Here is a 512,915-nt window from a genome sequence, read left to right as displayed (position 1 = left end):
AGGAATCTTTCTCAGCCCTATTTTGGAGATGCTGCCAGGGAGGGAATTGCAAACCTTCTGCTCTTCCCAGAGCAGCTCCATCCCGAGGAGGAATATCTTACAGTGTGCACATGCAGTCTCCCTTTCATATGCAACCAGGGTGGACCCTGCTTAGTTAAGGTAATGCTTGCTACCACAAGACCAGCTCTCTGCTTGAGAACCTCTGCTACAGCTGTAACGAACTATATTCACCAAAATAGATTAATATATCAAGCGGGTAAACATTCAAAACCCACAACATAAAACACAGAGAGGCAAGTGCAGCTTCAGTGCTCTTGCTGCTGACTGTTTGATAGCTGGAATACAAGTAGCTAAAGCCCCTTTCCAAAGCCTGGATCAAGGAACTGATTGATTAAGTGCCCTCAAGTCGGTGTCAACTCTTCGCGACCACATAGATAGATTCTTTCCAGGATGATCTGTCTTCAATGCTTATTATTTATTCATTTATTTATATTTTATTGTCAAATTTATATACCGCCTTTCATTAAAACAATCCCAAGGCGGTTCACAGAAAAATTAGAACAAGACTCTAAAAATACACAATTAAAATATTAAGCTAAAATATAAAAAACATGAATCTGACTAAAGATTTAAAATCCAAGCATAATCCTTCAACATGGCCTTTGAGGTGTCTCAGGGGTGCATTCATGGCTGTCCTAATCGAGTCCACCCACCTTGCTGCTGGTCGTCCTCTTCTTCTCTTTCCTTCCACTTTCCCCAGCATGATGGACTTCTCAAGGGAGCTGGTTCTTCTTGGCATAATGTATAAAGTATGATAGTCTGAGCCTGGTCATTTGTGCCTCGAGTTGAGATTCTGGATGAGATCTGTTCTATGAATGATCCATTTGTTTCTTTTCCTGGCTGTCCATCATGCTGTCCTCAAAAGTCTTCTCCAGCACCCAAGTTCAAAAGCGCCAAATTACCTCTTTCCACCCTACTTCTTCAAAGTCCAGCTTTCGCATCCATAGAGTGTCAAGAGGGGGGAACCATCAAAGAATGGACTAACCCCCAAACACCACAATTAGTAGTTCTCTAGTCTAGCAGACCCTGCCGGGCGAACAGGTGTGGGCGAGCCCTTCGCCTCCACCACCGCCCACACTGCAGGGGGCGCTGTGGCGCAAGGGGAGGAGCGCCTCTTTCCCGGCGCAAGGCCTCTCTCGTCATCATCGCCCGAGGAACCGGAAGCGGCGCTCTCAGCTTCCGGTCGCCCGGGTGCAAAAGGAGGGAGGCGGATCATCAGGTGCCGGCGGCGGCGGCGGCTTCTTTCCTCTCCTCATGGCGGGCGGCTGAGCCTGGTCCCCTCCCCGTCCGGTGGGCGCAGGCCCCGCCATGGCCGGCGAGGAGGCGCAGGAGAAGTTCTTGGCCCCCCACGAGCCCGGCGCCCTCTTCTCGCCGCCCCCCCGCGTGCTGGGCAGCCTCGGCCTGGGCGACGAGGGCCCCGCCTGCCTGGACGTCAGCGACTTCGGCTGCCACCTCTCCTCCTGCCACCGCACGGACCCGCTGCGCCGCCTGCACGCCCACAGGTAGGGCCGCCGGCGGGGGTGGGGGGGAGCGAGCTCGGCTGCTCCCCCCCCTCCCACCCCCAGGCTGTGCAAGCGCCCAGTGTAGCCCCCCCAGCCCTGTGAGCAGCACTTCCCCCCCAGCTGCGCAAGAGCCCAGTGTAGCTTCTCCAGCTTGTGAGCATCACTCCCCCCCAGCTCTGCAAGCGTTTAGTGTAGCCCCCCCTCGCGAGACCCCCAGCCTGTGAGCAGCACCTCCCCCCGCCAGCTGTGCAAGAGCCCAGTGCTGCTCACAGGCCGGGCAGGGGTGGGGGGCTACACTGGGCACTTACACAGCTGGGGGGAGGTGCTGCTCCCCCCCAGCACCTAACAGGCTGGGGATTGAGAGGGGCTATACTGGGTGCTTGTACAGTTGGGGGAGATGCCACTCACAGGCTGGGGGTGGGGTGGGCGGCTGCATCTTCTCTAGCTGTGCAAGTGCCCAGTGTAGCCCCATGACTTGCGTTCTATTTTACCTTAATATTTTAAAAGTAAATAAAATAAATAAAATTCTGTGACACACACACACATACACAGAGGCATTTCCTAATCAAAAAAGAAAAACAGCAGAGGGCAGGAGGAATGGGGGTTAATAGAGAACTTGAGAGAAAGAAGAGCACCTGCCTTGTAGTAGCAAGCAGGAATGGCCCCTTTTGTGAAACTGATTCCACCCTGGCTTGCATTTGAATGGGAGACTCCATGTATGAGCACTGGAAGATATTCCCCCTTCGGGGATGGGGCTCCTCTGGGAAGAACGCCTGCCTGCTTGCATGCAGAAAGTTCCCAAGTTCCCTCCCTGGCCTCTCATAGGGCTGAGACTGAGATTCCTGCCTGCAACCTTGGAGAAGCCGCTGCCAGTCTGGGTAGACAATACTGAGCTAGATGGACCAATGGCCTGACTCGGTACATGGCAGCTTCCTCTGTTCCTAGACAGAAAGGGAGGAGGGATTCAAGGGAAGTTTCTCAGCCTCAACTGCCTTGTTAGGCTTCTTGTGAGGTCAGAGCAGCCCAAACCCCACCCCACCCCGAAGCTTACTAGTAGACCTTGAGTCAGCCTTGGCTCAGGGTTCAGAAGCTAAAAGGGTGAGGGATAGTCATGTAAGCTGCCCTAAACTCTTTGGAAGAGGGGTGGGGTGAGTGAAAACACATGACTCATAAGAGACTGAGCTAGATGCTTAGCAGTTATGTAAGGCTTAAGAGAGTTCAGAACACCTTGCTTAAATCACTGTAACGCTTAACCCAACCCTATAAGGTTACTATTAGTATTAATTGCTATTAGTCCTCTGTTGCCGTGGGAAGATTGAGGCAGAAGACAGCTGGCTTTGTATGGGTTTATTGCTCCTACGACTACAATAGCACTTACATTTATTGTTACATGCACTTACAATAGCACTTTTACATTTACAATCTGCATACTTATCTGGCAGGGGAGACACCATGATCATGATGACCACAATCTGCAATAAAAGTTTTTGAAGTGGTTTACGTAGAAAAATAAATGATGGTCACCTCCCTGTCCCAAAAGGGCTCACAGTCTAAAAAAAACACAAAAGCAACATTAGTAGAGAGAGGCTGTACTGGGATTGGATAGGGCCAGTTGATCTCTCTGTTCTAAATAAGAGAATCTCCCACTTTAAAAGGTGCCCGTCTGCTCAATTAGCAAGAGAAACTTGCATTACTTTTAAAGTTTGTCTTGAAATTATTTATTATTCATTCATCCACACACCCCCTTACGTTTATATCCCGCTCTTCCTCTGAGGAGCTCAGAGTGGTGTACATGCTTATCATTATTCTCACAACCCTGTCAGGTAAGTTAGGCTGAGAGATATATGACTGGCCCAGAGCCACCCAGTGAGTTTCATGGTTGAATGGGGATTTGAACTCGGGTCTTCCTGGTCCTAGTCCAACCCTCCCACTATGCTATGTTGGCTCTATTATTATTCAAATGCAAATATCATCATTATAATATTTCTCTTGGTTTCAGTGCATTGGTGTGGGGGGGAGCGGGGAGGCAGGAGAGAGAGAGAGAAGCTTAGTGGGAGTGGTGGTTAGGGTAGTCACTCTATCTTTAACTCTCCCTGCTTCTAAAAGCTGCTTGGCAAATAGAAATTAAACAGGCGACGCTTTCCCACCCTTCTTCTCCCTTGCCAGAAAGTGCTGCCTTTTACATTTCTGTTTGCTAGGTTTGTGTTCAAGCTACAGAAGCAGGGCCAGGAGGAGAGGTGGCAACCCTAGTTGTGGGCTAGGCTTGGCAGCTGCTTTTCTGGCAGGAGTCCTGCACCTTTAGTCGTTGTACGGCAAGGATAAATTTAGCCGATGAAGCTTGCCCATTGTGTGTCCTTGGAATTTCGGCTGCATTTTTCAGTGGTGTTCGTGGTTGCGTGGCAAGCAGATCTTTTGTGCTGTGAATAATTGCACAGTGAGCAGAAATTCAAGAAGTGCAGGTTTTTTGTATCAAGGTGAAACCTGGACCTATTCTGTGCTTGTCTATCATGTTGGCACTGTAGATACAGTCTGTTAAGGAAGGGTAAAATATGGCAGCCTAAGGGAAATGGGAAAGTCTTGGTTTGTTTTCAATGGAATACCTTTATATCCTGCTTTTTTGTCCATTGGACCCACTGTAGTAGCTATGATACAGTACATACAGTATGTAAAATGATAATGGAAATAATAAGATACTAAAAAAAACCTTATCATTCTGCACTGCTGTTTTAACCAGGTCCCTGTTTACAACTACTGTAGTTGTCCTGCAGTCTTTGCCTATTAGTTCTTAGCTTAGCAGGCAAATATCATTGCTTAGGACTATTAAAGTTGGTTGTATAGCTCAGAAACTGGCTCCAGAATGTTCCTAATGCTCATTTCCAGCAGGAGGCCAGCATTACAACTTAAATTTTTTTTTGACAACTTGAATTTTAATCCAAGCTGGAGGCCTGCCTGTCATCTTTCCTTGAAGTTCTCTCCCACCCGCTTCCCTTTCTTCTTGCTCCAGTGGCACATCTCTCCCCTCTCCTCTGCAGTAGCTGGTGTGCTGTAACAGCTGTATGCCAGATTCAAGAAGCATTGGGAGTTGTAGTTTTCCTAGCACTATTGACCCATATGGACTGTGAAGGAAAAACTACAATTCCCAGGCATCAGGAAGGAGAGCGGGAACTTGCCATTCTCTTACTGCTGCTGCTGAAACAAGAAAGGTAGTGGGGGTGGCTGGGGGACTTTGGGGCAGGCAGCAGGTGGGGTGTTGAACATTGGTGGGGTGTGTTGCAGAAGGGAGCACATTCTGCCCCATTTCCAGTGACATCCTTGGGGGTGTGCAATGTTGGATGCTTCCAAAGGAAAGAGATTAAAGCTGATCATTCTGTTTTGCAGATGGAACTTGACTTCCTGTGGGACAAGCGTAGCCAGCTCAGAATGCAGCGAAGAACTCTTTTCTTCTGTCTCTGTCGGAGACCAGGATGACTGTTATTCTCTCCTGGATGATCAGGAGCTGACCTCTTTTGATTTCTTCCCGGAGGGTAGCGTCTGCAGTGATGTCTCTTCCTCTATTAGCACGTATTGGGACTGGTCAGACAGCGAGTTTGAATGGCAGGTAAAATATTCTAATACTTGGTGCGGGTGGGGAAGCTGGACTGAAAAGATGGTTTCCGAAAACAGAATTGGGCAACATTCCTCTTAATTTCTTATGTATAAAAGATCTGTAGTACTTGAAGTGGTAGATTTCATTGCTATATTCTGAAGCCTTAATCTGACTTTTTTGTGTGTGCATCTCTGTAAGTTGCCTGGCAGCGACATCGCCAGTGGAAGTGATGTGCTCTCCGACATAATACCGAGTATTCCAAGCTCTCCTTGCCTGCTTCCGAAAAAGAAAAACAAGCACAGGAATCTTGACGAACTCCCATGGAGTGCCATGACCAATGATGAACAGGTAAAACCTCTGTTACTTGTGAGACTTGCAGGAGACTGCAGATATGCTCATTGGTTTATGGAAGAGTTCAAGCTCTGATTTGTAGATGTGCTAGTACTTCCTTTAATTATGCAGGGAAAGCTGTTTTCTCAGTTTTGGCCCACGGCGTTGGATATATTGCATTGTGGTTGTCTGTGGACTTCAAAGCGGCCCTGAGGTTCTATATACAGTTTGACTGCTTATTAAGAATTATTTTAAATGTCGATACCCTGCCTTTCTGTCACTGGGTGCAGAAGACATAAAAGTATTTTTAAAAAATCAGTTAATCACAATATAGAAGCAGTATGGCCAAACACATCAAAAACTAAACCTGAGGATTAAAACAATTAATTGACACCACTCGGGGGGAAATGCACTAGGGAGAGGTTTTTACTTGCTGTGTGAGAGAGTGAATGGGATAGTGCTAGCCAAATTTATCCAGGAAAGGTTCTCCAAAAGCAGGGTGCCACAGTGGAGAAGTCCCTGTCTTCTTTCACCCCTTCCTTCGTTCCTTGGAGCAGGCCCTCCATTGATGACCTTGGTGGATATTGTTAGTAGCTTACCTTTATCTCTCTCTTAGGTTGAATACATAGAGTATCTGAGTCGTAAAGTCAGCACGGAGATGGGACTGCGAGAGCAGCTTGATATAATTAAAATCATTGACCCCATGGCGCAGATCTCGCCTACGGACAACGAGTTTATTATCGAGCTAAATTGCCTCACTGATGAAAAGCTGAAGCAGGTTGGTTAAATTTGCCAGAGGTTCTTTCAGCCACAATGTGTGTGGCTGTGGCCTGGGTTACTATGACTCTCACAGTTGTATTTTGAACAAGTTGAGAGTTCCAAATCCTGTTCAAAGGCTTGTAGCCCGTGTTGCAATAATCCAGCCTTCTAAAAACATAGCCACGAGTTTCTCAAGTGCTTGACCCGTCTCTCTCCTTTTGAACACTTAGGTCAGGAACTATATCAAGGAGCACGGCCCTCGGCAGCGGTCTGCGAGGGATAACTGGAAACGAAGCGGCTTCAGTTGTGGGAGCGCCAGTGGAGTGAGCGGCGCCAGCGCCAGCAGTAGCAGCGCCAGCATGGTCAGCTCAGCCAGTAGCAGCAGCGGTTCCAGCGTTGGCAACTCCGGTTCAAACTCCAGTGCCAACATGAGTCGGGCGCACAGCGACAGCAACGTATCAACAAGTGCCGCAGAGCGAATCCGGGATTCAAAAGTAACGTCGTCTTTATTGTGTCTCTTGCTTAATGGATGGATGTTGGGTTTTTTTGAGTGGTCATTCAGTTAAATTCAAGTACACTTAAATGTTGCAATAACTCAATGGATGTGATTCTGTTTAAGGAGACTTAGAATTTTATCCGACTTTATGATTTGCTTATGCAACATAAGAAACAGCCCTACACTGAATTGGACTAACTAGTCCATCTAGCTAAGTCTTGTCTCCTGGGGCTGGTAGTTAATGTAGGAAGCTGCCTTATACTGAGTCAGACCCTTGGTCCATCTAGCTCAGGATTGTCTACCCCAACTGGCAGCGGCTTCTCCCAAGCTTGCAGGCAGGAATCTCTCTCAGCCCTATATTCTACCAAAGACAACCACAGGGCTTTGTGGCCGCCAGGAGTCAACACCGACTCGAAGGCACACTTTACCTTTTACTCTGCCACTGAGCCACTGCTCTTCCAATTCCCACAACTTTTAATTCCCAAGGATCTCTGTTTTTGTTCTCCTAGCCCCTCTTGAAATGCATTGCACTCTCTATCACAGGAACGCAATAAAGCCAAAACTGGCCTCAGAAATAAACAAGTTAATGCAAGCTGCCCAGCCGCAGTTTCAGCAAGCCAGGATTTCTGGCTGTGTGATCAGAGGCGATAAGGTGGAAGAGGAGGAGGGCATCTGAAAACCTCCTGCTCTCCAGAGCTCATTCACGTAGCAGGAAACCATAATTTCCCATTACTAGCCCATAGTCAGTTTCACTAGCCTGTGGTTCTTGGGGCAACAGGAGGACTATAGCTTCCCAAGGAAAATAGTGGCTAGCTTCAGACAAAATGGAAAGAGGTTTACTGCTTAAGGTTTCTTTTTCATCAGGGCTTGTGCGGGGAGGGACGAGTCTCTGTGTCTGTCTGGGTGCTTCTAGAGCGTTCGAATTCTTGTTGCATGTAGCTGAAGATTAACAGCAGAGAGAAGCCAGAGAGCTACTATTTTTTTCAGTGTTGCTGTGAAAATCCTGCATTAAACATACACTGAACGAATACTCTGCAGAGACATGGTCTGACTCTCGGCATTCCTTTATTTTGACAGAAACGGTCGAAACAACGCAAACTTCAGCAGAAGGCTCTGCGCAAGCGGCAGCTGAAAGAGCAGCGGCAGGCTCGAAAAGAGAGACTGAGTGGCTTGTTCCTCAATGAAGAGGTGCTTTCTTTAAAAGTGACCGAGGAGGACCATGAAGGAGATGTGGATGTCTTGATGTGACAGGGGTGAATTTCTCAGTGTTCTTTGTAAGCCTTAAGCAATATTCTATTGTTTACATACACTTTTACCAAAATTTTGATTAGAGCTGGGATTAGCTATCCACTAGCCTATGTCACTCATCTATATATTTTTTTATAAAAATGGGTTGCATCCAGACGAACTCATGACAGTCCCAGTGAAATTAATGAGACTGAATTGGTGATGATTCACTTGTCTCACTTATCTCAACGGTGCTTAGTTATGACTGGCTAGTTCAAATGATGCTCATTTATTGCAAGTGGAGAGAGGTCAAGAAGAGTTCTTTTGTTTTTAAATCTAGGCTATTGCATTTTGTGTTCAGATTCCTAAAAGTTTGCATTTCCTTCAGTTCTTCTAAAATCTATAGGAGGTGTTGAGGCCATTACCTGGCCTCAAGACTGTTCTGTAAAAATAAAGACGAGAGTTAGTCTCTCTGTCTGCCACTGCAGTCATATTAAAGTTTGATGCTGTGTGAAATCTCTTTTTAGATTTCCTTTAAGGATCATTGTAACCTCACTTAGCACGAGGCCTGGGCAACGTGTGACCTACCATGCCAAATGCAGCCCACCTATGAAAGTTTGGTGGCCCACCAGAGCTCAATAAGCCTGTGTTTTTGTTTGGCTTCAGTATACAGAATTGGGAACAGAGGATAGCAGCAAGTGTCAGGCAGGCCATGGTACAGGGCAAGTGGCTACATTTGGTTGGGTGGTCACAAATTATGTGCACACAAACGGATTTCTTGTTATAATGCAATGAGACAATCTGCAGAAGGCAACTCCTAGTAGCAAAGATACTCCGCCCTCTGCCCCTGTATGCCTGTTTCTTTATCTTCCAAATCACTGTCACGTCATGTGCCTTATTTGAGACCTTCTTTAAAGTTATGGGGAGAAAACGGTAAAACTGAAATAAAACCGATCAAGAATCCCTAGTGTTCTCAAGTCCTTCCGTGAGAGTTCAGACATTTTTAGTCCTCTTAAGGCCCATCCAGCTAAATGTTTGCCACTGTCATTCTGTTAAAACTCAACTTTACACTGAAGGATTGGAGAGATTCATTCTGGCCTTGTGTTCAAATGCTTCCTGCAAAATCTGAGTGTAATACTAGTAGTTACATTGATCTTATTTGGTTAATATAGATGAAATGGTTTCTACAAGGCTGATATGGAAGTGTAATCTACAGAACACTTAAGCAGGTACATTTGAAGAACAGTTGCACACTTTAAATAGCATGCCCTCTCCATTGCTTAGATTCCAGAACTCGTGAATGTCTACCTCTTTTGCTTTGGGAGTGGATGATACTCAAAGTATCAATCACTTGAATATGCATAAATGTGTTAAATAATAACTAGATAACTTGGATTTTCTGTGTGATCCATAACTATTAAAGTATTTTCCTGTCCTTATTTGTGTTTAGAATCAGTATTCCATCCTCGTGATAATTCAGAGAGCCCTTCTCTTCAGGAGTAGGAGACTCATTTCAAAGTTCTTAACAGGTCATAGATGAAGTACTTTGGAACAAAAGTGGAAATACGTAGCAGCCTAAAATTCAGCATTATAATAAACTATTGATGTTTGCATCTGTCTCCTTCCTAGATCTAAACTACTGAATTGGATACATAACACCTTCCAATTGCTCTGATGCCCCTCCTCACTCAAGTAACCCTGCCATTGTTTAGAGTGTGTTATGCATTTTTTAGGCACTCCTCTGTCAAACTGAAAGTGCTGGTCCCCCAGTGAATGTCCATTCTGAGTTAAACTAGTGTTATATATCCAAAATGGATGGCTTTTGGTGAACTGCCATCTTTGAGGCAATGTACTTGTTTATTCTGTAGTGGAAACCTTTTGAAGTTAGCAAGTAAAAAAAAAAAAAGCCTCCTGCTAACCCTCCATGTGTTTTTGTCTTGAGTTCTGTAAAAGCTGTGGAAGTATTTAACATACCCAGTATCAGTAAGCAGACAATTTACTTCCTAGGAAATTATTTCTCTTAACAAGGCTTAGAAAGAGCACTGAAAACTTGATCGGAAAAATTCCTGTTCTTGTACTCTGATTTAAACATAAGAGATCTCTTGTCTGACTTCACATTTTGCGTGTGTATATCTGTGTTTCCTCATCTGCTAGAAATGTTTCAGTACCTCTGTTTGATTGAAACAAAGCAGTAACAGTTTTGTAAAGCAGGACAAAGGATGCAACTCTCTGGTTTTGCACTAGATGCTTGCTTAAAAGGTTGTTAATCCCAGCATCTGATTTGATCTCTTGGTTCATGACACACTCTTTTTGTTTACATGCTATTCAAAACTGTGGAGAACTTCTTTTGCAAATGGCATAAAACTGTATATATGCATTTTTAAACCCTTTGAAGAGTGATGTACAATACTTGTAGAAACTCTTATAGTATATTAGCCAAATTCCTTATTAATGCTGACATCAAATGACCAGTCAGTGCTCATATTTCCCTCCCCTCCCCAGGTTTGATTCAGCAATAGTTGGCCGATGAACCTTTCACATACTAGCATGCTCCAACTCTTTTTGGCAGTCAAGTTTTCTAATGGGAAAGTATTTCTCGTGTCTATCATCTTGACACTCTACAAGTTGCCTCTTTTTATTGGATCAGTGGCTCTGTTTGCATTTACAGGTGATTTCAGATGATTATTTGGCCACGTGCATGCAGAATTGATGCTGTTATGGCCATTCATTAGCGTATAATTTTAGTCAGGATTAAGTCATGTATGTATGCTAGATTGGAATGCACGAGGGGAGGAAGGCTGAAGAAATGCCGTGGTTTTAATCATTTTGTAATACGGATTATTCGTGATGGCCAGTGATATTGGCACCCTGAGGAAATCTGCTTCATAACCAAAGCAAAGAGGATGTTTAACTTTGAAGAATATGCTTCAGAAGGTCTTAAATATATTTAAATCTGGACTATTTTTTCAAGGATTTCTGCTAAGGTGTATTGTGTGCTGAAATGCATTTGTATATACAACTGTTCACTGTACATTCTGTATCTACTTGCTACGACGTTTGTAGAAAACCTTTTCTTTGATGTTGTGAAGGATTTAACCAATAGATACAAAACACTGATGGGCAGGGTGAGGTGGGGGTGAGGACTCTCTTTTTCTTAAGTTCTTTAATTGTATTTGAAAATAGTCACATGAATATAATATGAGACAGCATTAAAAAATTATGACAACTAAATTTGTGAATTGTCCTCTTTGAAGGAGGCCTGTAGCTCATTGGATTAGGTCCCACATTTGGTCCCATAAGGAGAGAGTCCTTCTGGGTCAGACTGAAAGTCCATCTAGTGCAGCCTTCTGCTTCCCATACTGGTCAACCATATGTCTCCGGGAAGTTCACAAACAGGGTGTGAAGGCAAAAGTCCTTGTGTACTGTTGACACCCAGCAATTGGTGTTCAGAGGTTTCATTTAGCTGTCATGCTAACAAACAGTCAGTTGCCTCTTTTCTAAACTAAAAAGCTCCAAATGTTGCCGTCTTTCCTTTGTAGGTAATTTGTCCCCTTCTGCATCTTTTCCTGCTTTGCTTTGCCGTGCTTTGAGATGCCACAGTATTCCAACTGTGACCTCAGTCTAAGTTGTTAGTCTTATTTTATTTTGCTGGAAAGTATCATTGGCTGCCACTGGAGGGAGTGCTGTAGTTGTACTATCTGTATCTTTTTTAGAGGGGTGTGTGTATAAGTAAATAGGGTACAGTATTTATCAGAATCAAAGACTAGGTTTTTTCCAAGTTCCTTTATGTTAGAAATTGTGGGGTTGTCTTAAATTCAGAGTCCTCTTCCTTTTGGAATACTTAACCTGTGTGTGTGTTTGGTTGTGGGGAGTCTTAAATTTAGAGCAAATACAGCATGACATAAAATATGTGTGTAAATATGGCTTAATATGGTGCATGTCTGTTTGCATATAGAGATAGAAATGCACACATTCTACAGATAATCTGATTTTAATTTTCAATCTGCTCTGGATTGAGCCAGCCCCATTGAATTCATTGGGGCTTATTCCCAGGTAAGGCATTTCAGCCTCCCGCCGCAACCCTGGAATAAGCCTTGCAGATGCCCATGTTAGGAAGCTGAAATTGTTTAGGAGCACAAGGGTGCTTGCCTATTCACTTTTCTACTGGGGAAAAGAGGTTTGATTCTGATGTATGTCAGTTTACCCTAAGAGGTAGTGATAAACAACATCTGTGATGGCTTATTCATGATGCTGCAGCCATACGCTGGTATGGACCAACCCACAGATATGTGGGTACTAGTGCACAAATAAGAAATGACGGTTTCCCTCAAGTGAACTATATCTCCATTAATGTATCCTTGAATGACAGCTTCACTCAAAGGGCAAAGCGTTAAAACAAAATTTTTTAAGGCCATTCTGGCAAAAGGGTTTAAACTGTACTTGAGAGGGAAAATCTTGACTTCTGACATTGACAAGCATGTCACTTATGAAGCCTGACTGATTAAATGAATGGAATTGGGAGATCATTGACCTTGGGTGTCCTGAATGGACAATGCCTACTACCGTCTGCTATGGAAAATGGAGTAGGTAAGGGCATAGGACAACATAGTCCGGGCTGCCTTGTTCACTTCAGCAGTTCTCCACGCATACTCATGCTAGTGTCTTAGAATGCATGGAAAGAGAGGGTGTTGGAACATATGAAGCTGCCTTATCCTGAGATGGGCCATTGGTCTACCGAGCTCAGTATTGTCTGTACTGGCCACTACCTAGTCCTACTTGGACTCTGAACCTGGGATCTTCTGCATTCCAAGCAGGTGCTCCACAACTGAGCTATAGCTCTTCTGTGTACAAAACTACCTTATTTACAGTTGGTCCATGTAGGGTTTCTAATGGGTCTTTCCTATTAACATGCTGAAGATGTGCTCTGCTGTTGAGTTACAGCCTCTTTTTGAGTGATATGAATGCTCCCCTGTGCTGTGACCTCATGAAAGCCCCCTAGCTGTCCACGCGAGCAAGGGAAATGGGCCGCACGGATTCCATATGGCTTTGGGGCAGTGGCCTTCTGAGTTGTGGGACAGCCCTATACTTGTGTGCATGTGCTCGTCATATTCTTACCGTTGATGTTCGCCAGTCTGTTTTCTCTCTTCACCAGCTGCCACTGCAGAGCAACCAGAGACCATCTTTCTCTGAGGGGAGGAGAAGGGAGAAGCGAGCCTAAAGAACTCACTGTGCAAAGATCTAAGTGCATTACTTGATGTATTGTTTTATGTAAACCACTTTGGGAGGTTTGCCTGAAAAGTGGTATATAAATGCCAAAAATAAATAAGCTGATGCAAAGTGAATTGATTTGCCAAATACAAACTATGAAAAGCTGGACATAATGGCTTCCTTAAACGTTCTTGAAACAGAACACTTTCCCTTCCAAAAGGGCAGAACCTCAAAAACTGCTAGCTAAATGACATGAGGTTCTTTCTAGCCGCAAATGAAGAATGGAACAAATCCATTCACCAGCTGATAAAAACTGTTTGCAGTCTGATAAAAATGAGTAATTTCAGGACCTGAACACCTTGTTGGTGTGTGTATTAAAATTCAGGAATATATCTGTCTGCCTGGAAATTACAGTTAATGCAATTCCATATAATGCTTGAATTCATTTATATATTTGCACAACAAGCTATTGGATAAAAAGTGCCAAAACGTGTACAAGGAGGTCATCACTTGAGCTTAATTGCACACAAATTTCCGGCAGAGACTGGTGTTTGAGACCAACAACAGTCAGAGAGCTAGAATAAATGCATTAGCCCATAAATTTAGAGCTTCTTACTTGCATGGCATAGGGAACATCGTCTCTAAAGGGGCTTAGTAACATTGATTTGTGATTAATCATTTTACTTAATGACTCATCTGTGATCACAGTGAAACGAAAATGCCATGTTTGCTTAGTGGCATTAAGTCCATTTATCTTATGTGCATTTGGAGAATTGCCTTGCCAATGTTGGATTGTGAATGTGCTTCAACTATGTAGCGGTAAGGAGATGGATGTTGGTGGTTTTATTAAATCAAGGCACAGGACAAGCATTTTTAACCCCACCTCTACACAATGTCTTTTGTTTTCCCCACCCACAATACTCTGGTGCAGATGTAATCTTGCTGATCTCTTAACTATGCCTAACAGTAGCAGCAACCTGCAGGGCTATGTACTGCCCTTTCCTTAACCATGGTCTTGTTAACCATGGCTCAGGGTTCCATCAGCACTGGTGCTAACCAGCCTAACCATGGTTTGAGAATCGATTTCAAACCCTGCTGTCAAATTCTGTTAAGGCAAACAAGGGAAGGGATGGGAAAATTTTGTTGCAGAGAGAAGAGGAGGCAGCCTGCAGCCAATTCTTGAGTTCTAAACCATGGTTAAGAAATTAATATCATTAGGGCTGCACTGGGCAAACGTGGTATCGGAATCTCAGAAATGACTGTGTAGAATCAGCTTGAGTTGGGGCAAAGGTGCACATTTCTAATCTAATTCAAGTCACCCCTTGAGTTTGGAATTTCTTTAATTGGGTGATAGCTGTAATCTTAAATTATTAACAATTTTACTTACAAATTAAAGCATTCAACTTTGAGTGAATTATTCCATCTGCTTTTTAAATGTGCAAGTTTCTCATAAGCTTTATTGGATTTAGATTTACATCTCTATTATAGCTGAAATCCTATAAATCCCATGCTTAGCTTTTCAAGCCCCCCCCACCCACCCCGGCCGGGCGCCTTTTTCATACTTTCTTTTTCTTGGTTTAGTATGTGAGAATGGGTGCGGAGCTTGTGAAGTTAGCAAAATCATAGGAACCTAGGAAACTGCCATATACTGAGTCAGACCATTGGTCTATCTAGCTCAGTATTGTCTTCACAGACTGGCAGCGGCTTCTCCAAGATTGCAGGCAGGAGTCTCTCTCAGCTCTATCTTGGAGATGCCAGGGAAGGAACTTGGAACCTCCTGCTCTTCCCAGAGCGGCTTCATCCCCTGAGGGGAATATCTTCCAGTGCTCACACATCAAGTCTCCCATTCAGATGCAGCCAGGGCAGACCCTGCTTAGCTATGGGGACAAGTCATGCTTGCTACCACAAGACCAACTCTCCTCTCCATGGAGAAGAAGGCTGATCTCACAACAGTTTATGAGACTGGAATAATCTCCCAAAAGGGTCTCCTGTGGTAAGATGGCCAAGTAGCACATATTCAAAAATGCTAGAAAAACTATCCCGTGTGGACGATTTCATTCTGGGACCAGAAGATGATTTCATTATGGGACCATTGAATTGAAAACTTCTTGGAGGTATGGTCATTCTTGCAGTCGCAGAAATGGCTGTGTGAATCAGTTTTAATTGTGGCAAAGATACACATTTGCATGCATTTTTAATATACGATTCTAACCCAAGTCACCCCTTGAGTTTGGAATGTCTTTAACTGGGCAACAGCCCTAATCTTATATCATTAATAATTTACAAATTAAAAGTTGGAGCCTTCTTTTCCAATGTGAATTGCTTTTTTTCTAAAATAACAATGAACAATTTAGTCCTCCTTGGAGCTGAAGTTGGAGCTTTTTATCAGGAACAAAATTCTGAGCCCTTTCAGTGTCATAAAGTGGATGCTGATCCAAGGAATTCTATACAATGGTAATCTCTTAACAGTTCAAACCAATAATGTAAGACTTTACAGTTGCTAACAGCAACGTATGTAGCGGACATGATTGCTGCAATTTGGAGGACAATGTAGTAATCTGAAATTCTTCAAGTAGTTAGATATGAATGCCTTTTTGCAGCAGCTTCAGTTCAGCTTCTTGCCAAAAGGTGAAGGGCAAAGAGACGCACAACTTTTATTTGCTTTTTCCCTAAATGGAAGGTTTGCAGAAAAATGACAGTCTGTAATTTTAACTTGGTTTATTTAAGTTAGTAAAACCTCTCTAGTAAACGTCTTCAGAGTTTGCTTTGAAGATTAGACATCTATTACCTTTCAGCTTCCACCAGAGATCACAAACAATATTTTAAAGTGGTGAAGGACTCTCGCGAGGGAAGGGATGTTTATGAAAGAGAACCAACAATGGCAATGGGGTGATTGTTAGGATAAATTAGTATGACCGTTTTAAAGCCATCTTGAGTTCCTTTAGAGGCAGAGTGAGATAAGAACATAGGAAGGTGCTTTATACCAAGTCAGACCATAGGTCTATCTTGCTCAATATTGTCTACGCAGACTGGCAGCGGCTTCTCCAAGGTTGCAGGCAGGAGTCTCTCTCAGCCCTATCTTGGAGATGCTGCCAGGGAGGGAATTTGGAACCTTCTGCAGGCAAGGATATGCAGATGCTCTTCCCAGAGCGGCCCTATCTCTAAGGGGAATATCTTACAGCAGACCATACTTACATGTAGTTACCCATCCAAATGCAAACCAGGGCAGACCCTGTTTAGCAAAGGGGACAATTCATACTCACTACTGAAACAGCCACCAGAGTTCTTTGAGTGTGAGAACAATACAAGAAGTTTTGGGCCAAAAGCTGACTTGGAAGATATACACTTGTGAATCAGGACCAGCCCACGGTGTCACAGTACTTGAGGATGTGAAATGCCAAATATTGGCCTGCCCCCTTGTGAGTTCGGAAGAGAGCTTGTAGCATGCCCTCTGACTCCACTGTTACCTCTGGTTAAAAAAGATTTTGCAGGGTTATGGTTTTAAAAATCTGCCAAGCCTGTTTGACCACAGGCAATCGTGGGACAAAGGAAACATCTGTACACCATAGCCCTATTTGGACAGTATGGCCAAAATTTGTGCAGCAAGTGTACAGTGTACACAGGTACAGTACAGCACTACACTTCCGATCTGTATCAAGCATTTGAAGGCCTGTATCAGGTTCACTTTTAAGGACATCTGTACATTAGCTGCTGCTTTCCGGGCAGAATCTAGAAATCATTTTGCAGGTGGCCAATTTTTGTGCAGTGGCCTGTAAGATTAGGACAGGTATGTTTTAGTTTAGTTTATATCTATAGGAAATTAATTTGTAGGCTATAGATTATCTGACTTGGGTTTTTGATCTGTTATAGTATGTTTGATCTGCTATAGTAATCGCTTTTTTTGCTTCTGTTCATTGACCGTAATAAAGTGATTTTATTTGACATCTGTACACGCGTACAATATAGTGTCTGAATAGGGCTCATGGGAAGCGATGTTTCTCCGAAACCACTTTAAACTCAATTGATTCTTTGTTGGACTCAAGACAAAACGGCATCATCCCAAAAACCCTATATGTACCTGTTGCTCAATATTTGGATAGTTAACTGCTCTGTCTGATCTTTTCTTCAGTGGATAAAGTTCTCTTGTACAGTTTACTTTGGCCCTAAGGACGAACCGAAACACGTCTCTGGACCAGCCTCCCATCAGAACCAGACTGGAATTCTGTGATTTCCAGAACTCACAACAGGTTGAGCCAAAATGACCCCCAGTTTTGCCTCCCCAATTGCAAGAGGTGAAATGAGAAGGACATTGTAGTAGGGTATGATATTTAAACTGGAGGGAATAAAGAAATCTGGGCTTACTGCCAGCAGTACCAGTGCTTTGGATGGCTGGTTGGCAGTTGCCATTTTAATTTTATTTTACATTTTTAATTTTACATTTATTTCCCCTAAGTCTACTGGGGATGCTGCTGAATGAATTGGATCAGTGAATTGGTTACAGCTGTTTTGAACTGTGTATTTCTACTGCCACAGCTGACAATGGACACAATCCCTATATTTATACTTCTTTAAGTGTTTGCATGTATGTTGAATTTTGGGGGCTATATGCATTATTACAGCCTTTACTATATTCTTCTGTACATAATTATTGGTATGCTTCTCTCTCTCTTTCACAGTACAAGTATTTGTATAACCACATTTTCTTGGGTTCCTGTCTGCTGAGTGAACTTTCATAGGGTAGTTTAAAGCTGTAATTAGGCTAAAGACATAGTGGGTATTAGGGTGAAACTGGACCCATGGCTGTAGTGCGCCACATAAAAGCGAAGTTTGAGAAACTATCCTTGAATTACAGCTGTTTTATCCACATTAATTTGCTTTGTCTGAACAAAATGGAGTTGAAGGGACGGCGCGATTGTCTGACAAGAGCTGAAAAGCAGCACTTGCTGTAAGTAATTTAAATTGAACTCTATTACCATTTACGGATTTCTTCTGTTTAGAATCGATAAGCAGAGGGTCGGGGGGGGGGGACCTGCTGGCTTTAAAGCTAATGCCAATCATTTTTGGTTCACTAGCTCTTTATGTTCATGTGTCTTTCCTCCCCCACCACTAAATTTTAGTCATTTGTCTTCTGGGGAGACACATACTTAAGTTCCATCAAATAGGTTCTGATGAAAGTCCCCCATCTTTTCAATTAAAAACAAAGGCTAGAATGGAAAGGACAAGGTCTGGATGGCCAAAGGAACTTTTGGCTTGTTTTTCTTGGAACAGCTGCTACTCATGCCACATGGTAAACCACTTTTGAAACAGGGGCGGCATCCAAAAGCAACTTGAGATATGATCTAACTAAGGTCTGTGACTCAAAGAAGAAAAGTCCGTATCCTACTGGGTATGCCCCTGCTCTTAGGTGTGCTCCAAGAAGGTCCTTGGGTCTTAGCACTTGCAAAAACACGAGATCGGTGATCAAAGCAGCTTGGGACAAAGCGGGTCCTGAACAGGCTGGCTGCAAACGATGCATCAGAAAGAGATGGAAGCATGCCATCAGCACCAACGTGTTATTCATGGGGAAGATGCTTTGAATTATAGAAGAAAAGCAGGGTTGTTATGGCCAATGAACCCAACAGATATATTATGGTCATCATTAAAGGACCTAAGGTGTTTAGGTGCTGACTAGAATTAAACATAACACAGGTCCCTGCCTGCAGGCTGACATTCATAACTCCATGCCTTCCTTTGTGGAGCTCAGGGTGGTCTAGGGCATATCTAAATTGTGAATCTTTCACAACATCCCTGTGAGGTAGGCGGAGAGAGATAATGAGGTAATCTAGTTGGCTTCATGGCAGTGTTGTTGAATCAGTACCCTGTCCACATCACACTAGCTCAAATTACTGTGTAGTGTAGTCATCAGAGTGTTGGAGACCTGAGTTCAAAATCCCCGTCCAGCCATGAAACTCACTGGGTGACCCTGGACCAGTCGTATCACTCTCAGCCTAACCGACTTCACAGGGTTGTTGTGAGGAGAAAAATAATCATGTACACTGCTCTTTGGGCTCCTTGGAGGAATAGTGGGACATCCCTGTAAAAATAAATAGTGGTGGTCCCAAATAATGAGAAGTTGTGGGCAGGATTGCTAACCATCCCGGACTGGAGTATCCAGGAACTGGCATCTCTTCTGTGTTATGCTGTTATGTTATTGTGGTCACAACAGCATCATATTGTTGTAGTCACAACAATAAACGTATGACTCACTATCTGTCTCCAAATTACCATTGGAAGTGACTGGAGATTTTAGTGGCTTGATACTGTGTACGATATTTGGGGGGGGGATATTGGGGAGAAACCCCTCAAATAATAGTTTCAGTCATGCTTAGCAACCAGGGTCTTAGCAACCAGGGGCCTATTTTAAATGAGGGGCCTGGGGTTTTCCACTCTTGTATGATTGTTTGTTTGTTTGTTTAATATCTGGCCTTTTTCTCAAAGCACCCGAGGCACCTCATAATACAAAAACTGACACAACCTTTAAAACAAACTTTTTACAAAAGCAATAATAAATATCCACCAAAACAAGAAAGCTGCCAGGTGCAAAAACACAGAGCAGCAACATTTGGGGGGGGACATTTTAGAGAGCCCGTGTTAACACCCAGCTTAGCTGCATGTTTTGTGAGGGGGGGGGATGTGGTTGAGGGTGAGGCCAGTGGATGTGGGCGCACTTCTGCCTCACGTGTTCACATGCATGAGGAGAACGAGGAGACAAGGATAAGGTTGTTTTAAAAGACAGCAAAAACAGACCAGGCAGCTGGCTCAGCCCTCATTTTGCTGCCCTGACGGAAGAGTATGTTTGCTATTCTCCCTTGCTCCACAGGTTAGGTGGCGGTAATTGTGTCCCTCGCCAAATATGTTCCTAATTGCAAACAATCCCCGGCTCCAGGCAAGTGAATTGCCTGAATGGAAAGGGGTGCAGTTCGAACAATGTTGTGAGGGACACACATTTAAGGGAGGAGAGTGGTTTTGTGGTAGCAAGCATGAATGGTCCCCTTTGCTAAGCAGGGTCCACCCTGGTTGCATGTGAATGGGAGACTAGAAGTGTCAGCACTGCATATTTCCCCTCAGGGGATGGAGCCGCTCTGGGAAGAGCATTTAGGTTCCAAGTTCCCTCCCTGGCAGCATCTCCAGATAGGGCTGAGAGAGACTCCTGCCTGCAGCCTTGGAGAAGCCGCTGCCAGTCTGTGAAGACAATACTGAGCTAGATAGACCAATGCTCTGAGTCGGTATAAAGCAGCCTCCTATGTTCCAGACCTCATTGTCCCAAGCGTCCAGTGAGTTGTTGGGGAAATCTGTCTCCTCCTTAGAAGGTGAATTGGGTTCTATAACCTTACAGCCTCCAGTTGCCCTCCCATTAAAATTTTGAATATTCACTTTTCCAAGCAAGTCCTTTAATTTTTTTTTTAATTAAGAACCTAACAAACCACCCACCCCCCTACAAGCATTAAACTCTCCTTGTATTTAAAATGGCCCCATGAGCAAATCTTTTTGTGCTGTGGACAGCTATAAAAACATCAAAGGTTTGGATAACGGCTAGCTGTATATTTTGTAATGCATGCCTATTGAATTTCCATTTTGTGACTCTATTTAAAGAGCGGTATTATCATGCCCCATTTCCTGTCAGCTTCTTCTATTTGTCCGCACGACGGGGGGGCAGGACACTTTTAGGTCCAAAAGAAATTATCTCTCAGTAAATTACTCCTAACTCCATTATGGAATACTAAATGCGATTCCCCTGTTTGCTGTACCTGAGTAGCTAAAAGAGATAACATTGCAATTTATTTATTTGGTTTGTCATCTCTGCCTAGGTGACACAGGGCCCCATTTGAGCACGGAAGATGATAAACTAACAGCTACATTAGATCTGCCACGGAGAGTAAAGTTTACTTTGATTATGTAGTAAGTGTCAACATGTACAGTAGCCCGTGTCAGTTTGATGGCTTTCCTAAAGTATAATGGCTTGCCTTTTTCATGGTCGATTGGACGCTAATTTTTGTCTAATAAGGGAGCTATCAGTCCAAAGTGACTTCCAGAGGAGCTGGTGTTCTTTATCCTCCCCAAAGGGAAACCATTCGTGAAATTATTTTAAAATTTGTTTAGATTGCTTGTGGTATTTATTCCCCCTCCCCTTAAAGCCTCCTGTTTGCTCAAAATGTGTTTTGATGTTTTCCAGAACTCTGCTGCAAATCCATATTATTGTGTGAGACCTTTCCATATTAAAGTACCATCCTGAGGGAGATGTATTTTTCTCTGTTTCTTAGACAGCCTTAAGAACCCAGTTTGGAAATGACTTTCTTCTGACCCCTACAGTTGTAATAATCTTGTTCTCTAGAAATGCTTGTTCAATATTTACAGTAGTGGTAATACTTGTAAAAATGTAGGCTTCTTTAAATATCTTCCCACAAAACAAATCTGTATTTTGTGACGGGCAGAATTGTATATGGCATTGCAGTGCACCACATGACTTTGTGGGCTATGAAAAATAATGTTGTTTACAATCGCACTGGAGTTTTCAAAACTTTATAATTCTGGAAACTCTTTCCACATTGGGTTCTCATCTTCCATTGAACCCTTGCTGTGCCTTACAGATAGGGTTGTGATATTTTGGCTTTCCAAATCCAGGTGCTTAATTTGCATATTATGTAGATTGGCTTGAAAAAAATTCTTGAGCAGAATAGTGACTGCTTGCTTTGCTCCATAACTCTGCTTTTGCAAGGGCTAGAGCTTACTTTTTTTTTTTTTTTTTATGAAAGCTGAAATCCGGGTGGGCTAAGCAATCTGGGTGAGATGCTTAAAACCTGGGTGAAACCCGGAATTTCAGGGGACATGGCAACTCTACTTACAGAGGATTCTGGGACATGTTTAAGCCACACTCTCAGTTCATGGGAAGAACCAACGCTGGCTCTGTGGGGCTTCCTCCATAAACTAAGAGTATGCCTTAAAACACACCCAACAATGGATTCTTGAGGCTGCACACTGAAGAACGTTGATAGTGGTGAGCAAGCTGCCTTATAGGGAAGCTTGTCGATCATTTCTAATTTCATGATGGCACCCTGAAAACATTCTGAGAAACCTCTGAAGAGGCTTTAGGCAGCTTTTAGGGAAGAGGCCTTAGCTCATGGTGGAAAACATAAGGTCCCTAGATCTGGCCAGGGTGACCTTTGCCTTAGTCACACCATGATTGGATTACTACAATGTGTTCTACGTGGGGCTGCCCTTGAAGAATATTCAGAAACTTCAGTTGGTGCAGAATGCAGCTGCCAGGGTTCTCTCTGGAACTGCTTGCTCGGAAGCATGTTGCACCTAATCCGAAAGAGCTGCACTGGTTGCCAGTTTGTTCCTGGATCCAATTCTAGGTGCTGGTTTAAAGCCCTTCACAGTTTGGGCCTTGGAAGGACTGCCTGCTCCCAAGGGCTTCTGCCTGCCCAGCAAGATCATCAGAGGGGTCTTTGCTCCGTGTGCCAAGGCTAAATTGTCATGCACACAGGACAGGGCCTTCCCAATTATTGTCTCCAGGCTCTGGAATTCTCTCCCAGTGAATGTCCTCTCCTTGACGTCTGTGCCTGTTCTTAAAAAACATCTGCAGACCTTTTTATTTGTTCAGGCTTTTACCCCTTAGAGCCTGCACAAAACCGGTTTGCCTGGTCTGATTCTAATCCAAGCCAGACACGAACCGGACCAGGCATGTTTGGTTTGTGCACCTGAGCTAGAACTCTGGCTTAGCTTGAATTCGAGCCAGTTTGGTTTTTTAAAAACTCCAGGTCTGGCGCCCTCTGGGGGTGTGTGTGTGTGCTGCCAAGGGGTGGGGGGGTCTCCGGAGGTTCCTCTCACCCCACAGGCTGCCTCCTGGTCTTGAATGGGCCAGTTCAGCCCTTTTGGGGGTTGTTTCGACCCTTTCTGAGGTGGCCATGTCCATTTTGGAGGCCACCGCACATATACCCTGGCTGGGTCATTACTTAAGGCACATGCATGTGCTGCTGTCAGAAACATCACTTGCGCCATGTACCAGGAAATTAACTCTTTGTCTTAACACTTGCAGCAATTTATCCGCAAAGAAGTCCATGCTTCAGAGTCAAATCCCAGCTTAAATGGCAAAGCAATTAAATGCAACTTGCAACTTACTACTTTAACTTCAAGTTGAAAGCAGCAAAGGTAGGAAAGATGTTGGACCACTTGTTGATGAGGTGGCTTTGGGCATTTGGGTGTATTCAATACAGAGACTGCCATTTGCTGTGTGCTTTCATTCCCATTCCCCGCGGATTCCCTTTCTTGCAAACAAGGCTCGAATAATGCCACCCTTTCTTGTCGTCTTCTGCAAACATTAATCCTGTGATTTTGATCAGCACAAAATAAGCTTGCTGATAAGGCACTGTCTGGATCAGCTTCAGTGAAACTAGAAAACTGAAATTATTTTGTTTAATTGTGTGTGAAAGTCAACTTTTGTCAAAAATCTCTTGCTGTGACTGGGTGCTTACAAAATGCAATATATTTCTTTTCTTTAGCAGATCACCTAAATACATTTTACCAGCAACCCTCTTTGAACTAGATGAAACTGTAATTCAAGCTGTCGTGGTATCTTCTGCTTTAGTTCACAATCAAGTCATTGGACTGTTCATTCCAAAGACTGTTAAGGCGTTTCCCCCCTCTTTTGTCCCATCTGTATCAGCTATTACAAGTACTTTGTCCCAGTTCTCTGAGGATCGTGACTGTTAAGGCATTTTTTAAAAAATTGATTTTTCTTTCTTACATTTGGTGTATTTGAATGCCAACTTTTGGAGCCTGGGCTGTGTCACTTGCAGGATAGACTTGCTGTTTTGACAAGTCTGTCCTTTTCGTTGTATTGATTACTTGTTCACTAATAATACAAGAGCGATGAAAAACTCCTCCAACCTGTGTCTTTTCGTGAGGCAGAGAGCATGGGCTGATCGGTTGAGTGTTGATGAATAAGGGATCAACGTGGGGTCAGAATGGGACTCCATGTTGAGGTTTGGCTTGATTGTAACATTTAGAACCCCTATGGACCAATGACCCTCATCAGAGACAATGGGTGCTATCCAGCCAAAATTAAGCATGTCCCACTGATTTCTGTGGGGGAAAGAGTTATGTTCATTTCATCTCCCACTGAAATCTATGGGACTTAAAATGGTGCTTAATTTTGGCTGAATTGGGTCCAAGGTAATTTTGCTGTTGGAAGGCAGCTGTACATGAGGGACAGTTCAGGTGGAAAGGGTTTTTTTTTAAAAAAACGCATATCCCCACTTGGAAGAAAACAGATTTTAGGAGGAAAAGCAGCTAGAAGACTTTGGTAAATCTCTCTTCTCGCAAGGATCTCTTGCTCCCATGTTCTGGTTCTGATGTACTTTGTCTCTATTTGTGTGGTGGTGGTGGTAGAATACAGCAAGAACAGAGGGTGAATGCACAAGATGACCTTACCACTCATCTGTACTTGATGCATGCTAAGATCCTCCGGCTCCTACCCATTTGGCAGGACAATACAGACATAGGAACAACATAGGAAGCTGCCCTATACCAAGTCAGACCCTTGGTCCATCTAGCTCAGTATTGTCTTCACAGACTGGCAGCTGCTCCTCCAAGGTTGCAGGCAGGAATCTCTCTCCGCCCTATCTTGGAGATGCTGCCAGGGAGGGAACTTGGAGCCTAGATGCTCTTCCCTTGCCATCCTAGTATTGGCATCCAAATAATCTGTCTCCAGGGGCGACTTCCTCACCTTCTAAAAGGGCCACCCCTGACTGTAAGGTCTTGATAAAGCACCTTAATTTATAAATATAAGCTTGTTATAAAGTAGGGTGCTCAGCGTTAGTGGTTGGGCCACAGTATAACAAAACCCAAAGTAGTGTTGTTACACTGAACAATTGAAACAAACACAGAAGTGTGGACTCTGTGTCGCTCTTACACACCCACCCCATTCTTTCTCTTGCAAGTGGATACTGACCTCCACACTGTGATTAAAGGTTAGTTAGTCCAATCATCAGCCATCTAATGGCGCAGCGGGGAAATGACTTGACTAGCAAGCCAGAGTTTGCTGGTTTGAATCCCTGCTGGTATGTTGCCCAGACTATGGGAAACACCTCTATCGGGCAGCTGTGATATAGGAAGATGCTGAAAGGCATCCTCTCATACTGCGCGGGAGATGGCAATGGCAAACCCCTCCTGTATTCTAACAAAGACGACCACAGGGCTCTATGGTTGCCAGGCGTCGACACCGACTCAACAGCACACTTTACCTTTAGTCCAATCATCAGAATCAAGTGGTAAAGCTCTTCCTGGATTGTACCACTTTGGGCTGTAAGTGGGTGGGTGCTGGGAGAGATTTATGTTTTTTCTCCCATCAAAAACAGCTTTTTGTACAAATAAAAGTCATTTGTCCAGGGGAATATGTGGTGAGCCCTTTGCCCTGAGATATTACTTCTCTGTATTCAAGGGTTTTTCTTTTGCAGCAGAGCACTCTAACATAACATCCAGGACATCCCAAAGTGAAACAGCCCAGGAGAAGATTTATTCCTTGATTCTTCCAACTGTCGAAACTGCCCCACAGACCTCCACAAACCTCGTTGCACCTGTGGGGGATTTGGGAGTGGCCATTGTCTGAGATTCGATGGTTTTGTTTTTCCTGATAGTTGGCACCCTTTAGGGAACTCCCTCTTGAGGGAAAGATGCTAAGACGTCTCCACTGGAATCCTTAGAAAATTATTGAAGGCTCGTCTTTTTCAACAGACTTTTATTTATTTATTTATTTGATTTATATACCGCCCCTCCAAAAATGGCTCAGGACGATTTACAACAAATTTTGATGGTTGAGAACTAATATCCAACTCTTTAATTGGTGTGTTGCATTTTTTAAAATATATTTTGCAGTGTCCTGATTTATTAAGACTCTTTTTGGATTTGCGGATATAAAAATAGACAAACATTGCTTTTCCATTCAAATCCAGCCTGTGGACCACTTAATACTAGCCAGTTCCTCCCACAAATCACATGAGACCACATAGTTAATAATATTGTAAGTATATTTACTAAAAGCCCCTAGGCACTTTTTTTCTTTAACTCAGATAATGCGCTCTGGATAGATCACTTTGCAAGGCGGCTGTTTGCATGTAACAGTGACTTGCACTGAAAGGATTGCTCATGCATTCCTGATCAATACAAGGATGGTTATTTTCCATGAATCCACTTGTATGGTATTGCTGCTTGTGCACTTCTGTTCCTCCATTCAGTGTCATCCTTCAGCGCTTTGGCCCCATGGATGGTAAAGGCAGGTGCGTCTCTGCAGCCCACAAAACGGAGGCAAAGCTTTTGGAGAGGCGAGGGGTGGGTGGGGAGAACTCTTTTATCTCAATCTGTATCCGAATCTTAGAGCCCCTTTTCCAATTACTGCGCTAATTGTTTAAGAGATTGCTAGAATGAAAAAAAGTTTGAATCACTAATCTGTTTTTTAAAAGGACTTAACGGGCTCAGAACCTGAGCTACATACTTCGTAAATTAATTTTCTTCATGAATACTTCTTTCTCAATACAGATTTGTGAGTCAGAACACCCTACTGCGCTCTCTCTTTTGTCTTTTCTTCAAACACCTGGCTGGTTATTCACACACTCGCTTGTTCTCCCTTCTTCACCCCCCCCCGCCCCGGCTTGCCACACCATCCTCCTTTCCTTACATGCTTTACTAACGTATATATTTGAAAATAAAGTAAAATATGAAGATTGGGAACTGACAGGGCTGAAATTGTGGGAAAAGATAAGCAAATAAGACACTCGTACATGTTAAGAATGGCTATAAAAGCAGTTTTGCAAACTGTGATGTTGTGCTAGACAGTTATATTTTGGCAAACAGGGCTGGAGTGCTTGCAGATTAGGGTAAACATCTGTCAGTCCCCTCAAGTGTGTTTGTGAGCACAGATACAATTTTGTGCAGCAGGAAGTTTTAGACATGTCAGTACAAGCCAGTTCACCAGGACGCAATGCATGTATATTGGTTACGCTGCCGACAGAGAACTCTCAGCTGCATGCGTGAACCGACTCAATCGAAGAACATTGAGTTGGGGTTGATATTGTGCAAGCTGACTATTTATATGTCTAATGCTACAATCGGTGACTGATGAATGTTATGTTGGTTTCAAGCATATTGGTTGGCCTGTCTTGCATCCAAAAGCTAAAGTAGGGTGAGATCAATATTAGGATAAATAATATTATTATAATACTACTTTGTTATTATACTTCTGGTATTATGTTTCCCTCCTTAAGTGGCACAGCGGGGAAATGCTTGATGAACAAGCAGAAGGTTGCCGGTTTAAATCGCTGCTGGTACTATATTGGGCAGCAGCGATATAGGAAGATGCTGAAAGGTGTCATCTCATACTGTGCGGGATTTGGCAATGGTCAACCCCTCCTGTATTCTACCAAAGAAAACCCCAGGGCTCTTGTGGGCGCCAGGAGTCAAAATCAACTTGACAGCACACTTTACTTATTATATATTTAGTATGATACTGAAGGATTATAGTCTTTGGCTTTTGTCAAATGGACCAACTTAAGGCATGAGAGGAAAGGGCCTTCTCTCCAGCACAGTGTGGCTTGTTTGTACTCACCTACTTGGGTCTGATTTCCCAACATTTCAAGGGTAGGAGCCTGAGCCAAACCTAGATATTTCAAGGAGTGCTCCTGCACCAGACATAGCTACTGGGGTTTGTGGGTGGAGCTAGCAGTTACATGCAGATTTTTCCATTAAAAAGTAGGCTAGGAGAGCATTCAGCCTTGGTGGACCTCCTAAAAATTTACATGAGACTGCTAGGTCCACAAACTCCTTCTCCCTTGTAAAAGACAGAAGCATGAAGCTCAAATCAACTTCTGTTGAGTTCTTGAAACATAATTTAGCCTGGTACCTCTCCTCATGAGTACAATGGAGAAGGAGGATTCATATTCTTATTGCATGTATGTAAAGGATTTATCTCTGCAAGGGACACAAAATGGCTAGTTTCAGCTCCGCTATATACCTTGTGGCCATGTCCTGTGATTCTGTGTTCTTAATATGCAAGGAAAGGTGCATATATGAGCACTGCAAGTGATTCCCCTCGGGATGGCGCAGCTCTGGGAAGAGCATCAGAAGGTTTCAAGTCCAAGATAGGACAAGATTTAAAAAAAAAAATAGGATAAGATTTTTTTATTGGGTTGAGAGAGATTCCTGCCTGCAACCTTGGAGAAGCCGCTGCCAGTCTGTGAAGACAATACTGAGCTAGATAGACCAATGGTCTGACTTGGCATGTTCCCAGAGCGGCTCCATCCCCCTAAGGAGAATATCTTATGGTGCTCACACTCCTAGTCTCATAAGCGATGCACTCACTCATTGAGCATGTAAACAAGCATTTATTTCTCATCTGAAACAGGATACATTTTGTAAAAAACCAGATCTTTAATTAAAACTTGATATTCAGTATTTCTCACGCATGTGTCCCTGATCTATCTGCCAATTTGGTGGTGCTTTCCTGGATTCCAGCATGAAGAAGGATATTTAGAATCAAGCACAAGCCTTTCATGTTAAAATCAAACAAGCCTTTTATTATTGAGTTCCCATGTTAACTGTAATAACGCTTACTATTTCCATGATGGCTTTAGGTGGTTCAGAGTGCTTCACATGCGTTCTGTAATGATCCTTGCCATAGCTATGCAGGGCTGGGCTAGTTCCATTTTGCAGGTGGACAGTGGCAGCTCAAGACCCCTGTGAGGCGCTGAGATGGGAGGAGAGCTGGTCTGGTGGTAGCAAGCGTGAACTGTCCTTTTTGCTAAGCAGGGTCTGCCCTGGTTTGCATTTGAATGGAAGACTACATGTGTGAACACCTTAGGGGATAGGGCCATTCTGGGAAGAACATCTGGATGCTTATATGCAGAAGGTTCCAAGTACACTCCCTGGCCTCTCCAGGACAGGGCTGAGAGACTCCTGCCTGCAACCCTGGAGAAGCTGCTGCTAGTCTGGGTAGACAATCCTGAGCTAGATGGACCAGTGTTCTGATTCAGTATACGGCAGCTTCCTATGAGGTGGGGTACCCAATGCTGCCTGCCCCTGCAAACACCCCTCTTTCCCTTTTATCAAAGTGGGGACCAGGAAGGCATCTTGCCTTACTGGCTCCCCAATAATCTGCAACCGGAAGCAACTATCCCGCCCTGCCTCATGGAAGGGCCGCCCTGCATTTGGAGGACAAAGACTGAGAGGCCATGTTTGCCTAAGTCTGTCTATTGCATTCATGGCAGAGGTGAAATCTGAACTGGGGACATTGAGGCACAACTCACTCTTCTTATAGCTGAATCCTGTCCATATTTACCCACAAGTAAGCCTTATTGAGTTCAGTGAGTTTTACTCCTTCGTAAGTGTGTTTTTGATTGTAGCCCTAGCCCTGATGCGATCAGGATGCAATTAAAGGATGACTTCAACTCTGAAACTGCCAACAAAAAGCCACCAGTTGAAAACACGTTTATTTTCACAAGTATGTCCAGTCTGCTTTTAGGATTTTGTTTCCAACTTTCCCTGAAGGCCCATTATGCACTGCTTAGCAGAGCTGTCACCTGGTAAAAGAAATCTTACTTGATTAATCAAAGAAATTTTAATTGACTAAATCTGCATCTGACCAAAATAATTCAAGAAAAAGACATTTTTTCTTGTCTTTAGCTGGTGCATGTATATATAACATCACAAGGCATTCCCTCTTGTGTGAAAGTGAAGGCCTCTTCTGAAATAATGCCTGCTATCTGCATTTTTCAAGTACCTAAATTAAAAAAAAATTTTTTTAAGCATGTTACCCAATTAATTTGGGAGGCTTTTTTAGTCAATGAAAAAACATCTTGAGTAGATTAAATCTTGCTGCAAACCCTAGTTTAATTTAAAATAATAATCAAAAATGGCCTGGCTGTGGCAGGATGAAATGTCTCAAATACTTAAAACACTTCGGTTTCTTCTAATATGGTGAGAGAAGCTCATTTTGGCAGCATGTTGAGTGAGTGTTTTGTTAACATCCTCTTCAGCCGGATCCATTTGTGGGAGATGCTATTCCTTGGATGCGAACTCAGTCTCCCACAAAAGAACTGGTTAACAAAGATCCTTGTTAGTGCTTGTAAGAGTGGATATGAGGTTTAATTGAGGGATTTGGGCAGAATGTTCTTTCGCTTTGAGTCTCAGGTCTGCGATACTAGAGGTTTTCCTTTCAGCGGCGACGGGATCAGCAAAGGCAGTCACAACAGAGTCTGCCGGGGGTCCGGGAGCTTTCATTAGGACTGAAGCAGTTGTCATGAGGGGGTTTAAAGCACTGAGAAACCTATATTCATGGGGAGAGAAAGAGAAGGTCAATATCAATTACTTTAGGGAACAATATTTGCTTCCTCAAGAGACAAAAAGGGACAGAAGGCTACCAACCGAAAGGTCGATTGTGTTCCAAGTTTTCATATTTAAATGAAGTTGAACCCACTTCTTCTGTAGCCATTGGCAGCCTCACAGACATTTTTTTAAAAAATAGGATAAAACCTCTGACAATGTATTGAACAAACCCAATGCAAGACAGCAATAATTAAGCCAGTGACACATCAAGGAGTGGATAAAAATGAGTGGTCCTGTAGTCATTCACCAAAAACCACTTTAGGAAGAAGGCTTTACAGAATCCCCATTAATGTCAGTCAAGAGCAAGGTGGCACAACATCGGCCTTCCAGCTGCTGCACCACAACTTTTATAATCCCTGACTACTGGCAACTGTGACTGGGGATGATGGGAGTTGTAGTCCAACAGCAGCTGGAAGGCTGAATTTGTGCAGCCTTGGTGAAGAGGGCTAGCAACATGCCACTCTCTAGCAATTAATTCCAGAAACATGGGGCTACCCCAGAAAAGGCCAAGGAAGTTTTTCACACCTGGTTTTTAGTTTGCATTTCCTCCAGAATGTGTGTGTGTGGGGGGGTATGTTCACATATCGGCCAGATTAAACCCAAAGTCCCTGCGAGCTATCAGGGAGCACTTCAGACACAATTTGGTTTTTTTTTAATCGCATGCTAGAATGTGGCTCGATCTATAATCAGGGTAAAAAAATCCACTTTTTGCATTGGTTTTCTTGGGCAAGTAAAGTCTTTGTGTCTATACCTACAAAGATTAGAATCGTTTGGACAATGGTTTTCCCCATGACACTCTATGGATGTGAAAGCTGGACTTTGAAGAAGCAAGATAGAAAAAGCATTGATGCTTTTGAACTTTGGTGCTGGAGAAGACTCTTGAGGATACCATGGACAGCCAGGAAAACCAACAAATGGATCACAGAACAAATCAACCCAGGATTTTCACTCGAGGCACAAATGACCAGGCTCAAACTATCATACTTCAGACACATTATGCGGAGACCCAGCTCCCTTGAAAAGTCCATCATGCTGGGGAAAGTGGAAGGAAAGAGAAGAAGAGGGCGACCAGCAGCAAGGTGGATGGACTTGATTACGACAGCAATGAATGCACCACTGTGAGACCTGAAAGGCCAAGTTGAAAACTGATCATCCTGGAGAAAATCTGTATATTTGGTTGCTAAGAGTTGACACCAACTTGATGGTACTCAATCAATCAATCAATCAATCAAAAAAGTCTTGCAGAAAACCCACAGTAAAGCCCACTGCCTGGGAAACCTCTAGCTCTTCCTCACTGCCAGTATGAGTGCCCTAGCCAACAGTACTGTGAACATGGCCCTTTCAGCTGAGCTTACTAGGAAGGGGGTTCATCTAGAGAGAGATGTTTTCTGAGACAGGCACGCTGCAGGCTGTTGAGGACTTTAAATAGGCTTTCACTATGCACATCCATTTTTCATAGGTCTTCTCATTAGATTTGTGTACAGTCACTTTGCATAACCATTTGTTTTTATTATATCAATGCATGCCTGTGATAATATATCATTGATAATATATCACCAAATACATGAATTTGGTGTTTTACCAAAAAAGAAAGAAGAAAAAAAGAGGGCCCCCACCCTGAGGAGCCTGCAGTTTAAACTTCAACCCAACGGGAAACAAAGGATGAAAGTGAGCAAATGTAATTGTACCTTTTACAGCCTGATCTTATGCATGTTTACTTGATCTGACATGCAGGGGAGGCCCTCTGATGAGGCAAGTTGAAGCTGTTGCCTCAGACAGCAGATTATTGGGGTGGCTGCAAAATGCCCTCCCACCCCCTGCTTTTAAAATAAAGAGGGAGACGAGTGGCATTTGGCACCTGCCTCAGGAGCACAGAGATCTTGAGCTACCACTGACTCCATGGGACATACTTCTACAGGGCTTACTCCCAAATAAGTGCTCTAGGCTTGCAGCCTCAGAACCACATTATGTGGATATGCTGAGTTTTACCCTTGTATGTGTCTTTTTTTAAACAGGCCCTGAGGCCCCCTAGATCCAGATCAAGACTGGGGAGGAGGATTAAAGGCTCTCTCTGTCCCAGTTGCAGTCCTGAACCAGATCAGGGTTCCAGTATATTTCTGGGAGTGGATTTTGATATATTTGGATAACTCATTTCTCTTTCTCACATACACTCCTGTCTGGACAGAGCTGGCCACACAACAGAAGTTGGTGGGTAGATGGTTGCTTGATAACTTGGTTCTAAACAAACTCTGCTTGTGACTCTTATTAAAATGCACTGTATTTCCCCCACCTCTTCAAGAACACCCCTTTAAATGCGTTGAAACAGACGGAGGTCTTCCAACATATTCTTGCCCCATAACTGATAACATGCTCTTCATGAAATGGAATGCTACCCACCCCCTGCTAGATCGATGGAATGCCTTAGCGTGCATAAACAAAACATACCTGGAAAGGGGAATTGCTCCGTTTTACCTCATTGCCGCTACCTATCACATGGCTGTACTTCCCTGTCCCAACCCAGTCAACTAATTCCTTGCTCATGGTTCACTCCTATAGGTGTTCACTTGGGAATCAGTCCTGCTGCTCAGATCCAGTCCTCAGTGGGATTTTCTCCCATGTAAGAGAGCACAAGATTGCAGCATTAAGGTGTAAATTTACGGCAGCTTACACACTGAGGTAGCTTTATTAAGCTCTCCAGCCCAAATATTCAATGCCAAGCAAGATAACACCTTAAGGTGTAACACAGAGTATGGATGCAACGCAATTCTTGCCCAACAAAACAGCCCATATCTGGGCAACACAAAAACACATAGTCACCATTGTGCTACACCCGCACGACACATCACACTGTTGCTCTTGAAAATGAAATCTATTTCACCTCAATACACTTAATCAGCACCAAGGATAGTGCAGAGACACACCTAAGCTATCCCAAACACAAATACAGCAAAGTCAACATGTACACAACCACCACAAGATGTTAACACTCCAGGGAGAGTTAAGTTGCAAGTGTGCTTAGTGTTTGGTTCCCTTTTGTTTGGCTTTTAATGACCTCATTCTCATGACCACAGGGAGCAAGGCTAAAGAGTTAACCATGATTGCTGGACCCTGAGCACTCCTGCGGAGTGTGATTTGAGGACCTGGAATCTCCAGGGATTCCAGTCCTTGTAATCGATCCCAGTTAAATGCTGTTTGACCACAGCAGTTTGGCTGGGATTGTCTGGAGATTCCAAGTTCTCACATTATGCTCCATACAGGATGTGTCTGTCATGGTTAACTCTTTAACTGCGCGCCTTGTGGTCATGAGAACATGGCCAGTGTTGGGTTGCAAGTTGATTGGATGGGCTGTGTTAACCTGAAGGCATTTTGTTCATTGTGCGACTACATGCTAGTTATGCATAAAGCATCTGCAGTTTATTTCAGGCCAGATCTTGCTTGTCTCATTGTAGTGGCCACCTTTACAGTGCATCTTCTTAATTCTTGAAGAAGGCAACTCTGACAAGCCGCCTCCTTCCACTCCACACAGAAATTGGGCTTTGTTTTGCAAATTCTAGCTTATCTCGGTGTATTTCTGGGTTTTTTAAATGCTGGTTTTAAGCTACTTTTTATGAAAAGATTTGCTGGAGCAAATAGGGAGAGGCACTGACATAGAATCATTAGCATGATAGGAGGGATACTCTCTTTAGAAATTCAGATATAGCTCTTTAGAAGTCTCTCTCTCTCTCCCCCTCCCCTTGGCTAGAAGGAAAAAAAATGGAGGCATGCCATGTGAACTTGCATCAAAAGCAAACTCGAGAGCAGAGGGGAGGGTCTGCTTCCCTCAATGCCGCGAGTGTGATTCGAAGTGGCTTCACTCAACATTTACCCCACAGCATGAAGCCATGTGCAAATAACTCCCTGCAGATGTTAGACTACAACTCCCATCATTCCTCACTCTTGATCACTGTAGTTGGGGATCGTGGGCCAAAGTTGTGCACCCCTGGGCTAGGGCCATGAAGAACTATGAAACTAGTTCTGTGAACCCAATGGAGCTTCAGTCTTAGAGGGGGAAGAAAACCAAATTCTACTTAGCTGATGCAAACCCTTGTCATAAACCTAAGTAGCTCTCTGGATCTCACTGGAGAGCTGCATAAATTAGTTACACTGAATAGCTTCCCATTTATGCTGAGCAGATAAAAATAAACCGGCATTCTAACGTACTTAATTTCCATATTTGTTTTCTACAAACAGCCTGATCCTATGGAGCAATAGGCCTATGGAAGCCCCATTGAAATCAAGTGGCTTTCGCACACCCAGCACGGCACAGGATTGGATTGTCAGATCCGTATCCTTGTGCTATGGTCTCAGGAAGCAAACTGCGTTTGCAGGAAAACTTACCTTCCAAGCTGGGGGCTTAAAATTGGGTTCCGGAAAAGAGACGTCCAGGTGAGGCTTCCGAGGCCAAATGGCGTCAAGCTGGTAGGGTTGAAAGTGGGTGCCACAGATGGCACAGCCATTGTGGCAAGTGGCATTGGTCTCCATGTGGGGTCCAAGAGAGGAGCCTGAGTCAGGGGAATGTCCAAGTATAGACCCAAGGGATGGGTCAAGGAGATCCCAGGCACGTTGCCTAGAATTTCAGTTTTTTCTCGTTTCCTCCACTTTGCCCTTCGGTTTTGAAACCAAACCTTGAGAGAGAGTGAGATTGTGTAAAAGTGGCGTGCCATTTGGATACTCTTCTATTGAACTGGAAGCCCGAGATCGTTAGGCTGTCCAGTTGTAATCAGCAGTAAAGATATTGCAGTTAAACCTATAATCACTGTGTTTTAAACAAACGTTTTGTTGACCTAAGGCTGCAATCCTTTGCACGTTGACTTACGAGTACACAGGAAGCTGCCTTCTACTGAGTCAAACCATTGGTCCATGTAGCTCCGTATTGTGTTTGCAGACTGGCAGTGGCTCTCCAAGGTTTCAGGCAGGAGTCTTTCCCAGCCTTACCTGGAGATGCTGCTGGGCTGGGACTTCTGCATGCAGATGTTCTACTACTGAATTATGGCCCTCTCCACTGAGTTGAATGGGACTTTTTCTGATGAGAGATGCATAGGGTTGCACTACAAATCACCTGAATGTTGTTACAGAGTCTACCATCTTTAACCTCAGCCTAGGATATGAAACCCACTTTAAATTCATCTTATGAATTTTTACCTTTTCTGGGCCGTATATATAACCTAGCCTAGTCACCCTTTGAGAGACTTGATCATCTTAGATTTTGAGCCCTTTGGGGACAGGGATCCATCTTATTTATTTATTATTTCTCTGTGTAAAACGCCCTGAGCCATTTTTGGAAGGGCGGTATAGAAATCAAATACATAATAATAATAATAAGTTTATCAAAGGTTGTCATGATGCCAGTGAAAAGAACCACTTTAGTTCAGCTCACAACCAGCCAGTTAAAGAGTGAGGTACCAAGTAGTTTCTTCCCCACATTAAAACTTGTACTTAATTAAAACTACAATCCTGAACACACTCACTAGGGAATAAGCTTCACTGAATTCAATGGGAGTTACTTGGCCATATGGCCAGAGTTTCTATTATAGAATGTTTGTGTCCACGTGGGTCTGGGGAAGATGAAGATATGATACGTTTACACTATTTACCTGAATAGAAGATGGCCCTGAATAGAAAACGACCCACTTAAAAACAAAGGTTAAATCCAGATTATACAGGTATTTAACCTAAAGGAAGACAGCTCTGCCTTTAAGATTTCTAACTCTGAAAAACATGGGGGAAAGTCTAGTCTTAGATTCAAGCAAACACTGTGAAGTCATTCACACAACCGGGCTGGCGGGTGGGAGGCTAGCCTGGGTTAGGCTGCACGTGAAAACATCCTCAGTATTTGTTACAGAAATTAAAACTCTGAGCCTGTGGTTCCAGAAAGAGGGAATTGTCTGCATGGGAAACATGGAGAGATTTCTACTGGGTTAGAGACCAAATGAAACTAAATGTAATTATTAGGGCTTCATCCATTTAAAAAAAAAAACCCCAACAACTTTTAAAATTCTTTTATAGCTCGCCCCATTCCATGTAAAATAAATTATAAAAACAGAGATGGTGGTTGACATCCTGACTAAATTACTCAGTGGAAGTACTACTGAAATTAAAAAGTTCTTTAGAGTAACTCCCGAGTAATACTATTGAGTTGCTTTATCTGGATGTCAGCCTGTGGCTGACAAGTTCTACAAGGCAACATGCTCAGTTCTGAACCACCCGCGTTGCCACAGGCATCTAGAGCAATAGAGAAGAGAGCTGGTCTGGTGGTAGCAAGCATGACTTGTCCCCATAGCTAAGCAGGGTCTGCCCTGGTTGCATCTGAATGGGAGACTTGATGTGTGAGCACTGCAAGATATTCCCCTCAGGGGATGAAGCCACTCTGAGAAGAGCAGAAGGTTCCAAGTTCCCTCCCTGGCTTCTCCAAGATAGGGCTGAGAGAGACTCCTGCCTGCAACCTTGGAGAAGCCGCTGCCAGTCTGTGAAGACAATACTGAGCTAGATAGACCAATGGTCTGACTCAGTATATGGCAGCTTCCTATATGAAAGGGAGACTGGATGTGTGAGCACTGTCGGATATCCCCTTAGGGGATGGAGCCGCTCTGGGAAAAGCTTCTAGGTTCCGAGTTTCCTCCCTGGCAGCATCTCCAAGACAGGGCTGAGAGAGATTCCTGCCTGCAACCTTGGAGAAGCCGCTGCCAGTCTGTGTAGACAATGCTGAGTGAGATGGACCAATGGTCGGACTCAGGATATGGCAGCTTCCTATGTCCCTATGTAATACTCGCGGTGCTGCAGAATGGAGTTCAGCCACTATTGCTTAAAATCAAACAATCACACCTCCATGGTGCTACAAAGAAGTGTGATTGTGCAATTCTAAGCAGTAGCGGATGAACCTTGTACCACAGCACCACTCTAGACACCTGTGGCAGCAGGGATGCTTCAGAACCGACCATTTTGCCTTGCAGAACATGCCAGCCACGGTGTGTCCAGTCCTGGATGTTTAATCTCGCACTTGCTACTCTCTCAAGTTCAAGAGTGGACATCCAGGGCTCAGTCAGCGTGCAGATTTATAGCAGCAATCACTTACCTGAACTCTGGCTTCCGTGAGGTCCAGCCGCATTGCAAGTTCCTCCCTGGAAACCAAAAACCAAGAATGCTTTTAACAATTGGAAGATTTTAGCACTGGAAAACTTTAGCATTGGAAAGAGGACGACCAGCAGCCAGGTGGATGGACTCGATGACGACAGGCATGAATGCACCACTGAGAGACCTGAAAGGCCAAGTTGAAGACCGATCATCCTGGAGAGAATCTATCTATGCGGTCACCAAGAGTTGGCACCAACTTGATAGCACTTACCAGCTCACATGGAGGATTAGCAAATGACTAGTCTGATGGTCAGAACATAAGAGCAGCCCTGCTGGATCAGGCTCAAGGCCCATCTAGTCCAGCATCCTGTTTCACACAGTGGCCCACCAGATGCCCCCGAGGGGTGAGGGCTTGCCCTCTCTCCTGCCGTTGAGCTATCAAGCTCAGTATTGTCTTCACAGACTGGCAGCGGCTTCTCCAAGGTTGCAGGCAGGGGTCTCTCTCAGCCCCATCTTGGAGATGCTGCCAGGGAGGGAACTTGGAGCCTTCTTCTGCTCTTCCCAGAGCGGCTCCATCCCTTGAGGGGACTCTCTTCCAGTGCTCACACATGTATTCTCCCATTCAAATGCAACCAGGGCAGACCCTGCTTAGCTAGGGGGACAAGTCATGCTTGCTTCCACAAGCCCAGCCTGAGAGGATTCCTTTTTGGGAAACGAATGCCGAGGCATTCCTATTCCAGGGAGGGAGTGCAGCTTAGGAGACCAGCTGTTTCTTGGGGGCTGAGGTGCAATGAGCAAAGAAGGCTGTGTATTTTTAGGGGTGCACACCTCTGGGAGCAGGGTGCAGGATGACATCGGATGTTCTTGCACCCCTGTGCAGTACTTCAGGGAGAGAAAGAATAATGGGCAATGCTATAGTCTGCCACCGCCTCCCCACCCAGAATCGGTGCCAGAGGTGACCGCCTAGGGTCCCCTGACGGTGAGCCCCTTTGAGGCAACAAGCAGGAACAACCATTTCCTCCCCCTCTCCCTCTCTGTGAACTGCCTTGGAAACTGCAGCTGAGAAGCGGCACTTTTAAAGTGTTGGCTGGGAGGAAGCAAGCAAGGCTCTCTATTCAGCCCCACACCCAACAAAACAGGGGGGGGAAACCCCAGATACTGCTGTACAAATGGTGTGATATAACCAGTAAATATAATATCTTAATATGACATCTTTCTATTTATTAAACCATGTTGCAAGGCGTTACAAAGCTTGCAACAAACAATGTGCAGTAAGTCTAAATAGATCTACACCCTGTTTTGGAAGTCTCTTGGGAGATAAATAAATATCCAGAGATGATTCTGTATACAGTTTTCTGAAAACACAACATTGAAGGCCACTTGAAATGACTGCAGAGCTGATAGTTGATGACAATGGCTGAGAGTTCTTATGGCTGCAAGAGCGGAGGAATGTTAGGACAGCTGCGAGGAGTTCTAATGCCTGCAAAACAGGTAGCCTAGTGCCCATGCTCTGCCTGGTGTGGACTTTTTCCATTACAACTTTTCAGAACATTGTATATAGAAGCATCTTGGTAATGCATTGCAACATGGTTTGATCCATTGAAAGATGGCATATTGAGATATTTATATGTACTGGTTATATGGGGTGCCATTTGTACAGCAGTGTCCCCCCCCTTTTGCTTTGTGTTCTGAGTAAGATACTACCCCCTTTTTTGTGGGTTTAGCATTCCCTATTCAGCCCCGCCAAGGGGCCCCCCCAGGGGCTGCTGCCTGCCTGGGTTTCACTGCGTGGAGCCGCCTGTGACCTGCTGCCCACCCCGCTATGGCCAGATGAAAGAGCCCGGGGGCTTCTCCTGTAGAAGAGCGGCCTGCGAGCCCCCTGGCCAGCCCTGTCCTCCTCCTCCTCCCCGTGCAGCCTACCTGGTGAAGACGTCCGGGTAGTGGGAGCGGCGGAAAGCGCGCTCCAGCTCCTCCAGCTGCAAGCTGCTGAAGGTGGTGCGGTAGCGGCGCTGCTTCCTCTTGAGCTGCCCGGCCGCGCAGGGAGCCTCGACGGCGCCGGCCAGCAGCCGCCCCCTCGGGCAGCAGTTGCTGCTGGCGCCCCGCGCGTCCTGCTCCTCGGCCGCCTCCTCCGCGCCGCTCCCCGCCACCTGGGGCTTCTCCACCGCCGTCGTCTCGGGGGGCTTCCGCGGCTCTGCGGGGTCCCCGCCTGGTGGGGGGGGGGGAAGCGGGTAAGGAGAGAGGTGGGGAGGGAAAGGTTAGTTTTTTGAGGGGTGGGATAGATGGCATCGAGAGGCCCGCTCTGCTCGCTCGCCCGCCCCCGGGGCTCCAGGCGGGTCCCTGGGACCACGAGGTGGGAATGGCGGCCTGGGAGGGAACACGCCCCCCCGCGCGCCCGCATGGGCAGCTTACTCGAGAGTAAAGAGCAGGACTCCACGGGGCGCTGCCTGTCTTTGCTAAATTCTGTGCAATGGCCTCAACTATTCGGAAACAGAGGGTTAATCCCGGCAAGTCAGTGTAAATCGTTGTTGACGTCGTAGAATTGTCGGTGCCGGTATTGTAAATAGTATTCCCCCCACCCCACCACCTGTATTGGTTGAAGACCGTGATACAATCAACCTAATCTCATCCTTTAAAGCCCCCCCCCCGCGCCCCCACTGGCTTATCCGCACAACAACCCTGTGAGGTAGACGAGCCTGAGAGGGAACGGCTGCCTGGCCCAGGGTCACACCAGTGAGCTTCAGGGCTGCGCGGGGCTTGACAAACCCAACCACCCGAGGCGGCCGCCCTCCCCCACGCCGGGTCTGCAAGCTCCTCGGGGCAGGAAGCGACCAGCGCGTCCCTCGGGGCGGCTTGCTTTGCGCCGAATGGGCTGGCGGCGCTGCCCGACGGACGAAGCAAGGTGTGGGGGGAGTGCCCGGGCGGGCCGCTGACTCGAAGTCGGCGCTCCTTGGACTCGGGGAGAGAAGAAGTCCGAGACGGGCTGCCGAGCCAGCTCGCCAAGGCCTCGCGCGGAGGATCGTGGCCCTCCGGTCCCTGCCGGGGAACAGCTGGGCGGGCGCAGAGCCCGGGGTGGGAGTCGAGCAGGACGCCCCGCTTCCCTCCGTTCTCCTCGAACCCGGACTCCGGTGTCGTCCCCGCCTCGGGCTCCCCCAAATCCGGATTGACGGGCACAGCTCCGACGCCCCCTCCGCCTCCGCGCCCCTCACCGTGGTGCCCCGCGGCGGGGCTGCGGCTGCCCAGGATGCTGTCGATGAAGTAGGAGGTGAGCAGGTGCAGGGCGGGGGCGGCGGCGGCGGCGGCGGGGCTGGCGCTCTGCATGGCTACTGCTCGCCCTCCGCCGGGCGCCGGGTTTTATTGGCGCGGGCAGCGCCCCCATTAGCATCTCGGGGGCTGTGGGCTGCTCCCGGGGCAGGGACTTCTCCTCTGCAGCTGGGTGGGGAGAGCGGCGGCTCCGTCCTCGTGGAGGGAAGCCGAGCCACTCCTCTGCGCCCCCCCCCCCCCATCCAAAGAAAGTGGGGAGGCGCGCGGGAAGGGGCTCCACCCGGCAGGAGGAGCAGTTTGGAAACCGAGTTGCTGCTGAATTGGAAATGGGGTGGGGCGGGGCGGGGCAGGCAGATGGGACACTTGCTGCTGGGGAAAGAGTTGGCCCCCATCGCCTTCCTTGGAGAAGGACCCTCACTCAGTAAGAAGAGTGTCTGCAGTGCTTGGCATGCAGTCTCGGGTTCAGGGGCTGGCATCTCCCAAGGAAGGGCTAGGCTAGGCTAGACCTTCTGTCTGGAGCCTTGGAGAAGCTGCTGCCAGTCTGTGTAGGCAATGCTGAGCTAGACGGAACCATGGTCTGACTCGGTATACGGCAGCTGCAGGGGTGTAGCTAGAATTGAGCAGATGGGTTCAAAGAACCTGGGCCCCACCGTCCCTGAGGGCCCCCCCCGCTCCACTCCTCCCTATCAGAGGTGCCCCTAGGTCATTTTGGAGCCTGCACCTGAAGGCCTTTGGAGGCCCCCCCACCACTCTGCACAATAAGCACCATCACGCTTGGCCAGGCAACCACACCACATAGGACAGACTAAAGAGGACCCCCACCGCTGGCACCGTGGAGGCCCTGGACCTCGGCCTGGAAGTCCAGGAGTAAGAGTACCTCTCCTCCCTGTTTTCTTCATTATCTCCCTCACGCTACTGCGGAGGAGAGGGGTGAACATGGGGCCCTTCTCCCCTGGCTACACCCCTGGGCAGCTTCCCATGAAACCCTCCGGTTCCCCTTGACGACTAGTCAGATTAGTGTAAGACAGGGGCGTCACTATCATAGGGCAAGGGGAGAGAGTTGTCCGGGGGCCCACTGCCTTGGGAGGCCCCCCCCCGAGGCAAGTCACATGACTGACTCCCCCAGCCGCACACCCACCTGGGCTTCCTTCAGTTGTATTCATCCTCCGAAATTGAGGTGAGCGTGAAGACCTGGAGCTACCAGAACAGCACATCTTTCTCGAGTACTATTAGATGACTTCCGTCGTCCACACTTTTCAAAACCTTTTAAAAAATAATTTAGGATGATGTTCTGTTGTGGCACATAGGAGAGAGAGAGAGAGAGATAAATTTTATTTTTATTTATATATTTATATATTTTTTAAACTATGCTTTTTGTTACCACTATTCAGCCTCATTTGTTACCACTCACTCAGCCTCACTATTCAGCCTCATCCCCTGCTAACTGGGCAAAGAGGCACCTATTACCATGGTGATTCTCTTTATTTAGCAGGGGGAGAGCACCTGGTCCTATCCACCCCCAACACAGTACTTCCAGTGGCTGTTGCTGGGGTCTGTCTTGTGTTTTTTTTAGAATGTGAGCCCTTTGGGGACAGGGAGCCATCTTAATTATTTATTATCTCTCTGTGTAAACTGCCCTGAGTCATTTTTGGAAGGGCGGTATAGAAATCAAATTATTATTATTATTATTATTATTATTATTATTATTATTATTATTATTAAAGATTTCTTTAATTCATGAGCTGAGCTTCAGTGAGGGGGCCCCCATTTTAAAATCTTGTCTCTGGGGCTGGGCCCACACCCCTGGCGTAAGACGAGCACCCTTACATTCTCCAGCTCCTTTCCATGCCACTTTCTCATCCTCTTTCTCCCTGGCCAACAGAAATGAGTTTTTAACATCCAGACATTGCAATAACTGCTCCCCTACACAAAGTGGCTTGTTACAGCTTTTGTGCCACTTTCTGAGAGTTCCCCCACTCACATTGTTCCTTTTGGGATGGATGCTCAAACTAGATGTCCTCAGTGTCCGTTTTATTTTTTATTAGAATTTCTTTGGGCACGGTTCCATTTTTATATTTTACGCATTTATATTATTTTAAAAATAGTGTTGACATTGAAGGCGGCTTCGCAAACTCTCATGAAAGCACGCATGTAATAAAAACATTAAAAACCAATAAAACGGGTAAACGTGCCATTCTGTATAAATAACGGGTTTTAAAAATCTGAGCCGTGCATTTAAGCTGGGATCAGTTCCAATCACACAGAGACCAGGGATGGAGTGGGTCTGGCTTTAAGAGCAAAAAGGGTATATGGAGCCGTAACTCAGTGGCAGAACAGCTGCTTTGCCTGCAAAAGGTCCCAGGTTCAATCCCTGGCAGCAGGAGCACCGCTAGGGGAAAGGGGGTCGGTGTTCACCCCTCTCCCTGGCAGCCCCTCAGAGTGAAGGAAATAATGAAGAAAATAGGGAGGAGTGGACCTGGGGGCCCCTCAGGAGTTTGGGGCCCTGGGTTCTTTGTAGCTACTACAAAAGCCATCTCTGGTGGCCCTGTTCAACAGATGTCGCCCACCCCAAGGCCTGCTTCTTCCATGGTTTTTCCTTGCACTGGGTCCTTGTGGAATGTCCGCATGAATGTTTAGATTAGATCTTGGAAAGATCTTCAGGAGGTGTCTAGTTTGAATCATCAGAGCCATCCATAGGATTTCAGAATACTGATAGATGAGATTTTTTTTTTTTTTGGCCTAGGCATGGAACTGGTGGTCTTGAACCTCTGCCAAACTGCACATCTTCTTGAGCCGATCGAGTTGTAGGCTCAGAGACGAAATCCACACTCTGTTTGTGGGGATCTTTAAAGAAGGGAAACTGCAAGGAAAGTGGATTCCATGCTCCCTCTTGTGGGACATTTGGATATTGTTAACAAGACATTTGTCCTCGTCACTTGGCCCATATGGGATGATGACCGTGGGGGAGAATTAATAATGCTAAATATTTCACAATCTAAGATATTGGTAAGAACCGGTAGTTTAACCTGTCTCTGCAGTTGAGCCTTTAACAGTGCCTTGATCGCAGAGGTGCACCTAAGTAATTTTGGAGCCTGGACCTAAAGGCCTTTGGAGCCACCCCACCCCCACGCTGCAAGTTAAACATCATCCCCCTACACACACACACACACACACACACACACACACACACACACACACACACATTTTTGAGGGCAGAAAAAGCAACTGAACTCACAAGAATGTAAGAATATTAAACAGGTATATTTATGCAAATATGCATGAGTATTAACATTTCAACACACAACATATTCCCATCCCACATATTTCTTTCTCCCCTCTCCCCTCTGTCTCTCAAGCACCCTCTGCAGGTCACAATGACACTTGGCCGCCCAGCACAGCGTAGGCTAGTGGCATGGTGACACCAACTAGGACAGATGAAAGAGGATTTGGGGGCCCCCAGGGGGTGTGGAGAGTCACCTTAAGTGGCTCTCAGTGGGGAAATGCTTGACTAACAAGCAGAAGGTTGCCGATTCAAATCCCCACTGGCACTATATCGGGCAGCAGTGAATAAGGAAGATGCTGAAAGGCATCCTCTCATACTGCGCGGGAGGAGGCAATGGTCAGCCCCTCCTGTATTCTACCAAAGACAACCACAGGGCTCTGTGGGTGCCAGGAGTTGAAATTGACTTGATGGCACACTTTACCTTAGGGGTGTGTGGAGTCCCTTGGTGCACCTCTGGAGCCGGCAGAGTCAAAGGAGTGGAGGAGTTCGCAGAGCCAGGGAGATCTTCCTCTTTTGGCTAGGGCAGCGTATTCGTTGAGCCCAGTATCCCTAATTCATAAATGATGCAAGTTCGAGCACACTGCAGGGGCAGGTCAGTTCACACGATCATACTTGGGATAGGAGAAACCCCTTGCCCTAACTTGGGAGCTGTGCACACTTCCGAATGCCAGTTGTCTGTTAGTCAAGGTCAGAGATCTGTGTTCTGTTTTCGAAAGTGCTGGAATGTGGGACCGTTATGGACAGAGAGCTGGGCAAGGAGGCCCTGGCAGACCCCGGGGTGACCCACAGATATGGCTATGTTGAAAAAATCAACAAAGAAACCCCCCCCCCAATCCCTGAGCTGCCCCAAAGTAACTCAACGGGACAGAATGACCTTGGGTTGGTCCTACAGGAGAGAGGACGCCTCTCTCCCACTCCGCTGAGTGGGTAACCACTGACTCCCATAAGCTGTGCAGCTGCTCTGTGATTGATCTTGCAGAATACACCCCCAAATGGAGAGTATTGAGGGCAATCCTTCTTTGTTATTTGCTTTTTAATGCACCCCCCTGAAGTCGATTAAAGATTAATCCTGAACAATAGAAACTGATCTCCTGAAACATTTTTAGAGGCATTTTTTTTTTACAGCCAGCTGTAAAATGGCTGGCTTCCCAGAACAAGCCTGCAAAAAGAGAATATTGTAGGCCATAATTCTCAATGAAAGAATTTTGGATGTGTATGTTCCAATTTGCATGTAAACACAGGCAATATCTTCTTGTTACCAGGCCTCTTTCTCTGTCCTAGTCCACTGGCTGACTTGCTGGCTTGTTGCTTGATCACACTGATAGAGCTGTTAAATAAGATATGAAGGAATTTAGTCAGTGGTCATTCAAAAACACAGTGCATACACAGTTCCTTGCAACAGGGTTATGTGTCAAATGTCCACGAGCCAACAGATTATTAGCATCCATTATAGTTTCTGTTGCCTCCAGCCATCATAAGCTGTCACTTTAGGCAATTAGGCAGCCCTTAATTTTTTTAGGCAGCTTTGCCCTCCCACAAACAAATGCATGAGATAAGCGTTATGGACTGACAAATTAGGTTAAAACTGTTTGCGGCATTTGTGAAAGGACCCGACTGAAGGACATTTGTGGAGAGAATTGGCCGTCGTTATCCACATCTCCTCTACTGGGAGGAAGAAAGTAGGAACTCATCTGTCTGCTATTTGTGTAAGTGGTAGAATTTGGGATCCCTAAGGGCAGAGAACTGGAGTGGCTGTGGGCAAGCCACAGTCTGCTATACGAGCAGACTCAGGGTGACCCACAGACACGTTGATGTTGAAAAACATCTGAAGAAGAAAAAAGCTCTGGGCTGCCCCAGTGTAACCCAATGGGACGGAATGTTTGTGAGCTCAGACAGTTAACAGTCAAGCAGGCGGGTGAAGGTCATGGAACTCTGTGGTGAGTGTGGGGAAGGAAAGAGAGCAGGAAACTTATCAGCTTGAAGAACACTCCCCCAAGGGAGTCCATAAGCCTTTCTGCATCTCAGAGGGGAAGACATGTACAACTTTTTTGTTTTACCACCAGTGATTTCACAGCTTTGGGTTTCTGAGGTGGGGAGGGCTTTGGGATGAGGTTGGGACTTTCAGTGTTGTGAAACCTCCAATGTTCTTCTCTAAGCGATCCTTGCATCTAAGTCAGGGCTGCTCAACTTCAGCCCTCCTGCAGATGCTGGCCTACAATCCCCATCGTCCTCAGCTATTGGCTACTGTGGCTGGGGATTATGGGAGCTGTAGTCCAAAAACAGCTGGGGGGTGGTCCTAAACTGAGCAGGCCTGATCTAAGTCATCACCTGATCACCATAGGTAACTAGGAATTGTGCCCAGGTGAGCAGAATCTTTTGATTCAGCTGAGTGGTGGTGGTGGTGGAGCGGTCCCCCCATCAGGTCTTTTATGTGGTGCTCTGTGGGCATATGTCAAGCATCTCACCCAGATTGCTTAGTCCACCTGGATTTCAGCTTGCTTTCTTTTTTTAAAAAAAAGCTAAGCTCTTGCCCTTGTAGAAGTGGAGTTATGGAGCAAAACGTGCAGTTACTATTCTGCTCAACCGCTGGACTTGGATTAAGAGAGGAAGAGCACAGGAGGTTCGCTGGGAGGGTTTCACTTTCACAAGTACAGGAATCCCCTGAGGAATGTTGCCTTGTTGGTTATCAGCGGGGGATCTCTATCAGGCAGGTAAGAGGATAGCTTGCTTGCTAATTTGCTAACCCCTGCTAACTGGGCAAAGAGGCACCTTTTACCGTGGTGATTCTCTTTATTGAGCAGGGGGAGAGTTACTGGTTCTACCCACCCCCAGCACAGGACCTCCAGTGACTGTTGCTGGTGTCTGTCTTATGTTTCTTGTTAGACTGTGAGCCCTTTGGGGACAGGGAGCCATCTTATTTAATTTAATTTAATTATATTTCTCTGTGTAACCCCCCCTGAGCCATTTTGGGAAGGGCGGTATAGAAATCCAATGAATGAATGAATTTGCACATGCATATTATCTGCAAGCCCATTTAGATAATATGCAAACTGGGCACCCGGATTTGGAGAGTTGGAATTGCGGCAACCCTGTATGGGGAGTCGTTGAAGCCCTGATCATTTTCCTGGCTTCCTTTTCCTGCTTTGACTTTTTTCCCCCCTGGAATGTGCCAAGGAACAATTCTGTGACATTATGTATGGTTATTTCTGGTGCATTCTGGTTGGGGGGGTGGGTGGGGTGGGTGGGAAGTGACGGGCAGGAGCCAGTCACCAGGAACAGAATAATGTTTCAAGCACTTCTGAAGCCGCTGTTGCGCATAGACAACATGGCTGTTCTGGCTGTTGCTCCTGCAACTTAGAGGTGTGTGAAGGCCTCTTATAATTCGCCTAAGAAGCAGCTGTTCTCGACGCAGTAGAATGTCTTTTAATGGCTTGTAGGCTCTATAAATCCTTGAGTGCAGCTGCCACCAGGGCATTGCCAACCCATTTGTCAGGCTGTAGTGGCAGTTATGTGGCTTTGAATGGAAATAAGTGGGAAGATGTTCAGTCTCCAGTGCAGCCAATTGACCTTCAAATGAGTGTGTGTGTGTGGTGGGTTGGTTGCTTCCTTTAAAGGGTTAACGGGGTTGGTTCCTAAATGATAGGAAAGCATTTTGCATCACAGCAAGGTAAGAGGATGAATGTATAAAGGACTGTCGGTCTAAGGGTCCTGTCGCAACCAGGGTTCCCGCTAACAGGGATTCCCAGATGTTGTTGACTACAACTCCCAGAATCCCCAGTTGCAATGGCTTTTGCTTGGGGATTATGGGAGTTGTAGTCATCAGCATCTGGGAATCCCTGTTAGAGGGAACACTGGTTGCAACTACCCCAAGCAGTGTGAGAGGATCCAAGCAGCAGGAGGCCTCGATCAGCAAGGGAACTATCCAACAGGGGCAGAGCAGGAACTTAGCCATGGTGCTTTCTAGATTGACTCGAGACTGCAGCGGTCAAATGTTTCAGTTTGGCCGAATCGTATTGAAAATGTAAATAAAAGGTGGAAGCCGTTTGATGCGTAGAGCCACCAGCAGGGGGAGCAGTCTTTTCTAGCTTGCACAAACCTCCTAAGCCCTCCTACAATCGGAAAATACAGCTGTTTCCCTGCAACGCACATGCAACATTGTGGCACTGAAATGCAAAGATAAAACCGGAAAGACGGCATCAGAAATATGAATGGCACCTTGCTGACAGCCCAGGGACTGCAATGTCGAAACACAGGCAGTACGGAGGCCCATTTAGTGGACACGTGGTGACGCTGTTGTAGCGTGCAATCTGGAAAGCACCCTGGAGGCTTAGACAGGAAGAAAGGAAGTTGCCTTCTACCAAGTCAGACCATTGGTCCATCTAGCTCAACTTCGACCCTCCTGCAGATGTTGGCCTACAACTCCCATCATCCCTGGCAATTGGCCACTGTGGCTGGGGATTATGGGAGTTGTAGTCCAGAAACAGCTGGGTGGGGGCAAAGTTGAGCAGGCCTGGTCTGTACTGGCTGGCAGCGGTTAACTGCACAGCTCTATCTGATGAGAAGCATGGCTCTCTGCTGGGTAGCGTGGAATAGAAAGGAGCGAATGGAGCTGTGGGAAGGAGAAGCAGCTGTGCCTCCTTTGACATCTCCCCCTGCCCCCCCATTGCTAATTAGGACAAGCTGTTCCATGCCGTGAGGAATTACTCCCCTGGGAGTAAACAAGAGCACAGAGTGAGTCTCTGGCAGGGGTGGAAATCCCAAAGAAGTGATAAGGCAACCCAGCTCTTTGTTTCTTCACAGACGTTTTAGGCCCCTTTCCCAAAAAGCTCACATCAGCTTACAATATATATATAAAGCTTGTGGATGGTTGCAGAATACATGACCGTTATGAAGTGAGATTTAATAACTTCTGTGCAGAGAGAGAGAGAGGGAGGGGGGGGGGCTATTGTCAGACTGAATAAGCATATTCTTGATTAATCGGGTCATTTGCAGGGCTGGCAGAGAACCAAGGGTGCCATAAATCAAAGACAATATTTTCAAACCGCTCTCTGCAATTTGAGGCCTTAATTGTATAACTCTCTTGTCGGAGCTAATCTGGGACTGTTTTCCTCCCCTTAACCAATGTGACGCTCGGAGAAACCTTGAGCTGGTTGGGGGGCGGAGGGAATCAATGTGGGAAAAATCTGCAGGGGCTAGCAAGTATGTGTGTAAAGCCACCCCACCTCCCCCCCCCCCAAAAAAAAGTACAGATAGCTGACATGCACTTCTTTTTTCCTCAGTTAAATTTGGAGTGGCAGCTTTAGGGTCAAACCACACAGGACACACTGAGACCATTCACAATTATCATTCTGAATTATCAATTCAGAGATGCAGCGAGTAGCCTTCTCTAAGGGTCATTTTGCTGTGGCTGCTGCACTTTGGCCCTGCTGCCAATGTTGGCCTACACTTCCCATCATCCCTGGCTATGGGCCACTGTGGTTGGGGATTCTGGGAGTCGTAGTCGAAAAACAGCTGCGGGGTGGGGGGCAAAGTTGAGCAGGCCTGGACAGTGTCAATAGTGACAGAATGGTATAAGAATGTTACAGCCTTCCCTGATACCGAGGCAGGGCGGAATTGTTCCCAGGGGAAGTTGATTGGCGGGAGGCAGACCCAGAACAGCGGCTCATTCAGAGATGCGATGAGCAGCCTCCTCTGGGTACGGGCGATCCTGCTGCATCTCAGCGTTGGGAGTGGCCGAATGATCCCACTGTGGAGGCTGTTTGAAGAGAGGCAGGCTGGAGCAGTGGATCAGGGAAGGGCTGTAGCCTGGTGGTGGAGCACAAGCGTTGCACGCTGCAGATAGCAGGTTCAGCCCCGCTGGCATCCCTGGCAGTGATGAAGTTGCCAATCCAGAAGCACAGAAGGCGCTCTCCGTGACCTCCCCCATGGCCGTGCCCACCAGAACAGCCGAGAAGTACCGGCGCTCCGTCCCTGCGTGTCCCTTCTCCGCTCCACCCCTGATCTCCGGGCAGGCTTGGGAAAGACCCCTCTCTGTAGCCCCAGAGAGTGTTTACTAGTCAGTAGGACGGTTCTCTCAATTGGCGTTTGGGTAGGAGAAGCCTCCTACCCTCGTTCAGAGCCATGCATGCTCCTGATGGGCTGTCATAATAATTCTGCCAGCAAGAGAGGAGGAAGGGGAAATGCTTGTCTCTGAGCTGGACACGGAGGTGGGCAACAGAGAGAGTGCCTGGCTTCCACCCCTAATCTGGAGCTGGGTTTGAGTTCTGGGCTCACCGCTGCCTCCCGCCTCCATACCCAGCTTGCAGACAATCCTTTTCCGCTCCGTCTACCTTGCTTGTAGCATTCTCACGATGGCCAATCGGGAGTACCCATGGCTCCCGAAATAGGGCCGGAGGCCTCCCCGACCCTCATGCCGACTGTGAGAACACCCCTAGCATGGAGCACTGTTTATCAACACACTTTATCCCAAGGCAAGTTTACCTTTAAAAGAAAAATAATCTTATCTGCTCTTATCATATTTCCATTAATATGCTCTTATCATATTTCCATTTTTTGCAATGATGGGTTAAAAATAAAATAAAGTTGTCCCCTTCCTCCTCCAGCATGCTTCTGGGCACAAATATAGCTCCCAGTACTGCTTAGGGTACTTAGAGCTACCTAATGGCACAGTAGGGAAATGACTTGCCTAGCAAGCAAGAAGTTGCTGGTTCAAATCCTCAATGGTATGTTTCCCAGACTACAGGAAACAACTGTATTGGGCAGCAGCAATATAGGAAGATGCTGAAAGGCATCATCTCACACTGTGCCGGAGATGGCAGCGGTAAACCTCTCCTGTATTCAACCACAGGGCTCTGTGGTCGCCAGGAGTCAACACTGACTCTAGGGCACAGCTTTACCTTTACTGCTTAGGGAGCCAATGTTTGGGCATAAACATTGGCTCCTTAAGGGAGCAGTGTCAGCTTGATGCTTTGGGAGACTTTGGTGTGGTGACTTTGAGAAGCAATGCTGCATTTTGCCACAGGGTGTCGCTGGCTTTCTGTGCATGTTCTGTGGTGTGCATGGATTTCAGGACAAAAATGTAGACTTCTGAACATTTCCCCCCAATTGGTCTGAAGGTGGTTTTAAGGGTTGTAAATTTACAGGAGGCAAACCTGTGCCGAGGGGAAATGTTAGCATAATATGCCATGGAGACTTGATGTTGAAACTGGTGCTCAGACTACATCAAAACAAGAAGGGGGAATATTGCACAAACAGTATTTTTTTTTTGCCGCTTATGAAATGCACCCCTTTCTTTTGGGTGGGTGTTTGCCTCTCTTTGCAAAAGGGGTTGCAGAATTTTTTGTGAAAATTGTAGATTTCATTAGCACCATTGGGTGCCAGTTGGATATTCAGCCACAGGGGTCAAATTGTCTTAGGCTGTCTCTGTGGCCAACACCTCACATGGACTATGTGTGCACTTAGAATAGCCCCAGAATCCTTTGCAATGTGGCTAGGCTTCCATGACTGATATGCCCCTATGAACCTGCCAAGGCGTGCCTCCCCCCCTACATCTTGGACCCTCTTTGTGGCCTCACACGATTGACTGAGACCTGATTGGCAGGGACCAGAGACAGGGCCTTTTTGGTTGTGGTCCCTCGACTCTGTAATGCCCTCCCGGATGGCATGCTCCCTCCTTCAGCATTTTAGAGAAAAACTTAAAAGACTGATCTTTTTTAGAGAGACTTTTAAACTTTTTAGACTTGTCTGTTCTGATGGGCTTTTTGAGTAGTAGATTTGGTTTTAACTGGGGCTAGTTTTAACTGAGTTTTACTCCCTTTCTATTGTCTTGTTTGCCCAGTGATTGTGAGCCACCCTGAGCAGTAATACAGTCATGTTCTGTAGTAATAAAGTCATGTTCTCGTCCTTATCGCGCCCCCCCCAAACTATGCTGGCCAGTCTGTCTATTTCAGCTCTATGTGCTCTCCAGGGTGTCAAGTCCTGCTTTTGCTGCCACCCCCTTCCAGCTTCCCAAACCACTGCCTGGCGGTCCGGACTGCCTTGGCATCCCCAGCGAAATGTCCCTCCCCAAAGCCAATTTGATTGCCATTTGCATCGGTCACGTGACAGGGCTTTGGAAGGTCCGCATCCTGCATCTTTGTCAGAGCTGCTCATTCGTAGCACGCTGGGAGGGCTGCGATCTGTCATTTTCTGTCAGCTTCCCTTTTCTCCCTTTGGGAGCGTCAAGGTGAGCAATTCATTTAGCTTGCTTTAGAAAATGTCATTTTGCTGTGCCAATAAATTAGCCTGGCTGCAGTATCTCAGCGAGCCTCGCAGCTGGCTTTTCCTGCAGCCCCTCCTGCATCTTCAGGAGCTGAACTTTTCATTATTACTTGTCTAAACAACATTGTTGTGTTCTGTTTGGCCCTTGTGCCAGGAGCAGCGGCTTGTCCTAATGGGCCGGCGGGGCAGGGAGGGGGGCAAAGTACCTCTCTCTTTCTCTTGCCCTACTCAAGAGCCGTGCTGCCTGCAGACTGGCCATTCATCAGGTAGAGCCACACAGCTCTGCCTGATGAATGGCCATTTTGCAGGCAGCACGGCACTCCATTGGGGCAGGATGAGAGGGAGATGAGCAAGCTGAGCTGCTGGTAAGCAGAAGCAGTCACTGTCAGGAAGGCTGAACTTTGGGAGATAGTAGCAACCATCACATAGGAACATAGGAAGATGCCATATACTGAGTCAGACCCTTGGTCCATCTAGCTCAGTATTGTCTTCGCAGACTGGCAGCGGCTTCTCCAAGGTTGCAGGCAGGAATCTCTCTCAGCCCGATCTTGGAGATGCTGCCAGGGAGGGAACTTGGAACCTTTTGCTCTTCCCAGAGCGGCTCCATCCCCTGAGGGGCATATTTGACAGTGCTCACACTTTTAGTCTCCCATTTCTGGAGACTATTCCCTGCTAACTTGGCAAAGAGGCACCCTTTAATGTGGTGATTCTCTTTATTTATCAGGGGGAGAGTAACTGGCCCTATCCACCCCCAGCACAGCACCTCCCGTGACTGTTGCTGGTGTCTATCTTATGTTTCTTTTAGATTGTGAGCCCTTTGGGGACAGGGCTGCATCTTATTGATTTGTTATTTCTCTGTGTAAACTGCCCTGAGCCATTTTTGGAAGGGTGGTATAGAAATCAAATTAATAATAATAATAATTCATGTGCAACCAGGGTGGACCCTGCTTAGCTAAGGGGATAAGTCATGCTTGCTACCACAAGTCCAGCTCTCCTCCTCACATGGAAGGAGACGCACGGTGTGAGATCCAGGATCCGACCAGCTTTGTTCGTTTGGGCCTTGAAATGCTCAGCAAAAGATTAGTTTTTGTTCGAGAGAAGCTAGCAAAGCTGACTCCAAGCCAAGAGACAACAGGTGGAAGGGACAGACAGGGTGTGCCAAAGCAAAGAACAAGACAATGTGGGCCTATTTGATGCGACAACTGCCTGGCCGTATGTCGAAAAAAGGAAGATGAGCTGAATGCTTTGAAATATTTTGAGCAGCTCCCTGGGAAGGCGATTGAAAGCAGCAACTACGCAATCATGTGACTGGAAGACACCTGTCCAAGCAACCTCCAGAAGGGCTCCCACAGGCCAGCTCCATGTTTGGGTAGACTTCGGTGTTCCCTCTAACAGGGATGCCCAAATGTTGTTCACTACAACTCCCAGCATCCCCAGCTGTAATGGCCTTTGACTGGGGATTATGGGAGTTCTAGTCCACCACATCTGGGAATTCCTGTTAGAGGGAACACTGCCTGGGATACTTTGTAAAGTAAAGGTAAAGTGTGGCGTTGAGTCGGTGTCAATCACAGAGCCCTGTGGTTGTCTTTGGTCGAATACAGGAAGGGTTGACCATTGCCTCCTCCCTACCAGCGGGGATTCGAACCAGCAGCCTTCTGCTTGTTGGTCAAGCATATCCCCGCTGTGCCACTTACCTTGTCTTTAACTGTCAGATGAGCAGAAAACAGGGGCACACTCAGCTCCTGAATTAGGGTAGGGGGCATCTCCTACCTAATTCTGATCGTATGAACTGCCCTATAATTGTATACACTCAACTTTCTTTCCTTGGCATCTTTTACTAAGCAATATTTCTGCAGAGCACGGGGAGGCTGTTCTGCCAGGATCAAAATGATGGTTGCTGTTGCCGGCAACCAACACATGTGTCCGCTTTTCTGAACCCGTTGGTTTCTGATCATAGTTTTAAAGCCTATCCTTTGCAGCAACAAAAGTGGGACCATTTTCTGACCATGTATTAAGCACATCACAAAGCGTTGGCCTGGCTGCTGAATGCACAAGAGCACTTGGCATATGGCAATGTTATGGTTCTCCTGTATAATAGGATTTCCATAATTTTCTTTTTTAATGTAGACTTCAAAAAGTGCAGTGTTTAACTAACACATTGCATTAGCTTGGCTGGTTCCTGAAGATGATAGCTCTCCAGCAGAGCAACGGGCTGGAAAGGAGCCGAATGCGAATGTCTCAAGGGCGATCCAGACCCCCATTATGTTAGTGGCAAAAGGGAGATGAAAGAACTGGACTGACTACGTGCATGTGCAGAGAGCGGGGTGGATCCCCTGCCAGCTGAATTAAGTGGGTGGCTGTTTGTGCCCTCCCACTTTCTTGGGAGCTGGATGTACATCCGTTCTGCATGATTCATGCTAAGTTTGGATTACTGCCCCAGAAACTATAGCCCCATTCACACATTATGCTCAACACTCATGCAAGTGTACAGCGTACACAGTTACAGATCTGTGCACAGGTGCAGTAATTCACATCAGGTAATCCAAACACAGCCTGTACAGAAGCTTCAGAAAACTGTCCCATATCTCTTTTAGGTCATTTACTGGTTAAATGCATGGGTTCTCAGACTTCTGGCTGGGGATGATGGGAGTTGTAGTCCAACGTCATCTGAGGATCCACGTTTGAGAATCCCTGGGTTAATGAGTTGTCCAAACACTCATGTTGCTTTAAAAAGTGCAGCCAAAAAGATGAAGGACCTGGAGCGCCTTCCCAAAGCGGAAAGGCTGGCAAATTTTGGGTTTTCCCCCCATTTAGAAAGAAGCAGACTAAACGGGAGGCATGATAGAAATTTACAGAATTATGCATGGTGTGAGGAGAGTGGACAGAGAGGCTGGAGCTGGAGCTCAGTGGAAGAGCATCTGCTTTGCACTCAGAAGGCCCCCAGTTCAATCTCCAGGAGCTTTCCCAGACAGCAGGCTTTACCCCAGGTTTACTGAGAGGCTTTACTGCGAGTTTGATGGTGCCCAAAAAAACTGACGCAAAAAGTGGATTTTCATTACCTGGATATAAATCGGGTGACAGTCTAATGCAAACTGAAAAACCCGAATTGTGTGTGAAGTGCTCCCAGGTAGCTCCCAGGGACTTTGGGGGTAAATTTGGCCGATATGTTGTGAATGCACACCCTCCATTCCGGAGGCGAGGCGAGGTGTGGAAAACTCCCAGGGAGGGCTGAGAAAGACTCCTTCTCAAAAGCTTGGACAGTTGCTGCCAGTCAGAGTAGATAGAGAGGTCATTCACACCACCGAAAACTGTGTCCTACTCAGGCTTGGAAGCTGTGTGTGCTCCCAGTTTTTGATTGCGTGGGTGTAAACAATTAGATAGGAGGAGGGAATTGTGATTGGGTGGGGTCAAGGCAGGAGAAAAAGCTACCCATTGGAATAACAGCATTGCTGGGCTAATTTATGCAGGAGAAGCCTGGGAATGCTGTGAAATACAATCAATCCTTGGGGGAAAGTTAATATTTTTAAATGATTTCTTTTGCATATGCAAACATTTCAGTGCACCCTTAGGAGTGCAGGCATTTCTCTGCATTCTCATTCTGGGATTCCCGTGACTTCTTTGCATTAATGAGAACATCCTGGATTCACAGCAACAGGGCAAGATGTGTTCTGTTTTGACCCATTCTTTGATGCCTCTAAGCAGTGGATGGACATGGGCCAAATGATTGTAAATGCTCCAGCATTGCAAATGCCTTCTAATATTATCCTATCAATCACTACTAAACAAATGCCAGTGAGGTGTCCGGCCACCTTAATGAGTGGCTGACGTCTGCCAGTTCTTTATTACTTGGGTTATGGGCAACATAGTCATTTGGTAAGCAATTTCAGTTGGAGAGAAGAGTTTTAGGGCAAACATAAAACAGTGGAAAAATGGAGCCAGAGGCTATGGAGGCATGGCACAATTAAGCCAAATGAGAGAGCACAAGTCATTAATTCCATGCTACTTTACATAAAAGCATTGAGAATGAAGTTAATTAATATACAGAAAGTGAGCATTTTGAATTATTTTTGTTGGGGGAAAAAATAATTTTGTTCCGAAGTTCAGCTACAGCATCTGTCAGCCAATTGTTCAAAATGTGGCATGATTCAGTTTATTTTAAATAAATGAAAATAAGGGTCAAATGTGGAGGGTTGTTTTGGGCCCAGCAGAAAAAGAAACAGAACACCACTCGTTGGCACCTACAGGTTTCAGGGAAATAAAGTCAGAGTTGTGGCTAAGTGCCTCCCACCCCCAATTATGCAGTTCCATTTGCAGGTGGTGAAATGGGGCTGTTTGGGCTGGTCTTTTGCCCTCACTCACTGGCACGTCTCCAGATTCATTTCAGCTGGTGGTTTTAATCTGCACCCCCCCACCCGCCATCCCAGAATGTCCCAGAAGATGCTTTATCAAGACAAACAAAGATAAGATTAGGGAACCAGACAGGGAAACAGGGTGAGAGACCTCTCACTGCACTGGACCAGGACCATGGACAGATCACTGGGTGACAGCAGGCTGGTTATGAGGCATCAAGCTGGAGTGTTGTGCCAACTGCGGTCTGGAGCTGGGTTACCCTGCTTTGCAGGATAATGAGAACTCACGCAGATCTCGTCAACCCAGGTTTTTCCAGGTAGGGTAACCCAGCTTTTCTACTCTGCTTTTAGCTGAGGATGAGCTCTTCAACATTGATTATCTGGTTGTGAGAACTCACACAGCTCTTCTAGCCAGTTGAAAGCTAGAAGCCCGCCCTCTCCCACATGGCAACCATAGAGTTCAGTGGCCAGAGCAGCCATTGGGAAGGGATACATGAGCTAGCAAAGTGCACACTATGATCCTGGAGCTGTAGCAGCTTTGGGAGGGCCAGGTCCAACTCCTGCTCTGTTGTGGCCAATGGGAAGGCAGCTGCTGATGCCATGAAGCTTTCCCATTCTGCTGGCAGTGCAAAGCATGCTGGGAAGGCAGAGGGGCCTTTAGAGGACTTTCCATGGAGGGGCTTGCAGCTACAGATTTCAACTGTGGATGCTGTGGTCGCCTTTTTCATCTGTTACCTGGGCTTGTGGACCCTAACGGAGGTTCTGTTTGTGTGTTGCTACTGGAGTAGCAGCTCTCTTGCCTTCCAACCCCTCTCCAAATGGTGAAGTGAACAAGTCTAGTCTGATTTTTTATTCTTGCACCATGACACAGCCCTGCTTTGTTGACTATGCAACAGACATCATCAGGTTGACACCCTGACACTTTCTCAGAGATAGAAGAGCCTGGCTTTTGCAGTTTTAGCTAGCATAGCAAGCCCTGGCACACAGCTCAATCCCATGTTCTGTAGGTCAAGCACAGATCCAGATCGGTGACGGTCCTTTTCTGGGTTTCATCAGCACTGTTTACAGCCCTGTACCAAAATTAGTCAAAGCGAAGGTTTCACCTTTCCCTCTCTTTTTGGAGGGGGTTGTACAATTTAAAGACCTCAAATTATAGTCTAGAGTTAAATTAAAAGCTCAGTGTGAATTGGTTAGCACGCATCTCTGCGTGATGGCTTTCAGGGTTACTTGAATCCCTTTATTTTGGAAACAGGTTGGCATGCATATTAATGAGACCCAGGTGTTAATGCCATGCTGTTTCTTTTCAGCTAAAAAAAATTAAAAATCTTTACATTAAAATCAGTGGCTGCTGCTGCAAGCATTTCTTTGGGTAATTATATAGCAAAGCTTTGGGCACAGTAGCATCAGATCTGTATTTTCCTCTTGTTTCTTCTCTGCCTCCAGAGTCTTTAGCAGACAGTGAAAGACAGGGAAGGCAATGAAATCCTTATTCAAACTGGAGTCCCCTAGGAATCTTACACCTTCCCAGCTGTTTTCCTGTGTTCAGAGTCCCACCCACTGCGTACATGCATAAACTACGGCCCCCATGTCCCACCTCACTCACAAGAGGCTCCTGTAGTCCATGTAGGAGTTCCAAAGGAGGAGCCTGGGCTTGTTTAAGAGGTGGCCTTCTTGATGAGTTGGCTTTCTGACTGTCCCGTGGAAACAGGATGCTGGCCTGGGTGGGCCTTGGGCCTGATCTGGCAGGGCTGTTCTTATGTAGGTCCTGAGAGGCCTCAGCAATGCTTGAGCTGCCACCCAGGGAAGCTGAGGAGTAACATTGCCTGAGAGAATGCCACTCACACAGCAGGAGTATAATATCCAGGGCTGAAATTGGGGGCCAGCCTTTAAGCCCCAAAGGCTGCTTAAAGGGGTAGCTCAGAGATGTGAGTTTTGGGCGGTATAAAAATATGTCAGATAGATAGATAGATAGCCAGGAGGGGTAGCCTGAGCTGAGTTTGCAACTCATCGCTGTGGCATCAGCTTGTCCCATGGAACTGTCCATGGTGCTGCAACTCACTTGTTGGCGTTGCCTTGCCTTCCAACACCTTGTGGGCTTCGGCCCGTGGGATGGGACAGGACAGCAGCAGCTATCTTTCTTTTCTTTTCTTTAAACCAGGGCTTCAGGCATCAGCCATGGGCCCTTTGATGCCCTGGGCCCTCAGGCCGAGTGACTGACCCCCGATTCCAGCCCTGGATATTATACTCCTGCTGTGTGAGTGGCATAGCAATTCCCTCAGGCAGTGTTCCTTCTCAACTTTCCTGGATGGCAGCTCAGAAAAGCAAGGAGAACCCAACTGCTACAGAAGGGAAGATTCACACAGATGCTCTCTGGCTGCTAGCAGGGTCCATTTCAGACTGGATGGCAGAGCATGGGACTGACCACCCATGGGCATTGCTGAGACCTCTCATAAGAACAGCTCTGCCTGATCAGGCCCAAGACCCACCCAGGCCAGCATCCTGTTTCCCACAGTGGCCCACCAGATGCCTCTGGGAAGCCCAAAAGCAAGAGCTGATGGCATGCTCTCTCTCCTGCTCTTGCTAGGAATAATAATTTTTAAAAAGGTTGCCAGAACAATTCTAGAGAATACACACATTTTCTGAAGCTCCCTTTCCATGAGATCACAGAAGGGCTTACCTTAGGGTAACCTTTAGTTTCTCTTAGTTTTTTCCATGTCATGGCTACCTACATCTTACATGCCTGGGAATAAGAGACAAGAAAAACACAGTGAAAATGGAGCATAAACAGTTTTGTTAGCTGCTGAATTCAAACAAAGCAATGGGTTCGGCTGACTGGTTTTACATGTAGGGTGAAGGCTGGGGCAAGTCCCTTTATGTACGACTACTTGATTTTTTTGCTCAAAGATTGCCTTGAGTGCTCCAACCAAAGCGCCCTCAGGGAAAGTCTGGATTGATTGCAAAAATAGCTGAGATTCTCCCCCTGCCCCCCCCCATTTCAAAGACTTCATCTAAAATAGACCCAACCTGCTCCCCCCAACCAAGAAAAAAAAAATTACTTCATCTACAGATTTTAAGGATGAATAAATGAGCCAAATGTCGTGTTAGCGCTTGCTTTGCAGGCACTGCAAGGTCCCTTTGCGAGTGGCAGCAGAGGGTGAGGCAGCTGAGATAATTGCCGATCAGTCTGAAATGATTGCCAGAAACAAATGCTCACATGGTTTGCCAGGGGGTGAGTTAAAGACATCCGTTGGCTACCCTTCATTTTTGCTAGGGTGGCTCTGCATGCCGTTTAGCAAAGAAGAAGGCCCCTTGTTTGCTTGCCACGTGGTGGGGCTTCTCTGGGTGAGGCTGTGTAACATTTTCACATGGCCAGCTGGCGTCTCCACCTCGGGAGTGAGCCCGACTATGCAACTTGCTGCAGGCCTACATCCAGACAAGTCCAAGGCTGGTTCAACTGCCCATGTTGCCCCATATGCTTCAGGTAGCTTTTAAAGAGAGGAGGGTACATATATGCTTATCTTATGGATTTATTCCTACAAGGGTGTAGAAGGGGAGATGTGCAGGGACAGAGCGTGGTACTTCTTGGCTTCTCTGGCTGTTGGGGTGAACCTGGCCAGTGTTCCCTCTAAAAGAGATGCCCAGGCGTTGTTGACTACAACTCCCATAATTTCCAGTTAGATTGTGTGGGGGAAAGCAGGTAGGCTCCTGTCTTTTCCACAGCCCTCTCCAGCTGCAGCCGATTTGGTCTTGAGAATGACCTTCCTGAGAGGCTGCAGAATGGTGTTTTTTTTAGCACTTACCCTGGAAGAGGAAAAAGAAATTGATTGAGGCAAACAGCACTCACGGCTCTACAAATGTTACATCTATCTTCACCCTCTGTTTACTGAGTTCAATATACTAGGTTGGCTTAAATAGCGAGCAATCCTTCACTCTTTTTCTCTGAGTGCAAAGAACCTTGATTCAGCATTGGCGTCATCCCTGCAAACTCTAAGGACACATTGTTGAGTTGGTTCATCACACTTGTGGAATACCCGTCCTCACAGGAGTTCAGAGCGGTGTACATGGGGTTGTCCCATTTCTTTAATCTCGTAACAACTTTGTGCAGCAGGTTAGGCTAAGGGAGTGAGGGGGTGGGGGGAAGAGAGTGATTTGGCCAGAGGAACTTCATTGCATACCCAACCCTCTAGCCATTATGCCATGCTGGTTCATGAGTTCAAGTTTGGCTCTGGTTTAAATTAACCCAGAGTGGAAAAGCATTCTTTGGTTCTGTTCTCATACCCCTTAATACTGTACATGCATTTGAACTGTAGCAGTGTACAAAAATAAAGCTGATTTTTGCAACCTGCTTGAGTTATGCAAATCTGTATATCTGTTTTCTGATTTTGCATGCTTTGTTCTACAAGTCATGGAGGAGGGGCAAAGAGTGATGCAGTACAAAGAAACCCCCCCTCCTGACTCCTAAGTATCTTCGAAGCAACCCTTGCACCGTTTGAGGCTTAACTCGGCATTGTTTGTCCATACGCTTCCAAGCCTAACTTCACGAGGGCTAGAAACTTGATGCTTGCTTAAAAACAAAAGCCAAGATTCTCAGGAAGCAGAATGCATCTAATAATACCACATTCTGTTTATTTTCCAGTGCTTGTACATAATCACACCATACATACCTCATATTGATATATGCTGCTGCAAAGTGTGCCAATGAATGAGAACAGACTCTCCCTCTGTCATAATGGTTTGTTGTGTTGATTTTTGATTGGGAATATTTTGCAAAGACTGTTGCTCCGCAGGCAATGCAGCATGGGGGTAGCAGATGGAGTAGCCACACAGTAACAGGAACACTGTAAAAGTGTTAAGAGGAATGAAAAACAAAGTTTCAAGCAAAAACTTTGAGATAATGCCACCCCCCCCATTTCTGCTGTTACACAAGTGAAGAAATAAAATGATTTTTCAAATCTCAAAGACTAATTAATCTAAAGGCTATGTAGTTAATTGATACTTAAAAATAAGCTGTTATAAAACAGGCATTCTGCATATACAACAGCCAAAGTTCCAGAAGTCACAAGGTCCTTAAAGAGGTTTTGTCATTTTTCCAGAGAGTACCAAGATGTTGGTTGTGTTCTACACTAGCTCTGTGGTCGAGCATTTGGCAGAAGGTCAGGTCATTGCCTGCAGGAGGTCCCAGATCCAGCCTCCGGCACCATCTCTACTCTGGGTTGGGCCGAGACTGACTCCTGCCTGAAACCTTGGAGAACTGTTGCTAGTCAGTGCAGAGAATACTGAGCTAAACGGACCAATGGCCTGACTCGGTAGAAGGCAGCTTCCAATGTGCTTCTGAGGCTCTCTTCAAGGACAGTTTTTGCTTGCCGTCTTCACCCCTCCTCGGTGCCATCAGACCCCCTTCTCCATCCGGGTCCTGGGTCATGGCACCTAACCAACCTCATACAATTGTTACAAGGCTAAAATGGGATAACTCTATCTCGGCTGCTTCTGTGTTCACCCTACACCAGTGTAGGGTTCCTTGCAAGGCCTGGGAGCTGGTGGCTCCCATGGGCCCTAAATGCAGCTCTCTGATTAATTGCTTAATATAATCATGTGAAGCTTTGGCCAAAGCCAAATATGCTGCACAGCTCCTTTGATACTGCAGAGGCAACCATTCCCATTGTGCGATGCTGTGCTTGTGCCAGAATGGGTGGGTGGCAGCTTTAAGAGAAACTGAGCCTTGTTGATCTTGGAAGGTACACACAGAGTGCTGGGAAATGTAGTCCTTCCTGGCGCTTTCTCCATAGAGCTCTATGGGGAAAGTGCTGGGAAAGACTACATTTCCCAGCACTCCATACACACAGTTGGGCTCAACAGGGTTCTTAAAGGGGCCTTCTTGGCACTGGGAAAAGCACAGCACTCTGCGGAGGTCAGTGTGTTGGGCAATGGCTCTCACGTTGAAGGGTTTGGGTGTTTTGGGGTTTTGTTTTGTTTTTAAAGCAACCCCTGCTTGGAAATCAGTGAAGATCACTGCATTAAGAGTATATTTTTTGATAACATAGTATATATTTGTTTACAATGGCACAATTGCTCTGCCTTGGAATCTGTTATATTCCTGTTGCTCATTCTTCCAGTATTGTTTGTGCATAAAGTAGTCAGTTGTTCTCTTATTTCCTTATGCAACCACAAGGGTTACATATGCGAGGGGGAGTTTATATGGAAGCGGAGACTTTCAGGATTGTGTTTACCAGATTTTGAGCTAGATGGTCAGGAAGTGAAAAGAATGGCATCATTCTCGCTTGGCATATTTTTGACACCCCTGCTGTGCCTGGCTTATTGTTGATCCCCACATCTTGTGGAAATGTAGAATTTTGCTGAAGAAAGCCTGGAGATTGATAGGGAGTGCCCAAAGGATCAATGCAATATCCAGACAGAGGAAAATTGAAAATGATCGCTTGTCACAAGTGTCACCTTGGAAACGTATGAAGAACTGGAAAGGAATCAATTATGTGTGTGGGTCATTTCTTCAAAGGACAATAAGAGCACTTTTTGTTCAAATGGACAAAGGCCAACTAGGGCAACCCACCAGATGGAAGACTGGATTGTTATCCCTCAAGAGGAGGATAGGAAGGGAAACAAGAATCAAGCTCCCTCCTCCCCAGCCAGGCAAGGATCTCAAAGGTCTGGAGGGTTGGAAATAGATTGTCAGTGCTGGGCCTGTAAGCACACAAAAGGGTGAAAGTATGTGATGGGAACTGAGATTAGAGTGAAGCACTAGGGCAGATCCTATAGGAGGGACAAAGCAGAACCAAGCTGGAAGCAATGCAGAAGGTCCACAGGTACCTTCAGAGCAAGGTATGAATTCAGTGGTGATGAGCAAAATCCTCTCTCGGGTCCATCTTACAGAGAGAGAATTCAGGCAGAAAGTTCTCATCTGTTTTCTCTCATTATAAAATGGGAATAGTAATCACTTACATTGCCGTAAGGATGGTTGAGATGAGATTGTCAGGCACTTGACTACTCAGATTGCAGAATGATGAGCAGTGGCCAAGGTCCAGACGAATGCCATGTCAGTTCGACACCATTTTCTGTTACACAAGGGACGGACATGATTTTTTATGGTTCGCCCCCTCCCCTATGCAAACTTTTGTGTCTCTTAAAAATATGTCCCTCCTTAAAATATAGGTTGAAGGTCCCAGATTCAATCCCTGGCATATCCAGGTAGGGGTGGGAAAGACTTCTGCCTGAATCTTGGAGAGTCACTGCCAGTTAATATGCTGCTGCTGCTGCTGCTACTACCATGATGAATATTTGTATACTTTGAGCAAATGTTCTTAACATGGTTACAGAGAGAGAGAGAGAGAGAGAGAGAGAGAGAGAGAGAGAGAATAAAGTAGATGGTTCTCTGTCCCCAAAGGGCTCACAACTTAAAAAAAACACACAAGGTAAACACCAACAGCTACCACTGGAGGGATGCTGTGCTGAGGTTGGATAGGGCCAGTTGCTTTCCTCCTGCTAAATCTAGGAGAATTACTACTTTAAAAGGAGCCTCTTTGCTCAGTTCCCCGTGTAGACAATCCTGAGCTAGATGGATCAAGCGTCTGCCTTATGGATGTTGGCCAATGTTTTTCTTTAAATAAAAACTGTTGCTAAAATAAAAATGGGTGCACTTTTGACCTCATTCTGGGGGAAATGACGGGGAATGATGATCTAATGACAAGCTCAAATATTTTCAGCTGGCCCTTTCCTTTTGCAGAGATCAAAGACCACCTAATATTGGCCATAATGAGCTTCCCACTGAGATTTAGATGTTGATTTTAATAAATCACCTGTGGAGAAGGCAATCAGGTTTCTGGTACAAAAGGAGAGATGAGGAGAACCTTCGGACAAGATTCCACATCACTTCTCTACGGACATGATTGGCTTGCAGCACCTGATAATAATCAGATGAATCACTTTCCATTCTGTACCCTTCAGTTCTCCTTTTTTTATAGGAAAGGAAATGAAATAATGGGTGGCAATTTTTAATGCATGTCCCTCTCACATCTAAGGGAAGGGGAGAGAGAGAGAGATTTTAAAGTTCCCATCTGTGCCTTGAGATATTCTCAGTAACAATTTCACTGAGGCCCTAATGCAAGGGAAAATATTCAGTGCAATTGTTAGATGGCTTATCTGTGAATGGACTTTGAGAAGCCTGGGTTATTTCTGGCAATGGGTCTTCATTATCTGTTGAATAGGAGCTGTGACCCTTGTAGCAAGGTGGAACCCCTAGGAGGGATAACTGTGGGGATGAATCCAGTTCTCCGAGCCTCATGTGGGTGGGTGGGCGGGCGGGCTGTAAGACTCAAGAGAGGGCTGGCCAGAAGCTAGTTGAAACCAGTGAACTCCCCAGTGGTCAACACCATGAAGAAGGGAAAGGCAACGTGGGAATTTGCTTTATACCCCATCAGGCCATTGGCCATCTAGCTCAGTACTGTCTACACCAGGGATTCTCAACGTTGGGTCCCCAGATGTTATTGGACTTCATTTCCCATAATCCCCAACCAAAGGCTACTGGGACTGGGGATTATAGCAATAGCAATAGCACTTACATTTATATACCGCTCTATAGCCGGAGCTCTCTAAGCGGTTTACAATGATTTAGCATATTGCCCCCCAACATTCTGGGTACTCATTTTACCGACCTCGGAAGGATGGAAGGCTGAGTCAACCTTGAGCCCCTGGTCAGGATCGAACTTGTAACCTTCTGGTTACAGGGCGGCAGTTTTACCACTGCGCCACCAGGGGCTCATTATGGGAGTTGAAGTCCGGGGACCCAAGGTTGAGAATCTCTGGTCTACACTGACCAGAAGCAGCTCTCCAAGGTCTTAGGCTGAGGGGTTTTTCCCAGCCCCACCTGGAGATGCTGCCAGGGGTCGAACCTGGGTCTTCCTTCATGCAAAGCAGATGCTACAGTCTCATCTGTATATAATCTCAAGTGTATGAAGGCACCTGCCAGCGTGTTCCAGAGGAAGGCCAAGGGCCAGACAGGACCCTCCCTGAATATTGTGAAGGCGGTGGTTGCATGTGGGTGTCTGGACTCAGTAGGGTTCAGGGACAAGCAATGGGATGTGGATCAGGTTCCAGTGCAGGCAGAGTTCAGAGGGCAAGAGCAAGCATGTAGTTACATCAGGAAGATGACCAGATTTCATAAGGTGGCAGATAGTTACCTGTGGGGAGCGGGTGAATAGGCGAAGCTGCCAATTGAGATTTATTTATTTATTTTATTGTTGGGTTAATATGCCGCCTTTCATAAAGTTATCCCAAGCTGGTTTACAGAGGTTCACACAATAAAATCCCATAACATCACATTAAAATCTTAAGATCAATTAAAACCATAAAGATGACCAATAGGAGTGAGTTGCTCAGACTGACGAACCAAACCTGAAGCAATAGTTCTGTAGCAGCTTCAGGCAGGTCCCTATTGGTTCCCCAGATCACCTGACCTGGCGGGGTTGATGAGCAGCAATACCCTCTCTGGACTCCAGGTGGTGCTGCAGCAGCAGGGCAAAGATATGGCCAATTATGGTGCAGGGAGAAAGGGGTCTGGGGGTGGGACTATGAGGGCCCCACTCCTGGAGCCCTCCAGTGGGGGTAGTGACTGCAGTAGGTCGCCCCCATTTCTGAGGCAGTGTAGATAGACCAATGGATCTGGCTGATTCTAAGGCAGCTGTGTCTGTTAATTTCATTGCAACACACTGTGGAAATGGATGGGACGGAAATGGATGGGATGGATGGTGGCGCAGTGGTAAAACTGCTGCCCTGTAACCAGAAGGTTACAAGTTCGATCCTGACCAGGGGCTCAAGGTTGACTCAGCCTTCCATCCTTCCGAGGTCAGTAAAATGAGTACCCAGAATGTTGGGGGGCAATATGCTAAATCATTGTAAACCGCTTAGAGAGCTTCCAGCTATAGAGCAGCATATAAATGTAAGTGCTAAAAAAGGAAACCGCTCCAGCCTTACTTGATTTTATTGGAGGTGGAAATCACTTTAGATTAGAGGGTGAAGTTGTCAGCTTTACAGGGGCCATTGAACAGAACTGGTTTTTGAAAAGGCGCTGCTCTAATCCTTAATATTTAGAAGGCAATGAAATCTTGCCTGGTGGTGGTAAAATGCCTTGTGTGTGTGTGTGTGTGTCAGGAGAAAGAGAGAGAAAACATTTGCCGGCCAGTGTTTGCTTTGAACCTCTACACTTATGAGCCCTCTGAATCAATCTGCAGCATGCCTTCATTACCAGGGAAGAGAGGCTGGACCCCCCCCCACCCCCCCGTCCCCCACCACCTGCTACTCCAGTGTGATTATTTCCCACCCTCTGGCTGTTTGGGAGATGCTGCTTAAGTGCTCTCTTGCCTGGTGATCAAAACGCCAGCCAAGCCCTGTGATGTTTGGACATGCTCGTCATCAGCACCCAATTCATTAATCTTTTGCGTTCCTGACAGGTGCTAAGGAATAGCGACTATACATTCAGATCCTTCTCTCTCTCTCTTTTTAGCAATCTACACATAACCATGGTTAGGGGCCCGGAGGGCTGATGCAGAAGGCATCGCTGTGCATCTGCAATGGGGACCAAAAAAGTAACTCCCCAAATGAAAAGCTAAGGCTGAGATTGCAGGTCTCATTGGCAAGCTTAGGATCCCAATCCCGTGTTTACAGAGTGACATGAATGTGGAGGACATTCTGGAGGGGAAGAGGCGGCAGGTGGGAATGGGTGTGTGCTTAACCTTTACTCTGCCTACCGCTTAAAAAAACCCAACATATTTACAATTGGTTTTTTCAGCCTGTTTTGGAATGTGACAGACAAAAGGAGGAATGTGTCCTTATAATATATACTATAATACAACTATAACCACAATACAGCTCATAATACAACTATAACCATAGGGGGGAAGAAAAAGAAAAGGACAGTATTACACACTCCAAAGAGGATGTGCAGGAAGTATTCTACCCAATTGTTTATTGAGAAGCAAACCTGCTCCCACCTTCCAATGTTCTGGCCAATGTGTGGAAAATGCACTTGTAAAAAAATGGATAAGAACATATTTAAAATGGCAGGTTTATTAAAATTATTTAGTACATTGAATAACATAATGATATTTGATTACTTATACTTAAGACTATTTTGCATCTATTCACGATGCCTCCTTATAGACTCCCCCATGGCAAAATTTCTAACTATGGACTTTGATGTCTCTTTAGTTAATGCATTTGAAGATTGTTTAATAGTTCAATTTCCTTAATGATGCTGAAGGAAAATTAATATTATCTGGCATAAAAGTCCTCACAAATCTAAAATGCCTACTGCTCAGAAGTTCAATAGGTAGTCCCTGAGGGTATGATCTTAAGAAATTTAATATCCAAGGTTGGAATTCAATTGTAACAAAACTCCTTCAGTCAAAAGATTTAATACTCCCATACCAATTGATATTTCTAGAATCGCCCAGAAAACCTGCATGCATTATGAGGCCAGGTCACAAAGGTGTCACTTAAACACTCAGTGAAGCACACTTATTAGGCTTTAATCTCTATTATTATTAAGCACTCCTTGAGAATCATTATTAGGTTTTAAGTCATTATCATTGGTGGTCTTTGTCAAACAATGAATCTTTAGTGTGGAAGGGAGAACACAGGCATAAAAGGAAACAATTCAACGTTATGACACAGAAGATGTGAAACAACCAGTTAAAGCTTCAATTGTCCAACCAGTATTCATAGTGGGGATGGTTCATTGTGCAGCTATTTCTTCTGCAACTGTAAGAGGAGGGGGTTAATTGTCACCCTCTTCCTCCACCAGCTGTCAGGGAGAGGGGTAAGACTGCTCCTCACCGGGAGTCTCTAGGTTCAAATCACTCCAAGCTCTCCAGACCTCCTCATCTTCTCTCCAGACCTCCCCATCCCTGGCCATCCAAGTCTTAGGAACATAGGGAATTTCCATATACTGAGTCAGACCATTGGTCTATCTAGCTCAGTATTGTCTACACAGACTGACAGTGGCTTCTCCAAGTTTGCAGGCGGGAATCTCTCTCAGCCTGATCTTGGAGATGCTACCAGGGAGGGAACTTGAAACCTTCTGCTCTTCCCATAGCGGCCCCATCCCCTGAGGGGAATATCTTCCAGTGCTCACACATCAAGTCTCCCTTTCATATGCAACCAGGTGAACCCTGCTTAGCTAAGGGGACAAGTCATGCTTGCTACCACAAGACCAGCTCTCCAAGACCAGCTCTGCAATCAGGGCAATCCCAACCACCCTCTCTTGACTCCGCCCTCTCCAATGTAGCTGCCGGAATCCTCCCTCCTCCAGCTGTTGCCTGTCTTGCCAGCTGTTGAGGCCCTGCCTTCTCCTCTTCGCCACCAGGGGGTAACCTGTTGGGCCACGTTGGCCCATCCACGGTCTGTGTGTTCCTGGGTATCCTGGCTCTCCTTGGCAACCGTGTAAGGTCCCAGCTAGCTTTGTCGGTACCTAGAAGCTGTATCAGGGTGGCCAGAACCTAAGGGGTATACTCGTGGGTCAGATGGGCCGTAAGCCAGAATTTGGCTTTAAAAAAGCCAAATCTGGCCACCTAGGCTGTATTGCCTCCGTCTTCCTGGCTCCCCAACTGGGTGCGTGCTTGGTTCTCCCTGCAGCCGGGGGAAAGGCCTGACCTCCCCCCAAAATCAATGCAATTTACCCTGGATATAAATCGAGCTACACTCTTAACGCACAGTGAAAAGCCCGAATGGTGTGTGAAGTGCTCCCTGATAGCTTTCAGGGACTTCGGGGTAAATCCGGCTTATATGTGGACACAGCCCCTCCGTTCCGGAGGAGATGCAAGTTAAAGGGCTTTAAAAGCCCCATGTGAAAAACGACCAGGTTGGGCTGGGAAGGACTCGACTCCTGCCCGAAATCATGGTGTGTCGCTGCCAGCCAGTGTGTAGACAGTACTGAGCTAGATGGACCACTGGTCTGCCTCTGCATAAGGCAGCTCCCTATATGCCTAAATATTCTTTTAGATATAACTATATAATATAATTTTATGTATAGCATCTGATGAAGTAGGTTGTCACCCACGAAAGCTTACGTTATATTAAGCCATATATTAAACCATCATCTGCTAAGCCGCAGCTGGGCTGTAGGACGTCCGTCTATCTATCTATCTATCTATCTATCTATCTATCTATCTATCTATCTATCTATCTATCTATCTATCCTTGTTAAAGAGCTGTTGGGTAGGATGGAGTCCTCTGAGCCAGCTGTCACCTGGCAAACAATCTTTCTGCCAGGATTGTCCCCTTCCTACCTTGCTTTTTACTCACAGATGATCGGAAAATGGGGGATCAAAAAATTAAAAATAATAATAATGGGGTTGAACACTTAGATACTTGAAGCACTATGCTGTATTGGCTCCCCGAGCATTAACACATGTTGGGTCTCTTGCACATGTATAATTCTATGCTTCGCGTGACTGCCTTATTACAGAGTTCCAGAGAATCCCCTGGAACCTTCTCATTGTGGTTTATGGTAGGTCAGGCACTCCAGTTCCTTGCTCTGCCGCTTATCAGAATGCTCGGGACCTCTGCTTCTTCCTTAAATGGGTAGTTCCGTGACAAAGGCTCCAGAATATCATGGCATGTGGTCCTGCTGATAGCTGTTTAACTCCTTTCCTTGCCTGCTGGTAGCCTTTTTAACACAAGACTCTTTGCCTATTGATGAAAGGCAAGTATATTATAGATACATAGTATGTTGATATCAAAAGTTAGAATTGCAGGGCTGCTGAAGATAAAACCATTTACTGTACGGATCCCGACCGAGTTGGCACAGCGGCAGGCCAAAGGTATCAAGAGATCAATCCGTCACTGCGGCAAAAACTGAAGTGTCCTATTGCTCAGAAAACCTTTTTCTATTTGCAGCATGCATACGCGATGAAACCCGAAGTTGCTTGGAGAGGATGGAAACTGTTATCCTGTTTCATGCTCTGAGCACAGATCAAAGGGCCATTGGGTCATCTTCAATTGCCGTTAGGAATTATTCCCCTGCTGGCACCGGGTCCCAAATTAACCCGAGATCTTGAACAGCTGCGAAAGCAAACACACAGCGACTGAACATTTATGTTAGTTCCACACAGGATGGCACGATTCTCCATTTCAGAAGCAAACTTGGTTGCTGTTTAAGAGAGATGCTTCTGTTTGAATGTACATTCCAACCCACCACCCCAACAATAGGCTGGAGGAATCTTTTAATATTTGAGTGGTGATAATTGATCTTTTGCCACTGCCACAGTAGCAGCTGGTCCTAATGTGTCAGGCAGGTGTCAAAGGAGTCACTGCTGCCTCTGCTTCCTGGCATGCGGTTTGGCTGGCCTCTCTCTCTCTCTCTCTCCCCTGCCCCACCTGGGAGCTGCACTGCCTGTAGGTTGGCCATGCAGAGAGCTCTACCTGATGGATGGCCAGTCTGCAGGCAGCGTGGCTCTCAGGCCGGGCGGGAGAGAGAGGAGCAACCTGAGTTGCTGGGACACAGAGGCAGCTGCTCCTCCTCCTTAGGGCCAGCCCCTACTGGGCTGCAGGCCCGAACCTTTCGACACCAGTTAGCTCAGGAATCCATTAGCTTTATTAATACGATATACCAAATTATGATCCAATGAACCCTTGTGTGCCTGCGGCCACGTACTTTGCAGAATCCTTAATTCTCAGTCGGAGTGGATTTCTCTCTTTTACCAAGCTAATTCAATGAGGCTGCATCAGCGGTCTCCTTTTTTCATCCCTGAAATGGGGAAAGTGTGGATGACACAGCTGCAAAAGTCACTTGTAACCAATGCAATGGAGAACACAATAGTTAGAGAACACAGCGATGAAATAGATCATTAACTTTAACCATCTGACTAATTAACGTGACAGTTGCTAAAGGGGAGTTGAGTTAAATGAAGTACAGCGGAATGACAGACAGTTCCAAAATGGTGTTGTGTGTGTGTGTGTGTGTATGTGTATGTGTGTGCAGCTAAACACGCAAGCTTGAATATCCGTGATCTCCCAAGCAGCTTTCTGGCTTACATAGTTGATAGACTTTCCAATTTTAATAGGTCCTATTCAATAGTATTTAATTGTGGGATCAATATTATTGATAGAACATCATGATCTGTTGATGCTCATGCACTGAAATGCCACTGATATATATAGGAAATCACTGCGGATAATAAGGAGAACTACCTGAATTTCCTGCCGTCACCATCGACTAAGTATTATAATGGCTATTAGGTGACCATTGTTGATATAGATGGCTTGTTAATCTCCAGTGATAATCAGTTAATGCCTCCCTGTTTCTCATTTCAGCTGATTTTTTTAAAAAGTGACTATGTCATGCTCTACTTGATATTGCTTTTTTAATTGATTTGTTTTGTCTTATTGTTCTATATTTATTGTGGCTTTTTATATTGTAAATCACTAGGATATAGATTGTTATGAATAGCAGTGTAAACTTGATTCTAAATGAATGAATAGGAATGAGAAAGACCTCTGACGGGACATGTTCATGTTGCTTCATCTTTTCTTCTTCTACTGTTAGGTTTTTCCAGTCGGGGGCTGCTTCACATATCCGCCACTCATCACTTGATATTGTATTACTCAGTGACTTGCAGGTGATGTGGTGCTGGGCCCATAGCTCAGTGGCAGAGCATCTGCTTTGCATGCAGAAGGTCCCAGGTTCAATCCCTGACATCTCTTGGTAGGGCTGGGAAAGAATCCTCTCTTAAACCCTAGGGAGCCACTTCCAGTCAGTGTAGACAATCCTGAGCGACGTAGATGGATCATTGGTCTGACTCCGTAGATGGCAGCTTCAGAATCCTACAAGGTGAAAGCTCTAATGCGTTATGATAACACTTCCACACAAACCAGTCATCACTTTATGCTGCATGCATGTAGTGAACAGAGAACATGCATGTTTGAATTCACCCTGAGGTGTAGAGTCTCGGTCTGGATATGGAGCAGCAAATATGGGATTCCCAACCACACATTTGCTGCCTGTCCTAAGGGGCAAAGTTGGAGCAATGCAGGGGAGAAACAGGCGAGGTACTTAACTCTTCCTTCGCCCACCAGTTTTCCTACTGCTGCCCCTCCTACCAGCTGCTTTTCCCTGCCATTCCCTTGCATGCGGCTCCAAAATGGTAGCCATAATGGGACTGGATATTTTGTGTTTGAGGAAACATCTCTAGTTCCAGCTTAAGGATCACGTTATGTTGGTGCTCTGTGATTGGAGCTCCCACTATTGGGGCCATGGCATGGGAGAAGGGAGGACCATCCCTTTCCCTCAATACTGATTCTCTAATTTACATTGCTTCTGATATTGGATCTGATATTAGCTGGAGAGAGGAAAAACTATGGGCACAATCTTGTGTCCTATCCAGCCTCAGCAAACCACAGCAGTTGAGGGAGAAAGCTCCTCCAGTGTATGTGGCTGCTGTCTACCTTATGTTTCTTTTTAGATTGGCCACATTCGCCCACAACATGAAACTGAAGTTAATGGGGCCTCTGGTTGAAATTTGTGTATGTCCGAATGGGTGCAACCACAGTTCAGATGGAAAATGGACCTGCGGTTTCCTCCCCAGACTGCGATTTATACCTTCGGTTTGTAGTGAGTTTTGCTGCTTTGAACTCTACTTCTGCAGTATCAGCTGCATTACATTCAAATGTGGCACTACTGTCTCACTCGTCAGCAACTGGAGTTGAGGGAGGAAGCTCCTCCCTTGCTCCGGTTGCGATTGGCTGCCGAAGCCGTCCTTCAGTCTAGAAAGAAGCCCACACAGCCACTTCCCCCTCCTCTCTGCAGTCTCCATGACTGCAGTTTGTTACATGCAAATGTGGGCCGGAGAGGAGGGGATGGGGGAACTGTAACACTCGCAGTTCTGTGTTACATGCAAATACGGCAAATGTGAGCCCTTTAGGCACAGGGGACGATCTCATTCCTTTTCCTGTGTAAACCGTTCTGAGAACTTTTGTTGAAAAGTGGTATATAAATATTTGTAATAGTAGTAGTCTGTGTGCTTCCCTGCTCCATGGCCTATGGCAGCTTCAGTGGGGAGGGGTTAGACTGGGTCATGGCGTGCAATAGGGAAAAGTCCCCCACCCCATATCACAGCCCTGATCACAACTGGGCCGTCCTCCAGCAGGGATAACAATGGCCGTATTTGCATGTAACATGGAACCGTGGGTCCAATAGACCCACGGTTCCACTTCCCTGCTCTCCTGTCTGAATTCAGATGTCACGGGGAGTGATCTAACTGCAGTCTGCGAGACTGCAGAGAGGAGGGGGAACTGGCTGTACGGGCTTCCTTCCAGCATGAAGGACAGCCTGCACAGCCAATCACAGCTGGACAGAGGGAGGAGCTTCCTCCCTCAACTCCAGCTACAGCAAATGCAGTCTGTGGTTCTGATTTTGAACGACACAGAGACTGCATGGAACCTCAGCTTGGAGAGACGAAAATCACTACAACCCAAGAGTTCAAATTAGAGTTTAAAATGTGAAACTGAGGTTCTGGTCGGTGTGTGGAACCAGAGTTGCAAGCATTCGGACGACACGGTGCCCCCTAAAACTCAGGTTCCATGTTATGTGCAAATGGGGCCAATATGTTCACATTTTAAAAGGAAAAGTGAAACCAAATGTTACCCTCTCTGCCCACAAACTGCCACATGAAGGTTCCTTACTTTTCATATCCCCCTGACCCAAACCTGCTTTTCAGTACATGTAAAAAGCCTTTCTTCCTAATATGAAAGACCTAATTTCTGTGGGAAGATTGGGTGGGAAGGCCTTTCTGGAAGATCTCACCAGCTCAGCAGGCAGTGATCTTTCTTAAAGGCAGGATAAAAAAAGGAAAGAAGACAGAATGGTTCCATGCAGTTCTCTTTTACAGAGATTTCAGCTCCTGAAGTGTCAAAAGTTTCTCACACTGTCTGAATAATTTGCTCCTCTTTTCCGTGGTCTCCTTAAATGTAGCACATTAGTCAGAGGTGTTGCATTGCAGTTAGAGTGAACTTTTGCTATATAAAGCTGAAGAGAATCAACTTGTGTGTTTTCTCCCTGACATTGATGTGCAAATGTCAAGCTGTTCTCTCCCATTTCTGCAGCTTTTATGTTCTGCTAGAGGTAGGGTTTTTGTTTTTTTTAAAAGAAAAGAGACATGTGACAATAGTGGTGGCCTCTGTAATAAACAGGGGCATTGTCCCAAGGTCCTTGGCAGCCCAGTGGAACACTGCCTATGGCTGGCACCAGTGGGCATGGGATGACACTGAACAACTTGACACAACTTTCTCTTTCAGCTGGGCTGAGAAATTGCAGAGAGCTAGACAAGGACTGGAGGAGCCGATTCAGTGCAGTAGGCAACCCGGAAGCAGCAGCTTTCAAACACATCTGAAGTTGCCTTATGCTAAGTCAAAGGCGGCCCAAGGTATTGTGGCACTTGAGGAGGTGAGGTGCAGAATGCTGCCCCAGGACCCTGGCAGGGGCCAGCTCCTTTTCAAAACCGACCTGTGCAAGCTTCGAACGTGCACGGAGCGCAGGGAGGAAGGTTGCGAGAAGCCTCTTCTCTCCTCATGATGCTTGCAAGCATTGCAAAGCGTGTGAGGAGAGGTGCTCCTTGCCAAGTTTGCAAGGGTCGGAGTGGTTCCAAGGAGCAGCTCCAGTGGCCGTGGCAGGTGACAGCTTGACACGCTGCTAGTGCTCCACTAATCTGCCGCCTGAGACAACTGCCTCACCTCGCCTCATGAAAGTCCCCTGAGTCAGATCACTGGTCCACATAGCTTAGTATTGCCACTACTGACTGCTAGTGGCTCTCCAGAGTTTCAGGAAGGGGTCATTCCCCTCCTTACCTGGAAATGCCAGGGACTGAACCTGGGTTTTTTTTGCACAAAAACGGTATAAAAGAGTCCTTTGGTGCTTTTAGAGAGCAGCAGATAGTCTTGCTGGGCCTGTTGCCTGTGCTGGTGTGCAAACACTGGGGACTTCAAGGTTCCTGTGGAAGGGAGCAGTTCTTCAGAGTAGAGAGAAATTTTTTCTCCCTGTCACATAACACTAGAACCAGGGCTCATCCCATCAAATTGATTGCCATGAGATTTAGGACCAACAAAAGGAAGCACTTTTTCATGCAACCTGTAATCAACGCGTGGACTTCTCTACCAGAAGATGTGGTGACAGCCAACAACCTGGATGGCTTGAAGAAGGGTTTGGATAACTTCATGGAGGAGAGGTCTATCAATGGCTACTAGTCGGAGGGCTATAGGCCACCTCCAGCCTCAAAGGCAGGAGTACCAGTTGCAGGGGAGTAAGAGCAGGAGAGAGGGCATTCCCTCCACTCCTGCCTGTAGGCTCCCAGCTGGTGGGCCACTGTGTGAAACAGGATGCTGGACTAGATGGGCTTCCTTGGGCCTGATCCAGCAGGGCTGTTCTTACGTTCTTATGTTTAAGGAGGCTGCCATTCAGGGGATGCTGTTTCTGGGGGCTCCTGCTTCAGGGTCTCTTCTGGTGTCGCCCTTTTAATTTGCTATTTCTTCGTTTATTTTGATAAAAGTTATTCTCTCTCTCTCTCTCTCTCTCTCTCTCTCTCTCTCTCTCTCTCTCACACACACACACACACATTTATATACAGCTTAATATAGGAATCTCTAGGTGGTGTACAGAATTAAAACATAATATAAAATATAAAACATTTAAACTTCATAAAATGATTAAAATCACAATAGATAAAACACATTAAAATTTAAAAATTTGGTCTCAGCCTGGAAAAACAGGCATGTCTTCAGGGTCCTCCTAAAAAAACAAACAGAGAAGGAGATGCTCTTATTTCGGCAGGGAGCGCATCCCAAAGCCCTGGAGCAGCCACAGAGAAGGCCTGGTCCAAAGTTGGCACCAAACGAGTGAGTGACAACCATAACTGGACCTCTCCAGATGACCTTAATAGGCAACAGGGTTCATGACAGAGAAGGCGCTCTCTTAAGTTGAAGCTTAAAGCTGAAGTCTTTGACTTGGGTTCTATCCTTTCTCCCAGTTTAATAGTCAAGTGGGCAGTGGCTTGTATTGGCCACATAAGCTCTTGAAGCGATGGGCTAGTTCTCTGTCCCACCAGCAACTCCCACTTGGCCTACATCGTAGTATGTGGAACTTCATGGCCTCTCAAACTTGGGTCCTCAGATACTGTTTTTCGACAATATTGGCTTTCATAATCCCCAGACACAATGGCTGGAGGAAAAGGATTATGGGAGTTGAAGTCCAACCACATCCGGGGACTCAGGTTTGAGAATCCCTGTCATAGGAATGTCAACGAGGTGTTCGGTGTGATTTAAGGAGTACAAAGGTGTTGAGAGCACTGAACAAGGTTTGAACTGGACTGCCCTTTTCTGATCTGGAGTTGGTGCTCTGTTAGACAAACGTGATATATCTTTGTGTTAACGATAAACAAGACAAGAAGTATAGATAATCCATAAATGGCTGCCAAAACACCAGGGAGAGAGGAAAATGTTGTGCAAGCATTAGGGGATCTGATAACGACACACCAAATTCTGTAATTAAGTGACTTAGCATTTTGTAATGCTGTTATGTTTCATCTAAGTCATCTTAAATAGAATTAATTATGAGCTAATTAAAAAGCCCTCCTGCTTCCCTTTCAAAAAATAACTCTGCTGTTGACAACAGTGGGTTTAGCTATTCGCAGAGAGCCATAAATCTCGGCTCTGTTTAAGGGGAAAATTGATTGCTGTTCTAATACTTATTGAACACCTATAACAGATGTTTAAATCTCTCCAAGCCAAGCATAATTAAAATAATAAATCTATGCTCATTTGACAAGAACGTTAGCAGGAATCAAAGGTGTAAATAATCTAGTCGAGTGAGGAGACATTATTTTGCCAGGCGTGATGATGATCAGGGTTTCTATGCTAATCCTCATTCTTTACGCCCTCTTCAAGTAGACGTTCTGCACTCTTGAGAATGGAGTGGATCGTTTTCCTTATCAGTGTGTAGAATAGGAGCTAGTCTGTTGTCATCATGTGTGGAAGGGTAACTTGGCTCACCCTCTAGATTATTCTTGTCTAGTTGAAAGAATGTGTGAACACCAGAACAGCCCTGCTGGATCCGGCCAAATCTCCTTCCAGCAAAGCATCCTGCATCCCACACTGGCCACAGTGTGGGCTTCCCACACTGGCCCGCACTGCCCAGATGCCTCCGAGAAAGCCATAAGTGGGGCATGAAGCCCTTTCCCTTCAGAAATGGGTATTCTGTGGCATTCTGCCTCTGGATATGGAGGTTCCCTAGGGCCATGAAGACTACAGGATGTCCTTGACTCAAGACACTCTGAGTTAAGATGAACGGCACTCGATACATTTGCAAATTACCACCTTGTTTGGACTTTACAACACTTGCCATGGGAAGGGAGGCTCTACTAGATGGCAGTGGTGCACTGGCAAGAGGAGGGAAAACATTGTGCGTGGTGGAGCTGCAGGAATAGCTTCCATCAGAGTTGGCTATCCTATCACTTAGAGTTACAAATGAATATCAGTACAGGGCCTGTTAACCTTTGGGCATTTAAAACCTGGATGGTGGATTGAAATACAGGAAAGTTTGACTTCATGTGTGTGGGGGGTTAAGTTGATAAGAGAGCCTTCTTTCATCCATTCGTCCTTGGTTCTCATCTCTCTGAGCTTTGCTTTGAAGTGGTTGGCAGCTCTTGTGATTCTAAACCGACTCTATTGATGAGCTCCTTGCCTGTCGGTGTTTTTCCTTCCCTCCATTATTTGTACTTCAGGCACGCTCAATACTTTCTTTTCTTTAACTAACACGCTCCCGTCACTATACTAATGAAGGAAATGTGCAAGCTCTTCATTTCCAAAACTGCCCAGGGTAATTTCTTTTTTAAAAGTATATCTTCCTGTCAAGGGAATTCAGCCAATAATCTCCTTTGTGAATAATTATGTCTTTCCTGTCAAAGAGGGGTTACAGAAATGTTCGTTTTGCGAAAACACCACAGAGAGTTTTCTTCCCTGCTAGGCATGCATTACTATACAGATGTTCTGGGGATAATGCAGCGGAAATTTATCCTTGTAGAATAACTTGACAGAAATGTTCGTTGTATTAATTTGAGAGCAGCAGAATACTCGGGGTATATCTACAGTATTAACATATGTCAGTTTTATAACACTTTGAAATATCACAGTTTCCCTCTAAGAATCTTGGGAATTGTAGTTGGGTGAGGTCTTGAGAACTCTCTAGCTCCCTTATTATTATTAAGATGATACTTCTTCTCATCAAGCAGTTAAGGTAATCTGAGGAAGTCCATCTCCAGTTACCACCGGTACGTCAGGTGGCGACTCAAGGCGGGCCTTCTCTGTAGCCGCTCCTGGGCTGTGGAATGTGCTCCATGCAGAAATCCATTATTTGAACTCTTTATTGACCTTCAGGAGAGCCCTTAAGACTTATCTGCTTGGCCTGGCCTTCCAGGGTTTTTAAATTGTTGTAAAAGGTTTTTAATGTACTGGGTTTTTTAGGATCGAATCGAATCGAATCTTTAATGTTATGGCCACAAGCCAAAACAAAAGAAAAAGATTACAGTTCTATAGCAGTAAATAGAGTATATATGAGGGTTTTTATAGGGTTTTAAAATTGTTTTTTAATTGATTGTTTTATGGTATTTTGAAATTTGGTTTTATTGTTGACTGAGTTTAACTGTTTTTGTTTTGCTTGTAAACCGCCCTGAGCCAAATTAGGAAGGGTGGTCTAAAAATTCAATCAATCTTTAAAACAAATAAACAAAATGCAGCAAAAATAAAGTTTGCATAGCTGGGATGTAGGGGTGTGCACAAACCGTTCGCTGGCGAACCGGTTTGCCTTGAACCGGGCTGGTTTGGTGGCTTGATTGTGAGCGAAATGGGTGCAGTTCGGTCCATGATTGAATTGAACCAATCATTGTTTGGGTGGACTGGTTTGGTGACACGAGGGGTAGTCAAAGGGTCTTCTTACCTGCCCAGTGCAGCTGCTGGTGCTGCTACCCGTCCCCCTTGGCACAGCCCATAGCCCAAATGCACATGATCCTGCCTCCTTTAGCAAGCCGCCCACATGGCAGATGCATGGAGGCCATTTGTGTGGTGTCCGTGGATGCATGGAGGCCATTTGCATTGGCTATGCAAATGGCTTCCGTGCATCCGTTGAGGCTGGAACTACGCTGCATGCTCAATGAGGCAGGACCATGAGCTTGGGCTAAGGGCTGCACTGGGGGCAAACACGGAGCGGGCAGCCATGCCGGGCAGGTAAGAAGAAGACCCTTTGACTACTTCTCTCGCCACCCACTGCATCCATCCCTTATTGCTTCCCAGGAACCAGGAGCTCCACCCCTTTGCTTTTAAAGGGGAATCTGGTGAGGATTCGTCTTTACAAGTATTAGCTGCCCGAACCACCAAACTGGTTCGGTCAAATGGACCAGATCAGGCAGCTGTTTTGATTGAACTGGTTCAGCAGCACACAGTTTGGTTTGAATTTGATTTGAATTTGAGCCAAAGTTTGATTTATGCACACCCCGACTGGGATGCCTAGGGGAGGAGAGCTGGTAGCAAGCATGAATTGTCCCCTTTACTAAGCATAGAGGAGAGCTGGTCTTGTGGTAGCAAGCATGAATTGTCCCCTTTGCATCTGGTTTGCATTTGAATGGGAGAATACTTATGAGCACAGTAAGATATTCCCCTTAGGGGATGGGGCTGCTCTGGGAAGAGCATCTGTATGTTTGCATGCAGAAGGTTCCAAGTTCCTTCCCTGACATCTCCAAGATAGAGCTGAGAGAGATTCCTGCCTGCAACCTTGGAGAAGCTGCTGCCAGTCTGTGAAGACAATACTGAGCTAGATCGACCAAGGGCCTGACTCAGTATATGGCAGCTTCCTATGTTCCTAAGAGGCCAGTGCAGATGCTGGAGTGATGGTTGCTTCTACTTATTCTTCTCCTCTCCCTTACCATGAGACATACAGTTCTGTTCTGCACACCATGAAGCTTCCAAATAGTGCAATTTGAGAATGAAACCCATCTATGATAGAATGTGCCTTCAAGAGAGCGCTTTTAAAAGCTTCATTAGGGCTTATTACTTCAAGGTGACCTTCTTCCATCCTGATTTGGCAAGTAGTTCCAGGAGACATTAATTAGGTTTTTCCATTTTTGAATATGAAAATTTCATGTTCTGTACAAAGGTTTGCAAAATAGCATACTGAAGTCCGGGGGAAAAAACACACGGGGCAATGTAATTTAATGAATCTGAAATATAATGACTCCTGTGATATGAGCATAGGAATAATGATGTTGAAATTAGGGAAGCTTCAATGACTTTAAATGAATAAGCGGTTTCCATTGCAGAAGAGGAAAACTCATTTTAATTTCTGTATAAAACTAACATTTTTGTGTGATCATTACTTTATGGAATCAATCTAATGGGAAATGGATATCTCTTTCTACCCTTATTCTTGGTATAGGCTTTGCTTATCATCTGCTGCTTACTCTCGCAACTATCTTTTCCTTAAGAGCAAACTTAGTTTTGAGTCTTTCAAGATTAGCTTCATTTCCAAAAGATAGAGCCAATTTTTAAAGTTTATGGCCCATTTAATAATGTCTTGTAAATCAGACTTTGCTTCTCTTCTAATTATGCCAACTGGAAACTTATATCCAAAGCCAAGCATTGGATAACTTTATAGTAGGATAATTGTTTTAAAGCCCATTATGGCCTTTCCATTATTAAACATGATGTGGTTATGAACATGGACTTAACTGCCCATTTATGGAATGGCATTAGGACTCTGTTCGGCTATTTAAGATGTATTAATGTGCCTCTTGGACCGCAGGGCAGAGAAAATGAAAGGATACAAAACCACTGCATGAAAGAGAATCAAGAAATAAGTAGATAGTTTCAGAATTACCTTGGCTGGGTGGCAAAATAACATTTTAAAAACAATAATAATTTGGATTTACAGCAGCTGGAAGTTATCCAGACATGGCTTCATGCTGCGGGGTATCCGAAGAGCAAATCTGCTTCGCAGCAGATTTGCAGCTGTTTAATTTGGGGGATTAAATGGACCATTCCTAAATGGCCGGCTCCTCTCCGCATTCCCTGCAGATCTTTTTCCTGTGTGCGTTCCCACAGCTTACTCTGGGTTTCTTCTCCAACCAATCACATCCCAGAGGAGGAGGCGAGACACGACTATGCCTACATCACCTAATAGATTTCCCTGCTCTTTCTCTTTCCTGTTTCCCCTCATTTCCCCCCAACCTCTCTTCTTGGGCTAGCAGGTCAGGGCTGGCTTCTGGGTGAATTGAATGCCTGGAATCTCTGCCCCATCACCCTCCCCTCCCCTCCCCTTTCTCCTGTGTGGAAGAAGCTTCTTTCGGGTTAGCAATAACTGCCCCCATCATAATCATCATCACCATCATAACACAACACAGGAGCAGTCAGACAGTCAGACATCCTGTGCAAGGAGGAGGGAGGAGGAGGAGAGTGGTGGCTCCCTCCTGGCAGCTGGAGGATGGGTGAAAAGGGCTGAGCCGAGTCAAGGGCTGCCACCAGCTCGAGCAAGCCAGCAGGGTGCTGTGATGCCTTTTGATTCTGCTCGCATGGTTGGTTGGGGAGGCAGCAATAATGACTGAGTTGCAATACATGGTCTTCATATCATGGCATGGGTGATGATGCTTGTTGTACTTAGAAGTCCAGTGTCATAGATCTTTACAGAACAAAAATCAATGTGCACCACCAGGAGGCAATGCAGAATAAAAATCAATGTGTGCCAGGATTTTACAGACCTCTCCAAAGTCTTTTGCATGGAGGTTATTAACAGATTTCCAGTACTGGCCGAAATCAAAGAGGGATGGCATGAGGATGAGTTATAGTGAGTTATTAAACAAGCACTTAAGGATGCAGCTGAAATCTCATTCTCAAACAAAAGTAGGCAATGGGGCGGCCTTGGGTGTGTCGGGAAGAACAAAAGACCTCGGAGAAGAAAATAAGGAAGTTAAAGCAAAAGGTCTCCATATCCGAGTGGATAATGGAGTATGACTCACTAAACAAGTGAGCAAGGCTAGAAAGACCTTGGAGCAAGATATAGCAGCATACATTAAGGGACTCTAAAGGACAGAGGTCTGAAAGTAACAACCTTTTAAAGCAGAAGAATCGCTTTTGCTGATGATAAAGGATGACTGCTATGTCTCCCTTCAGTAAATGTGATAGCATTGGGAAGAGATGGCAGACTATGGTGAGAGATTTTAAGATGCAGCAATGAAAAGCATTAATGACCAGATGTCATCATGAGGTTGGTTATGGATTAGGTATTGGTGCCCCTTTACTAAAAAATGGAAATGTACTTCACCCTTTGAATGAAAAATGGAAACCTTTTTGGTGCGGATTATATAACTTTGGAAAGCAACTGGAAAGGACAGCCTCAAAAGTATTGAGGAGGTTGCATAAAGACGGGGTTGGGTTGTTTCAGTTTTGCACATAAGGCAAAAAGATGAGCAGAACCCCGATGTGCAGTACATGAAGTATTTTCCATTAAAAAGGTGATTTGCTAAAGTGTCAGAATTATGACACAAGAGCATAGGAACAAGCTTGTTGGATTAAACCAAAGTTAATCAAGCCCAGCATTTTGTTTCTTACAACGGCCAACCAATGAAGATGACAAATATTTATACACCACTTTTCGATAAAAGTTCTCGAAGCGGTTTACATAGATAAAGATGCTTCCCTGAACCCAAAGGGCTCACAATCTAAAAAGAAACATAAGTTAGAGACCAGCATTGGAGGGATGTTGTGCTGGAGATGGATAGGGCCAGTTGTTCTCCCCTTGATGCCTCTGGGAAGCCCACAAGCTGGACCTGAAGGCAACGACCTCCCCTGCTGTTGTCCCCCCGCCCAGCAGTTGGTATTCAGAGATATACAGCAGCTGAATATGGCAGTTCTATATAGCAGTAATGACTAGTAGCCATTGATAGACCTTTCCTCCATGGATTTGTCGAATCCCCCTTTAAAGCCATCTGAGCTAGCGGCTATCACCATGCCTTGTGGCAGTGAATTTACACCATGAAGGTAATGGCCATTATTTTCCATGTTTGCATATCTGCTACTCAGAGATACACCCTCTCTGAAAATGGAGGCTCCATGTAGCTTTCATAACCAGCTATAGCCCTATCTTCCATCGCTTTGTCTAACCCTCAGGGATATAGCAAGGTTGGAGTAGGCCCTGGTCCACAAAGTGAAGATGGGCCTCCAGGCCCCTTTCTTATTCTCCTTCCCCTTTCTTTTCAATAAGGGCAGGATTTAAAAATGGTCCCTAAACTTCTTTAATTGAAGGTATTTTCCAGCTCTGTCTCAGCTTTGGAAGGGAAGGGCGAGGGGAGAGGAGTAGTGTCAGGCAGCATCCCTCCCTCCCTCCTCTCCCTGTGATGGTTTGGCTATCAGTGACATTTCCCTCACTGATGAGCCTGTCAGTCAAGCTGAGGAAGGGAGGGGACTGATCTTGACCACTGGGCAGCCAGTCAGAAGGAGAGGAGGAATGAGGGGTGCTGCCTGGCACTCTTTCCTCTTACTTCTTGGAAAGGATTTGTCTTGCTTGAAGCTCAGAAGAATCCTCAGATCAGGAGCCAACCATGTGTCAGTGAGCTGGGGAGGTGGGAGATGGAGAAAGAAGAGCAACCTCTCATCCAGGCACTGGGCCACCCTCAGGGGTCCAGGGACATTCAGCCCTCCTCCAATTATAGCCATGCCTCTGCTAGCCCTCTTTTGAAGCCAACTAAGCTTGCAACATCTTGTGGGCAATAAATTCCCTAAGTTAATTATGCATTGTGTGTGAAGAAGTAATTTTTAGAGAGACTCCACTGAATGAATCAGTCTTATCAAACATACAATCATGATTGTACGTCTCCTCCCTAAAAAAAGTAGAGTGGGAGTTGTGATTCATTAACTTGGCTTTAGAAAAGGCAGGGAAAACCAGAATTAAGGCATTTTAAAGATGTAATCGGAAGATAAAGAAATGGAGAAAACTGAATTTGAAATGGCAGAAATGTGAATTTGGATGGAAACAAGTGTTAACCATTGTGCTCAAAGCTCAAGTTTTGCACATGTACTGTGCAATGTGGTTTCATGGAAAGACCCACTGGAGCTTGAAACTCAAGTTTTGCCACTGAAACTCTACACTGGAATTTGATGAATTGGAATGTGATAATGTCACTGAATTCCACATATGTGTGATTTTTTTCATGTGAGTACTAAAAATAGTAGAATTGAGATTTTCTTTGTTCATGAAATATGCAAAAGTTTTCAAGTGCATTGGCTGTGAAGCAAAAAAAAAAAAAAAAAAAAAGGAAAAGAAAAAGGGATTTTCAGGACACATCACAGAACTGATTTGACATGCACTGTAATTATTCAGTGGCCGTAAAAACATTTGACAAGATGCCCCAGAAAAATAGATTTTGATTAGCCCAAGATATTTGAGCAAGAATTATCTTGCTGTCTAGCAACAACATACAGATGAAGGGGGAAATAATATAAAATTTAGAGAAATTATCTACTTGTTATTACATGGCAGACCTACAATGTTTAGAATGGATGATTCTGCATTATTTTATGAGAGAGCAGAAGATGTAAATGTGCAACTGTCTGTATAACATGGACATAGTTTGATTTGTTTATATATATATTTGATTTCCCCCAAAATAAGACAAAAGCTTATAACTAAGGAGAAAACATGCAATTAAATATATATACCGAAATATAGAAAAGTAAAAATAATAACTGCACAATAAGAAAAATTACTTTTAACATTAAAGCATTATCAAATTAGTGAGAACTGCAGGTTGGAGAACCAGGAAGAGAGAGGAGAAAGAGAATGACATAACAGATTGGAAATATGCACATTTGTATTTAGGAAACAGTTGGGGGGAAAGCTTCAATATAAAAGGGAAGGACGTTGCCATAGCATTGGTGTTCAGAGATGGAGTCCTAATCTTATTTATTGAGTTAGCTTCTGCATAATTATAAATGCCTTCAAATGTGCAACTAGAGGAAGAAAAGAGGGGCCTCCATCTGCAGTAGAAAACTCTTGCAAAAGTTAAGAAGCCATGTTTTGGGGGGCATTTTTTGGAGACAAATTCTCTGATGAAAAATTTATGCCTGAAATTTGTTTGGGTTGCTATTCCCTGAACAAATTCTGTTTTGCACGTTTTCCTGGGTCCTATTGACTGAGTGCTACCATTCAATGGTGCTCCATTAAAAAAAATGACAGAAAGTAATTGTGTGGTGTTGAAGGTGAGTGAGATCGATATAAGGAAGTTAAAACGAATGGTAGAGCAGTTAAGACGGCACTCTTATGCAGAGTTATTTGACAGTGAATTCCATTTAACTCTTTGACCTACTTGTAGGCTAAATTCTTGGGCTCAGTTAGATATGAAGCAAGAATCCAGGCACTGCTGTCTGAAAAGAGGACAGAAGCCTTTGGAAAAAGAAATCACACAAGAAATTAAGATATGAGGCATATTTTAAAAATCACTTTTAGTTTCTAAGTTTTGACACAGGAGTATCAAAGAATGGTTTGTTGTTGTTGTTTTAAAGGATGACCCATAAGTCTATGGTGGGGCACATGCTTTGCCTGCAGAAGGACCAACTTTCAGCCCCTGGCATTTCCTGTTAAAAATGATCCTGGATAGCACGGCTGGGAAAATGCCTTCCTGAAGCTGGAGATCCACTGCCTGTGAACGATATTGGACAAGAAGAATTAACAGGAACGTCGGAAGCTGCTTTATACCAAACCTAATGCACTTATTGGTGCACCTAACTCACTTGTGCCAGGGCAGCTCAACTTGGGCCCTCCTGCAGATGTTGGCCTACAATTCCCATAATCCCTGGTTATTGGCCCCTATGGCTGGGGATGATGGGAATTGTAGTTCAAGAACAGCTGGGGGCCCCAAAGTTGAACAGGCCTGGATGCTGACTAGCAGCGGCTCTCCAAGGTTTCAGACAGGAGATGCCAGGGAGTGAATCTGGGGCCCTCTGCATGCAAAGCAGATGTTCTGGATGGGGATGGGGATGTAGATCAGTGGCAGAGCATTTGCTTTGCATGCAGGAGGTCCCGGGTTCAATCCCTGGTAGCATCTCCAGGTAGGGCTGGGAAAGACTCCTGCCTGGAACCTTGGAGAGCTGCTGCCAGTCAGTGTCGACAGTACTGAGCTGCCACCATTACTACTAACTTCTGCTACTGCAAATACCTATATACTGCTTTTCGACAAAAGTTCTCAAAGCGGTTTACATAGAAAACCGGTAATAACTAAAGATGGCTCCCTGTCCCCAAAAGGCTCACAATCTAAAAAGAAACATAAAGTAGACACTGGCAACAACCACTGGAGGTATGCTGTGCTGGGGATGGATAGGAATGATTGCCCCCCCCCGCTAAATATAAGAGGATTATCACTTTAAAAGGCGCCTCTTTGCTCCATTAGCAGGGGTCTGTTAGCTAGACGGACCAATGGTCTGACTCTGTATAAGGCAGCTTCCTATGTTCAGTGGCGTAGCCAGCAGAATGGCGGCCCATGTTCTACCCTGCTGGTGGAACTGCCACCCATGCACATGACATCAGAAGCAAAGGGGACATAGCCTGATCGCCGGAAGACCTACCACAGCCCTCCGGTCACATTTCCAAGTTCCCAGCCAGCCAGTGTTTGTTGGCGGGGGGATTTATTTCCCTTTCTCCCAGTTGCTGGAGGGAGAGAAAGGGAAATAAATGTGCCTGGGCTGTTAACTTGGAAATGCAACCGGAGGGCTAGGGTAAGCCCACTAGTGATTGGGCCATTCCCCTTTTGGGCATGACATCACCACAAGGAGGGCTCCAGCAGCCCTTTTCATTGATGGCCCAGGTTCTTTGAACCCTATCGCTCAACGGTGCCTCTGCCCCTGTTATGTCCGTCTACAACCCAATCCCAATGGTTTGGCTCAATCTAAGGCTGCCCCATATGATTAAAGTGCAACGTTACCAGGATATATTTTGCAGACACGGAGGGAACCCATTATTGGATATTTCAGAAGACTAACTGTTGAGAACTGGAGGATTTTGCAAAATTGGACCTTGGGTTTCCGCAAGAGTTCGTTTTGGTAGATAGCAAGGGCATCAGCAAGGACATCGGCTTCAAGACTCCAAATGAGATCAGTTTCACCTCCTTAGCTCTTAAGGACTCAACTCAGAAGGTTATTGGGAAGGAGTTATAGCTCAGTGGTAGAGCATGTGATTTGCGTGTTGAAAACTCCACATATGACCACCTACATCTCCCATTAAGACGATCTCAGATTAGGAGTTAGGAAAGACCTTTGCTATTGCCTTGTAGAGCTTTGTATCACTGCTGTCAGTCAGAGTAGATAGTATTGAACTAGATGGGCCAATGGTCTGATTCAGAACAAGAGAGATCTGTTCCAACCTGACTTAGTTGCAGCCTGAATCTTAGTCTCCTTTGAGGAAGGACTCCGGTTTTAGATTGTTACCCATCATAGTTCTTTTCCTTTACAACAACAACAAAAAATCTAACGGTTGATATGGGTATTGTCACTGCATAGAATTAGAGCTAGATGATAATATATTGGAGTTTGAGCTCTTTAATAAGTTGATGGAAATATCTCCTTGCTAATGGAAATATCTCCTTGCTATATTTGTTTAAAAAAACACGCCCTCTCTGCTAAAAGACATAGCTGACATTGAAGCAAATAACAGTGAGGACCTTTTAGCATAAACAAGAAGATACTGGGAGTATCTGATGTACAATACTGTTTTATTATCTTTTGGTGTTAGCGGAAGGGGAGGAAAAATGACTGTAGATTTAACTTTGCCTTTTAATATAGATATTTCCAACACTGATTAAATCTTCTCCCATGCTTGACATCATCTTTAGGGATTTCATCCATGCATAAAATTTAGTCAGTAATTCCATAGCATTGTGTCATACTTGACAGCTCAAAAGCCTGAGAGAATTGGATAGTATAAGTGTTTAATATGACAAAATACAGGAAGGCCCAAATGATATATGGCAACATAAAAGCAATTTAACCACCAAAGAAAACTAGATAGAACTTTTCTTTTGTGGCTTCATTTGTCTCTTTATGACTCTGCGGGTTACATTCTTTTTTCAATTACTCTGGTGTAAATCCCTCTTGCTGGATTTACTCTGGAGGCGTATATAAAGAAAATTTCTGAAACCAATGCTCACAGAACTATTTAAATCACGGGACTTCACATCAGTCCATTGTAGGATCCTTGAAGGGATCAGGATCAGGGCTTCTGAAGTTAGGCTGCAGGAAGACTAGGCATGCTGGGCATTTCCCAAGCAAAAGGATGAAACAGATTTCTAATCAGTACCCACAATCCAAGTTTAGCACTGGAAGACCTGTTGAGCTGGTTCACGAGACTCAATTAAGGAAAGTGGTTAAGATCTTCTGAAACTTGCTGTAATGTATTTTCTGTCATTGGATAATAATTGTTCTCTGGGTACCACACAACGGAGGATTAAAACATACACTAAAAGCACATAGTACAAAATACAATACAAAGCAGAAAGGGAGAATGATGGTTCAGATGGGCTAGAAAAGATAGCTAAGATGATTCTGGCAGACCTTACAGGGTCTCGGGGTTCTGGACCGATGCTTTTTTGGGACTGCTAGTGCTTATTTGTGTGCCTGCTTAGAGAGCTATTTGCTCCAGCGTTTTCATAAAAAGTAGCTTAAAACCAGCCTGTGGTCTCCAGGCATCAACACCGACTCAATGGCACACTTTACCTTTAATACTTATCTAACAGGCTTGTTGTAAAGTTCACAACAAGAAAATAAATGCAAATGACTTTGAACTCTTGCAGGTGATACAAAAATGCTTGGTTTCCCACCTATCCAATCTATATATGCAAAGCAACGGATATTCCAGAAACATCATAACTCCTCCACACTCTCTTTTCACATGGAACGTTACTTGGTATGGCTGTCTTGGAACTTCATTTGGGGGAAGTGAGGAACACAAGACAACCTTAATCTTAGCTTTCCGTTCATGATCTTGATTTCAAAGTGAAATCAAGCAACATTAAGATCATAAACAGTAACGTTAATTGCTCTCCAGACAGATGGGTAGCTGCAATATACACAGAAGGAAGTCATATAATTATGTACAGATGCTTCAGGTAAATGTTATTTACAGATGGCTGAAAAATAGTGAGTGGTATTCATTTGCTGAAAATAATGCCTTTTTGGCTCTGGGTGAACTGTTTTTAAAGCTATAAACTTCACTTCACTTATACAACAGTGTTTCAAAATATATTTTCAGACATGGGCCTTCAGACTGGACCCTCTGAAAGAAAAGCGTCTTCTCCTTGTGATCCTCCTCTGCTCCCAATCATGTCCCTGGAAGACTTGACAAATGATTTGGCTGATGCAGGAGGGAAGAACTTAAAAAAAACACAAAACTTTTATTACTGAGATTTGATGTATTTGTTTTGATCCAGCTGGTAATTAACTGGAACATACAAAGGAACATACAGGCCTCCTTCCCAGCACAGACCGAAGGTACTTGAACTGGGGATAGCACACATGCAAACCTGCAAATTCTGAGCACAGCTGCATTGCAGCAGGCATGTACACATCTGGTAGGGATGTGCATGAACCGAGGTTTGTGCACTGGTTCAGTGCTGAACCAGTTTGGACAAGGAATGAACCAGTTTGGTGCCGCAGGAAGCGGAGCGGTGAGTGGAATCTTTAAAAAAGAAGAGAACATCTTCCTGCTGTGGCCTTCCTGCTGTGGCCGCGCTCATCCCAAGAACTTGTGTGGACACATATGGTGTCCAGGCATGTGTGGGCGCCATTTACATAGTCAGCGGGTTCTTGGGACAAGCTCTGCTGCAGCAGGAAGCTGCATGTGGTAGCAAAGAGCAAGTAAGAACTTGTTGTCCTCTTTTTTAAAGATCCACCCGCCACCAATCCCCTTCCTGTGGCATCGAACAGGTTCATATCTTGTCCAAACTGGTTCAGCACCAAACCAATTTGGATTGATTTCATCCCTAAAGCAGAAGGGACATGGTTACAAGACCAAGGCCTGCATGAGATGCTTCCATTTATTCTTCTGAGTGAAACCAGAGTTTTGCTTGCTGAAACCGTTGTGGCAGCAATGTTGATGAGGCAGCATGTACAGGACAGGAAGTGATACTTTCCCATGCAGAACATTGAAAGAAACAGGCATGATTTAGGAACACAGGAAGCTGCCATGTACTGAGTCAGACCATTGGTCTATCTAGCTCAGTATTGTCTTCACAGACTGGCAGCGGCTTCTCCAAGGTTGCAGGCAGGAGTCTCTCTCAGCCCTATTCTTGGGAGATGCTACCAGGGAGGGAACTTAGAACTTCAGATGCTCTTTGTAATGTGGCTCCATCCCCTGAAGGGAATATATCTTCCAGTGCTCACACATCAAGTCTCCCATTCAAATGCAACCAGGGTGGACCCTGCTTAGCTAAGGGGACAAGTCATGCTTGCTACCACAAGACCAGTTCCCCTCCCATAACCCATTTCTGGGTTATGATCTGTTTTTTTTAAAAAAAATCCGTGTTATAAGGGCAGAACTAGACACGGGGGGCGGTTGCTGTAAATTACCTCCCTGTGTCTGTTTATTTTGTAAATACATACCCTGCTCTTCAGTGTTAACACTTCTAAAGCAATAAACAATAATTTGTGCCCTTGTTACAATTTTCCTCTCTAATCGGACAAAGTGGCACCTCTTAAAGCAGTGACTCTTATACTGTATTTAAAAGGGGAAGAGCAGCTGTCCTTATTCAGTCCAGTTTAGCATCTCTCCAGTGGCTGTAGCTGGTGTCTCCCTGGCATTTTCTTTCAGAGTGTGAGCGCTCTGAGCATAGGGAACCAGTTTCTTTTGCTGTACAAACTGCACTGAGAACTTTTGTTGTTGCTGAAAAGTGGCATATAGTGTAAATACTTTTAATACAGTCATCCCTTGCCAAACCATGGTTTTACCAACTGCGGTTTTGGATGCATGCGTATAGGAAATTGTGACAGGTCTTGTCAACTGTGACCCTGAGTATCTGCGGTTGGTGAGGTTTTTTAGTGATTGGTGTGTGTGTGTGTGGTGGTGTGTGTGTAGGTTTTCAGAGGTTCGACTGCTCATTCTTCTTGGTGACTCTTGGTGATATTACAGGATTTGGGGTGATTTTTAAAGCATTTTTTTTGTATTCTCCCCTTTATTTTTAGGTCTTTTTGTGGTCATGGTTCCCCTAGCCCCATTTCCCATAGACTTTAATCCCTCACCAACCATGAATTTGCCAACGGCAAGGGTTTGCCAGAACGGAGCCCTAGCAGTTGGCGAGGGATGACTGAACTACCACCACCACCACCACCACCACCACAAGGTCAGGGCCATTGTCAAGGGCCAGCTGAGTTGGGCATGAACTCAAGGACCCACAAAGGGTCCACCCAAGCCAAGCCCTGAAGGAGTGGGAGGAGTATGCTTGTCCACCACCATTTAACTAAGAGCTTATTCAGAAACAACTCAAAATCTTCGGTTGTATTCTATTTAGTATCTTTCATGTTTGGTTGTTTAGAAGTTTGTCTCAGTGGGGATCCTGTAGAGAGTGTGGAGGGTGGAGTGAGAAAGGAAAAGGGAGGGGAAGGGGAAGGAAGAAATTGAGTTGTTTCTGAATAAACGCTTAGTTCATTCTATATAAAATTACTTTGTGTTTGTGAGGGAAGCAATTATAAAACAGTTTCCAGTTGGGTCCTGGCATCACACAGACAATTTTTTATTTTTATTTTTTTTTAAAAATACTATTTTAACAGAAAGGACAATGAAAACGTGTATGGGCAATATGCAATAATTGTTTTATAACCGCCCAGAGAACTTGTGTTTTGGGTGGTATAAAAATGTTAAATAAATAAATAAATAAATAAATAAACTAACTTCTGTCAATATAGCAGTTGATAAAAAAGAAAAAAGAAAGCAGACCAGTGCATTATTTACAATAAAGTATAAAGCATGTCAGTATCACTGGCTGCCTGTGCTTTGCATTGGAGGATGCCTATGGGAACCAACTAATGAACTTCCTGTGAACGGCTGGCAATTATTATACCTGGCAACGACCACTGGGGTATGCACCAAATTCTGTCTAGTCAGCACTCCACCTCAGGCTCCCTGCATGACAGTAGGAAAAGAAAATGTGCAGAAATCTATGGGGAAAGGGAGAAAAATGCCGTTATAAAAATCTGCTGTGAATTCTCCAGGCCATTGATTCTCCTCAAGGGAATTACCTTCTGAATCTCATTAGCGTATGTAGAAATCTGGCTTTTGAAAGGATCATGCTCGTATGCGGCTTGAAAATACTAGCACGTGGGTGGCATCCCAAAAGAAGTCTGTAGCACAGATTTGAAACCAGTTTGTTGGCCGTGTTCAGTGTTGGACAGTGCTGCTTATTGAACCATTTCAAATCTATGCTGTAGAATGCCTTCGGGATGATGCCACACACACACACACACACACACACACACACACACACACACACACACACACAGAGACACCATTAGGACCATGAGGTGGGGATAGAGGATTTGTAGCCCTCTGCCTTGCCACATTCCTGATATGGACTCATGGTGACAGAGGTGCTCTTACCCCTGGACTTCAGGAGCAAAGACAAGGGTCTCCACAGCCCCTAGGGGCCCCAAATCCTCTTTAGTCTGCCTTGGGTGGCGTGGTCGCCCAGCGGAGAATTATTATGCTAAATTTTCAGGGGAGGGGGGCCTCCAAAGGCCTTTAAGTCCAGACTGTAAAATTACCTAGCTGCACCTCTGCCTGGTAACCGGGCACGGTCGGGTTGCCAACATTTCATTGCCAGAATGAGGGACACAAGTTTGTGGGGGCTGGCTGGGGTGGGGTGGGGCTGGGAGGTGTATGCAGTGGTAATCAAGAGCCTGAGTAATTGAATTATATGCTATTAAATAAATGAGGGACAAATGAGGGATGAATGCCATCCCTATAGGGACCAACATTGCATTCCTGAAATGAGGGACATACTGCGTAATGAGGGACAGTTGGTAACTCTAGGGCAGGGTGGTGGGAGGGGGGGAGAGAGAAAGAAATCTTGGAAGCTTTCTTGTCACAAAGCTTGTCACAAAATCATGTGTGTGTGTGTATGTTTATTTTAAAGACTCCATGTTAATAACTTAAGAAACAGTTGGAGAGAAATAACCAGCCATTGGGGGCGTCGGCAGCAGTAGACTGACATAGTTGAAGAAAACAAAGTTAGTTAGTTAGTTAGTTAGTTAGTTTGTTTTTACATTTTATATCCCGTTCTTCCACCAAGGAGCCCAGAGTGGTGTACTACATACTTAAGTTTCTCTTTCACAACAACCCTGTGAAGTAGGTTAGGCTGAGAGAGAAGTGACTGGCCCAGAGTCACCCAGCAAGTCTCATGGCTGAATGAGGATTTGAACTCGGGTCCAGCACTCTAACCACTACACCACACTGGCTCTCTTGTAAGGCGTCTTCCTCCCCAAGAATATTTTCAAAAGCGACTGAATAAACTTTTGCAATATTTTCATGCAGACGTATGTGTGTGTGTGAGAAAGAGAGAGTGTGGTGGGGGAAGATACCAGTTAATAATGTAGATGATTTCATACAGCATAATGCAGAAAGAAGCACTGCAAAAATAAGCCATTAAAAAGGTGGTTGTTAGCAGTTCTGGTAAGACATAAGCAAAGTTGCTCTTGTGACCAAAAGGAGGCGGAAATATGGAGGCAGTGTTGAGGGAGGAAATTTCACCTCAGGTGAGGACACTTGGTGTTAAGAACAGTCCAAAGCAGAGAGAGGTAAAGATGTGTGAGGAGAAAGCAAATGAAAACTGAAGTGTGTGTGTGTTGGGGCAGGGGGGGAATATTTAAAAAATAGATCAAATGAAAAATGTAAGCTGGGTTGTCCTACAGAAAGTAAATCATTTAGGAAGTGCACACAACTGACTGGGGAAAACTGAGGCAATTAAGGTGCCTTCTGTCCAGCTGTGGGGGGCAAAGGCAAGAAAATGCCGGCGGTGAAGGAGAGAGGAAGGCCAAGGCGTGTTTGTGTGAATAGAAGATGCCGGAAAAAGGCAAGTGTTGCAAAAGAAATCCAAATTATTGGGTGGGGGGAGGATAATAAAGCAATTAAGAAAGCTAAATAGATGCACGCTCATTGCACGGGAACCAGAAACAAACATGCAGAAAGCAGCACTACTTCAGGGTTCATGGAGAGAGTTGCTGGCACCAGAGGTGCACTGAGGTAATTTTGGAGCCTGGACCTAAAGGTCTTTGGAGCCCCCCCCCTGCAAGTTAAGCATCATTTTTTAACATGTATGTTCTTGAGGGCGCAAACCACACCACCCAGGACAGACTAAAGAGGATTTGGGGGCCCCCAAGGGCTGTGGAGGCCCTGGACATCAGCCCCAAAGTCCAGGGATAAGAATGCCTCTAGCTGTTGGAGCCTTTCAGAGCGCCAGATGCAACAAATGTGCCAGTATTGCCCGGCTGTATATTTCAGATGTGAGAGGAAAGTGGGGTCATCATTCCATAGCATGCAGTCACCAGGGAAAGGTCACAGTCCTTTTTTGCAGAGGGTCAAAGTCGATGAAAGTTGCCACAATGGCAACTTCAGGGACAAATTGCTCTTCAGGGGAGATATTCAGTGGGGGGAACTGTGCTGGCAGCAGCAAAGGGCTAAACCTCTCGGTACCCTGCATTTGAAGGGCCTGTATCCAGCTTCACTGCTTGAATGAACACAGGTACAGTCATTCACACAAACACATGCATGGGTGTGCAGACATCTGGGTGCATTCCAGCTTAGCCTCTCAACATCAACAAAATGCTTCTGTTCAGGCAAGCCACATTCAAAAATTCAAAATGTAAACAGCAGGGAGAGCAGTCTCGTGAAAACTAACAACCTGAAAAACAGCAACCTTTTCACACCAGATCTAGATGTCCTAGCTCCATATCACAGCTATTAAATTCACTTGTGGGAATGTACTGTATTTATATCCCACTCTTCCTCCAGGGAGCAGTGTTGCTGCCTGGGCACTTTCCAGATTAAACCCTAAAATAGTGTCACTACGGATCTGCCAAGTGTGCTTCTGTACTCCCTGTGTTGTGACACCGCAGTCCCTGCCCTGACAGCCGGGTGCTGTTTGTTCACATTTCCAATGCCTTCTTCTGGATTTTATCTTTGCGTTATAGTGCTACAGCACTGCAAGTCTGTTGCAGAAAAATAGCTGTACGTTCCCATTGTAGGAGTTTGCAATTCTAGGGATCGTTTTCAATGTGATTCTGACAAGCCAAAGCATTTTACCTCGTTGCAGCATGTAATCTGGAAAGCACTCTGTTGGCCTCCACTTGGGCAGAGGAGTCTGCTGTCTCTCTGCATTGTGGATAATTCAATTAATCACCCCCAGAGTAGAGACGCAACAGAATTACCTGTCCCCAGAGGAAGGACACAGACTCAGACAGAGAAACAGAGGCTGGTTTGATAATTTATATACAACCTGGGGGATCTCTGCCTGTTGCTGTCATTGCTGCCGCCCTATTTTTCTCTTCAGTATATCTCAGACTTCTCTCCCCCCACCCCCTATTTCTTTAACAGCAGCATTGATCATACTGAAGTGGACCAAAAGTTGTTTTGAACAAGAAAAATCCCAAAGGAAACCACATCAAGACATGCCAACTGCCACGATAAGCTACTTCATCTTGTCTTCCGGAGAGGTACAATTTAGAACCATTTTTCCATTGTATATTTTAAGAAAAGGGGGTCACACATTAAAAAGAAAATCTTTGAGAACATACTTCTTATTTGGTGACCTATGTGGCTGTATGAATGACCTGAATCTGACAGCTATTTTTCAGTGGTAGGGAGGGAATCTGGAATCTGGTTGTGGATCAATTATTTTCGGTTTCAACCGTGGGACAGCTCTGCAGTGAGAAGTACAGCGGATGATAGCCAAGGTTTTAACAGTATAGCATGCTGGGATCATGTAACATTACCTTCAAGGCCATATGCATTCAACATGCATACTGTTGAAGCTGCTTTAATGGGAACATAGGAAGCTGCCTTATACCAGGTCAGACCATTGGTCCATCTAGCTCATTATTGTCTACACAGACTGGCAGCGGCTTCTCCAAGGTTGCAGGCAGGAGTATCTCTCTCAGCCCTATCTTGGAGATGCTGCCAGGGAGGGGACTTGGAACCTTCTGCTCTTCCCTGAGAGGCTCCATCCCCAAAGGGGGAATATCTCGCAGTGCTCACACATGTAGTCTCCCATTCAAATGCAAACCAGGGTAGACCCTGCTTAGCCAAGGGGACAATTCACGCTTGCTACCAGTAGACCAGCTCTCCTCCCATACGACAAAGACTAGTTTAATGCAGATGCTGTCGGACTACAACTCCCATTAACCCATGACCATTGTGACTATGGATTATGGGATTTGTAGTCCAACAACATCTGGGGACTCAAGTTTGAGAAGCCCTGCTCACACATCCTCCCTAGCCATTGGGGCCTGACGTTGCCAGCACTCAGGTACTGGTTATCTGGCAATAGTCATCCTGAGCGTTTAGATTGGGTTTTAGACTCGTTTCAGAGCACTTCATACACACTGAGCCGTTTCTCATGAGCAGTGAGAAACAGCAACAGGGTTTGCGGGGAGGAGGCCCTGAAGAGCTCACCTCCCCACAGATGATCTGTCTGCTTCCCCTGGGCAGGTGGATCTCCCACCCGGATGAGCACAGATGAGCACAGGCTGCCCGGATGAACACAGGCTGCTGCTGATAGCTCAGAGGGTCAGAGTGGTGGGACACGCTGCCCTGTGCTGCCCTGCCCTCTGGAGTTCCAATAATCTGTGTGGGGCATTATGGGGACCCCCCCCTCCAAGTCCGCCAGCTGCATCTTCAAGCAGCTGCGGCTGACACACGAGAAGCAAAATGGGGTTAGGAGATCCCAGCGGTTCCCATGTGTGTGCCAAACCGGGCTGGGCTCCCTTAGTCCGGTTTTGCATGCCCATGTGAATAGCCTCATGATCTTGATAATCCTTACAACGATCCTGTAAGGTGCGCCGGGCTTATTATCACCTGCAAATGGCAGACGGAGGACTGTGGCTGAGACACTGGCCGAGTTCACACATAACGTGGCAGCTCAGGTTTGTGCAAGGGGCTTCCGCCTCCTGGGAGCGTGCCCCCGACTTCCCGTGTAGGTTCCCATTTGCTGAGATTGGCCATGTCATGCCAACTCACCAATCTCACTCTATCCTGCCCTACTTGCTGCATGTATCCTGCAAGTATCCTGCATGTATCCTGCTTGTATCCTGCAAGTAGAGCAGGTTGTGCCAAGACAGGTGGGTTTGCACTACACACACACCCAATCTCAGCATATCTGAACCAACACCAGAAGTCGGGGTGGTGCGTGCTCCTAGGCCTGTGACACCTGAGTTGCTGCCTTATTGTGTGTGAACCTGGCCACTGTGAGGTCACACTGCAAGCCCATAGCCATCTTGGAAGAGGCAAGATCCAAACAAAGGATATTCCCATTCAAAGCTCAGTCTCTTAGCTGCTGTGCTGTAGCAGCTTTTGGGAGGTACTCAGGATGTCAAAGAAACCCACGCCAAAATCTGAAAGCCAAGAAAAGTTTATTGATCCCAGTAACCAATGACTCCATGGTTGTTCCGCCCAGGTAATCCAGATTTACTCTGGGGGAGAGGTGCCTCATAACCCATTCATGCATATTTTGTAGCTTCATTTTGATGAAAAGGTGAGGGCTGAAAACAGGAAACCAATATCTTTCCCCCTTTTCCTGCTTAATCCATTTGAGATAGCAAGTCTGTTTTTCTATGAATAATGTAGGTGACTCTTTACTGCAAAGTATAGTCATGGAGGAATTTTTGATTTATTAGAAAAAGTTAAAGCCTGCCTAATGATAGTGCTTTATCTGGTCATTTAAAATTAAAATATAAATCAAAGGTATCATTACATATAATTTCACCTTACTGTATATTTCAAAGTCCAGGGCTGTTCTTTGCCAGTGCCTCTAATCTCTTAATTCAGCTAAAAAGTGACTTTTAATAAGTAACTTGATAAATAATTTAAAGCAAGACACTTTTATATCACAATCGCACCAGGAGAAATGGATGCCCAGCTAAAGTGTCAAAGATTATACATTGTTTCTAAAGCTGCCAGTAGTCTGGTAAAAAAAAGTTGACGATAGGAAGATAGCCGACTCGCAAGGCCTTTCTAATTAGTTGAAAGATTTATACAGATACTAAACATTGGCTGTTTCATTGATTTTTCTTCTGTCTCACAATCTTCTGTCTCTGGTTCTACAATAATTTTTGCTCATTTGCCGTATACAAGAGAATGTTTCTGTGATCACAGATGTGACATTCCTGGAATTGCTAAAGGTTTCTTCAAAAAGAAAAATCTATATTTTTCATGCTCTTCAATTGTCTACATTTAAAAGCCCAAGCTTTCTTTACCATTTTGAACAACAACGCCGCCTTCTGCCAGAAACATCCTGGGAGCTATGACGGAATGTGGCAGTGTGATCATAAGATCTCCTGCATGTAAAGTGTAAAGTGTTCCGTCAAGTCGATTTCAACTCCTGGTGCCCACAGAGCTCTGTGGTTGTCATTGGTAGAATACAGAAGGGGTTTCCCATTGCCTCCTCCCATGCAATATGAGATGATGCCTTTCAGCATCTTCCTATATCACTGCTGCCTGATATAGTAACAGTGGGGATTTGAACCAGCAACCTTCTGCTTGTTAGTCAAGCATTTCCCCGCTGTGCCATTAGGTGGCTGTACAAGAGCCAGTTTTGGAGAGATATGAGTATCTGCAAAGAATCACACAATTTGTGCCCTGGCTTTCTTGCCACTTTGGTTTTCAAAGTGTGCCACTTTGGCATTCTTGCCACCAATGCAAGTTAGACAATCCTAACCTTCCACCTGCCTAGTTTCTGCCCTGTTAGTAGAGTTTCTGACCTCTTCTATCTCCCACATGGTGGGTGTTTTTTTTAATATACCAGTTTATATACATTCTGCAAAAGGAAGGCGTGCAAACTTTACTGGATTATACCACTTCAGGTGGGGAACTGCACATCTGAATGCTCCCTCCTCTGAGGAAAAATTGCATACAAATACCATTTTAGGAAGAAGGGTTCAGCAGCCTAGCCTTTCCAAATATTATTATATATACTGGAAAGTCTTTTTTCTTTCTTTTTTTAAAAAAAGTGTGTATGTGGTGTGACAATGGACTATATCATGTCTCCAGATGTGGTACAGTCTAGGAAGCATGATAAAGCCTGTTTCTGTCTTATTGCTGCTGTGTTTGATAATTTGGCTCATTTGTTTACTCTTTTTTGGAGTGTTGTCTGTATTCTATTTTTTATGTTCTTGAGATTTGGGGGAGTTTGTCTCTTGCTATCATTGTCGTCATTATTCATTTTGATTTTGTTGTGTATTGTTTTTATTGCTATTGTTTCTTTCCACATGGCTCTGTGTTCGCCAGAGCAGTCAACAGCGACTCCACAGCACACCCAAGTTTCTTTGGGCATTTTTTTTTAAAATGAAAGACAGCATAAAAATAAATGAATGAATGAACAGTGACAGTGGTGGATTAATAGAGCGGCAGAGTAGGCACTTGCCTACGGTGGCAAAATTTCAGGAGCAGCACATTTTGCCCTTCCTCACATTTTGCCACCCCTCTCTGTGGGCTGTGGCTGCTGCAGAAAGGGTGGAGTGGGTGGGGAGAAAGTCCTCCTCTTTTACCTTATTTTTTTTTTAAAGGCAAACCTTTTTTTATGTAAGGTAAAACTAAGGTTGGCAAATGTCTTTTTGTCTATGGGTGGCAAAAAGCTTAATCCACCCCTGAACAATGATATATACCAGTCCTTGGACTTACAAACCTCTGTTGCAGAGCTAAAGTACAAGATGCCACCTCAGTGAAGGGGCTGCAGGATCAAGCTTGTTTGTTTTGTGTTTTTCTTCAAGGGCCTTTGTCGTCTCCTCCCCACTTAACTCCCGACACCTGTGCCGAAGCTCCACAATCACTTCTGCTTGCATGAAATCAACATGTCCCCTGGCCCAGCATGACGCAGCAGCGCACCCAATCTGAGGCATGTTTTCTTGGGAGGAAACACCATGGAGCTCAGTAGGGCTTGCTTCTAGGAAGGGAAAAAAACAACAACACATGCATAGCACCATCGGCTGTAAGGCTGCAACCAGGCATAGGCGCGGAGTAAATCCCATGGAACTCAGTGGGCCTTACTCCCGAGTAAACAAGCAAACTGTGCATCATCCTCATCCTCATCACAAGCAAGCATAAATTAAAAATTGCTGGCATGAAAAACCCTGAAGCTGTAACCCTGCGCACATTGCTGGTAGTCACTGTACTGTCTCCTACCCCGAAAAGAAGAAACTGGGGGGGCGCGCCGGCTTTGCACGGACCCCAAACGAAAGCAAGCTGCCTGGCTAGGCCCGTACAACTCGCGAAGTCTTGCAGGGACCCACGGTCGGCTCTGACCGCTAGACGGCACTGCAGCGTCGCCGCTCTGCCTTCCAGAGCCCTGAAAGGTAAGTAAGCGGAATGACATTTCGCCTTGTGTGAATGAGGGGGGTGGGATGGGCAGAGAGTTTTTTCCCCCTTTTCTTTCCCCCTTTAAACAAAAACTCAGACTCCCTGGGCAGGACGCGCTCCCCCTCTGTCTTGATCTGCTCTCTCAGATGAAAAGGGCTTCAGGCTGGCCAGCGCGAGGACGCGGCAGGAACTTGTCCATCTTCCCTGCCCCAGACTGCGTGGAGAGACCCTCAGAGTTTGCATAAGGAGTTGGAATAAGTCGGGACTCTGGAGTACTTCCGAGCAGAGGCACAGGGGTCTTATGTGCGCAGAGCCACCCGGCAGAGAGAGAGAGAGAGAAAAGGAACTCTTTCTCTGGCTTCCTTCAGCCCTTGCGAGAGCTTCCCGATGAGGGTTTTTTTAAAGCCACCTGTGTTTCTCCCAGGCAACTTTTTCCTTCCAGGTGTCCTGCATTTTGCAATCAAGTAACCCGGAGAGCGGAGTGTTTTTGGAGAGGCGACTTTCCTTTTCAACGTTATCCACAGGAAGGAAAGGGGAGAAGGTACCAGGGGAATTGAATCCTGTGGGGTTTTTAGAGATGCCAGGGAAAGACGCAGCAAGTCCCTCTCTCTCCATGGATGTATCTTCAAGCCAGCTCTGATCAGGGCTTGCTCAGGGGAAGGAAAAGGACTCGGCACAGCGTGGCTTCTTCAGGGGCACTCCAAGTAGGATTGCTGAGTCTAGCTAGGGACGTTTACAGTCCTCCTTCCCAGCTGCTGAGGAACGCGGCTTTTCGGCGTCAGGAAGGGACAGGGACTCTCTCTCTCCAGCCACCGAGGGATGTGAAGCCTGGCTTTTCTCAGGGGTGGCAGCCCGAAGTGACTTATTCTCTTGGATTGTTGCAAAGGAAGGGTGCAGTCATGCAGCGCCAGGACTTGTGAATTCCCGGCTGTGTGGTTGTAGGTGAGGTATATATGCCTTTGTTTTGTATGTGTTTTCTGGGCTTGGGTCTGCATGTAGCTGGGTCCTCACTGGAGCTTCCCAGGCTCTTTTGCAAATGCAGGTCTGGGAGCTCTTCAAGATGTGTTTGCCATGGTGTACTCGCATTAAGATGAATGTCTCTGAGGATGTGCAGAGTGCTCCCCACCCTTCTGCTGCGTAAATCTGATCTGCTGTCTCACCTGAGATGTGAAGGTGTGGCTTCAAGGAAGACTGGATCACCGGAGCCTGCTTGGATTGGGGTGGTGGTTTACAATTGTGCTCCTCTCATAAACTTTGCATTGTTGGGAAGTGGGTTGAATCATTGCAGTACCAAAGACTTAAAAAATGTCCTTGAAAATAATAATAATAATAAATAATGCCAATTTTATCATGTAATACTTGGTTGGGATGGGGTTGCCAACATGTCACAGGAGGGTTCCTGTGTTGCTGTTGGCTGCATGACAAGCAGATGTTTAGCAAGGGTAGCTTTTTCTGTCAGTGTGCTGTGGGAAGTGGTGCCTGGTGTGTTGCTGCTTGCGACACAGTTGTGTTAGAAGGTGTAGGAGCCCTGGTGGAAGAAAAGTTGGCAACACAAGTTGGAGCACACATTCACTGATTATCTGGCTAAGCCCCAGACATCACCTTACATGTTTTGTAAGGTAAAGCGTGCCATCAAATTGATTTTGACTCCTGGTGCCAACAGAGCCCTGTGGTTTTCTTTTGGTAGAATACAGGAGGGGTTTACCATTGCCTCCTCACGTGCAGTATAAGATGATGCCTTTCAGCATCTTCCTATATCACTGCTGCCCGATATAGGTGTTTCCCGTAGCCTGGGAAACATACCAGCAGGGATTTGAACTGGCAACCTTCTGCTTGTTAAGCATTTCCCTGTTGTGCCACTCTATGTTTTGTAGGGCATCTTATTCTTGGAACCTGATCCACTCCTCCTTGGTTGATTCTTGCACTCCTTTTCACCCCTGTTCTTTGTCCCTCTGCAGGGGGCTTCTTAAACTATGCCACTTTGGTCCTATACCGCTCCAAGATTATGCTTAACAATATTTATTGCAGGTCTCTAGGACCTGGTGGATGTTTCTTGGGCTCCAGAACACCCTTCATTTTAAAAACATTGGTTTGACTTTTTGAACTGGCTAGGATAGATTGCCTAAACCTTCTTAGGGATGGATTTTGTGAAGCAGTCCGTAGAAGCAAGAGATCTAACATGTTGAGGGTGCTGCTTGAGAGAAGAGACTGACCAGGTGTCTTGTAGTCTCCACTCTCCTCTGATCTCTAGTTTGCCATTCAGCCAGTTCCATCCAGCCTTCTGAGAGAAGTCTATTGCTTCCCCAATAGAGAGACATCTCTTGCACCTAAAAGATTTAGTTCCTGTGCTCGGACTTGCTTGTTTGGGGGACTTAGTGACCTGTGAGGATCACAGATCTGTTGGGCTTCAATAGGATTGCTGGAGACTTATCTTGGGGTGCAAAAGTAGGGGTCTGTTCTGACCCTCTGTGAACGACTCCCTCTTGCAATGGAGTCTGCGCCAACAGAGCTTGGGTAAACTGGTCATTAGTGAGGATGGCAGGCAAGCTATCAATGCGAGAACATTGATTTCTGTCCTATGTGAGAACTCCTTTGATTTTGCCTGCCTGCAGATGCTGGCGTTTGAAGAGAGACAGATTCCAACTTTTGCTGTTAGAGGGAGGAGACGACATCTGGAACAGCTTCTGTAGAGAGCGATTCCTTTGGCCGAATTTGCATGCCCTGTCTTTCTTTCTCTCTGTCTAGGAACAGCTTGCATATTTTTGGTCCATGGAAAAGCAAGACAGTGGAGCAAAGAGGGTGCTATATTTTCCAGCAGGCTGTAGTCTAAGTGTTGGTTTTGGATCCTAGAGGCTAGTTCCAAATCCTTGCTCAGCCATAACCTTGACGGTTGATCTCAAACTCTGGCAGTGCTGTGGAACTTCAGTCTTCTGGCTGGGTTTGGACTACAACTCCCATAATCCTAACCACAGTGGACGAAAGTCAAGGATTATGAGAGTTGTAGTCCAACATCTGCAGGAGGGCCGAAGTTGTGCAGGTAGGGCTGCTAGTGTGTCACTATCTCCAGCCTAACCTGTCTCACCTATCCACCCCCAGCACAGTACTTCCAGTGACTTCCAGAATCTTATGTTTCTTTTTAAGATTGTCAGCTCTTTAGGGACAGGAAGCCATCTTATTTATTTATTTATTTATTTATTTATTTCTCGATGTCAACCACTTTGGAAACTTTTGTTGAAAAGTGGTATATAAATATTTGTTGTTGTGAGAAAAAGCCATGAATGCCACCATTGGCCTACTGAAGGAAATGTCACGATAAAAAATAAAATCGGCATTTTGCATCCCATAACATCTATATCTGATGGCTAGGATAGATGCTCCACAATGTAGACTGAGAGTGGATTTGTGTGAGAAGTGAATTACAAAAGTATTTAACCTAAAAGACATAGTGTTACATTTGGTGCTGCAGCTGTTGTTGAACTACAACTCCCATCATCCCCAGCCACAGTTCATTGATGGGAGTTGTAGTTCAGCAACAGCTGGCATGCCAAAGGTTGCCTACTTTGTGAGATAGCAAGCCCCGATTTACCTCTTCAGCCCTACACTTGCTCAGTGACTTTTGGCAGACTTACTTAATGGGTTTGATGTAAGGACTGTTATGGAGATCAATTAGCTAAACCACTTGAAACACTCACTGTGTGCTATGATCATACCAGGTACCATTATTAAAATCTAGCCATTTGTGATGAGAAACTTAAACCGGCAGGAAAATGGAGTCAACATCCATTGGTCATAATTCTTGCAAATTGTGCTTTGCACAGCCTATAATGTCTGCTCTCTAGCAGTGCTTTAGCTGTCTGATATCCTCATGACCTGGACCTCAAATGGCGGGGAGGAGTGTGTGTGTGTGTGTGTGTGTGTGTATGTATACAATGAATGGGACAGGCTGTCCTTGCTGTTCCTATTCGTGTCACCCACCTCCCAGAATATTATATAGCTCTGGACTCTGTCTCTTCAAATGTCTTCTCAAACCTCATGTTTTCTTTTAAGTTCTTAACCTAACCCCTTAGCTCTGAATCCTAAATAAAACGGAAGCTTCAGTATGTATCATGACCCTTGCTCCCTTTCTTCTTCCCCACCTTTGTCTAAACTTAGAATGTAAGCTCCATGGGGCAGATAACAGTCTTTTGCTCACATTAGTTTGTAAAGTGCCAAGTTCGCGGATGGTGCTGTTATCAATAGCAATTTATTTGTATACTTCCTTAGAGTTCTGTGTCAGTTCATTCGTCTAGGCATCTGTTCCTTTGGAAGCTGAATGCATGCCTGTCCATCTTGGACTGCATAACTGAGGTGGGAGTTCCAGTGAGATGGTCTCTGTGTGTTCGGGGAAAGCTTTTCCTGTGTATAAAAACCCTGCATGTGCACGTAGTCCTGTGCTTGGGAGTCTAATACAAATATGGCATCCATAATGGATAGAGTTTTCCTGCAACAGAATAAATGTGGGCTTTGAGCAATCTCTCTGAAGTCTTGAGTTTTAAAACACCATGGGATGCTAAATCATTAACGTATGTTAAACTATTTTTCAAGAGCGGGAATGGAAAATTAGGTTTGGTCTCCTTCTTGAGCAATATGACTAGGGGAGAAGCAGGAAGGGGAAATTCCCTTGTTTGCTTCTTCTGGTCTGGAGGAGCATAAGCAGGCACACATGTGTGAGTGTGAGAGAGAGACACCTGGGGGCCAATGACCAACCCTAAGTATGGCTCCCCACATAATTGCTTATTGAGCCTGTGTGAAGCTTCAGCCAAAGTGGAATACCATATTTACCCAAATACAAGATGACTCTGAATTTAAGACGACCCCCTTAAAAAGTAGAGGTTGAATACAGGTTATACCCTTATTTATCCAAAAGGAAGAGGACTTTGAATTTAATACAGTGACTGTTGCTGGTATCTATTTTATGTTTCTGTTTAGATTGTGTGAACCCTTTGGGGACAGGGATCCATCTTGTTCTTATTTATTATTTCTCTGTGAAAACTGCCCTGAGCCATTTTTGGAAGGGCGGTATAGAAATGAAACAAATAAAGAAGATCACCCCCTGATTTCTAATATCAAAGAACTGGGGGGGGGGGAACCTAGTCTTGGATTCAGGTAAATAAAAGATTCCGTACAGCCCCGCTGGGAACCATGTGGAGGCAACCATTCTTACTGTGCAGTGCTGCGCTTTGCCCAACGCCGGTGGTGATGGTGGTTTCTTTTAAGGGAAACGGAGCCCTCTATAGCCCTTGCACCATCTTGGAAGGCGGGCATGGAACACTGGGAAATGTAGACTTCCTCAGTGCTTCCCCCATGGCGCCCTTGAGAGAGGCCTCCGTCTCTCTTAAAGGGCCCTCCCAGCACTGAGAGAAGCGCTGAGACTTTTCTGCTACAAAAGGTCAAGGATCGTTTCCTAATTGTACAGAGCTTGAAATTTATGTGGTTATTCCCCCAGAAGAAGAGCCTGGATTGTCAGCCGCAAAGGGTGGAGGATGCTCCTTCTAATAGAAGATAAGAAGACTTGTAATAAAAAGCAATTATTGTCTGATACTCAATTATGTAACACACTGTCAGAATGGCAAGAGCAGCATCTTGTTTCCTTTTAGAGAGCAAAGGGCTTTACATCCCTGCTGAGCCGCTGGAGGAAAGAAAGTCCATAGGAACATAGGAAGCTGCCATGTACTGAGTCAGACCATTGGTCTATCTAGCTCAGCATTGTCTTTACAGACTGGCAGTGGCTTCTCCAAGGTTGCAGGCAGGAATCTCTCTCAGCCCTGTCTTGGAGATGCTGCCAGGGAGGGAACGTGGAACCTTGTGCTCTTCCCAGAGCACCTCATCTCCTGAGGGGAATAATGTCTTGCAGTGCTCACACATCAAGTCTCCCATTCATAGGCAACCAGGGCAGACCCTGCTTAGCTAAGGGGACAAGTCATGCTTGCTATCACAAGACCGGCTCTCCTCTCCCTACCGGGATTGCTTCCCTGCCTGTCCCTGCAGTACTACACCCTGTCCATAACCATATTAAGTTGCAGTCCAGACAGAACATTAGACACAACTCAGGCATAGGCTGTTGCCTTCATGCTTATGGGTTTCCTGGGAATATCAGGCTGGCCACTATTGGAAACAAGGTGCTGGACTAGATGGACCAGTGGTGTAATGATGTTGGCAGCAGCCTGCGTCCAGTTCTCTTTTGGTGGGCTGCATCCCCTGGCCTCTGCAGCCCCCCTAACGACTGCAGTCTCAGGGCTGGCAAAGGCTGGCTGTGGGGCTGCTGTGGTTAGCAGGGCTGCGAAGGGCCAGTGGTTGGTGGGAGGGTGGGTGCACCATGACAGATGGTGAATGGTAGGGCGGGCAGATAGTAGCGAATGACGGGGCCTGTGGTGGCTCCTTCCCTGGTGGCTCGTGTTCATACCCCTTAAAGGTGAAGTGTGCCGTCGAGTTGGTGTCGACTCGTGGTGACCACAGAGCCCTGTGGTTGCCTTTGGTGGAATACAGGAGAGGTTGACCATGGCCTCCTCCCATGCACTTTTGAGACGATGATGCTTTTCAGCACCTTCCTACTGTATATCACTGCTGCCTGACAGAGGTCTGGGAAACATACCAGTGAGGATTTGAGCTTGCTAATCAAGTCATTTCCCCGCTGTGCCATTAGGTGGCTCGTTCATACCACTTAGCCAATCTCAATTGAGACGGACCCTGGGTATGATCTAAAAGAGTTCTTCTTAGTTGTGAAATTATAGGAATGTTGCCCTCCTGCAGGGCTTTCAACGCACGCTGTCCACCATAAGATAGAAATATATATTTATTAATTTGATTTATATACCGCCCTTCCAAAAATGGCTCAGGGCGATTTACATCAAAATCAAAACAAAGTCAAAACTAAATCGATCAAACAATTAAAATCACTTAAACATTAAAATCATTTAAAACCCAACCTTAAAATTAAAAACCATAAATCTAATTAAAAGCCTGGGTGAATAAATGTGTCTTCAGTGCCTTTTAAAAAGTGGACAGTTTAAGCCTACTAGACAAGGGGTCATTAATCCGTCTAGGCTGGTACTGTCTAACTTGATATGACTGGCATAGCATCTCCAAGTATTTGAGATGCCCCCCCCTCCCGAGATACCTGGGACTTCTGCATTCAAAACATGTGCTCTGTTAGTGAACTATGGCCTGTGATATTGCTTGTAGCTCTCTCAATTTCTGCAAGCAGCTTAGGTGTCTGTTCAGTGAGGTGGCTGAGAATACAAGGATGACAGCTTGCTTTTTTGTTAATAGTGGAACAGACTAGCCTCATGTTTTCCTGTAATAAATCTGTGTGTGTGTGTGTGTGTGTGTGTTTTTTTTTTTCCAAGAAGTAGTCAGACAGCTGGTGTGTTGGGATTCACACTAACTCCTCTTGCTTTGGGGGCTGGGTGAGGAAAGGCATGTGGTTCTGGGAAAGATCACAGATCAACACGAAGAGACAGAACAGTGTTTTCCTTGACATGCATGAGCAAATGCTGACCAGGCTGTTTCTCCAACTGTGCATTGTTCCATGAATACACACAGTTCTTTCCCTTGCTGGAAAAGCTGCGTGTGTAATAAGCAAGCAGGTTTTCTGTGCTGTGCTGAGATTAATGGGTTAGACATGCAACAGCTGTGTGGGCCAGGTGAAAAGATGTCCTCTAAACAGGACTATTGTAAAGGATAATCTTGCCACTAAAACAGCGACATGATCATACATCGCTGGAAATTGCAGTCCTTGAGTGATCTTGTAAGTAGAGTCTGTTCCAAATGCATGTGGGGGAAATGCAAAGGAAATGTATGATTAGGGCTGGCTCAAGCTGTTTTGTGACTGGAGGGAAACAAAGGTGTACATTGGAGCTATGGGAAGGGTCAGCACTTGAGAAAATGGTGTAGGGTGATTAGGATTTTCAGCCAGCCTTAAACCGCCCCCACAAAAGGTTGATGAACCAATCAGTTCAATCTGATTATGGATCAAACATTCTAAAGGGGAAATATTGATTTTCTTTGTGTGTGTGTGTTAGATCAGGGTTTCCCAGATGTTGCTCCAGATGTTGCTAAATCATAACTCCCATTGCCCCCAGCTACAATTTATTGGCATGGGAGTTGCAGTTAAGCAACATCTGGAAGACCACAGGTTGGGAACCATTGTATTCGATGACGCCCCTCTATCAGTCATAACATGGTAGAAGAGGCATTCCCTCCTATGTGGGGAAATTGGGGAGAATGCCTCTGCTGATATGACACCTGCTCTCAATGGTGTGTGTGTGTGTTGTTGTTTTTAAACTAAACTTTAGAGATGTGGGGGAGAAAATGTTACACACAAAAAATGTCCAAAATAGAAAAATTACTGGAAAATATCTTCTCAGAAAATTTTGGAAAACGGCCATCTGGACTAGTATTGCGTGCATGTGGCAGTGTGAGTTTCAGACCACCACTGCTGTCACTTGAGTGGGCAAAGGGGCAATTCTTGTTGGTCTCCCCTTCCACTGGAGCCCACTGTGCACCACCAAAATATGTCCCTGAGAGTTGTGTAACCCTTAAGGGCATATTTTGATGATACCTGGTGAGCTTCAGAGGGAACTAATACTGTTGCACGCATGCAATACTAGCCTGGATGTCAGTCATTGTTTCAGTAATCAAATTCATTAGTAATAATGTTAGGCAAATTTGGCAGTCTCAAAAATATAATGTTTTCCAGGTGATTATCCTTAGGAAGTGTGTGAGAGGGTACATTTTATTTTTACTTTTATTTATGTTTACATTTTATATCCCGCTCTTCCTCCAAGAAGCCCAGAGTGGTGTACTACATACGTAAGTTTCTCCTCACAACAACCCTGTGATGCAGGTTAGGCCGAGAGAGAAGTGACTGGCCCAGAGTTACTTATGTATGTTAGTTTATTGAGCATTCTGGGGAAAAAGTGTTTTTCCCCCCATATAAAGCTTTGAATTTATTTCAGTATTACATTGAAACCATATTAAGTATTTTTATTGATCTTTTCCCCACCCCCACCATGCTGCATATCAAATATTTCAGTTCAACACTTGAAAAACTTTTGAGATACAATGCAGGAAATTAATATTATGGAAGATATTTGGTGTGTGGGGTTGTTTTTTTTGTACTACATAGGATCAAATAATATGCCAAATGGGATCAAAATCTATCATCAGGAAAACCTGCACAGTAAATTTCTCTGAGAAGAAAAGCACCATTGCCCTGTGCCAACCATGGATATGTCCAATGTGGTTTTGAATATATGCAACTGGATTTTTGTAGGCGGTTGATACCGAAGTTGCTGATGGTCAACCTCAGAGCCAAAACAAATTCTTATTTGCCAGAGTTTTCTGAAAAGCACTGCAGGTGTTGGAGGAAGCCAAGCTGCTGAACTGCTAGTGAAAGAAGCAGACATTATTTCCTTTCATCTCCTGGATTGCTTTTCATGCTGGCAAGCGTCAGGTGTTTGCTAAGCGGGCCCTGTGATCTGAGTCTGTGATGCAAAGGAAAGTTGTGACACTAAGAACACAGCAACAAGAAAGATGGCTTATTTTAAAAAGGTGTTCCTCTTTGTTGCAGCTGAAATATCTTTGGAGCCAAGGAATAGATGACAGCTGATAAGAGAGACCCTCATTAAATGCCCAGATTAACATCAAAATTGATAGAACATAAATTGCTATCTGGAGTACCAGGAAACGGTTAAAATAGTTGGTTTAAACCTTGGTGGGGAGAACAAGTAGTTTTCTCCCCTTTCCACTCTTGATGAGTGAACAGCAAAATTTGACAACCAGAGCTAAAGAGGTGGGATCTGTCATCTGAAAAGTGCCTTCTATAGCTCAACTAGGAGAGAAGCAAAGATAATAGAGTCGGCAAATGCAGTCTCATGTTTTTCCAGAAGCAAACAGCAATTGAACACCTGATGGTATTTTTCTTTAATGTCAACATTTGGGACAACTACTTGGTTTTGACATTGATATGGAAAATGGCACCAGGTCTTGAAAAGGTTGCATGTGACCGTGTTGTATTGTCTGCAGTATCTGGTTGGTGGGGTATATAGCTTCTGGATATCATTATTGTGTATTGTGACAGATTTAAGTTGCTCTGTTTAAAAAAAAACAAAAAAACAACCCAGCCTCCTGCATAACTTTTAGTTCATGCCTTGATAAACTCTCTTTATTAGGTTTAATAATTCAAAGTTTGAGATGTGAAAAGTGGTCCTGACTAATAAAGTAGATGTTAGTTTAAATGTGTACACCCTTCTCATAACAGACTTGCATGGTGGATAAAATAGTCATCGGCTTAGTCATATTCATCCTCCACGAATTGGTATAGTGATACTGCATGAGTGTGGGACAGAAAACGACCTACAGAAGGGGCAATATTGAAAGGAATATAGCTTAATGATGAAGCTGATCAATTTAGTTAAGGCAAAGGTAGACTAGTAGTTCAGTACTAGATCTATGATATTAGATTGCATGAACTCCAATAGCTGCAAGTGTCATGGTGGTGTAGTGGTTAGAGTGCTGGACTAGGACCGGGGAGACCCGAGTTCAAATCCCCATTCAGCCGTGAGACTTGCTGGGTGACTCTGGGCCAGTCACTTCTCTCTCAGCCTCACCTACTTCACAGGGTTGTTGTGAGGAGAAACCTAAGTATGTAGTACACCGTTCTGGGCTCCTTGGAGGAACAGCGGGATATAAAATGTAAAATAAATAAATGGCAAAAGGTTCTGTGATTCCTCTACTTATCTGTGCAGGTTAACTAGCGGACATTGCTTCTCCACCTTGATGAACAGTTATGGCAGAGGAAACTTCAGGGAATGCAGCTCCCCCCCCCACACACACTGTATCCTCCCCCCCACCTGCTTAAAGATCAGATTTGTAACTTGAGGGTTACTGATGGATGCACAGGTGGCATATGTTGTTCAGAGTGCCTTTTGAATGATTTGTGTGTGAGGCACGGAATATCAAATGGACAACTGATGTGTAAGGGCAGCAGGGCATGGTGTAGATGTTATGGATATGGACAAGGTGGCAGTGATACTTCAAAAAAAAAATGCCTGTAGCCGAGTCTGCCTGTGTACATTCTGAGGTTAGCCAGAGCCTGTTCTCTCTCATAAAAAATCTTAGGGCAGAACATAAAAAGCTACCTTCTACCGAGAAGGCGAAATTGGTCCATCTAGTCTAGACCAGTCTTGTCTATTCTGGTAGGCAGTAGCTTTCCAAGGCCTGAAGCAGAACTTTTTTCCATGACTGGCTGCTTGATCCTCTAGCTGGAGATGACTGGGGTCTTAGGAACATAGGAAGCTGCCATATATTGAGTCAGACCATTGGTCTATCTAGCTCAGTATTGTCTTCACAGACTGGCAGCGGCTTCTTCAAGGTTGCAGGCAGGAGTCTCTCTCAGCCCTATCTTGGAGATTCTGCCAGGGAACGTGAAACCTTCAGCTCTCTCCCCAGAGGGGCTCCATCCCCTAAGGGGGATATCTTGCAGTGCTCACACTTCTAGACTCCCTTTCATATGCAACCAGGGTATTCCCAGCTGCACTGCTACTAACTAGCTCACTGCCTGCCTGCCACAGCTAAGCCCAGCTGCTGGACAGTGTCTCTGCTGGGTGGGGCCCTACTTCAATTAGGCTCTCAATCCTCTCTCCCCACCGCTCTCTCCCTGGCACCAAAAACCCCAGGGCCATCCCTGCTGGGAGTCCCATGATGGAAGAGGTGGAATATACATGCAATAAAAGAACAAATATGTTTTGCATTTTAGAGAGGAGAGCTGGTCTTGTGGTACTAACCATGCCTTGTCCCCTTAGCTAAGCAGTGTCCAACCTGGTTGCATACGAATGGGAGACTTGATGTGTGAGCACTGGAAGCTATTCCCCTCAAGGGATGGAGCCGCTCTGGGAAGGGCAGAAGGTTCCACGTTCCCTCCCTGGCAACATCTCCAAGATAGAGCTGAGAGAGCCTTCTGCCTGCAACCTTGGAGAAGCCGCTACTAGTCTGTGTAGACAATACTGAACTATATGGACCGAGGGTCTGACTCGGTAAAGGGCAACTTCCTATGTTCCACTCACCCTTGGTGTGGGTGGTTATGAAAATGCAAAGAGAGGCCATCCATTTACTGGGCATGTCTCCATTTTGCTTCACATCTTTGTTGTTGGGGATGAGGTGGGGAACTGTACCATGTGACCATATGATAGAGCTATGCTATATGGGGGAAAACAGTTGACATAGGGTTGCTGTTTCTGCAGCACCCCTCTGCTTACTGTTGTACAATCTGTTTTCCCTTCTGCTTTCCTAAAGGGAGCATGTAGCTCCCTACTAAAATCAGTGACAAAGCTTTGCGTGTGTGTGTGTTCGTCTTCAATGGAGCTGGATTGCACCTTACATCTATATGATGAAGCATGGGAAAGCTAGATCCTGTGCTTAGTGAGGGTTTTATTGCTGTTTTGATTTTTTAGATTCCTTAACAGCAGTGAACTGAGAGTGAAATCTGTTACATCCAATAAATTAATCTCCATCACATTATAATGTGTAGCCTTAATTACAGGTACGTGTCAGTGTTGCTAAGCATCAGTCCACAGTATTTGTTAATATTATTGCAACAGATATACTTAAGTGTCAGGTCTGCTGGAGGGGAAAGAAGAATACAGGTTTCAACACACTTTTTTAAAAAATTGTGTGCCTGTTACATCGTGTGTGTGTGTGTGATGTGTGTGTGTGATGTGTGTGTGTGATGTGTTTGTGTGTGTACAGATGAAGATCCTTAGGAGGTACACCAAAATAACAAAATTTATACATTGCATAATGGAAATCAACCATTAAATGACAATGGATGTTGAGCACTGAAAATAGGAAAGGAAAAATAATCAGGTTTCATTATCTTTGGTAAGTACTCTTTTATTATTGTATTAGTCGTCTTATTATCTTCTGAGAGATTTGGAGCTTTTGAGAGGAAAGTAACTGCTGTGTTGGGATGTTTATAAGAATCCAACCTTTCTCCTAAAGTTGTTGCTTGTTTTGAAGTGGGGTGGAAGTGTAGGGGGAGGAATACACTTCCCATTTCTTCTTGAGACTCTCCACTTTGATAGGAAAGCCTGGAGCTTAACTCCTCAAGGGAGAGATGCTGGAGAGCCAGAGTAGTAGGGTGAATGGAATAAGGACCTCATCAGCCGTCTGACTTGGTGGGCAATCTGAGCGGGTTGCTATCTCTGCCTGACACAGAAATGTTATGAGGATAATATGGGGTGAGGGAAGCATGTAAGGCCCCCTGAGCGTCTTGGCCGAAGGCCAGGATATAGTTTCGAACAGGTGAGAGTAATAATCTACTCCCTGAGGACAGTTCCACAATGGAAGTGTCTTGATAGGGAGCCATCTCGCCTAAACTACTGCGACTAGAACAACAAATATTTTATATACCGCTCTTCAACTAATGTTCTCATATGTTCTTACATAGAAAAATAAATACATAAATAAGATGGTCCACTGTCCCCAAAGGGCTTGCAGTCTACTAAAAAGAAGCATAAGGCAGATACCAGCAACAGCCACTGGAGGGACGCTGTGCTGGGGTTGGAGAGGAACAGTTGCTCTCCCCCTGCTAAACAGAAGATAACCGCCATTTGAAAAGGTGTCTCTTTGCTCAGTTAGCAGGCCAGCTTGGAACATGGTTTGCATTTTTAGTGTACTCTTGAACTTTGGTTCCAGAACTTGGCAAGGTACTTTGGGAACTGTGGTTGACCGCATGAGTTATAAAGTGCTGCAAATTTGAAAATTCAGAATTGTGTGTTTTGACCTCTTAAGCAAAAGGGTGAAACATTTTCCATGTAAATGTCAGACAATTTTTTTTCTCCCTGTCCCTTTTTCACAGCTAACATTTTAAAGGGAAGTCACACCAGATAGGAAATCAAATTTTCATTCCTCCCCCCACCCCCAACAAGTGCCTATCTGGATAAAGTTATCGCTGTATTAGGGAGAAATTATATTGAACTTTAATTGGCCTGTCATGGCTAATATTTCTACAAATTAGAAGTCAACTAAGCGAATGTGTATAATGACTTCCAAAATCCATTAAGCAGGGTGGGTGGAATTGTATGCTAATACTCTCTTTCTTCTTCTATGGCTTGGGGCATTTTTGCAACACATAAAAAAAGTGTACCTTCACACTTTAGCACAGGGACAGAAAGTTTCCACGTAGAGACTCTATGCCAGAAAGAAGAGCCTTTGCCTTGACCTTCAGATTTAAGGTTGGCCCTTGAGTTCTTGCAAGACACTTCAGCCCTGTTGCTGCAGAACAATGATGGAGGTGAAGTAAATCCATGCATATAATTCCCAGCAATTCTGCTTCAAGCTTTATAAAAGTTTGCACTTCTTTAAATTCATTAGAAGCCGGAACTAGCCAGAGAGGTGGTTGATTCAACTTAAGATGCAACGCACACTTAAAGATAAGCAAACATATAGAAAAACAAGTCCTTCTCAGGCAGAAGCTGCATGTCTCAATCTGGATCACCCTCTCATTGCACAGATGCTATTTTTCCCTGGAGGAATATTCCCATTGGGTTGGGCTTGAGAAATGGGTTCAAATGCCTCCATGGCTCTGCAATTCACTAGGTGGTCTTGGGATGATGATGATGATCACTTGGTCTAGGAATGTAGGAAGCTGCCCGATACTGAGCTAGACCATTGGTTTTGTTGTTTCCTGTAAGAGGGATTCCCAGGTGTTGTTGACTACAACTCCCGTAATCCCCAGCCAAAGGCCATTGCAGCTGGGGGTGCTGGGAGTTGTAGTCATCAACATTGGGGAATCCCTGTTAGAGGAGGGAACACTGATTGGTTCATTTAGCTCAGTGTTGTCAACATTGGCAATGCCTCTCCCAGGTTTCAGGCAGAGGGGCCTTTCCCAGCCCCACCTGGAGATGCTGCCAGGGATTGAACCTTGGACCTTCTGCATGCCAACCAGGTGTTCTTCCACTGAGCTACAGTCCCATTCCTAACCTTTCTTGCAGGGCTGTTCTGAAAACAAAGTGAGACTCTTCCCCTGTTCTGTATACTGCCCTGAGCTTCTTGCAGAAAGAGCAGAATAGAAATGTAATAAAAATAAAATAAAAGGGATGATAGTGTCATAACAGGATTCAAATGCCACAGGGACCGAGAGGGGTGCTTTGCATGTCTGCTCAAACAGTTATTAAGATTCCTTCCGTTCTTGCAGAGAATGTATTATGCATACAGCTTTGAAAAAGTGGAAATGTGCATAACTCAGGAGCACTCATCAAGACATTGGGATTAGGCCTCAGTTTTCTGTTGTGTCTGTTTGGTACATCAGCAGTGCAATCCTATTAATGTTGGCTCCAAAGTAAGTCCCTAAGGATGCAATCCCATTCATCTCGCCTGGAAAAACTGGCTGGCATCCTAATTACTCAATGGAAGTCTCATTGGAATCATCTCTGTTTCCAGTGGGACTTCCATCGAGTAATTTAGTCAGGATATCAGCTACTGAATTTAGTAGACTGACTTCTGAGTAAGCAACTGTAGGATCGGACTGTAAGGTATTGCTTCTGATTGAAACTGAAGGTCGGGAAATTTAGGACCGACAAGAGGAAGCACTTTTTCATACGGTGCATAATTAATCTATGGCATTCTTTGCCATGGGATGTGGTAATGACTACCAGCTTGTATGGCTTTAAAAGGGGCTTAGACAAATTCATGGAGGACAGGTCTATCAATGGCTGCTAGTCTGGTGGCTGTGGGCCACCTCCAGCCTACTTGCAGGGGAGTAACAGCAGGAGAGAGGGCAGACCCTCCCCTCTTGCCTGAGGGCTCCCCAGAGGCATCTGGTGGGCCACTGTGTGAAACAGGATGCTGGACTAGATAGGACTTGGGCCTGATCCAGCAGGGCTGTTCCTATGTTCTTATTTATAGGAGGGATTGGGCTGCAATTTTTCATTACTTATTGGGCACAGAGAGTTCACATGATGATTTTATTTTATTTATTTATTATTAAAACTTTTATACTGCCCTTCCAAAAGGCTCAGGGCGGTTTACATTAAAACACCATTAAAATCAGTTAATAATTAAAACAAAAATAATAAAGCATAAAAACAATAACTAACAATTAAAAACATTGTAAAACAACAATTAAATAATCAGAAGAATTTAAAAACAAGTTTTAAAAAGCTGAGAAAGCCTGGTTGAAGAGATGTGTTTTCAGGTGTTTTTTGAAAATTGCCAGAGATGGGGAGGATTGTATCTCAGCAGGGAGCGCATTCTACAATCTCGGGGCAGCAGCTGAGAAGGCCTGTCTCTGTGTAGCCACCAGACGGGTTGGTGGCAACTGGAGATGGACCTCCTCAAGTGACCTCAATGGGCGGTGGGGCTCATAGCGAAGAAGACGCTCTCTTAAATACCTGTATCCTCTATAATAAAGAGGTAAAGTGTGCGCCCGTGCTGCCCGTGTCTTTCTTGGCAGTTCTGGGCATGCGTGAAGCGCATGCCCAGAACTGCCGTGAAAGATATGGCCGCCCAGACACGGGCGGCCATGTTGCCCCAAACGGCCCTCCCGCCCTCCCAGCTGCCCAAGTCCGCCTCAACTCCCCTCCTTTTAAGGGCCCAAACAATTGCCGCCGTGGCCACCGCCGCCGACCGTCCACCCGCCCTCCCAGCTGTCCGATTCCTCCTCCTCCGCTCCCCCCCACATGATTAAGGGCCAAAATGGCCCATGCAATTGCCTCCGCGGCTCCGCCCGCCCGCCCGCCGTCCCAGCTGCCCGAGACCTCCTTACCCGATTAGGCCCGCAAGAGAGTCGGCCGATCTAAAAGCATATTTTGAGAAGGAGAGAGGAGCTCGCCCACAGAGCTCCTCTCTGTGCAAAGGCTCTGCCCGAACTGGTGCTATGGACGTAAAGGACGCAATAGGCGTCCTTTGCGCCCAAAGCACCAGTTCGGGAAGAGCCTTTGCAGAGAGAGGAGCTCTGTTGGCAAGCTCCTCTCTCCTTCTCAAAATATGCTTTTAGATCACCCGACTGATGCGGGCGAGGGCAGAGGAGGTCTCGGGCAGCTGGGAGCGCGGGTGGGCGGAGGTGGTGGCCACGGAGGCAATTGTTTGGGCCGGGGGGGAGGAGGCGGCGGCGGGGGAAGCCTACGGCCGAGCGGCCGCAAGACTGGGCCCGCTGGCGGCAGGGAAACTGAGCCCGCTGGCGGCCGGCGGCGGGAAGACTGGCCCCACTGGCAGCGGTGGCCGCTTGCAGGGTGACTGGGGCCAATGGCGGCGGAGGCAGGAGAGGAACTGGGCCTGGCCCGCTGGCCAGAGATGGAGGGAACGGGAGGTGTGGGGGGAAAGAAACGCTAGCGCCCGTTATTGTAACGGGCTAAAAAACACTAGTTATGTATAAAGGGCACAAGTATTTGGCGTAGAAGGTGGGTTTGCTATCACGTAAGGCGGGGTGGGCAACCTTGGCTTTCCAGTGTTGCTCAACTACAACTCCTGTCATCCCCACCCACAATTTATGAAGCCGCCCTGAGAGTGCCATTCTGCAGAAGTTTTTCTTTGCAAAACTAAATCTTTCCAGATAAGAACTACAGTCCCAAGTGGTGGGTGGAAACTACTTTTTGGTTTCTGAAAATGCCTGTTTTCTTCCATTTAGACAGCTCTGTATGAAAAAAGAGACTAATGCACCATCAAATGAGGACCTGAAATACCTGTTTCTCCTGTAATACCTGAAGAGAACAAAGTGGGGAATGTAATTTGCAAAGCTCCACTTGAAAATCATCCTAGCATAACATCATCATTACAATTATCTGTCAAAAGATTTAGTTCAATTACCTTTTAAAAAAAAAATCTCCTGTCAAGATGGCCCTACTTGTGCTAGGGTTTGATACTCTGAGGAAAGGTTAAGGGAAAAACCCCGCATACTAATTCCTTCATTAACCATTGTTGGACAGCACTTGCGTCTTCTAATTCGCTGGGTCCCCTTTTGGTACTCTAACCTCCAGGGAATAGAAACACATAAAGCACTCAAGGGAATAAATCATCCAAGAGCACAGAGCACTGCATATTTATAGCCCATAATATGGCAGGGAAGAGAGAATCTTAAAGTGTACATGGTAATTTTGAAATAAGCAGTGTAATCGCTATCATGTAAAAGATTATAATGTATGCAGTCTCTTACATTATCTCCGCAAAATGGTAAAGGTAAAGTGTGCCGTCGAGTCGGGGTTGACTCCTGGCTCCCACAGAGCCCTGTGGTTGTCTTTGGTAGAAAACAGGATTTCACCATTGCCATCTCCCGCGCAGTATGTGATGAGCCTTTCAGTATCTTCCGATATTGCTGTTGCCTGATATAGGTGTTTCGGGAACAACCTGGGAAGAGAGCTGGTCTTGTAGTAGCAGGCATGACTTGTCCCCTTAAGCTAAGCAGGATCTGCCCTGGTTGCATACAAAAGGGAAACTAGAAGTGTGAGCGCTGTAAGATATTCCCCTTAGGGGATGGAGCAGCTCTGGGAAGGGCATCTAGGCTCCAAGTTCCTTCCCTGGCATCTCCAAGATAGGGCTGAGAGAGATTCCTGCCTGCAACCTTGGAGAAGCCGCTGCCAGTCTGTGTAGACAAGACTAAGCTAGATAGACCAATGGTCTGACTTGGTATATGGCAGCTTCCTATGATCCTATGAACCTCTGGTACCCTGGTACTACAACTGTAAAGGGGTGAAACTATATATTAACTTTCCTATTTTGAAATGTTGTAGGTGCAGGGGACGCTCAATAGACATCCTTCTCTTTTTAAGAGCTTTCCTCTTCCCCTTCCTTTAAAGACCCTTTCAAGCTTTTAAAAAAAGGACTAGATCTGCTCTGGACCCACCCTGAAATTATTGGGACTGAAATTGGAAAATGAGTAAACTCGGGAAAAGTTCATCGGCTGGAATCAATTCGACACTGCCTCCTTTGCCCAGTTCTATTTCTACCCTTTGTTCACAGGTTTATTTTAAAGAGAGATGTTTGTTTATTTAATTTGTATACCACCCTTCCAAAAATGGCTCAGGGCAGTTATGTTCTTGGTGCTGACCGCCCCAACTGTGAAATGGAATGCCTTCTCCATGTTGCAAAGTTTAAACCACCTTGTTTGAGATAGATCTTAATATAGCCAGGATTAAAGAGTTTTGGGGACAGTTTTGATTCTTTATACATGACAAGTGGCCTATTTTTTTGTTGGCTGTGGTGGGCTGGAGTGTTAATGTTGTCATCAGGCTGGGTGTCTGGGAAATCTAAATGAACAAGGTGTGAAAATATTTAATAAGCTATTGAAGATGGATAATTCTGATGTTTGGAGCCAGAGATGCTCTTTTTCAGGTGACATGCTAATTTAAAAAAAAGTTTTTATGGATCACATAGCTAGTATATGATCAATAAAAGCATTATAAGTAATATATTGACTGCACATAAAAATTCAAGGTAGCTGTCTTGGTACATTAGGAGGAAAGGTCCGAAAGGGCAATCCTTATGTTAAGACCAGCCAAAGATTGGGTTCTCATTGTCTCTGCAGAAGTTTAAACTCAGAAGTTACTTCACTGAGTTTTGTAGAAGTGTTCAAACATGATGGCTGTCAGGATAGGTGAAGAAGTGGGCGTTTGGACTGATGTGCTGTGCTTGTATTTCAGCTACCAAAGGGAGCCCAAGATGAAACCACCCATCCTCTTGGTCCTCGTGAGCTGCACTGTATTTAGCACAAACGTGAAGCTGGTGTCAAAGAGAAATTCGGGTAAGTTCCAGAAATACATTTTCAGTCTGCTTCTTCAGCTGTCTGGCCAGAAAACTGTGGAAACCGTGTATTAATAGTTGAGACAGGTGAAGGGTAAGCACTTCCAAGTCCCACTGATTTTTAGGGGAGCATAAGGTGCATGCCTCTTGCAGGGGTCAGCCACCTCTCATAAACGGCATGCCAAGATGGTGTCTCTGGTTGTGCTTCAAGGGTGGTGAGTCTGGTGGCTGGGAGCATGGCCAGTGATGGTGTGGGGCAGCTAATGTGGCACCCAGCCACCAGATTGGATGGATGTCGGGTGTCTGGATACTGTGTCCTTGGATTTTCATAAATTCTTTAATGCAAGAATTCTTTAGCAGCATTTTCATCATTCTGTTACATGCTTTCACATTAAAGAAGATGATGGCCATAAGTCTAAAATGGTGACAACAGTAGAGATGGCTGTTTGTTCAGTATTAACGTTCAATGCACTGTATTAATCACTGCACTGTGTTTCCCTCTGGAAGATTATTCTGTTTTGGTCTCTCCAAATAATCCATGCAAAGTGCTTCCTTCATTTACCAAAAAACAAACAAACCCACAAACCCCTCATCTTCAGTTCTTTAGAAATAGATAGTAGTAGTTTGTCCATATCCAAGAGAACGTGGGCGTTTCCACAAGGGTGGCCCAAGATGTGTTACTTGTGAATGATAAATGATGAGAGGTGATATAAGGTGCTTCTTCTGACAAGGTAACGGGCACAATGAATTCACGTGGAACATAGCAATCCTTATGGTGTTTGTTGGACAAATGAAATAGCAGAATCTGAACCATCTGTAAGTGGAAAGTGCATACTGGCCAGTGTAAAAATAATAATAATAATCGAATTAAAGATGAAGGAAATGCACAACAACAACAACAACACACAATTAAAGCTTAAATATCTGATCTTGCCAACCTTCTTCTTCTAGGGCAACTTGAATAGAGAATGCCCAGTACTAAGAAAATGTGACTTTGTAACGTAGCAGTAAATGGGTGCAGAAGAAGCAAGTCTCGTTAATCATGCCTTAATCGTTCTTATTGAGAACATGTTAATCCTGTTGTATGACTTGTTGGTTGGACTTATTAGTGTGGTGGGGTTTTGCTTGGTAATTGCTAATCAGAGGCATGGACTGTCCAAGAACAGCACAATGGCAAGTTACTTAGAGTAGAGTCAAGGTTCTGTCATTGGCATCTCTCACAACTCCTGTCCCCCCAGTCCTCTTGAGATGGGCTACGTCTTGAAACTTGATCCTTGCTGACATAACCTTAGCCCTGTAAGAGATACACCTTGGCTACAGTTTCTTTAAAAAATCGATCTGTTTATTAGAAGAGTAAATAATGCATCTCCCTCCTACGAGTTTTAAACAACCCAAGTGTAGGGAGAAGGGGGGATGTTATATGTTTCTAATGGGGTATTTACAGGCTAAAGCACACAATTGCTATTTGGTCTAGGCTTCAGCATTGTGTGTAGGGAAATGTTAACTTTTGTATGCTTGGTAGACAAGAACTCGGGTTCATTGATCAAGGCAAACCTAATGCAACCTTATTTTTAAAAGGTTGCTACCTGAAGAAAAGCTATTGACATGGCTTTCAATAATGCCACGTGTTAAATGGATTTTCTGTGTTTCTCGGATTTTAAGGCTGCTACTTGAAGCATAACTAATGATGGTGTCCTTTTCGGAGAAGAATCTTGCACATGGAGGCTTGTCTCCAAATTGCTCAGTGGCACGCATGAGGGGGATCGGTTCCCGTGAGCCATGTTGATGCTTGTATTGAGGAGAAGAGAACACACAGAAAGGTGTGCAGAACCTGTGGGTTGTGCCACAGGCCAAGAGGCTGGAAATAATCAATCATTCCTTCGGCCAGAAATTTGTTTTTACAGGGCTTCATTTTATCTAGCCACTCTGGTTTTCAGTATGACTCTTTATATGTTATGGTGGGGGATGTCTGATATTGGCTGCATGGCCTGGCTTGTTTAAATGGCTTGGATTTTTGAACGATGCCAATACAGGAAAAGGTGGACCGAGCAACTGGTCTTTTGACTGCTGCTGGTGTCACCAGGGCTTTGTTTTAGTGGCAGGAAGCCACATGGGGTTCTGGCAAACCTATAATTACATTACAGGGATACATCTTGCATCAAAAAGTTGTCAGAGGGGCCACAGATGCAATAAAAATGAACTGAGTGAAATGAAAGGGGACCAAAGACTCTTTGCCCTGGGTGCCTGTTGGTCCAGGGCTGGTCCTGTGTGTTACACCCATCCTTAACCTTGCATTAAGAGAGTCTGTTCCTTACTGCAGTTCATAAGGAGATGGGGCATTGTTCCCCAAACATAGGCTGTTACCTGCCCCCTCTCTCTGAGTTTTCTGACAGTAGAAGTACTGTGTGGTGGGAGGAAATCTTATAATTTCCCCAGATCACTGATCAAGTGCTGGAATGGGATAAAATTCTTCCCACTTGGCAGGACAGCACAGATGATGGACCAAGCAGTTACAGGCACATGGTGGTGAGTTACTGCTTGGTAAATGGTGCCCACTGTTTACCCTATCTCCTCTAACTTGCGTGCTGCCAAAAACGTCTGTGGTGGCACAGGGCCATGGTATTACCAGAAGATTAAAAGAGCATTTGAACAGCTACAGCAAGCAAATGGATGACTTCACCGGAACATGACAGGGCACTTTGCCTCCTTTGTCATGAGAGAAATGCACATTTTAAAGGCAGGCTTTGTGGCCCAAGGGTCAACACTGGGCCACAGTGTCGTCTTTATTGGGTGACTACATGATGTAGCCCAGCACAGGTCTCCGTCGTTTGCCCTCGAAATAGTTGAGGAACTAGAGTGTTGTACAGTCTTCTTCTTAAGCCTTGTATGTATTCCAAACGGAGAGCAAGCAGTTAATTTTTCTGAAATAAGGTAATGTGGATACTGCACTTCAATTTAGAGCTTTATATCTTGAGTGGCTTTATATCCAGTTTGGAGAATTTAAGTTGCTGCAAAAGCTAGAATTGGTTGGTTGCATTAACTTTTCTGCTGGATGTTCTCTTGTTGGGTGGTGTTCAACAATTACTTTTTATATGTCTCTTATGGCTTTAAAGTTCTTAAAAGACACCTTGCAGGCACTGAGTGGGCTGAAAAGATGGGCTATATGGGTATTTATGGCTGCTTCTATGGCTTTGAGAGATTGCAAAGAAAATGTATTTCAAAAGTATCTGGGTAAAGGTGCAGAGCAGGCTGGTGATACTTTAAGATGATTCATGGCCAGGTTTTGGTTTCCAGGGGCATGCTAGGTCCCAGCATAACTAGGAGAAGAGCAGCGTGCCAGGCACTGGAGGAGGCAGAGCAGGAGAGGCTTTGGGTGGGAGGCTTGTGCTTTGGGTGGGGGGTGAGCTTTGCACCCTCCTCTTCACATCTGCTGAATTGAAGCCCAAATTGTCTGTCTTTAGCGCTGTGTTGCTTAGTAGAGAGGTGCAAAGCTTTGGAGGTAGGCAGAGGCATAGCCACCATTAGACAAGGGGAAGGGGACAAATGGCTCCCCCCAACCACATCAGCCCAGACACCACGGTGTCCAGGGCACCCAGCCGGTGAATGAAGGGCTCACCAGCTGGGAGTGTGAGGCATGGCCCCTTGCCCACTTCCAACTGGTGCTTCATGCACTGGCTGGGTGCTTGGCTTCTTTCCCTTTTTCCAGCCTGTAGTGCTTTGCTTTGATTATCAGTGTTGCTGTGTATCGCCCCCACCCTTCATGCACCTAACTGTATCAATCTGTAAAACTAAATTGGGATTTAAGCAGCGGAAGACAGAAAACCCATCCTTCAAGGTCATAAGGTGAATTTGATTCAGCTCTGCAACTGGTCAAAATCCTGAAACCTATTCTGGGTGCTTGAGAAAACAATTAAGAATGTTTATAGGAACTTAATACCACCGTCCTGCAGTCCTGTCTAGAAGTCACTGGATTCAATAAAGTGGAAAAACTCAGTTTGAGTCCTTGTGGATTTCTGATTAAATGCAGGTCTGGACCTTTACTTCTCCATAGAAAGCAAACAGCGCTTCTTTATTCTTCTTGGCTCATTGCTAACAGAATTCCTCCTTGGTTGGGTCCAGAGCCTCAAGGTACACCTGTACTACAAATAAAAAGATCTCATTCCATGAAATCGTGGCTAAGGTCAAATGCTTTCAAAAGTTTGACAAATGTCACCTGTCCTATTTTGGTTATGGTTGAGTTGCCAGTTGGAATTGACCTGGTGACCTTTGGGTCTCACAATATGGGCCTTTTACCATTGGAGCCTTAAGTCAACTTGTTATACCTTCATCAACTGGTAGAGTGTGTGTGTGTGTGTGTGTACACAATCTAATAAAATAAACTTAAATCTTCTTTCCTCATAGTGCAGTCAGCAGTACTTCTGTTGACACTCCATACAACTACTGTCAAAACTCTGTGTTTGTGTGTTTTCCCAGAACCACTGGCATTGTGCCAGTTCTGTTAAGTATTAAAACAATATTGGGGCTGTTCTTGTATGATGAAGTGGCACCGTGAATACTGGTATCAAGAGTTTGTCAGCTAATAGCAGCTGAGCGTGTCAACTGTGAATCAGGATGTTCCTGGTTAAGATCTCGTCTTGATCAAGAATTCAACCAGTGAACTTGTAATAGGGGGAGAATACCATCTACCTGCATTCCAGGACTGTTGAAATGACTTCTGAGAGAGTGTGTGAAGTGCTTGCTTTCTTGCTTTTTTTGAATACTCAGGCAAAACACTGTTTCAATGCCTGTTTGTGGTGTTAATGGCCCATGTTGGGGACATTGTAGCTATCAACATCATTGTCAGACCGGAGCCCTAGGAACCTAGGAAGCTGCTTTATACCGAGTCAGACCATTGGTCCGTCTAGCTCAGTATTGTCTACCCAGACTGGCAGCGGCTTCTCCAAGGTCTCAGGCAGGAGTTTCTCACAGCCCTATCTTGGAGATGCCAGGCGGGGGACTTGGGACCTTCTACACGCAAGCATGCAGGTGCTCTTCCCAGACCGGCCCTATCTCTTGAGGGGAGTATCTTACAGTGCTCACACTTAGTCTCCCATTCAAATAGAAGCCAGGGTGGATCCTGCTTAGCAAAGGGAACAGTTCATGCTTGCTACCACAAGACTAGCTCTCTTCCTCTGCATTTGGAGATGAAGGCTAAGCAAAGGTGAAGGATGGAGCGTGGTGAAACTAATCTGTATTCAACCCAGACGTTTTTGGAGAAGAGTGTCCTCTGACCCATTACTGCATCCTTGGCTGGTGAGGTTGTCCTCCCTGCAGTTCCTCCCTCTGGCCACAGGTAGGTGGTAGTGCACAGGGCAGGCTAAGAGTTTTCCCAATGTCCTCTGGTTACCAGTTCAAGAATCCTAAGAAGAGCTTGCTAGCTCAAACCCATAGTCTCTCTCTAGTATAACATCCTATTTCCTACAGCAGCAAACTATATGCCTCTAGCATATAGTCAAACCTCCCTTTCCCACTGTTGTTTCCTAGCAACTGGTATTCAGAGGCATACTGCCTCAATGTGGAGATAGCACTTTGCGATCATGACTAGTAGCCATGGAAAGACCTTCTTTTTCATGAGTTTGTCTAATCCCCTTGTAAAGCCGTCTAGGCTAGCAGCCATTGTTGCATCGTGCTGCAGAAAGTCCCACAAATTAGCTATGTTCTGTGCGTAGTACTTCCTCCTGTCAGTCCTGAATATCCTGCCATCAGTTTCACTGGTGGGTTCTAGTGTTGCGGGAAAGGGAGAAAAACGTTTTCCCACATGATGCATAATGTTGTGAACCTCTAGAGCATCACTCCTTAGCTGAAATAATCCACTCCAGTTCAAGATGGTGGACGCGTGAATGTTTGAGGCACAAGAGGGCTAACTTATGAACTGCCTAAGCTATTTGAACCAGATTTGCTCTAGCTATGGGTACACATAGGGAGACCTCAATGGCATAGTTTGGGATGTCATCCACCCCAATTCAAAATGGTGGATGTGTGCACATTTTAAGGCCAAAGTGGGCTAACTTGTGAGGATGGTAATTATCAATTAAGATTAGAGTGAAAGGAAAGTAGGCAGATTAGTTCTTACCAGAATAACTTCTGGGTAAATGAAAAAGCTACAAGCCCACCATAGGCTTATGTCCTGACAACTACCAGAAGTAAAAAATAATCTAACTTAAAGGTAGTTAGAACCCCCAAATGCACAACCCTCAACTTGCGACCTCGCAACATTATATGAAAGGCCTTGATGGGCCCATAACACCTGATGGAGGGAAAAAGTAAGTCAGCTACTTCTGAAAATTTCACCCCATCCCCATCTAATTCTTACAGAAGGCCTTGCTGTGGACCTATTACATACTTCGGTTGTTCCATTCACACTTGGTATGTCTTGGCAAAAAAGTGACCTAGGTGATTTGACTTGGCGAGCTGCTCTGGGTTGCATTATCTCAGTGGAAAAAATGGAGGGGCGAGGAAGCACAGAAAGGGTAAGACACACTTATGAGTAGGCAACCCCACATGTTACCTTTCTGAAACATCAATGAGGGGAAGGTGTGGGGGGCAAACTACTTGGTTTGAGGGGGTGCTTGCCGCGCCAGCACTATCGCCCGAAACACACCTGGCAGTGGCTGTCTTTGAGGTCGGTAGGCAGATCTCTAAACATTTTGCGGAATTCTTACTCAGTTTGCTTCAACTCTTTCCTAAAGCATAGTTTTCTCACATTCAAAAATGTATCTTCGCTCCCCACTCTCCAAAACTTGCAAGTTTCTCCTCAAGCTTTCCTTCTGTCTGCTCTGCACCCCTAGTCTGAGGAACCTGTTCTTAGCATCGCCAGTAGAAAGTTCCTGCCTGCCACACAGTTAGCTGTGTCACTAAACGTCTTTCCCTGCAGATCCTCAAACTTTGGTCCAGTTTCACAGGCCAAAGAAGACCAAATCAATGTGTGTATGTTTCAAGGAAACTTTCAAAAAGCACACACAGAAACTGGAATGAATGTGGAAGAGGAACCACTTTACTTGGGTGCAGCATCTCCATTCAAAATGACATCTATAATGGTAGAGAAATCTGAGGGTTTAACTTGAAAATCTCCTCCCAGAGTAGAACTTCTCAGCTTTATTGGAGCAAGCAGAAGCTTTTATGTAGGTCAACACAACTCTTATTAACAATGACTCTGCAACCCATTACTTATTGTATGCTCTCCCTCTAGGGGTTGAGTGATTAAATCTGCTTATTCCTGCTCTGTTCTTTTTGTTTGCAGGTTTGTTTGAGTCCAGTCATTAAATATTCCTCCGGACTTGGCAAATCTTACGGTCACTAAAGCCGGTGGATGGACGTGGGAGCTAAGGATTCTCTGCGCAGCTGTGAAGCAATACTTACTCACAGCTGCAGTGTACAATATGTAGTTGTAGCCCTGAGTTCTGACCCTTTTGAAATGTGCACATATTATTTGGCTAGGAAAGAAATCGGTAATCAAACCTTAACTTCTTGAGCCTGATTGTTCAAATGTTGATCAGGGTGGTCTGTTTGGTAGAACCTTTTCTCAAGTAGGAATTACTGTGCCAGTATAGTTAAGTTGAGGAATTGTTTCAACATTCTGCCATTATAAACCCTGAGCATTCTATTGCATATAAAATCAAAGGTATCCATCCAGTCCCTCTAAAATTATACAAATATCCACTAGGTGACAAGAGACACCACTCCTCCAAATTTGGTGCAAATCTGTTTAACATCAGTTGAGATACAGCAGTTTAAGTTGTTAACTCTTAAAAAAGGCCGGGGGGAAAGTGTATGGAAACCTTTTTCTGGCACAGATATAGCAGAACATCTTCCGGTGCAGAGCATGCCCGGTTCTCTGATCTTCCTTTCTCTTGGTAGGAAGATGACATGCCTTCCTCAGCAACGCTTAATGAAAGTCAGCAGAATTCCAGCCCTCCTAAAGATCTTCGTCTACATACCCCCAGACATTGTGGCACATAGTCGAGGATGATGGGAGTTGTAGTCCAAGAGGCTGAAGTTGTGATGCCCACTTGGCACTCTGGGAACAGTAAAATATTTACCTCTTCAACTCCCTGCCCCCTTCCGCTATCCTACCAAACACACGTTTTGCTTCCTCTTTTTGTGAAGAAACTGACCACATTCAGTTCATTTTGTGCAAAGCAATCTTGTTCTTGATCTGGGCATCCTATACTGGGCAATGAAACTTTTGCTTAAGATTCTGATCACGAAGCCTAATACCCTCTCCATTAGTCACCATTAAATAGAATCATGGCTTAGTTTGCTTTCTTGTTACATTATCCCATCCCAGATTGATGATGGTTTTTAAGAGCACATCCTTAAGGGGCTATTAGTTTATGCAAAAATAAAATTCCCTCTTCTAGGTCTAAAAATATTTCCTAACAACCTAAACAAAATTTAAGGAGTTGAAAATTACCTTTTAGAGCTCGCTGTTGGAAGGCACAGCACGAGTACTAAATTATCCCCATAATTACACCAGTAATAATGCACAACCTTCACGCACACAATAAGACCCTTAAAGGAGAGCTGACTTTTACAAGTATATTATACCTTAGTGTTCTTAATGCAAAGCTGGCCCGGCAACTGAAATGAGATGCTTTTTCCTTCCCCAAACCCTAAAATATCTTTAAGCAAATATCTTTCTGAAAATAAAAAAATATTAAAAGCCTGGATTCTCTGCACCACTAGCAGACAAACTTTGACAGCTGCTGTGACTTGAAACTGCTTTAATGTGGTGTTTTGTGAACAATTGCATCAAGACCTGTGTTCTAGGAGAGTAGGGATGGTTTTTGTGGCACCCTCTCCCTAGGGAATCATTGCACATCTGGAAATTCTATTGTGCTGATCAGTTGGCTAGTGTGATCAAAGCAGGAACTAGCTTTGCATTTTGCAGGGCTCTGTTCTGGTCAGTCGGTGGGATACCAAGCAATGTTTGTAAGAGACTGGCCTTCAGCACAGCAGTGTGAGAGCAAGTGTATTTACTTTATTCATTATTACTTTACTTTATTACTATTATTATTATTTATTACTTTACTTTAAAGTATTTACTTTATTCATTATTATTACTTTATTCATGGTGGCTTTTCTGGTTCTCCTTCCCTTCTTATTCTGCCAACAATCCTGTGAGGAATAAAGGAAGCTGCCATATACCGAGTCAGACCATTCAGGGGCATAACTAGGGGAGAGGAGGCCCATGTTCACCCCTCTCCCTGGCAGCCCCTCGGAATGAGGGAGATAATGAAGAAAATAGGGAGTGGCAGAGCTGGGGGTCCTGGGTTCTTTGAACACATCTGCCCAACTATAACTATGCTCCTGAGACCATTGGTCCATCTAGCTCAGTATTGCCTACCCAGACTGGCAGCGGCTTCTCCAAGGTTTCAGGCAGGAGTCTCTCCCAGCCCTATCTTGGAGATGCTGCCAGGGAGGGAACTTGGAACCTTCTGCATGCAAGTATGCAGATGCTCTTCCCAGAGCAGCCCCATCCCCTGAGGGGAATATCTTGCAGTGCTCACACTTCTAGTCTCCCATTCATATGCAAACCAGAGCAGCTCCTGCTTAGCAAAGAGGGCAAGTCATGTCTGCTACCACAAGACCAGGCAGGTTGGGCTGGGAGATTGTGATTGGCCCAAGAACTCTAGGCTTCATGGCCGAGTTGGGATAGGAACTCTGGTCTCCCCAGTCCTAGTCTGACACTCTAACATAAGGTTGTACGACATTCGCTTTCCTTCTGTTGCTGGTCTACAAGTCACATTATATCTTACTGTCCACTGTGGCTGGAAATGATGGGAGTTGCAGTCCAGCCACAGGGTCGAGATTGTGCATCCCTGCTCCAGCCACTACATTTCCATGGTAAGAATTTCAAAGCCAAGAGCTGTGGCTTGCAGCCATGCATTGTGATGCCATTCAGTAGCCTTGGGTGATGCTCTCTGGTCTCCTGGGTTCCTACATGAGGAGGGCAAACAGCCTTGGGTGGTGCCTGGAGAGACAGAGCCTGACCTGCCGGGAAGTTCTTTGGAGCCCCTCCCAGCATGGAGTCTTGACATTCATCCATAAATAAGTAAGTGTTGAGGTGGGGAGTTCCCCCTCAAACCTAGATACTATGAAATATGTTGGGTAGATAATCTGGGCTCCTTATTGAAGAAGTTGCTTTTTGGAGAGGTCTGGGTCCGCCATCAGTTTGATCAACCAATAAGATGATCAAGGGTTGGGTCACAGTGCAAGATATCTGGAATGCGTATCTGATATTGGAAAACCCTCACATTCTAGAGCTGGAGGAACGCTACAAGTTGCTGGTGCATACTTAGGTCTTGCTGTGCAATTCTGGCACATGACTGGCTGAGTGTAGACTGCATAGCAACTGGGGGTAGCACAAAATGTCCAGAGGTGGTAATATGACATGCCAGCTCATCACGACTCTGCACTGGAACACATGAACAACATCTATCAGTTCACTCTCGGACTGATAGAGGTGTATAAAATTATGCATGGAGTGGAGAGGGTGGACAGAGAAATTTTCCTCCCTCTCTCTCAACACTAGAACCAGGGGTCACTCCTTGAAATGGAAGGTCAGGAAATTTAGAACCGACAAGAGGAGGTACTTTTGCACACAGAGCACAATTAATCTATGGAATTCTTTACCATGGGATGGGGTGATGGCCACCAGCTTGGATGGCTTTAAAAGGGGCTTAGACAAATTCATGGAGGACAGGTCTATCAATGGCTACTAGTCTGGTGGCTGTGGGCCAGCTCCAGTCTCAGAAGCACAATGCCTCTCAATACCAGCTGCAGGGGAGCAACAGCAGAAGAGAGGGCATGCCCTCAGCTCTTGCCTGTGGGCTCCCCAGAGGCATCTGGTGGGCCACGGTGGGAAACAGGATGCTGGACTAGAAGAGCCTTGGGCCTGATCCAGCAGGGCTGTTCTTATGTTCTTAGTATGGCACAGGAATCATCCTTGGCTACACATTTGGCAGGACTTTCAGCTAAGAAGGTATGTCTTCCAGCCAGTCTTTACGAGAATGAATAGCTACTGGCTCCTGCCTCCAAAAAAGCAGGGGGGCTGAAACATAGGAACATTTTTGGGTCTCAACCAATAGCAACTTGCTGGAATATGCCACTTTAATTGCCACTTAAGCACTTCATTATGGTTCTTTAATACAAGTTGCAGGCAAAGGCTGTACAGACCAAATCAGTCCTTTGGATTGCCTGAGATTAATGTCATTAAGAGCCCTGCCCAATTTGATATTGGAGAACTTCTTGGTAATTGTGTTTGCCTGTATTTTACTAAACCTGGCTACCACCGAGTAAGTCTAAGCCTCCAAAACTACCACTGATCCCAACTATTCAGAAGTTAATTGCTGTGTAACCCACTCTGTCCTATGGCAAAGCTCAATTCCCTTCTTAACAATACTTATTTGGAACAGGTAGTACTCCTTACTAATTGTGGGCTTCTCGGCTGGTTTCTTTGATTCACTGTAGGATTTTTTGCATTTGAATTGATGCTAGAATTAAATCCCTTTTTTATATAGGCACCTTTGCTTGGTGGTAGCTATGCCAGAAAAACAGGTCTGTGGACTTAATAAAGCTTTAAAGGGTATCTGCAGCCTGTGAATGAAGGAACTGCTGAAATGTGCCTGGGTAGAAAGTCAATTTAATGTGTGGAATGGGAAACCAGGGCTGCAAATTTATAACAACTGAGCTTGCTTCAAAACAATTAACTGCTTGAGCTTAACTGCTTAACTTTTTCTTTACTCTGCTCAGGTTAATCTCAAGATCAGAAGGGATCTCCCCCCCCCTCCGCCCCGCCCTCCCTTTATGGAATCTGATTTAATCAGTTTTTCTGTTCAGAAATTTGTTTCTGTATGGAATCTTGAGCATTTTGCTCTTTGAAAATGCAATGCAGTGGGCAGAATCTTCTCCCCACCCACCATCTCTAGAGTAAATAAATATTTTTCATTCTTTATTTAATTTATATACCACCTGACTCCAAAGGCTTTTGTGTCAGTTCACAAAGTGACATTAACATAAAGGTCTTGGTGCAGATGTAATCTTACACCATGGGGTGGAGGAGAGGGAAGGGGGGAAATCCCTGAGAGAGGGACATAATCTCCACTACTTCATTAATGGAAATTGGAACAGGTCTGTGAATATGTGGAGACTATTACCTTGGACAATTATTTGACCTTGGACAATGGTTTTCCCCATGACACTCTATGGATGTGAAAGTTGGACTTTGAAGAAGCAAGATAGAAAAAGTATTGACACTTTTGAACTTGGTGCTGGAGAAGACTTTTGAGGATACCATGGACAGCCAGGAAAACAAACAAATGGATCCTCGAACAAATCAATCCAGAATTTTCACTTGAGGCACAAAGGACCAGGCTCAAACTATCATACTTCAGACACATTATGTGAAAGCCTAGCTCCCTTGAGAAGTTCATAATGCTGGTGAAAGTTGAAGGAAAGAAAAGAAGACAACGACCAGCAGCAAGGTGGATGGACTCAATGATGACAGCAATGAATGCACCACTGAGAGACCTTAAAGGCCAAGTTGAAGACGGATCATCCTGGAGAGAATCTGTCTATGTGGTCACTAAGAGTTAACACCGACTTGATGGCGCTTAATCAATCAATCAATGCCTTGGGGAATATGATATTTACAGTTCTTACTATGAGTGTGCCACAAATAGGAGATGATTGCTGGTCTGGTGGTAGCAAGCATGACTTGTCCCCATAGCTAAGCAGGGTCTGCCCTGGTTGCATATGAATGGGAGACTTGATGTGTGAGCACTGTAAGATCTTCCCCTTCCGGCATGGTGCCACATGCAGGAACAGCAGTTGCATGCTTGTAGATGGTTCCAAGTTCCTTCCCTGGCATCGCCAGATAGGGCTAAGACAGACCCCTGCCTGCAACCTTGGAGAAGTCACTGCCAGTCTGGGTGGACAGTACTGAACCAAGTGGACCAATGGTCTGACTCACTATAAGGCAGCTTCCTCCTGTGTATTCCTAACTCACGTGAACTGAACCAAAGAGCCAAAAATGTGATCAAGATAGGGACAGTGATTTACCAAGGATATATATTGCAGAAAATAGGGGAGTACCCTCGGTAAACAGGGCAGTTTGGAGCCTGTGGAGATAGCGTGTGTGTGGGGGGGGGCCTCACTCCCTCATAAGTGTGGTTTGGAAATGCTGCATCTGCACTGGACATTTGTCACTACTTCTAAAAGAACTCACTTTCCCACAGCTTTGCCTTGCGTGTCCAGCCTTTTCCTTCAGGAAGGTTAACTAGTTGAGTCAATTCACACCCACTTTTAAAAAAGGAGAGTTTTGTCTTGTGCTGTGAAATGTCATTACCATTTTTCTCTACCTTCCACCAAAACTGGGCTGAGTTGACCTCTAATTTCACAGTGGCCTCCTAGCATTATTAAGCTATTTGCGGTTTTGTAGCTTTTGAAAGTGAATAAAGCAAATATCTGCATGGTTTCACATGTGGAGTTAAATAAGACACTTGGAGCAGTTTTCATAGGGCAAAGGTAAAGCCCAAGAACTCTTCCTCTTACTGCAATGATTCTGCAGTTGGCGTGATAGTTGGTAATCTGTACAGTTAAATATTCATTCATGAGCTGTTACAGTAATTAAATCCCACTGCAAAGGGAAGTGCTAAAGAGTCTCTGGAGGGGATGTATCGTATACCAAATGTAATCTTGCAAATTAACAAAGCTTTTCAGTTATTTAGCTGTGTTGCTGTGCTAATCTCTTCCCTATGTTAATCTTACCATGAATCTCTTTCTCCTTAAAGTACATTGTCATAGGCTCTTCAGGGACCAGATGGGGGGGAAAGAGAGAGAGATATATATAACACTTACTGGTTGTATTATGGCCATGCTTATTGCCATCTGGCAAGAAGACTGCAAAGAGCAGGGAAGAAGAGACAGGTCTTCCCAATTCCCCATTGGCCCAGGTATAGCCATGGTTAAGAGATTGAGAGATTGCTGTAGGCTTCCTAATCCTTCTCTTTCCAGCATTAACCATGGTGCAGCATTATAGTTCTACCAATGCTAAACATGGCTAGTCTTTAAACCATGATTTGTGCTGTGCTGCAAACTCTGATTTAAAGCTAACCATGGTTAGCATTATCCATCATTAGTGCCTGCACAGATGTAATGCTTAACAACGGTTAAGGCTGAAAAGGTAAAAGGGAGTATTTGATCAGAAGAGGTGAAAAGGGTGTACCAAGCCTATGACCTCCTCCTGACCTCTTAGTCATGGTTAAGAGACTGGGAATGTTACATCTGCACTAGTCTCTGGCTCTTTGACTTGTTAGATGTCAGGATGCAAAAGGAATCGTAATTTAGAATGCATTCAACTAAATTTATCTCTGTGTATCGTGGAAGCAGATCTTCTATTGTGCCTTTTTAAAAATAAATTTGCTCTCCACTGTTCCCCTGCTACACACAGAGGTGCACCTAGATAATTTTGTAGCCTAGACCTAAAGGCCTCTCCCACACCACTGCAAGTTAAGCATCATCCCCCTACACACATACGTGTGTGTGTGCGTGCGCACTGTCTCCTTTACTTACAACATGATGGAGGCTGAAAAATAAAATATGAATTATAGAAGGAAAGACTATTTCATATCTTCTTCAACCTCTCAAAAAAGGCACCCATATTGCGATTTTAGTTATGTACAAATGTATGTAAATTTAATGGATTAATTGGCTAGAATGCAGATTGTTAATCAGCTGGGAATTCTGTCAGCCTTTTGACAGTTAGGAACCAGTTTAAGCTGTTGCTTTGAAGGTGGTTTTGTTCTAAAAAGCGAATCTGTATTTTATAGGACTGGTTCACACAATCGTTCAAATTTGGGTTACCGACACAAACGTGATTGTGTGAACCCATGCCAAGGTGAGAATCTCCGATTTGTCTTGGACCATAAACCACATTGGGATAGCATATTTTTGCTAAATGGAAACTCCATAGTCTTGTGGGGCTCAGGCTCATTTAACATTCATACCAGACACACACACACATATGAATATGAGTGTCAGCTGTTTGGCACAAATAAAAGGGGGAAATTGCCATCATGCCTGTACTTCTTGCTTCCAGAGGCTTCTGCAAAAAAAACTGGCTACTGCAAAAAACAGAATGCTGGATTAGAAAGACCTTTTGGTCTCAATCCTTGAGGCAATTCTGAGATGAAAGTCATCTAGAAGAACCTATCGGGAGAAATCCTTCTTTGCCAGAACTCAGGGCAGACATTTAAGCAGAATACAAACTGCCCCATCTGCTATTGCTTAAGAAATATGTCTTGAATATGTTACATTTTCCCAGGGAGTGACATGCTGGTCGGTCTTCTATCATTTTAACTGGCTCTGAAAGGGAGCTGGCAGATATCATAGAACCTGCCAGTCTTAGCTGCTTGTAAATTTAATTAGTGTGCAAAACCAGCAGCTTTGGAGGATATACCTTAATTTAATTATTTAGTATCCTGGGTTTGTTAGCACACCTATTCAGATAAATACATCAAAGAAGATACATGAAGTCACCTATTCAGATAAATACATCAAAGAAGATACATGAAGTCAGCAGCTGATAAATATGTGGCCTTGTTGATGCGAGTTCTTAAAATTTTACTCTGAATTAAATGGCTTATTGCAGAACCCACTGGAATGGTTTTGGCGCTATATAGCGAAACCAACTTTTAAAAATGGAGTTTTCCTTGTAACTTATGTAGACAAATTTCAGGAACTGTGTCCTGTTCCACAGTTGAGAACTGCAAAACAGCTCGGGTTGCAGGACCCTGGAGAGCTCAGAATGAGCCACTTGCTCCAACAAGGGTCAGAGGTAGAATGAGGTCTTGAATATCTCTAGGTTCATACTAGACTATCCCACCCCCCAGGCTTTGCCTCCCTGCCTGGAAAGCAGAGAGGTTTAAAGGAGCAGTCCTCAGGCTTAGTCTAGCACTTGTCTGCCCCCATCGTCCCTCCTAGCCCATTGCCAGCATTGGTATTCAGTCTTGTGGGGCTCAGGCTCATTTAACATTCATACCAGTTCATAGGGACGCTCGGGGACATTTAATATCGCCTAAGTTTGCATTTTCTAGTAGCTACAAGATCCTGCGTGCTCTTGTTCAACTTGTTTGTCTGCTAAGACACCTAGGTCCCTTTCACATGCATGGCTGCCAAGCCGGATCTTCCCCATCCTATACTTGTGCATTTGGTTTTTCTTGCCTCAGATGAAGGACTTTACATCTTGACTCTGTTGAACCTCCTTCTATTGGTTTTGGCTCAATATTCGAGCCTTGCCAGATCAGACTGAACCTTGGTTCTTTTTATAGCTGCTTCCTTCATACACACAAAGAAAACTAGATAGATTTAACTAAAGGTTTATTCAGCCACAACTCCATTTTTTCCCTTCTCCTTTCCCTCCCTTTTCTTTCTGACTCCACCCCGCCCCCAAGGATCTTCACTGGGACAAATATCCAAACAACAAAGCACAAAGAATAACTAGATAGAATACAACAGTTCCATCTTCTAAGGTGTTAGCATTGTGTCATCTGCAAATGTGATAAACATCCTTCTGACTCCCTCTCCAGGTCACTTATGAAAATGTGGAACAGCTCAGGGCCTAAGGCACAGCCCTATGGCACTTCTACTCTACCTGTACTTTCCTCCAGGATGATGTGGAGAACCATTAATGAGTACTTGCTGGGTATGGTTGTTCCGCCAGCTATGAATCCATCTAGCGGTAGCATCCTATAGCCCACAGTTTCCCATCTGATCAACAAGGATATTGTGGGAGACTTTTGTCAAATGCCTTGCTGAAACAGAGACGCAGTATATCCATAGTATTGCCACGGTCCACTAAATGAGTAACTCTGTCAAAAAAGATGGGATTAGTCTGGCATGTCCTCAGGGGTGGCCCAACACATTGCGACACCTGAGGCAAGGTGCCAAATGTTGCCTTGCCCCATGAAGCTGGTGAGGGCCAGGCCCCTTTCAAAGCCACCCCTTGCAAGCTTTGAAAGTGGTAGGGGGGCGGGGGCAGGGTGGAGAGCTGGTCTTGTGGTAGCCAGCATGACTTGTCCCCTTAGCTAAGCAAGGTCTGCCCTGGTTGCATATGAAAGGGAGACTAGGAGTGTGAGAACTGGAAGATATTTCCCTCAGGGGATGGAGCTGCTCCGGCATCTCCAGATAGGTCTGAGAGAGATTCCTGCCTGCATCCTTGGAGAAGCTGCAGCCAGTCTGTGAAGACAATACTGAGCTAGATAGACCCATGGTCTGACCCAGTATATGGCAGCTTCCTATGTTCCTATGAGGAGGAAAGGTTGCCAACTTGCCAGCGGCCTCGTCTCTCCTCATGCTTCTTGCAAGCTCTGTAAGGAGTGGCACTCCTTTCAAGGGTCAGATTGGCCCTGAAGATCAGGTGTTATTGGTGCCCCAATAATCAGCTGCTAGAGGTGACTGCCTCACCTTGCCTCATGAAAGGGCCACCCTTGCTTGTTCTTGACAAATCCATGCTGGCTCCTACTAATCACTGGATTCTTTTCTACGTGCTCGCAGACAGACTGCTCAATCATTTGTTTTAGGATCTTGCCAGGTGTCAACGTCAAGCTGACAGGCCTGTAATTTCCTGGCTCCTCCCCTCCCCTTTTGAATATGGGGAGAATCTTTGCTCATCTCCAGACTTCTGGCTCCTCATCCATTCTCCAGGAGTTCTCAAAGGTTATAGGCAGCAGTTCTGAGATCCCATGTACAAGTTTCTTCAGTACCATGGGATGCAATTCATCTGGAATATCTTGCTAGTTCTTGGCCTGCCCCACAAAGCTGTCTCTAGAACATATGTGAAGTTTTAATCCCAGCCAAAATGAGAACTTCCCCATCCCTCACACACTCAACAATAGGACTGCGAACATTCTGACAGTGTTGTCTCCTGATAACTTACATTGTTTGTGAATATTCTGTGCTATTATAGTAGTGCAGCCAGTTGGTGTCAGAGGCTTTGTCACCACAAGCACAATTACAATATAGATTACATGCTTGGTGTTCTCTTCAAACGGATATTGCTGTTGCCCACTATATTAATAGAGGGCATAAACCTAATTAGAATCCAAGTGTTGCCCTTAGCTGATTGCTCATGGAATGAATAGCTTGGCACATTGCTGCTGTTCACTGATTGCTTGAAAAAAGTGAAGGCACAATGAGAATCAATGCAACTGTGATAGAGATATCTATGCTCAAATCGTGGTGGTGATTGGCAGCGATTACAGTGATTTCAGGAATCACTAAATTATCTTTCCAAGTTCATGCTTTTGCTTCAGTTAAAATAGGCTAGACATAAGCTATTTTGAATAGCGGGACAATAAATATGAGCCAGCCATAAATCAGAGCCTGGCCCTGCATTATGCTCCTGACATTTGCCTTGTTTCCCATTGCGTCCTGAGTTTATTTACTTTTTATTGTACGCCCAAGCAATAGACTATTGTGTCATCTCTTGGTGGATTTGTCTTAATGGCTGACAGTCGCCAACCACTAATGCAAGCAGACTGATTTTTTTCACAAGTTTTGTGCATGGTAGTAACACCTCATATTATCCACATATATTGACGAAGCCCCTGGTTTTACAACAAAACTGAAACAGAAAAAAGGAGAGCCTTTTTTGGACTCTCTTTTCCAAGAGTGAAGTAGAATATCAGCTGCTACATGTTCTAATTTTCTGTAATACTTGCTACCTGCTGCAGAGAGAGAATGAGCAGTCTTCCTTTAAATCCTGCAAGTGCTACAAGACAGCCCTTGTCATTTCTCTTGTCGGGGAAAGTTAATCAAACGCCATGACCTCATATGATATAAGCTGACTTGTGCCACTTTTAGTTATTGGCATTACCGAAAGATTTGGAGGGGCAGGCAGTTGGAAGTGCTGTGTGACTTGAGCTCCACCCTCCCTACTAGAAGCAGATGTGAACGTTCTGCTACAGGCACCCATCAAAATCTTGTCCTCTGCTAGTCTCTTCCTGGCTACTCTTTATCGCTTAACAGCTGCCGATTTTTCTTTGCTTCCAAAATGGAAGCTGCTGTCATCTTGGCTGGAGATGCTTTGCAAGCCTGGAGGTGCCTATATCTGGTTGCAAGTACTCCAGTCATTTTATTTGACTTTTTAAAAGTTTTGTTGCAGATACTCTCAACTGCTTCAGAGGTTCTGATTGAAACCCTACTGTTGCAGCTTCTTGCAAGGTATTTGATTTTTTTACAAACCAGAGGACTGGTGCATACAAGCATTTGTATCCCGTCTTTCTAGCCCTCTTCAGACACTGTATAAAAATGGGGGCATTGTACCTGGTGGGCATAGTGTCCTCTCTGGACCACTCTGGCAAGCATTATCCTGGCACTGACATACTGAGAAGCCTCATTCCACCCTTACAGCCTTTGTCTGAAGAGGTAAATGCTTATCCTATAAGTGTGAAGGAGGTTGTTTCCGTGATCAGCTGGCTGGGGCTGTACACAGGTACAGCATCTCTTTGTCTTATAATTTTTGAAGGAGGGTTTCTTTCACCATGGAACTTAAGCCAATGTATTTGCAACTAACAGGTCATTCCTAGATGGGTGAGCATCTAGACCTGCTTAACTTCAGCCAGGTGGCTGTAGCATGTACCTTTAGACCATGCTTTGGAAACTTTGATGTGCATCCCTTTAATTTTTCTACACAATTATGGCTATCACTTTCCCCCCATTGACTATTTCCTTGAACATGTTCAACACTCAAAATGTGTCTCTAGAATGTATTTTGGCTCTCCAAGGTTTCAGGTAGGAGTCCAGCCCTACCTGGAGATGCCAGGCGTTAAACCTGGGACCTTCTGAATGGAAGTATTTATTCATTAACATATTCTTACACTGCCCAAAACTTGCGTCTCCGGGCGGTTTGCAACAAAGCAAAATAAATGGCCATCTCTTCCACTGAGCTACGGCCCCATCCCCTAAGGAGAATATCTTAACAGCAGATAATCCTTACATCATGTCACCCATCCAAATGCAAACCAATGTGAACTCTGCTTAGCAAAGGGAACAATTGCTCACTACTGCAAAACTGTCATTCCACTCCAAACTGTTAGCATTGCCTTCCTGGTGAATGGCTTGGGCTTGGATTAAATTGAGGCTGAGTCAATAAGATCAGTGCAATTACATAACACTTTTCTTGTGGATTTGGTGGTTTTTGCATATTTGCCTACACCCCGAAACTCCTTGTAAATGGAAAACCGATCTCTCAGGGAGAAGGGTCTGCAGCCTAGCCTTTCTTTTTATGTGCTGCTTTTCCATATGTAGAAGATTGCCTCCCCACAGGGAAACATTGACTCGTCACCCCTCAATTTCAGCCTGAAGTGGGGGAGAAGCTATACCACATTATAATGAATTGTTGCTCATGATATCTGAAACTGTATGTAGTTACACTTTCATTAAGTGGTGACTTACATTTTTTTTTGTATTCAGGGCACCTATTTTAATTTGTGATGAATACCTAGAAATGTCACTCATCTCATTCAGGTGTACTTCCAAAGCTGTAAGTTTTAAATTGTAATGGGATTTGTGTCTACTCACTTATGAATGCTTGCTCATTTGTGTCTCTCGTCTGGTTTCTCTTTCAAATAGCCCTGGCATTATTTCCTATGAGTGCATTCCATTATTTATCATAAAGCTTGCTTGTACTTTTTAATTAGTTTTTGGTTTTCTTCAGTCTCGCTGTAATAATTTGATTTTTGCCTCCAATATTCAATCAGGCTAGCCATATGTTGAACATCGTTTACACATAAAAAGCTACTTGCTGCTTTTACCTTTCTGGAAATTGTTGGCACTTTCTCAGTAAGGGCTTCCTAACCATCTGCTGCCCTCTGAAATCTTGTGCTAATGTAGACATCTGCAGTTGCGACCCTGGGGTTATGAAGCAGCCCTGTCCAGTTGAATGCCCTTGTGCGTCGCTCTCCAGCATTCAGCACCATGGACAAGGAATTGCTTTAGCTGTAGCTAATGCTATTCAGTTGCACATGGCAGGTGAGTGTGCATATGGAATGGGTCAGAGACAGTGATCTGGGAATGAGTGGTCTGGCAATATAATCCTCCCAATTAGCTGTAAATTCAAATGGATGCCTTCTAATCTTCTAATGTTAGATTGACTGTATCATTAGCACCCGTTGTAATCTCGTTTGTGGGCTGCGCCTGCTGCACTGACGAGATGGTTGTTTAGAGAAACAATAGTTTGCAGTGGACCATGCAGTCCTTTAAAATTACAAGGTCACCCAGCATCTTGTAGGGCTGGTCTGATGGGGATTATGCCCAACACAATACTTCTGGTTTTCTCATTTTGTTGCAACTGCATATAAGTTGCATGCAGGAAGAAATGGCTCGCTGAACTTGGAAATCTTCCAGAGAGTAGAAGAAGACAAATCAGTCTCTAGAGTGTGATTCCATGATGCTAACATCTGGAATGGATAAGTATCCTTGTAAAAACGGCTTTTTACTATTGAACAAACCTTAGAGTATATTATGTTACTGGGTAAGGGAGACATTTTGCAGCAATACTGTGAATTTGGGAAGGCAGTTTTTGATACCATTTCAGTCTGTTGTTTCACATGGAGAAAATCAGGGTGTCTGTACAAATCCCTGATTCGTTTGCAGTGAAACGTTCTGACAATATCTTGGCATTCTTATCCTAATAACTAATTCTCTCTTTAAAACAATAACAAAAGGACACTTGCATGTTTTAAGTGATACACTTTGGCTCCCCCCCCCTCAATATTCTCCTGAAAGTCTTACCATTTTCCTGTGGAGGGAGGCCATCTGCATATGGAAAATAAGTAAGAGGGAACATGAAGCTGGAGATGCTTCTCCTTGACATGCTAGTCTTCCATTTAGAGGGAAGAGTCTCACAGAATTGGAAAGGTCTAGTCCAGAATCTTGCTACCCACAGTGGCCAGCCAGTTGCCTCTGGGAAGCCTGCAAGAAGGGCATGAGTACAATAGTGCATGCCTCCTCCCCATCAGCTGTGGGTTCCATTTAGCCATTATGATTAATAGCTGGTGGTAGACCTGTCACCCTGTCATGTATTTGTCTAATCCCCCTTTACAGCCATCTAATCTGGTGGTATATCTCATGCCTGTGAATTCTGTATTCTTCTCCCAGTCAGAGTTTGGGTGGCTCATGAAAACATGCTACCTCCCTTTATTTATGCTCCCCCACCAGGTTTTGTCGGACACCCTTTATGGGGGCCATGAGGGAATTTTGACTCCTCCTCTGACCATTGAGTGGGTAGTTTTTTGCCCTCATTGGGGGATTTTGTTGCAATTTGGCAGGGCTGGCGGATGGTAAGGAAATGGTAGGCGATGTGGTGGGACTCGGGAGTTTTCTCTGGGGGCAGTTGTGATGGTATTATCTGGAAGTTAGGGCTGCCTCTTGCTGAGCATCTATCCTAGGGAGAGGCTGGGGCAAACTGCCGCTAGGCAGCTGGTGTTTGCCTGGGCCTTTTTATTAGATGGCTCTTCAGGGGAGTTTCTGGACTGTGATCCTGCAGCCTAGATCCAGACAGGGAACGAGAACAAACATCTCCAGGAAGCCATTCCTAACTGTTCTCCATAGGATAAAGCTAGGCACACTTGTGCCATCCAGAGACCTGTAGGAAACCTCTGTAATCATTGTTAGGTTGTTGCTTAGCAAAGTTTTGGCAGGCCTTGCACCCACATATTTTTTTTTGTGTGTGTGTGTACGTATATACACACACATGCGCGCGCGCTATAATTGAGCAGATGGGTTCAAAGAACATGGGGCCCCCAGCTCCACCCCTTCCTATGTTCTTGATTATCTCCCTCACTCCGAGGGGCCCATTGGAGAGAAGGATGAACACGGGGCCCCTCTCCCTTAGCTATCCCGTGTGTGTGCGTGCGCATGTGCACACACACATATACCCCACTCTTCCTCTGAGCAGCCCAGAGTGGTGTTCATGGTTGGGTTTCTCCTCCACAACATCCCTGTGAAGCAGGTTAGACTGAGAGATACGAGAGATACATGGCCCAGGGTCATCCCATGGCTGAATGAGGATTTGAGCTCGGGTCTCGCTGTCGCTGATCCTAGTCCAACCCTCTAACCATTATACCACACTTGCTCTCTGTGTCTTCTGGATACTGTGTCTGTGCCTTCGCTGATCTCAATGCAAAAAGAGACTAATGAAGGAACGTTAGAACATTTGAACAACTAGAACCACAAAAGAAGGTTGAGAGTTGCAGTTATATTGGGGCCAAAATTCTACATTTATAATCTACTCATGAGTCAGAGAATGTTATCTCTGATAGTGATGACAAAATTACTTATGCAGTCACTAAGTCTTGTTTTGTTGCCATTAGAATTTGAAGTAAGAATGTATCTGTATAGTTAGATTTCATAAGGTTTACAAATACCTGGATTAATTTATTGTTACTGTTTGAGCTGTATGTATATATTTTTCTGGTCAGTGACCATAAATAAACAGAACTGAACTGAACTACCTTGTGATCCTCCAGAGAGAGAGACTTCGCTGATCCATGTTTTCCCCTCATCTATGGTTTCTGTATAGGTAATAAGTGGAAACCAAGTCTCAGAAAAGGAGTTCTGATTGTCCAGGACCCTAACTTCCCTGTTGTATCAGTTTTGATAGTGTGGAGAGCTGGTCTTGTGGTAGCAAGCATGATTTGTCCCCTTAGCTAAGCAGGGTCCACCCTGGTTGCATTTGAATGGGAGACTTGAAGTGTGAGCCCTGGAAGAGATTCCCCTCAGGGGATGGAGCTGCTTTGAGAAGAGCAGAGGGTTCCAAGTTCCTTCCCTGGCTTCTCCAAGATAGGGCTGAGAGAGATTCCTGCCTGCAACCTTGGAGAAGCCGCTGCCAGTCTGTGAAGACAATACTGAGCTAGATGAACCCATGGTCTGAACTCAGTATAAGGCAGCTTCCTATGTTTCCTATGATACACTGGGAATTTGGGAGCTCTCCATTACTCTCCTCTGCAGCAGACATTGGCCCCTGCTTTTCAGCTGTGGTGCTTGGTGCAGATAGCAGATGTAGGGAGGAAAATGCCTCCTTCCGCTCCAAACTCTAGAAGTTTCTACTGTCTGGTCTTCATGTGTAGACCCCTGTTTTGTGACCACACAAAACATAGTTTGAAGAACAGTGATTAGAAGTGCAAAGCGGTACTGGATATAGTTGTCTATTGCTCATCTTTCTAGGATTAAGAGGACAAAAATTTGCTTTTCCCAGTGTGGATCTTGGAGATGGAAATCCAAGGCTGAGGAAGCTTTGTTCATTGGCCCATAGAGACAGAACTCAATTCCCTTGAGTCCACCATGGTGCATCTTAGGAACTCAGTTGCTCTTTTTTCCTTGAGCAGTTCCTTGATTAGATAAAAATAAAAGTTGCTTGAGCATTCATTTCTGCTGTGATGCATAACAAATTTATGCAGATTCAGTTAAGTAATCTGCATGTGAAATAGAACAGTGTGATTACTAACCCATGAGCACCTGTACTGAAGTTTCATCAGGCGCAGATTATTAATGGGCAGAATAAAGTTTAACCAAGTGCAGAGCTCTGCAAAGTTTGACTGAATTAATGTGGAGAAATACCTTCATCAAATGCTTTTTGTGTGTGAAAGAGAGATGCAAATCATCCAGATGTTCTGACACACTGGAAATGGAATAGGTCCCTCTCCTCACTATGTCTAAACATCTCCTGTTTCTGGTTCTTCCTCTTAGGTGCAGGAATGTCCTTCCTGGCTGTGTGGGAGCCCATGGGAAAAGAGTGCATGCTTGAGAATGGGCTAGTCTCATCCCTGTCAGTCAGAGCTGGTGGCCTTAATGTGGACACCAGCTACTGCTTTGCTCTTAAATAAATCTGTGTGGTAGAAAGCTCTGCTAATTTTAGTGTAACCTTCAAGTCTGTATAATTTTCATGTTTCTTCTCTCACATGTAGAGTGTGCCCATCTTACACCCGAGCCAAGAGATGTTGGTTATTGGCTTGGCTGGTAGTAACGCCTGTGGTCTTGAAGCCACGTACCTTGGATTACAAGATCCCAATGCTTGCTGTTTCCTCCTAGCTTGCATGGCAGATTCACGCACATGACCATATTCTTGGCCTGGAGCTTTCAAGTGAGCCAAAAATATAAAGTTTGCAACAGCCTTTGGGTTGCAGCCTATGATTTATATCTCAGTTGCACCAAGGGATTTATTGGTGGTAGAAATGATAGCCGAGGAAAGCAGCAAATAGGCCAGCTGGTGCAGAGTTATTGAAGAAAGTCCTAGACATTGCTGCAATGGATACAAGCAGATGGACCTTTATACGTGAGGGTGGGGGAGGGTTAGATGCTCCAGATGAATCTGAGAATAAATGGATTCTTTATTAATTAATAGCATGTGAATGGCAGAGAAATAGCACTGGAAATCCACATGACACTTTAGAGTTTCATAAGTAAAACCGATGAGTCTCTGCTTCTAGGGAGCTGACAATTGAAATGTCTGTGTGGGGAAGACCATGAGAGAAAGGGATGGAGAGTAAGGCTAGCAAGGGATGTAGTTACATGGCATTAACTTGGTTACAGCTTGGAGTGATTAGTAATAAGGATGTGCCTGAACTGTGCTTCGAAGCACGGTTCCAGCATTTTGGGGGAAATTCGAAAGGAAACTTTAAGAGAAAGGAGAGCAGGTCCTTACCTGCTCTCTGCTGCCCCATCCCCCTTCCTGCTGGTGCACATCCTAATAACGCCCCTTTGTGGCACTGATGCAGGTGCAGATGACATGTGCATGCTGGCATCACACGGGGGTGTTGTTGGTGGTTATTCTGATGTGCCTGCTCCCCTTTTTCTTAAATTTTCCTTTCAAATTTCCCTAAAAGTGCTTGAATCATAGTTCTGGCACATCCCTAAGTAGTAAGACATTGAGCCTTGGAAAAGGTGACTTGGGAAGCTGCCATATATGGAGTCAGACCCTTGGTCCATCTAGCTCAGTATTGTCTACACTGACTGGCAGTGGCTCTCCAAGGTTTCAGGCAGGAGTCTTTCCCAGGATTGAACCTGGGACCTTCTGCAGTCAAAGCAAATGTTCTGCCACTGAGCAATGCCCCATCCCCTAAGGGGAATGTCTTCCAGCAGACAGTGTTCACATGCAGCTGCCCCTCCAAATACCAACCAGGGCAGACCGTGATGACCAAAGGGGGCAATTCATGCTTGCTACTGCAAGACTGGCTCTGCACCCCAAAGGGAAGAGGGACCCGAAGGGAGCATTGCACATGTTTGTGCTGGGGGTGGGTGGTTCCAGCCAAGAGGGGCAGCAGTAGAGAGTACATGATGGTGAGACAGCAAGATTTTGTAATGGTCTAGTGGGGAAAATATTAAGCAATTAATTCATTTATTTATTTAATTTACATACTGCCCTTCCAAAAATGGCTCAGGGCAGTTTACATCGAAATAAAAACAATTGAAAAATTTAAATCGTACATCTAATCAAAAACCTGGGTGGATAAATATGTCTTCAGCCCCTTTTTAAAAAGTTGCCAGAGATGGGGAGCTCTTATTTCAACAGGGAGCCCATTCCAAAGGGACAGGGGCAGCAACGGAGAAGGCCCTTTCCTGGGTAGCTGCCAAACGAGTTGGTGGCAACTGCAAGTGAATCTCTCCAGAAGATCTTAACAGGCAATGGGGCTCATGGTGAAGATGATGTTCTCTTAAATAAGGAAACTCATAAGGAAACATTTAATTTTTTTGATTAGTTCTAGATGCATATCTTTCCTCTCCCACCCCAGATAATACCCTCTCTGCCACCTCCGATGAAACGTTTAATGATGACTCTTGTTTTTGCCTCTGAACAATTTCAGCCGGCTGTGGTTAACAACTCTCTTTCACAGACAGCAGTCCTTGGGAAATGATATTGACATCCAATCTCATACCATCTTGTCCACTGCTTCATGACTAATGCATACAGCAGGAGGTCAGTGCCAAAAATGAACCCTCTTTCCCAAGATCCCTATTAATAGGCATTGTTTGGAGCCTGGCTGTGCATGTTTCAATGACAAAATGTAAATGCCAGAGTCACTTGTTACCTAAAAACAAGTTGACATCGGATAATCAAAACTACTTAACACCATGGCACCAAGTGACAGCATCTAGGAATGTCACAATGAGAGTTGACATTCTGTCCTGCTCATTAGCATTTGCAAAATGGATGCTGCAATAATGGGAAATCACACTAGAACACTAGGCTTATCTCTTAGATTGTGTCAACCTCAGTCTTTTCCCTAATGCTGTAAAACTAAATAGATGGGTATAACATGTAGGAATGCATTTGTCTGCAGTGTGTTTGAATAAAGTAACTTTTTGTAGTTTTCAAACCAGCTGCTTGATGAAATTTGAATGCAGCAAATATTTATATACCACTTTTCAACCAAAGTTTCCAAAGCGGTTTACAGATAGATAGATAGATAGACTGACTCCTTGTCCTCAAAGGGCTCACACAGTCTAAAAAAGAAACCTGAGATAAGACACCAGCAACAGCCACTGGAGGGATGCTGTGCTGGGGATGGATAGGGCCAGGGATTCTCAGAGCTTTCGTCCATCTGGCCCTTGCTTGTTCTCTGTCTTACTGCTACTCCTCCAGTTTTGTCCTCCAGATCTTCCATAAGTCAAAGATAGGGCAGTTCAATCTCCCCAAGGTTCTTGAAGACACAGTGAAGATGGGCTGCTAAACTGGTGGCTCTTTATTTCCTTGTGAGGAAGACTAATGGCCTTGTGTGTGAAGTACAGCAGCTGAAGCAGTGTCTTATAAGATCCAGCATAAAGGCAAAGTCATAGAGAAAAGAGGGAAACTTGTCCCATTGCATGGGCACGAAGATGCACCAAAACGCTAGCTCAAGAAAAACTAATATATACCTAGCTTATAATATATAACTCCAAAAAATAAGAATATAAAAAGGTATTTTAATAATAAAAAATTAAAACTTCTGCATAAAATGGCTTACAACTAGATTAAGATCATTTTAAAGGAAGTAATAAAACATAAAATTAAAAATCCATGCCAATTAAGTATTGTAAAAGTCCTCAAGCGTATGTAGTAATATTGTACTTCCAAGTGAGCTGAAGTCCTCTTAAAATCTTGTCAAGCTGGACATGTTTCGACTAAACGCCTTTCTCAGTGACTTTTCATACGTTATTTTCACGAGGGCATAACGTCTCCAAGCTCAAAGTCCCCTTCTCACTCACATTGTTGTGCCCTTATAATAAAAGTTTTTGAAAATCCAAATGCATTGACTTAAGATACAAACAACTAATGCAAAGTGTTTGAGGCTATCTAAGATGAACCAGCCATAACTGAACTCTCCTTCAAAGTAGTTAGAATTAGACATAAGGAGTCAATGAGGTCGGTGGGGAGCCCAGCTGATGCTTCAAAAAGTCATTTTATGGATAAAGCTGCATGCTGTAAGTAAGGTGTCGCCCTGCTTCCTTCCTTACAGGTGAAACTAAGTGCACTTAGGTAATTTTGGAGCCTGGACCTAAAGGCCTTTGGAGCCCCCACCCTTGCTGGAATGCCCCCCCCCCCACTGCAAGTTAAGCATCATCCCCTTACACACACAGTATTTTTAACACGTGTTTCTTGAGGGCACAAACAGCTACTGAACTCACAAGAAAGTAAGAATATAAACAGGTATATTGATGCAAATATGCAGTAGCAGAGACATTTCAACATGATGCAACTTAATATATTCCCAACCCACATATTTCTTTCCCCACTCCCCACTCTGTCTCCAAAGCACCCGGCACAGGTCATAATCACACTCGGCCGCCCATAGTGTGGGCCAGCAGTGACTACACCACTAGGACAGACTGAAGAGGATTGGGGGGGCCCCTGAAGGTGTGGAGGCCCTGGACTTCAGTCCACAACTCCCTTGGGATCTTAGTCACATCCTTTTGGCTCTCCATGGCTCAAGACATCTCTCTGAGCTTCTAGCCCTCTGCTCTGGGTTCACAGGTATATTTCAGGAGTAATGGCTGAAAATACCTTGTCATTGTCTGTTTAGGCTATTCCGGGTACAGAGTGAGCATGTACCATATCACATCATAGCATAAGAAGATAAGAGAACTCTTCCTGGATCAGGCCCAAGACCTATCTAGTCCAGCATCCTGTTTTATACAATGGCCCACCAGATGCCTCTGGGAAGCACACAGGCATGCCCTCTCCCTTGCTGTTGCTCCACGGCAACTGGTATTGAGAGGCATCATGCCTCTGAGACCGGAGGTGGCCTACAGCCACCAGACTAGTAGCCATTGACAGACCTGACCTCCCATGAATGTGTCTAAGCCCCTCTTAAAGCCATCCAAGCTAGTGACCATCACCACATCCTGTGGCAGACAATTCCATAGATTGATTATGCATTGTGTGATTATTGAAGAATTAGGCAAAAGCTTAATATCAGAACCCCCAGGCAAACATCAGAGTAAGAATCCATAGCTCTGTTTGATGGGTCTTGGATCAGGGTACTTTAAAAAAGAGAGAGAAATCGCACATATGTTCCAGTGACTGGAGAGGAGGCTCTGCTCAGAGTGCCTCCTCTGGAATTCAGGTGGGTGCTTGCCACCCTCTCTTGTGACTCCCACCACCTCTAGGAATGGCTGCAGTGCATGGGAGTGACCAACGTCCTGCAGGAACAACGTCCAATAGTTGTTCCTGCAGTGAAGGAGATGTATATCTTGGTATCTCTTTTCTTCTTTTTTAAAAGATCTAACTTGTAAAAATTTTACCAAAATGCAAAATTTGGATTGATGACATTCAACAAAACCACCTGAACAAAAAAAATGAGTGTGTGTGTGTGTGTCTTTGGCAGATAGGGTAGCTTCACTAATAAGGCCATTTTCCATGGGGTTGTATATTAAAATTTTGATTTCAGAGGTCAGATACCAATTTCAGGGATCAAATATCAAGCCCACAAAATTGATATTTGCATTTCAGCTGGGAAATCTGGCCCCAAATATTTCTTTTCAGATGCCTGCTTTCATAATTCGCTGTGACATATTCCTTAGCAATCTTCCAAGACCAAATTCATTGCAGTACTGTGCTTGAATCTAAATGCAAGAAATGAAGTCCTGTCAGTTGCTGTGGCAGACGAATCCACATTGACTGCAATGCTGCTGAATCTTGATTGATATTTATTTATTTTTAGTTGGTGGTTCTGCTGAGCACTCCTCCATGTTGCAAAGGAGTAAATTTGGGGAAGTTGCCAAAGATCTCAGAAAGAACTTGGGTAGATGAATGAAAACAGATGGTTTCTAACACTCTTCTCTCTGTCATGCATGGAAGTTAAACCTCAGATGCACAAGGACATAGATAGCAATGGTCCTTACAAAGACAAAGAGCTACAGATGGAGGTGGGGGTTACTGCCTCCAGAGGTCCCAAGTTCAGTCTCCAACATCACCACCAGCTAAAAGAGATCTTGGACTTTGGAAAGACCCCAAGCTGCCTGAGATCCTTTATAGGCTTACTCTAACAGTTTTTGTGTTAATTTTCTTATTTAACCTATTTGCAATTTTGCATACCTCCCAAAAAGCAGGCCTGCACAACGTAAGGCCCGGGGACCGGATCTGGCACGCGGGGACTTTTTTTGGCTGGCCTGGCCCCAGGGCTGGTCCAAAGTATTGTGGTGCTTGAGATGAGGTGCAAAATGCCGCCTTGCCCCATGGACCTGGTGGGGGTGGGGTCAGCCCCTTTTCAAAACTGAACTTTGAAGGCGTTGAAAGTGCATGGGGGACAAAGAAGAAGAAAGGATGATAGGCGCCTCCTCTTCCCTCCTCATGCTATGGGTAACTAAGACTTGCTTTCATTAATATTTTTAATAATTAATTTTAATATATTCATTAATGTGCTGAAAATTTACCTCGGCCCCTACCTACCAAGACATGGTTGGTTCCGGCCCACCAGGGTATTTGACTTGTGCACCCCTGCCTGGGCGCTTCACAACATGACTGACTGACTGAACATTTAATCTTGAATTACTAGACTGTAAGGCATGTATATAAGTGGTACACCTTCTTTGGTTGCCTTGGAACTTGTGTACACAAGTTCAGGTTTTCCTGGAAGTTCATCTCAAAGTGAGGCACAGCAAGGTGGTAGACATTTGCTTTCACAAAGGCAGTGCAGGTAGTAATTTAGCAGAGTAATTTAAAGCTAATTGCCAAGTGGCCTCTTGGCTGGATAATTGAAGGAGCAAAGAAATTTATACACAACCAGTACTTTTGCCTCATTATATATGCTAATTGTGACACCAGCATTGTGGCCCAAGTGTTAGTAATAAGTGTATACAACGCTTTTCACCCCAAGGTCTCAAACCTTTTTGAAGATGAAGCTGTCGACTCTCTTTATTCCTCCGAGTTGTGTTTTGAGAATTTGAGTGTCTTCCGTCTTGACCAGCAGAAGCCCTTTAAAAGATGAGGGGAGAGTATAGAATACTATTTATTATAAGCATTATAATTTGATGGTTACATTTTTTAAAACGCCATTCAGGGCAGTTCACAATATAAAACAAAACCACAATAAAAATATAAGAGAGACAGCAGATAAAATAATTGTAAATAACATGTCAGGGGAGACAAGGTGGGACTCTTACCCTGCTAAAGCACAAAAGTGTAGTGGAAACAGGAACATAGGAAGCTGCCATATACCAAGTCAGACCCTTGATTCATCTCACTCAGTATTGTCTGCACAGGATGGCAGAGGCTTCTCCAAGGTTGCAGGTAGGAGTTTCTCTCAGCCCTATCTTGGAGAAGCCAGAGAGGGAACTTGAAAGCTTCTGCTCTTCCCAGAGCATCTCCATCCCCTGAAGGAAATATCTTACAGTGCTCGCATATGGTCTCCCATTCAAATGCAACCAGGGTGGACCCTGCTTAGCTAGGGGGACAAGTCATGCTTGCTGCCAAGACCAGCTCTCCTCAAAAACAGGGCAAGTACAGCCTGCTAGCAAAATAATGCATAAGGTCATCCAATGCAGGTTAGAACCCTATGTGGAAAGGCAGATGCCGGAAGTTCAAGCTGGTTTCAGAAAAGGCCGAGGAACAAGAGACATCACTACTGATGCATGCTGGATAATTGAGAAAGCCAAAGAATATCAGAAAGAAGTCAATATGTGCTTTATTGACTACAGAAAAGCCTTTGATTGCGTCGACCATGTCAAGTTGTGGAATATCCTTAGGAAAATGGGTGTCCCAGAACATCTCATTGTTCTCATGAGAAACCTATACACAGGGCAGGAAGCCACAGTCCAGACAGAACATGGTGAAACAGACTGGTTCCAGATTGGCAAAGGAGTAAGACAAGGCTGTATACTTTCTCCTTCTTTATTCAATTTATATGCTGAAGATATACTGAGAGAAGCTGGATTGGAAGAAGATGAGCGTGGTTTTAAAGTTGGAGGAAGAAACATAAATAACCTGAGCTGCGCTGATGACACCACTCTGATAGCTGAGAATGTGGATGACCTGCAAGCTCTAGTAATGAAAGTCAAGGAGCACAGTGAAAAAATGGGACTACAACTAAATGTAAAGAAGACTAAACTAATGACAATGGGTACAGCAACCAGCCTCAGAATTGACACTGAAGACACTGAAGTGGTGGATAGCTTCTGCCTTTTTGAATCAACCATCAAAAGTCAAGGATCCAGCAGTCAAGAAATATACAGTAGACTAGCACTTGGTAGGGTAGCACTGAAGGCCTTGGAAAGGATATTTAGATGCTGTGATGTGTCTATACCAACAAAGATTAGAATTGTTCAGAGAATGGTTTTTCCCATGATACACTATGGATGCGAAAGCTGGACTTTGAAGAAGCAAGATAGAAAAAATATTGCTGCTTTTGAACTTGGGTGCTGGAGAAGACTTTTGGGGATACCATGGACAACCAGGAAAACAAACAAATGGATCATTGAACAAATCAATACAGAATGTTCACTCGAGGCACAAATGACCAGGTTCAAACTATCATACTTCAGACACATTATGCAAAGACCCAGCTCCCTTGAGAAGTCCATAATGCTGGGAAAAGCTGAAGGAAGGAGAAGAAGACGACGACCAGCAGCACGGCGGATGGACTCAATTACGGCAGCAATGAATGCACCACTGAGAAACCTTAAAGGCCAAGCTGATGACAGATCATCCTGGAGAGAATCTACCTACATGGTTGCTAAGAGTTGACACTGACTTGATGGCACTTAATGAATCAACCAATCAATCACAGCCTTGTGGTTCTCCAGTCAGGAACCCTCCACAGCCAAGTTGTAGCCTTTTATTCTCTGCATTGCAAATTATGGGGTGTTGAACTCGCATGAAGGCACTGGTTCATATCATTGGTGTTTTCACATCACCCTTTCCTGTTGCTTGTTCTGTCTATTCATGCTGTTGAGTGTCACTGGACTCAGTCTCTGGCTTTGCTGGAATGGCATGGATGGAGCCTCAGGGAGAAGAGCTCATATAACATACAAGCAGGTTTGTGCAGCAGCTGAGTTTTGGAAGCTCTGTGTCTGGACTCAAAATAGTATTGCATCCTCCTGAAACATGGGATAGCTTTCATTACTTGGAACCTGGGTGCCTTGACAATGTAAGACCCCTGGTGGCACATCATCAACAACAACAACAACAAATATTTATATACTGCTTTTCAACAAAATGTTCCCAAAGCAGTTTAGATAGATAGATAAGCTCCCTGTCCCCAAAGGGCTCACAATCTAAAAAACATAAGATGGACACCAGCAACAGCTACTGTAAAAATGCTGTGCTGGGTGTGGATAGGGCCAGTTACTCTCCCCCTTCTAAATAAAGAGAACTACTATGTTAAAAAGGTGCCTCTTTGCCCAGTTATCATAGTATGGTAAAGTGTGCCATCAAGTTGATGTTGACTCCTGGCGACCACAGAATAATGGAGGGGTTTACCATTGCCATCTCCCACACAATATGAGATTATGCCTTTCAGCACCTTCCTATATTTCTGCTGCCCGATATAGGTGTTTCCCATAGTCTGGGCAACATACCAGCGGGGATTTGAACCAGCAACCTCTGGCTTGCTAGTCAAGTCACTTCCCCGCTGCGCCATTAGGTGGCTATGTATTTCTGAAGGAGTCTTACTTTCAGCATTGTGTTGAATAATGTGGTGGCATCATAACATTTTTATAAAAGCAGAGGCAATCAAAAAACTATCTTAGCATCTGTGGTGGTTTTGACAAGAAGTTCATAGTGCAATGAAATTAGCATTGATTAAAAATGATGAGTTGAACGGAGAGAGGCCATTTATGAAGTGAGAGAACAGGACATTTTTTTCCCTGTGCCAGAGCAGAAATGCTTAACAGTATGCTAATGAATTGAGACGGCCGGAGGATATGAAAAGGGCAAAATTGGAGATGATTGCTTCCATTACAGGCAGCAGGTAGGTCAATGGGCATTTGAAGTTACGACCAGGATTTCTAGTCAAATAACCGAATAAGTGAGGCACTTGTGGAGAGGAAATTGTTTTTCCAGGTCTAATGACCTTGCTAATCACAATCCGAGGAGTGGGGGGCTTTCAGAAAGGTTTGCTCAGGAAGAACAGGATGATTCCAGTAAAGACAAAAGGGTGAACAAAATCTGCGACAATACAAGCATCACACAGCTTGTTAGTTCATGGGCAGAGTGTTACGAGGATGACATACAAATCATTCCTGGGAGACCACGCACTCATGCACACAGCTGCTTCCGTCCAAAGAGAGGTTGCCAAGTTCAAAGTGATTAAAAATAATGACTTGGGGTCTTTGAAAAAATTAGAGTGGGGTGTGATTGACTTTACAGATGTGTCCTTTTTAAAAAGAGGGAGCTATGTACGTGTTTCAGAATTCCTGGATATTTCGAATGATCTATAATGTTGGGTACAGTGGAGTTAGTGCACAGAATAAATGCATAAGAAGTTGCCGTATTCCAAGTCAGTCAATTGGCCCATCTAGCTCAGTATTATCTTCTCTGTCTAATGGATCTCCAAGTTTGTGTTAAACAGAAGAAAACTTCAAATAATTTAAGTAAGCCATGCAGGACTTTTAAAAGTTAGAAATCCAATAGACATGCAGAAACAAAGAGATCTCTTTGTTCAGTTCTATAAATATATTGTCACCTTTTCTTACAGTTATGATGATTCCTCCTCTGCCCCTCACATGAGTGTCTGCTGTTTTTTTATAGACCTTGCATATGAGGAATAGGTGTTCAAACTGTTACTACGCTCTTCACATGTGTGGCTGTAGGCCTTTCTTCTCCCCATTGTCTTGATATAGTGGAGAATTCTCTGTACTGCACAATTAATGCATTATTGGGCTATGGCCAACTCTTACCGAGGTTTTCAATAGGAAGAGGCACATTGGCATTGAAAATGGACAACCGGCTTGGGTCCTCCCCACCCCTGCTGCCCATCAAAGGAGAATTGTGCTTAAGAGTTAACACCTGAACACCTTGGGCAGTTCATTCAATTACTGTGAGTTTCAATTACTGTGAAACTACTAAAAGTAGTATGCATTATGGTATGAGCAAGCAAGGACCTGCCAGATAAACACTTAATTTAGCTTGCTTCCATAGGTCCTTTTTCAAACCCTTGGAGTCTACGCTTTCTGTCACTGAACTTGTCCCTGAGGGCAACTTTTATTGCTGGCCCTACAATAAAATCCAAAGCTTTAACTAGCTAGAGAAGGGCTGTTTTGCAATTGATTGATTTCAAGGGGCCAGTAATTGCAATATATAAAGTATAGCTAATATTTTCTCACTTAGGTTGCTAAGGTGGCTTTGATAGACTTCTCAATGGAAAAAAGAAAGCTGCTTGTTAGCAATATTTTTAATGGAAGCTAACTCACTTGTGGTGAATTACAACTTCTAGACCGAGCAGGGGAAGAGGTTTTTCTTTTCTTTTCAGTTTTTGTTTTTAACTGGAAGCAAGTTTGTGATTGTGTTCTTTCCCTCCCTCCCTCCCCTTTTCTTTTCTTTTCAGGGCATCAGTACACATAGCTAATGCAGAGTCAAACCTACATAATATTTTTATAGACTGGTTTTTATTCTCATTTCAATATATTTTTCAAGGGGAAAGTGGGCTAAAACAAAACTCATTAATTCTTTTCCACCATAACTCCGGCTAACTTGGCAAAGAGGCACCTTTTAAAGTGGTGATTCTCTTTATTTAGCAGGAGAAGAGTAATTGGCCCTATCCACCCCCAGCACAGGACCTCCAGTGACTGTTGCTGGTGTCTATCTTATGTTTCTTTTAGACTGTGAGCCCTTTGGGGACAGGGAGCCATCTTATTTATTTATTATTTCTCTATGTAAACCGCTCTGAGCCATTTTTGGAAGGGCGGTATAGAAATAAATAAAATAAAATAAAATAAAATAAAATCTCCATAGATGTGGTTGGAAGCTATGCTTCAAGGTCCATTGGTGGCCCTCTGTCTCAATGGGTCACACTGCACAGACGTTTCTAGTGTAGCTTGCCTATATAGGTTCTTGTAAGGAGGGAGGGAAGTATTCCTGCTAGCTGAGCAAAGAGCTGGTTCTCTTACATTTAGCAGGGCAAGAGCAACTGCCCCATCCAACCCCAGCACAGCATCCTTCCAGTGGTGCCTGTTGGTATCTCCCTTGATGTGTCTCTTTAGGCCATGAACACGTCTGGTACAGGGAACCATCTTTATCTATGTAGAAAACCGCTTTGAGAACCTTTGTTGAAAAGAGGTATATAAATAATTGTAGTAGTAATCAAGTCACACTGGGAGAGTGTGTGTGTATGTGTACACATGTGCCAAAAACATACTTCCTCCTCCTTTCTCAAGTTATTCCTTATCTGACAAAGGCTAATGTCTGCCTGTGTATTTGAAAGATGCTTTGTCGACTTGCATAAGCTGCTGGCAGATTAAAAAAAATATGAAAAAAGACTCTGCGTTCACGCAGATTTTGCCTGAACCTTAGAGTTCTAAGAAGAGACAGTGGTTCTCATATATTTTTATTAAGTCAATAGAACCCTACAAATAGACGTCTGTCTCTAATTTGTCTGGGATCTGCGTGCCTTTATCATCTGACACTGGTAGTGAATCCCATTTTACTTCGGGAGTGTCTTTTCCAGTGATCTATTGGTCTAATATTTGGGAACTGCTGGTCTGAGTCTTATTTAGTTTGACAAAAGTGCTGATCTCATCTGTCATTTCCCACAAAGTGTTGATTCACACATGCATGTGTCTCTCTACACCTGATCACCAGCATCTGTGTCATTGGAGGCGTTTGATTTGACAGAATCTGTGGCAGTAGATCTGCGATGGCCCATCTATACACACGACTAATCACAGAATGTTGCAATCAGGTGATTAAATTACAGTAATTAACCAGCTTTCAGCCATTGGCAGGAGTGATGTGGTGTTGCTTGGGTACCCTTATCCTTGTTCTAGTACTCTTATATTGTATGAAATATTATCAAATGCTTTATATTGCTAATAATGAGAGACCCTACCAGTGCTAATTAACTAGGCCAGTTGTGTATATTACACAAATTAGCTGGTCTACAAATTAGTTAGCGTATTGTGGTGCAAATTGCATTCTTTCCATTTGAATGTAATAGTCACAATTTGCAATTCGAAAGATTTGCAGCACAAGAGATCTATGCTGACAATGTTTGCATAATTTGAGTAATGAATAAATTAGAGAACAGTATGATCTGTGTGTAAACATTAAGTGAACAGAAAAATTAATCAGCTCTATTTGTTAGGAGTTGCTCACTGAAAATTGCAAGGAAATATAATCTGTGGACTGTTATGCATTCCCAGGCCAATTTTAAAGAGCTGGCAGGGTGAAGATGTGGTAAGGCTCAACCTTGAGTTTCAAAGAAGCTGAGGACCTTGAATATTGCTGAAACCTGGGCCTTTAGTGGAAGTGTACTAGGTGGAGGGGAGAAAGTGATGGGTAGATTAATGCGTAGATCATTCTAGAACTTGAACTGGGCCTCCCCACTCCTGGCCTGACACTCTGACCTGGGTACCAGGCTGGCTCTCCTGATGAGGGAAAGGAGACAAAGTCAGAGCAGTGCATCATACAGAGAAGCAGTGTCTACCTCCACTGTTGCTGGGTATTTTAAGCTCACAGGAGCCGTTTAATCAGGGGCATAGTGACCATTAAGCAAGGGGGCACAATTGTCGCCAGGCCCCAAGGGTCTGCCCCCCCCCCCCGGAACATAGGAAGCTGCCATATACTGAATCAGACCATTGGTCTATCTAGTTCAGTATTATCTTCACAGATTGGCAGCAGCTTCTCCAAGGTTGAAGGCAGGAGTCTCTCTCAGCCCGGCCAGGGAGGGAACGTGGAACCTTCTGCTCTTCCCAGAGCGGGTCCATCCCCTGAAGGGAAGATCTTCCAGGGCTCACACTTCTAGTCTCCCATTCAAATGCAACCAGGGCAGACCCTGCTTATCTAAAGGGACAAGTCCTGCTTGCTACCACAAGACCAGCTCTCCTCTCACAGAGGCTCACAAGGCTCCCCCTTGGCCAGGGCATTTGCTGGCTGGGGAGGGATGGACTCTCCTCTCTCCCCTGGACATTGGCCCCTCCCCTGCATCTGACATTGGATATAAAGGGGCGGGGCCAATACAGAGAACAGGTCGGTCATCGCCCTGGCATAGTTTCCTTTCCCTTGTCAGTGGTTGGTTGGAATTGCTGACTGAGAGCTCCTTTCCCACGACAGCCCCATTCTCTGCACTGGCCTTCCCCCTTGCGTCTGACTTCAGACGCATGGGGTGTGGCTTTGGGGGGCCCGTGCACAAAGTAACACCCAGCGGGCAAGGGAGCCACCACCAGTCAGACTTTGTCCCTTGGCCCCCCACGAAGCTCTCTCTGCCCCTGCTTTTTAATTATTTAATGGACGTATTTCTTGCATCACACCATTTGGGAGTTCTGCTTTGCAGAAACAAGGCCTAGCTGCCAGTGCTACAAAGTATTTTTCTCCCCTCCTTTGATGCCTCTTGATAAAAGTGTCTTTCTTATCCCCTTTGAATACTTTGAAACTCCATAAAACATTTACTTTTTCTTAAAACACTCCTGCTTCTCCCCGCCCTATCGACTCCCCTGTGGTGTTGGTGGACATCAGCTACTGACTGTGTGAAGCGAACAGCTAAGCTGGATGCACCACTGGAAACCGCCTTCCCCTGCAACTGCGTATCTGATTGTTGCTGTTTATAAAATATATGCGATAATTGGCTTCCTCTGCAGTCTTTTGAGGACAGCAAACTCAATTAACATGTTTACATGTTTTCAGATTTGAAACCTCAAATTGGCAATTATTTTGAAGATGACTTAATACCAATCGGGAGATTTAACAAAACAATGGGCATGCTGTTGGCAAAGTATTCGTGCCTCGTTATGATTGGAACAAGTCTTTGGATACTGCTGCATTACTAAAGTTAGCTTTTGGTTTTGGCCAAATGCACAGGGAATGTTATGATCACATCGTACTATTGAAAGCTGGAGTTGGCACTGGGGGAAAAGTATTTGAGGAGGAGGAGTGCTGGTCTTGTGGTAGTGAGCTTGAATTGTCTCCTTTGTTAAACAAAGTCTGCCCTGGTTTTCATTTGGATGGGAGATGACATGTGATCACTGCAAGATATATGGGGCCACAGCTCAGAAGAAGAGCATCTGCCAACCAAGAACCAATTAGCAACCTTTCCCAGCTCAAAAACATCAAATATTGTCCTTGATTGAAACAAGAAAATACTAGACTAATCCTGACCAGCCCATCCAGCTCAAATAAGGCATGGCGGCACTTTGGGGGAAATGCTCAGACACTGGTGATACTCCAGAGGATGAGCATTTAGCAACTGGGGAGAAGCTGCACATGTAGAAGATGGTACAACTGATGTCACAATTTGACACATGGATAGAATCGTCGCCAGGCTGTGCTCAATGGATCTGCAGGCATAGCTGCACCTAGACTTACATCTGTTGAATGGTCATTCCCTCTTTCCAAGGTATCCGGGGGAAGTGCAGTTCTGTAAGTGGAGCTCAATATCCACAATGGAGTATTCACAGTCCTGTCCCCGCCCCCCAAAACGACAATTCTCAGGATTCCTTGGGGGATGCCATGAGAAATAGACTGGTATATACAATAGACAGAACGTGTAGTGCAGATATACCCAAAGAGATTGTAATGGGACCAAGGGGACAGAGTTATCTTGGAGGCATGTGGGGCTTTGTCTTCCAAGTACTTCAAAGAGAATGGAATTGAGCTTCTTTTGAAAGAAAGGCGGGGTATGTATGTACGTATAAATAAATAAAGAGCCATTGCAGATGCTGGTGCATTGGTGTAATGTGTACCTAGAGACCCAACACTCTGTCAATACTGAATTTATCTTTACTGTGTAGCAAAAACAGCCAAACAGATCCATGGGGTGGAAACATAAATAATCTATGTAAAATGATCAAATCAGTATATTCACCTCTGCAGTCTATCGACTCAGTGCTCTGGTTTTGTGAATGGATCTTGGATGCTCCCACCGCAAACAAAGCTAATATTGGATCCAGCATTTGCTCTCTAGATTGTCTGTGAAGTGAAATATGAGTGGGGTCAGTCAAACCCTTCCTCCTTCCCTCTTGTCAGTTTCATGTGATGATAAATTTGTGTAGTGGGTAGAAGGGGTGGGGGGTGGGGTGGGAATTCTGCTTAGAGTGAAAAGTGCCGTTTACCGAATAATTGCCCATTTACAGAGCCTCCCCATTTTACTAATAATTGACATTCCCAACCCACACTGCAATCTAGCTGTCTGAAAGCAGATTCTATCTGAGAGCTATGAAGACACTGGAAAGAATGCTGGGAACACGTTTCCTGAAGTCTATTAGAAATATCTATTTGGTTGAAGAATCTCCTGCATGTATTTGATGGGTGAGCAGTTTTTAAGAATATATTTTATCTAAAACAAGGTACTGAAGCAGGGCAGCCATATATTTTGGAATATAAATATTTTGCAAACCACATTCGGGAGGACACATAATAAATTCATGTGCTGGCCCAGATGATGCAGCTCTGGGAATAGGTGGCACCAGTATGCGAACAAACCAGTGCATGCCTTCAGACTGGAGAGGTGCGCAAAGCATTTCATGCACGTCCAGGGTAGGGGTGGGGTGGGGGCAGAGAGTCTCCATGTTAACTAGAGACCTGCCCCTCCATTGCTCCTCTGCTGCCCCCATCAGGCCCAGCACGGCACTGTTTGTATTAAATAGCCAGGCTGTCTGTTTGAAAAAGCCACGCTGCATCAGTTCCTTGTTCCGGGTCCAATTCAGAGCGCTGGTTCTCACCTTTAAAACTTTTCAGGGCTTAGTGGATGCTTACCTACAGGACTGCCTCTCCCGGGCAGTCCTGTCATGTCCTGTGAGATCTTCTCCGGTTGCCCTTCTTTTGGTCCCTGGTCTCGGAGAGGTCCATAGTACTAGGGCCCGTGGAAGGGCTTTCTCTGTTGCTGTCCCTTCACTCTGGAACTCTCTCCCCACCTCAGATTTGGTCTAACTCCTCCCTTTCAGCCTTTAAAAACTCATTGAAGACATTTATTTTCCTCCAGGTATTTGCTATATATGTGTATATATATATGTGTGTATACACACACACACACACACACACATATATATATATATATATATATTTGGAGCCCCTTTGGAGGCCCGCTGCCACCCCCTCTGCGAGGCATACCTTAATTAATATATATCTATATCTATCTCCCTGCTGTGTGGCCTGCCGCTGCTCCTTTCTCCAGGGAGGGGGGCTCCAATTGTTCGGGGAGGGGCTCCTCAGAGCTCCGCCACTGCCCCACACCCACCCCACAGCTGCACCACTGCCTCGCACCAGTATTCTTCATCTTCACCGCCGGGTTGGGGGGTGAGCAGAGCCGGCTTTTCCTCTGCGGCGGCAGCCTGTCCAGTGGGTGCAGCTGTGTAGTGTGACTGCTCACCGGCATGCAATGTTCCATATTCACACAGCACAGGTGTGCCCGCTAGACAGGTCGCCACCAGCTCTGCTTGCTGCTCACCCCCCCCATCCCCTGGCAGTGTAGATGGTAAATATCGGTGAGTGGTAGCGGGGGGGGGGGGAGCTGGGCTCTGGAAGGCCCCTGAACATTTGGAGGCTCCCCCGGAGGCCACGAACCTGTCCCCAAGGTCTGTGGCTAAATTTGCTTCTGATTGCCTACACAGACTGGCAGCAGCTTCTCCAAGGTTAGAGGCAGGAGTCTTTCTCCCAGTCCTATCTGGAGATGCCACAAAGGGAACTTGGAACCTTCTGCATGCATGTATGCAGGTGTTCTTCCCAGAGCACCCCCATCCCCTAAGGGGAATATCTTACAATGCTCACATGCAGTCTCCCATTCAAATGCAAACCAGGAGAGATTCTGCTTTACAAAGCGGGCAATTCATGCTTGCTACCACAAGTCCAGCTCTCCTTCCATCATAGTCCCAAGCATGGGATGACTTTCAAGCTAGGCATGTGGCATGACTAATTCATTTCCTTTCTTCATGTGTTCAGCTTGGCATGGACCTGCATTCTTCATGCATCCCTTGGGGTTTGTGAACTCACCCAAGCTTAGGGGGAGAGTCTTTATAACACTGATTATATAACTCTAGTCCTAGGGCCTGATGTTGTGTTGCTCTTAAAACATTTCCATAAACTTAAGATTTTAGATTCATCTGCCACATTGCTATGGATGTAGTGTTCCTAAAAGCTTTCCCTGTTATGAAACTTCATGTTTTTATTATAAACAACTATACACAAACACATTGAAAACAAACCATTGTATGGCTCTTCTTAAATCTTGTATCCTGAAAGAGTTATTGCTTGCAAAGGATAGTGAGGAAGAGCACCTTTTAAGAGACGTTCCCCTCCTCCTGCTCTCCCCTTTTATCTCTGCAGCTGCACGTCTGGTGTGTAGCCATTAATTTACCAATTTTGAAAGGATTTTTATCTAATAAAAAGAGCAGCACCTAAGAGCCCACACTTCATTTCAGACACAAAGATGTAGTTATGACAACATAATCTCAAGCGTCTGTAATACAGCTTAGAGATTCACTCAAGAGGAACTGAAATGAAGCCTTTCTCTAGAAGCAGGAAACTTGGAAACTCTTCATCTCTTGTGTGCTGCAATGCATTGCCCACCCTCTAGCCTCTTTAAAAATAGAGACGCATTTGAAAAGTCTGCGATTTGGGTGTGTCCCCCACCACCGGCCAGTGTCTGAAGGATTTGCTTGCAGAACTTTGTCAGGGAGAAAGCCGACTGCTCCAGTCTCTTGCTTCAGTACACAGAATAGATGACTTTATAAACAGAGGACTGGAATGCATGCAACATGCAACAAGATGTCACCAAAATGGCTACCTTGTGGCATGTGATCCCGGTCCTGAAGATTGGGAGTTGTGTTGTGAGTCTCCATGCCCCTGCCAGAGAACATTAGGGACACAGAATGGAAGCAGCATCTCGCCTCAACCAAGTTCAGGGACAAGCAACAGAATCCAGGTCAGGTCCAGAACAGGTAGTCAAGAGTTCTGGGTGGGGTAGCAGAGGCAGGTGTGTAGTTGGGTCAGGCAGATGGTTGGATTCCCGAGGCTGGTAATCTGGGCAAGGCATGGGAGTTTGCTTGGCCATGTATAGAGGTGAATTGTGTAGACCAGTGTTGCACCACTTTGACCCTCTTGTAGATGTTGGACTACAACTCCCAAGATAGATTATGCCCAAGGCTGCAGAAATCCACTAGTCTGAGATGAGTAAAAAATGATACCTGACAAGTGAAAAAAGTCCTGGTGAGCAATGTACCAACATAGCTTGATGAGTAAAATATTTTGTCTGTCTGATAAGCTGAGCCAACATTTCTTCACCGTTGATTTTTCTAATAAAGGTGAAGGTTAGGGACTTAGCTCGAAATCCTTTGCCCTGACCCTGAGACGTGCAATGGATGTTGTGAGTTATTGGCTAGGCACACCAAACACCATCTATCTGTATATTTCTCTAAGGTGTACACATTGCTAACCCCATGTGTGGCAGCTCTCGTGAAAGTTCACGAGTGAGCTGCCAGCAGGGGGAGAGGAAAGTGGCAGGCCTGGGCAGGCAGGGGAAGAAAATGGCAGTGGTGAGAGCGGTGGGCGGGCAGGAAGACGGTGGGTGGATAGGTGGTGGTGGGGAAGGCGGTGGTGGCAGCAGGAAAACTAGAGGCAAAGATTCTCTGTGCCCGGCCTAGCTAGTTCCAGTTATTTTCCTCTGCAAACACAAGAGGATTATATACTTTTTATAAATAAAAAATGAAACATGCACTTTGCAGGATACTGAATGTGATGACCAAGATCAATTTCTTCTGTAGTGGTGACTCTGCAGATGCTGTTTGAAGGTTGATATTTGTTTGTATGTATGAGTTGCTTGGGTTGAGTTGCAGGAGTTCTGGGAGGCTTGTGCCCACAACCTAAAAAGTGAGTGTCCATTACAGAGAAATACGTGAACTTACCATTGAGTCATGTTTGCCATTGGGTATTCTGAACTTTGCACAACAAGGAAGCTGGCTGTGAGAAACATTTCTATTCCTGAAAGTGGTAATCTTGTTAATAGTTTTATTTATTATTTTATTTATTTATTACATTTATATACCGCCCTATCCAAATGGCTCTGGGCAGTGCACAACAATCATATCGAGCTTCCATTGAAAATGTCTGTGTCTGTGGTCAAGTGTAGGCTCTCCAGCTCTTGTTGGACAACAACTCCTATCCTCTATAGCCAAAATAAATGGTGACTGGGGATTTTGGGAGTTGTAGGCAAACATGGTTGGAGAGCCAAACATTGCCTATGCTGATGTAGAGGGTGGGAGGGTCATCTCCTTAAAATCTGACTGTTGTAATGCTTTGCACACTGGAATGATGGTAGAAAGCTCCTGATTTAGGAGGACAGGAGCAATGAGCTTCCACAAAAGATTATGCATGTTTGGTTTTGAACTGATTTTGCTGTGCATGCATGTGTGTGTTCTCACTAACCATTTGTGGGGGCTGGGATCTTTCTAAAGTGCAGTCAACTGACAGGCAATATAATCACTGAAGCAGTAATTGTTCAAGGATAGCAGCCGCAGCAGTAGTAACAAAACAAGACAAATTTGCCAGAAATAGTGAGTGAGTGTGTGTGTGTGTGTGTGTGTGTGTGTGTGTGTGTGTGTGTGTAAGCACATCTCATGAAATGTGACAGGGCAGTAGCAGCTGAATTTGTTTATCAGTTTATGCTCAGCTCATCTTTGAAATTAGCTGAGTGTTCATTTTCTAGCTTGATCTCTCTGCCCATTCATCGGGCCTGGCAGACGCCAATTAGCACCTCCACTAATTCCGACATGTTGACACCAGCGCCAGAAGTGCGGCAGGCTTGCCAGTGCCTCGGCAATCATCCTTCTCTAGTTGTTGCAGGAGTTTGTCACTCTGATGTCTCTGCGTTCCAGAGATAATACCCTGCAGGCGGAGTTTGGGCAAGCCATTTGCAAATATTACAAGCATACGAATCCAGCTTCTGGTTCTTCCACAGTATTATTTTGATCTTGAGCCTAGCATATTCTAATACTCCTGCATAGGTCTACTTTGCTTTAGCAGGATGTCAGGATGCCATGTTACCTGGTTGCCTGTGTGGCCCTATGGAGTCGGGAGAAGGGTGGGGCTCCTGTGGGGCTTTCGTTCCCTTCAGAGGGCGGCAGGGATGAGAAGGGTCCAGGCTGGTTGGGTCCCAGTGGGGTTGAGAGGGCAAGGCAGGGAGAGCTGCAGGAAACAGCTCCAGGGAGACAGCTAGGTTGGGTTGGCAGGAAACAGGAAGCAAGGCCAGGAAGGGGGCGGGGCTGGAAGTAGGTTTTAAGTCCTGTCAACTCTGCACTGGGGCATTTAAGGCAAGGCAGCCAATTATGAGGAGCTGCATCTGAGTAGGGGAGCCAGGAGTTCTCCAGGAGAGGGAACTGGCTGAATGCAGCAAGCCAGGCGGAGGACTCAGGTGACCAACTAAACTCCTCCCCTGGCTGTTCCTGTTCTTGTGCTTACCCAGTCATTCTGGAGTTCAAGAAGGGCCAGGAGCCCACCTTGGGAGTCTGACACAGAAGACTCATGATTCCTTTCTGTAGAGAGTGCTAGTATGGTTCAATGGCTAGAATGTTGGGCTTAGTCTGGGAAGATTTCAGTGCAGTCAAATTAAGCTCCCTTGGGGTCCTTTGTGATATGAAATTGTTTAATCCAGGCCTACAGATAAGTGTATAAGAGTTTGATTCAAAGGCTATTAAATAACACAAAGAGTCACTAGGCTTGAAACAAGAAAATTGATTAAGTCAGGAAAAGTGTTCAAACCAGGAATGTGGGGCCCCTCTCAAGAATGTGAGATAGGAGGCCAGAAATGCCAGAATCTGTTGAGAGATAGATAACATAGGTATGCAACTAGTCCAATAGCCAAATCCCTCACTCAAGCAAAAATAGACATCCCTGGCACCAGATACTGATCGGGAGTAAGGTTATCAGAAAGGCCAAGTAGTAACTCATCTTCCCATGCTCTAAATAGCACCTCTGGAATGTGGATGCTTAATTACCAATGGCATGTATTAATTGCTTTACTGATATGCTTGTTTGCTGAAACCTATATAAACTGGTCAACTGTGCAGCTTCAATGCGCAGTACCAGCCAGATTCTCTCTGACTGTACTCGTGCCTTTCTTGATCAAGAAATAAACAGCTTATTTTGAACACGCGTCCTTGCTGCATTTGACTTCATTCAGTCAGGCAACAAGTATAATCGCGGGAACTCTGTCTAATCCTCTTTGGTTCTGGCAAGACACCCCATTCTCTACCCATGAAACAGAAGGATGAATGCAAGTGGCTGAATCAAACAGGAGGGCAAAGTTCCAGAGGACTTTTTCCCACAACACTTGGACAAACCATTGAGATGTCTACCCCAAGCAGTGCTTATCGTGACACTATCTGGCATACCATAGTTTGCGAGCAGCTGCCAAACCATGATGTGATCAGACTTTTAGGAATGCAGGAGGTGAGACAAGGCAGTTGAGGCAGCAACAACTGGTAGAGCTCTGAGTGAGCAAGTTGCTCGGAATGGGACCAGAGCTGGAATGGGGCCTTAAATACCTCCAGGCTCAACTAGTCCTCCCAGGCTCCACCTTCCTGCCTGGAAGATTTAAAGGGTCAGTCCTTAAACTCCAGGCCAAAGTACTTCCTGGCTCATTTCCAGGGTGGTTGTGCAGGCTTCAGGAGCATTAGGTACATAGTGTTGTGGAGACTGTTTTCACTGTGGGGCTCAGGCACAGTGCATGATGGTTCCAGGGTCTCCAACTGGTAGCTTCAGTCTTGGCCTGGTGTCGGGGCTGGGGCTGGCTCCTTCAGCCTGGTTCCTCCCTTCGTTTGGGTCGGTCTCCATGTTGCTGCTCGGGGCTGGGGTCATGACAACAGGGGAGATGGGGGGAGGGGAAGGGAAACTGCACAAATCATGGTTGCCTGTAGACCTGAAACACAAATTGGGGTTTGGAGTCTAAGCTACAGTTAGTGTAGATCATGGTTTGTTGTTGCATGTGAACCAGTTCTCCCCACTAGCCTAAACCATCTCACTGGGACATTTTAAGGGGGAAATCCGATAACCCCTCCTAGAGAAATAAGAGGATATACTTACTTCCCCATCTCCACGTAGATACTGCTTAAAGATTTACTGTTGGGGGCGGGGAAGCAATTAAAGTGATGCTTTCCCCTCTATTCTAAACTGAACAACTCCACAATCTCTATAAATGCTGCCCTCTGACAAGAGCGTGGCCTTCCTAAACACAGATCTCTTTTTGCTTGCGCTCAGATGCAGAGGGCATCTTTTTGTATGCAGAAGGTCCCACTTAAATCCCTGGCATATCCACATAAAAGGGTCTATGTTAACAGGGCTGGAAAGATCTCTGAATCTGAGATTGGATGTTCAGTCTATTTAAATCTACATTTGGAGTGGAGGAATTTGACTTCAGCCTGGGGTTGATTTCTTGGAGTACCTTGTACCAGTCTGCCCAGAATGTTCACTGATTTCCTGAAGTCTTCAGAAGCATTCAGTCGTCTTGTCTTGAGTCTTGGCCTATATTAATGGTGTGGGCACATGGCACCTGAAGGGCCCAAACAGCAATAAAAGAAAGGCTCACACAGAGCATATTGCACTTCTAGCCTAGAGGTTTATGAAGGTCTTGGTGGTTAATTTTCTCTCTCCTGGATTTTTTCTTTGTATACTGAACCTGGCTGAGGGGAATGATAGTGCTTTATATTGGAGCTCTTTGCGTCTTAAATAATGTATGGTGTTCTATTATTTCTGGGTTTATCTGTTCAGAAATTTTGTGTGTGTGTGTAAAGTGTGAAGGGGAGGACTGGGATGAGACAAATGAAAAGGAGTTCAAAAACATAGTAGCAAAATGGGAAACAATGCTGTTCCATTGTTCTGCAGTCAAAACCTGCATTGCCTTTGGGAATGTTTGTATGTGTTTACCTTCCAGAGTGATTCCATGCTTAATGTGGCAATCAGTACTGGTATTTCCTGTGATTAACCTGCAATGACAGATGCATGTCCTAAAATACCCGTACTGATGAGGCTGTTGCATAACTGGGACTCCCAAGATGCATTTATATAGGCATTTCAGAATACTGGTACATTTTCAGAATAGGCATTTCAGAACACTGGTGTAAGATTGGTGTGGTCTTGTGGTAGCAAGCATGACTTGTCCCCTTAGCTAAGCAGGGTCTGCCCTGGTTGCATATGAATGGGAGACTAGAAGTGTGAGCACTGGAAGGGATTCCCCTCAGGAGAAAATGGAGCCGCTCTGGGAAGAGCACAAGGTTCCAAGTCCCCTCCCTGGCAGCATCTCCAAGATAGGGCTGAGAAAGATTCCTGCCTGCAACCTTGGAGAAGCCGCTGCCAGTCTGTGAAGACAATACTGAGCTAGAAAGACCAATGGTCTGACTCTGTATATGGCAGCTTCCTGTGGACCAGACACTATTTCCATAGGAAGCAGTTGGGGATGGAGCCATAGCTCAGTGGCCAAGCACCTCCTTTGCATGCAGGTCCCAAGTTTAATCCCTGGCAGCATCTCCAGCTACGACCTGGAAAGACTCCCGGAGAAGCTGCTGCCAGTCAGTGCAGACAGTATTGAGGTAGATGAACCACTGGGCAGGCTTGGTATAAAGGCAGCTTCCTATGTGCCTATGAAGCATGGAGGCTTGCAAAATCAAGGCTGAGGAGTGCTTTTAAGAACAGGGCGATTTGTGATAAAGTAAGCTATGGGGTGGGGAACGAAGTGCATTAGGCCAGCAGTTCCTGAAGGGAGGATAGGAACATTTCTCTCCAGGTTTCTCCATGTACAACGTCTTACAGGCTAACCCTTTTCTTTTTCCCTCTTGCCTTTTAATGGCTCTTGATCCCGACTCGGTATGAAACTTCAGGTTGCTTTTGTGTTAAAACCAATCTTACTTTCATTTTGGTCTTTTTCCCTTCTTTTTATTATCACATTACCATTGCCAGATGATATATTATCTGCACTGTGATGGCAACTGCTCATTGTACAGGGTATCTCCAATATGACAGCTCTGCATCTTCAATGTCAGCTCCTCTGCTCCTGAGTTGTAGTAGATTTACAGATTCTATTATACCTCTATTGAACAGCTCTTAATCTGGTCGGAGGAAGCGGGGGCGATGTGGGGGGACATGCTACAAGCAGCAAATTTTATCCCTTGCCTTTAGTACTAGGTCACTTTAAAAAAAATTAATGGCAAGCCTGTAGAATTGCATTATAAATACTTGAATGCCACAGGTTTCTCTTTAATTATTTTAATTTTAAAAGAACATTTATATCCCGCTTTTCCTCCAAGGAGCCCAGAGTAATGGTTCATGGTTATGTTTATCCTCACAACAACTCTGTAAGGTAGGTTAGGCTGAGAGACATGTGACTGGCCCGGAGTCACCCTGTGAGTTTCATGGCTGAATGGGGATTTGAACTCGGGTCTCCCCAGTCCTAGTCCAACACTCTAACCACGACACCATGTTAACACTGCAAATCATAGACATGGTGCTTCCTTCTGTCACCTTCTAAACATGTGTGTCTTGAGTTCAAATTATGGAACCTGTTGGGAGTGGGAAGGACTTGACTCTCTGAGATGAGATGTTGGGGGTTGCAGTAGTTGCCCAGGCAAGGATAGGGCAGAATAGATAGTCTGAAGACACTTTGCAGGATTGAGCTAATTGTTGTTTTAGCAGGGGTATGACTGGAGAATGGAAGTTAAGTTCTGGGTCCAGTCTATTGCTCTCCCCTTTAGCAGTAGAGTTGTTAACTCTGAAGCTATTCCTGGAGGCTTTTCCCCCAGTTCTCCCCACTTCTTTTAAAGATAAGGTAAAGTGTGCCGCTGAGTCGGCATCGATTCCTGGGCGTTTTCCAGATTAGACCCAACAACGGGGTTATGCCGTATCTCAGATGTGTGCTTCCACACTTCCTGCGTCTTGAAACCGCAGTCTCTACACAGACAGCAGGGTGCTGTTCACTTTTCCAATGCCTTGTTTCGAATTTAATCGCTGTGATACAGAGCTAGGACCTCGTATATCCGGTGTAAAGAAGTTGCTGTTAATTTCTGGGTTGTTAGTCTCTGTGGAAATGCTCCCCCTGCTTTTTATATTTTGAATGCGACTTGCCTGAACGGAGGCATTTTGCTGCTGTTGAGCAGCTAGGCTGGAAAGTGCCCTGGTGACCACAGATCCCTGTGGTTGTCTTTGGTAGAATACAGGAGGGGTTTACCATGGCCATCTCCTGTGCAGTATGAGATAATGCCTTTTCAGAAACTTCCTATATCGCTGTTGCCTGATATAGGTATTCTCCATAGTCTGGGGAAAACACCAGCGTGGATTCGAACCAGCAACCTCTGGCTTGCTAGTCAAGTCATTTCCCCGCTGCACCATTAGGTGACTCTGTTAAAGATATCAAGCCATTAAATATCCAGAATTCTTTCAATAGAGATCTGGAAATTGATGCTGGTGTTTGGAGAGGCCTGGGCATTTCTGGAGGACTGGTGACTCTATTTAGCAATGATGCTTAAATTGTGAGATGAACCCCTAGAAAAGGGGTGTGACATTTCAGGGAAGGGATAGGATCCCCAAGGTAAGGATCTCCCTCACTTTGCTAGCCAGCACTTGGGTGAGTTGAATGCATCTCCAGTTTAAAGGATCTTGGGTAGGAAGGACTGAGGAAAACCTTAGCCAGTGTGTTCATTGGCTGAGAGGAGACCTGAGCTGCAGATCTTCTGGCTCACAGCTCATTCTCATAACCATTATGCTAGTTCTCCCTAAATTCCCAGTATGGATTTTGCAAAACTGCCTAATTATCCTTGAAACCTGAGGAACTTTTCATTAGCTCTAGATGTGTGATGCTCCTTTTAATTTTCTTTTGCCTCCTTCTTGCTTTCCTTCCTCCCTGACACTTCCCACCTCATTGCCTTGTCTAAATTTAATTTGTGAGCCTTTCGGGGACATGGTCTATCTTATTTTTGAATAATTGCAGTAACCCACTCTGAGCCCTTGGGATAGTGTGGGCTATAAATCAGCAGACATTAATTTTCTGGCAATCTTCCACCGTTCTCTAGTAGTCCTTATCGCTGTGTCCTTTTTGGTCCACTCCTTTCCCTGGTTTAATTTCCCTCCTTATATTTCCCCCTTGTAAATGACGAATTGCATTATAAACCAACTAGGACAATTAGTTTACATTATGCAAAGGAGGAAAATAGGATATAGATTTGCATACTTTTATTGGCACAGAATTTGGGCATTCTTGTTATATAATGTCGTTTCCACTCTAGGAGCGTGGTTGCATGTTGCGTGGGGTGTAATTAGCATCGTTCAGGGAGGAGAGATTTCTTGGCCGCAAGTAAGCTGGGTGTAGGGTAGCAAGAGGGTACTGGGAGCATAACAGACTCTGCTGCATGGAGGATGTGCTATGAATGTGAATGGGTTGGTTTTTTGTTCTGCTACTCTGATTCCCCCCACCTGCCGTTCTGACCTTGTATCTCCCTCCAGATTCACACTTCTGACTACCTTTCTCTCTCTCTCTCTCTCTCTCTCTCTCTCTCTCTCTCTCTCTCTCTCCCCCTCCCCAATTGATCCCTGCTGTTCATGCTTTGAATGCCATTGACTATACACTGTGGCACTGCCGACAACTCAGCAGATCTGCTGTGCTCCGGCTTCTTATCTCCTACCCGACCCCCCCCCTTGTGGTGTGTTTATTATTTATTTCATGTAATGTATTTGTACCCTGCCTTATCAGGCAAGTTTCACGATGGCTAACAAAATACATCCCCAAACCATACAAATAAAAATACAGCAGTAATTTAAAACAAAAGGCAAACAGGGCAGCTCAAGCAGCTTTAAGACCATATCAAAACAGGAGGCCGGCTAAAACAAAATGAAAATAGAACTCTAGCATCGCAGCATTCCTGACCTAGAAGGCCTGAGCAAATAAAATAGCCTGGCAATGAAAACTCATAAGGGTTGGTGCCAGGCAGACAGCTGTGGGGAAGCTATTCCCCATAACAATCTGCCTCCTGCCCCTTGCTTGATGCCGCTCACCTCTGCGTTCATCGGGTGAGGTCCTCTTGCATGAGTACATGGCATTCGTGGAGGTGAGGTTGGCAGTGTTTCAGCTTTGGTGGTGCTCCATCCCCATGTGTGTGGGTTTTTTTAAAAAATTGCAACAAGGATTTTAAGTTGTGGTTTTAGGTTATGTTTATTTTATTTATTGATTCAATTTCTATATAGCCCTACGAAAAATGCCTCAGGGCAGTTTACATAGAGGAATGACAAGTAAATAAGATAAGATGGACCCCTGTCCCCAAAGGGCTCATAGTCTAAAAAGAAACACAAGATAGACACCAGCAACAGTCACTGGAGGTACTGTGCTGGGGGGTGGACAGGGCCAGTTACTCTCCCACTGATAAATAAAGAGAATCACCACATTGAAAAGTGCCTCTTCGCCAGGTTAGTAGGGGTTCTCCCCTGGATTATAAGGATGAGCTGTTCTTTGCTACTTGAGTAGTTTTTTGTAGAAATTGTTTCGTTGCTACTTATCCTCTTTCTTAGCTGCTTTGGACAGTTCTGGATTGGAGAAGGTTCACCTGTACATGGTGAAAGTTTTTTTAAAAAAAGGCAATTTTCCTAGTCAGAAGTAGAAGGAATGGTGACTCTCTTGAGAGACTATTCTTCAAGCTGAGAATTCCCCACTGGGAAAAGTTGAAGGGAAGAGGAGGATGACCAGCAGCAAAGTGGATGGACTTGATTACAGCAGCCATGAATGCACCACTGAGAGACCTTAAAGGCCAAGTTGCAGATAGATCATCCTGGAGAGAATCTATCTATGTGGTTGCTAAGAGTAGACACCGACTTGAGGGCACTTAATCAAGCAATCAATCAATCAAACAAACAAACAAACAAACAAACTTTTTCAAGCATTCCTCCCCCTGTCACCACTGAGCTCCGTTAGTTCCATCCACCCAGTTGTCTGTTAAGTGCTCTCTGAATGTGCAAACATTCTGCTCCATTGAGTTACAATGGGGCAGTGTGGGGTGTTCCTGCCCCTTGGGTTTTTTCTTCAGATTTTTGTGAAATTGTGGAGTACCCCAAGTCTGCTGATACCATCTCCTTGGCTGCAGGTGCTGAGGTTGTGTCACAACTTTTCCAGCTCTTCCAGAAATAGATAATAGATAAATTTCAGAGCAGAGAAAGCTTGATCCTTGATCACCGTGTAAAGAGATATCCCTGAAAGGCGAAAAAAGCATGGTGTTTTGCAAGGGCAAGGCTTCTTGAAGGCATCTGGTGGGCCACTGTGTGAAACCGGATGCTGCACTCGATAGGCTGTGGGCTTGATCCAGCAGGGCTGTTCTTATGTACCAAAAAATACTCTCTCACTGGAAAACAGGGACAATTGGAGCATGCTCTTTCCTGAAGAATAAGGAATGAAAGAGAACTGGAAGAGCACAACTGCAGAATTTGCCACCAGAAAGTATACAAATTGATTTTATAATCTTTGGTGGGAAAGGGGGTGGGAAGTGCCGAGCCTCTTCTTCGTGTACAGATGTAGGTCATGAAATTCCTAATCAGCTTACATTTTGTATCCACACATTGCCGGAAAGTAATCCTGCTTAGCTGCAGCCCTTTATGGGGTTTGGAGGCCTTTCAGAAAACTACAATCCCTCCTGACCTTTAAATACAACACGAGGATTCCGATTTGTTTAATGCATGTAGGAAGGCCCCATATGGAATATGCATTTATGTATATGTTTGACAGGCAAAATAGCTTCCCTTAGCATGCAAAAGGGCCGAAGTAAATTCTCACTTCAAAGCTTCTGCAACAGCTTTCTAGTCATGCACTCAGCAAGGCTATTTTCACACAGTTTTAAGATGTTTTTTTGCAGTCAGACGACCAAAATATCTTCGTAACCTAGAATTTCACAACTTTAATACAGCCAATGACTCTATTTTGAGCTGGTGTCTGCATGGGTAGGGGATCAAAGTTGGTGAGAAATGGGTAGTCCCAGCTTTTTCAAATTGCATTTCATCTTGAATAAACAAAATAATGTGCTATTTATTTACCAGATCTCACACGCTACTCTTCAGTTGCAAAAGAACCCACAAAACAATTTTGGAAGATGCTAAGAATAATTTTTATAATTAATAAAATTATAAATAATAATATATTCTATAAATAATAAATAATAATACAAAACAGACCATTAAAAAAATCCACATTTAGCAGCAAGAGAAAATTTAAACCTTGCCCTGAACGCCTTTACAAACAAGTCTTCGCTGGCCGCTGAAAGGCAAGTAGTGTTTGGACATAGGAAGCTGCCGTATACGGAGTCAGACCATAGGCCCATCTCGCTCAGCATTGTCTGCACAGATTGGTAGCGGCTTCTCCAAGGTTGCAGGCAGGAATCTCTCTCAGCCCCATCTCGGAGATGCTGCCAGGGAGGGAACTTGGATCCTTCTGCTCTTCCCAGAGTGGCTCCATCCCTTGAGGGGAATCTCTTACAGTGCTCACATGTGGTCTCCCATTCAGTGATGCCGGGCTTGATTCTGTGTCTCACACAGTGCCACCCGTAATTTTAAATACTGAGAATATATGCAGGGTATAGACTAACAACATATTGGGTTAGCTTTAAAATGTCTTGTGTGCTGAGAACTATTCTTCTAAGACTACAAGGATTGCTCATCCGTCCTCCGTGATGTACAGCCATACACCCACCCCCTACCCCTTTTATCTGCATCTCCCCCCATCCATCCATCTAGCGATGTGCTCCCAAGTGCAGGCATCCAACTATCTATTCATTTTGCTACTCCTCTCCATCCACCCATTATCCCCACGAGCACAAATGTCTATACCTTCCTCATTCATCTCTGTGCAGCCCTCTGTCCATCTTCTCTCTCCACTCCCTTTGTGCATTAATCCTTCTTCCCTCTCACACAAAGTGAAATATGATTGTTGCTTTTGCCCTGGCACATTTCTCTTGTTAAATTATGAGCTGCTGGACTCTCTTGTAACAGGCTCCAGCCTGCTTGTCCCTTAGAAATAAAGTTTGGGTCTTGGGGAAGTAAAAGTCTCCTCATTCTCAGTAGTTCTTGCCAGCCTGATTAGGAGGGTGTCTGGGGGCCACTGTGTGAATAAACAGGGTGCTGGACTAGATAGGTCTCCTTGGGCTTGGTCCAGCAGGGCTGTTCTTACGTTCTTATTAAAAGCGAGGTCTTGGGCACAGTCCAGTAGAAACAAGTCACTCCCTACCTCAGGGATTCTCAACGCTGGGTCTCCAGATGTTATTGGACTTCAACTCCCATAATCCTCAACTAAAGGCTACTGGGACTAGGGATTATGGGAGCTGAAGTCCAATGACATCTGGGGACCCAACGTTGAGAATTTCTGTTCTAGATTGTCTGACAAAGTGAAGCCCTCCTAGAGGGGAAGACCTTCGAGTGGTTCACTGAATGACTACTAGGATAGGAGATGCTTCCTACCCTATTTCGGGAGCTAGGATTTGCAATTGTGTGTTAGACTAAGACTGTTAGACTCTCAGAACTAAGTAGGACTCCTCACTTACCCAGTTTATGATCCTGGGAACTGCCCTCTTCTGACTCTTTCCTCAGAGAGTGGTGTGTATTGGGGTTATCTCCATTTCAATCCTCACAACCACAGCCAGCCCTTGAGGGCAGTGTTCCTTCCAATGTTTTTCTGTCTGTGCGCAGAATATCTGCATGCAAGCAGATGCTCTATCACTGAGCTATGACCCCATCCCCACACAGGGGAATATCTTACAACCAACAGTGCTCACATTTAGTCACCCATCCAAACACAAACCAGGGCAGATGCTGTGTAGCAAAGGAGACTGGGTTTTTGTCATCTAAAACCATGAATTGTTTGGGATTCAAGATAGCTCCTTGGCTATGAAAGGTCAAAGTAGGTATGAAGTTAGATCCATATATCTTCTATTAATCCATATATTAAGCAGCAGGGGCCAATCCAAAATTAACATCAAAAGTAGCTGAGGGGAGCTAAGCCCTCCCCTAACTTAACTTTTTTCACATTTCACCACCCCAGTTCCTTTTCTCCCAGCCTGGCCCTACAAGTGAACAGTTCAGAGATGAGCATTGGGCATAACGGAGATTCAGAAGGGAAGGGGAGGAAGGTTCAAACCCCCTCAGCCCACTCTCTTTTTGGGTATTAAAATTAAGACACACACCCCACTTTACATGTGAACAGAGAAAACGCATGAGGAAACAAATATGGTTGCTGCAGTTGTATCTATGTTGACTTTAAGGTTCTGGTATAATGATATCGGTCACCTTAAGTGGCACAGCAGGGAAATGCTTGACTAACTAGCAGAACATTGCCGGTTCGAATCCTCGCTGGTATGTTTCTCAGACCATGGGAAATACCTATACCGGGCAGCAGCGATATAGGAAGATGCTGAAAGGCATCATCTCATACCATGCAGGGGGAAGCAATGATAAACCCCTCCTGTATTCCAACAAAAGAAAACCACAAGGTTCTTTACGTGCCAGGAGTCAAAATCGACTTGATGGCACACTTTACTTTTACTTTTTAATGATATTTATACCAGTCTATATACCATTACTGGGGTGGCAACTAGGGAATGTGTTTGCAGAAACCTCTTTGAAATAGTTGGCATTGTGTGCCACAAGCAGAGGCTTATCTTCATTTAAGAGCCCCAATTTCAGATGCAGAGTGTTCAAGATTAGAATAATATCCAGGAAGTGGTACTCGTATGAATACATATTTAAAAGTCATTTTCACCGACTTGAGAAATTAATATTACAATCACACTGGTTCTTTTGTTAATAACTGGGCAAAGATGATTGAATGAGGAAAATGCCGACTGATATTTAAACCACCTCTTATTATTAAATCGTGGTTCCCTGAGATAAAAATCACTTAATTAAGTAACGTTCTGTTTGCTAAGCCTCCGGATCAGTATTCAATGGAAGGGGGTAAATAATAATACTCTTGTGATTTCAAATAACAACCATTGTATTCATCTCATGAAATATTATTACCGTTACGATCACATTAAATATATTGCTGCTTAGCAGCTGTAAATTGATCTGTTTCACAACTGCAGGGGGTGGAAAATATTTGCTTAATCAAAACCTGCAAGTAAAGAAGGGAAGGGCAAAGTTCTTCAACTTGTTCATGAGCCATTCTTTCACTTCCATGTTGTCTCATAGGGATATTTTATTTTTTATTTATTTTTCAAATTTGTGTAAAAATTTTCGAATCACAGCATGGAAATTAATTGTTCTGGCAATGTTTGATTCAATCCTTAGCCTGGCCAAATCCACAAGACGTTCCTGAGACATTGTAGACCTTAAATAATTCTTAATCAGCTTGAGTTTGCTAAATGACCTCTCTGCAGAAGCTACTGTTGCTGGAATTGTTAACAGTATTCTTAAGCTAACGCAAACATTTGGAAACAGGCCACCAAGTCTGTACTCTGTTAACAAGTGCAACAGATCTAATGGCTTTAAATGTGCATTTTCAAAATTTGCTTTATGTACTGGGGGTAAATGTTGCATTTCTTTCCCCAAATCATCACCGTTAAGGTCAGCAGGATATTACTCTGATAAAGATAAAGCTTTTCTCTCCACATCACTTTCAGACATGGTGAGATATTTCCACAAGAAATTTTCAGTATGTGATGCCTGGTCTTCTGAATAGGCTTAGCCAAGCTGGTGATCATAGTTACCAACATGAAAAGTTCTATAGATAAGCTATGAACTGTTGCAATAACATGTAATATAGGTTACAGTTAATACTTTGGCTCCTGGGCCCCTTTTGGACCCCCTTTTGGCCCAGGTATGATGTACTCCCTGCGCTCTCCTATCATAGGCCCTGCACAGCTCCACCTGACGAATGCCCAGCCTGCAGGCAGCGTGGCTCTTGCACAGGGCAGGAGAAAGAGGAAAAAACCCTCCAGCTGCCTCCTTTTATGTCCCCCGGCCTGTTAGGACAATCCAGTACTGCATGAGTGTCATAGTCCAAACTCTGTGAGTTGCCCAAGCCTGGGTTATGCCTTTGTTCCTTAAAATACAGCCAGGGCTGGTCTCAGCGCCAGCGTCACTGGGCAGTTGCCAAGGAGGACCCAGGGCTTTTGGAAAGGCTTGCCACTAATCCTTGTGATTAGTTCTCTGCCGGTAGGCTTTGTGCAGTGGTGGTGGAGAGGAGAACCACTCCAGTGCTGCCTCCTCTCTCTCTCCTCCCCCCCCCATTGCATCCCATCTGCCAAGGTAAGTACCACCATGAACCTTGGGCACAGGGGCTTACCTGTCAGGAGAGGGCCCCTGGATAGCCAAAGGCCCCTGAAACCCGGAACCAGCCCTGGATATAGCAACGAGTCTTTGTTTCTCCCCCTTTCCCTCCTTGGAAGGTGGGGAAGAGTCGTACAGATCTCCTACCCAGAGATTCTTGTGTCGTTTATGAACTAAAATCTCCTAAGAGGGGATAACTTGACAGAAATAATGCAGTCCTCCCACCTATTCTGTGCAGCTGCTTCATGTACCAAATAATAGCAATTAAGCCGCGGAGAGGTATACATTCCCTTACAAGTGAACCGTCTTTGTTGTTCTCGCTCCCCCCCTCAACTCTACTTTTTCACGGTCAAGACAACAAAGAAACTACCGAAACTGGCAGAGCTGAACAAATACATCAAGAGATGCCTGTGCCAAGGGCACCACGGTGAGCGTTTTTATTCCCCTCTCTACTGTGCCTTCCCTGTAATGGAGAGCAGGACAGAAACTTCCTCAAACGCCATGCTGAATGAGAAATAAAGTAGTCACAGGATCAGAAGGAAGCAGGCCTCTTTTGCCTTGGCGGATTCCAGGGCGCTGGCGGCGGCGGCTGCTTTTCGGCCTTTCTCCTGCTCTTGTCCAGGCTGTAATCGGCGCAAGACACAGTGGGCCAGTGTTTCAGCTCAGTAGAATAGTGTCTCAATGCTTTTCCTGGACTGTGCCGTTTCAGGCTGTAGGTTGGAGGCCTATCCACTGTCAGGGCTGAGAGACAAGGGTAGTGATCAGGGTGGATCCAGCAAACAGCTGTTGTCCAGGCACAGTCCTAGCCCCCAAATGAAGCCTTTTATAGACTCTCCTGTCAGGGACATAGGAAGCTGCCTTATACCAAGTCAGGCCATTGATCCACTTCGCTCAGTATTGTCTACGCAGACTGGTAGCGGCTTCTCAAAGACTGCAGTCTCTCTCGGCCCAATCTTGGAGATGCCAGGGATGAAACTTGGAACCTTCGGTATACAAAGCAGATGCTCTGCTCTAGGGAATGCTCACTGAAAAGCCCTGGTTTCTTCCAAATGGCCATGGAATGCATGGAGTTTCTGAATGACCAATGGCATTTCTATGGTCTTTTGGAAGGAGGAACACAGGAAGCTGCCTTATTCGGAGTCAGAGCATTGGTCCATCTAGCTCAGTATTGTCTACAAAGACTGGCAATGGTTTCTCCAAGATGGCAGGCAGGAATCTCTCTCAGCCTATCTTGAAGATGCCAGGGAGGGAACTTGGAACCTTCTGCATGTTAAGCCTACAGATGCTCTACAGAGAGCCCCATCCCCTAAGTAATCTTGCAGGGGATTCCAAGAGGTGCACCTAGGTAATTTTGGAGCCTGGACCTAAAGACCTTTGGAGGCTCCCACTCCCCTGCAAATTAAGCATTATCATGCTCCTCCAGGTGACCACACCACCCAGGACAGACTAAAGAGGATTTGGGGGCCCCCAGGGGCTATGGAGGCCCTGGTCTTCAGCCCTGAATTCCAGAGGTAAGAGCGCCTCAGGGGAATATCTTCCAGTGCTCACACGTCCAGTCTCCCATTCATATGTAACCAGGATTGACCCTGCTTAGCAAAGGGGACAATTCATGCTTGCTACCTCAAGACCAGCTCTCCTCCTCTGTTCAGGAGACCTTGGGTGGGCAGAGCAACCTTTAGTGCCTGTGGTGTTTACTACTCTGCATAATTTTGTTTTGTTCCTACTGGCTATGGAGTGGTTCCATGCTGCATTAACCTTCTGTTCCAACGACATAAAGCAAATAAATTAGATCCCTGGGGGTGTAACGGAACTGCTTCAAATGGATGGGATAGGGGAGTCTTGTAACTCCTTCTCTTTTCTGAATACTCTTTTTTCAATTTCTGTTTGCCTGTAAGTAACACTTGCCATTAGGAGTGAAGTAAATGGAGGCGCTGATTAGCTCTGCAGGCTCCCCCAGCACCAGCTGGCTTTATGCATGGTTGTGCACATGACTTAAGACATAAAATACATATTTGGTACTCATATGATTGCACTTGCCCTTCACATCTGTGGGAATGTAGATGCATATCAGCGACGAAGACTCCTGAATTGTGCCTGAAGGTACATGTTGTTGGCAACAATTTGTTCCTTATTAGGCTAGCAGTGTCATTACTTGTATCCCAATCTACCACTCAGGTCAAAGTTCATGGATCTGACCCTGCTTCAGCCAGTGGGATCTCACTGCGTTAAATCTCAAACTTTGGTTAAAGCCCATTATGGATCAGATTACCTGAACGTGAGCAAGACAGGAAATCATGCAATACATCAATTAAGCTTACTGTGACTACACAGTCCAACAGTGAAGTCATATATACCCAGTATCTGAAATGAAGCCCCGTGCTCCAGCTGATTTTGGAAAAGCATTAAATCCTTCCTTTTGCAGACAACAAGCCTTCAGGTGAACTGTCTTGTGTGGTGCTAATGTAGTGCACTGTTTTGAGAAGATCATTCAGCTTTTAATGCAAGTTGACCCAATGCCGTTTTGAAGACTGTCCTATTTTGGGTGGTTTCTTGTAAACTGCTTTGCTTGCTATACACACATACATTAATGCACTTATAAGCAGTTTGCAAGAAGTGGTTTAGAGGAAGAATGAGAATTTTGTGTGCCTGGGATGTGCACGCAGCCCACAAGTGCCAATGGCTTCGTTTTGTGCCTGCCATCCTGCTTATCCACCCAACCTGCATCGTAGGTGAAGGTGGTGCTGATCGTGTGACCAGGGGAGAGACCTTGTGGCTGTGCTCTGAGAAAAAGACACCTGTTCCCTTCCACTACCCTGCATTTTTGCATTAGCATGGAAATGCAGAAAATAGAGTAGTGGAAACTGCCATCTGTTCACACCCATATCAGGTTACAATAGGAGTGATCATAGCTCCCAACAGCTGTCGTTTCTAGTCTGGCTGCTTGGTTACTCTACAGATCTGTGTGTCTTATCTCCTGCACTCACTGGAGGGTAATTCCTGGAGACTGCCAAAACATTTTCTTCTCTACCAGGCATCTTCACTTGTATGTGGTTTTATTGCACTTTTGCTCTTTCCACCCCGACCCACCAAATGCCCCATTTTCAGGGGGTTTTATTCGAAGTAAATGTTGCCCTTTTAATTACAGCACCATCCCTGCTCCTGTTTCTGAGAAAACGGATGAGAGACAGATGAGTGTGAATGCAACAGTTTAGTGCTTGGTTTAGTTAGGAATCTGTGAGCTGTCTTGTGGCCATGGGGCACTTCCTACAACATGAATGGGGGTGGGTACGCTGCCGCTCAGTGGTAAAACACTTTGCATGCAGAAGGTCTCCGTCTCATTCTCCAGGTAAGACTGAGAAAAGTCGCTGTCAAACTCTGGAGAGCTGCTGCCAGTCAGTGTGGACCATAATGAACAAGATGGACCAATGGTCTGACTCGGTAGAAGGCAGCTTCCTATGTTCATCATGTGATTTGACCCTTTGATGAGCCACTACAAGAGTGGGGAGGTGAGAGATGGATATTGGCAGGTGGGGGGAAAGAACACTCCTGAACTGTAGCTGAAGCCCAACCATAGATCACTGTCAAGTCCATTGCAGTTCTTGAATAACGCATGAATAACGCTTCAGATCGATCAACAGCTTCTTACTGGGGGGTCATGCTACGGCCTGTTTCTGATTATCGAAAGGCCTGTCAACCACTGATAAGCTTTTTTTTTTGCCAACTTGGAAGCAGTGTCCTTCCACCCTGCTCTCAGTCCCTTATTTATTTATCATATTTTCATGCTGCCCCTATATGAAATTTCAGGGCAGTTTACAATTTAAACCAAACCACCAAACCTAGAAATCACGTAAAAGCAAACATCAGTACAACTAAAACATCACAAACTAAAAAGCCTGATATAACAGGCTTGTTTTCAAGTCATTTAAAATTAACCAGAGATGGGGAGGCTCTGATTTCATGTGGGAGTATAATCCAGAGACCTGGGGCAACCCTAGAGAAGGCCCGGTTTGGGCTTGCCAGCCACCAAATGAGCCGGTGGTAACCACAGCCAGACTTCCACAGCAAGATTATCTTAATAGATGGCGGGGTTCCTGAAGAAAGTGCTCTCTTCAATATATTTTTATAATATCAGATATCCTATATCTTCATAACAAAGATATCCTATATCTTTGTAATTTTGAGCTTGAGTAATTTTAACAGATCACCCAAACCTGCCCATATCGTGACCTAATCCATGAGGCACTTTTCTAGATGCCTCCGTCTTCGGTGGTGAAGCATGTAGTGACTGGGGAATAGGTCCTCATCTGGGGAATACCCTGCCTAGATAAACTTGCCTGCCTGTTTGTTTGTTTTATTTAATATATTTTTATACCGCCCAAAACTTACATCTCAGCAACAACAACAAAATGACAACAGAAAAGTTAAAACATTAGTTAAAACAAATAAATAACAGAGAAATTAAAACATTGGTTAAAATAAACAACAGCAAAAAGTTAAAACATTACAACAATTTAAAACAATATTTTAAAACAATGTCAAAACTACTAAAACAGTATTTAATTAAAAGCCTGGGTGAACAGATGTGTGTTTAAAGATTTTTTTTTAAATTGTCAGAAATGGGAAGGCTCTTTTTTTTTTTTTTTTTTTGGTTTAGTTTTAGGAACCAGGTCAAAACAATTACTTTATTTGGTCTTTGATCTGAAGCGTGACAAGGATTGTTTTTTTTAAACCAGTTGCTGCAGAAGCTCTTGTGCAATAGCATTGTATTGTTTTACTTTGGCTTTCTGCTATTTTTATCACTGTGCTTTTGTTGTTTTGCATTGTGTGTGTGTGTGTGTGTTCATGTTTGGAAGTTGCCTGGTGAATTTTGCATCTAAATGGATATAAATATCTTAAATAATACCACTCACCCTTCCCGTCTTGCATTAGACCAAGCAGCCAACTGGAGTCACATTGTGGGGGGTCTGTTCTTCGTGTTAAAGTCCATAGATGTTTTTCTGTTCATATTATGCTGATGCAATGAGTAGATTCGAAAGGACAGTGAACTTGTCTGGGGAAAAAATGGAATCTTTAATTAAGAAATGGGCTGTGCCAGCTCACTGAATGCTTGCCAGTTTCTCAGCATTGAGAGATGAAGAATAGCCAGCTATGGCAGCTAAGCTGGTTTGCAACAGGATGTAATTGAATTTTCTCAAGTTAAAGTGTGACTTGAGATTTCACATTGGAACATATCCCCCTCCCTGCGCTCATATGTTGTTTGTTCGTATATTACTTATGACTGACATCCCTTCAGCAGCATGGGGCTCAGATGCAGCGTGTCTATCAGCTTTGCATTCTGGCTTCATTTTCCTTGTAGAGGTTCCAAACAGTGGAGCCCTCCCTGGAGGCAGAATATATCTTCCCTGACAAGCTGGAGATCTGCTCCTCACAGCTCGCCCAATGGAGAGGAGATGGGTGCATTCACATTAGGCTCCCTGCTTGCTTTTTGTCTGTCATCAGGAAGAGGCCCTCTACTGCCATGGGCAAAGCCTGTTGAATGCACAGGTGAGCCAGTGTTTTCCTGAGTGATTGGAGCAGGAATAGAGGTCAATGTGAACTTGCTGACCAAAGTGAGAAGATTGAGAGAGAAGCTATTTGTGTGTCTTTGGTGTGAGGCAAAAGGAATATAATTCCTTAAACTCGCTGGAGATGAGAACATGACCTACTGGAACATAAGAAGAGCCCTGCTGGATCAGGCCCAAGGAAGCCCATCTAGTCCAGCATCCTGTTTCACACAGTGGCCCACCAGATGCCACTGGAAGGCTACAGGCAGGAGTTGGAAGGGGCATGCCCTCTCTCCTGCTGTTACTCCCCTGCAACTGATATTCAGAGGCATCCTGCGTCTGAGGCTGGAGATGGCCTATAGCCCTCCTAGTAGCCGTTGGTAGACCTCTCCTCCATGAAGTTATCCAAACCCCTCTTAAAGCTATCCAGGTTGTTGGCTGCCACCACATCTTGTGGCAAAGAATCCCACAAGTTGATTATGCATTGTGTGAAAAAGTACTTCCGTTTGTTGGAGATTGAGATGACAATTTCCCCCCACCTTTTTATGATCAGGCTTTTACTCTTGACAGTGACCCAAGATTTCATTTCAGCCTGGCTAGATGTTATCAAGTCCACTGCCTTGTTGCCCTTTATCAGTCTGACACTGTGTTTTGTTTTTAAAGCCATGTTGCTGCTGCTCCCTCCTTCCTCTGGGTTCTGTTGCAGATGCTCTAGGAATGTTCCAGTCAGTGGGCCTTGTGCAGACCCTAAGGGGAAAGAAGCTCCTGCAGCTGTGCCCCATCTCCTTGGCATTATGTTTCTTCTTCTTCTTGGCTACTGCTGTATCCAAAACCTTGAGAGTTGTTTTTTCCTGCAGCTGCCTCCCTGGACTGTCTTGCTCCCATATCTCTCTCTAAAGAATCATCAGAACTTGTTAGTACGACTCATATAGCCAGGGATCCCCAATATTAGGATTATCTCACTAGCCAGCTATTATTTGTGCTCACCCCAAAACCTTTTCTGCACACAGGTGGAGGGTTTAGGAGAGAAATGGGTCTTCTGTCATTTGCACTGGGATACAGAGATGGTCAAAAACTGTGGGAGTGTTCTCCTACTGCTCAGAAGAGATTCATGATGCTTCTTACGTTCTCAAAAATGGCAGTGGAAATGAGACCTCTGGGAAGGAGCAAAAATGACCAAAAATGGCACTAGCTGTTGTGGTCACCAGAAGGCCAGGGGCACTCGCCATTGGCTAGCTGACAAGTAGATTTGTGGATGCTCGCTATAGTTAGTACAAAGGCTAGTGCAAAGCAGCGACCATATGAGCATAAGGAACAAATAAAATGTGAGGAAAATGCATCTAGCCTAACCTGCACCTAATACTGTGCCTTACTTACCAGGAACTTTCTTGGAAGCACCTTCAATCAGCTTCTGCAGTGCCTGGCTTTTTCCCTCCTCAGCTTCAGGTCTTGATCTTCCTTTCCAGTACTGGAGGTTCAATTCTAGCTGCTTTGAGAGTGATTCAGGTCTCAAGAGAGTCCTCAGCTTAACTCTCCCCATGATTTCTCAGCTCTAATTCCAGCAGCTCTTCTTTTTTCTCCTGGCTCTCCCAGACTTCAACTTTTCAGCTCTCCCACTTTTCAGCTAACTCTCCTGCAGGCAAGGCTCCTTTTATTCTTTTTCCTTCCTCCAAATTTCTCTTTAAAAAAATTTCTCTCTTCCTTCCTAAACCAAACTGTAGAACAGGAGCTGTGAACTGTTGACCCCTGTACAATCTTTTAACACTGAACACAGGGAGTAAGCAAATACTGTACATATGCAGTTAAGTATAGAAATCTGTAACACAAAAAGAGGAGGTTTAGGCCTCATTCCTCCATGAGGGGTTGGATGCCATCAGATTAGAGTGGAGATATTGTCCTTAGTTTAAAATGAAAGTCAAATACAAAATGAAACACCCAGGAAGAAGCATCTGAGAATTTCTAAGGTAGCCAAATGTAATTTCTGTAAAGAAGAGTGAAAATTTTCAGGGGGTTAAAGATACATGTCTCCCCTTATGCTTTATTTGTCACTAGAGTCCCTGCTTCAGGTACCTAGCCTTTCTGAGGTTCGACAGACATCCATGAAGATCAGAGGTTCGTTTCTCCGTGGTGGCACCAGTTCTTTGGGCACCATCCCTGTGGAGGCCAGGCCAGTTTCCATTGCGTATACCTTCATCCACATTGCGAAGACTAGGCTCTTCAGGAAGGCTTTTGGTGCTGAGTAATTATCCTGGAAGCCCACCTTAAGTGGCACAGCAGGGAAATGCTTGACTAACAAGCAGAAGGTTGCCAGTTCAGATCCCCGCTGGTACTAAATCAAGCAGCAGCAATCTAGGAAGATGTTGAAAGGCATCATCTCAGACTGCGTGGGAGGAGGCAATGGTAAACCCCTCCTGTATTCTACCAAAGACAACCACAGGGCTCTGTGGGCGCCAGGAGTCAAAATTGACTCAACGGCACACTTTACTTTAATTCTCCTGTTTCTTTTGTACCATCTTCCCTCACCAACCATGGTTTTAAGTATCCACGAATGGGCAATTGTGACCCGTCTTGCCAACCGCGACCCGAGTATCCAGAGTTGGTGAGGCATTTAGTGATTTGGGGGGCATTTTTAGTGATTTTGGGGGGTTCAAAGGTTCAATCTGCTCATTCCTTTTGGTGAAGCTGCTGACTCCTGGTGATTTAAAGTGCGTTTGAATGACATTTGGGGGTTCAAACATATTTCAGAGGTTCAATCTGCTCATTCCTCTTGGTGATATTAAGGGATTTTTGGTGATTTTTAGTGATTTTGGAGCATTTCCCGCTTTATTTTGAGGAGTTCTTGCGATCACAGTTCCCCTAACTCCCTGTTTCCCATTAATTCCTATGCCTCATCAACCATGCATTTGCCAAACATGTTACGCTCTCTATTTATGTAGATGTTGGCTGTATTGTTATGTCTTGTTGGCTTTGTGAGCTGTGGTCATCCAACAAAAGGTCGCACTTCCTCTGGCTTTAATTCTCCTCGGGGCATTTAGATTCTGTGAGTGCAGATCTTAAAAAGGGCTGGAAAATTACTTTGTAAGCATGCATGCTCTCATTATCCTATTAGATTTCACACTTCAAGGAGAGGTTCCGCCTTCTGAACTGTTTTCCCCTCCAGAGAGTCGCTTTTGAGCAGTGACGCTTTGATAAAAATTATACCTCTAAGGAATACAAGAGTGAAAAATCCCATCTCCACTTTAGAGGAGGTTTTTTCAGTCCTATTAATAGTTTTTTCCTTTAGAATATTGCCTATTTCCCCTACAAACGTGTTGGTTGTTATCAATTCTTTAAATGCTTTGAGTTTTGGCCACCAAATATTACTCTTGAAACAATGCTCCTATGCTGGCTCTTTGAGAGAAGTATAGCAGTTAAAAAGACAAGCAACTTTTGGGGAAAAGAACAGATTTTAATGAGGTCCCTAGATCCCCAATTAGCTCTCACTTTTTTTTAACACACTCATCAGTTCTGACCACCAATTGCATTATGCTTAAAAAAATAATAATTAATAGTACAGCACCTAGGTGATTTCCAGGGTAAATAGAAGTTTAAAGCTGGACTTAGTAATTACTTAAAAAAAAAAAAAGCTGCTGCAACTCTTCTCATCAGTTTGAAATAAAATAAATTGACAGAACTTTTTTTGCTGGATCATGACCTGTGCTTCTAATCTACATTAATACACTCAGGTCTCACTGACTTCAAATAGAGAGAGTTAAGCAAGTTTCACTGCAGCCAGTGGGACTTTAACAGTGCAACCCTATGCATGTTTACTAGGTCCCACTCTGTTCAGTATGGCTGCAAGCCTAAACAAATCCTGATGCTTTCCAGGTGGTGAGTCCATTGAGCAAACAGGGACTTGCTTTTGAGTAAACAAGTCTAGAAGGGTGCTAAGAAGAGTTCATCTTTGGCTGACTTGTACCTGAATCATAATCAAAATTGTGGATGTTCTCTGCTTTTAAATGAATGATATTAATTTTAAATGCTTATCTTTCCTCAGTGTTTAAATAATTGATATGTAAGCATACCATTGTCTATAATTTAGGAATGATAACATGTATCAAAGCCTTATTTTTGCTTTCATTGTCATGATTGGTATGCATAAATAAAGTAATGCTATTTGTTGACCTTAGTTTACCACCTGAGGATATTATTTATTCTATTGTATTATCTAAACCAACCTTTTGAGGCTGGTACTCATGCGTTGGCAGAAGGTAAGCAACGGAGTCATTCCCCCCCACCTTCTAGCTATGATGATGACCAGCTTTCCCAGACAGCTGGCTTTACTGAGAGGCTTTAGTGTGTTTTTGAAGTTGCCCCAAAAAACCAACATGAAAAGTGGATTTTTTTTACCCTGTACATAAATTGGGCTACACTCTAATGCACAATTTAAAAAAACACCCTTATTTTGTGTGATAGCTCTCAGCGATTTTGGGGTAAATTTGGCTGATATGTGACTGCACTTCCTCCATTCCAGAGGAGATGAGAATTTAACGCCTGGGTGTGGAAAACTTCTGGGGCCCATAAAGTTTGCTGGAAGATACATTAAGTTCCCCTAGCAATTCTGCTGAATAGTCTGTTTCACCTATAAAACAGGTTCCTGTTGAAATAAGAATCCCCTAGTAGTATCTGGGAAAAGGTGCTTCTGAAGTCTAAAAGGCTCCTGCTCTTTAGCCAACGACACTCCTACAGATTCACAGCTTCCATTGCGGTGACCTCACGCTGTAAAACAAGGGTTAGTGCTCAACACTGTTCAACCATGGGACTTGAATGCATTACCACTGGGGTTCAGACAAATTCATTAAATGAGAATCCGGATAAGTCTTTCTGTCTAAGCTGCTTAATCCTACTTTCCTAATACAGCAACATTTATATTCTTGGCGTGTGCAAAACCTGCAAGTGGAATTCAGTTGTATTTTCTTGCCCCTGGGCAGCAAATTCCCATAGAAAATCCATCTGCCTATTTTGTCTTTTGACCAGTCCAATTTCTGCTGACTTCCTCTGCTATCATCAATTGCTTGCTTCAGTGACAGACTCTGGATTCTGTGTGTGTTTGAGATGTAGTCACACTGCATTATGGTTTTTGTGGTCCCAAGGCTGCATAAATCGAGGGAACGCAAACAGTATTTTGTGAAAGGTCTTATAAGTATATGAAAAAGGTCTTATAAATATATGAAATATGAAAGGTCTTCAAAGCTCCTCGAAACTGACAGGCTTATTCATTCATGCACACCACAAAAATAGGAATTCCAACGAACTTGTTTGCACCCTGGGTTATTTCTGAAAAATCTTCCCTAGGACATTTCCCGCCACATCCCCGCCTTTTTGTACAGAGTTCTTGACAGGCGATGACAATGGAAGTGTTTGGATATTTATATGTTAGGTAAGGGGCACTTAGAAATTTGTATTCCCCAGAAATTGGTGAAACCTGTGTGAATAATGCAGTTTTATTTTTGGTTTCCCCCAGCTCCAAACCATCAATCTGTTCTCCCACCCTTGCAAACAGATTTCTTTCACAAAGCTGTATAAATAAATAACATGCGGGAGTGCTGTCAACTCCTGGTACACACAAACACTTCATTTTCACCTCTTATTGATTTTGGCCTTGGTGGCTTGTGTAGCTTCATAGACTTCACAGCTTCAAAAATGCATCTGTCCAGGCAGACCAGTTGTCAATCAAAAAGAGGCTAATTTGATTCCCTTGAAATGTTCATCATATGCCCCCTTTGTGTGTGACTATATAACAATTTCCATTTGAGACTCCAGTGTTCAAAATCTCCAGGAATACCTGGAGGACACTTGCTTTCCCCCCCTTCCCCCCCCCGGCAAAGGTATTTTTCATGGAATGATGTATTCCTTTTAAAGGGGTATGAACCAGTTCACAGAAAATTTGATCTTACACGAAGTAATTTATTACAGCAAGAATATTTAAGCTCCATTTCCCCTCCTCATATATCTGATAATCTCTATTTTTTTTTAACTCAAGAGAAAGTTCAAGCACAGCACAATCTTTAAAGCCCTTTGAAAAGGTGAAGGAAATCTCCTGATCTCTGCATTTTCAATAAGAATTAAGCCGCAGAAGATTTATAATGGTGGTAATTTTCCAAACAGCATTTCTCCCTTAGAATATATTCTGTATTACTCTTTCCCAAATTCTATGTTCATAGTATTGCTGATGCAGGGAACTACAAACAACTTAAAAAAAATGCTATTAAACACATGATAGTAAAACATACGGCTTCAAATGAACAATATCACATGAAACAGCTGGTCCACATGAAACAGAAAATTAACACACTTTACCTCTTATGAATTACTGTCTATTATAGCCATGTAATGGTGTAGTGGGGAAATGACTTGACTAGCAAGCCAGAGGTTGTTGGTTTGAATCCCACCTATATCAGGTAGCAGCAATATAGGAAGAACCTGAAAGGCATCATCTCATACTTGCGGGAGATGGTAAAGGATATGACTTGGGGCACAAGCAGTTCATCATGGAGATGCCGCTCCACAGGCTGAGTGTAACATTTTAAATTGGCCCTCAGTGGCAAAAAGAAATCCATTTAAGACTTCTCAGACTGATCTTTCCCAGGCTTAGAATGTAGAAGGGCATGGCTACCAGGAACCCTCATCCCCCTAGAGAACCCTGTTTGGAAGCAAGAGATGAGGTTGGCCTTGGAATCCCTCGAACTGAGCTGATGTCAAGTATCTTGTCTGCTTATTCTGCAGCAGGATTTTCAACAGACTCCTGTAAATACTGATGAAATGTGTACTAGAACCCACAGTCTTGTATTTGTATTGGTATCGGTATTCTGGTCTGTGACCCAAATAAAGTTTCTGTTCTAGAACCCACAGTCAACCAACAAGGTCATCTGAGTTCTTGCACTATTTTGTTTGCTATATTCCAGACGAACTACAGCTCCCATCCCTGTAGTCCCAGGGAGAGCTAATTGTGGGTAAATAATGACATTTTAATGCTGATTGCTATCTAATAGACACGATTATTTTTTTTCCAAAGGAATGCTGGTTGTGCCAGATGCTCCCTTAGTAATGGCATTTCTTATTAATTTAACATGGCTCTGGGGCAGAACTGATATATATATTTTTTTACTCTTATCCATCCTTGTTATTTTGTGGCTTTTAAAATAGTCTGCAAAGAGTTTTCAGATCTCATGGGGAAAGGATGAGGTGTGTTTTTTTCTGTATGGAATGAAGGCACCCCTAGTTTCACTCACTGGCTCAGTTAATGAGGCTGTTCTCACGACCTGCCAGGTGGGCGAGGGATGTGGCGGGGGGGAGGCTTTGCAAACCTTGCCTCCCCCCCCCCAGATGAGCATTCTTCGACTGGTGGGAGTGCAGAGCGTGGTCCTACACGATCAGTGCTGCTCTTTCAGTGTGAATCACTCTGAGGCTGGGACTTGTTATCCCACGATGCACCACGCGCTGAGCACAGTTCACCGGGGGATTCTAGGATTGTTCCACATGATCCCAGGAGCCGGGTTAAGGGTGGGTTTGCGCCCTTAACCTTGGCTAAGAGCCCAGTTTTGGCCTTGGGTTTGGTGCTGCAGCACCAGTGGGATCTAAATACGCCTGGGAATGAGCTTGTGGCTCATAATCTCCCTCCGCCCTTGAGTGCTCAGAGCTGAATAGTCGCTTCCCAATCTGTGGCAAACCATAGCTCGCCCTTCATCCATCCAACTGATGGATTTCTGAAAATGCAGCACAAAGTGGTGCACAATAACAAAATCAATACATTCAATAACGTGTCATAAATGTAAAATACCGTAGAAATACAGCATTAAAACTGCACTAAAACGGCAGAAAATACATTGAACCGGCAAACTGTGTTTTTTAATTGAGCGCTGCTGTGGGGGGATAAAGTTTATTAAGACCAGAAGCTGGGTGGAGGCTGCCTGGTCCTAATATAAGCCCTTCAGCCTCAGCCAGAGTTCCCTGTAACAGAGACTCCCAGATGTGATTGGCTACAACTCCCAGCTGCAATGGCCTTTGGCTGGGGATTGTGGGAGTTGTAGTCTACAACATCTGGGAATCCCTGTTAAAGGGAGAACTGGCCTCAACTCTCCATTGCTGGTCCAACAGTCTCTGCTCACCCAGATGGTGTCTTGGTACCTGGCTACTTTGTCACCATGCTATCCACTGCAGCATCTTCAAATAACCCCTCCATGTGGCCCCCCCTATTAGATTTCTGGAATAGAAAGGGAGGTCAGGTGTGTGTGTGTGGGGGGGCAAGAGCCACAAGTCAGGGGGATGCTTGCTCACCAGTACCCCACCTCCTGCCTCCCACGGAGCTGCCCTTGATCCTGAGCCACACCACTCCAAATGCTTTGGGGGTACACGAGAGGAAATGCTTCCAGTTTTAAGCCTATCTATTCATCACGGCCTTAACCCAACCGGCGGGTGTCTTTCATGCCTAATAGTCAGATCTTGGGGCATGAAGGACCACCTCGTCACAGAGGTCAGCATTACAGCACAGAGCAAGCCAAGGGACTCATGGGATTGAATTTTGCAGTGAATGTGCTTGAATCTGGCGTGGCCTGAAGGGAAAGGATGCTTCCAGTAGCGTGCCTACAGAAGGCAAGCTCACCAGCAACTCAATAAATATAGACCCCGTGGAGTCCGTTGAGGATAGCAAAAGCTTTGCACTCCTCTTAAACTAATTTGTGTGGACTTCTAGAGACAAAAGGCCTCCCCATCTGGAGAGCTGTGTTAGGCATGCCCTGTGGGTCCCTTGACTTGGTTGTTCCTCTCCCCCTTTCCACCCCAATCTATTTTCCGTCAATCAGACATGCTACCTGGAGTAGCATGTCAACAAAGCACAGTGTTGCACCGTACCCGAAAATGAGGTTTTGTTTTAGTTAGCAACTCTTCTGCAATAGCCCAGAAATGAAGATGTGTCCCCCTCCACCTCTTGACCTGATCTCATTTACTATTGCAATTGGGTTGAGAAAAAAACTAAAGAAAGTTGTGCAGTCTGCTCAAACGTGTGAGTTATTCATTCTGTGTCACTGGAGATATATTTTTCTTTTCTTTTTTAAGCCCTCTGTGACTCTTTTTATGACTCAACAGAAAAAAGGCTATGGACATTTTGAGTTTGGGTGCTTTGTACTAATCACAGAACACAAACATACACAACAATGAAGTTTAGTTGCTATTCAACAAGTGTATCCCTCTTTCTGGACTGGTGTTTGCAGGTTTGGAGGCTTTTGGCTAAGATTAATTGGAGTTGCTGATGATTGGAGTCATCTGTGCTGATGGAGACATGCAGGGAGACATGACAGAGGTCTATAAAATCATGCACGATGTGGAGAAAGTGGATAGAGAGAAATTCTTCTCCCTCTCACATAACACTAGAACCAAGGGTCATCCCATTAAATTGATTGCCAGGAAATCTAGGACCAAAAAACAGAAGTACTATTTTCAAACAATGCATAATCAACGTGTGGAATTCTCTGCCACAAGATGTGGTGGAAGCTAACAACTTGGATGGCTTCAAGATGGGTTTGGATAACTTCATGGAAGAGAGGTCTATCATCAGCTACTAGTCGGAGGACTACAGGCCATCTCCAGCCTCAAAGGCAGGATGCCTCTGAGTACCAGTTGCAGGGGAGTAACAGCAGGAGGGAGGGCATGCCCCTTTCAACTCCTGCCTGTGGTCTTCCAGTGGCATCTGGTGGGCCACAGTGCGAAACAGGATCTGGACTAGATGGGCTTCCTTGGGCCTGATCCAGCAGGGCTGTTCTTATGTTCTTATGAATCTATTTCTGGATATTTCCCCCCAATGTTTTTTCACAGTATTAAGTCATCATCACCCCCAGGATCACATTTATTAGAGACCTGGAGCAAATTGAGGCTGATGCTGGAGACTCCACTCTAGTTTTGGAGGAATGGCAACACCACTGCTGATTAATTTGGGGTTCTTCACAGGCTCTGGATGGACTGGTGTTGGATCCAGCATGAATCCAGTAGGCAGACTTCCCAAAGCTGCCTAAAAATTTGGGATTTTAGCCATTGCAAAGCTGCTTGAAAGCAAACTGGAGATGTGGAATTGCTTTCCTAGAAAGTTATCAAGAAAGGATAGGAGCAGTAGGGGAGGGATGTTTTGGAGTGAGGTTATTGTAGGCAGGCTGGGATTTAGATGGCCCAGTTAGATCAGGGGGAAAGCAAAGGGAAATGGACAAACGAGTCAAGAGAGTCAGAACAGAACAAAACACAAAGAGCCCTCTCTCTACAGAAGTAATAGTAGAGAGACACAGTCGAGAAGTGCTGTTGGGAAGCCTGTCGGCAACTTCTTCCTGCTTCCCTTTATTGGGATACTGGAGCCAAAGAGAGCTGGGAAACTGACATGCTTTCAGGTGAGCTTTTATTCCAAGGCAAGGTGAGCTGAGGAGGACTCTTCAGGGCTTTGTAGTGGGGCACCAAGGAGGACAACTGACTGCCCTAGGCCCTACACATGTGGAGGGTGTGGAGGTGATCCAAAGTACAGTTCAGTATTTGCAACCATCAGATTGATCCTTTTTGTCCAAGGCAGTAAAATGAACCAGTTAAAGTATAACCACAGGATCAAGAGTTGTTTCAGTACTTTGGGTCATTACATTGACAACTGTATGCAGACGCTGAGCAACGTTGTGCTTATGCACGTGGTGCAACATCATGTACAAGCAACTCCATTTGCACAATTTGTGTGTTTGTACAGCAGCGTTCTTGTGCAACTGTGCAATCGTTACATCCCACCCTGTGCAAAAGGTTGCGTGTTAACAAAAGAGAAGAAGGTGGGGAGTGGGCTCAAATAAACATCCCACTCCCAGGCCTCTCAGCCTCTTAAAAAGGCCTTGGGGTGCCTTCATGGCAGTCTCTTATCCCCAAGCATGGGAGCTGGGCTAGATGGGGCATTGAATGGCTTCTGCCAGCTTTCCACATCTATGGAATATCTGAAAAGATGGGTGCGGAACAACCCTAACATTGAAGCAATATTCTGTCTACCTTGAAGGCACGTATTAACCTGCCATAACCTTCAAAATATATGCATGTATAAGTTGGAGAGGGAAGAGGGCTTGCATTTCAAAGAGAAAGAAATACATTGGTGGTTGTTTTCCTGGTGACCTTGTAAGGTCCTGCATTATTAAAGTGTCTCTCAAGGAGCTCAGCCTACATTCTGAGCCTTGCGATTCTGACATGGCACAAAAAGGAGTCAAGTGGAATGTATTCATGCAACCATTTTAGCCCAGTTATTTTGTGTCACTTAGAGAAAATGGACCCATTCCACCGTTCTTCCCAGGCCTGAGCACCTTAGCAGATTTTATCGCTCCGATAAGAGTACGCGAGGTGTGTGTATATACAGGGTTGTGGATACCGAATGGAAATAGGTGGCCGATGATGGGAGGTTTGTAGAATGCTCGCAGATCCTTAAATAATTGAAATATTGTATGCACCCTCCTGAGACTCACAAAGCCATCTAAGCAAAATAGAGTATGTGCCTGGTTTTGAAAATAAAGGTCATGGCTAAAGATCAGTCTCCTGTGACTTTTTGTTACTGCTACAAAAACGAGTCTCCTATGAAGCTGCCTTATATTGAGTCAGGCTATTCGTCCTTCTAGCCTGTTACTGACTGGCAGCAGCAGCAGCTCCTCCAAGCCTCAGGCAGAGGTCTTTCCCAGCACTGAGATCCTTTGACCTGGACTGAACTGGTGGACTGTTCACCAGTTCACCACCTTGGTGCAAAGGTGGTGCTCTCCTTCTAAACTGTGGCTCCTCCCTTAGATAAGGGCCTCATTCCTTCAGCCCCTGACAGAATTAGATTGTGAAGAGGAGGTTGCAGGCAACCTTTCTTCCTCCCCGATCCTCCAGGTCACTTTCGAAGCTTGCAAGGATTGGCTGTGAAAGGAGGCTGACTCCCACCAGGGCATAGTACAGGGCAACACTAAATGCTTTGCCCCCAGTGCTACAGTACACTGGGCCACCTCTGCTTTGCCCCCACAGTAGTGCAGATGCTCTTCCCAGAGCAGCCCCGCCTCCTACGGGGAATATCTTAGAGTGGTCACACATGTAGCCTCCATGCAAATGCAAACCAGGTTGGTTTAGGCAGGATGCCTCTGAGTACCAGCTGCAGGGGAGTAACAGCAGGAGAGAGGAGGACATGCCCTCAACTCCTGCCTGTGGCTTCCAGCAGCATCTGGTGGGCCACTGTGTGAAACAGGAAGCTGGACTAGATGGGCTTCCTTGGGCCTGATCCAGCAGGGCTGTTCTTATGTTCTTAAACCAGGGCAGGCTCTGCTTAGCAAAGGAGACGATTCATGCTTGCTACCAGAAGACTAGTGGGATAGATAGGCAAGAGATGCAGGAAGTGACATCTTCCATCTTTAACTGCCTCACCATCCATTTCTCAAGCAGATGAGACAGTAGTCATCAGCTCCTGTGTGAAGGTCCTGTGGGCTGCAGTTGTGTTGGAAATTTAAACAGAAATGCTGCAAACCAGCCTTTGAGATTTTTTGTAAAAATGGTTTGACACTAGGGAAAATGCAGGAATGCCACTGTTGGTGAAGAATATGGTCTGGATTTGGAGAAATACGTGAGTGGAAGAGTGATGTCAATAATGGAGAAAAAGGTTAGTGGGGAAGCACCTTTTATGCTGTACTTGTCAGCAAATTGTTGTGACTCTAAGTGCTGTGTCAATGCAGCAGTGAAAAGCCAGGGATTTCTGTAACATGAGCCTGTCATTTACACTAATCCCCTCTTTTCAAAGGCAGCAATATCCCCTTTGATTCTGAGCGATAGACCCATTTTTCCTTTTGTGTTTGTTTTTCACATTTTGCACAGCCAGACCTTTTTGCGTAATTACCTTTTGAAACAAGAACTTTGCAGCTGTCTTGTGCAAAATGTTGGCAAGTTCCACAGATCCATTTAAGCCCCCAACAACAACTTCAGGGACTCTCCTCTCTATTGAACACAATTTCACCAGAAAAAATATGCTTCATGTAGGGGCGGCCTAAGGCATTGGGGTGACTGAGGCACTGTGCCAAAGACTGCCTTGCTTCATGACCCAGCAGCTCCCTTTCTAAACTGCTTTGAAAGTGGGGCAGGGAGGAGGGAAGGTTGCTAGCAGCCTCCTTTTCTCTCCTCCTTGCAAGTGGTTAGATCAGTCCAAAGAGCTGCTTGGATGGCAACAGTAGAGGTTATTTTGCCACCCCGCTGGTGTCCCAGGACTCTGCCGCCTGAGGTAGCCACCTCACTTTGCCTCATGAAAGGGCTGCCCCTGCCTTCTTGCTCCAGATATATTGACTAAACATATCCGCCTCAGGGATGATCCCTGTGGGAGGCACAACCCTGCCAGACTTGAGCAGACAGTAGATGTTGATCACCTGGTGGGACTGAGGAAGGGTGAGCTGGTAAACCAGAAAGTGGGTGGAGGTCAGTAGAGAAATAGATTGCGATGCTGTAGTGGCAAAGTTTTCTCAAGAGACCCTATTGGGATGGCCACACTCACCAGTGCTGAGCACTGGATGATGGGCAGCTGCAAAAAGATGCAGAAGTGGGAGAGCAGCTGGGAGCAACCCGGGAGAGGCTTGCCTGAAGGAATGCCAGATATAGAAGGGGGCAGAAAAGAGGGGAGAGGTGTGTGTGTATGGCGGGGAAGAGTCACTTGGATCTGAATCCACGAGCCCCCAGTTCTTGCAAGGCTCTTGGCACTTGGCTCCTTTCCCCCCACTGAATTAATCTTCTGAGCCTCCCTCCCTATATAAGGGTACATCTTTGTCCCCCCCTAAGCCCACAGTCTGCGTTTGTGCTTTGGTGCCACACAAACACATTTCCTTTTGAAGTTATTGCTCCCTAGTCCCCAGAAGTCCTGTCTGTATTCTTTAGTGTTCCTGTTTTTGTGAAGGTTAATTAAAACTAAAGGCACTGAGAAGTTTGTTATGTTTCACTGCACTAATTGTTTCCATGCTTGCCCGCTCTCTTCCCCCCTGCCCCCCAACCTTTATCTTACATTGCAAGCTATGGCAAATGATTCAAAGGGTAAGGAACATAGGAATTTCCTATATACCAAGTCAGACCACTGTCCCATCTAGCTCAGCATTGTCTTCACAGACTGGCAGAGGCTTCTCCAAGGTTGCAGGCAGGAATCTCTCTCAGCCCTACCTTGGAGACGCTGCCAGGGAGGGAACTTGGAACCTTCTGCAGGCAAGCCTACAGATGCTCTTCCCAGAGAGACCCCATCCCCTAAGGGGAATATCTTACATATCTTAAATCATTTGCTGTAAACCACCCAGAGACTTGGGTTTTGGGCGGTAGACAAATGTGTTAAATAAATAAAATAAAATTACAGTGCTCACACCTGTAGTCTCCTTTCCAAATGCATACCATGGTGGATCTTGCTTAGCAAAAGGGGCAATTAATACCACAAGAAAAGACCAGCCACCTAATGGTGCAGTGGGGAAATGACTTACCTAGCAAGCCAGAGGTTGCCGGTTCGAATCCCCGCTGGTATGTTTCCCAGACTATGGGGAACACCTATATCGGGCAGCAACGATATAGGAAGATGCTGAAAGGCATCATCATCTCACACTGCATGGGAGGAGGCAATGGCAAACTAAAAGTCAGGTGTGAAAAACTTCCAGGAGGGACATGTCTTTCTCAGTGCATTTTGGGATGATATCTCCAAAATGATGGGGTGATCATCTTTTGGGGCTGACTCAGAGCAGATCTATATGACACATTGACCAGTGTCTCATGGCACACTAGTGTGCTGTGGCAAGTGGTGTAATGCTGCAGGGATGAGCAGGGACCTAGTCCCAGTATTTTCTCCCCTCCAGGGTCTTGGTAGGGAGGGACACAATGCCCTTTGCTTTCTAAATGGAAATCCTATGCTGCTCTTGCTGTGCCAATGGTTTATTACATAATTAAACATTGGACTACAATTGATTTTACTTCCATTCTTCCTGTCTTCTATTATATCTCTATCCTGTCTTTTGGGGTTGGCAATCCAGATAGCTCTTCCGTGTGAAGTTCAAACCCTACTCCTCCTACGACTACAAATATTAATATATTGCTCTTCAACCGAAGTTCTCAAAGCGGCTTGCATAGAAAAAGAAATATAATGCATAAATAAAATGGTTCCCTGTCCCCAAAGGGATCACAATCTAAAAAGAAACATAAGGTAGGTGCCGGCAACAGCCACTGGAGGGATGCTGTGTTGGGGTCGGATAGGGCCAGCCATGTAGGGTTAGGAAACTATCCTTGACGTCTTGTACAAGAACCACCCAAATGATTGGATCTAAGTGTGTGTGTGGGGGGGGTAGTTAGGCATGGCAATGGGACATGGCTGTCAACAGTGTCGAGGTGGGTGTGACTGTGGAGGCTGTCATGGAGAGTGCTTGACTTCTGGATTTCTTCTGACTATACGACTGACCATGGCACACTGGTTCAGAAGCCCTGGCTTAGAGAACTCATCTGGCACAAAACAACAGTGAGTGCAGGTTCTCTTCGGGCACTGCTGTATGTTTACCCATATTGATTTTGGGGCACAGAAGCCATGGTTTCAGGGGAACGGAAATCATGTATAACCTTTCCCTGAACCCTCCCTCCTTTTTTGCTGGAGGTTTGTAGCTATGGTTTTCCTCTTTCTGCTCCTGATTTCTTGTCACTTAACCCCCCCCCCCTTGTTTCTTTTAAGTCTCAATCAGATAGCGGATCATGAATGTGGTTTCTGTGGTCTTAATATTTTAAATGCTATTTTATGGAATTTTATTGTATTGGCTTTTGTAAACCACCTGGGGATAGGTTTTATGTGAAAGGTGGTATATAAATTGGACAATAAATGAATGCATTTAATTAAATCCTACCCGGACAATCTGATTGGGCCTCACAACCATGCACTGGCATTGAAGACAGAGGGCTCTGCTTCCTGCATTGCATTGCCCTATTTATGAATGGGCACACACTCTATTCCCATTCCAATGTAATCTCCTCAAAATTGCTGAAAGATGGGAAAATATGAAACTGCTAAGAATGTATAGAGAAGCTCCTCATTTCTGCTCAGCCCTAAAATCTGTGCTTTGCTACGTCTCATCTCCTCACCAAATCTTGTATTCCATATTTCTTTGTTGCTTTTGTCACCTTCTATTGCTATCACCCTCTCTCCTGCCTCATCCTTTTGCCTTCTGAGACAGTGCAGAAATATTCAAGACTTTGACTTTTTGAAACCCTGGAAGCCAAGCAGTCTATACAGGACAAATAAGTACATTTCTGTAATTTGGATTTTGAAATGTTAAATTTGGATTTTTTTTCCGTCCCCTTCCCTTTGGTACAAAGTAACCTACAGCCCTAAATACAGGATGTCTCTAAGGATTAACAGTTGGCTGCTATTCACTGGTGGAATTAATTGTTTGCAATGTGTTGGCCTTGGTTGTCTGTTCCTTGCAGACAGACTCAGAGGAGGGGATAAAAATAGGATGCTTTTACTTTTCCTCCATCTGGATTGGATTGCTCTGCTAGATCATAACCTTTCTCAGAGTGTAAAAGCTGTGGCTTACTTTACCCAGTTACATGTGGTGGACTGGACCACTGTTGGATATGTAATGCTGTATAATTATCCCTGCTAACTCGGCAAAGAGGCACCTTTTAGCGTGGTGATTCTCTTTATTTAGCCGGGGGAGAGTAACTGGCCCTCCACCCCCAGCACAGTATTTCCAGTGACTGTTGCTGGTGTCTGTCTTAGGTTTCTTTTTAGATTGTGAGCCCTTTGGGGACAAGGAGCCATCTGGAGAGGAGAGCTGGTCTTGTGGTAGCAAGCATGACTTGTCCCCTTAGCTAAGCAGGGTCTGCCCAGGTTGCATATGAATGGGAGACTAGATGTGTGAGCACTGCAAGATATTCCCTTTGCGGGGGGATGGAGCCGCTCTGGGAAGAGCATCTATGTTCCCAGTTCCCTCCCTGGCAGCATCTCCAAGATAGGGCTGAGAGAGATTCCTGCCTGCAACCTTGGAGAAGCTACTGCCAGGCTGTGAAGTCAATACTGAGCTAGATAGACCAATGGTCTGACTCAGTATATGGCAGCTTCCTATGTCCCTATATTATTTATTTATTATTTCTCTGTGTAAACCACCCTGAGCCATTTTTGGAAGGGCGGTATAGAAATTGAATGAATGAATGAATAATCTGTAGTATTAGAAACCTACAACCTGAGATTAAGAGGCTGAACAAGAACCTCCAAATATGTATGGCTGGGCATTGGGAGACAGACCCTAATTCAGCATCCATCTTTAGAAAAACCATTTCACTTAAAAATAAAATAAAATCCAACAGTCTAGCTGTCCCTGATAAATTTGGACACAATTAAAGTGCCAGCAGGCTTCTCTATTAGCTTCTGAACACAGAAAATAATTGATTTGAGACTGTTTTTGGAAGAAGCTCAAACTGGAATATGCTTCCACCACATCCTAAAGCACAAGGGCGGGGGGCAGTTCACACATACAGTTCACATGTTCATAGTTCCACTCTATTTGGCACTGTTCAGGCTTCACTTGGAACACTGAACCCGGGAGGATTGTGCATCAAGAGTGTCTGATGAATCTGCAGCACACACACACACACACACCCCGGTGCCACTGGAAATAATAGGAAATAATTCTTGTGCAATTATTAAGGAAATAATTCTTGTGCAATTTTTGTTTTTGTGGAAGAGCACCCTTGCACAACTGCATGTATGTTGCATTACGATGCGCATGGAACTTTGCGCAGTACATCTGCCAGGGCTATCCAAGAAAAAAAGATGTTGAAACCATAAAAATATTTTTGATTATGCCTTATTTCTGCGCTCCTTCTTCTAGCTTTAGATCTGAGCACCAGGATATATTTACTTCAAAAGGCACACCGAGTGAAACAGACAGTAAGAAAATAGGTCACCTTGTGACTTGACCTCTTGGTCGCTACTTAAAACTACCAAGTCATATTTAATTTTGATTTCACATCTTTGCATGTGGTGTCTCAAGCTGAGTAGCATGTTGGCTTCTAGGTAAATTTCAAATCTGGAAAAGAATAGGGAGCATTTAGTCCCATAGCTCAATATGATAAAGAGCTTGTTTAAAAGAGAATATTCTCTCTTGTTATGGTTTGGATCAATAAATTAAACAGATTAATTAAGTCAGGCTATTAGGGCTAAGAAGTGTGTCACAGACAAGCCAGCAGAGTTATCCACAGGAAAAGACTTTTTTTTACTGCATAATCTCATAATTAATAAAAACGAGCAGGCATAACAAATGTCTAAGTAATACAAAACTGTGTCCATCATCTGATCCCAAATAAGATAAAGGGTGGTGGTGGTGGTGAGAGGAGTTGTTGCAGGGGATTATTATTAATTTTTTGTAGAAACTGAACTTCTCAGTTGTAAAAGAGAGGATCACTCAAGGTATGAATTAGTCTGGATGTTTGCTTTCCTTGACACAAGTTCTGCTCTTGCACACAGAGATAAAATATACATTACAACAACTGGTTCTGTTGAACTGCTACTAGCATGATTCTCCTTGCCCCCAAAAGTTCTTTGCTGTGTTCTGAGAGTATAAAAGGCAGCAGAATGTTATTAAAAATGCAGGTAGAATGATTGACGCTCATAGGGTTGCAACACAGTGTGGGAACTTTACTGATCACATTGGTATTCATCTTTGTCCAGGAAGCTCAGGATGGTGATCCCATTTTATCTCCACCCTTATCAGGCAGGTTAGGTTACCTTGCTCTAAGGTCACCCAGTGACCTTTATGACTGAACAAGCATTTAACCAAGGTCTTCCCAATCGAAATCCTGTCCTTTACACTAGGAGTTCCCAACCTTGGGTCTTCAGGTTTTGTTGGATTACAAGCCCCAATGGCCTTTGGCTGATGATGGAACTTGTAGCCAACATGATCTGGGGACCCACGGTTGTGAACCTCTGCTCTTCATAACACTGTTTTTTGTAGGGGTTAAACAGGCCCAAAGGAACAGAGACTTTGGTCAGATTCTTGGCTGTGTCCTTCACTTGTTGAGTTCAGTCAGGCAATATTCCCTAGTATGGGTGGGTTTGCTTGATCACCAAGAAGTTGCTAAGCTGGGATCCAGAGGTTCCTGGAGGGCGTGGTGCCTGAAGCCACCAGACGCTGGTTCTTATGCCTTGTTATCGAGATTCTCCCGACTTCTGTAACCAAGATTTGAAGTCTGGCATAAATTGAGGAGGAGAGGTCTATCATCGACTACTTGTTGGAGGGCTAAAGGCCACCTCCAGCCTCAAAGGCAGGATGCCTCCGAGTACCAGTTGCAGAGGAGTAACAGCAGGAGAGAGGGCATGCCCTCAACTCCTGCCTGTGGCTTCCAGCAGCATCTGGTGGGCCACTGTGTGAAACAGGCTGCTGGACTAGATGGGCTTCCTTGGGCTTGATCCAGCAGGGCTGTTCTTATGAGCTCAGTGTTTGCTACTGTTAAAAGTGACACATAGCTACTATCAAAAACAGGTCTGTGGCAATGACTTCCCCCACCATCCCCACAGTAATAGCAAGTGAAACATGACATGGTATCACTGAACATGGTATCATTACCCACCCCCCCACCCCCCCACACACCCCATTCCATTTCTTTGGCCGCTGCTTGCCTTGGCAAGGAACTAGCACAGTGGCTCTCTTCACATATTACGGTCAGCACACATATAATCTGTGTACACACATACAGTTATTCACACTATGTTCAATGCATAAACAGCAGAACATTTCTTATCTGTATCCTGCATTTGAGGGACTTTTACTTGGGCTCACTTTTAAAATGGCTGCATCTGCAGTTTTATACCATCCTTTGTTCTAGATCCTGGGCTATAAACAACACATTTAAAAAAGCAAACGAAACAACCATGAAATCTCATTTTAAAATTCATTATAAATCAGGAAACCACTACAATCATGAGAGGGAGCTGTTCATTAGCCAATAGCCTGAGTAAAATGAGCATCTTCAGTCTCCTCCAAAAGGCTGGGAGTGAGAAAGCCTTGTGGATCTCCTTTGAGAGCGAGTTCCACAGCCGGGGGGGGGGCAACCACAGAGAAGGCCCTGCCCTGAGTCCTCGACAAATGAACTTCAGCAGTTGTTGGCACTGGCATGCGGGGCAGTGCCCTCCCAGCTGACCTAGTCAGCTGGGTAGATTCTGCTGGGATCAGGCGGCCCTTAAGATCTCACACACATATGTGTACATCTGTATGGAGAGCTGCCAGCACATACAACTTTATGCCTAAAATAGGGCTAGTTATGTTGCTTCATGAGTACCATGTTACAAGACATGGCAAACAAGAGAGGAGGAGGAGATTCCAGGCTTGCTTCTGACTTTGGCACCTCCTGTAACGTTTAGCTTTGGCTCCTTGTTCTTCTGTCTGAAAAAGGAGAATGACAGTCTAGTCAGTCATTTCTCCCTGGCCGCTAGGACATTTCTCCAGGGCGGATGGCATGTTTACTGCAAGTGGGGAATGGAAGCGAGAAGAAGGACTGGCTGACCTGCTGCCAGGAGTAGATGTTGCACTGCCGTGCCACATAGCCGTACATAAATATTATTTATCTGCCTTCTTAAGCAGTTATAATGTATTTGCAGCAGCAGTAGACATTTCTGTGCAGCCACATGCATACATAAACAGCAGGCCTGCTATTAATCTCTCTGTTACTCAGCTGAAAGAGTCCAGTACCGGAAAGAAATGCCGAAACTGGTGTTTAGAGGGCCGAGGCAGTTGCAAACTGTGATCTTCTCATGCACCTCTCTGTTACATGAATTCCTCTGCTCCTGCAGATATTTCACTTCATATGTAGTGCTGCACAACAAAACAAAAGATCTTTTTAAAAACCAAGCCTCATGGAGCTTTGGAACAGAATCACCGTCCTTCATTAATGTGTAATTTGATTCTGGTCTCTGACCGTAATAAAGCTTGAACTGAACTGAATCAGACAATTAACAGAGGGTGCATTAACAGCTGTTGGTTGTGATTAATGGAACTTTCAATAGCAGAGGTAGAATAGCTCTAAATATCAGATGATCCCAGCAGGAGAGGGCTAGTTGCCTTTATATCCTGCTTTTGAGCTTCCCAGGTACATCTGGACAGCTCCTCTTGGTCTGGTCCTGCAAGACAATGGTTGTGTTCTTAAAACTTTCTAAGAACATATGAACAGCCCTGCTGGATCAGGACCAAGGAGGCCCAGCTGGTCCAGCATCCTGTTTCGCACAATGGCCCACCAGATGCCACTGGAAGCCACAGGCAGGATTTGAGGGCATGCCTTCTCTCCTGCTGTTACTTTCCTGCAACTGGTATTTATAGGCATCTTGCTTCTGAGGCTGGAGGTGGCCTATAGCCATCTGACTAGTAGCGGTTGAGAGACCTCTCCTCCAGGAAATTACTAAGAACTTCTAAATTCTTCATATCTAAATGGTGGTGTTGGCTATCCTGAACAAGGGGAAAGTTGTCATTAGGTTCTTCCTGTGTGAGTGCAGATATCATCAGGTCAGTGTAGGAGGGAGACCTGTTCCAACGACCCCTGTTCTTGTTGAGCTAATGTCAATAAGGGCCCCCACGTTTTCACAGCCTGCAGATAACATAGATGATAATAAAACACCATCCAGAAGTGAGTGTGGCTTTTAGTGTCATGTGTGCTTGGCTTCCTTAGAGGCTCCCTTGCTTTACATGCTCATTTAGTTCTCGGCTCTAATGCACCCTTCTGTTGGTTTCTGGCTTTCCCGGGCTGCGGCAGGCCATGTGGTCAGTGCTTCACAGCTGACCATACAGCAGATGAGGTACTTAAATTTAATGCAGGTCCTCACTGCCCACCCCACCCCCGGGCCATGCTGCTTCTTTGCATGAAGGTGATGTTAGGAGGCTGTGCAGTCCCATTCTCCCTGTGTTGTAGCCAGGATGGTTAGAACAACATTTAAGAATGGGTCCAGCAAGCTCCTTTTAAAGGTTTACAAGGCAGTGGCAATGAGCTTGATCTTCAGCATAGCACAGAAACCTGCAGGGGCATAGCGAGGTGGCCGGAGGACCGATCGGAAATATGGGGTCTCTGTCGTGTGCACGAAGCACCCAAGCCATGGCCCTGCATCTGACGACAGACAGCGTAAAACCCCCGCAAGCCTTCCCTTACACTGGTTTACCTTCTGTGTAGACCGGAAGTGGCTGTGAGTTATGCTGGAAAGATGATTCCCTTTGCTGTATTTAGCTAGCTAAAGAACATAAAAACAAACAGTAAGAGGAGCCTGCCTAGATTGGGCCCAAGGCCTATCTAGTCCAGCGTCCTGTTTGTCATGGTGGCCCACATGATGCCTCTAGAAAGCCACACAACCAGGATATGAAGGCATGTCCCCTCTGCTGCTCCCCTGCAACAGATACCCACAGGCATACATATCCTACATAAGAACAACCCTGCTGGATCAGGCCCAAGAAGACCCATCTAGTCCAGATCCTGTTTTGCACAGTGGCCCACCAGATGCCGCTGGAAACCACAGGCAGGAGGTGAGGGCATGCCCTCTCTCCTGCTGTTACTGCCCTGCAACTGGTATTTATAGGCATCCTGCCTCTGAGGCTGGAGGTGGCCCATAGCCCTACAACTAGTAGCCGTTGACAGACTTCTCCTCCATGAAGTTATCCAAACCCCTCTTAAAGCCAGCCAGGTTGTTGGCTGCTGTCACCACATCTCGTGGCAGAGAATTCCACAAGTTGATTATGCGTTGTGTGTTTTATACATTTAGTATCATTAACATTTTAATCTTGGGGAAGTCTTAAATTTTGTAGAGCATTTCCAGCTCTGTTTCTACCAAATCTGTAATTAATATTAAGGTTTTTCATTTTATGATTTATATTTGGTGTTTTGGGAAAGAGAGATTTATTCCTTTCTTTTGCCACTTTCCCCTCCCCTTTTACTCTGAAAATAAATGTAAAGTTTCCTTAATCATTTGTCATTTCAGAATTTTTGCCAGTTTTAATTCAGTAAAAATTAGTAGTCATTTCTCATATTTATCTGCAAATTTCATTGACTCCGCTTGCAGTCATATTAGGTGGTAATGATTTATAGGCCTTCTAATAATTTATCTGATTATGCAAGTTACGTCCCATTTTTTAAAGAGCTATTGAATTAATGCTCACGAGAATATGGGACAAAGAAAAATAAGTTCCAGAGACCAAGCTAGCTTTGTGGTTTAGCTCTGCCTATGCCAGATATTGACATAGTTGTATATATGAATCAGACTGACCATTTATTACAGAAATGGAATACAATCTGACTGTGGCAAAAATCAAAGATGTTCTAGGTCTGTTCCATATGATTGTTGGGTGGCGAGAGTCTTAAGGGTTTGGGGACTTGAACCCATAGTCTGGGATCTAGCCACACAACCTGCCTGGGATCCAGGGGCGTAGCTATCATTGAGTAGATGGGTTCAAAGAACCTGGGCCCCCCAGCTCCTGAGGGTTCCCCATCTCCACCCCTCCCTACTTCCTTCATTATCTCCCTCACTCTGAGGGGTCGTCAGGGAGAGTGGTCAATACCAGGGCCGGGTTGGAGGCACTGAGAGGGCAGTGGAATATATGTGGGGAGGGTGCTGGGTTTTGAGAAGAACGGGTAATTAAGGGCGGGAGTTGGGGTGCAGGGGTGCGGTGGGGCACACCGGGAATATGCCCTGTGGGCCAGTCTGAGCCTTGTCAACACAGGCCCCTTCTCTCCTAGCTACACCTCTGCTGGGATCAAAGTGCGACCAAGCCTCCAAAGCCTTCCTTCGACTTCTATAAGTTTCCCTATAGAGGTTGGTAAAAGAGACAACACTGGGGCAGCCAGCAATGGCCCCCTGCCTCCCTCCCTCCCAGTTCAACCCTCTGCTGCTGGGTAGCCTTCATCTTATGCTGCGGAAGAGCCATGAGGCAGGAAGAGGCCTCCGTGCTAGGCACAGCCACCCTTTAGGAGGCTGGGAGAGAGTGTCGGAGAAGGGGGGAATTGCAGAGCCCGTGCTGGCAGCGGAATGGGGAGGAGATTCCCGGTGCTGGCTGCTGGCAGGCATGCTGCAGGCGGGTAGTGGGGAGGCCATGGCTCGGATTTGCTCCCCGAAGCCCGGGCCTAATGGCGCCTCTGTTCAGAAGTCCAAAATCCAGGGAGAATTCAGATGAGGAGAATTCCAAAAACATCTCTAGGTAAAGTAAGTAGGTGTGAAGGTGTATGTTTGGCTTTGCTCTTGAAAAATATGTGCCAGATGTTCTTACAAATATCTTAAGAATATAAGATATTCTTACCCTGCAATGCTTATTGAGTTCATGCTTAATGGAATTTGTCATCAGCTTCCTGTATTTGGAGATGACCCAGGGTGAGAATCATTGGGTATGGGATTTTCTTTTAGGTGGGGGGGAAATTCAGTTGTGCAATAATGTTTTGCAGACCTACCAATAGTTTTGTTGAATTGATATGATTCCCCTGCAATGGGCAACTTGGGCTATCCAGTTGTTGAACTACAACTCCCATCATCCCCAGTCACAATATGTGGCTAGGGATGGTGGGGGTTATAGTTCAGCAGCAGCTGGACAGCCTAGGCCACCTATCCCTGCTTGCGATGATGATGATTTTTATTTACATGACTGACCCCAAACAAATTGTTCTGTGGGCAACTCACAAAACCAAACAGAAAACTAAAACATACTATTCAAAACACATTAAAAACAATCCAAAACAAGTAACAGTTACAACTAAAAACATTTTTTAAAACAAGATTTTAAAAGCCTGGGTGAACAAAAAAGGTCCCCCAGATGTCACCAAGCCTGATTTGAAACATCTTAGTGAATTCTAAACTTCTTTTAAAAAACAATACCATCAAATAATTCTAGAGCTGGAAGGGAAATTATAAGGTCATCTCCAATCTTATGATCTATGCTTGAGGGAATGATAAGCGAAATAGTGGATTCTTCTGCGGTGGTTGAGGTTTTCCGTTGTCATCAGGTGCATCAAAATACACAAAGGTTATTTTCTGTCCTCCTCCTTAACTTCTCTTGCATCAAGAATGCTTCTGCTTATTGATAGACTTGTGTATTAAAGGCAGATGTGCACACACAGAAACATCTGTCAAATTGCTGAGGTGTACAGCCTCTTTGGCATCAATATTTTATTTGCACTGACATTTTTTCATTTTTATTTTTTTTTACATGATACTTGTTTGCAGCCTGGCTCAGCTAAGTAACCCTGTGGATGTCACTAATCAGTAGGAATTGCCCTTCTCCCATGAAATCCTGTCTCTGTGTAAATATGAGTGGTTCACAGAGAAATAGCTCCTCCCCATGCAGATGTGCACCCGGAATGCTGTTTGACGTGACAGATTTGCTTTATGTGAGTATCCTTTACTCCTCAGACGGTGTGGTCAGAACAGGGACTCTCACAGACCTGCAAAGGGGTGGGCTTCTCAGAGGGTGAGGAATCTCTCACACATTTGAAAGGCAAGTGTTTCGGGGTGTAACGGTTAGGAGCAGCTCCTCCTAACAAGCTGGGGGAAGGCACTGAAGGAGGCTCAGCTGCCTCTGCTTCCCGGAGCTCCGTTTGCTTCTCTCTCGCCCATCCCGCCCTGCCTAGAGGAGCTGTGCTGCCTGGAGGCTGGCTGCTCGTCAGGTTAGTCGTGGTTAGCCGTGCTGCTCTACTTGCCAAATGTCCAGCCTGCAGGCAGCATTTGGCGAGGAGAGAGGAGCAAATGGAGCTCCAGGAAGCAGAGGCAGCTGTGCCTCCTTTGGCACCCTTTGGTGGTAGCAGGCATGGATTGTCCCCTTTGCTAAGCAGGGACTGTACTGGTTTGCATTTGAAAGGGAGACCACATGTGCGAGCAGTGTAAGATATTCACCTTAGGGGATGGGTCGCTCTGGGAAGAGCACCTGCATGCTTGCATGAAGAAGGATCCAAGTTCCCTCCCTGGCATCTCCAGTTAGGGCTGAGAGATTCCTGCCTGCAGCCTTGGAGAAGCCACTGCCAGTCTGTGTAGACAAGACTGAGCTAGATGGACCAGGGGCGGAGCCACCATTGGGCGAACAGGTTCAAAGAACTTGGGCCTCCACCAATCAGGGGCCGCAAGTGCGGCCCCAGACACACAGCCCCCTGTGTCTGACTTCAGACGCGGGGGCATTACTTCAGTCCCAAACAGGGCTGTGCGGCCCCGTTTGGAGCCGAAATCGGTCTGTGCTACATTGGGCATTGCAGCCGGAGTGACTCTCCCTGTTTTGAAGGCAGGGAGAGCCGCTCCTGGTCTCACTGCCGATGCAGCAGGGCCGATTGATCTTCCTCTTAAACGGGGCCACGCAGCCCCATTTAGGAGAGAGATCAGCCCATGCTGCATTGGCAGCATGGCCAGAACAGCTCTCCCTACCTTTAAGACAAGGAGAGTTGCTCTGGCTCGTGCTGCCCAATGCAGCGTGGGCCAATCACTCTTCCCAATGGGGCCACGCAGCCCAGTTTGAGAGGGAGACCACGTCCCCCGCGTCTGAGAGCCAGCGTGGTGTAGTGGTTAGAATGCTGGACTAGGACCGGGGAGACCCGAGTTCAAATCCCCATGCAGCCATGAAACTAGCTGGGTGACTCTGAGCCAGTCACTTCTCTTTCAGCCTAACCTACTTCACAGGGTTGTTGTGAAAGAGAAACTCAAGTATGTAGTACACCGCTGTGGGCTCCTTAGAGGAAGAGCGGGATATAAATGTAAAAATAATAATAATAAGATGCGAGGGGCGGGGCCAGTGGGCCACTGCCAGCCTCCTTACGCTCCTGAGATGGACCAATGATCTGACTCAGTAGAAGGCAGCTTCCTATGTTCTTCTGTTCCTATGTGCCTGCTTTGGTGTCCATTCAGCACATTAGGAAGCTTCCAGTTTCAGTTCAGAAAGTGGGGGCTTCAGCTGTGAAAAGACGGGAAATGCTACCGACTGCAGTGGAGTTGATGATCTGGCCCTTAGATTATTACAGAGCAGGTTTGTAAGACAGAGAACCCCCTGCATGGTTAAGCTGGCTTTTTCATATGCCTGTATCACACTTCCACATAAATCTGCACTTTGAAATGGCAGCTGACCAATTCCCTGGTGTTTGCATGAATACACAGCTAACAAACATTGTTTGGGGATTTTTTTTTGTGACTGTAGGGTTGAAAAGGAGGTTGTTGTGTTTTTTTTTAAAAAAATTATAGATCTGAACTGAAACACTGTGTTCACATCCCAAGCGTGAAGTAGACTGTGATTATTGTTGAAAACCTAACACAGAGCATCCTGTCCTGTAGTGTCTGTATTCGCTGATTAACTTCTTGTCTCTGCTGCACAACACTCTCTTTTTTAAAAACACAAGAAGAGAATATTGAGAAGATGCTTTTTCAAATATTTAGTTTCTTTTCTCCATTGGGGATTCTAAAATAAACACCCGGCAATCTGAATTTAAATAGTGGTATCCGTCTTGCGATTTCAATTGGTTGCCATTACTCATGAGGATATGGTTGCGGTAGATTATACGGAAATACCTGAGTCTTCCATTTTACATCCTCAATCAGCATATTATAGATGAACTGTGAAAATTGGAGATAGCTTTTTATGATAATTGGAAGATGTTTTCCTTGAAGTGTGGAAGGCCCTAGAGAGAATGCAAATTGCTTGTCTGTAATTTTGTTATAAGCTCCACTGGTATTTATTGAACTCTGAGGTTGACTGAGCCCAAATACATTGATTTAGTCTTACGTTTCTCTGTCCAAGTCGACATATTAGACTGAACAATTGGAGAGCAGGAGTCTGTTTTTAAAGGCCAGATCAGTGCCAGCTCGGTGGCATTTGCCACTTGAGGCAAACGGCAAGGAGCTGACCCCTTCCCCTGGGCTGGAGGAGGCAGCCAGTGATGGCTCCCCCTCACTGACCTTACACCTGCTTCCTTTGCTGGCCTGCCTCACCGCTCAGACACCACCCTCTCCTCCATCGCTGCCAACCTTCTGGAGTGCACCACTGCTGCTTGCATGCTGGCAAGGCGGCAGCGGAGAATCCTTCCAACAGTGGCAGCCAGTGGCGCTCTTTGGGCTGGGCTTCCAGGCAGAAGTCCAGTCCCCTGCTGGCCTAGGGGGCCTCCAAATTCTGGCCAGAGCGGGGCGGGCTCCAAATGCTAAGCTGCCCACTAACTTAAGTGGCAGGATTGTCCATGCAAAATGTGGTATCTCTCTGCAAGGCTGTGGGAAGTATCTTATTCAGAATCTCTTCTGGAAGTAAATTTGTAAAAAGTTTACAGCTTTCCCTGAGCATGTTCTGGTGTTGAATATCTATACATACACATGCGCGCGCGCACACACACACATACACACACACACACACACACACAGAGCATTGCAGCTTATCTAGTGGCAGGGGCAACTGGAGGCCCCCCAAATGCCTTTAGGTCCAGGCACCAAAATTACCTAGGCACTCCTCTGGTAGCAGCTCCTTCACTGGCTGGCCTCTCATCACTGCGGCAATGCTCTGCAAGCACCTGTGATCCAGTCCAAGTGTCAGCACTGCATTTGTTTGTTTGTTTGTTCTCTCTCTCTGCCCTTCAGCACCAAACTTGTAGGTGCTGGAGGGGAGAGAGCAAGAGAGAGAGAGCACTGGTGCTTGCACAACATTTCAGCAAGACGCCAACTGGTGGAGGAACTACTAGCACCTCTGGATGCTTACTCCACCCTACTGCCAAAGCGTACCCAAGAAGGCCAGTGGCAAGGGAGAGGAAAGCATCATCCAGGCTGGTGTGTGGGGAGGGTGGTCAGGCTGGCAAGGGAGATGGAGGGTGGCAGCCGCAGGCAGCTGGGTGATGCCCACAGTGGAGGGGAGAAGGGTGGAGTGCCTGCACTTGCTGCCCTGTGGCATACTCACTGCTGGAGGCTGTTGCCTCATTTTGCCTCATGGGAGAGGTGCTCCTGGTCTAAACCAGGGATTCTCAACCTTGGGTCCCCAGATGTTGTTGGACTTCAACTCCCATAATCCCCAGTCCCCGTAGCCTTCGGTTGGGGATTATGGGAGTTGAAGTCCAATAACATCCTGGGACCCAACGTTGAGAATCCCTGGTTTAGATAAGACCTGCCAAGTCTGAGGACCTATGAGTGAAGAGAACTGCCTTATACTGAGTGAGGCTATTGGACCATCTAGTTCAGTATTGTCTATGCCAGGGATTCCCAACCTGTGGTGTTCCAAATGTTCTTGAACTACAACTCCCATCACCCCCAGCTACAATTTATTGAGGTTGGGGATGATGGGGCTTGTAGTTCAGCAACATTTGGAACACCAAAGGTTGCGACTGTCCTGGTCCATGCTGACTGACAACCGCTTCTCTGGGGTTTCAGCCCTACCTGGAGAAGTTGCCAGGGGTTAAACTGGGCTTCTCCTGCGTGCAAAGCAGATGCTCTGTCACCGAGGGAGGGCTGTGGTGCTGCTCCTGGAACCTCACTGTTTAGGGAAGTGGAGAACGCAGTTAGGTCCCCACGGCAAGGGAGGGAGGGAGGTGTGTGTGTGGGAGTCTGTCTCCCATGCTGCTGCCGCCTGACTGTTTTGCTATTGGATTGGCATGACGGTTTAGTGAGTTGTATTCAGGAATCTTATTTGTGTCTTGACATAACTGAATGTAAATACACAGCTTTTCATGTCTAAATAAGGTGATATTTGCAAAGGATATTCTGGCAATACCCAATCGTGCTTGCATTGGGTGGCATGTTTTTTGTTCCGTGCCTTTCCCGGTGGAGGTTTGCAGCATATGTGTAGCTGCTACAGACAGACATGCACATGAGTGAATTCATTTGCTTGTGGAGAAGGGGATGAATGTGGCAGCTGAATCCTGAATCTTCCCGAAGCCCTGAGTGGTGTTTACTATGTAGGGCAGCAGGGAAGCTTGCATAGGGCGCAGTCTTGCTCTGTGATCCATACTCTGCTGCTCTTAACCCATTTCTCCAGGCTTCTTCTCTTACTCAGTTTGCTTCATTCTGACAGTGAGCCCTTCTCATCACACGGATAAGATAGATGCATACAGTGAGTCAGTGGCATACAGCGGAAATCTGGACTTGAACTTTTGACTTTCTCTCCAGTCCTTCAGTCATGCTGGTTTGGGAACAACAACAACAACAAAAAACACCTCCTTTAAAAATACGATTTCTTGGCTGGTGAAGAACTTTGACTCACTTGATTAGGCAATAATTGGAAAGGTTCTCAATCCCCATTTTTCACACATCACCGTGGTTAACCTACAAATTCCATCAAGCAAGACAATTTCTGATTTTTGAACTTTTGACAGCACTCATTGTAGGATCAGTAATAATTTTGTGCATCCAACAGGCCAGGTCAAAGCACTTTCTTTGCTGTAGAGGAAACATAGTGTAAAAAATGAAAATAAAATAAAAATAAAAGTAGCTAAAGCTCTGCTGTTGTTTAGGGATGAGTGTGTTGTTTAGATGCTTTTTAAATTGTTTTCTTGTTATTAATCCTGTGATATTAACAAGGGGCTCCAGTATCAGAAATGCTGGAAAAGCTTTCCTTCAAAATAGTGCATCTACAACTATCTTCTTTGTTAGCATGTCACAGAGGTGTGTTTGCTGTGTTTTAAGGTATGTGCGAGTGTGTGTGTGTGTGTGTGTGTGTGTGTGTGTGCATGCACGTGCATGCACACATGCACACACACACAATGTGAGATCCATCAGGCCTGGAGAGCATTTGGCAAAACTCTGAGTCTCAGAATTCTCTGCAACACGCAGAGGTTTCTTAGTGGACAAACCAATATGTGAAGGATTCTCTGAGGGTAGAAATTTCGATAAACACTGGCCTATATAGTCAGCTGCATTTCTTGGAAGGCAATCAACATTTGTAGGACCACCATCTGGTTAATGGTTTCTGGGAGGGTGTTTAAAGGCTCAGCTATGGGGCTGATTGAAAAGATGGTAACCCTACAACCTCCCTTTGCCCTTGCTTGAGAGTTTTGTTTTGGCATGTTTAGTAGAGATCCAGGAGCCGAGCACCAGGCCTGCAGAGTTGCTGAACATCTTGTCTGGTTTTTCAGTACAACTGCCTGGAGCAAGAAAAGTCACAGATGGAGGCAAGATTTCTTTGCTCTTTCACGAGCATAGCTCTTGATGACCATTGGCTGCACTTAGGAGCAAATCATCTGGGACTGCAGACATGGTTAGACATCCTAAAGTCTGGGTTGAACATGGATGTGCTGCTGTGTAACCCTCAGGATGCTCAGGCCTTGTCTGCACCTGCAATAGGTTTGCCCGTTTGCCCCCACATAGGCAAGATGGAGACCCAGAACAATGTCTCTTCTGGCTGGTACAGGGCAGTCTGCATTCTGCTGCTTCTGGTGAATGCCTAAGTAGGGTGCTCTGATCAGTGGAACCCACCCCACCTGCTGAGCTTTTTAGCCTCATCTTGGGCAATGTACAGTTGCATTGTACAGTGACAGTCCCACAACTGTCAAGGAGATTGGGTGGATTCCTAAAATTGGGTGGTTTTCTCGACTTCTTTGCTGAATCAGGTTTATTTTGTCCCACATCCAGTTGCAAATGTGAGTGGTGGTGGTGGTGGTGGTGGTGGTGCTGGTGCTGATGGTCAAATTTGTGGATGTTCCCCCAAACTCCTTTTTAAGTAGAAATGTGCACTGCAGGGAGCAGGCTGGGTTAGGATCTTTCTCCTTAATGTAGGCCTCTTTATTCTCAGGGGTTCCATTCCCACCGATTTCCGCAAATAACGAAACCTCGAATAAAGAGGCCTTCATCGTGAATAAGGAGATCTGGGATTTGGGGGTTAGGTTCGTAAGCACACTGAAGTGTGCTGAAAATCATAAGAAGAAGAAAGAGGGGGGTGGGGGGAGAACTAAGCACAATACCTTGCTTCCAGCAGTGCCCCGCCAAGCCCCCAACTCCTCTGATGTTTGTTTGTTTGTTGGTTAGTTACATTTCTATACCACCCCATCCAAATTTTTGTTGTTTCTTGGCTCTGTGCTACAAAATGGCGGCCAGAAATTACCTCGCAAGTCATTTCCAGCCATCCAGGAGCCATGGATAGGCAAAAATAGCCGTACTTTCACCCCACGGATAAAGAATCCAGGTCCCTATATGACCTGACTGTGGATATGCAGAACCACGGATGGAGAACCTGTGAATAACAAGGGTCTCTTATACTCTTTTCAACTTGCAAGGAGTTTACACAATGAAGCATTCAGAAGTAGGCTGCTACATATGGCCTGAAATGGTACAATCTATCACCCCAGGATTCTTATTTTATTCTTCTTCTTACACAACTATGTTAGTCCAGACATCAGAAGGTAGCAAATGGGCACCAAGATCACTTTCACCAAATTTCAGTTTGTTGGTCTTGCCTTTAAGAAACAAGGCCTCCATTAATTTTTTTCTCTTTAGAGTATATTACCTTTACGTTGGTCCACTTTAAACAGAATTCTCCCCTTATGCTATTATGTGGAAACAGAGCGAATGGGGTGTACACCCACTTTGCAACTTTCCGTGCAGAGCCTATTGTTGAAAACAAAATTGCTCCCTTGAGTAGTAATTTCCGTTTGGCATCTTGCTTGTATCAAATTGACGGGAATGCAGAGGAATATTCTGCCTGCTTAAAATTGTAAGAACCTTCTTGAAAGACCAGACAGTAAAGTTAAAGCAAGCAGTAAAGTCATGGGCTAAAGTGATGTTTAAAAATTAAACACAAAAACGGGCCCACAGTCTGCATTACCAAAAAGCTTTTAAAAATTAAAGTATGCACTGCATTTAATGTCTATGATCAAAGGTAACATTTGGGAGGAAAACAAGTACAATAGTTCCTGATTAAAGAAATGGAACATAGGCAGCTGCCTTATACCAAGTCAGACCATTCATTGGTTCATCTAGCTCAGTATTATCTACCCAGGCTGGCAGCGGCTTCTCCAAGGTTACAGGCAGGAGTCTCTCTTCTCCCTATCTTGGAGATTCTGCCAGGGAGGGAACTTTGAACCTTCTGCATGGAAGTATGCAGATGCCAACTGCTTCTGTAATGAAGTACAGAAATATTGTGGTAATAATTTAAAAAAATTAAATCTAGCTACCTAAGTAAACCTTAAATTAATTTCTGAAAGCATTATCACAAAGAACATTTCATTCATTCATTCATTCATTTTATTTAACATACTTGTATGCCTCCCCAAACTCAAGTCTCTAGGTGGTTTACAATAAAACAATACAAATTACAACAAATAAAAAGGTTAAAACATCACAATAATTTAAAATTTAAAACAATGTTAAAACTACTAAAACAAATGATTAAAACAGTAACAGATTAAAAGCCTGGATGAACAAATGCGCCTTGACTACCTTTTAAAACGTTTTCAGAGATGGGGCGGCTCTTATTTCAACAGGGAGGCTTTTATTTCAACAGGGAGCACATTCCACAGCCTTGGGGCAACAACGGAGAAGGCCCATCCCTGAGTAGCCACCAGACGCGCCAGTGGCAACTGCAGACGAACCTCTCCTGATGATCTCAATGGGAGGTGGGGCTCATGGCGAATAAGACGTTCTCTTAAATAACCGGAGACTAAGCTGTTTAGGGCTTTATAGGTTATGACCAGCAACTTGTATTTTGCCCGGAAACATATCGGCAGCCAGTGTAGCTCTTTTAAGATAGGAATGAGATGATCTCTCTGAGATGACCCAGCCTGTTTGCCCCCACGTAGGCAAGATGGAGACCCAGAACAAATGTCTCATGTGGCTGGTACAGGGCATACTCCATTCTGCTTCTTCTGGTGAATGCCTAAGTAGGATGCTCTGATCAGTGGAAACCCCCACAAGCTTTTTAGCCTCATCTTGGGCAATGCAGGGTTGCATCATTCCACAACTGTCAAGGAGGTGGGGAGGAAAAGCACCCTAAAATTGGGTGCTTTTCTCAACTTCTTTGCTGAATTAGGTTTGTTTTGTACTGCTGAATATACAGATTTAGAAGAGCATTGGAAGTTGCTTAATGAAAAAAGGTTGGTGGCGTTTAATGTAATGTCAAGGGCACTTTAAACTGAAATGTAGATTTGCTTTTTCCAAATTAGTTAAAAATGAGGAAATAAGCAGCTTAGGGTGGCAGTCTTTGACAATTTAACCTATAAGCTTCAATGCTTCCTATCAATAGAGAATCAACTTGTTTGTTAGAGTTTAGGGTAGATATCATGATTGGGGGTGGGGGTGTGTGTGGAAAAGCCCAACATTATTGGGCTTGATTGCAAGGCTGCAGTTATTGCAAGGCTGATCATAAGCTAATTTCTAGCAGATGGTAGGAATAATATGATGTCCTCCTGTGTGGAGTCATGCTACCTTTGTTATCTTAATGCAGGGATAACAGAAAAAGGAAGAAGGGAATTTTCTCGACGGTTGAAGTTAGAACCAGCATTTTGATTACAGCTTTTCCCTCCATGGCCTGTGTTGAACTTTAGTGAAAATGGCTCAATAATAGCATTTCAGTAACCCATAAAACTCTTTCATGTGTATCTGGTAGAATTACCAGGCTCCCTTCATTAAATTAGTGATGAGAATTGTTACCAGAGCACCAAATCTGCCATCTTGGATTTGAACCTCCGTTTTGTGCAAGCAAGACTGTCATCTAGATGGAATCTTGTGTCTTGAAGCTTACAAGCCTGAAGAAGGTGGGAACCTCTGTTGCTAGATTTGGCTTTTTTTAAAGGAGGTGGGAACCTCTGTTGTCAGATTTGGCTTTTTAAAAGCCAAATTTTGGGTTATGGCCCATTTGACTAACGAGTATACCCCTTAGGTTCTGGCCACCCTGGGAACTGCATTTGATGCTCCTGCATTCCTAATCAAGCAACATTGCTAGCCAGGCAAATAACTGTCCTGGGACACAGGGCAGTCTGCCGAGAACAACCTGACCCCATCCTAATATAACTGAGTTTGCCACTGAATTGGCACACCCAGAGCCCCACCAGCTAGTACAACCTCGGAAACCTGGTTCCAGTGTGCCCTCTAACAGGGATTCCCAGATGTTATTGACTACAACTCCCAGAATCCCCAAGCAAAAGCCATTGCAGCTGGGTATTCTTGGAGTAGTAGTCATCAACATCTGGGAATCCCTGTTAGAGGGAACACTGCTTGGTTCCCATAGCTCAGTATTTACATACATCCTACCTTTTGTGACCTTGGAAATTCCCCATTCAGAAGCACCCCCTGCCTCCATTTTCTATTGTGGTGAACACCATAATGTTCTGGGACCTCCAGAGCATAGTGTGCTCCCAGATGTGGGCTGGCTGGTGGACACTCTGCCCAACATTGCCCTGGGACTCTCAGCTGAGCAACTGCCTTGGGGCTCCTTCCTTGCTCCTCAAATCCATTTTGTGGCACATGCTGCACACATGCCCAGTTCTGAACCCAGTGTCCACCAAGCATTCAGATCCTGTGGAAACCCCCACCCCCACTCTTGAAATCGGTGGTGGGCTAGGAAAACCTTCTAGCCCCAGTGAAAGTATTACTGTAGTATAAAAGCTGGATCTCCAGCCTGAGATCCAAACCATTCCCTTGGTCTCTCCTCTCTTCTCAACAGAACAGAAGAGAGATAAAGTGCTGTTTCTCTCTCTCCCCCGCCCCCTTCTCCCTCTCTTTCAAACTCCACGTTCACCTTCTTTACGGTGGTTTGATGTTGGTCATTCCTTTCCCCTCACTGAAACAGCCTTCCGATTCATTCGATTATACCCACTAGCAGCCTCTGTTCAAAGCCTGATTATTGTGGCGTCTTGGGTAAAACATTTGAAAAGTCCTAGCATCACAGCTCAGTGAGCTCCCTGGGACTCCTTACCGTGATACTTCACTATCTGCACCTGATTCAAAGTTACACATGCTTGCTGGTTAGCTAGTTAATCGGGGCCTGTTCTGCTGGATGCATAGCTGCCTGCTTCCCTAGCGGGTCAGGGTTGACTGCAGGTTTCTCCTAGCACCCAAGTCATTTCTGCAGAATTAATGTGGTGTCCCTGCCCCAGACACACAAACCAAGTGCCCACATATGAGGCACACATCCTGTTCCAGTCAATGGCCAAGCCTGGGTCCAAGGCTGGTTTATGACATGCTGCAGCCCTAAGCTATGTCAAGTTTAAGAGGCCCAATTGTATTATCAAAAAAAAAAAAAAAAAAATCTAACAAAAAGAGCAATGAAAATAGAAACAATAAAGCTTTAGTTCTACATATATACTTATTTTACTTATTTATTTATTTATCTATCACATTTATATACTGCCCAAACTTTCATCTCTGGGCAGTTAACGTAAAACAACTAAAAGACATATAAAAGTTAAAACAATTCAACAATTTAAAATCACCCACAAAATTAAAACCAACAAATTTTAAAAGGCAGAGAAAGCTTGGTTGAGAAGATGGGAAAGATCAAAACTGATCTCAGGATCATGGGATGTCCCAAAGGACTCACAATATAAGAGGGATGTGGACAAGACTTGGGAAGAATATGTAAGTATTTCAGATACACTTACTTAGAATTGTGTAGTATGGAGTCTAAGGGGTTCAGCCAAAGGCTTAATGGGGATGGAATTCCTGTATAATATGTGAAGGTGACGAACATCTGCCAACCCTCCAGGAACTTTCACTAACCCATCACTGACCTTGATGAGAGTAGAATTCCCTTTCTAGGATTGGGGTGGTGAGAAGCAGCCATGCCAAATTGGTCTGTAATAGCAGTTCAGTGTGTGAAATGCAACTTCTCGGGCTTGGTCCCCTGGATTAAACCTCCGTGCCAGTGTGTGGCAGTGCATGGAGAGACAATGCTAATTTTGGGGGAAATCCACGAGACCTCCATCCAGAGTCTTCAGGCTAGAATAAATCTTCAAACTAACACTTGCTTAAGTTTGACATAGAGGACAGGCTAGAGTTATGAGTGTCCCACTTTGAATTCATGCTAATATTGTGTACCCAAAACTATCAGTTATCTTGAGAGAAACTTGCATAATAGGCTGATGGATCTGAATAAATTTCTGACAGTAAAGGATAAAACATCTCCATAAGCATTTGAAATTGCACTAATCTCCAGGCCGCTCATACATCCATTGACATAAATATGATCTGAAATCTTCTAGAGTAACTCATGACCAATTTCATCCTGGGTGGCATGATACGTGCTTGGCATTATGGGAAACAATATTGACGCTACGAAACTCAACAGATATCAAAACACCCTCCTTAGTTGTTCAGTGTGGTTTTCTAGATGAGAAGTGATGATGCTGTAGCAAATGAATAATGGCTTTTTCTTAAATACATTACAAATGTTTTTGGTCCAGTGATGTCCTGCCAGCCACTGCTCAACAGTGTCATGAAAGAAAGAAAAAATTACATAGCAGTTTATATAGCAAAAGGTATAAGAAAATGGTTCCCTGTTCCAAAAGGGCTCACAGTCTTAAACACACATGCATGTAAGCAGGTGCACACACATGAAACAGCAGCAACCACTGGAGGGAGACTATACTTAAGTGCACTGAATGTAATATCATACTGGCTCTCCCTCTGCTAAATATGAGAGCCACCGTTTTAAAATGTGCCTCTTTGCCCAATTAATGGGGTAGACCTTCTCCTCTGTTGGTGAAACATCCATTGTCTGGGTTAACCAGCATTCCCTTTCCCCAGGGAACCATGAGAACCCTCATTCTACTAGAGGGACTAAAACCATTCTCAGCACCCTCACCAACCTTCAGTTCCCAGAATTCTTTGGAAGAAGCTATGATAGTTAGGCTGGAATGCAAGTTTGTACTGGAAAGAGACCTTCTCTGTAGTCACAACCAAGAAGGCCAACCACAACCCCCCGATGCTTTTTCCTTTTGAAATGAAAATATAACCTCATTTTTCCATTTGTTTTTCACTAATGGAAGAAAGAGATTTTTAACTTCACACAGTGGGTTTTGTTTTTTTGCCACTGGTTAAATTATGTAAGGAAATGAGCTCTTCTATATACACAGTTTTAAGGAGGCTTAAATATTTGATGCAATTTTATACAGGGTATAAACAAAAATAACCCACGCTTTAGTCCAAGAATGGCCAGCTTCTGTATACACTGACCTGCTTGTGGAAGACGGGGCTCCAAAGTAACATTAGCACCAACCACCAGTTAGGTCTTGATAGTTACCGTGTGTAGCAGGACGTTGCATATTAAACTGAAAGAGAATCGAAGGTGGCAAAGCAATATTAAAGGTGCTGAGATGAGGCAGGTAACCTGAGGGCCCTCCTGGGGGGCCTCTGTCCTGGGGAGCTGTGCCGCTGCTTGCCATCTTCACTACTGCCATGTGTATGGCGGGAGGGGGGTGGCGGTGGTGGCCAGTGGCAGGCACAGTGGCTGGTGGGCCCATCCGTCTGGACCTAGCGTGCCTGCACCGTGGGAGTATCAAACAGGCTTGCAGTGCTAGATACCCGCACTGTGCAGGTGTGTTCCTGCCGCCGCCACCACGGAGGAGGCTGAGGCCTGCTTGGTCCATCCCTTGGGCTGCGAAATAGGAAAGGAACAGCTTGGGGTGGGGAGGGAATGGATTGGTGGCAGGAGGGCCCCCCGGACATTTGGAGGCCCCCCTGGACTCAGGGGGCCACAGACTGGAGCCCCAAGGTCCGGGGGTAAGAGCACCTCTGAGTGTTCTGGGAGGGCCCTTGTCGAGAGATGGAGCCCCCTTTCAAGAGCTCCAGAAGGAAAGCACTGGGGAGGGTTGCACCCTGTGCATACTTGTGGGTCTCAAAAGGCCCCAGTTTCCCTAAAAGAACCCCACAGGCACTGGGCAACGCCTAGCAGTGCATGGTATGAATGGTCGTCTCCGCATGGCGCCAGGGGGACTGTGCAGATTATTCAACTTTGGCTGAAGCTTCACACAGGCCTGATAAGCAATTATTCAGTGGGTGGCAGGTAGGGTTGATGTGGGACACCCCTGACCCCCGAGCCTTACAATGAAGAATCCTGGTGTAGGCTCCGTTTTCATCTGTATGCCAAGTTTTGTTCAATAGCTGGGAAAGTTCATCAGAAGCTGGTAGCTTCATCCATTTAATGTCTAATTTGAGAGGTGTTGTTATTAGTTAAACCTTTAACTGTATTACGGATTTAAAGTGAGTTTCACGAATATTCTACTGTTCAGGGGTTCTGAGGGGGGCATTGCTGCAGAGCTGGAGAATAAGGTAGTGTCCCTTTCTTCTCTTATTTCTGCCTCTCCTTGCTTTTTCGGCCCTTTCTGGAGTTAGGAACCAACCCACCAACCCCCAGTTCCCATTGATTCAAGGTTTCATTATTCATGGTTTCCGTATCCGCGCCTATAGGCGAGAACGGAACCCCCGCGAATAACGAGGGTTACCTGTACTTCTTTCTCCTCCCCACAGTGAAACTTTTCTACCATGTCTTAAGCTTTCAAAAATATCATAGGACCACAAGGGGACAGATCAAATCATGCCGGGGCCAAATCTGACCCTTCCTGCCCTGGACATTCCAGCGATTCTTCATATGAGTGGGAGAATTTCAGCTCCTCCTTTCAGTCTCTGCTGTCAGCCACAGCCCAGTTCAGAGTGAGGTGGGGACGGTCTGTCTTGCATGTCAGAGCTAGGTAAAAGCAAGCCAAGTCCTACAAGTCATCCTTGAGGGTTCGTTCTTGAAGCAACCTTTCCAAGACACTCTGATCCATGCAGGCTTTTCTCTCTGCCACTTTTTGGCAATTTCAGGGGGCATCTTCTGAGGGCAAAGGCTTCCTTTGCTGTGTTTCAGAGCCTCTGGTCCATTCCTGCCTGGCCTGATCTTGCAGTTTCCACTAGCACAAAAGAAACGGCTGATTTCAGCTCTTCTACTCTGGGTGTCACTGCATGCTCTCGAATAGTGTGACGTGAAGGCAGGTCACCCGCTTTTTATATGCATAGGATAGGGGGGAGAAATCAATTGTAATCCCCACAAGTGGGGACTGTCAATGCAGAAGGTCACTACCGATTAGCAATTGCTTTGTTGCAGTCCTGGAGTCGAGATGGGGGATCTAGGGGGGATTATAAAAAAGACATGCGCTTGGAACAAGATCTGTGCTGCCTCACTGCCTTGGTGCATTGTTAGGGGACAGTGTTTGTGCTTAAACAAAGCTGTGGTGCTCATGTTGATTTCTCTTGTGGGTGGGATTTCTTTTGCATCAACTGCTACAAATGTCATTTGGAGAGAAGAATAAATATGTGCCTGTAGGGTAGAAATATATACACAAAATAATCTATATTGCATTGTGGTGGAGGGGAGGGGCAGGCAGCAAAGCCCTTGACACTTGCAGATGGTGCTGAGATGGAATGTTCACAAACAGTCCAGCTGCTCAAGGAACAAATTGGTAGGCCAGCTTCAGTGAGGGAAGGAAAGATTGTCAGTTGGCAAGGAATAATCCTCACACAGGCCCACAGGTGTCACTTAGCACTAGCAGGCATTTACTGAGAACAGGAAAGGTGGTGGCGGTCACGGAAGCAGGGAAATGAAGGGATGGCAGAGTGGATGAAAAAAGGGTGCAAAGTTAGCAATGAACTGAGGAATGAAGGGATGGTAGACGGAGGAATGAAGCAAGGAATGAAGGGATGGTAGACGGAGGAAGGAGGGAGTTGAGTAAACCAACAGATAGGAGGTTCTTAAAGTGGAGATTCTCAAATATTTAGCAGGGGACGATGGGAAGCTGCTGTCCCTATCCATTCCCAGCACTGCATTCTTCCAGTGGCTGTTGCTGGTGTCCACCTTGGGTTTAGGTTGTGAGCCTTTTTGGGACAGGGAGCCATATTGATTTATTTTTCTATGTAAACCACTCTGAGAACTTAAAGTGGTATAGAAATATTGGAAGCTGGATTTCCCCCATTGATTGGAATGAGCCTGGCAATTTATTGGCTGCAGGCCTGCAGTTTTATATCCTTTTGTGAATGTTTAGAACCTGCAATGGATGACCTCTTTTTAGCTGGCTGGGGCTTTGCAGCTGGTTGTGGGGAAGCACGTTTGCTGCGGCAGCATGACTGGTAGCTGGTTCTGAGTGCTGGCAGGGTCTGGGCCCCACGGCTGTGCAGAGGCTGGAGAGGCCAACTTGGAGGGCGTTTGGAGCCTGGCTGGGAGGACAAATCAGTTCCTTTAGCGGCAGGGCAGGGCAGGAAACTAACCAAAAGGCTGGGAGTTATTTGCACCTTCATGCTGCGGGGTAAATGTTGAGTGAAGCCACTTTGAACTACACTCGTGGCATTGAGGGAAGCAGCCCCTCCCCTCTGCTCTCGGGTTTTGTTTTGAAACAAGTTCACGTGGCATGCTCTGTGTTTTTCTTCTATCCAGTGGGGTGGGGGCTTCCTAAAGAGCAGTATCTGTATTTCTAAGGAGAACATCCCTCTTATCATGCTAATGATTCTACGTCAGTGCCTCTCCCTATTTGCTCCGGCGTTTTCTGAAAAAAATAGCTTAAAAACCAGCATTTTAAAAATCCAGAAATATGTCGGGATAAGCTAGAATTTTCATCATAAAGCCCGACTTGTGTGTGGAGTGGGTCCAAGGATCTCGAAGGGACTTCGGGGTAAGTTTGGCTGGTGTGTGAATGCACACACTCTCTTCTCAAGGAGATTCGAGGTAGAAGCCCTGTCTGTCAAGCCTCCTGGTGTGGGTAGGCAGGAAGGAGGCTGGCAAGGAAGGGGTCTAAAAGGTTCAGAGGACAGTGGCCCTCAGCTGCCCAGACTGTGCAGCAGATCTGGATGCTCTCTAGCAGTCGGTGGCCTGGGATTGGTTCTCTTGGCATTGCCCGACTCCCAGCAGCAGCAGGAGAATTCTGCTTCATGGTACCGGTATTGTGGCTTGAATCGCCTTTTAGTTTTCTCCTCCAACCAGTGGTCCAAGGGGTGCCAATAGGCGATCAGCACCCACTATTCCCACTATTTCAGCCCTAGGACTCCTGACACAGCTGTAGCAGCAGGAGCTTGGAATTGAAATTTCAACAACAGGCAGGGCAATAATCAAGAAGAGGAGATGCTGCTGAGCTTTAGGGGCCCTCTTCAGGATGTGAACAGGGCACATTGTGCTTGTGGCACCAAAATGAGCTTGTAGCTCAGGGGTAGAGCAGCTGCTCTGCATGCGGAAGGTCCTAGATTCAACCCCCAGCATCTTTAGGCAGAGCTAGGAAAGGTTCTCACCTGAAACCCTGGAGTGCTGCTGGCAGTCAGTGCAGACAGTACTGAGGGTTTGGTTTTGACTAGGCATATGTTTAATTTTATTTTTAGAGCCAGTGTAGTGGCCAAAGTGTTGGGCTAGGGCCAGGGAGACCTGAGTTCAAATCCCCATTCAGCCATGAGACTAGCTGGGTGACTCTGGGCCAGTCACTTCTCTCTCAGCCTAACTTACTTCACAGGGTTGTTGTAAGGATAAACGTAACCATGTAAACTGCTCTGGGCTCCTTGGAGGAAGAATGGGATATAAATGTAGAAATAAATAAATAAAATGCAAATGAGGGCTGGCTATGACCTGGGGCTATTTACACCTGGGGCTATTTAGTTTAGAAAAAAGATGACTGCAGGGAGACATGATAGAGGTCTATAAAACCATGCATGGCATGGAGAAAGTGGATAGAGAGAAATTCTTCTCCCTCTCACATAACACTAGAACCAGGGGTCATCCCATGAAATTGATTGCCAGCAAATCTAGGACCAACAAACGGAAGTACTTTTTCACACAAAGCATAATCAACGTGTAGGATTCTCTGCCACGAGATGTGGTGACAGCCAACAACCTGGATGGCTTTAAGAGGGGTTTGGATAACATCATGGAGGAGAGGTCTATCAATGGCTGTAAGAGTGCAAGGCTATTTGGGGCACACTGTGTGGTAGCGACCTGTGGGCATACCAGAGCTATGCCGTAGAGTTGGATGCTGGGCGCGAGCTAGTGAACAACGTCGATGTTGGGAGGAGAGCTGGTCTTGTGGCAGCAAGCATGACTTGTTCCCTTAGCTGAGGAGGGTTTGCCCTGGTTGCATATGAATGGGAGTATGAGCCCTGTAGGATCTTCCCCTCAGGGGATGGAACCGCTCTGGGAAGAGCATCTAGGTTCCAAGTTCCCTCCCTGGCAGCATCTCCAAGATAGGGCTGAGAGAGATCTCTGCCTGGAGAAGCCGCTGCCAGTTTGTGAAGACAATACTGAGCTAGATAAACCAATGGTCTGACTCAGTATGTGGCAGCTTCCTATGTTCCTATCTGATTAATTTTGAGTGCTGCCGTGCAGAACCTGGTAACACTATATGTGAAAGCGGTATGCTGTCTATGATGAGTGTAATATTCTCAAACTGCCTTGTGAATTCATGCAGAAGTGGCTGCATGCTAGATCTGGCTCTGGAAAGGTACCAGAGCAACTGCGAATCTTAATATGCCTCCGTTCAAACTGCTGGCAAGGCCCTCTGTTGCTTTGGGTTAGCTGCAGCAAATAGAATCCACTAGCATTAGAGTGATCTCTATTTGCTTTTTGGTATTGAATCACATTGCTTTTCTTCGCTGCGATAGTTTGACCCCGCCCCAATCAACTGTGCCCCTTTCGGTTCCCACTTGCCTTCTCTATTTAATTATGCTTTGAAATTCTCTATTATGGCGAAACGTGTTAGCCCTGGAGGAGAATCCGCTACTGCTGGGCACGTAGGGAGAGAGGAGCAATCTGTCTAAAGAGAGCCTTCTATTTGCCTGTGATATTGACGTTTATAAGATTAATAATTGTAAAGGACTTCTTGAAAAACTGTTCAGGTAAGGAGCTGGCCAGTTTACCGGGTGGGGAATGGACAGATGCTGAGCATTTATATATCAACGGGCATGGAACAGGTATCTGATGGAAGCAGCAGGTAGCAAACTAATTAGTCAGCTCTCATTAGTTAAGGGCTTGATAATTGCTTTTGGTGTTACAAGGCTGTCTAAAGAGAAAGGGAATGGAAGTCATAGAAAGCCAAAAAGAGAGGTAGGTGTGTGTGTGTGTGTGTGTGTGTGTGTGTGTGTGTGTGTGTGTGTTCGCATAAGTGAACTGATGGTCAGAGAGTGTACATCCATAAACTCTTCACTGTTGGATCAGATAAGGGTCTGTCTACTTCAGGGACAGGCAATCTGGGGACCCGAGCTATTGCCGAACTACAACTGCCATCATCCACAGCCACAGTTTATTACAGCTGGGGATGATGGGAGTTGTAGTTCAGCAATAGCTGGAGGGCCAAGGTGGCCTGCTTCTGGTCTAGGCTGTTTCCAACAGCAGCCAACTGGATGACTCTGGGAAACTCACAAATGACTTGAAGGCAACAGTCCTCCGCTGCTGTCTGTCACCAGCATCCAGTACTTAGGGACATAAAGTTTATAACATATTAACGGTTTGGACCCTTAATGGTTTGGATACGCTGGATACCTGAAGGACCGCCTTCTTCCAAGCGTTTCTGCCTGCCCAACAAGATTACCGGGCGGGGGGGGGGGGCTTTGCGCCATGTGCCGACATTGAGAGAGGCTAGATTGTTGTGCTTACGGGACAGGGCTTTCTCTGTTGTTGCCCCGAGACCCTGGAATGCTCTCCCAGTGAACATGTGCTCTGTGACCGCTGTGGCAGCTTTTAAAAAACAACAACTAAAGACCTTTTAATTTACTCAGGCCTTGACCTCCTAGAGGATGCCAGCTTTCTTTTGTTTCTTCTTAATTGTTTCTTGGTGTTTTATGGTTTTAATGTTCACTAGATTTCAAGGTTTTAAATGTAAATTTTATATAATTTTATTGTGTATTAACTTTTGTAGACCACCTTGGGATGCATTATGAAAGGCGGTTTAAAAATGAACAATAAATAAATATTATAATCCTCGAAAGATGGTGGTTTCATTCAGTTGGTTGATTGGTTGGTTTAATGATGTCTATGCTGCCTTTTTCTTTCCATTCTGCAATCGCAGGCATAATGCAGCTCACAATATAAAATGACTGACCAATTAAACATTTATACCATACCAATTAAAACAATATATGGGCAGCAATTTAAAAACATGTGCACACTTCACTGATCTAATAAGGTTATAAAACAAAAAGCCAGGTGAAAAGAAAAGATTCCCAATGGCCATTGTAAAAGCTGCCAAGGAGGGAACCTAACAGAACCTTCCGGGGAGATAATTCTACAGATGTGGTGCCACCTTTGGAAAGGTCCTTCTTCTGCTACCATTTTGCTAATATAGGTAGTGAGCACCGATCCTCATGAATTTGTCTAATTTTTTTTAAAGTGTAGTGGTTAGAGTGTTGGACTAGGTCTGAGAAGACCCAAGTTCGAATCCCCATTCAACCATGAAACTCACTGGGTGACTCTGGGCCAGTCACGTATCTCTCACCCTAACCTACCTCACAGGGTTGATGTGAGGACCAAAATAACCATGTACTCCACTCTGAGCTCCTCGGGGGAAGAGCGTGATATAAGTGTAAAAATAAAATGAATAAATAAAATTGGGAGCATGCCTGGTTCTCCTACCTTGCTGGCGGTTGTGTGAACAAGTGTGCTGTGTTTTTAAAACAGGACCTTTAAAGTGTGTTAAAAAAATGGCATAAGAGAGAATCGGAAGGTGGCCAGAGTATTTTCTTGAGAGAGAAATTAAGAAACCATGTCTCAAAAAACGTTTTGAGGAAATACATGCTTAATTAGGAGTGTAGGGAATTGGTGCTGGACCCAAAGATGTCACAAATGGTCACATCGTCTTTAGAGGAATCGAAGCCTGGACCCTGTTTCAGCCAATCTATTGCCTAATCTAAATAGGACTATTTTTCATTTAAAACACTCCCGCTCCATGTTTTTGAAATGGTTTTCAAAGGCCAAATCTTTGATTGTCGGAAACCATGATAATTAGTCAAGTGAAAGAATCCTGGGTTCTCTGAGTGTCAATCCAAATCGGTTTTGCAAATAATTCAGCAACGTCTCTAAGCCTGTGCTGGGTAGGCATGATGTAGGAATCAAGGTGACAGAATCTTTCTGTTCAAAACTATCCTGGGCTGGTAATAAGCCGATGGGCAGGCATTGCCCTGGAGCGATGTTTGATTGAAAAAGGTTCTTGAACAGAGTTAATCATTTTATCTTGTGAGTAGTATAATAAAGTTCAGGCTGCCGTCTTATCATCTTTTCATTCCGATTACAGAAGGTCAGAGAATAGTTCATTAAAAAGCCCTTTAAACCACTTGTACTTGAGAATGGAATTCTTTTTTCAAACTTAGGAGTGTGTATCTTTTTCTAGCACAATAGCATATAAAAATGATTAGATTATAGATATTAATTTACGTTGATACTCGAGGTTGTGAATTTGGGAAATCAGCCGGAAGAAAGGCCAAGTTTTAACAACAAACCTTGCCAGCTTGTTCAAATAGGTATTAAAAGACACACACATATATATGGTTATGGCTTGGAGCTCCACAGATATTCATATGTAGGCGAATTGCAATTCAGAGAGAGACATTAGAAATTGCCCTTAATAGAATTTCATGTGATATACCCGCCTGAGTGAATTTGGTTGACTGCAACCCCTCCCTCAAAACTTCTCAATCCCCCATTCTGCCTACCCCCCCCCCCCCCTAGTGTCTCAGATGCATATTTGTCGTAGGGGAAAACTGTAGTCAGTTACACTCTGGCTAACTTGATTGCTAATATGTAAATCAAAGCTTTGTTCTATGTTTTGCACAATTTCTTGTTTTGCTGTTTTATTATTATTATTCATTATTGTTGTTGTTTTATAGTGATTATTCATCATATGAAGCTGATTGTTGACTAATAAAGATTTGATTTGGTGGGGTTACTGACATTTCTCAGCCACCAGAATTCTTGGCCGTGTGTGTGTGTGTGTGTGTCTTTCTTCCTATAACTGGAATCCATATATAACCCAACACAGTAATTATTTGGTTAATCACTCAAAGGCAACTTACCTACCATCAACTTAGATTCATTAATTAGTCGCCAACCCTTGGAGAAAAAAGGAACACCAGTGTATGCTGTGAAGTATGAAAATGGCAATAATGTTTTGTTTTGCTACAGTTGCATGTATTTGGAAGGCATTTTATTCTGGGCTTTCATAGTAGTTGGACTTGATAGATATATACAGTAGGTAGTAATAAAAATTGTTTACTTGTACCACTGTCCTCATGGTGAAAGAAGAGCAGGCCCTGTGCTCAGATAATAAAAAGGGATTACAAGAGACATGTATCCCTCTCCCATTCACTTCTCTTTGTATTATAACACAACTCTCTTGTGTTTTCAGGGCAAGCATTTCTCATTACTATTTTTATTGCTGTTGGTGCTTCACCTCTCTCGCCCACCCACACCCACCCCTGTCTTGGCCTCAGGTAGGGTTTTATTTTATGTTTTTATCAGTGTGGCAGATTAACTGGTACAGATTGTTTGAGCAGCAATTTCCTCATCCATGCTAGCATCTCGATCAGACACTTCCACCCCTTTTCACTAAGGGAGGATTGGCAAAATCACTTTGTGAAAGTTAGAAGCTCCCTTGCACTGTTCTCCTCTGTGCAAATAAGCCCTGGTGATGCCTTTCAGTGGTTTCCCCCTTTATTTCCCCATGGAAGGATTATTTTGCTCAGTTAAAATAACTAATAGCAGAACTCTGTTACTCTGCTCTTTGTTTTTGAGGGGGATTGGACTGGAGTAGGGGTTTTCACACTTCTTACCTTCAGAGAAGGGGCAAACTGTTAAGCAGCAAACATTCAAACTCCTACGCAGTGTTCCTTCTAACAGGGATTCCTGGATGTTGTTGACCAGAATCTCCAAGCAAAAGTCATTGAAGCTGGGTATTCTGGGACTTGTACTCAACAACATCTGGGAATCCAGCCCAATCAAGAATTCTGGAGAACTTGAAAGCTTGTTTCTCACAGCTCTGTGTCATTTTGATTGGTCCTTATGAAGTTACTATCAGACTATGGCTTTGAGGTGTAAAAAACAAGCCAGCTCCTAGACACCACACAGTATTGTTGTTTACCCAGTTATCTCAGAAAATAATATTTGGTAAGAATCTGGAGGAGGTCTCTTGTCTATGCTTTTAAAGCTACCTTTATTCAGGGGTAAGAGCATAAGAACAGCCCTGCTGGATCAGGCCCAAGGAGGCCCATCTAGTACAGCATCCTGTTTCACACAGTGGCCCACCAGATGCCTCTGGGGAGCCCACAGGCAAGAGGTATGTGCATGCCTTCTCTGCTGCTGTTGCTCCCCTGCAACTGGTATTGAGAGGCATCGTGCCTCTGAGGCTGGAGATGGCCCATAGCCACTGATAAACTTGTCCACTATGAATCTGTCTAAGCCCCTTTTAAAGCCATCCAAGCTGGTGGATAGTGGAAGCTTGCCATCACTGATTTTCTCAATGAGGAACCCATGATAAGGTCCCCAGAGTTCATTGGTACACCCTTTGAAACCTTTGCATCTATAAATAACCCATCTAGAAAGCTCAACTTTTGTGCATTGTCTGCTAGAAAAGAGAGGAACACCAATGATTTCTGCTTTAAATTCAGAGTCCGGGATGAACAGAATGTGAAATATATGTTTTCTCTATTCTGGAAGTGGTTGCACAGAATAACATAACACATCTTAAATCTCACTTGCTTTGGCAGTGTTGATAAAGAGTGCTCTTAATAGGCAAGAGTTTGCATGTGGGGAGGGGCAGAATGGGAGGCCCACTGCACTTAGAAGCAGAGGCGTAACTAGGGAAAACGGCGCCCGGGGCAAGCACTGAAATGGCGCCCCCCCGCGCCCCCCCCCATATACTACATTATACTTAGGTTTTTCCTCACAAGCGCCCGCCGCCAAGCCAGGCCACTGACTGGCCACCAGGTGCCAGCAAAGCAATGGGGGGACGCGGGCGGCGTGGAAGGGACCGCTCGTGGGGGAGGGGGCGCCGACGCGCTCCCTTGACTGTTGCAGCACTGCTGCACTGAGCAGGAAACATTTGTATTAACAAAAAACAAAATAAAAAAAACAAAACATTTTTTGTCATGGCGGCGCCCCCCACGTGACCAGAAAAGATGGCGCCCGGGGCATGTGCCCCCCCCGCCCCCCTATAGTTACGCCTCTGCTTAGAAGAGCTTTGAGAGCTCAAAGCTGTAGTTGGCGTATAGCTCAGTATCCAAGGGCTTTGTGGTTGCAAGTAGAGAATATATGCAAATGCTTTATTCCTATTCTGCTATTGCTGTCAATATCTGAAGGTTGCTATTGCTGTAAAGTGAACTTTACAGTTTATGCCCATCCCCCTTGCCTTTAATTAGCAAATCATAACCTCATTAAATATATTTGTTAATGCCAATTAGGATCTCCTGGGGAAACAGTTCTCATCTTTGCGCTTCTGGGATGTTGCCCAAATTAAGCACAATGGGATAATATAGTAGCTACAGAAAAGTTTTCTTTTCCTTTTCTGTTAGGTTTGGCTGGGGAGGGAGGTAATAGATATGGACTGAAGGCATCTGAAGCTAAGCAGGTCTAGATCTGGTCAGTGCCTGGATGGGAGACCAGGAAGCTGCCTTGGGTTCCATCATGGAATAAAAGCAGGATGCAAATTAAATACAATTTCTCATAAGCTGAAAAATGGAATAGCCAAATGGAATAGGTGGAATAGCCTAACACAGAATCTCATGGGGTTGAGAAACAGTACCTAATCCACCTTGGTTTCCCTGGCTGGGGTGGCAGCTCTTTTTGCTGTTTTCCTCTGGCTACAGCTTATGTGTGGTACCTGGGGTGGAATCACCTTTTAAAAAGTGGTGATTCTCTTATATTTAGCAGGGGGAGAGCAACTGGCCCTATCCATCCCCAGCACAGCATCCCTCCAGTGACTGTTGCTGGTATTTCCCAGGTTGTGATTTCCAAGATGGTGCTGGCGCTTGAGAGGGCTGTTTCCTTTAAAGGAGCTCCACTGGTGTTGGGCTGCCCTTTCATGGTGCCAAGGAGACTGCGTGGCATATTCAGCTTCAGCCAAAACTTTGCACAAGCTGAGCCAACTACTACTACACATATTTATATACCACTTTTCAACAAAAGTTCCCGAAGCGGTTTGCATAGAGAAATAAATATCAAGCAATAAATAAATAAAGATGGATCCCTGTCCCTAAAGGCTCAGCATCTAAAACAGTGGTTCCCAACATGGTTGTGGTTCTCTGAAGCAAATAGGTTAGAATAAGCTGGGTTTGGTGGATTCAGACGACGGGCCAATCTTGGTTTATCCTAATCTAGATAGGAAGTAGATATTCATGCAGGGATGGAAGGGTGAGGGATATTGTGCAGAGCTCGGTTTCAACCAAGGTTCCGTGCAATGTCTGAACCTCCCTAATATGTGAGAAGCAACTTTTGAGCACTTGAGAAATGCACTATGATGGGATATTAAAGCATAAATAGTTGGTAATATTTCAAGCAGATCAAGATAATTCCTTGATTGCTGGACTTATCTAACTAGTTTTCCTGCTATCAGATGACATCTTACAGCCATGTCATGGCAGAAATCCACCTGGAATCCATCATTCTGCATGATCTGCGGGCTGGATGCAAATTGAACCATGGGGATTTGAATATGCTGGTTCAAAATTCATGCTCTGATTGTGCATTTTGCTTGTAAGCCTGGGTGAAAATGCTTGAACTTGAGCTAAAAAGGAAGGCTCCAACAGCTTAGTCTCTAGCAAACATGGGTCTCATTTTTTGTGTGTGTATGGAGATACATAATGCATAATATCTTGGCTGGTAACCCTTAATACAGTTGGGCCTTGACCTGATTTTCCTCCAGATGGAATGGCAGTATGAATGTTTAATAGTGCAGCGTATGATGATGGAGAACAAAGGAAAGTGTAATGCTAAATGAAGCATAAGAATCCACCATGATGCACTGCTCTCAAAACAGGTTTCCGAGGAAGAAATATGTGAGCATATGTGATAATACCTTGTCGGTGCTCTGCTTGCAGAAGGTGATTTGCATATGAAGGAAAAAGAAACTCTTGGGCATAGCAGGGAGGATGAATGACTTCTAACCCTGTAAGAAGTGTCCACCTCTTCTGAGCCAGGAGCACTGCCAAACCCAGAGCAGTGAGGTTAGTTGAGCAATGGATGCAAGATATATTGCATCCACTAACAGGGAAGTACTTGGCTATTTCTTGGCCTTCTTCCTCACCGGGGTGAAGAAATGCTGGCTCAGTTTATCAGCCAGACAAAACATTTTACTCATCAAGCTATGTCGGTACATTGCTCAGCAGGACATTTTTCTCTCATCAGGCATCACTTTTCACTCATCACAGACTAGTAGATTTCTGCAGCCCTGCTCCTCACTGCAAGACCTTAATGCCCCTGTAGCGGATTTTACCCAGCCTTTGGCTCAGAGCAAGCCCATGTGAGGGGAAGCAAAATGCTGAATCATCTCCCCCCTGAGCTTTCTGAACAAAGACTTCTCACCAAAACTTTCCTGTACTTAGTAGTTTATTCACTGCCACCACAGCCTATTAACAGAGTTTATTTTTCCCCTGGCTTGGGTGAATTTCCAGGGAAACTCTCTTTTTCTTACTATTGGAAAAGTACAAAAACCTTCCACATGCACACGTACACATGGTGAGAAAACTTGGTAGCTGAACAATCAAATTGAGACATGTTTGCACCAGAGTAAGCCCTTTTCTAGCCCCCCTTTCCTGAGTTAAAATCCAGTCAAAGAGCCTTTTTGAAATTGTAAAGAACAAAAAAGAAAAATAATCTTTATTCAAAATACTACAGACAGCTTCCATCTGAGGCTCTTTCAGCTTTTAGTTACAGGTAAAAGAAACACTCAGTAGTTGCAAGAATACTTCAAAAAGCACCACAGTTGCAAGGAACTGGGATGTAGGAACATACAAAAGCACCTTTAAAAGTTTACAGAGACTTTTGCAGCGCCCTTGATGGATGGGGCACAGGCTATTGTTTCTTCGCTTAGTTATGTTACAGGCACACAGTCCTAGACTGGTTGCAAGGATATACAGAGCACACGAAAGGAAAATAAAAGTCTAATGCAAAATGACTAACAGATGGTCCCCTAGGCTAAACTTCCAGAAGCCAAAAGCCCTGGCTTCCTTCCCCCTTGAACTTATCCCAAACTCCAGGAGAGTATTCAAGCCCCTGCAGTCTTATCTTCCAAGAACTGCAGTCCTCCTTTCTGCAGCATATTTCCCTGGCCACATGTCCTGCTTCATGAAGCCCAGCCTAACTTCAGCTGAACAAATAAATTCTTCTCTTCCTACCTCATGGCCCTCTAGGTCCCACCAACCTGCTGGCTGATTGGTTGAGCCCTGGAGGTCACCCACCTGTCAGTTAGGATGGGATTCACTTCTGGTTAACTCTTTAGGGCAGAGGAGGGCTGATCATTGCCTTATTGTTACAGCCCCCATGGCTGTCTTTATCTTCCCTGCAGGGGCATAGGGAGGTTAGTGGTACCCATGAGACGCCAGCCACGCCCTGCCTTCACAATGCCCCCTGCCACCCACCGCACCAGCCATGCCTCTTTTGCAGGCATCAGAAGCACACTGATGCAAGGGATGTGGCCAGCATTTGGGGACAGATGCACAGCCCCTCGCCCTCTTCCACCTGGCAAACAAAGCTCTGGCTGGCTGAGAAAGGCTGTGGGGCCACTTGTCCATCTCTCCTGGTTGGTGAGCATTTGATTCACTGACTATATGTGGAGTAGCAAGGGGGCACACTGGTGGGCCCTGCACCCTGGTGGCCAAAAGACATCTGCCCCCGCTTCAACTGTTGGCTGTGCCACTGATTCTCTGAGTGTCTTGCCTTCCCTTCCCTTCCCTTCCCCCAGACATCAGTTGAGCCTCTTGCCAAGCTCCCCAGATTCTAGCCCTGCTCTGAAGCAGGTTGCCCAGAAATCTCATCTGGCAACTGAAGTCATCTCTTCAGCTGCCTCTCACAGGGCATTTCTGGGAATGCTAACCCTACTCCTCTACCCTTAATTAAGAACTCTGTTCTGAATATTTGAAGACCTGAAGTTTCTGGGTCTCTAATTAGTCATAGGAACATAGAAAGCTGCCTTCTGTTGAGTCAAGCCATTGATCCTTCATTGATCCTTTTAGAAATCCTCCTTGCCAGGATTTCAGGCCAAGGGTTTTTTGTAGCCCTATCTGGAGATGACAGGGATTGAATCTAGGACTCATTCCCCTGTTTATTCAAAGGTCATCTTGGTGGAAAACACTAATCCTATATACATACAGGACTTATTTTTTAAATGCACAACTAGACACAAAATGTGCATGGTGTTTGTTTGTTTTTTTAAAGCACTTCAAAATTTCAAGATATGCAAAATTTGCATTAATGTAAAATGTGGCTGATAAGCAGGTGCATCTGGGAATCCTGCAAGTGAGGGAAAGGGGGCAACTCCCCATTGGTGTTTCCTAGCACCTGGCGTTCAGGGGCATCATGCCCCCTGTAGTGATCAGCCACCCCTCCACAAAAGTGTTAAGCGGAAGTGAACCCTGTCATGATTGACAAGCTGGTGAAATCCAGGGTTCAGCCAGTCAGCACACCAGGTGGGTGGGACCTACAGAGCCACTGGGAGGAAGGTGAGTTTCTTTGTTAGGAGGCTGGGAGTGCTGCCCCTACCAACACAGTCTGAAGTGTACAATCCAATGAGAATGGGAAATCTACTGGTTGTGTAGTCTGGTTTTCAGGTTCTAATTATGGTGCTGAATATCATCATGTGGTCTGTATTGCATCAGCTCAACCCCTTAAATAAAGTTAGATTTTTAATTAAAAAAAATGTTTGTGAATATTCTACAGAACAGGTAAAAGGTTAACTCCTATTAAAATGCAAAGTAGAATGCTTTGAATGCCCCCTTAAACCTCTTACCACTCATCACAGGCTGGAAACGAAAATGATAGCTGGGAGACCAGTGATATTGCTTCATTCCAAGAACTTACATGATTCTCTCTGAATAATGGAGGGATAGCCTCCCCCCACTCCTTCTTGTATCCCCATAGCAACAGTTATAGCAAGGGGAAAACTAAGTAATTGATCAGTGTCATTGCTGTGGCTGTCTCCTTTTGCATAGTTAGTTCTTTTTGTCTTTGATCCTCTGAATGGTGTTTGTTTCATGTGGAAGGCATTTGTAAATGAACGGTAAGGTGAGAAGGCCCTCCTTTGTCCCAACGACTCTCTTTGCTGGAAAAACCATGGTAGAGCATCACTAATTAATTTCCCAAAATCTTTGTAGCCTTTGCTGGAGATCTTCATGCTGCAGTGAGTTGTACATTATCTATTAATTTAAAAAAAATGTATAGCCCAGCTTCCCATTACAATGGGACAATTTGTAGGAATGGTCCCTAGATGTGACACCCCCTGCCACCTTATTTGTTTTAAACCCTTTCCCCCTTGGCTACAGTATTGTTGACATAGACCTCATAACCCGGTTGTTCTCCAACCTCATATTTGTAAGTGTGTGTGTGTATATATATTAAAACAGATCCTTTGTATATAATTGTACTATGGTAACATACTGTATGCATTGTTAGTTTGTTGGTTCAATAAAAAAAATTGTCTCCCCCCCATCAAAAAAAATTGTCTTCCCAGCTTCCCATTACAAATTTTGAAAGCAACTTCCAGTCTAGATTATTAAGAGTACCTCTTCTTCGCCATGAACCCCAATGTCTGTTGGGATCATCAGGAGAGGTTCATCTGCAGTTGCCACTGGCTCGTCTGGTGGCTACTCAGGGATGGGCCTTCTCTGTTGCTGTCCCGAGGATTTGGAATGTGCTCCCTGTTGATAGAAAAACCTCCCCATCTCAAAAGGGCAGTTAAGATGCACCTGTTCAACCAGGCTTTAAATTAGATACTGATTTAATAGTTTTAAACATTGTTCTAAATTTTAAATTATTGCAATCAGTGTTCCTTCTAACAGGAATCCCCAGATGTTGTTGACTACAACTCCCATAATCCCCAGCCAAAGGCCATTGCAGCTGGGGATGCTGGGAGTTGTAGCCATCGACATCTGGGGATTCCTGTTAGAGGGAACACTGATGGTAATGTATTTAACCTTTTTATTTTATTTTGTCTGTATTGTTTTGTTGTAAGCCGCCCAGGTGCTTTCCAGATTAAACCCTACAACAGTGTCACTACGGATCTGCTAAGTGTGCTTCTGTACTTCCTGTGTTGTGACACCGCAGTCCCTGCCCTGACAGCCGGGTGCCGTTCACATTTCCGATACCTCCTTTGGGATTTTATCTTTGCATGACAGTGCGACAGTGTTCCATGTGCATCGCAAAAAAGTAGCAGAATTCTCCCATTGTAGGAGTTTGAGATTCTGGGGATCGTTTTCAATACGATCCTGCCAAGCCAAAGCATTTTATCCTTGTTGCAGTGTGTAATCTGGAAAGCGCCCCAGAGACGCAAGTTTTGGGCAGTATACAAATATGTCACATAAATAAGCAAACTAGTTAAATGTGGTCATGATGGCTGAGGTGTGAGCTTCCCATGTGCGTCACTGTACCAGATGCTTTGTGCATTCCCTATAGGGCTCTTGTTGATGGAAGTCAGAAAACCCAGTGTTGGGATAGGGTATCTCCCCCTCCCACCCCAAATGCAGCATTATCTAGGATTGTCAACCCTCCGGGACTGACCCGGAGTCTCCAGGAAATCAACTTCCAGGTGACTCTTGGAAGCAATCCTGGAAATTTTAACATTGTGGAAAATACTGGAAAAAATATTGCAGGAATAGCTTCAGTCAGAGTTGGCAACCCTAGCATTGTTTCCAAACATAGTGCTTTGTTTTTCGAAAGAGGAATGGATGGAAGCCATTTGCTTATGTGAGAGAAGTTCCACTCCTGAACTGAACATAGCAGTGCAAGGCAAGTAAGGCAGAACATCACAGAACCTGTGGTGACACCAGGAAATTTATTGGGGCCGGGGAGCACAGAAGGGGCAAATTTGCATTCCTGGGTGGGCCACACCTTGGATATCTGAAACAGAAAAGGTGGGGAACAGAGGAAGCTGCCATATACTGAATCAGACCATTGGTCTATCTAGCTCAGTTTTGTCTTTACAGACTGGCAGCGGCTTCTCCAAGGTTGCAGGCAGGAATCTCTCTCAGCCCTATCTTGGAGATGCCGCCAGGGAGGGAACTTGGAACCTAGATGCTCTTCCCAGAGCAGCTCTATCCCCTGAGGGGAATATCACACTTCTAGTCTCCCATTTGAATACAAATCAGGGTGGACCCTGCTTAGCTAAGGGGACAAGTCATGCTTGCTACCACAAGACCAGCTCTCCTCTCCAAGAGGGGCAGCTGGGAGGCAACTACTTTTCTGGAAGGGGCACTTCCACCCCCTTCTGGAGCCACCACCGTATAGAACTATGGGATGGTTCGCACAGCGCTCTTCTACTCCATGTGTGCCCTGACCGGCATATAGCAGCTTTGTTTAGGAAATGGATTCAGAAGCATAGAGTTGTGCATTACTCTAGCTTTTTTCCACTTCCCGCCACCCGGGCAGAAATAACATTGGGCTTATGAACTTTGTCCGCTTCTGATATTCTCTGCTGCCACTAAGTTCAGACTTGCATGGTTAATTATATTTTTAAAGCTGGATTCCCCATGGTTCATGGATGTGCTACAAAGCTGGCAGCCTTGAGGTTTCTTAACACTTGAAATTAAGCTTATCTGGGCTAACATCCTGGCTCTTGCTTAAGTGCCATCAGGGCCAACCCAAGAGCGCTTCACTAGCCCACCCCTCCTCCGTTGCATACTTCCTCCTCATGCTTTGTTCATCTCTTCTTTCTTAAACAGAAAGACAGGGGTGAGGAGGATGGTCAGGATCTGCAGGCAGACAGAGATGAATGGTGGTAGGATTGGTGACTCTCTCCCTCATGGATGAGCAGACCCTGAGTTACATCAAGTCACGGCCACCCTCTTCTTGCAAGAATTCCTTTGCAAGAATCCCAGCAACCAGCAGAGACTTGATGGTCTACTGGAAGAAGTTGGCCACTGGTTCACCAGTGGGCGGTGGTAGTCTTTGCACCCACCCATGCTGTTTGGTCATCTCCAAGTGTAGAAAGGGATAGATGGTTTGCCTAGGTGCTCTTTGTCCCTCCCAGTTATAAAACTAAACGGATCTTTCTCCCAAAATGCAGCATGGCACTCCTTTTATGTCTCTTGGCTATGCCTTCAAAACAGTCACGGGCACTGCAGCAGGCAGATGTGGCTCTTGTTTTAGAGTGCAGAGGAATAATTTTTCCTTGGAAAGGCTTTGAGGTGTCGCTTGCAATCATGTGTAAGCTGGTGCCAGCAGCTTGCAAGTATTGTACCAAATGTGAACGTACAAGCTATTCTGAATAATGTATTATTTATTGTGCATTAAGCTATTAATAGCACCAGAATCTAACACTGCTGAGGACGAACATCAGTTGGGGGGCTAAATATCACTGTAAAGCAAAGAAGTTGCCAGATGAATACTTTTCAATGTTTTCATCATCTCCCTCCCCCCACTCCCAAAGCAGTCTTTCTATGAATGTGTGCCTGATGCCTCTATTTTTGCAAGGATTTCCAACTCCCCAGGGAGCTAAAGAGTGGGCAATCCACAACTTAGCTCCTTCACAGGATGTTTTTGTTGCTGGCAGAGATTCATAATGGTTTCTCAGTGTGAAAATTAGAATGGCCAAATAAACAATTGCTTTAAAGCAAGGATGACCAATTTGTTTAATTTCAAGGGCCAAGACATGCAACCGAAACTCCTCATTGGTAAAAGGGTCTAAATCAAATTATCAGTATTATCAAAATCAGTAGTATCAAATATAACGGGTAGGGGAGTAAGTATAATTGAACAAGGATATGGGGAAGGATATGAGATGGAAGGAGTGTACTGAAAACCTGTACAGCAGGGTCATCAACATCCAAGATACTCTAGAAGATCTTCCCTTCTTGCAAGAACCTCTAGTATGTTGCACACAGGAGTCTCTCTCAGCCCTGTCTTGGAGATGCTGCCAGGGAGGGAACTTGGAACCTTCCACTCTCCCCAGAGTGGCTCCATCCCCTGAGGGGAAGATCTTACAGGGCTCACACATGTATTCTCCCATTCAAATGCAAACTAGGGTGGACCCTGTTTAGCAAAGGGGACAATTCATGCTTGCTTCCCCAAGACCACCTCTCCTACTTCTCCTGTCCCTACTTCTGAAGCTATTCAGGAGAACTAGGTGAATTCTCAAATGCACACCTCTGCTGAGACATCTGGGACATTATTACAGGAGAAATGTTGTTTTTCAGGAGTCATTCTTACTGTGGGGTTTCTTTTTACAGTAACTTGGTGCAGAATTGTTGTTTGGTTTGGGCCTGAGAAGAGCTGAGCAGACAAACAGCTTGGAAATGGTTCTTGGAGGATTGTTATCCACTCTGAGCACTCTGTGCAAGAGGCAGAGAGAACCAAAAATAAACATTGGGGTTTCGTATTTGTTTACTCCGTTCTCTATACAGTGTTTGGATTATTTGCCAGAAACAGGCATGCCAGTTTTTTCAAAAGCCAGCTGCTTGTGGATCTTTCTGCTGCCGTCACTTTCCCCACAGTGCAGTTTGGTGAATGGAGATAAACAACAGTTGTCTTCCATGTATACATGTGTGCGTGCTGTTAAATTTAATTCTGCCTTTAAATCCACAGTTTTGGCGAAATGCCTTGCCCGTCTTGTACAATTATTTGTTTGAATGTCAGCAGTACTGGCTGTCGGGTGGCAGTCATACCAAAGCAGGCTACACACAGCCCCTTCTGCCCCACCCTATTAATGTTTCATAAGAACAGAAGCAGTTGGGAAATTCACAGCCCTGCGGAAAAAGAGCATTCCTTTTTTTGCAGACCGGTGACTGAGTAGTTTCTCCCCCACCCCCCCGCTGTTTTGCCTTTTGAAGTTCTGATGTTTCATGTTGCCATTTAGAGCATTCTAATTCCGTTAATGAAGATTCTCCTTCTGTGTTGATTGTAGGTGCACTGTTTCCTCATTAAGTGGGGTAATATTAGAGGGTGACATCTAGCCAATCTGCCAAGCTGGTCATGGTTGCTTTTATCAGCTGTGATGGACACAAGCGGTAGTTTGTAGGCCTCGCCTCTCTAAGGAGACATGGTTTTCTCCACCTGCACAAACTGAAAAGTATCTGTCAGACCACCTGACCAGACAAAGCCATGGGATCACCAGAACAAACCCTGTATTCAGTGTGGAGACTGACTTGGCACAGATGTGAGTGATTTATCAGCAAAATGTCTCACAAATTGGTCACGGCAGAGCATTGAGGACTCAGGCACCACATAGGGATTGAATCCATGACTGAATTCCCATAATGAATTATGAAACAAACAGCCTTGAGGTGAATCATAGTACGAGTTAAAAGTATTCGCAAACCAGGTAAGGAAGTCACATTAAAAAGATTTCAAGATGAAGGAAGTCGATTAGTGGCTTTCTCAGCTTCATCTAAATTCAACCACATGAGAGTTTTGCAAAGCAACTGCAACAAAGATCCTTGCAAAGCAGCCAATTTGAATAAATATTATCAAATAAAAGTAACTTCTCATTTGTGCATTGGGGAAGCAGCACATTGGAGAGATTTGCACGTATTCTCCAAAAGTAAACATTTTAATGAAATAAACTGGTTTGGTAAAATCAACATCAGGACCACTCTGTAATGGATCCAGCGATGAACTTCCAAGTGCCTGTAGCAAGAGACAGATGTTTCCAGGGATTAAAATGGATATAGGTGTTGTTGTTATTGTTTTAAATGGTTCTCAAAAGATCCACAGATGGAGTTGCTCCCAATCCCTTTGCTTTATTCTGGTTGCAAGACAGATCCCAAGCTCTGAGTGGAATGGAGCAGAACTCTAGAAAATGTCGCTCGATTGTGAAAGGACAGCTGAATTAATTAACAGGACGAAGAATGTTAAGCCTCATACCATAGCAGCCCTGCCAGGCTCCCCATCTGGATGAGCTGTGGAGGCATCTCCTGGGTGTGCGGGCAGTTGATTTGGGGCTTGCACAAACCTCATGCTATGGAAGTTTGCCTGGATGTATCTTTTGTGCAGGAAGTATTAATCCCAAAGACACATATCAGCACATTATGATGCACCTTGAATCCTTGAACACTAAGGTGCATGTACTACTAACCCCTGCTGACCGGGCCAAAGAGGCCACATTCCCAGTGCTGGCTCTCTTATATTTAGCATGCAGAAAGCACCTGTCACTAGTTCAGCCCAGCCTAGAATTTTTCCAGGGACTATTGCTGGTGTCTCTCTCTCTCTCCTTTTATTTTAAGATGTGAGCCCTTTAGGACAGGGAACCATTTCCCCATATCTTTTGCTGTGTAAACAGATTTGATAACAGGTTGTTGGCTGTCGCCACATCTTGTGGCAGAGAATTCCACAAGTTGATTATGCATTGTGTGAAAAAGTACCTCCGTTTGGTGGTCCTAAATTTCCTGGCAGTCAGGTTCCTGGTTCCCTCCCTGGCAGCATCTCCAAGATGGGGCTGAGAGAGATTCTTGCCTGCAACCTTGGAGAAGCTGCTGCCAGTCTGTGTAAACAATTTACTGAGCTAGATGGACCAATGGTCTGACTTGGTAGAAGGCAGCTTCCAATATTCCTATCTTCTTTTCCATATCCATCTATATCTAGACTCTGTTCATTTGCTTTTGGAATTTCTCCTCTTATTACCTGCAACCGTAAGTCTTCTGCTTGTGGTTCCAGTATGGTCTTCTCTCACACACAGTTGACCAAGAACATGCCAGTAGTTCTGTCACTTCTGTTGTGTTGCTGCTGGCTGCAGCGCTCTCTGCTGAGGCCTGAGTTTCCAGCAGGATTCATCATCTAACACTTCAGTAGTGCTGAGTATACAGATCCATCAACTCACTACTATTTGCATTTTGTTCATCAAAAAGGTTTGAATAGATTGGCAGAGATGTGGTAAAGGACAGCAGGTTCCAAGATGGTGGGTCTACTCTCTGGAACCCAGGAAAATGTATTCATACATGTCTGACATGGGTTAATCACTTTTCTACAGTTTGGTTATTAAAGAATGTTTTCCCTGACCACTAGCCATCTGCTAGGGTGCAGAATTGTTTCCTTCAGGGATGTGTGCCTTAACAAATTTTTGACATCACTGTCACATCAGCTCAGCATTTTCCTGTCATCTCTCGGTTCTGATTAACTTTTTCTGAATTGACAGCTGCCATTGGACTTGCTGAGGTAGCAATTTAGGGTATGTGCGAACAGAATAAGGTTAAAGCTTTTTGCTCATTTCCCACATGGCAGAAAAGTAGGGCTGAGAAGAGAAGGAATGGGATGAGCTTTTCTAAAGAAATCAACATTGTCTGCAAGACCCCTTTTTTGGATTTTTACTCTTTGTAAATTATATAGTACTTTCCCAGACTCTATTTTTAAAGACATTTGATTCTCCTCAGCACAAGGCTCTCTAGTTATTGGCAGGACCAAAAATGTGACACTGCTGTAAATCACAAATTTTGTAGCAAGGAAACCCAAATTCTGTGATGATAGAAGTCTGAATTCTGCAAGTTGCAGATATTATGCAGATTAAGCACATTTGCATGGTTTCTATTTTGCATAACCTGTTCTGCATTTTTGTTTAATGTGGTTGTGGTAATCCTGGGAAGGGGGTAAGAAGTTTTATAAAGCACTGATACCTTTCTTATGGTCCATAGGAATGATGGTTCTGCTATTCCCTGGCTTCTGAGTCTTGCTAGGGATGGCCAACATATTTTTAAAGCATACCGCTGCAACTGTAAAAGGCTAGAAAGTTGCCTTTTAGGGGGAAAGCTGACTTTATAGCTTATTTATTTCTTTTATTTAACATATTTTTAATACCGCCCAAAACTTACGTCTCTTGGTGGTTTGAGAAGCTGAACTCTAAGAAGCTGAACTCTGCAACCACTAACTTACCCTGCCGATGAAACCTTACCCTTAGCCATGAAAATGAGGCATCCCCACAGCCCTAGGTTTGGACCCTGGCAACAAAGATAGTCTAGGTGCTCAGCTTTGGCCCTCCAGCTGTCTTTGGACTACAATTCCCATAATTCCCAGCCACAGTGGCCAATAGCCTTGTATTATGGGGATTTTAGGCCATCGCCTGCAGGAGAGCCGAAGCAGAGCAGCCTGTTCTAGGCACAGCTGGAGGCCAGGGCAAAAGGCAAGGCAAGTACCTCCAAACAAGGGAGGAAGTTGACTGGGTAGGATGAAAGCACAAGTAATGGCTGGGTGAGAAAAAGTAGGCCAATGGTCTGCTTGCTGGGCAGGGAAGTTGGAAGGATGGGCATGAAAGTGGGCAAGCATAGAAGCATGGTATGCTCTGTGCACCACAGGAGATAAGATCAAGGGTGGCATGCAGAGAGAGTTTGGTGCATGTACTCTGTGCACCTTGAGAGAAATGGGGGGAGGGATGTGGGTCATGCACCATGGAGCACATGTGGGGGAGGTAGGTAGGTTAGTGTGTGCCACACTCTGCATGCTGGGAATGAGGTTGGAGCTGGGGTTGGCGCATGGCCCATTTTACCCATAGGGAGGGTGGAGATGGTACCTTGCTTCACCAGCCCAGGTGTTGGGAAGGGGGGCTTTGGCCAGGTCGTCTGACAACCATAGAAGTGATTTATGGTGGTAGTGGGGGATGGTTGTATGAATTCGCCCACAACCTCTTTGCTTTTCTCAAACCAAGCATAAGGCTTAATTCTCAGTACTAACAATACTCTAAAAGCAGAAGAGAACTGTAAAACACAACTCAATTGCCATGTATCATAACCGCATTTGTGACACATGGTTCCCATTATTAGCAGTCATTTTCCTCCTGTAGTTTGAATGCACACTTTTGAAAACGCTTAGCACAGAGGTGAAAAATGCTCTGTTATGCAGTTTCAGGAAGCTATCAAGGAACCCTAAAATAAAAAATAAAGCATCTCTCACACACTTTTCCTCCTAGGTGCATGACCTAGTTTGTTAGATATATACAATTTCTCACAAAATTTACTAGATAACAACTGAATTCACACCATTATAGTTAAAGCTGTATCAGCATATCCTAGATAAACTCTCCCCTTCTCCTAACCTTCCCCAGATGTGTCTCGAGTATTTTTTTCCTATAATTATCCTTTGGCATCCCTAAAGCAGTTTTGAATTATGTTGTTGCTTCGTCAATACACCAAGATGGCATTGTTTTCTTTTGAGTCCAGTTTTCAGTTATTATTGTATTGTCTTTAAAAAAAATTGCCTAGAGAACAGGAATTATCACAAGGAAAGGGAATTCTTCTTTGTTGTGTTGTCCCATACCAGAAAATGACTAGGGTGGAGAACCGGTCTTGTGGTTGTGAGCACGAACTATTTGCCTTGGTTTCTGTTTGGATGGGTGGTCCAAGTACAAATGACTCTGGACCATTCACTTAAATACAAGTACGCTTTGGGCTCCTTAGAGGAAAAGTGGGATATAAATAGAAAAACTAATAAAATTATGCATGAAAGCACGAGGGAGTGAACAAAAAGAGGGGCTTTAAACAGATCCTTGTAAGAGAGTTTTGCTTGGAAACTCTGCCTTCCTGAAGCCCACTCAAGGTAGTGATTGGCCATGCAAAGGAGCTTTAGCGCCCAGCTATGTCCCTGAGACATGAACTCAGTTTTGTAGCTGAGTAAGGGATTTGAACCTTGGCCTCTCAATCCAAACCTAACGGGATCAGTACAAAGCTTCAAGCCAGGGAACCATTCCTTTAAAAGTCCCAACAGGAACAGGGCTGTCAAGCAGGCCTGCATCCACTTGACTTCTTTAGAACTTAGTTAGGCTCTAACTTTGCAGAAGTATCCCTGGGAGCTCTCCAGGGTCCTGCAGACCCTGTTGCTTGGTATCTTGCCGTCCGCTGGGTGCTACCAGACTCTTGCCATTTCTTGTCCATTGCCCTGTGAGCCAAACTAAATATTACACAAAGCATGTGTTTTGTATACTTGTCCCCACCCCCGGAAAGAGCAGCCATGGTAGACCTAAGCCAGCTTGGGAATATAGCATGGGGAGGAGGAGAATTTAAATCTTAGTCCCCACCAGCTGGTCTTAGTCTGAATCAGGACCCCCATGGATGCCATTTACTTTTTTTTTTTTTAAAGGAGCTCCCTGCCCCAGGGCAATTGCAGCAACTGGGGAAGTGATGTTGATGGGTTAGGGTTTCATGATGCCCCATGCCCTGTTCTCTGCATATGAAGAACAGGACTGTAAACATGAGTGTAGAATAGATTGTCATCATGACCTGGGCATGCACAGGCAAGTGTGCATGCGCGGTGGCCTAAAAAATGGTCACCACCAGTGCTGAAAATGGCCCTAAGACTGGGGGTAAGCTTCTGGGGGAGAGGGAACCTCTGGAGTTCCCTCTCAAGCCATGGCAGCACCCCCTGGGGCCGCCACCGAACCCAGCAGACTGGTGAGTAAAAAAACTGCTGTAGAACCACCGAGTCTGGGGTGGTGGGGTTGTTTGGGGTCACACAACCAAACATGCCCAGTTTGGTTTGACTCTGGTTTGTACTCAAACCAAACCGAGCAAACTGGTTTTGTTCAAACCCCTACTTCACAAGTGGCACATTTTCTTGAAAGGAAACACAAGACTTCTGGGGAAATGTGAATATTCACTGGTGGCTGCCCCTTCTGTGCTCTGGAAGGAGATGTGAGGCATTAATAAGGCAGCAGCTGGTAGGGGAGGCTTCATCGCTGCTTGAAAAAGTCCAGATACTGTCATAGCATTGTTAGTTATGGTGACCCTTGGAGGTTGTAAGCTTATCAGATGCATCTGTATCCATTGCTGGTGTTTTTGTCTGCAGAATGGACCCTTGTGATGTATTGCTGATTGTTTTGCATGAATAATGACCGTTTGGCATTGACTTGCCTAATTGGCCAGAGTAACACTGGTATATTTTATTGATAAAATCAATAACTATAAACGCTTGGGTTCGGATTTTTTTGTGAGCTCCTGAGTTTAATTGAATTGTGAGGACTGTGAGGAAAATTACTGACTAGCTGTGGTGTGTACATGCTTTTTCAGAGGAGTTTATCTGATGCATTCTTGCCTTATCTTGGCATAACTCTATCCACATCATTACTGTTGCTCTGTAACACAACTTTTCATACGACACTAGCTGCCATCTTTGAGCTTTTGTTGTTTTCTTGCATTCATGTGGAATTGCCTGGTGTGCCCGTGCTGCAGGACGACGTAGTGGAATGAACTGTACAACTTCACACCACAAATGGAGGATTACACTTTTGGATGCTTCCCTACATTTTCAGAAAAGCTCTCTGAAAGTTTACAACTAGCATAGGAGAGAGGGGGAGAGGTTCTAGTGTCTCCTGGCCTGTGCTGTGCTAGTTTCTACTCCAGATTCTCTCTCTCTCTCTCTCTCTCTCTCTCTCTCTCTCTCTCTCTCTCTCTCTCTCTCTCTCTTGCACAGTACAATCTGCCACCCTTACTGTGTGTCTTGTGTCCCCCACTTTACCAGTGAGGCTGAGGAGCTGTCCAGCAGTTTTATTTGCTGAAGTAGCAGGGAAGCTGTCCAGATAAAGATTCACACTAATCTAGGTGTTGAGCAGAATAGGTGTCCCAATAGTTTGGTGCCAAGAGAGTCATTTTGCCACTGGACGTGCTGCTCCATCCCTTCATGAAGCCTCAGCAGTGTTCCGTTCTGACCTGTCCTCCGTGCCAACAAGGCTGGAGGTGAAGCGTGTTTGAGGATCTGGTGGGGGTGAATACGGCGAATATTTATATGCCACTTTTCAACAAAGGTTCCCAAAGCAGGGAAGGGATGGACACACACACACACACACACACACACACACACACACACACACACACACACACCTCCCTGTCCCCAAAGGGCTCACAATCTAAAAGAAACATAAGATAGACACCAGCAACAGTCACTGGAGGTCCTGTGCTGGGGCTGGATAGGGCCAGTTGCTCTCCCCCTGCTAAATAAAGAGAACCACCACTTTAAAAAGGGTGCCTCTTTGCTCAGTTGGCAGGGAAAGCAGTGGCAAGAAGCAAGAAGAGATGGCATCCAGGTTGGAGGAGGCGGCTGCAGCAGAGTTGTAGCCAGGCTGGCTGAGGGAAAGGCAGAAGCAGAGCTGGAGCAAAGGTGGGAGGAGAAGCAAGGCGGGAGGTGATGCAAGGCAAGGTGGGAGTTCCCTGGAGAGGCCCCAGGCAACAAGTTCCCGGTGTCTGCATGGGCGTTCTTAAGCACTGCCTGAGCTCAGATCACTCCTCCCCATCCCCACCTCCATGCCTGGAGTGTCCTGGCCTTAAAGGGGCCTTTGCCCAGAGTCTGGCACTTCTCCACTGTTCCAGCTGGATTTCCTTGTATTGCTGGCAGCACCAGCATGCTGATGTTAGGGGTGGTGATGGTGGAGAGGCCAGTTCTTCAGTGGATTTGGGTACCCTAAGTGTGACTTCAGGGGTCTTTGACCCTAAAGGGGCTTCCTTTGAGATTTCTGCCACTGGAGATTTCTCAGTTTTCTCAGTTTCTTTCTTAGTTTCTTGCTCAGTGGTGTGGTCCAAGTCAACTTTATTCCCTTCTGCTCCATTGGTTGGATCTGCACTGTGCCTTCTATCCTAGGCTTCTCTTTGAACTTGCCATTTGTTCCTGGGGGTCCCAGGATGATAGTAGAGCATCTGGAATCAGGATGTGCAACCGATCATGGGGCCTTCGTCTCTCAAGTGGCAGGGCTTGTTGTATCTTGACGCTCTTGATTCCTCTTTGTGCTATGGCTGATGATGGGATCCTCCTTGTGGTCTTGTGGTAGCAAGCATGAATTGTCCCATTTGCTAAGCAGGGTCTGCCCTAGTTTGCATATGAATGGGAGACTATAAATGTGAGCACTCTCAGATATTCCCCTTAAGAGGATGGGGCTGCTCTGGGAAGAGCATCTACAGGCTTGCATGCAGAAGGTTCCAAGTTCCCTCCCTGGCAGCATCTCCAAGATAGGGGCTGAGAGAGACTCCTGCCTGCAACCTTGGAGAAAGCCACTGCCAGTCTGTACAGACAATATTGAGCTAGATGGACCAATGGTCTGACTCAGTATATGGCAGCTTCCCATGTTCCTATGCCTCATCCAGTTCTGGTTCCAGGCTGGTCCTGACAGGAAGGCACTAGGGCATATTATGCAATTCTCCACTTGCAATCTGAAGTGTAGTCATCTTCTCTTGACACCTCATTCTGTGGGAATAAGGGGCTACAGGGGTTTTTGACCATTGAGTCTGTGGCATGAATTTGCTGTTGGAGTATTCAAAGACTTCAAGCACTACCCAAGTTGGATCTGGTCCCTGCTCATTGAGCAAAGAGGCACCTTTTAAAATGATGATTAGGAGGGGAAGAGCATCTGGCCCTATCCAACCCCAGCGCAGCATCCCTCCAGTGGCTGTTGCTGGTGTCTACCTTATTCTAAAAAGAAACATAAGGTAGACACCTTTGGGGACTCACACTTGGGGACACATTTTTAATGTAAACTGCTTTGGAAACTTCTATTGTAAAGCAGTATATAAATAGTAGTAGTAGTAGAAGAACAGAAAATTCTTATAGACAACCATGCCCTTGGGTATCTTGCACATGATGCTGTGGCGTTTGTGCCCGAGAACTTGGTGGGCTGTGTTATTTTCTGAAATTGGAGAGGGTAGGGAGGAAACCACAGCTTCCACAAATTAATCTCTATTCTTTGTATCGGTTTCCTCTGCAGGGAATAGAGATGGATATATTGACGACGTGGCTTCTTTTGCAGATTACTTTTGGTCATATATATCTTGATCAGCTACTTAATTTGGTTAAACACATTGTGTGTTGAGGGCAAAAGGGAGCCCCTGGTGGCGCAGTGGTAAAACTGCCACCCTGTAACCAGAAGGTTACAAGTTTGATCCTGACCAGGGGCTCAAGGTTGACTCAGCCTTCCATCCTTTCGAGGTCGGTAAAATGAGTACCCAGAATGTTGGGGGCAATATGCTAAAATCATTGTAAACCACTTAGAGAGCTCCGGCTATAGAGCGGTATATAAATGTAAGTGCTATTGCTATTGCTATTGCTATTAATGAGTGGGCTTCCATTAGCTGCCAGGGTTCCTTAAGGATTCAGTATCTCTTCTTACTATAGCCTGATTATTGTGCTTTGAATTCTTAAAAGTTGCCAAGTAGGACAAAGGGGAGCTTGTGTTTTGCTGCCAGCCTTTTTCTGTCCAAAATACGCAACTATTGAATGTACAGATGTTTTAAAAGCACATTTCAGCATGTTGTCTAATTTTTATGGCACATCATTACTGTAACTACCCCAATGAAAATGAAAGAGAAAATGGGTTTGGCTTCTAAAACCAATGAGCCATTAAATAGGGGACAGTAGTCTGGAATAGGAGTTTGGAATATTTAATTACCTTGGTGGCCACTTGCCGATTTCCTGTTCCCTTCCAAATATCAAGTATGTGTTGCTTTATTTTGTGGAATTCATATGTGATTTTTTTTGTTTAAGAAGGGATCATCACTGCCTCACCTCCAGGGTGGCTAACCACACCATCAGCTGCTATTGTGACAAATTGTAATAATAAAGCTGTATTAAATACACTACAGGCTTAAATTAGCTAAATAGGTGTGCCTTCTGCCCAGGACACAGTTCAGGGTGAGGTGGAGAATTCTCCCAGCAAAACTTTCCCAGAATTCTGTGGGAGCTATCATAACCACAATAGCTACAATAGCATGGAACCAATGTACACCTGTTGTGCAGATTATGGCCAATGTTCCCTGTACATGAAAGATGAGCATAGCAGAAAGTCTCAGCCTAATGCTCAATGGCATGCTAGTTTTTCATATGCACAGACCATTTTTTATAAGGGATGTATTCAAACACGAAATCCCTTCCGTCTGATTTTTGAAGTGTTACAAGGCTTTTGATGAATGTTCTGATTGGCTAAAAAAAACACCCCCACATATCTTGTGCACAACCCTTGGCTTTAAGCCCTTATGTTTGCAGGGAAATGCTCAGAAAACCTTAAAGGCAATGTCTAAAGACGTCCTCCTGCGTGTGTGACTGTTATTGCATAAGTGATGCAGGCACATAATCCCGTTGGAAGTCAACTGGGCTTCTCTTATGATGCCATTCTATAAAATCCCACCCAGTGAGTTCAATGCAGTGGTTGGAAGTCTTATAATCTATTATTGCAGTAATTATTAACGGAGATTACACTAGCTCACCCTGAGAATTCTTTGAACAGTTTTTTTCTTCTCACCCCAGGGTGTGTCTTTATGAATCTGTGTGGCTCTTTTTTTAAATGCACTTGGATAATGACGGCTGCATAATCGAGGCAGAAGGAGAGCAAGAGCCTGAATAGACGTGTTCTTTTCTTGTGTGGGATAAGAAAATTGCACAGAAAAATGTAATATGATGTTAGAGCTGGGGATACACCCAGTAGATCTATTCTGTATCCCTGCCAGATCAAGGCTTATGCCATCGTAGTGGGTTTTCTCGGAATGGCTTTAGCTGGCCCAGAACCTCCAGGACTTCTTTGTGGGATGCGATAGACATTTCCAGCCTTGAGCAATTTTATTGTCATGACAGTTTTTGCTGATACTCATGACAAAGTTCTCCTCCGTTAATTTAATCAGGAGCTCTGGAAAGGAATGACTGCCTTGGGCATGATCTTACAGTGGCCTCTAATACTAATTTAAGTTATTTCCTACTGGTAGAAGAAAGCAGCGACTGACATGCAAGTTTCTTCCTTTCTTGCATTGATTAAACTGTTCTTTTAAACCCCAGAAGCGAGGTCAATTCCACCACTCCACTTAGTTTAAACTGTCACATGACAAATAGATTGTGCAGTGGTTGTTTTTTAAAAGCTGTTCCACAAATAGGATATCTGCCTGTAGTCTAGATAGGAATGTAACATAAAGCCTGCTGTTCTTGATTAGCCCAATATCTATCTGTGCCAGTGTTCAGTTTCCAGCAGAGGCCAATCAATGAAAAGATAAGGGTGTATTTCCAGTGTTCAATGTACTTCATGTAAGTAGTTTTAGACAAGAACATAGGAAGCTGCTTTATACCGAGTCAGACCACTGGTCCATCTAGCTCAGTATTGTCTACACTGACTGGCAGCAGCTCTCCAAGATTTCAGGCAGGAGTCTTCTTGCAGTCCTGCCTGGAAATGCCAGGGATTGAACCTGGGACCTTCTGCATGCAAAGCAGATGGACCCTGCTTAGCAAAGGGGACACTTCATGCTCACTACCATGAGACCATCTCTCCTCCCCAACAAACAATCGGCTCGCAGCCTCAGTCCCCACACTTGTAACATGAGAACAATAATATTGACCTAATAATAAACAATTTATGTAGCCATCCAATAACAGTTGTTAATTGAGCTGCTCACAGATAAAAACAGGGAAACAATAATAAAGTATATAATCAGAACACTTAACACATTTGAAACAAAAACTATAAAAACTTCGACACTTGGAACTTCACAAAGCCTGGGTGAACAAGAAAAAGTCTTCACCTGGCACCTAAAGGACCACAACGATGGCACCAGGCAAACCTCACTGGGGAGACTATTCCATAAACAGGGTGCTACCACTGAAAAGGCTCTACCTTAGTGGACGCTTGCCAGGATTACAAGATAACGAATGGGAAACACTCAAAAGCACTATGCAAATATTTCCTATTACATAGGAAATCAATAGTCTTTACAACAGTCTGTAAGGCAAGCACAGGGGCCTGTGGGAATAGTAAAGTAAAGCATGCTGTTGAGTCGGTGTTGACTCCTGGCACCCACAGAGCCCGATGGTTGTCTTTGGTAGAATACAGGAGGGTTTGACCATTGCCTCCTCCCGTGCAGTATGAGATGATGCCTTTCAGCATCTTTCTACATTGCTGCTGCCCAATATAGGTACCAGCGGGGATTCGAACCAGCAACCTCTGGCTTTCTATTCAACTTATTTCCTCGCTGCATCATTAGGTGGCTTGAGAGAATAGTATGAGGTATAAAATCACTTAGTGAGCATATAGAAACAAGCCAAAAGGTCCCTGGTTTGCAGTCCATGCCCTAAGGCAGGAGTAGACAACCTTGGCTCTCTGGCTGTTGAAGAATGATAGCTCCCACCACCCCATCATTATTTACTGTGTCTGGGATGATGGGAGTTGTAATTCAGCCTCTGAATTACAGCCAACTGTAATTCTGTTGGGGAGCCAAGGTTGCCTACCGCTGCCTTAAGACTAAATCCTAAACATGCCTCCTAGAGAGTAAGCCAGGCCTGCTCAACCTAGGCCACCCAGCTGTTTTTGGACTACAACTCCCATGATCCCCAGCAACAGTGGCCAATAGACAGGATTATGGGAGATGTAGGCCAACATCTGCAGGAGGGCCAAAGTTGAGCAGCCCTGGAGTAAGCTCTGTCAAACAAGGTGGGGCTTGCTTCTGAATGAGTGTGCATAAGATTGTGCTGTAGGGCTGCAATCCTAAATGTCCTTCCTAGTGAGGACCTCCCACTGAATTCACAAGAATCACAGGTTAGAGTTGGAAAGGACCTTGGAGATCATCTAGTCCAACCCCCCTGGAGTTTGGGGGACTTGTAGCTAACAACATCTGGGAATCTCTGTTATGGGGAACACTACCTGGGACATTTGTCCACCCTCATCCAATGTTGGTGACACCACTGGCACTTATTGGGTTTTGCAAAACAAAAAAACCAACCCAAATGTGTCCTGTTTTCCCCCATTTTGCTGCTGCTTCAGCAGCGGACTTAATATCTGCTGTGGGAAAAGGTGGTGTTGGGCCAAGCAATCTTGACTTTGGAGACGCCCTGAATGCAGAGTTGGATTTTGGTAGCTTTTAGCATGCTTGTAAATTGTGTGTTTTTGTGCAGGCAGTGTATTTTGAGAAAACACTGATAAACTTTTATTGTGGGAGGGGGGGATCGAACACCTTGTTTCTCAAAGTGCTCAGTGTCTGTAGCTTCATTTGATTTCAGCTGAATGTGAGAGGATGCAGCACTTTAAAAAGATTAGGCCGTTTGTCCATTTCCATCAGCCTGTAAAAACGCATATTAGATCGTCCTTTAAATTATTTAAAGGGAAGGTGAATCAGAGGATGAACACAACAAGGAATGCACATTTCTCACTGTACAAACCAAAGCTACTTTATTGACATCCTTGCCCAAGATTCAGGGGGATACAAAAGCAGAACACGTTCTTCAAGTAATAGGACCTAATGGCTAAATAGCTCCAAGGACTTAGAGTAGTTATTCCCAAACTGCATGTCATGGGGGAACTAGTGGTGTGCTACAAGAAGTAAATTAATGTAAACAATTAAGTCCTCCTGAAGTATATACCACTGAAGAGGTGTCCCACTCCAACTCTGCATGATTCATTGATTTCCCGTTAGTGTCTAGTGGAGTGTTTCATTCTGCCATATTTCTCCGGAAGGTATTATCAGAAAATCCAGTCGCTCCTGATTTAGTGACAGAAAAGGGTATGTGCCCTAAGAGAGAAGGGGAGCTTTTTTTCCAGGGCAAATAGCTACTATGCAGAGGGAAGTGATAGGAATGGGGGGGCACACTTCCAGGCTACAGGGGGACCTGATGCAGGTGCTGTTGAAAGCAAAACAAAAAACACACCTTAACTGGTGTCAGAGAGCTGGTGTCATTTGGTGTAGGCCAGGGGTTCCCAACCCATGGTACTCCAGATGTTGCCAAAATACAACTCCCATCATCCCCAGCTATAATAATTTGTAGCGGGAGATGATGGGAGCTGTAGTTCAGGAGGGGTCTTGTGGTAGCAAGCATGGGTCCACCCTGGTTGCATATGAATGGGAGACTTGATGTGCGAACTCTGAAAGATATTCCCCTCAGGGGATGGAGCCTCTCTGGGAAAAGCAGAATGTTCCAAGTTCCCTCCCTGGCAGCATCTTCAAGATAGGGCTGAGAGAGATTCCTGCCTGCAACCTTGGAGAAGCCGCTGCCAGTCTTTGAAGACAATACTGAGCTAGATAGACCAATGGTCTGACTCAGTATATAGCAGCTTCCTATGTCCCTAACACAGATGGACACAGGTCTCCTGATCATGTTTCCAGTGGGTGCCTGTGGGCACATGTCTGACCTGTGTCAAGCAGGACAACCTGGCCACAGTCTGTGTGCTTGGGGGTCAGAAGCCATGCCAGCCCCATCTCCTCAGGTGGGTCTCACTTATGCAGGTGCGGCCAGCGACCTACCTAATCCTCGCACTTCTCCCACCAGCTGCTGCACCCGCTGCCACCATGGGGGGGGGCTGCTCAGCTCACCCCCCCGGCCGTGCAAATGGTGGTGGGAATTGCAAATATTGGTGCGGTGGGCACGGGGCAGTGGTGGGGCTCTGGAGAGCCCCCCCCCCACGGAGACAGGAGGCCACGGACCAGATCCCCAAGGTCCATGGCTTAGAGCGCCTCCGTTCTTATTTGAAGGGTCAGTGGCAGCTTACAATATAACAAAATTACATCTAAAATGCCAGTGGAAGTTATTTTTAAAACATTGTCATTGTTCTATATGAAACCCATTTCCCCCTGAAATCTTGACATGATCTGTGATTCTGAATCTGCTTGCATTTGCAAAACCTCAAACATAGTCAGTTCAATGTGCAAAGAAAAAGAAAAACTCAACAGATTTTTAATCCTAGCCAAAGGAAACTGGATAACTTCACCCTAGCCTGTTATTTCTTGGTTATGTCCCAATGCGCACTTTAAGTGACATGATGCATTCAGCACACTTAAAGTGAAAATAGAGTTAAGTACAGCTTTTTGGGGATTAATGAATTGCTATGTTTCTAAGCAAACCTTCTGTTTTATTGCTGTGTATAAAAGGAAATATAGCTCTAGGGATGCTCCATCAATTCCACCAAAGAGCCTGGAGTGGAGTAAACAGTTGGGTTGCTACAATCTTAAGCAGAAGGTATTCTCACAGGGACTGCCTTATGAGCTGACACCTCGTGTAAGGCGCCAAAGGCAGCACTTTTGCTGTAGCAGCAGATGGAAGGGCCTTTCCCTTCCTGCGAAGATCTTACTGCACGTGCCTCTCTTGCTCCAAAACATACTTTAACCATCCCTAGTCCCTAAGCCCTCAAAAGAGAATAAAGCAACTTCTTGGGAGACAAGAAGTGTTTGTTATTAGGGCCACCCAGCAGGAAGGAAGAGGCAGCTGAGAATCCAGTAGAAGGAACTGTTAACCTGAACTTTGCAGCACTACAGCGCCACCATTGCAGATGGTCAGAGGGTGTACTGCAGGTTTTAGTCCAGCAGGGAATTAGTGACTTGAGGAGCCAATAAGTTGATCGAGAGACCCAGTTGGTCTCTGGGGTATCCCAAAGTAACCACATTATGCCTGTTCTTAACAGTTGCACTCGCTGCGATATGTTTCTAGGCAATGTACCAAGTGCTGGTTATTACCTTTAAAGCCCTGAATGGCTTAAGTCTGGGTTATCTGAGAAAGCACTTTTTTTTTACAAGACTACAATCCCCATCACTCATTAAGATAATCAGGAGTTCATTTTCAAGTGCCACCAGTTCATCTGGTGGCTACCTGGGATTAGGCGTTTTCAGTTGTCGCCCCTGGGTTGTGGAACACACTCCCCATGGATATAAGAGGATTATCTTCCTTGGAGGCCTTCAGGAGAGCCTTAAACAGCTATCTTTTTGATTGATTGATTGATTGATTGATTGATTGAGTGCCGTCAACTCGGTGTCGGCTTTTAGTAACCACATAGGTAGATTCTCTCCAGGATGATCGGTCCTCAGTTTGGCCTTTAAGATCTCTCAGTAGTGCATTCATTATTGTCATAATCGAGTCCACCCACCTTGCTGCTGGTTGTCCTCTTCAACTTTCCCCAGCATTATGGACTTCTCAAGGGAGCTGGGTCTTCACATATTGTGTCCAAAGCCCATCTTTTTAGCCTGGCAGCTAGTTTTAATTTTCATTTTAATCTGGTTTAAATGTTTTGTATTGTTTTGTTTTTAATGATTGAATTATGTGAGTTTTGATTTTATTTGATTATGTGTTTTTTATTTTAATGTAAACTACTCTGAGCCACTTTAGGAAGGGCAGTCTATAAATTGAATGAATAGGATTCCATCTGGCCTTATGAAATGACTGACTTTGGTCCACTTCCTCAGTCTGAGTCATTCACAGACTGCTTGGAGCTCTACTTGGACTCTGGCTGAGGTTTCAGCTTGCTTTCCTATTTGCCTCCAGGCTGCTAGGAGTCTGTACGGCTACTTTGGTCACAAATTTATTCAGCTGGAAGAATCAGGACTGAAGCAACAGGTGCCAGCCAAGCCCCAAATGAGTTTCCAGATCACCTTGTCTGACTGGGCTGGTGAGTTGCAATACCCTTTCTGGCCATTAGGTGGGTGGCACTGTAGTGCAACAAAGACCAAACCAAGAGGTCCTCCTCCTGCCTCAGAGCTGGATGTGCAGGGAGTAAGGAGCCCCGGGCTTTGTTGCCATGTTCCCTGAATCGATCCCTCTGGTACCTTTACACCTCTTCCTTTTCTCTATATAAGGGGATGGCTGTCAATGGGGAAATAAAACAATAAGACACTGCTCTTGAAGGCAGCATTGCACTGGCAGCAATTCCAGGCTCTTTATTCTTCCTATTAGCAGCCAAAGAAATGTTAGCAGCAGCGTTAAAACCGAGGCTGACCACTGTTCGCTGGGCCATCAACAATGATAAATCACCCAATAGCCACTTTGTGCAACAGCGTGATTCATTCCACGTTCTCGATTGTCTCCCTCCGCCCTTTTAAAAATAATCTCTAAATGGAATTGTAGGAAACTGATTGAAGATAAATGTCAGAAATTATATAATGAGCTCCTAACAAGTGTGTGGCTCTATTTGTGGTGCACTCAAAAGTCTGTTGGAACAAAGTTTTCTTAAAAGCCTTGAGTCAGATTGGAACCAGCTTCCATTTTTAGTATGCTCTTAACTTTTAGAGGGGGAGGTAGATGTTAATAGGGATTTCTAAAAATGCAGAGCCTTTGCTGGATGGGCTCCTTTGGGAAAACAAGGACGATTGCTAGAGCTGCCTAATTTTCATTATTCTCCTGGTTTGAGCAGGGAAATCTTGTCCTGGTGGGTGGAAACTGGTACCAAGTGGAGTTCAAAAAGGGATGAGGTATGGAATGTGGTGTGCAGCTTGTTTAGCTTTCTGAACTGATTGTGCGGATGGCTTGGGAGGGATATGAAGGCACCCTTTGTTAGGCTGAGCTCCCCCCGACATGAGCAGAAAGTGTGAGGAGGGGCTTCTGGTGGGGCTTCGCGAGTCCTCTGCAAGAAGAGGAGGATGACTCATCTGGAAAGCCTTATGATGTGGTAGAAGCTGTGCGTGTGATCTGTTCTCACTGCAGTTCCTCCACTTGGTCGCTGTTGCTTGGCAAAGACTGAAGCAGGAGTGTAGGAAGGCTGGAGGCAGCGGCCCACTTGTGCTTTCATGCCCCCCCCATGCCCACCTTTAGGAGTGGGCGACTGGCAGCATTTCCATGTTCTGATGGCGGCTATGCCCCTTATGCTGGCGTCCAGAAGCATGCTGACGTAGGGGGCATGGCCGGTCTCAGAGCACAGTAGCACCACTTGTCACCCTCTGCCAGTTGGTGAGTGGTTCCTTTGCCAGCTGGGTGCCCTGGTGAGGCGGCCCCCAGACCCTGGTGGCCCAGGGACATTTATCCCCCTCCCAGTTCAGTGGTGGCTCTGCCTCTGGACTGAAGCATGCCTGGCAGCTCCTTCCTAAAGTTCAGGGCTGCAGGAGTCCCGAACTCTTTCTGTGCTCCTGAAAGAGTTTTTTTTTTTTTAATGTTCTTTTGCAACCTGACTCTTTCTATGCTCCTGATTTTGTGCTGTCTTTTCAACTTGTTTCCCCTGAAAGCTGCTGTTAACATGCCACCCTTAAGGATGCTGATTAAGGAACATTTTGCTTTGGCATTGGCAGCAGCTGTGAACCCCATGAGTCAAGCACGAGCTCCTTATTCTCTGTTCTGGCAGGACCACAGATAGGGGAAAGGGAAACGGAGGCCCTTCAAGCCAAATTTGCACTTACTGTGGACTGGAATCTTCAGGATCACAGAGTCAGGTGACTGAAGGCAGATAATCCTGCATTGTTGCCTGCTTTATCGGTGGGGGATTCCGTTCCCGCCAAATAGCATGAATATGGAAACTGTGAATAGTGAAACCTTAACTCTGTGGGGATTGGGGGGTTAAGTTCCGGGGGGGGGATAGCCTAAAATGTAGGAAGCGGGGAGAAATAAGAGTAGAATTGCACAGTAACTTGCCCTCCAGGGCTGCAGAAATACCCCCGAAAACCCCCAAATCAGCTGAATTTTTGGTGGTGGGGGAAAAATGTGTGTTTTTAAAAGAAAGAGCCTCAAAATGACTCCAGTCTCTAAAATGCCAGCTGGAAGTGACACTGGAAGTCGTTTCTGGCCACCCCACAACTGGGAATAGGTGGATTTTAGCCTATTTTTGCACTGCGGATAAATGATGGGTCTCTATGACCCGTCCGCAAATACGCGGACCCGCGGTTGCCAGAACTGCGGGTGACGAGGGCCACCTGTAGTTCCAAAGCTTGCTGCACTCCTTGAGTCTGGACAGTGTTTGTTTCCGAGGGAAGGCACTGGGCCGTCTGCCTTCACTTTTAGATGGTTCCGCTGCCCTGCCAGCCTGCTTCCTCCGGCAAGGTTCCCGGCTTGCCCCACCATGCTGGAACTCTCTTGTGGCTTCAGCTTCTTGTGTGGACTGCAGACAGTAGGTGGGCCCATCTCCTCCACTGCTGTCGATGTGCAGTTTCTCCACCTGTTGCAGCCTGACCTTGCTGGCACTCAGGTACTGAGTACCTGACATAACTTACAGCTTTACAGTACCTGCCATTCACCCTGACCTGGGCTGGAGTGTCACTTCTTAGTATGACCCACTTTCAGTTTATATCAGCAGAGGATCGGCCCAGTTAGCCTTTATTCCTGTATCATAGCTGCTGCTGGTTTTGTGTCCTTGTGCCTTCCATGATGTTCTTCTGCAGTGACATTTAAAAAAAGATTTTGCCGATTTATTTACTTGCTGCATGTGTCTGGTGGGGATTATATAAGATACTTTCCTTGGGATGTTGTCTTTTTCCTACTGCCTCCAAAACGGGACGGCTTTTGATCTTTCTTGATGGTTACTTGTGTTCAGTGAAGCAAGCAGGCTGTCTAGTGGTTCTGTGCTGAACAGGGGAGGGGGAAGTTAGAGGAAATATTTAGATAGGGTAGGTAATCTTGAGAAAGAGCTTGGAAGAAAGGCACAGCCTGTTTGCAGCTGAATGAGCAAGTCTTGCACTGGGAGTGTGTGCTTCATAGAGGGAATAATCAGAAGCCCAACGCAGTGCAGATACAGCAGTGCAATACCAAAGGACCCTCTATCTATCTATCTATCTATCTATCTATCTATCTATCTATCTATCTATCATATTTCTATACCACCTGATATGTAAATATCTAGGCGGTGTACAGATCCCAACATTAAAATCACAGGTTAAAATACATAAAACACAATAAAAACAATATAAAACAAATTATTAAAATTATTAAAATTCTAATTAAAAGCTTGCGAGAACAGGAGAGTCTTGAGGGGCTTCCTGAAAACAAACAGAGAAGGAGATGCTCTTATTTCAGCAGAGAGTGCGTTTCAAAGCCCTGGGACAGCTACAGAGAAAGCCTGGTCCTGAGTTGCCACAATACAAGCTGGTGGCAACCGCAACCGGACCTCTACAGAGGATTTTAAAAGGTGGGCGGGTTCATGACAGAGGAGGCACTCTCTCAAATAGCCCGTTAAGGGCTTTATAGGTAATAACCAGCATTTTGTATTTTACCTGGAAACATATCGGCAACCAATGCAGTTCTTTCAAAACTGGTGTTATGTGGTTCCTTCATGTTGTCCCAGAGACCAATCTGGCAGCCGCATTCTGTACCAATTGTAGTTTCTGGACTACGTATAAAGGCAGCCCCATGTAGAGTGCATTACAGTAGTCAAGTCTGGAGGTTACCAGCATATATACCACTGTTTTAAGGTCATTCCCCTCTAGAAATTGAGGTTGCTGACGAATCAGCCGAAGCTGATAAAAAGTGCTCTTGGCCACCGCCTCAACCTGAGAAACCAGAGAAAGCTTTGGTTCCAGGAGCGTACCTGGGTACCTACGTATCTTTCAGGGGGAGTGCAACCTCATCCAGAATTAACCCACATTATCCAAATTAGAGAACACCCCCCACTCATCCTTTTCCTGCCTGCAGTTGGTGAGTGGCAAATACAATAAGTGAAATCCAGAAAAGCAGCTGACAGACCAAGCATGGGCAACGCACGGCCCCTGGACTGCTTCTGCCCCTACAGTCACCTCATCTGGCCTCTAGGGGCCCCACCAAATATGAATAAAAGTGCAATTTAGAAATGCTTGCTTACCTGTAAGGATATAGAATCCATGGATGTAGATATGAGGAGCAATACCAGGGTACAGGAAGGAGGAATTATCACCTAATGTAAGATATCAGGTTATACATATCCCTAAAACATGAATGATTCATATGTTATCCTTGTTTCCACCCCATCACAATCAGATTTCATTGCCATGACACTGAGATATAAATAAATGGGGTGACTGAGGCCAGGATGACCTCTTGAAATGTAGCCTGCTTCACTTGGGCTTGGCTGAGTTTGACTTTGAGCTCTAAAAGCTTGATCTTTTGGCACTTGCCTTCGAAAGACTAAGGGGTGATTATCATAAAGGCTTTCCACAGGATAGTAAGCCCAGACACAGAATGCAAGTGCTCCTAATGGTGACAGGACCCCGAAATAAGGTCACCTGCCACCAAGGTCACGGCTAAGGATGGAAGTTCAACCACAGTGAAGGGCTTCTGCAGATGTCAAACCACTTGAAGGTATCGCTGGGGTTTAGAAGCAATATTTGCATGGCCGTTTTTTGGGGTGGTGTCTCCTATTATGGTGATGATGCAGCTGTGGATGGCCCAGAATAAGACTTGGATGGGCTATTTTACAGTCCCAGGATTGCTGAAGTCCATGGGTAAAATCAAATCTGAGACTGAGGCCTGAAGTGGGGTTGGCACAGCAGTCCAATGCTATTTAAATTATGGAGAATTGGAGGAAGTCAGAATAGTTTTTGTGGTTCTAAGAAGTTTAATGCTTTGAAAATATTTGGCCATTATTTGAGTGGTTGGTTGACCAAATGTTGTTTGACTTGTCAAAACGCCAGCCCTAGCATGGTGTGCCAATAGCAGGGATTTCTCTTCTGTTAAACAGTCTACGTCACAGGAAATTTCCTAGTATTTATATGTGGCCTTACAAATCCACCTCATACTGCCTGCCAATCTCAAAGGCTGATTCCACACACTCTTCTTCCTCATTGTGCACCAAGAGGGCTCTGTAGTCTGAGCAAAGGCAGACCTGGTTAGCTCAATGGCCTGATTCACACATTTTGAATCTAGGTTTAACCAATATTCACATGATGGTACGATTTTTAGGGACTCTCAGGTTCCTCTTGGGACACAAGCCAACATCAGTAATATTGGTGTGGGTCCAAACGATCAAACTAATGTTGGTTATAGACCTTAAACCTAGACTGAATGATTGTGTAAACCAGGCCCATATGTTCTGTCCCAGCCCTAGGCTGTGAGGTTTCTGGTTCAAGATGTCAGATTCTGTGATTTTTATCTTCACTATGAGGTAAAACCAGAATGAAGTAAAACCACCACCATGGGCATGCACGTACTCATGTGTGTAATGTGTGTGTGCGCGTGCACACACATACACGCATGCACACATATTGCCTCTGTGTGTGTAGGAATATCGAAGACACTGTATAGAAGGATGCCTTTCTCCTATTCTGTTTTCTTCTATTTCTGTATGACATGATCTATTCCTTGGAAAGCGAACTGAAAGTTACTCAACTTTTCCGTTTTATCACGTCAACAACTTTCCCCATCATATCCTATTAGAATCAGGTTGGATTAGTGTTAGTTGTCACCATTAGGGCATGAAAGACTGATCATATTAGGAAGTGTCAGACCACATTAGCTAAAACAAATGCTAAAACAATGCAATGAAAAAATGTATCACTGGTTGAAATGATTTGCCTCATTAGTTCAGAATGTTGGCAACTAAAGACAGGAAGGAAGCATAGGGGAGGCCACCCTTTCTGGAGTTTCTCTGGAGGAAGGGAAATGTCTTTTTCCTAGGGGCATGCAGAGATGTATTCCAGGAGCCTGGTCAGGGGGCTAGTTCAGGACTGCATGCCAGAGTTTGGGTCCTCAGGGCACTAAGCTCCTGAAACTCAGAGACTTGAATTCCTCTCCTGTTCCTTGTACGCAACTCTAATAGACAGTGACAATGAAGAGTTAAAGCAGAAACCTTGAGGGCTGGTCCAGACGTGCATAGCACTTCTTTTCACATATGACTACATGAACTGATTCCACAGAAAAACAAGATGGAGGCAGCTCATAAAGCAGGTGGTTTCGTACTTACTGGTAAGAACGAATCCACCTGCTTTCTGTGCTGCCTCCATCTTGGATTGGGGTACATGACTTCATCACAAATCCTGCCATTCAGGTGTCCCTACATGGCACAACATCTGTACCACATTTCATGCAAATCGGTGCAGGCATTGCAAAGTTATTGAGGGGGACACACACATGGACAGCAAAGCACTCTAGTAAGTGTACTTCCATGCAGAGAAAGTAGGCTAAAAATGTTGCATTTAAAACGGTATGTAAATAGGTATGTGTGATTACTCTAGGGGTGTGGCAAGACTGAAACACAGGAAGCTGCCTTATACCAAGTCAGACCATTGGTCCATCTAGTATTGGTGCATCTGGTATACCAAGTCAGATCATTGGTCCATCTCAGCCTTGTCTACTCCAACTGGCAGTGATTCTCCAAGGTTTCAAGCAGGAGTCTCTCCCATCCCTACTTGAAGATGCTGCCAGGGATTGAACCGGGGACCTTCTGCATGCAAAGCAGATGCTCTGCCACAGGCCCATCCCTAAAGGTGGCATACATGGGTCTCCCACTCGGGCACTGACCATACCCAGACCTGCTTAGCTTCAGTAAGGTGGCTGTATATCTTTGCTCTTAGACATGGACTGCACACAACTTCCAGCTGTGTTTGGACTACAGTTCCCATCATCCCCAATCCACCATGGCCAATCATCCAATATGATGGGAGTTACAGTCCAACATCTACAGGAGGGCTGAAGTTGTGCAGCCCTGCATGAGACCATGCTCTGGGACCATGGTTTGCAGGTAGCCCTGGGCAAGGATTTGAGGATGGGCCTTTGTGGCTTGCCTTCTGTTTGCCGCCACTGGCCTCCCTTCAATGGCCAACACCTACCTGTTGGTGCTCACCCCCAACTCCATGCCCAGAGGCGCACCTAGGTAATTTTGGAGCCTGGACCTAAAGGCTTTTGGAGGCCCCACCCACCTACCCACACAGTATTTTTTTTAGCACATTTCTAACTCAACCACACTGCCTGGGATGGACTAAAAAGGATGTGGAGGCCCCCTGGGGTGTGTGTGGAGGCCCCGGACTTCGGCCCTGAAGTCCAGAGGTAAGGGTGCTTTTGTCCACACCAGCTGTGTGGCCCAATGATGTCATGGAGTTGGTGCAGCCACAATGCCCCATGCTAGTGAGAACGGACATGCTTTAAAGGGGCCACCTCTTCTTGATGAGATCAGGGCTGCCCTGTGCCAGCTCAGTGACATCAGAGAGTAGCCAGCACTGGGCCGGGGGGGCAGAAAGAGGGGGGTGGCTTGCATCCCCCAGGGACTCCAGGACACCTGTGGCCCTGCTCATTCATTCTCCCTCCCCTGCCCCACTGCCAGATCAGTGGTGGCTATGCCATCATTCCTAATTTGAACACACAGGTTACCACTTGGGTGCTCCATTGATCAAGTGACTAACATGAATTGTCCCAAAGTAGATTTTGATTAGGTAGGCAGAAAGCTTTGTAGTATTAAGACTTTGTCCCATGGAGGCAGGAGGAAGGGATTTTAAGGGGCAGAACTACTTGAGGATCTGAAGGGGTGGTTAGCAGGAAAAAAGCAAACTTGGAACCTTTAGCTTGACTCTTGTGATGTTAAGATTGTGTAGCACAGTGAGTGAGAGGAGGATTGTATTTGGGAGAGATACAAAAGCTGTCAGGAGCCTTGCTCTTGTATGTGATCCTCTTGCCGTTCAGGGGATCAAAACAGAACAGTGACAATTGAATAGTTAATGGCTATTTAATAATGAAAACCTTTTGGTTAATCTTCAGTAAATGCAGTACATGCACGTAAGCAGATTATGGGAGGAAGAAAATCTTAATTTTTTCCACGAAATCCCACTTTAGGGAGGAAAAGCTTTTAATACGCTGGTTAAAGAGTCTAGTCATACCAGATTAGCATTGTTATACATGAAGAATAAAAAAAATAGCCAGGCTTGATTAATGTCACTTAAAGTTTCTTAAAACGAGTAATATAACTCTTTGAATTAAGCAGCTTGAACTGCAGCTAAGCGGTCCTGGGGAGTGATTTGTATTAAAAAGTTAAGACCTTTTTCTAAAGCAAAATCTATCATCCATGTAGGAATTATGTACCATTCAGTTGGTGGCATGAAAGAGAAGATGCTTCGCTGGCCATAAAGTGCAATAAAAGAAGATCTAGAATTGACTTTCATGTTAAGCAGATTACTTATGGTTTTTCCTTCCAAAACCCTCCAGTCTTTACTCTTCATCACCATCCTGAGCTAGAGTTATCATGTTCAGGGGTGAAGCCACCATTGTGTGAACGGGTTCAAAGAACCCGGGCCACCACCCCTCAGGGGCCACTCTTTGCACCCCAGCCATGCCCCCTGCGTCTGATGTCAGATGCAGGGAACGGGGTTTGGTGTTTGATGTCAGATGTAGGGAGTGGGGCTAGGGGGCCGTGGCAGCGGGCTGGACCCACACCGCCACTGGCCTCCCTCCGCCCCTGATCATGTTTAACCAGCAGTGAGTGAAACCAGACATTTGTAGACTATTCGTGGATTGTAGATATACACCAGAACTGCTTTATTGGTATAAGGTGACAAAATATGATCCAGGGGGTATCAAAGCCATTAAGAGCCATTACACAGAGGCTCACCAGTGTAGAGATGGATCTTCCTGTAGGCCCGCTTCTGATTCGAGACCCAGTTTCAAATAATGCATGCATTATTGGTTGTTGTTTTAAAAAATGAATGGCTAGGTGCATGCTATTTCTGGAAAAAACCCAGAAGCCTCTTGGCTCAATGCCAATGTCTTGGTTGCAACATAAAGTGTATTAATTTGCACCTGCATCTCTTCTGACAGAGACCTTGGGATGCACAGCTGTAGAAGTTGTGCCTGGCATATGCAACTCTCTTCCACTCAGTCAGACTGTTGGTCCATTTAGCTCAGTTTTGTCTACAGCAGAGGTTTTTTCAAACTTGGGTCCCCAGATAGGGTTGGATTGCAACTCCCATCATCCCAAGTCTGGGGATGATGGGAGTTGTAGCCCAAGTTCATCTGGGGACCCAAATTTGAGAACTCAGGTCTACACTGATTGGGTTTCCAATAGGGGCCTTTCCCCAGCACTTGTTGGTGAGGCTAGGGATTGGATGGGGGGTGCGGGATTCTGCATGGCAAACATGTGCTCTACCACTGAGCTTACTCCTCCTCCTCTGAGTCCTGGAAGCCTCTCCATATTGTTTTCCAAGGGCATAGTCATACTTCTGAATTAGCTGCAAGGTTCTTTCTTTTGTCCTCCAAAGTAAAAAAAAACCACTGGAAAATCTTGAGTGGCTGATGTTGACTGGTTGACTTGTTAGTTTGTTTATTGCTCAATTTCTGTACCGCTTTTCATTAGGGCATGGGTAACTGTGGCCAGATCTGCCTTCTTGAGAAAGGGACACAGCTGACGCACTAGCCGAAGCTGTGCAAAAGCACTTCTGGCCACCGCCTCCGCCTGAGCTTCCAAAAGCAGAGCTGGGTCCAGCAATAACCCCAAGCTGCACACTTGCTCATTCAAGGGGAATGCAACCCCATCGAGAACTGGTCGGATATCTTCATCCTGATTGGCTCTCCTAATAACCAACAGCACACCGGTCTTGTCCAGATGCAATCTCACTTTAGTAGCCCACATCCAGCATCACAGCCTCCAAGCCCCGATTCAGGTCATCCACTGCTTCCCTAAGATCAGGTGATAAGGAGAGATAGAGCTGAGTGTCATCTGCATATTGCTGAAAACATAGTCCATGTCCCCGGATGACCGCTCCCAGTAGTTTCCTGTAGATGTTGAACAGCATGGGGGGCAAACTTGAACCCTGCGGGACCCCACAGGCCAATGGCCATTGAGCAATAGCTCCCTCAACACCACCTTCCGGACCCTCCCCCCAGGAAAGAACCGAAGCCACTCAAAAGCAGTGCCCTCAATCCCCATACTCAAGAGACAGTCCAGAAGGATACCATGGTCGATGGTATCGAATGCCGCTGAGAGGTCCAGCAGAACCAGCAGGGATGAACTCCCCCTGTCAAGTTTCCAGTGCAGGTCATCCACTAGGGCGGCCAAGAGAATTTCAGTCCCAAATCCAGGACGGAAGCCAGGTTGAAGGGGTTCTAGATAATCCTTATCATCGAAGACCCTCTGCAGCTGAGACCACCACCACAATCTCTGTCACCTTGCCCAGAAAGGGGAGACTAGAAAGAGGTCTGTAATTGTTACTTATGAAAGGAGTTTAAAGCCACCTCCTGCCCCTGGTGATCCCAATTTCTGGAGTGAGAAGTAAGTTTGGATTGAGTCCCAGATCACAGGCCTTATCTGTATTGCTATGTTCTGGGCAATCTTCTTGGTAACGCCAAAGTGTGACAGAATATTGGAAGAGATGGTTGGAATGTTGAGAACAGACTTGTATGTGTGGAGAGATTATAGACCCATTATTTCCAACAGGGCCATGCTGGTGTATTTTTAGGAGGCTTTAATCTACCCATTTGTTCTCACTCCCACTACCACAATGAATTAGCTTTATTCTCATAAGAATTTTGAAAGCAAACTATTGGGTTAAGCTCATATTGAATGTTTGTACTGTTGGCTAGGACTTAGAGTAGAAAATAGGAAAATGAGGTAATCCCTCACTGTATTTCTGTGCTTGCCAAACCCATTAAGTATTCATAATCTCTTGCACAGAATTTCTTCTGAGTCAATTTTCTTTTGGACAGAGGAGGCCTGGTTAGCCGTAGGCATCAACTGTAGAAGACGGACACTGCAGTTTATACAATTGGCAGCATCAAGTGGTAAAATGTTCCTGGGCTGCACCTCCTCAGGATGTGGGTGAAAGAGCTTGTGAGGTGGTCTTGCGGTAAAGGTAAATTGTGCCGTCAAGTCGATTTTGACTCCTGGTGCCCACACAGCCCTGTGGTTTTCTTTTGGTAGAACACTGGAGGGGTTAACCATTGCCGCCTCCTGCGCAGAATAAGATAATGCCTTTCAGCATCTTCCTATATAGCTGCTGCCTGATATACTACCAGCGGGCATTCAAACCAGCAACCTTCTGCTTGTTAATCAAGCATTTCCCCACTGTGTGAATTGTCGCCTTTGCTAAGCAGGGTCTGCCCTGGTTTGCATTTGAATGGGAGACTACATGTGAGCACTGTAAGATATTTCCCTTAGGGGAAGGGGCTGCCATGGAGCCATTCCCTTGCATCAATTCTGCATAGATTTAGACTGCTGAACTTATTATTATTATTATTATTATTATTATTATTATTATTATTACTTTGATTCCTATACTGCCCTTCCAAAAATGGCTCAGGGTGATTTACACAGAGAAATAATAAATAAATAAGATGGCTCCCTGTCCCCAAAGGGTTCACAGTCTAAATAGAACCATAAGATAGACACCAGCAACAGTCACTGGAGGTACCGTGCTGGGGATGGATGGGGCCAGTTACTCTCCCCCTGCTAAATACAAGAGAATCACCACGTTTAAAATCTGCCTCTTTAATTTTTAGTGTTCCTACTTAGTCGCCTTATTTTATATACCCTGTTTTAGCCACTGCTTTTTGCATTTTATATATTTCACATGTTATATGTTCACAGTTTTCTAAATACAGCTGTTTAAATCTCATAGCTACCCTCTTTTCTGAGGATAGCAGCTTTATAGTATTATAATATTGCTTTATACTATTAGAGTAGTAATTTTAAAGTAATATAGTTTTATGGTTCCATGATTTGTTTTTATCATTTTGAATCTACTGTTCTATCTTATGCTGATCTTGAACCGTAATAAAGATGATTAACTGACATTGTTCTGCTACGTGTTCTCTTGTTACTATAATTTTTGGTTTTATTGTTGGTCAATGACCGTAAATAAAATCTGATCTGACCTGATCTACTCTGATTTCCCTTTGTTAGATTGCTAGATTCAGGTTCCATTCTCTCACCTGGAAGTTTTACGCGTAGCAGTTTTACCGCAAGATTTTTGCTTTTAGCTTGCATCGCCTCTGGAATGGAGGGTGCAAGTACACATATTGGCCAGATTTTCCCCAAAATCCCTGTGGGTTATCGGGGAGTACTCTACATGTGCAATTCAGGTTTTCCACTGCGCCTGAGTGTAGCCTGATTTATCTCCGGAGTAAAAAAAAATTCCACTATTTTCAGTGGTTTTTTAAGACAGCTTTAAGTTTGCAGTAAATCCTCCTGGTAAACCCGCAGTAAAAACTGCACGTAAAACCTCCTGGAGAGAGAGACTTCTGTCTTCTCCCTTCCCCTCTTTCTGTATGTAGCAACCAGCTAGGCTGGTAGGCTTATTTATCTCCCTGATGCATTTCCTAAACTACTTTATTTAGAACTTTAAATCCCTGTCTCCAGGCAGTATTAATTAGCAGTGCTTTCCTTACCTCTGCACTTCTGCTGCAACTGGAGTAGAGGAAGAAATCTCCCCTCCAGCTCTCTAACAAATTTGACCTCTTATGGCCACTTGCTGGAAAACCCAGAGCCAGTTCTCCCAGTGCTCTCATGTGTCTCATGCAATGACTCCAACAGTTCACAGTTGGTGCTGGTGGGAAACCTGCTTTTTGTTTCAGTGCCCTTTCAACAAATCGTGACGTGCCAACACTCTCAGAACCACACTGTTGTCCTAAATAAAATAATAGTGCAAAAGAGAAAGTGAGAGTGGAACCTAAACAAGGTTAGATGGCAGATGTTCTGACTGAATTCAGCTGGCAGCCAGACAGGGACGGGTCTTCTCGGTTGCTGCCCCGAGATTGTGGAATGCGCTCACAACTGAAATACGATCCTCCCCATCTCTGACAATTTTAAAAAAGCTTTTGAAAACCCACCTCTTCACCCAAGCTTTTTCAGCTTTTTACATTTTTAGGGTTTAATTTGTTTTTGACTTTTAAATTGACTTTTAAGTTTTATGTAAGTTTTAACTTGCTTATTTTATTGTTAACCACCCAGAGACGAAAATTTGGGATGGTGTACAAATTTGATTGATAGATAGATTGCATGTTCACAGTGCATAGTAAGCACAGAGCAGCTCTGCCTTCAGAAGTTGCATGGGCATGCTTGACAGGGGTCCAAAGTGTGGTCAGCACCTCTATCTTACATGGACAGGGAGTTGCACAGATTTGTAAGCTCTTGCTCTTAAATAATCTTCTGGAAGTGAGTCAGTTGGGTATGATGGAGATTCAATAAGCACTGGGTTTTTGGGAGGCAAATTCTCTTCATTTGTGTCCATCTCAGTCTTTTGTGTGTGTCCACCATACGGAAAATATGACAGCAGCATGAGTCATAGGGACATAGGAAGCTGCCATATACCGAGTCAGACCATTGGCCCATCTAGACAGTATTGTCTACACAGACTGGCAGTGACTTACTACTACTACTACTACTACTACTACTACTACTATGGATATAATATTTATTTACCGCCCTTCAACCAAAGTTCTCAAAGCGATTTACATCGAAAAATAAATAATACAGAAATAAGATGGTCCCTTGTCCCGAAAGGGCTCACAATCTAAAAAGAAATGAGGTTGACACCAACAACAGCCACTGGAGGGGTGCTGTGCTGGGAATGGATAGGGCCACTTGCTCTCCCCCTGCTAAATAAAGAGAATCACCACTTTAAAAAGATGGCTGTTTGCTCAGTTAGCAAGCATGCAGGTGCTCTTCCCAGAGCGGCCCCATCCCCTGAGGGAAATATCTTACAGGGCTCACCCCCTCAGTAGTCTCCCACTCAAATGCAAATCAGGGCAGACCCTCCTTAGCAAAGGGGACTATGCATGCTTGCTGCCCCAAGACCGGTCACACCCAGGAGTGGTGTGGAGGGACTCCCCATATTTGGAGGATCCTTTATGCCTGTACATTTTCTCCTACCTGCCAGTGCACAGTCACTGCTAGCTGCCTGTGGTAAGAAAGGTGGGGTGTAAGTATTCTTAAATAAAATAAGCGGAGGCAGGGCAGGGGGACCAAGAGGGTGGAGAGTCAACAACAGCTCTTTTCTTCTCCTCCGCTTGCTGAGGAGGAGTTTTCTCTTAAATTGCGGCTGTTTCATTTTAAAATCTCATTTTAATGGTCTTCTGCTGAATATTTGTGATAATGGATAATTAATCTGCCTGTTTTCATCGGTAAGAGCCTTTCAGAAGATAAAGCAGAGTGTGTGTTTTTCTTCCGGGGCTTGGTGCTGCTGCTGGCTGAAGGAATTTAACGAGCTGTAGAAGCGTTTTAAGAAACCTGACGTTCCACCAGCTGGATCAAGTTGAGTGTGAGAGTGGCCAGTCTTCGGGGCAGGTTTTTCTCCCACATCTCAAGTCCAAATTGCAAGCTTCATGCAGCTTTTCATCAGGCAATGAGCCATGTGCCATACCTGTTGGCTTAAGGTAAACGTTACGAGCTGTTTAGTACACATGGCAATGCCGATGATGATGATGATGATGTCATTGTTGGTAAGTGACCCTTCTCTGCCCAACTGTGTCCTGGTAGTGCACTATTGGAAGAAACGGTCTACTGTGCAAGTTTCCTCTTTCAAACCCCGCAGCCAGTGTCTGACATTGAAAAACCCTAATCCAAAAGGATCGGTGTCTGTCTACCTGCTTGCGTGTCCAGAGCTGCTCTGCCTTTGCATTTCTGAGCACTGGGATACCTTCTGGCCTGCAACACGTTCTTCATTCTCTCAGCACTTTGTATGAAATGAGTGCGCTTCATACAGTGTCAGAGCGAATACAAGAAAATCAATAAGCAATTTGTGTGATAATTAATTAGGGTGCCAAAGTGAATTATAGCTCCTTCCCCTCCTGATTTGGGTCAGAGTCCCATTTGATTTAGGAAGTTGTCTCTTTTTCAATTATAGTTCGCTGGGTACTTTTTTAGGGGGGCGGGGGGGCGGAATGACCGGAGCAGAAGACTGGCAGGCGGAAAATCATGTTATACAAAAATGCATGACATGGTAAGCTGGCCATGTCAGCCAGAATGTCCTGGATTAATTCTATGCCAAAGGAAATTCACTGTACCGGTGCATAAAAGGCTAGGGCCGCAATCCAGATATGCTGCTGTGCATGAAGAAAAACGCTCTCCTGCGGTGAATAAAAGTGGGTATGCACATTGAAATTGTCGTGAGCTATGCTCCATGTGGGAATGATCCGGGGAACAAGAAAAAATGCTGTGTTTTCTATGGAAAGAGCTACGTTGTTGAATTGTTCATAAATCGCTTAGGGTGGAGATAAAACTGCTTAATAAAAAATAAAAATAAATATTCCTTGTTGTTTGTCACAAAGCACCGCCTGCTGCTTTCTGATTTCTTGCAAGCACACGTGGGTTGCTTTTGAGACGGTTTCCCTACTCATTTTACTGCCCCTGACTTGATTTGCCTGTTCAACGCTTGTTTTAATGCTGTTTTAAAATATTGTTTTAAAATTTTTAAATTGTTGTGGTGTTTTAAACTTTTTGTTTTTGTTTTAACTAATGTTTTACTTTCTGTTTTTATTTTGTTGTGAACCTTCCAGAGTTGTAAGTTTTGGGCAGTATAAAAATGTATTGCATACATACATACATCCTATATAATAAAGAGCTTGGCGTGCGTCCGTGTCTCCCTCGGCTGTTCTGGGCATGCGTGGAGCGTATGCCCAGAACACGCCGAGGGAGACACGACTGCCGGGACCAGGTGGCCATGATGGACAGGAGGAGGAGGAGGAGGAGGAGGAGGAGGAGGAGGAGGAGGAGGAGGAGGAGGAGGAGGAGGAGGAGGAGGAGGAGGAGGAGGAGGAGGAGGAGGAGGAGGAGGAGGAGGAGGAGGAGGAGGAGGAGGAGGAGGAGGAGGAGGAGGAGGAGGAGGAGGAGGAGAAGGAGAAGGAGAAGAAGAAGAAGAAGAAGAAGAAGAAGAAGAAGAAGAAGAAGAAGAAGAGTGTAGTGATGACCTGGAGCTTTAAGAACTCAGGGCATTGCAGGAGTGTGTTGCTATTTTTAATGATGGCTGGGTAGCAGGCAAAACCCATTAATTTGCAGTCCTAAAGGGTTGATGGAAGATTAGATTACTTTCTGGTGCTTTCCCCCGCCCCAAGGATTTTTATTTGGTGGGGGGAGGCAGGATGTTTTTTATTGATTCAAAGAAGTTTTGGCTGACTCTTTTCAAACTGGAGTACTGCAGGAATCTTTGCGATGGGGAGATTAAAAGAGGTGACATACAAGAAAAGTCTAAACTGAAACTTAGCTGTGCTACAAACATATACTGGCTTTATATATCAGCTTAATTGTTATGGCTCCCCCCCCAAAGAATCTTGTGGGGAGATCCCTATCACCTTGCCAAAACCACAGCCTGTGAGGGCTGCAGTGTGGTGGTTTGGGCCAATTGCTTTGGGGAAACTGATGCTGCATTACAGAATGATGCTGTCTGTCTGTGCCTGTCTAGTCCCCAGTGTGCGGAGGAGAGCTGGTCTTGTGGTAGCAAGCATGATTTGTTCCCTTAGCTAAGCAGGGTCCGCCCTGGTTGCATTTGAGTGGGAGACTAGATGTGTGAGCACTGTCAGATATTCTCCTTGGGGGGATGGAGCCACTCTGGGAAGAAAAGAAGGCTCCAGGTTGCCTCCTTGGCAGCATCTCCAAGATAGGACTGAGAGAGACTCCTGCCTGCAACCTTGGAGAAGCCTCTGCCAATCGGTGTAGACAATACTGAGGTAGATAGATCAATGGTCTGACTCAGTATATGGCAGCTTCCTATGTGTGGAACATGCATATTTGGTAAACACATGGATTACTGAAAGGGCACCAGAACAGTGTTCCCCGTAACAGGGATTCCCAGATGTTGTGGACTACAACTCCCATAATCCCCAGCCAAAGGCCATTGTAGCTAGGGATGCTAGGAGTTGTAGTGAACAACATCTGGGAATCCCTGTTAGAGGGAACACTGCACCAGAAATCTCCAGGGGCCTCTCACCCCGAAGGAAACTGAACCCTGTAGCATTGCCACTGCTGCTTGGGGAATGGAGCAGCATATGACCACATTTTTCTTCCCCTCTCTGTGCGGTTAAATTTTATGTTGGACTCTCCCCCAGGCAAGACAGAAGTGACTCTGTGTTGACAAATGCACTTGGAGGAAAACTGCCTTGGACCTCTTATTTTTTTAGAAGAGTAATTGGAAAAGAATTTCAGAAACAGTTCACTTTCAAGATTGCATTTGTCTCTCTGGAGAGTGATTGTGTACAATTGTATCTTCTGGAAGCAGTATTTACAATCTTTTTAGAACTCTCAGTTCAGTGAAGGCTTATGTCTGTCACATTTCATTATCGTGCAGCCGTGTACCTAACACATTTTTCATATCAAAACATTGCCGTGCCAAGGCGTCTGCTCTTGCATTGGTGTTATGCGATGGGCATGTGCGAATGGCCCATCACAGAGACAACAGAGAGAGAATGCCCGTGTTGCCTTCTGTCCTCAGGTGCATTATTTTCCAACGGAGTCTGAACATGCACACATTCCGTGGTGAGTTATCCGTTGAAGATCAAGTGATGTGTATATTACCTGTGTGAATGAGCTAAAAACGAGACCCTGTGTCATCTGAGAGAGAGGATTTTGCACTTGGAGCACTCAGGGCCCCTGGGTATTTCAGCATATTCCTGCTTCAGCTCTGGAACTACCTCATTGGATTGTTGGGGAGGGAAGAAATGAGGGCAGTGGAAGTCTCATGGAAATGCTCTTTCAGAGGCAATCCATGCTTCTTTATCCTGGAAAGATGTAGTGTTTGTAGACTGCACGGTTTGTTTAGTATGGATTTACTGCGGGTTTTCTGCGAGTTTGAAGTTGCCCCAAAAACAACATCACAGAAAGGGGATTTTTAAAACCCCAGATATAAATCGGGCTACACTCTAATGTGCAGGGAAAAGCCTGAATGGTGTGTGAAGTGCTCCCTGATAGCTTGCAGGGATTTCGGGGTAAATTTGGCCCAAGGAGATGCGAACTAAAAGCCAGGTGTGAAAAACCTCCTGGTGGTATTATGGGGAGTTATCAGGGAGGAGAACAAAGAGAGGACATAGAAGGTATTGGGGATGTTGACGCTGCTGACAGCTTGATTCTCTTTCCAGTAGGAAATGCTGACCTGAGATTTTCCAAAGGGAGTTGATTCCTGATTCCCAACACCAGGAGCATTCTAGTCTGTGGTGTTAGTATCCTTGAAATGCTTATAGTTCCTTCCTTCGAAGTGTAACTCAGACCGTGCATGGAATGATACCTAAGAGTAACCCTGGGTAGAGCTTGTTCACTAGGCGAGGCAATGTGATTTATTGCTACGAGTGCAGTTGGCATCTCCAGTTTGTTCCTTTCTGGTGCTAGAGTATGTATGTATCCCAGGTATGAAATCACCTACATGTTGGCTGGGGTGGGGTGGGGGGATCCTCGGAAGGTAATAGTTCCCCTCCATTCCCCTGTGTCCATTAAGAAGAGAGTGCTGTCTTATACATGAACCCTGCCACCTATTAAGATAATCAGACGAGGCCTGGTTGCGGTTTCCACAGGCTTGTTTGGTGGCGACCCAGAACTGGGCCTTCTCTCGGCTTGCCCCAGGGCTCTGGAACACCCCTCACAAATTAAATCAGAATCTCCCATCTCTGGCTGTTTTTAAGTGACTTTTGAAAACACACTGTTTTATCAGGCTTTTAGTTTATACTGTAGTGTGCTGAAGTCTTTTTGGTGGTCATTTTTATTTGTTATATGATTTAATTTTTGTGTGTTAATTTATAAACCACCCAGAGATTTTATATGATGCATTAGATTTTTATTTATTTATTTATGTTGTGCATTAGTATAAATGTGATAGAAAGATAAATAAATAAAATGTGTCCCTCAGAGATGATGAAGATTGGCCATATAAAGACGATAAGGCTATTTGCATAGGAACATTACCAAATTCCTCTCTTGTCCAAATGTGCAATGGAACACAGAGATCTGGATTTCTGCCTGCTAGCAGATCAGAAATGCTGTAAGATACAGACATATCTATGGATTCTGTGCATTCTGCACATTTGTGGAAGAGTATGTATTTAAATGTGTACTTTGCAATGTATCATCACATAAGCTATTTGGGTAGGAAATAGAATCAGAATTTTTATCAAATATTTTCATTTATTTCAGTACACATTTCAATATGGATTTATATATAGATTTGTTTTGGGAAATGGAAAAGATATCTGAGGACTTTTAGCAGAAGACTAATGGAATGGAAATCAAAGGAAACTGTGCAAACTTTGGACAGAATGGAAACAAACACATCCATCCTTTTGTTGCACCGCAAAGATGCTGAATTGCTTAAATATAGGGCTCATGTGAAATAGCTTTCAAGGACTCTGTGAAAGAGTTTTTAAATCAACTTGAACTTATGCTTCTCCACTTTGGACAAGAAGCATAGAAAACCTTTAGTATTGCTGAGCTTTTGTGGTCCTGCAATATTTTGTTGCTTCGTTGAGAGTCAGCTTCCAAACATAACATACATTCCAAACATCTGAATAATCCCTGTATCATTAAAGGGCATTGCCTAAGTGCTTAAAAGTAGTGCATTTGGACAACTTAAACTTTAAGACCCTGGGGATCTATGTGAGCATTTTTCCTATGTAGAAAGTGATCCTTTCTAGTTGGAAAAGAAATCTTCATGTTCAAAGAAGCTGGCCTGGTCTACAGTATGACACCAAATGTTCCAACATCCAAATTCACTTCTAGCAATAGGCGCCTGGCAAGGTTACTGGCAGCCCTAACAGAGGTTGCCACCTGCCTTCCAGACTTCCCCCCTGTGCACCCACACTGGCCACACCCCTTGTGCTGGTGTCAGACCCACACCGATGTAGGGTGCCTGGCCAGTATCAAAGGGAGAGAGCATTGCCCCTTCCCATTTGGTGCTTTCTTCAGCAACTGGGTGTTCTTTCTTTCTGTTTGGGTTCTTTTGCTTGCTTTCTTTCACATATTTTTATACTGCCTGATATGTACATCTCTAGGCGATGTACAAAATTTAAAAACAATTTAAAAGTCACAGAATCAAAACCCACAAAACACAATTAAAACAATAGCATAAAATCAGGAGTGAAGGGAGGCTGGAGGCGGCCTGTGTTCGGACGCCACGGTGCCCCCCTGGCCCCGCCCCCACATCTGACATCATATGCAGGGGGCCGGCTAGCAACGCCCCCCACGTCTGACACCAGGCATGGGTGTGTGGTCTCCCTCTCAAATGGGGCCGCGGGGCCCCGCTTGGAAAGGGGATCGGCCCCTGCTGCGCCGGCCAGGGTGACTCCCTCTGCCTTTAAAGGCAGGGAGAGCTGTTCCAGCCCTGCTGCCAACACAACATGGGCTGATCTCCCTCCCAAATGGAGCTGCACAGCCCTGTTTGGGAGGGAGATCAGCCCTGTTGCGTTGGCAGCAAGCCCAGATTTGACTCTCCCTGCCTTTAAAAGGCAGGGAGAGTCACTCTGGCCGATTTTGGCCCCAAAAGGGGCTTTGCGGCCCCATTTGGAAGTGAAATAATGCTCCCCGCATCTGACGTCAGAAGTGGGGGGCATGTCTGGGGCTGCGAGGCACAGCCTTGGGGGTGGTGGCCCGGGTTCTTTGAACCCATTTGCCCACTGGTGGCTCTGCCTCTGCATAAAAAGCTTAATAAAACAAATTAAAATTAATTCTGATTAAAGGCCTGCAAGAACAGGTGAGTCTTGAGGGGCTTCCTGGAAACAAACAGAGAAGAAGATGCTCTTATTTCAGCGGGGAGCATATTCCACAGCCCCAGGGCAGCCACAGAGAAAGCCCCGTCTTGAGTCACCACCAGATGAGCCGGTGGCAACCATAACCGGACCTGTCCAGATTAACGCTTACCAAAGTGTCACTACGGATCTGCAAAGTGTGCTTCCATATTGCCTGTGTATCGACGTCGCAGTCCCTGCGCTGTCAGCAAGGTGCTGTTCACATTTTCGATGCCTTGTTTCGGATTTTTTCCTTGCGTTTTAGTCCTACAACATTGTTTAAAAACAGCTATATTGTTCCGTTTTAGGGAGTTTCGGGCAAACTAGAAAAGACTGCTCTCCCTGCTGGTGGATTTGCGCCACACCCTTTAATTACGTTGTGCATTCGATTCCGCCAAGCCGAAGCATTTTACAGCGGTTGTAGGTGTAATCTGGGAAGCGCCCAGAAGATTGTAACAGGCGGCAGGGTTCCTGGCAAAGAAGGCCTTCTCTTAAGAACTTTCCCTCCCCCACTCCAAGCAAGGGAGAAGGAAAACACCTCGCCAGCAAATGAAGTGTTCACTGGGTGGAAGGGCTGATGGGCCACGTCCATCTCTCGCAGCCACAAGTGCTACATTCACCGGCTGGGTGCTTGCTTTCTCTCTCTCACTCCAAGCAAGGTAGAGGAAGAACACCCAGCCAGCAAACAACACACTTGCAGCTTGCAGTAGCCGAGGGGCTGTGTGTCTTGCTCCCAGCCAGTCAGCACTTTCTTTGGCTGGGTGTGGTGGGGCGGGGAAACAGAGTGCCCTAGAGGAGGAGTGCCCTAGAGGAGGGGTGAGGGGCTCCCTGGCAGCCCCCAGGCACTGGTGGCACAGGGCCATTCATGGCATTGTGGCAAGGGGGGGGCAGTGCTTCTGTGCCCCTGCCCAACAATTAGAAGTCGGTGACCAGTCCTTATTAAACAGGGGCCGAGATTCTAAATGCTTTCCCAGGCTTTAAGAAAACTCCTTGAAAGTATGGAACAAGCACATCAGATTCTAGCCTCTCCCATCCCTCCCTCTGCTAATTTTCTACTTGCAGGGAGGAGTTAATAGAGAGAGGAATATTTGAAAAGTGTGATTCCCCTATCTGAAGTTTGACACAATAACGTCTGTTCTACCAATTCATCCCGCCGTGTTCATGGTCTGGACTCTAGACATTTTCAGCCTCTTTCATCTGCATCATCGTTCACGTTTCACTCAGATACTCCATCCAGGCCACCCTGGTTGGCAATGATGCATGTTTAGATCGATGCACCTTATACAGGCTTGACTTGTGTGTGGCTATGAGTACATTTGTTCACCCAGGCTTTTAATTAGATATTGTTTTAATTATGTTTTAGTAGTTTTAATGTTTTAAATTTTAATGGTCGAAATGTTTTTTAAAATCTTTTTATTGGTTGTTTTTATTGTCTTGTTGTAAACCGCCCAGAGAACTTGCGTTGTGGGCAGTATAAAAATGTGTTAAATAAATAAATAAAGTCATGTAACTCAGTGGGATTTTTAAAAAATAAATGTTAAGGTAACCGTATTTTAATTTTAATCTTAAAGAATGCTTTGAAATGGCTTTAGAATAGATGCCTTTCTTATCACTGCTGATCAAACGTGCAGTGACTTCTCTCTATCTTTCCCAACTTGAAAGAGCACATCATTCCTTCAAAACTGGAGAGAACAAGCTGTGTGTGTGTGTCTGTTTCCTTTTACCCAATCTTTCAAAACAGAGCACTGTTGGATCGTGAAGTCAGCCTGACTCTGTACAATCTTCTGGCTGCTCCAGGGACCTGACACAATTACTACTGAAAACAATGGAACTAGAAGGACATTGGTGTGTTTTGAGGAGGGTTTGGTACAAACATACTGTAAGAGTCTCTTGTGGAGATGTGCAACTTTCGACTCTTAATTTGCAAGTGTGTTGTGTGTACTTTATAGGAAAGGTTGGCATATTAATGATGAGGTTCAGCCCTTCCTGGCCCCAAAGGGGTATAGAAATGATGTATAATGTTTTCTTCAAAGCTTTTTTTCATACTCCAAGTGTTCTCCTAGAACATAAGAGCCAATTGTCCAGTGCTGTCCAGACTGTTGTGGTTGTACATTGACAGTGGGGAGAGCTGGTCTTGTGGTAGCAACCTGAATTGTCACCTTTGCTACATAGGCATCCCCACTGGTGTGTTTCCCAGACTATGGAATACACCTCTATCGGGCAGCAGCGATACTGGAAGTTGCTGAAAGGCATCATCTCACACTGCGCAGGAAGAGGCAATGGTCAACCCCTCCTGTATTCTACCAATGAAAATCACATGGCTCTCTGGTTGCCCGGAGTCGACACTGACTCGATGGCGCAACTTTACCTTTACTTTACAATAACATAAATATTCAAAAGTGAGTGTGAAGCTCAGTACTAGATTTAAAGTAAAAAAGTAAAGTATGCTGTTGAGTTGGTGTCGACTCCTGGCGACCATAGAGCCCTGTGATTGTCTTTGGTGGACTACAGGAGGGGTTGACCATTGCCATCTCCTGCGCAGTATGAGATGATTATGCCTTTCAGCATCTTCCTGTATCGCTGCTGCCTGAGTTAGGTGTCTCCCATAGTCTGGGCAACATACCAGTGGGGATTCGAACTGGCAACCTCTTGCTCCCTAGGCAAGTTATTTCCCCGGTGTGCCATTAGGTGGCTTCTTAGTACTGGATTTACCTTCTACTAAAACTTCCTTGGAGAAATTATTCTGTGCATACCAAGTCCATATGCTGTCCTGGTGATGCTATAATTAAGCCAAAGAGTCATGTCAAACTGGTCTTTTCCATCTGTTGTGTGATCTGCTCAGGGACCAATTCAGAGAGAATGACAGGTGACCTCAAAAAAGAAAGAGGGGGTTGGAAGCCCTCATTCCTTTAACATATATTTTATCAGAGCTGTTGGTTAGAAGCGCATCTCCTTCCTTTCTCAATAGATAAATAAATAAATAAAACATATCATATTGGGATTTCTATCTAATGCATTCTAATGCATTCTAAACTAATGCATTCTAAAACACACTTTATTGTTCGGAAATATTCTGTCTTACAACAGGTATGAAACAGACATATAGTTGTATTTCCACCTAATGTAAACAATTAAATTATAGCAGGTATGGAAAATAGCAGCAGATTATCTGTTTTCTTCTTTCTTTTGAGAGATCATATCCACAATATGCTTGCCGTTCCTTGGCATGTTTGGTCTCAGTAATTGACACGCAGGACAATAAGAATGCGGCCTGTATTTATGATACTAATTGATTTCATTTATTTTGCCTCCCGAGTGCATTTTTCACTGTCAGCCGTGTCATTATCTTAATGTTGTTGTTTCCAATAAACACTCCGAAAAGTCGTTTTAAAGGCAGGGGGTCTTTGAGCACAGATGCGTCAGGTGTATAGCTCGATTTCCTCGGAGACAATCAGATTGGCTGAAGGAAACCCCATGGAAGGCTGCTGCAGAAAAAGCCGTAGCTTGTCCATCTGCTTGGGTCTGTGTGCTACCTTGAGGAAGTCCGCTTCAGACTTGGTCCCCGGAGGATCTAGAGTCTTACAGTAGAGGCTCTGACAACCGGGTAATGTGAAAAGTGGAAAAGTCTGGGACTGGGGCAATCTTTCGAAGGTCATTATTTTAGAACTGAAAGATAACAGGGTGTGTGTGTTTTTTATTTGTTACAAAGTGTGGATGATAGAGCAGAGCCACTAAGCCAAATTATCTGTACACAGATGCTCCTGTGCATTTGGAAGTAGTGTTGCCACAAATATCCCCCTAAAGCAGAATTCCAGGCAAATTCAGATGCTCCAGCTCAGGCAGAACATCTCAAAGGAAGCTAAAAGGATGTAAATGAGAGCATGATCCTAAATGTATTGTTTGGAATCCTATGCAGCCCTGACCCTACTACTACTACAACAAATATTTATTTACCACTTTTCAACAAAAGTTCCCAAATCGGTTTACATAGAGAAGTGAAAATAAATAAAGATGTCTCCCTGTCCCCAAAGGGCTCATAATCTGAAAAGAAACAGAAGACAAACTGCAGCAAAAGCCACTGGAGGGATGCTGTGCTGGGGCTGGATAGGGTCAGTTGCTCTCCCCCTGCTCATTACAAGAGAATCAACACTTTCAAAAGGTGCCTCCTTGCTCTGTTAGCAGGGAAAGTCTTTAAAGCCCTTAATGGTTTGGGCCCTGGTTTGGGCTTGACTGCCGTGCATGTGGGACAGGGCCTTCTCTGTGTTTGCCCCCAGGCTCTGGAATGCTCTCCCAGTGAGCATCCGTTTTCTGACTTGTGTGGCTGCTTCCAAAAATCAACAACTGAAAACTCATTTATTGGTTCAGGCTTTTACCCCTTAGGGGTTGCCGTTCTCTCCTCTTTGGTTGCTGCGTCTTTGTTTTTTTTAATGGCTGTTGCTTGTTGATGTTTTTATGGTCTTAATGGTCTTTTATGGTCTCCTCTGAGACGGGAAAGTTGGTCTTGTGGTAGCAAGCCTGACTTGTCCCCTTAGCTAAGCAGGGTCAGCCCTGGTTGCATTTGAATGGGAGACTAGAAGTGTGAGCACTGGAAGAGGGGAGGAGAAATGGTCTTGCGGTAGCAAGCATGAAATGTCCCCTTTGCTAAGCAGGATCTGCTTTGGTTTACATTTGGATGGGATAGTGCATGTGAACACTGTAAGTTATTCCCCTTAGGTGATGGGGTTGTAGCTCAGTGAAGAGAGCTGGTCTCAGGAAGAGAGCTGGTTTTGTGGTAGCAAGCATCATGTGTCCGAAGTATTTTAGGCATTGTTGTTTATCCCAGAGGAGAAGATTCAAAATAGTTTCGTTGACCAACTTATACTGGGCTACAAATATGGAACTAAATGCTTGCATCCTTGAGGCAAGGTGAGGCGGTTGCCTCAGGTGGTGGATTATTGGGACAGCGGTGAGATGACAAGATGCCCTCCTGTTCCTTTAAAAAGGGAAGGAGGGGGAGGAGAGTGTGCATAGGCAGGGTAGCAGTTGGCACTCCACCGCAGGCACACAGAAGTCTTGAGCCATCCCTGCATGCATCGTATCCCATGGGACCAAAGCAAGAACCAATACAGCTTGCATGCAAGAAACTAGTTTGCTTGGAGCCTGTTCCCAGCTGCTGTCAACAAGGGGAGCTATTCTCTCTGAGGAACCTGTGCCAGCAAAGTGGCCCTGTGCAAGGATATGTAGGAGATTTCATCTGAGCCGCGGCTGGGATTTTTTCCAGTGCCTTAAGTAACAATGATAATAGCTCTCTCTTTCTCTTGGTGGTGGTGCACTCTTGAGCAATTATCCGGATTTGCCCTCTTTGCCTCTGATCTGCTGTTTTTAGTTTGGGTACATGCTTGATTAGTTCCATCAAAAGCACACTTTCGTCTGCAGTGATTATGTTTCTGCAAAGCTATTGCTGCTGCACGTTTCTGCGAGTTAAAGCATGACAAGCCCACCCTGCCAGCTGCAAGGCAAGCCCCTTGAGGGTGGGAATGTAAAAGCCACAGCAGTGGAATTCTGTTACGAGCTTTCAATGTGGGATTGTGGAGTACCTTACCGTTTTGCTTTAACAGATATTAATTTGGGGATGTGGCTTGAAAGGAGGTCAGTGCAAAAACAGCTCACATGACAGCCTTAGCAAAGCTTTCATTCTCGGTCCGGGAAAATCTGAGGGCCTTCTGCACATCATTTTCTGATAGGGGTGGGAAATGCATGACCTGATGATGTCCCATACCAGGGTCAATTGGAGTGGAAAGCCGGTCTTGCAGTAGTGAGCATGAATTACCTCCTTTGCTAGACAGGGTCTGTCTTGGTTTGCATTTGGATGGGTGACTGCATATGAGCACTGTCTGTTGTAAGATATTTCCCTTAGGGGATGGGGCAGTGAGCTCACTAGTAGAGCATCTGCTTTGCATGCAGAAGGTCCCAGGTTCAATCCCTGGCAGCATCTCCAGGAAGGAATGGGAGAGACTCATGCCTGAAACGGTGGTGAGCCACTGCCAGTCAGTGTAGACAGTACTGAACTAGATGGACCAAGGGTCTGACTCGGTGTAAGGCTGCTTCCTGTGTTTCTGTGAATGCTACCTATAGACGACTGAGAGTGGGAGGAAGACCAGAAGATGCTGTTTTCGGCAGCATCCCCATGTCTCCCACAGTATGTCGCACTAGATAATGGCTGTACGCATGCAGCAGAAAGAGGTGGTAGATGGCCGAGAGGGCCCCATTCACTGTACCACTTCAGGTTACGGATGTGAATTCACACTTTTGAATATGTCAGAAACTTCCTGTAAGTGGGAAACGGGTGTTGCACAAGGAGGACTAGGCAAGAACGTTTTTCTGGAATGTCTGGGTTTCCTGGTTGCTGTGAGTTTTTATGTGGAGCAACATTTTAAAAAGTTAGCTATTCATCCCCCTCATTCTGCTGTGCATAGGTAGACGAGCCCTCAGCCAAAGCGTAATTAGTATAGTAGGTTGGGGAGTCTCAGCCTCTCTCTTCTGGGTTTCAGATATGATGGGGATAAGTGCCGGTGTCACATAATATACCTTCCTCAGCAATCCAGAGTCCCGCTCACAGCCTCCTTTTCTATTCACACCACCTGCCCTTTTCCGGTGTCAGCATATTCCTTCCCTCTCTACAAAGACAGCTTATCTTTAGGTCATTTAAAACCAAATTGAAAAGCCGCAACACCAGCTCTGACCCACAGTGTATCTGACCTCCTCCTGCCACACACCACCCAACACAGAGTCCTTTTTGCTGACTTGCTGCATAAGCACACTGCAGTGATTTAGCATCTCTTCAATGTGCTCAGCTTGGGTTGGTTTGTCTCCATAAAGCAGTGAAGAAGCAAATTTTGGCTGATTCTCCCATTCCCATTCTTGTGCTGCTCCCTTTGGGGTTGGAACCAAAATTTCTCCAAAGTGAAATCTGAAAGAGGATATCCAGGTTCCTTCCGAACAGCAACTGAAATTTGAAGAGGAATTTCAACATTTCTCCCAAGGAGAAGCATTGGAGAACTTTCGTAGGTACTGTCTCAGATGGCTTGCCACATCCCTCTCGACACACTCTCTATTTTTTAGCCTACTTTCCAGTAGACTTATGAGATCACCTGGCATTGTGTGTCCGTGTGTCCACCCCACACCGTCGACTTCACAATGCCTGGACCAATATGAACCAAATCAAGTACAATTGTAGGGACACATAAGGTTAAGGGAGCGCTTGCTTTGTTTTGAAGGTGGGCTCGAGTCGGGTTTGTTGCCAGGAGCTGCAGGGCTCCTGGTGATTCTCACGCGCCAGTAAAACCAGCCCAGGCTTCCTTACTTGCTGCCAATGTTAAAAGATGTTCTGATATGTTGTATGCGAAGTTTTATCTTTTATCAGATATGAATGATTTAATGACTTTAAGTGTAGCAAAGTTTTGTTTTACAGAAGGGAAGGTTCGACAGAAGATGGTTGATTGGAATGTTAGTTGTTATAATTGTTCTTATACTTACATGGTTGTTGTTTTTTAGCAAAATTAAAACCGGCTTCAATCTCCAGAGAGCCAAAGAAGATAAATAGGTCTTCACTTGGCACTCAAAGGGCACAGTGTTTGGAGCCAGGTGACCTCCCTGGGGAATGAAATAACTTCTAGACTTGACTACTGCAATGCACTCTACATAGGGCTGCCTTTGAAAGCAGCCCAGAAGCTCCACATCATCCAAAATTTGGCAGCCAGGTTGGTCTCCAGGGTAACTTGGAGAGACCACATTACTTCTGTTTTAAAATCATTGGATTGGCTGTTGATATGTTTCTGGGAGAAAATGCTAGTGATCACCTATAAAGCTCTAAATGGCTTGGACCCATATTGCCCAAGAGAATGCCTGCTTCTGCATGATCCTCATTTCCCATGGGTCTGGGGAGGTTTGCCTGCAGTTGTTGCCAGCTTGTCTGATGGTGACTCGGGCCCTGCTCTTCTCTTTGGTTGCTCCTGAGCTTTGGAACATACTTCCTGATAAGATTAGAAGTTTGGCATCCTTGGTGGCCTTTAGAAAGGCCTTGAAAATGCATCTTTTTGGACAGGCTTTCAAGTGAAAATTTTAACTGGTTGTAATTAACTGTTTTAATTGTTTATATTTAGGAACAGAAGACGCTGTCTTATAGAGAGTCAGACCATTGGTCCATCTAGCACAGTACTGTGTAAACTGACTGGCAGTGGGAAGTACAACTTCTTCAGAGAAAACATTGTGCTCTCTGAAATGCCAGCTCTTACTGTGCAATTTGAACCACGAAAAATTGAGTTCATCCCTAATCCAGTTTAATTTAGAGACTTGGAAAGCGCTTCATGTGCCAGAGCAGGACTTCCGTATCCAAAGCCCACCACATTTCCTCAACTCCGCCATCGGCTGTGGATCTGCAAGCCATGGGAAGAGTTCCAAAATGCACAACCAAAAGTCTTCCTTGAATTAACCAGTAATCAGGCTTTGTCTAAGCTGTAGAAGCAAATTCCCTTTTGTGTAAGTACAGATGTTAAAAGCTTAAACAGGAATTGCTTCAAAAAGCTAGGAATAACAAACAAACCCTTTAGGAGTGAGTCCTTTTTATTGGCTTCCAGCAATGCTTAATGGCTATTGTGTGATTTAACGGAGCCAAGGCAAACAGAAGTCAATTAAACTTTAATCAGAGTCACGACCGGTGTCTTATTTTTTTCCACGCAATGACATTGAAACAGCCCTTTGGCAAACAGCCGACAGTGACGGCTCTCTCAATCTTTTCTCTCGCTCTCCATCTTGAACAACATCAAGTTCAGCCTTTTTAAAAGAAGCCAAAAGCCAAAAATGTTCTTTCAGTTCCATGCCCTTTAGAACTCTTCCTCTCTTCACAAACCCACCCTTGTTCTCAAATCCAAGCATCCTGTTTATTCTCCCTTACCAAGCTGCCCACTCATTAGTAAATTTTTCTCGGTGCTGCTCAGCTGCCTTAGAAATCCAACTTGGCAATTCTTTTGTGTGGTCTGCTAGAGAAAATCACAGGGGAAGCCGGTGCCACCCACACCACATCCTGCAAATGTGGCTCACGAACACGTGAAGCTGTTGGGGGTTCATTCGTACTAGGGTCTAGTCCCTCAAGTAGCAGTTTTCAAAGATCTTGGGAAGAGTTGTTTCTGCACTGGTATGACCTCACTGTGGATTCTGTGTTCACAGAAAAATTCACACAGCCACACCTGCTGTGGCTGGGGAGGGCTGAGGAGAAGGCAGGAGCTTACCTGCCTTCTGCCAGATGATCCCACGCCCAACCAAGGCTCCGCCATCTGCACGATCATAAGAGAAGTGTGGCAGTTGGGAGCTGGGGTGTGTGTGGTAGGAATCGGAGCCTCTGAGAATTCCACAATGCACTGCATGAGGAGGAGTGTGGAACATTGGGGGATTTCCCACTGCTGGGTCCCTCCTTCCCCTGGCTCTATGGAGAGGAGAGCTGATCTTGTGGTAGCAAGCATGACTTGTCCCATTAGCTAAGCAGGGTCCGCCCTGGTTGCATATGAATGGGAGACTAGAAGTGTGAGCACTGGAAGATATTCCCCTCAGGGGATGGAGCTGCTCTGGGAAGAGCATCTAGGTTCCAAGTTCCCTCCAAGATGGGGCTGACAGAGACTCCTGCCTGCAACCTTGGAGAAGCCACTGCCAGTCTGGGTAGACAATACTGAGCTAGATAGACCAAAGGTCTGACTCAATATACAACAGCTTCCTATGTTCCTATGAAGCTATGGCTGCCTCAATTTTTAGCCTGGGTTTGAGACCCAGGCTACCTGGAGAAGGGCACTGGGATCGGGAGCGACCTCACTGCTTCTCATGACCAGCCCTATCCGGGCTACAGCTTTCATACTGGGTGGGGCTGCTGGTTGTGAAAATGAGCACATTCCGTTACTGAGCTCTGGCTTCTCTTAGCTCTGCTGCCCGAGTTCCTCTAACTGGAAACTGAACTTGGCTCCTTCTGCATGCAAAGCATGTGGTCGACCAGGGAGTGATGGCTTCTCTCCAATAGCACCATTTTTTGCCTCACTTTGGTGTTCCCATGCAAACAGCAGAAAAGAAAAAAAGAAAGAAAGAAGGCTGTTCCTAAGCCTGGCACTGAATGTCACTGAAAACCATATTTGCAGTTAATTTGAAAGTCCTGGCTTAGACAAACACCTGAGGAATTGAAGCGGGGGGGAAACTCCAAAGAGTTTATTTGAAAATCCCCCCAAATTGTTTTTGTTTTTTTTTAGGATGGGCTTTCATGGAATATTTCCTAAGCAAAATTTCCAGGCAAATTTGGAGGGCAAGCAACCTGAGGGATTTCATGAAAGCAATACAATATTTTTGGTGGACTCTCTCTAAGTGATGGTGGTGCTTATAAGTTTGGGCCATAACAGCAATTCATCTCAACGCACTTAAATGGTTCTTCAGCTGCTTTTGTGGCAGACTCTGAACTTGGCTACTGTGCACTCCGAATCTGTTCTGCCAGGGCTTGTGTGTGGCCTTATCTTTTTCGGAGCCCTTGTAAAGTATAAACTCAGGAAGGCCACCCAAGTGTGTTTAATGGCAGAAAGTGAAGAATGCGCTCAATGAAACAGGAACGGAGACAATTTATTTCTACCTTTCTTTTGCAAAGTTACAGCCACTGAGACAAATGACCCCAGAGCTGGCTGATGTGATTATAATAGGGCAGTAAAACTAATTTGGAGAGGTTTATTAATTCCTTCCTTGTGTGTGTGTGTGTGTGTATGTAGAGAGAGAGAGAGAGAGCGCCCTGGTCTTGTGGTAGCAAGCATGACTTGTCCCCTTAGCTAAGCAGGGTCTGCCCTGGTTGCATATGAATGGAAGACTAGAAGTGTGAGCAGTGGAAGAGATTCCCCTCAAGGGATGGAGCTCTCCCTGGCATTTCCCTCCCTGGCAGCATCTCTAAGGTAGGGCTGAGAGAGATTCCTGCCTGCAACCTTGGAGAAGCCACTGCCGGTCTGTGAAGACAATACTGAACTAGATAGACCAAGGGTCTGACTCAGTATATGGCAGCTTCTGTCTGTCTGTCTGTCTGTCTGTCTATACACACACAGAGGTTGGCCCTTGAGTTCTTAACCCGCCCCTGAAAACAGGCCCTGGAAATGCAGGTGAGCCTGACTTTCCAGTGTCAGGAAGGATATGCTGAGACTGGGCATGTTGTATGAACTCACCAATCTGAGCATATTCTACCCTGCTTGCGGTATGGAACCCGACATCTGTCCCTAACTTAAACCTTATTTATAGATATTGGGTTCCATACCACAAGTAGGGTAGAATATGCGGAGATTGGCGGGTTTGTACAACATGCCCAATCTCAGCATATCCTTCCCATGACACACCTTCCTGGGGGCCCGGCAGCTCTGGCCTGGTGCTATGTGTGAAACCTCCCATCGTTACATGACTTAAAGCTTGGTTAAAGTTGGGAATGAGGGTTAAAAGCAGGGTTCCCTGCAGCAGGGAATCCCTGATGTTGTTGACTACAACTCCCAGCATCCCCAGCTGCAGTGGCCTTTGGCTGGGGATGCTGGGAGTTGTAGTCAACAACATCTGATTCCCTGTTACAGGGAACACTAGTTAAGAGTATAAGCCAGATCTGCTCAGTTTTGGCCCTCCTGCAGATGTTGGCCTACGAGTTGTAGTCCAAAACAGCTTGGGGGCCAAAGTTGAGCAGGCCTGGAATAAGCCAAAAGCCACACAGAGAACGGGCCATTACGATACTTATTTCCTACCTGTTCTGCAGACTCTAGAAGGCTGAGTTACATTTTCCAATGAAATGTACACAACAGTCCCATTTGGAACGCTGTCGAAGAAATGAGAGTTGACATTCCATTGCAAAGATAATTTGAACCGTATATGCAATAGAAGTGTCATTTGGATGACACTTCCTGTGTTGATCATCAAAGTGCAGATGGCCATGTTAAGAGGCAATGGAACCAGGATGCTGACACAAAAATGGCACCACAATCTACATTCGTCATGGAGTCCAGTACCAAGGACTTGTAGAGAAATTGTCATGGTTCATTGTTAGGAGGCAGAAACATGAGGCAGGAGCTGAGTTAGGAGGATAGAGAAATGTCATATTAGCATAGTTTTGTCAGTGTGTCAGTGCTAACCAAATTCAGTTGACAGCGTCTTCGGTAGACCATTTTTATAACAAAAGAAATCCTCAGTTGAAAGTGCGTCCTGTGGAATTTCATTAGCATGTTAGTCTTGCTGGCTGCCTACAAACAGTGAACATATATTTCTCTCTCTAGAAATGTGTGCTATAATCTTTTCTACTTGGATGTTGCGAACATCTGTTTTGTTTTTTGTTTTTAAGGAAGAAATGGACACAAAGGAAATAGATTACTTTTGCAAACAGCAGGCTTAAATGGAGTTTCTTCAAGCTTTCAAAAGGTGGGAAGGGAACTGGGTTTGACTGTGACCTGGTTCACACCAGCGTACCTCGCTTGATAGTTTTCAGATGAATGTGTGAACAATTGAATTGCAATGTTTTGCGGGGGCAGATGTGAGGAATGACCTGTGAGGAGAGCTGGTCTTGTGGTTAAGCAAGCATGCCTTGTCCCCCTAGCTAAGCAGGGTCCTCTCTGGTTGCATATGAATGGGAGACTAGATGTGTGAGCCCTTTAAGATATTCCGCTCAGGGGATGGAGCCGCTCTGGGAAGAGCATCTAGGTTCCAAGTTCCCTCCCTGACAGCATCTCCAAGAGAGGGCTGAGAGAGACTCCTGCCTGCAACCTTGGATGGAGCCGCTGCCAGTCTGTGAAGACAACACTGAGCTAGATAGACCAAGGGTCTGACTCAGTATATGGCAGCTTCCTATGTTCCTGTGGATCATCCGCACATGCAAATCACAGCTCCGTGGTGGGGTCACAATCAAGTGAGGAAAATGCATGTGTGCAAGGGTGGAGCCATCATTGAGCGAACAGGTTCAAAGAACCCGGGCCGCTGGAGCCCCCATTGTGCGTGATGTCACGTGCAAAGAGGGAGTGTCCCGTTTTCCAGAGGGTCCGCCCTAGCCCTCCAAAGCTCATTTTCAGCCAGCACGTGTTGCCCAGCTGTGTATATTTCCCTTCCTTTCCCTCCAGCGAGGTGACATCACACATATGGGGCCGCTGGTGGGGTGGACACGGACTGTTATTAGGCTGGCTCCACCACTGCATGTGTGAACCAACCCCATGGTGGTTCACATGTGCAGCCCTCTGCCTGAAGCCTAAAGCAGTATAGCCCAGCAAGTGGTAGCCACGGGTTGAAAAGTAGTGCCCACAGAGGGCTGGTATATCCATCCCTGTCCCCAAGCCTTGTCAGAATGGAAGAAGAGTCCTGCTGGATTGGATTAAGGGACCTTCTAATCCAGCATTCTGCTTCCAGCGATTGAAGTTAATGATTTGGGTTGACCTCTGGGAAGCCTACAAGAAGTGCACACAGGCAATCGTGCGCCCCCATTGCTTATCCCCCAACAGCTGCTGTTCAGAGATATACTACCTCTAAACATGGAGGTTCCATATAGCCGTTACGCTTGATTGCTGTTTATAGACCCATCTTCTATGGATCTGTCTAGTTCCCTTTTAAAGACATACAAGCTAGTGACCCTCACTGTGTCTTAAGGGAGTAGATTCCATGAGTTAATTATATGTCATCTCAAGGCGGACTTTTTGGGGGTCTGTCCTGAATCTGTCAATCAGTTTGATTAGATGATCCTGGTTTCTAATAGTGCGAGTGGGAAAGAAATGTTGTATCTATCTACTTTCTAGGCACCTAGGAAGCTGCCTTATACCTAGTCAGACCATTGGTCTATCTAGCTCAGTATTGTCTTCACAGACTGGCAGCGGCTTCTCTAAGGTTGCAGGCAGGAGTCTCTCTCCGCCCTATCTTGGAGATGCTGCCAGGGATGAAACTTGGAACCTTCTGCCTGCAAGCAAGCATGCAGGTGCTCTTCCCAAAGCGGCCCCATCCCCTTTGGAGAATATCTTACAGTGGTTACATGTAGTCTCCTGTTCAAATGCAAAGCAGGGTAGACCCTGCTTAGCAAAGGGGGCAATGCATGCTTGCTACCACAAGACCATCTCTCACACATCATGCATAACGTTATAAACTTCTACAGAGTCCACCATCTCCCCACAGTTGTATTTTTAAGAAAACCAAGTATGGGTGAAGTCTCCAGTCGACTACCCTGAACTGGGGAGGGGCATCAGTGTCCCGCTCTAGCCCTGTGCTGTAGTCAGGCCCACAAACCCTCCTGTCCAGGAATGCCCCATTGCTTGCATCGCCAATGGCACCAAGGGTACAGGTTAGTCACCTATGGTTTTTACCTTTATTTCTACTGAAAAACTGGTCCAGAGATTCAACTAATACAGTTACTGGATTTACCTGAATCAAAGACGACTCTGAATTTAAGATTACTCCTTAAAAAGTAGACGTTAAATACAGGTAATACCTGCATTTACTCAAAAGGTACAGGACTCTGAGTTTAAGAAGAACTCACTATTTCTAATATACAATTTTTGTGTGTGGAAAAAACCTAGACTTGGAGTCAGATAAATATAGTAGTATTGGAAACTAAAGTTGCCTCTAATATGAATGAATCTTAACCCCACAACATGGATTGCATTTCTGAGTGCCAGTATTTCTGGGGGGCAGGAAGAACTGGACATCTTCCTGTTGGAGCGGATTTCTCAACTTGTTCTGGCTTTTTAATGGACATTGGTCCAACTTCTGGCCTCCATTCATTCAGTCACAATTGCTGCAGCTTTTGGGCTGGGTGGACAGGGGACTTTCTATACTTAGTCTGGCCCTTGGATCTAATTTACTTTCTCCACTTAACACAACCAAGCAGATATTTATCAAGCTAAGGAGAATGGTTAGGCTTCTCATCTTTATGGGTCCCAGAGCTGAGAGGAAAGCAAATCATTAACTTCAAGGCAGCAAGAAGCTCGATCTGGTAGAGAGAGTTGCTTTACAGTTGCTTTCCTGGTCTTCACTTTCATGTGTACCCAAAATCCAATTAAGAAAATGATTCCTGGGTGATTAGGCACTTCAAGAATGTGTAGTTAAATGGCCCAAAATATGTAAATAGCTTCTGCTTATTCATTTTGTTGTGACGCATATTCTTATTTACAATTAATCACTTACACCATTCATGCAAAATCCAAATGAATCCCATTCTTTTTCATTAAGTTGCTCTTTTAAAATCGATAATGTTTTCTTTAAAGGAAAACATTGGCTGTTACGAATTTAAATCTCATTAACTTTTGACTTTATATTTCTAAAATTCAGTTTCAGCTATGTTGTTCATTGATATCTGTAGCTGCTAACGACATTCAAGTTCCATTGAAGCAGGGATGATACTGAGCAAACATTAGTATAGGGTGTTAAATTTCTGGAAGTATTGAATAATGTTTAGTTTTATTTTCATCCTGGTTTGATATCTAATGTTTTCCTCAACAACAACAACAACAACAACAACAACAACAACAACAACAACATAAAGCAGCAACGTTTAGTCCAATCCACAAATTTGGTTCAAATCCAGTACCTGTATGAGTCAGGATAGGAAGGTTTTGGAGGTATGTCTCTCAGAGGAAATGGACTGGAGCTCAGAGGAACATACTATGGCAGATCTTGCATGAGGGTCTAGGCAGGCAGGCAGACAGAGTGAGAAACAGGTCTGTTGGTGGCTGGCTACTAGTTTGGTGGCTATAGGTCACCTCCAGCCTCAAAGGCACAATGCTTCTCAATACCAGTTGCAGGGGAGCAACAGCAAGAGAGAAGGCATGCACATACCTCTTGCCTGTGGGCCTGCCAGAGGCATCTTGTGGGCCACTGTGTGAGACAGGATGCTGGACTAGATAGGCTTCCTTGGGGCTGATCCAGCACGGCTGTTCATATTTTCTTATAGACAAACTCATGGAGACCAAGACGTCTGTGCCGTTCAGGTTTTTGGAAAGCAGCAGGGATTTCCCTGAGCAAAATTCCTTAAGACTGGGCTAGAACCATTTATAGGCAAGCCAGAGAAAACCTGGGCAGTGCAGCTATGCTGGAACTTGCAGAGGGGTGATGCCATTGTATCTCCAAGAGAGGGCTGGGAAAGACTGCTGCCTGCAACCTTGGAGAAGTTGCTGCCAGTCTTGGTGGTCAGTACTGAGCTATATGGACCAACGGTCTGACTCAGTATAAAGCAAATTCCTATGCTATCTATATCCCCTCTTCAGTCCCAAGTTGCCTGCCAGAAGGGGCAGTGGGCCATTGGGAAGGCCATTGGGAGAGCTGGTCTTGTGACAGAGAGCACGGGTTCTCACCTTTGCTAAGCAGGGTCCAGCTTGGTTTGCATTTGGATGGGAGACATCATGGTTCATTCTCTGGCAGCGGCTCCAGATATGGCTGGGGAGGACTCCTGCCTGAAAGCTTGGAGAGTCACTGCCAGTCAGCATAGACAATACTGATCAGTCCCACTCGGTATAAGTCATCTTCCTTGGTTCCAGTGGCCACTGATTTTAGTCCGGGTAGCTCCCAGAGGCCCCGTTCATTGCTTAAAGTGGATACCAAAACTAGCTTGAGGCATCAGTGGCTCTGCTGGATCTGACCAACGGATCTGTGTGGTAGAGAGCATCCTCCTTCCAACAGTAGCCACACAAGCAAAACACAAAGAAGCCCACAAGCAAGGCATGGAGAGAGGGGGGGAGAGAGAGAGAGAGAGAGAGAGCCCTCTCACTGTTTGTAGATGATATGGGCCCTGAAGATGGAGACACCATACAGCCTTCCTGAAGTGTAGCCATTGGAAGAGCGATTCTCCTCCATGAAATAATTCAATTCCCTTTGAAGGAGGAGCTGGTTGGCAGCTTCAGAAACGTAACTCATCCATCCACTTTGCTTGGCCCGCTAGTACAAGAGTTCTTCCTCGTCTCCAAAGAGGCTTTTTGTTTTTACAGGATGGCTGTCAAGTAGTTGGCATCTTTTCCTTTCAACTGCATCTCTAGCAAAAGTTGTGCCTTCTTAAGCTCCCCGTCTTCTCACAAATGAGGTTATATTTTCTGACGTTGATTACCTTCAGGCATCCTGATCTGTCCCCGAGAAAGAAAGGAAAAGCTTCATTTTTTCATCACCTTTGATGACATCTTTTTGAATATTCGGTCTTAAACTGGCAAAATATTACATTATAATGGGCTTTGCTGCCTTAGGCAGGTTGTCACGGAGACTCAGAATTTAGCTTGGCTTTTCAAAAGAGTTTGCTGGAAGGGGGGTTCTGGCACCCGTTTATTTGCCTTGCGTGAGTATTAAGACACCACAACTGCTGGTTACTTTCAATTATGCAGAATCTTACGCATTTTAAAAGAGATTAAGATGAGATTTGGGGAAGCATAAGAGAATTCTTAAAACTGACAGCCTGACACAGCTTGATTTCAGATTAGGTGAGATCTGACATAAGTACATTTGCAAAGGGAATTCTTTTCAAAGTCATCATGTTGGAGACATTTGCAATGAGGACATAACAAAAATGGCTTTAATATGCAAATAGTCATAATTGCATTTATTACACTGTCAAGGCCAAGCTGAAATATCATTTCTTTCACAAGAGGCACAGGGAAAATAAAACAATGATTGCTTTCATGTCTCTCTTAATTGGGAAAAACAAAACCCTGATAATAATGATGCTGATGATGATGCTGATATGCATGCGAGCAAATATATCTTTTAATCCATGAAGTTGTTCTGCACCTCAAACATTTTTCTTCTGTAAATTTTGCCAAGCACAAGCAGCTCTTAGATACTAACCTAGTCTCAGGAGCTGGTAAGGCAAGGCTAGATTTCGGAAGCCCCAAAACTCTTTGTACAGCTGTGCCATGTAGTAAGCTGTAGGGGCTTACTACACACATTAAGTCTTATGGTAGCAAGCATGACTTGTCCCCTTAGCTAAGCAGGGTCTGCCCTGGTTGCATATGAATGGGAGACTAGAAGTGTGAGCATTGTGAGAAGTTCCCCTTAAGGGATGGAGCCGCTCTGGGAAGAGCATCTAGGTTCCAAGTTCCCTCCCTGGCAGCATCTCCAAGATAGGGCTGGGAGAGAGATTCCTGCCTGCAACCTTGGAGAAGCCGCTTCCAGTCTGTGAAGACAATACTGAGCTAGATGGACCAATGGCCTGGCTCAATATATGGCAGCTTCCTATGTTCTTAAGCTACCAGGGCTATGAGTTCTGGCATCCTCTTTTGAGAGTATGGGCAGTGAAAGGGTGGCAGAGAACATTATTAGAAGAGTGAGGATTTTACTATAAATAATACTTTAGAGGTAAGGTAATTAATATGACTCTTATGAATGAAGCTTGCATGACATTTTTAAACGTTAAGAAAGTGGGCAAGATTCCTTTTAGAAAACACCGTCTTTTTGGGTGAGACTGATCTTCCAGTCTGCTTTCAAGGCTTGTTTTCTCTTCCCGCCAAAGACCATGTGGCAGGAAAGAGTGCGGTGGAAAGAGAGATCAATATCAGGGTAGCTGAAATCTGCAGGGGAGAAGACCCTGCACACACCCTTGCTGGGTGAGACATGGTCTTGCCCAGCCCACTTTCTGTCCTGGAAGGAAGCTAAGGGATTGGCCTGGCTGCTGGGAGGCTGGAGGAGTCTCTTACTGCCTGGCTGCATTGGCTTTTGCTGCTTTCTCTTTAAACAGAGGCCTTTTAAAATAATTAATTCAAGCTATAGGGCCATGATATCTTGTGACTGTATTGTCTGCCACTTTGCTGTAAAGTTCCAGTCTGGTGGATGGGGAAGTGAAAGGGAGAGCAGAAAATATTTTGTGGGGGGTGCCTACTACCCCTTGGAATCATGCCTTGACTCCACCCACCCATGCTGGTCACTGGTGCCTGAGCAGACTCACTCCAGTACATGGGATACCTTTAAGATCTAAGATGCTGCTGCAACTCGATAGCCCCAGTAGTTACTAACATGGGACTGCTGTGCAAAGTGGGTTTTCAAATCTAGCCTTGCCAGCTTCTGAGACCAGGTTAGATAATCTGTGAACTGCATGTGCTTGACAAAATCTTTAGAAGAAAAACACCCGAGGCACAGAACAACTTCATGGATTAAAAGAAATATCATCTGGTATGCATATCATCATCCTCATCCTCATCATCATCATGGTGGGGTGGGTATTTTTAACCAGACTGGGAGATATGAAAGCAATCATTGTTCTGTTGGGTTTTATTTGGGGAACAGCTATAAAGGCTTACTGCACACTCTGGGATTTTTCCCACCCTGGGCAATGAAAGTAGTTACTGACTTGGGTTCTCAGCATGGTTCCAGGCTTGGCTTCTCCTTGAGAACAGCCTCTAACATGCAATTTAAATGTTCACTTCTACACAAACTTCCAGAATGCATAGGCTCTATAGACATCTCCATGTCTTGTAAAAAAAAAAGATCTTATGGGGAGTGGGAAGGGATTAGGACACAAAGCGTTCCATTGCAAATTTTGTCAAGGGGTGAATTTGGTAGCACCACGGATCTTCAAGTGATAAATGTGGATGTGTAACCATAATGTTGCCAGAATGCGGTTTTTTGCCCATCGCTCAACAAGCTCACTTCCTGTATAAGGCCCCCCCCCCACCTCACGCTCATTCAAGTGGGGTTTGCATAGGAGCAGAGATTATAGGTTTACCCTTTTCATATTGTGTTATTCATATGAAGCTTTAACCCATTGCTGTTGAGATAGACTCTGTTGATTGTTGCATGCACTGCTTGTGCTTGCTGGTCAAACAATCCTCACATGCTTCCCTTTTTTAATCACTCACTAAAGGCCTTTTGACTAGGAAGCATCTTTTCTGCTGTTAATGAAATATATGCATGTTCTCTCATTGTGGGAGCCATTGAAATTCTACAGCCTGCATACAGCTAATTAATCGGAATGAGAGAAGCAATGACAAACCTTAGTCTTGAAGATGGGTCAGCACCTTTTCAAGCAAAGGTCCCCCTGTCATTCAAGTGGAAATGTTAATTGGCTTACTGGAGTTGAAATTAGCTCTGCCAGATGTTAGGATGGGATGGCAGGAGCGAGAGCAGAAACTGTTCAAAGAGTAATGGCTGGCAGCGAAGACAGAGGCTGTGATCTTGTGTGTGGTTCAGCTGTTTCAGTCTCATTTACTTCAGTGGGATTTCAGCCACTTCGGATGTGGGATTTCAGCCACTGACTACTTAAGAGAGATTGGAAACTGCCCATGATCACACAAGATCAGACCAGTGCTCCATTTCCTAGTCCAGCCTTTTGTTTCCCAGAGTGAGTAATGAACCAGATGTTTCCAAGAAGCAAGGCATGTAGGCAAGTCATCTTCCCCTGTGATCTGCAGCTGGTGTGCAGTGCCATACTGCCTCTGAAGCAAGGTTCTGTTGAGCTGCCGTCACTAAAAATGTCATAGATGTGCCCTCCATACATCTGCTGATCTGTTCTAAGCTAGTGGCCATCACCGCAGCTTCTGGCAGTCAATTAGGAGATCAGATATATAGGAAAGATCACAAAAAGCTCAGCCTGCTGTATGTTCTCATTTCAGACACACCTTTACCTGCTAGCTCAGGTGTACATTTCTCTCCATCAGCTGCAGCTTGCTGGACAGCCCTTCCGCAAGGGATGGAGAAAAAGGTTTCATCTCAAAAGCTGCCATCAGAGCTTTCAGGGTGTCTGGCAGACCTGGCAGGTTCTTCTGTTTGATGAGGCCCTGCCCAATAGTGCTTGCTGACTTTTTCTCCTTCTTTTTAAACTGAAAATGATACCCATAGATCTCCCAACCCTCTCACAGCTCTTAGAGGCTGACCACAAAATGTTCTCCTCCACCTCCCTTGCAAAAGTTCTGCTATGCTTATTGAAACTCTTTTAAGTTTCCTTGGTTTTGCACAAACAGGAAACCTCCAAACACACATCAGGTTCTGCTTTCTGTAGAGTTGAGTGACGACTGAAGGATATACAAACCCTTACTTGGAGGCATTTGTCCTTTCAGGACTCATTTGCCTCAGCATTTCACTCCAGGTGAAATTTCGTAGCAATTCTAGATTTCAATCCTGAAGACTGTGGCTTTTCAGAGTCCTTCTCTAGAGTTGTCAGTATCCACAGTTCATCCACACATTTAAATAAAAAAAAATCTGTGGTCTCTGATCCAATTGTTTTTGTAGAGTTCTGTATTACTTCTGGGCAATCTTAAGTGTAATGGAATCAGGCATGTTGCCACTCTTTCAATGACTGTAGCCATAAGCAAATTTTCCAGCTGATATTACACACACACACACACACACACACACACACACACACACACACACACACAGAGGCAAGACAAGGTCTCCTAGCAGAAGGCCATTTTCTGACAAGATCCTTAAATATTATAGGTAGTGTATGAAACATGCAAAATACATCAGTAATTGAATCAGAAGTTTTGGACATGATTAGATTCTGTTACCATACTGACATATATTGTACATCTCAGACATTATAATATTAACAGGTTTTGTAAAAATATGGAGATGCTATCTTGACAGTGAGTATATCAACTTGAAATTTTGTTTATGGTTACAGTCATTGAAAAAGTGGTAGATGCCTGATCCTATTACCATTGGAATTGCCCTTCTAGCAGTACACAGGCAAAACTACAGCAATAAACTACAGCAATAAAATTCAGTTTCTGCAATAAAGTGAGTTTCGGTGCAGATGTCACAGATCATGACAAATATCACCCTTACCCCTTTGGAATAGTTTGGGAGCTATTTTTAAAGTATTTGAATTGTTTTACGTATATACAATTATTGTTCTTCCTTGGATCAATGTCTTTCAGGAACATTTCTTTTCTGTCAATCGCTTTGTTCCTCAGGGAGTGAAACTGACTAGACCAGAACCACTTGCTGTTTTCTGGTCTACTCAGTTTCATGGCTCCACTGACTTTCTGTGTGTGTGACAAGAGAAAGCAGCTGCAATTAGAAATTAGAAAATGGAAAAAGGAAATGAACAGGGCTTTCCTTCTGTAGCATAGCTCTGTCTCCTATAATTCTAGAATCGGATTTGTCTGTGTAGAGTCAAGAATGGATTGCTGAGGTTGTATGTGAATAGTATCCATTTTCTTTAGCATATAGGCTTAGGTTATTGAGCTGGCTAAGTTGATTCCCTGGATACCAGCTCTCATAACATGATTCTCATCTTGCAGGTTGAATGGGTCTTGTAGAAGACAGTACTTGCTGAAGCAAGTTTGCTTTACCTTGCAACTTCTTCACAGAGACCTTTATTTGCCATCACTTTTATTTTCATTCAATCTGCCATGTTCCTCCAAATATGTTGAGCCCTATATCCTTATAATCAAGGCCTTGCTGGGATAAGGAGAGCTGGTCTTGTGGTAGCAAGCAGGACTTGTCCCCTTTGCTAAGCAGGATTGCCCTGATTTGCATTGGAATGGGAGACTACATGTGAGCACTGTAAGATGTTCCCCCTCAGAGGATGGGGCTGCTCTGGGAAGATCACCCACACGCTTGCATGTAGAAGGTTCCTAGTTCCCTCCCTGGCAGCATCTCCCAAGAGAGGGCTGGGAGAGACTTCTGCCTGTAACCTTGGAGAAGCCGCTGCCAGTCTACGTAGACAATACTGAGCTAGATGCACCCATGGTCTGACTCAGTAGAAGGCAGCTTCCTATGTCCCTATAAGTAGGAAGGATGAAATGCATGTGCTTGTTTTGCTATATTCTCCTCAGAGGGTGGCTCCTCCATCATGAAACCAGGTGGAGCTATGACCTCAGGAGGTGACTGCACCACAGGATGGTGAGTGCAGGCACCTCAGCTGCCACCACTTGCCTGCTGGCCCAGCTCCCTGGCACTGGCCCTATCACTCTCACCAGAGCCGTCCTCTCTTGTCAGGCTGGCCTCGCCCTCTGGGTGCACTGCAGCTGTTGCTTCATGCTGTAGATTAGTGGCGGCAGCGGCAGCAGCGGCTGGAACGGAGATTGAGTGCAATGGTGCTCTCCTCCTCCTTCCTCACCACTGCTGTGCTAGATCCAGTACTTGGATTGCACGCTCATTCGCTCTTCTCGGATGCTCCATTTTGGGAGAAGCCAAAGTGGACAGACTGGTTGGTGGAAGGGGGAGAGAGATCTGAGCTTGTGCCGCACCTGTGTTGAGGAAAGGCCATCATGCCATGCAAGCTTTGTCCTCCCGCAGACCTACAGTGCCACGCTGTGGCTGCAGCACACCTGGAAGGTGCGGCCAACCCAGCGAGGGGAAAGGGGGCCGGGTGTCAGCAATCTGGCCACCCGGAAGGGAAGTCCAGGAAGATAGTCCACAATACAAACTGGGCTGCAGAAGTGAAACACGGCTTGGGAACAGTTCTCTCTGTCTGGCTCGGGCTGAAAGCTGTCGACACGAGGGTTGACAAGCGTTGTCTTCCAGCGGCTAACCAAAAGCTGTTGCCGTGCTTTATAGTCCAAGCTGAGAACTCTCAGCTGGCAGGGATTCAAGGCTTATCAGCCCTCTGCAAGAGGCGTTTCCTTCTCCTGATATTTCCAGCTGTGCCCTTCATCTTGTGATGTGCCACTGCTGTGGAGTCAGTGGGGGTTGCCTGCACAGCTCATCTTCTGGTTTGTCCATCACTGTCTCTGCTGCCTCAGACTGCTGTGCCTGCTCTGAACCATCAGCCGGACCTGCCTCAGCCGTCTCTTGGGAACTGACAGCCGGGCTCTGCCCCTCAGGCACCCCTGCATTGGCTGAAAGGCTGTCAGCTTCCCCTTCCTCCTCGCTATCTGAGAGTGAGGACGTGACACTGGGCTGGCCTCAGCATCAGGGCGCAGGGCAAGTGACTCATTGCGTCAAGTGGCGCAATGTGCTGGTGTTGTCTTTTCTGAAACTCTAGAGAGAATGTGCCCTGCCAAACCCACAAGTTGAAATGAATAGTTTGGGTCACATGACACGATCAGAGTCCTCTGGGTGTGTAGAGTAGCAGTAGTAATGCACTTGTGTTCTGTTCTCTCCAGCTCAGGATGAGACTGACGACCTACACATGCTTACCTCTGCAACCAGCTCTAATCATAGCAAATGTCGTCTTGCTTAACAATGGTGGAAAACGGATGTGCTTTAATCTTTTCTGGGGAATAATTGTCTGCACCAGAGCAATAGGAATGGATACCCCACCTGTGCCAGAGTGCAATTTAAAATGAGAATAGGGTCAGAATCACAGGCAGTCTTTAATTGATCCAAATTAAAATATGATCAAATGGTACCTCATTAAAACATGACTGATCAATGAGTATTGGAAAGGAATATACATTTTCTCTTTTCTCTCTCTCCCTCTCTCATCTGTTGCTTTTCACTCTGTTCCCTGCTTGATCATTTGCCTATGATGATGCCTTTCCTGCTGGAAAAGGCTATGTTGCATACAGCATTTCTGCTACATCCTCCTTTTTCTTTCTTCCATCACGTCCCAGGAGTACCAGAGTAGAATTTCACTGTTCTGCCTTGTTACTGTCACTAATGACTACCCATTCACAACAGAATGCAAAGTGTGGGTCCTTTTTCTTCACAGCCCCCATAACAGCGCAAATTATTTTGTATGAGTGCTTTATTGCCCCCCAAAGAACTGACATCAGTTCTTTCCCTTAAATATCTCTCTCAGATCTGCTACCAAAAAAGGCACAAATCCAGCCTGACTTTGCTAGAGGAATTGCTATCCTCAACCATAATCAAGCTGTCAAGTTGATCTTGGGCCTTCAGATGTCCATACCTGAAGCTGATTCTTTTTAATTTCAAGTGGGTAGAATACTGTCTACATGCTTTCCCACAAAGCTCAAACTCTGGGTTAGCATAATCTTTTATACATTAAACACGCAGTCATCTTTGATGCAATGGCACCCTTTGTGGGCAAATAGCAGCTCTAGTGAAAATTTTAGCAGAGGGAAAGGGCAGACCATCCTCCCCATTGTCCTGATCTGTATCGCCTCACCAGTGGGCTGTTTCTGCAGAAAAATGTGCTCAAAAGAGATGATTTTGTCTAACGTATTATCTAGCTTGACTCTCAATGGGCTAAAGACTTGCGTTCGTAGAAGGAAGCTTGCTAGCTAGATGAGAGTTCAAGGGATATCATCCCATGGCTGTGGCCCTGAACCCTTCTTTTCTTCATGGCCATTATTTATTTGTTTGTTTATTAAATTTATATACCGCCTTTCATTAAAATAATCCCAAGGCAGCTCACAGAAAAATTAAAACAAGACTATAAAAATACACACTTAAAATATTAAGCTAAAATATAAATGCATGAATCTCACTAAAGATTTAAACTAAAAGCATAAAATAACCGTACAAAACACAATATACAAGGAAGCAGCAGTAGAGACAATCCTATAAAAGCCTGGGTTAAAAAGCCAAATTTTCACATGCTTTCTAAAAACTGTGATGGAGACCGAGGAGTGAATGGACACTGGGAGAGCATTCCAGAGTCTGGGGGCAGCAACAGAGAAGGCCCTGTCCTGCGTGCATGGCAGCCGAGCCTCCCTTATTGTTGGCACCCGGAGCAGAGCCCCCTCAGAGGACCTTGTCAAGTGGGCAGCAACCCTTGGGAGCAGGCGGTCCCTCAGGTATCCCAGGCCCACACCGTTAAGGGCTTTAGAAGTCAAAACCAGAACCTTTAATTGGACCTGGAAACAAACTGGTAGCCAATGCAGTTCTTTCAATCCCAGCAGATCCCAGCCGGCAGCTCCAGATAAAATCCTAGCTGCAGTTTCCGGATAGTCTTCAAGGGCAGCCCCATGTAGATCTTTATGGCAAAATAATTACTGAAAATAAAGAATAATGAAGAGTTTTGAGGCCCTTACTAAAAACTGGTGGTGGGTGTCTGCAGTACATTTGAACATTTGTAGCGGGGAAGTCCTGCAAGTCGTATAACTGTGTATTTAGTTACATTGGGTTTAAAATTAGGTTTTAGCTAACAAGGTAGACTAGTGTGTCTTAACAATCCCACAATTATAAATTGCTCTGGGTGACAGTTGCTTACAGAAATTATTACAGGCAGATTTGGAATGTAAAGATTATTCATATGACAGCGAGCAGGGAGACAAATTACTTGGTGACTGTGTACATGCTCTCATATAATTGCTCATAAATTATTATAGTTCATGCTAAAATGCACCCAAAATCCCTAGACCGCTGGATTTATTTTAAATATGAACCATTGCAAATGATTTGAAATGTGTTGGAGTGCAATATGCATTTGTACAATTACTGCAGACAGAGATATATACTGTTGTTTGTTGGCAGGGAAGTTCATTGATAATCCATAACTGCATTTCAAGATTTCACTTTCATTTCTCCAGTGGCTCAAAGGGCTTTTCTTGAGGGCCTCTTCACACATTAACAGGACGCTCTTCAACATGTTTCCTTAGAAGTAAGTCCATTCTGTTCAGTGAGGCTTATTGCCCAGATAAGTTGCGCAGTGGGTAATTAGCTTGCCTAGGGAACAAGAGGTTACCGGTTTGAATCCCCACTGGTATGTTTCCCAGATTATGGGAAACACCAATATTTTGCCCAGACTATGGGAAACCCTTATATCTGGCAGCAGCAATATAGGAAGGTGCTGAAAGGCATCATCTCACACTGCGTGGGAGGAGGCAATGGTCAACCCCTCCAAGACAACCACAGGGCTCTGTGGGCGCCAGGAGTCGAAATTGACTCGACAGCACAACTTACCTTTAAGTGAGTCTAGGATTGTAACCTAAGATTTTTAGGTGCAGATACCTAAACATATCGAGGGTCAATGCAACAGACAAGTATTTGGCAACATGCATCATACAGCTGAACTCTGCAGAGAGCCAGAAATTGACTGTATAATCAGTACTAGACCAGGGTTGTTGCTATGTAATGAGTGATGCAGCAATGAGTTGGCACCAGTGCAGAGTCCTGTAGGATCCAAGGGAAAGAGTTGTGGTACGCAAGGGCAAGGCAGTAGAGTTGAGTCAGGAATATTAACAGTTTAATGAGACAGATATTATGTACAGAGGGACAAGTGCAGTCTGCCTTCAGTGCTCTTGCTGCTGGCTGGTGTTTTTCTTTTAGCCCCACCTCTGTGGGGGGGCGGTGGGAAATAAGGACTGGAAGAAGAGTAACTAAAGCACCATTCAAAAGATGGCCTGGATCAAGGAATGGATTAACCAAAAACACCACAAGTCCTAGAACCTGTTTCCAACACCAACAGAACTTGGATCTTGAAGAGGGTGATTCTGTGAGCAGCTTCTCATGAATACTGGGAAGTATTATTCCCAGGAACCTCCATTTCCTGGGTAGTGCTCATTCCCGGAAGGTGTGTCATCCAAAACCACCAGTTTCTGAGCCCTCCATTTGACGTTTGCTTGACTTCCATAACTAAGATTTGCAATTGGGTGGAGAATATTGGGTGAAAGTTGGGCAAAAGAGCTTGGAAACCAGTGGTGGACTGATTCGGACAACACGCCCACCCTGAGCATGCAGTCCCTGGAAACCAGAGGTTGCCAGTGATCGTGCGAAGCTACCCGATAGCAAGTGTTCTGGATAAGAGAAGACAAAGTTCCACCCTTGCGTCTCCCATCATGTTTAAAATAACAGCGCTGAGGATTTTCTAGATTAAGCTTGCAGTTTATGCGCTCCAATGACTGACAGTTCAGGGAGAAGAAGAAAATCTAACTTTGCAGCATAAGCTTTAGACAGCTTGACCTAGATAGGAGCCCATGTGGCTCGATAAAGAGGCAACATTCAAAATGCTGCCTTTAACAAGAGAAAATGACATAGAGAAGGGGAAAGGAGTCGTCTTCTGTTTGATTAGCCTCTCCTCAATAATTATGATTTAGTCCAAGCACATTTCAAGTATTTTTCCTACTTGCTAAATGTCATCAAATGTTACGTACCCTGTTATAAATAGTCTTCAGTCACTTTCTTAGAACGTGTTGCTCCTCGTAATCATCTCCTTGGAGATAATTGTGGATGGCCTAGCCAGAAAACAAATGGAAGACCTCCTAGCTGGGCAGAAGCAATGGATCATCAGCGCACACGTTTCTTCCTTTCAGCTGATGCTCCCAGAGATCTTTTTTATTATCCCCTTCATTAACGGCTGAGCTTGGTGCCAAATTTTGGTAATATTTGGACCCAACTGATGACACGGAGGAGTCTGCCAGCAGGGCCGGGGTTCTCAAGCCTGGGTCCCCAGATTTGTTGGACTACAACTCCCATCAGACCCGCCCACATCGGGGGATCCGAGTTTGAGAACCATTGCAGTCTGGAAATGAATGATGACTCCCCGAGCTGGTCTAAGGCAGCATTTTGCATTGTAAGGCCTGGGGGCCAGCAGTGGCCCTAAGTGTGACTCCCTGACTAGTGGTTCGGTGGGCCTGAGTGAAGCATCTTCCAGAACGAAATACTCAGCGTTGTCCTCCAGCACCAGGTGCGGACAACCATTCTCACGGGGCAGTGCTATGCTTTGCCCATTGCTGTGCAGGGCTCCAGTGAGGAAAACGGAGCCCTCTTCCACCATCTTGGAATTTGTGCACAGATTGCTGGGAAATGTAAACCTTCTCCTCCTATTTATTTATTCATCATTTTTATTTATCGTACCTAGAGCTCTTAAAAGAAGCCCCCGCCCCACGCTCTTAAAGAGCCCTCCCCGTACAGTACTGAGCAAAGTGATCTGGCCATTGGCCATAAATAAAGTCTCTATCCATCACTGAGCAAAGCTCATTGAGAAATGGCTCTCACATTGAAGGGTTTTTGCCAAAGTGGCCTCCGCTTGGAAAATAGTGAAGATCTAAGTCTAAGGTTTAGACCAGGGCTGCACAATTTCAGTCCTCCTGCAGATGTTGGCCTACAACTCCCATAATCCCTGGCTATCGGTCACTGTGGCTGGGGGATTATGGGAGTGGTAGTCCAAAAACAGCTGGGTGGGAGGCATCATGTGAGGAGAGGTGATCATGGGAGAAGACTCATGTGCCCTTAACTGGTCTAAGGGTGCTTGAGACGGCCACCTTGCTAAAGCTAAGCAGGTCTCGGTGTAGTCAGTGCCTGGATGGGGAGACCCATGTATATCATATTTGGGTTAGGGCCATAGCTCAGTAGTAGAGCATCTGCTTGTATGCAGGAGGTCCCATGTTCAATCTCTGGCAGCATCTCCAGGTAGGGCTGGGAGAGATTCCTGCCTGCAGCCTTGGAGAAGCTGCTGCCAGTCAGTGTAGAAAATACTGAGCTAGATGGACCAGTGTCTGACTTGGTATATAAGCCAGCTTCCTTTGTTCCTAATTAGGTCACCATTTTATATAATTTTGCTCTAGGAAAGCTCTGGAATTACGACATCTTCATTTTCGTGGTGTTTTGTAGGGAGGAAAGGCCAGTGTAGTGGGTGTTAACAACCAGTCTGTCTCTCAAAAGGTTGACTTTTATTTTCTTCAGCAACTGATAGAACCCAGTAGGTCCAGCACATGTTGCAAATATCCCCATTTCCCGAGAACTGTCCTTATTTTCTGGTGCTTAACCCTGGTAATACAATCTCTCTACTTGTGATGTGCTTGGCTAACAAGCAGAAGGTTGCTGGTTCAAATCCCCTCTGGTACGATATCGGGTAGCAGCAATACAGGAAGATGCTGAAAGGCATCATCTCATACTGCGTGGGAGGAAGCAATGCTAAACCCCTCCTGCCAATGACAACCACAGGGTTCTGTGGGTGCCAGGAGTTGAAATCAACTTGACAGCATGCTTTACCTTACTTGTGATGAGAGAGAGCCATCCAATGTGGAGGTCTATACATGGATGGTGAAATAGTGTAAAAATACAAGTTCTCTCGGGTGTCTCGGTTTGAAAGCAACAACCAGAATACTTTCAATTTGAGAAATGTCCTGAATATCAAACCCCAAACAGACTGTTTGCACTAACCAAGGCCAGTCTTTCAGTGAAAAATTTAGATGGGTATAATCTCCTTGTTTCTTGACCTAAAGGGTTAGCTGCATTTGATTTCTTAAGGCAACCTCAAGATTGACTTTTAATAAGCTGTTCAAACAAGCAATCTCTGGCACTGAAAGGAAAAAATATCCCTCGCTTTGTTAAGGTCATTCAGATGACCCGAACATCCCAACTTTTTAAACATCTTGTCCCCAGCTTGTATTATCTATATTTATTTCTTTACCATCCTTTAAACATGGCACCTGTGAGGTTAGGATTTCATGAAAAAAGCTTCTATTGTTTAATTCTTGTACAAATGATGCCGAGAAGTCCATATTATGTTTGTAAGCACAAGAAAGGTTATTCCCTGAGAGAGCAGGGTTAGATTCTTTGTGCAGCGTTTGCATGGAGGCCATTTGAAGGGATAGCCTGGTGTTTCTTTCTTAGAACACTGGTGTTTTGGTGCAAAAACACCGGTGTTCTAGCAAAGAAACACTGGGCTATCCCTTTAAATAGCCTCCGTGCAGACATGCGGACAGGGATGCACCCAGGTAATTTTGGAGCCCGGACCTGAAGGGCTTTGCAGCCTCCCCCACCCCAAGCCCGCTTGAGGGCTGGGGAGTGGGTTGGGGCAAGTCAAATTTTTGTATTTTATTTACATTTTTTAAAGCGCCACTCCCTGGTGGGGACAGGGGCTGCCAGCAGGTGTGCGGGCACTCAGGGAAGGGAGGCGGCAGCAAGAGCTCCTTCTCTGAGCCCGCCTGCCTCTAAATGACAGATCTGGCCATTTTCAGCCTATTTAGGAGCTCTCAAGGCCCGAAATGGCTTGAAAATGGCTCAGTGGCTCATTTGGGAGGTAGATGGGTGCAGAGAAGGACCCACCGTCTCCCTCCCCTGAGTGCCCACACTCCCGCTGGCAGTCCCCGTCTCCGCCACGGAGCGGCACTTTAAAAAAAGTTTTAAAAAAAGATTTGACTTGCCCGGCCGGTGTGGGGCAGAGGCCAGGCTCTGGGGAGGCCCCCCAGAAGCCAGGAGGCCCTGGACCAAATCCCCATGGTCCCTGGCTAAGTGCACCTCTGCATGTGAAGGCCAGCTGAGTGGGCCATGGGGACGGGTAGTGGGTCAGGCGGCTCCTCCCTCACACCACAAGCTCTGTAGTCAGTGCTCTGGAGAGAGGTTCAAAGGCACCTCTGCACCCCTTGATTATAAAATCAGCAGCTGGGGGGCGCAGGGGGATGGTGGGTCAAGTCACCACCTCCCCACTGCTGCACTCTCTACATTTCAAAAGGTCCTTTCCCAGCACCTCCTTTCTTTCTTTCTTTAACTGATGAAAGGAGGCTTTCCTCCCTATCCCTCCTCGCATAGGATTTAAACTTAGAAAACAGGTTGAATCCATTCAGATTGATTTGAATCTGTCTGATTCTATTCAAATTCAAATCACTTGAATCAACCAGAATGGAGTCAAATCTATTCATATTCAAATCGATCCACACATCCCTAGTTACAACCAGTGGTTATAACAATTAGTTTATTACTTACTACTTACTGTTTTGAGCTTGGAACAAAACAACCCTGTTTCAATTCAAAATGTTTCAACATTTCAAGCGCCATTTTGGAGGCCTGTTTTTCCCTTGCTCATTGGTTTTCTGGCACTGGTTTCCAATTGGCTTGCAATCTCCTTGCTTCTTGGTTGGCTTGTTATCATACCAATCAAGTGTTGTCATGGGCAACTGTGCCCCATTGGCTGGGGGGGGGTGAGGAGTGAGGGGGAACCCAAAGGAGGGAATTTCAAAATGTATGTAAAGGGACTAGGAAGCAGAGAGCGAAAGCTTAAAATTTTGTCTAAAATTGCCTGCCTGCCCATTACTTTTGTGAGTTGGGTGGTAGGTAGCACCCATCATGGCTACCACCCAACCCACTTTGGTGTCTCTAGGAGTTACCCATGGGGAACAATGGGGTGTTTTGAATTTACCCATTGTTCCCTATGGCCGAAACACTTGAAATGTTTTGAGGTTTGTTCTGTCGAAACAACCAGTTTGATTACTGTTTCGACGAAACGTTTCGGCTGTCTGGATTTTGTTTCAAGCTCGAAACAAAACACAAACTCTGTTTTGTGCACATCCTTATCTAGAACAACCTGCTTGCATACATTTTTAGTTTCCACTTTCTACAGGAGTCACATTTGAGTCTGGTTTGTCCTAGCTTCAACATTATCAGACTGCTGGGCAGCAGAATTCCTCTAGTCCCACCTACGTAAATGCAGAAATATTTCTATTTGCATCCCTAAAATGTTGGAGGGTTAATTTTTAATGAATGCATCTATCAGATCAACAACACCCACTGTTAGCTGAGATTTTTCAGCGTTTGTATTTTAATATGAGGAATACAATTTTTTTACATATAGCTGTTATCAGTTTTCAGGTCATGTCTGCTACCTCTTGAACTTAACCTTCTTTGAAACCTTACATGACAAAGTTCACATTAGAAATGGAAATTTAGCAGAACCATACGAAATGCATTTAAAATATGGTTCACTGGCTTGGTTCAAGTGACCACAATGTAATTAAATTTGATATGCTGTGTTCTGGAAATTAGTCCTCTAAGACTGGATTTGAAGGGATTTAAAGTAACTAAAGACAAATAATTAAGAGGTAGAGGGAAACTGTTACAGAGGAGCGGCACTAGGATCCTGGTGATCAAAAGATGAGCATGATATCTTCACACGCTCACAGTGTAATCCTAAAACTCAGTCCCAGAATATTTTTGATTCAGGAGTTGGCAGACCAATCGACATAGGAGACTTCTGTGCCCAAAAGTCATGTGAAATATGCAAAATCTGAAACCAGGTCAAGCAAAATTCCTGAGCCTTTGGGGGGGGGAACCCCAAGTCTTTGGAAGAAGAGAGATGTGTTAATCCTGAACTAATCTACTGGGGAGGGCTCACACGGGGAATACAGAGGAGTTATTGAGCAGAACTTTGTAAAAACTGAGTCAGACTGTGGGTCCGTCTAGCTCAGTATTGTCTACCCAGACTGGCAGCGGCTTCTCCAAGATGGCAGGCAGGAGTCTCTCCCAGCCCTCTCTGGAGATGCCAGGGAGGGAACTTGGAACCTTCTGCCTGGAAGTAGGCAGGTGCTCTTCCCAAAGTGGCTCCATACCCTAAGGGGAATACCTTACAGTGATCACACATGTAGCCTCCCATCCAAATGCAAACCAGGGTAGACCCTGTTTAGCAAAGGAGACAATTCATGCTCTCTACTACAATACCATTTCAGTGCAGCCCGATCAACACATTATGCAGAAGGGGTAGAGAGTGACTAGTAGTTTCCTGGACTGTACCACATCAGCCTATAGCTGGGGGAGCTATTTTTGAATGGTACGTCCTAGCTGACAACATGCAGAAGGTTTTTGTTTTTCCCAACACAGGGAAGTATTCCAAAATAAGACCCTTCCTGTCTGCATTCCAGAATCCTGCTCTTCTGCCATCTTATTTTGTGTACTAATGGGTAGCTTGCTATTCTTTCGTTATTATTTATTGTCTTGAATCTACCTCTGCCTCAGGTAGTCTTCTATAAATTATATATTTTTAAATTTTATGTATGTGTGTGTTTGGCTTTCAGTGGATGGCTGCATTGACTGGTTAGTGGACCTCAAGAAATACATGGCTTTGGCCGGGGAGCCTGTCCGAGTGAAATGTGCCCTTTTCTATAGCTACATCAGGACCAACTACAGCACGGCTCAGAGTACAGGCCTCCGCCTCATGTGGTACAAGAACAAAGGGGACTTGGAAGAGCCCATTATCTTTTCTGAAGTGAGGATGAGCAAAGATGAAGACTCGATATGGTTCCACGCAGTGGAGGTTCAAGACAGCGGGTTCTACACTTGTGTGTTAAGGTGAGTACCTTGCTCAACTATGTCCAGGAGAACCTCGTTAATTGCGGTTTCAGTAATTGACACCTGACCTTGGTATCCACAGCTCGGGGGTGGCTGGAAATGACCTTGGAGGAGGTCATTTCCAGCTGCCATTTTGAGATTGAGAGCCTCAAAATAGTTCCTTTTGCAAAAACAATGAGCAGAGAGAAGGAAGGAATAGGGGGTGAATGTCAGCACCTGCAGCTTCCTATACCTGGTAGTGTGTTTGCTGGTGACTGCACCCCTACAAAAAAGACAGGGGAAATCCATAAGCCTGGGTAACGCAACAAAATGAAACCGATGGGCAGCATAAACAGCCCTAAGAGTAACATTAACTAAGAGTTCATTTAGACCTCAGTAAAAAAAACTTTTACAACATTGAAGTGGTAGATAGCTTTTGCCTTTTATGATTGGCCGTCAACAGTAAAGTCAAGAAATACGCCGCAGACTAGAACTTACTTGGTAGGGTTGCAATGAAGGCTTGGAAAGGATATTTAGATGCTGTGATGCGTCTACACCTACAAAGATTAGAATGGGGATGGGATAGCCATTAGGAACATAGGAAGCTGCCTTCTACCGAGTCAGACCATTGGTCCACCTAGCTCAGTATCATCTACAGACTGTCAGTGGCTTCTCCAAGATTGCAGGCAGGAGTCTCTCTCAGCCCTATCTTGGAGAAACCAGGGAGGGAACTTGGAACCTTCTGCATGCAAGCATGGAGGTGCTCTGGGGAATGTACTAAAATGAATGACAGGGAATGCCCACTGAAAAGCCCTGGTTCCTTCCAAATGGTCATGGAATGTATTGAATTTTGATGGCGTTTGGCCGTTTGGAAATTCCATGCATTCCTATGGCCCTTTGGAACACAGGAAGCTGCATTATTCTGAATCAGAGCATTGGTCCATCTAGTTCAGTATTGTCTACACAGACTGGCAGTGGCTTCTCCAAAGTTGCAGGCAGGAATCTCTCTCAGCCCTATCTTGGAGATGCTGCCAGGGAGGGAACTTGCTCCCTCTCCTTGATTACTGTAAATACATTACCATAAATGGATTTGTGGTCCATTACTGTAGCAATACATTCAGCTTGGCTTTCCGGCTGCCTCACCCACTAGCCACAACGGGTCTCAAATTAGCCCAGCACTGCTGCTTAACTTTGAGCCAATGGGTTTGATTTTGCACTCAGAATGGAGAATGTATTTCAGAGCTTTGCTGAATAGTCGTGGCTGTTTAACAAGCAGAGAAGTACCTCTCCTAAACACACGCACACACATTGGAGACAAGGGAGGTCATGCAATCTTCTTTTTAAATGAACGAGTGTGTCCTTAACGGCACCCAAGAGAACTTTAAAATGCAAAGAGGTCGATAAATGCTGCACACGCCTCCAACCTAAACCGCGGCAACAAATGGAGCGGTCTGGGTCACGGCCCTCATATGCCGCAGCCTGACCTCTGTCCATCACTGCGTCTCCAAGGGGCCCTCTCTGCAATGGAATATTTTGTTGCTGTTGTCTGAGCCGGGGCTCTCATTACAGTGCTGCGTAGACGCCTGCTCTGCTGTGTGGGGTGGGTTTGGCTGGAACTGGCACATTTGGGGATTTGGGGGCCCTGGACAATACGGAGCCCCCCTGCCTTTGGAACTTGAGTCTCACGAGGTCGAACGACCAGGAAATGACTAGCCCCTGCTGGCTTGAGGATGCAGGGGGATCAAGTTCCCACTCTGGGATGGGAGAGGGAGAGCTGAAAGGAGGCTGCTGTTAACTTGGAAATCCAGTCTGAGACCACTTCTTTCTGGAAATGAATGCGGAGGCAGGCAGCGTATGAGGCTTGCTGGTCTTGTGGTAGCGACCGGACCAGCCCTGACTGTCCCAGAGAGCTGTCTGTCTAGCCCATTTTATTAGGGTGGCATTTAAAACTGTGATCCACAGATCCATTAGACTGAGAGAGGTTCTCAAATATCTCTGGGAAAGAAGGCTTCCTTGGATTACATCAGTTGTCTTACATCAAAACCTCCATTATTCAGCATCCTCATGGAAGACATTGGCAGCAGAACGTAACTGTCATTCCAGTAATGATTTCATGATTTGCACCGTAGGAAATGCAAAGTGACATCCAGGTTTTTTTAAAGAAATTGCAAAGCAATGACCATGTCATGTTTTTCAAATAAATAAATAAATAAATAAATAAATAAATAAATAAGTAAGTAAGACCACCAAAACTTTCACACGAGAAATATCTTATTCTTATCTGTTTGTTTGTTTGTTTATTAATTGTGGAAGGTACAGCAGTAGTAATTCATTTTCATTCCACTAACATGGGGCTTGATTAAAAGCTGAGAAGAAGAATGATGCGTTGGGACCCCCGTTGTCCATGCCACTGGTCTCTTAATTCCAGTATGGTCATCCAAACTATATTTTTCTTCAGGGCAAGCAGATGTTTATACTTTGTAGTCAATATACTGGGGTTGTTTGCTTTGGCTGCACTTCAGAGGCAGACACCTTGCCAGATTGGGGAGGAGAGCTGGTCTTGTAGTGATTGATTGATTGACTGATTGATTGATTGATTGATTGCCGTCAAGTCAGTGTTGACTGTTAGTGACCACATAGATAGATTCTCTCCAGGATGGTCTGTCTTCAGCTTGGCCTTTCAGGTCTCACAGTGGTGCCTTCATTGCTGTCGTCATTGAGTCCACCCACCTTGCTGCTAGTCATCCTCTTCTTCTCTTTCTTTCAACTCTTCCCAGCATTAGGGACTTCTCAAGGGAGCTGGGTCTTCGCATAATGTGTCCAAAGTATGATAGTTTGAGCCTGGTCATTTGTGCCTCGAGGGGAAATCCTTGGTTGATCTGTTCTGTGATCCATTTGTGTGTTTTCCTGGCTGCCCATGCTATCCTCAAAAGTCTTCTCCGGCACCCAAGTTCAAAAGCGTTCAGTGCTTTTTCTGCGTGGGGAAGTTCAAAGAACCCAGGCCACAACACACCTGGCACCCCGGCCACACAGGCGCAGGGGTGTGTGGCCACGTTAGTAAATGGGGGCCCGTGCCCCGTTTGCGAGTAAACTTTGGCTGGCGGCGCCTTGGCAGTGTGGCTGGGCGTGCCCTTTTCCCACTTGCAAAAGCAGAGAGATGTGTTCCAGCTGGGCTGGGAACCCAGTGCTGGCTGAAGCTTTTTTGACTCCATTTTTGAAAGCGGGGAGAGGTGCTCCTGCCCGCACTGCAAACGTGGCTCCGGCCGAAGTTGACTCACAAATGGGACACGGGGCCCCATTTACTAACACACCACACACCCCTGCGCCTGCGTGGAGCGGCCTGGGTTCTTTGAACTTCCCCACGCAATGGTGGCTCCGACCCTGTTGCCATTCCTGTGAGCTGGTGGGAAGAGCCTCCATTACCTTCACCACTTGCAGAAGGCTCTGAGCAGAGGCCCTGAGCACATTTCCTGTTAACTTGCCAGCCGCCTTCCTGGAGGTTCCTCCCAGTTCAAGACTCGGCATTGCCTCTTGTTGCCATGATGCTGGAAGGACTTGAACTGCTGGTTGCTAAAATATATCCTCAGAGTGTCATCGTGTCGCAACACGGACCAAGTTAGCAGGCGCAACTCAGGTACCCTGGCATTTCAGAGCCAAGCCTCAAAAATAATGCATTCTGCACAGCGTCTATAGGCCATTAATCTTCCACTGCCTGCTGATGCTACTGTAGTTTAAGGCTGTCAGCATTTCCATTACAAGGCCACATTTTTCAAAAACTTCACAAATCAGCTGCAAAGATTCTGCTCTGGATTGAAACGTTTCATGCAAAGTATCCGGAAAGAAACTACCTACCATAATTGGCTGAAACAGAACATAAATCTGAGATGGCTAAAATTCATCATAGAAAGGAGTATGAAGATGTGCACAAATTATCTTCTTTACCGCAAGAGCATTTGCATTCAAGAATGGGCATATAAGCAAAGAGAGAGGCCATGGTTTGGGGGAAGAACACATGCTTTGCCTAGAGAAGGTTCCCATGTCGGTCTCTGCCTTCTCCACTCTGAGACCCCAGAGGGCCATTACCAGGCAGAAAAGATGAGGCTGTCCTCGATGGTCTGACTTAGTGTGAGAGCATTTCTAGTGTATGTATTCAGTACTGGACCAAAAAATAAATAAAAAAAATATCAAAATTCTGTACTAGGGAAAAATGAATACCGTGACCTGTATAAATAATGTGAAAACCCAATTCTGCACATGCCTATCTGTCAGTTGATGAATGCATATGGATCAATAATTTGCATGTGAGTCATCACAGATGCAGCGCTACAGACATTGCGTTCATATTGCCGACCATGTTGCATCAGACAGTTTTTCAGCCAAGTTTTTCAGCCAAGTCCAGTAAAGTCGACCACTTGAAGCTCTTTTACATCTGCACATTTCCCTTCTTCTAGTGGATGAGTTGGGGCAATTATGCCGCAGGTTTCCCCACCCATCAGTGGCAGTTGCTGGCAGGACTGGCAAGCTCATTGCTCTGATCCTCACCATGATTTCTGCTTATCGGTTCTGTACAACTGGAACCCATTTTAAGTGCCAGAGCCATCCTGCTGTGGGTTTCCTGATCCTCTCTGGTGACTGTTATTGACATCCAGAGGTACTCTTACCCCTGGAATTTGGGGCTGAAGTCCATGGCCTCCACAGCTCCTAGGGGCCTCCAAATCCTCTTTAGTCTGTCCCAGGTGGTGTGGTCACCTGGCAGAGCATGATGATGCTTAATTTTCAGTGGAGGAGGGGACTCCAAAGGCCTTTAGGTCCAGGCTCCAAAATGACCTAGGTGCACCTCGGTTGACATTGATTGTGGGCAGGGAAACTCACTCCATGGTGTCTACATCTCACACCAGGGGCAGCCCCCAGCGTATTGCAGTGCCTGAGGCGACATGCCATTCAGTGCAAAATGGCACCTTGCCCCATGCCCCTGGTGATGACCAGCCCCCTCCTCAAACCAACTCTTGCAAGCTTTTGGAAGTGCACAAGGGCAGGTTGCTAGCACACGACTCTTCTTTCCTCATGCCCCTTGCAAGCTGTGCAAGGATTGTGAGGAGAGGAGCTCTGCAAAGTTTGCAAGGGCCATAGGAACATAGGAGGTTGCCTCATACTGAGTCAGACCATTGATCCATCTAGCTCATAATTGTCTACACTGACTGGCAGTGTCTCTCTAAGGTTTTAGGCAAGAGTCTTGCCCAGCCCTACCTGGGGATGCAGCCAGGGAATGAACCTGGGACCTTTTGCATGGAAAGCAGATGCTCTACCACTGAACTATGGCCCCACCCCCAAAGAGCTGCTACAGTGTCGATAGCGGGTACAGCTTGCTGGTGCCCCAGTAATCCACCGTCTCACCTTGCCTCACAAAATGGCCGCCCCGTTTCACACAATGGGCCAAGAGGTGGGAGACGTGCCTCAGGACTCCCAATCCCTGTGCTGAGAGTAAAATCTAGTTCAGAGCTGGCAGCCATCGGATGGATCGTGATCAAGTGCCGGGAAATGAAATGCTCTGCTAGACCCGTATGCATCAATCAGTCTTGACTGAGCAAGTGATACTCACCAAAACGTATACATGTGTCTGCCGTGAAGGGCTGTGGAGCGGTTTTCTAAGCTAGCGATGGTTTCAAGTCAACCCAGATTACTATTTTGCCTAAGAATTAGATGTTACTCTCATGTTATTTTAAAAGAGGCCCTTGCCGTTTTCAAAAGCACTCCTCACGGTGCCCAAAGACAGATTACCTTTCTGTCGATCAGACCTTGGGGGCCATCCAGAGTCCTAGCTCTGGCAGGCGCATGGATGAGAGCATTAATCTGCTTAGAGAACAAAAACACAGATGTAAAGTGTGCTCTCCTAATAGGTAGGAAAACCACTGCTTCAGCTAAGAACAAAGCTGATGTGCTGCTAACCTCAGCCCCAGAGGGACTGCCAGATAGTCCTCATTGCAGTTCGTAACAACACTACAGTGCATTGCCATTGGATGCAATCTCGGGGGGGGGGGGGATTAAGTACTGCTTTTGTCTTGCCTTGTGGTTCTCACACCTGCTTTGTAGCAAAGGCTGCTGTATATGGTGGCTGCTCCCTGCCCCCCACTGACACCATTGCAAAACGACTGTCAACTTTTATGCCAGCTCTACATAAGAAGTTAAGCGTCACAAGGTGAGATCTATTGCTCAGTGGCAGAGTCTGTGCTTTGCATCCAGAAGGTCCCAGGTTCCGTCTCCAGTTAAAAGGCTCTTGGGTAGATAGCAGGGCTGGGAAAGATCCCTGCCTGAAATCTTGGAGCACTGCTGCCAGATTCATTATGTTCATACAGGACACATAAGAACAGCCCTGCTGGATCAGAACATAGGAACATAGGAAACCATTGGTCTATCTAGCTCAGTATTGTCTTCACAGACTGGCAGCAAAAAATGATAGAAAATCAGCCAAATTTTGGATGGAAATGCAGGGGGAGCTCCCTACCATGCTTCGCTGGTCCCCTGAGTTGTTCTGTGCCTGAAAATAGCTGAAAATCACCTCCCAGTTGGCCCCAAATCACAATTTTCCCCATTTTTTAAAAATGGAGCCATTTTGAGGCTCCGAAACATTAAATGGCGGCAGGAAATGACCTCCACGGTCATTTCTGGCCATCCCTGACCCACGGATACTCGAGGTCAGCATGTCTCCCCAGTTTTTCCACATATGCAGAGGTTAGGTGTCTTTTACCCAACCACAATGTTGGGATGCCATGTTACCTGGTCGCTTGGGTGGCCCTGTGGAGGCTGCAGCAGGGCGTGGCATCCCTCCTCTGAGGCTTTCGTTCCCTTTAGGGGGCAAGGCAGGGAGAGCTGCAGGAAACAGCTCCAGGGAGACAGCTAGGTTGGGTGTGGCAGGAAACAGGAAGCCAGGTCAGGAAGGGGGCGGGGCTGGAAGTCAACTTTAAGCCCCGCCCACTCTGCACTGGGGTATTTAAAGACAAGTCACTTCTCTCTCAGCCTAACCTACTTCACAGGGTTGTTGTGAAAGAGAAACTCAAGTATGTAGTACACCGCTCAGGGCTCCTTGGAGGAAGAGCGGGATATAAATCTAAAATAATAATAATAATAATAATAATAATGAGGAGGAGGAGGAGGAGGAGGAGGAGGAGCTGCTTTGAGTAGGGGAGCCAGGAGTTCTGCAGGAGAGAGAACTGGCTGAATGCAGCAAGCCAGGACGACGACTCAGGTGACCAGCTCACCTCCACCCCTGGCTGTTCCTGAGGCTGACCTTTTGGTGGTTGCTCCAGTCATTCAGGAGTTGAAGAAGGGCTAGGAGCCCACCTCATCCCCTGGGAGTCTGACATGCAGATACGCGAATCCGGGGATATCAAAGTCCTCTTGTACTAAGCAAAAGTCACGTCATGTCTCCCAAATTCAATGCCAAATGAAGCTGAATTATGCAGCCAGAATAAATTGTGCAAGTCTAGCCAAATTGGAATATGGGAGTTGAAGTCAACAACATCTGGGGACCCAAGTTTGAGAACCCCTGCCTCAGGCTTCTTCGGTGAGTTGCAGGCAATAAATAGTCGAGTTCTCAGGAGAGACCTGTTGTGTGTGGTTGCTCTCTCCTTTCCACTGGTTAGCACTATCCATGCCCCCTACAACAGTGTAGGGAACAGGATTGTGGGGTCAGATCCAATCCCCAGTCTGTGGGCATTTAGTTGAATATCTGGAAAACTGTACCCCAGTCTTCCCTCTAACAGAGGTTCCAAGATGTTGTTGACTGCAACTCCCAGAATCCCCAAGCAAAAGCCATTGTAGATGGGGATTCTGGGAGTTGTAGTCAACAACATCTGGGAATCCCCATGGGAGGGAACACTGCTGTACACCCACAATGCATTCTCGCTTTCTCCCTCTCCAACCAGGAATTCAGAAAAGCAGGTTTCCCAGCCACAAGCAAAGACTCAGTTGTATGTGCATAGACTCCATGCAGACATTCAGCAAAACACACCTTGGCTCCTCCTCTACATGTGTTCATTCACCCTGCTCAGATTGTGAGAACAGAGCTCAAATGGCCTTTCATCCAAAATTAGTTGCTGATCAGAGGCGCAGGATCAACATCCTTACATTGGCACACAGGAAGCTGCCTTATACCGAGTCAGACCCTTGGTCCATCTCACTCAGTATTGTCTACATGGGCTGTCAGCAATTCTGCAAGGTTTCAGGCAGGTGTCTCTCCCAGCCCTATCTGGAGATGCCGAGGATTGAACTTGGGACCTTCTGCATTCAAGCAGATGCTCTTCCCCTGTGCTATGGCTCCATCCCTAAGAGGAATATCTTACAGTGCTCTCATGTGGTCTCCCATGTAGATGCAAACCAAGGTGGATCCTGCTTAGCCAAGGGGACAATTCATGCTTGCTACCCAAAGACCAGCTCTTCCCCCCTCTCCTTACTTACTACTGTTGCTTACATGTACTGTATGTGCATGTAATTACTCTTTTCTGCATGTTTCCTCCTGCGCTGCATGGAGCTTTGGAATTCATTGCCATAGGTTTCCCCTGCTAACTTGGCAAAGAGGCACCTTTTAAAAGTGGTGAATCTCTTATATTTAGCAGGAGGAGAGTAACTGGCCCTATCCACCCCCAGCACAGCATCGCTCCAGTGACTGTTGCTGCCATCTATCTTATGTTTCTTTTAGATTGTGAGCCCTTTGGGGACAGGGGTCCATCTTATTTATTTATTATTTCTCTGTGTAAACCATTGTGGAAACTTTTGTTGAAAAGCGGTATATAAATATTTGTTGTTGTTGTTGTTAGGTTATAATGATGTAACTGACTTTAAAAACACACACACACAACTAGATAAGTTCATGGAAACTAGGAACATTAATAGTTTGTCATTCTCAGTTTCCCAAAAGTTTTAGGCAGCCAGGAATTGCAAATTTCTTTGCAGTTGCTACAGTTTTCTACTACAGTATTCTGCAGTCATGTACTTCCTCTAAAAGATTGATCATGGCCGTGATCAAAGACACAGTGGTGGCTGGGGTGACACTTTTGTCAGGGCAGGTGAGGCTGCTCTCAAATTCTAATTACAATTTTTTGAGGACAGTCTGCTAGAAAATGGTTTAGACTTGCTTCTCCCACTCAAACGTAACCCTGAAGACACACAACGTTTTGGTGGGCGCCCTTCCTTTTTGCACAGATGAGTGTCCGGCTTTGGTTCATTTATTTGAACTGCAGTCCGTAAGTGAATGTTTTCTTTTCACTTGTCAAACAGCCTCCCTAAGTCCTCTATTCCTGCTGAGGTCATTTCTGCCAACTTTCACACAGCAGTGCTGTTGGTGATAAAAAGGGATTTGTTTTCCATTTTGTCAGCCTCCCACATAACCGAATGCATTAACCACGGCAAGAGCACCCTTCTCTTGTTATTTGTGAATACAACGCCTTCCTTTCCTTGACCCCAACCATTTCAGGTACAACCTAATCAACACAATGAAAGTATGATGGAAACAAACCAACTCAACAACTCCTTTCTCCCCTAAAGAATCAGGTAGCCTTTTTGTTAAGCAAAATAAGGGGCAAGGTTGGGACCGTCAATGGGGCATTCAACAAGAGCTATTAAGAAAATAAGAAATATAAGACACCCAGCAATACCCAGACATAGAAAAAGGAAGAAAAAAACATGATGTGCGGAGAAGGCATAGCTTGATGATCAAAATGAACAAGAGAATCTATAGAGAGATAGATGTGTATCACTCCTTGCCCACCACCCAACTTAAAATGCTCAGAGCAATCTACATGTGGGTTATCCTGTATTATCTTGGCAACAAAGCTGTGAGATAGGTTAGGCTTAAAGGTTGTCTTTTGTTGGGGGTCTTTTTGACCAAAAAGTGGGATAAAACAAAGCTGCATTCAGGTAATAATGAGCTCCATACCTGAGCTGAGATTTGAACTCTGGTTTTCCTCGGCTGGTCGAAATCTGACGATAAACCGTGCTGGTTCTCATCATAAATCTGATGCCATACTGAGAAGATAAACTTGTGTCTGGACTGTAGTAGACTCATGTGACTGAGTGTTTTTCTGTACACACACAAAAATCTCCCTGAAGACTAGGATGGCACGAAGACTAGGATGGCACGAAGACTAGGATGGCACGAAGAAGAGTTGTAGTGTAGCCCTCTCTATGTAGAGGCGATTGTTGTATATGGAGAGACATTCAGTTATAAGAGTCTCTGCCTGTAGTCTGAAGTGGCACAGCCTAGGCACGCATTTACTCACCTCTATGGGAACTAGATTAAGAAGAAACCTCTGAAGATTCTTCTTATGCTCAATTCCTACAAAACATGGAGTGGACTTTTAATTGCAAATTTGTGCCCAGGGGGTCACTGAGGCACTGGCCCTGAAGCAATAGGAAAATGTATGAGCACTGTAAGATATTCCCCTCAGGGGATGGAGCCGCTCTGGGAAGAGCAGAAGGTGCCAAGTTCCCTCCCGGGCAGCATCTCCAAGATAGGGCTGAGAGAGACTCCCGCCTGCAACCTTGAAGAAGCCGCTGCCAGTCTGGGTGGACAATACTGAGCTAGATGGACCAAGGGTCTGACTCGGTATATGGTAGTTTCCTATGTTCCTAAGATACAATTCCCAAAGGCACACGATCTTACCTTGTATTTAATATGGGCAGGATGTACACAAACCACAGCAAGGTCATAGGAGGCTGCCTTCTGCTGAGTCAGACCCTTGGCCCATTTAGCTCAGTATTGTCTACACTGACTGGCAGCAGCTCCCCTAAGTTGCAGGCGGGAGCTTCTCCCAACCCTACCTGGAGACGCTAGGAACTGAACTCGGGACCCTCTGTATATAAAACAGATGCTATATCTCTGAGCTATGGCCCCATCCCCAAACATCACAGTGTCTCAATATCCCTCTAGCCCAGCTCTGGAAATATGTTGGTTGTGCTAATACAACCTTTCCTCTACCCCGCACTGCCCTACTTTTATCAATATTCCTGCACATGTCAAAACTCATCCAACAATCCTCTGTGTTGTGCCAGGAACTGGATGCTCTTGAGAATTGCAGTCAAGGGAGTGCCAAAGCAAATTCCAATTTAGATTCTCTAGCTTGCTGGTAACAGGGAGTGGCCCATACACTTGACTATTTGCCGTTTTTGCAATATGTTCAGATATATACTGTGCCCTACTAATCCGCTTATAATGTCTTGTCTCCCTTCTGGCGGTGCACACAGGATTTTGCTAATCAGACAGTCAGTTTTCTCAACTCTGCCCACCTCTAATTGTAACTAATGAGAGGAACTGTGCACTTTTAGGTGCTTGTTCCGTGAACACTTTAAATAGAATCTGCCATGGGCAGTGTTGAAAATATAAGCTAAATAATGCAAGATTGTTAGCAGGAAAATATGGTACTATTAAATTGTACGAAGTGCTCTTTTTTTTATTTAAAAAAAACCTCTCCTGAACTCATGATTACCCAGACTTCCAAGTTGTCTGACCTTTCTTCTTGTAATCAGGAAAATCCATAATCAGCCAGGGAAGTTAATTGTTAACAATTTCTCCAAGCTGATTATATATACAATAAATTATAAATCACCGGCATCTGAAATGTGGCATTTTAAAATACTCTTCTGCAAAAGGTTCAGAAGCTTTCTCTTTGACTTGTTCCAGTCAGACTGTGAGCCAATAGGGTGCTGAGCAAGTCTGAGATGAATTGATCCACAGCCAAGAGCAACAAGGTTTTCAGCAGGGTGCAGATCTCAAACAAGAGGATCATGTTTTCAGATCAGATTTAGGCCCCTGCAGGACCCTGGAGAGCTCCCAGCTGCACAGGAGTTGATCTGATGAAGGCTGAACTCTGTCATTAAGGAGGAATTAACTAAGGATTGTAGATCCATGCATGTCCTTTCCACTAGGTTCATTTCACAGAGAAAAGAACCCAAACCAAATGTCCTCAAACCAAATGCATGTCCTCAAACCAAATGTCCTCAAACCAAATGCAGACCAGGCCTGCTCAACTTAGGCCCCCCAGCTGTTTTTTAACTACAACTCCCATAGTCCCCAGCCACAATGGCTAATAGCCAGGATTATGGGAGTTGTAGGCCAACTTCTGCAGGAGGGCTGAAACTGAGCAGCCCTGACCTAGACAGAACTACTGATCAACAAGCACCCTACTTCAAAGCAGTCCTAGAGTGGAATCGTGCAGGAGATGGAATCTCCAATGCAGGCTTCTCTCTCCTTCCAAGTAAATAACTTTGAAACACAGTCTCAACGGGATGGGAGAAAAACACATATCATCGCAATATGGTGCTCAGTTCAGCAGGAACTGTCTCGCATGTGGCAAATTCCTCTCCAGGGTTGTCTTTGATGACTTGTAACCACCCAACATGTCAGTCTTGCTCCAAACCCCTTTGGCTTCGGTGTACCCAATTAAAGTGACAAAAAGAGGCATGATGGGAAAATGCAGCCCTCATTAAGATGTCTGTCATCCTTTCTAGTCTGCTCTTAAAGGGCTGTGTTTCCCATCATGCCTAATGAAACTCAGAAAGTGACAGATTGGGTTGCTGCACTTCTGCACAGTCTGTAAATACTTGATGGTAACATCATGATAAAACAGCAGCAGGAGTTGTTTTCAACAGTGTTTTGCCCTCGCCTTGTGAAAGTTGAGTCTCTTAACCTGGAGTTTCACTCTTGGCGCTTAATATTTCTTCTGTTCTGATGTAAAGAAAGGATGCCACAGAAGAGGCCCTAAAAAAAGAACACTGTTAACATTGGCCGGACTTCTGGGTAGACTCAACGACGGTTAGGGCTCTCGGTAGCTGTGGTTGGAAGCCGTGAGCTTGTAGGAATGGTTCTAATATATAAGCATGACATAAATGCAAACAAGAGAACAATAGGTTATGAGACTGCACATATGCACCTTCACAGTAGCGGTTTGTCCTAAGGAGCTGGGGGAGGCATCAAAGGAGGCACAGCTGCCTCTGTTTCCCAGTGGCTCGGGTTGTTAAATGCCGTTATGAAGCCTGGCATAAATTTTATTAATAAGCTCATCGTAGCTGGTTTTAAGCATTCTGTTGGTTTACCCCCTACTGCTATTGTTCGCTTATAATGGTTTTTTGTATTTGTATCCATGTTTTCATTATATGCTGCTTTGAGGAAGAAGCAGAATATTTTCATGTAAAAGAGCAGTTAAAATAATAGCTGGCTGTTCTTAGGTTTCCTTAGGAATGAGTCATTTGGGCCCTTTCTTTTTGGTCCCATAACTTGTGCTAATCATTAGACAGTGAGTCTGTTCCTACGATCAGCCAAAACCAGGCTAAGAAAGCCAAGCCCGGTCTTGGCTGATTGTAAGAACCACCAGGAGCTGTGCAGTGGCAAACCCGCCAAAGAGGCCAGCCTCTTAAATGGGGTTTAAGGGAGTGAGCGATCCCTTTAGCCCCATTTTTAAAATTGCCTGCTAGGGCTGGCTGCTTGCAGCTAGGACTGGGAGACTGTAGGGCTCCCAGTTGACCCCGGGGGATACCCGCAATGCAACATGCATGGTGCATTATGGGATGTCGGGGCGGGGCGAACGTCCTGTGGATGCACGATCTGCACACTCAGCACGGACAGGGCAATGGTTTGTGGGGGAGGTAAGTTTTTATAGCCTTCCTCCCTGCTGCCCCAAGCCCTTTCTCACTGATCGAGAGAAAGGGCTCAGTATTTCATAAACCTAACCCCAGTGAGACCTCAATAGGAAACCAGTCTGGTGATTATTTTATCATCTTTAGAGGCTTTTCCTTGTTTCTGATACACTCACTCTTTAATTTCCGGAATGTCATTTAAAGTATGTTTTCTCTGTTTTTTTAATTATGAAGTTTTTGTTACTAGCTTTATTACCACAATTGTGAAATTTCTAGTTTTATATATTGCTTTGCATGCTCCATATTAGAGCAGAAAAGTGTCTAACAAATTCTTGTAATGAGTTGATTTAATGCATCTCGCCCTTTGGTTTTTTTCTCTCTGCAGAAACTCAACATATTGTATGAAGGTGTCTATGTCCTTGACGGTTGCTGAAAATGAATCAGGGCTTTGCTACAACAGTACAATCCGCTACTTAGAAAAATCAGAAATCACTAGAACAAAGATAATTTCCTGCCCAGATATTGAGGATTATAAGACGGGAAACCGAGAACCAGATGTAATATGGTACAAGGTAATGTAGTTATAGGCTTGTCTTTTATTAATATCATCCAAACTGCATGATGGAAGCTTATAAAATAATGAACAATGAGAGAAAGGAAAGTTTCTTCTCTCTTGTACCTAAGTTGTTGAGTGATAGACTCAGAACAGTCTAAAAGAAATACTCCCCCCTCCATAATTTATACTTCTGGAATTCACTACCACAAAAGCCCCATTCACACATCATGTTCAAGTGTACAGTGTACACAGGTACAGTCATTCATATGTTATGTTGAATGCAGGTACAGAAGTACACTATCTGTACCATGCATTTGAAGGGCCTGTATCCAGGTTAACTTTTTAAATGAACACAGGTACAGTACATAAGATCAGACCCAAGGCCTGTCTAGTCCAGCATCAACAGTGGCCCACCAGATGCCTCTGGGAAGCCCATAAGCAAGAGGTGAGGGCATGTCTGCCAGTGTGGTGTAGTGGTTTGAGTGTTGGACTCTAGGACTGGGGAAACCTGAGTTCAAATCCCCACTCAGCCATGAAAGTCACTGGGTGACTCTGGGCCACTCACACACATCTCAACCTAACCTACTTCACAGAGTTGTTGTGAGGATAAACATAGCCATGTACACCACTCTGGGCTCTTTGGAGGGAGAGCAGGATTTAAATGTAAAGATAGATAGATAGATAGATAGATAGATAGATAGATAGATGTCCTCTCTCCTCCTGTTGCTCAGCTGCAATTGGTATTTAGAGGCATCTTGCCTCTGAGGCTGGAGGTGGCCCATAGCCACAAGACTAGTAGCCATTGATAGACCTGTCTTCCGAGAATTTGTCAAAGCCCCTTTAAAGCCATCCAAGCTAGTGGCCATCACCACATCCCATGGCATAGAATTCCATAGATCACTTATGCGCCATGTGAAAAAGTACTTCCTTTTGTTCATCCTAAATTTCTTGGCATTCAGTTTCATGGGATGACCACTGGTTCTAGTGTTGTGAGAGAGGGAGAAATATGCATAATTTTATATACCTCGATCATGTCTCCCCATAGTTGCCTCTTTTCCAAACTAAAGAGCCCCAGATGCTATAGGCTTGCCTCATGTGTAAGGTACTCTAGGCCCCTGATCATCTTATTTTCAGTCGCCTTCCTAATGATCCCTAGCATGGAATTTGCCTTTTTCACCATTGCCCTGCACTGAGTCGACCCTTTCAACGAGCTGTCCACCACGACCCCAGTCATTGACACAAAAACATGTACTAGTGTAGAGACAACATTACACTCACAGAACATTGTGTCTGAATAGGGCTAAGATGTGAGATGTCGGCCACTATCCTTTAAAAAAGATAAGATGAATTCATGGAGGACAGGTCTATCAACAATTCTTAGCTATGATGATAGGCAAGTGGAAGTGCCATGTATGCCTCTAAATATCAGAAGGGAAGACACACCCTGTCTGTGGTTCCCAGAGATTTCCAAACAGAAGCAAAAGTCTGGGCTAGAGGGGTCTTGCTCTCATCCATCAAGATTATTCATAGGCTCAGGATCCAATATTGGGTTAGGTGAGCTTCCTCCTTTCTTTCATTCAATATTTTCTGTCTTAGATTTTCAGCTCTGCACTCCACAATATACTCCGTTGCATACCCACCCATTCAGCATCTCTTTGTACAAGCTCAACAAATACTTAATGGGTTCACTGGGCGGTTGTGATGCCAAAGCTGATTCTTTGACACTGGAGGTCTTGCCTCTTCCTATGCAGCAGTGGGCAAAGGGAATACTCTGTGTGCAAGAAAAGCATTTTGCAGTAAGAGACTCCTGAAACACATGCTTTTATTTGGCAGAAGGTTGTGGCCTTTCATTAGTCCTGGGTTGGCCTACCTCTCACACCTCTGGTAACAGAATGAAGTGGTGGAATTCTGAACTGGTAGGGTGGATTGTACAACTACAGGGGAAGGATGCCAGTATTTGTTGATCTTGCATGTAAGTCCTCCCTGCAGATTGATATATATCAGGGAGAGAGGTTCTATCCCAGACCACCCCTAGTCCTATTGTTCTGCATGCAGAGAGCTGTTTACCAAAGGGGAGCATTCAGAATGACCTCCTCCTCACGCCCCCAGCTGCAATCTGTAATGATACAGTCCATTCAGGACTCTGCTGCCCCATTCTCACCTCATTCTGCTGCCCACTGCTGTATCTCTTTTCATTCTCTTTTGGTTCCTCATGGATTGCTCTTGCTTGCTTGCTTGCTTTTCTTCCTTTGCTTACATCCTTAGCTTTGGGCGGTGGTGGCATGGGGACAGGGAGAATGCTGCTTTGTTGATGAAGTGCTCTTTTGTTTATCCTGTGCGCACTTGTAAAAAACAAAACTAAGAGTAAAACAAATTTGCAATTACAAAAAAAATATATTGGTATGCCAGTCAATATTGTCCATCAGGCGAAAAAAATCCTTTAATAGCTGTAATAGTGGGATGTCAGACATGGAATTTCTATCAACCCTGCCTTACTTGGTTTGAGTACAGCTGTCAGTGCAAAATGAGGCAATTTAAGTTCCATCTCATCAGCCTCACTGTGTTCAGTTTGTGCACAAATAATTTATTTGGAACAGGGATGACATACAGGGAGCCACGATATGTCAGAAAAGAGCAAAAAGCCCACTGATGCTCTGTCACTCTGTTTTTTCTTTCACAAGAAGCGTGCATATTTCAATGAAGGCTGACAAAACATGTACTGCAACATGGAGTTAGCATAAATGAGATTTTTTTGGGTGGGGAGGGGTATCTTGTCAGTTCTGCCCCAAACGTCTGGGGATGTTGTATACAAGCTGGTCCAGCAAAGGAGGAAGGATGGAGCAACTATAGAGGCTTCCATCTTAGAGTCCTTTTCCTCTTGTGAAGTGTTGCTTCCCCACAATTCACTAGAATAGTGCCATGTCTTCCCCATGGCTGAGATTCTTCCTAACGCGTGCTCAGAAGGAAGTTCCATTCAGCAAAGGCCTTTTTCATTGGGAAGGGGAGGAACTGTCTTGAGAAAACTCTGATTTTTCTCTGGAATTCTTTATGGAATTGCACCTTGGATAAATTTGGGGTCCAACCCTCAGACTCCCCTTCCAGGTTCAGACTTTCCCCCCACTTTCCTTTTTAGCAGGGATGATTTTGAGGTAGCAGGGGCGGCCCTTTCATGGGGCCAGGTGAGGCGGTCACCTCCGTTGGCAGATTATTGGGGCACCATTTGTGCAGCAATATGCCCCCTTGCTGCCACCATCACAGCAGCTCTTTGGGACTTATCTGACGCTGGCAACCCTGGCAAGGAGCACCTCTCCGCACATTGCTTGCAAAGCTTGCAAGTAACATGAGAAGAGAAGAGGAGGGTGCTGGCAATCTCCCCTCTTCTCTGCCCCCTCCACCATTTTCAAAACCTTCAAGGGTTGGGTTTGAAAGCAGCATGGCCCCACCAGCCGCATGGGGCAAGGCAGGATTTGCTCTGAGTTCAGGTGCAGCAATGATTTGGGCCGCCCTGGGAATTAATCCTGAACCTGATTTGCCCTTTGAATACCCTTTCTGAATTGCCTTAATTTCACACACATACACCCCATGGGGTTGGGGCAAGGTTTTAATTATTTCCTCTTGTTCTTTTGTTTTCCTTTTTAAATCGCATAATAGCACTATTCCACCATTTAAAAAGGGGGGGGAACAAGAGGTGACCAGTAGCTAGAACCTCCCCCCCCCCGCAATGGGGAAAAAAACCAGGCAGCAGGGAAACGGAGAGAGACTACTCAAGCAGCAAATCAGAGGCTATTCTGGAGTTTCCCCCCAGCTGTGGTGGATAGGGAATCTTGGGGTAATTGGAGGATTATTGCTGAATATCCTCTGAATTGCCACTTGAGTAGCCTTGAATTTACTGAGCAATTTATTTTCAAGGGGGAGGCCTTGAGTGTTGCATTTTTCACATTTTTATTTTATTTCAGTGAAATAGTACTCCGGTGCTACACAAGCAGCATACTGCTAAAGTGCTATTTCACCATTAAGAAGAGAAAGGGAAAGAACAGAGAGTTAGTAAGCAATTAAAGCCTTCTCCCTGCCTCCCCATGGGAAAAGGAATGGACACACTAGGGAAATTCAGAGATACTATTCAAGGGACAAATCAAGAAGCTTATTCAGCATTAATCCCCCCACTGTGCTGAACAGGGAAGGGGCTAAATCTGCAAAGAAGAATGGATCAGTCTTAAATGGCACAGGAACATTGAGAAACGCTAATAGCACATTGTCTGTCCGCAATGGACAGGATGCCCCTGTTCTTCTTCATCTCCTCCTCTTCTTCTTTTTAAAAGCTGGATTTTCTGAGCCCCCAAAGGAAACAGAAGCAGCCCAGGGAAAAGATGGAAGAACAGTGGTTTGCTGATAACATCAGGTTCATCAGGGACATAGCTATAATTGAACTTAGGGATGTGAGAACCGACTTTGAGCCGGTCTGACACTGAACTGGTCCAGCTCAGCTCAGCCTGGGGCCAGTTCGGGTTTTTTTTAAGTTTAAAAAAGGTGGACTTAACACTGTTGCCAGGTTCTGGGGAGTGCTGTCTCAGGCACGGGGAGGTCTTCTGATGTCCCTGCTCCCCCCACTTTTTGGCCCATTATGGGCCTGCTTGTGGTGGCGGCGGCCATTTTGGAGGCTGTTACGCATGCCCAGTAGACCTCTGTGTGAGCAGAGGAGAAACAGGAGAGCCAGATCTCTGCACATGATACGGAATGTCCAGGGTCAATTATAGATCGCAACTAAGTACAGTATCCGAAATTGTGCAAAAGGAGGGTCTTGGATGAAGCCTTAAGCTTAGGGCAAAGAAGAAATGCAGGGCTTCAAAAAGAGAGTTCTGAGTGGTTTTGAAGATGTACACCACACCGTCTCATCAAATTATCTCCAAGGCCGCTTACATTAAAACAATATAAAAAAATCTAACCAACGACCCTTGTTCCTCTAGCCAGTGTCAGAAGCCAAAGTGTCCTCCTTGTAGCTTCTGCAGTCCCATGGAAACTGAATGTGAGTGGAACCCCAAAGTGCGATCCAGCATGGTGTAGTGGTTAGAGTACTGGACTAGGACCAGGGAGACCCGAGTTCAAATCCCCATTCAGCCAAGAGACTTGCTGGGTGACTCTGGGCCAGTCACCTCTCTTGCAACCTAACCTACTTCACAGGGTTGTTGTGTGGAGAAATTTAAGTATGTATTACACTGCTCTGGGCTCCTTGGAGGAAGAGCGGGATATGAAATGTAATGAAAAAAATAAAAATAAATCAGGGTTGCTGTGAATCTTGAAGGGAGGGGGGATTGAGCAGCAGACACTAGGTGTCTGCTCCCAAATCTGATTTGGATCAGACCCCTGGACACCTCTGGTCCCGCCTGAAATACATCTATTACCCGGATCATTGTCATGGTATTCCCTCCACACCACTCGGTTCCCTGCAAGTAAATGGTGAAAGGGTGCATTGGGAAGGTTTTAGGGAGCTCCATCAGGGACCTTGAACAATGCTCTGCTGCCATGACACCCAGGGACGCTAGGAACCCTGGAAACTCCACAATCCACCACTCCCAGCAACCCTGAATGCTGCAGAGTGCTGGTGGCAGGATCCATGGACTTCCTCTCTGTTGTGATGTTCCTGGGAGCCCTTCCTGCAGACCCAGTCACTTTCCGCGAGTTGCACAAAGTTGGGATCATGGAGGCAGTAAGATCTAAGGAACTGAGTGGAGTGAATCGAGTCCTGCCTCGATTCAAGGTCTGGCCCAATATTTTGAACATCCAGAGGGCATTCAGGAAATTAATCCTGGAATCCCAGGTAAATCCTCGAGCCCCAGATCAACCATTGAGCATAATGGTAGGAAGCAGACTCTGGTAGGAAGATTTTTCCTCTTCCGACATAGATAATAATTATCAGTGTGCCACACGCAAGTTATACCACATCTGCCTGATGGGTGACAACTGACTATTAAGCTGTCACATTGATTAAATTGAGTAGAATTGATATTGCACATCAGAAAAAGCAACGTGGCAGCAAGACCATCACAACTCTTCTTCTTCTTTTTTAAAGTAGATTGCAGCGTGGAGAAGTGAACACGTCATAATACCTTCTATACTCCTTGTTATTCATTCACACTGCTGATGGCCTCAGCAGTTCCCCAGAAGGAACAGGTATACAGTCTGGGGGTACTTCTGGATCCACACATCTCTCAGGTGTCCCAGGTTGGAGCGGTGGCCAGAAGTGCTTTAGGAACATAGGAACATAGGAAGCTGCCATATTCTGAGTCAGACCATTGGTCTATCTAGCTCAGTATTGTCTTCACAGACTGGCAGCGGCTTCTCCAAGGTTGCAGGCAGGAATCTCTCTCAGCCCTATCTTGGAGATGCTGCCAGGGAGGAAACCTGGAACATTCTGCTCTTCCCAGAGAGGCTCCATCCCCTAAGGGGAATCTCTTCCAGTGCTCACGCATCAAGTCTCCCATTCATATGCAACCAGGACAGACCCTGCTTAGCTATGGGGACAAGTCATGCTTGCTACCACAAGACCAGCTCTCCTCTAAAGCTTTCTATTAACCTCAGTTGATATGCCAGCTGCATCCATTTCTTGAGATGAATGACCTCAGAACAATGGTACATACGCTGGTAACCTCCAGACTGGACTACTGCAATGTGCTCTATGTGGGGCTGCCTTTGTACGTTGTCCGGGAACTGTAATTCGTCCGGAATGCAGTAGCCAGGTTGGTCTCTGTGTCATCTCGAAGAGGCCGTATTATTCCCGTACTGAAAGAGCGACACTGGTTGCCGATAAGTTTCCAGGCAAAGTACAAAGTGCTGGTTATAACGTAAAAAGCCCCAAATAGCTTAGGCCCTGGATATCTAAAAGAACCTTGTCTTCTCCATGAGCCCCATTGCCCATAGAGATCATCCAGAGAGGTCTGCTTATCTGGAGGCTATGCAGAGACAAGCCTTCTCTGTTGCCCTGACACTCTGGAATGTACTCCATGCTGAGATGCGAACCACCCCATCTCTGACAACTTTTAAAAAGCCATTAAAGACTTAACCTTTTCACCCAAGCCTTTTAATTTAATTGTAGTTTTAAATTGTTTTAAGGTTTTTACTTTGGTGTCTTGGCTTGTTTTTATGTTGTTGCAAGCCACCCAGAGATGAATGTTTGGATCAACCTACAAATTTGATAAATAAAATAAAATGAAATAAATGAGTAATATGGCAGAGATGTCAGTCCTTGAAGACTGTTTGTTGATAGGATGATTGTCTCAAAAAAATGAATAGAAAGAAAAAGCTCCCTTGGAATTTTGCTATGAAAATGTAAATCTCGGACGTGACTAATCTGAGCCAGAGTTCCCAAGGGATCTGACCTCAAATCTTTTTTTTTATTTGCTGGATCTTCTCCAGGAACAAGCCAAAGCAAAACATTTTGGTGCATATGGTAGAAAAATCCAGATAATATCCCACTCCCAGTTAGTAATAGGGACACACTTTTCTGCAAAACCCACTGAAATGCACAGTTGCTGCTTCATCTTGGGCTAGTCCTGCCATCAGGCAGTGCAGACCTAGGAATGTCTAGTTGGAAATAAGTCCCACTATGTTCAGTGAAGCTTACTCCCTAGCAATTGTATTTAAGACTGCACTGCAGCCTTAAAACGTTTGCAGCCTTAAATTGTGCATGTTGAAGTTGTGAATTGGTAGGGCCAACTTTGGGCCTTGGATTTCTTGGAACCCACATTCCTTGGGTTCTTCATATGCAGGGAAAGGGAATTACTGCCTTCTGTGGTCCAATTCGAGTATCAATCTAGAAAGAGCCCAATTCACTGCATTAACACGCCCTTCTGTTTATATATACACATTCGCCCCAGGTACAATACTTTCCAACAAAAGCACTATACTTAACCATAGTTTAAATTTCCTTTATGATGGAAATTATACTAATGAAATGCTTCTTTTAAAGAGTTGCACAATGACTAGCTTTGTTACTGTTTCCATAGCACCATTAGGCCTAAAGGATTTGTTTTCACAACATGGATTGAGTACATGAGTCAAGATATAATTGAATGAACAAGACTTAAATACAAAAGCTGTTTCCTTGGGGGGAAATGATACGGAGGGTGTGTGTGAGATTTTCAGCAACAAGACCTGTTTATTACTGAGCTGAAGAAGAGAAAATAAGAACTTCCAGATTGATAGCTGAAGGACAGGTTGTTGTTAACAGCTGAGGGGCCCAGTGAGGGAGAAGCCCAGCTACATCAAGGAACGGAGGCTGATTTCCCAGACACAGAACACCTGATACAGGCAACTGGCATGGAGGGAATTGCAGGAAAGAGGAAGCGGGCTCCGTAGACTTAGCCTCTTCTTCCACTGCAGTGACTTTGGCAAGAGAAGAATATCAGGGCACTTAGCATTTCCAGGAATGAGACGATAGCGATAATAACAAAGAGACTAATTGTTCCAAACACACTTGAAAGGCCAAGGCTCACTATTAGAGGTACTAGCAGGCAATACTCCACTGGCCCAAGCAGTAAAATTCAGGCTATCTCAGCAGTGGCCTCCATAGGTCATTATATTATAGCTCCATAGCTATAATATAAAGCTGCTTGGGCCTCACTTACGCACTCACTCACTGAGTGACATGCAACTCCCAGACCAAACCACAAAAGAGAGAAACATGCTGTTTTGCAGGTAGGTTTCAGGCCTTGCCCAGACTACCACAAGAATTCCCAATGGAAAGCATGTTTTTTTTCTCACAGAGAAAAAGACTAGGGTCACGGAGATATAAGGCATTAATATGCTTACAAACTACAAGCCCTTTTACTAGTAATATATATAAGTCAAGATCATAAGAGCCCTGGATCAGATCAAAGATCCGAGCTGGTCTTCTTGTAGCAAGCATGAATTGTCCCCTTTGCTAAGCAATTTGAATGGGAGACTACCTGTGTGAGCACTGGAAGATATTCCCCTTCGGAGATGGGGCCACTCTGGGAAGAGTACCTGCATTCTTTCATGCAAAAGGTTCCAAGTTCCCTCCCTGGTGGCATCTCCAAGATAGGGCTGAGAGAGACTTCTGCCTGCAATATTGGAGAAGCCACTGCCGATCTGTGTAGATAAGACTGAGCTAGATGGACCAATGGTCTGCTTTGGTATATGGCAACTTCCTATGTTCCAGTGATCTAGCCCAGCCTCCTGTTTCTCACAGTGGCCAAGCAGAAGCCTCCACAAGCAGAGAGATAGCCCTTCCCTCCCTTCTAGGAACTGGCATTCAACTGCATTCTATAAATGAAGATTGTGTGGATTGTTTGATTGATTGGTTGCATTTTTATACTACCAAATTATAAACTCTCAGGGTGGTTTAAGACTTATCGTGGCTCATGGTCATTGATGGACCTCTCCTCCATAAAATTGCCTTATCATCTTCAGAGTCATTGAATCTTGTGGCCATCATACCATCTTGTGGCAGTGAATTCCTTAGGGCAAATTATATGTTGTGTAAAGATATACAGTATTTTCTCTGTCCTGAAGCTAGTGCTAATCAATTTCATTTGGTGACTCAAATTTCTAGAGGAGGAGGTTGAAAGCTTCTCTGTATCCACTTTCTCAGCACCATGCATAATTTTGTAAACATCTGACTCTACTCCCACACCTTAGCCATCATTTTGCTAAACCAGGGGTTCCCAACAAGGGGTACCCGAAGGGCTTTCAGTGAATACTTCCTGCCTCCTCACACTGCAGTCATGGTATTCGTTCCCCATCTGAGGATCAATGGCTTGAAACTAATGACTTGTGCCCACTGCAAAAGGGGTGGACAGAGGGTGAAGACACTGCCCCTGATTGGCTGGCTGCATGCTGAAGCTCAGCATATATCCCTCCCCTCTGCTTGACTTACAGCCTTCAGCTAATTAGTATCCAGTACTCCCATTGAATCAGGGCAAGTAATCATGCCCCATTGCTTTGAATAAGACCGCTTATGAGTAACCTAATCTGGGTGTAAGTCAGTGACTGGAGTAGCCTGTCTAATAACTAATATTTAAATTTGTTTGTGCATATGTGCACATATGCTAAAAAACAAACAAACCTCTATTGGATACCTGAGCTGAAGGTTTGTAGGAGGAGGAGGAGTACACTTATTTTCAAAAGGTTGGGAACCCAAACCCTGAAACTCTCAAGTCTTTCACCCTCTTGATTATTTTGGTTGCCTTTTTCTGCATCAGAAACAAACCATGTATAGCATGGTACTTTACCATGAAAGCCAGTTCATTTGAGCTTCTGATTTCCTTATTTGTTTCTGGCAGGAGTGTAAGCCAAAAATGTGGAGAAGTATAGTGGTTCAGAAAGAAAATACTCTCTTAATACAAGATGTGCAAGAAGAAGATGGCGGGAATTACACATGCGAGTTGAAGTTTGAAGGGAAGCTAATAAGACGAACGACCGAGCTCAAAGTTACAGGTAAGAATCTTCTGGGAGCAGAAAAGCACATGGAATGTAGAATGTAGGAGAAGTTGGCAGTCTGGAATAATTATTTGCGAGTTTGCTTTTACCTTGCTTTATCTGAAATCCAAAGTGGCATCTTAAAAACCAATGGAATATCACACTTCATATGCACCCCATCAATAAAATCAACTGCACACATGTACAAGACACCTCACAGCCAGCCGGTGGACACGGAGCACGTTATATGTTGTGGTCTCAGAAAGGTAAAGAGAAGCCCCTACCCAATTTGTACCACTTGCAAATATTTATCATGAGGCTAGGCATGATCATGTTGTGAACACATCTGCTCCCTCTCCATGTTCTAAGTAGCCACTGGAACGACTGGGCAAAGCAAGGTGTGGAAGCGTCCAAAGTGGTATGAATGTCGCATGGTGAGGTCGTTCACACAAGCGAAAATTGTTTTCTACCCAGGTTTGGGGAGCTCCTCGTGCTCCCCGTTGTGTGGCTGCAAACAACTAGGTAGGCGGAGGGAGAAGGGATTGTGTGGGAGCAAAGTAGGAGGCAAACCTGGTTAGCTTTTCCTCCGACCTTGCTTCCACACAATCACTTCTCCCTCCTCCTACCTAGTTGTTTGCACCCACACAACTGAAAATTGGGTGTACACACAGCTCCCAAACCTGGGTAGGACACAGTTTTCACTTGTGTGAATGACCTCTGTGTGTACTTGCAAATGCTACAAGCCCTGGTGGGGGATCACTGGCCTTCCATGATAGTCATGATGTTTGCTCAATTTTTCTGGCAATTTGCTCTTCTAGCATCTTTCCAAAGCATATGTGTTCTCTGCTTTTATGGGGTCTGCACTGGGTAGGCAATCGTGGATGGCTGGTGAGTAGATAACATTTTGGATAGCTTTGAACTCTGGCAATCAATGAATTTATGAATGCCATCATTCATGCCACCTTAGAGACCTATTAAGATAGTTCCTCATTCCTCTAGTGATCAAAATAATTTACTGTGGTGTTGCTGCTGCTGTAGAACTCCCACTTCTCACTCACACCTCCAGTATTGTGCACAATCTGAAGCCATTCAAATCTCCAGGATTTCTTTCAACAGCCACCTGGAATTTGATGCTGATTCTTGGAAACTCTAAGCCAATCCTGGAGGGTTGGGAACCCCTATCAGCGATTTCAAAACTACCAAGGAGAAAAAGGATGAGGAGCCTTATCATTAGGTTCACTGGGTGGCAGCAACAACTCCTCTTCCTCCTCCTCCTCCACCTCCTCCTCTTTGCCAGTGATATCTACTGAGCCCAGGGGGAGACAGCTCAAGTGGTAGCAACAGTTGTTCCTCCTCCTCTGCTAACTGAGAGATTGTGTAGGTTTGTGGCATATTCACAAGGCTAACAAAACTGCACCATCCCAATGCAGTTTGTGGTAGGAGGCCTTCTGCTGGGATACGCAAGACTCCCAACAGTGTTTACTCCTGATGCTGACCCTAACATCTTAGGCTGCAGGCTCAGAGCCAATGAGAAGCTGTAGTGGGACTGCTCTGCCTGGCCTGCTGCCCTTGCCAAGCCTCTGAGCAAACTGACATCTGGTGCTTGGTCTGATATCTTGGAAAACTGCTTATTCTGTTCTGAATATAATCAACAATTTCACATTAGTTTAATAACAGCCATTATATTACATACTACAGAGGTTCTCAAACTTGAGTCCCCACATATTGCTGGATTACAACTCCCATTGTCCCCAGACCCAATGGCCAAGCGATATACTATTCCATGCCCCAAAGCAGGAGTTCCTATAGTAGCCCTAGAACAGGCACCCTGTTGTCCCACCCTTGTTTCCCGGCCAGAATATCTGTCTCATGACTTATTTTCCCAGACACCCTTGGAAGAGTACAACTTAGGGCCTCCTTTTGTGAACTGCCAATACTGAATCATAATGCTGTAAAGCAATGACTAGCCAGGAAGTGGTCCTGGCTCCAACTTTTGCTCCAGTTTTTCTGAGAGTGTAGGTCGTTCCCTCCGATGCCTCTCAGTCTCATCAATCTCCTATCGCGCATCGTTTTAAAAGGTTCAGTTGTTTCTGAAAGCTGTGCAAGCAACAATATTTGCTCTGACCATTTCAAATTATTCCACTCAATTACATCAGTGGAATACTTCTGCTTGAACTCCCCACCTAATTCCTCTGCAATCTCATTAATTCCCTAATTTTCAAATTGTGCCTGCTGATACTGCTAGGAAATGTGTTGTGGTGGTGGTTGTTATATATTGAGCCCCCTTATCAATTGGAACAGATTTCATTTCATCCAAAGTCAAGTTGCACTGAAGCATCCCTTACTGAATTGGATGCAACCAGAAGCAAATCTTTTCCCCTTCCACCTCAGCATCTTTCTTGGATCAAATTCTCATTACCCTGAGAACTCTCAGGCTTAGGTCCGAACCATTTTCAATTGGTTAGGTAAAGGCGTTTACCTTATTAGGTGACCCATTGGTTATCTAAATGTGGTTAGTTTGATAGATTGTTTGTATGCTTGCTATTAACTGTAATTTTTGTTAACTGTTTCTGGTCAAGTGCTGTAATAAAGGTCTGTCTATCTGTCTGTCTATCTATCTATCTATCTATCTATCTATCTATCTATCTATCTATCTATCTATCTAAAATCTAAAGTGCTTTGAGCACCTTTGTTGAAACACAGCACACTAATGTTTGTAGTAGTAGGTCATGGTTGGCCTTCGAGGTCTCGGCATCTCAGTGGTAGTATCAAAGCAGCCACCACTGGGCCATGCCATGGATGCAGGGTGTCTGCATCTTTCTCGGCCAAGCTAGACTAAAATTTGTGGGTGCTGTCAAAAGCAGCACCCACACATTCACCTTCCCCTCCCCTCTGTGTAATGTCTAATGGATGTGGTCTGTGTGGCGTGGGGGATGGGGAAGTGCAAAAGAGCATGACCTCAAGGCATGATGGTTGGGGTTGATAGGTCTGGAGGCGGTGTTGTAGCAAAGTTGGTACCAACACTCACTTTTAGGTCTGGAGGCGGTGTTGTAGCAAAGTTGGTACCAACACTCACTTTGGGGGGGGGGGTGGCAGTCCTCACGCACTGTTGGCCTTTTCGGCCTCCCACCCACCTGCTGCTGGCTTCCGTGGCCCTGCTCATTGCAGCCGTGACCACACTGCTTGCCTCTCTTTGCCGGCCATGACGTTGTATAATGATGATATAATGATACCACTGCCCTGGCACTGACAGGGTTGTGTCTGAGTTGAGATGCATCAGCCCCCCCACACACACACTTTCCTCAAAGACACAACAGATGGAGTGATTTACCAGGGAGAAGTAGGTCCCAGACCATGTTCCCTCATGTTTCCCTGCCTGAAACCTTGCAGAATTGCTGACAGCCCGTGTAGACAATACTGAGTGAGATGGACCAAGGATCTGACTCGGTATAAGGCAGCTTCCTGTGTTCCAATGTAAGGATGTAGATCCTGCGCCTCTGATCAGCAACTAGTTTTGTATGAAAGGCCACTTGAGCTCTGTTCTCACAATCTGAGCAGGAGGAGCCAAGGTGTGTTTTGCTGAATGTCTGCATGGAGTCTATGCACATACAACTGAGTCTTTGCTTGTGGCTGGGAAACCTGCTTTTCTGAATTCCTGGTTGGAGAGGGAGAAAGCGAGAATGCATTGTGGGTGTACAGCAGTGTTCCCTCTAACAGGGATTCCCAGATGTTGTTGACTGCAACTCTCCGCATCCCCAGCTGCAATAGCCTTTGCTTGGGGGTTATGGGAATTGTAGTCAACAACATCTGGGAATCCCTGTTAGAGGGAACACTGGTCCTAGAACATGGAGGCTGTCCCTGGTAAATATGGACACTGGGAGGGTATGGCCATATATAAGTGCACTCAGATGAAATATTTAAGACCAGGGCATCAAGGGTGGGGTGGCCCATGGAGCTCAGGCCGCTAATGAATGGATCAGACCTTATTAAATCTGGAATACGTGGGTTGCTTCATGCATTAATGCACACCATTTTTTAATGCAATACTGGGTCTCCCTTCTCATCCTCACACACCACTAGCTACATGGGAATGCCATGACAAGCACCACTTCATTGAATGTTGAGCGTCCCTGTGTGAACCATCGCCACAGTGGCCTAGAAACTGGCCTGTTAGAATGGGAGGGTAGTTAAAGTTCCCCACTTCCATCAAAGCACTAAGCTGCTTACAAACAGGACAAGCAAATTAGCAATATAAGCGGTTGTGTTGACTGGCAGGTCATAAGCAACATACAAAAATGCAACCTCGGCATACCCAATGAAACACATTGATGAAACAGACCGACAGTTTTCTAGAAGATGACTGAAGAAGAGCTGCTCTTTAATTTTCAGTACCCAGATCAATAAGGATAGGAGATGAGCCTGTTGACCAAGTGGGAACTGTTCATAGGCTCACTGATGTGAAATGATTCTAGAAGACAAATGGAGGGGGGTATTATGCCAGATTGCCCCTAGAAGTCGTGTAGACGCAATGAGAAATGTAGCAATATGTTGCAGTCTATGAATTATATATCATGCAGCTACTCTGAGTGCTTTGCTTTACAACTTCACAAGCTGCCTGTCTGTCTCATGAACATGCAAAGTAATTAGAATGGCAAATAATGTTCTCTTTTATCATCTTGTGATGGGTCCTTCCATCATTTTCTCAGGAGTCCCAACTCACTTTTGCTTTCTCCATTCTTAAATCAGGGGATTGGATAGCTGGGAAAAACATTGTTACCTAATACGTTGGCTTTCAAGGTCCCCACAACTGTTCCCACATTGATGTCTCTGCCAAGGAACTTGTAATTAATCTGCCATGAAACTGGAGCGCGTTGTAGATGTCGAGGGTTCCGGGACACATTCTAGGGCATACAGGGATAAGGGAATTCTCCCTGTTCACCTCCTTGATTGTTATGCTGTGTTCTAGTCTCATGAATTTTGGTGTAGATGAAGAATTTCTAAAATTCATTCACCTGGAACAGGTGCAGTTTACAGCAGGTTTCTGTTCATTTTCATATCCCCCCTCCATGTTATCAAAACACCCAGGCACACTGATAAATCACTGCAAGAAAGTAGCCTTCTTGATGTGATCATAACTGTGATTGCATAGAGATTCTTTTTGGGCTGTGTTGACCGCAGCTCAGTGGCACAGCCAACACTGTGGCTTTTGATGCCGAAGGTTGTAGGTTCAATCCTTAGCATCTCCGAGGTGGGTTGGAACCCCTGTCTGGGACTCTGGAATACCTCTGCAGATCAAAGCAGGCAATGCTGAGCTAAATGGACCAGTGGTGTGACTCAGTATTAGATTGTCTCCCATGGACCTATGTTTTCCTTATGGGCTCCTGAGCAGCCCTGGGGAGGAGACTCTGGCTTCCCACAGAAGCCACTTGCTTGTGTGTGTGTGCGTGTGTGCGCTCGCCCTCTTTCTTCTCTGTGCCTAGCTCCTTGGCTATTGGGCCAGTAACCCAAGTCTTCATCCTGGAAAGCCTTATGCCTTTCATATCTCCTGGAGGGAAGCCATCAGCCCAGATCTTTACGGGCTCCCCCTCTCTGGAGATCCTGCCCTCATGACCCCTTTCCTGTCCACTGTAAAAGATATCCTATAACCTCTTATGCACATGCACACACACACACACACACACACACACAAGTTTGTGGTGGGGATAAATTATTCATCCCTGGCACAGCATCCCTCGAGTGGCTGCTGTTGGTGTCTACTTTGGTGTTTCTTTCTAGATTGCGAGCCCTTTGAGGACAGGGGACCATCTTATTTTTTCCAGTGTAATCTGCTTTGAGGACATTTGTTGAAACATGGCATATAAATAATAGTGGTGATAATAATAAATGAGGAAGCTACTTTGCATGCCAAGATGTGGTGTATAGAACAACAAACAACGTTTGCTGTTGAACCACTGTGGATTTGCACACCCCCTCAGAGTCCCTTGGAGGCTTCCTGTTCAACTGCTAAACCCTCATTCTTTCTGATGTGATAAATCTGTGCCTAGGCTGTGCCACTTCAGGCTCAATGCAAGGACTCACATGACCGAGCATTTCTTTGTATAAAACAATTCCCTCCACAGAACAACAACAACAACAAAAACCTAGCATGCCAGGGAAAGAGGTAGGCTAAAACCAATCTCCTTGACAACTAGTTTGTGCAGTAGAGAGAATTCTTTGTACGGGGAGGCATTCAGTCACAATAGCCTCCCCCCTGCATTTTGAAGTAGTGCAGCCCAGACACCAGTTTACCACCTGAGTGAGAACCAGGCCTCTCTTTGCTCGAACCTTGTGTCGAGCTTATGAGATATGACAGGATCAAAGCACAAGGTGGTGTTGCTGCAGGCGGCCGTTGTTTTCCTGTGATGTTCACCACCACACTGACGCTAATAAATTACAGATGCTGGCTTTGTCCTTTGCGATTTTAAAGATGAAAGGAGCGGTGAAAAACACATGAGCACATTTAATCTCCTTGAGTATGAAACATTGCTTAGGTTCCTTGTAAACATGCTTGGGGGTAACGGAAATGTGCTTTGTTCGTTCTGCATCCATGCGCTGGTCATGGGGTTTATTTTCATATCACTTGGACAGTGTGCGGATGACCTATGTTGCCGGAGGGGTGCATGATGTGAACAGACGGAGGCTTCCATAGATTACTGTATTTACCTGAATCCAAGACTAGGATTTTTAAAGGTTCTTTGATATTAGAAATTTGGTGGTGCGGCGGGATCATCATAAATTCAGGGTGCTGTTCCTTTTTGGAAAGTACAGTTATAACCTATATTTAACCTCTGTTTTTTAAGGGGATCATCTTAAATTCAGGATCATCTTCTATTGGGGTAAATACGGTATACAAATCCCATGAACATGCACAGGGATACACTTAGTAGGACTGATTTAATTAATTAATTAATTGGTTCAGTATAAACTGTTTTTCCTATAAGAAAAGATACTCAAGCAGTTACACAGAATAAAAATCAAAGTGGTTATCAAAAGTTAACAATGGAAGCAAATGGAAAAGATTCTGCAGAAACCATGAGAATCCATTGATCATCTTACGGAGGAGAATGCTTGTCAAAACAGGCAAGTTTCAGCTGCACGAGGAAAAGAAAGTGGTTGGACAGGGCACAATCACTGGAAAGAGAGAGTTCTATCGTCTAGGTGGCATTACTGAAAAAGTCCCATCTACATGTTGAGGCTCTGTTGGAGGTGGCAGACAGAACAGGGACCCTGCTGTGTGGGCAGGTTCCCGTGGGCAGATTCCCATGGGAGAAGGCCCTGGCTCCCAAACCTATGGGGCTTTGAAGATGAGAATTGGCACCTTGACTTGAGCTTTACAAATAGGGCATTCCCACTCCTTGAAGGATGGCTTCGTTCCTACAGCTGCAAAAACAAATATATTTATTTCAGAAACGTAAGCACTAGAGAACATCCAGTGGGAGCGAATCTGTGAATGTGAAGCATCTGTGTGTCTGTATGGAGGGTGGGGGCAGTGTTCTTTTCCCACCTTGCACTCATGCCTCAGATTATATTCACCATCCCACACATGCAATAACTCATTCCCCAGTTGTGTAAATTGTTGATTTCATAAGCCAATATTACTGTATTTCAGCAGAAATAAAGGAATCTGATCTTTTGAGATTGAGGGGAATTATTCTGGCTGTAGCCTCTGGTTCAGAGAAAAGTTGTAGAGCAGACAGGCTCCACTTCTGTTTTCCAGCTACCAAACCAGCCCCCCCGATTAACCAACAAACTCCCTTATCCATGGCTTGCCTCCCTACCAAAACATCCTAATCTGTTCCTAAACCACAAGTATCCTGGCTCAAGAGGCTCATTTTCCCCTCACAAAGATTTGGATTTCAGCACCATGGAGAGCTCTTGACTAGCTGCCACTGTTTTCTTATCCCCATCAGTCTAGGATAGACCGCTTAATATTTAAAATTGTACTGCTTTTCTCAGCCCTCTAAATAGCTTTATTTGCTTCCACTGCTCTGCCTGTGTCCTAGCTGCTACAGATGTTGCTGTCACATTTAATAAAGAGTTTGTAAGGCTTAAATATTATACTGCTGTAGTGTTGTTGTTTTTTGTTTTTTCTTTTCTTTCTTTTAAATCCCGGACAGTTTGGCATAAGAAAAAGAAAAACTTTGCTTACTAAGAAGAGATGCTTCTGACCTGACATAGGACTTTAATCTCGAGGAGACAAAAAGACATAATAATTCACCCCTTCTTACGTACAATGTCATCAAGAGGGGAACGTTGGAATGCTCCAGTACTGGACTCTGCACAGTCCAGTAATGAGGCAATTGGCAACTTGTCGTCCTATTTGAACATACTGATGCGGTGGTGAAATATTGTAAAATATCCACATATTCTGAAACCATATGCCCCAGGTTCAGTGGCTGCAAATTAGAATTTTGCCTCAGTTAATATTTGTGATAATCTTCAAATAATATTTGCGCCATTAACAATAATCACTCTGAGCCATTTATGCAGACTGTAGGGCTGGAATTATTTGATGTCGCTGCAATTAGTCAGTTTGGTGATCTCAGAGTTAATGTTGTGGCCATTAATCATCCTTAAGAAGAAACTGATTCAATGCCACTCTATTGTTGCTAACGAATATTTGATTTAGATGTGCAGCTGGCTCAAGCCAGCATGTCCATCACTTCATTTCCCTACCCTTGATTACTGAATACTTGATGACTGGCAGCGGAACTGTGGGAAATGCAGCATTGCATTTGAGATTATGTGAGAATTTTATCTGTGGTGTTTTAAGTATCCAGCAACGGCAAGAGATGAATTATGATATGGGAAGGCCTTGCAAAAGCATTGACATTTTGGGGAAATCAATAAAAAGCCATGGCTAAAAACAAAAAAAGAAGTGTTTAAAAGGGAGGCACATTAAGTGTCACATTTATTTTCCGCTAACTGCCATAGGTTGCCCTTTTGTTCAAATTCTATTCTGAGCTATAGAGGGCAAAAATGTAGCAGTTTCCATTTTGACAAAATTACTGCATTTCAAGAATATTATCAATCTCACTTTTGGACACCTTGCGGAACATGGCCATGTTTTAAATTGGAGTATTCGAGGCTTCATCCGCTCTTACTTCTCTCGTTCACTTGGAGGTCATGGCAATTACTGCTTTTTCATGTTCACCTTTTGATGACATGCTTGGCTAAGACCTGCCTTCTAGATTGATATTATGAGGGTAAAGGAGAAGAAATAGGGATGTTATGCTGAGTTCACAGATGCTAGGAATTTCAGCCTCTCTCAGGGTACAGTGGGTCTTTGGAGAGGATGGCTGCACATCAATTTTCCATCCTGCTCATTCAGGTGAGGGGTAATTCACTTGGGACCTGCATACTGCCAAAGGACCTTTCCCCCCATATGACCTGCCCATCCCCACACAACTGGAGATGACCTGGTCCAAGTTCCATCTACCCATGAGATTAAACACACAATGGTATAGAGCAGGGCATTTTCAGTGTTGGCATCGCAATAATGGAATTCCTGTTCCAGGGAGGTTGATCAGAGTAGCCATAGGAGGGGCAATACCACAATTGTATTGGTGGGGGCGACTAGTGTCCTTGGGCCCATGAAGTGTGGGGGTTACTGCTTGGAAAACAGACTGCTCTTCTCTCCCTCCTCCTGCCTCTTGGACTTGGTAGCAATTTGCTGGCTCTTGATCAGTGTGTAGGGAGTGTGTGATATTGTTTGCATAGGAGTGAGAGAGAGAGAGCACAACGAGAATGTTTCTTTTTTTTTAACCATACCCTTAACAGTTCTTATGCAGCAAAGATATGGAGGGGAGAAGAAGGTGGTCGAGGGTCCGGGGCACATCTTGTTCCAGGGCCCCCTTCAACCTTGTTATGCTCATAATAGTAGTAGTAGCAATAGCAGCTGCTTATTCCAACCAATTTTTAGGAAGCTGGCAAAGGCAGAGCTGTTTAGGGGAGCTTTTAAAATTACTAGTATCTGTTTTGTTTGTTTTTAATGGCTTGCTTTATTTTACATGGCTTCTGTTTCACGTTCTTTTTTGAGTTTGTAACCCCCTACCCCACCTCCTTTTGAAGGCCTTATGGTAGAAAGACAGGTGTCAACATTTTGCACATATAAAACAGCAATATTGTTGACTGATGAATTGCGATGGAAGTTGGTTGGCTTTGTGAACTGCTACTGCTGTTTGGGGGTCTTTTAGTTTTGTAGACTATAGGGGTCTGCGTGGTCGAACCGGGCCGCCACGAACTGAGTGGTTTGATCGCAAACTGCTCCAAATCAGGTTCGAATCAGTCACTCAGTCCAACAAACAGGTTTGCGGAGTGGTGGTTCGGTCTGAATTCAGACCAAATTGAGACCGAACAGCCGCCTGCGATCCGTGCACACCCCTAGTAGATTACCAAAGGTAGTTTGTAATCTTAGTTAAACTTTCTGCCTAGATGTGAAAGTACACACAGTGTGTATGTGTGTGTAATCAGATCAGATTTAAAATGATAAAGGCTGCTTCGTTGTCATGGTTGTCCGTCACTATCTGTTTTATAGCACCTGCCAAGTACTAGGCTCCTAGAAGGGGACCTTGGACGCCTTCTAGTGCAACCTCATCCTCAGTGCAGCAAACTGTACAGCATTCTTGTCAGATCCCTGCCCAGCCTCTGTTTGAAAACCTCCAGCCAGGGACAGCCTGCTGCCCCTGCAGAAGGCAGAAAATTCCACTGTCCAACAGCTCTTACAGTTAGGAAGTTCTAGCTAAAATCTGCTTCCTTGTAAGTGTGAAATGAAGGAGAAAGATCTGAGCATTTTCAAGGGAAGCCAGACAGGTTTTTAGTGAATACGTGAGATTTATCTGAAAGTTTCTGCACTCCCCTAGTTATGGCAGTCTGGCTGCCATGACTTCTCAGCGAATCTTGAGGATTACAGTTGGGTGAGGGTGCTGAGAATTCTCTCTTAGAGTTCCTTTAGTCCCCTTTGCAGAATCCCGGTTCTCAGGGTTCCCTGGAGAAAGAGAATTTCTCTTAAACCAGTTTGTCTAGGGTGCAGACATACCCTCAGCATATGAAATGAGTTCCTATTAAAATTTAGCTCTAGCTTCAGTTTTGCATGTTTCTGCTGTCAGAGTGAAATAAGAAAAAAAAATTACCAATAACATTACAACAAATACCTCTGTGGGCCTTTCCAGGTAATTATTAACCACGTCAAATATTGTTTTGTCAAAAACCTATGTGGTTCACAGGGCTTTGGGGAGGCATCCTACTTAGCTGATGAATTATGGAAGGTAACTAGCCTGCCTGAAAACATTTAGCTGCAGGTGGGTGGTTTTGTGCTTTTATAGCTATCGTTCCTTTTTTGCCAGAGTAATGAAAGCATTGTTTCATTGACGATCAGTCTCGGATGTTGTACATGACGTTCTTGCTTCAGAGTTGTCTTCTAAAAAGGGAGCATCATGGGAAGTTAGCAGATGACTTGGCTTCAGACCCACTTCACAGGGATAAGTGAAGCAGAAGCCCATTGAGACTAATTCTTTCGCTCTCTTTGGACATGACCTTGTACCTGCATTCAGATATTTGTACACACATGCACATTTTTGTGTGAATGACCATACCTGCATTCATTTTAAAAATGAACCTGGATACAGGTCCCTCAAAAGCATGGTGCTGTTCGGAAGTGAGTAGATGTACCTGCATACAGATCTGTATGTGTGTACACTGTACACAGATTATACAAGTGTTAGACATCCTGTGTGAATAGGGCTTCTGTTATTGAGTTGTTTAGAGAGGGAAAGCACCCTGCTTCATGCTCCTGGGCTTGCTGCTCAATGTTCTGGGGAAAGGAAAAGTGTACCTTTGAGTCGGTGTCGACTCCTGGCGACCACAAAGCCCTGTCTTTGGTAGAATACAGATGGGGTTTGCCATTGCCATCTCCCGCGAAGTATGAGAGGATGCCTTTCAGCATCTTCCTATATCACTGCTGCCTGATAAAGGTGTTTCCCATAGTCTGGGATTACCAATGGGGATTCGAACCTGCTGAGTCAGAATCCCTTCCTTTCCTCTTAGAGAGCAGATGCAATCATCTCTCTTTTCCTCTCTACCTATTCATTATGAAGTCCTTTAGATTAGGGTTAGGTCTTTCCTATCCAAAGTGTACTTCACCAATAAATACTTAATATTTATTCTACAAGAATCTTCATGTGTCTTCTCTAAATAGTTGCAACCACTAAACTCTGCAACTATTTATATCAAATTTGTACACCGCCCCAAACTTTCATCTCTGGGCAGTTAACAATAGCATAAAACAAGTTAAAAACGTATACAAAAACTAAAAACAATTTAAAAATAAACCAGAAATTAAAATCTAAAAGCTACTCTGTAACTGGAGTGGGTAGCTTCTATAGTGCTCTGCTAATTAACTGGGGGATAAAAATTACAACCCCCAACCATTTTTAGACTGTGAGCCCTTTGGGGACAGGGCACCACCTTATTGATGTATTATTCATTTTTCTATGTAAACCACTTCGAGAAATTTGGTCGAAGAGCAGTATATACATATTCATAGTAGTAGTCGTTCACTCTAGGGCATACAGAGGTGCTCTCACCCCTGGACTTTGGGGCTGAAGTCCAGGGCCTCCACACCCCCTGCCCCCACCAATCCTCTTTATTCTGTCCTAGGTGGTGCAGTTTGTGCCCTCAGGAACCTACTTATTAAAAATGATGCTCAACTTGCAGCGGGGGGGGGGAGAGGTCCTCCGAATCTCTTTAGGTCCAGGCTCCTAAATTACCTAGGTGTGCCTCTGCCGGCAACTCTAGGTGGAGCTGGGAGAGATTCCTGCCTGTAGCCTGGGAGAGCCGCTAAATTCTGAGCTAAATGAACCCATGGTCTGACGCAGTAGAAGGCAGCTTCCTGTCTTCCCATGTTGACTTCCACTGGCCCCATCTGGAAGGGACATAAGCTATTGGAAGCCAGAGATGGAGAGTGCTGTGTGGAGCTGGCTTCAAGGAGCAGGCAGGAGCCGGTGCCAGAGAGCCCAGCAGCTGGACGGGCCATGCAAACAGAGAGCAGCAGCTGCGACGGGCCTCTCATGGAAGAGGGCAGCAGCAGCTGGGTGTTGGAGGCGGGAGTGAGGCGAGGCCGGCGAGGAGCAGGGTAGCGTCAGCAGTGGCTCATGAGCTTGGCAGCAGCTCCTGCTCGGCTCCTACTAGGGACCGTACGGCAGCAGCAACCCTCCTGAAAACACACGGCAACAAGAAACAGGCAGGAGGGGGAAATTCCGACATCCTCCCAAAGGTGCCTCATGGGGTGACTGCCTCGGTTCGCCTCATGGAGCGATTGCCTCACTTTGTCCCATGAGGCGATGGCTTCCGTTCGATTGCCTCCGTTCGCCTCATGGGGGAGCCGCCCCTGGACCTCCTCGTCTAAGGAGAATCGTTGGCAACTTTCTCTGAATAACTTAATTCTGAGCACTGAAGGGCCGCTAATTGTTGCATTGCCAACATTTGCAAATAAATGGTGGTAATATACAGTTTTTAAAAAACCAAACACCTCTTGTGCCAGCAAGTGTGAGCATTTTTATTGTTTTTGTATGATGCTTTGAGTGTATTTTTAGATGAAGTGACTTTAAATAAAGTCAGGGGGAAAGGGAAGTGTCTGGTTCTGTTGACAGCTACGTAGCAGCTCAGTAGGGTTTTAAGTGTTTCCCAGCTCTCATTTTGGAGCCTTTCCCATGGGGCATAAATCCCCCATCAGATTTCAGAGAGAATCAAACAAAGAGATGAAAATTAGGATTATCCTCAGAACACTGTTGTGAATTGGGCGGCAGTTCTTCAGGAGTTTTGATGGGAGCTGCAAGATGGACATAATTTTCCAGAGGGTGGGATGTGTGGTCAATATCTGGGCAGGCCTCTTGCTGACTGATGGTTCAGCCAACCCACAGCAGCCCTTTCAGTGATCTGCGGTCCCCCTGTTCTGCCCTCCCATAGACTGCTCCAAGGATTCAAGCGCTCCAACCACCACCACACTTTCACTTCCCGATCACACACTTCAGTTGCCAAGCTGCGAACTGTTTCCTCGTCAAGGTCTATGGCCTATCCATGTGTGAAGTCTTTAAATGTATCTGCTTTTGAGCTAACCAAGCATTATAAAACGCTCTTGAAAAATTAAAGAGGTGGGGAGAATGTTTTGTTTCTGTTTTGGCTAGGTAGAGCTTTTTTTAAATGCACAGCAAAATCCCTCTCATCCTCCTGGTGATCTGTGTGGGAAAGAAATAGCTCTGCTTTCTTACTGTGCAAGGAAAAACAGATAAGGATTGCAATCAGTCAGGTCAACCTTTCTGCAAAGCTATCAGTTTGCATGGGTTCTACAGATGCCTGTATATCACATAATGTCTCTCAGCTGGCTGCTTGAAGCGACTGTGTTGAAAAGCATGGTGAGGAGTGGTTTTATGAACAGTGACATTTGATGTGTGATGGCCCATTCACACATGCAAATCACTGCCAGATGCAACAGACAACATGGGATGAACCCACATGGCTGAACTAGCCTAGATTGTCTACAGACATGCAGGCATTTCTGTGTATACAAAAGAGCGCTAGGTTTCTATATGCAGGGAATTTTTTATGGAGGAGCATTCAATCATGAATTTCCACCTGCAGTCCAAAGTGGTATAGTCCAAACAAAAGGCTTGTTCACACGATTGTGAATTGGGTAGAGCAAGCATCTTACCCTGCTTTGGGAGCAGTAAATGTCCAGTACAGTGCTGTCCTACCCAGCTCAAGACTCTCAGACGATCACTATTCCCTCCTTCTACCTAGGTTAAGCCACCTAATGGTGCAGCGGGGAAGTAACTTGCCTAGGGAGCAAGAGGTTGCCAGTTCGAATCCCCGTCTGGTATGTTTCCCAGACTATGGGAAACACCTATACCGGGCAGCAGCGATATAGGAAGGTGCTGAAAGGCATCATCTCATACTGTGCAGGAGAAGGCAATGGTAAAACCCTACCAAAAGAAAAGCACAGCTCTCCGTGCGCACCAGGAGTTGACACCGACACGACCGCACAGCTTTATTTAACTTTACCTAGATTTTTACAAGTACACAATTGTAAAATCAGAAGTGCACACAGCTCCCGAAGCTGGGTAGGATGCTTGGCCTACCCAATTGACAGTTGTGTGAATGAGCCTAAAAGTTTACCACTGCTGTGAGAACTGGGTCGTGGCATTGGGCAGGTGGGGGAGGGTACCAACAATAAATAATAGCCTATATTATGGTAAGGGTTGGATTAAGTGTTATATGGGTTCCCTTTGAGCTCTATGGACATTTCCACATGAAATGTAGTTTTCCACAGAAAACTAGCAGATCAGCAAGAAGACTAGGCTAGAATCTTGACACGCTAGTTTTCGGTGTGGATGGAATTTGTGTGAATGGAGGAGCTCAGTCAGGTGAGGCCCACCAAGTCTTGGGTGAGTTAACCCAGCGGTGGCTACTCTGAGGTCAACCCCAAAAGACAAGGCCCGAGATGAGGAGCGCCCACTCATTAGTCAAGAGCCTGGTGAGGCGAACAGGTTCATCCCTTCAATGAGGACTGGCCACAGTGTCTGTTGGGAGCCTTTCCAGATACCTGTCCACAGCGCAGAAAAAAAGGAGATGAACTCCAAAGAGCTGCACGCTGTAGAAACAAGGTATCTCAAGAACAATGAGTGCCTACAATTTTAATTCACGAAAATAGAATGCCCCAGCTATCCGGAATTTGAAAAAATGCTTGCTTAGAGAATATGTGTGATCAGGTGAGCGGGGGGGACGGGACCCAGCTGTTTTGACATGAAAGCTGATGCACTAAGGATTTACTTTTATTATCCTACTGATATTATAGTGTCGGGTGAAAATAACATAGGAAATGTTAGCAGTGGAAAGTGACTGTAGTCTCTGATTTTTTCTTCTTCTTCAAATTAAAACAAAGGAAGGGACATAACAAGGGGTGTCCTGTAAGAAGCTGGAGATAATTATTAAAAACAGGCCTGTCTGATTATACTTTGGCATTGTTTTGACAGTGCCTTCAATGGCATGCAATTCCTGGTGTGGGTATTTTTATTCTGTGCTGAGGCAGAGAGGTTTGTGGGCATGACAAAGAGACAGCCATTCAGAAGGAGAATAGCAGTCAAGAGAGGAGCGGTAAAATCATAGGCTGAAAATGCCGCAGTGCCTGGTTTCAGGTGGCAGAACTTAAGTTATTTCACCTTAGTGAAATTCAAATATCTGTCTTGGCTTCTGCCTCCCAGTTGGATGGGGAGATTGCCAGGGAGAGGCCATTAGGTGAGGCTGGAAACGAAGTACTGAAGAAAGACCAAGGAGAGCTGGTCTTGTGGTAGCAAGCATGAATTGTCCCTTTTGTTAAGCAGGGTTTGCATTTGAATAGAAGACTACATGTGAGCCTTGTAAGGTATTGCCCTTAGCGGATGGGGCTGCTCTTGGAAGAGCAGAAAGCACTTTTTATTTTTTAGAAAGGCATTGATTGATTGAGTGATTGAGTGATTAAGTGCCAACAAGTCAGTGTTGACTCTTAGCGACCACATAGATAGATTCTCTCCAGGATGATCTGTCTTCAACTTGGCCTTTCAGGTCTCTTGGTGCATTCATTGCTGTCATAATCTAGTCCATCCACTTTGCTGCTGGTCGTCCCCTTCTTCTCTTCCCTTCAACATTTTGCAGCATGATGGACTTCTCAAGGGAGCTGGGTTTTTGCATAATGTGTCCAAAGTAGGATAGTCTGAACCTGGTCATTTGTGCCTTGAGTGAAAATTCTGGATTGATTTGTTCTATCTACCATTTGTCATTTGGATGTCATTTGGCATACATCCATTAAAACATGCCTCTGCTTTATACAGAGTCGAACCCATCCCTTGGTCCATCTAGCTCAGTGTAAATGACTCCAACTGACAGCAGCTTTCCAGGGCTTCAGGCACTCTCTCCCAGCCCTACTTGGGGATGTCAGGATTTGAACCTGGCCCTTCTGCATGCAAAGCAGATGCTCTGCCACCGAACCAGAAAAAAACCTTTGTAAGCCAGCTGTGGGCATTAGAATTCACTGTACCATCTTGACTTCTCCCAGGATCAGATCTTTAGAAGTCCCTCCTAGAAAAGCGACAGTTTTAAAACATGTATTTATTTATAACATGACAGCCTTCATTTGGACTGTACTCTGGTTTGCAAATTGAGGTTTGGACACAAACAACTTCCTACCGTTTTCCCATTTCCACAACAAAATCATGCATTTGTTTTATTGCCTTGAATCTCTGTCTCATTAACATCGAGGCTTCTCAGTGTAGTGTACCCAGAAGGTGACATCTGCACAATTCAACAATGTGAGGAATTTGAGTGGAGCAAGAAATGATACTAGTGAGCGATAACACCAAGGTTGCAAAAAGGATGCATTAATGGTCTGACTATAAATCAACTTCATTGTTATGCAGAGTAAGGCAAAAAAGGTGGTTGCAGCTCATACATCTGAACCTAAGGTGAGCAGCTTCTGAAATCACAAAGAGATGCCCCTATGACACCTATCAGTGTTCTGTATTCGTGGCAAAGCGTCCTGAGGCGTTTTGCGAAAGGCTGGATTTACATCTTCTGCTGGAAAAATCCAGGGTCAGTACCAATGAACTTGACCTGGATTTCGAAGTTATTATTAGGAGATCCCTGGTCTTGAGGAAATCTAATACCTTGATGGAACTATGCAGTAGAGACCCATTATCTTAGTGGATGTGGGATGAATTAGAGCAGCGGGTTCTATTGTCTATAGCTGCTCATATATAAGGTCATGCTTGAAGAAGCAAATGTAGGGAATAGGACTTAATACAGCCAAATTACTTAGAGAATGCAGAAACTAAATTAGTGTAAATAGTAATGAGGGCTAAACTAACATGGATAGAGTTATCCAGACATATAGTGAACAACCAAATATTTCAGATAAGTTAGCCTAAGATACAGTAAAGGTAAAGTGTGCCATCAAGTCGATTTCGACTCCTGGTGCCCACAGAGCCCTATGGTTTTCTTTTGGTAGAATACAGGAGGGGTTTACCATTTGCCTCCTCCCACACAGTATGAGATGTATAAAAATATGTTAAATAAATAGCCTCCTCCCACACAGTATGAGATGATGCATTCAACATCTTCCTGTATAGTTGCTGCCTGATATATTACCAGCGGGGATTCGAACCAGCAGCAACCTTCTGCTTGTTAGTCAAGGCAGCATGCATCAGTAAAATCACAAAGCCACCAGTTACAAATGAATTGATTTGCATCATATTTACAATACTAAAATAGTGGCTCTCTTACATTTAGCAGGCAAAGAGCAATTGTTGCTCTTCAGCCCAGCTTTGGGTCACTCCAGTGACTGTTGCTGGTGTCTCCTCTGTGTGTGTATGTGGTGTGTGTGTGTGTGTGTTTTTTTTTAGGTAGGTATAAGAATCCTCCAGCCTCTCTGAAGCCGGGCCAACCCCTTCACTTCTTTCCTGGCCCGGAACGGGGCTGGGTGAGACCATCTCCCTTGCAGATTTCAGCTGTCCCGGTACACTGACCACACTCCCCAACCTTGTCTTTCCTGCCTCATGGTCTTGAAAAGGAAGAGAAAATTAGCCTGCAAAGCAGACGGGAAGGTTTGGCCTAATCCAAAGAAACCGTATTTTCTAGGAGGAATCTGGCCCATTTTCTGAATAAGTTTGAAAATGTCAAGCAAGCTTCCTTTAATAAATTAAACAAATTAACACTGATTTTCTTACCTCTGCCAGTATTTAATGTACAAGAAAATTCTCACTCCCCTAATAATGTTCTTTGCCACCCCTCAGTCCCCCAAATTCTGGTTGTTCTAGAGCTGCTCCTTTCAAGCTAAATGGACCAAGAATCTGACTCTGTGTTTCTAGCCCAGCTGCGCTGGGTGAAAAGGTCTATCCAGTCAGAATGTTGTGTTCTGACAGTGGTCAGCCAGATGCCTCTAGAAAGCCCACAAGCTGGGTATGTATTTATTTATTGTTGTTTATTGTTAAATTTGTATACCACCTTTCATTAAAACAATCCCAAGGTAGTTTACACGAAAATTAAAAACAAGACTATAAAAATGACACAATTAGAATATTAAGTTAAAATATAAAACATGAATCTCACTAAAGATTTAAAATTAAAGCATAAAATAACCATACAAAACACAATATACAAGGAAGCAGCAGTAGAGACAATCCTATAAAAGTCTGGGCAAAAAGCCAAGATTTAACATGCTTTCTAAAAACTGTGATGGAAACCAAGGAGCGAATAGCCACTGGGAGAGCATTCCAGAGTCTGGGGGCAGCCACAGAGAAGGCCCTGTCCCGCGTGCACGACAGCCGAGCCTCCCTCATTGCCGGCACCGGGAACAGAGCCCCCTCAGAGGACCTTGTCAAGCGGGCAGCAACCCTTGGGAGCAGGCGGTCCCTCAGGTATCCTGGGCCCATACCGTTAAGGGCTTTAAAGGTCAAAACCAGCACCTTGAATTGGACCCGGAAACAAACTGGTAACCAGTGCAGCTCTTTCAATCCCAGCATATCCCAGCGGGCAGCTCCAGATAAAACCCTAGCTGCTGCATTTTGCACTAGCTGCAGTTTCCAGATATTCTTCAAGGGCAGCCCCACGTAGAGCACATTACAGTAATCCAGCCATGATGTCACTAAGGTATGAAGGCAAGAACCGTCTCCTGTTTGGACCCCAGCTTCTGTTCTGAATGATAAACACCACGTAACTTTGTGCATTGACCCCCATTCTCTTTTCAGTAATGGTGTGACTCTCCCTAGAATTATTCTTGATTCATACCAGATAAGCAGGGCAGAGAAGCCACCTGTTAGTGGGTTTGCGTGTGTCGATTGCAAAATGGGGAATGATTGCAAGTGCCATAGTTCACTGGCGTTTCAGGGAAATGGTGCCTACCATTTTTATTCGAGGAACTTCATTGAAATGGTAGGCATGTTGTTTCTGTACCGGGAGCATATGCCGCTTCTTTTACTAAAGATATAATTAGTTTTCAGACTTCCATTTTTTTTAAAAAAAGTCGTTTACTGACTGCTTTTAACACTAGACACATAATCATCTGTTCAAAACAATTATGTCAAATTCCAGTTGATCTGACAAACGTCTTCGAGCTTTCCAGCATATAATTAGCATGTACAACTTATCTGCCTTGCTTTTGTAAGTAGGAAGCAGAGCCATTGTCTGTGCTGCCACTTTTTGCTTTTGTTAGGTCTTCATTACAAACAGCAGGAAAAGTTAAGATGGATTAATCTAATCTGGGCTGTAACACATTTAAGTACAAAATCCAAGAGGAAAAAAATAAGGTTAAAGGACACAGGAGGATAGCGGCTTGTTTTAACACGATTGGCCTAAATCGGCGTGCAGGGACAGTCCAAGACATTTGTCAGCCTGAGGTGGACAACAATATTTAATTCAGAGATTTAGGCATGTATATAGCGCTTTTCAGGTGAACCTCCCAAAGCGGTTTACATGGCACATTCCAGGTTGCATGCTACAACGGTGTCACTATGTGTCCATTAAGTGTGCTTCCGTACCACCTGTGTTTCGACATCACAGTCCCTGCACTGTTAGCAAGGTGCTGCTCATATTCTCAATGCCGCCTTTCGGGTTTTATCTGTGTGTTTCAGTCCTACAACGTTGCATGTGCGTTGCAGGAAAATAGCTGTATTCTCCCGTTGTCGGAGGGCTTCTGAGGTTTGTGCAAGCTAGAAAAGACTGCTCCCCCTGCTGGTGGCTTTATGCATCAAACGGCTTCCACCCTTTATTTACATTTTCAATACGATCTGACCAAGCCGAAGCATTTTACCGCTGTAGCTCTCACGGTCTCGAATCTGGAAAGCGCCCGTAAGAGCTTAAATCAGGCCTGCTCAGCTTTGGTGCCCCAACTGTTTTGGGACTACAACTCCCATAATCTCCAGCCATAGTGAGCAATAGCCAGAGATTATGGGAGTTGTAGGCCAGCGTCTGCAGGAGGGCCAAAGTTGAGCAGGCCTGGCTTAAATGAAGAACAATAGATCAAGCAACATGTTTAGATCTTTATGTGGTGAACTCTTTAGGCTTTCTTCTCCCCTCCCCTCAGCGTGAGATGGTCCCTGTTCACTCTGTGGTTACTGTTGGGGAGGGAAAGGCCACCTCAGCTGGAACCTGGGAACTGGATGGTGGTAGATCCCCATCCTGTGCCTGTCTCTCTTCTCTCCTCCCCTCAGACCAAGATGGTCTCTGGTCACTCTGTGGTGGCAGTTGGGGAGCTTCTCCTCATTGTGAGAGGGTGCTGAGCAGTGTTCCCTGTAGCAGAGAATCCCAGATGTTGACTAGAACCTAAGAATGTAAGAGCAGCCCTGCTGGATCAGGTCCAAGGTCTTTCTGGCCCAGCATCCTGTTTCCCACAGTGGCCCACCAGATGCCTTTGGGAAGCCCACAGGCAAGAGCTGAGGGCATGCCTTCTCTCATGTTGTTGCTCCCCTGCAACTGGTATTTAGCAGCATCTTGCCTCTGAGGCTGGAGGTGGCCCATAGAAACCAGACTAGTAGCCATTGATAAACTTGTCCTCCATGGATTTGTCTAAGGAATGTTGGGACTACAACTCCCAGCATCTCTAGCTGAAGGCCATTGCAGCTGGGGATGCTAAGAGTTGTAGTCAAGAACTTCTGGGGTTCCCGGTTACACGGTGCTGAGCATTTTCAAGACCTGTGGCTGAGGCAGCAGTAACATTCTGACTGGGCCATCAAGCAAGGCACTGGTGGTAATGGTGTTCCTAGCTCAAGTTTTGCAGGGGGCAGGAAACTGGTGTGCCCCAGCAGGGTGAGGAGGAGGAAATGGACAGTGTGATCCAGACACCATTGAGGTGTCCCTACAGCTGGGCCCAATTTGGTTCATATTGTTCCAGGCATTGCGGACACACACACACACACACAGGGACGGACACAGACACACATGGACACACACACACAGAATGCTGGGTGATCTCATAAGCCTACTGAAAAGCAGGCTAAAAACAGAACACATTGTAATAGAAATGTTCACCCTAAGTAGAAAGAGGGAACAATGAATGGGTTTTCATGACAACCGTCATTGCAGTTCAGCGCGTGGGATTCAACAGCGGCCTTCCGAGATTAAATATGCTAGAGCATAAGCTGCTGATTTGAATAATTCTCTTTGACACTTATTGACTAACAAGAAGTCAAATTTTTGAAAAGTTGGCCAGCTTCCATCTCAGATTTGGCATATGCATAGACTATTTGAAAAGGTAATGTACAAGCTGCTCAGTTTTTCCTGTGGCACACACACAGATTGAAGTTTATTGAGTTATTGGAATGAATTGAAATTCCCACCATCCTGAGATGCAAAAGCTTCAGAGTGATGGATCCCACAGCCTTGGGGGTAGCCAATGCATTGCACACAAAATTCACAAAGATATGTGATCTTCTGTATCTTCTTTTAATGAATTATGTAAATATTCTGCCCTGCTCTGTTAAACAGGCACAAAGTGTCTTCTAAAAAATATTGTTAAAAACAATAAGGAAATAATTAAGTAACGTTAAGTGCATCATTCCCCCCACTAACTGTGCTGTGTGAAACCACCTTTCAAAGTGGTGGCTCTCTTATATTTACCAGGGGGAAAGCAGCCGGCCCTGTTCAACCCTGGAAGATTTTCACACCGGGCTTTTGGTCCGCATCTCCTCTGGCATGGAGGGTGTGCGTTCACATATCAGCCAAATTTACCCCAAAGTCCCTGAGAGCCATCGGGGAGCACTTCACCCATGCTCTCGGGTTTTTCATTGCACGTTAGAGTATAGCCCAATTTATATCCAGGGTTTGAAAAAATCCACTTTTTGTGTCAGGTTTTTTTTGGGAGTGGGGGGACACTTAGAACTCGCAGTAAAGCCTCGCAGAAAACCTGCGTTAAAGCCTGTTGTCTGGGAAAGTGCCTGGCAGAGCATCCCTCCAATGGCTCTTGTTGGTGTCTACCTTGTGTTTCTTTTTAGATAGTGAGCTTTCTAAACTCTCTTACTATTTTACTATTGAAACTATCTTACTACTATTATTATTACTAGCTGGCCCTGCGCAGAACACCTGCGCCCTCGTTCTCCATCTCTCACCCCTTCCCGGACAATCCAGTTCCCTGCGCTGCTCCCCCCCCCCACAACTCTCTCTCTCTCGCTCCTCCCACAACTCTCTCTTGCCCTTCCCTTCAACTCTCCCTCTCATTCTCCCCCCACAGCTCCCTCCCTCACTTTCCCCCACAACTCTCTCTTTCTCTTGCTCTCTTCCCCACCCCTCAGCCTCCCCACTCCCCTTCCTAGGGAGAACAGCATCCGAGTGGCCCTATCTCGGCTCCTACCGCCGGCCTTCAGCGTGTCGCCCTGCCGAGTCTCCTCGCAAGGAGGATGGCCGATTTCGGTGGGAGACCGCACCCAGGGCCAGCCTCTGTGGCCCTGCCAAGTCTCCTTGTGAGGAGAAGGGCTGAGCCAGGGCTTCCCTTCCGGCCTTCATGGACAGCCCTCGGTGTGCTCTTCTGCCCCAGCTGTCCTCCTTGTGAGGAAACTCGGCAGGGCAAGGGAGGCTGCTGCTCCATGCCTCTTCTTCTTTCTTCCTTGTTCCTGAAGCACTGCCGCCGCCTCCTGCTCCTGCTCCTGCTCCTGCTCCTCCTGCTCCTCCGCTGCCCCTCCATCCGCTGCTTAGCCCTACTCTGTCCCTTCTCTCTCCTCTGGACAACTCTCACAAGATGTGCCACGGGATGTGCGACATACTCCCTCAGGCTTTTAGATATCTAGATTTCCACCTAGAGTGCATTGCAGTAGTCCATCCTGGAGGTCACCAGCATGTGCATTTCTGTCTTAAGGTCACTCACTTCCAGGAAAGGGCGCAGTTGGAGAACCGGCTGAAGCGGATCAAAAGCACTCCTGGCCACTGCCTCTGCTTGAAGTTTCTTGTTTAGCATCAAGGGAAGGGTACAGGGTGGGCTAAACAACATCATGTAGTCCTTTCCAGCCCTATTATCGTATGTCATCCAAGCATACCTTAACCAGAGTACAAAATAAATTGTGTGTCAAGGGAAGTATGTTTTATGATTTAATAATGCGTGCTTAATATGCATCTCAGCAACTACAGCAAATGGTAGACATTTTAAATCTTGCTTTACTGGGTTCTGAAGCATGTTCCAAAATGTGAAACAGTTCCCTAATTATGGGAAATATTCAGTTTCCTGGCAGTGCTGCAATATATGTACGCAGGGTAGGTTTGGAGGATTTATTTATTTTTATTTTTGCATCGGGCTGCTCCGTCCCAGCCCTTCCTTGCTGTTTTGTTGCCTTTAATACCTCCTTGATTGCATCTTGTTATCATCTTGTCCTGATTTGCTTTGTAGCTTGTTACATAAATCAGACTCTAATCTTTCAGCAATTAGATTCTTATTAAAGTCAATTCAGATCCCCCCCCTCCGGATAAGGGAGCTTCTATTTGTGATTAAAGATCATGGGCAGCAGAAAGACAAAAGTGTCGCTGCGAGAAAGATGATGGTGTTTTAACATGTTATGTGCTTTCTCTGTCTGCTTGCAGGGCTTTCATTCTGATAGAAATAAACAGCTGTAGTAGCATTCAGCATTGAGCCAGCATTTATTAGGCAGCTAGCTAGAAGGACTCGCTGCTGATCCACAAGACCACCTCTGTGCCCAAAGCCCTTTGTGTGGTGGAGGTGAAGTGACGCTCTTGGGCTCCACGTGGAGGACAGTTTGCTAAGGACCTCTGAAACCTGGAGAGGCCCTGGTGCTGACTGTGCAATATATCGATGGCTGTGAACGTGTGGACAGAGGGGAATGGGATTGTGCTCTCTGTGTCCAGCCAAAGGCCTGAATAGAGGCTATGTGCTCCCAGGCTGAATGTGTGTAGGCGGGCTGTCTATACAGGGTTAGGAAATCTGTAAAAGAGAAGGTTCCTGATCATGCACTCAGAGCCTACAACATGCCCCAGTGCTTGTTTCTTCAAACAAACTGCAAACTCTTTGGCGACATTCTTATTCTGTTGGAGTGGGTGTTCAAAAAGACCCTGAGGTCTCGGTAGTGTGATCACTTTCAGTGGAAGTGGCAAACTCTTTCCTGAGATGGACTTAGATCCAATTCTCTACACTTTGATTGTGTTGAGAGTTCCTCAGAACCTCCCTATTTATTTATTTATATTGGTCCCCCAGACTATTGCAGATCTTGCAAGAAATTTGAGATACCCTAGAGCACTCTCTTCACAAAAGAGGAATGAAGAACTCAAAGGCTCCCGAAAAGGCAATCTAGTTTCTTTGCTAAAGGTTGGCTTTAGATTATCCAGGGTGGACCGTGCTTAGATAAGACCAGCTCTCTTCCCAGATTGGATGACAACTCACATCTTTTCCAAGATTCCAGATAAGACACTTCCATTTTCCTCTTCCTTGGCTAGCATTTTAAGGACACTAAAACCAGAGAGGATTCGGACATCTAAGGCATAGCTCAGTGGTAGGGCACATGCTTTGTAAGTGGAAGGTCTCTCAGGTCCAGTGCTTGGTGGCACCTCCTGTTAAAATCAGAGACGGCAGGGCTACAGAAGCAGCTAAGGGGAGTTGCTGCCATTCAGAGCAAACAGCCCTGAGTGAGGAGAGCTGGTCTTGGGGTAGCAAGCATGACTTGTCCTCTTAGCTAAGCAGGGTCCACCTGGAGCCACTCTGGGAAGAGCAGAAGGTTCCAAGTTCCCTCCCTGGCAGCATCTCCAAGATAGGGCTGAGAGAGTTTCCTGCCTGCAACCTTGGAGAAGCCGCTGCCAGTTTGTGAAGACAACACTGAGCTAGACGGACCAAGGTTCTGACTCAGCATTTGGCAGCTTCCAATGTTCGTATGAGCAGTGGCATGACACAGTCAAGGCAGCTCCATCTTTTCTTCTACACCACAGTCAAGTTAGTGCTCTTTAAATGGTCCTCTGTATTTACCCAAAGTGCTGCCTGTGCTCATGGCCTTGGAGGATGTAATCGCATCCTTCAAGCATGATTTAGCCATTTTGCCTGTACACAATAGCAGTACCATGGGGTCTATACTTAAGGGAGCGGCAACATTACCGTTATTACGGCTAGAACATACTGGGATTAAATGGCAAACCACTGAGCAATCTAGAAAAATTACACTGCTCAATTTAGACACATATGTGTAGGCAATGGGCTTTTAGAAGAGAAACCTTCAGCTTTAATCACGGGGATTAAATTATGGCTTCAAAGACTGCACAGAGTATAATGCATAGCATTATGTCCCACTATCTAGTTATCTTATCCATCCATCCATCTCTCTAATCTGCACATTGTATTGTAGATCTAATGGACTGGAACTCTGGCACATTCACTGAGCTTTTAAATCAAACTTATTGTTAAGCATTAACCATTTATTCCCAGCCATTTCCATGGCCCAACAGCTGGCCAAGAACTGAAGGAATAGATTCGTCTCTGCCCATTTGATTCTGACTGCTATAACTGGAATTTGATAAAACAGAAATGAGCATTAAAGCTTGAAAGCATTCCAGTGCTTTCACAACCAAGGAAACGTCATCTCTGTAGAACTGTGAGATAATTTGCATTATTGCATTTCTTACATCTGATGCTCAGAATGATACGTGATGCAGATTTAAAGAGCCATAAGATACCTTGAGAGTGAAATATTTTTAAAGGCATAAATTACATTTTAGTGACTTATGAGCCTTATCCTCTGTTGTTGAGATAATACCTTTATCCCCATTAGCAAAACAGCATCCATAAATCAGCACCGGCAAGCCACACTGTTCTCAAAATTCATATATTTATATCTTGTAGCTTGTCTGTATCCTGTTGCATAGGTCCTCATCTGGGGTAAATTTAATCCAGTGGAAGTTTGGGATTTACAAATACCTTTGGAATATGAATGTTAGAACGATGAAATATTTGTAACCACAAAAATCCATTCTTCTCAGATCTGAGCCTCACTCAGCTGCCTATCTTATTGCTTGTGAGGGGGTGGGTGTGTGTATGGGGGGGAGTCCTTCCTAAGCAATGGTTTAGGAATACAGTGACATCGGGTAGATTGAGTATTTGGGCTGATTCACATGTATTTGTATTTGTTTAAGTCTGTTTTAGCAAGGGATGGCAATATGTCCCAGTTCAGATGTAACAGGAAACCAGAGGTCTCTTCACCTCCGGTTCCTAACCCAAATGTCTGAATTTGGGGAAATGGAGTTTGTGGGGAGGAATAACCCACAGTTTCCCTTGCCAAACTCCACTCTGAACCTTTGGTCAGAGTGGAGTTTTGCTGCTGCAAATGCCATTCCTGTGGTACCAGCATTATTTCATCACTCTGGAACCACAATTTGAGCCGCACAGAACCGGAGTTGAGGGAGGAAGCTCCTCCCTCACTCCAGCCCAATTGGCTGTGCCAGCTGTCCTTCAGGAAAGAAGGAAGCCCACCCACTTAGCATCCCCGGCCTCTCTGCAGTCTCGCTGACTGCAGAGAGGCAGCTCTCCCTAATGTCCAAACACAGACAGTGGGGTGCGGAGAGGGGACACAGAACGGCGGGTCCATTGCTACATCTGAACTGGGCCTATATCTTGAGGCATCTTAACAATTAATAGATTTATTTTGATAAAGAATTGTCTGCTCATCAGATGCTTGAGACAGACTGTGTGTGTGTGTGCACATGCACACATATTAGGACTGCATCGAAGATATATCAATGAAAGGTTTGGAGATGAAGAGAGTATCCAGTACCCGGACCCATATATTTACACTGGTTTCATAGGATCTCTACTTGAGTAGCCTTTGTCCTTTGCACACAAACAATAGCAAACATTGTTCTTCAAAGCAAATAAAGCCAATTTCTTCACAGGGAGCACATTTCACAAATCCTCCTTGCTTGTTCCCTGCCCCCGCCCCCCGCAACAAATCTTTTTTGGAAGGTGGTAATCTTCCAGCAGACTTTTGCACGAGTCTCTGTCCACAGTACTGTAGCTACCTTTTGCCCCAATCCGCACCTAAAAAACAAACAAGCAAGCAAAGGCAGGAGTTTCTTCCTGAAATGATTCCAGCCATTCAGAGATCATGTTGTTTTTGCCTAGGACATACACTGTATAATTGTATAAAATGAATACCTGTTTAACATCACCTGGCTTTCACCAAAGAACTCTGGATCCTATCTGGAGATCCTAAAAATCATCTGTTAGAGACCCTTACCTTGCCCCACCAAGCCAAAGTTCCCAGGGGTTCCTGAGGGGAAAGAATAACAAGCCAGTTTAAGGTTGTAGTTGAGATAGGCCCTCGGTGGAAGGGGATTGCATTGACTTGGTTTCCAGTCCCTTTATTACCCTACTATGATCCCCAGCTTCTGGGGTTCATTTTACGTTGGCCGACCTTCAACTCTAATAACAGAGCTAACATTCTCCAGTCTCAGTTTTCAGGTAGAAGCTAGCAGTTTTGGTCACGTAGAAGTGTTTCCACCCCAAATGCTTAGACTGTGCAAATAGTCACTTTTAAAAGATCCTGTTTGGGGCCATGATTTCTGTGCGGCTTTCTCCTTCCTAGATCCCACCCAATCACTGATTGCACAGTCAGATTGCACAGTCAGAACAGATGAAGTCACAAGGCTATATGGGGCATATTGATCAAGACTGAGATTGCAGTGAGAGCAGAGGGAGGTTTTCCCCTGATTTAGATTGGGCTTCCAGGGGCTGATATTTCCCCAGGAGGAAAGCCACTGGCAAATTCAGGGTGGCTAGCTGAGGAGTGCAATCTAAACGAGAGCCACTCCTCCTCAAAACGAGAGCCAGCATGATGTAGTGGTTAGAGTGCTGGACTAGGACCGGGGAGACCCGAGTTCAAATCCCCATTCAGCCATGAGACTTGCTGGGTGACTCTGGGCCAGTCGCTTCTCTCTCAGCCTAACCTACTTCACAGGGTTGTTGTGAAAGAGAAACTCAAGTATGTAGTACACCGCTCTGGGCTCCTTGGAGGAAGAGTGGTATATAAAATGTAATAATAATAATAAAATAATAATAAATGGACAGTTTCATAAGGTGTGATAAAAAGAAGAGGTATTTTTAAAAGCAAGTATGATTATATTCATGCAAAAAAAGTGTAGTTTTTATTAAATTCTCATGAATAAATTGCAGTGATAGATAGATAGATGTAAAACAATGAACGATATTGATCACAGAGGGGGTGTTAAACAGTTTCTCCTAGTAGCTGAAGAATTATTTTTTAAAATGAGGATGGTATTATAAAAGTGTTTTCCCAAAACAAATATTTTTCCTAGTTAGTGTCATTATTGGGCATTCCAATCATAGCAGACGGTATTTAATTAGGGTCACCTAAAACAATGAATATAATGCACGCATAATGCCTTAGACTAAGGGATAGATGGTGATCTCAGGTCTGTTTAAGAACATAACAGGAGTCCGGCTGGATCAGGCCCAAGGCCTGTCCAGTCCAGCATTCTGTTTTCCACAATGGCCCACCAGCTGCCTTTGGAAGCCCATAAACCAGGAGGTGAAGGCATGTCCCCTCGCCCACTGTGGCTCTCCTGCAACGGGTATTCGGAGGCATCCTGCCTCTGAACATGGAGATAGTCTATAGCCATCAAGACTAGTAGCCACTGATAGACTTGTCCTCCATGAATTTGTCTAAGCCCCATTAAAAGCCATCCAAGCTGGTGGCCATCACCACATCCCATGGCAGAGAATTCCACAGATAAATTATGTGCTGTATGAAAATATTTCCTCTTGTCGGTCCTAAATTTCAAGACTATCAGGTTTATGGGATGACCCCTGGTTCTAGTGTTGGGGTAGAGAGGAGATGCCTCTCCCTATCCACTCTCTCTGCACTATACTTAATAAACACTATCATGTCTCCCCTAGTCATCCCCCCCCCCTAAACTGGTCGTGGATTTTCTCCCATACATATTTTTGTTCCTATCATATATTTACCACATCACGTCTCCATTAATGCATTTGGAATGTTCTGTGCTAACAGATTAGGTCGTCTCGGGGTGCTTATGTAAAATATACATTAATAACATGTGGTGCATACAGCTCTCCAGGAAATAAGTGGATTCAATCGTTTTAGCAGCCTACTTAAATTCACCATAATTCAAAGTATTATAGGGTCTCTGTGGGATAATATTTCTAGCTGAGGTTTACTTCCTTGTTTTTTTTTCTTAACACTCAGAATCCTTTTGAGTTTTAGGTGGAATTTTGTAAATGAAAATGCATGCAGAAAGTATTCTCATTTGTGTTATTGTGCTGAGAGTATAGTAAACATACTCTGAGATACTCCACACCTAAGGATGAGTTTTCATGTTTTACTAGCTGGGCGGGGTGCAGTGCATCTGCACCTCTAGCCGCCTCCCACCCATCGCTGTTTCTCTGCTTGCCCACCATTGTTTTTCTCTCTCTCTCCCCACCACCAGCCTGCCCACCGTCATTTTCTCCAGCCCACCACTACCACCATTTTGTCCATGCAGCCCGCCTCCGGCTTGCTCTCCCGCCCGCTTGTCCGTCCCGCCGCCAGCCGACCGTCACAGTTTTCTTTGCCTACCAGCAGCCGCCATTTCCCCCCCTACCGCCCATCCCCGTGGTTATCTGGCAGCTCTCCGAACTCTCGCAAGAGCTGCCACACATGGGATTATCCATGGGTACGTCTTAGAGAATTAAATATGAAGATTTTTGGTGAAAATTAGGGATGTCCCAAATACCCCTGAGAAATGTTGTTCCACCTTTGGCATGCAAAGCAGATGCTCTACCACTGAGCTCCATCTCCATCCCCTAAGGGGAATATCTTACAGTGCTCACAGGTAGTCACCCACTGAAATGCAATCCAAGGCAGACCCTGCTTAGCAAAGGGGACCTTTCGTGCTTACTACTGCAAGACCAGCTCCCTACTCAGAGGAAACTGGCCCTTTGCCGGATCTAGCTGGGTAACTCTTTTCTTCCGATAATCTCGCTGTTGAAATCAGTGTGACTCAAAGTGCTAACTTTGGCTGGATCGTGCCCCTGTGGCTTGTTTACAAGCAAGCTACTTTAAAATGGTAAGAATTTCCTGTGATGCTTTCCTTGAAAAAACAAAAGAACAAAAGCTCACTAAAAGGAATAATGATAGATCTATGCTCTGCTTATTAAAGGGCTTCGACAATTCTGTTTTCTATGCGTCTCTCAAGCAAGTAAATGACATTTTGAGAGATGATGTTTTGAAATGTACAGAGCTTCTCCCTCTGCCCAGCTCCCAGCAATTCCATTAAAACCAATAACACATCTTTATGTTAACGACATTTTGATTCTGGATTCAGCGAAACTGTTTTATGAGGTTTGTGATGGTACACTACTTTTGTAGACAAGCTTGATTTATAGGAATATTCATGGAACCAGACGTGTTTATGCAAAGGTTCGAAATGAACACCAAAAGCACGATGTGTCCCACTACAGATGACTGATCCATTAATCATCTTTTTGTTTTCGTTGTTCAGTGATTATGCCCAGGACAGTCTCTGAGGGCATGTTTTTCTTTTACGAGTCAATAATGGACTCATGTATTTTGCACCACATTATATGGGAAAGTGGTAGAGGCATGTTTGACATTCTTTGTGCATCTTCCATTTGGTTGGTTCTGCATGTTTCATGGAATGGACTATACCACTTCACACTGCACGGCTTCCTCCATGTGAAAAGCTTCCTGCGTGTACAAGAAGTCCTCAAATATGGGGGATCGAAGATGACTTGCCCAATCCTGATAATCTTGCCTTACAAGATTGCATCCAAAATGTTACCTGTGATGTATGGTGATTATTTAATTTATTTATCTATCAAATTTATACCCCGCCCAAACTTACTTCTCTGGGAGGATTATTGTAATGTCACCTAATGGTTGCTTGGTATATTAATTTTGTTTCTTCTGTTGTACCTACAAAACACTGAAAAGAGCCCAGAAATTAACAGTGTGGTTTTTTTAAGCTGCGTACTTGCGTACGTACAGACAGAGGAGGGAGTGATGCATGATTTGGAGATGGATGCGGCCTCTAAGAAAGTGGATCATTGCCTTGTCTCCCGGTCTCTGTATTGGCATGGCACAGTATTTTCCCATTCCCGCTTGGATCTTGAATTCTCCACATTCTTCCCTTTCCTGCTTCTCTCCCGCTTGTAGGCAGGTGCATTGAACTGCGCTACATGAACGGCATTCTTACAAGGACAGTCAACATGGCATATACACAATATTTGTTCAGCACAGGAATTTGCTGGTTCAGATCTGGGGACTTCCTTTTTGGTAACATATGCTTTGATGACAAGTCCTTAACTGAAAAGCCCTCGGTTGCCTGGGCTTTTAGCAGTTTTCTGGAGACTGATGCCCATATTCCTCTGAGCTGATAAGTTATTTAATACTTGATAGATAAAAGAACAGAATCTGCAGGCTAGAATTAATATTGGGTTGCTGTGATGCACTTCTTTCTGGGAATGCATCTAACTCTTTGGCTTTGTATATAAGTATTCATTATATTCGCATTCATATGTAAATCGGTGCTAACCTGCTCATACATTAACCCCTTTCCATATGCCTGCTACCTGAATTAGTGAATATAATATCAGGCCAACTATCCTGTCCTTTCATCTTCATGGAAGGGAGAGAGATACTGGAAGCTTGATACAGCAGTGATATCAACAAGGGTATGAATGTGGCAGAAAGGTTCTTATAATATTTTAAGACAGAAAGGTAGTTTAATGTGACATTTATTTCTGGTGAGTTCTGAACAATTTACAAAACTTTCCTTCTGCTAATTAATTTTCCTTTTGCTAATTAATGTAAACAAGTATGGACCCTCAACAAAATGTTGCAGTATATCCATGGTGTGTATGTGTGAATGAGTCCGTGCCTGAACACAGTGAGTGGAATTTTTACATTTTTCATCCTCAGAAGCAAATGGGGCTGTGACTCCCATGAGAGAGTATTTTTCAAGCTGAGAAATGCCCCCCTTTGTGTCAAAGCCCTCATTTCCTCTTCTGGCCTCTTAGTTCCATTAACGCCGCCCACCAGGTTGTCTGTTAATTGTCTTCGCAGTACATGAACATTCCACCCCGCTGAATTACACTGCGGCATCTTGCGGGGTGGGTGGGTGTTGGCCCCAAGAAGTCCTATTTTAGCTTAGTGTTAGAATACAGGCTTTGCATGCAGAAGGTCTCTGGATAATCCAGAATAAGGAGCCACTTCTCTATGAAAATAACATTTGTCAGTGATGGTGGAGGGCCTTTTTTAAAAACGTCAGTCGAATAATTATTCTTTTATACGGCACAAACATTCTTTTATACAGCACACAGCAGAGGTACTAAAAGACAGCAGATTCCATCTGCTTGTGTATCAAAAGCAGTTTCGGAAAAGCAGTATGAACTGATGGTAGCAGCAGAAATGTGCCAAACGATTATATAATTCCGTACTGCTAACCACTCTGCAAAGCGAATGTTCCTGCGGAATCAGCAGCTCTAAGGCAGTATCATCTCCAGCTGGAGGAGAAACGGTAAATTCATAAATGAAAAGGAACAAAAACATACATTTTCTATCACCAGAGAGGATTTTCTCCCTGCTGCCTGTTCATGTCTAGATTTTCACTTCTAGTGAGCTTAAGTTTCTTTGTTACGCGGAATGCCTGGCCAAAAAGAATGGACAAAAGGCTAGGTGGGCGAACCATGTGGGCAGACCAAATACATGGTTAAGGTTGACCACTCCTTTGTTAAGCAGTTTGCTAGTTAATGGCCTTTAATGGCTGGTGGGAGCTACTGAACTCGTGTTTGAGAAACAGGAACTTCTCTGTGTTGAATAGTAGACTCATCTGAAATTTGGGAAGGCAAAACCCAGCTTGTCTGGTGATTACTCAGGGACGGGCCTTCTCCGTTGCTGCCCCGAGGCTTTGGAATGTGCTCCCTCGTGAAATAAGAGCCTCCCCATCTCTGACAATTTTTAAAAAGTCTTTAAGGACGCATCTGTTCACCCAGGCTTTTAACTGATACTGTTTTGATTGTTTTTATGTTGTTTAAAAGAATTTAAATTGTGTTTTTAAATTTCTTGTTTTTGTTTTTAACTAATGTTTTAATGTTGTTTTTATCTTTGTTGTAAACCACCCAGAGACGCAAGTTTTGAGTGGTATAAAAATATGTAAAATAATAATAACAACACTGGCTGAGGGCAGGGAGCTGGTCTAAGGTATGTGTGAAGAAATAGCCGTGTGTTAAGTTTCATAAGAAGCTGCCTTATACCGAGTTAGATTATTGGTCCATCTAACTCAGTATTTTCTACAGTGATTGGCAGTGGCTCTCCAAGGTTTTGGACACAGGAGTCTCTCCCAGCCCTACCTGGAGATGCTGCGAGGGATTGAACCTGAGACCTTCTGCGCCCAAAGCAGATGTTCTGCCATTGAGTTACGGCTCCATCTCCAAGTTACATAGAGAAGGAGGCAGGGAGAGTTTTGAATTGACTGGAAGCACCTTCCTCTCTGGGGATCTAGTGCAGTGTAGCATATCTGCTGCCTTGTAGGAGTGCCTGCCATTTTCCTTGGGTCATGCTCTGCCTGTATATTTCCAAATAAAGCTAATGTTTTCCAAACTCCACATGTCAAGTGTGCTCTCATCCAAAAAGAAACCAAATCTGGGTTGTGCTGCCCCTGGATGTTCTTAATACTGCAGGGTGTGGGAAATTCACAACGTTATGCGTTTCTTCTCATGCAGACATTGCCATTGGCCAGGGGTTCTCAAACTTGGGTCCCCAGATGTTCTTGGACTACAACCCCCATCATCCTCAGCCACAATGGCCTTTGGTCCTACTTGGGGTGACACTGGGACACTTGTGTGGGGGCCGTTCTTGTTGGTAGTTTTTCATGCCTGAAGAGATTGAATCCTCCTGAAGAGATTCATCTTGTTTTGATCACATTGTTTTGATTCCCAAGTTGACAGATAATAATATATGGCAATATGTGGGGGAAACAAGGAGGACATCTCCAGCTGTCTTCATTTTGGGGTTTCGGTGTATCTGTGCGGGTTTTTTCCTTCTTCAGATTTACTATGGTGGTAGAAAAGGTTAATTTCTTTTCTGTTCCCAGATCTGATGATGGATTGTTGTAGAGGATGCTTGTAACAAGTTTCCCTTCTAAATAATAGGCCCTGATCATTCACCAGAATGGACAGTGTGCTTTTTGTTATTTCTCGTGAGGGACGTAAAATTAATGAAAAAGGCAACAGAGAAATGCTGTTTTGCTCTACTTCCACCAAGCTGCTCCCGAATCTGTTCAAATATTACTCATTATCTGCATATATAATTTCATTGTTTAGAGCTGCCTACGTCTTAACCAGGTAATTCTCTACAGATCTGTTTTGACAAAGGCTAGGGCTCGGCCAGGCAGTCTCTAGTTTTGAACTTTGAGTAAAAATAGTTGTTTGGTACCCTCTTCCCCCAAAACCCACTTTTGATTCTGTGACTACTCCGCTTTTTATATCCTGTTCAGTGTTGTCCTTTACTCTTACTGTTCAATGCCCTCATTTACTCTTGTGTTATCATTGTGTCGTCATTGAGTCTTATATTATCATGTCAGTATGTATCATTACATCATCAGTTATCATTGAGTCATTATCATGTCGTCATTTACCATTATGACATCAATTTACCCTGACTGCCACACCCTGCTTGGTACCATCATTCTCCCACTTCGTTTACCCAACCCAGCCCCCTACACTTCAGTGCCATCATTTACCCTTACTGTTTTGTTGTTGTTGTTGTTGTTGTTGTTTGCTTTAGCATCGTTCCCCGCCACCGCCCCATGGCTGCTGTTGCTTTTTCCCTCCTGGGGAAAACCCGAAAGACATGTGGAACATACACTGAGAGTCGTCTTAGACCGCTTTGGACTTTTCTGGGTGCCCCATGCAACTCAAGCATGGTGACGCTTTGGGGGCAGTGAGCTCTTTGCCAGTCCCAACAAAGGCCTGACTCTGGAGCCAGCCCTGACTGGGAAGAAGATATATATATATGAGTTTAAATCATATATGTGTGTGTGTGTGTGTATGTGTTCACCACCAGCAGCAGCAACTAAGCTTAGAAAACAGCTGCAGGACCAATGGGCAGTCCTCCCCTCCCCTCTTTCCCCATCTGCTCCCGTTCCCTTCCTATTGCTTCAGTCAATTTTAGAACGTGAGCCGGCAAGAATGGCCTGTTTTAAAATTTATTGTGCGGCACCTAGTGAGTTTAGGCACTTTATAAATAAAATAGGAGGCGGAAGACTGCCAGACTATAGAATCTCTCCCTCCTCCTCGCTCTCATTCCTGGCACAGATGACCATGGGCCAAACTGCTGATAAGATCAGGAAACCATAAGGGCAGCTTCCAGTCTCCAGGGCCTCATGAAAGGCACCCGGGTTGGGAGTTCAGCTCTCCCCGTGGCTAAGAGAGCAGGCCCAGCACAGTGGGAGGTACCTTGGGAGATGAAAAGCATCTTCAGATGTAGAGACCCATGCACAGGCAGGGATTGCAATGTGGGTTATAATTAATGACTTCAGTGCCTACCCAAGCAAAGGCAATTGTGTTTCATGCTTCGAAACCCAAGCTGGTTGCCCGCGTGACATGGGAGGAGGGAGAAGCCATTTCCCTCTCTCTCCTTGCTGAGCCAGGTACAGATTGGTTATGGGAGAAGCCGTTTGGCCCTCCTGTGCAGTTCAGAGTTTGGCCGGCACTGCTCTGAGGAGAGGCTGTTGTGCTGCATGGATCAGTAAACTTGCACTTGGCAAATCTGGCGCTACTTAACCAACACTTGGCTTTTCTGCTCTGTCCCTGACTTTGCTAAATGAGGCTCTTTTAATCTAACCACTGGGAGCAGAATAATCCTGCATCCTCCATCGGAAGTTGAAGTAAACAGAAATCCCCTTGCCAAGTCATTCACCCCCGGGCTGCAGGCAACATGGTGTTGGAGTTCTGGTTGCAGGCAGGCAGCAGTGTGGAGTTCTGAGATGCAGCACCTTGTCGGATTGAAGCCAACTTCAGAGAGCCAATGAAATGGAGCGTGTGTGTGTGTGTGTGTGTGTGTCTTTTGATATCTGGGTGATTCGTATGCTGTTGTTTCTGAAAAGAATGAGAAATAAATTGGTGGGGTTTCGTATGAAAGGAGCTACTTGGGGGGCAGCTCCAGGGTTGAGGGAGTCCTCAGCAGTGCCTTCAGGTGGACTCCTCCTCCACATCAGTGGGCCCCGGCAGCAGGGGCAGCCCTTTCATGAGGCAAAGTGAGGCCGTGGCTTCAGGCGGCAGATTATTGGGGCACCAGCAGGATGGCAAAATGTTACACACACACACACACACACATCGCCATCAGAGTAGCTCTTCAGGACCTATCTGACCCTTGCAAGCTCTGCATAGAGAGCATTTTCTTGCAAAAGGCAAAGGAAAGGAGGCTCTCCATGCAGTCTTTCCTCCTCCCTGCCACTTTCAAAGCTTGCAGTTCTGAAAGGAGGCTACCCACCCCAACACCCAGGGGTGTGGGGCAAGGCACTATTTGGTGCCACAGTAACATGGGCCACCCCTGCCTAACAGGCTTACTTGGTGGCCATAGTGCCAAGACATTCCTCCTCTCAACACCCTGTGCCAGCTAGTGGCCACTGCCCATGGCTCAGCCCCGACGGTTTGATACAAAGTGCCCTAGCTGAAAAGCATCCCCCGCCTTGCTGCCTACCCACTGAATCTTAGAAGGTGGAGGCACTTTGACCAGGACCTTCAAAAGAGATCTTAGTAATCGGGCAAGTTGTTTTGGGAACAGGTGGTCTTTCAAGTCCCCTAGGCCAGGAGGCATTCCCTCACTCTGAATGGACTTCATGACGATGGCATGTTATTATGTGGCAGTGGCAGTGTCACGCTCTTCTCTGGGATTGCTGCCCTCTGGTGCTGGTGGGAGTTAGGACGGCCTCGGGGCCTTTTACCAGCTGGGAGTGCTACTCCTTTTCAGGGGCTTGTCCCATTCGCCAGCCCCTTCTGGAAATGCTGCCCTGAGGTTCAGTCTGAGTGCCGGGGCTGCCTCCAGAGTAAGCCCTCCTCCTGGACTAGCCCCTCATCACTGGCTAGTCCTCCTCCGAGGCTTTCTGCCCCATGCCTGGGATTCCCTGAGAGTCAGGAAGTAAATAGAGAGAACACAACTTCCTGCTCTCAGTCTGGTGCCTTTGGCGTTAAACGGGTGGCACCCACCGGCAGCCTGGAGGTGGGATTGCTACCAGTGACACATTCATCCACACCTTTCCCCTGTTTGCATGCAGTCCCTTCCTCCAATCACCAAAATGCGTCTTAACTTTGCACCCTACATACAGGGACATGTGGAGGGGGGGGGATTTTTGACTCTGCTGTAATCTAGACAAACATTTTTTTCAAATGGGAACTGAAAGAGGTGTTTGCGATACCAAAAATCAAATGTGGCCCATAGAAAAACAAGAGGGGGGAAAAGACTGAAAACAACCCAGAGGGGAAGCAAGGAATTTGGTTATGAATCAAGCGTCTCACAGACCTTGAAAATCTTGAGTAGTTGCTCTCACTGACAAATAGAGACATTTGATGCAATGACAGGTGATATACTGTGCCGTATTTCTCTTTCTATTGCTGCTTAAATTGTATATTTAGTGAATTAGTTTTGATTGATGATAGCTTTGGAGGTACTCACCAGGAAAAAAGATGGCACATTTTAACTATATTAATGGCTGGAGACTTAAGCCTAGCACCGTATATTTTTGTAATCCTTCAGGTGCAAAGCTGCAGTTTGTACAAATGGGTTCTGTCTATCTTTAGCCCAAGCAAGTCTGACAAAGGGATGTCAGTCGGAGTAATGTGGCTCATCACTCATAGACGCAGAAGCTTGAGGCTACGTTGCTTTGATATGGAATCACTTTGGAGTTTCTCTACTTCTCCCCCCGCCATTTTTAAAAAAAGAAATCCAGCATTTGTTGCTAACAATCATCTAATTGTTTTTTTAAAGGCAAAAGCGAAAACAAAAACCCCTCCATGTTGGGTGGGCAAAAATAACCAAAGATGTCAGTTTGCCAACTGCAGGGGCTATGCTAATTAGAGACTGAAGAACAGGGTAAGACTTTTTCCTGGAAAGGCTCTGAGCCCCCAAGTGTCTAAACTCCGGAACATTTTAAACAACAACGTGACAGTCCTGTCAAAGAGAGAGCGCTCGCAGCACTTAGCCGTATGGCGTGTTAGTTCAGTTCCCTTTATGGTACTTTGGTAATGAGGTATGAAAACTCTACAGAGAAGTGCTGAGGAGGAGGCTTTGGGTTTACTTTGTCGGATTCCCACTTTGCTGAAACGAGACCATAAAATTCCTCTCCTTGGCTCCTCTCTGGGGAAGCTCAGCCCCAGGAACCAGGGATGAAACAATACATCCCAAGCTGAATCCAGGGGGCCGCCAAACCCACAGATGCTCATGTTCAACAGTGGGCTGCACTGCTTGAAGGTCCATGAAGGTCTTGGCGCATCTACGCTGAGCAAACAGATGCCCCACTTGCTTTGTCAACACCAGTTCAGTGATGTAGAAAAAATGGAGCCAGGGCCAGATTTAGGCGCAAGCTAAGCAAGCTGCAGCTTCGGGCCTCACATTACAAGGGGCCTCTCATTAAAAATTTTAAAAGACAAAATTTCAAGTTTTACATAATGTATTTCCATTTGAAGGCATTTCTAATGCAAATAGGTTTATTGCAAGATAACTGGTTTTAGATTCTTAGTCTTTCATTGCCCCCTTGCCAAGTAAAAATAACACTTTGTTATTTTAGTTGTCTTTTTGGTTAGAATAATGCATGTTTTTGTAATGCTGTGGGGCCTTTTAAGGCTGACGTAGCTTAGGGCCTAAGCATGTCATAATCCAGCCCTGAATGGGGCCTGGACTTTTGCTGACATGTTATATTTGCCCAGAAAAAGGCAATGCATAGGCCTGTGCATGTTGGGAAATGTCAGGTCTGACTTGACAGGAAAATTGCCAGGAGGGACCAGCACGACTCCCACAAACTGCCGGGTCAGGTTAGATCAGATTGGAAATCCAACAATTTCCCAACATTCTGTAGGGATTTCAGAGTTAAAGGATTTCAGAGTTAAATTTCAAAGTTTTAACTTTTAGATCCCAACTGGGTGAGAGAGAAGCCACCTCTCAGCTGAGAAGTAGCTTCTTCTCCGTGCCATTGGATCCAACAGGCATGTCCGAATGGCAACCAAGTTTCACCATGACAGCAAAATTTTAGTTGGAGTTCTGACTGTCGGGGCCCCCGCTCTCATGTCAGAACTCCTTCTGATAATGCCCTACACACACATGGGGTCTGACATGGACCAACACAACTGCACGGCCCTAATAGATAGATTCTCTTCTGGCCTGTGCTATATCATTTTAATAAATGGCTTTTAGGAAGAGTTTGACAAATTGTGTGGCACATAGATCTATTGACAGGTGTGAAAAATGGGCAGTTCTAAAAGAACATTTGTGCAGTTCAAAAATTCAGGTCATGCAAAAGTTGTCTTGGATGATGCAAATGCAAAAAATGTTGTAAGAAAAGTAGATTAGAGCAGGCTCTTCTAAAACCCAGGCCCTGGTCGAGTGGTGGACAGCTCATTGAAAATGTCCACTCAGCTGTGAAGAAGGCCAATTCCTTGCTTGGAATTACTAGGAAAGGGATTGAAAATATAACTGCCAATATCATAATGCTCTTATACAAATCTATATGGTGCGGCCACATTTGGAAAACTGTGTACAGTTCTGGTCACCATACCTCAAAAAGGACATTATAGAACTGGAGAAGGTGCGGAAGAGGGCAACTGAGATGATCAGGGGCCTGGAGCACCTTCCTTATGAATCAGGGCTACAGCACTGGGCCTTTTTAGTTTAGAAAAAAAGACGACTGAGGGGAGACATGATAGAGGTCTATAAAATTATGCATAGTGTGGAGAGAGTGGAGACAGAGAAAAATTTCTCCCTCTTGCATAACACTAGAACCAGGGGTCATCCCATGAACTTGATTGCCAAGAAATTTAGGACTGACAAAAGGAAGTACTTTTTCACACATCGTATAATTAACCTGACTAGACCCTAATATGGGGTCAGGATGTATCTCGGAAGTGTACTTCCACACTTCCTGCATCGTGACACCGCAGTCCCTACACGGACAGCAGTGTACTGTTCACATGTCCAATGCCTTGTTTCGAATTTAATCACTGCGATGTGGAGCTAGAATGTTGTATATCTGGTGTGAAAAAGTTGCTTTCCCCCCCAGGCTGTTAGTTTCTGCAATACTGCTCCCCTGCTGTTTACATTTTGAAGGTGACTTGCCCGAACAGAGGCATTTTGCTGTTGCTGAGCACCTAGTCTGGAAAGCACCAAGATGTGGTGATAGCCACCAGCCTGGATGGCTTTAAAAAGGGCTTAGATAAATTCAGGGAGGACAAGTCTATTAATGGCTACTTGTCTGAGAACTATAGGCCACCTCCAGCTTGAGGCAAGATGCCTCTCAATACCAGTTGCAGGGGAGCCACAGCAGGAGAGAGGGCATGCCCTCAGCTCTTGCCTTTTGGGCTCCCCAGAGGTATCTGGTGGGCCACGGTGGGAAACAGGATGCTGGACTAGATGGGCCTTGGGCCTGATCCAGCAGGGCTGTTCTTATGTGGACCCATTTCTCCTCTGCCTGTCAAAGACACTTTCCGGAGACACCACTGCAACTCCCCACAGAGTCTTCCCCAATGACTATAATGCTCTTCTGCAATATCGCTGTCAAATTCTGAGGAATTTCTCCCACTCTTATTTAGGCTTTTCATGTCATAGAATGTGACTCTAGGCAACAAAGAACGCATGCACATGCAAAGAAAATGCACAGGTGTGTGTTGTAGTGACACATGCTACATGCACATATTACATTGTGCAGTTCAGAATTTTCCTTTAAAAAGACTACCTACTGATTACCCGACAATGATCTAGGCCAGGGTTTCTCAACCTGGGGGCCTCCAGATGTTGCTGAACTCCAACTCCCATTAGCCCCAGCAACAATTTATTGTGGCTGGGGATCATGGGAATTATAGTCCAGCAACATCATTGGTTGGGAACCACTGATCTATGCCACAGATGTAAACAGGTTTAATAGCAATCATAAGAACATAAAAAAAGCCCTGCTGGACTAGATAACCCAAGGTCTATCACTGTTTCATACAGTGGCCCACCAGATGCCTCTGGGAAGCCCACAGGCTAGAGCTGAGGGCAGGCCCTCTCTCCTACTGTTGTTCCCCTGCAACTGGTATTGAGAGGCATCTTGCCTCTGAAGCTGGCCTATAGCCCTCAGACTGGTCACCATTGATAGACCTGTCTATAGGAGACAAGAGCTGGTCTTGTAGTAGCAAGCATGACTTGTCCCCTTAGCTAAGCAGGGCCAACCCTGGTTGCACACAAATGGGAGACTAGAAGTGAGAGCACTGTAAGATATTCCTCTTAGGGGATGGAGCTGCTCTGGGAAGAGCAGAAGGTTCCAAGTTCCCTCCCTGGCAGCATCTCCAAGATAGGGATGAGAGAGATTCCTGCCTGTAACCTTGGAGAAGCCACTGCCAGTCTGTGAAGACAATACTGAGCTAGATGGACCAATGGTCTGACTCAGTATATGGCAGCTACCTATGTTCATATCTTCCTATGTTCCTATGTTTCAATGTCCTCCATGACTTTATCTAAACCCCTCTTAAAGCCATATGTGGAAGAAAATGTGGTCTTCACTCTATGTTTTGGAATTCCAGGTAGATTGCTTTATTGGTACAAAGACAGTTGCAGCTGAAATTGGGTCAGAGATAGCTCATGCAGGTCATAGACCTGACCAGATTCAAAGACCCCTTGCAAAGTTCAGAACATAGTCTTATATTCTCAAAAGAGGAAATTACATCATTTGCTTCGGTTACCTGTGTATATTAAATAAGGAAGTAAAATCAAGAGATCATCGCTACTCTGCATGATAGAATGCTCCAGCAATGTGCAAACTGTCTGCTAAAGCACTATTTAGATCTCTAGGGATCTTTCCCCGCATTCTATTTCAAGTGAAACCCCAAGTTCACCATTTCCTGCCTACAGTACTATGTTAGTTGTTCTGTTTTCTTCTCGCATCACATTTTTGCTCAAACAGTTCCTACATCAAGCCAGCAAAAATGGCTTCAGTTTGGTCAAGCAAGCAAAATGATTTCCACACATATTAACCCCACATTAAAGCCATGGCTGTTGGCTGTCACCACATCTTGTGGCAGAGAATTCCATAGGCTGATTATGTGTTGGGTGAAAAAGTACTTCCTTTTGTCATCCCCTCACTCTGCGTAACTTTGGGGATTGTTTCTCAGGAAGATCTGTTAGGGGAGTGATGATGAATCTCTAGCTGAGAATTCACAGCACTGTACCAAGCTCCAAGGGTTCTTTGGGGTTAGCCATAACTGTTAGATTGGCATAAAACAAAAGTGTGCCATGCAGTTATTTAAAAATTCCATTCACTGTTTCCGTGGTTTGACTTTGATTTGTAAGTTATGACTTTATATTACTGCAACTATTGTTTTACTGTTTAAATGGCTTTGTGTTTCCTTTAACTCCAGATGATCTGTCTATACAATGTTTCTTGATATTTAAAGAGATGCAATGAAATAATTAATTTATTTTATTAAATAAATAAATAAAAATCCATTCACATTCTGAGGCACTAGAAGGCTTGTGCATTCTAAACCTTGACATTTCAGTGGAGTTTGTTGGATTCTAGCAAGGGAGATTCTTAGAGGAAGAAGCTCTAAGCCTGCTTTGATGTATAGGACATAATAATGTGTCCCGTCCCCCCCGCCTGCTTGTAATAAAAACCAAATTCCTGCTGGAAAAAAGCCTGTGTCTTGTTTGGGAGAGCACAGTTGTCTGATGCCTATTGAGATGCAGATTAGAGAGAAGCCGGCCTGCACATCACACAGCCTATCTTGCAGAAACTAACAAAGCCTGCGAGCAGCTCTGTTTGAACAGAGAGCGGGAGCTGGGTGCTCTTTGATTAAAATGACTCTGACACGGCAAGGAATGCAGCACTTGAAAGCGTGTGGTGCTCCTCACAGATCTGTAGCTCTGCCTCAAGGTGGAAAATAACTGACGGGCCATGGCGGTCCACTCCAGGCTGCCAGCTTCCTTGGAGTACAAGACATACTTCCTCAAGAATGGGGCATGCCATTGCCAGGGACGGCAAAATGCTGAGGGAGGTGTACAGGGGTGTAGCAAGCCCCCAGGTGGCCAGGGGACACACTCTTTGCAGGGGAACACCCCCCCCCTGTGCGCATGAAGCACGGGTGCCCAGGCACCCCAAGCCCCACCCCCTGCATCTGATGTCAGATGCAAGGGGCAGGGCAACCAACATCTCCCCGCCGCTGTTCCCAGCTCCTTTTGGCCACCCCCAATGCCAGCCCTGCTCCTGCCCCACTGCCGCTTCTTATCTTGGCCCCTGTGGTGGTGGCCGCTGTGGCTGTTGGGCCTCTCCAGCCGACCTGCGCACCTCTCTGGCTGAACTCCGTTCGCATGCCCGCATGCCTGTGATGTCCATAGCCGAACTGCGCACCCACCGCTGGTTTTAAACCTAGTGTTTTAATAGCCCTTGGATACTGCAAAGCTAAAGCCATTCTGAAACAACTAATAGGGGACCCTGAATTACAGACACACTTAAGTTGAGTTTCTAAATATCCCATCCTAGGGGCCACTAGGAATGCATTGGCAGCGGCTAGCTACGTAACCAACTTAACAGTGCCAGGATTTTGCAGGGCATTTACATTATCCCGATTCAGTGTGTGGCCATCTGCTCTTCTGGAGGGGAGATGGTCCCTCCTGAACGTACAAGTCCTTGTGATGCGGGCAGGGAGTGGCACGTCCTTTTACTTTGCCCTTTTTATCGTAACATGTACTCCGTTTTTATTGCACCCATTCTCCAAAAAAGTCCAGATAGGAGAGAGGAATTTTATCTCCGCCCCCCACCTCTCTCTGATCAGAGCTCACAGATTACAGATAAAGTGGCCATGTTTTGTTCAGCTGCTTGTGCCTGTTGCAGGTAGTTGGTTAAATTCCCTATTTTAATGGTTATAATATCTTATTATTTCCACTTTTTCTAATACTATCATCATCATCATCATCATCATCATCATCATCATCATCATCAGTGGTTTGTCTTGCTTCCATTGTGTAGGCCTGTGATACTAATTTGTGTGTGTTACTTTTTAATGTGCTGGTCTATGATTGTAATACAGCCACCTAATGGCACAACAGGGAAGTAACTTGCCTAGGGAGCAAGAGGTTACTGGTTCGAATCCCTGCTGGTATATTCCCCAGACTTTGGGAAGCACCGATATCGGGCAGCAGCTATATAGGAAGATGCTGAAAGGCATCATCTCATACTGCATGGGAGATGGCCATGGTCAACCCTTCCTGTATTCTACTAATGACAACCACAGGGCTCTGTGGTCTCCAAGGCCTATTCTCCTCCCTGTTGGATATGATGTCACTTTCTTGTATGACAAAAAGGATGTATTTGGTTTCTCACAGTCTTTTGTCCCATATGAACATAGCAGCAGATAATTCAGGAGAGAAACTGAAGGAATGTTTTTGCCAGTGTAGGTAATATGTTTGCATTAGGAGCTAACTAAAAACAAATCCAATTTCAAGGCTTACATTTGAAAACGCAACAGGGCTGAATCGGAAGGAAATGTAGCCACTTAATCCCTGTAACTTGTACCGCTTGTATCCACCACTCAATATGCCCCCAAAGAGGTACTTTGGGGTTTGGCAAATTCTGTCTGGATTTCACAATGTGTGGCATTGCATTTGACCTGTATGCAGAAGTAAATTTCCACCCGTATTTATATAGCACAATTTATACAGGAGGGGGTTAAATCAGTTTGCCAACACAAAAGTAGTGTTTGTTTATTTAGATGTCATTTTGAAGAAAAGGGAAGGATTTTCTTGCTTTGCTTGAGGTTTTTCTTTTTCTTTTTCAAAATAAACTTCATCTGGTTTGAAGGGAATATAGAATTACTCAGAAGACTTAAGCCCTGATGAAAAGTCTGTTAAATTGCCTATGGGAGTGTTTAATCTTACTTTCTTTTAGATATGGAGGCTGAGTCTTCTGCTGCTTTGGCTGAGCTGAGCAGAGTCCAAAGGCTCCAGGGAGGTGATCTAACTTATCAAGTACCTGAGTGTCAACTTTGTTTTTCTACTTCAGCAAAACATGCCTTTATGTGCAGAGAGGGTGGCTAATGCCACTATTTGCATGTATCTAAATGTGCCTTGGGAATCCCAGAAAATTTGAATGACTGGAAATGTGGCTGAATCAGAGCCATGTCCACATACAAGGAGTCAAGGGTCTCTCTCATGACCACATGGCACAGCCACGGTTATGAATGCAAAAGTGGGTGTTCATTCCTTGCATTCCCAATATGACAAGCGATGGGGAAATGTGTAACAGAATCAGAACCCCACCATAATATGTTTGAGTAGTTTTCAGGGTGGGGGAGCAGAGAGGGAAGGAGAAGGCGTGTTCCCATAAATATGCTACATGGTTATTGTCGTTTTTAATGGAAAAGACACTCCTTGAGAAATATGTTAATACATTTCATCATTTTGGTGCATCTGTTTAGGAAGGTCGAAGGGTGCATTATTGGTTTTGCAGTAAGGTAAAGTGTGCCATCAAGTCGGTGTCAACTCCTGGTGACCACAGAGCCCTGTGGTTTTCTTTGGTAGAATACAGGAGGGGTTGACCATTGCCTCTTCCTGCACAGTGTGAGATGATGGCTTTCAGCACCTTCCTATATCGCTGCTGCCCAATATAGTACCAGCGGGGATAGCCAGCAGGAATTGTCCCCTTTGCTAAACAGGGTCCACCTTGGTTTGCATTTGGATGGGTGGGTGCATGTGAACGTCGTCTGCTGCAAGATATTCCCTTTTGGGGATGGGGCCATAGCTCAATGGAAGAGTATCTGCTTGTGTGCAGAAGGTCCCAGGTTCAATCAGTGCTATTGGTTGGCTAACATCCAGACCGACAAAGCACTTGCACAGACGTAGCCAGGCGCGGTACATCAGGAGCTGGGCTCGTGCACGGATCCGCATGCCTCCTGCTGGGAAGCCTCTTCCTCCGTCTGTTTGCCTTGCGGGGATCATATGCATGATTGCACCGCGTCGGGGTTTTGCACAGCGACGTGGTTTGTACACCGCCATGTAAACCTTTGAGAACTTTGTGTTGAAAAGCGGCATATAAATATTGGTAATGCTGACGACGATTTCCTTGAGAGTGCACAGCTTGGTCCACCCTGCAAGCGCTTCATTCGCCGGGACATCGGCCATGATCCATCAATCAGGAAGTGTTTCCCAAAAAATTTCAGCACCCCATGTTCAGGAGAAACCAATCTTTAGCTTCCTGCAAATTAAAATGGCTAAGAATTCTAAGGAGGCAGGGGGCACCAAGGAAAGCGCAGCTGCCTCTGGTTCCCAACTGCTCTGACGGCTCCTCTCTCTCCCGCCGCACTGCCTGCAGGTTGGCCATTTGTCAGGTAGAGCTGCGTGGACTGCCAGCTCTACCTGATGAATAGCCAGTCTGCAGGCAGCGTGGCTTTTGGGTGGGGCTGGAGAAAGAGCTGTCGGGAACCAGCGGAGCTGCACTTCCCTTGGAGCCCGCCTGCCTCCTTAGGACCAGCCGTGGCTGTTTCCTCCTGAGACCATACTGTGGCGTAAGAGGTGCTGTGCATGGGTAGTCCGTTTGGTTGTGGAATATGAACTGAACTGCAGGTTTTTGGCATTCCGGCCCTCACGTCGTGGACAAGAGTGATAGCCGTCATTTTCATGCCAAAGCTCCTTGCTTCAGGATGGATAATGGAGCCTTGCTTAGTCTGTCACCACTTTGTTACTTTTTTATAAGATGAAGCGGGGCAGGGGGGGGGCGGGGTCCGGGGAATTAAGAAAGCTGAAAGATTTTTTTTTAAAAAAGTCGTAAAATGCGCTTTGCAGATCTCCTTGAAAAGAAGGGTAACTTCAAACCACTCTGCTCGACTCAAAGTGCAAAGGAAAGTACTTAGAGCCTAGATGAAATGGCACATCAGCTGTGTAAAGCATCTTTTTAGTTCATTAGCTAAAGTGAAATTTCGATTCCAACATTAATGAACCATTTTTACAGTGAAAAGTTGGAATCTGCTCTGCCTTCTGTTTCAAAAAGAATGGTGCTGCTGTTGATGATGTGTGAGAGCTTACAGCCCACTCCTACGCATGTTTACTCACAAGTGGTATGTCCTCCTGCATGGGGCTTCTGGAATGACCTCTACCACTTCAGATTGCAAGTAGTGGGATCACATTTTTAAATGCTCCTCTGTGTTAAAACAAACAAACAAAAAGCTCCCTGTAAATAGAAATCCATATAGAAATCCCTTGTAGTGCAATGGTACAGTCCACTCTACCTAGGATGCACACCAGCCCATTCCATTTGCATATGCAGATTGGGGCTTACTTCTGTGTTCACTGGAATCTAGTCACAGGGATATGTGCATGAGACTGAGGAGGAGAGCTGGTCATAGGAACATAGGAAGCTGCCGTATACTGAGTCAGACCCTTGGTCCATCTAGCTCAATATTGTCCACACAGACTGGCAGTGGCTTCTCCAGGGTTGCAGGCAGGAGTCTCTCTCAGCCCTGCCTTGAAGAAACCAGGGAGAGAACTTGGAACGTTCTGCATGCAAACATGCAGGTGCTCTTTCCAGAATTCATTTCACTTTGCTACATCCCCCCATCCCTTAAGGGGAATATCTCACAGTGCTCACACATGTAGTCTCCCATTCTAATGCAAACCAGGGCTGACCCTTTGCTCAGCAAAGAGGACAGTTCATTTTGCGATACGATGTTGGGAACCGAGTGCATGATCCGCTCCTGGCAGAAGTGATGTCGAAGACCACCCAAGTTTGTTTCCCAAAGTTCCCCTCTTGACATCCTCCCAACAACAGTTACCAAGAGCTGGAAGCTGGGTGGAGAATGTTGGGTGGAGGGTCTGGGACCTGGTCTTGGATGGGTTCAGATGTCACACCCACCTGGGAGAGCACACCCAACATTATACCGGCATGTTCCCCATTTATAGACTCATCGGCGCTCTTGTGAAACTGTCCAAAATCATCTAAGTTAGCAGCCACCACCATCCTGTGGCAGTGAATTCCATAAATTGGTTACATGTTGCATAAGGAAGTGGTTGCTTTTGTCTGTCCTGGACTTTACCCCCAGTTCATTTTGCTGAATGACCCAGAGTATTATGGGAGAGGGATGAAAACCTCTCTCCGTCTGCTTTCTCCTCACCACTGTGATGTATTTGATTTATTTGCTTAGCTATTTAGAAAGATAGATTCTGCCTGCTGTGTATCCCATGGAAGGAGGAGAGACTGAAAGTTTAATGCAAAGTTAGCAAGATGTACTAGAACAGGAAATCTAATGCTGAGAATCATTATGCTCTCCAGTTGTTGCAGACAAGTGATGGATTTCCTACTTGAATAAATAATTCCAAATAGGACAGAACTTTGTCACAGGATAATGATGTCTCCCTCACTCCCAGCTGAATGCTGAGACGTTTTATGGAAAATAAGTGTGAGGTGTTTATTTTCAAAGCTGGAGACATTTATCCTCTGACAGCACTGTGTTACAGTGGCTTTATTTCTGCTATATCAAATGACGGATGCAGGCCTAATCATTTTGTCAGGTTGATATTGCTGTGTTAGTAAAGGAAAGGCAGCTCAATCTCCTGAATGCCAGATTGCTACCAAATCAATCAGAATATGCAACAATGCTGCATTTTTCTGAATGAACCACTTAAGCTGACTCTCACCTTTCCATATTAATTTTCACACCTGAGCCTCAAATATAAAAATACCATCCTGATTTGGAAATATTTGAGGTTGCGCTCTGGCAAAGGTGTGCACTGCCAAAGTAGATGAAATAATTTCAGTGTTCTGGTGTGCCATGCTTTTGCCCCAGTGGATTCTATTCAAATATACCAGATCTGCTGTCGAAATGGATGCCAGACTCTTGAATAACTGGTAGGAGGAGACGCCTTCTGTTGATTAATGGGGAGATGGTGCCAGAACCTTAGGTTAAAGGAAGGAAGCTGATGCTTCTTTGTACTACAAAAGGAAATGAAACATTTTCTCCTGCTTTCTCCTCACCACCACCCTTGTGTTCTGCTGTCTACACTTGTAATTTATCCATCCTTCATTTTGTATTCTTTCTGTAAGGCCCAGCTTGATTTTTCAATAGCAACATGACAATCTACCAGCAGTACCTACAGATATCTATTATTCACTACACCTTGTGTTGTCGGTGATTATCACAATAAGTGGAGTAATGGAAATGGTGTGTTGTTTCTCTTTCCTCTCTCGTAGAAATAAATTACTATGCTGCTGAGGGTTCAAAGCTATGCACTGTTCTGTTTATCATGCATTTTGCCACACTGCAAGCTGAATTCAATGGGGGCCTTACAGCCTTATCCATAATGCAACAATCGTTTAGTGTGTCTGCATTTTTAAGAACTGCAGATCCCATATTCCAGTGCAAATTGTATGTGGGTTGGCTCGTCTTGCAATGAATTGGGTTTCCCCGAGCATCCTCACTCACTAATAGTTTGCTTTGGAACATGGGATTTGCAAGGTGGTTGTTATTTTTTTAATGTAGACATACTAAATAATTGTTGCATTATGAATACGGCTGTAATGCTCCTATTGAATTCATCCAGAGCCAGGATTCCACCCTTGAGCAAAAATCAAGGCGTCAGATGCGGAGGGCATTATTTTGGTCCCAAACGGGGCTGCGGGGCCCCCCTTGGAGCTGAAATTGGCCCGCGCTGCATTGGCAACACGGCCAGAGTGACTCTCCCTGCCTTAAGCGCAGCAGGGCCAATCAATCTCCCTCCCAAACAGGGCCACCTGGCCCCGTTTAGGACAGAGATCGGCCCGCACTGCATTGGCAGAACGGCCAGCATGGCCGTCAGTCATGGGAGTCACTCATGTGACTTGCCTCTGGGGGGCCCCCCAAGGCAGTGGGCCCCCAGACAACTGTCTCCCCTTGCCCTATTATAGTGACGCCCCTGGACCCCAGTACATCTGATTCACACACTGGGGGTCGTGGGTAGGGGCCCATGCTGCCCAATGCAGTGCGGGCCAATCTCCCTTCCAAATGGGGCCACACGGCCCCATTTGGGAGGGAGACCACATCCCCCGTGTCTGACATCAGATGCTGGGGCATGGCTAGCCAGGGGGGTAGGGCCAGGGCTAGCAGGGGGGCAGGGCCAGGGGGCCGTGGCCTCAGACAGGCTACTGCCAGCCTCCCCATGCTGCTGTAGTGGGCAAATGATTTCAGGCAATCTGGGCCACCACTACCGATGGTTGCATTGGGAAGCCCCTGATAGGCATCTGATCCCTGCTTTAGAGCAAAGTTGTTCACTTGTTCATGCCATTCTTTCCTTAAAATAGCCCTGTATTTGCTTCAACTTTGGGTTAGCATTTTATACCTTTTAGGAAAGCTGTGGTTCAAAGTGCTGCTAGATATCTATGTGAATACAAGTAGGCAAGGCATAGCAAAGAGGTTTTCTGAGTCTTGAGCCTCTAATGTACTCACAGGGCTGCGCTTCATCTCTGCCTAATATTTATGTTTCTGGCTCAATCATATCACTGTCTGTCCAGCTGAGAACTTGAAGCTTTTTGGCAAACTTCCATTAGTAATTCTTTTCTAGGGCCAGGAATGGAGTTGGGTCTCCTGAGAGCTGGTTTTGCAGTCAGACAAGCTGTACTTTTCACTTTTTATTGTTAAGCCACAAGAAACCTGCTGAAAATGAAATAAAAGTTATGGGAAGTTTAAGAGAAAACACTCTTTTTGATTTTTTATTAAAGTGAAAATATATCACAAAATCCATGGTAAGCCTAACTCAAGATATTGGCCTGGTTCACAAGTACCATTTAGCTGTATTTAGCACTAACTGGAGTTAAAATCCGTAACTCCAATTCGTGCCGCAGACGTACAGCTAACCGCCGTTACCTTTTACCCCAGCAGGGGCGTAGCAAGGTTGGAGTGGGCCCAGAGACAAGATTTTAAAATGCCCCCCCCCCCCGAAGCTCAGCTCATGAAGTAAAGAAATCTTAAATGAGGCTGAATAGTGGTAACAAAAAGCATAGTAATTATCTATCTATCTATCTATCTATCTATCTATCTATCTAGAGCTTGGTTGCTCTGGAATCCCTTCCAGGGTCTGCCTTTCAGACCCCTCCAATTGCACCCCCACAACTGGCACCCCCACAATTGGCAGCGTGGGCCCTTCCAGCCATTCGGAATTCCCAGGCCAGGGCTGGTGTCATGGCATATGTAGATCTGCAGGCACGGAGATTCCCGGTAGTGGACAGCCCTGGTGCACATCTCCACATTGGTGGTTGGGATGGCCGAGTGCTGGTTTTGACAGTGGCTTGACTGCGGTCACCGAGACCAGGAAAGCACTTGCCCAGGTGGCCATCCCTGCAGCTTTCTTGCATGAAGCATCCTTTCTCACACCTCCAAGTGTACCGTCTCATGAGAGAGCAGACCGTGGGGTTATGGGCTGCCGTTGCCTCCTATAACATGAGTATCATCTTGTGTGATGCTCATCATTCCTAAAGAGCAGGACCTGGTGCAGAAACAGGGCCCCCGCATACAGTTTGCGTGAGTGCCCAAATACCCAGGAGTCGGCTTGGAAAGAAAGTCTCTCTAAACCGGCTCCTGGGGTATATTTTAATAACGGCACCCCAGAAACCATAGTGTGGGGGCAAAGGTAATCCCCCCGCAGAGGGCCCACTGGGTCTTGCCCAGGCCTGCTCAACTTAGGCCCCCCAGCTGCTTTTGGACTACCACTCCCATAAACCCCAGCCACAGTGGCCAATAGCCAGGGATTATGGGAGTTGTAGGCCGACATCTGCCGGAGGGCTGAAGTTGAGCAGCCCTGGTCATGCCAAAAGCAAGACTCTAAGAATTTTTGCCAGGAGAATACTGCTATATTTATTCTACCAGTACCACCATTGCTGCAGCTGCTTTGTTCATCCCCGGGGACACCTGACATCCATATGAGGGTGCAGCTACAGAAGCCGCATTTCCAATAGCGCCTTTTCGTCCTGCATAATGAGGACCAGGTCTCCTCTGAGGTCCTCCTATGGCCCCCATGAAGGGTTGCTTGTTTAACAGTATGAGTTGTGTTTATCATAATCTTAATTGGCTGCTATAAAGTCCTTGTGCAGAAAGCTTTTTTAAAAAGTCTCAGGGGAAATGATACCTTTTGGTTCATTAAAGACATGTTGGGTTTATTATCACACTGGGTCTTGGGTTGCCTCTCAAAATAGGTGGACAAAATTGGACCAGCCACCTTATAAAGCTGTGCAGAGAATTATGGGAATTGCTGATAAAAGTTCCTGTTAAATAATAAATGTCTGCTGGAGGGGCACAGAACACGAGATGACTTACTTACTGAGCAGAGAGGTTTGGGACCACCAAACTTGGAGAAAATACTAGGAACGCAGGAACATAGGAAGCTGCCATATACTGAGTCAGACCATTGGTCCATCTAGCTCAGTATTGTCTTCACAAACTGGCAGCGGCTTCTCCAAGGCTGCAGGCAAGAGTCTCTCTCAGCCATATCTTGGAGATGTTGCCAGAGAGGGAACTTGGAACCTTCTACTCTTCCCAGAGTGGCCCCATCCCCAAAGGGGAAAATCTTACAGTGCTCACACATGTAATCTCCCATTGAAATGCAAACCAGGGTGGACCCTGCTTAGCAAAGGGGACAATTCATGCCTGCTGCATCAGGCCCAAGGAGGCCCATCTAATCCAGCATCCTGTTTCGCACAGTGGCCCACCAGATGCCCCTGGAAGCCTACAGGCAGGAGTTGAGGGCATGCCCTCTCTCCTGCTGTTATTCCCCTGCAACTGGTATTCAGAAGCATCCTGCCTGGATGCTGTAAATGTGGTGCTCTTGCTTTTAGGATAATGGAGGCGAACCCCTGTCATGCATAGGGTTCCTTCACCCATGGAAACCATGTCTCTCTTCCTTGTGACCACTGTAGAACCCAAAGGAAAGAGTTGTGGCATGCAAGGACAAGACGGCAGAGTTGAATCAGGAGTATTAACAGTTTAATGAGACAGATATTATCTACAGAGAGGCAAGTGCAGACTGCCTTCAGTGCTCTTGCTGCTGGCTGTTTGTTAGCCCCGCCTCTACTCCAGGACCGGAATACAAGTAACTAAGGCACCGTTCAAAACCTGGCCTGGATCAAGGAATGGATTCACCAAAAACATCACAACCACATGCTGTGGTTTGATCTCTCATTCTCTGCCATGCCCAGAGAGAGAGATTCCCATCCTCCAAGTCCTCTGCCATACAAAGAGGACTAGGGGAGACCCATCTTTTACTCTCACTAGGATTTGCAGACACTTGGAAGCAATAAGAATCCCTGCCGCCTTGCTGATCTGGAGTGCAAAGTGAGTGAGGAACTCACTTCACATCATGCTTTGACAGCTCTCACAAACAGTGAGGAGGGTTTTTGGTGGGCATACCTGGGCGTGAAGTGAGAAAGTGACCTTGCTCCTCCCCCAGATCATATGCTTGAGGTTTGGGGAAGGGAAGAGGTTGCTGGCAACCTTCCCATATTCCATGTGTGTTTATGTACCTAACTTGCTCCAAAATGGATCACCAGACCTCTGAATGAATATCAAATGGGTTCTGCAGTCATGACCCCTTCTTCAATATAACTCATTTGTAACCTATTCATTCAGAGGTCATCCCTGCTCCCTGAAAGCCTCAGAGGCAGGATGCTTCTGGATCCCAGTTGCAGGGGAGCCACGGCAGGAGAGAGGGCACGCCCTGCTCACCTCTTGCCTGTGGCATCTGGTGGGCCACCGTGGGAAACAGGATGCTGGGCTAGAGAGGCCTCCTTGGGCCTGATCCAGCAGGGCTGTTCATCTATAAACAAAACCCAACCCTTCTAGGATTGTCTAGTTAAGTTGTATGTTTCAAAAGGTCTGCAGCAAATTGAGTTGTACAAACAAGGAACGCCAGATGCTCAGGGAGTGAGTGGGAAGAAGAACAGGTCACTGCATTGCCACAGGAGTGACAGACAGGAGCTGCCAGGGGCATTCACTGTGTATTTATATTTTCCATTTGACATTTGTTTGAATTTCGCTTTCCCTTACTCTCCCATTCTCCTCCTGAAAACTTTGTCAATAAATAATGTCGGGGGGGGGGGGAGTCAAGAACCAGTGGACCAGAAGTACATAAAATGATGTATAACCTAATATCAATCATTTTATTTAAAGCAAACTCTTTAAAGAAATCCTTTGCCGCTTCGTCTTGGGGGACTGCAAAGATGATAGGAGTGCTTATTTTCCTTTCTCTGACACCTGCAGCTGGGGGTAGCTTATCGCTGGAGGCAACGTCTGATAAGATTGTTTCCCTGGAATTTTTGTGCATCTTTATTCCTTTTGCAGGAACACTTGTAGAAGATGCTGTCTGGAAAGTGGCAAAAGGATGCAGTTGTTCAGGGAAAGCTGGAGACAGGAAGGATCAGTTGGGGTTACTGGCTATCAAACGTCAGAATCTAGGAGAATGTTATGAACAGAAGATCTGCCCTGCGGGAGGACCAGTTCTCTCTTATTCCCACAGTGAGGTCTTGACTAGTGCTGGGAAGCGTATGCAGGAGATGAGTGATCAGACCTCCAATGTTTTGTTTCTAAAGAAATTAAATGCCGCTTCCGGAGGTGCTGAATTGGACTGGGCTATTAAGTGTTGCTGGTGGAGGGGGTGGGGTTACCCCTTCGCTTGCATCATTTCTTAGCAAATTGCTATGAGCCCTGCAGGAGACAAAAAAACAGGTACCCAGGGATGGTCCTTCCGCGAGGCAAGCTGAGAGGGTTGTCTCAGGTGGCAGACTATTGGGGCACCAGCAGGGTGGCAAAATACCCCCTGCTGTCACCACCAGAGCAGCTCTTTGGGACCGATCTGACTCTGGCAACCCTTGCAAGGAGTGCCTCTCCTCACACTCCTGGCAAAGCTGGCAAGAAGCATGAGCAGAGAAGAGGAGGCTGTGGGCCACCCCACCCCCACCCCACAGTGCCCCACTTTCAGCACTTGCAGGGGCTGGTTTTGAAAGGAAGCTGGCCCCCACCAGGGACATGGGGTAAGGCAGAATTGGATGCTTCACCTCAGGCATCAATAACCTGGGCTGCTCCTGACTGTGCACCTGCCTTCCCCACTTCACTCTCCCCAATGGAGCTAACAGCAGCTTCAGTCGACTTCAATAGAGGAAACAGCACAAGCTTGAAATATTTCCCTTGGCGCCAACACCCCGACCCAAGACCCTTCAAGCTGCCCTTTAAAAACTCAGGCAATCTGATCAGGAACCTCCTGTGCCGTGTGATGTTCGGTGCTGAGAAGGACAAGGCCGTGGAGAAGTGGTGGCAACCTGGGATCTCCAGCTGCTGCTGCTGCTGCTGCTGCTGCTGCTGCACTACAACACCATTCAGCCCCAGCCACAATAAATTGTGCCTGGGGATCAGGGGTGGAGCCACCATTGCCGGGGGAGGGGGGGTTCAAAGAATCCAGGCTGCTGCATTGATGTCAGATGCAGGGGGCGTGGCCACATTAGTAAACGGGGCCACGCGCCCTGTGTGCAAGTAAATGTTGGGTGGTGCCACATTCTCAGAGGAGCCAGGAGCACCTCTCCCTGTTTGCAAAAGGAGAACTTTTGCAAGCTGTGAACCCAGTGCTGGCTGAAGCCTTTAAAAAACGGAGCTGCCTGTTTGCTAATGAGGCCACGCCCCCATCAGACATCAGATGCAGGGGTGGTGGCGACTGCCGGCAGTGAACTGGACAGGGGCTGCCAGCATCCATGCTCCGCCTGTGCTGGGGATGATGGGAGCTGTAGTTCAGCAACAGCTGGAGAGCCAAGGTTGCCTTCCCCTGCCTTAGAGGTCAGAACTTTCTCCTACTATTTAATCTAACTTGGTAGTTCAAAGCTTCTTATTCTAACCAGAGATGGGTAGTATGTAAAATACATGTATTTTAAAATATGCATTTTCAATACTTTTGTATTTTATATCTAAAATACTTGTCAGAACAGTATTTTGTATCTAAAATACATTTGTTCAGGTATTTTGTATTTTTAAAATACATTGCCAGAACCAAAATACATCTGCCAATCATTGCTTTGGGGTTTGTTTGTTTTTTTGCTTCAGGAGCTGTCTTTTTATTGCAAGCAAGCAGCCCATTAGCATCAGCAAGCTTGTATGCTCAAACTCATCTATCAGTTGAACAACCCAGTCAGTCCTATGTTGTCTTTGTAGCAACTCAGCAAACAAGTTCCTAGGAGGCACACTCTTTTACTCTAGGATTCTCTGATTAGAAGTAGTATAACAAGGAGAAAAGCAAGTGATAACTGGCTTGACCAGTTTGAAATGACCAAGGTAATGACTTTCAGTGATCAGTGACACCCACATTGGGATGCAAACTTCACCTCCACCTCCACCCTCTTGGAAGGCAGTAGGGTTTGCAGACATGTGGATTAATTGAGATTTGCCTACACATCCTTGGTCTGAAGTACAGCAATCAGCAAAGCGCAGTTAGGAGGGCAAGAGATAAATATAATGATTGTATCTTCTTAAAAACTCTTTGCAAACACTTTGGGCTCTGGGCTGGCTGGGAATCAAAGTCTGGTTCCCAGCCATCAGCTACCCTGTTTGTTAGGTATTTCGGGGATGGGGGCTGTTCCGTCCTGGGTACTGCTTTTTGGTAGGGTTGTGGTGGGAGAGAGAGTGGGAGATTTTCAGTTGCTTCCTAATTGTGCAAAAATGTGAGAAACTGAGAATCCGTATGTCTGTGTGGCTGGAAAAAGGTCCTATGTTTCCTATGTGTCGGGTCCAGTGCCCATCCAGTCCAGCATCCTGTTTCAGGCCTCTGAGAAGCCTACAGGCCAGAGCTGAGGGCAAGCCCTCTCTCTTGCTGTTGCTCCCCTGCAACTGGTATCTGGAGGCATCTTGCCTCTGAGGTGCCTGGAGTTGGCTACACACAGCCTTGTAGGAATAAGAGAAATGCGTATAGCTGTCATGCTAGATTGCTGAGAATGCTTTGCTATGCTTTTTGCATGTTCGTTTTATGGGAAATGTTTGGGGATCAGATCCTTTTTTGTTGTGCTAGTCCTAGTATGCACCATAGGCTATGTAGGCTACATGATGAGTTAAGAGTCTAGTAGCCACCTAATGGCGCAGCGGGAAATGACTTGGCTAGCAAGCCAGAGATTGCCAGTTTGAATCCCCGCTAGTATGTTTCCCAGACTATGGGAAACACCTATATCAGGCAGCAGTGATATAGGAAGGTGCTGGAAGGCATCATCTCATACTGTGCGGGAACAGGCAATGGTAAATCCCTCCTGTATTATACCAAAGACAACCACAGGGCTCTGTGGTCTCCAGGAGCTGACATCGACTCGATGGCACACTATACCTTTACCTTTATTCCCTCAAGCTCACAGGTGATGTTTGCGCCATCCTGACTTTTTGGATGTTGTATGTTGTCCCATTTTTAGCAATGTCCAGCAGCAGAACACTTTCCCAAATGGAACAGGTTGGACAGGGTGTGTGTGTGTGTGTGTGACAGAATTGGCTTAAAAACACATTCCTGTTTCATATCAGAACATCCCTCAATTCCGAAAGCCAATTTTGGCCTGGGCCCATGCCCACCACTTTTGTGAAATTATCGTCTCTCACTTGTTTGTCAGGAATTGTCCTATTGTTCGGAAAACTCTCCCTTGAGGGAGAAACATTAAGCTTTTGATTGTTCTGTCTATCTACAAGAGGGGATAGTTAACCTCTCAAGTTAGGGGAGGGGACGGACTCTTGAGGTTGCTGTCATGCTACATTGGTGTTATAGTTTAGCTTTATTAGCAGAGACCAGGTTGCATGGCTCTTGGGAATGTGCAGACTTCACCACGATGCAAGCTTTTGTTCTCTGAACTGCAGTTTGAGACCTAAGAGCTCCCAAGCCTCTAACACCAGATAGGAAGAAAGGTATCTTGCTTGTGCATTATTACCGTTTTGCATTTGGTTGCGGGTCTTGTGGTAGCGAGCATGAATTATCCCCTTAGCTAAGCATCATCTGTGTTGGTTTGCATTTGGATGGGTGACCACATGTGAGTGCTGTCTGCTGTGAGATAGTCCTCTTAGGCTGCACAGCATTGGCCCACCAACTGTTCTTGGACTACAACTCCCATCATCCCCAGCCAAAGTGCCCAATAATCAGGGGTGATGGGAGTTATATTCCAGCATTTGCAGGAGGGCTGAAATTGTGCAGTGCATTCTTAGGGGATGGGACCATAGTTCAGTGATAGAGCATCTAGCCTGTATGCCGAAGGTCTCAGGTTCATTCCCTGGCATCTCATAGGAACATAGGAAGCTGCCATATAGCGAATCAGACCATAGGTCCATCTACCTCAGTCTTGTCTACCCAGACGGGCAGCGGCTTCCCCAAGATTGCAAGCAGGAATCTCTCTCAGTCCTATCTGGCGATGCTGCCAAGGAAGGAACTTGGGACCTTCTGCACGCAAGCAGGCAGGTGCTTTTCCCAGAGCAGCCTCAACCCCTAAGGGGAATATCTTACAGTGCTCACACATGGAGTCTCCCATTCATATGCAACCAGGGCAGACCCTGCTTAGCAAAGGGGACAATTCATGCTTGCTACCACAAGACCAGCTCTCCAGGTAGGGCTGAGAAAAATTCCTGACTGGACCCGTAGAGAACTACTGCCAGTAATACTGAGCTAGATAGACCATTGTTCTGATTTTGTATAACACAGCTTCCTATGAACACTTCACTGATGAATACTGATTGAGCTATGTTATCAGGGCCAGTTTTAAATCCCACAAATCATTCCTTAGCTGTGGGTCTGTAAAGTTTCCCAGCATCAGTGTTCGTTGAAGTGAATTAGGTTTTGAGAAGTGTGCTATGATCCATCCTACAACTTAAAAAAAAATTTCAATAGAGGTAACACTATATTTGATTAGGTAGCATTGACAGCTCTTCCTTTCCCTCTAATGGCATTCAGAGGTCCAGAGTGTATTAGCAAAGCAAATTGATTGGAGTTTTTCTCCTGCCAGCAGCTCTTTCCTCCTAGGCTAATCCAAAAGTAATTTAATTGCATTGGTGGCCCTGATGTTTCCTTGGGGGTCAGTGTTGCGTTTGAGTTTGGGATGAGCTGCCACATCCTTGCAAATGGAATTTCCCATTTAACTCTAATAAAATTGTGTAAACAGTGTAAGTCTTAGCAGGTCCTTTCATGCTGCCTCCAAATAAACAGAGAACTTTTCTTTTAAAAGTATAGATGTAGATCTGAAACTGCAGGTAATTCTTACTCTGCCCCCAAAATCCAATTTTAATTAATATAAGTCCAGTTTGAAAACCCATCTTTTTGTAGAGACTTTTTAGTTTTCACTCTTTGCTCCAGTAAGTTTTTTATCTGTCAATCTGATTTTAACTGGATCTAGTTCTTAACTAACAAACTCAGCACTATTTCTCTCCCAAGTTGTTCTACAACTCAAAACATTCTGCATGTGTACAGAAAAAGCTTTTAAATTTACATTGATATTGTATGTTGTTTGCCCAGACACCCTTGGGAGTACATGTTTAGCTCTGAGCTGAAATTAGTATATAGTACTTGAACAACAAAAAGATGAAGTCTTAAACCAATCTAACACAGTGCAACAAATATTACAGGTCTTTTGAAAACTCTCAAGGAAGAAATGAAAAATTTCCTCCGGCCTGTTTATAAATGGTGCTGAGGGGAGTTTCCTCATCATTGTCTGAGGTTATTGGATATTAGTTACTGAAGACAATAGATCAGATATTTATTCCTTTTGTCCAAATACACAATTACATCAGATGCTTTGCTGTATTTACTGATGTGTGACGAAAATATTTCCCAAACAGCCATCAGAAGTCTGATTCCTTCACATTGTCAGATTTAAAAAAATGTAACTATTTTGCTTACTCTTTACAATTGCAGAGTAGTGAAATAGATTTTAAAATTAGAAAAGTGAAAATTGTATGAAGTTAAAAACAAACCAGTAACCAATAAAGCACTGAATAATATAAAATAAATCAACTAAAACAGGCCAGTTAAAACTAGATTATGAAAAAGGTTTAAAAACCCATCAAGCTGCAGGAAAAGGGAACGGTAACTTTTGTATATTTAGGGGGCATACTATTCTGCAGTGTGGACAGAAGACTAGGAGCCAGAAATACCTTAAAATCTTCTTCTTCTTTTAGATCAGAATTTATCAACAAAATCTAGTGTAGCTAAATTCTGTGCCGCAGCCTGCAAGGTCAGGCAGGAATTGATTCAAGATATTAATTGTAACAAAAATCTTAAGAATAATAGCATTTTTATCTAGATTACATATTTTGATTAGTACTTAGATTTATAAGGTGATGAGTACAGTAGTATACATATTCTGTCTTAACTTGTTAATTTGTTGATGGCTATCCTGGATGGTTCCAGTCATTGACCGTAATAAAGTAATTTGAATCTTAAAATATTAAAATCTGTTCTTTTGCTCACGGGGGAAACCATAGGCTAATTGTTTCCCACACCTTAGGCGGCTTCACACATCATGGCGGCAACCTAGCGTGACTCCCGCCAATCTCCACTTCCGGGCGAACACACATTCCCAGCACAAACCACAAGTTCCACTTCTGGATGTTGTCCAAACCCACCAGTGTCTAAACCCGCAGCTACTCTTCTCTCTGGGAATCTGATATCTGTAACCTAGATTTGAAGTCCGATACAGATGTCAGGTTTCTGGAGGGGAGTGTGACTGGGGAGCCTGACACTAGCAGATTTCAATGACACACCAGGAGTGGAACTTACGACTCCCACTGGGAGTACACGTTCACCTGGACTTGGTAGTTGGCAAAACCTTACTGGCTGCTATGATGGGCGAAGCCATCCCTTCATTAAAATTTGAAGGGATGCCAGGGCCCAAATGAAATTGCCTTGTGTAGAATCCAAGGGGAAGAGTTGTGATCTGCAAGGACAAAGCACTGGAGTGGAATCAGGAATATTAATAGTTTAATAAAATAGGTATTATGTACAGAGACGCCAAGTGCAGTCTGCTTTCCTTACTCTTGCTGCTGGCTGTTTTTTAGCCTTGCCTCTACTCCAGGACTGGAATGCAAGTAACTAAAGTCCCATTCAAAAGCTGGCCTGGATTGAGGAATGGATTAACCAAAAACACCACACCTTGGAGCCCAATCCTGCCTTCAGGCCCCCAGTTGCTGAGCTCTCTCCAACAGGACAAAAGACACCAGGAGATTAATACTGCAGGGCAATGCTATCAGAGTTTTGATAAGAAATGTGCACCATTAAGACTGCACAAATTCAGTCATTTAATGCCTGACAGGCTCTTTCCTCACTTTGCCATTTATCTCAAATTTGTCCCATTCTTATCTCATTTTTCTCTCCCAGCTTTAGTCACTAAGAGAGCCCCTCAGCCTCTGTACCCTACGGAGAATCAGACGAGTGTTATAGATGTCCAGCTGGGTAAGTTGCTTTCTGGGAATAATAGATCCTAAACTTTCATTCTGTTAACAAATGGGGGAAATTGAATGAAGCAGGGAAAGTTTATTGCCAGTTGTTACTACATGCAAATCAATGTGCTGCTTCTCATTTATAATGGTGGAATTTATTGCAAGAGCAGTTCAAGGAAATGAGTTTGTATAGCATCAAGGAACAGTGCTAATTGCCTAGACTGGTTATCCAATATGAAGGACTGTAGCGCCTTGTAACGGGTGATGGATGGATCCATAGATGCCTCAAAGGGTACATGTAATGGCCATTCTCTGCATGGGACAAAGAAGCTGGTAAAAGTCAGAGTGCTGCATTCTCAGATACCATCTGTGACATCAGCAGGTGGCATGTACAGTCATGTTGTGATGTCATTAATGTAATGATATGGGCTCTTGATTGTTCTTGTTTAAAATATTTATATATCACTTTTCAACACAAACATGTTCTCAAAGCAGTTTGCATAGCAAACGGAATGAGGAGGTTGTGTGCCGAAAGGGCACACAATCGAGGAAGAGGAAGAGGAAGGGAGGAAGGGCAACCAAAAGAGAAATGCCAGCAATGGCTACTGGGAGGGATATTATGCAGGCCTGAATAGGGACAGTTGCTCTACCCAGAGGTGCTGGTCTTCTTGTTGCAAGCATGAATTGTCCCTTTTTCTGAGAAGGGTCTGCCCCGGTTTTCATTTGAGTGGGAGACTACATGTTTGTGCACTATAAGATATTCCCCTCAGGGGATGGGGCTGCTCTGGGAAGAGCACCTCCATGCAGAAGGTTCCGAGTCCCCTCCCTGGTGTCTCCAAGTAGGGCTGAGAGAGCCTCCTGCCTACAACCTTGGAAAAGCCACTGCCAACCTGTACTGAGTGACATGGACCAATGATCTGACTTGGTAAACGGCAGCTTCCTATGTTCCTGTGTTCCCCCCAGCTAAATATAAGAGAGCTACCACTGCAAAGAAGGCCCCTTTGCCCAGAATGAAAGGGTTGTCACAGTCAATGGAATTCAATGATAGTGTGGGGAAATGCAGGGGCAACTCAAAACATGTTGCTGACTGAAGTGAAGGACAATGTGACAATATGACCTCCCCCATCTGCAGGTGGATGCTCAACGCTACCCACAGCACCAAGGCACCAGTGTTGACAAGGGTGTTCCTTGCTCAAGTTGGGTGAGGAAGGTGTGCCCCAACAGGCCAAATTCTGCCACTGAAATTGGGGTCCAAAAACAGCTGGGGGGCAGTTGTAGTCCAAAAACAGCTGGGGGGCCTAAGTTGAGCAGGCATCAAAAGGACTGAAAATGTGGTCTGTAGGCTTGATGAAGTCGAAGCCCTAGTGCTAGGGGCTTCCAAGGTTTCCAGTTCACTCGTAGCCATTGAACAATACTAGCTCTCATTGTGAAGGAAATATGACTCTGCCAGAAAGATGCCGAATAAATAAATCCAGTCCATCAGCTCATGCTTGTGCTTTCTCCATACTTTTCAGCTTTTCCTCTATCCAGCCCCTGTGTTTAAAGAAATAGGTGTCTATTCACTGTGAAGAATGGCAGCTATTAGTTTCTTGCGTGGTGAATTTACCGCCGAAGTGCAGAGCAATATTTGTGTAGAATTTAAGTGCAACCAATCTCTTCAATAAATCCAACTATTTATGTGACCTAATTGCTGGCTTCAAGCTTCAAACACTACTCAAGGTGGGCTTAATTCTTACTAAGATGAGTTTTCTTCCATTCTTTTGTAAGATGACAAAGATCAAAACAATCCTGTCAAACCGAGACAGAAACTGAAAGCTGGAACTGCTTTCTGCTTGGTTTTTCTCTCTCCTCCCTTCCTCTCCGAGTGCTAGAAATATAGGATGGAATGCCAAACATGTTAGAAACGGGGTGGAAATCTGGATTCTCCAAATTATATTATTTTCCTTGTTGGCCTGCTAAAAGAGACAATAATTTAACCCTGAAAAGACAATGGATACATGTTATTTAATGGTGACCCCCTTTAAGTTCTGACCCACAACACTTATTTCAGGAATACAGTGTAGTCCTTTGATAACAGACATATTATTAATTCAGAGTCATTTGCCTTGGGGAAGAGATGGAAACATGTTATCAGAAGTGTTGATGTCAGCGTACCTCGTCCCCATGGCCTCAGTTGGTATAGTAGTATGAAAAGCACATACCAGATGCAGACCAGCAGAATCCTGTTTTGGGGAGAGAGGGACAGTTTAAGAGCAATGCACTTCCTCTGGATTTTGCCGCCACGTTTAAAGGAAACTACCCTTTCCAGTTCTTCCATGCCTGAGCAAAACTGAGCAAAAACGTGGGCCCTGGGACAAGAAGTAAAGATGGAGCCCCCTCCTGCCTTCTCCCCACCTGCTCTGTATCTTTGCTGCAGAAGAACGATATGGACATGGAGAAGAACACAACATTCTCGGCATGCCGTTTCTCTCGCTCCTCTGCAAATAATATCCCGCACTCGCCACACTCTGATCAGGAGTCCGCACAGCTTGCCACTGAGTCAGGAAGGGGAGAGGAAACTCCCTCATGGGCCCAGGGACACTGGCCTGCCCCCACACCAATTCAGTTATAACTCTGCCCCTGGGAAGATTCATACTACATCAGGTCCTCTTAAAAAAACCGATAATTCAAAACCTCAAACTCCAGGGATAAATTTGGATGAGGAGAGTTTGGAAGCTGTCCTTGCTTCCAGGCCAACTTCCTGTGGAGCTGCCCAGCTAATCCTAGCCTGCCTGGGTGTGATTTGTCCCAGGCGCCTCCAGCTGTTGATTCATATCTAATAGCTTTTCCAGGCTAATCTGCTTGTAGTGCTAAAAGAGGCAGTTGCAACTTGATGGCAGTGCAAAGGCCTCTTCCACCAAGGAAGCCATGTTGTTTCAGAGCTCAGTCTACAGTATATTGTTGCTAGGGAAGTGCTGTTCTTTGCCGAGTTAACGGGGCCATCACAGTCTGGAATACTGCCAGGAATGTGATTGTTATTACACACACACACACACCCTATAGGACAGTGCCAGTGCCATCACTAATCATGAGCAAGGCAGATCTCCCTGCCCCCCACTCATTTAATGGCGGCATGCCTTGGACAGCACCTGTAAACATTAACCAATTTACCTGATTTTGGAGGAGGGGGCAAGAATGGTAATGAGAAACTTTCAGCAGTACAAGTGATTTTCTTTTCTACAGTAATGGATGCATTTGAACTGTTTGCAACTGAACTCATTTCCGCAAAACAACAAATAGGGAATCATATCGGCTGAAAAAATATGTTCTTGCTTAGGCTTTGAAAACTTGCCAGCTATGCATTTTTCAGGAAGTATATTCGATCCCTGGATTTTAAGCCATGCAGTAGGAGGAGGAAAGGCTTTATATTCCAGGAGGAGTCACGGGGCGGGGGGTGGGGGGTGGGATGGCCTAAGCTTGCAAACCTTTCCCCTCCTTGTAAAACAAATAAATACAGATCCAGTTCTTGAAACAGATCAACACTGTGGCTTTTTATATGCTTTTCACTAGACCTGCCACGAGCATGAGTTATTAGAATGTGAACGGCTCACATGCTCTGTAAATTACAGGCGAGTAACATTCTGCTGTGCTATTTTGACCTTTTCAGCATTCTGCAATTTGCTGGCTATGCCATTCAGCATTTCCCCTTGTTTACAGCTTTGCTAAATGGGTGAGAAGTGGCAGAATGAGGAAGCCAATCAAAAGGCACAGGATCGGTAAAGGTCAGGATTGTGCATCATGCGCTTTGCCTCACAGTTGGCTGTCGGAGATTAAGGTGCCAAGATTAGCGTAATGGACTCTTTTTTGAACAAGAAAGGAGCCCCAAAATGGGATTCCCTAATTGGCTTCAGTGGGGATGTGATGGAATCTGTGATAACAAGATTATTTATTAATTATGATGATGATAATGATTATTATGATGATAATTAAAATTCTGGAAGCGTGATTGTATCTTCTTGGGTGTCTTAAGAAAATAAAGTCACTATTGATACCTAAGAATGCTCTCAAAACTCTGCTCAGGGGTGCTCCTAAGCATTTAAGGAGACTTCACCCTCATTTTACTAGAGCCCTCACTCCTGCCACCAGCATAATAGCCCGTATTTTCAATCTCCAAATCATGTTTTTCTCCTCCTCCCAAAAAACTGTTTTTCCTCTCTCCAAAAATATTTAAGTGATGAGTTGTTTCTAAAACTTCCTCTCTGTCTGCACCCCTGACTCTGAACCCATACAAGTGCCATGACCACCCCAGAGCCAATGGTCCCATCACAGGTTAATTCTGTCACCTGTATCACCCTGCACACATTTTGTGCACATATGTGGTATACTGTAACCCTGCTCAGCCATTATGGTGTATGTGTACACAGGCGTCCATACACCCACCTTAATATGTATGACTGCATTCATTTAAAAAATGCTCCTGGATACAGGGCACCTCAAATGCAGGTTACAGATGGGAAGTATACTACTGTTCACGTGTTGAATCTAGATATGTGAATAACTGTGCATGTGTACAGATCTGTATGTGCATAAATTATGCACAGATTGTATGAGCATTGGACGTAACTCATGAAAAGGGCAAAATTTCAGGCTTTTGGAGGGCTAAGGGAGTGAAATTTGGTGGGGACAAAATGGGACCATGGGAGCATTCTTCCCAGCAGCCCCTTCTTGGGGGCTGCCATTTCTTTATGGCGTCCTCCAAATGACACTGTGCTGAGACAAAGAATAATTGGCAGAGCTGTATTCTGGGATGCAGAATACCCAAATAGCTATATTCTGTATTATGTGGCAGCGAGGGTTTTATCCAGAGCTGTCCGTTGGGAGCACATCACCCCCATTCTGAAAGAGTTGCACTGGCTGCTGGTCCGTTTCCGGGTCCAATTCAAGGTGCTGGTTTTGACCTTTAAAGCCCTTAACGGTTTGGGCCTGGGGTATTTGAGGGACCGCCTGCTCCCAAGGGTTGCTGCCCGCTTGACGAGGACATCTGAGGGGGCCCTCCTCCGGGTGCCGACAATGAGAGAGGCCCGGCTGTCGTGCACTTGGGACAGGGCCTTCTCTGTTGCTGCTCCCAGACTTTGGAATTCTCTCCCAGTGGCCATTCGCTCCTCGGACTCCATCACGGCTTTTAGAAAGCTTGTTAAAACATGGCTTTCCCCCCAGGCTTTTACATAATCGTTTTTACTGCTGCTTCTGTGTGTTTTTACTTGTATTGTTTTTATGCCTGTTTTTAATATGTTTTTATTGCCTTTTTATTGTGTGTTTTTAACTTTTGTAAACCGCCTTGGGGTTGTCTTTTAACGAAAGGCGGTATAGAAATGCAACAATAAATAAATAAATAAATAAATAAAAATACATGTGCTCCCCACCTCCAGGAACTGGTGTCGTAGGTTGCATGGACTGACCTTTCACTGGACCCACAAAACTTGTCCCCTGGCCTGGCCTTCATGGACTGATGGATTCTGTGGGAAAGCATCATGTGGGTTTCTGTGTGCAGAACGCATAACAATGCACTCTGTCTCTCGAGGGTCCCTGCAAAATATTTTGCCCCACCCGTCATAATGGCAGGCGTTTTGCTAGTGTATGAATTAAAGTTCAGTTTAGCTTGAGCAGAGCTCCAGCCTTAATATGGAGTGTATAGTTTATGGCAAGAGACTCCAATTATGTCGCTTGCAAAGGGTGATGCATGCTTTACTGCTCAAGCTTCATCTGATGCTAACTCAAAGCATTTTCCATCCTTCACTGCCCAAGCTGAATAGTTTATGGGCACGGAATTTACATACATTACAGCCATCCATGATTAAGCTACAAATTATAGTTCACTGATCCAGAGACAATGACTAGAGCTGGGTGAATAATTAATTAGCAACAGGTAATTTATTCAGTGAATTTCAACCTCTTTCTCTGTTCGCAAATTGGACGTGTACAGACAGAGTGGGATTTCCTCTGATGAATTCAGATAATTGTGGTAAATAACTCTTTGCCCGGCCAGCTCATCACTTAGCAGAGCCTTGCAGATATTCAGTGCATGTAGTCCAGGAGCTTGACGTTTTGATGGGAACGTTCAGCCTTACTCTAAGGTCTGTTTCTCTTCCTTGATTGATGGGTATAGAGGTCTTAAAACTGGAATACACATCTAAATTGGATGGGTGTTGTTTTTTTTTAATGAATGTATCGTTCAGTTTTGAGCCTTAAAAAACATTGGGATGTGTGCCGCCCTTTATAGGTCCTGTGACTGAGTTTGTACATGAGCAAGAGGAATATTAATATAAGACTTCCAATTCTGAGGATTTATTTAGCACTGTTCCTAAGAGCTTCACGTATATTCCTTCAGTAATTCTTACAGTAGCCTGTGTGCAGAGGCGCTTTTACCCCCTGGACTTTGGGGCCCAAAGTTCAGGGCCTCCACAACCCCTGGGGGCCCCCAAATCCTCCTTAGTCTGTCCCGGGTGGTGTGGTAGCCGTGCCATTGGCCTGTGGTGCACCAGACAGCCAAATGTGACCGCTGCTTTAGAGACAGAGGGGGGAGTGAGGAAAGAAATACATGGGATGGGGATATGTTAAGTTGCGTGTTGGAATGTTTCTGCTCATGCACGTTTTCATAAATATACCATGATTATTATCGCCAACCATATTACAAATAGAGGTTCATGGGCTGAGACACCAAATATTGGTTTACCACAGGCCGTCCGCTGTGTTAATGACCAAGGTGAGATTTCAGGCAAGGACTGGGTGGCTCACAGCTCATACGCTTAACCACTATGCTGCAATAGGCAAATGTATGTGCACTGCACATTTGGACAAATGCAGAACTGGCCGGGATCAGGCCAGTTCAGGTCTCAGATCGTTCGTGTGGCTAACCACCCACGTCTGACGTCAGATGTAAGGGCCAGAGGGAGCATGGGCCACCCGTGGTCTGGTTCCACTAGTGATGCCACCTCCTATTTGGCACACCACATGGTTGCACTACAATGGCACCTTTGCATGTTGAGGTTACCAAGTGACAAGTGTAATAAGGGCTGGCTTTTAAAGTTCCCAGGACAAGTTTCCTGTTTCCTTTCTCTGTAAGCCTGCAGGCAGAGCCTGTTTTATTTAATTGTTGTACTTTATGAATGACAATCCTACCTCATTGATAACCAGACCTGCTCACCATACCTCAGAGAGGACATTACAAAACTGGAAAAGGTGCCGAAGAGGCAACCAAGATGATCAAGGGTTAAGAGCACCTTCCTTACGAGGCAAGGCTACAACACCTGGGGCTTTTTAGTTTAGAAAAAAGAAGAATGAGGGGAGACATGAGAGAGGTCTATAAAATTCTACATGGTGTGGAGAGAGTAGAGAGAGAGAAATTTTTATCGTTCTCACATAACACTAGAACCAGGAGTCATCCCATGAAATTGATTGCCAGGAAATTTAGGACCAACAAAGGGAAGTATTTTTTCACATACTGTATAATTAACCTGTTAACATACTGTATAATTAACCTGGTGATGGCCACTAGCTTGGGTGGCTTTAAAAGGGGCTTAGACAAATTCAAGGAGGACAGTTCTATCAATGGCTACTAGTCTGGTAACTATAGGCCACCTTTAGCATCAGAGGCAAAATGCCTCTAATGCCAGCTGCATGGGACCAACAGCAAGAGAGAGGGCCTGCCCTCACTTCTTGCCTGTGGGCTTCTCAGAGGCATCTGGTGGGCCATCGTGTGCAAGCAGATGATGGACTAGATAGGCCTTGGGCCTGATCCAGCAGGGCTGTTCTTATGTTCTTATAATAGCAATACCTTGTCCCCAAGCAAACATTGCTAACTGCTGCACATCTAACATTATAGCAAACGCCTCTTATTCCAGAACACTGCAATTGCATGTAACACATGGAAACACAACAACTTTCCATAACCAGAGGCATTCATCTCGCAATCTTCCCCTCAGTGCTTAGTCCAAACTTTTGGAAATCTTAAACATGCTTTAAAAAATGGAAATCAAAGGCATCTGACTTTTTAGCAAACAATAATGGATGATTATGAGATTAAGAACAGCTGGCTAAACCTATCAATTTTTCTTTTCTTCCACTGCACTCTTGATTGAAATCACTAGTTTTCAACACTAATGCTGATTGTTTTGAACCTAATTTATATCCTGACTCAACTCAGAATAAGGCACCGGGGGGACTGGAAATGGATGTCCCCCTATAACTCAAACTGCTCAGCGGAAAGATTTAGTCTCTGGTGTCAGAAACGTGACAGTCTACACAACACACCTGTTTTGAAGGAATGTGCAATCCGCCAACAGTTGGTTACATTGAAAAATAGCCTGGATTATTAGCCAGTTTTTTGCAGAGCATTGTTTCATGTCCCATAGTCCCCTAGCTCTGATTTCTGATTCAAGTGCCTCTTCAGACATTATGTTAATCTGTCCCTGATTGAGAAAACTGAAGGCTGATTCACACATACAGGCCCATCACTTCATTGCTCAATGTCTGATGATTCTCAACCATGTGGTGAATTGTCATCAATGAAAAACATTGCGTTTGAGTTTACCTTGGGGAGTGATGTGTGTCTGGTGATGAAATTGTTGTGGCTTCTTCAGATGTGTTTGTGGGCAGTGGCCCATAGATTAGAGATGAAGTGATAATTTGGCAGGTTTTATTTCTGATGCCGATACTGTGGTTCCATTGGGAGGCACCATTATCTCAAGCCCACCTTCTGACCAATTCTATCCAATTAACTTTCTGTTAAGTGTAAAAAAACATGTCGGCACATTTTTTGCACAAGCAAACTAGAAGTTTACACCCCATTGGAAACATTGGAGAGTATCCAATTTGGGTGTGCATCCCAGTGTATATCCCATGGAATGGAGATCTACAATCACATAAAGGCCAAATTTACCTCGAAGTCCCTGTGAGCTAACAAGGAGAGCACTTCACACACATTTTGGGTTTTTCATCGTGTGATAGAGTGTAGCCCAATTTATATCCAGGGTATAACAATCCACTTTTTGTGTTTCTTTTTGGAGGGGCAACCTCAAATTCGCAGTAAAGCCTTGCAGAAAACCTGCAGTCTGGGAAAGCTCATGGGAAGCAATGGGCAATATCTACATTCTAAATGCAAGAATATCCAAGGCATTCTACAGAATCTCTGGGGATAGCTAAGACCATGGGGCTGAGAAGTATAAAATGCCAGAGAAATAGGACGACAGGTTTGGATGTCTCTGGTTCTGATATTTATTTCTGGTTATAGTAATTGCAAAAAAGAAACACCACTTCTTCCCCTTGTTATGATGTATGGCATTTTATGAGAACCCCCAAACGCCTCCTTGTGCAGTTGTTGAATGCACTGACTCTATTTCAGAAGCCAACTCCTTGTAGCCTCCTGTTTGGACTAGTGGCAAATAAGGTCACAAGCCGAAGCAGAGAATAGCAGGAACAGCACAATATTTTTTTAAAGGATGCAGGCTTATGGGAGGAAATAAATATTGGAATGTTCCGTTTTTATTTTTGAAAAGCCAGGACTCACTGGGGTTTTTGGGGGGATGCGTCTCGCACCAAGACACATATCAAGTGTCTAGATAATAAGTGACATGGCACAGGAGGGATTTGGTGAGTGTCGTCTCCACTCTCTGTGCACTGAGCAAGGATTTTTCATTTCATCCATCATTCACAGCTCACTGCAGTACTTCCAAAAGTCACTTAAACTTATCCTGCCTAGGAAACTATGGGATGGAAAGAGGCCAAGAAATCTGTACTGCAGACCCTCTTATCACACAAAGCCTGTACTGAATGGTATAAGCTGGCTTGCGGTCATGATTGTTAGCAGGATTGATATGTATTGAAGAATGCATATCGTGTTCCAAGTCTAGGCAAGGTCTGCAGTGTTCTCCTCTGTTCTGGAGCAAATAGTTTCCCATTTCCCACTGCAAATTTTCAGCTGTAGTCTTTTATTAAATACCTTTTCACCCATGGACGAACTGAGGCTTGAAGGTTGCCAAAGGAAATGTTTACTTTTTTTTTTAAGCTACCTTTTTGAAGGCCACCTAATGGCGTAGCGGTGAAATAACTTGCCTAGAAAGCAAGAGGTTGCCAGTTCACATCCCCGCTGGTATATAGCACCTCTATCGGGCAGCAACGATATAGGAAGATGCTGAAAGGCATCGTCTCATACTGTGCAGGAGATGGCAATGGTCAACCCCTCCTGTATTCTACCAAAGACAACCACAGGGCTCTGTGGTTGCCAGGAGTCGCCACCAACTCAATGGCACAACTTTACTTTACTTTACTTTTACCTTTTTGAACTTTGGGGGTGCAGTCTTTCCCAGGCTCTATCCCAAGGGTGGGCAAACCTGGCCCTCCAGCTGCTGTTGAACTACAACTCCCATCACCCCCAGTCAAAATTTATTGTGGCTGGGGATGATGGGAGTTGTAGTTCAACAGCAGCTGGGGGGGGCAGGTTTACCCACCCCTGCTCTATGCAAGTGGTACCATCCACATACATTTTACAAAGAATGAGAGAAAATGTCTCTGTTCCAAGGAGATGACAGTCTAGGTATCAATATAAGTGATACATCAGATGAAGGATGTCATGACCCAAGATTAAGGTCACACACAGCCCTCTGCATTGAGAATGAGGCAGACAGTCGAGGAGATGAGACTGAATAGGGAGACTCTGTGACCCAGACTGGGTGACTCCTGTTGCTGGCATAACCCATACTAGGAGAATCAGAGAACCTCCACCACAACCCAAGGACACAGCCCTGCCATTGTCCTCTGCCCTAGAGGAGTCCTATGAGGACTTGTTAGTAGAGGCCCCCTGGTGTCTCCAGGGCCAGCGCTTAAGAAATCAGAGGAGACTTCTTTAGGAAACAGAGCCTTCCCTTGGTCAGCTTCACTTTGTCTGGGCAGCAGCCAAAAGAACCAGCAATCTACTCCAAGAAGCTGCTGGAGCAACATCCCATTTATGTTGCCTGCTTGGAGCTAGCCATGGTGCTGACTCTTTAGTCCTTGGAACTGTGCAAGGTCTGTGTCACTCCTGATTTCGTACCTTGGCTCAGCCTAGAACAGGACAAAAGGAAGGGAAACTGAGACAGGAGTAAATGAAGCAAAATACAGATTGCTTTTCAGTTACACATACTTAGGCTTAGTTACGTTAGAGTATGGGGAGAGAAATGGCTATTGGATGCACACTCTGGTCTACTGGTAAAATACAGAAAGCTCACATAAATTTTGCAGCGTTAACACAGGATAGTTGAACACAGCTCAGCCACTCTCATTATATCTGACTCTAGTCATATGGCTACAATCAAAAACGTAGCTGTATTTTCAATAGTTGCAGTGCTAAGGTCTGCACTTAATATACAAGTAGAAAAGTCATCAGAATTCTCTGGGTATAAACAAAAGGACAGGAGAGAGAAAGTGAGCTCTAGTAATTACAGTATAAAAAAGTATGGACTCATGTCTCTATAGCACCACTTCCAGATGGACAAACTCTCAAATGCCGAATCAGCCTTCTGTGGCTGCTGGTGGCAAAATATGTAGCCTGGCCATGTGGGAATGAATGCACATAGAAATGGTTGTGTATATATACAGTACTGTACGAAACACCTATTTCCCACCAATCAGCTGGGAAGGAGAGGGGTGGGCCTGGATACAGCTTCCTGTTGCTTTTCCTTCCCAGCCAAATAGCTGATTGGTTGGATTTTGGACTCCCCCCCCACCCGGACAGCACTGGGCACACACAAGCACTTCTGCATGCATAGAACCTGAAGAGTTGAACCTTTGGTGTAAGTCTCTGTGTGACATCCCTTTTTATCTTGGTTGCCAGTGTCAACAATGGAGCTTGCTCACCAAAAATAAGAGGGCTGTTCATATTGAAATGCCGTGGTCTGCATGGTCAGGATAGTAGATTACAGTCCCAGATTTATGGGTTGGCATCGTATTAAATAGTGTCATTAAACTGTGTTAGGGGCAGGTGAAGCTAAGACATTCAGAAGTGGAAAATTCCTCTGTGGCCGTGCAACAGCCTCTGTTCCTACAAGAGAGAGGAGGCATCCAATATACACAGTCCAGTTCAATTACTGTATTTCATACAATTGCCATTGTGAGTCTAATGAAGGAAGGAAGGTTACTCTCCAGGGATCCATCCATTTTGGCAAGACCAGGTATCCTCTCCTTTTGATTCATTGCCACTTAGAAATGAGGGGAGGGTTTTCCTGGGCCATATACAGAGAGCCAACTTAGCCAGTCAGCAGCACTATGGAGCTTTTAAACACTGATCCCCAGTAACTATGATGCCTGGAGAAAAGCACCAGAAAAACTGGTAGAATCTATCAACGCAATCGTCCTGCTAGAATTTCTGGACATTCTGTATGCAGGATGAGACTTTTCCTATATTCTGGAGAGGATGTCCAATTCCTGAACTGTGCAGGTTAATCCTGGACATACAGCAACCCTAGCTAGCAATTGCACTGTATAAATAAAATGAGTAAATAATGGTGGTGAAGATGTAACTCTCCAGACTCTCCCATGTCACACAGTTCATGGAATAAGATTAGTCATGGTAGCAGTTAAATGTGCAAAAGATGGTCCAGATATTGCACTTGAGTTGATGTTTAGGGGCATGGCTTAATGTGGCAAAATGTTCTGCTGGCAAAGTTTCTTCCCACGGAATGTGCAACATTTTAGCATCTCACCCAGCTGCAGTGGTGTTACCTCTGGCAGAACTGAAGGGGTGGCGTTCTTCTCCTAAGCACGGCAGTTATTAAAACATGTATTAATCCATTATCAGCAAAGCTCAGTGTGACTCTTACTCAGCACGGGCCTCAGGTGTGGATTATATAAATATAAACAGGGGTGGAGGAAGTCAAGCAGGGTTTTTTTTCCCCTACGGCGGGGGGGGGGGGGGGGAGTCTAGCAAGTGTACCAAACAGATAAGTTTACCTGAAATGGGACCTGGCCATGCCTCTCTCACACACAACTTTCTTTTCCTCTTATCCCTCACTGAATAAACGCCACCAGTTGTTCTGGTCTTGGCGCCCATCCCATTGTCAGCCTGATGGGTTTTTTCCCCCAGCCTATTTGCATTAGAAGCTCTACAACAAGTCTATGAAAAAAGCTCTGGAAAGATTCACAGCCACACAAGTGTAAGCCAAACATAAACCATCTGTTTCCCTATAGGAACTGAACAGGGATATTGATTTCTGATTTCTGTCCCAAGAAATGGTTTTCATTCCGTTTCCCTTCCCTGGATCAAGGCTTGCACACCATTTTCTTTGCATTCTTCGTCTGGTGGCCTCTGGATTTCGGGGTACATCTGTCCCTACTACTCAAACAGCAGAAGCCTTTTTTCTAGCAGCAAAGTGCTGTGTTCCTGTCTGAACTCCCAACCCTGTTAACAAGAGCTGTCGGAGCTCGACACGAGAGCCTTGAGCCTGTGCACAGCTGCCCCGTGTGATGAGCTACCCAGGCTATGGGTTGCAAAATTGCTGTAGACTCTAGAAGGTTGCAGCACGCTGAATTGCCTCTTCTTCCCATCCAGGCTGGCTGTGGGCTCTCCTCAGCAGGGAGGGTCTAGAACGGATTCCTGTTCAGGCTTTGCCTTTGCAATGATGGTCTCTCTTGCCTCTTTTGGACTTGTAGGCTTGGACGTCTCTGGGTTGAACCCACTGGCCCAAATGTTCAGCTTGCCTTCCTGGCTCTGAGCCCTGGACTGTTCTCGACCCCCACTTGCCTATGGCTCATCCATGTCACCTGTGAGCTGGGATTAGCCAGGGGGGACAGCTAGGTAGTTACTGAAGCTAGTGGTGCCCTTACACTCCCTCTTGGCTGCTGCCAATGGCCACCCATGCCGCCTCTAGGGTTTTTTTTTTTTTTTTGGTTGTTTACATTTATATCCCCCTCCCTCCAAGGAGCCCAGAGCGGTGTACATAGTTAAGTTTCTCCTCACAACAACCCTGTGAAGTAGGTTAGGCTAAGAGAGAAGGGACTGGCCCTCGGGTCTCCCTGGTCCTAGTCCAGCACTCTAACCACTACACCACGCTAGCTGAGTTCCACAGAAGACAGCAAGGCCCCAGAAGTCCACGACTGCTACCTGCAAAGGGGAGTTGTGCCATCTGATGGGCCACCTCGGAGACCAGGGTTTTATAGGCCTGGATGGGCCAGGGTGGGCTAGTGGAGCCAATCTGCTTCTACGAGTAGGTTGCTGCACTTGCATTGTTTAGTCCACTGGCTTAGGAAGCTGCTTATACCCTTGGTCCATCTAGCTCAGCCTTGTCTACGCCGACTGGCAGCGGCTCTCCAGGGTTTCAGGCAGGAGTCTCTCCCAGCCCTACTTGGAGATGCTGCCAGGGATTGAACCTGGGACCTTCTGCATGCAAGTCTGCAGGAGCTCTTCCACTGAGCTACGGCCCTATTCCCTAAGGGGAATATCTCACAACAGGCAGTGCTCACATATAGTCATTCCTCCATATGCAAACTAGAGGAGGCCCTACTTAGCTCCTGCTCCCTGCTGCAAGACCAGCTCTCCTCTTGGCATGTGGGGGCTGTTTATTGGTGGAGCAGGAAGTATGGCAGCAGGTCCTGACCGCTGAGTGTCCCGGGTTCAAGACATCCCAGCACCTCCTACCTAGGTTTTTCTACTACAGGAGAGCTAGTCTTGTGGTAGGAAGCTTGACTTGTCCCCTTTGTTAAGCAGGGTACCACTGGTTTGCATCTGAATGGGAGATGCCATGTGTGAGCACTGGAAGGTATTCCCCTGAGGGGATGGGGCCACTCCAGGAAGAGCTCCTGCCTGCTTGCATGCAGAAGGTTGCAAATTCTCTCCATGGCAGCATCTCCAAGATAGGGCTTAGAGAGACTCCTCCCTGCAACCTTGGAGAAGCTGCTGCCAGTCTGTGTAGACAATACTGAGCTAGATGGAACAATGGTCTGACTCAGTCTATGGCAGCTTCCTAGGTTCCTGTGTTCCTTATGGGTGCACAACAAAGCCTGATGATAAGGTAGAGACTGAGGCCTCACATTTGTTCATTGTAGGGAAGACCTGACATTCTGCAAAAGCTCCCACCTCTATTGACATACTACAGGAAGTCTGTCAGTTGAATATATACCGGGAATGATTTCAGTTATCTTGGCTGTGTATTTCTCTCACCCCTTCTATTGATTCAGAATCTGCAGGCCTTTAGGAGAGGAAACTTAACCTTAAAGTTTTTTTCCCCCCTAAAGAAAACTAAGCAGACAATGATTTAGCAGTTCCACGCTGTGTGATTTTAGCAGTCAGGCCTTGGACAAGAGTAGCATTATATTCTTGTGACAGCTGAGAAAGCGACTTTATCAGTTGTCAGGAGATGTTGTTTCTCTCTCCCTTCCATGGTGGAGAGTGAAGCCGTTTGGTTCTGATTTAAAGGCAGAGCTGGTTGTCTTTGATATCTTAGATAAATGCTTGGATAGTTACTTTTTAATTGCTTTATTGCCAGAAGTTTTCAATGAAGCCATAAAAAGTGAAGGGGGGGGAGGATCAGCCTAATTGCCTCAAGATGGATATGTAACGCATAAATTTCTTGTTTAATGGATCTGGTAATGGACCACCTGTTTCAGTTGCCTTTCTCCATTCAGCACATGAATTAATACTTCTCATATGTGCAGCAAGCAGAATTGCAATTGCACACTTGAACATTCAGTGGAGCCTTTTTTTCTTTTTTCTTTTTGTTTTAAGCACTTCATCTAGGGGCATTCAATCTGATCCTGCGGATGGTTCCAAACTCATTATGTTTCCCTTAAAAAAAATAAAAATCAATTCATGCATGGTGCTTATCCCATTTCCATGGTCAGTCGGTTTGCATACTCGAAGCCGTGTTTTTGCACATGGTGAAAATGTTAACACACTCGGTAGATAATCGGCATTGCAAGTTAAGAGAGAGTCACCAATGAGACGGTTCCTGTCAGTTGATATTGGCTGGTGCTGCGGGCTGAGGTTGAGCTTCCAGGACTGAAATGGTGCATTTTCTAAATGCTTGAGCGACAACAACAGGTGGGGCTTGCTGAGTGTCAAAGCCTCTAGCAGAGACAGGCAACCTTGGCCCTCCAGCTGCTGTTGGACTACAACTCCCATCATCCCCAGCCACAATAAATTGCCCAGTAAGACCATAAGACCAGTTCTCCCTAGACCAGCTCAGGAATTGAACCTGAGTCTCTAGGCTCCTGGTATGACGCTCTAACAACAACCTCCTCCTCCTCCTCCTCCGCCTCCGCCTCCGCCTCCTCCTCTTCTTCTTCTCCTCCACACCAGTGCTCTAAATACCTCCTCAGTGGTAAGCTGGAGGAAAGCTGGTCTTGTGGTACCAAACATGACTTGTCCCCTTAGCTAAGCAGGGTCTGCCCTGGTTGCATATGAATGGGAGACGATGTTCCAATCCATTTCCTCACTCCAAAGCTACACACTTCTCTTTACCACACAGAGGAACATAGGACGCTGCCATATACCGAGTCAGACCCTTGGTCCATCTAGCTCAGAATTGTCTACACAGACTGGCAGCAGGTTCTCCAAGGTTGCAAACAGGAGTCTCTCTCAGCCCTATCTTGGACATGCTGCCAGGGATGGAGCTTGGAACCTTCTGCTCTTCCCAGAGCAGCTCCATCCCCTCAGGGGGAATATTATACAGTGCTCACACTTCTAATCTCCCATTCACATGCAAACCAGAGTGGACCCTGCTTAGCTAGGGGGACAAGTCATGCTTGCTACCACCAGACCAGCTCTCTTCCACTACACTGGACAGTTTCCCAGAGAGTCAGCCAAAAGGCCTCTTCCAAGTGATAGCTTTACTTCCCTATCCTCCTCTTTATTAATTGCACCACCGGGGGAAGCCCTGTCATGAGGCAAGGTGAGGCAGTTACCTCAGGAAGCCACTCACTAGGCTGGCAGCAGGGTGTTGAGGCGCCCCCGCCACTGCCATGGGAGCAGCTCTGTAGCACGGATCGAACCCTCGGCAGGCCTTGCAAGGAGCCCAAGGAGAGGAGGCAACAGTTGACTGGCCCTCCGCGCCATTTGCAGAGCTTGCAAAGGTCAGTTTTTAAAGGGGCCTGGCCTCCACCATGGCCTTGGGGCAAGCCAGTATGTGGTGCATGCCCCCCCCACAACGGGCATGGGGTTTGACAGAGAAACAGCAGCCCAGCAACTTTCCAAAACAGGTCCCTGCCCTGAGAAGCTTACAGTCTCCAACTCAGCAGCTGTGCAGTTTAGGGAGCTGCGAAAAAGCAGAAATCGTTCAAGAGGCACACATATTTGGGCCAGCTCTCCGGGGCCAAAGGCTCATAGTGATTTTGGGCCGAGCAAAGGGTTGAGGTTACCATTTTTGTGGTTTCATTTTTTTTTGTGACCATTTTGGTTATCATTTTTGTGTTTTGAAAACTCTTCGCATCTTTGCAAATTTGGCCGCTGCAGGCCTGACAGTCAGGGCAATAAATGCATGATGACACACCAAAGTATTGCAATGCTATCCCCGATTTTCCGTCTCTAGGGGAACAACCCTTGTCAAAAATAACTATGAACATTTGTCCCCCCCCCCTCCCCAAGCTGGCTCATGTACTAAAGGATCTTCCAATCCCTTTAACAGCTTGGCAGAAAAGAGTGCATTTGGTAGTGAGAGAAGTTGCACCTGCCAAAATTCCCCTCCTATCTAGCTCTTAAAGAGACAGGTGCCCTGCTGTCCTCTGCATTTACTCCATCCCGTCAGTAGCTCTAATAGCCCCCAGGAGCTCTCTCCCTATGGAATCATTCCTGATCTCATAATTAAAGATGCATTTCAGGATTAAACAAATGGTGTGTGAGTTATATATCTCAGACTCACATGATCTTCACTCTCTCTCTTTTCAAAATCCCTGCCCGCAAATGCAACACCACATTTAATGCCCAAATCTGCTTGAAAGCCTCCTCCCTGTGAAGCGGCCCCGGCCATCACTCATCCTTAAGAGACAGCTGAAATATGCACTGCTTTGAATTGTTTTAATATTGTGCACAAGGGAGTGGGAAAGGGAATTAAGTGCCTTATGCTGCTGGCTTCTAAGTATCAAATGGATCATCATAAAACCCAAAATGTAGAAATCATTTAGGACTCTTTTAGGACCATATGCTCAGCTTTGCAGACGATCATCAACCATAATGCTGCACGCTGCAAAGCTCGAGGATGGAGAGATTATTGGCACTCGTTATAGAGGGAGTTATATAATCAAACCATACCAAAATCTTTATTGCACCATTTATGGCACACGTGTGCTCCTGCATGTGTATATTTACACACACACACACGCACACACACACACCTTCAGGCCTGTAGGCATGCTCCAATGTGGAAACCTCCAAAGCCCAATAGACACTGTTTCAGATTTCCATGTGGATGGGTGTGCTTTGGCAAGGCTGCACAACCTGCCGCTGTTGCTTGACTACAACTCCCATCATCCCCTGCCACAGCAGTCAGTAATCATGGATGATGGGAGTTACAGTCCATCAATGGGTGAAGGGCTGAAGCTGGTGCAGCCCAGGCTCAGAGGGCGCATGGCAGAGCATAACTGCAGCAACACCTTCAAGCAAAGTTCAAGATATTGAACTCGAAAATGTGCAAAATCAAACAGCATTGAACCCATGCAAAATTCAATAAAATTAAACGAGCAAAAAGCAATCTACTTTGAATAAATATATATTTATGTCAAGCTAGCCTTCTCCCTGACAGGCTCTTTGCTTTTGTGTGAAGGGAATTCCTATGAACGATTATTTGGCCACAGGCGCTCCCATCACCAGCAGTTAAATGGGCCGCAGCCAAGAGGTAGGTTTCCCATCTTACTTAGAACTAGGCCTGTGGTTTATGCACAGAGGGGTATTTGCATGAGTTATAAACCCCCGAATCAGCCTAGGCCGGGCCATGGGTGCTGATCCCAATTTACGGGCTGACGAGTGGGGTGTTCTCCAGTCCAAATTCCCTAGCTGCAGCTGGCAAACGGAGTCAGATGTGCAGTGATTGTGATTGGCAGGCAATATGAATCCTCTGGATTGGCCAGGCATGGTAGAAATACTTGCAGGTATTTACACCATGCCTGGCCAATCCAGAGGCTACACACTGCCTGCCAGTCACAGCGGCCGGCTTTGTACCCTCCAGTTCCCTTGGAGAAGCTGCTGCCAGTCTATGTAGACAATACTGAGCTAGATGGACATGGGGGGGGGCGGACATAGGAAGCTGCCATATACTGAGTCAGACCCTTGGTCTATCTAGTTCAGTATTGTCTTCACAGACTGGCAGCGGCTTCTCCAAGGGTGCAGGCAGGAATCCCTCTCAGCCCTATCTTGGAGATGCTGCCAGGGAGGGAACTTGGCACCTTCTGCTCTTCCCAGAACGACTCCATCCCCTGAGGGGAATATCTTGCAGTGCTCACACTTCTAGTCTCCCATTCAAATGCAACCAGGGTGGACCCTGCTTAGCTAAGGGGACAAGTCATGCTTGCTACCACCAGCCCAGACTGTGGCTTCCTGTGTTCTCTCACTGAGCAACCCTGGGCCAGTCCACATCTCTTGGCCTAAGCTCCCTCACAGGGTTGTTGTAAGGATACCATGGCAGCGGGGGAAATAATCGTGCATGTGCTTCCTTGCTCTGAACGTCAGCCATCATTTCGGCCTTTGTCCTCCAGGCTGTGGACCAAATTCCGCCACGTCTCTCTGTGTCTTTTCTGTAATCTCTTGTACATGTTATATATTAAAATTTCTGTCTTCTAAATAGCTCCATAAATATCTTTTAATATTGACATACTCAGGCATGAAGAGTAAAAACAGAACATTACAGCTATATCCTGTGGTCTTCTCTTGGGAAAAGACTGTTCAGTGAAGTGCCTTTAAATCAGTCTTCTTCACCCACCAAGTGATTAGGATGGCTGTGATATTTACAGTACAGCCATGCCAGCAATGTAAAATCCTCCCAGGTTCCTAGCGAAAAGTAACTGACATGTTTTTCCAGCCCTTTTCTTAATGTTTACAAGGTGTTTGGATTGGGAGCTAATTTTGGAGGATCACAGAGGAGTGGAAATTCAGGTTCAAGCTCTTTGGGTCAATAATCAAGAAGAGTGGCCACTTTGGGGTTTTTTCCCCCCCTTTAATGGTTTTTTTTAATGAATGTGTGCAAGAAAGGCATGTTTAATAATACAGCAGGTATGAAAACAGGAATGCTGTTCAAAATGCATGTTTGAAATGTGTCAGGAATTAGCTTGGCTATACATCATTTCCTGCCCTTGTTATATTCTGCCCTCTGCATCTTTATTTCCTGTGATATAGTGAGCCTTTCCCTCCTTTTGCAGCTTTTTCATTTTTCGCTAGTGACTTTTTGGCTGGTGCTCTTAAGTTCCAAGCCAATGTTTAATGTTCTTTGACAACTGAACCTCTAATGAAACCAAGCACAAATATTTCTGGCTCAAGTAGAATTCTGTATCCAGAAGAGTTGGTTTTGTCCAACCTGCAACAATCAAATATGGGAGGGTTGGTGATTCACTTTGCATGTAGTAGGACTCCTGGCCTCTCATTGGAATAATTCTCCCTTAACCTGCCTTGCTGGAGACATTGCCCTGAGAATTTATTGTCTATCCAATCTCAGCACAGCTACATTTTTGCTGTCGTGGAGGATTATTCATACCCTTGATTAGTTTGTCTAATGTGGGCTCCTCGCATCTTGTGGGGCTACAAGCCCCATCACCCCCAGCCTTAATGGATAAGGGCATTGTGGCAGGGGACAATGGGATTTGTAGTCCAACAACATATGGAAATTCAGCATTGAGAACTCCTGGTCTAAGGACATGATCCCGAAGTACTGATTGTGTTAAGTCCTGGTTGTGTCATAAAACCCAATAGGCTAACTTGCAAGGAGGAAAAGGAGTCAGCTCAGGCACCTACCTGAATCCGGGCCATTTTGAGCTCCAGGAAGGAATGGAGCTCCCAGCTCCCTTTTAAGGCCTTCATTCAAAGCATGGCTTTTGCCTCGTAGTCATGTAAAACAGCCCCATCCTGTTGAACTCCTCTTAACTCCAGCCTTTGTCTTGCTGCCTCTCTGCCCTGCTCCCTCACCCCACCAGACTAAGGCCCAGGCACCAGGGATGGGCAGAGGTGAGGGGTTGGAGATCTCATTTTATTATTGTGGGGTTACAAAGTGGGGAAGGAGAAGTAATAACATGTCAGCGGTGAACTACGCCGTTTGCCTCTGTACGGATTGTCCCAGTTAGACGTTGTCTGAAATTCAGCATCATCACCAGCACTGTGTGCCTGCCACGTTTCTAATTGGATAAGGTGCCATGTCATCTAACCCTGTTATCCTGCATAAAAGAAGCCAGAGCCTCTCCATAGAACCTTAAGCACCAACATCCACGTTCTAAACCCTTTAGAAATTGAATTTATATTACTGGATATGAATAGTGACAGATTATGACAGAGGAGAAGGAAATAAATCGTAGCTCACTTGGAGGTAACTTGTACATATAGTGTATTTGTTTGTTAAATAGTAAAGCAGGTTTGGCTGGCTCGCTCTCCCTCTCCCTCTCTCTCCCCACCTTCCAATTCAACCTGTTCTCCTGACTCGTCACACATCCAGAGTGAATGGATGCATGCAGAGGACAGCAGGATCTCTGGCAATCTATGTATATTTAATTGAATATCTGTACGGAGCCTGTGCCTGTGCAACTCTGTGCACACACAGAATCTCTGAGCAATTGGGAACCTTGGAAAAAAGTTCCCAGTTGCAGAGAACCTACAAGCATACAGCTATGTGTGGGTAGACTCCATGCAGAGGAACATAGGAAGCTGCCATATATGGAGTCAGACCATTGGTCTATCTAGCTCAGTATTGTCTTCATCGTCTGGCAGCAGCTGCTCCAAGACTGCAGGCAGGAAACTTTCTCATCCCTCTCTTGTTTATTTATTGAAGAAGAGTTTATTTATCTTTACATTTATATCCCATTCTTCCTCCAAGGAGTACAGAGAGAAGAGAGTACACAGTTATATTTCTCCTCCCAACAACCCTGTCTTAGAGCACTTCCCAGAATCCTCTGCGGCACTCAGGGGCTTTTGAGCACCCAGGGACTTCATATGCAGTGGGTTCTTCAACAGGCAGCCAATGTGGAAATGGTTCTGGGAGCAAGAGAGTTTGCAAACCACTATCCTAAGATGACGAGAGTCATTTAAACAGCCTCACTTAACTCTTTTGCCAATTAATTCATAATTAATGCATAATGACTCAATTAGACTCTTTCGTTCCCTTCAGCATCCCTTTTTTGAGGGAGAAAAAACCCCTCATTTTGCATGAAAGTTGGTCTCCTTGGTGATCCGGCTTTCAAGAAACAAGAGCAGCAAAGGGGTTGAGAGTTAATCTGGATCTGTTTTGAATAGTTTGTGACACTGATGTAAATAGTCATTAGACTTTCAAAGAAAATTGCTGAACTATTTCATACAAGTGTTGAATTTCTGATACTGGTGCCCAAAAAACTGGAAGAGAGGTTTTGAGGGAGGAGGAGAGAGACGATCATGTCACCTCTTTTGATTATTCTTTCCCCCACAAAACACAATTTTGGAATTGCAGTTCATCCAGAAGAATGTTAGCAGGGAAAGTAACATCTGTTAAGCTGAAAAACCTTGAAATGTAGTTAACAGCTTCCACAAGAAGCTATGCCTCCAGCTAACATCAATCTGCTATCCCCCTTTCCCAAATAAGTCTTTGCTAGGTACCAATAAAATAAATAAATTAGGTTATGAAACACTCAGTCTATGCTTTGCTATACTATGTATATTTATATACTGCTTTTCAGCAAAAGTGCTCGAAGTGGTTTGCAAAGGTAATAAATAAATAGCATAGTACTTAGGAAGCTGCCTTATACATACAGATAGATAGATAGATAGATAGATAGATAGATAGATAGATAGATAGATAGATAGATAGATAGACAAACTGACCCTTGGTCCATCTAGCTCAGTATTGTCTACACTGACTGGCAGCAGCTCTCCACGGTTTCAGGCAGGAATCTTTCTTCCTGGCCCTACCAGGGCGTTTTCCAGACTACGAGATTTGCAACGCTTAAAGTGTTGCAAAGTGTATAACGGAACAAGGCAGTGGTTTGAAACCGCGAGCACAGGGATTCTCAGGCAGTATTGTATGCAAGGTGACAAGGTTTTGCCCGTCCATATTGCCCATCACTGCAGCGGTTTTTCCAGGCAAGGGGCTTCCGTATTCCACCTCTGGGACGCATCCACTGGCCCCTCCTCCTCCTCAATTTCGGGCCAATGGGGTTGCGGAGGGAGAGGGGGATCGCTGACATGACAGAACTTTAAAAAATAAATAAAATCTCTGTGCACTTGTGCAAATCCGCCAGCAGTGCCGTTCCAAAACAATGCCTTTTGTCATTGCAGGTTTAGGGAGAAGGGCCATAGCTCAGTGGAAGAGCATCTGCTTGCATGGTCCTCCCATCTGCAGAGAGGTCTGGGAGAGACTCCTGCTTGAAATCTTGGAGAGCTGCTGGCAGTCAGTGTAGATCAGAGCTGCTCAAGTTCAGCCCTCCTGCAGATGTGGGCCTACAATTCCCATAATCCCTGGCTATTGGCCACGGGGGATTATGGGAGTTGTTGTTCAAAAACAGCTGGGGGGGGCCTAAGTTGAGCAGGCCTGGTTTAGACCATACTGAGCTTGATGGACCGGCAGTCTGACCCGATATAAGGCACCTTCCTATTTGCACTTGGAAAAAAAAAAAGCACTGCTCATGGGTTTCTCATAATGTGTAGTTTGACTCTAATTTGATCTTAAAACGAAAGCCTAAGTAAACAAATAAGCCTTTGTGGGGGGTGTACCCTTGAACCGTGGTAGGTGTCTACATATATACAATCATTTAAAAGAGCCCTGCTGGTTCATCTGACCTAGTCCAACGTCCTGTTTCCCAGAGTGGCCACTCAGATGCCTTCAAGAAGCCCACAAGCATAGCATGATGGCAATGGCTCTCTGCTGCATCTTGTTGGCATAGGTATAGTGCCTCTGAACATGGAGGCTTCATTTAGTTATCAAGGCAGGTAATGGCTGTATGAGCATCCTATTCCATTAAAGGTGAATTGGATTTAAATAAGAGTATTTCTATCACTAGTAAACACTCAGAAGATAAAGCAAGGGGATATATTTGAAGAATAGATTAGAGAGCCATTTGCCAGGAATATTTAATCAACAGGATTAGTTCTGTTGAATGGAGCCCTGGATGACATTTTGAGGTACCTTCCAGTCTTAAAATTCTATGATTGAATTAATTATCTTTCAAATACATTTGTTTAATTTTTTTAAAAAAAATCCTTTTGCTAACTGACAGCCCAAGGCAAAATACTCTGACATTCTCTGAAATATAGAATCGTAGGTCGGGTTCGACAGTTTTGGAATAATGAACAGTATTATGCTAAGTGCTTTAATGATATGCTGATCAGTTAATCAAACATAGTACAGCAGGAGCTAGCTTTTGGGGGCTTTCCCTCCAAGATCAGCTACTGCTGTAGAGTTTGCTGCAATATGAGGGCAGAGCTACAGATAGAAATTCTGTAGAAATAATTCCCCCTTTTTATTTTTCTTTCTTTTTTTGCTGCAGAATATCAAAATAGTCTCAGGTCAGGAGCCACAATACTGAGTTGCCAAGTGCACACCGATAAAACACAGCAAAAAAGCTTCCTTGGTGTAATGATAACTAGGTGATGCAGTGGAGACTGCTCTGGTCGGCCTGATGGATGATCTCCAAAGGAGATTGGCCAGAAGGAGTGTAAACCTGTTGGTCCTTTTGGATCTCTCAGCGGCTTTCGATACCATCGACCATGGTATCCTTCTGGATTGCCTGCATGGACTAGGTGTAGGGGGGCACTGCTTTGCAGTGGTTCTGCTCATACCTCTCGGGCAGATTTTAGAAGGTCTTTCCCAGCGGTTACATGTAGATAGTAAAAAGCATCGGAGACAAAATGGAGCCCGGAGGGACACTATACCAAAGCTCTCGCTCCATAGAGCAACAGTCTCCAACAAACACTTCTGAAATACATCTGTCTTATATTTTGTCTTGTATTGGAAATGGGATAGATCTGGATGGGGTTACACTCCCCCAGAGGGAACAGGTTCGCAGTTTGGGAGTATTTCTGGACCCAACCCTCTCTCTGATACGGTGGAGACGGTGGCCAGGAGTGCTTTCTAGCAGCTTTGGATGGTTCGCCAACTGCGCCCTTTCCTGGAAGTGAGTGACCTTAAGACAATGATGCAATGCTGGTGACCTCCAGGATTGACTACTGCAATGCACTCTGCGTGGGGCTGCCTTTGTACGTCATCTGGAAGCTGCCGTTGGTGCAGAATGCTGCTGCCAGATTGGTCTCCGGGACGTCCCATAGGGAACATAATTCTTCAATTCTAAAAGATCTACACTGGCTACCAATAGGTTTCTGGGCAAAATACAAAGGGTTGGTTATTATCTATAAAGCTCTTAATGGCTTTGACCCAGGGTATTTAAGAGAACACCTTCTTTGGTAATGAGCAGAATACAAATGTTTTTAATTAAATAAATAAATTAATTAAACAAGTTATGCACCCTGCCACCTATTAAGATCATCAGGGGAGGTTCATCTGAGGGTGCCACCAGCTCATCTGGTGGCAACTCATAGGTATGCTATCTCTGTAATTGCCCCGGGACAGTGGAATGCATTTCCTGCTGAGATTCGAGCAGTTCCATCCCTGTTGGCTTTCAGGAAACAACTAAAGATACATCTCTTCAGCCAAGCTTTCTAATTAGTTGCTATGTTCTTATGGACAGTTCAATCTGGTTTTTATATGTTTTAACATCCTGTCGCTGGGAACTAGGCTGCATGGATATTGCATGAACGTTGCACCCGCCAACCACCAGGCAAACATTAGTTTTTATGTCTAGCAGCAGGAGACCTCAGTAGTAGAACACTTCCGTTTTAGAACAGGATTACCCTAGGAATATTTCCATTAACCTCAGCCACAGACTTAGTAAACCCTGCTATCCTACTTGTAATAATGCATCATTGAAATGAATGTTCAAGAATGTGTGAGGCAAGAAATAATCAACAGAGCTATTGCCTAGAGATTCCAGACAAATGCAAGGAAATCTGGGGAAGCAGGATCAGCCACTCCTGGCGTTTGACCAAGACAATGGAGTAACCTTCCCCCACCTTCCAGCAAAAAAGCTTGCTCATTATTCAATAACTTGCATGGTCCAAAGCCATTTTTCTGTACACATCTCCTCCATTTAGTAGCCATCTCTTTTGTCAATTTCTAATGGGCTCATTTGTTAAACTTTAATGTGACTTATAAAAGTCTTGCCCACTTCTTCTGCAAGGCTATGACAGTTTCATTGGAGCTTCACTTCATTCTCTTAATAAATGACATAATGGAATTTAATTAACAATGTTAAAAACTGTGTCCTGAGGGATTGTGCACCTGATTACACATACCCTGAAGGTTGTGAGTTTGAATTGCAAATGGCTTTACTCAGGAACCCTAAATTCCTGTCTGTATCAAGGTGTCCTTGAGTTGGAGTTGCCAAATAAGGGTCAACCGATAGAACCGGTATTTTAGAGTTGGAAAGGAACTGCCTAAGTGACATTGCACAGCTCATGGGCCAATAATCATACAGTATCTTCAGAAATAATGTCCAGCTTTACAGAGCATCTGCATTTCTCATCATATGAATTATTGGGGAGAAGGCAGGAGAAGAGACAGAATAATTATTAATATTTCTGGATTGTGAATTTAGTCTGCCACAGATAAGAGTCTGGCACCCTATTATAGAAGATTTTCTCTCTCTTTGCTGAAAAGGAGAAATATTTGAATGAGTCACTCTTGCTGTACGCAGATCGCAGTGGAAATGCTGCAGACTTTTAAAAGTCGGAGACAAAAAAGCCTTTACATCTATTTATGATGTGAGCTTTTACATCCTGGGCTTGCAGGTGATTGAACGAGTCATGTGACTACCTAGTTAGTCGGGGCGGCTTGTCTGTGGCCATTCCTCCTCAAATAGGTCACCCTTTTGTGGTTTTAAAATTAAATATGATTCAGCCCATTAGACTGCGGTAAGTCATAAAAAGCAGTTTGCAGATCAGAGGCTGGCTGTAAGGGTCTCGTCTACTCTCACAAAGGCTCATTGTGTGCTGAAGCTGCTGAAATATTTGTCAGGCCATCCACATTCAAATAGTTTTTTCAGTGGAAGACCTGCTGAAAGCTCTTTGACTTCTGTAGGAAGGAGCAGGCGGATAGCCATCTCCTAATAAAAAGTATGGACTTGTACTCTTGAACTCTTGGGTACTCTATGAATGCAGCTAGGAGTCAGCCCTACACAGAGATCATGCTGTGCATGTGAATAGGTGCCTCTACACCTGTGCATTTTTGTATGAATGACTGCGCATGCATTCATGTTAAAAGTGAACTGGGCTATCAGTGCACCTGAATGCAAGGTATATGGTAGATGAGGAGTGTATTACGGTTTGTGTATGTTAAATATAATGTGGGATAAAGATCTATACCGGCATACATTTTACACAGATGATACATGCCAGGGGGTGACTGATGGAAGGCCTTGGGTGAGACTGGGGGGGGGGTAAGGTTAGCAGGAGTGCTTCCTTTGGCACCTCTCTGGCTTCTTAGGGTGAGCCCCTACTAGCAAGAACTAAACTGGGGATTTCACGACTAGCTGCTTCTCTGCACTCTCTCATCAAGATGCCACTTGACCATTGTTGATGGTGCTCCAACAAAACAACAACAAATATTTATATACCACTTTTCAACAAAAGTTTCCAAAGCGGTTTACATAGAGAAATAAATAAATAAATAAGATGGAGCCCTGTCCCCAAAGGGCTCACAATCTAAAAAGAGACATAAGGTAACCATTTTGAACCATTTTGGAAGGGCGGTATATAAATCTAATAAACAAACAAACAAACCAGCAACAGTCACTGGAGGTCCTGTGCTGGTGGTAGATAGGACTAGTTACTCTCCCGCTGCGAAAGAAATAGAATCACCACTTTTAAAAGGTGCCTCTTAGCCAAGTTAGCAAACAGGTATGAGGAGCAAACGTCCCCGTATCTTAGCCAAGTTAGCAAACAGATACGGGGAGCAAACGTCCCCGAATCTGTTTGAAACCATTTTTGATCTAGTTCTGAATGTAATCCGCACCAGCTTTCATCATGTAACGATTCCAAGTGACATTGTCAGCCCCTTGGAAAATTGTCACTTCACCTGAGAAATTTTGCAGCCTGCTAAACTCCTTCGCTTGAGATTGCATGCTGACCCCGAAGGACAAGATAAGACATCACAGAACAACTGATCTTTGTAGTCATCTGGCAGCATCCCACAGCTTGAGTGGCATGTACACTCTCCTGTGCTCGCTTTGAATGGGTTGTCAGATGTCGGACAAGATAGGAAGGTGCTGGGAAGGGCTGCTGCTGTATTCAGAGCAACATGTGTAGCATATTTGATTACTAGAAGGCACTAATCCTGAGAATGTGTCTCCCCCTGCTTTTTAATAATAATAATAACAATAACAACAACATTGACAATAAAATTCAGCCATCCCAGGTCCTTGGGAAGGACTCGATGTCTTGATAAAACAAACCAGTCAATAACACCTGTCTGACTGTGTAAACAAGAAATAATTAATAATACACATAAGGAATTGTGGCTCTACAGAAGAATTATGGCTTCTTCCTCACCTGTTCTTTTCTGCTGATGGCACCATTCCACTAGGCAGGCAAGATCTCAGTAACAAAAGAAGGCAAAATGTGATCTCTGTAGCAAAAGAAAGCTAAAACGATGCTGCTTCTGCAGCCGACTCTGGAAGAGTCCAAAGTGCATCCACTCTGGATTGTTTTCACCACATGACTTAAATTTTTCAGAAATAATTTCATAGAGCTGCAGAGCTAAGGAGTAGTACAGTGTCACGGAGAAATGAGTGGGTTGAAAAGCCCTTTGTTTACATCTTAGCTTGGCCGTTCACATTCTGAGGCTTTATGCAAATTCCGGTGTCTAATCCTGGATTACTTACTACTTTTGTTGTTGTAAGGATTACCGAGCTAATGTCTGCAAGGCAATTTAGTTCACACATGCACTTATTGGGTGCAACATCAAGCGATGGACTGCACGTGTGAATGCTAGGGCTTATTGGGTCCGACAAACATGGCGGACCCAGTAAGCCCACTGCTGGGCACTGTCAGAATGAGTTCAGACACTCCCTTGGGGAGCCCTGGCCGTCGGAATCTCAAACTGAGCTCCCCGCTGTCATTTCTGAATTCCACTGGAATTCTGACGTTCCTGTCAGACCCAAGTTAGCTGGCCGAGGCAGCCCCTCTCAGCTTAGAGCAGGGCTTGTAGTTGTGGTCTCTACCTCTCAGCTGAGAGGCACTGCCCAGACTATTTAAAAATACCAGTTGCAGGGGAGCAACAGTAGGAGAGAGAGCACCCCCTCACTTCTTGCCTGTGGCATCTGGTGGGCCACTGTGAGGAAAAGGATGCTGCAGTAGATAGGCCTCGGGCCTGGTCCAGCAGGGCTGTTTTTATGTAGTATTCATCAAACAGATAAATTCCCCACTTGTTTTATTCAAGCCCTCCTTCCCGCTCAGTTCCATTAGCTCCACCCAGTGAATTGTCTGTTAACTGCCCACTGAGTCTGTGAACATTCTGCCCCATTGAGTTGCAGTGAGGCAGTTGTGGGGAGGAGGGATTTGCCCCCTTAGGTTTTGTTTTCATTAAGATTTTGGTGAAACTGTCTTACCACGTTACCCTGAGTTTGCCGGTACCTCCCTCCAGGGGCATAGCTAGGAGAGAGAGGGCCCGTGTTTGCCCCCTCCCCGGTGGCCCCTCAGAGTGATGGAGATAATGAAGAAAATAGGGAGGGGTGGAGCTGGGGGGGCTGGTTCTTTGAACCCATCTGCTCCATTATAGCTATACCCCTGCCTCCCTCTCTCCCAAAGCTCCTCTGGTTATGTGTCCATAAGGATCATAACATTTCCAGCTCTTTCAGGAGTAAAGATGTGTATTCTTCATATGTGCAGGGCACATGGTATGCTTTGCACATGGCAGATTCCTTAATATACCTTGGCTCTTCTTTCAACCTTTTGGTAGAGGCAAAGGAGTTGCATTTTTGTTCAGTAATTAAGACTTCTATGAGGGAGGTCTTGAAATACGGCGACGATGCTACTCCGACTGTTTTGCAGGAGTTTGATCTTTGTGTTGCTTCGAATAGAGTTGCAAGGTTATCTGCCAACTCCTCATCTCGTATCGCTCCTGGCCTGTGGCTTCCGGGACCCAGAGAGTCACAGAGACCTGCCAAGCAGCATGTATAATTCATGGCCCTCGGACTCTGACAATGGCGCCCTTCCTGCTTGCGCTCTCAGACAGATGGAAGCGATGTGTGGTGCAGAGGAGTCGCCGTCTTTGTGTGCCAAGGCTGTGGCGCAGTTGCCAGATAGCATAGGAAGTGGAGAAGGAGGGAAAGAGAACAGAATTCTCTGCTGAGGTGTAGAATAGCCCAGGTATAATGGAATGCCCTCAAACATGCCAAGGTTGCCCAAACGGCTCACTGCCCTTGAAGAAGGAGGAGAGCTGGTCTGGTGGGAGCAAGCATGAATTGTCCCCTGTGCTAAGCAGGGTCCACCTGGGTTTGCATTTGGATGGGAGACTCCATGTATGGCTAGTGTAAGGTATTCCCCTTAGGGGAACAACAGCAAATACTTATATACCGCTTTTCAACAAATGTTCCCAAAGCAGTTTACATAGAGAATGAATGAATGAATGAATGAATGAAATGGATCCCTGTCCCCAAAGGGCTCACAATCTAAAAAAGAAACATAAGACAGACGCCAGCAACAGCCACTGGAGGGATGCTGTGCTGGGGGTGGATAGGGCCAGTTACGCTCCCGCTGCTAAATAAAGAGAACACCACCATGTTTAAAAGGTTCCTCTTTGCCCAGTTAGCAGGGAAGGAGGTACTCTGAGAGGAGCACCCGCCTGCTTGCATGCTGACAGTTCCAAGTTCCTTCCCTGGCATCTCCAGATACCGGCTTGTATTACTCACCATTTCCTGGAGACTAATTGCTTTACCGTCCTTGTCTCACTAGCCCTTCCAGCAACCCAATGAGTTAGGTCACAGTTACTCCCATGTTACTTATGAGGACCTTAAGATGATGGACTGACTTTTCCCATGCCACCTTGCGAGGCAGGAGCTCCCCACTGGCATGTCTGAATTCCACTGGAATTCTGACGTTCCCGTCGGACCCAAGTTAGCTGGCCAAGGCAACCCCTCAGCTGGACAGCAGTGCTCGTAGATGTGGTCTCTGCCTCTCAGCTGAGAGGCACTGCCCAGACTATTTTAAAAATACCAGTTGCAGGGGAGCAGTATTCCCTCTAACAGGGATGCCCAGATGTTGTGGACTACAACTCCCAGAATCCCCAAACAAAAGCCATTGCAGCTGGGGATTCTGGGAGTTGTACTCCACAACATCTGGGAATCCCTGTTAGAGGGAGCACTGCAGGGGAGCAACAGTAGGAGAGAGGGCATGCCCTAACCTCTTCCTTGTGGTAATGGACAGCTGGAGTCAGCGGAGCCTAAGGCCAATTAGATTCCGTCAAATCGAGGGTAACGCGTTTGCTGGATTGAGCCATTTCAGTGTGTGCAGAGTTCTGGTGCTGACTGAATGGAGCAGGGAATGAGATTCCAGCCAGTCAATGCGAGAGGAACCAGGTGAGCCCATCCCTTCTGGCCCTATATAAACACCCTCCTGGACTCTGCTCCTTGGCCTAAGCCATGTTGGACAAAGAAGCCATGCAGACTCCTGTGGAGTTGCCAGAGTAGCCATGAAGTTTGCCTAGTCCAGAATCTGGGCTCCTGCCCATCTTCTGCCTCTGGCCCTTTTGGTCCTGCTTCTGAACCTGACCCCAGTCTATCTTGATCACGTACTCTGCCTCTGGTCCCCTTTGATCAAGAGAACAATTGTTATGGGGCAGCCTTTAAATCAAGTTGTTTTTCCTCATATGCCCACTCTGGAATAGCAGCAGTGGCGTGTCTTGAAACTTGGCTAGGTTCAGCAGTAGTCAAGTCAGGCAGATGACTGAGTACCCAAAGTAGGCAGTCCAAGATGGGGGGAAGGAGGCATAACATGGGAATCTCTGTGTGGCTACTCACAGGGATGAGGCGCGACTGTTATTCAGGGCCAGCCAAGTCCCTCTGGTTCCCCAAATGACCTGGGCTGATGGGCTGCAGTACCCTCTATGGCCATCATCCCGATGGCGCTGTAGTGCGGCCAAGGTAGGACCAATACCTCCCACTTCCTGGAGTTGCCCTTGCAGTGGGACAAGGAGTACGGTTGTCCACCCTCCAGAGATCAGATCAATCTTCAGGAGAATCTTTAAAGCAATCCTTGAGGTTTTAATAGCTCAATACTGGGGTGGGGTGGGGTATCTTCAGGAATAACTTCAGCCAGAGTTGCAATGTTGTAAGCAGAGCCATTCCAGAAGGAGACACACAAAGACTGCATATTACCATCATATGGATGGGGGCAATTGCATGGATCTTTCCTACACATTCAGGTGGTCACTGGAATGGAGAGAGAGACCCATGCAATAATCCCCCTGACATAACATGCACACACACCCCTTCTGCGGCTGGGATTGCACCATCCCGCTGTTTGGAGCAGGTGTGAAAGGGAACCTAATTGCCCACTGAACTGACTTTGAAAACCAGATTGCTTTGTTTCTAAAGGGCATGAAGTTCAATAGGGTAACAGGGCCAATTGAAAACACACACTTCTGGGCTGGCTTTCCGACTATTGTCCAGCGTTGAATTGTATCCTTTGATGTGTATAATTTAGAAGTCCTGGCTGTTGCAGCCAGGCAATTGTTGCTGGAAATGACTGCCTTTTAATCATACAATTTTCTCAGTCGTTTTTTGGAGCCCGGTCGTAATTCATTGCAATTTGCACTTGGCTCAGGGCTCCAGAGCAGGGTTTCTAAATTGGAAAGAGCTTTGAAAATCACCCTCAGCCTATTTGTCTATTTGATTTGCATCATTAGATTTGTTTGTGTTAACATTTGGGCTGAATTCTCCCCTCTGATCAACGGGCGAGTCTCAGATAAGGAGCAGAAATGAAGGATTCTCTCGGCTACACTGTGTGTGTAAACACTCTTTGCTTGAAGCAGAATGTTCCTCCCCAATGTTAAAAAAACCCCAAAAAACTACAGGGATGAATCGTAAAGAATTGAGTATCCATTGTTCACAAACCGTAGCAAATTTCCATAGAAAGCTATATACTTTCTATAAAAAGAACAGAGTCTCGGGGCATTTAAAAGACTAACAAATGTTATAGTAGTATACGCTTTAGTGGACATCATATGGATGGTAGAGCAGGCCACTACACCCAGCATGAGCACAGAACAGGGATTCTCAAACTTGGGTTCCTAGATGTTGTTGGACTACAACTCCCATCATCCCCTGTCACAATGGCCTTTAACCATTATGGTTGAGGATGATGGGAGTTGCAGTCCAACAAGACCAGGGACCAAAGAGAACCCCTGGCATAGACCAACGAGGATAGCAATATTATTGTTGTTGTTGTTGTTGTGTTTGTTTGTTTGTTATTTATTTACACAGTCAGACAGGTGTTATTGCCTGGTTTGTTTTATCCAGACATCGAGTCGTTTCCAAGGACCTGGGATGGCTAAATTTTATTATCAATGTTGTTGCTGTTATTATTCTAGATATCATCGCAGAATATAGGCTGTTCCCAGTAAAGTTGCCTTTTGTAATTGGCTGATGGTGATTTCTGTGGCCCCTATGGTGTTGAGGTGCTCTTCAAGGTGTTGTTGTTGTTGTTATTTTATTATACTATTTACATACAGTTTACCGGATGTTATTGACTGGATTTGGTACTTTAATTATCGGGCCCATGATAGTGTACACAAGCAAAGGAAAGGAAAGACGCCTGCTCCCAGGTTTACAAGGAGGACTTTTTAAAAGAAAAATCCATAACTGTAAAATGGTGTATGAATGCGATTCGCACACGTAGCAGGCATACACATAGAACACACACCTGTGCATTTTCCTTGCCTGTGCACACATACTTGAAGAGAAGATACAGTGAAGAGTTCTTGGCCTGTCTGCTGAAGAGCAGCAGTGACTCAATACAGTTGGCCATGAGAGGTCTCATGCTGGGCGGGAGCCCACTGATCCCATCCCAACTGTAGAACTTGAAAAGGTGCCGAAGAGGGCAACCAAGATGGTCAGGGCCCGAGAGCACCTTTCTTATGAGGCGAGGCTGCAACACCTGGGGCTATTTAGTTTGGGGAAAAGACGACTGCAGGGAGACATGATAGAGGTCTATAAAATCATGCATGGTTTGGATAGAGAGAAATTATTCTCCCTCTCACATAACACTAGAACCAGGGGCATGCCGTGAAATGGATTGCCAGGAAATTTAGGACCAGCAAACGGAGGTACTTTTTCACACAACGCATAATCAACTTGTGAAATTCTCTGCCACAAGATGTGGTGACATCCAACAACCTGGATGGGGTTTGGATAACTTCATAGAGGAGAGGTCTATCAACGGCTACTAGTCAGAGGGCTCCAGCCTCAAAGGCAGGATGCCTCTGAGTACCAGTTGCAGGGGAGTAACAGCCGGAGAGAGGGCATGCCTTCAACTCCTGTCTGTAGGCTCTCAGTGGCATCTGGTGGGCCACTGTGTGAAACAGGATGCTGGACTAGATGGGCTTCCTCGGGCCTGATCCAGCAGGGCTGTTCTTATGAATCAAGTGGGAAAGTATGCAGAACAGAATGTTATGTCTGAGTTGCTTCCTTTTATTGGTTCAGAATGGAAACAAGGCATCAAGTTATTCCTCCAGTCTGCATCTAGATGTAAAGATGTGGTCCTTAATAACTTCATTTCTCCATAAATTTTGTAAAGTATATTGCTTCTACGACCTTGTTATAATTAGCTTCTTAATGAGCTAATGGCTGCTAATCCATATAATTCTTCTGACAGGCTGACAGCCCAAGAGATTTACAAAGTTTGACCAATTTCTCAGATTCACTGGCAGAGCTTTTTCTGCCTTTGACAGTAAAATATAGATCTCAGTCTTTGATTGATCTAATCTGTTGTGTGAGAATCTGACCTGTAGTGCTGACGTGCAGTTTTCAGTCACTTCCATCCTTATTCAAAAAAGAGAATTACCCCCTCCTTTCATACATGATTGTTTCTGGCTCTGTAATAGGTAGGTACTAGTAAACTGAGCTTACGTTCTACAGGGTGTTTTTACTGCGAGGTTTTACTGCGACTTTGAAATTGCCCAAAAAACCCAATGCAAAAAGTGGATTTTTAAAACCTTGGATATAAATCGGGCTACGCTCCAATGCACAATGAAAAACCCGAATGGTGTGTGAAGTGGTCCCTGAAGGACTTTGGGGTAAATCTGGCCGATAAGTGAACGCACCCCCTCCATTCCGGAGGAGATGCGAACTAAAAGCCCTGTGTGAAAAACACCCTGGAATATACCTTCCTGGATGCCACTGGGAATCTCCCCCGCTCCACGGTGGATTCACAGATGCAAACGGGGGACGGAACTGTCACAGGCCAATATTCCATCCTGTCCTGGCCTTTCTTAAAGACCTGGACCCAGCGCTGCACGAAGGATGCTCAGAGGTCATGTTCTTGCCTGCCACCTCCCATTCTCCTCTTTATCTGCTTGGGAATTAGACAGTCCTAGCAGCTAGTGTCTTGGGCTGTTCTTAAGAGGCAAAGATTGGGTGGGTTCAGATGATATGGTGGCACAAAACGCTGGTTCCTGGAGAGCGTGCTGCACGCCCTCAGTGAGCCGTGAGTGCCACACATTTCGTGACGTCTGAACCCAGAAATGTTGGGCCTTCCCTCTGCCAGAGAGCTTAAACATTTTGACATGCTGATTGGCATCTTGATTTGAGGAAGAGACCCACAGTTCTTTTCAGATTTTTCTAGTTATTGGGCAGTCTTGAACAGTGCGTGTGTGCCAAATTTGCAGCTCACCTAAAAATATCATGTTTATAACCTGCCCCCCTCCCCACAGGTCAACAGTCATTGCCACATCCCATGGCAAGGAATTCCATAGATTAATCATGCACTGTGTGAAAAAGTACTTCCTCTTGTTGATCCTAAATTTCCCGACCTTCAGTTTCATGGGGTGACCCCTGGTTCTAGTGTTGTGAGAGAGGGAGAAAAAAAAATTATCTTTCCATTCTCTCCACTCTCTGTTCCATCTGACCTGTGGAGCTGCTTTATAGGGCTCATTGGAACCCTATTGGCTCCCTGGGTCACCTGATTCCTGCTAGGTGGGGGTTGCAGTACCAGTCATCTCCAGCGGTGGCACTGCAGCACAACCCAGATGTGGTCGGACTACAACTCCCATCACCTCCCAGCCGCAATAGTCTTTGTGGCCTTTGGCGATTGTGGCTGGGGATGATGGGAGTTGTCGTCCAATAATTTCTGGGGACCCAAGTTTGAGAACCCCTATCTTTCCCGAAGACTCCTTTCTCTATGCCAGATAAGCGAAAGAAGTCATAGATTTTCATGTTCTCAGGCCTGATGACCACACATGGTGGAGGGTGGGAACAATGCAGCCTGTGAATCCGTGCAGGCGAAGTGGTTTGTTGTGGGCAACAGCCACCTCATGGACACAGGACAAAGCAGTCTGCGCATTGTGGTTGTGCCACATGACGCAGCTGTCAGGGGGAGCACCCAGGAAAAGGTTTTTCCATGGAGCACGGATGCAGCAGGGAGACCAGTTTGAGGAGGCAGATCTGAGCACAAAAGCAGCTGTCAGGCTGCAGAGAGAACAGCAGGTGTGTGTCTCCCTGCTGGAAGTAGTTTGTCTTCGCCCATTTAGATATTGAATATTTCAGACGACATGCAGATTTCCTTGAATGCCCGAGAACAACAGCGTTGGCTTGCAGGATAGAGGTAAGGGCAACAAATGTGAATCCGCTAATGGCATCCAGTAGGTAAACTGCATTTTCCTAATGCAGTTATGCTATCAGACTCTAGCATGGGATAAATGAACTTCCCTCGCTCCCTGGTGGGGACAGCTTGATGAATGTGAGGTTCACTCCAGATGGCCGCTAGAATTCAAAGTGCACCTCTTGGATAAATATGCCATTAATCTTCCTGCAAACGACTTCCTCGCTGGAAATATCCGTACCAGAGAAGCTGTGCAACCCGGGAGAAGCCTAGGGAGGAAGGCACGCTCCCGCTCAGATCGCCACTTTTGCTCCTCCTCGTTTGATCGATTATTGTGATATGTGGAGGTTGCAATCCATGAACCATTGGCATCTCGGACCAGAATGACTGTTTTGAGCACTACTGAGCATTTTGGTCTCAACAGGGTGAAACTGACCCTGTCCTGAGAGGGGAGTCAGGAACTTGGACATGGGAATCTGAGGATGGGATGAGCCTAGTGAGTTCGATTCAAGCCCCAGAGTCCCCTTCAGACACAGCATGCAGGGGCGGTGAGGTGAAGTGCCCACCTCAGGCAGAAGATCATTGGGGCACCAGCAGGATGCTCCCACTCCCAACATCAGAGCAGATCTTCAGGACCGATCCAACTCTTGCAAGTTCTGTAAGGCAGGGATCCTCAATGTTGGGACCCCAGATGTTCTTGGACTTCCATAATCCCCAGGCCCACTGGCCTTTGGCTGGGGATTATGGGAGTTGAAGTCCAAGAACATCTGGGGGCCCAACGGTGAGGTTCCCTGCTGTAAGGAATGCCTCTCCTTATACTCCCAGCAAACCTTGCGAGAAGCACAAAGAGAGAAGAGCCTGCTGGCAACCTGCTCTCCCTCCTGCCTGCCACACCACTTTTGGAGCTTGTAAAAGTCCGTTTTGAAAGGGGGCTGGCCCCCACCAGGCTCATGGGGCAAGGAAGCATTTGGTAGTACGCCTCGGGTGCACAGAAGGGATAACATGCATTTCTGGGTGAGCAAGCTATGTCCCATGTGCAGGGCTGTCCTTAGGACATGGCAAGCAGGGTGACCACCCTGGTCCCTACTCTTTCAACCCCCATTAGAATTAACTGGAAGAGGGCCCCGCACTGGCTGATTTGCCCTGGGCCCTGCACCCAGCCAGGGCTCTCTAAGGACAGCCCTGCCCACGTGTGAGATTCCTGAAAGAGATGTGAGGGATATACTAATCTGAGTATATCACATTTGCCCCCTCTTGTCTCCCCTCTGGAGCCAGCCTTGTCTCCAGGCCAACTGAGCATCGGATCCCTGCGGAAACCCAACCAAGACTTGCTTCCATGGACAACAGCCATGGCCTTGCCCTGGCTCTAATGAGTGGGCATCAAGATGGGGCCGTGAAGTTCCACCCTCTGCGCACCAGAAACCAAAGGCAGTTCGAAGTGGTCCAGTCCATGCTGGTGCTCAGAATTCTACCACCTTCTTCCCATCTCATTCTGCTGTGTGGACAGACCAGGCCATACAGTGCAACCCTATACATGCTTACAGGGAAGTTAAATCCCACTGTGGCTCAGTAGTAGGGCATCTGCTTTGCATGCAGAAGGTCCCAGGTTCACTCTTTGGTGGCATCTCCAGGTAGGGCTGGGAGAGACTCCTGCCCTGAACCTTGGAGAGCTGCTGCCCATCAGAGTGGACAGTCCAGAGCCAGATGGACCAGGACTCGGTATAAGGCAGCTTCATATCATCCACTGTGTTCAGTGGGACTTAGCCTCAGGTAAGTGTGCATGTGATTACAATTCACTTTTCTTCAGTTGAGATGCAAGTATTGCGGGGGGGGGCATAGGGGAGCATTCCTTTTAAAAAATCTGATCTCTTGTGGGCTAAGAGATAGGCAGGCGCTGTCCCTTGTTAACATGGCACCGTGCACATTGACAAGGGCGTCTTCCAAAGATCTTGGTGCGGAAGTGAGAGGAGGCTTTTTAAAGGCATTAATGAGTTGGAAGCAGGTCACCAGTGCATTTCTGGCTCGTTAAAGCCGCTTGCCTGGTCAGGGATAATTGCCAATGTGACTTCCAGGGACAGTCTCTCATCATACTTTCATGAACTGGGGAACTGCAGATGAGACAGAAAGTTGGAGGGAAAGGGAAAGTGTGTGTGTGCGTGTGCATTCTCCCCATGGGTATTTTCCCCCCATTTGCAATCATCTATGAAGATTAAAAGGCTCTTGCTGTTTATACTGCTGCTTGCCATTTTGACTACACCACTGTGTTTGTAAGCATGGTTTCCATTTTGCTTTTCATCGCGTGTAGATTGGGCCTCGTGCCACCCACTCCTTGTGCTTTGGGCCATCATTAGCTGATGCTTTGGCTTTGGACCCAAACTGCTTCATTCATGCCTGATCGGAAGAGACTTCCACTGGCCCATGGAGGGAGGTCACCATTTCCCATCAGTCCCACCCCCCTGCCCTGCTCCGTTGCAGCCCTTAAACTGGAGGAGATCCCTGTTCTTCATCAGTGGCTTAGGAGGACAGAGAGGCTGTTGCAGGAAGGGAGGCAGGAGAGCCCTAAAGCGTGTAGGATGCATTACCCACCGTTCTTTGCATCCAGGCCCTTGTGTTTCTTTCCCCTTATTATTTTCTTTTATTAATCTTTATTATTATTATTATTATTGTTGTTGTTATTATTAGCAGTAGTAGTAGTAGTAGTAAATTATTTAAAAAGAATATGTATACACTGTTTTTCAACAAGAAAAGTTCTAAAAGCAGTTTATATAACTAAAAGTATTGGGGAAACGATTCCCTGACTGCAAAGGGTTCGGTCTTCTCACACACGCACACACACACACAGCAACAGCTGCTGAAAAGATGCTATGCTGGGCTGAACGGAGACAGTTGCTCTCACCCTGCTAAACAGAAGACAGCCACCACTTTAAAAGCGGAGAAGGGACATAGCTCAACGGCAGCGCATCTGTTTTGCTCGCAGAAGGCCCCAGGTTCAGCCCCTGATACCGCCAGGTAGGGCTGGGAAAGACTCCTTCCTACAGCTTTGGAGAAGCCACTGCCAGGCAGTGTAGTGAGTTGGATGGACCAGGCACAAGGCAGCTTCCTATGTTTCTCTTTGCCCAGCACAGCAGGGACTGTCTTTTCTGGAGATGGCATTTCAGTGGCGTTCTAGATCGGGACACCCAAAGGTCTGTTGGCACAGCAGCCTGGCCAGCTTCTGGTCCAGAATAAGCTTTTGCTGTTGTCCCAGTTATCTTGGGGAAGTAAGAGCAGTGAAAGGTGGGGGAGAGGACTCTTCCTCACCCCTGGGGCGTAGCTATAATTGAGCAGATGGGTGCAACACGACAACCCACCCCCCCCCGCACACACACCCAGTTCCTGAGGAGCCCCCTCTCCACCCCTCCCTATTTTCTTCATTATCTCCCTCATCCTGAGGGGCAATTGGGGAGAGGGGTGAACACAGACCTCCCCATCTCCTAGCTACGTCCCTGATCTCCCCATCACTAGCCATACAGCAAGCTATTCCTCTTCCTTGTGCATGTGGAGCCTTCGATTTGTGTTGCTGGCTGAATTCTAAAAGAAAGATGGAGCCTTTCTTGGGGTGTGTGTGTGTGTGTGTGTGTGTGTGTTTCATCAACAACAAGGAGTATATTTCTCCAGGTATCATCCAGTAAATGCAGAAGCATAATTAGTTGAGAAAGCAGCTGTTCCCACACTGCTCAACATGGTGAGATCTTGGCCATGAAAACCGGGGCGGATGGGGCGGGGTTGTGGATCGGTCCCCTTGCAGAGAATGCAAAAGGCTGCTCGAAGCGGCATAGCTTCACACGATGCCGGATCGTGCTGTCCAGTTCCCTGTAGTCGGCGGGTCTGCAGTTGGCACCGAAGGAAATCTGCACACGGCTTCCTGAAAGGTAATCACTGAGTCACATCACTGAGCACTTAATCTCGAGGAAAGTTAACTTTCCCAGGGCAGGCTGGGCCGTATCAGCAGGATTCCTGCACGGTATATCCCCCAGGTACTTATTATGCCTTCTGCTCCAGTTGCAAACAAGACTGGGGAGGGGGCCCTCCGCTGGGAGCCCTTTTGATGCCACGTGATGTTGCTTTCTCCAAGCGAAGCGGATCAGAAGTGCAAAGGCACAGCTTGCTTACGGCGGCTCCACAAAGGCACCTGGGCTTCAATCAAAGAGCTTGCCAGTACCAACAGAGGGGTGCACACGGACTCTATTATTAGACAGATCCTTCTGGCCTTTGAAATCCTGGAAGAACAAGGGGGCAGTGATCACTGGCGCAAAAGGGGAAGAAATAGACTAGAGCCCAAAGTGGTGGATATATTATTTATTGTGGAACGATTCAAACTATGTATCAGTGCTCCAGCAGCCAGAAAAAATGGATTGCAAGAGGCCGAGTCCATATGGAATGAGCAAATGGGAATTAGCCAATGTGGCCTTTGCCCCGTGCAGTGGTGGCAAAGGTGGGTGGCTAGCACAGGGGCGTAGCAAGATTGAAGTCAGTCCTGGGACAAGAAGTGAAGATGGGCCCCGGGGTCCCCGCTCCCTGCACCTTCTTCCCCCCGCCCCCCGCTGTGGCTTTGCTGCAGAAGAATTCTCGGCATGCCCTTGTTCCTGGGCAAATAATATTGCACACTCCATTCAGGAGACAGCAATGCCAGGGAGCAGAGAACGGGCAGTTTTTGTTGCAGGAAGGGGATTTCCATGATCCCAGATATAACAGAGCAAGTATGTGTGAGAAGAACCCGGCCCATTCAGAGTCTCTCACGACAGACATTCCAGGCCCAAATTCTTGTAAAGGTTTATTGAAGAAGTTACACCCTTGGATAGGAACATAGGAAGCTGCCATATATGGAGTCAGACCATTGGTCTGTCTAGCTCAGTATTGTCCTCACACACTGGCAGCGGCTTCTCCAAGGCTGCAGGCAGGAATCTCTCTCAGCCCTAACTTGGTGAAGCCAGAGAGGGAAGTTGAAACCTTCTGCTCTTCCCAGAGCGGCTCCATCCCCTGAGGGGAATCTCTTCCAGTGCTCACACTTCTAGTCTCCCATTCAAATGCAACCAGGGGGCAAGTCATGCTTGCTACCACAAGACCAGCTCACTTGTGTGCCCCTGAGCCTGTGTCCCTGAGCTTTCTATGACTTCATCGTGCAAGAAGGAAGCTACTAGTGGCTTGAAATAGTTATCGATCCCAACTTCTACAGCAGCAGATATTGTCAGGATATCTTAAATGTCCTCTTAAACTGCTCCTAGCACCGAAACCTTGATTAGATGCAAAATCCTCAAGCTGCCAGCTGTTCAAAAATGAGGGTGGAAATCTAAAAAACTGGTTGTCACTTGAAGGAATGGTTGTCGCCATATGGGACAGCTGGCACATCCAATCATATCACTATTTCCACTGTGCTGTGTTCATGGTACCTCTGAAGCCGTGATGCACATTTTCTAAGCAGCACAGGGAAGTCCACACACATTCCATGAATAATCAAAGGCAGGGGAATGTCTCCTGCAAAGCTCAGGAATGGTGCATTATCTTAATTCCTGGGAATCATTCCAAAAACCTTTTGTTAGCGTGCAGATGTCTGTGTGTGCTGGGGATTGTCAAAAGCCACTAATATGGATTCTAGTTCAAAGACTAAGCAAAGTAAGGAAGGGAGAGAAAGTCTGTGAAATCCGTGTGCAGTCCTTTAAGCCAGAGAAAGATTTGCAGGTGGTTATCAGCTCTACAGGTTTGGCCATTAATACAGTCATCCTTTGGTTTGTCTAATATTTTCTGAGCTGGATTGCTGGCACACCCATGGGTAAGACTAGGCCCGTGTTTAATTGTGGCCTCCTATTAATGCTATGACTTAAACATGGGCTGTCCCTCTTGACAGTTGGACATTGCTGCAAGGGAGGAAAAATCAAGGTAAATTAGGGATCTGGATGCAGAAAGGTAAGCTTTCAGAAGCTCAAAATGTCACAAACCTCTTGAGTCTATTATCAAATAGCTAAGACCATTCTCAACGTTTGTGATCAAGATCTAATTAACAGCCACATTTGGGGTTAGGGTGGGACTTTCCATTCAGAGGCCGGATGCTGATTCTGGGGGTCTGATGAATTCCCCGGCAGCTGGGGAACCTGGCAAGATAGATCAAATGGCTCAACATCTTTCCATCCCTGCCCTTCTTAGACAGAGGAAATTAGCTAGGCCAGGACAGTTCCCATCACCCCCTAGATGTTGTTGGACCTACTCAGTGCAATCTTATATTGTATACACAATTTCTTGCTCTGCTATTATTATTATTGTTGTTGCTGCTGCTGCTGCTGTTATATAGTGATTATTCACTATATGAAGCTGGTTGTTAACCGTCATGAAGATTTGATTAGTTGTTGGACTATGTAGGAGAAATCTCCAGCGAGGGTTGATTATAGGCAGAGGCCGCACCATTCCATCAGATCCAAAGCTTTATTGATCACGGTTCCGGGTCTCCATCAATCACCAGGGTGAAAGAAGAAGAACCCCACAAAATGGTGGTTGCAGATTATATACAGTTTTGCAAATACATTTGGTCAGAATGAGTACCCGTACATTGTACATCTTCAGACCAGTATTGACAAGTCATGGTACTCTAGACTAGGTACATTTCCTCTTGCTACTGTGCTGCATGCCCAACCTTCAAGCCACAGAGAGACTATTGTTTATGGTTTTGCACTCACAGCACCTTCCCCAAATTCCACAGACAGGGAGTAGAACTTTGCTTCACTTCTCCATCTTAGAATTCTTTCTTCCATCTTAGATTTTCCTCCAACAACTACTTTCATCTCCAGCCACAATGCTCAATGGCCATTCTGGCTGGGGACCATGTAAAGTGTAATTCAGCAACATCTAGGGACCCCAAGGCTGAGAACCCCTGAGCTAGACTGCACTGAAATCTTTGGCAACTGCAGCTCTGGACAGTCTACTTAGCACTGTATTGGCTATATACCACCAGGGCTTCTTCTTTTTTTTAATGCACAAAATGTGTTCGGGGCGGGGCTGCTATTCTAAAAGAACATTTATGCAGTTCGAAAATTCAGCTGTACTGAATAATAAGAGTTGTATTCTGTTAGGTGATGAAAAAATAGGTGAGAGGAAAGCTGGTCTTGTGATAGCAAGCATGACTTGTCCCCTTAGCTAAGCAGGGTCCACCCTGGCTTGCATTTGGATGGGAGACTACATGTGTGAGTACTGGAAGATATTCCCCTCAGGGGATGGAGCCGCTCTGGGAAGAGCATCTAGGTTCCAAGTTCCCTCCCTGGCAGCATCTCCAAGACAGGGCTGAGAGAGACTCCTGCCTGCAACCTTGGAGAAGCCACTGCCAGTCTGTGAAGACAAGACAATACTGAGCAAGATAGACCAATGGTCTGACTCATATATGGCAGCTCCCTATGTTCCTAAAAAGTGACTGATGACAATGAGAAAAGTCCAGTGAGTAGTCCAGTCTTCTCTAGAACCCAGACCCTGCCAAAAATGCTTCCCACAGATGTCACTGTTCCTCCCCCCTCCCACACACACACTAACTACAGAGCCTTCCCCAGTGACTATTATGCTGTCAAATCCCCACTTCTGGGGATCTTCTCCCACTCTGTGTAGAAAATTTCTAAATGTCTTGGAATGTGATTCTAGGTGACAATGCAGACGAGGAAAATGCACAGTTGTGTGTTGTAGCGGTGCATGCTATGCGTATGGCTTACACTCACTTACGATTGTGCAATTCTGAATTTACGTTTGTTTGTTTTTAAAGCCCTGTTTTACACTGTTTGATGTGTTATTAATTATGGAGTTTGTTGGAATGTATTGCTGTGTCATAATGAGATTTTATATTTTCTGTAAGGCACCTCCAAGCTTATATATTATTTGTAGTCCACTTTTCAGATAAAAATTGGGTCCCAGAGTGGCTAACAGCAATTAATATTCAATGCAGAATGCCTCTAGTGGGATATACTTACATAATTAGGAGGAAACAAAGCACAGGCACTGATTGCAGACTTGTGAACTAAAGGAAAAGATGCACAGGGTTAGAATGGGAAGGAAACAGTAGAGGAGAGAGGAGTTTGATGGTCTCTCAAAGGAGAGATGAATAGTTATTTCTATCCAGTTGGGCTCAAGCTGATCTTCTGTTGTGACTTGCCAGGATGCGAGTGGTATTATGTTACAGCAGTCCTCTTGCTGGTGACAAGCAGAGTGTCTTCCTTGCTTCGCCAGTCACAGGGCAACTGGCAAATGGAATGAGGTTCTTGCTCATGATGGACAAAATGCCCAGGCTTAATCTAGGGGTCAGAAGCATCCCAGGATCCCTGGGAAATCTAATTTCCCAGGGTACCTGATATCCATACTATCGTTAGGGGCTTTGGTAAATCTACACCTCCCAGGACTCCTGGCACTTGGGACATTGCCATGGCAGTGTTCCAGGCACCAGGATGGGGAAAATGTGGAGATAGGAACTCTACATATGCAAGAGGAAGGGTGGTGGTAATAGGGAAATTACAATGGCAGCCAGGAAATAAAGCAGAGGGAATAATGCTCTCCTTGTGTTGAAGGCGAGCATTGGGAGTCAGTGAGGTCCATAGTCCAAACCAAGGAATTGTGAACTTAAAGGGCATCACTAGAACTTCTTGCTAGCTACTAGTCTGGTGGCTATAGGCCACCTCTAGCCTCAGAGGCAAGATGCCTCTAAATGCCAGTTGCAGGGGAGCAACCGCAGGAAAGAGGGTATGCCCTCACTTCTTGCCTGTGGGCTTCTCAGAGGCATCTGGTGGGCCACGGTGTGAGACAGGATGCTGGACAAGATGGGCCTCCCTGGGCCTCATCCAGCAGGGCTGGAGAGGAAAGTGATGAATGAATAAACAAAAAGCTGCCCAACAACACGGAGAGCTAACTTCTGTAGCTTTGGTGACAATGATCCAGGTGTTGGAAGTGGTCAGCTTCCTAATAAAACTGGCTTTTAAAATTTCTTTAACCGATTATTGATTGATTGATATGGAAAGGATACAAACGTCTTCATAGTAAAAGATGTCACATCTACCAGATTTCATAAAGCAGTGATGAAAAAGAGAAATGCATCGATAAAATAGGTAATGCTGAATTAGATTAAGAAGAAGCGCCTAGCAGATTCTCTCTGGTGCAACTCATCACGCTGAAAGAGGGAGACCAATAAAGTTTAAGACCATCACTTATATTGGTCAGATTGTCTTTATCTCATATAGAGGCTGTTCACACGAGCAGGCTTAGGCGGCCCTACCTGGATAGAGCTGCTTGTGTGAACTGGGGCCGATCCCGGGTAGCCCGAGTTTTTGACGCATCGGATCTGTGATCATCTGGGGGGGAGGTAGGTTTGACCCTGCTTCTCCCCTCCGGCCCTCCTCCCCACCCCAGAAACCATTGTGTGAACAACCTCACATAGTAGGTTAATGTAATTCTCTTTGCCACTTCCTATTCTTTCCTAAGCCGTTCATCTATCAGCGAAAATCAATGGACCTCGCCAGTGTTGGGCTGTAATTAATTTTGTGGCAATAATTAAATTAATTACTAGCAGCATGTAGCAGCAAGTGCTTCACAGCTGTAGCGCAGGTTTGCACAGGCACCAATCACATCCAGCCCACGGGGATGGGACGTTTAAATATTTTAAATTTTGTACACCGCCTAGAAATATACATATCAGGTGGTATTAAAATATGATTGATGAATGAATGAATGAATGAATAAATAAATAAATAAATGATAAGGGCTCCGTTGGCCTGCAGACAAGACATAAAACTCACAATTCAAACACAATGCTAAAAACGATATAAAAACCGTTCAAAAATGATTAAACCCATTTAAAACCAATTAAAATACTTTTAAGAACCAACAATGGCGGGTGGACTTGTTCCCAGGGACCTCTCCAGGGTCCAGCAGCCCAGGCTCGCCTTCCTTCCGCTCTGCCTAATCGCAGCCTTGCTCTGGCTTCACCCTCAGTCTCAAAGGTGGTCAGGACAGGACAGGACAGGACACCATGGTCCAGATCCGCCCCCACCACGCGCCTATGGCTGCTATTGCATTTAAAAAGAACAAGCACACACAGTGGTGTGATTGCTGTAACATGTAGTTTGGCCCTTAGCTTTCTTCTCATAGATTCAGGAAGGACGACTGAGGATTCTGGAGGCTCAGAAGACCATCTAACAGTAGACATCTCCACAGCTTGTGTCTCAAGCTTTGCACTCATGCAATTCAAAATGACATTTGCCTTTCGAGCCTAGGAAACCCTTCAGAAAAGGCATACCAAGCAGGAGAAACGGGGGCTTAGAAATAGTTAGCAAAACTGTAAAGATTCACAAGCCGTGAAAATGGCTCAATTTTCTGTCTGAATCATATTGGCATACAGGGGGCCATATCCTGTGGTGGAGCCCCCTGCCATTTTGCACATTTCCAAGACCTCTTTCCCCAAATTGGCCCTCAGATTGGTTCCGGCGCGTTTTGTTCTCTTCTGCATTTTACCATTTTGACAACTAATACAACTTTGTGGGGCTCCTCAAAGCGCCATTGCACTTGCAGTCCTTGGGTGTGTGTGTGTGTGTGTGTGTGTGTGAGAGAGAGAGAGAGAGAGAGAGAGAGAGAGAGAGAGAGAGAGAATTATAAAGCCCAGAGTCTGTAGAAGGGGAAAGAGACCCATCTGCAGCTCCACCAACTTGAATGCTTCTGCCTCCTCACTCATGCTGGTTTGACAGCCTGGCATCATATAGGACACCTCTAGAATACAGAAATGCAATGTATTCTTGAATATTTGTATCTCCCAAAAAACCTTTTATTGCGCGCGCACACACACACACACACACACAGAGATAACCTTACTCTTATTAACAACCCTACCCCCAGTTATGTTAAATTCATGGTGGCACTGATCACAGATTAAACCAATGCATTCCAGGATGTTCCATAAATTGGTTTAGAGTTATATATTGAATCCTTTCTTGGGTTTTCACTCTCCCTCCACCTGCTGGTGACAGGCAATACTTTTTAAGGGAACTGAAGGCAGAATGATAGAAGCACCATCCTTTCTTTTGTTATACACACTCAGTGCTTTCCCCCGCCCCTCATCCCAGGTCTCTGAAACACAAGAAACACCAAAGAAGGTGACCAGAGAGGGCAGCAAGGGAGGCTGGGGAAAATAAGTTTACTTCCCCCAGAAATAACTTACAGAGACATAAGTTTTGGGCGGTTTAGAAATACATTAGATAGATAGATAGATAGATAGATAGATAGATAGATAGATAGATAGATAGATAGATAGCATTATTTATGTTTCCACTAATGAAACCATCTTTTGCCAAATGCTTTCAAGGCATTAAAACACAACATTAAAATATAACCGAATCTCACAGCAGAGCATAAATGTGAAGACAAAAGAATCCAGACCACCCTCCTACTCCAAGGCCTTTCTAAAGAATAATGGCTCACGTTCTGCACCGAGTTAGGCAGTTCAGCATCCCTGTGCTTCTGCGAGTGTCTCAAACACCACTCACAGTATTGCAAAGCAGGTGCAACTTAAAATTGTACAATCATAGTGGTGCCACACAAGTTCCATTCTTTCCAGTGGGCGTTGCATCGCGGAACTCCGACTGCAGAATTGTAAGTCACAGCAGCTGTCTTGCAACACTGCAGGTGGTGTTTTAGACACTCGCCGTGGCACGAGCGGTGCTGAATTGCCCATGGTATGTTGCACAGAATGTGAGCCTACATAGTCGGGTGCCTGTGGAATTGCGGCCTCCCCCCCACCCCCGATACATTACCTGCAATGTACTCAAGACCTTCCTTGAATATCAGCATTTGAAAGGCATTTGCCATGACATCAAAATGTACTTTAAGATGTCTAGCTAGCCATTTAAAGCTAGAATTATGAAATGTAGGGCAGAAGAAACAAGATAGAACAAGTATTGATGCTTTTGAACTTTGGTGCTGAAGAAGGCTTTTGAGGATACCGTGGACAGCCAGACAAACACATGGATCATAGAACAATTCAATCTAGAATTTTCACTCGAGGCACTAATGACTAGGCTTAGACTATCATAGTCAGGAAACATTATGCGAAGACCCAGCTCCCTTGAGAAGTCCATCATGCTGGGAAAAGTGGAAGGAAAGAGAAGAAGAGGACGACCAGCAGCAAGGTGGGTGGACTCGATGACGACAGCCATGAATGCACCACTGAGAGACCTGAAAGGCCAAGTTGAAGACAGATCATCCTGGAGAGAATCTAGCTATGTGGTTGCTAAGAATCGACACTGACCTGATGGCACTTAATCAATCAGTCAGTCAATCAGGGCAGAACAATCCTTGCTGAGGAACCATCAGCATGGCTTTTGCAAAGGGAGTTGCTGCCTCGCTACTATTTCAGAATTCTTGGAGAGTATTGATAAACATATAGATGTGAGGTTATGGTAGATGCATTCTTGGACTTCCAAAAGGTTATGGGGGGAGAAGTGGGTTGAGAATCCTTTGAGGTGAGGGGTGGATAGACTTGATGTCCCTCCATTGTATTTTGGTCCTGTGGATTTAGGATTCTAAATGTACAGATTGCAAGTGTTCCTTTTTCTTTCTTTTTTTTAAAGGCAGTTTTCCCATGTTTCTGTAATCATCTGTAGATTGCTTTTTTGCTAAATATCTCTTTGTTACATTCAGATCAATCTTTATAACAGAGAACGACCAGAAATCTTTGTTACATTGGTCTTGATCTATTAGTAGGTTCTACTTTATCACGCATTTGGAAATCATTTAAGAAAGCCATCAATCTTAGTTCTATGATCAGTTCACAGTGGTTTTCTCAAATGGTTACTGGCAACTGCACAGTCTGTTCCTGTTTGTCAGAACAAACTCTGGTGAAGAATCAAAAGAGATGGCAGGGGGGTTGCAGGATTCCCCTCTTACTTTCATTGGAGCAGATGAATTCACTGTCTTTCCATGCTTGTTTGCTACAGATTCCCTCCCGCCCTTCCCAATTTTATAATGCTGAAAATGAAGAACGAACTTTATTCATTGCTAGTAGCCTGTGGCAGTGAGCTGCAGAGATGAGACAGTATGGAGACAGAGGGCACGAGAAAAGAAAACATGCCTCAACAACTGAAATGACAAGGTTACGTTGGCAACATGTGACTGAGAGGAAAGAAAATCTGTAAATCCGTGTCTTTTTTGTATCATTGGGAGGAGGAGAGCAGTTCTTGCAGTAGCAAGCATGACTTGTCCCCTTAGCTAAGCAGGGCCCACCCTGGTTGCATATGAAAGGGAGACTTGATGTGTGAGCACTGTAAGATATTCCCCTCAGGGGATGGAGCCACTCTGGGAAGAGCAGAAGGTTCCAAGTTCCCTCCCTGGCAGCATCTCCAAGATAGGGCTGAGAGAGATTCCTGCCTGCAACCAAGGAGAAGCCGCTGCCAGTCTGTGTAGACAATACTGAGCTAGATGGACCAAGGGTCTGACTCAGTATATGGCAGCTTCCTGTGTTCTTAAGATGGTAAAAAGCTAGTCAGGGATGTCTATGGAGACCAGAGAAAGAACAAGCTGGTACATATAGGCAAATTTAAACCTGAAGAGATATTTGTTAACCTTAGTGTCCTTATTCATAAGTATATGTGCTCTCAGTGAGATGTGAGATGGAATAAAGTCCAGACAGAGCTCTGGAAGTATGTTCACTGAATGCATTTGCAAATCTCGGAGAATATGTGCATGGAATATTGTCATTCTTCCCATGTCCCAGCAGGATCCATCGGAAAAGTCAGCATTGTGTCATAGTTGGAGTGTTGGACTAGCATTGGGTTGTCACCACTGAGCCATGGGTGGTGGTCAGGGTTGAACCAGGAGTCAGAGAGGATGAGCCAGGACTCTGGAGCCAGAGGACGAGAGACCTGTTGGCCAAGCCCAAAGAAGCCTTTACAGGCCAGACTAGGTGGCTGGAGTCAGCCCAGAACCTGGCAACACTTACAGCCCAGAAAGATGCTCCAGTTCTGGTGGCTCACCATACAGAACAGCTTTGCACAAAGCTGAAGGTTCAGGAACACATAAAGCTGCTTTATACCGAGTCAAACCATTGGTTCATCAAGCTCAGTATTGTTTACTCTGACTGGCAGCAGCTCTCCAAAGTTTCTGGCAGGAGCCTTTCCCAGGCCTTCCTGGAGATGCTGCCACAAGGCAGTGGCATTTAAATGGCATTTAGCCATCTTGGTGATCTATCCTATCCAATGTGGTTTAACCACAGCAGTTTGACCAGGATCGCCTGGAAATTCTGGGTTCTCACAACCAGCAACATGGGGCGTAGCTAGCCTGGTTTAACTCTTTAACCCGGATCACGGTGATTATAAGAACACAACCTCAGCCAGAGAGCAGATCTTAATGCTCCCCCCCCCCAGGGGGAACTTCAGCTTTTCATCCAATGCCATTGTGTTGTCAAATGGCAGCTGTTTGGCAATGCAGTTAATCAACACTATGTTGGCGACCTTTGAAACTCCGGCACAGTGGCAGAGAAGGAGAAAAGAACAGTTGTTTAATTGTAGGTGCCGAAAAATACTGAAAGCCTGCAGGGTGGCAATGCAACATTATGTAAAGCTGCCTCCCGACTGCTCCGGTTCAGCCCTTATCAGTTTCCTTGTGGCATTTAGATTAGATTTGTGCTTTTGCTTCTTTCCCCTCCATTTGTATTATTCCCCCCTTATTAGAAGCCCTTGAGTAAAAGTCACGCCTGATGCTCAAGCCCAACATTAATCCTGTGCATCCTTTTGCTCCTTCTTTCTTACACCCTTTCCCCTCAAGTTGGCTTTAGCAAGACACAGTCCATGCACTGGGCTTTTTAGCGGCGTTTCTTTAAACTTATGCTGTGGGTGGGGGAAAGTCCTCAATCATGCAAAAACCTTGTACCGCGTAATCCTTACTAAAGAGTGACATGCAATGGATGCAGGGTAATATTTGCATTGGCAGGCAGAGCAGCAAGAGAGAGCAGTAACACACATTTTTGTGTTTTCTCAGAGCGGGTGGTGTTTGCTCTTCTTCTCTCCCCTCCTTGGAAACGACACCTTGCCATCACCTCTCTCGCAGCCTCCGAAAGAACACACACTCCCCCAGCTTGCTTGCTACAAGACCTTTGGTCACTGTGAAAACTAACAAATGCTTCCCAGCAGAAATGGGAATATTTCCATGTAGAGTTATTGTGGGGGGTGGGAGTTAGGGTTCCAGAAAGAAACCCTTTTCCTCATGCCTTGCAGGGACATTGTGAGAACCTTTGAGGTTTAACCATCAGCCTTTCCACCAATTAATTGGTCTCACCTCAAGATTGCTGTAAAACATGCCTGTACATGCACACAGTCCACAAAACTGAGCATGGGAGCTCAGCCAAAAGGGCCTGGGGAGAAAAAATAAAAGGAGAGAGAAATCAAAGAGATACCATTGTGGGAGTTTACTCCGGCGACGATCCCCCTTTGCAGGTAAAAGGGCATTCCCTATCCTAATGCCGGAGGGAGTGAGAGAAAAGGTACTTTGTACCTTATCCAAGGCTGTGGAGATATTGGCAAGGGGGGGGCAGTGGTGGAGGCTTCTCCAAGTTGCCCACCAGCCTCCAGAAAGACACTCCGCACATGCTCAGAGCCAGGCTGCAGCCAACACAGGCTGTCCTTTAGGAGGCCGGTGGGGGGCTTGATGGAGCCACCGATGCCACCCCCCGCTATCGATGTCACTGCCACCTCCTCGGATAAGGTATAAATACCTTACTCTTGCCACCGCCCCCTGCCATCACTGGCCTTAGGATAGGGAATGCCCCTTTACTTGTAAAGGGGAATCCTCACCAGATTCGCCTTTACAAGTATATCCCCGGACCCATTCTTTTGGAACGACGGCCAGCCCACTTTGAACTCAGACCAGTCGAACCAGGGCTGTTCGATTCGAACCATGGTGAATTGAGCCGGCTCGCACACCCCTAGTTGAAAGTGCAAGGAAGTAGATTTAAGCAGAGCGGAAGAGTGTCCCAACTGTAAGAGCTGTTAGACAGTGGAACAGTCTGCCTCATGCAGTGGTGGGCTTTCCTTCACCACTCTCGTCCCCAGAACAATTATTATTCTGGGGGCGGTGTGCCAGTATTGCATGCCGACTGTCCTCCTAGTTCACACCTGCTCTTGACTGGCCTTTCCACTGGCATGTAACCATCTCTTTGTCCTTCATGCTTGCCATTTCCAAGCAACAACAAATAAAACCCCTTCCGCCTCTGCCAGGGCAAAAGTCCCACCCACGGCTAAGGTTGCTCGGTGGTCTGAGTCTGTCATTTTTCAGCACATGCTATTTATGAGTTATACGGCTCACAAGACATCTCCTCCCCTCCCCCTTCATGAAAGGTAGCGAGTGATCCGTGTTTGCAAGACAGTGGCATATCGGTTTAGACAAAGTCGTCAGAGGAGCTTCTCTGTTAATGGATCAAATGGTTTTCTGAAGTCGAAGCGAGGGTTCACCCAGAGTTCTCTGCAATGAGGAGGAAATATTGCTTTCCTCTGAGCTCTGCTTCACGTTCTTCAGACTGTTATCTTTTCCAGGCTGGGCTTCTGGCATCTATGTCACACCAAGAAAAAACAAGGCCAGAAGTTTCCATGCAAAGCTAGGCCAGACTCTGTACTGCAGGGTGCGTCGCCAGGCTGAAGGTGCTGCTTTGACAAGTTATTTATTGATTTATTGCATTTCTATACTGCCCCAAACTTGCATCTCTTTGACGGTTAGGACTTTGAATGCAGTGAAGGGTGGTTTCAGACCAGGGCAGGAGAAGGGTCTGGGTACGATCCTAACAGAAGGCTATTGGGCAATAGCCAGGATGTGTGCTTTCCCAGAAAAGGGGCTGTATGATTGCCAACTTTTAACCAGTCCCCAGCCCTAGTCCAGCAAAGTCCACTACACGACACTGGCCCTACACGACACTGGCCCTATCAAACCCACTTGCTTCTCAATCTGAGCGACGTGCCATTACCTAACAGCATGCTCCCTTTCCCTGCTGGCTACGTTGGATCTTGACCTTTGCCTGGTTTGGGATGCTTCTGGAACAACTGGACTCACACCCCTCCCCTTCTCCCAGCTGTGGACTCTGACCACCTGGGGTGAAAGATTTACTGAGGCCCAAGAGTGGAGCAGACCAGGCTGTTTTCCTCCCAGGCAGCTGGTAATTCTGCTGTGGAAGCAGAGCTGAGAACCACTGGTGGAAAGGGCAGAGACACAGGATGCTTGGAGTGTTCAAGGATACAGATGAAAGGAGCAAACTGTCGGAGGGGCGAGCTATGGCTCGCCTAGCTGGATGAGTTCACAGTTGTGGAGGAGGTCTGTGGGTGCTGTTTACCTTGCTCCTGATAAAGCCCTTCTGTGGGGGACTAGGGGTGACAGTGGTCTGTGCCCCAGTGCCAAAAGGCAAAAATAGCAGCCCTGTGCAGATGTTCAGTGAATGGAGGGGGTTTAGGTTCGTGCTCGCTGTCCCTGGTCCTGATCAGGGACATATCTTTTATATATATATATGGCATACCCATCTCTAATCCCATGCGTGGCAGCTCTCGTGAGATTTTGCAGCCTTTATATATATTTCTCTAAGACATACCCATCTCTAATCACATGCGTGGCAGCTCTCGCGGGATTTCGCAGACGAGGGGAGGGGGAGAGGAAAGCAAGTGGGCAATAAGGAGAAGTTGCAGCCAGGCCGACCTTTGGGAGAGAACAAACTGGGGCTGAAGGGAGGGGAGAGAATGGCTGAAGGGAGTGGGGAAGACAGGGAGACCTAGGGGCTAAGATGCCAGGTCAGCTAGTTCAAATGAATATCGGATCGTTTCCTGTGTGCATACAACTTGTACATGCATAGACTCTCTCTGTGTGGTTGGGAACCCCTCCAAGAGGTGGGATTCCTGGTCATATATCTGTGTAGCTCTCTTTAGCCCTTCAGTCAACAGGTGAAGAGGTTGCCGGCAAGGACAGCAGACATGATCTTAGTTTAATTGTTTGTTTGTTTGTTTGTTTGGCATATTTGTACATAGCCCAAAATTTACATCTCTGGGCAGTTTGCAATAAAACAGTGCAGACTAAAAACAAAGTTAAAACATTTAAAAAAAACCTTAAACCAATGATAGAGGCTATACATCTAATTAAAAGCCTGGGTGAATAAATATGTCCTAACAGCCCTTTTAAAAGCTGTCAGAGATGGGGAGGCTCTTATTTCGACAGGGAGAGCATTCCAAAGGCTTGGGTTGGCAACGAAGGCCCATTCCTGAGTAGCCACCAGACGAGCCGGTAGCAACGGCAGTCAGACCTCCCCAGGTGATCTCAATAGGCAGCAAGGCTCATAACAGAGATGGTGTCACACACACCCTATACTGGGCTACAGTAACATGTTAAAAATTGTTGTTGGCGATGTTGGTTCGTTTCCCTCCCCTGCCCCCAGACGTCACCTACTGTGATTCATGCCACACTTTAAGCTTCTGCATTGATTACTTTTCCTTTCTGCCCGTTCAAACACAAATCCCTCTCTGCTGTGACCTTCTGGGCCTGCTGAGATTCAGGGCCTGCTTGACAACTTAATTGAAGCAAGAGGCTGCCTTGAACACAAGGGCTTCAGGTCGACTTTTCTGGGCCTGGGCAGACCCTGGCATTAGACCAACCGCAGCTTTGCCCGATGAGAATAAGGCTCCTAAACACATTCTGCTTGTGGACGACTGTGGCACATATGGATGTGGGCACTCTGTGCCACGGCCCCATCCCAATCTGCCCCATAATCTTAAGCTTCATTACTGCTGCTGAGTGGACGTCCTGTCATTTTCTCTCTTTTCTCTTTTTGGCTGTGTCTACTGAAGCAGCCTTCCAAACCTCCGTTTCCTTCAAAGCTAGTAGCGGGTATAAGCAAATAGATATAAGACGAATACAAATACGACGAGTGTTTATATACTGCTTTTCAACCAAAGTTCCCAAAGCGGTTTACAATACAGAAATTAATTAAATTAATTAAATGGCTGCCTGTCCCCAAAGGACTCCCAGTCTAAAAAGCGTAAGTAAGACACCAACAACAGCCACTGGAGGGATGCTGTGCTGGGGTGGGATAGGGCCAGTTGCTCTCCCCCTGCTAAATTAAGAGAATCGCCACTTTTAAAAGGTGCCTCTTTGCTCGGTTGGCAGGGGGTTATGCAAATAGATAGAGGATAGCTGGTCTTGTGGTAGCAAGCATGACTTGTCCCCTTAGCTAAGCAGGGTCTGCCCTGGTTGCATATGAAAAGGAGACTAGAAGTGTGAGCCCTGTACAATATTCCCCTCAGGGGATGGAGCTGCTTTAGGAAGAGCATCTTAGTTCCAAGTTCCCTCCCTGGCAGCATCTCCAAGATAAGGCTGAGAGAGATTCCTGCCTGCAACCTTGGAGAAGCCACTGCCAGTCTGGGTAGACAATACTGGGCTAGATGGACCAATCGTCCAACTCAATATATGGCAGCTTCCTATGTGATCCAGAAATCTGTAACACAAAAAGAGGAAGTTCAGGCTTCATTCTTTCCCACCCTGCCTTTAATTCAGAGACATTGTGGATCCCAATGAGAGCAAGAGAGATGAAACAAAATGGCTGCAATAAAATAAAGAAAGCAGATGGGAAATAATTGCTGAGCCAATCCCTGCATCCCCCATTCCCTCCCCCAGCTATCGGGCTGGTATCACAGGGACCATCTTGAGCACGATGGGATGTAATCAATGAGAGCAACCTCAGCTCCGGTTCAAGTGTGGCTCGTCGGAAGCGAGATCAGAAATTTATGTCCCTGTAATTGCCTGCCAACTCTGCGGAAGCAAATGGCTGCCGTAACTGGATGACATCATTATCTGATTGGCTGGGACATGTTGGGGCATGAAAAGGAATCGCTCCGTTTGCAGATGTCACTGAGAGTCATGCCCCCTTCTGCCTGGAGAATGGCCCCTTCCATGCTCCAACAGTGACTCGTAAGTGTCCCTCTTCGAGTCGGACGGAAGGCAAGTGGCTGCTTTAGAGCAGCTTCCAGGGAAACCCACTCCGTTCTTGGCATCAGGTTTGCTAAAACATCGAAAATCTTGCTGCACTGCTGACTGAGCATTCCTTTGCTAGGTGCATTGCTTCTTAAGAGCCCAGGGTGCTTCGTTGACGTTTCTTCGGTTAGGAATTGCTCTCTTGATCATGAGGATCTCTTTCTATGTGTTTGAATAATATACCTATCAGAGTTTGAAGAAAAGGATACCGCCGCCCCCCCCCCCACAAGCTCAAAGTGTGTGAGTCAGGGAGCTGGTCTTGTGGTAAAAATAAAGTGTGCCATCAAGTCGATTTCTGCTCCAGGCACCCACAGAGCCCTGTGGTTTCCTTTGGTAGACTACAGGAGGGGTTGACCATGGCCTCCTCCCGTGCAGTCTGAGATGATAACTTTCAGCATCTTCCTATATCGCTGCTGCCCCATATAGTACCAGCGGGGATTCGAACTGGCAACCTTCTGCTTGTTAGTTCCCCGCTGCGTAGCAAGTGTGAATTGTCTTTTTTTGCTAAGCACAGTCTGCCCCAGTTTGCATTCATGAATACGACGCATCTTTATACACCGCTTTTCAATGGAAGTTCCCAAAGTGGTTTCCATAGCTATAAATAAATAAATAAGATGGCTCCCTGTCCTCAAAGGGCTCCCAATCTAAAAAAGAAACAAGATAGGTACCAGCAATAGCCACTGGAGGGATTCTGTGCTGGGGATGGATGAGGCCAGTTGCTCTCCCCTGGTCAATAAAAAGAATCACCACTTTTAAAAGGTGCCTCAGTTTTGCTCAGGGGAAGCCTTTGAACAGAAGATGACATCTGAGCACTACTGTAAGATATTCCCCTTAGGGGATGGAGCCATCGCTCAATGGAAGAGCAGCTGCAAATTCCCTCCCTGCATCTCCAGATAGGGTTGAGAGAGACTCCTTCCAGTCACCTTGGAACCTCCAGTATCTTTATTTTATGCCATTTCTATACCTCCCTGCCCATCCAAAGGCTCTGGGCCAATAGGAGAGGGGCAAGTTGGAGTCCGAAGGCAGAGTTCTTCTTAAAGGGACAGTGTGCCGTTAATTTGCTCGGTCTGAATACAGCACTGCTGCTTTTCTTCATTCCGCAGCAGCTGGTTCACATAAGCTGCCCTCTTAAAGGGGAGACTTGGTTGCTCAGAGGATGAGGGAGGGTCTGTCGCTCAGTGCCAGAGCATCTGCTTGACATCCAGAAGGTCCCCGACTGAGTATCAGGCAGCTTCCTATATTCCTATATGTTGGGGCTAGGGCAAGAGCTCAGTGGTAGAGCATCTACTTCTCGTGTCCAGGCTCAGTCCCTGGGAGACACTCTGGCCTGAAACCTTGGAGAGTAGTCAAGACTGAACTAGATGCACCGATGGTCTGATTCCATATAAGGCAGTTTCTGGTGTTCCAAAGCAAGGCTCTAGTTCAGTTCCTGCTGAACTGAAGCTGGAGGTCCCATCAGAAAGAAATAGGAACACAGGAGCCTAAGAAGCTGCCATATACAGAGTCAGACCATTGGTCTATCTAGCTCAATATTGTCTTCATAGACTGGCAGCAGCTTCTCTAAGTTTGCAGGCAGGAGTCTCTCTCAGCCCTATCTGGAAATGCCAGGGAGGGAATTTGGAAGTTGCAAGTTTCCTCCCTGGCATCTCCAAGATAGGGCTGAGAGAGACTCCTGCCTGCGACCCTGGAGAGAAAGTACTGTATTTACCTGAATCCAAGACTGGGGTTTCCCCCCCAAATTTTTGATATTAGAAATCGGGAGGCTGTCTTAAATTTAGAGTCCTGTTCCTTTTGAGTAAATACCGGTAGATCTGGAGATGCTGCCAGCGAGGAAACTTGGAACCTTCTGCTCTTCTCAGAGCGGCTCCATCCCTTAAGGGGAAGATCTTACAGTGCTCATACTTCCAGTCTCCCTTTCATATGCAACCAGGGCAGACCCTGCGTAGCTAAGGGGACAAGCCATGCTGGCTACCACAAGACTATCAAGACAACCAATGGGGGGTGGGGTGGCTGTCTCTGTCTTCTTCTTCTGAACTTCTTTGGAGACTTAGGCTAGCCACAGCCAGACTAGAAGGATTCTCAGTTTAATCCAACCGAGGCATAAGAACAGCAGGCCCACGAGACCTGCCAGCACTTTCCAGAGCTTCCTTTTTCTACGCATGTGAAATGACTGTTGCTAAGCCACAGAACAGCCCAGGTCACGGCAGGACAAGCAAGCACAAGCTACTTTGCATTCCCCCCCTTGCCAAGTACTTGTGCACATGTGCTTTCCTTTTGTTAGAGAATTGCTTGGGAGGAAAAGAAGATGCAAGGAGAGGATGTGCAGGTTCCAAAGTGAATACCCATCATCCACTGGCACTTCCTTTCAGCCCAGCTGCCCAAATACCATTTCCATCCTGTTGACGCATATGATGCTTGAAGTGCAGGCTAGTGTTTGAGGGCTGCCTTGGTACCACTTGACTGGAGATACGTCGGTGGGCAGCCATTCTTACAGAAATAGTCTTAAGTGCTGTAAGTGCAAGCCTTGTAGACTTGCCAGGGCTGGAAGGCAGAGGGGTGAGCCTCCCTCACTCGGAAGTGGCTTTATCTGTTAGCATGATCAGTACTCCTGTGTGGAACTGGTCACATCGATTTGCATTAAGATCCTTCTGGTTGCATAAACCCGGGCTCATGCCTTATCGCCTGGAAAGGTTTGGGAGCATTCTCTCCTGCCTACCCCAGTTCAATTCTTGCTCTGGTTGTGATGACATGGTGTGGACTTTTTTTCTGCAGTGTGGGCTGCAATGTCCCCTTGGTAGCTCATTTTTTGGAGAGAGAAAACATTCTTTTAGAGATATAGATTAGGGCAATTGAAAGAATCACACATGCCAATGATAAAGTTTTACTTAAGAGAGAAACGTGGTGGATTTTGGAACTGAACTCTTTGGCTCCACTCTCCACAGGGCTTAAATAAGGAACGTGACTTCCCGGCTATGCTCAAATGAAGGGTAGTATATGCCTTTAAGGTGATGTTTTTATGGTCAATGAATTACAGCTGGTTCCACTGGCAACCATATACATTTGCTTCTCGAGTTGGTAATGGTGTAGGTTTGTAAGAAGATAAAGGCTACTTGTTCAAGGTCTCTTTGAAATGTTATAAATGTAAGTAGCCGCAGTGGGGAAATGCTTGACTGACAAGCAGAAGGTTGCCGATTCAAATCCTGGCTGGTACTATATCAGGCAGCAGTGATATAGGAAGATGCTGAAAGGTGTCGTCTCATACTGCGCAGGAGGAGGCAATGGTCAGCCCCTCCTGTATTCTACCAAAGACAACCACAGGGCTCTGTAGGTGCCAGGAGTCGACACCGACTCAATGGCACACTTTACCTTTAAGTAGCCGTGATCTTGATATGTTACTGGCTTCATTTTATATTGTTCCAAAGGTACTTTTATGAAGTGGTTTAATTATAATTTTTTTTAAATGTATTGCCCCTGAAGAAGGCCTCTGAGGCTGAAATGCTTCAATAGATGCTTCAGAGCACCATGAGACTTGGTCTCCTTTTTTGCTTGTCTGGTTGAGTGTGTCCTGTTTTGGTTTTTTTCCTGTCTGCTAATGATACTGGCCATAAATTTATTTCATTTTGCAGTCCTGGAACTTAGTAGAATGAGGGCAACGTGTAAGCAGACAACACATTTGTTTCTTTTCGGTTTTTTCCCCTTGCTTTGTTTGCATGGATCCCCTCCCAAAACGCCAGAGAAAGGTGGAACGCACTATGAGAACAGCCAAGAACGTAGCAGGTTCCACAAAGCCAGAGGAAGTGAGGTTATTCTCACCTCGAGCTTGTTCAGTTCCTGAGAAATCCAGTCCCCGTTATAATCAGTTTGAAATTAACGTTGCTCTGCTACCGGGGGTGGCAGGGAGAATCACATTGTTTGGCTCGATGCCATTCGTTTTCCTTTTGGTTGCAGTATAAATGGTGCTGGGGGAGGAACGGATTATAGTTAATGGGGGATGCATTTGGATTATAGTTAAAGTTCTAAATAAAGAATTTGAAAGTGGGTGGGGGGGGAGGAGAATAAATGCCTGAAATAACCGGCTTAATTTTGGACTCTATTCTCACAAACGGAAGATGGGGGGCAAATTTGTTTGTGGGCTGGTACCACTCAAGGGTCAGCCTAGGCCAGGGGTGGGGAACCTTGGCCCTCCAGCTGTTTTTGAACTAAAACTCCCATTATTGTGGCTGAGGATGGCAGGAGTTGTCGCTCAAAAACAGCTGGAGGGCCAAGGTTCCCCACCCCTGGCCTAGGCTGGGCATAGATATCCCGTCTGGCCTTCCTTTTGGTGCTGTTTTTGTTCATAAAAAGCAGCTGTGGTGGCCCCTGAGATGGATTGGGACTGCAGCATTGTGGGAGGGGGGTAACCCTTTCTTTCCACCACAGTCCTGATATCTCCATGTCCACACATACCCCTGAATGCTCTTCTCCTGGGACAACTAAGCAGCTGTGGAGGGTCCCGTATGAGAATGAGGTGAGGAGGGGAAAGAGTTTTTGTAAAAAGTCTTCCCCGGGACCTCAGCCCCAGTCCAGAATGGGGTCCCTCGAAGCTGCTGTTTACCAAATAAAGAACCCCACAGAAGACCAACCAGTAGGCAAGTGCACGAACCTGTTCGGAGGCCCTCTTATGGGCCTCCAAACAGGTTCGAACAGTTCAACAGCGGGGGTGGGATAACTTTTAAGGGTGAGGGAGGGTGCACTTACCCCTCCCTCTGCTTTCCCCCCACTGGCGCTGACTGGAAAACCGGTCCGGCGAGGCGGAAGTAGCAAGCGCACTTGCACACGTCGGGGTGTGTGTGCGTGCATGGTACACTCATGCGATATGTGTGCACCAACGTGCACATGCATACTCACTATTTCCGCCTACTTCCGATCCGAAGAGTGGACGAGGCGGAAGAGCGGACGGGGCGGCAGGGAGTTACGCTGCCGGCCCGCTGGACTGGTTTTCCAGCTAGCACCGTCAGGAAGGGAAGCGGAGGGAGGGGCAAGTGCACCCTCCCCCACCCTTAAAGTTATCCCACCCCTGCTGTCGAACTAGCCCCTGCCGGTTCCGTACACCTCCCTACCAACCAGTGGGCTGGTTCAGACAACACATGGAACCTCAGTTAGGGCCAGGTTCTACATGATGTCCCTGAGTCTCCGGAACATTACTCCCCCTTCCCATCCCTGTGTGAGCATCTACTTCCGATCTAGGTTAAAGTAAGCCGGGATTGGTTGTGTCATCTGTATCCACCAGTCTCAGCTTTGGCTAATCTACTGGCTTCAGATAACAAGCTCTGAAGTGAGTTACAGATTTCAGGTAATTGGAAGCTGGTAGGGTAGCCTAAACTGAGACTGGAGGATTCAGACAACACAAACAATCTGGGCTTATTTTAACCTAGTTAGGGAGTAGATGCTTGCGTGGGGATGGGATGGGGAAGTGTGCTTTCCCAAGGCTCAGGGACATCATGAGAAGCTCGGCTGTAACTGAGCCCTAAATATTTGCATCTATTTTGGCCCCCAGCCTGCAGGTCCACATTGATGTGGGCGTAATCCCTGCCTTCATCAATGATAACACATACAATTACAGTAAGTAAGTAAAGGTACCCTGCAAATTAATTTAGTCATTAGAAGTCCCATTGCAATTAATAGGACTTAAATTAGCCATGAGTAATTTGTCATTTTGATTTCAATGGTGCTTAGTCATGACTAATTTCTGGAGGCTGCCCTAAGAGTTCTTAGAAAGAACAAGAAAAAAAACCAACATAATCCATCAAAACCAGCAAACGGTTAAGTGTTTGGTTTTTATACAATATAAAACAGTTTAAAACAATTTAAACATATTTAAAAATAAACATTTGTAAATAATTTTAAAAATATTTACAATGCAGTGTCTCCCAACAGTTACAACAGTGCGGAAGGCTACACAGTTTGTGCTTTTGCACAGCAGAGCAGAAATCACCTGCCTAAATCTGTGATGAACTGGTACAGGGCGGGGGGGGTCTTTATTTGTGGGTGTTCCGTTCTCGCAGTTATAGGCGAGTACGGAAACATGAATAAAGAAACCTAACTAGGGGTGTGCATGGACCAGTTCGCGGTTGAACTGCTTCACCGCAAACCAGGTGATTCAAGCAGTTCAATTGTGAACCGCTCTGAATCGGTTTGAGCCAGTTCATTGATTCGACCTGCCCAGCCGGTGGGTCCAACTGAACTGGTTCATGAAACAGCAGTTCTATACGAATTCGGACCAAATTCAGACCGTACACGCTCCATGCACACCCCTAAACCTTACCCCTAAGAGAATCTAGAGGTTAGGTTCCTAATTTTTTTTTTAAGCCAAAAAGGAGAGAAGGGAGGGAGAAAGGAGAGTAGAAATGCACAGTGCCTTGCTCTCCAGGCCTCCAGAAGTGCCCCCCCAAACCCTCAAATCAGCCAAATCTTTAACAAATATTCACCAAAAAAGTTTTGTTTTTTATAAAGAGCCTCAAAATGCCTCCATGCTGCAAAATGGCGGCCAGATGTTTTTGTTTTTTTTATAAAACATTTTTTATATCCTGCTCTTCCTCCAAGGAGCCCAGAGCGGTGTAATACATGCTTATGTTTCTCATCACAACAACCCTGTGCAGTAGGCTAGGCTGAGAGAGAAGTGATTGGCCCAGAGTCACCCAGCAAGTCTCATGGCTGAATGGGGATTTGAACTCGGGTCTCCCCGGTCCTAGTCCAGGAGGTGACACCGGAAGTCATTTTGAGGTCATTTCCGGACACTCAGCAACTGCAAATAGACAAATTTTAGCCTATGTTTGTACCGCGGATAAGGAAACCAGTTCTCAAAGACCCGTCTGCAGATATGCGAAATATGCAGATACGCGTGGGTGCCAGGACCGCAGATAACGAGGGCCACCAGTACGTCTTAAATGCAGCTCTCTCAACCTACTTAGCAAAAAGGCCGCCCTCTTTAATGCACTTTGTTTCAGCACTTTGTTTGCACTAATAGGATTGTCCTGGATTGCAAGAGCGGCCTCTAGTGTTTAACATCTGTCACATCTTTACCATTACAAGGTCTGATGAGGTTATTTAGCAGAAAGGGAGGAGGAGGAGGATGATGATGATGATGGATGAAGAATATGTATATACTGTTTTTCAACAAGAAAAAGTTCACAAAGTGGTTTACAAAGGAAAATAAATAAGTGCTCACAGTCTAAAAAGGAACAAGAGGTAGACACCAGCAGCTGTCACTGGGGTGGAGTATGGACAGCTGCTCTCCCCCTGCGGAAAAAAAGAGAGCCATCACTTTAAAAGGTGCCTCTTTGCCCATTGGTAGGGATAGCATTATTATTTATTGTTGTTGTTGTTGCTGCTGACCTGGTAATATTCCATGAGATATGCTGAATCTTTTATGCATCCAGTTTTCGGTTTTTTGATTGACTGCTTTGACAATCATAAGCATATTTTACGAAGTCCTGCTAGATCTGGCCCATGGCCCTTCGAGTCCAGCATCCTACACCACGCAGTCGCTAGCCAGGTGCATTTGGGAAGCGTGCAAGTGTGGTGGTGGGGAGAACACCCCCTCCTGTTGGTGCTCCCTAGCACCGGGTGTTTAGGGGTATATTGTCTCTGATCCGGATGGAAGGATACATCTCCCAAGGCTAGTAGCCACTGATAACCCTATCCTCCAAGAATCTGTCTAATCCCTTTTTAAAAAAAACCATCTAGATTGATAGCCATCACAACATCCAGTGGCAGCAAATACTGTAGTTTAACTACACAGGAGAGGAGAGCTGGTCTGGTGGTAGCAAGCATGACTTGTCCCCATAGCTAAGCAGGGTATGTCCTGGTTGCATATGAATGGGAGACTAGAAGTGTGAGCACTGGAAGAGATTCCCTTTAGGGGATGATGGAGCCACTCTGGGAAGAGCAGAAGGTTCCAAGTTCCCTCCCTGGCAGCATCTCCAATGAGATAGGGCTGGGAGAGAGAGATTCCTGCCTGCAACCTTGGAGAAGCCGCTGCCAGTCTGTGAAGACAATACTGAGCTAGATAGACCAATGGTCTGACTCAGTATATGGCAGTTTCCTATGTTCCTACACGTTGTGTAAAGAATTACTTCCTTTTGTCCGTCCTGAATCTCCCAGCATGTAGCTTCAACAGAAGGTAACTTCTCTCTGTCCACTTGATCCACACCATACATAATTTTATACATCTCTATCATGTCCTGCCTTCTTTCTAAACTAAAAAGACCCAGATAAATTTAGCCTTAGATATAAGCTAATTACCTAATTATTATACATTTTCAGCCTGCCTGAAACATGTCCAAAGCAGCTCATAATAAAACCAATAATAAAATACTGCAATCCAAGAGCCGAAACAGCAATTAAACACTAAAGTGTCTCAGGCAGCCACAGGATTCTTTTGGACCCTGCCTTAGCTAAGATTGCTAAGACAATGTGCTCCGTCCGCAAAAGATTTTTCTTGTGGATGCCAGTTCCACAGCTCTCCCTTTCTGACTGCTTCTTATGGAATGCATTGGCACGCACTGTCAAAGACGCAAGCACTCCTTGGGCAAATGCAGCCCCCCCAACACATATCATGCAATCTCGCTATCAGAAGTCATTCCAGCCAGTCAGTAGGCAAGTTGTGATCTTATCAGCAGGGAGTTTGCAACAAATAGGCCTGATTGACAGAACAGAAGAAGAAAACTAAAGAAGACGCTGCCAGCTTGGAACTGGGGGCTTTAATGTACCAAGGTGACCCCACTTTAAAGAGGAGAATTAATTATGTTCTGACATTCGGCTCTGCCCTCCTTCTCTTCCTGCCACTTGAAATATCCTATTAAATGTTAATTCATCAGGAATGCAGCTCATTTCTTTCATCAGGATCTTCTCATTTCCCCTCCAATGCGGCTTTAAACTTTGGGGCTACACTTCCGACGGCCGCACTGGCCAAAAGGGACATCGATCTGAAAGGAAGGGAACATACATGCGGGAGGCCTTTAATGCTTAATTAGACAAACTGAAGGAGATGCTAGAAGAAAAGTAATTAAAATCAGAGTGGTTCTGAGTGCTTTCTCTAATACACAATGCAATTAAACTGCATGTGAAACTTTTGACAGCTGTGGACACCAAGAGCCAAGGTGGGTACCCTCTGGACTCAGGAGCAACGGTGTCCATTTTAAAACTGCCCTGTGGAAGGTACCAAAAGATTGTGTGTTGTTCTCTCCCTCTTCCCTCTCAAACACAAAAGGCTCAAATTGTTTCTCACAGGGAGGCCTCTTCCCCCCGGTTAGCAGAAATATGATGGAAAGCAAAGAACATCTTTTCTTGTACCGACCCACCCTAGGCATAGGGACATAGGAAACTGCCTTATACTGAGTCAGACCCTTGCTCCATCCATCTCAGTATTGTCTACACAGACTGGCAGCGGCTTCTCCAAGGCTGCAGGCAGGAGTCTCTCTCGGCCCTATCTTAGAGATGCCAAGGAGGACACTTGGAACTTTCTGCATGCAGGTACTGTATTTACCTGAATCCAAGACTGGGTTTTTTCCAAGTTTTTTGCTATTAGAAATCGAGAGCCTGTCAGAAATTCAGAGTCCTGTTCCTTTTGAGTAAACACAGGTATAACCTGTATTCAACCTCTACTTTTAAAGGGGGTCATCTTAAATTCAGAGTCGTCTTTGATTTGAATAAATACGGGTAGGTGTGATCCTCCAGGACCCAGTGGAGCATCTATTACCAACCAGGACAATTTTGCAAGATGATGGCAGTGGTAGGCAGTGACTGATCATCACTTCTCTTTCCATCTGCCCCACGACCTCCAGAAACTGGTGTTGGAGCAGGTGAAGGTAGTAGGTAGATGAACACGTTACAGACGATCATATGATCGCTTGCAAATCCTCAGGGCATTCTGTGTGTGCATTTGAAATGTGCTCAAATCCTTGAGCACTTTCAGGGTGGGAAGGAAGGACAGTTATTTATTCTTACCATGCATAGCCACATGGGAGTTTGCAGTATGGACTAGTGGAGATTCTCACTTCACATGAATGACTGTTCTCCCAAGCAACGCACATGTGTAACCTCACAAACGTGCCCCAGAATTCTCTGCAACACAAGGATTCCATTGCAGACCTGGAGGGGTCCCTCTGCAAAAGGGTCCCTCTTTTCCTTTTAATGTGGAAAATGTTCCCGAAAACTAGACGACATGAAACTCGGGTTGTATATCTTTATATACTAGCAGAGAGAGTATTTTCACTACATCTTGCAGCTCAGCCTGACCCATATTTACTCATGCGTAAGTAAACTGAAATCAGTGGCACTTACTTCTGAGTAAAACAGCTGGTAAGAATAGGGCTGTTCACTTTTTCTTTCTTTCAGAAATTCATGTTTAGAGCCCACTTTAGAGAATTTGAACTCTGTGTGGCAAATTGGTTCACTTAACATACAGAAATAACAAATCCCAGAGTCATTTGGTTTTAACTTCATTGTTTTATTGATATATATATTTTATTTCTTCTAACTATTTGAATCCCTTCAGGAAATGTACTCTAGCCTTTGTATAAATTAGATGCCTCTCTGGAATATTTTCATTTCCTCTCATTTATTTTTTAAAAGAAACCTTGCTGGGCTGGTGAATGGGAAACATCTCACCCAAGCTGTTCTACTATTGCTTAGTGCCCAGCGTGGGGTGTCATATAAAGGGCAGTTGGCCGTCCAATCTGATTGACCACTGCTTGGTTTTTCCTTTCTCACGTTGCTCTAAGTCCATTAAAGTAAAATCTGAGCTGTGCACACGCACCCACATGCTCAAAATTGCTAAAAAGGATCTTTAAATAGATGCTCTCCATGACTTCTGAACACCAGTTCAGGGCGTCCAGGCCCTCTGAAGACTAGTTCCAATATTGGGTCCAAAATAAGCAAAATGCAATCGATTGGCAGTTGGACAGCTAACCAAATAACCCTTTCACACAATAATTAAAAATTACAAACGTATAGCCAATGTCAGAAGCTTTGTCTGGAACATGATTCAGGGTGGAAAACTGGAGAGCTAGATTCTGTCCATCGTACATTTGCTGGTGCTAGAACATCCTTTCACTGGTAGCAGCAGTAACGGCAAGCAGATGGCTGGATTGGACCCTTCCTTCTGCTGCTGGCCTTGGGTTCAGATACATATGCTTAAGTCTTGTGGAGAAATGGGCACAGTACAAGTGTGTGTCTGTGTGCGTGTGTAGCCGGGTGCAGGGAATCTCTCTGGGGAAGAGTCTTTCAGTACCAGCAATCTTTAGAGCTGCAGGCTACTGGGTGGATATTGGATATGCCCCCAGCATGGCTCAAAGGTGTAGGGTGCAGTCACTTTGCCAGAGCAAAGCAGAGCTGGGCCTCGACAGTGCCTCCTAGACAGGAGGCTGCCTGGGAAGCCATCTGCATATTGCTTTGAGTTCAACAGCAGAAAGGCAGGGTGGATGCAATGTAAGAAATAACGAGGAAGCCCCAAGTCTTTGGACCCACCGCTGGCGTTTTTGAGGAAGGGGGGCAGCGCCCTTGAGGAGTCTTAATGCTGCCAAGTCCGCTGTTGGTGGGAAGAACTGGGTGGCAGGGGCAGGCTGGCCCTCCTGTCTCGGGCACTGTTGTTCTGCTCTGCGTTCGAATCTGTCTTGGCGGGATGAGTACTTGCAGGGAGGGCCTGCTCTCTGCCCCACTGCAGAGCCCAAGACCACCAGGACCAAGGTGGAGCTATAATTGGGCAGGGAGGCCCAAAGACCCCGAGCCTCCCACTTCCTGGGAGCTACCCAACTCACCCCTTTCCCGAGCTCCGGACGGCCTCGTCTCCCAGCCGGCTTGGTTGTCGGCTGGGTTTTCCCGTCATTCTCTCCAGAAGAACTAAGAAAACGCCCAGCCGACAGCTAAGCCGGCTGGGAAATGAGCTCCGGAGGCAGGCAACTCAATTGAGCCCCTCCCATGAGGATTCTAATGCCCCCCCCCAAGCCAATGTGGGCCTCCAGAGCCGCCATCGAGCAAAGGGTGAGAGAGTGTGGGTTGGTTCTAGGCTGGGAGGTGTGCATATAGATGCTGCCACAATGAAACCCGTGATTCAGATATGTTTGCAAGTCACCACTGAATGGTGGAGAGGTGACATTTATCTCTGTGAAATGAAGAGAGCCTCCTCAGGGGCATAGCAAGGTTGGAGTGGGCTCTGGGACAAAAAATGAAGATGGGCCCTTCTGCAGAGGCCCATGCGGGGGGGGAGCAAAGAACAAGCTGACACCCAGCTGGCAGCCCCCTCCACTTCTTCAAGGGGCCCCAGGACATTTGCCCCCACCCCATGTTCAATCGTACCTATGCCCCTGAATCTCCTCCTCTCTCTACACACATTCTAGAAGCGTGTCTTAGGAACATAGGAAGGTGCCTCCTAATGAGTCAGACCATTGTCCGTCTAGCTCAGTATTGTCAACCCAGACTGGCAGCGGCTTCTCCAAGGTTGCAGGCAGGAATCTCTCTCTCTCAGCCCTCTCTTGGAGATGCCGCCAGGGAGGGAACTGGGAACCTTCTGCATGCAAGCGCACAGGTGCTCTTCCTGGAGTGGCCCCACCCCTTAAGGGGAACATCTCACAGTGCTCAGAATCAAATGCAAACCAGGGCAAACCTTGCTTAGCCAAGGGGACAATTCATGTTTGCCACCACCAGACCCGCTCTCCTTGTGCATATGGCGTGAGCTGGCTGTTTCTCATCTGGAGCGAGTACACTCTCTGCCCTGTGTAGGTCTGCCGGGTGGCTTGGGAGTCTACTGGCACCTCCCTAGGGTGGCTCACATCCCATTTCTGGTGCCCCTTGGCATTACACTAATTAGAGCCACACCACGGACATCTATACTCTGGGAAAGGCCCACAGGTCCCTGGGTGAGCATATGCTGTGCAGACAGAAGATCTCATGTTGCCAGGCTGGGAGAAGCATCTGTCCAGGACCTTGGAGAGCTGCCACATAGTGTTCATATTCCCTAAGGAAACTGCCATCTATTCAGCTCCCCCCACCTTTGAAATAGGGATGTGACAGGAGGATTCTTAAAAGCTTTCAGGAGCAGAATGTCTACCATGGCCCGCCTCTCATCCTGACAACCTCGCCTGCTTTGTGTTTCTTTTCAGGTCAGCCACTAACTGTTGCCTGCAAAGCCTTTTTCGGGTTCAGCGGAGAATCTGGGCCCATGATCTACTGGACGCGAGGAGAGAGATTTATTGAAGAACTTGAAAATCACATTAAAGAAGGCGAAATCAGGTACTTGGGGAGGGAGGGAGGGCGTTTTCATAATGTAAATACAACTCTGTCGTCCCCCCCGCACAAAGTACATTTAAAGGGTTCCTTATGTTGAACAGACAATGGCCCGGTTCACACACTTGTTCGAATCTTGGTTTCATGGGTGGGTTGCTGACATTAGCATGATTGTGTGAACCCATGTCAAGGTGGGAATCCCAGATTTGCCTCGGACCGTAAGCTGCCTTGGCATGAGTTTGCACAGTCACACGGCTGTCGGTAACCCACATTAAACCAAGATTTGGCAGATTGTGTGAACCAAGCCCATATGCCCTTGTCTAGGAAATGATGGATAGCTCCATTTTGGGCTGCATTTTCCTCCTGGTTTCTGAAGAAGCAGTAAAGATACAGCGGCTGCTCAACTTCTTAAGAGACCTCTCCAGAGTCCGTTGGCTACTGCCAATGCATCTCTGAATGGGTTTGGGGACTTGTTTAGCATTTAGACCTCAGGTTCATGCTGGCCGCAATTGCCCTCTGCTGAGACACTTGGGAGACTGCCTTGAATTTCCGGCCTCCGTGTGATCCAAAAGATGGATGGCCCCTTAGGAGAGGAGCGGACCTTCAGCTGCCCCCAATACTCAGCCTGTTATTCAACTATCATATTCACCAACTGTTTATCCAGCACAGGCCTGCTTGCCTGTGTTTTGTCCCTCTATTAATTCTGCGGGGTTTGCCATTTAACTGGTATCTAATGATGCCCTGCTGGGCCTGTGATGAATGTCTCTTCTTTAACGGAAACAATTATGATCTACTTGCTGTCTCAGCATGGTCTCCTCCTCCTCCTCCTCCTCCTATTTTTCTCTCCCGGCTTCCATGGCAGGACCGCAAAAAAATAAAAATAAAAATAAAATTGCAAGGCCAGATTGGGCAGGAGGATTCTCAGCACCAGTCAGAGGATTGGTCCCGTTCTTGCATAGCAGGTCCTGGTCCCTTTCCCCCTATACCTTCCTTCTAGTTAGTGCTAAATTGGGAGACTCCAGGGACGGGAGCCTGTCTGGAAATCGCCACCTTTGATTTGGCAGCCCGTCCTGCTGGTTGCAGGTTGCAGCTGGGGGCAAAGGTGACGTAGCCACCATTGGACGAGGGGGACAAATTTCCCTGGGCCGCGGGTGTTCAGGGGCCGCTGGGGCACCCCCTCGCTCTGCAAAGAGCCCACCAGCTGGGAAAGATGGCCATGCGGCCCCTGGCCCTTTCCCGGCTGTTCAGCCTGTGCGTTGCTCACTGGCTGGGTGCTTCCTTTTTCTCCCTCACTTGGAGCAAGGGATAGGAACAAATCACTCAGCTGGCCAACAAAGCACTGGGGAAGGGAGAGAGGCTGCACACCCATATCCTGGTGTCAGCATTGCCCCCTGTGTAGGTATGCTTCTGACACCGGTGCAAGGGACGTGGCAGATGCGGGTGCACAGCGGCCGGGTGGCGGGCAGTGAAGGCAAGCAGCGGTGAACTCCCTATACCCTTGTCAGGGACCACATTCATAAGAACATAAGAACAGCCCTGCTGGATCAGGCCCAAGGAAGCCCATTCTAGTCCAGCATCCTGTTTCATACAGTGGCCCACCAGATGCTTCTGGGAGCCTACAGGCATGAGTTGAGGCCATGCCCTCTCTCCTGCTGTGACTCCCCTGCAACTGTGGTACTCAGAGGCATCCTGCCTTTGAGACTGGAGGTGGCCTATAGCCCTGCAACTAGTAGCCATTGAGAGACCTCTCCTCCATGAAGTTACCCAAACCCCTCTTGAAGCCATCCAGGTTGTTGGCTGCTGTCACCACATCTTGTGGCGGAGAATTCCCCAAGTTGATTGTGCGTTATATGAAAACATACCTCTGTTTGCTGGTCCTAAATTTCCTGGCAATCAATTTCATGGGATGACCCCTGGTTCTAGGAGCAGCTCAAAGGGATTCAACAGCAGCAGCTCAAAGGGAAAGAGGAGGAATCTGTTCCCTGCCTTCTTCCGTAATCCAAACACAAGGACAGCAGCTGGAAGGCGGGGAGGGGGTGCCGCTTGCCCTTGCTGGCGATCCAGTCCCAGATTCGTTCCCCCTCTCCTGGAGCAGCCCAAGTCGGTGTTGCTCACCATGATGGAAATGGAAGAGGGGCTGCAGCAAGGTAGTCAAGGGAGGCTGGAGAGGAGAAGGGGAGGAGCCAGAATAGGGTCAGTTGCTCTCCCCCTGCTAAATAAAGAGAATCACCACAGTAAAAGGTGCCTCTTTGCCCAGTTAGCAGGGGATTCTAAGGCAGGGATTCTCAAACTTGGAGTCCCCAGATGTTGCTGGACTTTTGCCACTGTGGCTGGGGATTATGGGAGCTGAAGTCCAACTACATCGAGGGACCCAAGTTTGAGAACCCCCTGATCTGAGGAGCTCAGGGGGGCACACACAGTTCTCTGCCCATTATATCCTCACAACCACCTTCCTTTGGGCTGGGAGAAAGGGACAGGTGGATCCAAGACCACTCGGTTAGCTTCATGGCTCAGCGGGGATTCAAACCTGGGTCTCCCCAGGCCGAGCTCAGCACTTGAACCACTAGACCCACACTGTCCAGGCTCTGTCCCAACTAACACCCTCCAGTAAGGTGCAGAGCAAGCTCTGTGGTCCAGCCCAACTGGGTGGGGTCCGGCTCTTCCGCTACCAACCTTCCTTCCACCAGAAGGACTGAGAGACAGGGAGCAGGGAATAGGAAGGAATGAAAAATCCCCTGCCAGGTGGGTTTTTAAGAGCTGTAATAAAGATGCAGTGTAAATCGAACTGGTCCTCTTAAACAAGAAATAATAGTCTTTAAGTCTGCTGTGAATTGTGTCTGATTGGGAAAGGAGCCTGCTATGCATTTCAATGCTATTGCCTTGCTTTAGCAATGAAGAAAAAAAGCTTGTGTGTGTGTGTGTGTGTGTGTGTGTGTGTGTGTGTGTGTGTGTGTGTCTCCAAACCCCCATCAGCTGCTAATTTTTTCCTTTTCTGTTGTTGAGCAAAATCTCCCAAAAGGCTTGCCCAGAAAATGCTCATTACATTTGCTACTTCCCTATACGCACACCACCGGCTTCCTGTTTATTATCTTTAAGATAAGAAAATGTGATTCATATTAGTCGCATGATGGGTGAGAACAGAGCCACTTCAAATGAAACCCTTGATCCCACCCTCCATCCTTGATTGATTTACCTCTCCACACTCTCACCCGCTCAAACTAGTTAGAGGAGACTGAAACCCCCGACAGCGTGAGGAATTGTAGAAAACAGCAAAGCAAGGCAGCAAAAACACTTATCGCTACTGTTCTATAGGTTTTCTGCTGAGGAGTTTTCTGCCGAGAAGCAAAGTCTCTATTATAAATGTTGTGATGCAAGTGGAAAATTTCCAATAGACGCGCACCAAAGTCTGCGCTGATACACGCCTGGAGAGGGATTCAAGATTGCTAAGGGACATCCGCAGCAGATAGAAAGTTGAGATTTGGTACACTTTTTAAGAATTCCAACTAGGATTTTTATCCTCTCTTTCCATTTGCAAAAAAATACCCAAGGTAATTTTGTCACATTTAAATTTTTAAAAAGAAAAATACAGTAAAAATACAAATAGGAGCAAGAAATATATACAAGGCTGAACCCACATATGTATCCATTATGTACATATTTGGCCCCTCCAACTTTCTCCAGTGCTCAATATGGAGAGTTGTGTAAATAAACCAAACGTTACAAAGCCACCATCCTATGAGGCTGCTGCAGCACTCAAGCAGCATTGGCTCCCGTAATGGCGAGGTCTCCACGCTTTCCAGAGTGTGGGCACTCCTGTGCAAGTGACAACCCTGTCTGGGGGTTTCCCCTTGCACTGGAACCACTCTGCCAGAGCAAATGCACATCATTGGACCTTCAGCAACATGTTTCCATGGGTAGGTTCTGAAGTGTGGGCGGACTCCGGAAAGCATTTGCGCTCTTGCACAACGGTGTCTGCCTTTCCGGAAGAGTGGAGATAGGAGCTGTGCAGCTGCTGACGGCAGGAGCACCCTCACTTTATTAGTCAAGATACCAACCACTGGTGTGTCTGCAATGACTCTCCTTCCAAGGGGAACCAGGATCCAAGGGACAATCTGAACCCCCTGCTGCAACTCCCCACAGCTGGGAGAAGTGGAACAATGGAGGGAGTGTATTTTTGCCGTTTATTTTGTAGTGCCACAGACACCACAGTGCCTTGAGCAGACCTTGAATGGAGGGGAGGAGAGTGAGGTCCTTCATGGCATGAACAAGCCAGACCCTTGACTTCTCCCAGTTGTAGCCAAACTGTGTCCCCCATAGCCAAGGGGGCTGTCCCAAAAGGTAAGACCCCAGGTCCGTTTTGCTCTGCCCAAACACTGGTCTTGGAGGGTCTCTGTTTGAAAGCCTAGTGGGGGCTGATGCTGTGTGGGAGGATTCAGAGTTGACGTTGATAGGAGAGGTGAGACTCGAGGGATAAGGGGGGGAATTAGAGTCTATGGTCAAGGAGGCATGAAGGCCTTTTGTTGGTTTGATGTTAATAAAGCAACTTGTTTTTGAGACACTCCCAGAATCTTGGTCTTCGCTAACGACACAGATGCCTGCTGTTCAAAGAAAAATATATCCAGGTTTCCCCCCAGCATATTTTGCAAATTTAACTGGATATTGCGTGGAGGGATGGGGGGGGCAAACTTCCTGGTTTCCCTGCCCACTTCCCCCCCCCCTCCTCTGTGAGACAGCTCCTTCAGGCACATGAGGTTTTGCAGAGAGCTGAATGAGGCATTGGCTTTGTGAATGTGGTCTGGGGCATGTTCAGTTTCCTTGCCACAATGCAGCACCCAACAAATCTCCAAAAATGGTTCTTTCTTTCAGGCTTCTCAAAGAGCATCTCGGAGAAAAAATAGTAGAGTTGACGTTGATCTTTGACACTGTGAAGGAGGCCGACTTGGCCAATTATACATGCCATGTGGAGAACAGAAATGGGCGGAAACTTGCAAGCATCATCCTGCGCAAGAAAGGTACTACTGGTAGTTTTTAAATGTTTCGTGTGTGTGTGTTTAAAAAAGGATTTTAAGAATTACAGTTACCAAGCTAATCCCATCCTCTGCCCAATTCTCCTATATTTCCCCCTCCAACTTCTCTACAGCAGAACTTTTCATCTTTGAAGCTGTGAAACCCATTGTGATGCTAAATGCATCATGTGTACTTCCAATTTAAAACAACAACAACATGGAACACATCAGTTGTGTGGGCCAATCAGGACCAGTCTGGTATTTTGCACCTGGCTCTTGTTGGTGGACCTCAGGAGTTCTAGTAACAAAAAAAGTAGACCCCACAAGCACAAAGAGACTGCCCATGCCATTCATTACTAGCAGTAGACATTCAGAACTTCCCTGCAGAACATAGCGGCTTTTCATCAAGGGAAGCCCCAGTAGACTTCTGAGGAATCATCGTAAACCACTGTCCTATTAAAGCCATATTCCTAGTCCCAGGAGGGGGGAGAGAAGAATTCAAACCATGGTCTGTGAAAGTGTAGAAGGATAAAGGAGAGAGAGAGACAAATTATTTAGATCATTTCAAAGGTCTGTTCCTTTGGATGTAGAGAATGAATTTCTTCTGGAATGCTTAGGCCCATGGAAAAATAACCGTTTGTGTGCATTTGTGGAGCCTAAATAGTTTGCACTACAATAAGGGTTTGTAGTGTTGAAAAATATGGGAACACTGGGCCATGGTTGTACAAACATATTTGATGGAGGCTGCACTGCAGCATGGGATTGGTGGTGGTTACATGGGATCTGTAGTGGTTATGTGGAACCACTGAATCAGCATGGCACAGAAAATGTGCCTGCTTTTAAAAAAAATAAGTGGGACTGTTGAAAGATGTTCCCTGTAAAAACAGGGACTCCCAGATGTTGACTACAACCTCCATAACCCCCAGCCAAAGGTCATTGCAGCTAGGGATGATGGGAGTCGTAGTCAACATCTGGGAGTCCCTGCTCCAGGAACTACTGCTGTTGAATATCAGTAGCGGCATGAACTGAGATCCAGAGATACCTCAGAAAGGATGTCAGTGTCAGGCCAGCTGAAACAACACTTGTGCTTCTTTTCCATCACTGCTTTCCCCCAGACTCAGATGGTTTCTGAGTTCCTCCAAGCCATTTCAGTCATTTGTTTGTGAGTCATCCTGCTTTGTACTCAGTAACACACATACAGCCTTTGCCCCTTGCAAAGTTGTCATAAGCCGGATGATTGGGTCATGGGGTTCATATTCTGCACCCTACTGTAGGCTTCCTCTTCGGCATCTTTCACGGACTTTTGTTGTGTTAAAAAAACTGGTCTGATTGATTTCTAAAAATTATTTCCCCGCATGGTCTCCGCTTACATGCTTCTGAGCCAGAATCCTGCTGAGTTGCTGCTTCTGCTGTGGTCACCCACCTAGCTGTAGTTTCATCAGTAGTGGCTCATCCTAATGAACTGCACCAAAGGAGGCAGCTCAAGCTGATCCTTTCTCTCCTGCCCTGGCTGAGAGCTGCACTGCCTGCAGGCTGGCCGTTCATCAGGTAGAGCCCACAGGCAGCGCTGAGAGACGAGCAACCCAAGCTTTTGGTGCCCCCTGGGGCGTGAGGATGAGCTGCTACTGGGTTTCATTCAACACAATGAAATTGCTTAGGACTTCCATAAAGAGAAGACGACCTTCTTAGAGACTGATGACATATTGGATGCAAACCACACATAACTGAACACCAGCTCTTTTTTAAAATGAAAAGGAGGTTCAAGGGAGGGAAATTCGGAGTAGAGAATCAATTGCGGGGAAGGGAGGGATGTTCAACCCTTTCCCCACTTTCTTTCCCCCCCAGTTCAAATTGCCCTGTGACTTTTCTTCTCCTGCAAGATTCCAAAAACTTGTTTGTTCCAACAAATGTATAATGCAGGGCTACTCAACTTTGCCCCCCCCCCAGTTGTTTTAGGACTACAACTCCCTTAATCCCCAGCCCCAGTGGCCAATAATCAGGGATTATGGGAGTTATAGGCCAACATCTGCAGGAGACTCAAAGTTGAAAAGCCCTGGTATAATGTGGAATTAGCCCTTAAAGGACATATCTTCTCTAATTTAATTTTTTTTTAGTCTAAGAACTCTATAAACAGAACATTTTATAAGAAGAATTACTTGCCTTGCAGTTCAAGAGTACAGACAAATTTGCTTCTACAGCTCTTGACAAGTTACACTTTGCAGATTAAAAGGAAATAAGACATCAATGTCAGCTTAGCACTTGTGTCTGAGAATGTCTGCTTCATGCAAGACAGGAATGAAACGCATTTCGGGACTTGAAAATCTAAGAAGCGGCGTATCGCTTGCATTCTAATCATCGGGTGTTCACTTTGGTGCTTATCGTGTCGTACTCGAAAATACCGAAACCTCCTCAGTGTTACAGATAACAGAGTACCACTAGATGTCTGCCGTCAAAGAACTGGCTGGTTCTTTGAGGATCGCCACTTTGGTGAGGATCGCCAAAAATCGGGGAGAACAATTGGACCTATCCCTCCCCAGCACAGATTCCCTCCAGTGGCTGTTGCTGGTGTCTCTATCTTACATTTCTTTTTTAGATTGTGAGTCTTTTGGAGGACACAGAACCATTTTATTTCATTCATTCATTCATATCCATGTAAATAGATACTTCCCTATCTTTGGGAACTTTTGTTGAAAAGCGGTATATAAGTGTTTGTATCCAACTTGGCCAGTGTGGTGTAGTGGTTAGAGTGCTGGACTAGGACCGGGGAGACCCAAGTTCAAATCCCCATTCAGCCATGAAACTAGCTGGGTGACTCTGGGCCAGTCACTTCTCTCTCAGCCTAACCTACTTCACAGGGTTGTTGTGAAAGAGAAACTCAAGTATGTAGTACACCGCTCTGGGCTCCTTGGAGAAAGAGCGGGATATAAATGTAAAAATAATAATAATAATAACAACAACAACTTTGGCCGAAGCGTCAGACCCAATAAACAATTAGGTAGGGAGCAACACTTAGGGTAGGTTACAGCCTCTGCCCCCAGGGCCTTACAATTAAGAACACTGGCCCAAAGAGTCATGGGATGAAAGGTTGACTCCTGGCTGCCCCTCTGGGTAAACGACAAGGCAACACTGATGGCTCATCAGCTCATCATCTGCATTTTGGGAAGCTTTAGGCTCCCTCTCTCCTTTCATTCTTTATATAATTGGCGTGCTATGCCTCTTCCAGTGCTTATTTATCATGGTAGTAAATGCCTGCTCTGCCATCGGATGTAAATTAATTCCTCTCCTCAAAATCTCTCTCTCTCACACAGTATTATATTGGCTGCTTGTACTTTTTAATGAGTGGATGAACTGGAAAGCAAGGTTAAGACAGAGCTTCAGGCTCCTCGGCTGTATTTGAAATGGCATGTCAGTCTGTTAACGAGAGCCTCCCGGTGCCACTGCATTATGGTCGCAATGAATCATGTTGGATTTTGGCAGTTCGTGTTGGAAACCAGAGCTGTGCCAAGGCAGGAGTCTCTCAAACTTCACCAGCCGCACGGCGTGTCGTCCATTTCTGGGGAGACCCAGAAAAGTGCAAAAGTGTTCTCGGTGGGAAGGGAATGTCTCCCCATTTCTGACACTTCATATTTTTCTGTGGTGATTTATCTATTTTTATTTAAAATATTTATTCCCCGCCCCTCCAGTACACTACTGCTTGGGGCGGCTCACAACAATAAAACAGATACAATATAAAATGAAACTGATAAAATTAATCAAATTAAGTAAACAAGTTAACGGCCCGGGTTAAGACCACAATCAGAATTAAGCTTCAAGTTAAAAGTTATTTAAAATGCTAAAAATTGAGAATTATAGAAACTAAAGAACCTACCAAACATAACCAAAGATGGATCATTAAAAAGCCTCTTCAAAAAGATGTGTTTTTAGTTGTTTTTTAAAAACACTGAGGGAGGGAGCATGGCGAAGCTCTTCGGGGAGGGCGTTCCAAAGCCGAGGGGCCACCACCGAAAAGGCTTCTCTTAGTTTAGCAGCTCCAGTATTACGATGGCAATGAAAGACACTGAGGCCGTTCTCATGACTGAAATGGGGAGGGTGGGTGGAGAGAAAGTCTCCTGCCTGCCTCCCCACACATGATCAATCCTCCCCATTAGGCTCTGCCACTCACCTGACACACACTCATCACCGCAGTGAGTGGCAGAGCTGGGAGCCAGAGGAAGAAGTCCTCCAGCATCCCACAATGCACTGCGGCTGGGGTGTGGTGTATTGGGGGATTCCTCCGGCACTGGGTATTCTTGCCGCCCAGCAGAGCAGGCAGCCTGAGCTTGCATGGGACTGGGGTAGAAGGATGTGCCCTTCAACTTCCGTAAAAATCCAGGGAGGAAACTTGGGCTACCCTGTGGGGCAACACCAGGATCGGGCCTGATCCTGGAGCTGCACATGAGTAGCCCTACCCGGTAGGGCTGTGCAAGCCCCGTTGACACCCAGAGTAAAAGAGCACTTGTGGGATAATATTGTGCTAGCACGGAAGTGTTGCACTAATTTTGGCCCATGTGCTCCAGACTAGTATTGCAGTACCGCGAGCAGGCTTGCGACTGCGCAACTGAAGCGTGCCTCGTTTGTTGTAATGGGGACATTTGCACAAGTATTCTGTAACACGATGGTAAAGTAAAATAAAGTGTGCCGTCAAGTCGATTTCGACTCCTGGCACCCACAGAGCCCTGTGGTAATTTTTGGTAGAATACAGGAGGGGTTGACCATTGCCTCTTCCCTCATAGTATGAGATGATGCCTTTCAGCATCTTCCTATATCGCTGCTGCCCAATATAGTGCCAGTGAGGATTCGAACCAGCAACCTTCTGCTTGTTAGTCAAGCATTTCCCCGCTACGCCAGTTCTGCAAATCCTTGTTCTTTCAGCACAACTAAGCTTGCTTCTTGTGCTAGTGCAAATTTGCCCACAATACCAGAGGTTTGTTGCATTATGCAGTTGTGTGCTTCACAATTCCAAGCGCCACCCATTTCCCCTTCTTTTATTCTAGATCTGATCTCCAAAATTGAGCTTGCCGGGGGCTTGGGAGCGATCCTCCTCTTGCTGGTCCTGCTAGTCACAATCTACAAATGCTATAACATAGAGTTGATGCTGTGTTACAGGCAGATGTTTGGAGGCGACGAAGCAATGGATGGTAAGCTGCTTTCCAAATAATTATGACAAATGTTTGCATCCAGGGTCCAAAGATTTTTAACAGCTGCTGCCTCCAATTAAAGAGGGGAGCTGCCGAAAAGGAATAGATGTGCAACGCACAAAGGCGTTTGCAGGAGCCTGTTCCAAAAATCAATGGGCCCAATCCACTGGGAAATTCAACAGTTCCTGTTGAAAGGAACAGGAACTGCATGCAAAGAATGGTTGTCAGTAGCCCCTCGGGGAACTAAGTTTCCCAATTGTATTTGTGCCTGGTTTGATGCACGAGGGGAGAGGACACCCTCCCTTTTTCCTCCGTCCTGCTTGTCACGTGGGAGGGAGTGGGAGGGAGTGGGGTTCAGGGGAGTGTAGGGTGGGTGGGAGGGGAAAGGAGTTGCATTCTCCTCCATCTTGGATTAAAATCCAAGCTTGAAAGGAATGTCTCTCTCACAACACTAGAACCAGGGGTCACCCCATGAAACTGAAGGTTGGGAAATTTAGGTCCGACAAGCGGAAGTACTTTTTCACACCATGCATGATTAATCTATGGAATTCCTTGCCATGGGATGTGGTGATGGCCCCCATCTTGGATGGCTTTAAAAGGGGCTTAGACAAATTCATGGAGGATAGGTCCCTCAATGGCTACTAGTCTGGCCACTGTGGGCCACCTCCAGCCTCAGAGGCACGATGCCTCTCAATACCAGTTGCCGGGGAGCAAGAGCAGGAGAGAGGGCGTGCACAGACCTCTTGCCTGTGGGCTTCTCAGAGGCATCTGGTGGGCCACTGTGTAGAACAGGATGCTGGACTAGATGGGCCTTCTTGGGCCCGATCCAGCAGGGCTGTTCTTCTGTTCTTATAATGTGGGGGTTGTAATCCTGGCCTCATATTAGAGGTTAGCATTACAAGTGTTGCAGACTCTCATGCCCAAGCCAGGAACTCTGAACCTCAGCAACATTTATAGAAGAGTGCAGGACTTAAAGGCTTCCATCCCCCCGACATACACACCCCGCCACCGGCTTTTACTGCTCTGTCTGGGAAAGAAACACAGTTGAGAAGGTCTGGCAGCCCCCTCTGAATGATCTGTGTCCAATTTGGTCACCAAGCAGGTGGTTATTTTGCTTTAATGTGTTGCCTCTGGGGTTCATATTCTTTGGTTGCTGCAAAGCACTCTGTTGTTATCTGGGACTTGCATGCTCCTTGGGGGTTAAAAAGCTGATTTCCTTCTGCTAACTGAACCGTGCTGGGATCCATCCATCATAGATCTTTGAAATATGCCATCCCCTGCTAGAACCAGCAACAACTCACTGGAACACCTTGTTTCCTTCAATAAGGAAGAAAGGGAAATCAATTCTCTAGCTGAGAAAATAAATGCCTGTATCTTCGCTGAGCCTCCCCTGCTAGTCACAGTCAGATTTATTGGACAAAAATTAGCAAAATTACCATAAGTTGAAGAACATAAATGGACAAGTCATGTTCTATCAGCTATGTAGCCTCCGCTTAGGGCAAGGGATTATTTTCAACTTGCTTTCAATGATCCCTCCTTGCACACGCTCCTTCTTGTTCATGGAAGGCTGGTGCTTTATGAGGATTCTATACTTTTGTCTTCGCTACATTCACAGTTTGATTTTTTTCATTTTCTATAAATAATGGTAGCTTGCAAAGACCACTAGAGCCACCTATCACAGCTTTATTGTTTTTCCAATAGACCCAGATGCTAGGGAAGTGACTGAAAAGCTTGTCCCCATGCATTCAAATGTGTTGTGATAAACAAATGCATTAAATGATATGTTAAATAAGTAGTAGTCATGCATTCATATAGGCAATACACTCATGCATGTATGCCATTGAGTAGGGGTGTGTACGAAACAATTTTTGTGTTTTGATTTGAAGCTGAATCGAAACACCCTCATTTTATTTTGGGTCCAAATCTGACCCACCCCTGAAACACCCCTTTTTCATTTTGTACCCAAATTTTTCCGAATCCAAATTGATTCAGATTTTTAAAAAAGGGTCCTGGGGCAAAAAGAGTGGAGGGGTGGTAGTGCCCAGTGGGTGGAAGCTACCACCCACATTTCAAAAGAATTGGGCAAAGGGCTGATTTTTTGTGAATTTTTGAATTTTACGTGTCTTTAAGATTTTTCCCATAGGGAATAATGGAGATTCCAGCAAATATATCACTTCACATCAGGGGGAAAGGGGTGGCCCAGAGCAGAGTGTGGTGGGTGGTAGTGCCCGATGGGTGCAAGGAAGCTGCCACAATTAATTCAAAGGAATTGGGCAAAGGGCTGGTTTTTAAAGAATTAATGAAGTTTACGCAGCTTTAAGATTTTTTCCCCCATAGGGAATAATGGAGGTTTCAGCAGCCCCATAACTCCACTTGGGGGACACTGAGGTGGCCCAGAGCTAGTGGTGGTGTAGTGCTATTGTCTACAATGGTCTGATAAGGCAGCTTCCTATGTTCCAGTTGCAAATGTCTGAAGTGCGCCAATCAATCTCCATCCCCCCCCCCCAAAAAAAAAACAGACAAGGCCTTTCTTCAGGGGAGGGAGAAGTGACCCTGTCTTATAAGTTTCTACCAGCCCAGCAAAATGATCCTTGGGAACTGTGTGCAGGCTTTAATATTTTTCCCCTCCAGCAGCAAAAAGCAATGAACTAATCATATTCAGAATAAAAAGTTTTATAACCGGTTTCCTAATTTGAGTAGGCTCCCATTAGAACATGGCAGGAACGTGGCAAACCTGAAATGAAGGCCATTTCCTTATGTTACGAGAGAACATCAGTTATTAGAGCTATCCTGGGTTATGGGAACTGTATCCCTTATCTTCCTTTTCCCAGACAGCTTGGCTTAGTATTTTTTGCTGCTATTCCAGCTCTAAAGTCTTTTCTACAGCTATCCTTAAATGCCACCTTCACCCACTTTCTACCGTATTCACAGGTGGTGAAAATGGGAGAGCATTTGGGCATTTTTTTGGAGGGGTGAAACTCACCAGCAGAATCTTATCCATTATCTTGCAGTTCCCAGACAACTGTTCATGGCCTATTCTGGTGCCATTTCATCTCATCAGGGCACTTTCCAGCCTAGCTGCTCATCAGCCGCGAAATGCTTCCATTCGGGCAAGTCGCATTCGGGACATAAACAGCAGGGGGAGCAGTCTCACAGCAACTAACAACCCGAAAAAAGAGCAACTTTTTCATGCCACATCTTTGCTCTATATTGCAGCAATTAAATTTGCAACCAGGCACTGGAAATGTGAACGGCACCCTGCTGTCCACGTAGGGACTGCGGTGTCACAACGCAGGAAGTGTGGAAACATACTTCCGAGATTCATCCTGCCCCTGTTGCAGGGTCTAGTCCAGAAAGCGCCCATATGGAGTCTCCTCTAGGGCTGTCCTGAAATGCTGCAGATTAGTCCAAAGTAGGTTGGGGTGTAGGGCACATTGGGTGCTAACTACCCTCCATCCAGCAAGGAGGTGGGGTACTCAATTTAATTTTTAGGATTTTTTGAAGTGTGTAGACTATTTGGTGTGTAATGCATCCTCATAGGGATTCATTATGAGGAAAAGTCAGAACACACTAAAGAGTCTAAACACCCAACTGGCTTGAGTTGGGGGTTGTTGGCACCCAACGTGCCCTAACCCACAACCCACTTTGGACCATCTTGGTGCTACCCACGGTGAGTAATGGGGCCACTTCATATCCCATTATTCCCTATGGTGAAGATAAAGGAGAAGTGCTCACTCAGAGTGCATTTCCATCGCCACTAAATTCTACAGTTGACCTTAAACTGGCATTAGGGATTTAACCTGTCATACTTAAGCCTTGTCATGGTCACCACTTACATCCTGAGACACATTTTATGTATTTAACACCAAAATGACCATAGGCTTTAAAAAGAACAGGGGGAGGGAGAATTCATGGGGGCTTATAGCAAAACTTAAACACACGCAAACACAAAACATCTATAAAAAATAAATGAAGACTAGACTAAGTTTGACATATTAATCAATAGCACAAAAAATGCACAGCTTTTCAGTTAAGGCTGCTATTCTGTACACACTTACTTGAGAGAAGATCTGATTGAAACCAAAGGTACTTACTTCTAAGCAGGCATGCATAGAATGGGTTGCACTATCGCACCAAAGAACTTAAACATTGCAGTACACAGCCTGGTAGTCAGTGATTTACAACAGAATTAAGCTGTCCTCTCAATTCCCCTAATAGAGATCCTCTGCTGAATCTCTCCCAGTCAGTGCTCCTGTGCTTTTACCGCCTTAATCGAAGCCTTGCAGTTGAGCAGAATAGTGACCACATGTTTTGCTCCATAACTTCGCTTCTACAAGGGCTAGAGCTTAGCTTTCTTTTCTTTTTTTAATGAAAGCTGGGAATCTGGGGGAATGACTAAGGGAAACTTGAATCTCAAGTTGAATCGAATCAGAACTGGGGAGATTCGATTCCAGCTCAAACTTGGCCAGGGGTGACTTGGGCAGTTTTGTTTTGAGTTCAAATCACTCGACTTGACCTCAAAACGATTTGCACATCCCTAGTCAGAACCAAGTCTCTCTCTTTTCTCTTTTCTTAACACTGTGGTTTTGTTTGCAGACAACAAGGAATATGATGCCTATCTCTCGTACTCTAAAGTGGATCCAGACACGTTAGACTGCGACAACAGCGAAGAGGAGCATTTTGCCCTTGAAATATTGCCGGATGTTCTGGAGAAGCATTACGGATACAAGCTCTTCATTCCCGATAGGGACCTAATCCCAACTGGAAGTAAGTACCCACTGACTTGGGCTGTGATCCAGGCCATTTTTACTACTCAAATATTGCTTCCAATATTTCCATTTTTATATGCCTGGTTCCAGAAGGTAAATAAAATTCTGACTTCAGGGAGGCATGATTGATGAGCTTTACAGAGGAAGTTGTGCAAAGCTTTAAATTATTATTAACCACTCTTAACCATGGTTTGGAGACTGGGAATGTTACATCCAAACTGGGCCCTATACAAAAGTTAGAAAACTTGACATTGTAAAGAACAGGAAAAGTCACTGGCACATATTTGTTATGCATTCCAGGATAGCTTAACAACTTGGCTCAGGGTAGTTTGTGATTTGTTATTTCTCCCGTTTCTAAACTTTATCAGGTAGACTTAATTTCATGATGTTTGCAATGTCCCTTAATTAACCCCTGATGAATACAAAGTGTGTTCCTTTGTCTCTAAAACTTTGCAATTAACGGCTTTGCCAGACAACATACAGAAAACAATTTATCTTTCCGCAGGATTCATATAAGCTAATAATATAATTTCAGGAGCGGAGGGGAGAGAAATATTACAATGTATTATTGTGGTATTCAAGTGAACACAGTCATGGATGAGATGGGATACCTCATAAACAGCTTCAAAAATGCTGCAAGATTTGTAAGAGGGATGCATGATATGGGTCACAGGCCAGTTGCAACCCACCCCGCCACTTATATACAGCTTTTCAATAAAAGTTTCCAAAGCGGTTTTTATAGAGAAATAATAAATAAGATGGTTCCCTGTCCCCAAAGGACTCACAATCTAAAAAGAAACATAAGACAGACACCAGCAACAGTCACTGGAGGTCCTGTGCTGGGGGTGGAGAGGGCCAGTTACTCTCCCTCTGCTAAATAAAGAGAATCACCAAGTTTTAAAAATGCCTCTTTGCCTAGTTAGCAGGGGTTCTTGTTAAACAAGAGATCTTGTTAAACAGTTTTGTGCAGATCACTAACTCTGTCATCCTTTAGGGTTTAGATTTGACATAAAATATCTCAGTGGGTGGATGCATCTTCTCTATAGAGCACATGCATGTACCCACAGTGCATTGGGTCTTCTCTGCAGTTGTCCACATGGGATGATGCCCTTCCTGGGAAGATCCATTTCCTCAACTCCCTCTTAGCCTTCCGTAACGAACTAAAGATCAGCAGGAAAACCTGCTGTAGGGCTTTGTGGTTTTTTTATGGAGTATTTTCATGATGTGTTTGCATTTTTAAATGCAATTTATATTGTCTTGTTTTTAATATACTGCAAGGTGGTATACAGGTATATAAAAACCTTGTGGGAGAAGAGCTTGTCTTGTGGTAGCAAGTAGGGGAACTGTCCCCTTTGCTAAGCAAAGGGGACAATTTGCTCTGCCCTGGTTTGCATTTGAACAGGAGACTCCATGTGTGAGCACATGGAAGATATTCCCCTTAGGGGATGGGGCCGTGCACTTGCATGCAGAAGGTTCCAAGTTCCCTCTCTGACCTCTCCAAGATCAGGCTGAGAGAGACTCCTGTCCTGTCTGCAAGCTTGGAGAAGCCACTGTCAGTCTGGTTAGACAATACTGAGCTACATGGACCGATGCTCTGACTCCGTAGGAGGCAGCTTCCTATGTTCCAGTATTTAAAAAGTGAAAGATAACTCCACTTAATGTCTCTCTCTATATAGACACTAAGTAAAATGTGTAGAGAGAGTATAGACTCTAATACACAAGTGTCTATATACACATATAGTCACTACTAGACTAAGTGCTTGTGCACTAGAGTTGTGTCTATATACTTAGTGTCTATGTGGACTGCAGTAAAGATCTAATCTAGCTCAAAACTGACATAACAGAATGTTGAGAAGGCGGGAATGGGTCCACCCCCTTCATAAAATACGGTCTTGAGTCTAATTAGATTATGAATCCTGGAGTCCAATTATAAGTTTGCAAGACAGAGCATGCTTCCAATATTTCTTAGCTCGTAGAGAGGCTGACTTCACACAAGCACTTAACGAGTCAAAATTAAAACATATGTAAGGTATAACTATGCACCAACCGAAGCCAGGAGAATAAATTCTTCATTTTATGTACAGCTGCTGTTCTCTGGGCTTGGCTTTAAAAGGACAGAACAAAAAGTATTTTAAGCTACAAAAAATATTGATGAAGAGAACAAATGCTTTAAATGAATGGGCTCCTTAGCAGGTGCTTCAACAGCCAGAATGGTGTTTTCTTTTGGTCCACCTGCCATTCAGACACTCCAGCAAAGGCTCATCATCATTTCAGAGAGTCATTAAGCATAATCAGAAATAGACGCAGTACCTGAGGCTGTCAATCCTCATTGCTGAGCATTCAACAATATCCTGCTTCCCCCATTCAAACGATTCAGTATTCTGAAAGGTTTTGATTCTTTCTCGTGCTGAATGGAAGGAATGCTTAATCACCTCCTAATGATGACAATGCAGAATATGGATTTTAAAATCAAGCTTTTAAAAAACAACAACCCTTGGCTTGCAATAAATTATCCTATATCTTCACACTTCATTTCATAATGAATGCCTGAGCGTCACAAGCCCATAATCATGGAGGACCGTCTGGTGGTTAAAGAGAACCTCCGTGTTCAGAGGCAGTATGCCACGTTCTCATCCAGGACCACTCACTCGTGCATAGAGCTCGTGCTGAATTGGAACCTATGAGAATCCCCTGCAGAATGGTTACACACTAAAATGATTAGACAAGAGAAGGCTGATGAGCTGGCCCTTTCTCTCGGGCTACCCTGGAGCACGCTGGGCTTCCTCCTTGCGCACTGGTGACCTGATTCTTCCTTGGAGAGGAAAGGTTAGGCTTGTCAGATTGTGAGCCTCCGTCTGGCCCTGCAAGCCAGGGCCGGCTTGCACCTGCTGTTTCCTTCCTGCTTGTAGGTCTGGCCAGGGTGAAGAGACACCAGGAGTCATTCTATCTGCTAGCCTTGAGGGTGAAGGCCTGCCCGTGAGAGCAGCGGTGTGAGCAAGCTGTCAGGTGAAACGGCAGGACCAGAGGATTGCACAGGCTTAGGGAAATGCACGCTAGACAATTCCCAGCTGATCTCAGTGTTCGCTATAGAGGGTCCTGCTGCTTCTGTAGATCAGCCCGTTGTGAAAGCAGGGGTGAGGAAGGGAGTGTAGTTGCCAGCACAGAGTCTGGCCTAGCAGAATGGCCTTACAGCACTCACACCTGTATCTCCCAGGTACAGCCCCATTCAGCTGCCCCATAGAGCCAGCCCCATTGAACGGAATGGGAAGCCTCATCACATGGATATTCCACATGTAGATTGGAACACCTCCAAGAAATCACTGGACGGGGGGAGTGCCTGTGCATAAGTATCCTCCCACTCTTGCACTAGGGAGGACTTATACTGGGGACTTATATCAGTTCTATGCCAAATTCACTGCTTCCTTTTCTATCCACCTCTGTGACAAGTGCCCAATGAAATTCAAATGTTTTGTGATATAATCATTTGACCCTATGAGTCAAGAGGACAGTGTGCTGGTTACAAGTCTTCTGTGTGTCAATAGTTTGCAAAACTGAGGACCAAACCAGACATACCATTGCCGTCTAGCGAGGGGCTCCGTTTTGCAGTACAGTAGCAGTTCCGCGGGGTCCCAGCCTGGCTCCAGAAGATGGCGCAGAAGTAGAGGGTGTTTCACCTTTTACTTCTATGCCATTCTCACGGAAAATTCCCTTCCCTACAAAGCTGCCAACGGTGGTCACCTCTAGCAGCTGCAGGGGCCATTTCCAGCAGGGAAACAGGATGGCGCTAAACCCTTCTCCCTCTTGTTACAGTCCCGATATGGACTAGGGCTCCATTCAGCTGCTATCTTACTCTAAAAACAAGCCCCTGATTAGACCACGGTGTGTTCGGTGTTGCATCCTGGTTTGCCCTATAGAAGCTTGCTAATGCTGGCCAGGCCCTCTTTCCCTGCCAGTGCATCCAACCCAACTGCATTTGGGGTGAGTTCCACCAGGAACACTCCTACAATGTGCTCTCTTCTGCAGGCTCCGCTTCCAACGGGTGCCCCTATCTTCCAAGGGAAGGAGAATTGAAAGAAGTAAGTCGAGCAGGACTGCTCCGAGTCCTCCTCTCAGGCATGGGTGAAGTGGGAGGGGACTATCTGCCTGGCTCCAGCCAATCAGGCTTCTACGGGAAGAGCCCGATTCCCACAGCACTGCCCTAAGGCAACGAGTCTAAGTTGCAAAGCCCTGAGATCTGGGTGGAAAGTATTGTGCAGTGAAGCGGTTTGCAGGAGGACGTCTCCTCTCTGGAAATATTTTTGCCAAATGCTTTCTGAGAAGAGTCATAGAACTGGCCCAGTCTGGCGGCTGTCAGGGCCTCTGTCTTCTCTTCTCAAAGCAATCCAGCTGAGGGCAAAGAAGCAACAGGGCAATTACTGCTTCCAGAAAAACCTCCCCGTTCCCATTCTTTCCCACCTTGTTGCTTTTGTGGAAATGAAAACTGATTCCAGGAGAACTTTGCTGGTTTGATTTTGAATGGATCCGTCACAATATACTTTGGACATATCTGCACTACAGATTTATACCGGTCTAACGGTCACTGCCTTGAAGCTGGAAATTATGGCCTTGTCGCCACATGCTAGAAAATGAAGTGGCAGAATGGACTATACCATTTCAGGCAGCGTGCGTGGGGGGTCACATTTCTGAACGCTCCCCTATGCCAAAAACTCTTTGCAAACAGAAAAGAGTTTGGCTCACTATTTGGGGTTCTGGCAAGTTCTGTCAGCTCCCAACAGCTCCTGTGGCTTTTATGATGCATTTGGCCACCTGCTGTCAGAATATGTGGTTCAAGATGCATGCAGTCTGGAACTTGGAGCCCATTCGCCCTCTCCGTGGCATCACAGTACAGCACTGTTTAACCAGTGTTTGCCATGGTTAACATGCAACATGCAAACAGCCGGTGCATGCCTCCAAACATGCATGGGCAGGCCCTGAGGCTCCCTGCTGCTGTTTGGAGATGTGCAGCTGCCCTTCAGCTCTGAGATAGTGCAACAGATTCCTCACGGCTTGGCCAGAAGCTCATGTCTACTCACAGGAAGTGCAAAGAGAGAGGAAGCCAAGACTCAAGGGAGTAGGGATGTGTACGAACTGGTTTGGTGCCTCCTTTGGGAAGCGCCAAACCGGCCCAGGTGTCCACAGCTGAATTGGTTCAGTGGGGTGGGGAGCAGTTCCCTTAAGAAGCAGATCCTGACCTGCTCTACTGCCCCACTGCCCCTCGTCCGGCTATGGCGCTTGCTCTAGCGAAGGCAGTGCACAGCTGCAGCGCCGTTTCCTGCAGCCTGTGCACACAGCATTGGCACACACATGGCCGCCGTGCATGTGCAGTGGCCATGTGTGTGCTGACACTGAGCACCACTCCCCACCCTGCCCGTGCTTGCACAAGCTGTTCTTGCACATCCCTACAAGGGAGGCAGAATCATCTCCTGGCTTCATGGTAGGGAGAAGGGTTCCCTCATCACTGGCAAAGGCTCTTTGAGGTGCTGGCTGAGGAGGAAGAAGAATTTCCCCCCAACTTTAATACCAAGACTAATTTCTGTTGTGTGCATTATGTTTCTCTATTTTACTGTCTCTCTTTTTAAAATTTACAGCATACCTTGAAGATCTCGCGAGATGCGTAGAGCAAAGCCGAAGACTCATTATTGTACTAACTCCAGATTACATTCTCAGGAGGGGCTGGAGTATCTTTGAGATGGAAAACAGACTCCATAACATGCTCGTCAGTGGAGAAATCAAAGTGATTTTCATAGAATGCCCTGAATTAAAAGGCAAAGTGAATTACCCGGAAGTGGAATCTTTAAAGCACACCATTAAACTTTTCTCAGTCATCAAGTGGAACGGACCAAAAAGCAGCAAACTGAATTCTAAGTTTTGGAAGCGCTTGCTCTATGAAATGCCTGCCAAGAAGAAAGAGGTTTTGTCCCGGCGCCAAGTCCTGGATTCTGCTGAACAAGGTCTTTTTGGGGATCTCCAGACGGTACCTTCCATTGCTGTGACGGACGCCTCTGCCACGCTGGTTGCATCTGAGGCAGACTTGAGCAATTATCAGCAACCAGATGCTGTGCAAACGAGACACTACTGCAGAGGATACGAATACGACATGCAGTCTGCAACCTTGCCGCTAGCTGCCCTAAGCAGTAATCACCACACTTATTGTAATATACCCCTGACACTACTCAATGGACAGCTACCTCTTAATAGCAACATGAAAGAGGCTCAAGAATTTCATAGGAACAATCCCTTGCTACCGTTATCAACGAGGGAGCTTAGCTTCACCAGCGATATATGGTAGCAAAGATCTAAGCGTTAAAATATTAGCGCATCAATGAGATAAATTCTTTAAAGGACCTTGAACCCATAACATCAGGTGCCAAAATATTTTGCCAAGTCACAAGTAACTCACTTTTATACTTGAACTTCTTTGTTTACATGTCAATATTAGCAGCAAGGGAGACCTACTTTTGTAGTTCACTAATACGTTCATATCTTTTCGTGTACAGTTTTATTGCTTCTTTATATTTAAGAGGGCATTGGGGAGTATTTTAAAGTAGGGTTTTACAGTCTGGTGATGGATTGACATTGGCACTATATACAATAGAGTAAGACTTCTTATTTATATATCAGTATGTCTGAAATTGAAATGGATTTTTTAAGAACATTAGATAGAAAGCGACAACACAATTCTCAAATTGAACACAACATAAGCTACAAAAGGAAGTATTGTCATTTCAAAGCACACCTGGAGGACCTGTCAGAAAGATAATATTTTAAGAGATCTTTCCTCTAAGATGGTCACCAGTTCATTTTTGAAGATGGGCCAGACGGAACCTCTGTTGATGACAGCTTCTAGCTATCACTCAGCAATCCCCATGGTTGGAAAACATCTCACTCACTTAACATCACTCATCATTTTGTTATCAAAAATATTTTTCTTAGTCCTACTTGATTACTACTATTCTTGTTTTTCTTAAATTCTGAGAAGGTTGATGATAGTTTAGCTTCTGTAGATTTTTAAAGCTTCTTTAAACTGCCTTTGCAGGTTTTTAAGGACTTTCTTCCTCTTACATTTTATGTACCAAATGGATTGTCTTGTTAACAGACTGCTGGTCTGAGCATTTCTTAACCTTCTTGACCTTGTAAGATTTGTATTAATTAATAGTAATGTGAATTTCACACAGGGTTATTTTCCCCCACCCCCAGATTTTAAAGTTGTTGCAGCTTTCAAATTGATATTTGACACTACGCATCAGCAATAGAAAAAGAGAAATACAGCAATACTCACAACAGAAGTGCTGAATTGTTCGGATTACCGGTGGTACAACTTCAGTTGCAGCGATAATCACAGCAGAGAGAGTTTACACACAGTGGGCACAATCCATTAAAGGGTAGATTTCAGAGGAAGCTGCTCTTATGTTGCAGGAGCAATGGCATTGCTGATCCATCTGGGCTAAGTAGCATGCCACTTTCAAAGTGTGAGGAGGAGGAGGAGGAGGAGGAGGAGGAAGATCACATGCAAAGGCATGTCAAGCTAGCTGCCCCCTCCCCCCGCCATGGTCATCCCTTCTTCTGGGCCACATCACCACACTGATGTGGTGGCCTCTGCTATGTAACTTCTCCCTTTCTTGTAAGGCCAGCTCCAGAGGGTTGCACGGCTGAGCATTCGCTGGGCTCTCAAGGCAGCGCCCCCATAGCTCAATGGCAGAGCATCTGCTTGGCATGCAGAAGGTCCCAGCTTCAATCCCTGGCAGCATCTCCAGGTAGGGCTGGGAGAGACGCTGCCAGTCAGTGTAGGCAATACTGAGCTAGATAGACCAATGGTCTGACTCAGTATAAGGCAGCTTCCTATGTCCCACCGTTCTTACTTAGTATGGAACATTTAAGAATGCCAGCAGTGGTATGGGAGAACCCTGGGGAGGGGTTGTCACGCCATGGTAGAGGGCATGCTTTGCACACAGGAGGTTTCAGGTTCAATCCTCGAAACCTCCAGTCAGGGCTGGGGGAAAAGCACCTGGGCCCTTTCCAGACTAGCTGCTCAACAGCAGCAAAATGACTCCGTTCAGGCAAGTTGCATTCGAAATGTAAACAGCAGGGGGAGCCGTCTCGCAGCAACTAACAACCCCCCCAAACAGCAACTTTTTCACGCTGGATATACAACATCCTAGCTCTATATTGCAGCAATTAAATTTGCCACAAGGCATTGGACATGTGAACGGCACCCTGCAGTACATGTCGGGACTGCGGTGTCACAATGCAGGAAGCGTGGAAGCACACTCCCAAGCTCCGACATGACCCTGTTGCCGGGTCTAATCTGGAAAGCGCCCTGGTCTGAAATCCTAGAGAGCCACTGCCGATCAGAGTAGACAATCACTGAAATAATCTCGTTCGCAACAATAATAATAAAAAACTCTGTTAGCTGCCCCATAACAAATTGTTCTCTGGGCAGCTCACAACAGAGGGTTAACATATACAACACATAACACATTAAATCATAAAAGAAAGAAAAAGAACAAAATAAAATACAATATACAATACCAAGCAGCTTCAAAACTCATTTTAAAATTAGTTAATAATCAGAACAAGTCTGAAAACCAGGATTTAACCCGCCTGGGTGAACAAAAAGGTCTTTACCTGGTGTCTACAAGAACGAAGTGACGAAGCCAGGCGGACCTCACTGGGGTAGGCTGTTCCATCAACACTGGCTTCGAGCCAGCTTGCAGACCCTGGCTGGTCAAGGCTAACAGTGGGTGTCTTTGCCAAGGGACCTCCTAATCCTGGAGCCAGCGCTGCAGTCCAATATTGACCAGAGTGCCTTGGGATGGAGCAGCAACCACCCCGCTCCTGTAACACAAGAACTGGCTGTTACCAGAGATCGCTTGCCACATAGTGCTTAACCTGTACCCCTTTTTGAGATGGCATAAACCAGGCCTGCTCAACTTTGAGGGGCCCCAGCAGTTTTTGGACTACAGCTCCCTGTGCCATTTTGGAAGGGTGGGATATAAATTGAACAAATAACTAAATAAAATAATCCCCAGCCACAGTGCCCAATAGCCAGAGATTATGGGAGTTGTAGGCCAACATCTGCAGGAGGGTCCAAGTTGAGCAGGCCTGGTAAACAGCGCTGCATATGCTCTTATTTGCATAGCAATGATATGTGTATGCCAAGAGCAGTGTACATGGTTATGTTTACCCTCACAACAACCCTGTGAGGTAGGTTAGGCTGAGAGAGACGTGACTGGTCCAGAGTCACCCAGTGAGTTTCATGGCTGAATAGGGATTTGAACTCGGGTCTCCCCGGTCCTCGTCCAGCACTGTAACCACTACACCACACAGGCCAGTCCCGTTAAATGCCACTCACTTTGAGCAACAGAACAGCTGCTCCCATCCCACTGCAATAACATGTGCATTTTCCAGCCATATTGTTTTAGTTAGTTATTTCAGAAGTTCATATCCCACTTTTCAACTTTGAAGAAGTTGCCCAGTGATGTTCCATGAGAATCATGAAAAACCACCCTTCATTAAGATGCAATACTGAATAAAACTAAATCTGAGAGCAACACAAGCATTTAAAGTCACATCAGGTAATAAAAACATTTTTTAAAAAAAAAGCAGAACACAAAACAAGAACTTCTGGTAAAACAACCTGCACCATCCCTCTCTTGAACAGTGGCTTTGCTTTTTAATTAAGATGTTTATACCACACTTTTTCAAAACTCAGATATCAAATCTAAACAGTGATCACTAACAACAAGCAGTGAGGGGAAAGTCTGAAAATATGATGGCACAAAAATGCATTAGGAAAATGACAGGGAAAGGTCACCTTCTGGAGATTTTTTTGCACATTTTGAATGACAATAGAAACCACAATAGCACAGTAGCTTTTTGACCAGAGAATGCAACACTGGTACTGTGAATCTGCATGCCTGTGAATTTAATTGACTTATAAACTCACTACAGGGCAACTGGGACCTCCTGGATGCTCGTTACCACCAATGTTTCCTGTAACAGGGATTCCCAGATATTGTCGACTACAACTCCCATCATCTCCAGCCAAAGGCAACTGCAGCTGGAGATGATGGGAACTGTAGTCAACAACATCTGGGAATTCCCTGTTTCAAGGAACACTGGTCACTACAGCCAAGCAGAAATTTGGCTATGCTTGCCTGAAAGTCTAATTGAGATTAGCAGCAATCCACGAAGTTCTAACTGATGTGTGATGTGTTTATATCTTTCTATATGAAGACATTTGAGCCTTGCTTGACTCACTGACGACGTTATCAAATCATTGCGCTACTTCCATAACATGCAGAAAGCAGAAATGTGGCACACACATAGCCTAATACTTGGATTACGAGATAATTCTGGAAGTGCGGTTTGTTTGTTTTTAAACCTCCCTTCCTTAAAACTCAAGATGAAGTAGGCCTAACAATGGAGAAGCTTCCGCACACCCAACAAGGCAGACACAGTACAGGAAATTGGCTCTTCACACATTACATGTAGGCTTGGAGGGGGGTTGCAGTGGCAGCCAAGAGCATAAGTCTGAAAAGAAGGATGGCATCAGAGTTCCTTGGAACTCCACATTTCATGCACTTTGACCTGTGGTGGACAAGGATGTTTCTGTGCTAGCATTTGCAAGCCTTATTAATTAGTGCCACTACCTTGCAGTCCTCGGAATTACTTAGGTTTGCCCGTGATTTTCTATCAAAACATAAACGAATGCCAGCGTAAAGAGTAAATAAATCAATACATTGCCCCAAGATCATAACAAAGAACCCAGATGTACAATAATCCACATAGGTTCTGTGCTCCTCTGTTGCTAGTTTATCAATCTGGGTTCACAAACCTTGGTCCCCAGATGTTGGGTGACTACAACTCCCAACAATGGCCTTCAGCCATTGTTTCTTAGGATGATGGGAGTTGTAGTCCAACTTCTGGGGACCAAAGTTTGTGAACCCCAGGTCTGATGTCATCCTTGCAGCCTTTTTCACAGCTCCTGTTGTTATGATAGTTGAGGGCTTTTTCCTATACACATGATGATACATTCATTTTACACCAATATGAACTATGGATGTCTAGAAATACTTAAAAAAAAACAACCCTCATTACACAATGTAAGACTCTCGGCATTAATTCTTGGCCAAATTAAATTCTCCAGACATATAGGTTATTTAAAATATTTTTCTATTGAGAGAGAGAGAGAGAGAGAGAGAGAGAGAGAGAGAGAGAGAGAGAGATATGATTTTACCTCTCTCTATATAAAAAGATATCTATTAGACATGTATTTCAGAGAAGAAATGACATTTACAAAATTTGCACTGCTTTTTTAAGCTGTTCCAAGAATTGTGTTTACACTGGTTATGTTCTTTAAATGGGAAAAAAGTGTAACTTATTTTTAAAAATGAAAAAAAAAGTGCATGAAGAGAACTGCATATGGTTAAGCAAAAAACTGTACTTTCCATTTTTATTTTATTTTTTAAACTTTCAAGTGGTTCTGAGATCTGGTTCATTCATATTGAACATTGGGGACAGTGCTGTCTCAGAAGTGGAAACTGACAAGGAACATTCAACTTCTTTTGTTTGCCAGCTATCAAAATGTGGGCATACATTTCAGGTGGCTTCAATCTGTCTTGTAGATCTTCAACTACAACATATGTTTGCCACTGATGGAATCTCTTGAAAAGAACAGTTTTTCTACCATTTCTCCAAGGATTATTCATGACTTTTTTTGTATCTCTGTATCTATAGTTGAGTTCTAGCTGACAAGTCACAACCTGTTTTAACTGGAGATTTCAAAGATGTGTATCATGTTCTTCTGCAATATATACAAAACTTGGAACCATGCTGTTGACCTTTCTCCTTTTGAAGATGGGGGAAACGAAAGGGCTGGGTGGGAGTAGTTTCCAACAAGGCTTCACAGCTTACGGTCATCAAAGTCCTCCCAAGTATAATGGGGTTATCGACACTATGCAATCGTCATTTAAGCTAAATTGTACCATATTTACCTCAATCAAAAGACAACTCTGATTTCAAGACAACCCCCTTAGAAAGCAGAGGTTATACCTGCATTTACTGAAAAGGAGCAGGACTCTGAATTTAAGATAACGTCCCGGTTTCAAATATCAAAAAAACTTGGGGGGAAACCTAGTCTTGGATTTGGGTAGATACAGTAATCTAAATTTGCCCATGCAAAGACACTTCTGAACTCTTATGTGGAAGCCAAATTGTTCCTCAGAGAGTTCCTGCCATTGGAACGCCTTCTCCATGGACATCCCCTTCCCCTTCAGTGTCCTGGTTTGCTGACATCCTGAGGTTCTTAGCAGCAAGGGTCAACAGCCAGCCAGGACAGGGGACTAGCAAGGCAGGAATGAACCCCAACCACCATCATCCACTGGATAACAGAGCAAGCAGTGATCCAGCCAATGGAGGCCCTCCTGCAGGGGCCCAGGGATGAGTGGTCCCTTTAATTTTCCTCATCTCTAGACCAACCAATGGTCTGACTCAGTATAAGGCAGCTTCTTGTGATCCTATGTAGATTTCTTGCTGGTTCCATCCCCCCCCCCTTTGAATTGCCTTTAAGCTTTTTCCTTTCTTCTATATTTGTTCTTGTTAATTACCCACAAAATATGCTTTAATTTCCAGATGTCTCTGGGCATTGGATGAATAATGCATTATTCTTGGTATGTAGATTCTTAAACTCTCAGTGGCTGTGCATAGGGTTAACCATGTAAAGAGGCAGCCTGCAAGGGAAAAATCTGCTGTACTTCCCACACGCTGGGAGAGTGCTACCATACTGCACTTCAGATATACATGAATGAAAATACTCATTTAATGAACAATTGTCTCCACCTATTCCTTGGAAATGTTAGCTTCTACAGATATTCAAATATAAATATTGCCAAAGCAGTTCACAGTGGTTCTCTGCCGATCACAGAAATTAATACTGAAAATATTGGGTTCTTGAATATTTTATAAGTGACAGAGGAAATTGCATTATACGTTACAGTGGAAACCACAATATAGAAGAAGGGGCAGTAATTCATTGTGTTTCCTACCAACAAATGAAGAATGTTGATTTAATTTTCTTTGCTGCTGGAGCATAGTTAACCTTCCTCACTGGAGCGTAGGGCTGAAGGACCCATTAGACTAAAATGAAAATGCTGGGTCCCCCTCTCCCTTCACACACAGACAATTAGAAGAATGGCACAATTAAACTACACGGTGATTGCAATACAGACTGATCTGACCCCTTATGAAGACAATTCATGCCGGGCCTCATAGGCACACTAGTATGGGAAAACTGAAAGTACAGGATGCAAGAGATGATACTCCAACCTCCCTCCCTTCCTCCCTCCCAGCCATTTATCATTTAAATTGTAAAGTGCAACGCCTGCCAATAGAAGCAGATGACAAGCTGTCAGCATTTTCATGGCATGGCAATATAATCGAGTTGGAATATAAATAAGTAATTCACAAAGGCGGCGGGGTCAGCAGCGCACAACCAGACTGTGGCGCTGAGTAGGCGGCCACGGGTTGACAACAAGCCTGGCTCCTGTGCTCTGGGCAGTAGACGGACGGCCAGCAATTCAGTAGGTGAAGCTTTTCCTGGCACAGAATGAAATGAGGACACCTTCAGCGGCTGTGAGTGGGAGCTGCGGCTGCTTTAAAAAAAGGAAGTGAGGCAAACCCTCAAAGTGAGGACAATAGCCCATGTGTCGTGTAGTAGTAAAGGTAAAGTGTGCCGTCGAGTTGGTGGCGACCTGTGGCGACCACAGAGCCCCGTGGTTGTCATTGGTGGAATACAGGAGGGGTTGACCATTGGCATCTCCCATGCAGTGTGAAATGATATAGGTGTTTCCCATAGTCTGGGATCCCCATACCAGCAGGGATTCGAACCAGCAACCTCTGACTCGCCAGTAGGTAAACAAGGTGACTATGCCCGTAGTGGCCCGTCCTAAGGAGCCAGGGGATATTCAAGGAGGTGCAGCTGCTTCTGCTTCCTGCTCTGCTCAGCGGCTTGGGTTCCCCCTCTCTTTCCCATCCTGCCCTGCCCGAGAGCCGAGCTGCCTGCAGGCCAGCCATTCATTAGGTAGAGCTGTGCAGTTTAACCAGGTAGCTTTACCTGGTGAATGGCCAGCCTGCAGGCAGCATGGCTCTCAGGCAGGGCAGGATGGGAAAGAGGCACAAATGGAGCTCCAGCTGGTCTGGTGTAAGCAAGCATGACTTGTCCCCTTCGTTAAGCAGGGTCCGCCCCGCCCTGGCTGCATTTGAATGGGAGACGATGTGTGGGCACTGCAAGATATTCCCCTCAGGGGATGGAGCCACTCTGGGAAGAGCAGAAGGTTCCAAGTTCCCTCCCTGGCTTCTCCAAGACAGGGCTGTGAGAGAGTCCTGCCTGCAACCTTGGAGAAGCCACTGCCAGTCTGTGAAGACAATACTGAGCTAGATGGACCAAGGGTCTGACTCAGTTTATGGAAGCTTCCTATGTTCCTAAGCAGAGGCAACTGCACCTCCTTGGGTGCCACCCACCCCCCGTCCCCAGCTCATTGGAACCACCAATACTGAGCTGCATGTTTGCCAGGAGCCTCTCTCTCTCTAGGCAACAGGGGTGCAGCTATAATTGAGCGGATGGGTTCAAAGAACCCAGGCCCCCAGCTCCTGAGGGGCCCCCACCCCCCCTTTTTCTCATTATCTAACTTACTCCAAGGGGCTGCCGGGGAGAGGGGCGGACATGGGCCCCCTCTCCCCTAACTATGCCTCTGCTAGGCTATGTACCTATCCTCCTATTTTATGGGCATCTGATATGCCAGCATTGCAGGAGATTTTCCCAGCTGCTCTTGCCTCCCCCTGAAACACAGAACATGGATGCTGCTGCCACATTTTGAAGCCCAAGACACAGGTTTCCATTGCTGCCTGGAGGCTTTTGGTAGCCCCTTGTTATTCCACATGCCCAGATGGCTGCAAAATATCTGCAGCCATGAGCTATTATTGGGCCAGGAAGGTGGAAATGGAAACCTAGCCATGCAGAGTTGTTGCAACAGGGTCTCCTGACACTCCACATTGGCACAGACCCGAGTCAGATGGCGCAACCGGGTGTGGGAACATGACCAAGATCTGCAGGCATCGGCAATTTCAGCAGCAAAACACGCCGACTGCATACATAACCTTTGGGCCCACGAATCATTTCCCCACTGGGCAGTCAGAGATGCGTTCCAAAGAGAACAACATCCTGCTTCCCTCGTACACCCCAGAGCTAAGAAAGAGCCTATCGATCAGGTCTACAGATGCTGTTGAGCTTGGCAGAGTCTTCTTCCAAATGGGCTGCTGGCAAATTAGAGGCACTCCAGGCCAGGGAGATGTCTGTTCTGAAGGAATAAGATGCCCGGAATTGGCCAAGTGGTCATTAAAAGGGAGAAGACTTTATGATGCTGGGAGGCAGGTTCTAGGCATATATTAAGCACTGTAAAATTAGCTGGAGGCTTTCCTACCTGGAGCCATCCATCAAAGCGAGGGGTTCTTTTGCAACTCCACTCAGGGGTGTGCATCAGTGTCTCCTCTAACATGGATTCCCAGATGTTGTTGCCTGCAACTCCCATAATCCCCAAGCAAAGGCTATTGCAGCTGAGGATGCTGGGAGTTGTAGTCAACAACATCTGGGAATCCCTGTTAGAGGAGACATTGGTGTGCATGCTCATAAACAGGCATGTACTGCCATCCCTTGCCAACGGCGGGTCTCCCAATCGCGGTTTTGAGCATCCACGACTGGGGAATTGTGACTGGTCTCGCCAACCATGACCTGTGTATCTGCAGTTTGGCAAGATATTTTAGTGATTGGGCGGGAGGGTTCTGCAATGTTGTGGGGTTCAGAGGTTCCATCCATTCGTTCCTCTTGCTGACCCTGCCAAAAAATTGCAATTTAAAGTGATTTTGAGTGGGTTTGGGGGGGTTCAAAAGTTCCTTCGAGCAATTTTGGTGGGTTCAAAGTTTTCCAGAGGTTCCATTTGCTCACTCCTCTTGCTCATTCTAGGTGATTTTAAGGGATTTACGGGATTAAGGGGTGATTTGGGACAATTTTTTTTTCTGTCTTTTTGCAACCGCAGTTCCCCTAACCCCGATTCCCATTGATTTCAATTGCTCGCCAATGGCAAATCTGACAATGGTGAGGTTTTGCCAGAACAGAACCCTCGCGGTTGGTGAGGGATGACAGTACATTAGAACACCCCATTTGTTTGCAAAAGAACTTTCTCCGGGTATACCAGGATGTCAATCAGGGGCTCCCAGGCTTAGGTTCCCAGATGCGGTTGGACGGCAACCACCATCGCTGCCAGACACCGTGGCCAAAGGCTAAGAGATGTGGTTCAACACCACCTGGGACTTCAGGTTGGGAGGACCCAATATAGAAAAGGGGAAAGGCATTCTCATGTGAGAAGCAACTCTGATGGGACTATAACTCCCATCATCCCCATGCACAATGGGGATGCACATGAATGGGAGACTACAAGTGTGAGCACTGGAAGAGATTCCCCTCAGGGGATGGAGCCGCTCTGGGAAGAGCAGAAGGCTCCAAGTTCCCTCCCTGGCAACATCTCCAACACAGGGCTGAGAGGGATTCTTGCCTGCAACCTTGGAGAAGCCACTGCCGGTCTGGGTAGACAAAACGGAGCTAGATGGACCTATGGTCAGTATATGGCAGCTTCCTATGTTCCAGCCTCCACACATAGTATTGTGACATTTCTCAACCACTTGGCCGTGAGCCGATTGTGGTTCACCGCCCATCATGGTGTGAATCACAAGAGAGACTTTGAGTACAGTCCTTCCCAAAGCAGGTATGTCAGCTGCTAATTCCTGTGCTGACACATTGTCAGGTCAAGTACCTCCCTGGTCATTTCCACACTAGGTCCCTTTAGAGCAGCCAAGTGACTACTTTACCACAGCTGGGTGAAAGCTTAATGAAAATGGAAGTTGTGTACAGCTCTTAACCATATAGTGCTGTATTCCCCCATAATTAATAACCTTGCATGTAATGCCTGTCCCTTTGGGCAAGATCCTAGCTACATTTACTCAGAAGTCAAGTCCCATTCAGTTATAAAAAGTGTGCTTAGGACTGCAATCCAATTTCTCCTATACCCGGAAAAATGTCTTAAATCCTTAAGCCAAAGTCCCTTAAGTGGCGCAGTGGGGAAATGCTTGACTAACAAGTAGAAGGTTGCCAGTTCGAATCCCCACTGGTACTATATCAGGCAGCAGCAATACAGGAAGATGCTGAAAGGCATCATCTCATACTGCACGGGAGGAGGCCATGGTCAACCCCTCCTGTATTCTACCAAAGAAAAACCACAGGGCTCTGTGGGCGCCAGGAGTCGACACCGACTCAACGGCACACCTTTACCCTGTTTGAGGTGGTTAAGGCAGCTCCTGCATCTTCCAGCCAGCATTATTAAAATTGGCTCTTTGAATATGGTATCAGAAATGACCTCATATGACAGCAATGTCTCATGGGTATATCTGTACCTTTGTGACGAGGCATGAAAAGCCACCTGGGTCGCAAGACGTTAGACTACATCTCCCATCAGCCATTGTGGCTGGGGAAGATGGCTGTTGTCCAACAAAATCTGGCAACCTAGGTTTGAGGACCCCTGCCATGATGGAGAGGGAATACCAAACTCGTCCACCCTTAGAACAAATCTTTTATTACTCCAGTATGCAACTGCTACTCTTCCTGCTACTAAGAATTCTATTGAAAAGTGGTATATGAGTTAGTTAAAGATGGTTGGGCTTTTGTTTCCAGATGTGTGCTGCTAATATTTCAGATTTTGCATTGCATAGCCTGATGCACATATTCACGGGTTTGCTCTCTGGTAGAAGTGTGTAGCACTGCTAGCTTTCCATCTAAGAGCTACAGTTATTTTGTAGGACTGGAATAGAAAATACCCAACAGAGACATCCTAGAAAGAGGTCAGAAAGAATTCAAGCAGGTCTCCCAGGAGTTCAGTAACAATTGGCAATGTCGACTTCATTAAGTCTGTCCAGTGGGGATTTGGCACACATTAGCCGAAACCGGATTAAACAAACAATGAAAAAAAAGATACAGGCCTTTTGCATCCAAAGAAGAGGTTTCTTCGATCCTGCCAAACTGAACAATGGGACGAGAGCCCGGAGTAATTGCCATCTAATGGCTTTGGAAAAAGGAGCTGTTGATCTTTGTCTGGTCCCTAGCGGAAAGGTGTCTGAATTGCACTTGGCCCTCACTTCATTTACCTTGCCAAAGAAACAGCAGCTACATTAGGCACAGCAACTAGATCCACGTCCACTACATATATAGGATCTTGTGCTTCAAAACCAAGAGGAGGGAGACTTATTCGAGAAGTGGAGAAAATGGTAAGAGCCCTTTAAAAAAAATAATAATCACACCTAATCTGAACCTAAAAAACACATCTTTATACAAATATGATAAATGAGTAAAACATATATTAATGTTTTAACTTTGTTTTTAATCTGTGTTGTTTTGTTGTAAACTGCTCAGAGATGCAAGTTTGGGGCAGTATACAAATATGCTAAATCAATCAATCAATCAATCAATCAATCAATATGGTACAGACTTATATAGTTGTTTTTATAGCAATTTGACTGTCAAACAAGGGTGGTTCCAGAGTGAGAGGCAAGGGGGTCTAGCGATACAGCTCACCCACCCAGAAATGCACTCTGCCCCCCCCACCCAGTTTCTTTTTCTAGTGCCACCACTGCTATCAGAAGCCCTATTCACACGTTAAGCTCAGCTCTAGTACAAGTGTACACTGTGCACCAGAGGTGCAGCTAGGTAATTTTGTACCCTAGACTTCACCACAATCCTACAGGTCTGAGCCAGAGTGCATTTTTGCGGGGGGGGGGGACTACACAACCCCACAAAGGATCCATACATCTTCTTGATCATTCACCACAAACCCACAGATCTGGGTCAGAATGCAGTTGACAAAAAGAAGGAGAGGGAAAAGACCATGCAAGCCCCAATGGATTCACATAGCTTCTTGACCATTCACAAACTGGGACACAACACGTGTTCCTTGCTCCTCAATTCAAACACAAAACTAACTTGGACATATAGTGCATTCACAAGGGGGAAAACTTTAAACCACAACACAGGCTCCTTTCTTCACAGTTCTAATAAAGAGATTTTGGATCACAAACCAACTTGAGCATAGTGCATTTGTAAATGCACTAAGTCAATCCATTCCAGAAATATAAAAGGATCCCTCTTTTCTCTTGGGGGAAATCATGGGGCTCTCTAGGAGAATGGGAACATAGACCCAGGCCCCCAGCTCCATATCTAACAGTGCCCCTATATACAGGTATAATAGGCCGCTTTGAGAAGAGCAGAAGGTTTCAAGTTCCCTCCCTGACATCTCCAAGATAGGGCTGAGAGAGATTCCTACCTGCAACATTGGAGACGGCGCTGCCAGTCTGTGAAGACAATACTGAGCTAGAGAGACCAATGGTCTGACTCAGTATTTGGCAGCTTCCTATGTTCCTAATCATAACCCCAGATATGGATGTACAAAGACTGAAAGTCAAAGCGAGATGGGCAGTGGGGAGGCAGGCAAGAGCTGAGCAAACGGCAGAACTCTTGAGGTTTCCCACACAAGCGTCAAGGGAATAAACAGCCACTCACCCATACGAAAACGAACCGAACCATCATCTGGCTAAGCAGACAGGCCACGACAAAACAATCACCAGTCTCCGCAGGGTGAACCTCAACCCGCCCACCAAGTAAATACAGTGACCACTGCACAGCTAACCCGAGTGCCATTCCCGTATCGCATTTCCTTTTTCAAAGCCGGGGGGGACAGTTCGGAACCACAAGGGCTGCCGGCAGAGCAAAATAAAATATAAAACTGTGTGGCGGTGAAGAGGAGAATAGGCATGTGCATTTAGTCAGTAGAACTTTTTTTTTTTTTTTTTTTTTAAGAGAAGCCAACACAAGCCTGGTTTACAGAAAAAGAGGAAGATGACAGGTACACACCTTCCAACATTTCAGATTAAACAAAGGGCGTGCTTGTAGATCATACCGATTCTTCCACTTGGTGAGGGAGGGGCATCACTTTGTAAGTCTCATCCTGCAGTCAGCATTCAGACACCCCACCCCACCACTTCTAATTCAGAGATTTAACTTTCACAGGGTTGGGTAAAGGTATTGTGTGCCGTCGAGTCGGTGTCAACTCCTAGCGAGCACAGAGCCCTGTGGTTGTCTTGGGTAGAATCCAGGAGGGGTTGACCATTGCCGCCTCCTCCTCAGTATGAGATGATGCCTTTCAGCATCTTCCTATATCGCTGCTGCCTGATACAGGTGTTTCCCATAGTCTGGGGAATATACCAGCAGGGATTCGAACCGGCAACCTCTAACTTGCTAGTCAAGTCATTTCCCGCTAGGTGGCTGCAGGGGCCAAATCCTGAAGGACGACAGCACTAGCAACTTGGAGGTATAAACATGAAATGAAACTCACATTAGGAATGTTCACAAAGCATCCTTTGGGGGGGGGCACACAACATTTTGTTAGCAGGAGTAGTTTAGAGGCAACCTTAGGGACAAGAGTGCAACTTTTTTCCAGGAACAAAGACCAGAAAATATGGACTCTCCCTGTGCAAGATGGACAGGTGAGGGTTGTTTTCACATACCATAGTGCCATTCACATGACCATAAACTGGGGAGGAGATTAATCCTACCCAGTTTCGGGAGCTGGGAGGGCTCCCGTTTTGTGCTCGTAAAAAAGCAAGATCAGAAGCGGGAAGCTTGCATGTCTGCCAAGCCTTAGCTGGGTAGGACCATTTTGCTGCCTACCTCAATCCGAAGCGGGAATCAGAATCTGGGTAGGACACCCAGCTGGGGCTTGACAGACGAGCAAGCTCCATGCCTCTGGCCTTGCTTTTTATAAGCACACAATCAGAAAAATGGGACCATGCCCAGCTCCCAAAACTGGCTAGGCCCTATCATGTGAACTGTCCTCACTCGTTGCAACAAAACTAAGGAGACAGATATAACTTCAGCTTAATTCTTAAGTAATATCTACATGTCCTGCCTAGTCCTAAACCAGTTTACTCAGAAATTCTTGCCAGTCCTTTCTTTGGGCAGAGCTAACAGTTATGAGGGGGTAAACAATAGTGTGTGTGTGTGTGTGTGTGTGTGTGTGTGTTTAAAAATCTTCTGCTTGGTTATGCACTCTTTGCAGTGGGAAGGGGGAAGGCAGATTTCCTGCCAAACCCAAATGAAGCACAATCTAGGGGGACCAGATGCAAACACTAAACAAGCCTTAAGACCGGACCGACATTCTAGAAGAGGAAGAGCCTTGTATAATCACTCAACATCGACACTGTGATTAACACTTTGGGGCACTCTTCCCATCTTGTCCGGCCATTCAGGAATTGGTTAGGGAGGAAGTTACTCATTCATCATCTCCTTTTGGATATCCTGTGTATCCTTACAGCCAGGATCTGGGGGAAGGAAAAAATTATGTATATTTAAACCCAGGCTGCTGGGCAATTATTACTGAAACCAGCAACGGTGCAACTTCCTCCTTCCAAGACACATTTTGAAATTAGGAATGTTTCAGAGGCACACAGTATATCAGAGCTTCAGTCTCGACTTTTAGCCCTGTATTTCCTGCTTGAATGCTCAGTTATCCAATATGCTAAGGGCCACTTGATGCATCTCCGCTGTACACCTAAGATGTTAATTAGAGCAGCAGGGGTTATCACACTTGGGTCCCCAGATGTTGTTGGACTTCAACTCCCATAATCTCCAGCCACAATGGCCAAAGCCCACAAAGGCCAGTTTGGGGATGTTGGGAGTTGTAGTCCAATAACATTGGGGACCTAACTTCGAGAACCCCCAGATTACAGCATTAATGCAGCAAACACAGGGCTACGAACATGCACCACAGCAATATCAAGGAGCAGCAATCAACTTTAGTTCCCTGTCAAACTGGGTTCGATTCCAATTTATCTATGAAGTGACCTTAAGAAGACTGTTCCACTCAGTATTTAAGGGCGAGTTGGAGATTTTTGTGATCAGAGAGTGTTTCTTCCCATTCCTGTTCTTTTGGTTTTACATCACCTGTCCAGCAGCTTTGAGAGCTGGGCACATCTATACAGAATAGGGTGGGGTTTTTTTACATCATCACAAATAACACTGTTGAGCTGTCCATACAACTGTACCAAATTTGGTTTAATTCTGTTAGGCGGTTCACAAGTTAGCCCACTTGTACCTCAAAGGTTCACATGTCCGCCACCTTGAATTGGGGTGTATGACATCACCACAAACTATGCCATTGAGGTATCCCTATGTAATCCTCCCTACAACTTACCAAATTTGGTCCAAATTGGTTAGGCGGTGCCCAATTCTGCCCACTTGCGCCTCAAACGTTTACGCATCCGCCATCTTGAATCAGGGTGGATGTTGCTATTGCTGCATTTCTACAGCCTCAGAAGCTGCAAAATAAAAAAACAAAATAAAAATACACTAAGTACGGTTGCCATATTCCAGTTCTCACTCTCTGGGCAGTCCAGTTTGCCTATTATTCACATTGTTTGGCAATTATGCAGATCAAGCACATGAACCGTCGCATTGTTCAGTTGCTGTGTATCCACCCAGTGGGTTGAAATTACAAAGAAGTAGGTTTCAGCTAGACATTAGGAAGAACTTCGTAACTGTAAGAGCCGTTTGATAGTGGAACAATCTGCCCCATGCAGCGGTGCGTTCTCCTTCGCAGCAGGTTCTCAAACAGAAGCTGGACAGGCCATCTGTCAGAGATGCTACGGCAGTTCCCTGAACTGAGCAGGGGTCTCCAAGATCACATCCAGCGCCAACATGCTAAAATTCACTCCTGGCAACTACCTCAAATGTCGGATCACAGAAAACATCTTTAAAAAAAAAAAATCTATTTGCTTATGCCAAGATTCAATATATTTATTAGGTTTGCTATGCTTCAAAAAAAGCAGACCAAAATGGTGCATCTTAATTAATCTTAATACAAGGAATAACACAAATACTTAGATACCAAAGTAGCAAAGGCGGGGGAGAATACAGCGGTCAAGTGTGGGGATACTAGTGTGGGGAAACAGCCCTATTGCAAAGGGCTTATGCCAAAGCACAATGTCCGTGAAGGAGGGTGGTTTTTACCATCTTTCAGAGAGTTGCGATGGAGGGCCAGAAGGCCTCATTGGGGAGGGAGTTGTACAACCTGGTTACAGCCACAAAAAAGGCTCTATGCCATGTCTCCACGCCCCTCACCCAGTGTGGGAACCCAGAACAGAGCTCCTGTTAACTTCAGTGAGCAGGCAGACTTATATGCTTGTGCTTTCTCCTCAGACAACAGCAACGTTTATCAGGGGAAGGTGCAGAAATCTGCTGTGCCCTAAGGGGCATCTCTCACAGTGCTCACACATGTCGCCTCCCATTCAAATGCAAACCAGGGCTGACCCTGCTTAGCAAAGGGTTCAATTCACACTCACTACTGCAAGACCAGCTCTTCCTTTCCCTTCCTTCATTTCCTGCTCCAGTCTATTTCCTTTACTCTTTCCCATTCTTTTCTTCTTCCCCACCCCCCAAGTTTATTGCTTTGGACTCCCCCTTCTCATACTTTTTTTAAAAAAAAATAACACTTGTCTGCCACTACTGCAGTATTTAATTTACATTAAATACCTTTTCCAAAATGCTGTGGCTGCTGCATTAAAACCAACGTGAACATTGCCTCAGAGTCAGCAAAGCTCAAGCACCAGAGTAACACACACACACCTTCCTCCAACAGCTGCTTGCATTTTTCAATCAGGTAAGAATTTCCAGCCTATAAGACCCCAGTTAAGTCACCAGTGGTGGAATCATTTCAAGCAGCCAATCACTGAAAGCCTCTCAAGAGGCTTACAAATGGAGGTAGTGGATCAAGAGACCAGTTAGGGTTGCCAGCTCTCCAGGAACTGACATCGATAGCAGGGCCAATCTTGCAGGTGGGAGGCCAGGTAGTAGCCCAAGGTAACCCTATTTCAGCAGGGGTACTGTCTGAGCTGAGCATGCCCAAGCCACACAACTAGGGGAGCACTGAAGGAATTGAGGCTATGGGGCCGTAGCTCAGTGGAAGAGCATCTGCTTTGCATGCAGAAGGTCCCAGGTTCAATCCCTGGCAGCATCTCCAGGGAGGGCTGCGGAAGACTCCTGCCTGAAACTTTGGAGAGCCACTTCCAGTCCGTGTAGACAGTACTGAGCTAGCTGGACCAAGGCTCCGATTCAGCACGAGGCAGCTTCCTATGTCCCATCCAAGGCACTCTAAGGCCAGCCTTGACTGAAAGAAGATGTCCTGGAGATGTTAATGGCTTGTGCAAAATATTGAGAGAGAAAATCTCCAGTAATAGTCACTTTAAAGAAGATGGCAATCCTAAGACCCATTAAGTACCATCATTCTACCAGTAAGGGCCACATTGCACTGGTAATATTCATTCATTCGATTTCTATAGCGCCCTTCCAACAAATGGCTCAGAG

General features: G+C 45.4%; 3 protein-coding genes and 1 long non-coding RNA gene across 8 annotated transcripts; 2 read left to right on the top strand and 2 right to left on the bottom strand.

The window, feature by feature from the left end:
* Nucleotides 1–1,223: 1,223 nt before the first annotated feature.
* Nucleotides 1,224–11,191, top strand: FAM199X (family with sequence similarity 199, X-linked). Its single transcript, XM_053274262.1, has 6 exons — nucleotides 1,224–1,562; nucleotides 4,941–5,160; nucleotides 5,347–5,496; nucleotides 6,095–6,256; nucleotides 6,468–6,731; nucleotides 7,811–11,191. Exons 1-6 carry the CDS (start codon nucleotides 1,369–1,371, stop codon nucleotides 7,979–7,981), a joined length of 1,161 nt encoding a protein of 386 aa, XP_053130237.1. The 5' UTR covers nucleotides 1,224–1,368; the 3' UTR covers nucleotides 7,982–11,191.
* Nucleotides 11,192–29,655: 18,464 nt separating this feature from the next.
* On the bottom strand, nucleotides 29,656–41,102 carry ESX1 (ESX homeobox 1). The gene is made up of 5 exons (XM_053274198.1): nucleotides 40,900–41,102; nucleotides 39,614–39,899; nucleotides 37,695–37,740; nucleotides 34,961–35,247; nucleotides 29,656–30,524 (listed from the first exon to the last, which is right to left on the bottom strand). The coding sequence occupies exons 1-5, from the start codon at nucleotides 41,009–41,011 to the stop codon at nucleotides 30,299–30,301; spliced, it is 957 nt and encodes a 318-aa protein (XP_053130173.1). The 5' UTR covers nucleotides 41,012–41,102; the 3' UTR covers nucleotides 29,656–30,298.
* Nucleotides 41,103–101,334: 60,232 nt separating this feature from the next.
* Nucleotides 101,335–500,235, top strand: IL1RAPL2 (interleukin 1 receptor accessory protein like 2). Of its 5 annotated transcripts, none has more exons than XM_053273784.1 (11): nucleotides 101,335–101,473; nucleotides 121,151–121,251; nucleotides 315,529–315,802; nucleotides 329,793–329,979; nucleotides 340,262–340,415; nucleotides 403,028–403,102; nucleotides 473,287–473,416; nucleotides 478,277–478,422; nucleotides 483,450–483,593; nucleotides 488,190–488,360; nucleotides 493,990–500,235. In XM_053273784.1, the coding sequence occupies exons 2-11, from the start codon at nucleotides 121,170–121,172 to the stop codon at nucleotides 494,688–494,690; spliced, it is 2,064 nt and encodes a 687-aa protein (XP_053129759.1). In that variant the 5' UTR covers nucleotides 101,335–101,473; nucleotides 121,151–121,169; the 3' UTR covers nucleotides 494,691–500,235. The 5 variants fall into 5 exon arrangements, with proteins under 5 accessions (XP_053129759.1, XP_053129758.1, XP_053129762.1 ...); XM_053273783.1 differs by lacking the exon at nucleotides 101,335–101,473 and adding an exon at nucleotides 101,495–102,419; XM_053273786.1 differs by lacking the exon at nucleotides 101,335–101,473 and adding an exon at nucleotides 294,342–294,418 and having other exon boundaries at nucleotides 121,160–121,251.
* LOC128335469 (uncharacterized) lies at nucleotides 497,121–512,195 on the bottom strand. The gene is made up of 3 exons (XR_008311621.1): nucleotides 512,085–512,195; nucleotides 510,748–510,871; nucleotides 497,121–497,236 (listed from the first exon to the last, which is right to left on the bottom strand). It is a non-coding gene; the product is annotated as an uncharacterized LOC128335469 (long non-coding RNA).
* Nucleotides 512,196–512,915: the final 720 nt, after the last annotated feature.

The sequence above is a fragment of the Hemicordylus capensis genome, chromosome 11, assembly GCF_027244095.1.
Source record: "Hemicordylus capensis ecotype Gifberg chromosome 11, rHemCap1.1.pri, whole genome shotgun sequence".
Taxonomy (NCBI): Eukaryota; Metazoa; Chordata; class Lepidosauria; order Squamata; family Cordylidae; genus Hemicordylus; species Hemicordylus capensis.
The sequence above is the reverse complement of the archived record's forward strand: the minus strand, read 5'-3'. Positions and strand labels throughout refer to the sequence as shown.

Bases quoted from the DNA above. Each gene is read 5' to 3' on its own strand.
- FAM199X (XM_053274262.1), top strand. From the start codon at position 1,369: ATGGCCGGCGAGGAGGCGCAGGAGAAGTTCTTGGCCCCCCACGAGCCC. The intron at 5,497-6,094 runs GTAAAACCTCTG...TCTCTCTCTTAG, and splicing joins CCATGACCAATGATGAACAG to GTTGAATACATAGAGTATCT. The intron at 6,732-7,810 runs GTAACGTCGTCT...TTATTTTGACAG, and splicing joins AGCGAATCCGGGATTCAAAA to AAACGGTCGAAACAACGCAA.
- IL1RAPL2 (XM_053273784.1), top strand. From the start codon at position 121,170: ATGAAACCACCCATCCTCTTGGTCCTCGTGAGCTGCACTGTATTTAGC. The intron at 121,252-315,528 runs GTAAGTTCCAGA...TTTGGCTTTCAG, and splicing joins GGTGTCAAAGAGAAATTCGG to TGGATGGCTGCATTGACTGG. The intron at 488,361-493,989 runs GTAAGTACCCAC...TAAAATTTACAG, and splicing joins GGACCTAATCCCAACTGGAA to CATACCTTGAAGATCTCGCG.
- ESX1 (XM_053274198.1), bottom strand. From the start codon at position 41,011: ATGCAGAGCGCCAGCCCCGCCGCCGCCGCCGCCGCCCCCGCCCTGCAC. The intron at 37,741-39,613 runs GTAGGCTGCACG...TTTGGTTTCCAG, and splicing joins TACCCGGACGTCTTCACCAG to GGAGGAACTTGCAATGCGGC. The intron at 30,525-34,960 runs GTAAGTTTTCCT...CCATGAATATAG, and splicing joins TTAAGCCCCCAGCTTGGAAG to GTTTCTCAGTGCTTTAAACC.